The sequence below is a fragment of the Stegodyphus dumicola genome, chromosome 10 (assembly GCF_044657685.1).
Source record: "Stegodyphus dumicola isolate Sdum_Otavi_A_Nest chromosome 10, ASM4465768v1".
Lineage (NCBI taxonomy): Eukaryota > Metazoa > Arthropoda > Arachnida > Araneae > Eresidae > Stegodyphus > Stegodyphus dumicola.
The window spans coordinates 5990284-6566999 of NC_140777.1; the positions used below are offsets into that span (position 1 = coordinate 5990284).

The following is a 576716-nucleotide window of genomic DNA, read 5'->3' on the forward strand; positions in this document are numbered from 1 at the left end:
ATTTCCATGTCGAAGAGATACAATCAGTCATTAGCCATGCCACCAAGAACTTCTTGACACAATTCTGCTTGGCTTTCATCTCAAGCCGAAACAATCTACCAAAGTATGTTGCTGATTTTACGTCTCTTGAATATCTTCCCTACCGCAACCTTGCAATCACCTTTTTGTTATTTTTCGCTTTTATCATCATGCAGTTATCAACTCATAGCTGCTTGAGCAATGTCTCTTCTAATAAATACTATTAATTGAATATAAAACAGCATGGGAAACGTTTATGCTTGGCAATGATTGCAGACTTCACTCAAACGCACTTCGAAGTGAGTTTGTTAACCTGTGGAAAATTTAACAGATATTTTCTTTCCATACGCAAAAAGATACTCATACACCAAAAGATTTACGCCCATTGGTGTCTGATAAGAATGACACATTTATTATTCAGATAAGCCTCTATATATATATATGCTAGAATTTACTTTTTGCAGATTCAGGTAAGCGAGAAATAGATGTAGGTATATATAAATAAATAATGTAATTCAGCAGCGCGCACAAAATCAAGATAAGATAGAGTGGAACATTTAGTGAATAAAATTTAGTGTGCAGTCTTATGATGCATCGTCAATAGTGTATAGTAGACGCTAATTAAACGTTAAGCTAGCTACTTACGAACTATCTCAACCATCTTAGTAGAAGTAGCCAAATTTTCAGAAATTGCCGAACTCTTTCAGTTATGCGCATAACCATTCTTCCGGCAACCAATGCTTATAGCAATCTTTGATACACAAATCGTGAGATTTTTTGCTTTAAACTTAGATTTAAAATGTGAGCTTGTGGAATTCAACAGCAATGGAAGAAACTACCGTAAAATTTCGACAGTAATACATATTTTGCTGAAAATTTTCTAAAGGGAACAACGAGGAAATGTGTTTTGTAAATAGCCGCTGTTGCCAAAGATTGCACGAAGCCGGCTTTTTTTTTTTTTTTTTTTTTAAGTGAAAACAGATCGCTGTGTACTTCAGGAAAAAAAATAACAACAACAACAGGGAAAAAAAAGAAAAACGCAGAATGATTCGAAGACTATAAGTATTTTACTTTTTGATGTACGACATAATCCTTATTTATTTAAATTTGTATTTTAAATTGCTAAATTAAAATTAAGCTTTCTCTTCTATGTTCTCTTATATGTTAAATTAAGCTTTCTCTTCTATGTTGATACTGTTTACTAAACTTTCTATAACTATCGATAGTTTGGGAATCTTTCTAAAAACGAAGGCCCGAAAACCCACCAGCTTGCACATGCTAACTAACCTTAACATTTTCATCCATAAAGAGTCGTCAGATTGCGCCAGGATGGCTGCGATAGTACGTAAGTACCTTGAGTTATGTTAAAAAGAGACATTAATAATAATAATAATATTTATTCTTAGCCTGGCTTGCCTCTCATTGGGCACTACAGGTCATTCGTTATTAATTAATTACAAAGCAAATTACATTTATAAATACAATTATGTTGGTTTTTCCAACTTACATCGAATAGTTATATTAGTGAAAACAAGTTTGAATAGAAATTTGAATATATATATATTAATAATATATATATAAACTAAAGAGACATTAGTCGAAATCTGAAGTATGGTTCTAAATATCTACTATAGTGAAGAAAAAGACAAAGAAGTGGCTGAGAACGAAAACATTACGATTCGCAATTTAATGGAAATTCTCCATTTGGCAATTTCAGAAGCTTTATAACTGAACAAGAAATTACGTAACTTGTAAAAGTAACTTGTACACCTTACATTGAAAGAAACTTTTAATAAAGGAAACAAATGCATACTGAGGGTATTTTGTAATTTTTGATGTCATAAATTGTTTCATAAAAAACTATGTTTTTATTTTATAATATGTTCATGCCATCGTAATAGATTTAACCTGATGATCTAAAATTTCGAATCACTGAAGTCTCGACGAGTCCGGAAGTATGACTGTATATTGTATAAAAATCAGTTTTCTTTATTTAATTGCTATTTATATGCACAAAAATTCCACTTGCAGAAATTTATAATTAGTCAAAATATCGGTACTTGCATGTAACCTCAACCACTTTGTCGCAGTTTAGCGAATTATTATTATTTTTAATTATGTATTACTTACATATTTTGCATTTCAACTGCATATTTATTTCAAAAGGCAATAAGTAAACCTAGTTACAAATGGGTTTTTGTTGTGATAGAAATTTCGTGGCGATCGTTTTGTAAAAGAATTCGAAGCATTTTTCTTTTAGCGATTTTGTTGCAAAATAATGTATTACATGGATTACATGATACAACAAAATTAACGCGTGCGAAACTGAATGTTTGTCAAACGCATGGTTACCAGAGTTTGACTTCTGATTTACAGAGAAGGTTGCTGTTGTCCATGAATTTCAGGAAAGAGTGAATGTCAGAGGTCAAGCGGTAAAATTCGCTGAACACTGAGAGTTCGGTTCGGGATTCGAGTCTCGGCGACGCTGGCTGCATGGGTGTTTTCGGGGTTTTCCCTATGTGTAACGTGTATACGAGCCAATTTCCTTTAAAAAGACCTCCACGGGGATTATACCCATTATACTCTTTCCGTGTAGTGCCTAAGAGACGAGCACGTAATAAGTAAAAATGATTATCAGAGCCTCAAGGGGGGTGGAATTCTATTTCAATCCCAATTTTGAGGGACAGCACCCCGGGTGGGGTTGTACGAGGGTCTCCGACCCCTTTCCCCTTTTACGAACCCACACGAGAGGATTTTCGGCTCTCCATATATTTAGAATGCCCCTATGCCACAAAGACACTATACATTTGCAAATATGCATGCCTTCTCCGGGCATCGAACCCGGAACCTTCGGTACCATTCGGACGGCTACCGCGAACGTGATTGCAAAATAGGAATGTACCGAAATATCAATGAATGCGTTTATGTCATCAAATAGTAATTTTTCTTGCGGGTCTGTAAATTATTCAACATGATATTGTGGGCTGTAATTTGAAAAATTCAATGTTATTTGCGGAGAAATCGCATATGTATCATTAAGTTATATGGTCCAGTAAATTACGATCAGAGGCATGAGTGTTATAAAAAAGAACACATTTGTGCCGAAGGTAATCGAGCAATCCATCACCGTCGTGTGCATACGAGTAAAAATAATGTATGAATTTCATTCTTTTATGTTGGTATCGAAAAATATAATTAATAGAATACCTTTCTTTTCTCATGTATTTTTCCGAAACACGTTACTGGATTTACAGGCCATAGATCTGCATTTGTTGTCAGCAAAAACTTGATCACTGCAATTTTCAACAATAGCAATCCGTTCTTCAAACCTGTATGTATTACGGCCTTTAAGAGTGATTAGATTTCCACACTTATTTCCCCGGAGTATTTCGAAAGGAGCAAAGGCGGAATCAACTCATGAATTTTATTCTCGATGTCACCTATTTTTTTGCCTGAATGAATGCATTCTAGACGAGTTTGCTGAATTTACTTTTTTTTTTTTTATTATTCTTGCCGTCTTTAATTCACTGAATAAAAATGTTAACATATTCTTTCGAGTAAAAGAACAAGAACTTCTTTCGTTAAATTTTTTATGGTATGAGAATTTTTTTCCTTTGTTTTTGTGAGCTGAATTGAAAGAAGGAGTTAAAAACTTTGTTTGCTAAGAAGAAGGTATGTTGGATATATCACACTTGCTTCCTTTAGTTAAACAAGAATTACAAAAGAATGTAAGCAGTTTCTGTCGAGGTACTTAGGAATCAAAATATTATCTTCCAGCCGTGAATTCTCGCATACGATTAATTGAGTTGGTGTTGACTTATTCGAAAACATCAGTCAGTTAAAGCTTAATGAAACCGAATTTTAATTGAATGACATTAAGAAAGATAAAATAATGCTGAATTTCTTTCAAGTATGTAGTTTTTTAATAAAGTGGTATGGAGTAATAATATAAGAAAATCATTTCTCATATTCTGTTCATGTAGCTCTAGAGTAATCGAGCGACTAAAACCGTTGAACAGAGGTAATTTGATGGGAGTTCAAAGCTCGGTGAACGGCTAGCTGAAAGATGGGTTGTATTGTTTTTTCCATATCCAACACCAATACAAGCAATTTTTTCTGTGAAAGTCCTTCACAAAGAATTCCCTTTCTATAACCAGATAATTCTAATACCCTTAACAATGATTTAACTAACCGAATCAGAATCCATGTTTGTAAGCACAACCATCTGCTGTGCTACTTGCTGTACCATAATCTTTTAGTGTTATCTGTGCCGACCAGCTGGTCTAGTGGTTAGCACCGCTGACTGCCGTGCCGAAGGGCCCGGATTCGAATCCCGGAGAAGTCATGGATGTTCATAAATGTATAGGGTCGGTGTGGCATGGCGGCAGTCTAAATATGCGGGAAGCCGAAAGTCCTCTCATGTGGTTTGGTGCAAGGGAAGAGGGATGGGAGACCCTCCGACCTTTCCCCTGCATCGAAATCGCATGGAAAATACACCAAACACCGCATGGAAAAAATATTAAAAAATTAATGAAAATGCACCAAAAAACGCATGGAAAAAATTCTAAATAACCAATGGAAAAAACACCAAAAAATGCATGGAAAATATACTAAAAAACCAATGGAAAAAACACCAAAAAACGAATGGAAAAAATACTAAAAATCCAATGAAAATACTCCAAAAAAAGCATGGAAAAAATATTGAAAAACGAATGAAAAAAACACCAAAATCGCATGAAAAAAATATTAAAAAAGCAATCGAAGATAACACCAAAAATCGCATGGAAAAAATACTAAAAATTCAATGGAAAAAATACCAAAAAACGCATGGAAAATATACTAAAAAAATAATGGAAAAAATTCTTAAAAACCGATGCAAAAAAAGCACCAAAAACGCATGGAAAAAATAGTAAAAATTCAATGGAAAAAATACCAAAAAACGCATGGAAAATTTACTGAAATATTAATAGAAAAACAGAAAAAACGCATGGAAAAAAAACTTAAAAACCAATGGAAAAATCACCAAAAAACGCATGCAAAAAATACTAAAAAACCAATCGAAAAGAACACGAAAAAAAGCATGGAAAAAATACTAAAAATTAATGAAAAAGCACCAAAAAACGCATGGAAGAAATACTAAATAACCAATGGAAAAGAACACCAAAAGTCGCATGGAAAATATACTAAAAATTCAATGGAAAAAATACCAAAAAACGCATGGAAAAATACTAAAAATCCAATGAAAATACTCCAAAAAACGCATGGAAAAATACTGAAAACCCAATGGAAAAAACACCAAAAACGCATGGAAAACATACTAAAAAACCAATTGAAAAAACACCAAAAATCGCATGGAAGAAACACCAAAAAAAGCATGGAAAAAATACTAAAAAAATTAATGGTAAAATACTAAAAAATCAATGGAAAAAACACCAGAAAACGCATGGAAAAAATACTGAAAATCCAATGAAATTACTCCAAAAAACGAATGGAAAAAATACTGAAAACAATGGAAAAACACCAAAAACGCATGGAAAAAATACAAAAAAACCAATCGAAAAGAACACCAAAAAACGCATGGAAAAAATACTAAAAAATTAATGAAAAAGCACCAACAAACGCATGGAAGAAATACTAAATAACCAAAGGAAAAAACACCAAAAAAACGCATAGAAAAAATACTAAAAATCCAATGAAATTACTCCAAAAAACGCATGGAAAAAATACTGAAAAACCAATGGAAAAAACACCAAAAAACGCATGGAAAAAATACTAAAAAAACAATCGAAAAGAACAATAAAAATCGCATGGAAAAAATACTAAAAATTCAATGGAAAAAATACCAAAAACGCATGGAAAATATACTAAAATATTAATGGAAAAAACAGCAAAGAAACGCATGGAAAAAATACTAAAAACCAATCGAAAAAACACCAAAAATCGCATGGAAAAAACACCAAAAAACGCAAAAAAAAAATAATAAAAAACCAATCGAAAAGAACACCAAAAAACGCATGGAAAAAATACTAAAAAATTAATGAAAAAGCACCAAAAAAACGCATGCAAGAAATACTAAATAACCAATGGAAAAGAACACCAAAAATCGCATGGAAAAAATACTAAAAATTCAATGGAAAAAATACGAAAAAACGCATGGAAAATATACTAAAATATAAATGGAAAAAACAGCAAAAACGCATGGAAAAAATACTAAAAACCAATCGAAAAGAACACCAAAAATCGCATGGAAAAATAGTAAAAATTCCATGCAAAAAATACCAAAAAACGCATGGAAAATATACTAAAATATTAATGGAAAACACAGCAAAAAACGCATGGAAAAAATACTTAAAAACCGATGGAAAACAGCACCAAAAACGCATGAAAAAATACTAAAAATCCAATCGAAAAAACACCAAAAAACGCATGGAAAATTTACTAAAATATTAATAGAAAAAGAGCAAAAAACGCATGGAAAAAAACTAAAAAATTAATGAAAAAGCAACAAAAAACGCATGGAAGAAATACTAAATAGCCAAAGGAAAAAACACCAAAAAAACGCAAAGAAAAAATACTAAAAAAATTAATGGTAAAATACTAAAAAACCAATGGAAAAAACACCAAAAAACGCATGGAAAAAATACTAAAAATCCAATGAAAATACTCCAAAAAACGCATGGAAAAAATACTGAAAACCAATGGAAAAAACACCAAAAACGCATGGAAAAAATACTAAAAAACCAATCGAAAAGAACACCAAAAAACGCATGGAAAAAATACTACAAAATTAATGAAAAAGCACCAACAAACGCATGGAAGAAATACTAAATAACCAAATGAAAAAACACCAAAAAAACGCATAGAAAAAATACGAAAAATCCAATGAAAGTACTCCAAAAAACGCATGGAAAAAATACTCAAAACAATGGAAAAACACCAAAAAAGCATGGAAAAAATACTAAAAAACCAATCTAAAAGAACACCAAAAAACGCATGGAAAAAATACTAAAAAATTAACGAAAAAGCACCAACAAACGCATGGAAGAAATACTAAATAACCAAAGGAAAAACACCAAAAAAACGCATAGAAAAAATACGAAAAATCCAATGAAAATACTCCAAAAAACGCATGGAAAAAATGCTGAAAAACCAATGGAAAAAACACCAAAAAACGCATGGAAAAAATACTAAAAAAACAATCGAAAAGAACAATAAAATTCGCATGGAAAAAATACTAAAAATTCAATGGAAAAAATACCAAAAACGCACGGAAAATATACTAAAATATTAATGGAAAAAACAGCAAAAAAACGCATGGAAAAAATACTAAAAACCAATCGAAAAAACACCAAAAATCGCATGGAAAAAACACCAAAAAACGCAAAAAAAATTACTAAAAAATTAATGGAAAAAACACCAAAAAAACGCATGGAAAAAATACTAAAAAATTAATGGAAAAAATACTAAAACACCAATGGAAAAAACACCAAAAAACGCATGGAAAAAATACTAAAAAACCAATCGAAAAGAACACCAAAAAACGCATGGAAAAAATACTAAAAAATTAATGAAAAAGCACCAAAAAAACGCATGCAAGAAATACTAAATAACCAATGGAAAAGAACACCAAAAATCGCATGGAAAAAATATTAAAAATTCAATGGAAAAAATTCCAAAAAACGCATGGAAAATATACTAAAATATTAATGGAAAACACAGCAAAAAACGCATGGAAAAAATACTTAAAAACCGATGGAAAACAGCACCAAAAACGCATGAAAAAATACTAAAAATCCAATCGAAAAAACACAAAAAAACGCATGGAAAATTTACTAAAAACTTAATAGAAAAACAGCAAAAAACGCATGGAAAAAAAACTTAAAAACTAATGGAAAAAACACCAAAAAACGCATGGAAAAAATACTAAAAAACCAACCGAAAAGAACACGAAAAAACGCATGGTAAAAATACTAAAAAATTAATGAAAAAGCAACAAAAAACGCATGGAAGAAATACTAAATAGCCAAAGGAAAAAACACCAAAAAAACGCATAGAAAAAATACTAAAAAAATTAATGGTAAAATACTAAAAAACCAATGGAAAAAACACCAAAAAACGCATGGAAAAAATACTAAAAATCCAATGAAAATACTCCAAAAAACGCATGGAAAAAATACTGAAAACAATGGAAAAACAAAAAAAACGCATGGAAAAAATACTAAAAAACCAATCGAAAAGAACACCAAAAAACGCATGGAAAAAATACTACAAAATTAATGAAAAAGCACCAACAAACGCATGGAAGAAATACTAAATAACCAAAGGAAAAAACACCAAAAATACGCATAGAAAAAATACGAAAAATCCAATGAAAGTACTCCAAAAAACGCATGGAAAAAATACTGAAAAACCAATGGAAAAAACACCAAAAAACGCATGGAAAATATACTAAAAAAACAATCGAAAAGAACAATAAAAATCGCATGGAAAAAATACTAAAAATTCAATGGAAAAGAGTACCAAAAACGCATGGAAAATATACTAAAATATTAATGGAAAAAACAGCAAAAAAACGCATGGAAAAAATACTAAAAATCCAATGGAAATACTCCAAAAAACGCATGGAAAAAATACTGAAAACAATGGAAAAACACCAAAAACGCATGGAAATAATACTAAAAAATTAATGGAAAAAGTACTTAAAAAACCAAAGGAAAAAACACCAAAAAACGCATGGAAAATATACTAAAATATAAATGGAAAAAACAGCAAAAACGCATGGAAAAAATACTAAAAACCAATCGAAAAGAACACCAAAAATCGCATGGAAAAATAGTAAAAATTCCATGCAAAAAATACCAAAAAACGCATGGAAAATATACTAAAATATTAATGGAAAACACAGCAAAAAACGCATGGAAAAAATACTTAAAAACCGATGGAAAACAGCACCAAAAACGCATGAAAAAATACTAAAAATCCAATCGAAAAAACACCAAAAAACGCATGGAAAATTTACTAAAATATTAATAGAAAAAGAGCAAAAAACGCATGGAAAAAAACTAAAAAATTAATGAAAAAGCAACAAAAAACGCATGGAAGAAATACTAAATAGCCAAAGGAAAAAACACCAAAAAAACGCAAAGAAAAAATACTAAAAAAATTAATGGTAAAATACTAAAAAACCAATGGAAAAAACACCAAAAAACGCATGGAAAAAATACTAAAAATCCAATGAAAATACTCCAAAAAACGCATGGAAAAAATACTGAAAACCAATGGAAAAAACACAAAAACGCATGGAAAAAATACTAAAAAACCAATCGAAAAGAACACCAAAAAACGCATGGAAAAAATACTACAAAATTAATGAAAAAGCACCAACAAACGCATGGAAGAAATACTAAATAACCAAAGGAAAAAACACCAAAAAAACGCATAGAAAAAATACGAAAAATCCAATGAAAGTACTCCAAAAAACGCATGGAAAAAATACTCAAAACAATGGAAAAACACCAAAAAAGCATGGAAAAAATACTAAAAAACCAATCTAAAAGAACACCAAAAAACGCATGGAAAAAATACTAAAAAATTAACGAAAAAGCACCAACAAACGCATGGAAGAAATACTAAATAACCAAAGGAAAAACACCAAAAAAACGCATAGAAAAAATACGAAAAATCCAATGAAAATACTCCAAAAAACGCATGGAAAAAATGCTGAAAAACCAATGGAAAAAACACCAAAAAACGCATGGAAAAAATACTAAAAAAACAATAGAAAAGAACAATAAAATTCGCATGGAAAAAATACTAAAAATTCAATGGAAAAAATACCAAAAACGCACGGAAAATATACTAAAATATTAATGGAAAAAACAGCAAAAAAACGCATGGAAAAAATACTAAAAACCAATCGAAAAAACACCAAAAATCGCATGGAAAAAACACCAAAAAACGCAAAAAAAATTACTAAAAAATTAATGGAAAAAACACCAAAAAAACGCATGGAAAAAATACTAAAAAATTAATGGAAAAAATACTAAAACACCAATGGAAAAAACACCAAAAAACGCATGGAAAAAATACTAAAAAACCAATCGAAAAGAACACCAAAAAACGCATGGAAAAAATACTAAAAAATTAATGAAAAAGCACCAAAAAAACGCATGCAAGAAATACTAAATAACCAATGGAAAAGAACACCAAAAATCGCATGGAAAAAATATTAAAAATTCAATGGAAAAAATACCAAAAAACGCATGGAAAATATACTAAAATATTAATGGAAAACACAGCAAAAAACGCATGGAAAAAATACTTAAAAACCGATGGAAAACAGCACCAAAATCGCATGAAAAAATACTAAAAATCCAATCGAAAAAACACAAAAAAACGCATGGAAAATTTACTAAAAACTTAATAGAAAAACAGCAAAAAACGCATGGAAAAAAAACTTAAAAACCAATGGAAAAAACACCAAAAAACGCATGGAAAAAATACTAAAAAACCAACCGAAAAGAACACGAAAAAACGCATGGTAAAAATACTAAAAAATTAATGAAAAAGCAACAAAAAACGCATGGAAGAAATACTAAATAGCCAAAGGAAAAAACACCAAAAAAACGCATAGAAAAAATACTAAAAAAATTAATGGTAAAATACTAAAAAACCAATGGAAAAAACACCAAAAAACGCATGGAAAAAATACTAAAAATCCAATGAAAATACTCCAAAAAACGCATGGAAAAAATACTGAAAACAATGGAAAAACACCAAAAACGCATGGAAAAAATACTAAAAAACCAATCGAAAAGAACACCAAAAAACGCATGGAAAAAATACTACAAAATTAATGAAAAAGCACCAACAAACGCATGGAAGAAATACTAAATAACCAAAGGAAAAAACACCAAAAATACGCATAGAAAAAATACGAAAAATCCAATGAAAGTACTCCAAAAAACGCATGGAAAAAATACTGAAAAACCAATGGAAAAAACACCAAAAAACGCATGGAAAATGTACTAAAAAAACAATCGAAAAGAACAATAAAAATCGCATGGAAAAAATACTAAAAATTCAATGGAAAAGAGTACCAAAAACGCATGGAAAATATACTAAAATATTAATGGAAAAAACAGCAAAAAAACGCATGGAAAAAATACAAAAAATCCAATGGAAATACTCCAAAAAACGCATGGAAAAAATACTGAAAACAATGGAAAAACACCAAAAACGCATGGAAATAATACTAAAAAATTAATGGAAAAAGTACTTAAAAAACCAAAGGAAAAAACACCAAAAAACGCATGGAAAAAATACTAAAAATCCAATGAAAATACTCCAAAAAAGCATGGAAAAAATATTGAAAAACGAATGGAAAAAACACAAAAATCGCATGGAAAAAATACTAAAAATTCAATGGAAAAAATACCAAAAAACGCATGGAAAATATACCAAAATATTAATGGATAAAACAGCAAAAAACGCATGGAAAAAATACAAAAACCCGATGGAAAAAAGCACCAAAAACGCATGGAAAAATACTAAAAAACCAATCGGAAAAACACCAAAAATCGCATGGAAAATACACCAAACACCGCATGGAAAAAATATTAAAAAATTAATGAAAATGCGCTAAAAAACGCATGGAAAAAATTCTAAATAACCAATGGAAAAAACACCAAAAAACGCATGGAAAAAATACTAAAAAACCAATGGAAAAAACACCGAAAAACGCATGGAAACAATACTAAAAATCCAATGAAAATACTCCAAAAAAAGCATGGAAAAAATATTGAAAAACGAATGGAAAAAACCCCAAAATCGCATGGAAAAAATACTAAAAAACCAATCGAAAATAACACCAAAAATCGCATGGAAAGAAATACTAAAAATTCAATGGAAAAAATACCAAAAAACGCATGGAAAATATACTAAAATATTAATGGATAAAACAGCAAAAAACGCATGGAAAAAATACTAAAAACCAATCGAAAAGAACAGCAAAATTCGCATGGAAAAAATAGTAAAATTTCAATGGAAAATATACCATAAAACGCATGGAAAATATACTAAAATATTAATGGAAAACACAGCAAAAAACGCATGGAAAAAATACTTAAAAACCGATGCAAAAAAAGCACCAAAAACGCATGGAAAAAATAGTAAAAATTCAATGGAAAAAATACCAAAAAACGCATGGAAAATTTACTAATATATTAATAGAAAAACAGAAAAAACGCATGGAAAAAAAAACTTAAAAACCAATGGAAAAAACACCAAAAAACGCATGGAAAAAATACTAAAAAACCAATCGAAAAGAACAAGAAAAAAAGCATGGAAAAAATACTAAAATATTAATGAAAAAGCACCAAAAACCGCATGGAAGAAATACTAAATAACCAATGGAAAAAACACCAAAAAAACGCATGGAAAAAATGCTAAAAAAATTAATGGTAAAATACTAAAAAACCCATGGAAAAACACCAAAAAACGCATGGAAAAAATACTAAAAATCCAATGAAAATACTCCAAAAAAGCATGGAAAAAATATTGAAAAACGAATGGAAAAAACACAAAAATCGCATGAAAAAAAAATACTAAAAATTCAATGGAAAAAATACCAAAAAACGCATGGAAAATATACTAAAATATTAATGGATAAAACAGCAAAAAACGCATGGAAAATATACTAAAATATTAATTGAAAAAACAGCAAAAAACGCATGGAAAAAATACTAAAAACCAACCGAAAAAACACAAAAAATCGGATGGAAAAAATAGTAAAAATTCAATGGAAAAAATACTAAAAAACGCATGGAAAATATACTAAAATATTAATGGAAAACACAGCAAAAAACGCATGGAAAAAATACTTAAAAACCGATGCAAAAAAAGCGCCAAAAACGCATGGAAAAAATAGTAAAAATTCAATGGAAAAAATACCAAAAAACGCATGGAAAATTTACTAATATATTAATAGAAAAACAGAAAAAACGCATGGAAAAAAAAACTTAAAAACCAATGGAAAAAACACCAAAAAACGCATCGAAAAAATACTAAAAAACCAATAGAAAAGAACAAGAAAAAAAGCATGGAAAAATACTAAAATATTAATGAAAAAGCACCAAAAACCGCATGGAAGAAATACTAAATAACCAATGGAAAAAACACAAAAAAACGCATGGAAAAAATACTAAAAAAATTAATGGTAAAATACTAAAAAACCCATGGAAAAAACACCAAAAAACGCATGGAAAAAATACTAAAAATCCAATGAAAATACTCCAAAAAAGCATGGAAAAAATATTGAAAAACGAATGGAAAAAACACAAAAATCGCATGAAAAAAAAATACTAAAAATTCAATGGAAAAAATACCAAAAAACGCATGGAAAATATACTAAAATATTAATGGATAAAACAGCAAAAAACGCATGGAAAAAATACTAAAACCCGATGGAAAAAAGCACCAAAAACGCATGGAAAAATACTAAAAAACCAATCGAAAAAACACCAAAAATCGCATGTAAAATACACCAAACACCGCATGGAAAAAATATTAAAAAATTAATGAAAATGCACCAAAAAACGCATGGAAAAAATTCTAAATAACCAATGGAAAAAACACCAAAAAACGCATGGAAAAAATACTAAAAAACCAATGGAAAAAACACCGAAAAACGCATGGAAAAGAATACTAAAAATCCAATGAAAATACTCCAAAAAAAGCATGGAAAAAATATTGAAAAACGAATGGAAAAACCCCAAAATCGCATGGAAAAAATATTAAAAAACCAATCGAAAATAACACCAAAAATCGCATGGAAAGAAATACTAAAAATTCAATGGAAAAAATACCAAAAAACGCATGGAAAATATACTAAAATATTAATGGATAAAACAGCAAAAAACGCATGGAAAAAATACTAAAAACCAATCAAAAAGAACAGCAAAATTCGCATGGAGAAAATAGTAAAAATTCAATGGAAAATATACCATAAAACGCATGGAAAATATACTAAAATATTAATGGAAAACACAGCAAAAAACTTATGGAAAAAATACTTAAAAACCGATGGCAAAAAGTACGAAAACGCAAGGAAAAATACTAAAAAACCAATCGAAAAAACACCAAAAATCGCATGGAAAAAACACCAAAAAACGCATGGAAAAAATACTAAAAAACCAATCGAAAAGAACAAGAAAAAAAGCATGGAAAAAATACTAAAATATTAATGAAAAAGCACCAAAAAACGCATGGAAGATATACTAAATAACCAATGGAAAAACACCAAAAAACGCATGGAAAAAATACTAAAAAAATTAATGGTAAAATACTAAAAAACCAATGGAGAAAACACCAAAAAACGCATGGAAAAAATACTAAAAATCCAATGAAAATACTCCAAAAAACGAATGGAAAAAATACTGAAAACAATGGAAAAACACCAAAAACGCATGGAAAAAATACTAAAAAACCAATCGAAAAGAACACCAAAAAACGCATGGAAAAAATACTAAAAAATTAATGAAAAAGCACCAACAAACGCATGGAAGAATTACTAAATAACCAAAGGAAAAAACACCAAAAAAACGCATAGAAAAAATACTAAAAATCCAATGAAATTACTCCAAAAAACGCATGGAAAAATTACTGAAAAACCAATGGAAAAAACACCAAAAAAAGCATGGAAGATACACCAAAAAACTCATGGAAAAAACAACAAGAAACGCATGGAAGAAATACTAAAAAACCAATGGAAAAAACACGAAAAAACGCATGGAAAAAATACTAAAAAATTAATGGAAAAAACACCAAAAAAACGCATAGAAAAAATACGAAAAATCCAAAGAAAATACTCCAAAAAATGCATGGAAAAAATACTGAAAAACCAATGGAAAAAACACCAAAAAACGCATGGAAAAAATACTAAAAAACCAATCGAAAAGAACAATAAAAATCGCATGGAAAAAAATACTAAAAATTCAATGGAAAAAATACCAAAAAACGCATGCAATATATACTAAAATATTAATTGAAAAAACAGCAAAAAACGCATGGAAAAAATACTAAAAACCAACCGAAAAAACACAAAAAATCGGATGGAAAAAATAGTAAAAATTCAATGGAAAAAATACTAAAAAACGCATGGAAAATATACTAAAATATTAATGGAAAACACAGCAAAAAACGCATGGAAAAAATGCTTAAAAACCGATGCAAAAAAAGCACCAAAAACGCATGGAAAAAATAGTAAAAATTCAATGGAAAAAATACCAAAAAACGCATGGAAAATTTACTAATATATTAATAGAAAAACAGAAAAAACGCATGGAAAAAAAAACTTAAAAACCAATGGAAAAAACACCAAAAAACGCATGGAAAAAATACTAAAAAACCAATCGAAAAGAACAAGATAAAAGCATAGAAAAAATACTAAAAAATTAATGAAAAAGCACCAAAAAACGCATGGAAGAAATACTAAATAACCAATGGAAAAAACACCAAAAAAACACATGGAAAAAATACTAAAAAAATTAATGGTAAAATACTAAAAAACCAATGGGAAAAACACCAAAAAACGCATGGAAAAAATAGTAAAAATCCAATGAAAATACTCCAAAAAACGCATGGAAAAAATACTGAAAACAATGGAAAAACACCAAAAACGCATGGAAAAAATACTAAAAAACCAATCGAAAAGAACACCAAAAAACGCATGGAAAAAATACTGAAAAATTAATGAAAAAGCACCAACAAACGCATGGAAGAAATACTAAATAACCAAAGGAAAAAACACCAAAAAAACGCATAGAAAAAATACGAAAAATCCAATGAAAGTACTCCAAAAAACGCATGGAAAAAATACTGAAAAACCAATGGAAAAAACACCAAAAAACAGATGAAAAAAATACTAAAAAACCAATCGAAAAGAACAATAAAAATCGCATGGAAAAAATACTAAAAATTCAATGGAAAAAATACCAAAAACGCATGGAAAATATACTAAAATATTAATGGAAAAAACAGCAAAAAAGGCATGGAAAAAATATTAAAAAATTAATGAAAATGCACCAAAAAACGCATGGAAAAAATTCTAAATAACCAATGGAAAGAACACCAAAAAATGCATGGAAAAAATACTAAAAAACCAATGGAAAAAACACCAAAAAACGAATGGAAAAAATACTAAAAATCCAATGAAAATACTCCAAAAAAAGCATGGAAAAAATATTGAAAAACGAATGGAAAAAACACCAAAATCGCATGAAAAAAATACTAAGAAAGCAATCGAAAATAACACCAAAAATCGCATGGAAAAAATACTAAAAATTCAATGGAAAAAATACCAAAAAACGCATGGAAAATATACTAAAAAAATAATGGAAAAAATACTTAAAAACCGATGCAAAAAAAGCACCAAAAACGCATGGAAAAAATAGTAAAAATTCAATGGAAAAAATACCAAAAAACGCATGGAAAATTTACTAAAATACTAATAGAAAAACAGAAAAAACGCATGGAAAAAAAACTTAAAAACCAATGGAAAAATCACCAAAAAACGCATGGAAAAAATACTAAAAAACCAATCGAAAAGAACACCAAAAAAAGCATGGAAAAAATACTAAAAAATTAATGAAAAAGCACCAAAAAACGCATGGAAGAAATACTAAATAACCAATGGAAAAAACACCAAAAAAACACATGGAAAAAATACTAAAAAAATTAATGGTAAAATACTAAAAAACCAATGGGAAAAACACCAAAAAACGCATGGAAAAAATAGTAAAAATCCAATGAAAATACTCCAAAAAACGCATGGAAAAAATACTGAAAACAATGGAAAAACACCAAAAACGCATGGAAAAAATACTAAAAGACCAATCGAAAAGAACACCAAAAAACGCATGGAAAAAGTACTGAAAAATTAATGAAAAAGCACCAACAAACGCATGGAAGAAATACTAAATAACCAAAGGAAAAAACACCAAAAAAACGCATAGAAAAAATACGAAAAATCCAATGAAAGTACTCCAAAAAACGCATGGAAAAAATACTGAAAAACCAATGGAAAAAACACCAAAAAACAGATGGAAAAAATACTAAAAAACCAATCGAAAAGAACAATAAAAATCGCATGGAAAAAATACTAAAAATTCAATGGAAAAAATACCAAAAACGCATGGAAAATATACTAAAATATTAATGGAAAAAACAGCAAAAAAGGCATGGAAAAAATATTAAAAACCAATCGAAAAAACACCAAAAATCGCATGGAAAAATAGTAAAAATTCAATGGAAAAAATACCAAAAAACGCATGGAAAATATACTAAAATATTAATGGAAAACACAGCAAAAAACGCATGGAAAAAATACTTAAAAACCGATGGAAAAAAAGCAACTAAAACGCATGGGAAAATACTAAAAATCCAATCGAAAAAACACCAAAAAACGCATGGAAAATTTACTAAAATATTAATAGAAAAACAGCAAAAAACGCATGGAAAAAAACTTAAAAACCAATGGAAAAAACACCAAAAAACGCATGGAAAAAATACTAAAAAACCAACCGAAAAGAACACGAAAAAACGCATGGTAAAAATACTAAAAAATTAATGAAAAAGCACCAAAAAACGCATGGAAGAAATACTAAATAAACAATGGAAAAGAACACCAAAAATCGCATGGAAAATATACTAAAAATTCAATGGAAAAAATACCAAAAAACGCATGGAAAATATACTAAAATATTAATGGAAAAAACAGCAAAAAACGCATGGAAAAAATACTAAAAACCAATCGAAAAGAACACCAAAAATCCCATGGAAAAAATAGTAAAAATTCAATGGAAAAAATACCAAAAACGCATGGAAAAATACTAAAAATCCAATGAAAATACTCCAAAAAACGCATGGAAAAAAAACTGAAAACCCAATGGAAAAAACACCAAAAACGCATGGAAAACATACTAAAAAACCAATCGAAAAGAACACCAAAAAACGCAAGGAAAGGATACTAAAATTTAATGAAAAAGCACCAAAAAAAGCACGGAAGAAATACTAAATAACCAATTAAAAAAACACCAAAAAACGCATGGAAAAAATACTAAAAATTAATGGAAAAAGTACTAAAAAAACTAAAGGAAAAAACACCGAAAAACGCATGGAAAAAATACTAAAAATCCAATGAAAATACTCCAAAAAAAGCATGGAAAAAATATTGAAAAACGAATGGAAAGAACACCAAAATCGCATGGAAAAAATACTAAAAAACCAATCGAAAATAACACAAAAATCGCATGGAAAAATACTAAAAATTCAATGGAAAAAATACCAAATATCGCATGGAAAATATACTAAAATATTAATGGATAAAACAGCAAAAAACGCATGGAAAAAAATACTATAAACCGATGAAAAAAAGCACCAAAAACGCATGGAAAAATACTAAAAAACCAATCGAAAAAACACCAAAAATCGCATGGAAAACACACCAAACACGGCATGGAAAAAATATTAAAAAATTAATGAAAATGCACCAAAAAACGCATGGAAAAAATTCTAAATAACCAATGGAAAGAACACCAAAAAATGCATGGAAAAAATACTAAAAAACCAATGGAAAAAACACCAAAAAACGAATGGAAAAAATACTAAAAATCCAATGAAAATACTCCAAAAAAAGCATGGAAAAAATATTGAAAAACGAATGGAAAAAACACCAAAATCGCATGAAAAAAATACTAAGAAACCAATCGAAAATAACACCAAAAATCGCATGGAAAGAAATACTAAAAATTCAATGGAAAAAATACCAAAAAACGCATGGAAAATATACTAAAATATTAATGGATAAAACAGCAAAAAACGCATGGAAAAAATACTAAAAACCAATCAAAAAGAACAGCAAAATTCGCATGGAGAAAATAGTAAAAATTCAATGGAAAATATACCATAAAACGCATGGAAAATATACTAAAATATTAATGGAAAACACAGCAAAAAACTTATGGAAAAAATACTTAAAAACCGATGGCAAAAAGTACGAAAACGCAAGGAAAAATACTAAAAAACCAATCGAAAAAACACCAAAAATCGCATGGAAAAAACACCAAAAAACGCATGGAAAAAATACTAAAAAACCAATCGAAAAGAACAAGAAAAAAAGCATGGAAAAAATACTAAAATATTAATGAAAAAGCACCAAAAAACGCATGGAAGATATACTAAATAACCAATGGAAAAACACCAAAAAACGCATGGAAAAAATACTAAAAAAATTAATGGTAAAATACTAAAAAACCAATGGAGAAAACACCAAAAAACGCATGGAAAAAATACTAAAAATCCAATGAAAATACTCCAAAAAACGAATGGAAAAAATACTGAAAACAATGGAAAAACACCAAAAAACGCATGGAAAAAATACTAAAAATCCAATGAAAATACTCCAAAAAACGAATGGAAAAAATACTGAAAACATTGGAAAAACACCAAAAACGCATGGAAAAAATACTAAAAAACCAATCGAAAAGAACACCAAAAAACGCATGGAAAAAATACTAAAGAATTAATGAAAAAGCACCAACAAACGCATGGAAGAAATACTAAATAACCAAAGGAAAAAACACCAAAAAAACGCATAGAAAAAATACTAAAAATCCAATGAAATTACTCCAAAAAACGCATGGAAAAATTACTGAAAAACCAATGGAAAAAACACCAAAAAAAGCATGGAAGATACACCAAAAAACTCATGGAAAAAACAACAAGAAACGCATGGAAGAAATACTAAAAAACCAATGGAAAAAACACGAAAAAACGCATGGAAAGAATACTAAAAAATTAATGGAAAAAACACCAAAAAAACGCATAGAAAAAATACGAAAAATCCAAAGAAAATACTCCAAAAAATGCATGGAAAAAATACTGAAAAACCAATGGAAAAAACACCAAAAAACGCATGGAAAAAATACTAAAAAACCAATCGAAAAGAACAATAAAAATCGCATGGAAAAAAATACTAAAAATTCAATGGAAAAAATACCAAAAAACGCATGCAATATATACTAAAATATTAATTGAAAAAACAGCAAAAAACGCATGGAAAAAATACTAAAAACCAACCGAAAAAACACAAAAAATCGGATGGAAAAAATAGTAAAAATTCAATGGAAAAATACTAAAAAACGCATGGAAAATATACTAAAATATTAATGGAAAACACAGCAAAAAACGCATGGAAAAAATGCTTAAAAACCGATGCAAAAAAAGCACCAAAAACGCATGGAAAAAATAGTAAAAATTCAATGGAAAAAATACCAAAAAACGCATGGAAAATTTACTAATATATTAATAGAAAAACAGAAAAAACGCATGGAAAAAAAAACTTAAAAACCAATGGAAAAAACACCAAAAAACGCATGGAAAAAATACTAAAAAACCAATCGAAAAGAACACGAAAAAAAGCATGGAAAAAATACTAAAAAATTAATGAAAAAGCACCAAAAAACGCATGGAAGAAATACTAAATAACCAATGGAAAAAACACCAAAAAAACACATGGAAAAAATACTAAAAAAATTAATGGTAAAATACTAAAAAACCAATGGGAAAAACACCAAAAAACGCATGGAAAAAATAGTAAAAATCCAATGAAAATACTCCAAAAAACGCATGGAAAAAATACTGAAAACAATGGAAAAACACCAAAAACGCATGGAAAAAATACTAAAAAACCAATCGAAAAGAACACCAAAAAACGCATGGAAAAAATACTGAAAAATTAATGAAAAAGCACCAACAAACGCATGGAAGAAATACTAAATAACCAAAGGAAAAAACACCAAAAAAACGCATAGAAAAAATACGAAAAATCCAATGAAAGTACTCCAAAAAACGCATGGAAAAAATACTGAAAAACCAATGGAAAAAACACCAAAAAACAGATGGAAAAAATACTAAAAAACCAATCGAAAAGAACAATAAAAATCGCATGGAAAAAATACTAAAAATTCAATGGAAAAAATACCAAAAACGCATGGAAAATATACTAAAATATTAATGGAAAAAACAGCAAAAAAGGCATGGAAAAAATATTAAAAACCAATCGAAAAAACACCAAAAATCGCATGGAAAAATAGTAAAAATTCAATGGAAAAAATACCAAAAAACGCATGGAAAATATACTAAAATATTAATGGAAAACACAGCAAAAAACGCATGGAAAAAATACTTAAAAACCGATGGAAAAAAAGCAACTAAAACGCATGGGAAAATACTAAAAATCCAATCGAAAAAACACCAAAAAACGCATGGAAAATTTACTAAAATATTAATAGAAAAACAGCAAAAAACGCATGGAAAAAAACTTAAAAACCAATGGAAAAAACACCAAAAAACGCATGGAAAAAATACTAAAAAACCAACCGAAAAGAACACGAAAAAACGCATGGTAAAAATACTAAAAAATTAATGAAAAAGCACCAAAAAACGCATGGAAGAAATACTAAATAAACAATGGAAAAGAACACCAAAAATCGCATGGAAAATATACTAAAAATTCAATGGAAAAAATACCAAAAAACGCATGGAAAATATACTAAAATATTAATGGAAAAAACAGCAAAAAACGCATGGAAAAAATACTAAAAACCAATCGAAAAGAACACCAAAAATCCCATGGAAAAAATAGTAAAAATTCAATGGAAAAAATACCAAAAACGCATGGAAAAATACTAAAAATCCAATGAAAATACTCCAAAAAACGCATGGAAATAAAACTGAAATCCCAATGGAAAAAACACCAAAAACGCATGGAAAACATACTAAAAAACCAATCGAAAAGAACACCAAAAAACGCAAGGAAAGGATACTAAAAATTTAATGAAAAAGCACCAAAAAAAGCATGGAAGAAATACTAAATAACCAATTAAAAAAACACCAAAAAACGCATGGAAAAAATACTAAAAATTAATGGAAAAAGTACTAAAAAAACTAAAGGAAAAAACACCGAAAAACGCATGGAAAAAATACTAAAAATCCAATGAAAATACTCCAAAAAAAGCATGGAAAAAATATTGAAAAACGAATGGAAAGAACACCAAAATCGCATGGAAAAAATACTAAAAAACCAATCGAAAATAACACAAAAATCGCATGGAAAAATACTAAAAATTCAATGGAAAAAATACCAAATATCGCATGGAAAATATACTAAAATATTAATGGATAAAACAGCAAAAAACGCATGGAAAAAAATACTATAAACCGATGGAAAAAAGCACCAAAAACGCATGGAAAAATACTAAAAAACCAATCGAAAAAACACCAAAAATCGCATGGAAAACACACCAAACACGGCATGGAAAAAATATTAAAAAATTAATGAAAATGCACCAAAAAACGCATGGAAAAAATTCTAAATAACCAATGGAAAGAACACCAAAAAATGCATGGAAAAAATACTAAAAAACCAATGGAAAAAACACCAAAAATCGAATGGAAAAAATACTAAAAATCCAATGAAAATACTCCAAAAAAAGCATGGAAAAAATATTGAAAAACGAATGGAAAAAACACCAAAATCGCATGAAAAAAATACTAAGAAACCAATCGAAAATAACACCAAAAATCGCATGGAAAGAAATACTAAAAATTCAATGGAAAAAATACCAAAAAACGCATGGAAAATATACTAAAATATTAATGGATAAAACAGCAAAAAACGCATGGAAAAAATACTAAAAACCAATCAAAAAGAACAGCAAAATTCGCATGGAGAAAATAGTAAAAATTCAATGGAAAATATACCATAAAACGCATGGAAAATATACTAAAATATTAATGGAAAACACAGCAAAAAACTTATGGAAAAAATACTTAAAAACCGATGGCAAAAAGTACGAAAACGCAAGGAAAAATACTAAAAAACCAATCGAAAAAACACCAAAAATCGCATGGAAAAAACACCAAAAAACGCATGGAAAAAATACTAAAAAACCAATCGAAAAGAACACCAAAAAACGCATGGAAAAAATACTAAAAAATTAATGAAAAAGCACCAACAAACGCATGGAAGAAATACTAAATAACCAAAGGAAAAAACACCAAAAAAACGCATAGAAAAAATACTAAAAATCCAATGAAATTACTCCAAAAAACGCATGGAAAAATTACTGAAAAACCAATGGAAAAAACACCAAAAAAAGCATGGAAGATACACCAAAAAACTCATGGAAAAAACAACAAGAAACGCATGGAAGAAATACTAAAAAACCAATGGAAAAAACACGAAAAAACGCATGGAAAAAATACTAAAAAATTAATGGAAAAAACACCAAAAAAACGCATAGAAAAAATACGAAAAATCCAAAGAAAATACTCCAAAAAATGCATGGAAAAAATACTGAAAAACCAATGGAAAAAACACCAAAAAACGCATGGAAAAAATACTAAAAAACCAATCGAAAAGAACAATAAAAATCGCATGGAAAAAAATACTAAAAATTCAATGGAAAAAATACCAAAAAACGCATGCAATATATACTAAAATATTAATTGAAAAAACAGCAAAAAACGCATGGAAAAAATACTAAAAACCAACCGAAAAAACACAAAAAATCGGATGGAAAAAATAGTAAAAATTCAATGGAAAAAATACTAAAAAACGCATGGAAAATATACTAAAATATTAATGGAAAACACAGCAAAAAACGCATGGAAAAAATGCTTAAAAACCGATGCAAAAAAAGCACCAAAAACGCATGGAAAAAATAGTAAAAATTCAATGGAAAAAATACCAAAAAACGCATGGAAAATTTACTAATATATTAATAGAAAAACAGAAAAAACGCATGGAAAAAAAAACTTAAAAACCAATGGAAAAAACACCAAAAAACGCATGGAAAAAATACTAAAAAACCAATCCAAAAGAACAAGAAAAAAAGCATGGAAAAAATACTAAAAAATTAATGAAAAAGCACCAAAAAACGCATGGAAGAAATACTAAATAACCAATGGAAAAAACACCAAAAAAACACATGGAAAAATACTAAAAAAATTAATGGTAAAATACTAAAAAACCAATGGGAAAAACACCAAAAAACGCATGGAAAAAATAGTAAAAATCCAATGAAAATACTCCAAAAAACGCATGGAAAAAATACTGAAAACAATGGAAAAACACCAAAAACGCATGGAAAAAATACTAAAAAACCAATCGAAAAGAACACCAAAAAACGCATGGAAAAAATACTGAAAAACCAATGGAAAAAACACCAAAAAACAGATGAAAAAAATACTAAAAAACCAATCGAAAAGAACAATAAAAATCGCATGGAAAAAATACTAAAAATTCAATGGAAAAAATACCAAAAACGCATGGAAAATATACTAAAATATTAATGGAAAAAACAGCAAAAAAGGCATGGAAAAAATATTAAAAAATTAATGAAAATGCACCAAAAAACGCATGGAAAATATTCTAAATAACCAATGGAAAGAACACCAAAAAATGCATGGAAAAAATACTAAAAAACCAATGGAAAAAACACCAAAAAACGAATGGAAAAAATACTAAAAATCCAATGAAAATACTCCAAAAAAAGCATGGAAAAAATATTGAAAAACGAATGGAAAAAACACCAAAATCGCATGAAAAAAATACTAAGAAAGCAATCGAAAATAACACCAAAAATCGCATGGAAAAAATACTAAAAATTCAATGGAAAAAATACCAAAAAACGCATGGAAAATATACTAAAAAAATAATGGAAAAAATACTTAAAAACCGATGCAAAAAAAGCACCAAAAACGCATGGAAAAAATAGTAAAAATTCAATGGAAAAAATACCAAAAAACGCATGGAAAATTTACTAAAATACTAATAGAAAAACAGAAAAAACGCATGGAAAAAAAACTTAAAAACCAATGGAAAAATCACCAAAAAACGCATGGAAAAAATACTAAAAAACCAATCGAAAAGAACACGAAAAAAAGCATGGAAAAAATACTAAAAAAATTAATGGTAAAATACTAAAAAACCAATGGGAAAAACACCAAAAAACGCATGGAAAAAATAGTAAAAATCCAATGAAAATACTCCAAAAAACGCATGGAAAAAATACTGAAAACAATGGAAAAACACCAAAAACGCATGGAAAAAATACTAAAAAACCAATCGAAAAGAACACCAAAAAAAGCATGGAAAAAATACTGAAAAATTAATGAAAAAGCACCAACAAACGCATGGAAGAAATACTAAATAACCAAAGGAAAAAACACCAAAAAAACGCATAGAAAAAATACGAAAAATCCAATGAAAGTACTCCAAAAAACGCATGGAAAAAATACTGAAAAACCAATGGAAAAAACACCAAAAAACAGATGGAAAAAATACTAAAAAACCAATCGAAAAGAACAATAAAAATCGCATGGAAAAAATACTAAAAATTCAATGGAAAAAATACCAAAAACGCATGGAAAATATACTAAAATATTAATGGAAAAAACAGCAAAAAAGGCATGGAAAAAATATTAAAAATCAATCGAAAAAACACCAAAAATCGCATGGAAAAATAGTAAAAATTCAATAAAAAAATACCAAAAAACGCATGGAAAATATACTAAAATATTAATGGAAAACACAGCAAAAAACGCATGGAAAAAATACTTAAAAACCGATGGAAAAAAAGCAACTAAAACGCATGGGAAAATACTAAAAATCCAATCGAAAAAACACCAAAAAACGCATGGAAAATTTACTAAAATATTAATAGAAAAACAGCAAAAAACGCATGGAAAAAAACTTAAAAACCAATGGAAAAAACACCAAAAAACGCATGGAAAAAATACTAAAAAACCAACCGAAAAGAACACGAAAAAACGCATGGTAAAAATACTAAAAAATTAATGAAAAAGCACCAAAAAACGCATGGAAGAAATACTAAATAAACAATGGAAAAGAACACCAAAAATCGCATGGAAAATATACTAAAAATTCAATGGAAAAAATACCAAAAAACGCATGGAAAATATACTAAAATATTAATGGAAAAAACAGCAAAAAACGCATGGAAAAAATACTAAAAACCAATCGAAAAGAACACCAAAAATCCCATGGAAAAAATAGTAAAAATTCAATGGAAAAAATACCAAAAACGCATGGAAAAATACTAAAAATCCAATGAAAATACTCCAAAAAACGCATGGAAAAAAAACTGAAAACCCAATGGAAAAAACACCAAAAACGCATGGAAAACATACTAAAAAACCAATCGAAAAGAACACCAAAAAACGCAAGGAAAGGATACTAAAAATTTAATGAAAAAGCACCAAAAAAAGCATGGAAGAAATACTAAAAATTAATGGAAAAAGTACTAAAAAAACTAAAGGAAAAAACACCGAAAAACGCATGGAAAAAATACTAAAAATCCAATGAAAATACTCCAAAAAAAGCATGGAAAAAATATTGAAAAACGAATGGAAAGAACACCAAAATCGCATGGAAAAAATACTAAAAAACCAATCGAAAATAACACAAAAATCGCATGGAAAAATACTAAAAATTCAATGGAAAAAATACCAAATATCGCATGGAAAATATACTAAAATATTAATGGATAAAACAGCAAAAAACGCATGGAAAAAAATACTATAAACCGATGGAAAAAAGCACCAAAAACGCATGGAAATATACTAAAAAACCAATCGAAAAACACCAAAAATCGCATGGAAAACACACCAAACACGGCATGGAAAAAATATTAAAAAATTAATGAAAATGCACCAAAAAACGCATGGAAAAAATTCTAAATAACCAATGGAAAGAACACCAAAAAATGCATGGAAAAAATACTAAAAAACCAATGGAAAAAACACCAAAAATCGCATGGACAAAATACTAAAAATTCAATGGAAAAAATACCAAAAAACGCATGGAAAATATACTAAAAAAATAATGGAAAAAATACTTAAAAACCGATGCAAAAAAAGCACCAAAAACGCATGGAAAAAATAGTAAAAATTCAATGGAAAAAATACCAAAAAACGCATGGAAAATTTACTAAAATACTAATAGAAAAACAGAAAAAACGCATGGAAAAAAAACTTAAAAACCAATGGAAAAATCACCAAAAAACGCATGGAAAAAATACTAAAAAACCAATCGAAAAGAACACGAAAAAAAGCATGGAAAAAATACTAAAAAAATTAATGGTAAAATACTAAAAAACCAATGGGAAAAACACCAAAAAACGCATGGAAAAAATAGTAAAAATCCAATGAAAATACTCCAAAAAACGCATGGAAAAAATACTGAAAACAATGGAAAAACACCAAAAACGCATGGAAAAAATACTAAAAAACCAATCGAAAAGAACACCAAAAAAAGCATGGAAAAAATACTGAAAAATTAATGAAAAAGCACCAACAAACGCATGGAAGAAATACTAAATAACCAAAGGAAAAAACACCAAAAAAACGCATAGAAAAAATACGAAAAATCCAATGAAAGTACTCCAAAAAACGCATGGAAAAAATACTGAAAAACCAATGGAAAAAACACCAAAAAACAGATGGAAAAAATACTAAAAAACCAATCGAAAAGAACAATAAAAATCGCATGGAAAAAATACTAAAAATTCAATGGAAAAAATACCAAAAACGCATGGAAAATATACTAAAATATTAATGGAAAAAACAGCAAAAAAGGCATGGAAAAAATATTAAAAATCAATCGAAAAAACACCAAAAATCGCATGGAAAAATAGTAAAAATTCAATGGAAAAAATACCAAAAAACGCATGGAAAATATACTAAAATATTAATGGAAAACACAGCAAAAAACGCATGGAAAAAATACTTAAAAACCGATGGAAAAAAAGCAACTAAAACGCATGGGAAAATACTAAAAATCCAATCGAAAAAACACCAAAAAACGCATGGAAAATTTACTAAAATATTAATAGAAAAACAGCAAAAAACGCATGGAAAAAAACTTAAAAACCAATGGAAAAAACACCAAAAAACGCATGGAAAAAATACTAAAAAACCAACCGAAAAGAACACGAAAAAACGCATGGTAAAAATACTAAAAAATTAATGAAAAAGCACCAAAAAACGCATGGAAGAAATACTAAATAAACAATGGAAAAGAACACCAAAAATCGCATGGAAAATATACTAAAAATTCAATGGAAAAAATACCAAAAAACGCATGGAAAATATACTAAAATATTAATGGAAAAAACAGCAAAAAACGCATAGAAAAAATACTAAAAACCAATCGAAAAGAACACCAAAAATCCCATGGAAAAAATAGTAAAAATTTAATGGAAAAAATACCAAAAACGCATGGAAAAATACTAAAAATCCAATGAAAATACTCCAAAAAACGCATGGAAAAAAAACTGAAAACCCAATGGAAAAAACACCAAAAACGCATGGAAAACATACTAAAAAACCAATCGAAAAGAACACCAAAAAACGCAAGGAAAGGATACTAAAAATTTAATGAAAAAGCACCAAAAAAAGCATGGAAGAAATACTAAAAATTAATGGAAAAAGTACTAAAAAAACTAAAGGAAAAAACACCGAAAAACGCATGGAAAAAATACTAAAAATCCAATGAAAATACTCCAAAAAAAGCATGGAAAAAATATTGAAAAACGAATGGAAAGAACACCAAAATCGCATGGAAAAAATACTAAAAAACCAATCGAAAATAACACAAAAATCGCATGGAAAAATACTAAAAATTCAATGGAAAAAATACCAAATATCGCATGGAAAATATACTAAAATATTAATGGATAAAACAGCAAAAAACGCATGGAAAAAAATACTATAAACCGATGGAAAAAAGCACCAAAAACGCATGGAAATATACTAAAAAACCAATCGAAAAAACACCAAAAATCGCATGGAAAACACACCAAACACGGCATGGAAAAAATATTAAAAAATTAATGAAAATGCACCAAAAAACGCATGGAAAAAATTCTAAATAACCAATGGAAAGAACACCAAAAAATGCATGGAAAAAATACTAAAAAACCAATGGAAAAAACACCAAAAATCGCATGGACAAAATACTAAAAATTCAATGGAAAAAATACCAAAAAACGCATGGAAAATATACTAAAAAAATAATGGAAAAAATACTTAAAAACCGATGCAAAAAAAGCACCAAAAACGCATGGAAAAAATAGTAAAAATTCAATGGAAAAAATACCAAAAAACGCATGGAAAATTTACTAAAATACTAATAGAAAAACAGAAAAAACGCATGGAAAAAAAACTTAAAAACCAATGGAAAAATCACCAAAAAACGCATGGAAAAAATACTAAAAAACCAATCGAAAAGAACACGAAAAAAAGCATGGAAAAAATACTAAAAAATTAATGAAAAAGCACCAACAAACGCATGAAAGAAATACTAAATAACCAAAGGAAAAACACCAAAAAAACGCATAGAAAAAATACGAAAAATCCAATGAAAATACTCCAAAAAACGCATGGAAAAAATACTGAAAAACCAATGGAAAAAACACCAAAAAACGCATGGAAAAAATACTAAAAAAACAATCGAAAAGAACAATAAAAATCGCATGGAAAAAATACTAAAAATTCAATGGAAAAAATACCAAAAACGCATGGAAAATATACTAAAATATTAATGGAAAAAACAGCAAAAAAACGCATGGAAAAAATACTAAAAACCAATCGAAAAAACACCAAAAATCGCATGGAAAAAACACCAAAAAACGCAAAAAATTTACTAAAAAATTAATGGAAAAAACACCAAAAAAACGCATGGAAAAAATACTAAAAAAATTAATGGAAAAAATACTAAAACACCAATGGAAAAAACACCAAAAAACGCATGGAAAAAATACTAAAAAACCAATCGAAAAGAACACCAAAAAACGCATGGAAAAAATACTAAAAAATTAATGAAAAAGCACCAAAAAATCGCATGCAAGAAATACTAAATAACCAATGGAAAAGAACACCAAAAATCGCATGGAAAAAATACTAAAAATTCAATGGAAAAAATACGAAAAAACGCATGGAAAATATACTAAAATATAAATGGAAAAAACAGCAAAAACGCATGGAAAAAATACTAAAAACCAATCGAAAAGAACACCAAAAATCGCATGTAAAAATAGTAAAAATTCAATGCAAAAAATACCAAAAAACGCATGGAAAATATACTAAAATATTAATGGAAAACACAGCAAAAAACGCATGGAAAAAATACTTAAAAACCGATGGAAAAAAAGCACCAAAAACGCATTAAAAAATACTAAAAATCCAATCGAAGAGACACCAAAAAACGCATGGAAAATTTACTAAAATATTAATAGAAAAACAGCAAAAAATGCATGGAAAAAAAACTTAAAAACCAATGGAAAAAACACCAAAAAACGCATGGAAAAAATACTAAAAAACCAACCGAAAAGAACACGAAAAAACGCATAGTAAAAATACTAAAAAATTAATGAAAAAGCAACAAAAAACGCATGGAAGAAATACTAAATAGCCAAAGGAAAAAACACCAAAAAAACGCATAGAAAAAATACTAAAAAAATTAATGGTAAAATACTAAAAAAACCAATGGAAAAAACGCCAAAAAACGCATGAAAAAAATACTAAAAATCCAATGAAATTAGTCCAAAAAACGCATGGAAAAAGTACTGAAAACAATGGGAAAACACCAAAAACGCATGGAAAAAATACTAAAAAACCAATCGAAAAGAACACCAAAAAACGCATGGAAAAAATACTACAAAATTAATGAAAAAGCACCAACAAACGCATGGAAGAAATACTAAATAACCAAAGGAAAAAACACCAAAAAAACGCATAGAAAAAATACGAAAAATCCAATGAAAATACTCCAAAAAACGCATGGAAAAAATACTGAAAAACCAATGGAAAAAACACCAAAAAACGCATGGAAAAAATACTAAAAAAACAATCGAAAAGAACAATAAAAATCGCATGGAAAAAATACTAAAAATTCAATGGAAAAGAGTACCAAAAACGCATGGAAAATATACAAAAAATCAATCGAAAAAACACCAAAAATCGCATGGAAAAAACAACAAAAAACGCAAAACAAATTACTAAAACATTAATGGAAAAAACACCAAAAAAACGCATGGAAAAAATACTAAAAAAATTAATGGAAAAAATACTAAAACACCAATGGAAAAAACACCAAAAAACGCATGGAAAAAATACTAAAAACCAATCGAAAAGAACACCAAAAAACGCATGGAAAAAATACTAAAAAATTAATGAAAAAGCACCAAAAAAACGCATGCAAGAAATACTAAATAACCAATGGAAAAGAACACCAAAAATCGCATGGAAAAAATACTAAAAATTCAATGGAAAAAATACGAAAAAACGCATGGAAAATATACTAAAATATAAATGGAAAAAACAGGAAAAACGCATGGAAAAAATATTAAAAACCAATCGAAAAGAACACCAAAAATCGCATGGAAAAATAGTAAAAATTCAATGCAAAAAATACCAAAAAACGCATGGAAAATATACTAAAATATTAATGGATAAAAAAGCAAAAAACGCATGGAAAAAAAACTAAAAACCTATCGAAAAGAACAGCGAAATTCGCATGGAAAAAATAGTAAAAATTCAATGGAAAAAATACCATAAAACGCATGGAAAATATACTAAAATATTAATGGAAAACACAGCAAAAAACTTATGCAAAAAATACTTAAAAACCGATAGAAAAATATACGAAAACGCAAGGAAAAATACTAAAAAACCTATCGAAAAACACAAAAAATCGCATGGAAAAAACACCAAAAAACGCATGGAAAAATTACTAAAAATTAATGAAAAAGCACCAAAAAACGCATGGAAGAAATACTAAAAGACCAATGGAAAAAACACCAAAAACGCATAGAAAAACACTAAAAATCCAATGAAAATACTCCAAAAAACGCATGGAAAAAATACTGAAAAACCAATGGAAAGAACACCAAAAACGCATGGAAAAAATACTAAAAAAAACAATCGAAAAAACACCAAAAATCGCATGGAAAAAATACTAAAAAATTAATGAAAAAGCACCAAAAAACGCATGGAAGAAATACTAAATAACCAATGGAAAAGAACACCAAAATTCGCATGGAAAAAATACTAAAAATTCAATGGAAAAAATACCAAAAAACGCATGCAAAATATACTAAAAAAAATAATGGAAAAAATACTAAGAATCCAATGGAAATACTCCAAAAAACGCATGTAAAAAATACTGAAAAACCAATCGAAAAGAACACCAAAAAACGCATAGAAAATATACTAAAAAACCAATCGAAAAGAACACCAAAAAACGCATGGAAAAGATACTAAAAATTTAATGAAAAAGCACCAAAAAAAGCATGGAAGAAACACCAAAAAACTCATGGAAAAAACACCAAAAAACGCATGGAAAAATTACTAAAAATTTAATGAAAAAGCACCAAAAAACGCATGGAAGAAATACTAAAAATCCATTGAAAATACTCCAAAAACGCATGGAAAAATACTGAAAAACCAATGGAAAAAACACCAAAAACGCATGGAAAATATACTAAAAAACCAATCGAAAAGAACACCAAAAAAGGCAAGAAAAAGATACTAAAAATTTAATGAAAAAGCACCAAAACAAGCATGGAATAAATACTAAATAACCAATGGAAAAAACACCAAAAAACGCATGGAAAAAATACTAAAAAATTAATGGAAATAGTACTAAAATAACCAAAGGAAAAAACACCAAAAAACGCATGGAAAAAATAGTAAAAATTCAATGGAAAAAATACCAAAAAACGCATGGAAAATTTACTAATATATTAATAGAAAAACAGAAAAAACGCATGGAAAAAAAAACTTAAAAACCAATGGAAAAGACACCAAAAAACGCATGGAAAAAATACTAAAAAACCAATAGAAAAGAACAAGAAAAAAAGCATGGAAAAAATACTAAAATATTAATGAAAAAGCACCAAAAAACGCATGGAAGAAATACTAAATAACCAATGGAAAAAACACCAAAAAAACGCATGGAAAAAATACTAAAAAAATTAATGGTAAAATACTAAAAAACCAATGGGAAAAACACCAAAAAACGCATGGAAAAAATAGTAAAAATCCAATGAAAATACTCCAAAAAACGCATGGAAAAAATACTGAAAACAATGGAAAAACACCAAAAACGCATGGAAAAAATACTAAAAAACCAATCGAAAAGAACACCAAAAAACGCATGGAAAAAATACTAAAAAATTAATGAAAAAGCACCAACAAACGCATGGAAGAAATCCTAAATAACCAAAGGAAAAAACATCAAAAAAACGCATAGAAAAAATACGAAAAATCCAATGAAAATACTCCAAAAAACGCATGGAAAAAATACTGAAAAACCAATGGAAAAAACACCAAAAAACAGATGGAAAAAATACTAAAAAACCAATCGAAAAGAACAATAAAAATCGCATGGAAAAAATACTAAAAATTCAATGGAAAAAATACCAAAAACGCATGGAAAATATACTAAAATATTAATGGAAAAAACAGCAAAAAAGGCATGGAAAAAATACTAAAAACCAATCGAAAAAACACCAAAAATCGCATGGAAAAATAGTAAAAATTCAATGGAAAAAATACCAAAAAACGCATGGAAAATATACTAAAATATTAATGGAAAACACAGCAAAAAACGCATGGAAAAAATACTTAAAAACCGATGGAAAAAAAGCAACTAAAACGCATGGGAAAATACTAAAAATCCAATCGAAAAAACACCAAAAACCGCATGGAAAATTTACTAAAATATTAATAGAAAAACAGCAAAAAACGCATGAAAAAAAACTTAAAAACCAATGGAAAAAACACCAAAAAACGCATGGAAAAAATACTAAAAAACCAACCGAAAAGAACACGAAAAAACGCATGGTAAAAATACTAAAAAATTAATGAAAAAGCACCAAAAAACGCATGGACGAAATACTAAATAAACAATGGAAAAGAACACCAAAAATCGCATGGAAAATATACTAAAAATTCAATGGAAAAAATACCAAAAAACGCATGGAAAATATACTAAAATATTAATGGAAAAAACAGCAAAAAACGCATGGAAAAAATACTAAAAACCAATCGAAAAGAACACCAAAAATCCCATGGAAAATATATTAAAAATTCAATGGAAAAAATACCAAAAACGCATGGAAAAATACTAAAAATCCAATGAAAATACTCCAAAAAACGCATGGAAAAAAAACTGAAAACCCAATGGAAAAAACACCAAAAACGCATGGAAAACATACTAAAAAACCAATCGAAAAGAACACCAAAAAACGCAAGGAAAGGATACTAAAAATTTAATGAAAAAGCACCAAAAAAAGCATGGAAGAAATACTAAATAAGCAATTAAAAAAACACCAAAAAACGCATGGAAAAAATACTAAAAATTAATGGAAAAAGTACTAAAAAAACTAAAGGAAAAAACACCAAAAAACGCATGGAAAAAATACTAAAAATCCAATGAAAATACTCCAAAAAAAGCATGGAAAAAATATTGAAAAACGAATGGAAAGAACACCAAAATCGCATGGAAAAAATACTAAAAAACCAATCGAAAATAACACAAAAATCGCATGGAAAAATACTAAAAATTCAATGGAAAAAATAGCAAATATCGCATGGAAAATATACTAAAATATTAATGGATAAAACAGCAAAAAACGCATGGAAAAAAATACTTTAAACCGATGGAAAAAAGCACCAAAAACGCATGGAAAAATACTAAAAAACCAATCGAAAAAACACCAAAAATCGCATGGAAAACACACCAAACACCGCATGGAAAAAATATTAAAAAATTAATGAAAATGCACCAAAAAACGCATGGAAAAAATTCTAAATAACCAATGGAAAAAACACCAAAAAATGCATGGAAAAAATACTAAAAAACCAATGGAAAAAACACCAAAAAACGAATGGAAAAAATACTAAAAATCCAATGAAAATACTCCAAAAAAAGCATGGAAAAAATATTGAAAAACGAATGGAAAAAACACCAAAATCGCATGAAAAAAATACTAAAAAAGCAATCGAAAATAACACCAAAAATCGCATGGAAAAAATACTAAAAATTCAATGGAAAAAATACCAAAAAACGCATGGAAAATATACTAAAAAAATAATGGAAAAAATACTTAAAAACCGATGCAAAAAAAGCACCAAAAACGCATGGAAAAAATAGTAAAAATTCAATGGAAAAAATACCAAAAAACGCATGGAAAATTTACTAAAATACTAATAGAAAAACAGAAAAAACGCATGGAAAAAAAACTTAAAAACCAATGGAAAAATCACCAAAAAACGCATGGAAAAAATACTAAAAAACCAATCGAAAAGAACACGAAAAAAAGCATGAAAAAAATACTAAAAAATTAATGAAAAAGCACCAACAAACGCATGGAAGAAATACTAAATAACCAAAGGAAAAACACCAAAAAAACGCATAGAAAAAATACGAAAAATCCAATGAAAATACTCCAAAAAACGCATGGAAAAAATACTGAAAAACCAATGGAAAAAACACCAAAAAACGCATGGAAAAAATACTAAAAAAACAATCGAAAAGAACAATAAAAATCGCATGGAAAAAATACTAAAAATTCAATGGAAAAAATACCAAAAACGCATGGAAAATATACTAAAATATTAACGGAAAAAACAGCAAAAAAACGCATGGAAAAAATACTAAAAACCAATCGAAAAAACACCAAAAATCGCATGGAAAAAACACCAAAAAACGCAAAAAAATTACTAAAAAATTAATGGAAAAAACACCAAAAAAAACGCATGGAAAAAATACTAAAAAAATTAATGGAAAAAATACTAAAACACCAATGGAAAAAACACCAAAATACGCATGGAAAAAATACTAAAAAACCAATCGAAAAGAACACCAAAAAACGCATGGAAAAAATACTAAAAAATTAATGAAAAAGCACCAAAAAAACGCATGCAAGAAATACTAAATAACCAATGGAAAAGAACACCAAAAATCGCATGGAAAAAATACTAAAAATTCAATGGAAAAAATACGAAAAAACGCATGGAAAATATAATAAAATATAAATGGAAAAAACAGCAAAAACGCATGGAAAAAATACTAAAAACCAATCGAAAAGAACACCAAAAATCGCATGGAAAAATAGTAAAAATTCAATGCAAAAATACCAAAAAACGCATGGAAAATATACTAAAATATTAATGGAAAACACAGCAAAAAACGCATGGAAAAAATACTTAAAAACCGATGGAAAAAAAGCACCAAAAACGCATTAAAAAATACTAAAAATCCAATCGAAAAAACACCAAAAAACGCATGGAAAATTTACTAAAATATTAATAGAAAAACAGCAAAAAATGCATGGAAAAAAAACTTAAAAACCAATGGAAAAAACACCAAAAAACGCATGGAAAAAATACTAAAAAACCAACCGAAAAGAACACGAAAAAACGCATGGTAAAAATACTAAAAAATTAATGAAAAAGGAACAAAAAACGCATGGAAGAAATACTAAATAGCCAAAGGAAAAAACACCAAAAAAACGCATAGAAAAAATACTAAAAAAATTAATGGTAAAATACTAAAAAAACCAATGGAAAAAACGCCAAAAAACGCATGGAAAAAATACTAAAAATCCAATGAAAATAGTCCAAAAAACGCATGGAAAAAGTACTGAAAACAATGGGAAAACACCAAAAACGCATGGAAAAAATACTAAAAAACCAATCGAAAAGAACACCAAAAAACGCATGGAAAAAATACTACAAAATTAATGAAAAAGCACCAACAAACGCATGGAAGAAATACTAAATAACCAAAGGAAAAGACACCAAAAAAACGCATAGAAAAAATACGAAAAATCCAATGAAAATACTCCAAAAAACGCATGGAAAAAATACTGAAAAACCAATGGAAAAAACACCAAAAAACGCATGGAAAAAATACTAAAAAAACAATCGAAAAGAACAATAAAAATCGCATGGAAAAAATACTAAAAATTCAATGGAAAAGAGTACCGAAAACGCATGGAAAATATACAAAAAATCAATCGAAAAAACACCAAAAATCGCATGGAAAAAACAACAAAAAACGCAAAACAAATTACTAAAACATTAATGGAAAAAACACCAAAAAAACGCATGGAAAAAATACTAAAAAAATTAATGGAAAAAATACTAAAACACCAATGGAAAAAACACCAAAAAACGCATGGAAAAAATACTAAAAACCAATCGAAAAGAACACCAAAAAACGCATGGAAAAAATACTAAAAAATTAATGAAAAAGCACCAAAAAAACGCATGCAAGAAATACTAAATAACCAATGGAAAAGAACACCAAAAATCGCATGGAAAAAATACTAAAAATTCAATGGAAAAGTACGAAAAAACGCATGGAAAATATACTAAAATATAAATGGAAAAAACAGGAAAAACGCATGGAAAAAATATTAAAAACCAATCGAAAAGAACACCAAAAATCGCATGGAAAAATAGTAAAAATTCAATGCAAAAAATACCAAAAAACGCATGAAAAATATACTAAAATATTAATGGATAAAAAAGCAAAAAACGCATGGAAAAAAAACTAAAAACCTATCGAAAAGAACAGCGAAATTCGCATGGAAAAAATAGTAAAAATTCAATGGAAAAAATACCATAAAACGCATGGAAAATATACTAAAATATTAATGGAAAACACAGAAAAAAACTTATGCAAAAAATACTTAAAAACCGATGGAAAAAAGTACGAAAACGCAAGGAAAAATACTAAAAAACCTATCGAAAAACACCAAAAATCGCATGGAAAAAACACCAAAAAACGCATGGAAAAATTACTAAAAATTAATGAAAAAGCACCAAAAAACGCATGGAAGAAATACTAAAAGACCAATGGAAAAAACACAAAATACGCATAGAAAAACACTAAAAATCCAATGTAAATACTCCAAAAAACGCATGGAAAAAATACTGAAAAACCAATGGAAAGAACACCAAAAACGCATGGAAAAAATACTAAAAAAAACAATCGAAAAAACACCAAAAATCGCATGGAAAAAATACTAAAAAATTAATGAAAAAGCACCAAAAAACGCATGGAAGAAATACTAAATAACCAATGGAAAAGAACACCAAAATTCGCATGGAAAAAATACTAAAAATTCAATGGAAAAAATACCAAAAAACGCATGCAAAATATACTAAAAAAAATAATGGAAAAAATACTAAGAATCCAATGGAAATACTCCAAAAAACGCATGTAAAAAATACTGAAAAACCAATCGAAAAGAACACCAAAAAACGCATAGAAAATATACTAAAAAACCAATCGAAAAGAACACCAAAAAACGCATGGAAAAGATACTAAAAATTTAATGAAAAAGCACCAAAAAAAGCATGGAAGAAACACCAAAAAACTCATGGAAAAAACACCAAAAAACGCATGGAAAAATTACTAAAAATTTAATGAAAAAGCACCAAAAAACGCATGGAAGAAATACTAAAATCCAATGGAAAAAACACCAAAAAGCGCAAGGAAAAAATACTAAAAATCCATTGAAAATACTCCAAAAACGCATGGAAAAATACTGAAAAACCAATGGAAAAAACACCAAAAACGCATGGAAAATATACTAAAAAACCAATCGAAAAGAACACCAAAAAAGGCTAGGAAAAGATACTAAAAATTTAATGAAAAAGCACCAAAACAAGCATGGAATAAATACTAAATAACCAATGGAAAAAACACCAAAAAACGCATGGAAAAAATACTAAAAAATTAATGGAAATAGTACTAAAAAAACCAAAGGAAAAAACACCAAAAAACGCATGGAAAAAATACTAAAAATCCAATGAAAATACTCCAAAAAAGCATGGAAAAAATATTGAAAAACGAATGGAAAAAACACAAAAATCGCATCTAAAAAATACTAAAAAACCAATCGAAAATAACACCAAAAATCGCATGGAAAAAATACTAAAAATTCAATGGAAGAAATACCAAAAAACGCATGGAAAATATACTAAAAACCGATGGAAAAAAGCACCAAAAACGCATGGAAAAATACTAAAAAACCGATGGAAAAAAGCACCAAAAACGCATGGAAAAATACTAAAAAACCAATCGAAAAAACACCAAAAATCGCATGGAAAATACACCAAACACCGCATGGAAAAAATATTAAAAAATTAATGAAAATGCACCAAAAAACGCATGGAAATAATTCTAAATAACTAATGGAAAAAACACCAAAAATCGCATGGAAAAACTACTAAAAAACCAATGGAAAAAACACCGAAAAACGCATGAAAAAAATTCTAAAAATCCAATGAAAATACTCCAAAAAAAGCATGGAAAAAATATTGAAAAACGAATGGAAAAAACCCCAAAATCACATGGAAAAAATACTAAAAAACCAATCGAAAATAACACCAAAAATCGCATGGAAAGAAATACTAAAATTTCAATGGAAAAAATACCAAAAAACGCATGGAAAATGTACTAAAATATTAATGGATAAAACAGCAAAAAACGCATGGAAAAAATACTAAAAACCAATCGAAAAGAACAGCAAAATTCGCATGGAAAAAATATTAAAAATTCAATGGAAAATATACCATAAAACGCATGGAAAATATACTAAAATATTAATGGAAAACACAGCAAAAAACTTATGGAAAAAATACTTAAAAACCGATGGAAAAAAGTACGAAAACGCAAGGAAAAATACTAAAAACCAATCTAAAAAACACCAAAAATCGCATGGAAAAAACACCAAAAAACGCATGGAAAAATTACTAAAAATTAATGAAAAAGCACCAAAAAACGCATGGAAGAAATACTAAAAGACCAATGGAAAAAACACCAAATAAACGCATGGAAAAAATACTAATAAAATTAATGGAAAAATACTAAAATGCACACGTTAAACTTTCATCCTTGCGACTACTTTTACAAAAAGAATTTTGGAAAAATGATATTTTGTATTTTTTAAAATTTTTTTAAATGAAGCTTCCGAGTACTTCTCACATCTTTAAAAATGTGATTTGGGCAACAAATTTCCTTTCTTATTGTTGTTGGTAGATTTTTGATGAAATCGCATCATTTTGAATTGTTTGGCAACAATTTTTCATCTTTTTTCTCATGTCACTGTTTTTAAGACATTGGCATATTTCATTGTTATTTTTTTATATATATAATACATTTTTATTAATTTTTTTTTGATAAAGTTATTTTTCAGAGTAAAATTGTGCGCGGAATTTTATGTTTTTTGAGTTGCTTTCATGTTATTTTTTCCTTATTTCACTGTTTGTAAGATATTGAAAAGTTTTGCTTGACTTTTTTTCTTCAACGGAAAGTTGGTTAATTTTTTTATTAGGATAATTAATATTTGTATTAAGGGATATAGCTTATTTCATTGTAATGTTTTTTCTCTTGAAAATGTAAGATAAAATATCATTAATTATACTTTGCTTTTCAGAATTTTTTGTATTCTTTTATGTTAGTTACTGCTCATTTCACTGTTTTTAAGATATTGAAAAGTTTTGAGTGATTTTCTTAAGAAACAAAGTTCTTAACCTCCTTTATACCATTTGAGTTCTTAAGATTTTGCAAAGGGAAGTTGGTTAATTTATTTATTAGGATAATTTATATTTGTATTAAGGGATATTGCTTATTTCATTGTAATTTTGTTATACGTAATAACTTTTTTTATGAAGTTGTTCTGCATAGTAAAATTCTACGCAGTTTCTAAATTTAACGTTTGGTGTTCCCTTCAGCCATTTTTTCAGTACATTTCAAAGCCAGACGAAGGCTGGCAGCGAAGCTGCTAGTAAAATGTAAAACACCAAGTACAGTGAAAACAGTTATCAAATTTTACAATTAAAGCCAGCGGGCAAGAAGGCAGATTTTTCTGTGCACAAAACTGAAAGTTTACTTTTGGTCCCACTCGGCAAAAAGACACTGAAAGTGTAGAAACTGACTTAATTCACAGTTCTGCTAAATTTGGCTCAGCCTTATTTAAACAACTTTTAAATTGCCCCATCGATTGGGTGCCTCCATAATAAAGAGACCACCACATCTGGCCTTGTATAGATTAATGGACTGGGTAACAATTATTCACAATCTGCCATTGTATTTCTAAAATTCCATACTGAGATGAAATTCTTAGTGATCTTCCCGCACTTTATTTCAATAAAGTGAGAATTCGAATCTTATAAAAACTATCTTTGATAATACTTATAAATTTTATTTACTCTTTTGAAAGCACGAACATGATTCATCCAGATTAATAATAGCGAGTACAAATTTTTATATTAGACCTTTAGAACCTCTTCTGATGTTGTCATTCCGGAAAAACACAACTCTTTTTCTTTTATTCATAATTCACCATCTTTTTTTTTTTCTGATTTTGCCATTCCGGAAAAACACAACTCATTTTACTTTTATTCATAATTCACGATCTTTACATATGTGTATTTTAAGATTCTCTATTAATGTGTTTCTGATTTCACAAACAGAAGTGACAGAAAAAAAAATTATTGGGTTTATTTTTCATAAATACTTGTAAGGTTTGCTTTAAGTAATGTGCTTTTCTTATGTTTAAAACATTCCTGTACTTCTAATGTTTTGTATACTCCAGCAGAATATGTAAATGGAATGTGTTTTAAATAGGAACTAAGACTTAAATTTAATAGGGAGAGGTTAGGCAATATCTGTTTTGCAAAAACGAAAGTATCTCGTATTGTCTTTCTTTCGCACTCTTGTTATCATTCCGTGAATTTACCTGAAGTAGCTGAGCCAGGTTCTAAGGTTTTAAATTTTGATTTGTAAATAAGTTGAATCTCTGTCTAACTGCAAGTAACGGACGTTTTTTTTTTTTTTTTTTTTTTTTTTTTCCTTCCCTTTTAGTTATGTAAATACCACTTTAAGTTCAAATAAATTCGTTAATCGAGTCTAAAAGAAAGACAATAAAAGTTGATGTATATATTTTTTGCAGAAATGCTTTTAGCGATACAACACTGGCACTTTGTAGAGTTTATTTTAAGTTTCTAATTGTTGTTTTAACTTTTAAACATGCTTTACTGTCTATTCTCGTTTCCCATCTACTTGTTTAAAGCTAACTGCTCTCGGCCGTATTGTACATGCCTGCTGATATTCACCGGTTAATTTAATTAAGTTTAACTTAATCAACTGCGGTACATAATTTTGTGCAGCTTCGGCTAAGTTCAGTTTAGTTTAGCATTAGATTAGTTTCTTATTTTCTTACCTTGATTTGAAGCCCAAGTGGAGGCTTTTCTGTAAGCCCAAGAAAAAGGCCATCTGCGTTCTTAGTTTGAGATAATAAAGAGGGAGATCAACTCTTCTCTGGACTTTTCATTTACACATTTGCACTCAGTAAGAAGTAGCTACATAGTTCAACAAGGTTTCCGCTAAGTTTATTGCATACATTACTGCTAGACAAAGCAGTTAGAAACATTATACTCTTTTTCATTGCAGAAAGCGTTTTTGTTAACAGACAGCTAGACCTAGGTAGAACTAGCAGTGTTCAGTGGTCTTACCAATCGACTCTGGTGAGTATAGCATTATTGATGTTTCGAATGCGAATTAGGAGGTTGCTAATGTGACCCCAGAGAAGGCCTTATTAATCTAGATAGAAATGTTAAGCCTCTCAGGGCACATGGCTTTGACAAGCTAACGAATGGAATTCCGAGAACGGTCAAGAAAGTGAGGTAAAGAGGGAGAGATCATTGTCCCCTCTACTGCATGTAGGCCAATTACATAGAAGCGAAAAGAGACAAAACTCACGCCTGGCAAGAAAATAAGTGAGCAATCCGAGCTAGGTTTGGAAGCATGTGATGGCACTAAATAAAATATTTCCATCTTGAAGAGATACAATTAGTTATTAGCCATTCCACCAATAACTTCTTGAGACGGCTTACATCTCAAAACGAAACAATCTACCAAAGTATATTGCTGAATTTACGTTGTGTTTTGCGCTTCGTGTTTCACGCATGCACATTAGAAATTTTTTCATAGTAAAGTATGCAATAAACTTAATTTCACTTCGGCACTAAATAAAATATTTCCATGTCGAAGAGATACAATCAGTCATTAGCCATGCCACCAAGAACTTCTTGACACAATTCTGCTTGGCTTTCATCTCAAGCCGAAACAATCTACCAAAGTATGTTGCTGATTTTACGTCTCTTGAATATCTTCCCTACCGCAACCTTGCAATCACCTTTTTGTTATTTTTCGCTTTTATCATCATGCAGTTATCAACTCATAGCTGCTTGAGCAATGTCTCTTCTAATAAATACTATTAATTGAATATAAAACAGCATGGGAAACGTTTATGCTTGGCAATGATTGCAGACTTCACTCAAACGCACTTCGAAGTGAGTTTGTTAACCTGTGGAAAATTTAACAGATATTTTCTTTCCATACGCAAAAAGATACTCATACACCAAAAGATTTACGCCCATTGGTGTCTGATAAGAATGACACATTTATTATTCAGATAAGCCTCTATATATATATATGCTAGAATTTACTTTTTGCAGATTCAGGTAAGCGAGAAATAGATGTAGGTATATATAAATAAATAATGTAATTCAGCAGCGCGCACAAAATCAAGATAAGATAGAGTGGAACATTTAGTGAATAAAATTTAGTGTGCAGTCTTATGATGCATCGTCAATAGTGTATAGTAGACGCTAATTAAACGTTAAGCTAGCTACTTACGAACTATCTCAACCATCTTAGTAGAAGTAGCCAAATTTTCAGAAATTGCCGAACTCTTTCAGTTATGCGCATAACCATTCTTCCGGCAACCAATGCTTATAGCAATCTTTGATACACAAATCGTGAGATTTTTTGCTTTAAACTTAGATTTAAAATGTGAGCTTGTGGAATTCAACAGCAATGGAAGAAACTACCGTAAAATTTCGACAGTAATACATATTTTGCTGAAAATTTTCTAAAGGGAACAACGAGGAAATGTGTTTTGTAAATAGCCGCTGTTGCCAAAGATTGCACGAAGCCGGCTTTTTTTTTTTTTTTTTTTTTTAAGTGAAAACAGATCGCTGTGTACTTCAGGAAAAAAAATAACAACAACAACAGGGAAAAAAAAGAAAAACGCAGAATGATTCGAAGACTATAAGTATTTTACTTTTTGATGTACGACATAATCCTTATTTATTTAAATTTGTATTTTAAATTGCTAAATTAAAATTAAGCTTTCTCTTCTATGTTGATATTAAGCTTTCTCTTATATGTTAAATTAAGCTTTCTCTTCTATGTTGATACTGTTTACTAAACTTTCTATAAATATCGATAGTTTGGGAATCTTTCTAAAAACGAAGGCCCGAAAACCCACCAGCTTGCACATGCTAACTAACCTTAACATTTTCATCCATAAAGAGTCGTCAGATTGCGCCAGGATGGCTGCGATAGTACGTAAGTACCTTGAGTTATGTTAAAAAGAGACATTAATAATAATAATAATATTTATTCTTAGCCTGCCTTGCCTCTCATTGGGCACTACAGGTCATTCGTTATTAATTAATTACAAAGCAAATTACATTTATAAATACAATTATGTTGGTTTTTCCAACTTACATCGAATAGTTATATTAGTGAAAACAAGTTTGAATAGAAATTTGAATATATATATATTAATAATATATATATAAACTAAAGAGACATTAGTCGAAATCTGAAGTATGGTTCTAAATATCTACTATAGTGAAGAAAAAGACAAAGAAGTGGCTGAGAACGAAAACATTACGATTCGCAATTTAATGGAAATTCTCCATTTGGCAATTTCAGAAGCTTTATAACTGAACAAGAAATTACGTAACTTGTAAAAGTAACTTGAACACCTTACATTGAAAGAAACTTTTAATAAAGGAAACAAATGCATACTGAGGGTATTTTGTAATTTTTGATGTCATAAATTGTTTCATAAAAAACTATGTTTTTATTTTATAATATGTTCATGCCATCGTAATAGATTTAACCTGATGATCTAAAATTTCGAATCACTGAAGTCTCGACGAGTCCGGAAGTATGACTGTATATTGTATAAAAATCAGTTTTCTTTATTTAATTGCTATTTATATGCACAAAAATTCCACTTGCAGAAATTTATAATTAGTCAAAATATCGGTACTTGCATGTAACCTCAACCACTTTGTCGCAGTTTAGCGAATTATTATTATTTTTAATTATGTATTACTTACATATTTTGCATTTCAACTGCATATTTATTTCAAAAGGCAATAAGTAAACCTAGTTACAAATGGGTTTTTGTTGTGATAGAAATTTCGTGGCGATCGTTTTGTAAAAGAATTCGAAGCATTTTTCTTTTAGCGATTTTGTTGCAAAATAATGTATTACATGGATTACATGATACAACAAAATTAACGCGTGCGAAACTGAATGTTTGTCAAACGCATGGTTACCAGAGTTTGACTTCTGATTTACAGAGAAGGTTGCTGTTGTCCATGAATTTCAGGAAAGAGTGAATGTCAGAGGTCAAGCGGTAAAATTCGCTGAACACTGAGAGTTCGGTTCGGGATTCGAGTCTCGGCGACGCTGGCTGCATGGGTGTTTTCGGGGTTTTCCCTATGTGTAACGTGTATACGAGCCAATTTCCTTTAAAAAGACCTCCACGGGGATTATACCCATTATACTCTTTCCGTGTAGTGCCTAAGAGACGAGCACGTAATAAGTAAAAATGATTATCAGAGCCTCAAGGGGAGTGGAATTCTATTTCAATCCCAATTTTGAGGGACAGCACCCCGGGTGGGGTTGTACGAGGGTCTCCGACCCCTTTCCCCTTTTACGAACCCACACGAGAGGATTTTCGGCTCTCCATATATTTAGAATGCCCCTATGCCACAAAGACACTATACATTTGCAAATATGCATGCCTTCTCCGGGCATCGAACCCGGAACCTTCGGTACCATTCGGACGGCTACCGCGAACGTGATTGCAAAATAGGAATGTACCGAAATATCAATGAATGCGTTTATGTCATCAAATAGTAATTTTTCTTGCGGGTCTGTAAATTATTCAACATGATATTGTGGGCTGTAATTTGAAAAATTCAATGTTATTTGCGGAGAAATCGCATATGTATCATTAAGTTATATGGTCCAGTAAATTACGATCAGAGGCATGAGTGTTATAAAAAAGAACACATTTGTGCCGAAGGTAATCGAGCAATCCATCACCGTCGTGTGCATACGAGTAAAAATAATGTATGAATTTCATTCTTTTATGTTGGTATCGAAAAATATAATTAATAGAATACCTTTCTTTTCTCATGTATTTTTCCGAAACACGTTACTGGATTTACAGGCCATAGATCTGCATTTGTTGTCAGCAAAAACTTGATCACTGCAATTTTCAACAATAGCAATCCGTTCTTCAAACCTGTATGTATTACGGCCTTTAAGAGTGATTAGATTTCCACACTTATTTCCCCGGAGTATTTCGAAAGGAGCAAAGGCGGAATCAACTCATGAATTTTATTCTCGATGTCACCTATTTTTTTGCCTGAATGAATGCATTCTAGACGAGTTTGCTGAATTTACTTTTTTTTTTTATTATTCTTGCCGTCTTTAATTCACTGAATAAAAATGTTAACATATTCTTTCGAGTAAAAGAACAAGAACTTCTTTCGTTAAATTTTTTATGGTATGAGAATTTTTTTCCTTTGTTTTTGTGAGCTGAATTGAAAGAAGGAGTTAAAAACTTTGTTTGCTAAGAAGAAGGTATGTTGGATATATCACACTTGCTTCCTTTAGTTAAACAAGAATTACAAAAGAATGTAAGCAGTTTCTGTCGAGGTACTTAGGAATCAAAATATTATCTTCCAGCCGTGAATTCTCGCATACGATTAATTGAGTTGGTGTTGACTTATTCGAAAACATCAGTCAGTTAAAGCTTAATGAAACCGAATTTTAATTGAATGACATTAAGAAAGATAAAATAATGCTGAATTTCTTTCAAGTATGTAGTTTTTTAATAAAGTGGTATGGAGTAATAATATAAGAAAATCATTTCTTATATTCTGTTCATGTAGCTCTAGAGTAATCGAGCGACTAAAACCGTTGAACAGAGGTAATTTGATGGGAGTTCAAAGCTCGGTGAACGGCTAGCTGAAAGATGGGTTGTATTGTTTTTTCCATATCCAACACCAATACAAGCAATTTTTTCTGTGAAAGTCCTTCACAAAGAATTCCCTTTCTATAACCAGATAATTCTAATACCCTTAACAATGATTTAACTAACCGAATCAGAATCCATGTTTGTAAGCACAACCATCTGCTGTGCTACTTGCTGTACCATAATCTTTTAGTGTTATCTGTGCCGACCAGCTGGTATAGTGGTTAGCACCGCTGACTGCCGTGCCGAAGGGCCCGGATTCGAATCCCGGAGAAGTCATGGATGTTCATAAATGTATAGGGTCGGTGTGGCATGGCGGCAGTCTAAATATGCGGGAAGCCGAAAGTCCTCTCATGTGGTTTGGTGCAAGGGAAGAGGGATGGGAGACCCTCCGACCTTTCCCCTGCATCGAAATTGGGGGTGGAACTGAGCAAAATCGCACTGTCAACTGTAAGGTGCTCGAGCATGTTCCCAACGACAGACGTATCTTGAGCGCTCCATGCCACGAGGAATTTCCTGGGCTTGAGCTGGTGTTACTGTAAGACAAGTAGGCATAACTAACAACAATTACAATGTTGTCTCTAGTAGAGTTTCTTAAACTGTGGGTCGCGGCCCCCATGGATGTCGCGGGACCTGCGGCAGGGGGTCGCCAAAAATTTTAGCAGTTCTGATATTTCTTTAACTTATTATAATAATTTTACAATTACCAAATATTTTTACACAATGTATCTGAAAATAGATAGAGATAAGACAATACAGACAAAGAAAAAAACGAAAACGTTTCGACACATTCTTTGTATAATATAAACGTTCATTTTCCTTGCTTTGCACGTGACGCTGTCATTTCGTCTGTTACTCTTTTAAAATTTTCACATTGTTCTATGTCTTAAAATTAGAAATTAAAGTTAATGACCTAAAACTGCAATAGTATATTACAGTAAGCAAGTGAAAAAATTGACTGTTTCACTCACGCGTGTGCCGGATTTGCACAATGCTTATGGGGTCCCACACAATTTTCGTAAATATTATGGATCCCGTGGGAGTTGCGAAAAAAATCTCGGTGATACAAAGGGGTCGCGACTGAAAAACGTTTAAGGAACCAACAGACTGTAAATCTGTAATGGCGTCATAGGTCATGTGAACATAGGTTAACTATGATGTCACAAAAATCCCGTGATCCTCGACGTCATTCCGCGACTTTTTGAGTCTTCTTTTGCTACTTTAATTAAATTTCTGGCAACACTGATGTACACCTATTAGTTACAAGAAAACTTATGGCATACCTTAATATTTTGAACATGCCACTGTTGCACATGCCACTTCGAGGAGATGTTTAAAAATTTAAAACCTGTTTCTTGAAAAATTAAATATAACTTCAAGTATGTTTTGAAGGTCTTGGGGTGAACATGCAGATATGGCAAACTACGAGATACTTAACAATAATGTAAAAGAAAATGCAAAGTATTTTAAAATACTACGTTAAAATTTTGCTTTTAACTCGTGTAGACCTTTGTTTTTATTATCCGCGTATGTTTGTTTATATTTAATTGTGCCTTGTACACACTTGCATTCAGCATTTGTTTTACAGTACACTGAATTAATATATATGTTTTCCAGTTTGTAATAAATGTTCAGTTCTTTTGTATCTTTTTAAGTATGCTTAAAAGTAAAATTTTTATGCATTTGTACAATTATTTGAATGCACTTTATTTTTTGAAACTGGTTGCAGAACTCTGAAACTTTGTGCTTTGATTTTTATTGATATTACGGCAAATCTCATTAGGGTTATCTGTCTAGGGAAATGGATGCCTTCGTGGAGGACGTTCTAATTGAAACTGGCATTACATGGGGCAAACCAGGAAAACGCCCATGCAATTAGAACATTTTCGAATTATTTCGCTTGGCACAACGGATTTTAGAAATCCAAACCGGAAACTTATGCAATGTTTTTCGCGATTGTTATATGGAATATGAACACATGCATAATGGAGACGCACTCGTATGCGCATAACGCACATATACTTAATCCTTTGCAATGACGGAATTAACATAAAGGCTTTCACTTTACGTCATATGATGCATACTATACACAGAAACCTTATGAAATTCTATTTCTCGTTCTTGAATACTAGGTATATAGCTTATAACCGTTTCAACCAGGTATCGTCAACGCAGTGCTCGCTGGCTCCAAGATGCTCCCTAAGCAGTTTCAAACTACCCTTTTTCAAGTATTGGCCCACGAGCTGCCGAGCGGTAAAGTCGCAGAACACTGGGAGCTCGTTACGAGGTTCGGATCGGGCTGGCTGCATGGGCGTTGTCGTGGTTTCCTCATGTGTAACGTGTATGCGAACCAGTTTCCCTTAAAAGTCCTTCACGAAGGCATCCCTCCTCGTAGGCAGATAGCTCTCGAATGCTTTGTCGTAATCAAATAAACAAGCCAAATCTTTCAAATATCTAAATGGCAATTTTTGGAGTTTCGGAAGACAAATATTCGAAATTGTAACGAATGATTTTTGTAAAAATTCTTATTTTTGCTTTCCCATGGTAAGAAATGTAAGAGCAGCAAAATTAGCCTTTTAACATAAACTGAATGCTAGCAAAATCTAAATAACACTTCATGACAAGATGAATCAACTTTCGATTGCTAGGAACACCTGATTCCGCATACAATGAACTATTTTCTATCTCCATTAACCTCATATACTCTGTCCAACCAGGTGCACTGCGCTTTACATAGATTACTTCCTGTTCATATGTTATTTAATTAATTTGCCTTCTAAATTCAAGCAAAATTCGCATTCTTCTCTTCAGATTGGAAGATAACGAGGGCATACAGACAGCATTGATTTCGCAATGGTTGGTACTAAGAAAATGTTATGTCAGCTGATTATTGTGTGACAACAACTTATTTCATTGCACAACAACAAGCCGCAGTTTTCTTGCTTAGCTGGAAACATTTATGAACAAAGAACTATGAGCAATGTACTAAAGCAACATTTGTTATGAGTTTTCATTTAGTTCACTAATGGCCCACCAGCGGGCAAACGGTAAAGTCGCTGAACACTGGTAGTTCGATTCGAGGTTCGAATCCCGCGAACGGGCTGGCTGCATAGGTGTTTTCGTGGTTTTCCCCCACGTGTAACGTATATACGAGCCAGTTTCCCTTAGAAAGTCCTCCACGAAGGGCATCCCTCTCTTTAGGCAGATAGCCCTCGAGGCTTTGCCGTAATTAAATAACCTAACCTAACCTAGTTCACTAATGTTTACTGTGGGTGGCAAACTGGGCCAATGATTGGGCCTTGTCTCAGGTGAACTACTCGAAGAGGTGCCAAATTAGCCACAAAAATTTAGAAATTAGACTTCGGAAGTACATCAAGAAGTTGAAAAAGAATTAAAATACTTTCGAATACTCCGGATGAATTAAGCGAAGAATTCATAATACTAATTTTTTTAAAGCGCTGAGGTTTCGCAGCACTGGATGTTTCTAACATCAAAATTTAATCTTCGAACAAACGTGTTGAATTTTAGCTCGTTGCAATGGCTCAACTAGCCTAGATAGCACCATGGCGCAGACGTTAATATTCTCTACTATCAATTGTTTATTAGCAAAGCAACAAACCATGTTTTTGGCATAGATTTAGTCAAGATTTAGAGATCTTGTCTAAATCTACGCCAAACATTAATTTTGTTGCTTTGCTAATTTTATGTTTCACTTTGGTGTGTTTCTCTTTTCTCGGGCTGAAGATTTTACTTCACCATAACAAACATGGTAAAGTCTATTGAGTTTATATAAACTATATAATATCTATATCAATACTATACAGTATCGGAACAGCCTATTTTTGTTGCCAACGCATGACGAAATGCTATAATTGGCTAGATCTGCGACGCATAGGCTATAATTGGCTAGATCTTCTGCACTTTCAATACACCTTTCCTTGGAGAACCATGATCGCTGCATGGAGCCCGCGAGGCAGCATATCAGTTGATCCGGAACAAATCTCACCACCTGTACACTCTCAACTTATAACTGATTTTGGAACTATTTTTGTCGCAACCCACATAAGGCATAAAGGCCGACTAGAATAGCGTTGAAGGATCTAAATGAAGGTATTTACCGATAAAGTGTTCCATTATTATCAAGTTTTTGCTTCACTTTTGAGTAAAATTTGTTGTCGAACGATAACCATGGTGCGAGGTTGTATTGATACTTATTTTGGGACGGAACTGTATAGTTAGTTTTGTGATGGTTATTTCTGGATTACACTGCTGGATGGATTAAATGAGTTTTCTGTCAGCCTGTTTCATTAATTGTTATGTCTGGAATACGATTGTATCTAAGGTAAGACATGACTTCTTTTTCTTCATTTTTGAGTTGTTCTCTTGTTTATAATGAAATAATAAATTTAATTTTTCATCATAAAATAGAAACGGAGTTTTAAATTTTTAACTTTTTTTTTTTTTTTTTTTTTTTTTTTTGTGTGTGTGTGTGTAAGATTTAAGACGAACCGTCGTGTCTGATTTTAATGCAACTGATATCGGTATTAAAGAACACCTTATAAACGTTCAGTTTCGCTTCGTTGATTTTATAAGATAACCAGTATCGAATATATAATTTTAAAAGAATCTGTTCTTGTAACATGAATAAGTAAGCAATAAAATTTTGGAAAGAGAGAAATAAATGAAAAAAATCAATGAATTTTATGAAGGAACAGAAATAAATGAAAGCGATAAAGCTGTCAATTTAAAGATTTGAAACACGAAAATGAAATTAAAACATAAAAACCGGTTCGATCAGATATAGTCAATCTGATTAAATATTAAGAAAAATACTGAATCATCCATAATCAATGATTGATCCTCCAAAATTACGCCTGAGAAGACCGGAATTTAAAATAAAACGTCCACGGTCTAGAAATTTTAAAAGTTTGGAATTCTACCAATAGTCAAAGATTTGTGGAGGCATCCCGGTCATAAATGACGCGCGCAAATTTGAGAAGCTTTCAGCTAAATAGGTTTTAAATATGAAACGTTCCCGACAGTTCCGGCCCATTAATCTTAATGAAGAAGGATGAAACACTCACGGATCAATTATGGCAATAATCATTTGTCATTAATCAAGATATCCGTTGGAAAGCATTTTAAGTGCCCTCACCATTCTCTCTGTCACAGAGTGCGACACCCTTGATTTATCCTTTTCGTTTCCCAGGTACACGATGTAAAGGAAGGAAATCGCTAAGCATGTTATTCCCTAAGGGATTTCGGCACAGCATCCTTCAGAGAAAATTCTATTACGTTAATGATTTCTAAATCTTCTAATGTCCCTAAACCTGAAATATACATCAAGTGAACTACACTGATGTATGCTGCTATCGTCTTGGAGATGATCATCCATGTTCGAATCTTGAGATTGCCAGAGTAGAAGCTCTTTTTGATTGTGAATCAGTTTAGATAAAAGCTTTCCAACCGGTGGTGGGGAAAAGCAGCTCAAAACTTATAAGATGCTCAAAACTTATAAGTGCTTTATAAAATTTGTGCTATTTTTGTTTTAAAAGGGAGTTTGATATCATAGCAAAGAGAAAAATACTTGTTCATGCTGAATGTAGATTATGTTTATTGAAAAAAATTGGAGAAAAACAGCATGTCATCAACTAAAGGAATAGCATAACTAATATGGAAGTTAGTGCAACATCTTAAGGAGTGATATAGTAGTATATGTTTGCGATTAAGGTCCACTTTTCCTACACTTTCTGAGATGAAAATATGTAGATACATTTTTTGGAGATCCGTGACGAATGCTAAACTGTGTTGTTATTTGTTTAGAGCAATTATATTTACTTGATAATTGTAATTTTAATTTAGAAGTCAAACAACAAAAATCAGCGTTATATTTTCAAATTTTCACAGGACTCGTTTCGATGGTTTTACCGAACCATCAACAAATGATGATGGTTCCGGAAAACCATCGAAAGGAGTCCTGTGAAAATTTGAAAATATAACGCTGATTTTTGTTGTTTAACTAATTAATACTTGTTCGGCATGTTATTGTATCTTAATTGTAATTTTATTTACTTCATATTAAATTTCTACTCTACATTTAACTCAATGAAAAAATATTTACTCTTCTTCTTCTTGTTAAATAATTGACATCACAGGCATTTTGAAAAGAATTTTATGTATATTGGACTAAATATTGTAGGTTATGGGCTTGATATACTATGAGCTCAGTAATGCTGAACATAACTGATTTTATACTTTTAGTTCTTTTGAAAGAACATTCCAAGCATCGCTACTTTAAAATCACAGTTTTTATTATAGGCAGAGACGTTCTGAATTTTGAAACCATGTCAAACAATTAATTTTGTTTTTTATATAGCATTGCGTCTAAATACATTCTTTCAGCTACCTGAATTTTACAAATCAAGAATTGGAGGCGGTTTATCTAATCATTTTAAACTAATAAGGCAGCCTTTAAGAGAAAACTTACTCATGTCTCATTATATGTCTCATTGCCTTAAATGTCTATTGTATTTTAAAATGAAACACTTACTTTCTTTTGAAAACTTTTGTATCTCTCTACAGTAGCAAATAATATCAAGAACCAGTCAAAAAGTAGCAATAATATCAAGAACCCCCCCCCCCATTTAAATCTTTGGCAATGTACAATGAATACTTACATTGCTGAGGGACTGGTAATAATCGTAATAATCTTAATAATCGTAAGCTCTGAAGAGTTCGCTGTTAATTATTAGAAAAAAAAACCATTTTAGAAAATCGTTCAAGCTTCTACATCTGCTGATGTTAAATAAAATATTGTTTATTAGAAATTCTTCAGATTTTGGATTAGACGCATTTTTTATATCATCACTTATTTTCAAAAGTAAATTTTTACTTTTCAATTAAAAATTACAAATAAGTAATATTTATTCTAAATTTTATGGAAGAAGTGATTTAAAGTTTTACGTCGCCTGTTTTCAAAATTCATTACTGGATTACTATTGAATCAAGAGTCAAAATTTTCATTACGAAAATTGTACAAATTTTTTTAACTTGGAAGTGTTTACAACTTTGTGATATTAAATTTAATAGCACGAGTGATTAAGTAAAAAATAGTGATTTGTAAGTCAGAAGTAAATTATTTAAGCTGTAATAGGAAGAAAAGCTTATTTTGAATGTTAGATATTCCAAATAAATCAAACGAAGTACGGCATGCAATATATTAAAATAAAACTCTTTACTTACGCTGTATTTAAGCACATGTATTGGTATATAAAGGGCTATTTGTGCTGTTTACATATGATTTTGAAATATGTAAATCTTGAAACCATCCGCCCATTAAGTTTAAAATCCTTTCCTATAAAAACAATACAATTCTTTTGTTATATTTTGAACTCACAGATAATACTGTTACGAATTTGCTATTTAAAAAGCTAATGTTAGTTCAATTATAAATTAAATGGTTTTATTTCTCGCGCAGTGCAGCGCGTGACGAATATTAAAAGAAAGCTAAGCCGGAAAAATTAAAAATACAAGAGCGCGTGCGTTAAATAAATAAATATCTCTTTTTGATTTCGAGAAAGTACTGGAAAATTCTAGCGCATGATTTTAAAATCTTATAAAAGGAGGAAAACATATCAGTTCGTAGAAGTAGTTGCTTAGTTTGTTGTTGTTTAGAAAACTACTGTTGTTGATTGTAGCGAATTCGCGGATTAGCGTTCTTTAGCTGTTTTGAATTACGTTCTATTGGACATTTGAGTAGTTAAAAGATAACTACTGTGAGATATTGTAATACTGCATGATAATTTGAGAAAATTTAAGCATTTTTGTTGTGATAATAATAAATTTTTGTTCATTTTTCATCGGGGGGTTTGAATGCCAATAACAAGAGCGATGGAAGAACAATTCAGGCAAATGATGACTGCATTTGCTGCTTTCCAAGAAAAGATGGAAGGGGCCGTCAACTCCGTTAAGGAAGAAATGAAATTGGGCCAGGAATCCGTTAAGGAAGAAATGAAATTGGGCCAGGAATCCGTTAAGGAAGAAATGAAATTGGGCCAGGAATCCGTTAAAGAAGAAATGAAATTGGGCCAAGATTCCGTTAAAGGAGAGATGAGATCCGTTAAAAAGGAAATGGAAGACGTTCACGAAAAGTTGGAAGCTGGTCAAGTAACTTTTAAAGAAGACATAAAAGCTGTACAAGAAAAGATTGAAGCAGGTCAAGACGAAATGAAAAGAGAAATAACCTGCGTAATAGAAACTAAATTTGAGGCTATGGAAGACAGAATAGGAGCTGTCGAAAATAAATTCGGGCAAATTGAAGAAAAGGTTTCTTCTGTCAAAGATGAAATAGAAGATAGAGTGTCGGCTGTGGAGCAACGAGTCGAAGGAAGAGTTTCGGCCTTCCAACAACAAATTGAAGAAAGAGTTTCTGCCGTAGAACAACAAATTGATGATAGGGTTTCTGCTGCCGTCGCGAAAGAAGTTGACAGCCTAAAGAAGTGCATAGCGACGGTAGGAAACAATTCTGAAGGTTTCAAATTTTTATCGATGCCTGCTCGTTCCGTTCTGAAACTATCTACATATGATGGTAAGACCTCCTGGCAAGTGTATAAGACACAATTTTCTATCGTGGCAGATGCGAATGGATAGGATTCCCAAGCTAAGGCCTGTCATCTCGCCGCTTCTCTGAGAGCAGACGCAGCGGATATCCTGCAGACGCTTCCCGAAAATCAAAGGCTAGATTTCGAAGCTCTATCCGGCGCATTGGAGCTGCGCTTCGGCGAGAAATGTTTAAAAGACTACAGCAGGCTCCAATTAAAATCTCGTCAACAGAAGCCTACCGAAACACTTCAGGAGCTCGCCGCGGATGTTGAAAGGCTGTCCCATCTCGCCTTTTCGGAATGCCCGACAGAAACAAGGGAAATCCTGTCCTTACAATACTTTATCGACGGCATCCGAGATACTGAAATACAGAAAGCTCTTCGAATGGCAGATGTAAAGGACATAAAAAGCGCTCTGTTGTACGCCATGAAGTTCGAGGCAGCCCAGCAAGCAACTAGTAGAGATCGCTACCCAGTTAGAGCTGTGCGAGTCCATGAGCCAGTGGATCAACTGATGGCTCGTTTAGATGATTTAGCCAGACAAGTCGAAGATTTGATACGGAGTAGGAGCGAGAAGAAAGTGGCTCTAAGGTGTTGGAGATGTGGTAGTGAAGGTCACCTAAGACGGAATTGCAGAACACCCCAGGGTACGGAATATAAAGCAGATGATTTTACCAGACAAGTCAGTGGCTTGAGACGGAACAGAAGTGAAAAGAAACTAATTCTAAAGTGCTGGAACTGCGGAGTTGAAGGCCACATACGCAGAAACTGCAGAACACCCCGAGGTACGGAAAATAAGACCATTTCCCAGCAACAACGCAGTAAACAAATTAGTGACCATATCGAGGAACGGAGGTTGCCAGATAGTGAAAAACCTTGTTTTAAAGCTCTTAAAATTTATACAGTGAGTGGCAACAATAACGGACTGTCCATCAATGGGAATATCGATGGAGTTCCTTGCAGTATGATCATTGACACAGGAGCTAATGTTACCATAATTAGGAAAGATTTAGCTGAACAGTTTAAAGATAAACTTATTTGGACGCCATCCTGTGTTACCCTTCAGACTGCGTCTGGTGACAAGATCGACATAACTGGAAAGTTAAACGTAAACATCACGTTTGGAAGTGCCGCCTACTGTAACAGCTTTAAATAGTATTAAAATCATGTAGTTTAAATAATTTAAATAGATGAACATTAAGTTATTTGTAAATGGCAATATTTGAAACCAGACTCGAGTGCCACGTGCGACTCTCGCACGAAGAATTTAATTTATTTTTAAATGATAGAATATGTTTTCTCTTCTTGTTTGTATGTCGCCATTTTTGAGTGTTAAATAAAAGTTATTGCTGTGTTCCATCATTGGAGTTGCTTATTATCGCCAAAGAAGCATCACAGTCTTAATTATTTTGAAAGAGAAGAACGGAAAGAGAGGGAGGAAAGGGAAAGAGAGGGAGGAAAGGGAAAGAGAAGAACGTAGGAGACAGGAAGAAGCGGAAGAGCGGAGAAGGAAAGAACAGTATGAATTAGAGAGATTAAGACTTGAAGCAGAGACAAAGTCTCAAAATACTGGACAGATCCGGCCGAAAACGGAGCTGCGTCACCTTATGCAGAAATTCGATGACAAGAAAGGAGATATCGGTCTATATTTGCTATTGTTTGAAAGGCAAGCAGAATGGGCTAAAATTGATAAAGAAGAATTTGTATCTCATTTACTAGGACTACTTCCTTACGAAGTAACCCAGTTAATAGCTAGAGAACCCTCCGATAAAGCTAAAGACTATGAACACGTGAAGAATTTATTGTTAAGACGGTTTAAACTAAGCCCGGAAAAGTTTAGGCAGAAATTTATGAAACATCAAAAGAGTACCGAATCCACATGGGTGGATTTCAATTATGAAATAGAAAATTATTGCAAGGAATGGGTGACTGGTCTAGGAGTTAAGACTTTTGATCAGTTGCTAGATTTGATGGTGATTGACCAACTTAAGCGTCGAGTTCCTCCTGAAATTCGAGATCATTTTCTTGATGAGTGGGTAGAGATGATTTCATCTAAAAAATTAGCTGAAAAACTTGATGCCTATGAAAACGTTTGCGGAAACTTTAAAAAAAAGCCTGTAGTGGATAGGCTGAAAGAAAGATACAATGCACTAACTCAAGGTAAATTGAGTTCAGATAATAAAAATAAAACTGAAAACAAAATGTCATCAGGATTTAATACGCAAAGCTGGTTTCATAGACCTAGAAGTCCACGTCCAGATGATAAATATGCAAAACGAAAAACGCCACAATGCTATCAGTGTGGGTCCTATCAACATTTAAGACCCCAATGTCCAAAACTTAAGAATAGTACTGAATCTCCTGCTAATCTTAACAGAATTAGTGCAAAACCAGAGGATAAATTTCCATTACCTTATACTAGTATGAGTTACGTAAATGGTCATAAAATTCCTATATTAAGGGATTCAGGTGCTAGTATTGATATAGTTTGTCGCAAATACATCACGCCGGAAATGCTGACAGGTGAAAATGTGTGGGTGCAACAGCCATTAGATTTGAATCCAACCTGTTTACCATTGGCTGAGATCGAACTAAATTGCGATCTTGGGCGAGTAATAACTAAGGCTGCCATTATTAGAAATGAACTCGACAAAGGAAGGTATTTATTAGGCAATCGAACTTTTGCACTGTTGAATAAACAAGGAAAGGAACCTGATAGTTGTCCTCACCAGGTTAATGCTGTCTCTACTAGAGCTCAGAAGAAAAGAGAAATAGACGAAGAGAAGATCGTGGAACCGATGAAGGAAGAAAATAAAGCATCCAGAGATGTTTTTGAAGAAGAAGATAATTTACCGGAGCTAAATTCGGAAGATGAAACTCTCATGAAACTGGTAAACATTGACTCAGAAGAAATTGCACAACTTCAGCTTGCTGATAAGGAACTGTCTAAAATCATCCAAGAAGTTAAAGAAGGTACATGCAAAAATGAGAACTATAGTCTGACAGGAAAAGAACTTTTAGTTAAAAAAACGACGGATAAAATGGGCTTTGAAAGACAGCTTGTCGTTATACCTGAAAAACTCAAGCCGTCAATTATAAAGATGTGCCACGAAGGAACTTCTGGTCATTTGGGTGTCAAAAAGACCAAAGACAGACTTGCTAGATATTTTTACTGGACGAGGTGTTACTAAAACTGAATACTATCCTTTGCCTAATATTGAAGAACGTATCGAAACTGTAGCAAAAGCAAAATATATTACCCTATTAGATTTATCTAGAGGCTACTGGCAAATTCCGTTAACAGAAAGAGCCCAAAGATATGCAACGTTTGTAACTAGTTTTGGAAGTTTCAGGCCTCTACGTTTACCCTTTGGATTAAAAAATGCCCCATATTTTTTTAGCAAAGTTATGACTAAAGTCCTGGCTGGATGCGAAGGTTTCGCTGTACCATACCTGGATGACATTGCCATTTACTCAGAAAACTGGGAAGAGCACCTTAAAAACTTAACTTCTGTTCTAGAAAGAATACAGAAAGCAAATTTACGACTAAAACCATCAAAATGTAAATTTGCACAAGATCAAGTGAGATACCTAGACCATGTTGTGGGACAAGGACAACGAACCCCAGATGAAGTAAAGATCCTGGCTGTAAAGGAGTATCCTACACCTAAAACCAAAACAGAAGTACGTGCTTTCTTAGGACTGGTAGGGTATTATCGCCAGTACATACCGAGATTTTCAGAAATTGCTTCACCCCTCACGGACGATTTGAAGGCGGTAACAAAAAAAGGAAATATACAATGGTCTGAAATATGTGACAGAGCTTTTAAAAATTTAAAAGAGTTGCTATGCAAGAAACCAATTCTGTATGCTCCCGATTTTGATAAAAGGTTTATTATACAAACCGATGCCTCAGACAATAGCATGGGTATAGTACTATGCCAATTAGATGATGAACAACGTGAACATCCTATCTTGTATATAAGCAAAAAATTTACTAAGTTTGAAAAGAATTATTGTACTACTGAAAAGGAGTGCGCTGCTATCATCTACGCTATCAAGAAACTGCATTTTTATCTGGATGGTCAGCAAGAATTCTTGATTCAAACTGATCATAATCCTTTGGTCTGGCTACAATCCAACGCCAAATGTAACTCTAGATTGATGCGCTGGGCACTCTCATTACAACCTTATAATTTTAAGGTTATTCATCGCAAAGGATCTTTGCACAAGAACGTAGATGTTCTGAGTAGAATTAAGTAATGTAACTCTTAGTGTATGTAACCACGTTTAGAATTAATTTTATTGTTTAATGTATGCTCAACTAATGTGTTTGAACGTTCTCCATTTCTTTCTTTTTAAATGTGGTGTAAAAGTATTGTTTAAAACTTAAAATTTTTTGGCCTGAAATTTAGAAATTTATAAGAGAAATAACCTTTGCTCTTTAAGCAAATGAGCAAGCCGAGCTTATTAAACTGTCAAATTTTACAGAACTTTTCCCTTCGGAAAAAGTCTCTCCGTTGGGGGACAGGTTGTAACAGCTTTAAATAGTATTAAAATCATGTAGTTTAAATAATTTAAATAGATGAACATTAAGTTATTTGTAAATGGCAATATTTGAAACCAGACTCGAGTGCCACGTGCGACTCTCGCACGAAGAATTTAATTTATTTTTAAATGATAGAATATGTTTTCTCTTCTTGTTTGTATGTCGCCATTTTTGAGTGTTAAATAAAAGTTATTGCTGTGTTCCATCATTGGAGTTGCTTATTATCGCCAAAGAAGCATCACACTACCATCACACGGCATATGTGGCGGATATTACAGATCCATGCATACTCGGATTGGACTTTTTAAGGAAATACAATTTTTCCTTAGACTTGAAAAACAACAAACTGCTTTCAGGATCTAAAGACATGACTATCCATCCTAAGAAGGGATCCTCACCTGGAAATGCCGACGCTTTGTCCGAAAGAACCAGCTCAAGAAACAGCCGAAATCATGCTAGGGTCGAAAAGAAACACCAGACTACCAGCTATTCTCCATCTCAGATGCTCTTCGGTCGAGACCTTCGTCTGCCTTGTGACCGCCTGTTTCATCGCCGTACGGATGCGCCTTCATCGCCATCCAAGATGTCAAGGCCCGTTTTGAAGTGATGCACCGTTCCGCACGAAAGCGAGTGAACTTGGCGACGGAGAAAGTGAAGACCAGATACAACACGAGAGCTGCTGGACATAGATCCAACGAAGGAGACAAGGTGTGGTTGTGGAACCCGATTCGACGAAAAGGAGTCAGGCCTGATTTACAGTCACCTTGGGATGGTTCGCACACAATCCTAAACAGGCTAAATGACGTCATGGTTCGGATCCGTGAGTCTTCGAACTCTTACGACAGGTTAGCTCATTACTATGGCCATAGTACGTAATGTGAATAATTGTAAATAGTATAAGACCATGGTCCATTTTGTTTTTAAATGTGTATTTCATTTGATTTGTATTTAGTATTTGATTTGCATTTAGTGTTTGATTTGTATTTGATAGCATTTGATTTGTTTTACTTATTGCGTTTATTGTTCATGTTGTTTAATATTGTAATGTTTATGCCTCAGTTGCATGTATGCCACAGTTGTAAGTTTAGCTTCCTGTCCAGGGATTGTACTGCCCGGGACGTGCAGTCCTTGGGAAGGGGGCAGTGTTACGAATTTGCTATTTAAAAAGCTAATGTTAGTTCAATTATAAATTAAATGGTTTTATTTCTCGCGCAGTGCAGCGCGTGACGAATATTAAAAGAAAGCTAAGCCGGAAAAATTAAAAATACAAGAGCGCGTGCGTTAAATAAATAAATATCTCTTTTTGATTTCGAGAAAGTACTGGAAAATTCTAGCGCGTGATTTTAAAATCTTATAAAAGGAGGAAAACATATCAGTTCGTAGTAGTTGCTTGCTTAGTTTGTTGTTGTTTAGAAAACTGCTCTTGTTGATTGTAGCGAATTCGCGGATTAGCGTTCTTTAGCTGTTTTGAATTACGTTCTATTGGACATTTGAGTAGTTAAAAGATGACTACTGTGAGATATTGTAATACTGCATGATAATTTGAGAAAATTTAAGCATTTTTGTTGTGATAATAATAAATTTTTGTTCATTTTTCATCGGACTTGTGCATTCATTTCATAACGAACCCGTACGCACGCAACAATACCATTTTTATTCATTAGGCTATCCTGTACGAAGGCCAAGACAAAAATCCTGAAATGTGCCACATTTTACTCACGTACGAAGTTATGTGCAGTTAAGAAAATCCTCTGAATTCTTTTCTGATCTTAAAATCTAAAAAAAATAAGAAAATAATAAGCTATAGCATAAAATACATTTAAAAAATTTTCCTTTATCCTTCTCAAGAAAACTTCCCTATTTCTTTATAAAGCGTTTTTAATGTTTCTCTGGTTTTCAAGATTGCCATAAAAAAGATGGAAGAGAGGGAAAGAACGGTAGCGTTACATAAGATCTCTGGCTCTATAAAAGAGCTAAAAAATTTTGACTCTTTGTTAAGTTCATTTTATCTGGCGGAATTTCTTTCACGAAATGAGAAGGGAAATTCTCCTAGCATTTCTTTTTACACTCGATTCTGTTTTAAGCATGCTGGCATTGTAATCTGATTAAATCAAAACCAGGAGAAAAAAAAAAAAAAAAAAAAGAGGAAAGAAGATGAAGGGCAGAAAGGAAAAATAACAGATACTACAGATTAGAAAATGAACATATGAAAGAGATATCTCTAATTATCTTTCATTTGCAGAATCTGTTTTTAACAAAAAGATACTTTTTTATCGGCTTGCCTTAGGTAGTATACAGTAAAGATAGTTTCGACCGAACTACATTTTAATTGACTCGAGAACTAGATGTAATTAAAGAGCACGTTACTTATAAGGAATAGGATAAAAATACGTTTCTAATAGAAGAAAAAGTATGATTTTTATGAAATCGATGGCGGTAACGCCACAAGTTGGCGACAACTTCTAGTTTACTTTTTTTGGTACTATTCGGTTTCGAGGGCCATAAAAAAATTGCAGCGAAAATGTATGCGCGAAAGCGCCAAATCTAGCAAACACGCCCATTTACCAGCGTGCCAAATCTCGCGTACGAGCTGATTTCAGATTGCGTAAGTTTATATAGTTCTGTATTTCTTAAGACGCCATTGAAATACTAGTTTAATTTTTAATTCCTTTTTTGATATCCTATGGATCTAACAATTTAGGAATTACCTATGATGAAAAGTCTGCGATAGAATTTTGGGTAAAGTGCAGAATCACCCACTGCTTGACGCGTTTTTAAGAATTGCACATACTCGGTATCCATATACACATCGACTTATTTTCACTTTAAAAAAAAATCCCAGAATTGCACAAAAATGGCACCGCGCACACCCTTGACTTTATCTATGTACACATCGACCTATTGTCACTTAAAAAGTAAAAGAAAATTGACAAAATTCCAATTGTTTTTACCCTTGTAAAAAGCGGCAAAGAAATAAGCGGGCGATTCTGCACTTTACCGAAAGTGTTTTCAAAGAAAAGGCGTCATTCATCATGGAAAATTATGTTTGAACAACCAACGAGATGACATTATGCTTTAGCGATAACTCGGTAGCGAAATATTATATGAAATTAACTTTTCATCTAAATTAAAACATCAATATTTAAATAGATATTTACTATTATAATTACTTTCTTGCGTTAGGGTTGCCGCAATTACTTTTGGCAGCACTGGCATCAACAATAGTTTGGCGATTTTTTACGGCCCTCGAAACCGAATAGTAACTTTTTTTTTTTTTCTTCTCTATATTATTAATTTAGTTTCACTTTCGGTACTCCGGTTTTAATATTTGTATGATTACATTGAATAAAATATAAGTTTAGCAAAAAAATTTTTCTCCTTCTAGTTCTCAATTATACAAAATCATAGAAATGTGCATTTTAATTTATTTTTTAGTAATAGGAATTTGGTTTCCGTCTAAGTTAAAACAGTCCCTACCAAAGTCTATTGATGAGAATAAAAGACGTGTTAATTTCCTTTTTCTTTTTTTCGGACTGTAGGCCATAATTTTTAATTCTCTTTTTATTCGTAGTAATTATCCCTTTTCCTTTATATAATTATGTTTACCTTTTCGGTATTTACGTATTATCGCAACCAGGTTGGTGCGATTTGTAAGTTTGAGTAAAAAAGTATGAATAGAAAGAAAATGTACATTTATTAATTACAGATAATTTTTAATACAGTTTTTTATATTATTTTGTTTTAAAATATAAAATAGCAGTTAAACCCTTCCGGTTTCGAATTTGAATAAGTTGCAGAATTATTTTTTCGGCGGAAATCTTTTGGCTATTACTTTTAGCACTGATTGAAAACCGTCTTCGCCATTAACAGCTTGAGCTTGGCGCCATATAAATTCGATAAGGTATCAGTCAAGATAACTTCATTCTACTCTTAAGCCAAAACTGCAGACGATACTATATGATATAAATTTTATTTTATGGAACTCTTTTTCTTCGAATTTCTCAATTAAATCTGGTGTTCAGAAGCAAAAAAAAAAAAAAAAAAAAAAATTAATATTAAAAAAAAAATATATTATTATTATTTAATAGTAATTTTAAAACTCAGTTTTAAATCAAACGTTTAGTAAATATTTACGTAAATGAGGCAGAAAGAAGAAAATGTTATTAGAGTGTATCTCGTCATATTTCCTCATATTAGAAATTTTTTAGTTATTTAATATGCTACGAAATATATAGATTAATAATTAATATAGATACGAAATGTATATCAATAAGAAATTTTTATCTAATTAACTTTAAAAAAATTAAGTTTACTTGAATCATAGTTTTTTTTTTTTTTTTTTTTTTTTTTTTTTTTTTTTTTTTTTACCCTTTTTAAGTATTCTGTGACTTTCATTCTGTACGAATTTTAAACTGCAGTCTTAACAGCTACACTCTTAATGATATAACAAGAAATTTCTTCTGCGTGTGGTGCATTTTTTGGCTTCTGAAGATTAAAAAAGAATAAATAAATAACAAATAAATTTTTTTGTACATTTTGAGACAATGAGATGGAAGTAATGTTTATAATAAAAGCTGCTCGACATCTACAAATTAAAATGAAGACTACTATTAAGTCTATTAATATAATCCAACTAATAACTTCGGGTGCCTTATAAATGTTTTCAGGAAATTATTGACACAGTGAGGCATAATTTAATTTGTCACTATGAATTATATTACAGAATACTGCATTTTTTCAATAATAGTACCTTTTATTTTTATTCGGTGTCTGGAATTAAAATATATGCTTCGATTTAAATTTAAAATGTAACTCAAGATTTCTTTTACCTGCTTTTAGTCGGTGCTGTGACAAGAAGAGCTGTGGAAACAGAAATGAAACACCCTCCGATCCCGTGATAATTGACAGGTAGGATATGTGTTTCTTGGTGTATACTTTTCCATTCGTTGCATATATATATATATATATATATGCATTAGTTTTGTTATATATGTATATTAGTTTTGTAATACAATAGGTTATGGAGCAATAATGGTAAAATAAACTATTCTATTAATAACTATTTAAGCTATTATTATTATATAAATTTTCCAATAACTTGCAGTTTTACATTTCTTATTCAAAATAATAATAATAATAATAATAATAAGCTATTTTTTAAAGTCCTTAGTTTCTTTTAAATTGCTTAATATTAAATAAACAATCAAATAAGATCACTAATCGCTGCCACATCCAGCTCGTTTTCGATATTCATTCGCCTGATCTCTAAATTTAGTACAAATGTTTGCGCAGCAGATGGCTCTACAACTAGATCCAGTTACCCTGCCCTTACAGTACACCTCTGCCCGCCTTATATTCATCTTATATTCACGACAACAACAGTAGGAGGAAAATATGTCCGAATTTGCTTGAGTTTTAGTATTCTGAGTAATGCAGCTTTTAAAAGAGCGCAAGAACGGTTGGTTATGTTGCCAAGAGCCAGTGGAGTAATTCATGACACAATTATTAAATAGTGTGTAATTTTTTATAGCTAATTAAGAAATACAGATATGAAAATTAATTTTAATAGCTCTAAATGATTTTGATTGAAGGTCGTAATCATTTATCGCAGAAATATAATCTTCTAGAATAATTTCCCACTCTGTTTGGGTAACCGACTGAGAAGATTTCTACGTCATTCACGTTTCATCTTCCAGACTTTTTTGTGTAAATGACATTAGGATTTATATCCTCCAACAAAGGGAAGAGGAGACGCTAGTCAGTTGTCTAATTTTCAGAAGATTATTAAATTTTCTATCAGTTACAGATATGTTTCTTAAAGATAGGGTGCCATCTGAAGCATGTAACCCTCTGCTTCATACTAAAAGACTACATGAACTAGAAACATTTTGGGATATCTTTTATAACAGCCAGAGGATTCTTTGTGGTGGAACAGAACATAAATAATTTTGGTTGTTAATTTTTTTTATTTAATGTTGACTCATTTCTTACTATCAAAACGATGCTAAACCAGCAATATCTTAATTTTTCAAAGCACATAAAATAGTTTAATGGCTATTCACTTGTTTTTAAATATGGAAAAGTATTATAGTAACACATAAGGACATCTTCACAGCATGTAAATGTATTTCGACTTCACAGCATATATACATTGGCGAAATACATTTAAACAATGAAAATGACAGTACGAATGTTATGAATTTGCGAAGAAATCTTTAAATATTTAAACTTTAAATATTTATTATTTTAGATTTGATTATGAAGTTGTTTTGTTATTTTTCTAATAGTCTACTTTTTTCTATTCTTTATTTTTCATTTTTCAGTTTTCCATATTTAACTATATATATACTTTCTTTGTTTATCATTTTTCAGTTTTCCATATTTAACTAGTCAAGGTATGTTTCGTAAAACATACGTAAAATGCTGCAATATAAATTACATAAATTTTAGCGTGAAAAATCAGCTATCGAAAACAATTTCCCCCCCTATGTTGGAAATTATTTTAGAAGCTTGTAATCAGACTAAAAGATATTTAAACAATTCAGAAAGGTTTTCAACCTATAATACAACCTAAAATATATTATATATATATTGGCTTTCAGATTATCAAGATATGCATTGAAGCACACCTGAACTTGTGATTTCTTACTATCAAGTGAGAGCACTTGCCACTAAATGCTTAGAATTAATTGAGAATGTATTCACAGGGATTCAAGTTTGCCGTCTCTCAAACTTGTAGTCAAAAGACTATTTGTAATCTCATAATGTAATTGATTTCTTTCTGCAAATGGAGTAATATTATATTAAAAATTACGTCATTTCAAAAAAGTGGTATTTTGCTTGAATTCAGCTATGTTCTACTATAGAATGGCTTAGGTATTTCTCAGGTTTTGAGAAAAATTTTAACTGCAGCCGGAGTTTTCTATAAGACAATCTTCAATATTTCTTTACTATGATTAGAGATTGCAATATCAGCAGGGAAGTCCATTATTCACTTGATATTTCTTTTAGAATTAATAAGACTAATACTCATATTAGTTACAAAATACACATTGTTCATTGGGACCTTAGTTTCATTCGGAAAAATAAAGGTCCATGCCCCCTGCAAAACACGCACAAGAAACATCCGAGGCTGAACCATAAGCCCAGCATCTAGTTAACGTAAGCTGAAAAAAAAATGGATTTTTATTAAAAATTTTTAGTATACGAGACATAAAGTTCGGCCAGTCGAAGACATGAAAACATATCACATTTCAGATTTCTGTTCACATTTATTTTTAGAAATGTAGAGGATAATAAGATTTCCAGTTCCAAATCTATATAAAGCTGTAAAATTGATGGGAAGATTTCAGGTTAAATTTCAGTTACGAAGTTACTGCAAAGTTTGACATTTAATCAATAATTACCTTGTAGTATTTAATAATTTTAGCGCACGATTAAGTTTCTGTAGTAAACTTCTTTAGTGATAAGTTTTTAATTTAAAAATATATTTTTCATTAAATGTTGAATGCAAAATGCACTCCGTTGCTTTAAATGAACTTATATGCTATTAAAGAATATTTATTTTTTTTGTTACACTCTTATCAAATTTTACTCTCATAATTTACTCTTTTTCCATTTCTTATATTTCGTTAATTTTTTTGCCATATATTCATTTCGATTTAACATATTTTATTTCTTATCTGTCTAAGATAAATTTTATTTTATCTAATATATTATAATATAAATAATAAGATAAAGAATATATATAAAGAATTAGAATAGTTAATATTTATTATAAAACCATATAACCTATTTATCTGTATAGAGATTTATTTATATAATTTTATTATTTATATATGTAAAATGAAACATAGTTCTGTTACACACGTAGACTATAACAGCGTTCCGTAGAGTTACGCCATTTTTAATTTTAGAAATTAACTCTATTTGATACGGAAATATTCGTACATTTAGAGCATAGCATTGAGATAAATATCTATATTGAGGTAATATATTTTCCTTTGTGAATTAGGCGTAACAACAAACGTTTAGCTAAAAAACACTCTTGTTTTCCTCATTCAAAAAACATATTGCTACGGTAAAATAAATTTTGAGAAAAATAAAACATTTTAGAAGATAATTCAGAACTGCAAAGCAAATATGCTATTTGCGAAGGAAACTAAATTTTCAACCAAAAATTCTACGAAATATCCGAATAAAACTAACTTTCTATAATAGTTCATCTCATATATTTTGTATCATCATCTAATTTGTATAAATAATATGTATATTTCTAAAAGAAGTTTAAAAAAACTGATTCTATTCTGTACAAATATTTAAAAAAAAAATCATTAAAATGTATTCGCCACTGTCAGTTAACTTTACCGGAGTTCTTTAAACACTAGATTTTCCTCTTAATTACAAATGAAATGTAACTACTTTGCTGCTGATTCAATAACACGTTTTGCACGGTTATTTTCTTAATTTTCAAAAGGGCCCACCAGCGGCTGAGCGGCAAAATCGTTGATCACTAGCGAGCCCACCATTGGCAGAGTGGTAAAGTCGCTGAACACTGGTAGTTCGAATCCCGCGAACGGGCTAGCTGCATGGAGTTTTCGCGGTTTTTCCCATGTGTAACATGTATACGAGTCAGTTTCCCTTGGAAAGTCCTCCACGAAGGCATCCCTCCCCTTAGGCAGATAGTCCTCGAGGCTTTCCCGTAATCACACACAATACAATACAATATAATACAATACGTTGATCACTAGTAGTTGGATCTGGGTTTTGAATCCCGGCGAACGGGGGCTGGTTGCATGGGCGTTTTCGTGATTTTCCGTATGTGTAACGTGTTGTGCGAGCAAGTTTTCCTTAGAAAGCCCTCCGCAAAGGCATTGTGATGCTTCTTTGGCGATATGAAGCAAGTCCAATGATGGAACACAGCAATAACTTTTATTTAACACTCAAAAATGGCGACATACAAACAAGAAGAGAAAACATATTCTATCATTTAAAAATAAATTACATTCTTCGTGCGAGAGTCGCACGAGGCACTCGAGTCTGGTTTCAAATATTGCCATTCACAAATACCTTAATGTTCGTCTATTTAAATTATTTAATCTACAAGATTTTAATATTATTTAAAGCTGTTACAACCTCTCCCCCAACGGAGAGACTTTTGCCGAAGGGAAAAGTTCTGTAAAATTCGTAAGTTTATAAGCTCGGCTTGCTAAATTGCTTAAAGAGAAAAGATAACTTCTCTCATAAGTTTCCAAATTTTCAGACCGAAAATTTTAAGTTTTAAACAAGTATTTTTACACCACATTTAAATAGGAAGAAAATGGACCAGTGTTCAAATTAGCGTTCTTTTTTTTTCTTGACGACGCCTAGATCTCTTCCATGGTGGACCAGTTCCTCGGCTATAATTCACAGCAAAGCCTTTCCTCAGTTCATCTGTGCCTTTCGGATAATCTTCATTTGTCATTTGCTTTCGACAATTGTTTTCTTCGTCTATTAGTAGCGGCTTTGATATTAAATCAAAAGCCGAAAGATGATGATAACGCTGCATTGCAAAATGATTCTCAATATTAATTTCTTTATCGTTTTTTAAATTTTCGTGAACATCTTCCTCTTTTAATTCTGGTGATTTAACTTCTTCTTCAAATACATCTCTGGATGCTTTATTTTCTTCCTTCATCGGTTCCAAGATCTGCTCTTCAGCTATTTTTCTTTTCCTTTGAGCTCTAGTAGAAATGGCATTAAAATGGTATCACTAAGTTTACGTTCAAATGATAAACTAATAAAATAAGGCAGTTCAGTGTTAACAGGAAGTAATAACCTGGTATCACTAATATTATGTTCAGTGATGAACTAATAAAATAAGACAATTCAATATCAACAGGAAGTTACGTTCAGTGATGAACTAATAAAATAAGGCAATTCAATATCAACAGGAAGTTATAATCTGGTATCGCTAATATTGCGTTCAGTGATGAACTAATAACATAAAGCAACTCAAAATTAACAGGAAGTAATAATCTGGTATCACTAATATTGCGTTCAATGATGAACTAATAAAATAAAGCAATTCAATATTAACAGGAGGTAATAATCTGGTATCACTAATATTATGTTCGGTGCTACTTTGGTAGACGGTTGCACGGATTTTGGCGATTTTCCTTTGGCGAGTAATACAATTTATGGTAAACCCATTGCTGGATAAGTTATTTATGGTAACCGATACTTTGTTGTCATTTTATTTAAAAAATAATGCGTTTTATTGTGCATAAATTCCGTGTTTAAAATATTATTTATGGCTTTTAAATATTAAAAATCAATTTAATTTTGCATTTTTATTTGAAATAAAAATTTTATTGTTTATCATATTTTATGAAATTTTATGTTGTGGATGATGTAATCAATGACGTCACCTTACTTAGAAAGTAATTCGTTTTAATATGTATAAATTTAATCTAATGTTTTAAACATTATTTATGGCTCTTAAATATTAAAATACAATTTAATTTTGCATTTTTTTAAAAATGATTGTATTATGTATGAATTTTTAAATAATTTTAATTCTAGCCGTGATGTAATAAGCTCTCTGAGTGGTTATAGAATATTTGTGCATTAACGAGCTGTAATCAGCTCCCTGATTGGTTACTGACAATTTGTGCATTTCCGCGCCGTTTTAAAATTTAATTTATATCTTCGAATTCCTTGAAAGATGTCTTCAAAGATGTTATCTAAATTATGATTCTGATTTTTTATTGTGGTACTTATCAGTAAAGAACAGGTTAAACACTCAAAAAAATGTAAGTACATATTTTTCTTTTATTTTATAATTGTATACTTCAATTTTTGTTAAAAAAATTAATACACTATTTTCAGAAATTGCTGAGATAATTATTGTCCATATGTTTTAATGTTAATTATATTCTATATAACGTATTTTAAAGTATTTGAATTTAATAATATTCTAATTCTTTTAAATGTTGGTATGATGGTTTTTAATTCGATATTCAATTTCAGTAATATTTTAATCTAATTAAACGTTTGTTTAATTGTTTGTTAGCCAATATTTTTATAGCGGTGTTTTTATTCTCTTCTTTGCTATATGAAAGTAATAATAACCTTACTTTAGTATTTTATACTCATAGTAAATGTATTTATTTACACTTGCCTGCCATCTTAAAAAACGACATTTTCAACAAAAAATTAATCCATTACTTTTAACGATATTTATTTATTTATTTTTTAAGTTTCGAATACTTTACTATGCGTAAAAACAGCGTTTTTCAAGATGGCTGACGTTTGTAAAAATCGCGCCAACAATTCGGCCAACGTAAATCGCCAAAAATCCGTGCAACCGTCTACCAAAGTAGCACCTTATGTTCAATGATGAACTAATAAAATAAAAATACGCACGATTATTCGATCTCGTCGGTTGGTGCCTCCAAAATAATTATGACTGTGATACTTCTTTGGCGAAATGAAGCAACTCCAATGATGGAACACAGCAATAACTTTTATTTAGCACTCAAAATGGCGACATACAAACAAGAAGAGAAAACATATTCTATCATTTAAAAATAAATTACATTCTTCGTGCGAGAGTCGCACGAGGCACTCGAGTCTGGTTTCAAATATTGCCATTCACAAATACCTTAATGTTCATCTATTTAAATTAATTAAACTACAAGATTTTAATACTATTTAAAACTGTTACAGTGCATACGGGTTCGTAATGGGTTGAATGCACACATCTCCGATGAAATGTTGATAAGATTTATTTTATCGAATGAAACGTTTCAGAAATCTGGAACTTTCTACAAAGATAGTCGTACAACTCTTCACGATATTACAGAGTACAATCAGTAGTTGCACTTCAAAGTACTATGAATGTTAAACACAATGCAATGCAAAGCGCAGTTAAAGAGAAAGCTACTCGGAGATATCTCAGTACTCCGAACTGACGCTGAGCTAACAGCCAACAACAACATCTTCGGAGAGCAGACGCTCTCTCCGGCAGAAAAACGTTAGATGTCTTACTGCTGGTTTCAACCAAACCACTCTCTTGGCTAAAAGAAGGAAGTTATTTAACTCAGAACTTTCGATTACAGCTAGTAATAGATTAGTGACACTTAAGAAACAAATAGCGTGATTGTCGATAACGACGATGCAATGCTGCAGAATTTCGCATTCAGCAGAAGAGTTTCGAATTCTAAACTAAACGAAAGCTCAAACGGGAAAGAACTTTTTCCTTTAGCTAAGTGCTACCTTTATCAAACTAAGTGCTACCTTTATCTAAGTTCTACTTTTATTTTTTTTAACTATGTGCTACCTTTATCAAGACGTGCAGATAGATCTGAATCCTCCACAAACTTATGTGCAGCTAACAACTTCATTCACAGCCAGACTAAACAAATCTCTAGATCAACTGTAAACCTCACATTTTTAACTCTATGCCACTGTAGCTCTAGTCGGCTTTCATTATGTTGGTTTATGAAAGCTCTGATTTCATCAATAACATTTCATTTATCAAGCTTTTAAATTTGGACCATAATAACCTTTGATAAGCTAGAAATCAAAAAGGAAACTAATAAATTCGTCCTCATGGCTTATATAATAGAAAAATGTTCCAAACTTCGGGCCGAATAAAACCAGAAACATTCTGACAAACCTCTGAATGCCAATGGTCTTGCTGAAAAGAAAGAAGACTTAACAGCGAATCAAAGAAGTATTCTCGTAGAACAAGACTTCACACACTTTTTGAAAGAATAATTAAATTTTAATTCTGAATTATTTTTTATTACATGGAATATCGTAGAGACGAACGAAACCGAGAAATCTTGAAATGAACTAAAAATAAAATAAATATTAAATTTTGCACTTTTCGCGTGCAAACAAGAAAGTAATGGTAACCATTTTATCGGGGCACACAAATATATTTAAAAATAAAAACTCTGTCAAAATTGCTATAATAATGTATTGGACTTACTTCCCTTTTTATGAATTCTCCGAGTCTATTTTGTACCATTTCGTGGCAAGTTTTTCTCCAGCTGTATTTCTGTTGGAAATTCTACTGAGCTACCAGTGTTCAGCGAACTTTACTGCTCGGATGATGTTGGGCCTACCTCGGTTAGCAAAGTAGGTCTTAAACTGTATCTTTTCTATGTTTAAAATCTTTCTTCCACGGGTTTTAAGTGAAAAATAGGTCGATGTGTAACTACTAGAACTCGCTCTTTATAATATTTGTACCTCAATGCCGAAACATTATCTTAATTTCGTATTTAAAGGCAAGTTGTTTAAAATATCTCATTTATTCATTAGTTTTATTTAATATTACATATTTCTCGTTCTAGATTTAGCATGGTATTTAGATAGAGAGCAATAAAAAAAAATTGTTTTCTAAAGGAAACTGGCTCGTATGCACGTTACACATGGGGAAAACCACGAATAGTTGAATTTTTACCACCAACTCTTCGAAAATTTTTAGCCCACGTTGAAATACATTACACTAAAGAAATAAATGAGATTCTCGCATGAAGACCTTGTTGTCCAAGTTTTTCTAATTTTAATTCTTAACACATGAACATATTAGACTGAATACAGAATTTAGACTCCTACATAAACTTATTAGACTGAATTATAAACCAAATATAATTAATCAGGTAATCCAGAGAAAAAGAATTAAGAATAGACTAAACGTAGTAAGCAAAAAGTATACCTTACATTCAGAATTCTAAAAAATCTTAACATTAACTTTTAACGCAAGTTCTGCCGGGAAAATGATATCAGACGATAGCAAACGCACGATCGCCCCCCCCCGAACCACAGGGGGTTCATCAAACTTCTATATAAGCTGTACAGATTCATACTAAAAATCGCTCAAAGTCCAGACAAAAGAAAAAAAATGTGTGTCATCTATAAATAATTGCGAATTTAAATGAAACACCAAGCAATTTAAATATAACATAACCTAAATTTAAAATTTTAAATATAACATAACCTGCTAAGGCATTTAGTGCCAAACGAAACAATAAAAACACAGTTTGATAAGACAAGTAATGAATTTAAGGTACTTTACCTGCCCGCAAATCTGGCAATCGTATCTCATTATGTTTTGGCGTCCATTTTTATCCTCGAAATTCTCTTTTCGAGTCTCGCGTTGTTTGGTCTCGCCATGTGCCTTTGAATGACCATCCACTGAAAAAGATTCGATAGAATATTTTCAGCAATGTGGAGTTCGGCTAAAGTGCAGAATAGCCCACTTATTTGTTTGGCACTTTTTACAAGGGTAAGAAGAATTGGATTTTTGACAATTTTCTTTTACTTTTTAAGCGAAAATAGGTCGATGTGTACGTAGATAAGGTGAAGGGAGTGCGCAGTGCCATTTTTGTGCAATTCGAGAATTTTTTTTAAAGTGCAAATAGGTCGATGGATACCGAATATGTGCAATTCTTAAAAAAACGAGCCAAGCAGTGGGTGATTCTGCACTTTCCCCGTGGAGTTCTTCCAAGTAATGGAAAATATTCAAATATTCATGATATGAATCTATATATCAGGAAAGAAAGGATTACGGGGTGATGTAATGTATGGCTGCCGGCAATAGGCAAACAGTTTCCATGTGAAATAAACACTAAATGACATAAGCAACGTCACTTCTAATTTTTTCATTGTCTTATTATTAATTATCGAGTACTATTATATCATATTATATGTTCTTATACGATACTGCGAGGAGATAAGCGGGAAACTACCGAATTTAATTGCTGCACGTTTGGAATAAAGAATAATTCCTAATTATCAGAAAACTTTTAAGTTAATTTTTCAGTCATCCCCTACATACCTTGGGTAAAATCCTGGCAGAGCCCACACCCTCAGCAATAAACTGGGAAAGTGCGCAAGGTTCGCGCGTTTCTCAAATCGCCAACTTGAAAATAACAAATCAAAGAACTGAACAAACTCGGTATCCATTCACCATTCATTTGCCATCCATTTGCCATTCACAAATACCTTAATGTTCATCTATTTAAATTATTTAATCTACAAGATTTTAATATTATTTAAAGCTGTTACAGCATACCTTTCCTTAGTCAGATAGTTCTCTAGTGCTTTCCCATAAATAAACCAAACTAAACTTCACTTTAAAAAACTTCTTAAAATTGTAGCTTTTTGATGCTTTTTCACTTTTCACTTTTTCTGACATTTTTATTTATTTTTATTTATTTGTCTTTTTAGAGCTCAAATGATTCTTCCGACAATCTTTTTTTTTTAATTTTAATGAATTAGCTATTTTTTCGTACACATTTTCTGTACAATTCCGCCCCGCCCCATGTTAAAGAATATTATAAAAGAATAATTGCACTGAATTCCGCTTAGTGTGATATGTATTCCTTGTATTTCATGTATTGATTTAATTTTTTAATATATTTAGAGTAGGTTTCACATTAATGATTAGGAAGAAACATAAAATGACTTGTCATTTAAGACAAAGTAAGTCAAGACAAGTCATTTAAAACAAGTTTGGTCAACACTTGAGTTAGTTCTAAGTAAAGAGCATTTTTATTTGATTTATACGATTTGTAGTTTATTACTCAAAGTACAGAAAACAATCTAGATCCCGGATGGAGCTGTACTGAACTGTTCTGTTTAAGAAATTGTACAATAGAACTTCTGTTTTTCAAATTTAAATAAGTCGAATGGAATGATGAAATGTATATTCGAAATTGTTATTGCCTTTTCTCATTAGCTTGTAGAGACATTGGGTATATTTTTGGAAGCCGGAGAGATGAAAAATTAGCAACGCCTTCGCCGGGAATCGAACCGCGGACCTCTGGAATACCGGCCCAGCGTGCGGAACCACTACATTACGAAGGCAGGAGAAATACCTTATATACTCCCCCTTTTAAAGGGCGATTGGGATTTTTAGGGGACTCATTCGCCAAATCCTGGGTGTGGAGAATCCTCATCCAACACCCTTTTAGTTAGGGTGCTACTGTAGAGACATTAGGTATATTTTTGAAGCAGGAGGGAGGAAAAATATGCAATCATGTTCGCTGGGAATCGAACCACGGACCTCTGAAATACCGGCTCAGTGTGCTGACCACTACACCACGAAGGCACCCTAGGAAGGCGGGAGAATAAGGTCGTAGCTAGAGTTTCTAGCGCCCGGGGACAACTAAAGAATCTGCGCCCCTTTCTGTGTGACAGAAACGGAAAATATTTCATTAAAAAATTTCGTAGCATGAATTTGGTGCCCCTTGGATGCTGCGCTCGGGGACAGATGTCCCCCCTTGCCCCACCCTAGCTACGCCACTGCGGGAGAAATACCTTATAAGCTGAGCTTTCGATTAATTGAATGTCCCTTTATCTCCCTTCAGCTTCTGCTCGTGGAGGTTCCACTGCATTCCATTGCGCAAAGAGAAAAACCATAAAGAAACATCCACACAACCAGACAATTCTGTTGGAAATCAACCCCGTAACAAAACTACAAGTATTCTGTAATCTTACCTCTGAGCCACTTTAGATAAATTCAATGAGTGTTACATCGCCATAGGACGATGCATACTCCAAGTATTACCATACTTGTAACATACCCCATAAAAATAGCACTGGATCTGTAGACTGCTGCTCGCCCGCTACGAAACGATAATGGGTCGCGTGCCAGGAAGCCTTTATCAGACAGCGTCCTCGCTTGTTACATCAAAGACCCTCTAAAATTCCAATCCCCCGATTTGAGAGTCCCGCTTTAGCTCGACTGAACTGTCATCTCTCGTAGCTTTCTGAACCTCGGTGGTTTCCTTTAGCTGGCTGTCACAGAGACTCAATTGATAACTGGAGTCATTACTTATATTGAAATATTGAAATTAAATTATTGATTTAAAAGCAGAAATTAATTGAACTCCAGGGAGAAATTATTACCATTTCAGGCATTCCAAATTTTGTTGTAATTTCACTTTTCTTAAATATTTCATAAATTAGAGTAAAAAAAATTGATACAACAGTGGGAGAAACATTTCGTATGATTTTTTTACCTGTCATTTCGCAAAGCTGTTCGCTGCAGTAACGCTTATGTAATTGCAATTAATATACTCACTTCTAATCAGCAAAATTTACTGTACCGAATCTTCTGATTGTAACACTTTTAGAGCGGCTGCATTTTTAAAAAACCGCTGCGTGTTGACCTATTCACATACGTATACAGAAGAAATTTAGTAAATTTAAAGCGTGTTTGCTTTTCAGAATTTATTAATGACAAGCGTATGAACATATTTATGTTATCAGTTTATATCCTTCATGTCAGTGCTATATAGTATCTTTCATACCATAGCTTGAATATACAAGTAATACGGTTTCACTAGACGACCATCCAGAAGTCAATGCATTTAATTCGGCTAAGTGTACTTTCTAAAGTAAATGAATTAAGAAAAAAAAAAAAAAAAATTGGAGCTAAAAAAAATTGAATCAGAGAAAGGCTTGAGCTTTCCTGAAATTTTCTTTGAAATTCTTACATAGTTTGCAGAGATCATTTTATGTTTAAAGTTGTTTTCAATTCGAATTTTCGGATTTTTAAGAGACAGCTTTAATCTTAATTTTACCTTTTGCCGTTAGAAATATTCTCTCAAAACAGGGAAATATTGTGGGAGGTAGCCCAGATTCAACAGAAGAATTTTTCTTCTGTTAACCTTGTTCAAAAGGAGGAATGGAAAGCTAAGAAATCAGACTTCACTGAACTGTCAATCTTTCGTGTTATATAAATCTAAACATTAAAGATACGAAGACTGGTTAGATTTTAGGCAAAGTACCATGTTTTAATACAGTCCAATACCCAGAGGTTTATATAATAACGATAAGGAATTTTTAAATACCCCTGAAAACATCATATTCGTTGAAATACATATAAAATGCAAAAATATTTTCATGGCCTAATAATTGATTTGTTAACAGTAAAAATAAGTCAGTTTACTTTTAAATGTACGAAAATAAACTCATTTTTTTTCTTTTAAATGAAACGTTTCAAATATTTAAAAATAACTTCCTTGTTGCTTCCTTGTTTGTAGCGTTAAATGAACACAATATAGATGATTTCCGTAGGCTCATTTTTTCCTTTCTTTAAATTCTCTTTATCCATGAATTCTGTTTTGTAACTTTTAATAGATAGACTATCATATGAATGAATTGAATGGTCGTGCATGGACCCTCTCCACTTCTTTATAGAGCATGCGTGATGTCCTCCCTAGAGCAGTTGGAACTTCGATGAATTGCACATGGATTGTCTCTTGTAATGGATTTTGTTTGAAGATAATAACGAGTCACATTTTCAACATCTCAACGTATAATGTTTCTTTTCAACGAGTTGTTTCTTCCTTTATATTAAGATCCCCACCTTCTTACTCTATTATTAGTTCATATAAACACGTGAAACGAGTATTTTAGCTACTTTTGGCGTCATGTTTCCAACATTTTTCTGATACTTTGTGCGCCCTATAGCTCCTAAACGCTTGTCCCTCTGCCCTAAGATTTCCCAGTTCTTCTACTTGTGACATGAGCTTTCAGAAAAGTATATGGAGTTCCTTGAAACCGGTATCAAAGGTAGGTAGGTCACGGAGGACTGGAACGCCTGGTGTCTAACAGAGGTAAACAGGCATATGTTCCACTTCCTAGTCTAACTACAGCAAAAGCTCCCTGGAGCCGCACGAGGCAGCACCAGGAGATTATTGAGGTTGTCAAAGGGAAGTACATGGCCTTACAAGGGCATTAGTAGGATTATATTACAGATTGAAGAGGCAAGCTGTGGTGTTACAGATAGTAGGAAGTTAAACTGAAAATACTTTACAATAAGACGTACACATAAAAAGACCTAAAAACACATAGGCACACAATACACAAAACACAATGCGTAAAATGCATAAACAGAGAGCACATAAAACAGGTACCTACACATAGTCACTTAAGGCACAAAAAGACAAATGGAGTACATGAAGTCACACGAGAGCTGGAGCACAAGGTTAGTGTAGGACTGTTGATTTTTCCGATAATAACCCTATGTGCTATATCTGACTTCGAATCTAAAATTTTCTGAAAAACACAAAAACCTTGTCTAAAACTTAAAGGTTTATTTAACTGGAACTTCAACACTGATGAAAACTTAACATCACAAACAAAAACTTAACATCCTGGGTGGAAAACTTCAAAGTGCTTTAAAGTAACAGCTATGCCGGCACGGTGAAGAACACTTTCCCTTAAAAGACAGAATCCATCTAGCCCTTTCGGCGTATATCTCCATTCCGCTGAATTCAGACATCCGCTCCTACGTGTTTTGGACTTAAACGGCCAGGCTGGAACTGGAATAGGACTGGATCAGGACCGGAACAGGACTGGAACAAGACGGGAACCGGAACAGGACTGGATCCGCAACAAGACGGGAACCGGAACAGGGCGGAAACCGGAATATCTCATCCCCTGGCTTCCGCCCCGGGCAGGTCTATTCTGGCTCGAACTAAAAGGAACTGCGGTGCCACTAAGGAAAGCACCTCCTTTTATTGCCGGCGGTTGCCGTTACTACAGGCGACTTATGCAAATATTTAACATCCTTCCACCTAAGGAAAAAAAAAAAAAAAGAAAAAAAAAAGAAAAAAAAAGTGAACTTTCACATCAAAGTAAAACAATGCAAAAGAGCCTTAATATGCCAATCTGTCCGGCGGAGTTACAGTTCTACCAGATCGTGTTACAGGCCTGACAGATTTATCATCTATGTTGAGTTTAAGTTCAGACAAAGAATCTTGTTTTTCATTGTGCAGCTTCACGGGTACATCATTTTGCGCTACCTCTAAAGGATACAGAGTTCGAACTGCTCTAAGCAAAATTCCATTTCGGGTCTTTACTCTTGCAAGCCGATCCATTCCATCAGGTCCTGGAAGTAGTTCTATGACACGACCAAGTTGCCAAAAAAGTCTTTTGTCACTACTACCGATCAAAACAATATCATCTAATTTAATAGTAACTTTCCTTTCAGCTCTTTTATGCGAAACCTTGAGAATTCCCAAATATTCTTTACGAAATCTATTTTTAAATGCTTCTCGTACAGTTTGAATATACTGAAATCTTCTTTGTAAATTACTTGATTTAATAACGTATTTTATATCCCGCAAACTACTAGTTCTAATTTCTTTTAAAAAGTCGGCAGGAGTTAAAGCTTTAAATTCAGGATCGGAAGGAATTACTGTCAACGGTCGGTCATTAAGAATCGCTTCACAGTCACACAGTATCGTGTACATTTCTTCATAATTTAAACAAGCATGTTTAAGAACTTTTTTAAGGACTTGCTTCATCATTCCGATCAGACGTTCCCACCAACCACCCCACCATGGAGCACTTGGGGGAATAAATTTCCATGTTATCCGCTCATTGGCTGCCTGCCGATTAATTTGTTCAAAATCTATTAATTTAAATGCATTTGAAGCTCCTACAAAATTAGTTCCATTATCACTGTACACAGTTGTGGGTTTACCTCTTCGTGACACGAACCGATGAAAAGCCTGAAGAAACACTTCTGTAGATAGAGAAGTCAGCAACTCCAAATGGACCGCTCTATAAACGGCGCATGTAAAAACACAAATCCATGCCTTTTCTTTGTTTCTCAACAATAAAGGACCACAAAGGTCTATACCCGTTACTTGAAATACTGCTGAATCATTTACTCGCTCTATTGGCGGTGGGGCTGATATGTGGTCAACAGGTGCAGCAGAATATCTCTTGCAAGTAATGCATTTACTCAAAACAGAACGCACCGTTCTTCTGCCAGATAACAACCAAAACCTTTCCCTTAAGGTATTCAGTATATATTGTACACCTGCATGTCCTTTCTTTTTATGTTCTTCCATAATTAAATTCCTAACTAATGGATGTTCTCCTGGTAATATTATAGGTGTTCTAAACTCTAACGTGTCATCTCTTCGAAACGCACCAGTTTTAATTCTTAGAATTCCCGCATCGTAAAATGGACTAAGAGTTCGTAAGCGTGCGTCTTCTATATCCTGAAACGATTCCGATTGAATCAAGCGAATAACAACCTTTTCTGCAAAATCAATTTCATCAACAGTGAGTTCACCTTTCCTTTTTTTCTTATTTCTGCAATTAAAGAAAAATCGTTGAATCCAACCAACAACTCTAACTGTTTTTCGATAGCTAGAAAATCGCTCACTCAAACTAAACCTTTCAGTAGACACTAGAGATGAAACCACTGCCTTTTTTTTCTCGCTGGCTATTTCCGCTTCATCAGTTATAAATTCGGCACTCGGCCAATTTTCTTGCGATTTTAAAAGCCAGCTCGGACCCTCCCACCATTTTGACCGGGAGAGTTGGCGAACTGAACACCCTCTACTTGGAAGATCTGCAGGGTTAAGGTGACGAGGTATATGCCTCCAATCCTCCACACGTGTCAAAAGCCTTATTTCCTGTACTCTATTTTCTACAAATGTCCCCCATTGTTCTTCCCTTTTTATCCATGCAAGGACAGTAGTTGAATCTGTCCAGAAAAATATACTTCTGGCCTCAAAGTCTTTTAGAGCGTCTGCAATAGTTGCTGCTAACAATTCTAATCTTACAATGGTAGTTTCCTTTTTACCACAAGGGGAAACTCTAGACCTAGCCTGAAGCAACTGTACTTTAACTGATTCAGGTTCTTCTACACGAATAAAAACTACTGCCGCATACGCTGCTTGACTGGCGTCACAAAAAACATGGATTGAACACTGTTTTGGCTGATATCGTATCCACCTTGGAATTTTAATGTTTTTCAAAAGAAAAATGTCCTTTACCCATTTCAAAAATTTACTTTTAATTTCGGTGTTAACTTCTTCGTCCCATTTTACTTTTGTTTCCCATGTACGCTGTAATAACATCTTAGGTAATATAAGGACTGGACATGTTATACCGAGGGGATCAAATACTTTATGGGCTATTGCCAAAATACTTCTTTTCGTAACTTTCTCGAAACAAAGATTTTGTAAATTAGCAACATTTATTTGAAGAGTATCGCCTTGTCTTTCCCATAACAAACCTAATACATTCGCAATAGATTCTGTTTCTAAACTACAGTCGGTATATTCCCAACCCCGCAATTCAAATTTTCGTTCTGCCATAACATCTGAAGATACTTTCATGAAGCGCTGTAATTCATCTTCACTTCCAACACTTGTTACACAGTTATCAACATAGAAACTATTCATTAATTTAACAATAATGTTGGAAGAATATTTTTCATCTGCATCATTTTTCTCCAAAATTGAATTTAAGTGATATTGAATAACAGCTCCAAGTAAAAGTGGACTACTAGTTACACCAAATACGACTCGACAATGACGAAAATGCTTCAAGCCATCTTCACCCTTTATCCAAAGAAATCGGAGGAAGTTTCTGTCACTAGAATTCAGGCCAATTTGTAGAAAGGCTTTACGAATATCAGAAATCACCCCTATTTTTTCTTGGCGAAATCTATTTAAGATTGTAGGAATAAATGAAATAAGGTTTAATCCCTTTTCAAGACAATCGTTGAGACTCGGAGAACCCTTTACTTTAGACGAAGCGTCAAATACTGGCCGTAACTTCGTAGTACTATGTTCCTTAACAACATGTCTATGTGGCAAATAATGATGGGGTAAATCTAATTCATTTACGGGTACTTCCTCTATTATGCCCTCTTTGAGCCATTCTTGGAATATATTTTCATACTCTTGGCGAAGATTATCTATTTCAAGTTGCCTAATCGTACCGTGCAACCTTTTAAGCGATAACTCAAAATTATCCGACAGGGGAGGGTGCCCTTCCAACCAAGGCAAAGACACTACAAAGCGGTCATCTTCTATTTTTACAGTATCAAGAAAATGTTGCCTGGTAGCCTCATACAATTCCAATTTAGTCTTTTGTTCGGATGGGTCCGTAATACCAAGCGAGTCGAGGGCCCATAAATCAGAAATACAAGCCTCTTTATTCAACATTGATGTAACTAAGAATGTTGAACCTTCACTATTCAACTCCCCGGTTTTTCCCATAACCGTCCATCCTAACTTTGTTTCAATAGCTACAAGACCGTTTGAAATTTGTTTACGATTCCCCGTTAATAATCGTCCTGCAACATCGGCTCCTATTAAAATTTCTATGGGTCCTTCTAAACGATCTGTTAAACTTATTCCACAGTCAGCAAGCTCTTTAAGCCATATTCCTTGTCCAATAGAAGGTATACTATTACAAATAACAGGCTGACTTAACGCATCAAAATTACAACTGTACGAGCCAGACATATTAGATAAATGAATTTTGTAAACTTTATGTTCACACAAACTGGTCGTTGTACCGCCAAATAATGCGTGGCTAAGGTATTCCTTTACCGTATACCTGTAACCCATATCTTGAGCTGCGCTTTGTAGAATATATGACCTTTGAGAACCAGTATCAATTATAGCTCGAGCCGAACGAGATTTTTTTTTTATCTCCTTTAATTATTACTCTTATTGTTTGCAGCAAAACCTTAGGAGACCTTGAAGAAATGTTGGCGAGTGTTTCAGCCTGATTTGGAGGCTGTTCCGTTGCCTTGTCTCACTCATTTGTGAATGGCCCTTACATAGAAAAATATGATGCCTTTTGCCGCATGTAAAACAAACTGTTTTTAATCTACACCTCCTGACAGAATGTCCAGATTTCAGACACAGATAACAAGAGCGTGTCCTTTGGACCAAAACTTCTCTTTCTGACAACGATAAGTTACGCGCCTGAAAACATTTCGCAGAACCATGATTTATACTGGAACAAAATATGCAGCCTTTTCTAGCTTCATTAGAAGAAGTAAACAGTTCAGCTGCCGTAGGTTTTAAGCGAGGTTCTCTTATCTTTAAACCCGAATTCCCTTTCTTATTACCGTGAGCCAATCGATCGAAAACATTGAAAGATTTAGCTGCTAAAGAAATTCTTTCCTCACTTTCAACTTCACCGCGCAAGAAACATAAAAGGCGCTCAAGGTCAGATTCCCTTTCTCTTAACTCGGCGTTTTCGCCGGTTAAACTTTCTGATCCTTTACGCGAAAACCTAAGTCTCTCCCAGGTTTTTAAGACTTCATTCGGCAATGCTGATTCTACCAATGGATATAATATCGCGCAATATTTGCCTCTATTTATTCCCAATATCTCCAAGGCTCTTAGATTAGATTCGAGTTCATCATATAGTTCCCGCAAAGAATGTGTACCTTGTTTTTGAATAACAAGGGTTAGCAAATCACGAATATAAATCTCCGTTAGTAATTCTTTGTTACCAAAACGCGTCTGCAATGCTTCGATTGCGCTCTTGTAACTATCGCCAGTTGGCGGAAAGCTTTTAACTATTTCCTCTGCAGGAGAATTCTCCATAGCCTGTGCTAAATAAGCGAATTTATCATTATTATCTAATGTAGGATCTTTATCAATCTTTTGGAATTGCCCCCAAAATCCTAGCCATTTCTTCACGTTGCCGTCAAAGATAGGCAATTTAATCTTCGGATAATGTAACATTTTATTCTGAACAAAGGACGGATCAATTAAAGTTACATTCGGGGTTCCAAAAGTGAGATCTTTTACTTTACTTTCCAGAAGTCTCCACCTATCAAAATATAATTCAGATTCATCTATTTCCTTAATAAGTAAAGTCTCGTCTGTAATTTCTTTAAACATTAATTCTCGTATTTTCATTTCAGTATCAAACAAAATTTTAGCTTTCTCGGAAATAACTTTTATTTTAATTAATTTTTCTTCCTGATTATATTTAGTTTCTTCATTGTCAAATTCATTACAAGCTTTACTGAATAGTCTTCTATATTGAGTTCTTGCTAATTTTAAAGCTTCCATAATTCAAAAATAAAAAAGTCGCTTACCTTGCAGATAATATCCTGTCGCTTGATGCCAAATGTTGATTTTTCCGATAATAACCCTATGTGCTATATCTGACTTCGAATCTAAAATTTTCTGAAAAACACAAAAACCTTGTCTAAAACTTACTTATAAGGTTTATTTAACTGGAACTTCAACACTGATGAAAACTTAACATCACAAACAAAAACTTAACATCCTGGGTGGAAAACTTCAAAGTGCTTTAAAGTAACAGCTATGCCGGCACGGTGAAGAACACTTTCCCTTAAAAGACAGAATCCATCTAGCCCTTTCGGCGTATATCTCCATTCCGCTGAATTCAGACATCCGCTTCTACGTGTTTTGGACTTAAACGGCCAGGCTGGAACTGGAATAGGACTGGATCAGGACCGGATCAGGACCGGAACAGGACTGGAACAAGACGGGAACCGGAACAGGGCGGAAACCGGAATCTCTCATCCCCTGGCTTCCGCCCCGGGCAGGTCTATTCTGGCTCGAACTAAAAGGAACTGCGGTGCCACTAAGGAAAGCACCTCCTTTTATTGCCGGCGGTTGCCGTTACTACAGGCGACTTATGCAAATATTTAACAGGACAGTTCTGTTGTACATAAATACAGGTACATCTTGAATGATGAATGATGAGTTCGTGAATACTCATGTGTGCAGAAGAGTGCAATTAGATTGCTAAGGCGTTGATTATTGTAGCGTCGCTAAGAACATAGATAAGAAACACTAATAAAAAAGCACGACGATGTTGTAGCACTAATTATTGGGCAGTGCCCCAGCAATTAGTGCACCGTGAGGCACACAAGCGTTCACTAACACTGCATAAGAAGATGCTTGTTCACATGCTGTTGGAAGGATTACATATATATCATTAAGGAGGCATAATACATCTCATTAAGGAGAAGTCATGTATTTGCGAATTGTTAGTATTGCCATTTTAGATTGGTGGGCACGGGAGCTTAAACACACAGTTGTGGTGAAGCACAGATATTGCAAAATCCATTGGACTAGTGCTTCGAATCTCCTCCCCGTTTTAAAGGCCCACCAGCGGCCGAGCGGTAATGTCGCTGCACACTTGGAGTTCGGTCCGAGGTTCGAATCCCGCGAACGAGCTGGCTGCATGGGCTTATTCGTGGTTTTTCAAATATGTAACGAGCCAGTATCTCTTAGAAAGTGCTCCATTATGGCATCTCTCCCCTTAGCAATATAGCCAATGAGGCTTTGCCGTTATCACATAAAACAAACCAAATCTCCCCGTTTTAGGAAGAATCGTGCAGCCGAAGAAAAGTAAAATCAGCGAAAATTACTGGTTAGATCTGGGAACAAACCCCGTGGAACAGGTGGCTTTTTTTTCCGGTTTTCTCCACGTTTTACATTAGCACGAGCCATGTTCCTTAGAAAGCCTTCCTCAAAAGCATACTTCCTTTATGTTAAGGGGTGTTGGAACCCAAAAATCTTCAAAAAACGGTGACTGCGGATTTTTGTATTTTCAAATTCTCTACACTTTTATTTTTCTAAAAATACCATTCTTTAATCTCTATGAAAATTATAACTGTAGAAAATCGAGTTTTAATTTGTCATCGAATGCTTTGATAAACGAGGATTTTTACATAAAAACGCGTTTTTCTCCAAACGTGATTTTTTTTATACTCGATTTACCTTTTCTCAGGAACTACTGCTCACAGGTATCTAAAATTTTTATGGCTTATTTCTTAGGTTTCCTAATGTTTAATAAAATGAGCTTTTTGTGATAAACTAAGAAAAAAAAATTTTAAAATGTTTTGTGTGAGAAATGTGCTAAATTTTACTATTCCTAACAAAATATTTTGTAAATTACTCTAAAATTCAAAATGTTTCAAAAGCTCATTTCAGTATAATAAGATTAGTATACTTTAATTACTCCAAAAATTTCAAGCCTGTATCTACAGCAGGTTTTCAGAAAAGGTACATCGAAAATGGCCAATTATTTAATATTGTCGGTATAAGGGTTGCTGATACCCTTTAATGAAATTGGCGTGCTCTAACATAAACGAAATAATTCGTGAACTGTGAAAATACTGCTTCAGTTTATAGGGGCGAAACCGCTTATGCCGGGTTTCGAGTCCCGGACTGAAATGCGAATCTTCAGCGACTTTACCTCTCTGCCGCTAACATCATGAGTACTGTGATTTCTGGGACAATATAACTTTTATTACTACTCTAGAAAGTATATTTTATCTTCTTCAGACTCCATTCTGCTCTAATTCCATTTGAATTACTTTTTGCCCTCTTTCCTTGGTCTTCACATCATTCATATTTAAAAGTATACGCTTTGCAAAACTCGTTTTTTTTTTTATATACTAGCAGCTTCGCAGCGAGCCTTCGTCTGGCTTTTAAATGTACCGGAAAAATGTCTGAAGGAAACACCAAACATTAAATTTAAAATTTTTACTCTGCAGGACAACTTCATTAAAAAAAGTTATTACGTATAACAAAATTACAATGAAATAAGCAATATCCCTTAATACAAATATTAATTATCCCAATAAATAAATTAACCAACTTCCCTCAAATGGTATAAAGGAGGTTAAGAACTTTGTTTCTTAAGAAAATCACTCAAAACTTTTTAATATCTTAAAAACAGTGAAATGAGCAGTAAATAACATAAAAGAATGCAAAAAATTCTGAAAAGCAAAGTATAATTAATGATATTTTATCTTACATTTTCAAGAGAAAAAAATTACTATCAAATAAGCTATATCCCTTAATACAAATTTTAATTATCCTAATAAAAAAATTAAGCAACTTTCCGTTGAAGAAAAAAAATCACGCAAAACTTCTCAATATCTTACAAACAATGAAATAAGCAAAAAATAACATGAAAGCAACTCAAAAAACATAAAATTCCGCGCAGTACAGAACAACTTTATCAAAAAAAAAAAAAAAATCAATAAAAATGTATTATATAACAGGATGAAAGTTTAACGTGTCCAAAAATCAAAGAAAACTGTACATTTTTCAAAATAAACATTTTTTTAAAAAATCCCGTTGAAAAGATGTTAAGCTCCCTTTGTTAAATAAATTCAAATTTAATCGATTTATTGAAACACGAAATTTATTTTAAAATCGTAAAATAACTAAATGCCTATGTTTTATGACGATGTCAAAATGGAGTGTGTAGAGTAAAATCTTGGGTTCCTATAGCCCATTATGTCTCAAAATGACGTGATTTCGTCACGAAACATAAAATAAAAAAATTCTAATTCGGATTTCTAAAAAATCGCTTCGAGGTGTACTGGCTCTTGTCTAGATGCACCTATGTACCAAATTTCGTAGCGTGGGTCTGTTAGCTTACGCGCAGCGCAAACGAAAGACACACACACCACTTTCTTTTATAATATGTAGAGATTTACGCATCATATTTTATATAAAGAAAGTTTTTTTTATGGGCAGCATGTGTACAGATACACACTGCATTTAATTTTTTCTTCCAAGGAGAAAAAAAAAAAAAAAAAAAAAAAGCGTCGTTGTTCTTTTCTGCTGACTGGGAATCTTTCGATGTTTTACTCGCATTTCATTCACATTTCGTCGCGCTTCTACTAGACATTTCTTCTGTTTCTAGCAGCTTGTTTCTTGCTGCTTATTTTTATGCAGTGTTTATGTCTGCAGCCCGAAAAAAAAAAAAAAAAAATTATTACATAACATTGTCTATTATTTCAAGCTCCAATTCCAAAATATTTTAATTATTAAATAAGTCCACTTTGCTTTGTATAATTTATGCAAATTGCAAATATAAATATCTAGCTATTGTATAGTATATAGTTTCAAACTGGCGGCCTGCGGGTCGCATGCTGCCCCTGAAGGAAATTTATGTGGCCCGTACATTTCAGTCACGTATTTGTTTCAATACTCTCCTTCAAGATTTCGATAAAACATTAATTCATTGGGCAGTGGATATGTTTTGAGAAAAGAGAAAAGCACGAGAAAGCATTTCAGCAAAACCCGAGCTGGGCACTCGGCCAGAAGTGTGATGGTAGCTCTCTTGTCTAAACGTTCTTCCTTTTTAGTACTTTTATTTTTAAATTATACATATCTTATTTCTCCTACACACTTAATGCCCCCTTGCGGCGGTAAAGTCGCTGAAAGCTGGCAGTTCGATCGAGTACCACCATGCCACACAGACACTATACATTTATAAACATCCACGCCTTATCCGGGAATCGAACCTGTATTCTTCGGCGTGACAGTCAGTCACTAACCGCTATCCCGGTTGGGCGGATCCTGTAATATAATGACTTAATGCCCATCCATGAACTGTTTCTGTCTATGGCGTATTTCGATGTAGTGATTTTGCGGTTCAGCAAATCGAAGATTTTGTCATCGAACTTTTGGGAAAAATTGAAGATTTGGAGCATCGAAAACATTTGGATCACTAGTTCTTGCTCTCTGACCTGTAGATTATATAAAACTTCTATAAAACGTTTAAGATTTATATGATTTTAGTCTCAATTATTATTATGGTTAATCTTAGGATTCTGACGTTACCAAAAGTTATTTATTTACGTTATTAAAATATTCATCTAAAAAGAAGTCCAGATTTAAACATTCAAAGGAGAGAAACCTAAGATATTTTGAACCAGCCAATAAGAGTAAAATACGTCGAGTAAATCATTCCTCTCTCCTCTCAGTAACATTCACAATATCACAACAGTGGCAACATCACTTGGCAATTGATAGAACTATTTTAAAATATTCTAAGTAAAAAAAGGTAATAGATAATTTTGCATTTTTTTATTTTAAAGCATAAAGCTCAAAAACTATATTTTTACTTTTTCTTTAAAAAATGTAAGTTGAACAACAGGGAATACTAAAATAATAAATATGGAAGATATAAGTATGGAATATGTTTGAAGTATTAGTTACAAGATTTAAATGTAGATGACACCACTACACATTCCGTGGTCAAAAAGGAAAAATCCCTGAAACTGCGTTATCATGAAGCTAAAAATGTAATTTCGATTTTAAATTTTTGTTTTATACCATTCAGAAATGTCCTAAACAAGAGTCAATGATTTGTTAATTTAATTAATTTTAAGGTTAAACAGCATTAAATTATCAATACCTGCAGTAAAAACTTTTAGTTCTTTTTTTGCACTTGTTTCGGAATTACAAAAGAAAAAGCTTTATGATTCGAAATAATGGCTACTATTTTTTACTTCTTCCATATTTTTTATTAACTGAAGGAAATACTTCAGCGACAAAACTAATTTATCAGCTCCGCAAGAAAGTTTACCTGCCCCCAATAAAAAGATAAACGCTCTCGTAAGACTTCATTTTTCGGAAATGTTATGCCAGTTATGATCATACGATGACGAGAAAGTTTACAACGGATCATGCTGGTCACTAGAATATGGAATTGGATGCTGCCTAAACTTGTGCTGCAGGCTTTCAGCAGGCTTGGTTTCGAAGTATAAATAGGATTTTCACAGTGGCGTAGCAAGCATAACTGGCGCCCGGGGCAAAATACCTTTTTGACGCCCCCCCCCACAAAAAAAAAAACACCGATAGAAATATAATGTGTAGAATATATTCGTAATAAAAATAATGCAAATAATATTAAAATGCTGAATCTGCCATAAAATACTCTAAAATATATTAAGAATAGTCACTACCTAACCACACTAGCATTGGATTCTGAAATGTATCTGTATCGGCGGAAAAATCAGACTTACGATGATCTAGAATTAGTTAAAAAAGTATTATTTATTTTACATATTTTTATAATTGTTTTTAAAAAAGTACAGTTTTTAAACAATTAAAATTTTATATTATAGATAAGTAGATATATTTTTAATAATAATACAATGTTATAATACATTAATATAATTAATTACTATGTATACATTTTTCTTGCCTTGGATGAAGCAAATTTATCAATTACTTCATCAAAGTCGATCCTTTCAAATTCTTCTCTTTCCACATTCAAAAATGCCAGATGACTTAGGGGATCTTGTCCCATCGTTGATTGTAAATATGTCAAAATTAATTTTAATTTGCTGAACGAACGTTCATAGCTAGCATTTGATAATGCAATAGTTAGGAATATTTGAAGTGCGACTCTTAGGTTTAGAAAAACATTTTCTCTATAGATCTGTAATGGTGTTTTAGAACATCTTGCAGTCACATTCACTGCTCAAAACAATTAGGGAATATTGTGGTTCGGTATGAAATAACCATAAAATCAACAATCTATTTCAGAAAAGGAAATAGAAGAGATTATAAAGGAAAATTATAATGTTTATAAAATGGGGAATATGTAAATTTAGTTTGTGACGTCGAAAACTATGCGTTTTAGATAAGGAGTAAGGAGCGGCCTGCAGCATTCCTTTTGTTGTAGCAGATTAAAAACAATTGACACGCGTTGAATGCTTTGTAGCAATGAATATTTGATGTCTCAGCAAGATGACTTAGTTGAATCGGTAACCAGGAAGGCCATCAGTCGTTTACAGGAGAATCAAACGCAATCCTTTGTAGCGGAAGCGTTAGAAGTTTCCAAAAATGTAATTTCCAGACCATGGAATCGGTTTCTGGAAAATGGATATGTTTGAGAAATTCGGGACAAGGTCGTGTTATCGTTTTAAAATAAAAACCGGGAGCTATACGTGCATTTCCTTTAAAAATTTAAAAATATATCTCTATTTTAGAGAAATAAAGTGGTCAGAAAGAATGTTTTGTATACGGAGATATTTGGTTGATATACTGCAAACATTTTATTACACATTTTATCAGCCAATACAAGGAAATAAATAATTAATTGTATTACAGTGATTATTAATTTTAAATACATTTTCCAGAAATCTATCAAAATAAAAATTGAAATTTTCCGGAAAATCTTGTTTGGAGACCATTTGGCGCCCCCTTGCGAGCGGCGCCCGGGGCATCATACACCCTCTTGCCCCCCCCCTCGCTACGCCACTGGATTTTCACCGTCGATTTATTGTTGATTTTTCATACAAGTTGATCACAGCTATGTTGTTGTTATTGCTGTTATTCTGACTTATCTCACTTCTCTGGCAGTAATATCAGAACAAGCTGACAAAATTCATCGTGGCAAGGAGCGCAAGATAAGCGCTTGCCATTGGCAATAGCCTTTAACACAATACAAGTGACACTATGACTTTGCTCAGTTCTGCCCCCGATTGGGCAGGGACGGGTCTGAGAGCCTTCTACCATCAACCTCTCTAGAAGACATATTTAAATTGTCCCATACCACACAGACACTATACATTTACAAACATCCATGCCTTCGAAACAGCAGTCAGCGTCGCAAATCACAATTCCGGTTGGGCAACGCACGTGTATAAAAAGTCATCTATGCCACTGTATGATGAAACAATTTTAGATTATTTGATGTCTTCTTTAACAAATTGTATCGGTTGCGTTAGATAGTAAAAGTTTTATTACGAATCTACAAAATTGCTTCATAATTTTGGAATACTATGTTCGTAATTTTGCGAGAGTTTTATTTTCCTGTTTTATCTGTCGTAAAACGAGAGAAAGAACCTTTTTAACCTCCTTGAAAAGCAGATTAAGCTCACTTAAAGCCTTTTCAAATTCTTTTCTGGCGATTAAAAGCAAATTATTTCCACTTTAATCATAGCACTTTTGGTAAGAGATGCTTTCAGCTATAAGTACATTGACGAGCCAAAACATTATGACCATCCCCACGTTTTTCAATGAACTTCTCTGGATGACGCAGGTGATTGAATTTGAATGGTATTCAGCTGCTGCTGGAAAAGATAAGGAATTGTTCTCTCGCTTACTTGCGAGTAATGGGCTCTAAGCGAATTTGACAGAGGGCATATTGTGATTGTTGAAGATTCGGAACGAGTATCTCCGAATCTGCAAGACTTGGCAGGTTGTTTACGATCAGCCATTGTTAGTGCTTATGCATAGTTGATAAATGAAGGCGAAACCAGCAGTAGACGTCAAGGTGTTGGATAAAAAAAAGGTCTTCTAAGACTTTCTCGCTTTCGACGCCAGGCAGTGGCTCAGCTTACACTTTAATACCACATAATTTCAAGTACATGTGTGTCGGAAGACACAGTTCAGCGGACACTACTGGACGGCGCAACAGACGTTCCATTCGTCTGTCTCTGTTGATTAAGCATCATTGCCAACTACGCTTACAATAGGACCGGGAATAACAAGATTAGACAATGGATAAGTGGAAGACAGCTGCCTGGTCACGATTTCTCATTTATCATGTCGATGCTCTAGTCAGGATGTGCCGTCTTCCAGGCGTGCATTCGCTGCCACCTTCCCTGTACAGCAGGTCATACACAGGCTGGTGGTAGTAGCGGGTATTATGCTTTGGGGAACGTTCTTAGGGCCGGCTCTGAGACCCTTAATTGATAGAACAGACCATGAAAAACGAGGGCTCTCTGAACATAATTGCTGATCAGTTGCAGCCTTACCTGTTTGGAGCTTATGTGCGATTAAATTGAATATATTTGCCTTAATTAGGGTTGTAAGTACTGTTTTACTTCTCTTTTAGTATTTTGCTAAGTGATTTTATGATATTGATTGTCCTCATCAACTTTTTAAGGTAGATTGCATGACTGAATTCGCCGAACTTAAAAAACTTTCGTAACCTTTATATTTTGTGTGCGTAGTTATATTTTGTACTGGAGAGGATTTATAACGTAATTTCACGCATAACATTTTACAAGTAATTCAAGCAGTACTACACACTATTAATACCAGAACTCAGTTATCTCAGAAAGTCCTCTCAAGTGGTTGATGGTAAAAAAAAAAAAAAAAAGAGGGGCGGGAGAACCTCGGACCACGCCCAGGGGTGTTCTCCCTCAAAATTGGGGTGAAAAGTTTTAACAGTTAGCTAGGTTCAGCAGTACCTCAATTACCAATGGTACTACGGAGGTGCTGGCTAGCTTCTACCTGTACCTGTAGTATAACTTCTAATTAGATGCAGTCATGATACTTAGGTTACAATGGCCATAGTTATGCAATATCTTTCGCACTGCGGTCACCCGTCTTTCAATAAAAATCTACACGGTACCTCGCTAAACTCTCTTCGTCCGCGTTTTCTTTTTTCTATTCGTACTTACTTTGAACAACACATTTTCCAAATGTCTTTCCAGCTGACTTAACACCAGATCACCACACGAATACCGAAAGATGCAAGCGTTTGTTTACGAGCGTCCCCTTACGCTTTGTTTCGCCATTTCACACAGTCCCGCAATTTTTCCGCATTTGGATCCGAACGCCCGTTATTGCATCAGCAAAATGGCCTAGCAGAGGCTAGGTGGCTGTACAATGGCTACAGATTTAAGAAACTAGGATTCTAGAGCATATTGCAATGCCAGTATATGAAACAGAGCATAAATCATAAAAGTAATACAATGAATAAGTAGGGCAATTTATAAGTACATTGCCAAATTAAATCTATCTGCATAGTAAATATGCAATAAAATAAATCAATAGTGCAATGAAAAAAAATCTGATGTGTACACCACATGACTTCCTTGTACGGAATATTAAATTATACGCATTTTTTCTTGCATTTCATTTAAACTTATTGGATTGAATTAAACCTACTTCGCCGACACCGCATAAACCACAATAGAATAAATGCATTCTTTAAAATTCACTTTGTTTACCATTGCGACACTCTGGCGCTAGGTTCACTTAACAGTATTATATTTCGTTCATATTATAACTCAGAATGCACAAAATTTATATCATTTAAAGAATTATCTAATCGTTGACACATGTTCTATTCAAATACTATAATAAAGCTAGAACGATGTATAAAAGAAATTAAGCAAATATAACAAAAAAGAAACTTTTTCACAGACGATTGACTATTTCTCATTCAATTAATTCAGTTTTCACTTTGCAACAAGGCAAAAATACATAAAAACTCAAAATATCTGTATTAAAATTTACGAAGTAAATCTTAAACGCTTATTTCCTCGAATAAAACTTAGTCAAACGTTATAAACCATTTTGAAGAAAGGCTATTTCTAATAATGACTGCAGCTTATATAAAGCATAGTGAATATTTTAATATTGCCTTTTATTCAAGTTGAATGATGACAATGATTTTGTTAGACGATAATTCGCTAAGATTTTAAATAGCAAAGTAAATTTCTTTTGGTTTTGAGGTGCGAAATTTTGATCACTCGAAACCGTTTGAAATCTATCTGACAATCTTGATGTCCAATTTGAAAGTGTTTGAAATCTAGCGGACAAAATAGTGTTTGACCATTTTTGACGAGTAATTACTTGACACATCTCAGACCTGTAGGCATTATTGTATGCAAGGTGTAAGAATGCGTATTTGAATGCAAGTAAGAAATGTGTTTGAGCTGAAAATTAACTTTAGATTTCACTAACGACTAGGGTATCGCGAATGAAATATTCCGCTAAATAAATTCCCTATGTCTGTAGGCCGACTAGCCCATGCTGGCTGCTTGGGAGTTTTCGTGGTTTTCCCCATGTGTAACGTGTATACGAGCAAGTCTTCCACAAAGGCATCCCTTCCCTTAGGTAGATAATTCTCGAAGCTTTAACATAATCATGTACACCAACATCCTTATATTTACCTAGTGTTATTTAGCTAGTGAAATATATTAAAGCGTGATATGAGAAAATGTATACATCACATTATTTTCTTATCGCTGAACATTTGCTTCCATAACAAACTTTCGAAACTAAATTTCAGTTTTTAACGGCATTACACGTTACCTCAGTTATAGTTGAAGCCTTTAACGAAAGCTACTTTTGACAAACATGGATTTTATATGCAATATTCAAACTCTTTTTCTAAATATCTGTATTGCTAATAAATTCAAAATCATCTTGCTGGAAGAAACGTGATTTTATCAGCGGCATGTTTATCATGTCCTTGATTACTATTTATTGTGTTTCCTAATATTTATTGAAATGAGCTTTTTGTGATGAACTAAGAAAAAAAAATTCACAAATTGTTTTTTGTGAGAAAAGTGCTAAATTTTACTATGCCTATTGCAATATTCTATATATTACTCTAAAGTTCAAAATGTTTTAAAAGCTCATTTCAGTATAATGTGTACTTTAACTACACAGCAGATTTTGAGAAAAGGTACATCGAAAATGGCCAATTTAACATTGTCGGTATAGGGAATTCCAACTCCTTAAACTACTCCAAAATATTAAGACATCTTCTAGCCATTTGGATCTGAATATTTTTCTACAATAATTGAGACCTTGGAATATATTTAAAACATTTATATCTTCAAATTCCATTTATATCTCCCAGCATTAAAGAAATTGTTTGTGTATGGTGATTTCATTTTGTATTCACAGTTAGCCAGTAAATCTCCGATTACCACGCCAGTTTGAAGCCAGGCCCCACAAGAGATTTTCAGATTCAAATGCGAATAAAAAATACCAATACATTCACAGAATATAGTCATTCTTTCCTGTGACATCTTTTGTTAATAACATGCTGGACAAAATTAATTTATCAATTGTCCTTTTTGATAACAGTAAACTAGTAAACTGGGTACGTTGATCTTTTTACATAGCTTATCAGAAATGTAATAACTATATTAAGTATCTAGGACCTGAATTTTTTTATGTATCTTCTGATTATTCGATACTTTCTGCGTTTATCATATTCTCGAGGCAATTAATTATCTTGTTATATCACTTCGCTTCGTTTCTAACACGTTTCAGATATTTCCCAAATCTTAAATTATTAAATTATATTAAATTTTTAGTTTTACTGTAATATATTAAATTGTTAACACAATAATTGAGATTTTAATTTAAGTTATGAAATATATGAGGTTCACGTGGACATGGCAGTGTCTTGACATATCTCTATATATCTTTTGTCGTAATTGAAGAATATTTAGTAGACATTTAATGTACTCAAATGCAATTTGTGTCCTCACTTTGCAATATAGCTTTGTGGGCTGGCACTTGAAAATCAAATACTGTGGGTCCCAGTTGACTGTATGATATTTTTGCTAACTTTCCCGTATGCAATATAAACAAGTTCATTTTAGAAAAGTTTCCTCAAAGACGTTCCTGTTCTTAGGCAGCTTGTATTCGGGAGCTTCCTCAACACTGTAATAACCAATGCGATTCTTCGACCAGTGGGCGAGTAGCTAGAGTTCCTGAACACTGGGAGTGCGATCTGAGTTCGAAACCTCCCAGAGCGGACCTGTTGTTGATGGGTGTTTTCATGGTTTTCTCCATGGATAGCGTAGATTTTAGCCCGTTTTCTTTGACGTTTTCTGTGAATGCATCCTTTTCCTTAAACAAGTGTGGGCTTTGCAGTGTTCAAATAACCCAGAATAAGTAATGCAGTTTTGGATATTAAAGGAAATGTTGGTTTGGGTTATGTGACAACAGCAAAGCCTCGCGGAGTATCTGCTTAAAGGAAAGAATGCCTTTGTCGAAGACGTTCTAAAGGAAACTGTTCGTGTACACGTTACACTCCAGAAAACCACGTAAACGCTCATGCAGCCAGCTCGTTGGCGGGATTCGAATCGCGGACCCAACTACCAGTATTAGACATTTTACCGCTCGGCCGCATGTGGGCTATTAAAGGAAAGAGTCGAGTTTGGTTTTTTGATAATTCCGCTTGGGAAAGTTCCGTTGTTTAAATGTAATGCTCTTGGGCGTACACATATGTTTTAGAATTTTCAAGACAGCGCAATGTACCTTTAAGAGATAAAAATATCTATAATCAGAAAATTTGAAGCGTCGTTATTTATTATCTTCTAACTCGGTGGTTCCTATACCTTTTGACTCGCAGAGCCATTTGTAGAATCAGCTTCTCTACCGGGGAGCCCTTCAGGCGCATTCTTTATGTTACAAATTAATGATGTTTAAGAATCATAATCTATGGGTAAGGAGAAGGACCCATGGATTATAATTCATCCATTAAGGAGAAGGACCCATGGATTATAATTCATCCATTAAGGAGAAGGACCCATGGATTATAATTCATCCATTAAGGAGAAGGACCCATGGATTATAATTCATCCATTAAGGAGAAGGACCCATGGATTATAATTCTGTTTTGAATATGACAAAGCGTACTAGGGTGTTTTGAATATGACATATTGTCTGGGTGGATAAAAGGTATAGATGGTAAGGAAATACAAGGCATAGAGACATCTTACCTCCAAGTGTCCTCGAAACGAAATTATGTTTTAAAGTTTTTAACTTTACTCTATTATCTCAATTTTTTCTCAACGTCATACTCTCAAAACTGTAACCGTACAAAAAGTTTCTTCCAAAGTTCAATGAAACGTACCGTTTCAAGAGCTATTTTATATTATTCCTCAGAGTATCATTAAAGGAGTTACAATAAATTCGGTTTCTGCAATAATAGGCAGTTCATTTCAAACACGTGTTCTCTCGTTACCTGCTACTTTAAACTATTTTTACTCTTTATGAAAGGCTATTTACATTTTAATTTTATTATGATGTAACTGTAGGGCATTGTAAGCCTAAATTAAGAGTTAACATAACGTCTAATGGGGCAACAGCGGTCGCTATTTTATGCCCATGTCAAAGTCTCCACACAACCATCCTACTTCAGCGTGCAGTAGGAAGAACACATTGCATTCCGTACAGCTTTCTATTTTCATAGTATCTTCACGTACTAGTACATAGAATCTGCTTTGAAGAGATCGCGATTTTGAATCGTTTACCGTTTTAACTATCTTATTTATTAATGAACACTTTCTAGTTACTCAACTAATCAAATGCGCCTAAACCTAGAAAAAGCGCTAAAGAAATAGCAATATGATTGCTAAGATCTTTCACTGTGGTTTGATCCAAAATCCACAGGTCACCTGCATTTAAATGGACTACATTTCGAGAAGCTTTGGGCGTATTCCAAGAACTCTAGAAGGATCGAGAATGAGTGACAACTTCTCAAATGTGCAGTTATTAGTGAGGTCCAAGCATACTTGGCTCAGGCAAACTCGAAGAGGTTCATAAAAACGGGTACCCGCGTAAAGTCGCTATCTCGACGTAATGCCACCGACTTTCGAATCTTTGTGTTTTCGAGCTAGAAGACACGCAAAATTTAACTTGGTGATTTTCCACCTTAAGAATACAATTTCAAAATTTCTGTTTTCCATTCTTGTTTTTGATTCTTATTCTTAGATTTATTCAGCTTTTATTTATTTTAAAGCCCGGCGGCGTAGTGGCTAGCGCATCGCGCAGCAGCACCACAGGTCAGGGATTCGATTCCCGGGCTGTGCAAGGTCGACTCAGACTTTCATCCCTTGATTTCCGTCACTTGGGTTGATAACATGAGTACCAAGTTCGCTTGGGGACTAAACACTGGGGATCCTGCGAGAAGCTGATCACTTGTTTAGGGCATATGCTTACGCACCCCGGGGCCCACTGTCAAGAATGCAGATTTCGGGCACTGCAGGCCTTTGCCCACTAGGGCTGTTATGCCACTGAGTTTAGTTTTAGTTTTTAGTTTTTTTTTTTTTTTTATTATTTTTTTAAATCGACAAAGCATCGTACAGCAACAATTTTGTATTTAGTGCATATTTTAGCGTATATTTTAGCCAAGAATAACATAAGGTTGTTGTTTTGCCTAATTTTATGTTTCTACTTTGTCGTGTTTCTTTTCCGTCTTCAAGAGTTTTTTTTTTTTTTTTTACTTTGTTTTACTGTAATATATTTGTTGTAATATATCTACTTTTCAGAGTGTCTCACAGTTTTCTGTAGGAAAGATTTACTGTGTAATTTATTGCAAGATTCATAGGCCTCATTACGTAGTCATCCTTCATCGTCTAGATAAGTTTATCCGACATTCATTCTGAATCTTTCCCATAGCTTGTAAACGGTTTCTGAATCCCAGTTCTTTAGTAAATTCCTTTTCCGTTAGAAATAAACCGCCTTCTAGAACGCCCACGAGCGGTAAAGTCGCTGAACACTGGTAGTTCGGTCTGAGGTTCGAAACGGGCTAGCTTCATGTGCGTTTTCGTGGTTTTACCCATGTTACGTCTATACGAGTCAATTTCCCTTAGAAAGTGCTCCACTAAGGCATCCCTCCCATTAGGCAGATAGCCCTCGAGGCTTTGCCGAAATTTAAATAAACCAAACCAGCCATCTAGAAATACTAACAGATTCGTATGTGTAACCTTCACATGTCTGTGTATCCTTGATCAACTTCAAAATCACTAAATTCAAACCTTCGATAATTTTAGCTCTTTCATATATTTTCGTCCTCAAGAACACAGGAAATTGAACGACTAAACTGCCTTTATGACCTTTATGTCTTGAGGAAAGTAACGAGTGAAGTAATGAATAAATTCTTTGTAACTTGCTCTCCTTCATCTATTGACGTTAATAAAAGTTTCAGAATTCGATCTAGGATTTCGTCTTTACGACGGATCGATGATTGCCATATAACACGAAGACATGAAAATGTTAGATTTGTACGCTAGTGACATACTTCACACGAAAATATTAGTTTAAAACTTAATTTAGGTACAGGTTCAAGTGGCCGGAACACTAGAATTTTGTTGTTCATTGGGACTTCTAGTTGTACAGATATAACCCCACTGAACTAACTGTGTAGTTCCGCCCAAATTTTATACAGAACATCTCGCGGCACGGTTCGACGGTGTGTCGCCTCTCTAACTCTACTCCAGAAGTAATACTGCAAACTCAGCAATATGTACAGAAGAAATTTAGCAAATGCGGTATGTAATATCGAGCATGTATATAAGCAATATGTAATTTATCATGTATTAAATGTAACGTAAAGCAACCAGCCGTATGAAAATGTATTATGTAATTGAAACATTGATGTCCTATTGTTAATGTAAACTCAAGTAATATTACAGCAGGTTTGGCGACATCGTATCATGTAATGTGTGGTATGTAATTATGTAACATGTAAATAAGTAATACATAATATTAAATGCGTAATCGTGGTACACGTAATTAGAAGCATAGTAAATGTAATGTTTAGTGTAACAGCATAATGTCACTGTAAACCGCTCTATAAGACATGTAACTGTGTAAAGCATAGCGAATTATATGTAATGAGTAACGTATTTGAATGCATACGTAGTAATGGCAGTAAGCCCGAAGTAATACTGCAAACCCAGCAATATGTAAAGAAGGAATTTAACAAACGAGGTATGTAATATCGAGCATGTATATAAGCAATATATAATTAATCATGTATTAAATGTAACGTAAAGTAACCAGCCCTATGTTAATGTATTATGTAACTGAACCATTAATGTCACATTGTTAATGTAAACTCAAGTAATATAATAGCAGGTTTGGCGATATTGTATAATGTAATGTGCAGTATGTAATTATGTAACATGAAATAAGTAATATATAACACTATATGTGAAGTTGTGGTACATGTAATTAGAAGCATAATAAATGTAATGTAATGTAATATTTAGTGTAACGGCATAATGTCACTGTATAACCGCGAAATAAGAGCAAATGTAAGGTCTGTTTCAGGAATGTACATAGTGATTAACATCAGTTATCCCATTTAAGTATGTATGCCTTCAAATTTATATGTATTCCAATTTACAGTATTTATATATAAAGGTAATCTGGTATGTTTAAGGTATGCACGTAGGAATTTGGCTCAGATAATCCATTTAAGCAAGTATGGTTTTATATAACTAGGTATCTACAATCCTGGTATATATGTCTGCAATTGAATTGTATGTTAATAACTATTGCTTGTATGTTAGTAACAAAGTAAGTAACAGAGGTATGTAAACAACTGCAAATGTATCACTATCCATGTACAGTATTATTTGATCAAATAAATAAATACTGGACCCGGGCACTTTGGACGGGAGTCTTCCCCGGTGGCATTTGGTCAGCAGGACTGCCAACCGGATGATCTAGGCGTTGGATTTGGGAGCCCTGTGTGAGCCTCCCATGTGGCCTCATTGGTCAAACTCTAGATAATGGGGAACGTGGCCCTACACCAATTAATCTTAATGGTAGAGGGATGGGGCCCGCGTCTTCCCGTCACTTGTCTAACTCTACTATCAGAGCCCTCGAAAGGATTTCCGGATTTTGAATATATCTATGCCGCAAAGGTACTATACACATTTAAATATTCATACATTCTACAGAATTCGAGCATTGCCATATCCGTACGGTAGTCAGCGTCGTTAATCATTATACCGAACAGAGCGGCACTAGCCGTGACAGAATCTTAGAATATTACACTAAGTTTAAAAAAAGAAGTAATGTAACCTTCACATTGAATATTATTATTATGGAAGTTATTTCCGCGCATAAAGTTTCAATGTATTTGTATTACTCTGGACGGCTCCTTCATAAACTGATTTTAATTAAGGTATACATCTGCATTGAAATGGCCACTTTTGGTGAAAAGTAACTAAATGACTGTATTTGAGACAGAATTTTTTAAAAAAAATTCAGGAAGTTTTATATCTGTATGTTAACTTTAAGAAAAGGTATTACAGATTTGTTAAGCAGGGAGACCAAAAGTGAACATTTAAATCGCAGAAAGCAGTTTTTCAAATTGTAGGCAATCTGTTAGATACTAATTTAAAAGCAATTTTTTAATTCTACTTTCAGCACGATTTTGAGAGGATGACAATAATTTACAAAATAGATGTAGTCAAATATGAATGAGCAACTCACGAGCGTGGTTTCGAAAGAAATCGCTGAGTTGCTCTCACGAGCTGCTCTCTCGGGAATCCTGTAGTAGTTGAAAGATCTGAAGTTAAACTTCAATTGGAAGAGCCGTGGATATGAGATTCTTTACTGCTGGGTTCCTGGGCGTTAAATTAGGTAAAAAAAAGTATTAGAAATTGTCTATAATTTATCACATTTAGGTAACAAAGGAAATGCTTCATAATTTTAGCCAGTCATAACGAACACAAGAGATAATAAACACGCCAATCTAAGAAAACCTTCGTTTTAATATGCCTTTTACACAAAATATACAACAAAAACGTAAATTTGGATGTCGAAAAAGTATTGGCAAGATCATACAGGAAAATGAGGAAACAAAATTTAATACTTTGTGCTCATACCTTTTGCGCTCATAACGGCTTGTAATCTATTTCTCATACAGAAAACCCAAGTCCTGGTTATTTAAAAGGTCCTATTTTGAAAAACCAAAGTTTTGATGGGGATTCTGTGCCACTCTTGCAGGAGTATACGCTTAAGTTCCTCTTTATACGAAATTTTATATTTCCTGAATTCTAGGTCCAGTTTGTGCCATAAATTTTCAATCGAATTTATGTCGGACGATTGAAGCGGTGTCTTTAACTCGCGAGGAGTATTATAGAGTAACGACTGCCAGTTGAGGTTCACTGTATCCTTAGGTTCATTGTCCTGTTGAAATACAAAATGATGTTCCTAAGCCAAGTTTTGAGGCACTGAATTTCATGTTATGGCGCAATATGTCGGTGTATGTATGTGCTGTCATATTGCCATCAATGAAGAGTAGGCTACTCACTCTTTTTGCTGCCATGCAACCCCGAACTACGATACTCCCTACAACATGTTTTCCTGTCGGTGTTAAATGTTGTTTTCCTAGTTCGGTGTTTGGCTTTCTCCACACATATTGTTGTCCGTCACTCCCCAAAAATGTTAAACTTTGATTCGTAGGACCAAACAACTGTGTTCCAAAGTTCATCTGATAAATTAACATCAGATTTTGCAAAATCCAATTTTTTCACTTGTTTATTTCTGAAAAGAAAGGGTTCTTTCTAGCTGCCATTCCATACTAACTTCCTCTATGGCAAACATTCCGTATAGTCTGTATACTAAAAGTTTTATGCGAAGTATTAGCAACATCTCTGGCTAACTGAGGTGCACTTATCTTAACTTCTTTGATAATGCCACGTTTTATTTTCCAGAAAGTATTCGAGGCCGTCCACTTCTAATCTTATTTTTAGTCAGTCCTGTCTCTTTGAACTTTTTTACAACACTTCTAACAGTAAATAAACTTATGTTCAGTTGTAATCCTATAACAGGATGTGTTAAACCCTCACTTCTCAGCTGAATAATCATGTTTTTAACATTAGCATCCAATTCCTTCGATCTCGAACACAATATTAGCAATTTATCACAATATTAGCAAAATAACGTTTTAAAAGTTTTGAAGTCGCATTGCAAACTTTAAATTAACAGGGTTTCTTGTCACTCTAAACACGTGACCTCAACATAACAAAATTTGCATAGAAGTTAGAAATTTGCCAATATATTTTTTACATGCAAATTTATGTTTTTGTTGTATATTTTGTGTAAAAGGCATATTAAAATGAAAGCTTCTTTAGATTTGTGTGTATATTACTTGTGTGTTCGTTATATCCAGATAAAAATGTCCTTTGTTAGGAAATAGGATCAATTATAAACAATTGCCAATACTTTTTTTAACCCACTATATAAAAGCTAATGAGTTGGCAGAAATCACAGCAAAGTCTGCGGTTGAAATGTCTTTGGAACTTTGGAACTTTGCGGTTATACTGGCTTTCAGCAGGAAATATGGTTGAAATGTCCATTTGGCTCATTCCTTATAAAGATCACAGCATTGTTATTGTTATCAAGCAGAAGGCCTTGTACAAGTGGCAACTATTCTGGGATACTCAGCTTAAAAGCAAGCTGAGGAACATTAAAACGAAAGAATTGGGAGACAGACAGAAATCGGAGAGAGGGAGGGCTTTTAACTCGCCTTAGAGCTGGCCATTCATGGCCTACCTCAACATAACACAGAAAGAATCCATTTTTCGCAGATGTACTTCTGCACATTCCGATTTTCACATTTTAGTAAAACGTCCGTACTTTAATGCACTTTGTGGGAAATATTCTAATGGTTCTGAGGTAACTCTTCATCATCTAACCGGACAAGACTTTAATACAAATACATTCTGGTATTGAGATACTGCTTTTTATCACTCATTCTGAAATGGTTTTAATATTTCTTTAATTTATTTTAGAAGTTGATAATATAGGATCTTTTCCTGATTTTAATAGTTGAAGTATCCGAATTTTATCGTTTATCTGAGCTTTCTTTATTTTGTTATTTCTGTTGATTTTATCAGTGTGCTCGTAAGTTATCTGGATGTGTATTAGTGTGCTTGTACGTTATCTGTATTATTTGTGTTTCTATAACTTGCTAAAGGCTATATGCGGCGAATCACTTTTCAAAGTGTTGCCATCCAATATCCCTGTGTTACATTTAAAGAAATTAAATAATGAAGAATCTGGATAAATGTATTTATGTTTCTCGCCTTGTGATAAAACAACGCTACCATCGAATTTTTAATAACGTAATCCGCCACCCGAATCTGGCAAATTTGGGCATCTGGAAGCCTAATTTGGAATTTGTTTTATTATCTGTTTCATACTTTATAAAACTTAACGAATTTCGGTTAACAAACTCAACAATTTCAAAGCGAGCAATGGCAACACTGTACGGGAAGAGACATTTTCATCGCCAGCGCAGGAGACTTATTCACAAAGCCTACAGACCGTTTCTACTGCTGTTTGCTCCGATTGCTTAAAACAGGAAACGTAGGGTTACAGAACCTAGTGCTTGGCGACTTTTGATTCATAGCCTTTACAATTTGTGTTTGAGCCTTGTGTACTAAAAATTGTGCGTAACTCACCAGAGAAATCACAGCTCAGCGGTAACGAGCGCGGAAAAGAATTCTCAGACCTCCAGATCGCAGGTTCTATCTTCGCTCGTAGCTTTCATCAGTTCTGCTCTACACGTATTAATATTTATTTTAACTTTATTGAATGACTTTATCATTATTTGTCTTTTCGCCTTCGGGTGCGGTGTTAAAAATTAAACACCTTTATTGTCTCTATTTTTGTTAATTTTTCTCATTTTTATTTACTGGTTTGTACTCTTTGTAGTAGATACCAGTAGCAAGATTACGATCCAAGATCCAGAAAAGCGTTTCAATAGAAATAGCGCATAATGGAATAAAATATAATTTTAGTTATACTTAATTTAGGTAAAAAAGAATAGGTATCCGACGCCCTTAAATGCTTACTCAATGTTTTCATTTGGTTTATTTTTAATATTCCTTTATTTGTATAAATGAATGCTCTACGGAAATTTACACATCATACTCTTTCTAACAGAAATGACGAAAAAGTGCATATGCTATCTCCATGCAAACACCTTTTTCTTGTAAAACAATTACGTACTTCTAAAAGTTTAAATTCAAATACAAATAAACTATTAATAAGATCAGTAAGTTATTTAAAATATATTTCACACAATTCCTCCAAGATTTCATTCATAAACTTAAAAAATATCGAATGAAATAAACGCTGTTTCCGTTTGTTTGGCGTTAATTACTACGCCTACAGGGCGATAACTTGCCATTCCAAATATGACCGCCGAACAAATGTTTCATCCAATGAGAGCAGACCGTAGTGAAATGGTCTGTAGGCTTTGTGAATATGCGCGCGGGAGACTGTGTATCGGAAATTCTAAAGATATGCTCATTTTAAAATTATTTTGCAATACTGCCGTTGAACTGAATATTACGGTTTAAGTACGAAGAACATGATATTTAGTAAATAAAGGTAACACACAAAACGTTAAAAACGTCCTTTTGGGCGTAATGTAAAATCTGAAGGCTTTCAGAATTTGGTTTTTCTTTTTAATGCCATTCACGATTATTTCAAATGATCGTTTTAACAATGTTATTATAGCTAGTTTCCAACACTGAATAATGAGAGTGAGTTCTTCATTCTTTGAAGGACGTTCAACTACTTTTCTTTATTTAATCGTTTTCCTATAATTTATTGCTGAGGTTTTAATAATGACTAAAAATGTTATCATTGCAAACATGTAACCGATGCTGAAAAACGGACAATAAAATGATATTATAAATAAGGATTTTATACGATTAGCGCTTATTCCAAAACTTTTCAAATTTTCGTATTTAAAAGTTTTGCATCAATGAGAACAACGTTCTGGATTTTGGCTAAAATTCAAAAACTAGAAGTCGTACTTTTTAAGCAAAGCTCTGAACAGATTTTCATAAAGAAATACATATCATTATCTATAATTTTTCAGAGTTGATATTTAAAACAGGTATGTGATCGAGAACCACACATTATATTTAAGAGCCTTAAATATGTTCTTAGAGTTTTACCAAATGCAATGAGAATGAGCTCAATATGATTTTGGTTTGGTTTGGTTTATTAGATTACGGCAAAGCACTCGAGGGCTATCTGCCTTAAGGGAGGGATGCCTTCGTGGAGGACTTTGAAAGGGAAACTGGCTCGTATACACGTTACACATGGGGAAAACCACAAAAACACCCATGCAGCCAGCCCGTTCGCGGGATTCTAACCTCCGACCGAACTACCAGTGTTCAGCGACTTTACCGCTCGGCCGCTGGTGGGCCGAGCTCAATATGAAGATGAGCTCTTGTTTGAAAGCATTTAAATGTATTAGTCTCAACCCTTAGTGGGCCCAGCGTAAACACTGGTACTTCTCTCCGAGATTAGAATCCCGGTGAACGGGCTGGCTGCATGGGCGTTTTGTTTTGCCCATTTATAAGTTCTAACGATCCAGTTTCCCTTAGAAAGCTCTCTACGAATCCTCTACCGAGGTTCGAATCCTAGACGTTACACATGGGGAAAACCACGAAAACGCCCATGCAGTAGTTGCTCATTCGCGGGAGTCGAACCTCGGAACGAATTACCAGTGTTCAGCGAATTTACCGCTCGGCCGTTCGTGGGCCCATACCCGATATTACAGAAAATTTTCCTGTGCCAAATTGGGGAAGTTCTGCACATGAGCGGCGACATGTTTGTGTGATTTATGAGCTTTTAGTTTTTATGCGATATTTCGGTGAAAGAAAAAAAACCGTGTGGTTGGATTTTTGGTGTTGCGTTGTGTTAATCTACGTGCTTCGATACTGGTTTATAAAGAAATTTGACGTCATAAGAAAGCATATTCGGAATTTTGAGTTCTTTTATGTGCTGGAGCCATTAAACTTAATATAACAGGTATGTTTTCATTTGACATTGAGAATTTATAGACCTTGAAATTAAACTGAGGTGTTGAAAATGCATGACTTAGTGCTTTTGTGCTTTTAGTTTGAATATTAGGAGCATTTACTGGCTCTGTTTAAGAAATTTTGTGTTTGATTTTTGTCTTCATTAATTTTGTTATGCGTGAAAGAAGGGATTATTTGACAAGTTTTGGGGAATTTTATAGTTTTTATGCTTTCTTATTTTCCCGCTTTTTCATGTAAAGCAAATGTATTTACATACAATATAATTAGGGAATGATTGAGTCTGTCACGTTTAATAACTTTAAAATACGTGCATGTGGGGATGACAAAATTGTTTTTGCTGTTTAAGCATGTTTTCTTATTTCACGCTTATGTATACAGTGCTTTTTCTGTTTTATGCATTTTGAAACACATGGGTAAGTTTGTGTGATTGTGAGAAAAAGCTTACTTAGTTCACTGTTCCAAGTTTCAAATGTAAACACATATGGCATTTATTTAAAAAAAAATTATACTCAGTCGGACTAAAACAACTTTTAAATTGTTGATAATTCTACAAGTATTGCCTGCAAATACATAATGTACAAATTATACTGGAAAATGTGCAGATGCTTAGGTCAAGTATTATAACTTTCTGAGTAACTGAGGAGTCGACCAGCACTCACGGTCGCTGAACACTGAAGCAGTTGAGCACTGGTTTAACCTGAGCCCGTTTCCATGCGAAGGGTATTTTCGCTGATCTCTCCGTGTGTACCGACGATATGAGCCAGTTTTCCTTAGAAAGTCTTCCATAAAGGCATCTCTTCATTTAGGTAGAGAGCCTTTGGATGCTTTATCATAATCAGAGGTTTGAAAATGAGTCAGAGTTAGAGGTTTGGAATTAGAGGAATCGAAATATGGAAACAAATTGGCATGTCATTTCAGAAAAAGTCCTATTTTATGTCAAATTACCTATATTAGAACAACGCTGTACTTAAGTCTACTATATATCCTAAGACGCACTTTCGAGACACGAACAACGCAATTTGAATTTCGTCAAATGGAACAGAGAATGGTCAATTGACGGCTATAGACTTGCCTCATTTTGTTTTTTGCGCACTGTACCTTTTACTCGCCGTTCATGGCCTACCTTTGAATTACCTTTTAAAAGTGGAGAAACAGCCCATTTCTCGCAGATATAGGTTTGTACATTCTGTGTGTTTACATTTTAGTATAACGCCCGTACTTGAATGCACTTTGTGGGAAATATTTTAATGGTTCGGAGGTAACTCTTCATCAACTAATTGGACAACACATATTCTTATATTTAAGGGATACTGGTTTTCATGACACATTCTGAAATGGTTTTAATATTTCTTTAATGTATTTTAAATGTTGATCCTATATGAATTTTACCCGTTTTAATAAATGAATTTTATCTGTTTTAATAGTTGAATTTTATCGTTCATCTCAGCTTCCTTCATTTTATTATTTCTGTTGATTTCATCAGGGCTTCTAAGTTTTTTGTGTGTATATTAGTTTGCTTCTGAGTTTTCTGCGTTATTTGTGTCTCTATAACTTGTGTTTTTACTCACTTTACTTCTTCAAGTACCTGATACCTGTTTCGGCGCAGATAGCCTTTGAGATTTTGCGCCAGAAATCCACAACGAACCAACCCAAAGGTTGCAGCATTTGCAACAAAAAATGCATGATTTAATAAAAATAAGTATGATCGTAATTAAGCATGCGTATATATTAAATTGTGTTATGGAAATTTATTCCTGAAATATTTACAGAAGGGATCACAACGCAATGAAGGGTGGGTTACAATGGTGTCTTATACAAGTTCAACCGAAAGATACTTCTGTAAATAACAAAATTTAATGTTAAATATAACCGATGTCGTACAGTTCAAGACGTTTCAAAGAGTACTAGATAGTCTTCGAATTATTGATATTCATCTTTGTATTTTAAACATTAAAGATATTTTTTCAGAGCTTAAAAGTCGAATGAATTAGTCTATCCGGACGGTCCTTACTGCCCGAGGCTAAATTTGTCAGAAGGGGGGGGAGAGGGTTAGACTGATTGAAAGAGGAATATGAGAGACCTATAAATGTTGAGATATATGAGGTATGTTGGCGTATTTTCCAGTTTAATTCAATAATATGAAATTAAAATTCGTTTTATTTAAAACTGAAATTTACACTTAAATTTCCTCGTATCAGAAATGGTAGCTCACATTTTATGATATAACGCGGTAAGGACAGCGTGTCATGGGTAAAGCTTTGTTTTGCCACTGTGAAAAGGGAAGGATGTCTCAAATTTAACCACAAAAACTCGGTGATTAGAAGTGCATTGCTTCTCGCAACATATTTGTCTTTCGAATTGAATTAAAAACTTTGTAATTTAAAAGAAATATATTGCCACTGCACGAAATGATATATTTTTATCTTGCATGCGGCACTGTTTTAACGTTCAGTGAAGACGAGATATTTTTTATTCACATTTATTCTCTTATTAATTAACAAAGCCAGCGATTTTAAAGCGATAAAGATCGTTCCATTTCGATTATTTCTGGACCCATAAAATCACACCGCCTGAATTCATTAAAATCTTCTATATCTGTAAAAGATATGAGTGTCTCTTTGTTTGTGTATAATATATACAAGTTTACAATTGTGTTTCTATCTTCATGAAATATTGCCCTTGTGAACTTAAAAGTAAAATGAAGGTTAAATATGCAAAACCGTTTGTGTCACCCACAAGGTCTCATGGCATGTATATTAGAATGTCGTGCCAACATCACTCATCTTGGGTTAGGTGCCGTTGTTGCGTTAAAACTATCAATTCCTATCAAAAACTTTAAATGATGCCCTATTCGTGTACTCTTTAGAACAGCTCGAACTATACAGAAGAGTGCAGAAAATATAAGCGGAATTATGCGTGCTCTGTATTAGTATTTTGCGAATATTTCGAAAACTGTGAAAGAAATCGGTTAATCTTTGGATTATGGTAACTTGGCGATTTTTTGGCGAAAATTTGGCGACCAACCCTGCTACAGCAACTTGCTAGTTTTTGTTTTGACGCCATTTTGGTTTCACGAAGTAAAGGCATTTTTTTTTTTTTTAACTCAAAATTTTTTTTCAACAATCTGCTAGCCGAATTACGCTTCTGCTAGAACGCTATGGAACAAAAGTGCAAAAAAAATCATGGCGTAGATTAGGTGCGAAATTGGGAGAAAGTGCAGAATCGCAAACTGCTTGCCGCGTTTTTAAGAATTGCACGTACACGGTATCATCCATGTACACGTCGACCTATTTTCACTTAAAAAAACATTCCAGAATTGCACAAAAATGGCATTGCGCACACTCTTGACTTTATCCATGTACACTGCTAAAGTCCTAGCTAGTAACCTTTATCGCTTTACCAAAACGTCGCCAAACTACCTGTTACCATATTCCAAAGATTGGCCAAAACGGTAAATGACGCCCTATTCGTTTACTGTTTAGAACAGCTCGAACTATACAGAAGAGGGCAGAAAATATAAGCGGAATTATGCGTGATCTGTATTAGTTTTTTGCGAATATTTCGAAAACGGTGAAAAAAATCTGCCAAAATGGGTGGGGATTATCGAAAACTCATTTCCTAAAAAAAAAAAAAAAAAAAAAAAAAAAAAAAATAACGAAGTATATATCAGTTTTTACTAAAATCATTACAGGGCGCCGTGTTAGTTTTACGTTGTTGTACGTTATGCGAGCTTGGTTAAATTCTGCTTAGTTCATCTTGTACCAAAATAAGGGGAAAATCTCAGTTTATCTGAGATTTCAAAGAAACTGTTCCTCTAAATCAGTGTTTCTTAACCTTTCTAGAGAGTCGCACCCCATTGAAAAATGTGTTTTAATTTTTTTAGTCTAGAAAAGTACATTTTATGCGAAACTTATTGTTTATTGAAAAACATTGTACATTTTATATAAAAATAAAACAATATTATTTTTATTAATGACTAGTCTGTTGTTTGCTCATTATTATACTGGCGAATGGCGAAGCGAGGTTCCTTTTTTGAAAGACATACGAATTTAAGCGATCACTTGCATTTAAGCGATTTCTCGCTTTGGTTTTTATATGCAAAAGCGATGAAAATCTCGGGGCCCACCAGCGGCCGACCGGTAAAGTCGCTGAACACTGGTAGTTCGGTCCGATGTTCGAATCCCGCGAACGGGCTGGCTGCATGGGTGTTTTCGTGGTTTTCCCCATGTGTAACGTGTATACGAGCCAGTTTCCCTTAGAAAGTCCTCCAAGAAGGCATCTCTCCCCTTAGGTAGATAGCCCTAGTGGGCTTTGCCATAATTAAATACACACCATCGATGAAAATCCCATTTCGCACAAGTAAATGGTAGCAAAGGGTAAGAGTAACTGCAGTGCTTCGTTCATCAACTCTCGATAACGCTGTAACTGTGGACACCAGAATTGCTGCAATTCTAATTGTTCGAGTTCCATTTGAACATATCTACTTGCTCGCATTTGAATAAGTTGATCTTTTTTCAGATCATCAAATTTAAGTCAAATAAAAATGGATCCAGTATCCATCTCTGAGTTTTGGTAATATTTCCGGTAGAAAAATATCCATTGAATGATTCGCTCAATCGTCTCAAATGTATTACAATGTCGGGTATAATTGTATTCTTTTCATTTTTCGCAATAACAGAATCAAGCGAGGGAAAGTTTGCAAAATTCCCCTTTTCTACTCGACGTATCCAAATTTCTAATTTTGCGATAAATGAAGATAATTTTTCACTAAGTATTATTATATTTATGCCAAATCCTTGCATCGATAGATTCAATTCATTTAAATGGCTAAATATGTCTGCTAAGTAGGCCAGCCTCAGCATTGCATAATTACTATCAAAATCTTTCACTAAATCCACAAAAAATGCGATGATTAAGCGCTCGCCTCGGATGTATTTTACTGCATTTACTGCTGTAGTTAGATGTCGTTTTAAACTTTCTGGCAATGCTTTCGACGCAAGTGCATGACGATGCAACATAGAATGCGTTATTATAACTTCCGGTAATTCTCTTTTCATATGTGGAAAAAATCCTGAATTTTTGCCTAACATTGCTGGGGCTCCATCAGTGCATATAGAGCCAATCACATTCTTTGGTAATTGATATTTAGTAAAAAAACTTTGATGCGATTGAAAACATCAATTCCTCTCGTATTCACCTCCAGTGGCTCACAAAATAGTAATTCTTCTATCACCTCTTTTTCCTTCACGTACCTGACAAATACCAAAAGTTGGCTACAATTATCAACATCAGTTGACTCATCCAGTTGCATGCTTATTTTTAGTGGACTGATTTTTATGTCTTCAATTACTTGCATTAAACTATCTTCACTGAGATCTTGTATTCGCGATCGTATAATATCATTCGATAATGGAATCTGTTGGATTTTTTTATGTGCTTCCGAATCTAAAACTGTTTTAACAATAATTAAAGCAGAAGGTTTAATCAACTCTTCAGCGATCGCGTGAGGTTTCTTTCTTTCTTTTTTTTTTTTTTTTTTTTTTTTTTTTTTCACATAAATATGCCACTGGATATGACGCTTCTAATAAAGGTTTTTGAATTGCTGGTCCGCACAATTTTAGGATAGTTCCACTGGTATCAAACCGAGCCTTCTTTGACTTCAAGCTGTTCATGCTATGCGCTTTTTCGCCACCATGCAGATTGTTGAAATGCTCTAATAAATTTGATGGTTTTAGATTGCTGTTTGAAAATATCTGGGAACACAAGATGCATTGCGGTCGCTGCGTGCCATCTTTTTCGGTTGTGCAGGTAAATCCATAACCAGCATACTTATCATTCCTTTGTCATTTTTTTTGACATAGTGGGGTTCACTATAATCGATTTAATTATTTAGAAACAATGTAATATAATATATATAATGTTCGTACGTTTGTAATATCACTGAATCCTATTCGGCTTGAACGGGCAATTACGAATGTATTAGTCTCAAGAGGTTTCTGGACAAATCAGAATACACAATACCACATTAAAATAAATTAAATAAATGATATTTAAAAATTTTTATGGTTAGGTAGGGGCTTCTCCCGCACACCCAAAAATACATTCCCGCACCCCTAGGGCTGCGGGCACCCCCGGTTAAGAACCACTGCTCTAAATGGAGCCTCTTTGTTCTGCATAAAGCTAGGCAATGCTGGTCTCTTCAGCTTGTAATATGCATTTTGTAGACTTTAATTTCTTTGTCTTTGTATTGTTTGTTAGTACATGTACTAAAGAAAATTCTATTGTGGAATCCTTTCCTAATAAAAGCTTTCTTTTTTAATTGTAATATGGTATTTAGGCCAAAAAATACAGAATTACTTTTTGATGAATTCTCAAATTTTGATTCTTTAGAGTACCTTTTGAATAATATTATGTGGAATACAAAGAAGCATATAGTTTATTGTGCTATTATTTTTCAAATAAGTCTATGGTTTTTCTTTAGCATTTTTGAGCGTTTTAAGAAATTCCGTTATATTTTAAACTGTTTTTGTACCATAATAATATTTATTTCAAATACTCTTAATCAGCCTTTAATATTACGAAAAATGAAGCTAATGATTAAAATGTTTGTATATTTTATTCATTACTGTGTTGGGATAATGTATTGATTAAAGTGTTTGTATATCGTTGGTATTTGTAAAAGTGTTTGGAAACATGTGATTCAAGTGTTTGTATATTGTGTTTTATAAGCTTTTATTTAGTTCACTAGTGGTGCTTCACTACGAGTGGAATTTTGCCATCTATTTTCAATCTACTTCCTTATAAACTATGGAGTTCAACGCAGTTTATACAGTTTATAAGGAACAGTTGTCCATGACAACACAATGCGAATGTAATTGTTTCCAAATTTGATTTAGGTATTTGTAATTAACCTTATCCCGCGAGCTCGGAAAAACAGTTGTGTACCTTCACTGGGGGCTCTTGGCTCAGCGGTTATGAAAAGGGGGAAGAATTATAAAATCGAGTCTTAATGTTTAAACGATTTTTCGCACATGTCTTCATAACGAACAATTCACATTAACGAACGATATCAAAATTTTATTGTTTCGCACCATCGAATGGAGACAAAAAAAATTATTTTCAATGAAACTTGCATAAAAATTGTAACTTTATTTCTGAATTTTTTCAAATCTCCGGAATTTTTGGATTATTTGATGTTTGTGATTTTAAAATTTCAAAATATAAAAGCATATCCGATGTAAAATTTAGAAATTTTCACAGATTATAAAAGTAACTTTTAGCCGTTTTCCAAAACAATACAATAATGATTTAAAAATATTAATTGGGCAGTTTTCTATACCTTAAAAAAAACTGTAGCACTCTGAAGCAGAGGGGAAACATCCCCACATGCATTCACACTATGTAGACTCTTCATTATTTAATTTCTTTAAATATAATACAGGGCGATAATATTAAGTGGCAACAATTTGAAAAGTGAAACGACGCTTATCGGGAATTGACGCAAAATGCCAAAACGAAATTAATAGGCCTTCTGAGCAAATTACCCCTTTGGACTAAACATGAAATTTTATGGAATTTGTTTGGATAAAGAAGCTAGGCAAAAATATAAAAATCGTTTGCTTTTCGAACAGTCCCCAATGTGTCTAATCGTTTGAAAGTTTCATTTGAATTTTTGCTACTTGAATTTTTACTGAATTTGACTTGAAATTTTACTACTTGAATTTTTACTTAACATTTTTATTTCCAGCGTGGTACTGTGTATCGGAAATTCTAAAGATATGCTCATTTTAAAATTATTTTGCGATATTGCTTTTGAACTTAATTTTTGGGTTCAAGTGCTAAGAACATGATATTTAATAAATAAGGGTAGCACGCAAAATGTTAAAAAAACGACCCTTTGGACGTAATTTAAAATCCGAATCTTTCAAGATTCTTTTTTTTATGCTAGTGCACTGTAAGCCTAAATTAAGACATTACGTAACGTTTAATGAGACACTAGCAGTCGCTATTTCGTGCCCATGTCAACGTCTCCACACAACCATCCTACTTCACGTGCGACAGAAAGAACACATTGCGTATGGCTTTCCATTCTTATAAGTGGCTTCAGATATCAGTACATAGAATCTGCTTTTAAGTGGTCACGATTTTATATCGTTTAATGTTTTACTATCAGCTTTATTAACGAACACTTTCTAGTTACGCAACTTTACTAAAGAAATGAAATGCGCCAATCAAACTTGAAATGATGTTAAGAAATCGTAATATTATTGCTAGGAACATCCAATGAGAATTGATTCCAAATCCACAAGTCACCTGCATTTAAATGAACTTCGCTTCGAGAAACTTTAAGCGTATTCCAGGAACTCACGTAGGATCGAGAATGAGTGAGAACTTCTTAAATGTATGGCTATTTGTGAGGGTCAAGCATATAGTCTGATAGAGGAGACGCGAAATTCAACTTGGTGGTTTTCCATCTACAAGATATCATTTCTAAACTTCTGTTTCTCATTCTTCGCTTTGATTCTGGGAACATCGGTTCTAACGAATAGGTTTTCGGCTTAAGGTTGTTGTTTTGCTTAATTTTATGTTTTTACTTTGGCATGTTTCTTTTCCGTCTTCGAGAATTTCTTTTGCTATGTTTTATTGTAATATATCCATTTTTCAGCCCCTGACCCAATTTCCTGTGGGAAAGATTTACTGTGTAATTTATTGTAAGATTCAGACTCCTCATTCATAATTCTTCGCCTAGATAAATTCATGTGACATAATTTCTGAATCTTTTCCATAGCTTGTAAATGATTGAAAACGGTTTGTTAATTCATTATTTAGCAAATTCCTTTTTTGCTAGAAATAAGCCGCCATCTACAGGGTGGGCCAAATATAAGACCGACCAACGTTAAACACAAATAACTTTTTTTTTTTATTTTTCGACATAATTATTTTTTTCTTTTTGTAGGTTATATTTGAATTTTTGGAAATTTATTATGGAGCCATACATCGCGTTAAAATTATCGAGTTTTTCTACTCTTGTCAACGATCAATTGTTATGACGCAGCATAAATATCAGCAATATTTTAATTCCAGTGTACTGTTGGGTGCGGTGTTGTGGTCAATAGGGTTATCGGCCCATATTTCTTCGAGAATGAGGATGGAGCGCTGGAAACGATTTCCGGAGCTTCTTACAAAACAATGATTGAATACTTTTTGCGGCCAGTAGTGGAAAAGGATCCTTTTTTCATGGGAATATTTAAAAGACACCTTGTATGTTAATAAATCAGAGACTATTAGACAGCTGAAGCAGAATATTCGAGATGAAATACTGAGCCTTCAACCAGAAACAGTACGTGGTTTAATGGAAAACGCGTTAAAAGGAGCCAATCTCCGTATCGAGAAAAAGGGTGGACCTTGGTCTGATGTCATATTTCATGCATAATTTCCATAAATATATTTAATGTATAAAAAATTAATTAAAATAAATAATTATTACAAGCGTTATCAATGTTTAACATTAGTAGGTCTTATTTGGCCCACCCTGTAGAATGCCTCTCAGCCGCCTATCGACAAAATCGCTGAACACTGGTAGTTGGGTCCCATGTTCGAATCCCGCGAACGTGCTGGCTGCATGGACGTTTCTGTGCAGTATGTATACGAGCCATGTGTAACGTGTATACGAGTCAGTTTCCCTTAGAAAGTCCTCCACGAAAGCATCCCCCCTTAGGCCTATAACTTTCGGGGCTTTGCCGTAATTAAATAAACCAAACTAGTTAATTTGAAATGCTAACAGATTCGTATGTGTAACTATCACATGCGTACCTGTGTACCACCAACTTCAAAATAACTAAATTCATACCTTCGATATCAAAACTGATCCTTTCTTTCTTATATACCTTCATCCTCAAGAACAGAGCAAATAGAACGACTAAACTACTTTTATAACCTTTTGTGTTGAAGAAAGTAACGAATGAAGTAATGAATAAATTCTCTGTCTTTCTTCTATTGACGTTAAAAGTTTCAGATTTCGATCAACTTTTCTAAGATTTTGTTTTTTCGATGGCTCGATGACTGCCATATAACACTTTTTACGCTAGTGGCGTATTTCGCATAAAAATATTTTCAAACTTAGTTTAGATACAAGTTCCAGTGGACATGACACCAGAATTTCTCCTCTCGTTGTACAGGTATCGGTGTCTCGCCTCTCTTACTGTACTACCAGAACCCTCGAAAGGATTTCCGATTTGCCAGTATTTAGAATGTCTCTATGCCGCAAAGATACTATACACATTTAAAGGCATATCGGTGCAGTAGTCAGCGCCGCTAATCATCATAAAGATCAGAGCGGCACTATCCGTTCACCACAAAACACACACAAAAATAAGATTTCATACGCAAAATGCCAATCCTCTTTCTAGATAATATTTCGGTCAACTTTCTTTTGAATGTGCTGTGACAGAATCTTGGAATTTTACACAATTTATGAGTTTAGAAAAGAAAATAATGCAGCCTTCACATCCAGTCTTATTATGGAAGTTATTTCTGGACATAAATTTTCAATGTATTTGTATTGCTCGGGAGGAATGCAAATACATTGAAAATTGAATGCAAGTACATTGGATTTCTTGTACAATAGGCGATCGACTGTGTCCAATTATAGCTTGAATACTAGATGCACTATCAGAGAGAATTAAGGATGGTAAAGAAAGTTCTTTTGCGAAGCATATGGCTTCTTTGATTGCAAAAAGTTCTGCTTGAAAAACTGAGTTGTTATTGCTTAAACGAATATTCCAGTTTTTAATACTTGAATTTTTTCGGAATGCGCAATATGCACTACCAACGCCTGCTTCAGATTTCGAACAATTAGTATATATGGTGAGTTCATATTTATTGAGTTCAAAGGTTCCCAATAGGGATTTTGTGTAAAAATATGTAGGATGTAGCTCTAAGTTGTGTTTAAGATATTCAAAATCTGTGGGTTGAAATACATTATTATTCATTATGCTTTGAATTCTTAGTTTTGATATTCTTACTTTATTTGCTTCTTTTATTAGAGATAAAGTAATTGGAGGGATGCCTGTTATTATTTGTAGCGCACTAGTTGGAGTAGTTCTATATGCTTTTGCTAGAGAGAGGAGGAAAGGTCTTTGGATTGAAAGTAAATGTTTTTGAGCCTGAGAATTCAAGGTTAAACCCCAGACGGAAGCACCATATAGTAGTATTTTTTCAATAACTGTTATGTACCAAATTTTTTCTAATTTTGAGGATATACCCCAAGTGCTGGCTGTTACAGATCGAAGAGAATTGTGAAGGGTTAAAGTTTTGTTTTTGAGATATTGAATATGGAAATGCCAGGATTGCCGAGTATCTAATACTATTCCCAGATATGTGATGCTCTTGTCAATTTTGATTTTTTCTTGAGAAATTTTGATTATTGGCTTTCTTAGGTTTTTTATGGAAGTACCTCTTTTTGGAATATATAGTGCTTTACATTTCGTAGTAGAAATTTTAAGATGAAATTTATCTGTCCAGTTGCGGAAGATATTTAAAGAAAAGGTGGAGTTAATTTCTATTGATTTCCGGCTACTTGCGTTCACAATGAGAAGAAAATCATCTGCGTATGCTTGGATATGGGTATGATTAATATTGTCGTATAGTTTTAAAACTTCGTTTGCTATAAGATTCCAAAACGTAGGGCTTAAGCAAGATCCTTGAGGACAACCTTTTGATAATTTATAATTTATTACACCGGAATCTGAAGAATATTGTAGAGTTCTATTGCATAGGTAGTCTTTGATAATATGAAGGATATCCTGAGGGCATGATATTATTTCTAGAATTGTTATGATGTCTTTCCAGCGGATAGAATCGAAGGCTGCTTGAATATCTATCGAAATTATTATTGAATGAAGATTCTTTGATTCATTCATCTTTAAGACTTCTTGCATTTTTTGAAAAGCATGATCTGTTGATTTATTTGGTGTGAATCCATACTGATTTTCATGCATGATTTTCTTCATAAGCTGATTTTAATTGAAGTATACGTATGCGTTGAAATGGCGAATTTTGGTGAAATGTAACAACTGAATCACTGTATTTGAGAGAGCATATTTTTTAAAATTTCGACAAGTTTGTTTATATCTGTATGTTATATGTTAACTTAAAGAAAAGATATTACAAATTCGTTAAGCAGGGAGACTGAAAGTGAACATTTAAATCACAGAAAGTAGTTTTTCAAACTGTGGGAAATTTGTTAGGTATTTATTTACCAATTTTAATAATTTAATTATACTTTCACCAAGATTTTGAGATGATGACAATAATTAAGACACAATAACACGCAGAAAAAATACTAATTCAGAAGTCAAACAACAAAAATCAGCGTTATATTTTCAAAATTTTGAAAGTTGCAAAATTTCAAAAAAAGAATTTTGAAAATATAACTCTGATTTTTGTTGTTTGACTTCTGAATTAGTATGGTGACAATAATTTAAAAAACAGACGTAGTTGAATATGAATGAGCATAGTTTCGAAAGTTGCAGAATATGAACTTTAATTTGGTATTTATTAATATTTCTTTTTATATCTTATTAATAACTTGATAACCTGGTATGTGCAAAAGAAAACGTGTATACGAGCCAGTTTCCCTTAGAAAGTCCTCCACGAAGGCATCCCTCCCTTCAGGCAGATAGCCCTCGTGTGCTTTGCCATAACTGAATAATCCAATCCTGTACAAAAGAAAGTTTATAATTTATACGGACTCCTTCATTGCACGGAAAGTATTTATTTATTTACCATCAGATGAGCAGCTGCACCGCCTTTAAGACATTCAGCTTTTACGCTCAACTGATGGAATCATCTACCAACTGTGTTGTTATGTAAAATACAATAAAATTTTAGAATTTTGATAATTACATAATAAAAATAAAATATCAATAAATAAATATATAAATAATACAATAAATAATAAACATAAATAGATACAATAAATAAAAGTTAAAAATTTAGAATAAGATGTGATGTAGCCGTTCCTCAATAGACACTAATGCCGGCTAGCTTTAAAAGGATTTATTAACAGAGCACACAGGAACGGTTACAAACAAAAGAAATATACATAAAAAATGAAACATTGAGAATAACATAACATAGTAAGCTATCATCATGGCGGCTGGAGGTCGATTGACGTTTTTTCATATCGCCACGAGATGGCGTTTAAATAAAATAGTTCGGTTACAGTCCATGACATGAATAAAATAGTTCAATTACACTTAAATAGGTCTGTTACAAAGATAAATACAATGGTGTTATATATGAAGTCAAATAAAGTATCAGAATTTTGAGAATTATATAATAAAAATTGAAGAAATTAAATATATAAAAACATAATACCTAAAGAAATATGAAAGTAAATGAAACGTAAATAGATAAGTAAATACTTAAGAAGATCATTACAAATTTTGAAAATGAACAACATAATGTATAAGAATAGTAGAGGCTGAGAATGTAAGATATGTAAAGAGTAAAGTATTTCATTATGGAGAATGAAGAGCAGTAATTGAATAAAAGTTGATGAGAAATAGTATTTGAATGAATTAGGATGACCTGAATGAAAAGTTCGTGGAAATTCTTGATAGAGAGTCATTCTTGAGTAAAAGACTTGACTAAAAATCTTGAGTTGAGAATTTATTAATATATTAAGGAGATGGAGTTAGAAAATATCCTTAAATTCTTGATCGAGCTTGAGAGATCTTGAAGGTTTAAATAAAGATAGTCTTGAGTGAAAGCATTAAAATGAGGTAGTAGAAAGAATGGCTTATTAAGTAAGGTAAATGAACAAAGAATAATGATTTAATGTTCCTTTAAGATTATCGATGTTTGCGGAGATATAATTTATTATATTATGAAGATTATTTCTGAGAATATTACTTTTTAATAACTGTTGAAACCATAACTGAGCAGAAGTTAAATTGTATGCTTTAAGGTGATAATCTTTAGTAATGTTGCAGTGAAAGAGATAATGATCTATTGTGCCTTCATTACCACAGGTACAGAGATTTGTATGCTGAAGTCCGAATCTATGAAGGTATTTTGGAAATGGACCATGAGCTGTTAGGAAAAATGTAATTGAACGGTTGGTAGATATTAATGATCTTGAAGGTTTTGATATGAAAGTAAAAGTTCTTCTGCCGGTAGTTGCTTCCGTCCAGGTTTGCTTCCATAAGTGCATTAATTCTGTTTCTAATTTTGTTTTTAGTAATGATATTGGATATGGAATTGAGTAATTTGGAAGGGAAGAATTGTTTGCAGCCCCTTTTGCTAGTTCGTCTGCGAGCTCGTTACTACTATTACCGATGTGTGCTTTAATCCATTTGAAATGTGGTCTATTATTGTTTTGAAATTGAGAAAGTAGAAAATGGATTTCTTGTACAATAGGCGATCGACTGTGTCCAATTATAGCTTGAATACTAGATGCACTATCAGAGAGAATTAAGGATGGTAAAGAAAGTTCTTTTGCGAAGCATATGGCTTCTTTGATTGCAAAAAGTTCTGCTTGAAAAACTGAGTTGTTATTGTTTAAACGAATATTCCAGTTTTTAATATTTGATTTCCGGCTACTTGCGTTCACAATGAGAAGAAAATCATTTGCGTATGCTTGGATATGGGTATGATTAATATTGTCGTATAGTTTTAAAACTTCGTTTGCTATAAGATTCCAAAACGTAGGGCTTAAGCAAGATCCTTGAGGACAACCTTTTGATAATTTATAATTTATTACACCGGAATCTGAAGAATATTGTAGAGTTCTATTGCATAGGTAGTCTTTGATAATATGAAGGATATCCTGAGGGCATGATATTATTTCTAGAATTGTTATGATGTCTTTCCAGCGGATAGAATCGAAGGCTGCTTGAATATCTATCGAAATTATTATTGAATGAAGATTCTTTGATTCATTCATCTTTAAGACTTCTTGCATTTTTTGAAAAGCATGATCTGTTGATTTATTTGGTGTGAATCCATACTGATTTTCATGCATGATTTTATTCTTATTTAGATGATATAAAAGTCTTGAAAGGATTAGTTTTTCAAGGAGTTTGCCCAACGTGGGAAGAAGGCATATTGGTCTATAAGTAGAGGGTTTGTGGCTGGTTTATTTTTCTTGAGGAGCAAAACAACTTCTGCATTTTTTAATATATTAGGAAATGTTAAGTTATATCAGCAGGCGTTAATGAATGATATAATAATTTGTTGATAATTATAAAAAATAAGTTTTAAGATGATGTTGTCGATACCATCGGGACCTGGTGCTTTCCTGTTATTTAGTCTTTTGATGATATGTTCCAATTCATCGATCTTTGGAGGGATGATAACTGTTGGTGGATTAGGACGACGTGTAGAAGAACTGTTAGATGCTTCTGTATCTGTGTATGATTCGATCTATATTCATCTTGTGGGAATAGTTTTGATAAAATTTCTAACGCAGCTTGGGAAGAGGAAATTGATTCAGAGAAGCTGTACATTGATAATGAAGGAGGAGTGAAAATTTTATTGTGCGCTATTTTGAAGGCGGAGCCATAAATTTTGGAGGTAGAAGTGCAAAATGTTTTCCAACTATTAATTTTTGATATTCTGATATTTCTTTTATAATGCGCTCTTGCTTTTTGGAAAGCTATTTTATAGTGAGTTCACGGAAAGTATTAGAGACATGTTACTACTCCCCAGAATTCTGTAGTAGCTGAAGTTAAACTTAAATTTGAAGAACCGTGGATATGAGATTCTTTACCGCCGAGTTTCCGGGCATGTAGTTTTAAAACGTAATGAGCTGACTAAATCGCAATAGCTTATCGCTATGCAAAAGTCTCTGAGTACTAATAATAAAATAATTAATTTCTCCGTGATCGCACTGGTATAAATTATATATCCAGATATGCGTAGAGATATTAGCTATCCAATTAAACCTCTCCCTTTCCACCAAACCAACCACACGAGAGGACTTTCGGTTTGCTGCATATTTAGATTGCTGCCAAGCCGCACTGACACTATACATTTGCTGCCTTCTCCAAGATTCGAGCCCGGGCCCTTTGGCACGGCAATCAGAGACAGTAACCACTATACAGGTTGGGCGGCAATAAATATAGAGTTACAAAAGATTATTAGAAATCTGTTGAATGTGAAGTTATTTGTAATCTTTAAAAACTGTAACAATAGGGTTCATATTTGTAGCATCATGAACCAAAAATAATGTTTTACTTTCTTACAAATATGTATGATTGATTTTAATAGCTTTTTGTGCATACATTGACAATCGTCCATGCCTTCTCCGGGATTCGAACCCAGGCTCTTCGGTACAGTCAGCAACACTAGCCACAATGCAGGTTGGGTAGCTTACTCAGGTGTAAAAACTAATCATCAGTGCCGTTCATACCTGTGGAAACGGGTTTAAGCAGTAGCCAGTCAGTGAAGATATTGTTGCGCAGGTACGACTGCGCGGGCGACTCTGCGAAATCGTAGACCGAAACTCAGTTCACGTGTTCGTTGTGAGTGGTCGGTTCTTAACCACGTTGGCACCCATTCCATGCCTGAAATGTCTCTTGATGAACCTCTCTAGAGCAAGAAATCTGCTTAGTAACCAGTGGACTGCTTCGTCTGACCAGGCCAGCCTTATCCTCTCAGAGCAAGGAGCTCTGCGGCTGAAGGTCCAGCAGACTTCCTAATTCGATTCCTAGAATGAGTTCATCCAGAACATATTCTCTGACTTCAACAAACGAAAGATAAGTGAAAATGACTCTACTTGAATATGTAGTTTTACTTAATCTTAATTTAAAAGTAAATTGTGCTCAAAGTAGCTCTCAAGTAAATTGTTCTCAAAAATTTTCTTTCAATCGTTGCCTCGATCAAGGATAATCTTATTTTAGCACTTTACAGAGCAAGACGTCCTTTAACTTAATTATTTTGTATTGTAAGAATATATTAAGTTTAAAAATGAGAACAAGATGTTCATTTTTAGTCTGAGAGACTGACTTCAGGAAACGTTAGCGTGTTTTCTCTTAAATGAATCAGCAAATTTGTTAATCTTTTAAAGAATTTTATTTAACATATATGATTTGAAATGGTTCTCAGAAAATTCACTTAAACTGATTGTAAATGCAAGTTTTTATGAAATGTGTGTTAAAACAAAGTATTTTTGTGATACTAATACATGTGTAAGAGTCCAGCTAATAGTAGAAATTAAGTTAAAAATAAAAACTAGTTTGAGAACGCATGAAGTTAAAATTAGGCTTCGTAATTGCCAGAATATATTCAGTTTAAAAATGAGAACGAGATATTCCGTTTTAGTCCAAGAAACAGAGCTAAAACTTTGGAGTGCTTCTAATTAAATGAAGCAAATTCGTTATTCTTTAAATGAATGAAATTTATTGAATGTAAACCATTTAAAATTGTTTACCGGAAATTCGATTAAAGTGATTGTAAATGTAAAAGGTTTTGTGGAACATGTGTTTAAGTATTTTTGCGATGCTAGTAAAAACAGAAATATGGTTGTATGTGTGAAAGAGTTAAAAGTCAAGTTAACAGAATTTAAGTTAAAAATAAAAGCTAGCTTCAGATTGAATGAAATTTAAAGTTAGTTTTTTGTAATTATCAAAATTAATTAAGTTTAAAAATGAGAACGATTTGTTCATCTGAGAGGCTGAGTTTAGGAAACTTTGGAGTGCTTCCAATTAAGTGAAGCAAATTCGTTACTCTTTATTTTATTATAAAAGAATTTTATTGAATGTAAACAATTTAAAATTGTTTTCAGGAAATTCAGTTAAAGTTATTGTAAACCTAAAAGTATTTTTGTAACTGCTTGTAAAACAGGAATGAGTGTGTATGTATGAAAGTCAAGCTAGTAGTAGATTTTACGTAAAAAACGAAAATTACTTTGAGAAAGCCATGACATTTTAAGGTAGGCTTACCAGCGAATGCTAAGTTAATTTTTCACTTAGCGCCTGAGGGCTGAGAATTGAATGTAGGGTGTATTTTTGAGGTGTGGTATGTGAAAATTCTAACATGCAGGTTGTTTGAAGCAGTAACTCTTTATATGAACACATGCTGTTCAGTAGAAAACAGTTTGCTTCAGCAAGACCTCGCAGGGGGGGGGGAGATTTCAAAGTTGGAAAGAAAGTGGTGATTAAACCCATATGATGTCAAATGAAAGTACACTGAAACCTGTTTTTGTGCGGTCTTTGTTTGTGCGATTTTTTTATTTGTGCAATTTTTTGCCCGGTATATAAAAATTTCAGTCAAATTGGAACGTAATTGACGAAGTTACCAATTAAAAAAATAGTAAGTTTGATCGGCCATTTAGTTTGTTTCGACTTGCCATGGCATAGTGGTAAAGGGGGTCGCGGACTGCGATACCGAAGGTCCCGGTTTGGAATCCCGGAGAAGGCATGAGTGTAAAAATTCTGTTCCTTTATAGGAGGTAACGGTACCCACCTATTAGGTGCGTTATTATAATCTTTATTTAATAATTAAAATTTTTATTTTAAATTGTTAAAGTGAGTTTTTTTCCTATGTTGATATTCTTTACCGAACTTGCTACAAATGCCGATAGTTTAGGAATCTTTCTAAGAAAGGAGGCGCTCACGCATGCTAAGTAACTTTCTAGATTTTCATCCTTAAAAACCCTACTTATCGCCACAAGTCATGTTTACATCCACCTGTTGCTTTGCCAACTGGCCAACTTTGCCAACAACACTGGGAGAAATTGAATCTATTCATTTTCTCATCCCCTCTACGCGCTTTTGAACAAGATGCGTGTGAAGGTATGAGACAGACCCCGGGTGTAACTTCACCCGTAGTTTGTAAAAAACAATGTATTAATTCATGAGGAATTTGGCAAAGCACAATTTCATGTCTACTTGCACAATTGGCACACAATTGTTATAAATGTTAGGAAATCAAATAACATTCTTATCTGTAATTAAAAATAATAAGAAATGTTACAAAATTTGTATAGGCGTTTGCCCGGAAGTACTATTAATTTCGTTTTGGCATTTTGCGTCGAAAACTTTAAATGTCCGTTTCACTTTTCAAATTGTTGCCACCCAATTTTATCGCCCTGTGTTATATTTAAAGAAATTAAATGATAAAGTATCTGCAGAAATGTATGTAAGTTTCTCGCATTGTGATAAAACGACTGTACCTAGAGCCATCCAATTCTAAATAACGTAATCTTCTCGAATATGGGCATCTGGAAGCCCTAATTTGGAATTTGTTTTATTATCGATTTCATATTTTGTATCACTTTAACGAATTTTTGATTAACAAACTCAACGATTTAAAAACGAGCAGTGGCAACACTATGCGAAAACAATATCTTCAACGCGCGAGACTTTGTATCGGAAATTCTAAAGATATGCTCTTTTTTTAATTATTTAGCGATATTACTGTTAAATTGAATTTTATGGTTTAAGTGCGAAAAACATGTTTAATAAATAAAGGTAACACATGAATCATTAAGAAAACGCCCCTTTGGGCGTAATATAAAATCTTAAAGGTTTCAGTTTTTATTATTTTATTGTTTTAATATATTGTAAATGTTGACTAAAACTGTTCCAATTGCTTGTGTAACTATGTGCTTTTATTTGTATTTAAAGAACTTTTAGCAGTAACTTTTGTCATCAGGTTATCAACACCTGTTAGATTTTATGTGCGGGACAGTTACGCTATATTTCATTTAATCCTCATCAGTAATTATTCGAACCATACACTATTTCGTAATAATCGATCAGTTTCGAAGGGGTTGGACTCCGAGTCCTCCAGTGCTAACACCACTTCTGAGATCTGAATTAATATTCTTCTGAATCTGATCTTCTGAGATCTAAAAATCAATATTTTATTGCATTTAAACTCCAGTGCTAACACAATACAAATTGGATGCAATTTCCTGTGTGTTTATTTTAGTCAAGAAAGTCAGCAGGGTGGCATCTTAAAATATATTGATTCCCAGTGGTGTTTTTTTATTACGGCAAAGCACTCTAGCGCTTTGCCGTAACTCTGGCTAAGGGAAGGGATGCTTTCGAGGAGGACTTTCTAAGGGAAACTGGCTCCGTATACACATTACAGATGGGGAAAACACGCATGCAGCAAGTCCGTTCGCCTAGAATCGAGTCTAGGTCGGAACTCCCAGTATTCAGCGACTTAACCGCTCGGCCACTGATAGACCTTGTTGACCCTCAACAAAAGCATAGTAGGGTGAGATAAATATCAAACAACTCGCAAATTTCTCTTTTGGGAAAATTAAAGAAGAGCAAAGCATTTGAGACTCTTGCATTGACAGTTCGTTTTTAACTTATCTAAAAGAATTATGTAAAAATTATATTATAGAAGGTTATTAAATACCTTCGACAGGCCACGAAGGCCAAAGTAATTGAATCGTACTTTTGAATTGCTTCGTTTGCAGTTTGATGGTGCTACGAATTTTTAAGAGCACATCCAAAAGCAAATTTAACAAACATCATAACTAAATTCAGTCCCATAATGACTAATGGGGTGTGCATCAAATCTTTAAATACACTATTAAGCTTATGAGTAAGTAATTGTGCTAGCACAATCACAAAGAATTACAAGCTATTGTGACAATGGATTCTTTATTAAGAAGAAAGGAATATACCTCAGCTCGAGAAGAACCAAATAAGTTGAAAACTCCAGAAATATTTAAAAGGAATTGAGAATTAAAATGTAATTCAGAATTGCAATTTTACTGTTATCTACAATATGTCTTCAAAAATGTTAACTGCCAAATCTTCGAAACTACAGGAAAAGAAATCGGATGCGGAAACCACATGGCTTTCTTATACAGAATATTAAATTATAAGCAGTTTTTTCTGCATTTCATTTAAACTTACTTCTTCGAGTTATACATTTTTTATAAAAAATATATGTTATTGGAATTTAGCAAATATTCTAGAAAATGCTAATCCATTGGAAAAAATCTTTTCCATGATAAAGTAAATTTTTAAAAACGTCAGAAAAAATAGCAGTTAAAATTAATAACAAAACAAGAAGAATAAATCTTCAATCATATCAATATTTTTAATGTACAGCATTTAGAAACAACTTAGTAAAATACATATGAAAATTAAATAATGTGCAAGAAACTAAAACTGGTAAATTTGAGAACGAACATCCTCAGAATGTTTGACAACTGAAGTCCTCCGGACAATGCAGTATGAATGTCCTCAGGATGTGAAATTGGTGAAGTCGTCAGGACATCCGAGAATCAACATCTTCAGGACATCCTCTCATATCCCAGGACATAGCGACTTAAATAAGACATCCTCAGGATGTTAAATTACGATGTCCTCAGGACATCTGAGAATCAACATACTCAGGACATCCTAATTATGTCCCGGGATATTTCGACTTAAATAGGACATCCTGAGGATGTTTTGTGTTACGGGGGTATATTTCTGATTCAATTAAATCGGTTTTAACTTCGCGGCGAGGCAGAAATACAAAAAAAAAAAAAAAAAAAAAAAAAAAATTCTTTAGAAACTCAAAGATAGACAAAAACATAAAACGCCAATTCATTTAAAACAAAAAAAAATTTACAATTAAAATTAGAGTTCAGTTTCTACACAAAAACAAGCAATTCGGCCAGCAGGCAGATTTTCGGTGCAGAAAACTAAGTTTCCTTTTGGTCCCACTCGACAAAAAGACAGTGAAGGTGCAGAAAGATTTAATTCTGGTTGCAATTTGATTTAATTCTGGTTTAATTAATCTAATAGGTGCAGAAAGATTCTGCTAAGTTTCAAATGTAAACAAATATGGCTGCTATGTTAATCAAAAATCAGGCGTAGCTGCACTTAAACAATTTTTAAGTTGTTGATGATTCTACAACGATGGCATGCAGAGTACATAAAAGGCATAAAAACCTTAACCGAATGATAAGAACAGCATAACCATTTTCCATGATTAAGTAAATATTCGCGATTTACTATCATATAAGAATAAACGGAGCTCAGGGAGCCGAGTAACAGTGTACAACTACTCGTTTTTGAGTTATGCGAGATACATACATACAAACGAACGTACAGACGCCACGAAAAAAATTCTGATCTGAATCTATTTTGGATCAACTTTATAATTGGTTTGAGGAAAAAAAAAGCCCTTTGTGTCTTTACGTAGAGATGTCACGCAAAAACATAGTTAAATTGCATTCGATAGCGGTTAAAATTGATATTTTCGTTGAAATATGATACCCGGAATTTTTTGTACTTCCTTTACTTCGTACAAGGAAGTAACATTCAGTGGCGGTTAGAATATTAAACAAAACATTGCTATATTGATAAATAATAGTAAATGGGAATCAGAGTTCTTTGAAAATTAAACTGAAGCAAATTTTCTATTTCTGTAATATTATTATTGTGAATTATTTAAACCAGCGGTTCTCAACCTTTCGACTAACAAGTACCATGTAAATAAATACTGAAAAACGTTAAGTACCACCGCTACATTTTACAATGATTTTTTTCAGTTTCTCAACAGAAATATTAAAAATGAATATATTTTGCCATTTGCACAACCTATTGGCTGTTTGTATTAAATATGCATATATAAAAAATATATTAGGTTAAAAATGGGTTACAATTTTTACTATCAAAATTTAAGTTGTAATACTTTAATTCTAAAATTGAGTGCGAAATTTGGGTCCGTTTAAGGAAGACAAATTTCCTTGTGTCTGGTCTTACTTCACTTAGTTTTAACAGGAAATTAGGATCCACTTTTAATTTTGTTTCGCATTTAATTTTTAAATATAACATGGATGAAAATCATTGTTCACACAAATAGGTTTGTGCAAAAAGGGAATAAAAAATTAATAGCTTTATTTGAATTGCCTTTAAAGTTATTTTTCGGTTCAGATAAAAATTAACCAGTGCATTATTTTTGAAATCTTCAGTTAGAGTTCGATCACAGGAAACTTCTATCAATTTTTCTTTTTCTTCACGAGATTTTTGAATTTAATAGTTTAAAATACTTTTTTTTTGCGTACCATCTATGTTTCTCTTGCGTACCACCGGTTAGAGCACCTGATTTAAACTATTAAAAATTTTGATTAATTAATGAATGCTGCCTTCTTTACTGGCAAATAAGGAAATAAATTAGAACTTATTTTGGTTTTAATAATCTTGATAGCTCAATAAATCTTGAAGTGTAAAATAAAAAAAATGGGAGAAGAAAAAATTTTAGAAGAAAAAAATTAGGTTTGGGAAGAAAAATGAAAAGGAAATTTAAAGTTATTTTCAATGGAAAAGATAAAAGTAAAGTTCTATTTGTGAAAAAAACAAAAGAAAAAAATTGAACTTGCGAAAAAAAATCTTAACTTTTGCAAAATAAATAAATTGTAAATTTAAAAACTCTTCTTACTTCCTTGTACGAAGTAAAAAGGAAGTGAAGGAAAAAAGGAAATTCCGGGTAATCGCGAAAATTTTCAGGCAGCATATTTCAACGAAAATATCCCATTTTGACCTCTTTCAAATGCAATTTAACGATGTATTTCCGTGATATCTGTATGTAAGGACAGAATAAAACACTCCAAAAAAATTATAAAACTGCTTTAAAACCTCCAAAAAAATTATAAAACTGCTTTAAAATGAATTCTGAAGAGAATTTTTCGTGTCGTCTCTACAAACGTATGTACGTATCTCGCATAACTCAAAATCGAGTAGCCTCAGAACGTTGAAATTTTGTATATAGGACTGCTATAACATGTAGATGTTCATCTCGTATTTTGGTTGCAATCGGCCTCTCCAAACGTATATAAATATATTTATATATATGTCCACTCTGTTACCCGGCTCATTGATCTCAGTTTCTTTACTCTTATATGTTTGTAAATTGTACATTTTTTGCTTTAAAAATGATTGAATTATGTTGTTCTTATCTTCCGGTTAAGGTTTTTATGCCTTTAGTAAATCTGTATACAATATTTTTAGAATTATCAACAATTTTAAAATTGTTTAAGTGCCGCTAAGCCTAATAATGTTTTTGATGGCGGCTATTGCTCTTGTTTACATTTGAAACAGCAAGATAGCGGATTTGTTGCCAATGTAGAGAAACTTAGCTTCGCAACAACAAAGATAACGCCTTCATTTATTATTGCCAATTAAATCATACTTAATCCATTTTGGAATTTTTTCGAGGAAATAAGTGTTTAAGATTTACTTCGTAATTTTTAATACAGATATTTTGAGTTTTTATGTATGTTTGCCTTGTCGCGAAGTGAAAACTGAATTAATTGAATGAGAAATAGTCAATCGTCTGTGAAAAACTGTTTCTTTTTTGTTTTCTTTGCTTAATTTCTTTTATACATAGTTCTAGCTTTATTGTAGTATTTGAATAGAACATGTGGGAACGATTAGATAATTCTTTAAATGATATAAATTTTGTGCATTCTTAGTTATAATATGAACGAAATATAATACTGTTAAATAAACCTAGCGCCAGAGTGTCGCTATGGTAAACAAAGTGAATTTTAAAGAATGCATTTATTCTATTGTGGTTTATGCGCTGTCGGCGAAGTAGGTTTAATTCAATCTAATAAGTTTAAATGAAATGCAAGAAAAAATGCGCATAATTTAATATTCCGTACAAGGAAGTCATCACGTACAAGGAAGTACACATCAGATTTTTTTTTAAAACAAAAAGCGAAGATAAAAAGTTAAACTTCAAAAATAACTTTAATTTTTGTCATTAAAGTAAAAATGTGAAAAGGAAAAAATATGTAAAATTTTAAAAATGAAAAGAATGTAAGAAATAAGTTTACTTATGAGTTTTAGATAACAAAAACACATTTACTTCGAATAAAACTGTATGTACGAACCGAAACTGCCACGGATATATCACAGATATATTTAGTTAGCACAGGTACAAACATATTACACTACGCTTTCTTCTATATCGCTCTCTTTCACTGTCTGAAGTGGCCCGACAGTTGATTCTTGTCTTTTGAGCTCAGAAACTTGAGCATGCAAACTTGTGGTAAAAAAGGTTTGTTAACCATTCCTTCAAAGACTCCTTTGAGAGGTCAAACTTGTCTGCAGACCACGACCTCTTCCATTAAGGATTTTTTTCTTTTTTTTTTTTTTTTTCTTTTTTTTAAATTTTCTCAAGTTTTCAACCTGCTTCCTCTTTGCATAAATAAGACGTTTGTACGCATCGTCTGCAGCTGTCAGTGATGCTACTTTGATATTAGGTTTGTAATTACTAGAAAGTCTTCTTGGTGCTTCAGAAGAGTCAAAACCATTCATCTGAACTCTCCAGGATGTCTGGGTTTGAATCATCAAAGGCCATATTAAAACCCCATTCATTCCCATCCCATGGTTCTGACTGCGAAGCGTCGCGTGTTGCAACGACAGCCGATGGATTTAGACGTTTTGGTATGCGGGGACTGTCTTGTGATATCCAAAGAAATACGATTTTCCAGGAACAGAGTCGTTAGGTAAAGGTACGCCGTCGTCTACAGAGCGGTAGATTTGAGCTGGAGTCGTCCGATGGGAGAATTCTGTTTTGGGACTTTGTCTTCTATTTTCTGATTCACGTATATTGAAAAGCGGAGGTGGAACTATCATTCCGCGAGCTACGTTCCGTCTCTTACCAGATGATGGATCGTGGCTAATTAGCCAATAGGTCTTCATTTCCGCTTTGCCCTGAAAATGAAATTTATTTTAAAGAAAATTTAATTTAAAGATAAAACACAAAGAATGCTACGAGAACTCGGAATGTAACGAACTAATAAATAAAATAGAATAAATTTTACATAAGAATTGAAAAAAAAAAAAATCTGAAAGGTTTCGGATTTTAAATTACGTTGAAAGGGGCGTTTTTCTAATATTTTGTGTTACCTTTATTTATCATGTTCTTCGCACTTAAATCATAAAATTCAGTTCAACAGCAATATCGCAAAATAATTTTAAAATGAGCATATCTTTAGAATTTTCGATACACAGTCTCGCGCGTTGAAGATAAAAATGTTCTTTTTGTACAACGATGCCATTGCTCGCTTTGAAACCCTCGAGTTTGTTAATCAAAAATATTTTGTAAAAAAACGTTTTACAAAATATGAAGTCGATAATAAAACAAATTCCAAATTTGGACTTCCACATGCCCATATTCGTTGGAGGATTACGTTATTCAAAATTGGACGGCTCTAGGTAACGTTGTTTATCACAATGCGAGAAATGCATTATTTAATTTCTTTAAGTATAATACAGGGCTCTAATATTTCGTGGCAAGAATTTAAAAAGTGAAACAGCGCTTTTAGTGAATCGACACAAAATGCCGAAAAGAAATTAATAATCCTTCTGTGCAAATTCTTCCTTTGGACTAATAATAAATCAGTTTCTATAATTGACTTGATTATCTTAGAACAGTAGACTGCGGTTCATATTATCGAGGTTAATGATATAATTCGGATGTTGTTATAGAATCGCCCAAGTCCTGCTCGTTAACACAGAAAATACTTCGTTTGTTGTGATCAACAGGTCGGTGACCGTGATCAAAGTGTGGAATATATTTTTTAAATTGAAATAAAATCGCTAAAAATATGAGCAAACAGATTATAAAATTTGTCAAGTGCCAGAAAAATGTCGCTTAGGAAGCGGTCAATCATTTAAGATTGGGCCAAAACAAAAAATCTGAGTTTGATATAGATTTTCAATTTGTTCTGCGATGTTTCTATCTGACTTTTTAAAGTATTTTAATCGGGCACGAGAAAGTTATGATAATGTCTGTTTTCTCGATTTCTGGAAAGCAAAAGAGTAAAATTACGTTTACAGCTAATACAGTAGTCAATTACAATTTCCGACGTAGCTTTCTTTAAAAATATGTTTCGTTCTGCATTGCACTGGAATGTAAACCAATTTAATTAGAATTCTACTAAAAACATCTAACTAAATACAAAATCTGTAACAATACACTTACGCCAAACTAAGATTGCATTTTCTGCCTAATTTTACATTGGCATGTTCTATTCAAGTGAGGAATGCTCTCTGAATATTAAGAGAACGTTTACTGTCACGGGATACGGAATCGGTCAAGTGATTTCAAGAAATATTATGCGCCGTTCATAAATAAACTTTTGCATTAAACTTTGAAAATACGATTAAATACATTATGAACGGTTCCGAAGCAAACTTCTGCATTTCCTAATTAAAATTCTTTGAAACTTCCTGTTTACATGTTTCTTGTTTAATCTAATTAAATTAGCTTATTTTAGTGCTATTTTGAAGCTCATTTTAATGTTAGTAAAATAGGGTGGACAAACATTACTGCATTGCAATTGTAATAATTTATTTTATTAAGAACTTTATTGGAATAGCAGACGATGCTTTATACAGTAAAAACTTAACAGCAAAGTACATTTTCTCAAGGTATACGAATTATGTAGTTAGTTATAAAAATTTCTTCAGAGGTTCATAAAATTTAACGAAAAAACTATCACAGACTTTGGGATGATTCGGCCGATTTCACTACACGAAGTCACGTTTGCACTACGCACAATGACCCACGATATGACTCAGAAAACTCCTGCTGAATTAATTTTAGGAAGAAAGTCTATAGACCTTTTTTTACTTCCTTGTACGAAGTAAAAAGGAAGTATTGTAATCGCGAAAAGTTTCAGGCAGCATATTTCAACGAAAATATCCATTTTGACCACTATCGAATGCAATTTAACGATGTTTTTGCGTGACATCTGTTCGTAAGGACAGAATAAAAGACTCTTTTCCTTCAAAAAAATTATAAAACTGCTTTAAAATGAATTCTGAAGAGAATTTTTCGTGGCGTCTCTACAAACGTATGTACGTATCTCGCATAACTCAAAAATGAGTAGCCTCAGAAAGTTGAAATTTTGTATATAGGACTGCTATAACATGTAGATGTGCACCTCGTATTTTGGTTGCAATCGGCCGCACCAAACGTATATAAATATATTTATATATATATATATCCACTCTATTACCTGGCTCAGTGATCTCAGTTTCTTTACTCTTATATGTTTGTAAATTGTACATTTTTTGATTTAAAAATGATTGAATTATGTTGTTTTTATCTTCCGGTTAAGGATTTTATGCCTTTAGTAAATTTGTGTGCAATATTTTTAGAATTATGAGCAATTTTAAAGTTGTTTAATTGTCGGTAAGCCTGTTTTTAATGGCTGCCATTGATGTTTATATTTGAAACGGGAGACTAGTGGATTTGTTGCCAATCTAGAGAAACTTAGTTTCGCAACAACAAAGATAGCGCATTCATTTATTATTGCCAATTAAATCATGCTTAATTCTTTCTGGAATTTTTTCGAGGAAATAAGCGTTTGAGATTTACTTCGTAATTTTTAATATAGATATTTTGAGTTTTTATGTATTTTTGCCTTCTCGCGAAGTGAGAACTGAATTAATTAAATGAGAAATATTCAATCGTCTGTGGAAAACTGTTTTTTTTTGTTTTGTTTGCTTAATTTCTTTTATACATAGTTCTAGCTTTATTATAGTATTTGAATAGAACATGTGGCAACGATTAGATAATTCTTTAAATGATATACATTATGTGCATTCTGAGTTATAATATGAATGAAATATAATTCTGTTAAGTAAACCTAGCGCCAGAGTGTCGCTATGGTAAACAAAGTGAATTTTAAAGAATGCATTTGTTCTATTGTGGTTTATGCGCTGTCGGCGAAGTAGGTTTAATTCAATCTAATAAGTTTAAATAAAATACGTATAATTTAATATTCCGTACAAGGAAGTCATGTGGTGTACACATCAGATTTCTTATATCATAAAAACTTAAAACAATTTTCATTAAAAATTGTAAAATAGAAAAAAAAAAAAAAAAAAAAAAGTAAAATACCAAAATGCAATTAAAAAAACGGTTTGAAAAAACAATTTTTACAATTAAAATTATAGTAGCTAAGCAAAAATAAGCCACCACACATGAAGATAAATTTTTCGTTGCACAAAACTGAAAGTTTACTTTGGTCCCAGCTGGAAGAAAGGCACCCAATTTGGTGTGCAAACTGACTTAACTAACTATTCTACTAAGAGTTTCAAATGTAAACAAATGGTCGCTTTATTAGTTCTCCAAGTTTTAGTTTGTTGATAATTCTACAACAATTGCGTTCAGATTAACTAAAGGCATAAAAACCTTAACTTGAAGTTATTCATTTTTAAAACAAAAAATGCGATACACTATTTTTCGTGCAAAAGTGTGCCTGCTCCCGAGTTTCACATGTCAGATATCAAAAATGAATCCATTAAATCTTCTGATTTCGTAGGAAGTAAGTAAAAGTACAATTATGATAAAAGGGGAAGGGAAGGAAATTTTAAAATTGAGACAGAACGTAGTAAAAAGTAAGTATCGTATTAGCAAAAAATTTCAGGCATCATATTTCAACGCAAATATCCATTTTCACCGCTATCGAATCCAATTTAACGATGTTTCTGCGTGACATCTGTACGTAAGGAGTCTCCCCCCAAAATTTAAAAACTTATTTAAAATGAGTTCTGAAGAGAATTTTTCGTTGCGTCTGTGCGAACGTATGTACGTACGTATCTCGCATAACTCAGAAACGAGTAGCCTCAGAACGTTAAAATTTTGTATATAGGACTGCTATAAAATGTAGATGTGCACCTCGTATTTTGGTTGCAATCGGCTGCACCAAAAGTATATAAATATATGTATATATATATATCCACTCTGTTACTCGGCTCAGTGATCTCGGTTTCTTTATTCTTACATGTTTGTAAATTGTGCATTTTTTGCTTTAAAATATCGCTGTTGTTTTAAAAACAGATGTTCGATTTAAAAAATCGTTGTCGCAAAAACTGTTTTAAAATTTTTTGCTTTAGTAAATCTGTATACAATATTTTTAGAATTATCAACAATTTAAAAGGTGTTTAAGTGTCGCTAAGCCTAAAAATTTTTTTCATGGCGGCCATTGCTTGTTTACATTTGAAAGAGCAGAATAGTAGATTTGTTGCCAATCTAGAGAAAGTAAGCTTTGCAATAACGCCTTCTTTTACTATTGCGAATTAAATCATGTTCATTCTGGAAATCATGAAATCATTCATGAAATCATTCTGGAATTTATTCGAGGAAATAAGTGTTTAAGATTTACTTCAGAATTTTCAATACAGGCATCTTGAGTTTTAATGTATTTTTGCCTTGTCGCGAAGTGAGAACTGAATTAATTGAATAAGAAATACTCGATCGTCTGTGAAAAGTTGTTTCTTTTTTGTTGTTGTTCTTTGCTTAATTTCTTTTATACATCGTTTTAGATTTATTATAGTATTTGAATGGGGCAACGATTAGATAATTCTTAAGATGATATAAATTTTGTGTATTCTGAGTTAAAAAATGAAAGAAATGTAACGCTGTTAAGTGAACCTACGGCCAGAGTGTCGCTATGGTAAACAAATATAGTGAATTTTAAAGAGTGCATTTATTCTGTTGTGGTTCACGCGATATCGACAAAGTAGATTTAATTCAATCCAATAATTTTAAATGAAATGCAAGAAAAAATGGGTATAATTTAATATTCTGTACAGGGAAGTCATGTGATGTCACAACAGATATTTTTATTTAATACATTAAGTGTCAAAATTTATCGTTTAATCTTAGAAAATCGTTTCAATATTAGGTATCAAAAATATTGAATCAATTAAAATAATTACTGTGTAATCGACATATTATACATACAACAATTAGAACAAAACAATTAGAAGTTAAAAAAGCTTTTTGTGTAGTTTTTAACCGTTTATGAGACATACTAGATCTTCCGCGTGATGTTTATTATATCATCTGGCCCACCAGCGGCCGAGCGGTAAAGTCGCTGAACACTGGTAGTTCGGTTCGAGGTTCGAGCCCCGCGAACGGGCTGGCTGCATGGGTGTTTTCGTGGTTTTCCTCATGTGTAACGTGTATACGAGCCAGTTTCCCTTAGAAAGTCCTCCACGAAGGCACCCCCCTTTAGGCAGATAACACACTGCTTTGCCGTAATTAAATACACCACTTATTATATCATCTGTAATATACATTGTATATATACATTGTAACATCCACATATTATACACATTGTAATATCTGTAATAATTTCTCACACACTCTCACACGCTCTCACACGCTCTCACACGCTCTCACACGCTCTCACACACTCTCACACACTCTCACTCTCACACTCTCACACACTCTCTCACACTCTCTCACACTCACACACACTCACACACACTCTCACATACTCTCACACACTCTCACACACTCTCACACACTCTCACACACACCCTCACACACTCTCACACACTCAAACATCACCATCACACACTCACACCCTCACACACACTCACACTCACACACACACACCCTCACACACTCACACCCTCACCCTCACACACACATACTCACACACTCATCCTCACACACACATCCTCACACACACATCCTCACACATCCTCACACACACTCACACACACTCACACACTCTCACACGCACTCAATCACACTCACACACTCACAAACACACACTCCCACACACACACCCTCACACACTCTCACACACACACTCACACATACTCACACATACTCACACACTCTCACACTCTCTCACATTCTCACACTCTCATTCTCACACACCCACACACACACACAATCTCACACGCACTCTCACACTCTCTCGCACACTCACACACTCTCACAAACTCACACACTCTCACAAACTCACACACTCTCACAAACTCACACACACACACTCACACACACACTCTCTCACCCACCCAACCTCACACACACCATCACACACTCTCACACACCCTCACACCCTCACACAAACTCTCACACACCCTCACTCACTCTCACACACTCAGACACTCTCAAACACTCTCACACACACACCCTCACACACACACCCTCACTCAAAATCACACTCTCACACACACTCACTCACACTCACAAACTCTCAGACACCCTCACACACACACCCGCACACACACACCCGCACCCACACTCCCTCACCCACACACCCTCACACACACACCCTCACTCACACACACACACACTCACACACTCACACACTCTCACACACACTCACACACATTAACACACCCTCACACTCACAACCTCTCACACACCCTCACACCCTCTCACACACACTCTCACACACACTCACACACCCTCACACACACCCCCTCACTCAAACTCTCACACACTCATACACCCCCACTCACACCCCCCCACACACACACACTCACACACACACTCTCACACTTTCTCACACACTCTCACACACCCTCACACACACACCCTCACACACAAACACTCTCACCCACCCACCCTCACACACACCATCACACACTCTCACACACAGTCACACACACACTCTCACACAGCCTCACTCAAACTCTCAGATACACTCACACACTCTCACACACACTCACACACACTCACACACACTCACAGACACTCACACACTCTCAAACACTCTCACACACACCCTCACACACACTCCCTCACCCACACACCCTCACCCACACACCCTCACTCACACACCCTCACTCAAAATCACACACTCACAACTCACACACACACCCTCACACACACACACCCCCTCACACACACTCCCTCACCCACACTCCCTCACCCACACACCCTCACTCACACACTCACACAAACTCACACACTCTCACACACACTCACACACCCTCACACTCACAACCTCTCACACACACCCTCACACCCTCTCACACACACTCTCACACACACTCACACGCACCCTCACACAACACCCTCACACACACCCCCTCACTCAAACTCTCACACACACACACACACACACACACACTCACACCCCCCCACACACACCCACACACAAACACACACTAACACACACAGTCTCACACTTTATCACACACACTCACACACTCTCACACACCCTCACACGCACACCCTCACACATACACCCTCACACATACCCTCACACACCCTCACCCACACACCCTTACACACTCACACACACCCTCACTCACACACTCTCACACACTCACACACACTTCAACTCTCGCACACACTCTCACACACACACCCTCACACACACTCCCTCACCCACACACTCTCACACAACCTCACACACACACACCCTCAATCAAAATCACACACTCTCTCACACACACACCCTCACACACACACACCCTCACACAACACCCTCACACACACTCCCTCACCCACACACCCTCACTCAAACTCTCCGACACACTCACACACTCTCACACACCCTCACACACACAGTCACACACACACTCTCACACACCCTCACTCAAACTCTCAGATACACTCACACACTCTCACACACACTCACAGACACTCACACACTCTCAAACACTCTCACACACACCCTCACACACACTCCCTCACCCACACTCCCTCACCCACACACCCTCACCCACACACCCTCACTCACACACCCTCACTCAAAATCACTCACTCTCACACACACACACACACTCACAACTCACACACACCCCCTCACACACACACCCCCTCACACACACTCCCTCACCCACACTCCCTCACCCACACACCCTCACTCACACACTCACACAAACTCACACACTCACACACCCTCACACTCACAACCTCTCACACACACTCACACGCACCCTCACACAACACCCTCACACACACCCCCTCACTCAAACTCTCACACACTCTCACACACCCTCACTCAAACTCTCACACACTCTCACACACCCTCACTCAAACTCTCACACACACACACCCACCCACTCACACCCCCCACACACACCCACACACAAACACACACTCACACACACAGTCTCACACTTTATCACACACACTCACACACTCTCACACACCCTCACACGCACACCCTCACACATACACCCTTACACACTCACACACACCCTCACTCACACACTCACACACACTCACACACACTTCAACTCTCGCACACACTCTCACACACACACACTCCCTCACCCACACACCCTCACCCACACACTCTCACACAACCTCACACACACACACACCCTCACTCAAACTCACACACTCTCACACACAATCACACTCTCACACACACACCCTCACACAACACCCTCACACACACTCCCTCACCCACACACCCACACACCCTCACCCACACTCCCTCACCCACACACCCACACACCCTCACACACACTCACACACCCTCACATTCACACCCTCTCACACACCCTCACACACACTCTCACACACATTCACACATACACCCTCACCCAAACTCTCCGACACACTCACACACTCTCACACACCCTCACACACACAACCTCACACACACACCCTCACTCAAACTCTCACACTCTCACACACCCTCACACACTCAGAAACTCACACACTCTCTCACACCCTCACACATCCTCACACACACATCCTCACACAACACCTTCACACACCCTCTCACACACACTCATACACTCTCACTCTCACACACTTACACACTCTCACACACACTCACACACACTCACACACATTCACACACTCTCACACACCCTCACACACCCTCACACACCTCACACACACACCCTCACACACACTCACACACACTCACACTCTCAAACACTCTCACACACACCCTCACTCAAAATCACACAATCTCACACACACTCTCAAACACTTTCACACACACACACCCTCACCCACACTCCCTCACCCACACTCCCTCACCCACACACCCTCACCCACACACTCTCACACAACCTCACACACACACCCTCACTCAAACTCACACACTCTCTCACACAATCACACACTCTCACCCTCAACACCCTCACACACACACTCTCACACACACCCTCACACACACCCTCACACACTCTCACACACACCCGCACACACTCTCACACACTCTCACACACACCCTCACACACACACACTCACACACTCACTCACACATACTCACACACTCTCACACTCTCTCACGCTCTCACACTCTCATTCTCACACACCCACACACACCCTCACTCAAACTCTCACACTCTCACACACACTCTCACACTCTCTCGCACACTTACACACACTCACACACTCTCACAAACTCACACACACACCATCACACACACACACACCTTCATATATACACCCTCACACACACCCTCAACACACACTCTCTCACCCACCCACCCTCACACACACCATCACAAACTCTCACACACCCTCACACCCTCACACAAACTCTCACACACCCTCACTCACTCTCACACACACACTCACACTCTCACACACCCTCACTCAAACTCTCACACACACTCACACACTCTCACACACACTCACACACTCTCACACACACCCTCACACACACTCCCTCACCCACACACCCTCACACTCACACACACTCACACACTCTCACACACACTCACACTCACACACACTCACACACCCTCACACTCACAACCTCTCACACACACCCTCACACCCTCTCACACACACACCCTCACACAACACCCTCACACACACCCCCTCACTCAAACTCTCACACACTCTCACACACCCTCAAACACACACACCCTCACACACCCTCAAACACACACACCCTCACACACACCCTCAAACACACACAGCCTCACACACACTCACACACACCCTCACACACTCAGAAACTCACACACTCTCTCACACCCTCACACATCCTCACACAACACCTTCACACACCCCCTCACACACACTCATACACTCTCACTCTCACACACTTTCACACTCTCACACACACTCACACACACCCTCAAACACACACACCCTCACACACACCCTCAAACACACACACCCTCACACACACTCACACACACACCCTCACACACACACCCTCACAAACACAAACCCTCACACACACTCACACACACCCTCACATGCTCACACACACTCACACACTCTCTCAGACACCCTCACACACTCTCACACACACACACCCTCACTCAAACTCTCACACACACACCCTCACACAATCCCTCACCCACACACTCTCACACACACACCCTCACACACTCCCTCACCCACACACTCTCACACCCTCACTCACACACCCTCACACACACACTCTCACAAACACTCACACACTCTCACACACCCTCACACACTCTCGCACACACCCACACACTCTCAAACACTATCACACACACACCCTCACACACACACCCTCACAGACACTCCCTCACCCACACACACACCCTCACAGACACACCTTCACCCACACACCCTCACACACTCTCACAGTCACACACACACTCACTCACACATACTCACACTCTCTCACACTCCCACATACACTCTCACACACACTCACACATTCTCACACACTCTCAAACATTCTCACACATCCTCACAGACACACCCTCACACACACACACTCTCACACACACTCTCACATACACTCACACACCCTCACACACACCCTCACACATCCTCACACACACACGCACACTCTCACAAACGCACATCCACACACTTTCACTTTCACACACACACGCACACTCTCACAAACGCACATCCACACACTTTCACTTTCACACACACTTTCACACACCCTCTCACACTCTCTCACACCCTCACACACACACACACTCTCACACTCTCTCACTCTCTCAAACACACTCACACACCCTCACACACACCCTTACACACACCCGCTCACACACACAATCTCACACACATTCTCACACACTCACACTCTCACATACTCACACACACCCTCACACACACACCCTCACTCACACACCCTCACTCACACTCACAATCTCACACACACTCACACACACCATCACACTCACTCACACTCTCAAACACTGTCTCACACACACCCTCACAGTCACACACACTTACTCACTCACACATACTCACACACTCTCACACTCTCACCCTCAACACCCTCATACACACACCCTCACACACTCTCACACACACACCCTCACAGACACACTCACACATTCTCACACACTCTCACACACACACACACAAACTCACCCACAGACCCACCCTCACACACTCCAACACTCACCCTAACTCAAACTCACACACTCACCCTCACACACAATCTCACACACTCTCACAGTCACCCTCACACACACCCTCACATGCTCACACACTCTCACATACACTCACACACTCTAACACACTCACGTACTCACACACACACACACTTGCACACTCTCACAGACACACACCCTCTCACACACTCTCACACATACACTCTCACTCAAACTCTCCGACACACTCACACACTCTCTCACACCCTCACACATCCTCACACACATCCTCACACACCCTCAAACACACACACCCTCACACACACTCACACACACCCTCACGCTCACACACACTCACACACTCTCACACACACCCTGACACACTCCCACACTCACAGACACACACACACCCTCACTCAAACTCTCACACTCTCACACACTCTCACACACCCTCACAGACACCCTCACACAACACCCTCACACACACACCCTCACACACATCCTCACCCACACACCCTCACACACACCCTCACGCTCACACACACTCACACACTCTCACACACTCTCAAACACTATCACACACACACCCTCACCCACACACCCTCACACACTCTCACATACACTCACACACACCCTCTAACAGTCACACAGACACTCACTCACACTCCCACACACCCTCACACAGTCACACAGACACTCACACTCACACTCACATATTCTCACACACACACCCTCACCCACACACCCTCACACACTCTCACATACACTCACACACACACCCTCACACACTCTCACTCTTACACACTCTCACACACCCTCACACACACACCCTCACAGACACTCCCTCACCCACACACACACACATACACTCAAACACCCTCACACACACTCTCACACACACACTCACACACTCACACACACTCTCACACGCACCCTCACTCAAACTCTCACACACACTCACATACTCTCACACACTCCCTCACCCACACACTTTCACACACACACTCACACACACTCACACACACTCACCCTCACTCACCCTCACACACACTCTCTCACACACACTAACACACTCTCACACACACACCCTCACACACACACCCTCACAGACACACCCTCACACACACACCCTCACAGACACACCCACACACACACTCCCTCACCCACACACTCTCACACTCACACACTCTCACACAATCACACACACACCCTCACAGACACACCCTCACCCACACACCCTCACACCCTCACACACACTCATACACCCTCACTCTCACACCCTCACACACACTCACACACACCCTCACACAACCTCACACACCCACTCTCACACACACTCACACACACCCTCACACACACATCCTCACTCAAACTCTCACACACCCTCACACACACTCCCTCACCCACACACACTCACACACACCCCCTCACACACTCTCAGACACACATCCACACACTCACACACACACCCTTATTCAAACTCTCACACACACACCCTCACACACACATCCTCACTCAAACTCTCACACACCCTCACACACACTCCCTCACCCACACACCCTCACAGACACTCCCTCACACACACACTCTCACACACACACCCTCACTCAATCTCACACACTCTCAAACACTCTCTCTCACACACACATACACTCAAACACACTCACGTACTCTCACACACAGACACACACCCTCACACACACACCCTCACTCAAACTCGACCACACACACCCTCACTCAAACTCTCACACACCCTCACACACACATTCTCACTCTCACACACTTACACTCTCACACACTTACACACTCTCACACTCAAACACACTCACGTACTCTCACACACAGACACACACCCTCACACACACACCCTCACTCAAACTCGACCACACACACCCTCACTCAAACTCTCACACACACTCTCTCACACACTCACACTCACTCTCACACACCCTCACACACACACTCTCACACACACTCTCAAACACACTCACACACTCTCACACACACCCTCACACACTCACACACTCACACACACACACACCCTCACACACACTCTCACACACACCCTCACTCACACACTAACACACTCTCATACACACTCACACACACTCAAACATTATCACAGACACACCCTCACACACACACCCTCACAGACACACCCACACACACACTCCCTCACACACACCCTCTCACACTCTCTCACACACTCACACACTCTAGCACACACTCACACACACCCTCACACACACTCACACACACTCTCACACACACACTAACACACTTACACACTCTCAAACTCTATCACACACACACCCTCACACACACTCCCTCACCCACACACACCCTCACTCACACACACACCCTCACTCTCACACACACCCTCACACACACACCCTCAAACACACACACACTCCCACACACACTCTCACACACATTCACGCACACTCACACACACTCAAACAAACTCACACACATTCACACACTCTCACCCGCCTCACACACACATCCTCACACACAAACTCACACACACTCACACTCTCTCACACACACCCTCACAGTCACACACACACACACACCCTCACAGTCACACACACACACACCCTCACAGACACTCCCTCAGCCACACACCCTCACCCACACACCCTCAACCACACACCCTCACACACTCTCACACTCACACCCTCACACACACACTCACACATTCTCACACACTCTCACACACACAAACTCACCCACAGACCCACCCTCACACACTCCAACACTCACCCTCACTCAAACTCACACACTCACACACACTCACCCTCACACACTCTGACACACACTATCACACTCACCCTCAACACAATCTTACACACTCTCACATACACTCGCACACTCTCACAGACACACACCCTCTCACACATACACTCTCTCACACACACCCTCACTCAAACTCTCCGACACACTCACACACTCTCACACACCATCACACACACACCCTCACACACTCAGAAACTCACACACTCTCTCACACCCTCACACACACATCCTCACACACCTTTCACACACACTCATACAATCCCACTCTCACATCCTCAAACACGCACACCCTCACACACAGTCACACACACCCTCACACACATACTCACCCTCACACACACTCACACACACCCTCACACGCTCACACTCCCTCACACACTCTCACACTCACAGACACACACACACTCACACACACACCCTCACTCAAACTCTCACACTCTCACACACTCTCACACACCCTCACACACACCCTCACACAATACCCTCACACACACACCCTCACACACATCCTCACCCACACACCCTCACACACCCTCACAGACACTCCCTCACCCACAGACACACCCTCACAGACACACCCTCACCCACACACCCTCACACACTCCCACACACACTCTCACACACACGCATTCTCACACACCCTCACCCACACTCACACACTCTCACACACACTCTCACATACACACACCCTCACACATCCTCACACACACTCGCACACTCTCACACACTCACACACACAACCTTACTCACTCACACACACATCCTCACTCTCACTCTTACACACCCTCACACACACACTCTCAAACACTCTCACACAACACCCTCACACACACACCCTCATGCAACATTCTCACAGACACACTCCCTCACCCACACACACACACTCACACACTCAAACTCACACACTTTCTCACACCCTCACACACCCTCCTCACACAACACCCTCACGTACACACACTCTCTCACACACACACAAACACCCTCACACCCTCACACACACACCCTCACTCACACACCCTCACTCATACTCACACACACCATCACAGTCACACACTCTCACAGTCCCTCACACACCCTCACACTCCCTCACACACCCTCACACCCTCCCTCACACACACTCACACACACACACTTACTCACTCACACATACTCACACACTCTCACACTCTCACCCTTACACACCCTCACACACACACTCTCACACAGTCTCACACACTCACACACACTCACACCCTCACACACACACCCTCACACCCTCACACCCTCACACACACACCCTCACTCACACACTTACACACTCTCACCCTCAACACCCTCACACACACACACCCTCACAAACACCCCACACACACACACATACACTCTCAAACACTATCACACACACACACCCTGACAGACACTCACACACACTCTCACTCTCAAACACTCTCTCACACACACCCTCACAGTCACACACTCTCACACAATCTCACACTCCCTCACACACTTTCACACTCCCTCACACACCCTCACACACACATTCACACATACACATACTCACTCACACATACTCACACATACTCACACACTCTCACACTCTCTCACATTCTCACACTCTCATTCTCACACACCCACACACACACCCTCACTCAAACTCTCACACACTCTCACACATTCTCACACACACACAATCTCACACTCTCACACTCTCTCGCACACTCACACACTCTCACAAACTCACACACTCTCACAAACTCACACACTCTCACAAACTCACACACACACACTCACACACACACACCCTCACACATACACCCTCACACACACACTCTCTCACCTACCCACCCTCACACACACCCTCACACACACACCCTCACTCAAAATCACACACTCTCACACACACTCACTCACACTCACAAACTCTCAGACACCCTCTCACACACACCCGCACACACACACCCGCACCCACACTCCCTCACCCACACACCCTCACACACACTCACACACACTCACACACCCTCACACTCACAACCTCTCACACACCCTCACACCCTTACACACACCCCCTCACTCAAACTCTCACACACTCATACACCCCCACTCACACCCCCCCACACACACTCTCACACACTCTCACACACCCTCACACACACACCCTCACACACACACACTCTCACACATACACCCTCACACACACACACTCTCTCACACACACCCTCACAGTCACACACACACACACACCCTCACAGACACTCCCTCAGCCACACACCCTCACCCACACACCCTCACACACTCTCACACTCACACCCTCACACACACACTCACACATTCTCACACACTCTCACACACACAAACTCACCCACAGACCCACCCTCACACACTCCAACACTCACCCTCACTCAAACTCACACACTCTCACACACCCTCACTCAAACTCTCACACACACACACACACCCACTCACACCCCCCACACCCACACCCACACACAAACACACACTCACACACACAGTCTCACACTTTATCACACACAATCACACACTCTCACACACCCTCACACGCACACCCTCACACATACACCCTCACACATACCCTCACACACCCTCACCCACACACCCTTACACACTCACACACACCCTCACTCACACACTCTCACACACTCACACACACTTCAACTCTCGCACACACTCTCACACACACACACTCCCTCACACACACACCCTCACCCACACACTCTCACACAACCTCACTCACACACAATCACACTCTCACACACACACCCTCACACAACACCCTCACACACACTCCCTCACCCACACACCCTCACTCAAACTCTCCGACACACTCACACACTCTCACACACCCTCACACACACACCCTCACACACACACCCTCACTCAAACTCTCACACTCTCACACACCCTCACACACTCAGAAACTCACACACTCTCTCACACCCTCACACATCCTCACACACACATCCTTACACAACACCTTCACACACCCTCACACACACTCACACACACTCACACTCTCAAACACACTCCCTCACCCACACTCCCTCACCCACACACTCTCACACACACACCCTCACTCAAAATCACACAATCTCACACACACTCTCAAACACTCTCACACACACACCCCCTCACACACACTCCCTCACCCACACACCCACACACCCTCACCCACACTCCCTCACCCACACACCCACACACCCTCACACACACACCCTCACTCACACACTCTCACACACACTCACACACCCTCACATTCACACCCTTACACACACTCTCACACACATTCACACATACACCCTCACCCACACACCCTCACTCAAACTCTCCGACACACTCACACACTCTCACACACCCTCACACACACACCCTCACTCAAACTCTCACACTCTCACACACCCTCACACACTCAGAAACTCACACTCTCTCACACCCTCACACATCCTCACACACACATCCTCACACAACAACTTCACACACCCTCTCACACACACTCATACACTCTCACTCACACACTTACACACTCTCACACACACTCACACACACTCACACACATTCACACACACTCACACACACTCTCACACACACCCTCACACACACTCCCTCCCCGACACTCCCTCACCCACACACCCTGACACACACACCCTCACTCAAAATCACACAATCTCACACACACTCTCAAACACTTTCACACACACACCCCCTCACCCACACTCCCTCACCCACACACCCTCACCCACACACTCTCACACAACCTCACACACACACCCTCACTCAAACTCACACACTCTCACACACAATCATACACTCTCACCCTCAACACCCTCACACACACACTCTCACACACACCCGCACACACTCTCACACACACACTCACACACTCTCACACTCTCTCACGCTCTCACACTCTCATTCTCACACACCCACACACACCCTCACTCAAACTCTCACAATCTCACACACACTCTCAGTCACACACACACTCACTCACACATACTCACACTCTCTCACACTCCCACATACACTCTCACACATTCTCACACATCCTCACAGACACACCCTCACACACACTCACACACTCTCACACACACTCTCACATACACTCACACACACCCTCACACACACCCTCACACATCCTCACACACACTCGCACACTCTCACAAACGCACATCCACACACTTTCACTTTCACACACACTTTCACACACCCTCTCACACACACACTCTCACACACCCTCACTCAAACTCTCACACACTCTCACACACCCTCACACACACCCTCAAACACACACACCCTCACACACACTCACACACACCCTCACACACTCAGAAACTCACACACTCTCTCACACCCTCACACATCCTCATACAACACCTTCACACACCCCCTCACACACACTCATACACTCTCACTCTCACACACTTTCACACTCTCACACACACTCACACACACCCTCAAACACACACACCCTCAAACACACACACCCTCACACACACTCACACACACACCCTCACACACACCCTCACATGCTCACACACACTCACACACTCTCACACACTCTCAAACACACTCACACACACCCTCACACACTCTCACACACACACCCTCACACAGACACACACACACTCACACCAACACCCTCACACACATCCTCACCCACACACCCTCACACACTCTCACTCTTACACACTTACACACTCTCACACACCCTCACACACACACACACACCCTCTCAGACACCCTCACTCAAACTCTCACACACACACCCTCACACAATCCCTCACCCACACACTCACACACACACACCCTCACACACACACTCTCACACACCCTCACACACTCTCGCACACACCCACACACTCTCAAACACTATCACACACACACCCTCACAGACACTCCCTCACCCACCCACACACCCTCACACACTCTAACAGTCACACACACACTCACTCACACACCCTCACACACACTCTCACATACACTCACACACACCCTCACACACACTCGCACACTCTCACAAACGCACATCCACACACTTTCACTTTCACACACACTTTCACACAAACTCTCACACTCTCTCAAACACACTCACACACCCTCACACACACACACCCTTACACACACCTGCTCACACACACACAATCTCACACACATTCTCACACACTCACACTCTCACATACTCACACACCCTCACACACACACCCTCACACACACCCTCACACACTCTCACACACACACACCCTCACACACTCTCACACACACACACCCTCACAGACACACTCACACATTCTCACACACTCTCACACACACACTCTCACACACACACCCTCACACACACCCTCACACACACACTCTCACACCCTCACTCACACACCCACACTCACACACTCTCACACACCCTCACACTCTCAAACACTATCACACACACACCCTCACAGACACTCCCTCACCCACACACACACCCTCACAGACACACCTTCACCCACACACCCTCACACTCACTCACACATACTCACACTCTCTCACACTCCCACATACACTCTCACACACACTCACACTCCCACACACACTCACACATTCTCACACATCCTCACAGACACACCCTCACACACACTCGCACACTCTCACAAACGCACATCCACACACTTTCACTTTCACACACACTTTCACACAAACTCTCACACTCTCTCAAACACACTCACACACCCTCACACACACACACCCTTACACACACCTGCTCACACACACACAATCTCACACACACCCTCACATGCTCACACACTCTCACATACACTCACACACTCTAACACACTCACGTACTCACACACACACTTGCACACTCTCACAGACACACACCCTCTCACACACTCTCACACATACACTCTCACACACACACCCTCACTCAAACTCTCCGACACACTCACACACTCTCACACACCCTCACACACACTCTCACTCAAACTCTCACACACCCTCACACACTCAGAAACTCACACACTCTCTCACACCCTCACACACACACACCCTCAAACACACACACCATCACACACACACACACCCTCACACACACTCACACACACCCTCACACACACTCACACACACTCACACACACCCTCACACACACTCACACACCCTCACTCAAACTCTCACACTCTCACACACTCTCAAACACTATCACACACACACCCTCACACACACACCCTCACACACACACCCTCACACACTCTCACATACACTCACACACACCCTCTCACAGTCACACAGACACTCACTCACACTCCCACACACCCTCTCACAGTCACACAGACACTCACTCACACTACCACACACACTCTCACACACACTCACATATTCTCACACACACACCCTCACCCACACACCCTCACACACACTCACACATGCACTCACACACACTCTCACACCCTCACACACTCTCACCCTCACACTCACCCTCACACACACTCTCACACACACACTAACACACTCTCACACACACACCCTCACACACACACCCTCACACACACTCACACACACTCACACTCTCAAACACTCTCACACACACCCTCACACACACTCCCTCACAGACACACCCTCACCCACACACCCTCACACCCTCACACACACTCATACACCCTCACACACACTCACACACACCCTCACACACACACACCCTCACACAACCTCACACACCCACTCTCACACACACTCACACACACCCTCACACACACTCCCTCACCCACACACACTCACACACACTCACAAACTTACACACTCTCAGACACCCACACACACACACCCTCACTCAAACTCACACACACACCCTCACAGACACACCCTCACCCACACACCCTCACACACTCCCACACACACTCTCACACACACTCACGCATTCTCACACACCCTCACCCACACTCACACACTCTCACACACACTCACACACACAACCTTTCTCAAACACTCTCACACAACACCCTCACACACACACCCTCATGCAACACCCTCACAGACACCCTCACACACACACATCCTCACAGACACCCTCACACACACATCCTCACAGACACACTCCCTCACCCACACACACACACTCACACACTTTCTCACACCCTCACACCCTCACACACACACCATCACAGTCACACACTCTCACACTCCCTCACACACCCTCACACACTTTCACACTCCCTCATACACACACCCTCACACACACACCCTCACTCAAAATCACACACTCTCACACACACTCACTCACACTCACAAACTCTCAGACACCCTCTCACACACACACCCGCACACACACACCCGTACCCACACTCCCTCACCCACACACCCTCACACACACACTCACACACACTCTCACACTTTCTCACACACTCTCACACATACACCCTCACACACACACACTCTCTCACACACACCCTCACAGTCACACACACACACACACACCCTCACAGTCACACACACACACACACCCTCACAGACACTCCCTCAGCCACACACCCTCAACCACACACCCTCACACACTCTCACACTCACACCCTCACACACACACTCACACATTCTCACACACTCTCACACACACAAACTCACCCACAGACCCACCCTCACACACTCCAACACTCACCCTCACTCAAACTCACACACTCTCACACACCCTCACTCAAACTCTCACACACACACACACACACCCACTCACACCCCCCCACACACACACCCACACACAAACACACACTCACACACACAGTCTCACACTTTATCACACACACTCACACACACAGTCTCACACTTTATCACACACACTCACACACTCTCACACACCCTCACACGCACACCCTCACACACACAGTCTCACACTTTATCACACACACTCACACACTCTCACACACCCTCACACGCACACCCTCACACATACCCTCACACACCCTCACCCACACACCCTTACACACTCACACACACCCTCACTCACACACTCTCACACACTCACACACACTTCAACTCTCGCACACACTCTCACACAACCTCACACACACACACCCTCACTCAAACTCACACACTCTCACACACAATCACACTCTCACACACACACCCTCACACAACACCCTCACACACACTCCCTCACCCACACACCCTCACTCAAACTCTCCGACACACTCACACACTCTCACACACCCTCACACACACACCCTCACTCAAACTCTCACACTCTCACACACCCTCACACACTCAGAAACTCACACACTCTCTCACACCCTCACACATCCTCACACACACATCCTTACACAACACCTTCACACACCCTCACACACACTCACACACATTCACACTCTCAAACACCCTCACACACACACCCTCACACACCCTCAAATTCACACCCTCACACACACTCTCACACACATTCACACATACACCCTCACCCACACACCCTCACTCAAACTCTCCGACACACTCACACACTCTCACACACCCTCACACACACACCCTCACTCAAACTCTCACACTCTCACACACCCTCACACACTCAGAAACTCACACTCTCTCACACCCTCACACATCCTCACACACACATCCTCACACAACACCTTCACACACCCTCTCACACAGTCACACACACCCTCACACACATACTCACCCTCACACACACTCACACACACCCTCACACGCTCACACTCCCTCACACCCTCACACACACACCCTCACTCACACACCCTCACTCATACTCACACACACCATCACAGTCACACACTCTCACAGTCCCTCACACACCCTCACACTCCCTCACACACCCTCACACCCTCCCTCACACACACTCACACACACACACTTACTCACTCACACATACTCACACACTCTCACACTCTCACCCTTACACACCCTCACACACACACTCTCACACAGTCTCACACACTCACACACACTCACACCCTCACACACACACCCTCACACCCTCACACCCTCACACACACACCCTCACTCACACACTTACACACTCTCACCCTCAACACCCTCACACACACACACCCTCACAAACACCCCACACACACACACATACACTCTCAAACACTATCACACACACACACCCTGACAGACACTCACACACACTCTCACTCTCAAACACTCTCTCACACACACCCTCACAGTCACACACTCTCACACAATCTCACACTCCCTCACACACTTTCACACTCCCTCACACACCCTCACACACACATTCACACATACACATACTCACTCACACATACTCACACATACTCACACACTCTCACACTCTCTCACATTCTCACACTCTCATTCTCACACACCCACACACACACCCTCACTCAAACTCTCACACACTCTCACACATTCTCACACACACACAATCTCACACTCTCACACTCTCTCGCACACTCACACACTCTCACAAACTCACACACTCTCACAAACTCACACACTCTCACAAACTCACACACACACACTCACACACACACACCCTCACACATACACCCTCACACACACACTCTCTCACCTACCCACCCTCACACACACCCTCACACACACACCCTCACTCAAAATCACACACTCTCACACACACTCACTCACACTCACAAACTCTCAGACACCCTCTCACACACACCCGCACACACACACCCGCACCCACACTCCCTCACCCACACACCCTCACACACACTCACACACACTCACACACCCTCACACTCACAACCTCTCACACACCCTCACACCCTTACACACACCCCCTCACTCAAACTCTCACACACTCATACACCCCCACTCACACCCCCCCCACACACACTCTCACACACTCTCACACACCCTCACACACACACCCTCACACACACACACTCTCACACATACACCCTCACACACACACACTCTCTCACACACACCCTCACAGTCACACACACACACACACCCTCACAGACACTCCCTCAGCCACACACCCTCACCCACACACCCTCACACACTCTCACACTCACACCCTCACACACACACTCACACATTCTCACACACTCTCACACACACAAACTCACCCACAGACCCACCCTCACACACTCCAACACTCACCCTCACTCAAACTCACACACTCTCACACACCCTCACTCAAACTCTCACACACACACACACACCCACTCACACCCCCCACACCCACACCCACACACAAACACACACTCACACACACAGTCTCACACTTTATCACACACAATCACACACTCTCACACACCCTCACACGCACACCCTCACACATACACCCTCACACATACCCTCACACACCCTCACCCACACACCCTTACACACTCACACACACCCTCACTCACACACTCTCACACACTCACACACACTTCAACTCTCGCACACACTCTCACACACACACACTCCCTCACACACACACCCTCACCCACACACTCTCACACAACCTCACTCACACACAATCACACTCTCACACACACACCCTCACACAACACCCTCACACACACTCCCTCACCCACACACCCTCACTCAAACTCTCCGACACACTCACACACTCTCACACACCCTCACACACACACCCTCACACACACACCCTCACTCAAACTCTCACACTCTCACACACCCTCACACACTCAGAAACTCACACACTCTCTCACACCCTCACACATCCTCACACACACATCCTTACACAACACCTTCACACACCCTCACACACACTCACACACACTCACACTCTCAAACACACTCCCTCACCCACACTCCCTCACCCACACACTCTCACACACACACCCTCACTCAAAATCACACAATCTCACACACACTCTCAAACACTCTCACACACACACCCCCTCACACACACTCCCTCACCCACACACCCACACACCCTCACCCACACTCCCTCACCCACACACCCACACACCCTCACACACACACCCTCACTCACACACTCTCACACACACTCACACACCCTCACATTCACACCCTTACACACACTCTCACACACATTCACACATACACCCTCACCCACACACCCTCACTCAAACTCTCCGACACACTCACACACTCTCACACACCCTCACACACACACCCTCACTCAAACTCTCACACTCTCACACACCCTCACACACTCAGAAACTCACACTCTCTCACACCCTCACACATCCTCACACACACATCCTCACACAACAACTTCACACACCCTCTCACACACACTCATACACTCTCACTCACACACTTACACACTCTCACACACACTCACACACACTCACACACATTCACACACACTCACACACACTCTCACACACACCCTCACACACACTCCCTCCCCGACACTCCCTCACCCACACACCCTGACACACACACCCTCACTCAAAATCACACAATCTCACACACACTCTCAAACACTTTCACACACACACCCCCTCACCCACACTCCCTCACCCACACACCCTCACCCACACACTCTCACACAACCTCACACACACACCCTCACTCAAACTCACACACTCTCACACACAATCATACACTCTCACCCTCAACACCCTCGCACACACACTCTCACACACACCCGCACACACTCTCACACACACACTCACACACTCTCACACTCTCTCACGCTCTCACACTCTCATTCTCACACACCCACACACACCCTCACTCAAACTCTCACAATCTCACACACACTCTCAGTCACACACACACTCACTCACACATACTCACACTCTCTCACACTCCCACATACACTCTCACACATTCTCACACATCCTCACAGACACACCCTCACACACACTCACACACTCTCACACACACTCTCACATACACTCACACACACCCTCACACACACCCTCACACATCCTCACACACACTCGCACACTCTCACAAACGCACATCCACACACTTTCACTTTCACACACACTTTCACACACCCTCTCACACACACACTCTCACACACCCTCACTCAAACTCTCACACACCCTCACACACACCCTCAAACACACACACCCTCACACACACTCACACACACCCTCACACACTCAGAAACTCACACACTCTCTCACACCCTCACACATCCTCATACAACACCTTCACACACCCCCTCACACACACTCATACACTCTCACTCTCACACACTTTCACACTCTCACACACACTCACACACACCCTCAAACACACACACCCTCAAACACACACACCCTCACACACACTCACACACACACCCTCACACACACCCTCACATGCTCACACACACTCACACACTCTCACACACTCTCAAACACACTCACACACACCCTCACACACTCTCACACACACACCCTCACACAGACACACACACACTCACACCAACACCCTCACACACATCCTCACCCACACACCCTCACACACTCTCACTCTTACACACTTACACACTCTCACACACCCTCACACACACACACACACCCTCTCAGACACCCTCACTCAAACTCTCACACACACACCCTCACACAATCCCTCACCCACACACTCACACACACACACCCTCACACACACACTCTCACACACCCTCACACACTCTCGCACACACCCACACACTCTCAAACACTATCACACACACACCCTCACAGACACTCCCTCACCCACACACACACCCTCACAGACACACCTTCACCCACACACCCTCACACACTCTAACAGTCACACACACACTCACTCACACACCCTCACACACACTCTCACATACACTCACACACACCCTCACACACACTCGCACACTCTCACAAACGCACATCCACACACTTTCACTTTCACACACACTTTCACACAAACTCTCACACTCTCTCAAACACACTCACACACCCTCACACACACACACCCTTACACACACCTGCTCACACACACACAATCTCACACACATTCTCACACACTCACACTCTCACATACTCACACACCCTCACACACACACCCTCACACACACCCTCACACACTCTCACACACACACACCCTCACACACTCTCACACACACACACCCTCACAGACACACTCACACATTCTCACACACTCTCACACACACACCCTCACACACACCCTCACACACACACTCTCACACCCTCACTCACACACCCACACTCACACACTCTCACACACCCTCACACTCTCAAACACTATCACACACACACCCTCACAGACACTCCCTCACCCACACACACACCCTCACAGACACACCTTCACCCACACACCCTCACACTCACTCACACATACTCACACTCTCTCACACTCCCACATACACTCTCACACACACTCACACTCCCACACACACTCACACATTCTCACACATCCTCACAGACACACCCTCACACACACTCGCACACTCTCACAAACGCACATCCACACACTTTCACTTTCACACACACTTTCACACAAACTCTCACACTCTCTCAAACACACTCACACACCCTCACACACACACACCCTTACACACACCTGCTCACACACACACAATCTCACACACACCCTCACATGCTCACACACTCTCACATACACTCACACACTCTAACACACTCACGTACTCACACACACACTTGCACACTCTCACAGACACACACCCTCTCACACACTCTCACACATACACTCTCACACACACACCCTCACTCAAACTCTCCGACACACTCACACACTCTCACACACCCTCACACACACTCTCACTCAAACTCTCACACACCCTCACACACTCAGAAACTCACACACTCTCTCACACCCTCACACACACACACCCTCAAACACACACACCATCACACACACACACACCCTCACACACACTCACACACACCCTCACACACACTCACACACACTCACACACACCCTCACACACACTCACACACCCTCACTCAAACTCTCACACTCTCACACACTCTCAAACACTATCACACACACACCCTCACACACACACCCTCACACACACACCCTCACACACTCTCACATACACTCACACACACCCTCTCACAGTCACACAGACACTCACTCACACTCCCACACACCCTCTCACAGTCACACAGACACTCACTCACACTACCACACACACTCTCACACACACTCACATATTCTCACACACACACCCTCACCCACACACCCTCACACACACTCACACATGCACTCACACACACTCTCACACCCTCACACACTCTCACCCTCACACTCACCCTCACACACACTCTCACACACACACTAACACACTCTCACACACACACCCTCACACACACACCCTCACACACACTCACACACACTCACACTCTCAAACACTCTCACACACACCCTCACACACACTCCCTCACAGACACACCCTCACCCACACACCCTCACACCCTCACACACACTCATACACCCTCACACACACTCACACACACCCTCACACACACACACCCTCACACAACCTCACACACCCACTCTCACACACACTCACACACACCCTCACACACACTCCCTCACCCACACACACTCACACACACTCACAAACTTACACACTCTCAGACACCCACACACACACACCCTCACTCAAACTCACACACACACCCTCACAGACACACCCTCACCCACACACCCTCACACACTCCCACACACACTCTCACACACACTCACGCATTCTCACACACCCTCACCCACACTCACACACTCTCACACACACTCACACACACAACCTTTCTCAAACACTCTCACACAACACCCTCACACACACACCCTCATGCAACACCCTCACAGACACCCTCACACACACACATCCTCACAGACACCCTCACACACACATCCTCACAGACACACTCCCTCACCCACACACACACACTCACACACTTTCTCACACCCTCACACCCTCACACACACACCATCACAGTCACACACTCTCACACTCCCTCACACACCCTCACACACTTTCACACTCCCTCATACACACACCCTCACACACACACCCTCACTCAAAATCACACACTCTCACACACACTCACTCACACTCACAAACTCTCAGACACCCTCTCACACACACACCCGCACACACACACCCGTACCCACACTCCCTCACCCACACACCCTCACACACACACTCACACACACTCTCACACTTTCTCACACACTCTCACACATACACCCTCACACACACACACTCTCTCACACACACCCTCACAGTCACACACACACACACACCCTCACAGTCACACACACACACACACCCTCACAGACACTCCCTCAGCCACACACCCTCAACCACACACCCTCACACACTCTCACACTCACACCCTCACACACACACTCACACATTCTCACACACTCTCACACACACAAACTCACCCACAGACCCACCCTCACACACTCCAACACTCACCCTCACTCAAACTCACACACTCTCACACACCCTCACTCAAACTCTCACACACACACACACACACCCACTCACACCCCCCCACACACACACCCACACACAAACACACACTCACACACACAGTCTCACACTTTATCACACACACTCACACACTCTCACACACCCTCACACGCACACCCTCACACACACAGTCTCACACTTTATCACACACACTCACACACTCTCACACACCCTCACACGCACACCCTCACACATACCCTCACACACCCTCACCCACACACCCTTACACACTCACACACACCCTCACTCACACACTCTCACACACTCACACACACTTCAACTCTCGCACACACTCTCACACAACCTCACACACACACACCCTCACTCAAACTCACACACTCTCACACACAATCACACTCTCACACACACACCCTCACACAACACCCTCACACACACTCCCTCACCCACACACCCTCACTCAAACTCTCCGACACACTCACACACTCTCACACACCCTCACACACACACCCTCACTCAAACTCTCACACTCTCACACACCCTCACACACTCAGAAACTCACACACTCTCTCACACCCTCACACATCCTCACACACACATCCTTACACACACCCTCACACACCCTCAAATTCACACCCTCACACACACTCTCACACACATTCACACATACACCCTCACCCACACACCCTCACTCAAACTCTCCGACACACTCACACACTCTCACACACCCTCACACACACACCCTCACTCAAACTCTCACACTCTCACACACCCTCACACACTCAGAAACTCACACTCTCTCACACCCTCACACATCCTCACACACACATCCTCACACAACACCTTCACACACCCTCTCACACACACTCATACACTCTCACTCACACACTTACACACTCTCACACACACTCACACACATTCACACACTCTCACACACACTCACACACACTCACACACTCTCACACACACTCACACTCACAACCTCTCACACACACCCTCACACCCTCTCACACACACACCCTCACACACCCTCACACACACTCACACACACTCACACTCTCACACACACCCTCACCCACACTCCCTCACCCACATACCCTGACACACACACCCTCACTCAAAATCACACAATCTCACACACACTCTCAAACACTTTCACACACACACCCCCTCACCCACACTCCCTCACCCACACACCCTCACCCACACACTCTCACACAACCTCACACACACACCCTCACTCAAACTCACACACTCTCACACACAATCATACACTCTCACCCTCAACACCCTCACACACACACTCTCACACACACCCGCACACACTCTCACACACACACTCACACACTCTCACACTCTCTCACGCTCTCACACTCTCATTCTCACACACCCACACACACCCTCACTCAAACTCTCACACTCTCACACACACTCTCACAGTCACACACACACTCACTCACACATACTCACACTCTCTCACACTCCCACATACACTCTCACACACACTCACACTCCCACACACACTCACACATTCTCACACACTCTCAAACATTCTCACACATCCTCACAGACACACCCTCACACACACTCACACACTCTCACACACACTCTCACATACACTCACACACACCCTCACACACACCCTCACACATCCTCACACACACTCGCACACTCTCACAAACGCACATCCACACACTTTCACTTTCACACACACTTTCACACACCCTCTCACACACACACTCTCACACACCCTCACTCAAACTCTCACACACACTCACACACTCTCACACACACTCACACACACTCACACTCACAACCTCTCACACACCCTCACACAACACCCTCACACACACCCCCTCACTCAAACTCTCACACACCCTCACACACACCCTCAAACACACACACCCTCACACACACCCTCACACATCCTCACACAACACCTTCACACACCCCCTCACACACACTCATACACTCTCACTCTCACACACTTTCACACTCTCACACACCCTCAAACACACACACCCTCAAACACACACACCCTCAAACACACACACCCTCACACACCCTCACACACACCCTCACATGCTCACACACACTCACACACTCTCACACACTCTCAAACACACTCACACACACCCTCACACACTCTCACACACACACCCTCACACAGACACACACACACTCACACCAACACCCTCACACACATCCTCACCCACACACCCTCACACACTCTCACTCTTACACACTCACACACTTACACACTCTCACACACCCTCACACACAAACACACACCCTCTCAGACACCCTCACTCAAACTCTCACACACACACCCTCACACAATCCCTCACCCTCACACACACACTCTCACACCCTCACTCACACACCCACACTCACACACTCTCACACACCCTCACACACTCTCGCACACACCCACACACTCTCAAAAACTATCACACACACACTTTCACAGACACTCCCTCACCCACACACACACCCTCACAGACACACCTTCACCCACACACCCTCACACACTCTAACAGTCACACACACACTCACTCACACATACACACACTCACACATTCTCACACACTCTCAAACATTCTCACACATCCTCACAGACACACCCTCACACACACTCTCACATACACTCACACACACCCTCACACACACCCTCACACACACTCGCACACTCTCACAAACGCACATCCACACACTTTCACTTTCACACACACTTTCACACAAACTCTCACACTCTCTCAAACACACTCACACACCCTCACACACACACACCCTTACACACACCTGCTCACACACACCTGCTCACACACACATAATCTCACACACATTCTCACACACTCACACTCTCACATACTCACACACACCCTCACACACACCCTCACACACACCCTCACACACTCTCACACACACCCTCACACACACACTCTCACACCCTCACTCACACACCCACACTCACACACTCTCACACACCCACACACTCTCAAACACTATCACACACACACCCTCACAGACACTCCCTCACCCACACACACACCCTCACAGACACACCTTCACCCACACACCCTCACACTCACTCACACATACTCACACTCTCTCACACTCCCACATACACTCTCACACACACTCACACTCCCACACACACTCACACATTCTCACACATCCTCACAGACACACCCTCACACACACTCGCACACTCTCACAAACGCACATCCACACACTTTCACTTTCACACACACTTTCACACAAACTCTCACACTCTCTCAAACACACTCACACACCCTCACACACACACACCCTTACACACACCTGCTCACACACACACACTCTAACACACTCACGTACTCACACACACACTTGCACACTCTCACAGACACACACCCTCTCACACACTCTCACACATACACTCTCACACACACACCCTCACTCAAACTCTCCGACACACTCACACACTCTCACACACCCTCACACACACTCACACATGCACTCACACACACTCTCACACCCTCACACACTCTCACTCTTACACACTCACACACACCCTCACACACACACCCTCACACACACACCCTCACTCAATCTCACACACTCTCAAACACTCTCACACACAGACACACACTCACACACACACCCTCACACTCTCACACACACCCTCACACACTCACACACACTCTCACACGCACCCTCACACGCACCCTCACTCAAACTCTCACACACACTCACATACTCTCACACACTCCCTCACCCTCACACACACTCTCACACACACACTAACACACTCTCACACACACACCCTCACACACACTCACACACACTCACACTCTCAAACACTCTCACACACACCCTCACACACACTCACACACACTCACACTCTCAAACACTCTCACACACACTCCCTCACAGACACACCCTCACCCACACACCCTCACACCCTCACACACACTCATACACCCTCACTCTCACACCCTCACACACACTCATACACACCCTCACACACACACACCCTCACAACCTCACACACCCACTCTCACACACACTCACACACACCCTCACACACACATCCTCACTCAAACTCTCACACACCCTCACACACACTCCCTCACCCACACACACTCACACACACCCCCTCACACACATCCTCACCCACACACCCTCACACACATCCTCACCCACACACTCCCACACACACTCACGCATTCTCACACACTCTCACACACACTCACACACACATCCTCACTCTCACTCTTACACACCCTCACACACACACTCTCAAACACTCTCACACAACACCCTCACACACACCCTCATGCAACACCCTCACACACACACATCCTCACAGACACACTCCCTCACCCACACACACACACTCACACACTCAAACTCACACACTTTCTCACACCCTCACACCCTCACACACACACCATCACAGTCACACACTCTCACACTCCCTCACACACCCTCACACACTTTCACACTCCCTCATACACACACCCTCACACACACACCCTCACTCAAAATCACACACTCTCACACACACTCGCTCACACTCACAAACTCTCAGACACCCTCTCACACACACCCGCACACACACACCCGCACCCACACTCCCTCACCCACACACCCTCACACACACACTCACACACACTCACACACCCTCACACTCACAACCTCTCACACACCCTCACACCCTTACACACACCCCCTCACTCAAACTCTCACACACTCATACACCCCCACTCACACCCCCCCCCACACACACACCCACACTCACACACACAGTCTCACACTTTATCACACACACTCACACACTCTCACACACCCTCACACGCACACCCTCACACATACCCTCACACACCCTCACCCACACACCCTTACACACTCACACACACCCTCACTCACACACTCTCACACACTTCAACTCTCGCACACACTCTCACTCTCACACACACACACACCCTCACCCACACACTCTCACACAACCTCACACACACACACACTCTCACACACACACCCTCACACAACACCCTCACACACACTCCCTCACCCACACACCCTCACTCAAACTCTCCGACACACACCCTCACACACACTCACACACATTCACACTCTCAAACACTCTCACACACACCCTCACACACACTCCCTCCCCCACACACCCTCACCCACACACCCTGACACACACACCCTCACTCAAAATCACACAATCTCACACACACTCTCAAACACTTTCACACACACACTCCCTCACCCACACACCCTCACCCACACACTCTCACACAACCTCACACACACACCCTCACTCAAACTCACACACTCTCACCCTCAACACCCTCACACACACACTCTCACACACACCCGCACACACTCTCACACACACACTCACACACTCACTCACACACTCTCACGCTCTCACACTCTCATTCTCACACACCCACACACACCCTCACTCAAACTCTCACACTCCCACATACACTCTCACACACACTCACAAACATTCTCACACATCCTCACAGACACACCCTCACACACACTCTCACATACACTCACACACATCCTCACACACACTCGCACACTCTCACAAACGCACATCCACACACTTTCACTTTCACACACCCTCTCACACACACACTCTCACACACACCCTCACACACTCAGAAACTCACACACTCTCTCACACCCTCACACATCCTCACACAACACCTTCACACACTCTCTCACACCCTCACACATCCTCACACAACACCTTCACACACTCATACACTCTCACTCTCACACACTTTCACACTCTCACACACACTCACACACACCCTCACACACATCCTCACCCACACACCCTCACACACTCTCACTCTTACACACTCACACACTTACACACTCTCACACACCCTCACACACACACACACCCTCTCAGACACCCTCACTCAAACTCTCACACAATCCCTCTCACACACACCCTCACACACCCACCCTCACACACTCTCGCACACACCCACACACTCTCAAACACTATCACACACACACCCTCACAGACACACCCTCACACTCACTCACACATACTCACACTCTCTCACACTCCCACATACACTCTCACACACACTCCCACTCCCACACACACTCACACATTCTCACACATCCTCACAGACACACCCTCACACACACTCGCACACTCTCACAAACGCACATCCACACACTTTCACTTTCACACACACTTTCACACAAACTCTCACACTCTCTCAAACACACTCACACACCCTCACACACACACACCCTTACACACACTCACACACTCTAACACACTCACGTACTCACACACACACTTGCACACTCTCACAGACACACACCCTCTCACACACTCTCACACATACACTCTCACACACACACCCTCACTCAAACTCTCCGACACACTCACACACTCTCACACACCCTCACACACACTCTCACTCAAACTCTCACACACCCTCACACACTCAGAAACTCACACACTCTCTCACACCCTCAAACACACACACCATCACACACACACACTCTCACACACCCTCACACACTCCCACACTCACAGACACACACACTCTCACACACACACTAACACACTCTCACACACACACACCCTCCCAGCACACACTCATACACCCTCACTCTCACACCCTCACACACACCCTCACACACACACATCCTCACTCAAACTCTCACACACACCCTCACACACCCTCCCTCACCCACACACACCCCCTCACTCACTCTCACACACACAGACACACACACACTCACACACACACCCTCACTCAAACTCTCACACACCCTCACACACATCCTCACCCACACACCCTCACACACACTCACACACTTACACACACACCCTCACACACACACACACACCCTCACTCAAACTCACACACACACCCTCACAGACACACCCTCACACACTCCCACACGCATTCTCACACACCCTCACCCACACTCACACACTCTCACACACTCTCACACACACTCTCACATACACACACTCACACACACAACCTTACTCAAACACTCACACACACATCCTCACTCTCACTCTTACACACCCTCACACACACACTCTCAAACACTCTCACACAACACCCTCACACACACACCCTCATGCAACACCCTCACAGACACCCTCACACACACACATCCTCACAGACACACTCCCTCACCCACACACACACACTCACACATTCAAACTCACACACTTTCTCACACCCTCACACACTCTCCTCACACAACACCCTCACGTACACACACTCTCTCACACACACCCCCTCACACACACACAAACACCCTCACACCCTCACACACACACCATCACAGTCACACACTCTCACACTCCCTCACACACCCTCACACACACACACAATCTCACAGACACACCCTCACAGACACTCCCACAGCCACACACCCTCACCCACACACCCTCACACTCTCACAGTCTCACACACTTTCACACTCTCACACCCTCACACACAAACTCTCACACATACACCCTCACACACACACCCTCACTCAAACTCTCCGACACACTCACACACCCTCGCACACTCAGAAACTCACACACTCTCTCACACACACTCATACACTCTCACTCTCACACTCTTTCACACCCTCACACACACTCTCTCACACACTCACACACCCTCACACACACACACACCATCACACACACACCCTCACACACCTCACACACACACCCTCACACACAAACTCTCACACCCTCACACTCACACACACACACACCCTTACTCAAACTCTCACACACACACCCTCACACACACATCCTCACTCAAACTCTCACAAACCCTCACACACACACTCTCAAACACTCTGACACAACACCCTCACACACACATCCTCACCCACACTCCCTCACCACACTCCCTCACCCACACACTCTCACACCCTCACACACACCCTCACACACCCTCACACACACATCCTCACACACACCCTCACACACACATCCTCACCCACACACTCTCTCACACCCTCACACACACCCTCACACACCCTCCTCACATCCTCACACAACACCCTCACACACACACCCTCACACACACACACCCTCACTCACACTCACACACACCATCACAGTCACACACACACACTTACTCACTCACACATACTCACACACTCTCACACACACACACCCTCACACACTTTCACACTCCCTCACACACCCTCACACACACACTCTCACACACACGTACTCACTCACACACTCTCACACTCTCACCCTCAACACCCTCACACACACTCCCTCAGCCACACACCCTCACACACACTCTCACACACACTCACACTCCCTCACACACCCTCACACACACACTCTCACACACACGTACTCACTCACACATACTCACACACTCTCACACTCTCACCCTCAACACCCTCACACACACACACAATCTCACAGACACACCCTATCAGACACTCCCACAGCCACACACCCTCACACACACACCCTCACACACATATCCTCACACACATATCCTCACACACACTCATACACTCTCACTCTCACACACTTACACACTCTCACACACACACCCACACTCACACACACCCTCAAACACACACACCCTCACACACACTCACGCACAATCTCACAGACACACCCTCACACACACACTCTCACAGTCTCACACACTTTCACACTTTCACACTCTCTCACACTCTCACACACACACTCAGGCATACACACACACTCTCACACACCCTCACACATCCTCACACACATATCCTCACACACACTCATACACTCTCACTCTCACACACTTACACACTCTCACACACACACCCACACTCACACACACCCTCAAACACACACACCTTCACACACACTCACGCACACCCACACACACCCTCACACACACATCCTCACACACACACACACTCACCCTCACACACACATCCTCACACACACAAACTCACCCTCACACACACTCACACACTCTCACACGCACCCTCACACTCACAGACACACACACTCTCACACTCCCTCATACACACACCCTCACACACTCTCACATACACTCACACACACCCTCTCACAGTCACACACACACTCTCTCACACTCCCACACACACTCTCACACACACTCACACATTCTCACACACACACACACCCTCACAGACACACATCCGCACCCTCACACACACACCCTCACACACACTCCCTCACCCACCCTCACACACACTCCCTCACCCACACACCCTCACACACACCCCCTCACACACTCTCACACACTCTCACTCACACACACACACACATACACTCAAACACACTCACTTACTCTCACACACAGACACACACCCTCACACACACACCCTCACTCAAACTCTCTCACACACTCACACACACATTCTCACTCTCACACACTTGCACTCTCACACACACTCACACACTCTCACACACACCCTCACACACACACACACTCACACTCTCACACACCCTCACATACTCTCAAACACACTCCCTCACACGCTCACACACACTCACATACTCTCAAACACACTCCCTCACACGCTCACACACACCCTCACACACTCACACCCTCACTCAAACTCTCACACACCCTCACACACCCTCTCACACCCTCACACACACTCTCACACACATATCCTCACACACACACCCTCACTCACACACCCTCACACACACTCTCACACCCTCACACACACATCCTCACTCAAACTCTCACACACACTCCCTCACCCACACACCCTCACACTCTCAATCTTACACACCCTCACACACACACACTCTCACACAACACCCTCACACACACCCCCTCACCCACACTCCCTCACCACATTCCATCACCCACACACACACTCTCACACACACATTCTCACACACACATACTCACTCACACATACTCACACACTCTCACACTCTCACACACACTCAGGCATACTCACACACTCTCACAGTCACCCTCACACACATGCTCACACACTCTCACACACACTCACACACTCTCATACACTCACACACACACCATCACACACTCACACACCCTCACCCACACACCCTCACACCCTCACACACAATCTCTCACACACACACACCCTCACTCAAACTCTCTGACACACTCTCACACACCCTCACTCAAACTCTCCGAAACACTCACACACCCTCACACACCCTCACACACATATTCTCACACACCCTCACACACATATTCTCACACACACTCTCACACACACACCCTCAAACACACGCACCCTCACACACTCACACACACCCTTAAACACACACACCCTCACACACACACCCTCAAACACACGCACCCTCACACACTCACACACACCCTTAAACACACACACCCTCACCTTCACACACACTCACACACTCTCAAACACACTCACACATTCTCACACACACCCTCACACTCACAGACACACACACCCTCACACAACACCCTCACACACACACACACTCTCACACACACACACCCTCACACACACACTCTCAAACACACAACCTCACATACACTCACACACACCCTCTCACAGTCTCACACACACTCACTCACACATACCCTCACACACACTCGCACACTCTCACAGACACACATCCTCACCCACTCTCACACACTCTCAAACACTCACACACACACACACACACATACACTCAAGCACACTCACGTACTCTCACACACAGACACACACCCTCACACACACACACATACACTCAAGCACACTCACGTACTCTCACACACAGACACACACCCTCACACACACACCCTCACTCAAACTCTCTCACACCCTCACACACACACACTCACACTCACTCTCACACACACTCACACACACTCACAAACTCTCACACACTCCCTCACCCACACACTCTCACACACACACTCACACATTCTCACACACTCACACACACACACACAACCTCACCCACAGACCCACCCTCACACAATCCAACACTCACACTCACACACACTCACACACTCACCCTCACACTCACCCTCACACACAATCTCACACACTCTCACAGTCACCCTCACACACAACCTCACATGCTCACTCTCACACACACTCACACAAATACATACACTCACACACACTCTCTCACACACACACCCTCACACACACACCCTCACTCACACACCCTCACACACACTCACACACAATCACACGCACCCTCACAGACACACCCTCACCCACACACTCTCACAGACACACCCACACACACACTCCCTCTCCCACACACCCTCTCACACTCTCTCTCACACACCCTCACACACACACTCTCACACACACCCTCACACCCTCACACACACATCCTCACACACTCTCTCACACACACAACCTCACACACACACTCTCACACGCTCTCACAGACACACATCCTCTCACACACACTCACACACACCCACCCTCACACATGCACACCCTTACTCAAACTCTCACACACACTCCCTCACCCACACACCCTCACACTCTCAATCTTACACACCCTCACACACACACACTCTCACACACTCTCAAACACTCTCACACAACACCCTCACACACACACACCCTCATGCAACACCCTCACACACACACCCTCATGCAACACCCTCACACACACATCCTCACGGACACACCCTGTGGTGGAATGTGGTGATGGAATGTGGTGAGGGGGTGTGTGTGTGAACACACACCCCCTCACCACATTCCATCACCCACACACACGCTCACACACCCTCCCACAGACACCCTCCCACACACACCCTCACACACTCAACTCACACACTCTCTCACACTCTCACACCCTCACACACACCCTCACACACACACCCTCACAAAACACCCTCACATACACACCCTCTCACACACTCATACACTCTCACTCTCACACACACTCACACTCTCACACACACTCACACTCACCCTCACACACACCCTCACACACTCACACTCACACCCTCACACACACACACACTCTCACACACTCACACACTCACACACACACCCTCACTCACACACTCTCACACACACACACCCTCACACACATACCCTTACACACACACCCTCACACACACTTCCTCACCCTCACACACACACCCTCACACCCTCAAACACTCTCACACACTCTCACACACACACCCTCTCACACACACTCACACACACTCTCACACTTCTTACCTTAGATGTCTGATGTTGGACCTTAGACGTCTGACGTTGGACCTTAGACTTCTGACCTTAGACTTCTTTAGACGTCTGACGTTGGACCTTAGACTTCTGACCTTAGACTTCTTTAGACGTCTGACGTTGGACCTTAGAGACTTTGAACTTAGACATTTAAAGGTAAGAGATCTAAGGTCAAATGTCCAAGGTAAGAATAAGTTTTGTGGTGTAAGTTTACTTATTATTGAAATCGAAGAAAAAGAAATGCTTCTCACTGCAATCTGGAAAGTGTGAAAAGGTGTCTCAAATAAAAGGTTTAAGTAAAAACGCATAAAAACCCGGAGAAAATGGACAGTAAACTGACCTCATATTGCACGGCATTTTACTGTTTTTGTCCTCCAGGTATTGATTTTATTTTTAAAGACCATTGCTTATCAAATTTGTTTCCTTAGTGATCTCTTACCTTTAAATGTATCACGCACAAATATTTTGTCTATGGTGTTGAATAACATTTACAATGAAAAGTTATTTTATTAAATTATTTTATATCTACAAAATATTTAAGCTTTATTTTATAGTGCTTTATATAATCATTGTTACTATTTACAGTTGCTGGCTTTAAATTATATAACTTATTTTTTATAAGAAATCTAAATTTTATAGCTTAAATAGTATATAATTTTAAATTTTCTGTAAGAATATACTTATGAAATGCAATGTGTTAATTGCAAGTGTCGTAAGAACAGCGCATTTACCGTTTGCACGATAATGTAATAAAGATTGTTCAAACAACTTAAAATTGTATTGAATTTTGAAAGAATAGAAGTTACCAATAATTCTTCCAAACAAAACATCGCATTTACAAAAATGCAAAAAAAAAAAAAAATTACTTTCTGAAACACGTTTCTCTACTCTCAACTGGTGGTACGCAAGAGCAAAATAGGTGGTACACAAAGAAACAAAGGACTTTTAAGTATAAATTAAAAAATCTCGTGACAAAAAAGAACACTTGATATATATATTTCCTAACTGAAGATTTCATAAATAACACTTGTTAATATTTGGCTCAAACGAAAAAATAACTTAAAGGCATTTCAAATAAAGCTAGTAAATTTTATTACTTTTTTTACACAATCTATTTGCGTGAACAAAATTTTGAAAAATAAATATAAAATAAAATTAAAAGTAGATCCTCATTTGCGATTAAAACTAAGTGAAATAATAAGGAAACTGATCTCTACTAAACAGGCCCAAATTTCGCACTAAATTTTAGAATTAAAGTATGATAATTTAAATTTTGATAATAAAAATGGTAACCAATTTTTAATCTAATATTTTTAGGTGTGTATATTTAATACAAATAACCAATATGCTGCACAAATGGCAATATATATATTTTATAAACTGAAAAATAACCATTGTTATTTTTTAAAGTTGTTTAATTGCCGCTAAGCCTTTTTTAATGGCGGCCATTGATGTTTACATTTGAAACGGGAGACTAGTGGATTTGTTGCCAATCTAGAGAGACTAAGCTTCGCAACAACAAAGATAACGCCTTCATTTATTATTGCGAATTAAATCATGCTTAATCCTTTCTGGAGTTTCTTCGAGGAAATAAGTGTTCAAGATTTACTTCGTAATTTTTAATATAGATATTCTGAATTTTTATGTATTTTTGCCTTCTCGCAAAGTGAGAACCGAATTAATTAAATGAGAAATACTCAATCGTCTGTGAAAAGCTGTTTCTTTTTTGTTTTGTTTGCTTAATTTCTTTTATACATAAGTCTAGCTTTATTGTAGTATTTGAATAGAACATGTGGCAACGATTAGATAATTCTTTAAATGATATACATTATGTGCATTCTGAGTTATAATATGAATGAAATATAATTCTGTTAAGTAAACCTAGCGCCAGAGTGTCGCTATGGTAAACAAAGTGAATTTTAAAGAATGCATTTATTCTATTGTGGTTTATGCGCTGTCCGCGAAGTAGGTTTAATTCAATCTAATAAGCTTAAATAAAAGTCAAGAAAAATGCGTATAATTTAATATTCCGTACAAGGAAGTCATGTGGTGTACACATCAGATTTTTTTTTTAAAGTAGACGTAGACCTTTTTCAGGACCCAGAAAAGAATTGTAAAAACTTTGGTGACGATAGCTATAGTAGTGACTCAGATATCAGCAGATTTTCTTATATATATATATGCTATAACCACATATAATAAAAATTGGCCATCGTATTGACACCTACTAGGAAAGGTATAAATATCATTACGTGGATTGCTGTAGGGAAGGCATAAATGTCATATATGGGACATGGGGGCACTTTTAAAATACTGTTCGTCTTAAAAAAATTGCCGTAGAGTAAGAAAAGGTAAGAGACATTTGAATCTATCCCGGTGAGTATTCTCTATCGAAACCTGGACAAAGCCGGAGAAGTTTATACTGTCGTATGTAAGTTCCCCAAGACTTAAACCAACAAGAGACTCTTTACAGGCATTTAGCCACATTATTTTAGCCAGGCTGGCTTAATTTACATTGTGTTCAGATCAAGAGCAGCACAATTCTAACGTATTTTTATAAATTGCTAATAAAATACTACACTTAGTAAAGAGTGGTTTCTTATTTGTAGAAAATAATTTTGAGACATTTTTTAAAGAATTTGAATAGCACTTTATTCGTGCATTAAAGGATAAATTTTAATTCCTTCAAGGCTAATAATATTTAAATTTTCTTTCTTAGCTTTGGAAGACTTTGTAGTTGGGCACATATTTTCAACATTTCTAAATTCTTACACTATAAATCTCGCAGGGTGGGATTTGGAGGGTGACAGCCATGGAGGTAGGAAAGGGAGGAGGGGCCATTCCGCGCTAGAAGTGAAGCACTGCTTTGAAGCTTGGGTCACCAGACGGGGTGTTCTTTGTTTACATTCAGAAGCTCGTTTGACAAGATTCTGATAGTATTTCGACACACGACAGTTCCATAGAAATCGAAAAAGGGACACTCTCGCATGAAAAACATTCATAGTGTGATGGATAATAGCAATTTGTATAGTTTACTGACATTTACGCAAAAATCACATCTTGGTTATTTTTCGATAACTAACAACAGCGATTTTGATTATGAATTTGTTTTATAAAATTCTAAGCAGTTGCACTACAAAAATATAGATTTTAAGAAAATTGCTAAAAGAGATCTGCCAAAATTTATTTTCTAGAAGATTTGAAAAGTTTGAAACTTGATGACTAAATGTAAATATAAAATTATGTATGTTAAAATATTTGTAATAAGGCACATAGGTCAGATTAAGTTTTTATTAAATAGAGTAACACATGCAAGGGCTATCTGCCTAAAGAGAGAGATGCCATCGTGGAGGAATTTTGAAGAAAAACTGACCTCTGAGTGGGTATTAAAAATAATACTTATAATTTTCATTCAAATTATATTCATATGTATTTTTTATGTAAAACTTTCGGGTGTATGCTAAATTAGTGTAAATTACTTTACACGAAAAATATAGTGAATGCACAGAAATTAAAGATTTGCACATGCCGGAAATGATAAATAGGAAATATGTATGGGTATTTATGCATGTGCTTGCAAAAAGCATGTATCTGCCTTTGACAAAATACTTAAATATTCATTTAATTATTTATAAATGTATTTGAAATGAAGAATTTATTCACTTATAAACAACTGTGAAAGTACTGTGAAGAAATTTAATGATTAAATGTATCTAATTTATAATGATTATAAATGTTATCTAAATATATAATAACCTTAATATTGAATTGTAAACATAAATTGAAATCCTGTTGACAAATACGTTATAAAACTATTTAAGCAAGAATTGTTCGTATTGGAAAGCAATCTGTTAAAAGGTATTGTAAAGCAAATGCTATGAGATGCGCACTTAAGAACGTAATAAAGAGTTTTGGAATATGTATTGTTGAAATAAAGGGTAAAAAAAAAAAAAAAAAAAAAAAAAAAAAAAAAAAAAATCTGATAAGTATAATTAAAAGAATTATTCCCTTTACATTTTATAATAACTCAGTTACAAGTTTTAAATAATACTTAAAAAAAACACTTATTTTATTCCCTTTCAGAAATGTTCAGAGAAAGTCAAATACTATTTAATACCTATTTAATTTTCGCTAATTCCTAATAATTCTCTAATTTAAAATGAACCGAATAGAGCATTAATTATAAAATGACTTACATTTTTCGATTTAAAAGAAGCCAAAAAATAATGTCATATTTAAGAAAGTATTTTAAGAAGAAGCTCTATAAATAATGCATAATTTTAATATTAATAATACAATAAACTTTGATCTTAATTTTTGTACCTTAACCGTTTAAAATCGAATTACCTTAATTTTTTTAATGTAATTAACGAAAACTTGTGAAAATATTTCATTCAAATTAAACCATTCTGAGAAAACTGTCCTGTGAAAAGTATAGCATTTAATTCCGTTCAGAATGAAATGTTGTTTAAAAATATGTTGTTTTCACATACTTAGGACTCTGAAGTGTTGTAGAAAAAGAAAATATATACATTTATATGTATATTTGCGACGTAATTACAAAATATTTACACCCGAACGCGTCAAATCCCATAGAACTCAATGGTAAATGACCCAATGTTTTGGTCACCACGTAGGGATCGCCGGTGCTTCAGAGCAGGGTACGGAGAAACTTGTTTAGGGCGACTCCATCTTACTTCCTACCTCCATGGTGACAGCAGTTTTCGCTCCGTTTCGTGTCAAACAACGCAAATTTACTGTCTTGGTAGCAGAACATGTTTCCCACTTGCAATAATAACCTTGGGGAAGGGAGTGAATTGAAGGAGCAGGACGACCTCCTGTCTTGTCATTGTCCACCCAGACTGACCAAACAAGTTTGCTAAGCCAAAGAACGTTCTTTGGCTAAGCGCCATTTCAAGCGAGGACAGTCGTAACAATGGATACAGCTCCTTTGCCAAAAGTAAGTTCGCTTTTAAAATATATATACAATTATTTCTTAATATAAATATCTTAATTATTATAAATTATAGTTAGTTTATGTGTCAAAATTTAAGTATGTAATAAAAAGTAGTTTTAGTTTGCTCTTTTTTTTTAGGTGTCTGTAAATTTGCTTTAAGAGTGTAATGCTGTAACGTAGTTTTATTTATTACGTAATGCTAACACAATGAAAGCTGTACGTATGGATGGTACTTTTTGTAAATAATTCTTAACATTATTTTTATTTTTGAACAATTTACACAAAGCTATCGAATTTAATTATTTAAATTTAGTTTTGCATGCATTCCTATTTTAAATAGGAAGAACAGCGGTGGAAAAAAAAAATGCATACTAAAGTTTTGATTTTTTTTAATAACACAAGTGTGTAAATTATTTGGTAGTATTGGAAGAAATAAAAACCGTATACTTTACTGAATTTCCTATTAAAGTCATATCGTTTTCAGCTTCTAGTAGTTTTTAATAGATTTTTAACTTTCATTTTTTATAAATTCTGCTTATAGTTTGTGACAATAAAATTCACTTACTGTTGCAAAGCTGAATTTTTCCAAAATATAAATACTAGCACTACCTGGGTCATATCAACATTCTAAAACTTATATTTTTGCAAATATGTTGTTATTCTCGAGAGTGTAGGTGTAGCTAAGGCCTCTTGAACATTCAGAAGTCCGGGAGGCCAATAAAGCTGCTAAGACGGCTTTCCGTTTACGATTTTAAAAAAATCTTGCATTCTTTAAAAAAGACTGAAAGCTTCAGATTTTAAATTACGTCCAAAGGGGCGTTTTTTTAACATTTTGTGTGTTACCTTTATTTATAAAATATCATGTTCTTCGCAGTTAAACCATAAAAACATTCAACAGCAATATCGCAAAATAATTTTAAAATGAACATATCTTTAGAATTTCCAATACTCTCGCGAGCTGGAGATTTTTTTTTTTTTTTTTTTTTTTACTCGTACAGTCTTGCCATTGCTCGCTTTGAAATCGTTTACTTTGTTAATCAAAAATTCGTTGAAGTATTAGAAAATATTAAATAATAAAGCAAATAATAAAACCAATTTCAAATTCCAATTAGGGCTTCCACATGCCCATATTCTATGGAAGATTACCTTATTCAAATTTTGTTGGCTCTAGGTACCGTTGTTTTATTGCAATACGAGAAACATACATACATTCATGCAGATTCTTCATTATTTAATTTCTTTAAATATAATGTTTGGTGGCAGCAATTTGAAATGAAACATATCGGGAATATGCAAAATGCAAAATATATGCAAAATGCCAAAACGAAATTAACAGTCCTTCTGGGAGAATTGTCCCTTTGGACTAAAAAAAAAAAACCTTGTCCATTCTGCATAGGTTCCATATTCCTAATACTTGTGCCACAGCAAATTGTCAAATTTATCTGCCCCTTGTCTTTCTTTTAAATTGTAGCACAATAAAATACTTTTTTTTTCAGGAGGCATTACATGATAGTTCAAAATTATCAGATTTTTATAACTGCAAGAAGTTCCCGAAGATGCTGTTAATGTCCTAAAAGGTAATTTTATTTTCTACTCTGTTTTAAATTAAAAACTATACCTAGTCCGGATTTTTGAAAATTCCAGATATTCAGTTGACTTTATATGCTATATACATGTATTTATTTTATGCTAAATATGTATTTACTGACAAATATACGTATATGCCAATATATAATATGTACATCAAATGTTTATTTCTTTTAATGCAAATAAGAAAATTAAAAAAACAGTATTTATTTTTAAAAAATGTAAGGCATGTTTTTTTCAGACTTAATTAAATAGTAAAATTCGTACATGTCTAAACATTTTTATTTCAACTGAAACAAAACGACTTTTTTATATGTAAGCCATAAAACCTAAATGTTTGATGCATTTTTATTTTATAATATGAAAATTAAGCAATATTGCCTTATATTTGTGGCAGCGCCTATCATATTTAAAAAATTAACTTATTTTATTAACAGATAATAGAATGCACAATTAAAAAACAGCTTCCCCTCCCTTCTATTGCGGGAGAAAACCTAATTCGACGGGTTATTTTTATTTATTTATTTCCCCTTCTAAGAAAACTTGTCAGGCATACTTTCAAAATTGTCGAAATATATACTAATTTAAACATGATAATTCTGAAATGATTCATAGATAAATTCATATACATCAAACTCAATAGTTAGAAAGTTAAACTAATGACATTTACTTATTACTTTTCAAGATTATTGCCTTTTCATTTCAATTAGTTATTATATCTTCTCCTAGTGATATTAAAATGAGTGAGAGGATCTGATGAAGTAATGTTCAAAATAATATAATTGTTTACATTAGCAAAAGCTATTGTTGTATCAAACAAGTCTTATAAACCTTTTCGGTACTTTTCCGTTATGCCGGCGCAAGCGATAAAGTCGCCAATAATGGTACAACCGATTCCAAACGGAATATTCTCGCTGGTAACCTTTTACGCCTCATTTTAGAAACAAGTCGCAGCTTTTTCTTATCAGATTGATTGTTTCTTTCAATACTGGCATATTACATAGGATTTTTATCAGATAGTACAGTTTTATGTCCAAGGCCATTTTCGGTAATTAAGTCAATTAGGATGCAATCACAGCGCTTACCCGAAGCCGAAAATATAGAAAAGGTAAAGTCAAGGCTTAAATTCATCCATTCTAATGAGAATGCATTAGCGAAGTAAAGCACTGCCGGCGAATTCAGTCATGCAATCTGCCTTAAAAAGTTGATGAGGACAATAAATATCATAAAATCACTTAGCAAAATACTAAAAGAGAAGTAAAACAGTACTTACAACCCTAATTAAAGCAAATATATTCAATTTAATCGCACATAAGCTCCAAACAGGTAAGGCTGCAACTGATCAGCAATTATGTTCAGAGAGCCCTCATTTTTCATGGTCTGTTCTATCAATTAAGGGTCTCAGAGCCGTCCCTAAGAACGTCCCCCAAAGCATAATACTCGCTACTACCACCCGCCTGTGTATGACCTGCTGTACAGGGAAGGGGGCAGCGAATGCACGCCTGGAAGACGGCATATCCTGACTAGAGCATCGACATGATAAATGAGAAATCGTGACAGGCAGCTGTCTTCCACTTATCCATTGTCTAATCTTGTTATTCCCGGTCCTATTGTAAGCGTAGTTGGCAATGACGCTTAATCAACAGACGAGTGGGACGTCTGTTGCGCCGTCCAGTAATATCCGCTGAACTGTGTCTTCCGACACACATGTACTTGAAATTATGTGGTATTAAAGTGTAAGCTGAGCCACTGCCTGGCGTCGAAAGCGAGAAAGTCTTAGAAGACCTTTTTTTTTATCCAACACATTGACGTCTACTGCTGGTTTCGCCTTCATTTATCAACTATGCATACGCACTAACAATGGCTCATCGTAAACAACCTACCAAGTCGTGCAGATTCGGAGATACTCGTTCCGAATCTTCGACAATCACAATATGCCCTCTGTCAAATTCGCTTAGAGCCCATTACTCGCAAGTAAGCGAGATATACCATTCAAATTCAAGCACCTGCGTCATCCAGAGAAGTTCATTGAAAAACGTGGGGATGGTCATAATGTTTTGGCTCGTCAATGTACTTATAGCTGAAAGCATCTCTTACCAAAAGTGCTACGATTAAAGTGGAAATAATTTGCGTTTAATCGCCAGAAAAGAATTTGAAAAGGCTTTAAGTGAGCTTAATCTGCTTTTCAAGGAGGTTAAAAAGCTCTTTCTCTCGTTTTACGACAGATAAAACAGGAAAATAAAACTCTCGCAAAATTACGAACATAGTATTGCAAAATTATGAAGCAATTTTGTAGATTCGTAATAAAACTTTTTCCATCTAACGCAACCGATACAATTTGTTAAAGAAGACATCAAATAATCTAAAATTGTTTCATCATACAGTGGCATAGATTACTTTTTATACACGTGCATTGCCCAACCGGAATTGTGATTTGCGACGCTGACTGCTGTTTCGAAGGCATGGATGTTTGTAAATGTATAGTGTCTGTGTGACATGGGACACTTTAAATATGTCTTTTAGAGAGGTTGCTGGTAGAAGGCTCTCAGACCCGTTCCTGCCCAATCGGAGGCAGAACTGAGCAAAGTCATAGTGTCACTTGTATTGTGTTAAAGGCTATTGCCAAAGGAATAGCCTTTAACACAATACAAGTGACACTATGACTTGCGCTCTTTGCCACGATGAATTTTGTCAGCTTGTTCTGATATTACTGCCAGAGAAGTGAGATAAGTCAGAATAACAGCAATAATAACAACAACATAGATGTGCTCAACCTGTATGAAAAATCAACAATAAATCGACGGTGAAAATCCAGTGGCGTAGCGAGGGGGCGGTGCAAGGGAATGGGCGCCGCTCGCAAGGGGGCGCCAAATGGTCTCCAAACAAGATTTTTCGGAAAATTTCAATTTTTATTTTGATAGATTTCTGGAAAATGTATTTAAAATTAATAATCACTGTAATACAATTAATTATTTATTTCCTTGTATTGCCTGATAAAATGTTTGCAGTACATCAACCAAATATCTCCGTATACAAAACATTCCTTCTGACCACTTTATTTCTCTAAAATAGAGATATATTTTTATATTTTTAAAGGAAATGCAGGTAAAGCTCCCGGTTTTTATTTTAAAACGATAACACGACCTTGTCCCGAATTTCTCAAACATATCCATTTTCCAGAAACCGATTCCATGGTCTGAAAATTACATTTTTGGAAACTCCTAACGCTTCCGCTACAAAGGATTGCGTTTGATTCTCCTGTAAACGACTGATGGCCTTCCTGGTTACCGATTCAACTAAGTCATCTTACTGAGACATCAAATATTCATTGCTACAAAGCATTCAACGCGTGTCAATTGTTTTTAATCTGCTACAACAAAAGGAATGCTGCAGGCCGCTCCTTACTCCTTATCTAAAACGCATAGTTTTCGACGTCACACACTAAATTTACATATTCCCAATTTTGTAAACATTATAATTTTCCTTTATAATCTCTTCTACTTCCTTTTCTGAAATAGATTGTTGATTTTATGGTTATTTCATACCGAACCACAATATTCCCTAATTGTTTTGAGCAGTGAATGTGACTGCAAAATGTTCTAAAACTCCATTACAGATCTATAGAGAAAATGTTTTTCTAAACCTAAGAGTTGCACTTCAAATATTCCTAACTATTTCATTATCAAATGCTAGCTATGAACGTTCGTTCAGCAAATTAAAATTAATTTTGACATATTTACAATCAACGATGGGACAAGATCCCCTAAGTCATCTGGCATTTTTGAATGTGGAAAGAGAAGAATTTGAAAGGATCGACTTTGATGAAGTAATTGATAAATTTGCTTCATCCAAGGCAAGAAAAATGTATACATAGTAATTAATTATATTAATGTATTATAACATTGTATTATTATTAAAAATATATCTACTTATCTATAATATAAAATTTTAATTGTTTAAAAACTGTACTTTTTTAAAAACAATTATAAAAATATGTAAAATAAATAATACTTTTTTAACTAATTCTACATCATCGTAAGTCTGATTTTTCCGCCGATACAGATACATTTCAGAATCCAATGCTAGTGTGGTTAGGTAGTGACTATTCTTAATATATTTTAGAGTATTTTATGGCAGATTCAGCATTTTATTATTATTTGCATTATTTTTATTACGAATATATTCTACAAATTATATTTCTATCAGTGTTTTTTTGTGGGGGGGGGCGCCAAAAAGGTATTTTGCCCCGGGTGCCAGTTATGCTTGCTACGCCACTGTGAAAATCTTATTTATACTTCGAAACCAAGCCTGCTGAAAGCCTGCAGCACAAGTTTAGGCAGCATCCAATTCCATATTCTAGTGACCAGCATGATCCGTTATAAACTTTCTCGTCATCGTATGATCATAACTGGCATAACATTTCCGAAAAATGAAGTCCTACGAGAGCGTTTATCTTTTTACTGGGAGCAGGTAAACTTTCTTGCGGAGCTGATAAATTAGTTTTATCGCTGAAGTATTTCCTTCAGTTAATAAAAAATATGGAAGAAGTAAAAAATAGTAGCCATTATTTCGAATCATAAAGCTTTTTCTTTTCTAATTCCGAAACAAGTTCAAAAAAAGAACTAAAAGTTTTTACTGCAGGTATTGATAATTTAATGCAGTTTAACCTTAAAATTAATTAAATTAACAAATCATTGACGCTTGTTTAGGACATTTCTGAATGGTATAAAACAAAAATTTAAAATCGAAATTACATTTTTAGCTTCATGATAACGCAGTTTCAGGGATTTTCCTTTTTGACCACGGAATGTGTAGTGGTGTCATCTACATTTAAATCTTGTAACTAATACTTCAAACATATTCCATACTTATATCTTCCATATTTATTATTTTAGTATTCCCTGTTGTTCAACTTACATTTTTTAAAGAAAAAGTAAAAATATAGTTTTTGAGCTTTATGCTTTAAAATAAAAAAATGCAAAATTATCTATTACCTTTTTTTACTTAGAATATTTTAAAATAGTTCTATCAATTGCCAAGTGATGTCGCCACTGTGGTGATATTGTGAATGTTACTGAGAGGAGAGAGGAATGATTTACTCGACGTATTTTACTCTTATTGGCTGGTTCAAAATATCTTAGGTTTCTCTCCTTTGAATGTTTAAATCTGGACTTCTTTTTAGATGAATATTTTAATAACGTAAATAAATAACTTTTGGTAACGTCAGAATCCTAAGATTAACCATAATAATAATTGAGACTAAAATCATATAAATCTTAAACGTTTTATAGAAGTTTTATATAATCTACAGGTCAGAGAGCAAGAACTAGTGATCCAAATGTTTTCGATGCTCCAAATCTTCAATTTTTCCCAAAAGTTCGATGACCAAATCTTTGATTTGCTGAACCGCAAAATCACTACATCGAAATACGCCATAGACAGAAACAGTTCATGGATGGGCATTAAGTCATTATATTACAGGATCCGCCCAACCGGGATAGCGGTTAGTGACTGACTGTCACGCCGAAGAATACAGTTTCGATTCCCGGATAAGGCGTGGATGTTTATAAATGTATAGTGTCTGTGTGGCATGGTGGTACTCGATCGAACTGCCAGCTTTCAGCGACTTTACCGCCGCAAGGGGGCATTAAGTGTGTAGGAGAAATAAGATATGTATAATTTAAAAATAAAAGTACTAAAAAGGAAGAACGTTTAGACAAGAGAGCTACCATCACACTTCTGGCCGAGTGCCCACCTCGGGTTTTGCTGAAATGCTTTCTCGTGCTTTTCTCTTTTCTCAAAACATATCCACTTCCCAATAAATTAATGTTTTATCGAAATCTTTAAGGAGAGTATTGAAACAAATACGTGACTGAAATGTACGGGCCACATAAATTTCCTTCAGGGGCAGCATGCGACCCGCAGGCCACCAGTTTGAAACTATATACTATACAATAGCTAGATATTTATATTTGCAATTTGCATAAATTATACAAAGCAAAGTGGACTTATTTAATAATTAAAATATTTTGGAATTGGAGCTTGAAATAATAGACAATGTTTCGTATTTTTTTTTTTTTTTTTTTTTTTTTTTTTTTTTTTTTTTTGGCTTATCTTCAGGCTGCGGACATAAACACTGCATAAAAATAAGCAGCAAGAAACAAGCTGCTAGAAGCAGAAGAAATGTCTAGCAGAAGCGCGACGAAATGTGAATGAAATGCGAGTAAAACATCGAAAGATTCCCAGTCAGCAGAAAAGAACAACGACGCTTTTTTTTTTTTTTTTTTCCTCCTTGGAAGAAAAAATTAAATGCAGTGTGTATCTGTACACATGCTGCCCATAAAAAAAACTTTCTTTATATAAAATATGATGCGTAAATCTCTACATATTATAAAAGAAAGTGGTGTGTGTGTCTTTCGTTTGCGCTGCGCGTAAGCTAACAGACCCACGCTACGAAATTTGGTACACTGGTGCATCTAGACAAGAGCCAGTACACCTCGAAGCGATTTTTTAGAAATTCGAATTAGAATTTTTTTATTTTATGTTTTGTGACGAAATCACGTCATTTTGAGACATAATGGGCTATAGGAACCCAAGATTTTACTCTACACACTCCATTTTGACATCGTCATAAAACATAGGCATTTAGTTATTTTACGATTTTAAAATAAATTTCGTGTTTCAATAAATCGATTAAATTTGAATTTATTTAACAAAGGGAGCTTAACACCTTTTCAACGGGATTTTTTAAAAAAATGTTTATTTTGAAAAATGTACAGTTTTCTTTGATTTTTGGACACGTTAAACTTTCATCCTGTTATATAATACATTTTTATTGATTTTTTTTTTTTTTTTTTTTTTTTTTTTTTTGATAAAGTTGTTCTGTACTGCGCGGAATTTTATGTTTTTTGAGTTGCTTTCATGTTATTTTTTGCTTATTTCATTGTTTGTAAGATATTGAGAAGTTTTGCGTGATTTTTTTTCTTCAACGGAAAGTTGCTTAATTTTTTTATTAGGATAATTAATATTTGTATTAAGGGATATAGCTTATTTGATTGTAATTTTTTTCTCTTGAAAATGTAAGATAAAATATCATTAATTATACTTTGCTTTTCAGAATTTTTTGCATTCTTTTATGTTATTTACTGCTAATTTCACTGTTTTTAAGATATTAAAAAGTTTTGAGTGATTTTCTTAAGAAACAAAGTTCTTAACCTCCTTTATACCATTTGAGGGAAGTTGGTTAATTTATTTATTGGGATAATTAATATTTGTATTAAGGGATATTGCTTATTTCATTGTAATTTTGTTATACGTAATAACTTTTTTTAATGAAGTTGTCCTGCAGAGTAAAATTTTACGCAATTTTTAAATTTAATGTTTGGTGTTTCCTTCAGACATTTTTCCGGTACATTTAAAAGCCAGACGAAGGCTGGCTGCGAAGCTGCTAGTATATAAAAAAAAACGAGTTTTGCAAAGCGTATATTTTTAAATATGAATGATGTGAAGACCAAGGAAAGAGGGCAAAAAGTAATTCAAATGGAATTAGAGCAGAATGGAGTCTGAAGAAGATAAAATATACTTTCTAGAGTAGTAATAAAAGTTATATTGTCCCAGAAATCACAGTACTCATGATGTTAGCGGCAGAGAGGTAAAGTCGCTGAAGATTCGCATTTCAGTCCGGGACTCGAAACCCGGCATAAGCGGTTTCGCCCCTATAAACTGAAGCAGTATTTTCACAGTTCACGAATTATTTCGTTTATGTTAGAGCACGCCAATTTCATTAAAGGGTATCAGCAACCCTTATACCGACAATATTAAATAATTGGCCATTTTCGATGTACCTTTTCTCAAAACCTGCTGTAGATACAGGCTTGAAATTTTTGGAGTAATTAAAGTATACTAATCTTATTATACTGAAATGAGCTTTTGAAACATTTTGAATTTTAGAGTAATTTACAAAATATTTTGTTAGGCATAGTAAAATTTAGCACTTTTCTCACACAAAACATTTTTAAATTTTTTTTTTCTTAGTTTATCACAAAAAGCTCATTTTATTAAACATTAGGAATAAGCCATAAAAATTTTAGATACCTGTGAGCAGTAGTTCCTGAGAAAAGGTAAATCGAGTATAAAAAAAATCACGTTTGGAGAAAAACGCGTTTTTATGTAAAAATCCTCGTTTATCAAAGCATTCGATGACAAATTAAAACTCGATTTTCTACAGTTATAATTTTCATAGAGATTAAAGAATGGTATTTTTAGAAAAATAAAAGTGTAGAGAATTTGAAAATACAAAAATCCGCAGTCACCGTTTTTTGAAGATTTTTGGGTTCCAACACCCCTTAACATAAAGGAAGTATGCTTTTGAGGAAGGCTTTCTAAGGAACATGGCTCGTGCTAATGTAAAACGTGGAGAAAACCGGAAAAAAAAGCCACCTGTTCCACGGGGTTTGTTCCCAGATCTAACCAGTAATTTTCGCTGATTTTACTTTTCTTCGGCTGCACGATTCTTCCTAAAACGGGGAGATTTGGTTTGTTTTATGTGATAACGGCAAAGCCTCATTGGCTATATTGCTAAGGGGAGAGATGCCATAATGGAGCACTTTCTAAGAGATACTGGCTCGTTACATATTTGAAAAACCACGAATACGCCCATGCAGCCAGCTCGTTCGCGGGATTCGGACCTCGGACCGAACTCCAAGTGTGCAGCGACATTACCGCTCGGCCGCTGGTGGGCCTTTAAAACGGGGAGGAGATTCGAAGCACTAGTCCAATGGATTTTGCAATATCTGTGCTTCACCACAACTGTGTGTTTAAGCTCCCGTTCCCACCAATCTAAAATGGCAATACTAACAATTCGCAAATACATGACTTCTCCTTAATGAGATGTATTATGCCTCCTTAATGATATATATGTAATCCTTTCAACAGCATGTGAACAAGCATCTTCTTATGCAGTGTTAGTGAACGCTTGTGTGCCTCACGGTGCACTAATTGCTGGGGCACTGCCCAATAATTAGTGCTACAACATCGTCGTGCTTTTTTATTAGTGTTTTTTATCTATGTTCTTAGCGACGCTACAATAATCAACGCCTTAGCAATCTAACTGCACTCTTCTGCACACATGAGTATTCACGAACTCATCATTCATCATTCAAGATGTACCTGTATTTATGTACAACAGAACTGTCCTGTTAAATATTTGCATAAGTCGCCTGTAGTAACGGCAACCGCCGGCAATAAAAGGAGGTGCTTTCCTTAGTGGCACCGCAGTTCCTTTTAGTTCGAGCCAGAATAGACCTGCCCGGGGCGGAAGCCAGGGGATGAGAGATTCCGGTTTCCGCCCTGTTCCGGTTCCCGTCTTGTTCCAGTCCTGATCCAGTCCTATTCCAGTTCCAGCCTGGCCGTTTAAGTCCAAAACACGTAGAAGCGGATGTCTGAATTCAGCGGAATGGAGATATACGCCGAAAGGGCTAGATGGATTCTGTCTTTTAAGGGAAAGTGTTCTTCACCGTGCCGGCATAGCTGTTACTTTAAAGCACTTTGAAGTTTTCCACCCAGGATGTTAAGTTTTTGTTTGTGATGTTAAGTTTTCATCAGTGTTGAAGTTCCAGTTAAATAAACCTTATAAGTAAGTTTTAGACAAGGTTTTTGTGTTTTTCAGAAAATTTTAGATTCGAAGTCAGATATAGCACATAGGGTTATTATCGGAAAAATCAACATTTGGCATCAAGCGACAGGATATTATCTGCAAGGTAAGCGACTTTTTTATTTTTGAATTATGGAAGCTTTAAAATTAGCAAGAACTCAATATAGAAGACTATTCAGTAAAGCTTGTAATGAATTTGACAATGAAGAAACTAAATATAATCAGGAAGAAAAATTAATTAAAATAAAAGTTATTTCCGAGAAAGCTAAAATTTTGTTTGATACTGAAATGAAAATACGAGAATTAATGTTTAAAGAAATTACAGACGAGACTTTACTTATTAAGGAAATAGATGAATCTGAATTATATTTTGATAGGTGGAGACTTCTGGAAAGTAAAGTAAAAGATCTCACTTTTGGAACCCCGAATGTAACTTTAATTGATCCGTCCTTTGTTCAGAATAAAATGTTACATTATCCGAAGATTAAATTGCCTATCTTTGACGGCAACGTGAAGAAATGGCTAGGATTTTGGGGGCAATTCCAAAAGATTGATAAAGATCCTACATTAGATAATAATGATAAATTCGCTTATTTAGCACAGGCTATGGAGAATTCTCCTGCAGAGGAAATAGTTAAAAGCTTTCCGCCAACTGGCGATAGTTACAAGAGCGCAATCGAAGCATTGCAGACGCGTTTTGGTAACAAAGAATTACTAACGGAGATTTATATTCGTGATTTGCTAACCCTTGTTATTCAAAAACAAGGTACACATTCTTTGCGGGAACTATATGATGAACTCGAATCTAATCTAAGAGCCTTGGAGATATTGGGAATAAATAGAGGCAAATATTGCGCGATATTATATCCATTGGTAGAATCAGCATTGCCGAATGAAGTCTTAAAAACCTGGGAGAGACTTAGGTTTTCGCGTAAAGGATCAGAAAGTTTAACCGGCGAAAACGCCGAGTTAAGAGAAAGGGAATCTGACCTTGAGCGCCTTTTATGTTTCTTGCGCGGTGAAGTTGAAAGTGAGGAAAGAATTTCTTTAGCAGCTAAATCTTTCAATGTTTTCGATCGATTGGCTCACGGTAATAAGAAAGGGAATTCGGGTTTAAAGATAAGAGAACCTCGCTTAAAACCTACGGCAGCTGAACTGTTTACTTCTTCTAATGAAGCTAGAAAAGGCTGCATATTTTGTTCCAGTATAAATCATGGTTCTGCGGAATGTTTTCAGGCGCGTAACTTATCGTTGTCAGAAAGAGAAGTTTTGGTCCAAAGGACACGCTCTTGTTATCTGTGTCTGAAATCTGGACATTCTGTCAGGAGGTGTAGATTAAAAACAGTTTGTTTTACATGCGGCAAAAGGCATCATATTTTTCTATGTAAGGGCCATTCACAAATGAGTGAGACAAGGCAACGGAACAGCCTCCAAATCAGGCTGAAACACTCGCCAACATTTCTTCAAGGTCTCCTAAGGTTTTGCTGCAAACAATAAGAGTAATAATTAAAGGAGATAAAAAAAAAATCTCGTTCGGCTCGAGCTATAATTGATACTGGTTCTCAAAGGTCATATATTCTACAAAGCGCAGTTCAAGATATGGGTTACAGGTATACGGTAAAGGAATACCTTAGCCACGCATTATTTGGCGGTACAACGACCAGTTTGTGTGAACATAAAGTTTACAAAATTCATTTATCTAATATGTCTGGCTCGTACAGTTGTAATTTTGATGCGTTAAGTCAGCCTGTTATTTGTAATAGTATACCTTCTATTGGACAAGGAATATGGCTTAAAGAGCTTGCTGACTGTGGAATAAGTTTAACAGATCGTTTAGAAGGACCCATAGAAATTTTAATAGGAGCCGATGTTGCAGGACGATTATTAACGGGGAATCGTAAACAAATTTCAAACGGTCTTGTAGCTATTGAAACAAAGTTAGGATGGACGGTTATGGGAAAAACCGGGGAGTTGAATAGTGAAGGTTCAACATTCTTAGTTACATCAATGTTGAATAAAGAGGCTTGTATTTCTGATTTATGGGCCCTCGACTCGCTTGGTATTACGGACCCATCCGAACAAAAGACTAAATTGGAATTGTATGAGGCTACCAGGCAACATTTTCTTGATACTGTAAAAATAGAAGATGACCGCTCTGTAGTGTCTTTGCCTTGGTTGGAAGGGCACCCTCCCCTGTCGGATAATTTTGAGTTATTGCTTAAAAGGTTGCACGGTACGATTAGGCAACTTGAAATAGATAATCTTCGCCAAGAGTATGAAAATATATTCCAAGAATGGCTCAAAGAGGGCATAATAGAGGAAGTACCCGTAAATGAATTAGATTTACCCCATCATTATTTGCCACATAGACATGTTGTTAAGGAACATAGTACTACGAAGTTACGGCCAGTATTTGACGCTTCGTCTAAAGTAAAGGGTTCTCCGAGTCTCAACGATTGTCTTGAAAAGGGATTAAACCTTATTTCATTTATTCCTACAATCTTAAATAGATTTCGCCAAGAAAAAATAGGGGTGATTTCTGATATTCGTAAAGCCTTTCTACAAATTGGCCTGAATTCTAGTGACAGAAACTTCCTCCGATTTCTTTGGATAAAGGGTGAAGATGGCTTGAAGCATTTTCGTCATTGTCGAGTCGTATTTGGTGTAACTAGTAGTCCACTTTTACTTGGAGCTGTTATTCAATATCACTTAAATTCAATTTTGGAGAAAAATGATGCAGATGAAAAATATTCTTCCAACATTATTGTTAAATTAATGAATAGTTTCTATGTTGATAACTGTGTAACAAGTGTTGGAAGTGAAGATGAATTACAGCGCTTCATGAAAGTATCTTCAGATGTTATGGCAGAACGAAAATTTGAATTGCGGGGTTGGGAATATACCGACTGTAGTTTAGAAACAGAATCTATTGCGAATGTATTAGGTTTGTTATGGGAAAGACAAGGCGATACTCTTCAAATAAATGTTGCTAATTTACAAAATCTTTGTTTCGAGAAAGTTACGAAAAGAAGTATTTTGGCAATAGCCCATAAAGTATTTGATCCCATCGGTATAACATGTCCAGTCCTTATATTACCTAAGATGTTATTACAGCGTACATGGGAAACAAAAGTAAAATGGGACGAAGAAGTTAACACCGAAATTAAAAGTAAATTTTTGAAATGGGTAAAGGACATTTTTCTTTTGAAAAACATTAAAATTCCAAGGTGGATACGATATCAGCCAAAACAGTGTTCAATCCATGTTTTTTGTGACGCCAGTCAAGCAGCGTATGCGGCAGTAGTTTTTATTCGTGTAGAAGAACCTGAATCAGTTAAAGTACAGTTGCTTCAGCCTAGGTCTAGAGTTTCCCCTTGTGGTAAAAAGGAAACTACCATTGTAAGATTAGAATTGTTAGCAGCAACTATTGCATCTCGTCTTGCTGCAGACGCTCTAAAAGACTTCGAGGCCAGAAGTATATTTTTCTGGACAGATTCAACTACTGTCCTTGCATGGATAAAAAGGGAAGAACAATGGGGGACATTTGTAGAAAATAGAGTACAGGAAATAAGGCTTTTGACACGTGGGGAGGATTGGAGGCATATACCTCGTCACCTTAACCCTGCAGATCTTCCAAGTAGAGGGTGTTCAGTTCGCCAACTCTCCCGGTCAAAATGGTGGGAGGGTCCGAGCTGGCTTTTAAAATCGCAAGAAAATTGGCCGAGTGCCGAATTTATAACTGATGAAGCGGAAATAGCCAGCGAGAAAAAAAAGGCAGTGGTTTCATCTCTAGTGTCTACTGAAAGGTTTAGTTTGAGTGAGCGATTTTCTAGCTATCGAAAAACAGTTAGAGTTGTTGGTTGGATTCAACGATTTTTCTTTAATTGCAGAAATAAGAAAAAAAGGAAAGGTGAACTCACTGTTGATGAAATTGATTTTGCAGAAAAGGTTGTTATTCGCTTGATTCAATCGGAATCGTTTCAGGATATAGAAGACGCACGCTTACGAACTCTTAGTCCATTTTACGATGCGGGAATTCTAAGAGTTAAAACTGGTGCGTTTCGAAGAGATGACACGTTAGAGTTTAGAACACCTATAATATTACCAGGAGAACATCCATTAGTTAGGAATTTAATTATGGAAGAACATAAAAAGAAAGGACATGCAGGTGTACAATATATACTGAATACCTTAAGGGAAAGGTTTTGGTTGTTATCTGGCAGAAGAACGGTGCGTTCTGTTTTGAGTAAATGCATTACTTGCAAGAGATATTCTGCTGCACCTGTTGACCACATATCAGCCCCACCGCCAATAGAGCGAGTAAATGATTCAGCAGTATTTCAAGTAACGGGTATAGACCTTTGTGGTCCTTTATTGTTGAGAAACAAAGAAAAGGCATGGATTTGTGTTTTTACATGCGCCGTTTATAGAGCGGTCCATTTGGAGTTGCTGACTTCTCTATCTACAGAAGTGTTTCTTCAGGCTTTTCATCGGTTCGTGTCACGAAGAGGTAAACCCACAACTGTGTACAGTGATAATGGAACTAATTTTGTAGGAGCTTCAAATGCATTTAAATTAATAGATTTTGAACAAATTAATCGGCAGGCAGCCAATGAGCGGATAACATGGAAATTTATTCCCCCAAGTGCTCCATGGTGGGGTGGTTGGTGGGAACGTCTGATCGGAATGATGAAGCAAGTCCTTAAAAAAGTTCTTAAACATGCTTGTTTAAATTATGAAGAAATGTACACGATACTGTGTGACTGTGAAGCGATTCTTAATGACCGACCGTTGACAGTAATTCCTTCCGATCCTGAATTTAAAGCTTTAACTCCTGCCGACTTTTTAAAAGAAATTAGAACTAGTAGTTTGCGGGATATAAAATACGGTATTAAATCAAGTAATTTACAAAGAAGATTTCAGTATATTCAAACTGTACGAGAAGCATTTAAAAATAGATTTCGTAAAGAATATTTGGGAATTCTCAAGGTTTCGCATAAAAGAGCTGAAAGGAAAGTTACTATTAAATTAGATGATATTGTTTTGATCGGTAGTAGTGACAAAAGACTTTTTTGGCAACTTGGTCGTGTCATAGAACTACTTCCAGGACCTGATGGAATGGATCGGCTTGCAAGAGTAAAGACCCGAAATGGAATTTTGCTTAGAGCAGTTCGAACTCTGTATCCTTTAGAGGTAGCGCAAAATGATGTACCCGTGAAGCTGCACAATGAAAAACAAGATTCTTTGTCTGAACTTAAACTCAACATAGATGATAAATCTGTCAGGCCTGTAACACGATCTGGTAGAACTGTAACTCCGCCGGACAGATTGGCATGTTAAGGCTCTTTTGCATTGTTTTACTTTGATGTGAAAGTTCACTTTTTTTTTCTTTTTTTTTTTCTTTTTTTTTTTTTTTTTTCCTTAGGTGGAAGGATGTTAAATATTTGCATAAGTCGCCTGTAGTAACGGCAACCGCCGGCAATAAAAGGAGGTGCTTTCCTTAGTGGCACCGCAGTTCCTTTTAGTTCGAGCCAGAATAGACCTGCCCGGGGCGGAAGCCAGGGGATGAGATATTCCGGTTTCCGCCCTGTTCCGGTTCCCGTCTTGTTGCGGATCCAGTCCTGTTCCGGTTCCCGTCTTGTTCCAGTCCTGTTCCGGTCCTGATCCAGTCCTATTCCAGTTCCAGCCTGGCCGTTTAAGTCCAAAACACGTAGGAGCGGATGTCTGAATTCAGCGGAATGGAGATATACGCCGAAAGGGCTAGATGGATTCTGTCTTTTAAGGGAAAGTGTTCTTCACCGTGCCGGCATAGCTGTTACTTTAAAGCACTTTGAAGTTTTCCACCCAGGATGTTAAGTTTTTGTTTGTGATGTTAAGTTTTCATCAGTGTTGAAGTTCCAGTTAAATAAACCTTTAAGTTTTAGACAAGGTTTTTGTGTTTTTCAGAAAATTTTAGATTCGAAGTCAGATATAGCACATAGGGTTATTATCGGAAAAATCAACAGTCCTACACTAACCTTGTGCTCCAGCTCTCGTGTGACTTCATGTACTCCATTTGTCTTTTTGTGCCTTAAGTGACTATGTGTATGTACCTGTTTTATGTGCTCTCTGTTTATGCATTTTACGCATTGTGTTTTGTGTATTGTTTGCCTATGTGTTTTTAGGTCTTTTTATGTGTACGTCTTATTGTAAAGTATTTTCAGTTTAACTTCCTACTATCTGTAACACCACAGCTTGCCTCTTCAATCTGTAATATAATCCTACTAATGCCCTTGTAAGGCCATGTACTTCCCTTTGACAACCTCAATAATCTCCTGGTGCTGCCTCGTGCGGCTCCAGGGAGCTTTTGCTGTAGTTAGACTAGGAAGTGGAACATATGCCTGTTTACCTCTGTTAGACACCAGGCGTTCCAGTCCTCCGTGACCTACCTACCTTTGATACCGGTTTCAAGGAACTCCATATACTTTTCTGAAAGCTCATGTCACAAGTAGAAGAACTGGGAAATCTTAGGGCAGAGGGACAAGCGTTTAGGAGCTATAGGGCGCACAAAGTATCAGAAAAATGTTGGAAACATGACGCCAAAAGTAGCTAAAATACTCGTTTCACGTGTTTATATGAACTAATAATAGAGTAAGAAGGTGGGGATCTTAATATAAAGGAAGAAACAACTCGTTGAAAAGAAACATTATACGTTGAGATGTTGAAAATGTGACTCGTTATTATCTTCAAACAAAATCCATTACAAGAGACAATCCATGTGCAATTCATCGAAGTTCCAACTGCTCTAGGGAGGACATCACGCATGCTCTATAAAGAAGTGGAGAGGGTCCATGCACGACCATTCAATTCATTCATATGATAGTCTATCTATTAAAAGTTACAAAACAGAATTCATGGATAAAGAGAATTTAAAGAAAGGAAAAAATGAGCCTACGGAAATCATCTATATTGTGTTCATTTAACGCTACAAACAAGGAAGGAACAAGGAAGTTATTTTTAAATATTTGAAACGTTTCATTTAACAGAAAAAAATTGAGTTTATTTTCGTACATTCAAAGGTGGTGTGGTGTATTTAATTATGGCAAAGCACACGAGGGCTATCTGCCTAAAGGGAGGGATGCCTTTCGTGGAGGACTTTCTAAGGGAAACTGGCTCGTATACACGTTACACATGGCGAAAACCACGAAAACGCCCATGCAGCCAGCCCGTTCGCGGGATTCGAACCTCAGACCGAACTACCAGTGTTCAGCGTCTTTACCGCTCGGCCGCTGGTGGGCCCGTACATTTAAAGGTAAACTGATTTATTTTTACTGCTAACAAATCAATTATTAGGCCACAAAATAGTTTTGTATTTTATATGTATTTCAACGAATATGATGTTTTCAAGGGTATTTAAAAATTCCTTATCGTTTTTATATAAACCTCTGGGTATTGGGCTGTATTAAAGCATGGTACGCCTAATTTCTCCCCAGTCTTCGTTTCTTTAATGTTTAGATTTATATAACACGAAAGATTGACAGTTCAGTGAAGTCTGATTTCTTAAGCTTTCCATTCCTCCTTTTGAACAAGGTTAACAGAAGAAAAATTCTTCTGTTGAATCTGGGCTACCTCCCACAATATTTCCCTGTTTTGAGAGAATATTTCAAACGGCAAGAGGTAAAATTAAGACTAACGCTGTCTCTTAAAAATCCGAAAATTCGAATTGAAAACAACTTTAAACATAAAATGATCTCTGCAAACTATGTAAGAATTTCAAAGAAAATTTCAGGAAAGCTCAAGCCTTTCTCTGATTCAATTTTTTTTTTAGCTCAAATTTTTTTTTTTTTTTCTTAATTCATTTACTTTAGAAAGTACACTTAGCCGAATTAAATGCATTGACTTCTGGATGGTCGTCTAGTGAAACCGTATTACTTGTATATTCAAGCTATGGTATGAAAGATACTATATAGCACTGACATGAAGGATATAAACTGATAACATAAATATGTTCATACGCTTGTCATTAATAAATTCTGAAAAGCAAACACGCTTTAAATTTACTAAATTTCTTCTGTATACGTATGTGAATAGGTCAACACGCAGCGGTTTTTTAAAAATGCAGCCGCTCTAAAAGTGTTACAATCAGAAGATGCGGTACAGTAAATTTTGCTGATTAGATGTGAGTATATTAATTGCAATTACATAAGCGTTACTGCAGCGAACAGCTTTGCGAAATGACAGGTAAAAAAATCATACGAAATGTTTCTCCCACTGTTGTATCAATTTTTTTACTCTAATTTATGAAATATTTAAGAAAAGTGAAATTACAACAAAATTTGGAATGCCTGAAATGGTAATAATTTCTCCCTGGAGTTCAATTAATTTCTGCTTTTAAATCAATAATTTAATTTCAATATAAGTAATGACTCCAGTTATCAATTGAGTCTCTGTGACAGCCAGCTAAAGGAAACCACCGAGGTTCAGAAAGCTACGAGAGATGACAGTTCAGTCGAGCTAAAGCGGGACTCTCAAATCGGGGTATTCGAATTTTAGAGGGTCTTTGATGTAACAAGCGAGGACGCTGTCTGATAAAGGCTTCCTGGCACGCGACCCATTATCGTTTCCTAGCGGACGAGCAGCAGTCTACAGATCCAGTGCTATTTTTATCGGGTATGTTACAAGTATGGTAATACTTGGAGTATGCATCGTCCTATGGCGATGTAACACTCATTGAATTTATCTAAAGTGGCTCAGAGGATAAGATTACAGAATACTTGTAGTTTTGTTACGGGGTTGATTTCCAACAGAATTGTCTGGTTGTGTGGATGTTTCTTTATGGTTTTTCTCTTTGCGCAATGGAATGCAGTGGAACCTCCACGAGCAGAAGCTGAAGGGAGATAAAGGGACATTCAATTAATCGAAAGCTCAGCTTATAAGGTATTTCTCCCGCAGTGGCGTAACTAGGGTGGGGCAAGGGGGGACATCTGTCCCCGAGCGCAGCATCCAAGGGGCACCAAAGTCATGCTACGAAATTTTTTAATGAAATATTTTCCGTTTCTGTCACACAGAAAGGGGCGCAGATTCTTTATTTGTTCCCGGGCGCTAGAAATTCTAGCTACGACCTTGTTCTCCCGCCTTCCTAGCGTGCCTTCGTGGTGTAGTGGTCAGCACACTGAGCCGGTATTTCAGAGGTTCGTGGTTCGATTCCCAGCGAACACGATTGCATATTTTTCATCCCTCCTGCTTCAAAAATATACCTAATGTCTCTACAGTAGCACCCTAACTAAAAGGATTTTGGATGAGGATTCTCCACACCCAGGATTTGGCGAATGAGTCCCCTAAAAATCCCAGTCGCCCTTTAAAAGGGGGAGTATATAAGGTATTTCTCCTGCCTTCGTAATATAGTGGTTCTGCACGCTGGGCCGGTATTCCAGAGGTCCGCGGTTCGATTTCCGGGGAAAGCGTTGCTAATTTTTCATCTCTCCGGCTTCCAAAAATATACCCAATGTCTCTACAAGCTAATGAGAAAAGGCAATAACAATTTCGAATATACACTTCATCATTCCATTCGACTTATTTAAATTTGAAAAACAGAAGTTCTATTGTACAATTTCTTAAACAGAACAGTTCAGTACAGCTCCATCCGGGATCTAGATTGTTTTCTGTACTTTGAGTAATAAACTACAAATCGTATAAATCAAATAAAAATGCTCTTTTCTTAGAACTAACTCAAGTGTTGACCAAACTTGTTTTAAATGACTTGTCTTGACTTACTTTGTCTTAAATGACAAGTCATTTTATGTTTCTTCCTAATCATTAATGTGAAACCTACTGTAAATATATTAAAAAATTAAATCAATACATGAAATACAAGGAATACATATCACACTAAGCGGAATTCGGTGCAATTATTCTTTTATAATATTCTTTAAAATGGGGCGGGGCGGAATTGTACAGAAAATGTGTACGAAAAAATAGCTAATTCATTAAAATTGAAAAAAAAGATTGTCGGAAGAATCATTTGAGCTCTAAAAAGACAAATAAATAAAAATAAATAAAAATGTCAGAAAAAGTGAAAAGTGAAAAAGCATCAAAAAGCTACAATTTTAAGAAGTTTTTTAAAGTGAAGTTTAGTTTGGTTTATTTATGGGAAAGCACTAGAGAACAATCTGACTAAGGAAAGGTATGCCTTCGCGGAGGGCTTTCTAAGGAAAACTTGCTCGCACAACACGTTACACATACGGAAAATCACGAAAACGCCCATGCAACCAGCCCGTTCGCCGGGATTCAAACCCCAGATCCAACTACTAGTGATCAACGTATTGTATTGTATTGTATTGTATTGTATTGTGTGTGATTATGGCAAAGCCTCGAGGGCTATCTGCCTAAGGGGAGGGATGCCTTCGTGGAGAACTTTCCAAGGGAAACACATGTTACACATGGGAAAAACCACGAAAACTCCATGCAGCTAGCCCGTTCGCGGGATTCGAACTACCAGTGTTCAGCGACTTTACCACACTGCCAATGGTGGGCTCGCTAGTGATCAACGATTTTGCCGCTCCGCCGCTGGTTGGCCCTTTTGAAAATTAAGAAAATAACCGTGCAAAACGTGTTATTGAATCAGCAGCAAAGTAGTTACATTTCATTTGTAATTAAGAGGAAAATCTAGTGTTTAAAGAACTCCGGTAAAATCCACCAAAGAACGACAATATACTTCAAAGACAAGACTAAATATATGCAGTTACTCTGATTTTCGCGCCTGTTGAAGACTCTGGGTTAACTGACAGTGGCGAATACATTTTAATGATTTTTTTTTAAATATTTGTACAGTATAGAATCAGTTTTTTTAAACTTCTTTTAGAAATATGCATATTATTTATACAAATTAGATGATGATACAAAATATATGAGATGAACTATTATAGAAAGTTAGGGTACTTTTCCGTTTCGCCGGCGCAAATCTCGACAAGCAGACTTTATTGGCGACAACATACAGTATACACGTAAAAAATATTTAAAAAATGTTAGTTCTAAGAATTCTTTTTAAAAAAGAAGGCATAAACATTTTAATATCGCTTAAAATTTTATAAAAAGCCAATAAATAAAGACAATAAATTTGTAAAAACACATTAATTTAAGAATTTACTATGCTTTCACGGTTCAACATTCTGATTCGCCGGTTTATATCACGTGACCCCAAGCGATCTCATCTCACGTAAACTACTCTACAAAAATCTAATGCTCTCAGTAATTATCTACATTAATTTCAAGTTAAATCTTAATTTGGAACACAAGTTTAAATGCAAGAAATATTTCAATTCGTGCGAATAGCTTACTCAGAAATTATGTAAAACTGCAGTGCTTTACTTCGCTAATGCATTCTCGTTAGAATTGATGAATTTAACCCTTGACTTTACCTTTTCTATATTTTCGGCTTCGGGTAAGCACTGTGATTGCATCCTAATTAACTTTATTACCGAAAATGGCCTTAGACATAAAACTGAACTATCTGATAAAAATTCTATGTAATTATATGCCAGTATTGAAAGAAACAATCAATCTGATAAGAAAAAGCTGCGACTTGTTTTGAAATTGAGGCGTAAAAGGTTACCAGCGAGAATATTTCGTTTGGCATGGGTTGTACCATTATTGGCGACTTTATCGCTTGCGCCGGCAAAACGGAAAAGTACCAAAGTTAGTTTTATTCGTATATTTCGTAGAATTTTTGGTTGAAAATTTAGTTTCCTTCGCAAATAGCATATTTGCTTTGCAGTTCTGAATTATCTTCTAAAATGTTTTATTTTTCTCAAAATTTATTTTACCGTAGCAATATGTTTTTTGAATGAGGAAAACAAGAGTGTTTTTTAGCTAAACGTTTGTTGTTACGCCTAATTCACAAAGGAAAATATATTACCTCAATATAGATATTTATCTCAATGCTATGCTCTAAATGTACGAATATTTCCGTATCAAATAGAGTTAATTTCTAAAATTAAAAATGGCGTAACTCTACGGAACGCTGTTATAGTCTGCGTGTGTAACAGAACTATGTTTCATTTTACATATATAAATAATAAAATTATATAAATAAATCTCTATACAGATAAATAGGTTATATGGTTTTATAATAAATATTAACTATTCTAATTCTTTATATATATTCTTTATCTTATTATTTATATTATAATATATTAGATAAAATAAAATTTATCTTAGACAGATAAGAAATAAAATATGTTAAATCGAAATGAATATATGGCAAAAAAATTAACGAAATATAAGAAATGGAAAAAGAGTAAATTATGAGAGTAAAATTTGATAAGAGTGTAACAAAAAAAATAAATATTCTTTAATAGCATATAAGTTCATTTAAAGCAACGGAGTGCATTTTGCATTCAACATTTAATGAAAAATATATTTTTAAATTAAAAACTTATCACTAAAGAAGTTTACTACAGAAACTTAATCGTGCGCTAAAATTATTAAATACTACAAGGTAATTATTGATTAAATGTCAAACTTTGCAGTAACTTCGTAACTGAAATTTAACCTGAAATCTTCCCATCAATTTTACAGTTTTATATAGATTTGGAACTGGAAATCTTATTATCCTCTACTTCTAAAAACAAATGTGAACAGAAATCAGAAATGTGATATGTTTTCATGTCTCCGACTGGCCGAACTTTATGTCTCGTATACTAAAAATTTTTAATATAAATCCATTTTTTTTTTCAGCTTACGTTAACTAGATGCTGGGCTTATGGTTCAGCCTCGGATGTTTCTTGTGCGTGTTTTGCAGGGGCATGGACCTTTATTTTTCCGAATGAAACTAAGGTCCCAATGAACAATGTGTATTTTGTAACTAATATCAGTATTAGTCTTATTAATGCTAAAAGAAATATCAAGTGAATAATGGACTTCCCTGCTGATATTGCAATCTCTAATCATAGTAAAGAAATATTGAAGACTGTCTTATAGAAAACTCCGGCTGCAGTTAAAATTTTTCTCAAAACCTGAGAAATACCTAAGCCATTCTATAGTAGAACATAGCTGAATTCAAGCAAAATACCACTTTTTTGAAATGACGTAATTTTTAATATAATATTACTCCATTTGCAGAAAGAAATCAATTACATTATGAGATTACAAATAGTCTTTTGACTACAAGTTTGAGAGACGGCAAACTTGAATCCCTGTTAATACATTCTCAATTAATTCTAAGCATTTAGTGGCAAGTGAGAGCAAGTTCAGGTGTGCTTCAATGCATATCTTGATAATCTGAAAGCCAATATATATACAATATATTTTAGGTTGTATTATAGGTTGAAAACCTTTCTGAATTGTTTAAATATCTTTTAGTCTGATTATAAGCTTCTAAAATAATTTCCAACATAGGGGGGAAAATTGTTTCCGATAGCTGATTTTTCACGCTAAAATTTATGTAATTTATATTGCAGCATTTTACGTATGTTTTACGAAACATACCTTGACTAGTTAAATATGGAAAACTGAAAAATGATAAATAAAGAAAGTATATATATAGTTAAATATGGAAAACTGAAAAATGATAAATAAAGAATAGAAAAAAGTAGACTATTAGAAAAATAACAAAACAACTTCATAATCAAATCTAAAATAATGTGCTGTATGACCTTTTGCTTGCAGAAATATTTAAAGTTTTCTTCGCAAATTTATAACATTCGTACTGTCATTTTCATTGTTTAAATGTATTTCGCCAATGTAATATATAGATGCTGTGAAGATGTCCTTATGTGTTACTATAATACTTTTCCATATTTAAAAACAAGTGAATAGCCATTAAACTATTTTATGTGCTTTGAAAAATTAAGATATTGCTGGTTTAGTATCGTTTTGATAGTAAGAAATGAGTCAACATTAAATAAAAAAATTTAACAACCAAAATTATTTATGTTCTGTTCCACCACAAAGAATCCTCTGGCTGTTATAAAAGATATCCCAAAATGTTTCTAGTTCATGTAGTCTTTTAGTATGACGCAGAGGGTTACATGGTTCAGATGGCACCCTATCTTTAAGAAACATATCTGTAACTGATAGAAAATTTAATAATCTTCTGAAAATTAGACAACTGACTAGCGTCTCCTCTTCCCTTTGTTGGAGGATATAAATCCTAATGTCATTTATACAAAAAAGTCTCGAAGATGAAACGTGAATGACGTAGAAATCTTCTCAGTCGGTTACCCAAACAGAGTGGGAAATTATTCTAGAAGATTATATTTCTGCGATAAATGATTACGACCTTCAATCAAAATCATTTAGAGCTATTAAAATTAATTTTCATATCTGTATTTCTTAATTAGCTATAAAAAGTTACACACTATTTAATAATTGTGTCATGAATTACTCCACTGGCTCTTGGCAACATAATCAACCGTTCCTGCGCTCTTTTAAAAGCTGCATTACTCAGAATACTAAAACTCAAGCAAATTCGGACATATTTTCCTCCTACTGTTGTTGTCGTGAATATAAGATGAATATAAGGCGGGCAGAGGTGTACTGTAAGGGCAGGGTAACTGGATCTAGTTGTAGAGCCATCTGCTGCGCAAACATTTGTACTAAATTTAGAGATCAGGCGAATGAATATCGAAAACGAGCTGGATGTGGCAGCGATTAGTGATCTTATTTGATTGTTTATTTAATATTAAGCAATTTAAAAGAAACTAAGGACTTTAAAAAATAGCTTATTATTATTATTATTATTATTTTGAATAAGAAATATAAAACTGCAAGTTATTGGAAAATTTATATAATAATAATAGCTTAAATGGTTATTAATAGAATAGTTTATTTTACCATTATTGCTCCATAACCTATTGTATTACAAAACTAATATACATATATAACAAAACTAATGCATATATATATATATATATATATATATATATATATATACTTTTCCATTCGTTGCATATATATATATATATATATATATATATATATATATATATATGCAACGAATGGAAAAGTATACACCAAGAAACACATATCCTACCTGTCAATTATCACGGGATCGGAGGGTGTTTCATTTCTGTTTCCACAGCTCTTCTTGTCACAGCACCGACTAAAAGCAGGTAAAAGAAATCTTTAGTTACATTTTAAAATTAAATCGAAGCATATATTTTAATTCCAGACACCGAATAAAAATAAAAGGTACTATTATTGAAAAAATGCAGTATTCTGTAATATAATTCATAGTGACAAATTAAATTATGCCTGACTGTGTCAATAATTTCCAGAAAACATTTATAAGGCACCCGAAATTATTAGTTGGATTATATTAATAGACTTAATAGTAGTCTTCATTTTAATTCGTAGATGTCGAGCAGCTTTTATTATAAACATTACTTCCATCTCATTGTCTCAAAATCTACAAAAAAAAATTATTTGTTATTTACTTATTTTTTTATAATCTTCAGAAGCCAAAAAATGCACCACACGCAGAAGAAATTTTTTGTTATATCATTAAGAGTGTAGCTGTTAAGCCTGCAGTTTAAAATTGGTACAGAATAAAAGTCACAGAATACTTAAAAAGGGTAAAAAAAAAAAAAAAAAAAAAAAACTATGATTCAAGTAAACTTAATTTTTTTAAAGTTAATTAGATAAAAATTTCTTATTGATATGCATTTCGTATCTATATTAATTATTAATCTATATATTTCGTAGCATATTAAATATCTAAAAAATTTCTAATATGAGGAAATATGACGAGATACACTCTAATAACATTTTCTTCTTTCTGCCTCATTTACGTAAATATTTACTAAACGTTTGATTTAAAACTGAGTTTTAAAATTACTATTAAATAATAACAATATTTTTTTTTAATATTAATTTTTTTTTTTTTTTTTTTTTTTTTTTTTTTTTTTTTTTTTTCTTCTGAACACCAGGCTTAATTGAGAAATTCGAAGAAAAAGAGTTCCATAAAATAAAATTTATATCATATAGTATCGTCTGCAGTTTTGGCTTAAGAGTAGAATGAAGTTTTGTATATGCATAAAGTAGAATTATTCCTGTCTTCCTTGCTAAATCCTGCTTGGGTTCATTTTTTTCTTTTTACAGTTTCTTTCTAATTAGCCTTATGAACTCAATCTTTCTCTCACTGTTAACAGGACGCTGATGAAAAACATAATGTATCTACTCATTAAATTTTTTCCAGAGAAAATTCCACCTTATTTTCTGTCTGTAAACAGCACAATTTGAAAACAAATTACTAAAATTCCGATACATTGATTTGAATTAGGTACATAACCAGTCTAAAACAAAGGAGTGGTTATCTAGTCATTATTTATAAGAAGTTTTCATATTGCTTATAAAACAGCAAGAAAACTCAAATGGAATCAGTTGGACTAGAAGTAGCATATTAAGAAAACGCAATTATCCGGAAAAATCAATATCCATCAGGTCATTAAGAAGCGCAATAGTGTAAATGATAAGTATAGTTTACCTAGATTGCGATCGCACCGTAATTAATCATACGCGAGTAACTAGACTATACTATTGAAATTAAATAAGTTATAGAATTATTAATTCTAGGCTGGAGTCAATTCAATGTATATTAATAATAAGTTTTTTATTTATTTGAAATTTTATTTTTAAAGAAGGCAGTTTGAGAAAGACATCAGAGTCTGGACTATATTGTTATCAATGATATTAATATAAATCATTAGCAGTATACTGATTTAGGATTAAGATCATTATCAAGAAGTTTTCTGCATGAAATAATCTTTACCACTGCTTCTGCAGTGTTTCTAAACACAGACAGTTTTAGATAAGTTATTAAAATTTATTTAAATCATCAATTCGATAATTTTTGAAATATTTGTGCTTACGGAGTGGAAAAAAAAAAAAAAAAAAAAAAAAAAAAAAACATATCGAGTGCGGAAAAATACTGTGAACATTAATAATTATAATATGATGATATACACATGAATATCTGAAATTTTACTGCTAGCTATACTTGCAAGAAAACAAACACCTTAAAAAGCTCCTTGAAAACTTTTATTTTTGATAAAAGAATTCATATTTAAAAAAAATTACAAGCGAAAATGCTTATTTATCATAATGTCTTAATTCTACCGAGTATATTTTCCAAAAGCATTTTTTATTCACTAAGACACTTAAGATAAATTTCTTTTAAAATGTCTATTAATTTGCTCGCAATTACTTCTTGCTAAGAAAAGTAGATACATTTGAACACTGGCGTATTCATTACTTTGAAAATTACATTTGAACACTGGCGTATTCATTACTTTGACAAGTAAATAAACTAAGATTCCATGACGGAAACAATAATTAACTTTTCATAATCTTAATTAACTATTTTACGTTTCCAAGGTAAATTGAGCTCTCACCTGAGTTATTTTGGTTCGTAATTATATGCGGGGAAACTCCGATCCTGTCGACTGCGCCAGTAAAAATCCTTTCCTTATTTCAATATACTGAATATTGAATCTTGTAGGAAGAATAAAGCTAATTTTTCAGAATAAACAAAATACTTTTATTTAAATTTTAAAACAGAACCAAAAAAAATAAATAAATAAATACTGCAGCTCTAAACTATCAAAATTTTAAACTCTTAACTACTCAGTTAAAACTCTTACAACTATTCAAAAAATTAAAAAAACATTCAACTCTCTAAACAAATATATATATATAAAAATCTTTCGAATCCTCTTCTTGTTGCCACACCGTAAAATGCAAGTTCTTGTCCTATTATTTATATTTCACGTTCTCTTTAAGTCACGATCTTCACAAGTCATGATCTTTACAAGTCACGATCTTTACACCGAGTATGTGCAATTCTTAAAAACGCGTCAAGCAGTGGGTGATTCTGCACTTTACCCAAAGTTCTATCGCAGACTTTTCATCATAGGTAATTCCTAAATTGTTAGATCCATAGGATATCAAAAAAGGAATTAAAAATTAAACTAGTATTTCAATGGCGTCTTAAGAAATACAGAACTATATAAACTTACGCAATCTGAAATCAGCTCGTACGCGAGATTTGGCACGCTGGTAAATGGGCGTGTATGCTAGATTTGGCGCTTTCGCGCATACATTTTCGCTGCAATTTTTTTATGGCCCTCGAAACCGAATAGTACCAAAAAAAGTAAACTAGAAGTTGTCGCCAACTTGTGGCGTTACCGCCATCGATTTCATAAAAATCATACTTTTTCTTCTATTAGAAATGTATTTTTATCCTATTCCTTATAAGTAACGTGCTCTTTAATTACATCTAGTTCTCGAGTCAATTAAAATGTAGTTCGGTCGAAACTATCTTTACTGTATACTACCTAAGGCAAGCCGATAAAAAAGTATCTTTTTGTTAAAAACAGATTCTGCAAATGAAAGATAATTAGAGATATCTCTTTCATATGTTCATTTTCTAATCTGTAGTATCTGTTATTTTTCCTTTCTGCCCTTCATCTTCTTTCCTCTTTTTTTTTTTTTTTTTTTTTTTTTTTTCCTGGTTTTGATTTAATCAGATTACAATGCCAGCATGCTTAAAACAGAATCGAGTGTAAAAAGAAATGCTAGGAGAATTTCCCTTCTCATTTCGTGAAAGAAATTCCGCCAGATAAAATGAACTTAACAAAGAGTCATAATTTTTTAGCTCTTTATAGAGCCAGAGATCTTATGTAACGCTACCGTTCTTTCCCTCTCTTCCATCTTTTTTATGGCAATCTTGAAAACCAGAGAAACATTAAAAACGCTTTATAAAGAAATAGGGAAGTTTTCTTGAGAAGGATAAAGGAAAATTTTTTAAATGTATTTTATGCTATAGCTTATTATTTTCTTATTTTTTTAGATTTTAAGATCAGAAAAAAATTCAGAGCATTTTCTTAACTGCACATAACTTCGTACGTGAGTAAAACGTGGCACATTTCAAGATTTTTGTCTTGGCCTTCGTACAGGATAGCCTAATGAATAAAAATGGTATTATCTGTGAGTTCAAAATATAACAAAAGAATTGTATTGTTTTTATAGGAAAGGATTTTAAACTTAATGGGCGGATGGTTTCAAGATTTACATATTTCAAAATCATATGTAAACAGCACAAGTAGCCCTTTATATACCAATACATGTGCTTAAATACAGCGTAAGTAAAGAGTTTTATTTTAATATATTGCATGCCGTACTTCGTTTGATTTATTTGGAATATCTAACATTCAAAATAAGCTTTTCTTCCTATTACAGCTTAAATAATTTACTTCTGACTTACAAATCACTATTTTTTACTTAATCACTCGTGCTATTAAATTTAATATCACAAAGTTGTAAACACTTCCAAGTTAAAAAAATTTGTACAATTTTCGTAATGAAAATTTTGACTCTTGATTCAATAGTAATCCCAGTAATGAATTTTGAAAACAGGCGACGTAAAACTTTAAATCACTTTTTCCATGAAATTTAGAATAAATATTACTTATTTGTAATTTTTAATTGAAACGTAAAAATTTACTTTTGAAAGTAAGTGATGATATAAAAAATGCGTCTAATCCATAATCTGAAGAATTTCTAATAAACAATATTTTATTTAACATTAGCAGATGTAGAAGCTCGAACGATTTTCTAAAATGGTTATTTTCTAAGAATTAACAGCTAACTGTTTAGAGCCTACGATTATTAAGATTACATGTGTAAAAGTCCTTCAGCATTGTAAGTATTCATTGTACATTGCCAAAGATTTAAATGGGGGGGGGAGAGGTTCTTGATATTATTTGCTACTGTAGAGAGATACAAAAGTTTTCAAAAGAAAGTAAGTGTTTCATTTTAAAATACAATAGGCATTTAAGGCAATGAGACATATAATGACACATGAGTAAGTTTTCTCTTAAAGGCTGCCTTATGTTTAGTTTAAAATGATTAGAGAAACCGCCTCCAATTCTTGATTTGTAAAATTCAGGTACCTCAAAGAATGTATTTAGACGCAATGCTATATAAAAAACAAAATTAATTATTTGACATGGTTTCAAAATTCAGAACGTCTCTACCTAATAAAAACTGTGATTTTAAAGTAGCGATGCTTGGAATTTTCTTTCAAAACAACTAAATTCGCAGTATAAAATCAGTTATATTCAGCATTACTGAGCTCATAGTATATGAAGCCCATTAAAATCTACAATATTTAGTCCAATATACATAAAATTCTTTTCAAAATGCCTGTGATGTCAACTGTCAATTTATTTAACAAGAAGAATAGTAAATATTTTTTCATGGAGGTAAAATGTGAGAGCAGAAATTTAATATGAAGTAAATAAAATTACAATTAAGATACAATAACATGCCGAACAAGTATTAATTAGTTAAACAACAAAAATCAGCGTTATATTTTCAAATTTTCACAGGTCTCCTTTCGATGGTTTTCCCGAACCATCATGATTTGCTGATGGTTCGGTAAAATCATCGAAACGAGTCCTGTGAAAATTTGAAAATATAACGTTGATTTTTGTTGTTTGACTTCTAAATTAAAATTACAATTATCAAGTAAATATAATTGCTCTAAACAAATAACAACACAGTTTAGCATTCGCCGCGGATCTCCAAAAAATGTATCTAAATATTTTCATCTCAGAAAGTGTAGTAAAAATGGACCTTAATCGCTATCAAACATACACTACTATATCACTTCATAAAAGATGTTGTACTAACTCCATATTAGTTATGCTATTCCTTTAGTTGATGATATGCTGTTTTTTTTCCAATTTTTTTCAATAAACATAATCTACATTCAGCCCGAACAAGTATTTTTCTCTTTGCTGTGATATCAAACTCCCTTTTAAAACAAAAATAGCACAAATCTTATAAGTTTTGAGCTGCTTTTCCACACCCCCGGTTAGAAAGCTTTTACCTAAACTGATTCACAATCACAAATAGCTTGTACTCTGGCAATCTCAAGATTCGAACATGGATGAACATCTCCAAGACGATAGCAGCATACATCAGTGTAGTTCACGTGATGTATATTTCAGGTTTAGGGACATTAGAAGATTTAGAAATCATTAACGTAATAGAATTTTTTCTGAAGGATGCTGTGCCAAAATCCCATATGGAATAGCTTGCTTAGCGATTTCCTTCCTTTACCTCGTGTACCTGGGAAACGGAAAGGATAAATCAAGGGTGTCGCAGACAGAGAGAATGGTTAGGGCACTTAAAATGCTTTCCAACGGATATCTTGATTAATGACAAATGATTATTGCCATAATTGATCCGTGAGTGTTTCATCCTTCTTCATTAAGATAAATGGGCCGGAACTGTCGGGAACTTTTCATATTTAAAACCTATTTAGCTGAAAGCTTCTCCAATTTGCGCGCGTCATTTATGACCGGGATGCCTCCACAAATCTTTGACTATTGGTAGAATTCCAAACTTTTAAAATTTCTAGACCGTGGACGTTTTATTTTAAATTCCGGTCTTCTCAGGCGTAATTTTGGAGGATCAATCATTGATTATGGATGATTCAGTATTTTTCTTAATATTTAATCAGATTGACTATATCTGATCGAACCGGTTTTTATGTTTTAATTTCATTTTCGTGTTTCAAATCTTTAAATTGACAGCTTTATCGCTTTCATTTATTTCTGTTCCTTCATAAAATTCATTCATTTTTTTCATTTATTTCTCTCTTTCCAAAATTTTATTGCTTACTTATTCATGTTACAAGAACAGATTCTTTTAAAATTATATATTCGATACTGGTTATCTTATAAAATCAACGAAGCGAAACTGAACGTTTAAAAGGTGTTCTTTAATGTCGATATCAGTTGCATTAAAATCAGACACGACGGCTCGTCTTAAATCTTACACACACACAAAAAAAGTTAAAAATTTAAAACTCCGTTTCTATTTTATGATGAAAAATTAAATTTATTATTTCATTATAAACAAGAGAACAACTCAAAAATGAAGAAAAAGAAGTCATGTCTTACCTTAGATACAATCGTATTCCAGACATAACAATTAATGAAACAGGCTGACAGAAAACTCATTTAATCCATCCAGCAGTGTAATCCAGAAATAACCATCACAAAACTAACTATACAGTTCCGTCCCAAAATAAGTATCAATACAACCTCGCACCATGGTTATCGTTCGACAACAAATTTTACTCAAAAGTGAAGCAAAAACTTGATAATAATGGAACACTTTATCGGTAAATACCTTCATTTAGATCCTTCAACGCTATTCTAGTCGGCCTTTATGCCTTATGTGGGTTGCGACAAAAATAGTTCCAAAATCAGTTATAAGTTGAGAGTGTACAGGTGGTGAGATTTGTTCCGGATCAACTGATATGCTGCCTCGCGGGCTCCACGCAGCGATCATGGTTCTCCAAGGAAAGGTGTATTGAAAGTGCAGAAGATCTAGCCAATTATAGCCTATGCGTCGCAGATCTAGCCAATTATAGCATTTCGTCATGCGTTGGCAACAAAAATAGGCTGTTGCGATACTGTATAGTATTGATATAGATATTATATAGTTTATATAAACTCAATAGACTTTACCATGTTTGTTATGGTGAAGTAAAATCTTCAGCCCGAGAAAAGAGAAACACACCAAAGTGAAACATAAAATTAGCAAAGCAACAAAATTAATGTTTGGCGTAGATTTAGACAAGATCTCTAAATCTTGACTAAATCTATGCCAAAAACATGGTTTGTTGCTTTGCTAATAAACAATTGATAGTAGAGAATATTAACGTCTGCGCCATGGTGCTATCTAGGCTAGTTGAGCCATTGCAACGAGCTAAAATTCAACACGTTTGTTCGAAGATTAAATTTTGATGTTAGAAACATCCAGTGCTGCGAAACCTCAGCGCTTTAAAAAAAAAATTAGTATTATGAATTCTTCGCTTAATTCATCCGGAGTACTCGAAAGTATTTTAATTCTTTTTCAACTTCTTGATGTACTTCCGAAGTCTAATTTCTAAATTTTTGTGGCTAATTTGGCACCTCTTCGAGTAGTTCACCTGAGACAAGGCCCAATCATTGGCCCAGTTTGCCACCCACAGTAAACATTAGTGAACTAGGTTAGGTTAGGTTATTTAATTACGGCAAAGCCTCGAGGGCTATCTGCCTAAAGAGAGGGATGCCCTTCGTGGAGGACTTTCTAAGGGAAACTGGCTCGTATATACGTTACACGTGGGGGAAAACCACGAAAACACCTATGCAGCCAGCCCGTTCGCGGGATTCGAACCTCGAATCGAACTACCAGTGTTCAGCGACTTTACCGCTTGCCCGCTGGTGGGCCATTAGTGAACTAAATGAAAACTCATAATAAAAGTTGCTTTAGTACATTGCTATAGTTCTTTGTTCATAAATGTTGCCAGCTAAGCAAGAAAACTGAGGCTTGTTGTTGTGCAATGAAATAAGTTGTTGTCACACAACAATCAGCTGACATAACATTTTCTTAGTACCAACCATTGCGAAATCAATGCTGTCTGTATGCCCTCGTTATCTTCCAATCTGAAGAGAAGAATGCGAATTTTGCTTGAATTTAGAAGGCAAATTAATTAAATAACATATGAACAGGAAGTAATCTATGTAAAGCGCAGTGCACCTGGTTGGACAGAGTATATGAGGTTAATGGGGATAGAAAATAGTTCATTGTATGCGGAATCAGATGTTCCTAGCAATCGAAAGTTGATTCATCTTGTCATGAAGTGTTATTTTGATTTTGCTAGCATTCAGTTTATGTTAAAAGGCTAATTTTGCTGCTCTTACATTTCTTACCATGGGAAAGCAAAAATAAGAAATTTACAAAAATCATTCGTTACAATTTCGAATATTTGTCTTCCGAATATCCAAAAATTGCCATTTAGATATTTGAAAGATTTGGCTTGTTTATTTGATTACGACAAAGCATTCGAGAGCTATCTGCCTACGAGGAGGGATGCCTTCGTGAAGGACTTTTAAGGGAAACTTTTTCGCATACACGTTACACATGAGGAAACCACGACAACGCCCATGCAGCCAGCCCGATCCGAACCTCGTAACGAGCTCTCAGTGTTCTGCGACTTTACCGCTCGGCAGCTCGTGGGCCAATATTTGAAAAAGGGTAGTTTGAAACTGCTTAGGGAGCATCTTGGAACCAGCGAGCACTGCGTTGACGATACCTGGTTGAAACGGTTATAAGCTATATACCTAGTATTCAAGAACGAGAAATAGAATTTCATAAGGTTTCTGTGTATAGTATGCATCATATGACGTAAAGTCAAAGCCTTTATGTTAATTCCGTCATTGCAAAGGATTAAGTATATGTACGTTATGCGCATACGAGTGCGTCTCCATTATGCATGTGTTCATATTCCATAGAACAATCGCGAAAAACACTGCGTAAGTTTCCGGTTTGGATTTCTAAAATCCGTTGTGCCAAGCGAAATAATTCGAAAATGTTCTAATTGCATGGGCGTTTTCCTGGTTTGCCCCATGTGTAACGTGTCTGCGAGCCAGTTTCAATTAGAACGTCCTCCACGAAGGCATCCATTTCTCTAGACAGATAACCCTAATGAGATTTGCCGTAATATCAATAAAAATCAAAGCACAAAGTTTCAGAGTTCTGCAACCAGAGTTTCAAAAAATAAAGTGCATTCAAATAATTGTACAAATGCATAAAAATTTTACTTTTAAGCATACTTAAAATGATACAAAAGAACTGAACATTTATTACAAACTGGAAAATATATATATTAATTCAGTGTACTGTAAAACAAATGCTGAATGCAAGTGTGTACAAGGCACAATTAAATATAAACAAACATACGCGGATAATAAAAACAAAGGTCTACACGAGTTAAGAGCAAAATTTTAACGTAGTATTTTAAAATACTTTGCATTTTCTTTTACATTATTGTTAAGTATTTGAATGCAGGAAACTGAAAAGAAATATAGTTTGCCATATCTGCATGTTCACCCCAAGACCTTCAAAACAAACTTGCATGTGCATTGAAGTTATATTTAATTTTTCAAGAAACAGGTTTTAAATTTTTAAACATCTCCTCTCCATAATTGAAGACTTCTGTTTGTGAAATCAGAAACACATTAATAGAGAATCTTAAAATACACATATGTAAAGATCGTGAATTATGAATAAAAGTAAAATGAGTTGTGTTTTTCCGAAATGGCAACATCAGAAGATGTCTCGCTATTATTAATCTGGAGGAATCATGTTTGTGCTCTCAAAAGAGTAAATAAAATTTATAAGTATTATCAAAGATAGTTTTTATAAGATTCGAATTCTCACTTTATTGAAATAAAGTGCGGGAAGATCAGTAAGAATTTCATCTCAGTATGGAATTTTAGAAATACAATGGCAGATTGTGAATAATTACAAATGTAAACCAGTCCATTAATCCATACAAGGCCAGATGTGGTGGTCTCTTTATTATGGAGGCACCCAATAGGTGGGGCAATTTAAAAGTTGTTTAAATAAGGCTGAGCCAAATTTAGCAGAACTGTGAATTAAGTCAGTTTCTACACTTTCAGTGTCTTTTTGCCGAGTGGGACCAAAAGTAAACTTTCAGTTTTGTGCACAGAAAAATCTGACTTCTTGACCGCTGGCTTTAATTGTAAAATTTGATAACTGTTTTCACTGTACTTGGTGTTTTACATTTACTAGCAGCCTTCGTCTGGCTTTTAAATGTACAGAAAAAATGGCTGAAGGGAACACCAAACGTTAAATTTAAAAACTGCATAGAATTTTACTCTGCAGAAGAACTTCATAAAAAAAGTTATTACGTATAACAAAATTACAATGAAATAAGCAATATCCCTTAATACAAATATTAATTATCCTAATAAATAAATTAACCAACTTCCCTTTGCAAAATCTTAAGAAAATGGTATAAAGGAGGTTAAGAACTTTGTTTCCTAAAAAAAATCACTCAAAATTTTTCAATATCTTAAAAACAGTGAAATGAGCAATAAATAACATTAAAAGAATACAAAAAACAAAAAATTCTGAAAAGCAAAATATAATTAATGATATTTTATCTTATATTTTCAAGAGAAAAAACATTACAATAAAATAAGCTATATCCCTTAATACAAATATTAATTATCCTAATAAAAAAATTTACCAACTTCCCGTTGAAGAAAAAAAGTCATGCAAAACTTTTCAATATTGTTACGAATTTGCTATTTAAAAAGCTAATGTTAGTTCAATTATAAATTAAATGGTTTTATTTCTCGCGCAGTGCAGCGCGTGACGAATATTAAAAGAAAGCTAAGCCGGAAAAATTAAAAATACAAGAGCGCGGGCGTTAAATAAATAAATATCTCTTTTTGATTTCGAGAAAGTACTGGAAAATTCTAGCGCGTGATTTTAAAATCTTATAAAAGAAGGAAAACATCTCAGTTCGTAGTAGTTGCTTGCTTAGTTTGTTGTTGTTTAGAAAACTGCTCTTGTTGATTGTAGCGAATTCGCGGATTAGCGTTCTTTAGCTGTTTTGAATTACGTTCTATTGGATATTTGAGTAGTTAAAAGATAACTACTGTGAGATATTGTAATACTGCATGATAATTTGAGAAAATTTAAGCATTTTTGTTGTGATAATAATAAATTTTTGTTCATTTTTCATCGGACTTGTGCATTCATTTCATAACGAGCCCGTACGCACGCAACAATTTTTGGTGTCAGAAGTGGGATTTGAATGCCAATAACAAGAGGGATGGAAGAACAATTGAGAAATAAAGTGAAAAATAAAGTGCATTCAAATAATTGTACAAATGCATAAAAATTTTACTTTTAAGCATACTTAAAATGATACAAAAGAACTGAACATTTATTACAAACTGGAAAACATATATATTAATTCAGTGTACTGTAAAACAAATGCTGAATGCAAGTGTGTACAAGGCACAATTAAATATAAACAAACATACGCGGATAATAAAAACAAAGGTCTACACGAGTTAAGAGCAAAATTTTAACGTAGTATTTTAAAATACTTTGCATTTTCTTTTACATTATTGTTAAGTATTTGAATGCAGGAAACTGTAAAGAAATATAGTTTGCCATATGTGCATGTTCACCCCAAGACCTTCAAAACAAACTTGCATGTGCATTGAAGTTATATTTAATTTTTCAAGAAACAGGTTTTAAATTTTTAAACATCTCCTCTCCATAATTGAAGACTTCTGTTTGTGAAATCAGAAACACATTAATAGAGAATCTTAAAATACACATATGTAAAGATCGTGAATTATGAATAAAAGTAAAATGAGTTGTGTTTTTCCGAAATGGCAACATCAGAAGATGTTCTAAAGGTCCAATATAAAAATTTGTACTCGCTATTATTAATCTGGAGGAATCATGTTTGTGCTCTCAAAAGAGTAAATAAAATTTATAAATATTATCAAAGATAGTTTTTATAAAATTCGAATTCTCACTTTATTGAAATAAAGTGCGGGAAGATCAGTAAGAATTTCATCTCAGTATGGAATTTTAGAAATACAATGGCAGATTGTGAATAATTACAAATGTAACCCAGTCCATTAATCTATACAAGGCCAGATGTGGTGGTCTCTTTATTATGGAGGCACCCAATAGGTGGGGCAATTTAAAAGTTGTTTAAATAAGGCTGAGCCAAATTTAGCAGAACTGTGAATTAAGTCAGTTTCTACACTTTCAGTGTCTTTTTGCCGAGTGGGACCAAAAGTAAACTTTCAGTTTTGTGCACAGAAAAATCTGACTTCTTGACCGCTGGCTTTAATTGTAAAATTTGATAACTGTTTTCACTGTACTTGGTGTTTTACATTTACTAGCAGCCTTCGTCTGGCTTTTAAATGTACAGAAAAAATGGCTGAAGGGAACACCAAACGTTAAATTTAAAAACTGCATAGAATTTTACTCTGCAGAAGAACTTCATAAAAAAAGTTATTACGTATAACAAAATTACAATGAAATAAGCAATATCCCTTAATACAAATATTAATTATCCTAATAAATAAATTAACCAACTTCCCTTTGCAAAATCTTAAGAAAATGGTATAAAGGAGGTTAAGAACTTTGTTTCCTAAAAAAAATCACTCAAAATTTTTCAATATCTTAAAAACAGTGAAATGAGCAATAAATAACATTAAAAGAATACAAAAAACAAAAAATTCTGAAAAGCAAAATATAATTAATGATATTTTATCTTATATTTTCAAGAGAAAAAACATTACAATAAAATAAGCTATATCCCTTAATACAAATATTAATTATCCTAATAAAAAAATTTACCAACTTCCCGTTGAAGAAAAAAAGTCATGCAAAACTTTTCAATATTGTTACGAATTTGCTATTTAAAAAGCTAATGTTAGTTCAATTATAAATTAAATGGTTTTATTTCTCGCGCAGTGCAGCGCGTGACGAATATTAAAAGAAAGCTAAGCCGGAAAAATTAAAAATACAAGAGCGCGGGCGTTAAATAAATAAATATCTCTTTTTGATTTCGAGAAAGTACTGGAAAATTCTAGCGCGTGATTTTAAAATCTTATAAAAGAAGGAAAACATCTCAGTTCGTAGTAGTTGCTTGCTTAGTTTGTTGTTGTTTAGAAAACTGCTCTTGTTGATTGTAGCGAATTCGCGGATTAGCGTTCTTTAGCTGTTTTGAATTACGTTCTATTGGATATTTGAGTAGTTAAAAGATAACTACTGTGAGATATTGTAATACTGCATGATAATTTGAGAAAATTTAAGCATTTTTGTTGTGATAATAATAAATTTTTGTTCATTTTTCATCGGACTTGTGCATTCATTTCATAACGAGCCCGTACGCACGCAACAATTTTTGGTGTCAGAAGTGGGATTTGAATGCCAATAACAAGAGGGATGGAAGAACAATTGAGACAGCTCATTACTGATTTTGCTGCTTTCCAAGAAAAGATGGAAGCTGGCCAAACATCTTTTAAAGAAGAAATGAAATTGGGCCAGGAATCCCTCAAAGGAGAAATGAAATTGGGCCAGGAATCCGTTAAGGAAGAGATGAAATCCCTTAAAAATGAGATGAAAGCAGGTCAGGACGAAATGAAAAGAGAAATTACCTGCGTAATAGAAAATAAATTTGAGGCTATGGAAGGCAGAATAGACGCGGTTGAAACTAAAGTTGGACATATAGAAGAGAGAGTTTCTGCCGTCGAACAACAAATTGATGATAGGGTTTCTGCTGCCGTCGCCAAAGAAGTTGACAGCCTAAAGAAGTGCATAGCGACGGTAGGAAACAATTCTGAAGGTTTTAAATTTTTATCGATGCCTGCTCGTTCCGTTCTGAAACTATCTACATATGATGGGAAGACCTCCTGGCAGGTGTATAGGACACAATTTTCTATCGTTGCGGATGCGAATGGGTGGGATTCCCAAGCTAAGGCCTGTCATCTCGCCGCTTCTCTGAGAGCAGACGCAGCGGATATCCTGCAGACGCTTCCCGAAAATCAAAGGCTAGATTTCGAAGCTCTATCCGGCGCTTTGGAGCTGCGCTTCGGCGAGAAATGTTTAAAAGACTACAGCAGGCTCCAATTAAAATCTCGTCAACAGAAGCTCACCGAAACGCTTCAGGAGCTCGCCACGGATGTTGAAAGGCTGTCACATCACGCCTTTTCAGAGTGCCCGACAGAAACAAGGGAAATCCTGTCCCTGCAGTATTTCATCGATGGCATCCGGGACCCTGAAATACAGAAAGCACTGCGAATGGCGGATGTTAAAGATCTGAAAAGCGCTTTAGTGTATGCCATGAAATTTGAGGCAGCCCAGCAAGCCACCCGTCGAGACCGCCATCCAGTCAGAGCTGCTCAAGTCCAGGAGCCAGGGGATCAAGTCACTGCTCGTCTAGACGATTTAACTAGACAACTGAACGCCTTGAGTCAGAATATTGGTGACAAGAAACCGACCGTAAAGTGCTGGAACTGCGGTGCTGAAGGACACATCCGACGAAACTGCAGAACACCCCAGGGCACGGATGCTAAGACCGCTCCTAACAAACAGCAGGGAAGCTAATTAGTGGCCATCTCGCGGGGCGGAGGTTGCCAGATCATGAAAAGCCCCAGTTTAAAGCGCTTCAGATTTCTGCAGTGAGAGGCGGCAGTAATGGACTTTTCATAATAGGACATATTAATGGAGTTCCCTGCAATATGACGATAGATACAGGAGCCAACGTTACCATCATCCGAAAAGATTTGGCTCAACAACTGGGAAGCAAACTTATCTGGACGCCGCCCTGCGTTACCCTACAGACTGTGTCCGGTGAGAAGATCAACATCGATGGAAAAGTAAATGCTAACATCACGTTTGGAAGTGCCGCTTACCATCACACGGCATATGTAGCAGAGATCACTGATTCTTGCATACTCGGATTGGACTTTCTAAGGAAATACAATTTTTCCTTGGACTTTAAAAATAACGAATTGCATTCTACATCTGAGGACATAGCGTTATTTGGAGTCAATGATGAAGTTAAATCTGTCCATAAAATCATAGCACAAGACAATATCACAATACCGGCAAGAACAGAAATTTTACTTCCTGGATCCATAGCCGAAAACAAAAATTTCCGCTACGGCGTCATAGAATATCCCAATAACTGTAATAGCCCAAAAGGAGTACTAGTAGCCTCAACACTCGTCGACCTATCCAGAACGGTTATCCCGGTGAGAGTCGCCAATGTAACTGAGAAGGGGAGAATTATTAAGAAAGGTGAAGTGGTTGCAGCATGTACTCCAGTAACCACCGTTGAAAGAAAGAGTAACATCCAAGAATCCGTGTCCTCAGAGAGAATTACATCGGAGTTATTGCAGAATGCGCAATTAAACGATGAAGAGAAGAATGCTGCCGATCGCGTTATTAAAGATCTTCAAGTTGTTTTTTCCCGCTCGTCTTCTGACGTGGGTCGAACTAGTTTGACACAACATAGAATAGATACCGGCGATCATCGCCCGATCAAGCAACATCCAAGGCGTCTGCCGTTTGCTAAACAGGAAGAGGTGCGAACACTGTTAAAAGATATGGAAGAAGGCGATGTCATCGAGCCTTCAACAAGTCCATGGGCATCTCCCATCGTTCTCGTCAGAAAGAAAGACGGCTCAACAAGATTTTGCGTTGACTATCGCCGGTTGAATGAGGTTACGAAGAAAGACAGTTACCCTCTTCCTAGAATTGACGACATTCTAGACACTCTTTCTGGAAGCAAGTGGTTCTCAACGCTTGATTTAAAGAGTGGGTATTGGCAGGTAGAAATACACCTTCATGACCGAGAAAAGACGGCATTTACTACGGGACAAGGGCTTTGGCAATTCAAGGTGATGCCGTTTGGACTGTGTAATGCGCCGGCAACATTCGAACGCCTCATGGAGACTGTTTTGAAAGGACTTTCCTATGAAGCCTGTCTGATATACCTGGACGATATCATCATCGTCGGAAAGAGTTTTGAAGAGCATCTAGAAAATCTTAGAAAGGTGCTTCAGAAACTGAAAGAAGCCAATCTAAAGCTGAGTCCCGCTAAATGCAAATTGTTCCGAAAGGAAGTGACTTACCTGGGACATGTCATCTCTGCAGAAGGTGTGCGCACGGATCCTGAAAAGGTATCAGCGGTTAAATCCTGGAAACGTCCCGAAAATGTCCATCAGCTGAGAAGCTTTCTAGGGCTTTGCACCTACTATAGGAGATTCGTGAAGGACTTTTCTTCCATCGCAAGACCCCTTCACAAGCTGACAGAGAGCAACCAAAAGTTCTTGTGGACAAAAGAATGCGACGATGCATTTAACAACTTAAAGGAGGCTTTAACATCTGCTCCAATCCTGACGTATCCTCAGCACGACCGACCATTTATTCTCGACACCGACGCGAGCAATGAAAGTGTCGGTGCTGTTTTGTCCCAAGAAACAGACGGCCAAGAACGTGTAGTGGCGTACTGGAGCAAGTGCCTGTCTAAACCGGAGAGGAATTATTGTGTCACCAGGAAAGAGTTGCTCGCCATAGTCAAAGCTGTAGAACAGTTCCATCACTATCTATACGGCAGAAAATTTCTGCTCCGCACCGATCATGCATCATTGACCTGGCTTTTAAATTTCAAGAATCCTGAGGGTCAAATAGCCAGGTGGATACAGAGACTCCAAGAATATGACATCACTATCCGTCATCGTAAGGGATCATCACACGGAAACGCCGACGCCCTGTCTAGAAGACCTTGCCAAGAAAACTGTCGATATTGTTCCAGGGTGGAAGCGAAATACGAGCTGCTGACTCCGGTCGCAAGACAAATTACAACATCAACATCGGCTGATCGAGAACCGTGGAGTGATGATGAAGTCAGGAAAGACCAGCTGGAAGACCGCGACATTAAACCCATAATTGATCTAATGGAGTCGTCAAACAGAAAACCTACCTGGCAGGACATTTCTATCTGTAGTCCTACAACCAAACAATATTGGGCACTCTGGGATTCACTTCACATTCGAAACGGCGTCTTATACCGGAAATTCGAATCGGATGATGGGAAGACGTTCCGATGGCAGCTGATACTTCCAAGATCCCGCAATCCTGATGTCCTTAAAGAACTACATAACAGCCCTACGGGAGGTCACTTTGGAATAATGAAGACCTTACAGAGAGTTCGTGAGCGCTTTTACTGGAATAATGCAAAGGATGACGTGCAAAAGTGGTGCCGATCTTGCGATGCCTGTGCAGGTCGGAAAGGACCTAAGAGACGCAGCCGAGGCAAGCTGCAACGTTACAACGTAGGGGCGCCTTTTGAACGAATCGCCTTTGACATCCTGGGACCTCTGCCACGAACTGCTGATGGCAACAAATACATACTCGTTGTCGTTGATTACTTCACCAAGTGGCCTGAAGCTTATCCTATTCCTGATCAATTTATTTTAAGTTCGTAAAATAGTTAAGTGCCTACATTTCATGACGATGTGAAAATGGAGTGTGCAGAGTAAAATCTCGTTTCCTATAGGCCATTATGTCTCAAAATGACGCGATTTCGTCACAAAACATAAAATAAAAAAATTTTTAATTCGAATTTCGAAAAAAATCGCTTCGAGGTGCACTGGCTCTTGTCTAAATGCACCTATCTACCAAATTTCGTAGCCGTGAGTCTATTAACTTACGTGCAGCGCGAACGAAAGACACGCACACACAGACAGACTCTTTCTTTTATTATACTATGTAGAGACTATATTTTTCAATTTTAATAAAGTTATTTTGATGTTTTATGTATTTTTGCCTTGCCACGAAGTGTGAACTGAATTAACTGAATGAGAAATATATATCTAATGAAATTCGAGGAAATAAGTTTAAATTAAATGCAGCAAAAACAAATCGTACAAGGAAGTCATGTGGTAATACACATTCGATTTTTTTATAAAGCAATGGAAATATCAATGCAATGACATTAAAAATTTAATATGTTTTTAAATTAGTAATGGAATTATATTCATTTATGTACTCTTAATTGCATTTATTTTTATACTAAAAATTAGAATTTTAATCGCACTATTTGAGAAAAAAGTAACAAAAAGTGGTAGTTTGCATACTACATCATTACCAAATAAAATATTTATAAATACTTTCGGATTGTTTTCCCTTCCATAATACAAATTCTTTAGTTAAATCCTTAAATCAAATTTCAGGTATAGTAAGCATTAATTACATTAATCTACATTCCATTACCAGCAATATTCTTATATTTTAAGAAGGATATGTTTCTGAGACATGTTACTGTATTTTGAACAAGCGATGAACTAAAGTTCAAAAGCTTGACAGGTCTAGATGATATGAAAATTTCTTTAATAATATCCCAATTTATTGAACGATGATCGCTAAGCAAATCTTCGACTTGATCGACACTCAGTTATTTAAAGTAAATGATCTAACAAAGCGAGTTTCGTCTTCGATGTATTCTATCCCTTCATTAAACATCTTACACTACTCAAAATCTCTTACGCTGAATAAAATATTGCCTTCAAAAGCATTTTACAAAGTTTCAAAAACTTACCTAGCGGATTTCCATTGCGAGGACAAAATTTCACGCAGATTCTTTGCGATAAGAATCGCTATTTTGGGAAATTTCCAAAGGAAAAATTCTTTATTCATTAAAAATTAATATATCTGCAAACGATAAAAGAAAATGAAATGCGAATTGTTGCCACATGTCGATGGAACTCGTCAACTTCTGAAAAAACTTCGCAAACGAATTTTGGACGCTCGCATTTTAAATTATTCATTCTCAATATTTTGATTCCAATGTACGGAAATGAATTTTAAATAACAAAAGTAAAATGTAAATCCACTGCACTACAGAAATCTATAGAAAGCATAAAACGTAATCTGCTGTGATTGCTATGAGCAATTAAGCTGAGAATGGCTGCATATGAATTGAAGAATTTTTCATTCAAAGCAATTGAGGAAGTTTCCAAAATTACGTAATTTCCTACTTTTTCCAAGAAAAAGAAATGAAATCTTACAAGAAATCCACTTTTTACTCTATCTTGTGTTCCTAATTGGAAAACTAAATTTGAAAAAGTTGTAGTACTTATTGCTGAGTACTTCTTTCGTTGAAAATTTGTTCACATTTGTTCACTAGAAAGCCATTCTGATTTCATCTCAAGTAAAAATTTTTAATTGAATTTTATTATTTATTTATTTCTCAAAAAATAGAGACATGATTTTCAGAAATATTCAGAAAGGGAAAAAAAAAAAAAAAAAGATTTCTGGATTAGGTTTTTGTCATTTTGCTCCATCTACCGACTGTATAATATCGTTCATTTATTAACACAACATCTATAACACCTTATATCTATAAAACAACATCTTACATCTCCTCTCATAAAACAAACTGTTCAAAGTTCTATCAATTTCACTCGTGCAGTCAACAGCTAAAAATTAGACAGCTCGCGAAGAAAATTGTTAAACTATGGATTTAGTATCCCACATTCGGGTTCCTGCTATGCGTCGACCTCGAAGACATTATTCTACTCTTGACATCATAAAAAGAACCATCATCGTAAATAAGCCGAAACCTGAAAAGAAGTACGAAGGGAGAGGGGAAGATTGTGTGCTAAGGACAATATTGAAAGGAAACATCTTAATTGTCCATCTTTGCACAATAACATCGTCAACAGTCCCTTCTATATTTCATCTAAAACGAAAAATATCTTCAATCTTTAACAGTTTTGGAAATGTTCATTTCATCTTAAAAATAGCATTTACTGAAATAAAAGTCATTATTAGGTGGAAACTCACAGTTCGGTTATCAGTTGTATCACTTCAGGTTAAGAACGTCATAATCAGTATTATTTTATTCATCTTCTTCTGCTTGAGTCCATTGTTTTATGTATTCAGCGCATGTACTTGTTTTAGTGGGTCCTTCATGATCTCCTTCTTTTACAACATCATAGGAGTCATTATTCTTTATTTTGACAATCTTATACAAGCCTAAATACTTTGATTTTAACTTATTGGTCCAAATTGCGTCCTTTTGATTGCTACTAAATCATTAATTTCATAACATTTTGAAGAACGTCTTCGAAAGTTATATGTTTTCTTATTTTCTTCTTGTACCTTAAACATTTGTATTTTTGCATCTTTTCGAAGCTCTTCTCCGTAAGTTTCAAAACTATTTTGAATTTCTGCGTCAATTATTTCTTTTCCAGAAGTATAATCAGTATTTGCTTGAAAATTAAAAGCATTTTGTTTGCTTACTTCAGATATAAAATTAACAGCTGATATTGCTTTAGAAAGTCTTCTTTTGGGGACAGAAGATTCTTCAAGAAACGCCTCTTCTGTGACGTTGTCTTATGTTTAGTTGCTTTGTAAATTGATGTTGAAGTCGCACTAGATGGCGTTGGAACAGCATCAGCACCACACAGGTCTCCCTAATGTTCCCAATCATCAGCATTAAGAATTTCTCGCAACTGACGACAACCTTTCTGATATAATTCTGATATCTTCATGAGTGATACACATTTTCCTTTCTAATTCTGCTTGTTTAGCAAATAATCTCTTCTCCATAATTTCCCTCATGCAATCTTTTTCTAAAGCTAGCATTTCTTGCATGTTCAGTTTAACATTTTGAACTTTATTTTCTTTCTCAGACAGGATTTTATCTTTGGTGATTGCTACTAAATCATTAATTTCATAACATTTTGAAGAACGTCTTCGAAAGTTATATGTTTTCTTATTTTCTTCTTGTACCTTAAACATTTGTATTTTCGCAGCTTCTATTTCATTCTTGGCATCTAATAGTTGTTTCTGTAAAATTTCTACAGCCTGATACGGAAAGTTTTCTTTCCAAAGACATAACTTGTTCTTCATGAACATCCAAATCCAATTGTAAAATAGATTTTACTTGTTTTAGTTGAACACTTTCTTTATCTCTTATATCTTCTGGGTATCAGAGATATAGGTTTGTTATCTTTTAAAATAATATGCATTTCAGAATTAGTATCTTAGGCTTGTCTTCCTTTAAGTTTTTCAGACATACCAGGATCCAGGATGGAAGTTTGATATTTCTGTTTCACCTGCGCACACTGAGCCGGTTCTTGGTGGTTGTATTGGTTACGCGGTCAGAGCGGACAGTGGCTACAGCGGACACGTGAGAGTAGCTAGGTGGACAGAGCGGACATTCTCGCACTTATTGTGTTGTTTTCCTAATCAGTCATATGTCATCTATTGTGTAGTTTCGAGCTTTGCACCTGCTGTAGAGAAAAGCCGATACTTATAATAGAAAATGTCTTTCTCATTTTCTCAGTCGATGTTTGATCCTTATGAAGCGTGTATGTCTTTTTTAGCGTCGAAAAAAAATCTGCGATGGAACCCATAGCCATTTTAAAAAAATTACTCTCTACAAAAAAAGAATGTTTAGTTGTAGATGATTACCCACACCGAAAAAATAAATTAGGAATGAGTTGGGTATGTGTAAAAGAAAAGACACATCGTTGTAAAGGAAATGTAAAGAGAAATTTTCAATACAAAGTACTGAAGAAAGTACATATACGAAGTACATTTCTGCGTGCCCAACATTACTGAGAACGAAGTTAAAAGGAAGTTAGAGACTTGCAGAAGAAAAGTCCCCCCCCAAAAAAATCAGTTCCCGTTCCCCATATATTTCCAAAACTACTTTCAGAATTATATCAAAAAGGTTATGATTTTATTACTAAAATACCGGCATACTCCAGTGCCAAGACTGTTTTATGTAAGGAGAGGAGAAAGGCTTTGGGAGCTATCCTAATTAAAAGGCTAAATATTGACAAATTAAATACATAAACTGATTCAAAAATTTAAGTTTCTCGTTTGAATATTTTGATCAATTTTGTGTTAGTTAATATTTTTTGTATTTTCCATATATTTGTATTTTCCATAGCTGTCACTGATATTACTTACTGAACCAACTCACAGAACATTTAGAATTCGTCTGCAATTTTCATCAAAACAGATAAATTCAAAGTGTGCAATTTTGCTGTTTAAGTTTTAGTTTAAAATACTAAAATTCAAACAAAAAATGCCTACAATGTTTAAATTGTAACATGCATTATTTTGTGCTTTTGTATTTTAATATGTTTGTTTATATTTTTAATATGTGTTTTTGTTTAATTTAAAAGGGTCAAAATTCAAGCAAGTAAATTTACACAATTTAAAAATTACAGTAAGCATACTTGTCTTATTTTATCTTAAAATTCTAAAAGTTAAATGCTTACAGTTACATTTAAATATTTCTAGTAGCTTTATTTGCCATTTTTTCCCCTTAAATCTTTATTTCATGTTTTATATTTATTTTATTTTTGTTTGAAAAGTTTTAGTTTAAAATACTAAAATTCAAACAAAACAATGCCTGCAATGTTTAAATTGTAACATGTTTTATTTTGTGCTTTTGTATTTTAATATTTTTGTTTATATTTTTAATATGTGTTTTTGTTTAATTTAAAAGGGTCAAAATTCAAGCAAGTAAATTTACACAATTTAAAAATTACAGTAAGCGTATTTGTCTTAAATATTTTATCTTAAAATTCTAAAAGTTAAATGTTTAAAGTTACTTTTAAATATTTCTAGTAGCTTTATTTGCCATTTTTTCCCCTTAAATCTTTATTTCATGTTTTATATTTATTTTATTTTTGTTTAAAAAAAATCTGAATTTCAGCTTTAAAAAAACTATTTAAAAATTACTAGTTTATTTAATTTAGTTTTTTTGTTTTAAAATGCTAATATGAGCCGGAAAGTTTTATATGCATCAGAAAAAGAAATATGTATTTATATAAATTTTGCAGATTAGAAACCTTGGAAGTTCTATCATTAGATGAAAAAGAATAATTCATTTATTACATAACAGTAAATGGTTTAGAAACATGTAATTTAAATCAGAATTTTCCGAATTCATTTAGTAGGAAAAAAGTCCATATCAATCATGAAATTGGTAAATTATCAATTGTAAAACAAGTTAAAAAAATTAAGGAAATGTCGTTTTCCAAATAATTCTTATTAAAATTCTGGATTGACAGTCTCGTTAATTCACAATAAGGGGGAGGACAAAGACCACAACAAAGTTTTGTTCACATCTAATACAGCAAATGCTTTATTGTGTGCTGCTGCAAAAATAATCATTAACGGTTTTTGTAATAAAATAGTAACCATAATAATACAACATACTACGGAATCATAGCACCCATATAGTGCCACCTATTCCAACTGGGCACAAAAATAAGAAAAACTAAAGCAAGTCACAATTTTTTTTTCTGCTGTAGCATTTTGTGAACCAAAGTGGTCCTTTCATTTATATCCAACAATTTAAATATTTCCATACATTGGTAAGATTTACATTTTCATACATTGGTCAAACATTAACATTCAAGCATATATTACTACAAACTGACAAAACAGCAGTGTGTGTTATGAAGCATTTCAACAAAGGTGTGTTTCTTCGTCACACACGTATATACATACATAAAAATATCTTTCTACATTAGTAATAATAATATTATTGCAAATAATATGATTCAGCATCATAAGCATAACAGTATTTTTTTAGGGGAACAGCTTTAGTACAATACATAAGTAAGAAATTACATTAAACAAAATGGTCTCGCAAAACAGATTTAATTCATTAATTTGAATCAGTTTTGCCAGCAAAGATTTTTAAAAGTAGAACTGAATAAGATATATTCTCATGTACTTTTAACTCAATGAATGTCTGAATTAATATAATTTATAAGTATAATATGGGCATACTATATATGTAATATATACAATCCCTTTGTTTTCAAATAATTTTCAATCTACAACTAAGTAGTTTTTGAAGCAGCTGTGTGATGCCATTTGTAATAAGCAAACTATGACTCTAATGATTGTATTCCACAAAACATAGAATTTGTTATTAATAAAATAAATATACTTTAAATAGTTTTTGACACACTTCAATCTGTGTATCGCTTCATTATGAATAAATAAATTTCTTAAACAATTTTTGTGTTAGATTAATATACAATAACAAAGTTTTGTAAAGTAGGGAAGAAACATAGTAGAGGTTTTGTGGATTATTTCTCTAAAATCCCAAGTATTCAGGAATGGTACTTTCACCTTTTATAGATAGAACTAAGAACAGCTGTACATTGACAGCAAATTTCGTGTTCAGTACTGTAATTAAAAAATGAGTTTAGATGTTGCAATAAATTTTACTCTTCACCATTTAACATGTTTTGATAAATTCTATCTAAAAGCTCTCAAAAAATTGTCCATGGTGTCACTTCACTGGCTTTCTTTGAATTATAAGCAAATTTCAGAATTATTCATACCCTACCCCAAAACATACATTTTTTTACACTTCAGTTCGTGAATTTGTAATACATTTTCTGGTATTGGTCTGAAGGTTCACGTTCCTGCACAATGAAAGAACACAACACTGCACAGAAATCACCTCTTCTTCTAAAATGCACTTTTCAGAGAGTTTTTTTTTTGGGGGGGGAAACTTTCTTTTTTTCTCTTAACCACAGTAAGTGTTTGACAGCAGTTTTCGTTGCCTTTTTATGTTTTCCTTTATTCTTTCTATGATGTGTTGGTCTTCAGAAAAAGATCGCGACTGCAAAAATGCTGGAATGATGGATAAGAAGCCATTGCTAGGTGGACCAATGGGAGCACCTGATTTGGTAAGATCACGCCTCATCATCATTACACGATCAAATCATGTGTAGGGCGCCATTGACAGTTTACACATCTGGGCGGACGATACGAGCTTGACGACCTTCCCATTCCAACAACAGTTCACCTAAATTCAAAGGAGATTCAAATAAATATTTAATCAAAATTTAAATAAATACTCATTCATTCATTTAAATAGAAAGAACAAAACGTTATTAACAGAAAATTGCTAACGGAACATTGTTAACGGAACAGTGTTACATAATGAAACACTGTTACATAATGGAACATTGTTAATATTGTTATTTAAATTATTAACTTTGCTTATGACAGAAAATTAAGATATTAGCTGAGAAGCTAAATATAGAGATACTGCGAGAAAACTTGGAATATCATTAGGCTTACCAGAAGTCCTCTTTTGACTAGAAATGATCTCGTCTGGCGATGCGGTGCCTGCCTCTCAGCCAGTTATTCATATTTTTCCACTTATGTGTTTAAATTTTAAAAGTCCAGAATACACTCAAATGATATTAATACAAACCTAAAAGAGCTTACAACATTCTACAATGCATTCATTATTACACTAAGGCACAGAAAGAAGTTTTGATGGAGCAGAACCTCTTATATGGATATACAGCAGTGAATTAACATGGTCTGAAATTGAAGCTTCAGGTGTAATTAAAAAATGTTGTCTAAATAAACAATTAAAACACAACTTTGAAGCTTTAGAACAGCCATTTTATTTTATTTTTAACAATAACAATGGTAAAGCAAAAACTGGTAACCATGGTAACGCTTTACGACTGTGCAGATAGTCTCGCAGACGAATACAAAAATTTTAAACAAGGTGAAAGCATTAATGAAGTTCCCGCAAATAACGCAATAAGCATGGATCATCCTTTTGATAATTGATTAAGTTGATGATTGCAAAGGCTTTTTGGCTAACTAGTTTGAAAATTTGGAACGGGATTATTTGGGAAAATAAATACTGAGAAGATGGATGGATATTTTTCGGGCATTTCAAAGGAGTCTGATGTGTACACCACATTGCTTCCTTGTAAATATTAAATTATGCACATTTTTCTTGCATTCCATTTATACTTAACCTAAAATTAAATTAAACCTACTTCGTCGATAGCGCATAAAGCAAAATAGAATAAATGCATTCTTTAAAATTCACTGTATTTATTTACCATAGAGACACCCTGGAGCTAGTTTCACTTAACAGCGTTACATTTCATTCATTTTATAACTCGGAATGCACAAAAATGATATCATCTCAAGAATTAAATTATATTACCTGAAGAAATAAATTATATCATCTGAAGAATTACATATTTTGCCTAGGCTTTGTGTATAATGCATAAACATTCTATAGAATGACAAATGCTCTTTATTAAAAGATGTTCATTCCTCAAAAGTACAAATGTTATTTTGAAAAAGTAATGAAAGAGTCCCATTAAAAATCTGTCATTCAAAATACGTAAAAAAGTAGCGAGATGAATTTGATACAACATTATAAATTTGTATTTTTTATCTGGTCGAGACTGGGAATCAGTAAGACAACAATCTACCTGACAACGGAAATTAATTTCAGAAATAGTCATAAGTTTCACAACAATGCCCTTTATTAATAACTTTTTGTTTTTTCCGGCAGAGCTCACAAAGGTGGTTGTACAGTTCAGTATCATTTATGTGCAATGTTTTTGTATTTGGTTGAAAGTTCTTTCAACATTCTGTCGCTTCGCCCATGTCCAGTACTCAAATGAGTTTTCATGAAGTACGGGAAATAACTCGGCATCCGCAACGTAGTACTGTACAGTATTGACGCTTCCTTTAAAATGATAAATCAATGTACTTTTCTTTTCCACAAATACACATCTTAGCGATTCAGGAACCATTAGTCCCATGGTTCCTTCTTAGTAGTCATTTGGGTTTTCATACATGATTTATTAACTTCTAGTAAGTAGTTTAGGTTCTTCAAAATGAATCAAAAATGTATTTCATGCTTTGCCTGTTTCTCATTTGGTATTCCTAGGAAATGTATGAAATATGAATAATTTCATACATTCCCAGCTAGTTATAGGTATTATGTACAATGCCTTTTAATTTTTTTATTACTACGGAATTCATATTTCATGAATCATCTTCAAGAATTAGATATAAAAATATACAATTTTAAAAAATGTGTTTTAGTAATATAATGCACATGCGAAATTTCATGTGAACAGATGCCTATGAGGGCTGAAAGTTTACATAAGAGAATACTAAATCATTTGTTCGAACCATTTTAAATAAAACTAATAGAAAACAAAACAAAAGGTGCTATGCCATTCAATTGACTTCTCTACATAAAAACAAGCACTAATCTGCTGCAAATAACAGGAATGATTAAGCATTCAGCAATATAATTGAGATAAACATAGTGAGCAGGGTGCATGCACAATGCTTACTCACCTAACGGAGGCTAGTCTCCAGATATATTGCTCAACCCTGAATGCAACACAAGAAAGATATTAAGAATGCAGGCATAATAGAATGAATGCAAATAACACTGCTTAAGGAATGATCGAAGAATACGCAAAGAAGCACACTGCACAAAATAAATAAAAAAGTAAAATGGGACAATGCTATATCTGCCGTTCTACTAGGGAAACCCGTAGAAAAGATGAGTGTTCTTAAACGTATACTCTAATATTTCAAGTCTCGTAAACTAGCGTTAGTCCTGCATATACTCTTAATATTTTCTAGTCTCATCTTCAAGTGTTCGCTACCAGTAACCAGTTCAATATGCCAAGCAGATATAAAATGGTGCTCCGTGTAAAAGTGAACCGCACATGTTTTTCAATGAACACAGTTTTCAACTCAACACGAGTGAGTACAATGAACGTGACAAGCAAATATTAAATAGGAACTCTGGAAATATGTGAATAGCACATAGGATTGCACATTAATATACCCAGTTGATATTGTTCGTTTTAATGCATCAGAATAACTTCTTATATCCAAACTCTACAGTCAACATTCTCTATAAACTCACAATCACAATGCATAAAACACTGCTAAAATACTCATTCATCACAGGGTTTTTTTAATAACCCATCTTCCAGAGTAACTTATAAATTTCGCTACAATTTTTAATACTCCACGGAAAATTTTGGCTGGGCCTAGTGATAATAGAATGCTCCATCAATTGAGTCATACAACAGGAGGTACAGCAACTCAGCTGGTGGTAAGTAAGCGTACACTCTCTCTAGGGTAGAAACTTCTTCTTTTTATGGGATCAGATGAGTACCGTTCACTCGCTGAAATAAACCGGTTCTTATTTATAACTTACAACTCACTAATAATAACCTTGATGAAAAAATTTGAGAAAAAATGTAACCTTATTCGGGTACAGTATTATATTTTAATTACGCTAAAGCCCTCCAGGAATATCTGCCTAAAGAGAGTGATGCCTTCGTGGAGGATTTTCGAAGTAAAACTGGTTCGTATACATGTTACACATCAGGAAAAGCACGAAAACGTCATGCAGCCAGCCCGTTTGCCGGGATTCCAACCTACTAATGTTCAGCGACTTTACTGCTCGGCCAAGTTAGGCATAGATATTTTCAGAGAATTTCTTTGCTCCTGATTTTATTTATTGAGATGATGGTAAAGCCTTGAGGGCTATCTATCTAAGGGAAGGATGCCTTCATATAGAGGACTTTCTAAGAGAAACTGGCTCGTATACACATTTCAAATGGTGAAAGCCACGAAATGACTCATGCAGCCAATCCATTTGCGGAATTTGAACATCGTATCGAACTACCAGTGTTCAGCGACTTTATCGCTCGGCCGCTGGTGGGCTGTTTGCTCCTGAAGAGAAGAGACTTGTGTCCGATGCTTTCAAAATCAACAGAGTTATTGAAAATCTACATCAAACTAAGGCTGAGTTTGCACCTAATATGTATAACTGAAATTTCAAATTAAAATTACAAACCACGATGTTTGGCGACATTTTGTTGTTTGGCAATTTTTATAATGCCTTTTAAATTGTTTTGGCAGCTTTATTTTTTGTTTGAGGAATTTATTTCAGTTTAAAAAATTATCCTACAATTATCTAATTATTATAATTCATATTAATATAATTATTGATCATAATAGTGATGTATTTACAGCAATGAAAATATTACTCATCTTAATTTTTGCTCAAACTCAGTCTTGAGAATTTTAGATTAACTACTGGAAAATTGCCGCGAATTCGCAAACAGATGTTTTGAACAGATACAATCGAAATTTATTAATATTTTAAATCTGTGCGTTAGCCATTTTTTTGTATGGTTGGAAAGTGCTTTCAAGCATCAAAATTCTAAGTAATAACTTCCATTATTGAGATTTTCAAGGAAGCGAGCAGAATACAGTCACTTGAAAAAAAAAAAAAAGACTTATGCGAGATTATCGCTTAAAATGCACAAAATGGTTTTTACAATCAATGTCATTTGAGGCTGCAGTTTTATTAATTAAAATAAAAATACTAAATTTCAATTTCCTTTTTCTGAATTTTTCATATTTTTAGCAAAAAAAGATGCAAAATCTTACTGCGGTATGCTTCGGCTGAAATTTTTAAGAGTCTGCATGAGATTATTCTCTCTTTATAGATGCACATAATCATTTTTACAATCAATGTTATTGCGATGTTGAGATTTTCTGTATTTAAACAAAAATGTTAGTTTTCAGCTTTCAATTACTGATTCAGATTTTTACAGCAACAAATGAAAACTTTTATTGCAGTGGCTTTCCATAATCCAAGCAGAATAAAGCTGCTTAAAAATGAGAGACCCACGTGAAATTATCGCTCGAAATGCTAAAAATCATTTTTCTAATCAATGCCACCCTCACGTTGAAGTTGTACTAAATTTAAATAAAAAAGTTATATTTCAAATTTAAAACACTTCGATTTCTAAATTTTAAACATTTCTATTGCTTAGAAATGCAAAAATTAAATGTGTAAAATAAAAGATACATATAAAAATATTTCAGTAGTTTTAATCGCATCACAAATACCTTTTCTCCCCCCCCCACTTTTACGGTCGGGAAGAAATCAAAGTGAAATTATGTTTACAAATTATGTTTCAGTGACTTGTTTTATTTTCCCATGTCTTATTTCCTATAGCAGGTAACAATCAAATCCTAAAAAGACTTACAGATATGATAGGACATAACACTGTTCTCTCTACCAAGAATCCATTCCTTGTTCCTATCTATAGGCTTGCTGGTGGGAGCGAAGACGATGATCAGATAACGTTGCAATAAACTCCTGCACAATTCATCCCGGTTGACCATTTCATGGAACTGAAATGAAATGAAGAGCAATTTCTTAGATCATTTGAAAAAGTAAAAGCCGGAGAACGTGTCACATCTCCTTTAAACGAAATGATTTGAATAGTCACAAATGCAGATTCTCTTTTGAAACGAATCAAATTATAGAATTTTTTTTTTTTTACTTCCAACCGCAGCGTACAAACAGAACAAAACAAAACAGAATGCACACAAAACAAACAGGATATTGTACAAACAATGCAATAGAATGCAGTATTGTGCAAACAGAACTCAGTGAACATATAATGTTAAAAGCCAATATCTCATCATTTGCCCTCCTAGTGCTCCAGTAACTTTGTTGTTGTTACTTATGCTCACTTGTCTGACTGTAAAATCAGCCCAAACCCACAAAATTCCTCTTGGCAAGGAGTGCAAGATACGCCTGTCGTTGGCAACAGCATTGAGCACCTTACAGGTGACGGTGCTATTTAGCTCAGTTCCACCCCCCATTTTGATGGAGAGCACCCCGGGGGGTCTCCATTCCTCTTCCCTTCCACCAAACCGCTTGTCGCATATTTAAAAAGCAGCCATGCGTTTACAAACATCTATACATCTTTTCATTTCGTCCTGACCTGCTTTCATCTCATTTTTAAGAGATTTCATCTCTTCCTTAATGGATTCCTGGCCCAATTTCATTTCTCCTTTGAGGGATTCCTGGCCCAATTTCATTTCTTCTTTAAAAGATGTTTGGCCAGCTTCCATCTTTTCTTGGAAAGCAGCAAAATTAGTAATGAGCTGTCTCAATTGTTCTTCCATCCCTCTTGTTATTGGCATTCAAATCCCACTTCTGACACCAAAAATTGTTGCGTGCGTACGGGCTCGTTATGAAATGAATGCACAAGTCCGATGAAAAATGAACAAAAATTTATTATTATCACAACAAAAATGCTTAAATTTTCTCAAATTATCATGCAGTATTACAATATCTCACAGTAGTTATCTTTTAACTACTCAAATATCCAATAGAACGTAATTCAAAACAGCTAAAGAACGCTAATCCGCGAATTCGCTACAATCAACAAGAGCAGTTTTCTAAACAACAACAAACTAAGCAAGCAACTACTATGAACTGAGATGTTTTCCTCCTTTTATAAGATTTTAAAATCACGCGCTAGAATTTTCCAGTACTTTCTCGAAATCAAAAAGAGATATTTATTTATTAAATGCACATGCTCTTGTATTTTTAATTTTCAGGCATAGCCTTTTCTTAATATTCGTCATGCGCTGCACTGCACGGGGAATAAAACAATTTAATTTATAATTCTACTAACATTAGCTATTTCTATACCAAATCCGTAACAATATGTAATATGTTGTACTTTAAATGCGACATGGTGTATGAACCAAAGTATTATTGTATGGCAATGTACTATCTGCCAAGCCTCTTGTATGGCACTGTATTTCAATCAGCGACTGGTGTTAAGGCCTCTCACCCTTTCCCATACCATCTTGGGATGCTCTGGACAAGGGGAATGCTAATTAATTGTAGATGTGCGGTGCTTGTCACCTCAGAGGCTCCATGCAGCACCGGGCACATTACGATAGGGGTCCTGTCCATTTTTCATTTGAGCCACAGCTGGGCAGTTTGGGTTAGTAAAAATACCAGAACAATAGAAGTGGCATGCCCAGTGCTTAAATTGTGGCGGAGCCCAGCTCCGGTGCTTCTAAATTTTTAAGATAAATTACAATTGTAGCCAGAACACACCGGAGCCCTAAATAAGATGAGCTCCAGTACTACTTTTATAAAACTAAACCACAATTTCAAGGACAAAAATTAGAATTCCTAACGTTTTAGTTTAACAATAAGCAGATCTTGCAATACTCTATTTCCCTAGAAATACGAGCTCATGAGAACATGAGACGTTCAAGTAAAGTCCTCTCACTCACAACTCACATGTGGAAACCTTTCCGTTTAAGAAGGGCAATAAATTTGGGGGAGTTTGTTTAGGAACGCGTACATTTCTCGCCATGCCATCTTATCTAGTGCATTCTTATCGATGCTTACAGCTAGTTACCCTTCCAGGAAAGAAAATTTGTGTTCTTAAATGTGCATTAAGTGACAGCGAGTACAGTAAGGGGAAATACTGAGATAAACTGCTCAAGCACATCCTACACATCGTCTTCTCAGAGTATCCACTAATGTAACCAAATACGGAGGTGCAAAAAGCGTAACCAGCAACTTCGCATTCATTCTTAACAGATTCAGACTCATTTTACCCCTGACATACATCGCTTGATGGCTATAATTGTTGGCTTTAGTTTTTCCTTATGCAAATTTTGATCGGAGTTCAATCGGTGGTAAGCTAACGTGGTTGCCGCTGATTGGCCGAGTATTATATGTACGCCGGTATTGGCGAATGAGTTATAATGAGTTAGCATAATGCTAGTTTTCTTTCACTCAAATGATTTTAAATGTAAAGGCTACAGTACTAACTTATTTTATTTTAATTTATGGAATAAAGCATGAATTTTATTTAGATTAGTCTTAGCTTTATTTAAGGGAAGCAAAATATGATTTGCATTTATCTCCACTGCCATAAGGGTTATGGGCCCAGAGCCAACAGCTAACCTGTTACCCAGTTCAACTCAGCATTGAATGAATGTAGATGAAGAGGGCCGTTATCCATGAAAAGAAGCTGACCTGTCTTAGAAGTTTGTTCAAGTCATTGTGCTCACACTTAATTGAAGATGTCATTACTACCTGAAAGTTTTGAGCTGCTAAACCATGACAACTGGGATCGATGGAAAGTCGATATTAAAATGCTGGTACTGGATAGAAATTGTTGGATCTTCATAGAGGATGAAGAAGAAGAATTAGATAAAAGTACAACAAGACGTGAAAAGCAGGAATTCACACTGAGAGAGAACAGAGCCTCCACTACATTATATTATGGAATTAAAACTGAGTTCAGGCCGCTGATACAAGAATGCTCAAGTGGTAAAGAAGCATGGGAAGTTCTACAGAAGCAATTCGAACTCAAAACAAAAAGAAAGGATAATTCAGTTACTGGATGAATTTTTTAGCATTAGATATACCCCAAATGAAGAAATAGGATTATTCATCGCGAGGATAAAAATGACTGCAAAGTTGGCTGAAGCTGCACACAACTTGCCAGATCTTTTTAAAGGATTTCAGGCAATAAGGAGATTACCCAAGGAATACGCCGGCATTGTACAGTTGATCTAAGGTGGAAGGACGAAGATTTTACGCTGGAAAGAATTGCTGAAGAACTGGTAAGGGAAGAAAGCCGACTTATGGTAAATGCTGATTTAGAAGACAGCAAGGTAAGCGTGTTCAATACTATTAGTTCAAATGCAGGGAAAGATACGCAGGGAAATGGGGAACAAATTCAGAGAAATGGGGAATATGAGAATAGGACCTTGTTTCATTGTCATAAATTTGGACACTTAATCGCTCAATGTGAAGAAAATGTAAGTAAAAATCAGAAATTTAAAATAGACGATAATAATGGACAGTTTAAAGATAAAGAATTAATGTTAGTAGAAAATTATGTAACAACTACAGATAAAGGAGGTAACGCAGGTAAATTTAATTGGGTCGTAGATACTGCAGCTACAACTCATTTCTGTAATAATAGAAATTTAATGACAAATTTTGAAGAAATAGATGATATACGTATGTCTTTAGCTGTAGGAAATTCTGAAAGTAAAGTACAAGGAAAGGGTACCGTCAAATTTGCAGTAAAAGTAGGCAATCGAATAAATTGGATTGAGTTAGATAATGTGTTATATAATCCAAATCTAAAAAGAAATTTACTATCGGGAGCAAGGTTAGAAAAGGCAGGTGTTCATTTTGTGATTTCAAAAGGGAAGATGTGGATATATTTTAATAATTGGGATAGATTATGCTACGCTAAACGATATGACGGACTTTATCACGTAAAACCATTTAGATATGCAACAGATAAAAAGGAAGCTGGTTACGGTACAGAAATTGGAAAGTTAAATAAAGTAGACAATACGATGCTATGGCTTCGGAGATTTAGCCACGTAAATTTTGATTATGTTAAGAATACTAGTAAGAATCAAAGCGTGAAATGGTTACCAGAAATTGAAAAACCAATGGAGAGGTGTGAACCGTGTATTATTGCTAAATCTAGTAGAATAACTTTTAAAACTGTTCCGAAGAGATCAAATAAACCATTGCAGTCGGTTTATTTAGACGTTTGTGGCCCACTCCCAGTTTCATCTAACGGTGGGAGTAAATATTTCCTCACTATTGTGGATGACTATAGTAGATTAGTAACAGTGTATTGTATGAAAAAAAATTAATCATTCTACAACTTTAAGAATTATCATAGGCAAATGGAAAGACTGACGAATAGGAAATTAATAAGTATACGCACCGATAACGGTGAGGAATTCTGCAACAGGCAATTCGAAGGGTACTTAGCCGAAAATGGAATTAGTGTTGAACGCACAAACACGTACAGCCCAGAAGAGAACAGTGTGTGTGAACATTTTAACCGAACGGCATTAGATGCAGTTAAAGATATGCTTAATGATGGTAAAATGGGAAAAGAATGGTGGGCAGAAGCTCTTGGCTGTTTCATACATACATGGAACAGAGTATGTCATAAAAGCAACCGAACCCCTTATGAAATGTTTCTAAATAGAAAACCCAATGTTGTTTATTTTAAAATATTTGGTAGTTGGCATGCGAAAACAGATTAGAAATTACAAATGAGAAAATAAATTACAAATGAGGTGCAAAGAAGAAATCATGGTAGGATATGTGAAGGAAACTATGGGTTATAGGATATGGCTACCAGAAGAACGCAGATTAATAGAAACCTGTAATGTGAAGTTCGTTGAAAAATTGAATTTGATGATACTTTGATTTCTGTTCCAGGATGCCATTTGCTTCCTGGAACAGAAATCAGACAAAAACTGGGATCGATGGAAAGTCGATATTAAAATGCTGGTACTGGATAGAAATTGTTGGATCTTCATAGAGGACGAAGAAGAAGAATTAGATAAAAGTACAACAAGACATGAAAAGCAGGAATTCACATTGAGAGAGAACAGAGCCTTCACTACATTATATTATGGAATTAAAACTGAGTTCAGGCTGCTGATACAAGAATGCTCAAGTGGTAAAGAAGCATGGGAAGTTCTACAGAAGCAATTCAAACTCAAAACAAAAAGCAAGGATAATTCAGTTACTGGATGAATTTTTTAGCATTAGATATACCCCAGACAAAAACTAAGTTTAAAAGACTAGAGGAACCTGAGCTATTAGCAGAATCAGATGAAGAACAGGAAACTTCTAGAGAAGAAATAAAGTTCTCAGATGATAAATTTACCCCGAAAGAAGAATCAGACTTAAACTGGCAAAGAAAAGCAGTTAAAAGGCCAGACGGAAGATGTACAGACATATATTATTATGTAGAGGGAACAGACACCCGTTTTAGATCCTATAATGATATTGAAATGTATTGTGAGGCAAGAAATATTAAATTTGAAAAAGATAAGTTTGGTTTTATTGGAAAAAAACGAATACTCGGGTTAATTTATTATTTATTAATTTTGTAGAAAAGGAGACTAGCTCCGTGTCTGAAGAGGCAAATTCCGTAGAAATTGTTATATCACAAAATTTTAAAGAAGCACGAAAATCAGTAAATGCCGAAGAATGGGATAAGGCAATGAAAGAAGAAATTGACACAATGAAGAAAAGAAAGGTTTGGGAATTAGTCGAAAAGCCAGAAAATAAAACTATGCTAGGAAACAAATTGTTCTATATGCTAAAAAGAAATGAAAAGAATCAAGTGGTTAGATACAAAGCACAGGGATTCAGGCAGAAAAGAGGTGAAGATTTTCATGACGTTTACAGTCCTGTAGTAAATTTTTCAATCATAAGAATATTTTTCACTATACTGGTATGTTTATATATGGATGGACTAATTGTCAGTTAAATGTAAAGAATGCATATTTATATGCAAACCTAAATGAAAATTATATATGACCTAACCAAAGGGATTTATTGAAGAGGAAAATAAAGTGTGTTTATTACACAAGGCCATTTACGGTCTACATCAAAGCGGCCATGAATGGTTTTGTGAATTTGAAAGTACTTTAGAAAATCTACATTTTAAGAAAATACAATGGTGTAATTGTGTTTATAAAAGTTCAGATGTAACTCTCTTGTTATATGTAGATGATATTGTGATTTTTAGTACAGATCAATATGGTATAAAGTAATTTCACAGCTGAGTAAGTTTTTTGATCTTAAAGTATTAGGCAAAGCTGAAATGTTACTTAGAATTGAATTCTTAGAGAACGAGAATGAGGTTTTTATATATCAGCAAAAATATATAGAAGAAACTTTTGAAAAATTTAAACATTTTCTGATACCAATAACTTCACTTCCCATAGATAAAGGCATTATTCTTACCAAATTAGATTGTCCATCTACAAGTGCAGAAATTGCGGAAATGCATACATTACCCTTTAGAAATCTGTTGGGATGTTTAGTTCTTGTAGCTAACAGGACAAGGCCTGATATTACATATGCAGTGAATATCTTATCACAGTTTCAGGAGAATCCTGGAATTAGGCATTGGGAAGCATTGTTGAAATTGCTTGGTTATCTCAATAGTACTAAATTATATAAATTAAACTTATCGAAGATTAAACATCTAAATTTATATTGTTATTCAGATGCTGATTATACAAGTAATAGGAATGACAACTTGTCATTCCTATTATATTTATATTATATTTAGATGGAGTACTGGTAATCTGGAAAACTGTTAAACAAAAAAGTGTAAGTTTATCAACCATGGAAGCGGGGTATATCGCCTTATCTAAAGCAGCGAAGGAATTAATGTGGACAAAAAATGTCTTACAAGATGAAATTTTAAAGTTTAATTTAAGAGAATATAAACTATTTTGTGATAACAAGTCTGCCATTGATTTTTCTAGATCGCCAATAGAAAATCGCCAAACTAAGCAGAGAGACATAAAATATCACTTTATTAGAAGACTAGTAAATGATGGAGTGTTTGACCTTGAATTTATCACCAGTAAATTAAATACTGCGGACTTATTTACAAAAGCGGCGACTGCTGTTAATTTAAGGAAGTTTTGTTTAGATGTTTTCAGTGTTTAAAGACAATAGGTGCTTTCGTATAATAGAATTGAACTATGAACTTCTGTAATTCTGTGTAAGTTTTGTTTTTCTATTTGCATGAGGAAAACAGGGCCGTTTGTTGGCTTTAATTTTTCCTTATGCAAATTTTGATCGGAGGTCAATCGGTGGTAAGCTAACATGGTTGCTGCTGATTGGCCAATGACGTCAAGATCTGCGGGTTGGTCGAGTATTATATGTACGTCGGTATCAGCGAATGTGTGTTTTTATGAGTTAGCATAATGCTAGTTTTCTTTCACTCAAATGATTTTAAATGTAAAGGCTACAGTGTTAGCTTATTTTAATTTACGGAATAAAGCATGAATTTTATTTAGATTAGTCTTAGCTTTAAGGGAAGCAAAATATGCTTTGCATTTATCGCCACTGCCAACACTACATATATATAAAGAAGAATGTTTGTGTATTTGTTCGCAATTAACTCAGCTACTACTATAGCTATCGTCACTAAGCTTTCTACAGTTCTTTTTTGGGTCCTGAGAAAGGTCGACATCCACTGCCTCCCCAAAAATAGCTAAAATCTGAGATATTAATTAATTCTGAAAACTCTAATTTTCGACCTCATTTTTTCGAGTAGGAACAATCTCGCACGTTGGAGATAAAAATCTGCTTTCTTTCGAGAAGTGTTGTCACTGCTTGCTTTCAAATGGTAGAGTTTGTTAAAAAAAAATTTGTAAGTTTTACGATGAAATAAAAATAGCTTTGCTCAACATTAAATACATTTGCTAGCTTTCAAATCGCAGTTTGTTAGTCAAAAATGTGTAAGCGTTACAATATATATATATAAAGAAGAATGTCTGTGTGTGTGTGTGTTTGTTTGTTCGCATTATTGACTTCTAATAAATTATGATAAACTTTTTGTCACATTTAATGGACTGAAATTGAATATAGGTGACATATTGGACGGAACTTGAGCTTTTACGACCTTTTGATTAGAAAGACGAAAATCATTAAAAACTGTGTGCGATTGTTGCCAATATAATGGGAGAGAATTAGTTTATTTTTCTACAGAAATTTATATTATTCTAAATTTACAAGATACATTATTCTAAATTTAACTTAACTGGCATCGGATACTTCCTCTAGTAAGTAAATAAATAAAAATGACTCATTTATAGTTTTGATCTCTGAAAGAACATGCATAATATGTAAAAAATGCTTTTTTCTCGAAAACGTCTTAGAATAGACTGCTGTTAGTAATTAAAAAGATGTAGAAAGGAAGACAAAATCTTCTCAAACCTCTTTGAGTCAAGCAGAATAAAATATTATGGTAGAATTAAAATATTCTCTCGAGAGGCAATATAAGTGGATAGCTATCTTGGTTAATTCTGACTGCTCTGGTTCATTAAGCCTAATTAGCAAATTCTGTGTTAGGTTTTTGACAAGTGAATGTCAAGCTACTAATTTCTTTTAAATAATGGCCTTCCTTTTTCTTTCCGACATTGAGTTGGAGTTAGATATTTTTCTTAATTATTGGTCAAACAGTTGATTCGAAAAAGAAAACTGAACCAGGAGTTTTATTGCCATCTTGGGGCACATGAGTGAAAAAGCATTACTACTATTTTTTTTTTTTTTTTTTTTTTTAAACTGAGGAGGAAGGGAAGTAAATATAAAAATTTAAAAATCTGGAAGCTTTCAGATTTTGCATTACTCCCAAAAGGGCGTTTTTTAAAGTTTTTGTGTGTTACCATTGTTTATTAAATATGTTCTTTATAATATAAACAAATTCCAAATTTGGGTATAAAACAAATTCCAAATTTATTCTTCCAGATCCCCATATAGGAATGGAAGACTACGTTATTCAAAATTGGATGTCTCTAGGTACCGTTGTTTTATCACAATGCCAGAAACATACATACATTTGTGCAGATTCGTCATTATTTAATTTTTTTTAAATATAATACAGGGCTCTAATATTTGGTGGCAACAATTTGAAAAGTGATATGCTGTTTATAGTGAATCAACACAAAAATGCCAAAAACGAAATGAATGGCCCTCCTCGGTAAATTCCCCTTTGGGACAATAAAATGAAATAAAACTGAAAGTGTTCAGATTTTAAAGTCACACAAGAGAGTTTATTAAGATTTTCTACACACTCGCTGAGTTCGCAGCTTATTAGTCTGCTCTTGAACTCACTTACATAATTTGTTTTGTTATACACATTGCTTTCTTCGCTTTTACTCCGTGTAAAATTCAATGGTAAAATGACAAAAGTATTATTTTACATTTAATGCAGCATATCTTTAGAATTTCCAATACAGTAACAAGTATTGTTATGCAGTTTCATATTTTTTTCAGTCTTTAATCAGTTCATCATATTAGTATTCAGTTTTGATAGCAAGATGGCTTACAAAACATTTTTTTAACATTTTGTTATTAACATTGTGTTATATTGCTATGTGCTAACAATATTGTTAATTTTTTCTTATTGTTGTGTATTAACCTTATCTATTAAATATAAGGTTCTTCACACTTCACCACATAAAATTCAATACCAACGGCAAAATCACTAAATATTTAAAAACAGCATACTTTTAAATTGGTGATACAATGGAAGAAGACACCATGCATATTTTTATATTTGCTATACTACTTCTATAAAAACTAGTTATCATGAAAAGTTAGAGTCGAATTTGTTTATTAAAATTGAAAGATAAATAACTTCCACTTTTCTGAATGGCAACAGCTTCGCACGCTGGAGACAAAAATATTTAGTTTCGAAGTTTCGCCGTAGGTTCCGTGGTTTCAAATCAATGAGTTCGTTAATGAAAAATTTTAAATTTTAAATGAAAAGTTTTTTAAAATATGAAATAAATAATAAAACAAATTTGAAATTCAAAAATCGGGCGTTCAGGTGCGAATGTTTGCATGCAGGACTACGCTATTCAAAATTTGCAAAAACATATGCTAGTATGCAGCTTTTAAAAATGTGACATTTTTCTGAAGTGTAAGCGGCGTAATTGGGAAGAAAGCAATGCTTAATAACAAAGCTTTAAAAATGGATAACTAGTAGCGAGTGCAAGACTAGATTAATAGACTACAAGCTGAGAGAAAGCACAGAAAACCTTAGCAAATTCATTTAAGCGACCGTAAAAATATTAAACCTTACCGAATTTTAATTTCTTCTAAATATATAAAAAAATTTTACACAAGAAGTGCAATATAAAAATGTAAAAGGCAGGAACACAAGAAAACACAACCACGAAAATTACAAAGCACTTAAAACTTCCTCAGAAGATATGTGTTACGTACGAGCCGCTTGCAAAATTTGAAAGCTTTTAATATTCGCTTTAATAAAGTGAAAACTTGATTGTGTTTGCATAGAACCGCTGAAATGCCATACGTTTCATTTTGAAATAACTATCAAAGAAAAACTGATCGCATTGAAGAAGGATTGGTTTCGAACAACAAACATCATTAACATTTCCCTTTTTCTTACTTAGTAGAAGCAGACTTCAGATAAGTCAATAATTTACCGTAGAAACCAAGAAACTATCATGTTAAGCAATTTTATGCTAAATATTTAAAATATTACATCAATACCTCAAGCGCAGCCATCGCGGTAATAAAAATTGAGCCATTGTGCAAATAAAATCTGTGATTCTGTTTCTGAAAACTTGTGTATATTTGTAAAATCAAAAACAATAACAATACAAAAAATAATAAGGCAAGAACCTAGTAAACCATTTTTCATATTCTAATTATTAAGTTATTTATGTGCCATAATTTTTATTACATTTATGTGGTATGCTGTATATTATAGAGAAGAATATAAGGGGTTTGCAGAAGAAAACCATACTTTTAAAAGCAGTTGTACAAGTAACAAGTAAAAGGTCATTCTTTCATGGTCAAGACAACAACAATAAGTAAAAGCTGGAAAGCCTTTTAATATTAAAACATATTTTTATTTTTACTTATTACGTGCTCCGCCTTTAGGCATTACACGGAAATGAAGGAATGCCCTGTGGAGGTCATTTTAAGGGAAACTGGCTCGTATCTGCCTTATGCATGGGGAAAACCACGAAAACGACTGGGCAGCTAGCCCGTTTGCTGAGAATCAAACTCCGAAATGAATTACCAGAGTTCAGTGGCTTTTACTGCTCGGCTGCTGGTGGGCCTCTGAACATACTAAGAAGGGTTTTTATGAATTTCAAGAAGAGTTATTCTAGTCTTTTTTTATTCAAGAGAAAATTACTCAACTTCTTTCTATGAATATTTCATGAATCACTCGAATATTTAACTTTTTTAATCAATAACTGGATCTAAATTTTAAAAGTTTAAATAAAACACATCTCCCTATTCGAATGAAACTAAGAAATATTTATCGTAATTTAAATTCTCTCGAAAATTAATAAAGTCTTAAATTTCACTGAGTGGTTAATCTAATATAAATGTACTATGACAAAACAATTAATCTACTAAACAAATTAATGTATCATTTAGGAAACGCCTTTTTCATGAAATAAGCTTTTATTTGACTTAAATTTATTTTTAAATCTAATGAGAATATCTTATTTAATTTAAAAAAGGCTCAATAAATATTATTTCCATTTTCAAAGCTGTACCAATACTCCTTTTGACTATTTAATTCCTGATCTTATTTTTAAAAATTATTTGCTATTACAAATGAATTTCTTATGACGTATTTTTCTTTTTAAATATTTCAAATGAAATTTTATACATTATGTGAAAAAGCATTTTTTTTTTTTTTTTTAATCAATGGATTTCTTCAAAAGCCCATAAATTGCATTTAAATGTGCTCGTGAAACTCTTGTATACTGTAAAATTTATTTTGGTTAGCTTTAATTATCTCATTCATTAATTAAAGGGAAATATATATTATTAATCTACTTGGTTCTATACATTTACAAATGTACACAGTTGTATATTAAGAATTTAATTTCTTAATAATAGGAAAAGTGTTAAAAATTAATATTTAATAATAATGGCACCTGGTGTCAAAACCTGAAGTATTCCTACAGAAAAAATTTCAGTCAAATGTAAATTGCTTTTCATTTGCTATATGAGATTTTTACATAGTAAATAATAAATTGCAATTTATTAAACAGAATGATTTAATGATTTGTAATTATGATTACAAATAATAATCATGCAATTATGATTAAAAATCATTAAATAATCCATAATTAAATGGAAATCATTAAATCATACATAATTAAATGGATTAATAAAATATGTAATTTAATGATTATTTAATAATAAAATGTAATTTATATTAAAGAGCATTATTTCATAAACAGGATTTTGACTTAAATGTTCACAAACTTCCCTTAGAAAAGGCTTTACTTATAAAATTACCCAGAAAAGCTACCTTATCTGAGAAGATTTTCAATAAATCTCTATCGATTTTGAGGGCGATCAGGCACAGTCCCTCATCTTCAGGAGTAAAACATTTTTGCGAACATCTCGCTATCTTAAAAATAGCTCTATAAGTCTAAACTGCGTCCTTCAAATTAATCATGCGATCTTACATAACACTTAATGTAGATGCCTCTTGCGAAATCAAAAAGATTGTAAATCAATAGCAATAATAATAAATAATTGTAAATCGAAACTTTTTCTAATTCAAACTGAAACTTTTGACTCCCTTCCTTCTTCCTCTGAATCTTTCTAGCTTTCATCCTAGCAAGACGCTGCTGCAATCATCTAGACTCGCTTTTATTGCCATTGTATCATGTATTGATTAGTGCTCCCTGCTGATGAAAAGTCAATATGGCTGCTCTCTGTGTTATTTTCCCAACATCAGTAGGATCAACAAGATTAATATTATCTCCTGCTTTCCAAAGTATGAAAAATGAGCTCTTGAATAATTTGACCAAGGACTCTTTTTATTGCTAGATTTTACTCAGATAAATACTACAAATGGAAGGATGAATTGATTAAAATTCAGGAAATTTAGTGGTACGGAGGATGCAGAAATCAGTACTCCCAATAATCATAACTCATTATAGCAGCTGAAAGGAAACTGAATGTTACCTGCTATTGTTTTTGTGAGTCAGACAAACTTCGGATGGCAGTCATGGGTACAAAAGTCCACCTGTGGTTTCAAGGTCTATGCTAGAGTGTTGCACTGGCATGTAAATATTGTCATTTCAGTCTCTCTCCAACTGTTAATTGGTGAGAAATCTTGAACATGCATTGTGCAAAGCAGGAGTTGAACATCCTGTGTATAAAGAATATGTAGGGCAATGTGAGGAACATTGGTTTGCCCATTGTTCTATTGAAAGGAGAGGGGACAGAAGCCCTGGATATATTCATAGCCATGGGCATTAAAACCTCAGTAATATGATAGTGACTGGTAAGAGTACCAGATATGCACACTACAGGTAAACAGGATGTGCATCCAGTGCACCTCATACTGTTGCTGGGCCAGCATAATGATGAAAAATGCAAGCTTCGAATATGCATTCTCCACACATGGATATGACTATCACAACATTCTAAAAGAAAAGTGGGACTTATTCGAAAAGGTGACATCACACTTTTCATGAACCTGTGTTTGGCGCTGAACACACCATCAAAGGCATTGATTCCTGTGTCAGAGTGTGAAAGAAAGCTGAAGTAATGCTCACTTTACAAATAATCTACAATGCTTCAGATGCCATTGAGCCATACTTGATGTTAAGCGATATATCCAGTTTCCTATAAAAAAATTCCTAACAGTCATGTGGGCAAGATATCTGTCATTTGGGGCAATAGTGAGAGAAGACCAATGAGATTCTCAGGCCAATCTCTGTGGTTCTCCTGGAGTTATTAACTGCAAAGGCTAGCAAAAATCATTAGACCAAAATGATTAGCAGTTGGGATACACAGTAATTCACAATACTGAGTCCCCTTGCAACTGAATTCTGAGACATGTTAGTATGAATTGCTTCTTGTCTTATGAGACATTACATGACCCCCAACCTTCAAAATAACAAGTAAACATAATGTATGGATGAAAAACTGGCATTTTAGTCTGCCTTTTTAAATTACTTTGTAGTGTTATTTACTCTTTCATATAATGTACACATGCTGTGGAATACTGAACATTTGCATATCCCAGCATGTTCTACTTTTTATGCAAATTTCAGATTTGATGTATGATTCTGTCATGGTGTAATGATTCAAATGGCCAACAGCTACAAATAACAGTTCATTACATATAAATTTTACAACCTTGGTAAGCATTTCCAGATAAAAAATCTTCATCTGAAGAAAATACAAATTGCTGTTCCTCGAGCAGTGTTTTTTTCAGTGCCTTTTGATATTAGACAATGATCAAACTATTGAATACACTGAAAACAATACATTCAATACAAAAGCTCTGAAAAGGACTCAGTAGTGAATGGCATTAATTGATTGCAAAAGATGCTTCCTGACCCAGTTAAAGCAACACCTCTAACAGTTTAGAAACTCAACAAATTAAAAACAGCTTAGGAAATTATTTAGGACATTACTACTTAAATAATTATTTAACTCATAATTATTAATTTAATGCAATTCTAATTCTAGAAAAGACTGGTCCAAATTCTAGAACCAAGTGCTTTTGTTAGATCAAATTGAGTCGATTTTATGTCAATTTTCGGCAATGACTCCCCAAGTCTCTGGGCTCATTCCAATGAAGGCCAGGAAAACACTAAAATTATCATAAAAGGCACAAGGATTTTTATGTGCTGTAAGTTTTAGAAATTATATTAAGAAGTGGAATATTCCACAGATATACTTTACACTTATTGTTTTGGGCAGTATGCTAATATCCCATGTTACGATTGCCCTGTTTGTTAGTGATAAAGAATGAAAAAAAAAAAAATTGTGCTAAGTTTAAAGCTTATTTTAAAATAAGTTTCATTTCTCAGCTTGATGTGTAATTAATTTAGTCACCGTTATGGATTTAAGCACCCAGCAAGTATCTGACCTTTGGAGGGTAAGAAAAAGTTTATTTTGAATGTAGTAGTTGATTAAAATTGGCAAAATTGATTCATAGCTGTAATCAGAAAGAAAATAAATATTGGAAATCAAAGGAAAAAACTTGTTTTCCTATTTGGGTAAGAAAATGTTCAACACATTGCAGAAAAATGTGTGTAGCTACTAAACATATTTTCCTGATAAATGAGCAAGAGCAAAAAATTACTTCTTTGTGTTTATTATGAATGTGCGAAATGTGAAAAAATGAACACGTGAAAAAAAATGTGTGTAGCTACTAAACATATTTTCCTGATAAATGAGCAAGAGCAAAAAATTACTTCTTTGTGTTTATTACTATGTGATTTTATGAATTAAGAAATGTGAAATATTATTAAATTACTTCAAACACTACTTTCTACCCTAAATCTGGTTTACTAATTTTAAAGATAATATTTATTACTTTTCAATCCTCTTCAGCTCCAATATGTGTCTCCTACTAACAAGAAATTAGCCACCCCTTTTTACTGCATTGTCTTCTTCATATAAATGCAATTTTATATACTAATTCCAGCTATTACATTATAAAGAATTTAGTCTACGGAAAAGTCACTTCATGTTCTCATTATGCTGCCAGAGTATAACTTTGAAATTTTAAATGAAAAAACTGAGAATGCAAATGTCCTTTTAAAACAAATGCTAACAAAATGCAAAAAAGAAAACTCTATTATAATACAGAAATAAAAAAACTGCAAGTAACTTCTTTTCTTGATATTTTCTGTCACATTGCAAATATTAAGTAAATCTTTCATTTTCTAAAGTATTAATCCTAGAAATGATTTCCAGTTACAGAAGTTTTTAAAATAAGATAGAGAAAGTTATTGAAATAAATTCAATTATGTATATCAAAGAAGTCTATAAATATAAAATCAAATATTGTATATGGTATCGGTAGCACAAAAATTCCAAGTAAAATATTCATTATGCCTAATCATGTATATATGCATGTATGTAGGTGGGTACCTATATATTTATTTAAACACATAAATATGGCTGACAAATTCACAAAAATATTCAAGAATGAATTTTCTGACTTAGATACCATTTCAATGCTTAAATTTTCAAACAAATTTAGGGAGCATTTAAAAGACAAAAATGCTTGTTCGGCAATTAATGGTTCTATATTATAAAATGGTATCATATGTTATGAAATTTGTAGCTTGCCCACTGAATTCTTACATCACATAGAATTCAATAGTAGATTCACATTTAGAATTCTCAATAGTGTGTTAAATGTTGCCATAAATTTTCCTACTTTCTATTGTCATTTCTGAATTCATCATATCAATGCATAGCTTTCTTAACAAAATGACCTGCACAACTATCTTTGTCTTTTTAACTTTATTATTAAGCATCCCTTTCTTTGCACTTACCCCACACAAAATTCAATAACAAAATCACAAAATTTTTAAAAACAGCATATCATTAGGATTCCTGATATAGTATTAAGTGTTGCCAAAATATTTTTTTTAATTCCCTATATCATTTCTTTCAAAATAATACATAACAATAACATTTAGAGGCAGTATCATTTTATTTGAAAAGTAATGTGAACATAAAAGTGGTGCGGAGAAGAATGAGAAGCGAGCACATCTGGCGATAGTAAAAAATTAAAAATAGAAACATCTACATAAACCTACCATCCCAGAGTTCAGTTTTTACTATAAAAATAACCATTTCTCTCATAAAATGAGTCAATGGTTAATAATTTAACTTAAATGGGCAACACAATACCTAACAGAACTTAAAAATACACTCAATTTTCTCACCTCAGAGTATGGCCCAAACCACCAGTTTGTAGGATCAAGTTCCTTGCTCTCAAATCATCCAATAACTCAAATGCATTGATTTCAGAACCATCAATAGAAATGTCATCATCTAATGCAGGCATCTTCAAAGAAACCTGATGGTTGCCACCAACGACTTCCAGTTGATGCCATTCTCAGGAAGAACTATAGGATAAACATGAGCATGAGAATAATTCAGTTCATGTAGTAGATGCCATTGTATGCCTGAGAAATGAGCAAAATAATTGAAAATTTTAAAAAATTAATAAAAAGTGATATAACTAAATATTACTGAAATAGTGAAACCATTTTAATGCATTAAAATATTTTTTGTGCGTATGTGTGTACTTATAAATATTTATGGGGCAAGAAAATAAAAATTCAGCACTAGAAATTGATGGATGATTGTCAATCAAATGGTAACTTTAATGTACATTTTAAATTGCAACAATGTAGTGTTCAGTTAATGAAGCAAAGAGAACTTGAATGATTCTTCTTTTTAGTGGCAACCAAATTGCTGATAAAAAATCTGAAATTTTAACAACTGTTTCTATGCAGTGGTTTTATTGTTATATATAAATACCAGCATTTAGTTACTTTCTTCAAGTGTCTTCTCATAACAATGAAGCAGGAAATGAAATAAGAACTGGATAATAACAAAAGCCTTCATATGCAGAAAAGGTTTCATTCACCTTTTTTGTATATTATATGCACAATGAAGTGCATATGCATATCTACACAATGCTATTCATCCCTAAGGATAAATATCATTATGCAGATATTCTGGTACTGCTGCCTCATTTTTGAACATGTGAAGATATTCCCATAGGATATGCACAAGTGTAAGTTTAGCATCTTGAAGCAATTGCTAAAAATCCTGATCATTTAAGAAGCAATCTTGAATGATCATGATCTTTGTAGTCTCAGCCATAATCATGTGTAGCCAATAACACTAAACCTTAGTTCAGGTGATCACCTAACTACATGAGCAATCCAGACAGGGCGCCTCATTTAGTTGACTCTTTACACAATGAAGTGCATATGCATATCTACACAATGCTATTCATCCCTAAGGATAAATATCTGATTAGATAAATTGTGACTACTTATTTCTTTGTACAGACTTCAGAAGCCAAAGAACTGTGATAGTACCACATCCAACAGCATGCCACTGTATCAGCATCTGCCTTCTACGAGTTGTAGAACACAATGACTGGTTCATTGATGAATGGAAGCAAGTGGCATGCAGGTATGAGTCTTGATTCCAAATGCATTAAGCTGACTTTAAGGTTAGAAATACGGTACTATCCTTATAAAGCCAAACTTCCAATGTGCCAGTCTGAAAATGGACAAGGTCATGATGATTGTGATGATTCAGTGATGGTTCGAGACAGCTTCCTTGACAATGTTTGGGATCTTTGCTATTTGAACCAACAAGTATGTGAAACTGCTCAAAAGTCACATTTCTTATCACTTTTCTGCTATCTGGATGAAAATAGAGTGCTCCAAAAAGACAATTTCTCTTCTGATGAGCATTTTACAGAATTCTCTTTTCTGAAATGGCCACCAAGAACCCAAACTTATTAAATGATTTGGTATATCTTGAAGGAAGAGGTGTGATCCAATCATCCAACATCACAGTGTTCTTAATTTATTCATGGGAAATCCTAGATGTTTGGCACGGCTTACCCCTGAAACATTTCTGCTGACTTTTTGAAAGTAAGCCTCAGCATGTGATAGACATTGTCAGGGTTAACAGAGAAATAACTTATTACTAATCAAGTATCCGTAATACAGTGACACTTCAGCAGACATGTTATGATTACGTGAATACTATGTATAATATTTTAATAATTATAAATGCATTACTTAATAATTTCTTTAAAGTAAAGGAAGAATGGCATTATGTAAAAATAATGGAATAACTCAAAAACATTTTCAAGCATTTAAATAATATCTCATGTAATATTCAATTTGATAAAACATATTTACCTCCATTTGTAAAAAATTGTAAGTATGCACTGTGGTTCCTAGAAGTTGCACCAATGCATGCCAGATTGTCTCCATATCTTCCAATTCGTACAATAAATCTAATGAATCAAAAAAAAAAAAAAAAAAAAAGTTTTCCTCTTCTCCAAGTTATCCATATGAACAACTTTACCTGAATGTCTGCTTTTCTCAGTTTTTTGCTCATTTGGTCAAAAACTGTTAAATTTGGCATATTAATGGACAGTAATTCTTTCTTTGATAGAACAGTCAAAAATCTCTAAAATACAATTCATATGAATTTGATCATGTTTAGAATAAATTTTAGTTTATAATTAAAACTAAAGAAATACGTCTTAAGTTTGGCTATAGTATTTCAAGCAAGAAATTATCCAACAATGATGAGATACATTTATATGAATTTGAGATAGATTAACTGTATCACTTGTCAAATTGTTGCCACCAAATATTAGCATCCTGTATAATAAAGAAGGATCTACATGAATTTATGCATGTTTCTTGCATTGTGAAAAAACAACCGTAGAGCAATCAAATACTAAATAATGCAGTCCTCCACCCAAACATGTGCATCTGGAAGTCCAAAATTTGAATTTGTTTTATTATCTATTTCATGTTTTACAAAAATTTAATATATTTTTGGTTAACAGACTCAATGATTTCAAACCAAGCAGTGGCAACACCGTACGAGTTTGGTGTTTGGCTGCTTTTAAATATCTTGCGATTTTGCTGTCAAATTGAATTTAATGTGGTAAAACTGAATACTGATATACAGCTGATATAATAAACTGAGAAAAGACTGAAAAAAATTGAAAAATTGCAGAATGTATTCCTAATATATGTCTTTTATACTGTCTCAACAATTAAAGCCCATTCTAAAAACAATTTGCTCAAAGTCCAGAAAAGAATTTTCTGGTCTTTTATTAATACTTCAAAAATTTAATGTATTTTATGCATTTTGAAATTATAATATGCATTAATATACTATGAAAAACGAAGTTGATGATACGTATAAACAAGCATCATAGCATGATATTTGAATTATACATTTAACTTAGTTATATATTTAATTATACAAATTAAACTACTGCTTATTGTAAAGAAAACTATACAGTCAAAAGTCTTTAATCCGGACTCGTCGGGACTTCGGCGATTCCGGATTATAGATCATCAGTTTAAATCTGGTAAGATGGCATGCAGAAATTATAAAATTAAAAATATGAAACCGTAATTTATAAAATAATGAGCAATTATGATCTAAAGGGTATCAAAATTTACCAAAAAAGAAGCCTAATATTTATTTGTTTACTTTATTAAACATTTCTTTCAACGCGCGGATGCGTAAAGCATACCTTACGCATAGCCGAAATTAGAAAATTGCAACCAGAAAACTATTTGATTTGTATTCATGGTATTTATAATGACGAGGAATTTGATTTAAATCATATCAAAGACGGAGTACATCGAAATTAAATACTACATTTAGTAAGGAATTATAAGCCGAATAAAATAAAAACATCTGCTCTGAAGATAACGATAGTGTTGACAAATAAACTTCCAGTTCATTGCGCGCCGGCCGCGATGTCTCCCCCCCCCCCCCCCCCGCGCACAGCAGCGTGAAATTGATAAACAGATTTCGGAACGGTTAGATAAACAAAGAATGTGCCTTTATCCATTTTTTGTAGCAATTCGTTTTTTGTTTGATGGACATCGAAACATACTTTCGTTTTCTAGATCCTTTGGGAGCTCCAGCATCAGAAATTCTATTTGACATAATCAAAAGTTCAAGCTTACTTTTAGAAAATTGCTCTTACAGTCTTCAAAAAATAATAAGCCGGATCCAATTCGAAGGTTAAGGAACAACGCAATCATCAACATTAACTGAAATAGATAATTAGATAATTTTAGCTTATAGCGTCCGTTATACCTTAAACGCGAACGCGAAAACGTATTCTGCACTTGCGCAGACGCATATGCGCAGTCGTAAATGTCTTGGGCGCACGAGTAAAACGCCTATGCGCATGCGTCAATGCGGCGCATGCGCAGAAAGATTTTAGCTTTGAGGTCCGGATTATAGATCATTCCGGATTATGGGTGTCCGAATTAACGACTTTTGACTGTATTTAAGGAGGCAAAGAGTTGCATGTGGCTGTTCAGTTTACTGGAGGAAATTTTGATGAATTATAAAATTTCTGACCACACCCCAAATTATGACAAAAACTTAACAATGCTTTGTATTTTCAGTTTGTTTGTTTAATGGTTTTTATGGGGAAGCACAATATTCTTAAAGTGAAGATGCCTTAATGGAAGACCTTTTAAGGGAAACTGTCTCCCACTCACATTACACAAGGAGAAAAGTAAGAAAATGCCCATGTAGCTAGTTAATTTGGGAGCATCGCATTTTCTGAACTGACGAAAATTTTAACAAACTGAAATGAAATTTCAGAAACATTTCCCTTGCAAAATGCGTAAAAGAAAAATTAATCTTATCCCTTAGACACATTTTTTAGTAACTTTGCTACTCAGTCATTTGAGCAGCTTTCTCATTTTATTGGAATGTTTGTATAATTAATCAAACATTTTATTTTGTGTTATATTCATATTTTACATATTTTTCATTTAAAATTTCATATATTTTTCGGTTTTCCCATGAAAAATGAGTTCAAATCAAAATTCCAAATTGTCTCACATGTTTGAACTCACAATATGATCTCACAAGCTTTTGAGATTATGTTTTAATACTATTTATAATGTCTTTAAAGCTTTAACTATTCTAATTAATGCTGATTGCAATTTATGTATCTAACACAGAAATATCAAATATGAGATTAAACTACAAAGTCAGAATGTAGCCATTTGCCATGTATGTTATGCTTGCTGTTTCATTTCATTTTAAAATAATAATTTAGAGGTATATGCATCAGTGAAATTTTTTTTTATAATTTATCCTATGAAATTTAATTTAATTAAATAACTGCAAATTAAAATGAAAGTACTGTCTTCCAGGAATAGAATTTGAATTTACTGTTGTCTAATCATTTTTTAAAATAGTATGTTGAAGACAGAAATCTCAAGCTAGCTGAATAAACTAATTACTTTTAAAACTTATTAAGGAAGAGAGTTATTTATAAATCCATGCATTTTAGCTTTCTTTAAGTTAATTTGTCTAGATTCTTTTTAAATCAAAATTATATAGAATAATAACATGTTTAATTTTTCCTCTTCAAGTAAGAACGCGAGTAAAATGCAAATAGAAGAAAACACAAATAGCCTGCTCTGTAGAGGCTAAAAGTTACCGCTGTTAATTAATATGCAAAATTTGGCAAATAGTTGCCAAATATAAGCCAGTTGAAGACATGCAACTTAAGCAAAAGTTAACACTCAAGTAAGACAGGTAGAGATGCAAGATATTTCCTCAATGGAAAGGTATTATTTACTTGCAACCTGCCTCATTTCCCTTTCTGTGTGTGGGGGGAGGGGGAGAAATTTCTGCTCTGAGTATACTAATTTCCCTTTCGGCTAATCTTCCACTGACTGAAAAGACACCAAATCATTCAAAATATCTCACCAATGTTCAGAAAAAATATGTTTTCTGTAATATGCAGAAACCGGTTTATTTGATTATGACAAAGCATGTCTATGTGCATATATCCCAAAACTAAAGAAACAATTAGAAATAAAATTAATCAGTCCATTTTATAAAAAGAGCCATAAAGAAAAAGGTGTTACTTAGTCTTCGGTGTCTGAAAGAGTATTGCTTGGCAGCATTGTTTTACGCCAAGCAGAGTTTGGCTTTAGTGTAACCCTAAAGTTATTTCGTTTTTGCCTTATTAGTATGTATGATTTTTGACTTGATGTGGGAGCATATGGTTGTTCGCTTTTAACTAAGTTACATAGGTAACTATAAGCACATGCGTGTGCTAGTATTCAATAATGTTGTTTTTGTTAAAATAAATTTGTTATTGTTAATATTACAGTCCACTTACTGAAGTTAAGTTTCATTAAATAAGTTGGAGCTATCTTCAGCAGGAACAGCATCTCATAAATCTAAATCAACTGCCACCAGAATTCTTGGGTCTGGACCACAGAAAACAACAGCAGTATCTTCCACAAGAACAGAACACAGGTATGCTATTCTTCCACCTACTACATAATTGCAATATGTTGGATCAAGACTTGCTTCATGGAAACTTTCTTTTAGAAATGTCTAAAATAAAAGAAATAATAATAATAAATATTTCCACCTTAAATATACAATGAAAGACACAGTATTAATAAACATTAATTCCCTTTTGTATACTAAATTTTTTGATGAAGCAAGTTCTAATCAGATTCAGCAAAGCCACACAAATATTTCCACAAAAATAATTATTATGTTATTATTATTTGCGGGTAAACAGCCTCAAATATTTAAATAAAGCATACAACTAAGAGGTCCATGATGAGTAAACCAGGTGTAATTATGAGTGTATGAGGGTAAATTTACGTATAATAATTTTTATCAGTTTTTATTTATTTACGGTGTCATCAATTACGATTTTAAAATAACTGTGTTTGTCTTATTGAATAAAATTCAGGTACACAAATAAATGATTACGACAATGCATGCAAGGATTATCCAGTCCTCGAGGCTTCCTTTTATTTAGCACTTTTATTTAGCACTATTTATTTAGCTTAAATTAAACTCATTCATGTTTGCAACATACAGAGAGAAGTACATGAGGAAAGCAATGAAAATATTCACACAGATAATATTTGAACTGAAATAGAATGAACTGCCAATGTACAATTACTTTATCCACTTGATTTATGACACATAAATAAATTTGTGTTAACAGTTGAATATTCATCCAGAAAGTTGTATTTGTCAGCAATTTTCAAATGTATTTTATTTTTATTGCACGCAAACATTTGGTCATGAACCTCAGTAGTAATTTCTGCTTAATTAATTTATTGCGTTCATACATGTACTGAATTACAAAAGCCCTAATATAATATATTTAAAAGAAACAGTAGACTACATATATAGTTGCTAATTTGTGATGCAATGAAACTTGTTAATAAATGATACCTAAATAAATTTAAAATAAAAAAAAATTCTCATTGATGATGACTAGAAGATTCAGTCAATTTAACAGTACAATTTTGTTCCTACAATCATAATTCTAGACATGGCAAAAGAAAAACTCTGGCACTTAGGAATTTTTATGATGAATGGCTTTCAAAATAGCTTTGTTTATTTATTTAGATTTATTTGCCAATGTATGCAGTAAAAGACTATACATAGGTGAATGAATCTAATAAGGATGCATTTTCTTATATTTAGTAACAAACAAAATACACAAGTTTGTTTTCAATACCTGACAAAATGTAGGCAAAAGCTATTCCATAGTGATTTAAAAAATTGACTGGACAGCTATAGCTACGAAGCATGGACAGTATAGCAACATTTAAAAAAGTTTTCTGAAGTCAATTAACTTCTGTCCCTTTAAAAGTAATCCTCTTCTACATTCATATGTCATTCTAGCATTAGAATCATGCCTGGAATGCCTATGCCAAAAATTATTTAGCCAAAAATTTCATGCTACACAAGAACGTAAATTTAACCAGTTATGATTTAGAAATTTACACTTCTCCTTTTCATTTCCCTATCAGAATGCAAATTAGTTCGAGAAAACTTGAGGATTACAGATTTTAAGACAAAGCCTGTTTCTGCTTCTCGAGGCCACATTTACTAGATTTCACTATCTCAGTAATTTATTATTATATCTATCTCACTATCTCAGATAAGATCACAATCCAAAGTCTCTGGCTTTGGATTGTGACTGCTGACATTTAAATTGTTATGCTGGTGAGAAGTTTGAGCCAACTTCCCATTAAATGAATTGTGCAATATTTGATTACTGGATTAGTTTTAATTTGAATTTGAATGTGACTTTTAAGATAGCTTGCGACAAGTCATTGTTTGACTTTGTTAAACATGAGATGTGCAGTTCAAGGATCTGATTTAATAAAAAGGTTATATTTTAACCATCAGAAGTCTTTGTCAGTATCTTCAGCCAAGCAATAATTCACTTCAAGTCCATTAGGAGTTTGAATATCAGTTTATGCTGTGAAAGAGCATCAAACTCTATACACTGAAGAGAGATTTTTTTCATTCCTACCTTCAAAAAGTGAATACAGCAAGCTACTGTGTATTGTGTAGGTTGTATTTTATGCAACAAAAAGCAAGGAAAAGGTGGGAGCATGAAACCAATGAAAATGTACCTTTAAGCACACTTCATGAAGATTTTATAGGACCGTTACTATAAACAAACAAGAATTGACCCCTGTAGATGCTTTTATAAAGTTTGTCTAGCTGTATCAGTAAAGCTGACATCAGCCCAAGATTCATCTTTGGAGATCCTTTTAGAATAATTACAAACAGAGATACGGCTTTCACCTCAAAGAACTGCCCAGATGATTACTGTGCAAAAGAAAAAAAACCAGTACATATTCTAAACTACAGGCATTCTGTGAGGAAATGGTCAAGCAGAAAGTATCCATTCAACTTTCATTCTAATTCTAGTCTTAGCCAAATTGTCTACTGAAGATCCAATAAAATGACACAAGTATGTTGCAGATGCCCAATGCATGTTAAACAGCCCTAACTGCAGAAGCACTAAGAGATCAGCATTTGTCAGCAATCTGTCAGCAGATCTGTCAGCAAAATATATTTTATTAAAGCAAGCAATTCATACAACAGCAGAATATTACAAAGACTACTTTTTAAGGATACATGTGCCCTCCCCCTCTTATATTCTATGGCTTCTGGAGCCAAACCTCATGCAGACATAAGGAAGAAACAGAAATAAGTGATTATCATTTACAAGAAAATTGTTTTTAACAGCTTATTATTTTTTTCAATTCAGTGTGACCATAACATTAGAAATGTAAAATTATAAAGAGACATAGAAAGGTGAATGCATTTCAGATTTATGATGCCATCTAAACCAATAGTAGAAAAAAAATTAATGAAAATATGTCTTATAAAAAATTACTTTTATTCACCCATTAAATATTAAAACTGCTAATGACGTGATTTTTGGTTCAGCAAAGTTTAAAACTGATTATATTTTATTCATTGTTACCTCAATAACTCCTCCAGCAAAAAAAAAAAAAAAAAAAAAAAAAAAGATCAGTTGAATTAAAATTTTCTTCTAACAGATTAGCACGATCTGCAGCACTGCTTATGATGGTGTTGTCAATTGCCCAACATACCTTAAAAGTTCTTCTACCACTTACAGATTCTTGATACCACTGAATACAAATATCAGTTGATTTTGCAGAGGCAGGTAAACCCAGTATATGTATTGTTATTTAAACTGCAGGTTAAAATATGAAATAAAATTATGTAGAATAATTACTTCAAATTATTATTAAAACTCTATCTTTTTCATCTTTATACAGTTTCAAGGAATAAACATAACTTCAGGAATAGACCATCCTTAGATATACGAAATACTAATAAAAAAACAAATATTTTAGAAAATCAACGTTTCTTACATTCAAATATTATTTTAGCTACAGTAGCTGAGAACAATGGGGTGCCCATTTGTTCCAAACTAACTGCAGCAGATTTATCTTGAATAATGCTGTTGTGAATATTTGTAAACATCTGAATCCTTTCTGATTACACTTTTTGTTTTTCTGCATTCTTGTGGTGTTCTATTCATTTATTGTTTTTAGGCTGATAATTTTGGGGTTTACTTGATTTAATAATTCATTTCCTTTATTCCTTGGCAGCAATTTTTGCTACCCATTTGGGAATAAGAACTTGTCAACTTGGTGCTTTTATGGGAGATCTGCAAAAACACATTTTCAAAGCCAGGGTTCGTACACATTTCTGCACATGGAAATTAAGTACTTTTAAAGACTTTTAAGGACCATTAATGAAAAAAAATTAAGGACCTATGAACAAATGGGAACTGAATAAATTCAATTAAAAATATTATCTATGCCTGAACTTCACTTTTGTAACACCATCCTATAAATAATATATAGATCCGTAAGTAGGATGCATTATTATTAAGCATAGCTTAATTAACATTATAATTAATAAGTGTGAGAATAAAATTAACTTTATGGAATTTATCAAGTAGCATTAAATATTTTACACTTATAATAATTGGACATATTTGAAAGAAGATAAGTGGCATTTTATTTATGTTTTACAAATAGTTAGCTTTATGTTTTTATTATTATTAATGTTTCATTTTGTAACATACTCACTCAGTCTAGAGATTTAATAAATAGTAAACAGATTTTATGTCAAGGGGCATAGGTTAAAATGAAATCATAATCAGCATGATTCATAACAAAAGACTGGTTGTTGTCATTGCCTAGAAAGAGACCTGCTGATCAAAACAAACCTGAGAGGCCTGATGTAGGCACGGTTGGCAGGTTCTGAAAGTTAGCTGGGCTCCGTCTGACGCAGTTACTGTCATAATTTCATGTAGAGTTTCAGGGGTTGCGACTCAGATAATATACTTTAAGGTTCTAATAAGCCAATAAAGCATCAGAGGTGATAAGTTATTTTTCAGTATTTTAAGTGTCACTAGATGCGAAGAATAAGTTTTACATAAGTTTTTACATTTTTGTGTTTTATGTTGTGATCACGGTAAGGGTTAATGAAAGGCAATAACTCGCTTTAATATGCAGAGATAATTTTTAAAGGTAAGCAGTTAGTTATAAGTAATTAAATTAGGTATTAGATAACCTCAGTCATTATGGATTTACATGGTCACTATTAAATTTTATTTATTTTTTAACAATATTTGTTACAATATTTGTTAAAAAAGGCCCTAGTAAAATCACAATCTCATGAAATTTCACAGTTTAAAATACCTATAATTTATGACATTGATTCTAAAACGATATTAGGATAATTACACATTAAAAGCTACAAAACCATTTATATTTTGTAGCAACAACACTCAACAAAATAGTTATGCATCTTTTTAATTTGAAGCCTTCCCAGACATTTTGAGTAATTTATATCGATTTCCTTCTCTTGAACCATCTTTACTAACAATTATAAATTTGTCTCAATATGCGAAAGAATGTCCTCACTAGTTTCTGCATGTTTTATCTCCTAACCTGTCAACCTCTCCACAATGTACTTATGAGGGTTTATTTGATCTGGTAAAAGTTAAATAGCCCCCAAACCCCTGACAGTTGTGAAGCAAATTATTGCTGTGTCTGAAAGTAACTACAAAGTCAGACAAAGGTTTAAATAAGCTTCTTATTTAAAAAGAACTTAGACATAGAGGCATGTTCTTATGCTAACAAAATCAACTGCAGCTCGTGGTAATGTAATTAAACAAGAAGAGTCAAATTCAAACTAAAAATATCAACTAGCGGTCAAAGACTATGCAACTTAATTTCATTTAACTCACTCTATCGTTGTAACAAACTCAAATGTCGGCAACGATAATGCAAAGACAAATAATTACAAATTATGAGAGCTGGCAGGAACTAATGCAGGGAGCAAGTGGAGGTCAGAAACACTCTTGTCTTACATTCCAAAAACCTCAGTTTAAAAACTGTCTAAGTGATTTGCATTCTGGTAAGGAAATAGAAATGGGAAATTAGAGTAAAGGCTGAAATTGTAAACAACTGGGTAAGTTACATAATAATAACTGTACATATCTTTGAAGAATAATTTTCTTTCTCTTTATGTATTCAGTTTATTTCTTCTCCATTTCCTTTTCATTTTAGAATTTTTAGATTTAATTAAAGATTTCTGTTATTCTAAATAAAATAAATACATTTAGAATGTATAAAAAAAGCAGCTAATTTTATTTCTTTAGTAATATGAACATTCAGAAGAAATATGAAATATAGATGATAAGGTTCGGTTACAGAGCTGATGTGGCATAATTTTCAGAATTTATTGACACACCGAGCAACAAAATCTAGAAATGGCAAAACTTTTAGCATTTAGAACAGGCACTGGAAGCAGTATTTAAGATCCACAGAAACTACATCAGGTGAGAAAATGCTTAGTGCCAGCCATGTATATGATGCATTAAGACATATTAGATGAATCTTTTAAATTGTCAGTTTTCAATTTCTTTATTAGTAAAAAACATTTTCTATAATGCCTGTCCATATGATAAGATTAGAAGCATTTCTGATATTCTCCATGCTCATGTCTAATGAGAAGTAGAGAAAATAAAGGAAGATAAAAATGTTAAGAAGATTCTAGTATCAGAAGTAAAACTTTCAACTATAAAACCAATGTTTTCACTTTTCTTCCAGACGTTCTCCATAAAGTAAGAAACTGCGTGTTAATACCATCGAGACATTTTTCATTTTGTCACATTTTTCTGGAATCTTCTGTAATCGTGGGTCTATCAATCTTGCCTTCATATCTTTCTAAACTTTCCAAGCTGCAATGTCTAAAATCCTAAAGCAAAATTACCCCTACCAATTCTGTAACAGCATGACTAATAAAATCATTAATAATTAAAAAATTAAATAATTCACTAATCAATGCTTAAAATAATTACCGTATTTGACGGCATATAAGACACACTTTTTTTCCTAAATTTGGTCTCAAAAAAGTTACCTGCATCTTATCCATGAAGGACACTTTCAATACTGAATGCTATTTTTAGCCCGGATAAAGATCCAGACACACATAACTTTTTCTACATCTACATGTGTGTGGCCTTCTAAATAAGGGTGCGTCTTATATGCCAGTGTGTCTTACATGCCGTCAAATACGGTAAATAGTGCAAGTTAAAATTTAACAAAATACGAAGAGATAAATTAAAATTTAATATGATTTTTAATATAATTTTATTAGTAAAAATAAAATTTTCAAGATGTAATTTCTACTGAAATTTTGCTCAGGTACATAAAAGAAGTGTAGGGCTCCGGGTAGAATTATGATTTAACTGCAAAACTAAGAAGTACCGGAGCTGGGCTCCTGTGGGCTTGGTCGCAAATTAAGCTCTGGAGAAAACTGATGCATATTCTGAGAATTCTGAATATTCTGAGACAATTACATGGGAAAAACTCGATAAATACCATAAAAAATTTTAAAATAGATTTTTAATTAATTACATAGCTATTTTGCTTTTGCTAAGAAATGTTTCAGAAAAGGTGCTTTACAGCATTATACCTTGCTTATTTTTCACATTCAAAAATATTGCATAATAAGTGGCCAAAATGGAACTTTATAATATGACAGCGAAAAATACAAATGCTTTATTTTAATGTTATTTCTTAAATACAATTCCAAAATATTACCATTATTTAAATGAAATTTATCAATGTTACAATGTTCTGAAAAATATCATTGAAAAATTCCCAGATCTCGGAAATAAAAATTTTCTATAGAAACTGATCTTAAAATCGCCAAAATGTTGATAAATCGGCAAATTTAGAACCATTTAATAAAAAAATTCACATCCCCAAAAAGTGAAAAGTTAAGAACTCTTCATTATAAAAAATGAAATAATTTCGAAATGCTTATGTTTCACTTCGTGCTCAGAAACTTGAGTATCCCACTATTTATATTAGAAATAGGAACAAATTATAACCCATGAACCCATTCAAAAGATAACCAAAAGATTATCAGCTCCAAAAATATTCCTCCAAAATATTAATTCACACTCAAAATGGCAGTCATAAAAACAGACAGAAATTTCAGATTAAATTTCAGGACCTTCTCTCGATTTTGGTCGAAATTAAGGACTTTTAAGGACCAAAAATCGATTCAAAAAAACTTAAGGACTTTTAAGGACCATACGAACCCTGAAAGCCAATTCTTTAAGATATTTCAGAGCCCATGTCCACTGTACATAAACACAGATCAGAAAGCCTGAAAGTTCAGTCATGAATCAGCTATGATATTTAGCAGTTAGCTGAATTTTAAGTTAGGGTCCACCCTGACAGGTATTTGAGAAACTTCACAATATATTTTGCATACTAAGAAGGAATACTTAATATCTGCATTTCTTTGAGTAATTTCTAGCTATTGTTGTGTTGTGTGTGCTACTTATTGTGCTTCATAATAAATAATAAATTATTCATTTCTTTCAGCTTATCTGCACTTAGTATTTAAAGAAACATCAATAATCTATAATTCACAAATCAATTATTTCAAATAACCCATGGGCATATTCAGGGGCCATACACAAAGCGAAGAACGAAATGTCTGCATTCGGATCAGACTAACAATAAAATATCAGTTTTTCTGATGTTAAGAGATTTAGTGACCAGCATTTCTATGCAGATTATTACAAAAAATAATGATCAATATTATTATTTCCTAAATGTAGATCTTAGTCGTATAATTGTATAGAATTCATGCTCATTTATATTGGCAGGCTTCAGTATTGGCATATAGCCAATTTGTAATATTATTTGCAAGTGTTAAAAATGAAAAATACTTTAAATTAGTTTTTAACGATTATCAGGTTGTAATTGTAAAGAAATAAAACTTCTTAAAAAAATGGCTTATTAAGAATTAATCAAGTTCAAGTCAAAAAGAGGATCTGATGACATCATGATTATTCATTATCGGAGTTAACCCTTTGTGGTACGGTGTGCCTGGTCTGGGCACATCTAAAAATTTCCTTCTGTAGGCACAGAAAAATTGAATGAAAAATGATTTATAGATTACTCTGAACCTTCTTTATTTAAACTAGATGGCAGAAAACTAAATGAAAAAGGATTTATAGATTAATCTGAACCTTCTTTATTTAAACTAGATGGCAGCCCAACACAAATCAGTCCATATATTTTAGCAATGTTTAGTTTTTAAAACCCCTCATTTTTCAAAAACATCTGGTTGATCTTTGGATTATGGTAACTTAACGACTTTTTGGCGAAAATTTGGCGACCAACCCTGCTACAGCAACCTGCTAGTCATTTTTTTTTTTGGACGCCATTTTGTTTTCTCAAAGTAAAAGCACTTTCCCCCCCCCCCTCTCAACATTTGTTCCAACAATCTGCTAGCCGAATTACGCATATGCTCGAACTTTTATGGAACAAAAGTGCTTAATCATGACGAAAATTAGGTGCGAAATTGGGAAAAAGTGCAGAATCGCCCACTGCTTGCAGCGTTTTTAATATTTGCACATACACGATATCCATGTACACGTCGACCTATTTTCACTTAAAAAAACATCCCAGAATTGCACAAAAATGGCATTGCACACACTCTTGACTTTATCCATGTACATTGCTAAAGCCCTAGCTAGTAACCTTTATCGCCTTACCAAAATGTCGCCAAAATACCTGTTACCATATTCCAAAGATTAGCCTTTCCTTCGAAAATGAAAAACCCTCCCATTTTTCAACCAAAGTTTTATCAAGCATTATCATTTATATTTCCTGTAGTAATAATGCTGACTTACTGTGTCCGATTGCATTAAGGCATAGGATTTTAAAATTAATGCCTCAATGAGTTGTAAATACGAATTAAATTCTTTAAAAAATTTTAAAGAATTTAATTCGTAAAATTTTATTGTTTATATGAGAAAATATAAAGAGATGGAAAAAATTGTATGCAAGGAATAAAAACTAAAAGTCTCTGCTAAGTATTCATTCGATAGTAAGCTATTATGAAAATACCTGCATCAGTTTATAGTTTTATCATTAAAAAAAAATTTGGCAAGCCACGTATTAAAGTCTCCAAATTAGATTAATTTAATTAAATATCTGCATTTGATTTTCACTTTTAACTACCGATCGTTGCAATACTTTCACGTGAATCCGCAAGTTATTGCTCAAACATGTCGCCAAGCTGAGGCAGCGATATTTAACACAAATGATTATTAAATTTCATAAACTCTTACGTAAAAAATAAAATGATTTACACAAAATAAAGGAAGCACTTCCACAGAGAACCCGGTAAATGTAAACATCGCCAACTTTGGCGATAATAGTTTAAATCTGGTAACCCAGCAGATTTATCCTATTCACTTGTTTGAAGTTTGCAACCATTCCTCTTGCGTTCATTTTGTTGAATTATCACTGTCGTTATTCGCATTTGCAGATTTTCGTAGATAGATGCCGGTTCTCGGTTCGGGATGAAAGGAAGAAAATACGGTGGTGAATGCTAATTTGTAACATGGCCGTTTACATTGTGTTCTTAATTATTAACAGCTCTAAGAACTATGAGGTTTCCAACCTCTAAAATAATTTGTTTCCGTAGGCCGCAAAAATGTGCATGTGCATTTTAAATAACTAAGTAATGCTTTTATTTTTATTATTGTTTATTGTCATCTAAAATTATGAGAATAAATCAATTTTTATAGTGTAAAATTTTAAAAGGTAATATATTGTTAATGTTTTTCTAACAATAACCTTTCAGAGGATGGCAGGTGTGACATAAATAGATGATTAAATTGAAATAAAAAATATTATTGATTATCTAAGATGACAGAATAGTTTGATGTATCACCATAGTCATCAAAATTAGCAAACCACTGCTGGTGTAAGGAATATATTGTTTTCTGTGTTAAATGGAATTTAAGACAATTTTTTTTTCGCTTATCACATTTAACCGGTTAATTTCAGTATATTAATACTAATTTATATTTATTAAATGAATTTTTATTTCCGTTATAAATGCTTATATATTGTCTTATGCTTAATATATTCTTTTCTCTGCTAACTTGAATTTAATACAAATTTATTATCGTATATCACGTTTAACCGGTTAGTTTTACATCTACATGCTTATTATCTGTGAATTTTTACTACCATATGCTTAATATATTGTTTTGTCTGCTAACTTGAATTTACATGCAGTAAAAATCACGTTTACAGAATATAACGTTTACGGCTCGGCTCATCGTCGCTAAACCGCTAGCTTGGCGAGTAAAAATGCAACGGCGCCAACGGGTTCTCTGCGGATGAAAACCAAAAATAAATATTTCTAAAAAAGTATTTCATAACAAAAAAAAAAAAAAAAAAAAAAATACAATTTTGCAGGTTAAAGGAATTTTAGAAATGCGAGAAATATTCATATTTGAAACTTAATTGCAAGTCACTATGAAGTTTTTAATGTACAAAATAACTTTCAAGTATAGTTTTAACTTATGCTGTTTTTCAAGATAAACATAGCGGAATCGAAATAAATATTAAAAGAATAAAACAAGTATTTAGTGATGATAAGAAAAATGATAGTAAATAAAGGTTCAACTGTTCAACTGAAATCTGGTTTAATTATATTCTTTTAATCATGCAGAAATTCTAGACAGTAGGGTAAAAAATAATTAAACTTACTTGTCTTATGAACAACTTACTCGGAGTGGCTCTAATCAATTTTCGTATTTAAACCGCTCAAAGCATATGTAAACAAAACATCACTGTTGCCATAATAATTTTACATTATCATGAACATATTAAATTATTAGTCCAAAGAGGCTTTGTCCCTAAAGGACGATTGTTTTCGTTTTGCAATTCTGCGTTGAATGAATATAAATGTCCGTTTCACTTTTCAAAATGTTGCCACCAAATATTAGAGTATATATTATATTTGAAGAAATTAAAACATGAAAAATTCGAGTGGCTCCTAAACACTATACCATCTGGGGGAAAAATCTTTTTATTATAAATTAATTTTAATATAAAAGTTATTTTAACATATGTGCATTTAAGAAAAAAGAGCAGTGAAAATTTCCCAAAATCGCAAGCAGATAAATTTTGGCAGCATAGTTTTGTCAAAAATTGCGCGATTTGGCAACACTGCGTTGCAACTTGATTCGCTGTTTGTAGCTGCGCCAAAGAACTAACTTTTAAAATCGTGTATTTAACAGCTTTTGACACTAACATATTTTCTGAAGCAGGGCAGAATTCGAAAGGTAAATCCTCTTGAAAAACCAACAAAGATGTCTTGTAGAATATAATACAGTATTATCAATTAATTACATAACTGCTTTTCTCTTACTTGAAGCAGAACTTTATTAATCTTATGAGATATTTAGTCCAAGGCAGTTTAATTATAATATTGTTTTTGAAACTTTTAATATTAGGTATATTTATATTGTAATAGATGAGTAAGAATTAAGGATACAGTGGATATTTAGCTGAGGTATGCTAATCAGCCTAAATGCTACTATTTATCCTGTGATCCGTTCCATTTTATTTCTCGCTTCCTGTTAAATAGTCTTAAAATTTGTTTTAATTAAAAATAAATAAAAGTTGATTGATAGAAGCTTTCCATAATGTGAAACAACCTTTCCATGAATACGTTTCTTCCCATAATGTTATGCAACTGCAACTTTAAAATATTAGATTATGTTAATTAAAATTTGGGTAAAATCCTAGGAGAGCCCTTGGCGACAAACTGGGAAAGTGCAGAATCTCTGCGTGTTTCTCAAAATTGCCAACTTGAAAATGGCAAGTAAAAAAATTGCACAAACTTGGTATCCATGTACACATCGACCTATTTTCATTTAAAAAAACATCCCAATATTGCACAAACTTGGCACTGCACACTCTCTTGACTTTGTCCATGTACACATCGATATGCGCCATATAAATATGTTATATATGGCGCATATTGTATAATATATGTTATCAAATGTGGACTTTAAATAAAATTTTTAGAGTCCACATTAATAACATTGCAACAGCAAAAATTGCAAATATGGTGCAAGTTAGATCATTTTTAAATGCATATATTTATATTAATTGCACTAATTGTATATGTTTATTATATGAATATTTTAAATGTCTGTTTTATCATTCAATATTAATATATTTATGAACATTTCTGTTTTGATTGTTCTGTTCAATGTATCTTTGATTTTAATTTCACTTTTAAATTTTAGCACCATAATTTTATCAAAGTCTTCTGAAATTTAGTCACAATTTCACTCAATCAAATCTAACAGTGTAGTTCACAGATGCAGCATAAAAACTATGTCAAATAACAGTCACTAAGGTGTATGGATTAGGTTTTTCATGCCATCTGTTTTGTTTATTTCATGCTTATGACTGCATAAGAAGACTTACATGAAACAAATGTGTCACAAGCAGTGACACTGAGATGATGTTTCACATAAAACTGAGAAGTACAGCACTAATTAGCACTGTAATTGTTAAAGAAAGTATCCTAGCTTTTAAAAAGCTTTGTTGCATGTAATGTGAACTTAATTACTTTATCATTTTAAGAATAAGAAGGGTTTGTGTGTTTATTTAATTCATAATGCAAAGCATGCAAGGGGTGGCTGAAAAAGTCATGCTTTCGTGAATAATTTCTAGGGCAATTAGGCTCATATTTACATCACTTAAGGAAAATCATGAAAATGTCACAAAATTCACAAAACACATGCGAAAAAAAATAACCTGCACAGCCAGCTCATTTTTCAGGATTTGAGCCGAGATTTAACTACCACTATTCAGCCCTCTGAATTACTCGTAAGACTAAATATGTAATATGTAATATCATGTAATAAAAAGTTAACTGTGTGTTGTGTGGCAGGATTGCTTTCTCAAGTATCAAGGTAGGAAATACTATTCTTTTCTAAATCTATTCTTTTTTTTTTTAAGTGTTTGGTCACAGTATTATTCATTAGATGTACTTTCCATAATTCATATAGAATACTAATATTTCTACAAGTGTTTTTTTTTTTTTTTTTTAAGTGTTTTGCTTGTTGATATTCTCAAAATTGTATCTGATAATTAGTATAGTAATAGGTATAAATACAATAGACGTATATAATCAATCAGGAGTGGCCACTACTGCATATTTACATTATTCTAAAATAGGTGAAGTAGGTTTCAGGCAACAAGAAATGTGGATTCCAAACAATCATTCAGTGACAATGTTAGTTCAATAAGAGCTATGTGCCTGTAATAAATTACTGAATGCATGACTTTTAATACATCCATTTTACATAAACAGTTTTTCAGTATTATTTTTTTTTTAATTTACTAGCGGTACAACACTAATATATGCCCTAATTTCACCAAATGTGGCGATATGTGTTCTACGCTGGTTTTTGGCGCGATTGCATGTTCTATGGCAACCCTGTTGACGTTGAAAAATCTTTCGCTGGAGCTCGTTGATTCGCCTCTGTGTCTGAGAAGATGGGAGGGAAACATAAAATGGTAGTTGTTGAATTGGAAGTTCGGCAAAAGGAAATATCATTGTGGCTATCCTGTTGAGGGGTAGTGGGTATTTCGAAGTGTGGAAAGAGGGTCTGGGAGGTTATTTTTAATGGCAGTGCATGATAGAAGTAGGGATTTGTGATTTTATTTATTTGTGAACCATAGTATAAATTTTCTGGATAGTGTGTCTGGCTGTCATGTAAATACGATAGTGATCACGTGGCGGCATGTTAAAGGCGGTATGAAATTTATATTTCTGCTATTCGAAAACGCATTAATTCATGGTAAGTGCATTTTATTTTATCCTTGTTCTTATTTTGTAGAATGCTATGTTCATTGGTTCTTTAGTATGAATTTCTGTCGTTATTGTTGTTTTTTTAAATTGTTTGAAATTTATTTTAGTTTATTTTATTGTTTAGTGTCTAGACTGTGCAATTCGTAGATGTTTTTTAAAGTTGAAACAGAACGCTGTGTGCATGGTATTATTTGAAATTTATTGTTGTTACGTTATTTTATTAAAGCGAGGAGTGCGTAGATCGTAGATTCCTTCCTTGCCTAAATTGTGCAATTCGTAGAATTTTTTTTAAGTTTAAACAGGATGCTGTGTACATGGTATTCTTTGAAATTTATTGTTGTTATGTTAATTTATTAAAGCGAGGTCTGCGTAGTTTGTAGATTCGTTCGTTGCCTACATTGTGCAATTCGTAGATTTTTTTTAAGTTAAAACATGTCGCTGTGTACATGGATTCTTGTCAAATATTTTTGGTTAGAAACTTTACGTTTTTGCTATCTAAATTTTTTGTTTCAGATTTTTAGCTAAATTGTGTGTTCAAAACGTAGTTTTTGCATGTGCGAAAACCGCGTTTTTGGAGACATTTTAGGCTAAAAGTTCAAAATGTAGACAAAAAATTTAGATAGTAATATAGCAGCGTGAAGTTTCTCACCAAAAATATTTGGCGACTTGAGGGCGCATATCAGAGTAGTTCCTTACTTGCAAAACAATTTAAAGCATTTTATGTTGAAACAACTGCCTGTCTTTCATAGTATATTTGACAGTACCAATAATCTTCAGGAGTACTGAAATTCTATTCGGTAGCATTGTTAATAAAACTAGAAAATTGTACATTTTATTACTTTTGAAGAGTCATTTGCACTTGGATTCATTACACAAGTAGTGGTTTGCTAATTTTGATGACTTTGGGGATCCATAAAACTATTCTGTCATTTTAGAGAATCAGTAATACTTTTTATTTCAATTTAATCATCTAATTGTGTGTCACACCTGAAATCTTCTCAAATGTTATTGTTGGAAAAGCTTTAACAATATATTATCTGGTTAAAGTTTTAGGACATAAATACTGTTTTTCTTGTTATTTTAGATGACCATAACCAATAATAAAAGCATTAATTAATTATTTTAAATGCATATTTTGGCGGCCTATGAAGTCAAAATATTTTATTGGTTGGAAACCTCATTCTGCTTGCTTAATGCTACGTTAACAGCCGTGTTACCAATTATCATTAACCCCCCTCCCGCCATATTTTCTTCTACGAACTAGCATCTGTCACCGAAAACTTCCTTAATTATATGAAAGTATTTCCATCTATTTTGGAAAAGTTCATAAAATATAACGTGAAAATACGAAAAAATAATTATAAATAAGTGAAGAATAATTTAAATCCGCAAATGCGAACAACGAGGGTGATAATTCAACAAAATGAATGTTAGAGGAATGGCTGCAACCTTCATACAAGCGAATAGGTTGAATCCGCCGGATTACCAGGTTTGAACTATTATCGCCAAAGTTCCCGATGTTTACATTTGCTTGGTTCTTTGCAGAAGTGTTTCGAAATTCTAATTAGATGTAAACAAATTTCATTTAATAATAATTGAATGCCCCGGAAAGCTTCAAACTTCTTTTTTATTTATTTATTTTTTTTTTAAATTAATCTTTGGATTATGGCAACTTGGCAATTTTTTGGCAAAAATTTGGCAACCAACCCTGCTACAGCAACCTGCTAGTTTTGTTTTCACAAAGTAAAGGCATTTTTTTTTTTTTTTTTTTTTTTTTTACTCAACATTTTTTCCAACAATCTGCTAGCCGAATTACGCTTATACTAGAACTTTTATGGAACAAAAATGCTTGGAACTACTCTGATATGCGCCCTCAAGTCGCCAAATTTCTCGCCCTTCACGCTGCCATATTACTATCTAAATTTGTTGTCTACATTTTGAACTTTTAGCCTAAAATGTCTCCAAAAACGCGGTTTTCGCACATGCAAAAACTACGTTTTGAACACACAATTTAGCTAAAAATCTGAAACAAAAAATTTAGATAGCAAAAACGTAAAGTTTCTAACCAAAAATATTTGACAAGAATCCATGTACACAGCGACATGTTTTAACTTTAAAAAAATCTACGAATTGCACAATGTAGGCAACGAACGAATCTACAAACTATGCAGACCTCGCTTTAATAAATTAACATAACAACAATAAATTTCAAAGAATACCATGTACACAGCATCCTGTTTAAACTTAAAAAAAATTCTACGAATTGCACAATTTAGGCAAGGAAGGAATCTACGATCTACGCACTCCTCGCTTTAATAAAATAACATAACAACAATAAATTTCAAATAATACCATGTACACAGAGTTCTGTTTCAACTTTAAAAAACATCTACGAATTGTACAGTCTAGACACTAAACAACAAAATAAACTAAAATAAATTTCAAACAATTTAAAAAAACAACGATAACGACAGTAATTCATACTAAAGTACCAATGAACATAACATTCTACAAAATAAGAACAAGGATAAAATAAAATGCACTTACCATGAATTAATGCGTTTTCGAATAGCAGAAATATAAATTTCATACCGCCTTTAACATGCCGCCACGTAATCACTATCGTATTTACATGACAGCCAGACACACTATCCAGAAAATTTATACTATGGTTCACAAATAAATAAAATCACAAATCCCTACTTCTATTATGCAGTGCCATTAAAAATAATCTCCCAGACCGTCTTTCCACACTTCCAAATACCCACTACCCCTCAACAGGATAGCCACAATCATATTTCCTTTTGCCGAACTTCAATTCAACAACTACCATTTTATCTTTCCCTCCCATCTTCTCAGACACAGAGGCGAACCAACGAGCTCCAGCGAAAGATTTTTCAACGTCAACAGGGTTGCCATAGAACACGAAATCGCGCCAAAAACCATCGCAGAACACATATCGCCACATTTGGTGAAATTAGGGCGTATATTAGAGTTGTACCAAATGCTTAATCATGACGAAGATTAGGTGCGAAATTGGGAGAAAGTGCAGAATCGCAAACTGCTTGCCGCGTTTTTAAGAATTGCACATACACGGTATCATCCATGTGCGCGTCAACCAACTTTCACTTAAAAAAGCATCCCAGAATTGCACAAAAATGGCATTGCGCACACTCTTGACTTTATCCATGTAGACTACTAAAGTCCTAGCTAGTAACTTTTATCGCTGTTATGTCGTGGAGCAAAAACAATTTTATTTTGCACCTGACTGCCACTGGCTCCGACATAGCAATTTGAATACTCTACATCTAAAATTTGAAACATCATTCCAGAATTTTAAATGTTTATTTAATAGAATTCTATTCATATATTTGCAAGTTATACACTATAAATACAATAAACAAAATTTGAACTTATCTGCGCCAGCGTGAATAAGCCTGGCATAATATTCTGAACTCGACGCAACTTTAGCAGGAACAATACCGCTAATTCAAACACAAGGTTTCATCCTTTCCAATGCAGCTAATTTTCTAAATATATTTTACTAATATCCGTAGCGGGACAGCGGATTCCATTTCATTCACCCAAAACTCAAATGTTATAACGTAATAGTATCGCAAAAGATGCAAAAAACATCGACTCAAAATCAAAATATTAAAATCTATAGAATATCATCCGCTGTTGCCATTCCAGCACTGCCAAGTTTTTCTTCCTGCAGCTGTTGCCAGACTTATTCTCGTTGTATGTGAGAGGTACAACAATCGCCTTACCAAAATGTCGCCAAACTACCTGTTACCATATTTCAAAGATTAGCCTTTTTTTTTTACTAGTACATAAAAGATCTAACATTGTGGTTCTCAACCTATTTTGCCCTATTCCACCCCTTTCGTCATTGCTAGAAGATCATTCTCATCATGCCCTTCCTTTTCAGTACTTGAAAAATGCATATGTATATTTATTTAGATTGCTTAACTTGCTTTATAAATTAAACAACAAAAAGTACAGAAAATGTTGATGTACAACCAGGATTTGAATAAAAATAGTTTTTTATATTCATAAACCACAGCTCCCAACTGTGGTTTTTCTTCTGGTCTCCTGGTATATTACCAAATCTCCCAGTTTTCAGTTTTTAGCCTTTATTAAGGAACATTTTTCCCAGAAATGAATAAATTTCATTGAATGAATTAAACTTAAATTGTGCTAATTCGATCTTTTCACCTTTAGTGATTTTCAGAATAATTTTTCTTATTAAATTTTATTATACTTGAATTGTATTTTTTATTAATTTTATTAAACATCATCTGATCTGAATTATCTTAATCTAATGGAGATATTTGTAGATGTTTACATCAGGGTTCAAGCTCTGTTTAATCAATTAATATTTACTTCTAATTTAATTTTATTTCGATCTACAGTACATTACCAAGTTTATCCGGATTTAAAGTACTTTGATCAGTAAAAGCTTTCATTCACTACTTGAAAATTTCTCAATTCATACTCTATTTCGATTTTATTTTTGCCATCAGTTCGTACTCTATTTTGATTTGGTGTTTAATGTGTGAGCTACAGTTGAACACTTTTTTATAAAATCTTCATTATTTTTCTGTAGATGACAAAAAAATATTTCAATTCAGAAAAACTGTAAATTTCAACATTACACTGATCGATACATTATGTAAGTATAATCAGACATCAAGCTGGTCTTTACCGTACGGTATCCCTTGGTTTCTGGAAACATCAGAAAGTAGTATTGGTTGTTCGTGAAATCTAAAAACCCCAATGTTGGTAACCGTAATGTTGATAATGTTGGCAAAACTTGCCTTGGAGAATTTTTTTTTTTTTTTTTTTTTTTTTTTTAATCGTTAAGAAGTCGTTTTTCTGCGAATATCACCAAATGTGTTGTGATAAATTGAGATTTTGGCTATTTTTTGTAATAGTATTACTTCAGTATGGACCGGGATTTTTTTATACTTACCATTCTTTTCAATTGATGTGTGCAGTTGCACGTGCATTAGTGTTGTATTTTGATGTGGGTACCATCATTTGAATATGTCTGAGGTAAGTAAGAGGATGAATGTTGATGGTTTGGGTTCTATTATGTGTATTTATCCACCATTAACAGCAGATAGCCGAAACAACCAAAAATTTAATTGAATTGCTTACATGGAAGATGGAGAAGATGGTGGTGGGAAGCTTGAAAGTATGCTCATGATAAAAAGGTATGTTAAAAAATTGACGTTTCATTTATTTATTCGTCTCCGTATGTTAATTTTTGTTAAAAGATTTGTTGTTTAATGTTAGGAAATATGCATTTTCGGTTATTTGTTCATCTCTGTGAGTTAACGCAGCGGCAAATTTTTTCTGGTCAACATGATAGTTTTAACTTTAAGTGAAAATAGGTCGATGTGTTCATGGACAAAGTTAAGGCAGTGTGAAATGCCTGGTTTGTGCAATTCTCTGATTTTTTTTTTTTTTTTTTTTTCCAAAGTTAAAATAGGTTGATGTGTACATGGACACCGAGTTTGTGTAAGTCTTTGACTTCTTGTTTTGGTTTTGTGTAGTGGGGGGAAAGATCAGCACCATCTTGAAATTGGTGTAGATCTGTGGTGATGGCGATAAGGAGCGCGCCTTGCGCCCTCCGATAAGTGTGGCAACCCTAGAGGAGAAGTTTCTTACGAGTAGCGAGCAGAGCGAAAGAGGCAGGCTGTCGGGCAGTGTGCGCGAAGTTCCTAAATAAAGCTTAATTTTTATTGTGCACTATGTCTTGTTAATATTTATATTAATGCAGTAAGAACATAATCTGTGATATGGAATTCGAGGATTGGTGGTAAAACATAACAGGAAATCACCATAGATCCTTCCTGACGAAGATATTGGCGTCAAAAAAGAAATGATTCGCCAAGGGGTACTGTAGAGTAAATTTTAACCCAGAGCCATTTAAAAATTTAGCCATTTGAGCATGTTGCATATTTTTTTGTTAGTAGCATTTCAAGGGTGTTCCCCAAGACATGACTTTCCTAGTAACTTTCTGTATCTCCACTTGTAAGTTCAAGTGTTTTTCTAAAAATTGTTAATGGCTTTGTCGAGACTCTGCTGCTGTTGGTACAGGACTGGAATTTCATCTTCCAACTCACTTTCATTTTCACTGATTCCTTTGTTTTCCCTGATAACTTGGATGATCTCTGCATCACTCTTTTCACAGCCTGATATTTTTTTGGCAGGTCTCATCATGCATTTCTTCATCGCCACCCTTGTCTTCTGGCACATCTCGAGAGTTTCCAGGAATTTGCTTTGGATGAAAGCTGGCTTTTTTAAAGCAATTTGAAATCAATTGGGAGTTACTTCATCCCATGCATTTAAAATAACATGCATAGCATCTAAAAGAGAAATCGACTTAACAGCTTCTCTAGAAGAACAAACTGTGTCAGCCATATCAATTTCATGGTACTTTTCTGTTATCAGGACCAGATTGAGAGATGTATGTATGAATGTGTTCATGTATGTATATATGTATGTATTTGTCTATACACACATACACATGTATGTATATATATGTATGTGTGTATACACATATTGTGCATACATACATAAATCTGGATTGGATAACAGAAGAGTACCAATTTCATTAATAACATTTTAAACCACTTCCTTCCTGTAATGGGTCTTCAATGCTTATATAACATCCTGATCAGAATGAAAATTGTAATAGGAGGAAGGAAAACTAATTTTATATTCTTCAGTGAGAGATCATATGGATGGGCAGTGCAGTTATCTGACAAGTGTGCCACTTTTTCTTACTGAAGTTCTTTTTCCCACTTCATAAGTAAATCTCTAAAAATCCTTCTTGTCATCCAAGCATTTTTATTGCTATAATAGGCACCCTTCGGACAACGAGATTTTCTACTTGCACCGATGACTAATGGAGTCTTAATTTTTCTGTCTGTATTACACGTTAATAACATAGTAACACATTGTTTCATATCTCGCTGATGACTCACTTTTTAATATTAAAATGTGCTAAGGTAGGGCTTAAAAAATATATTTCTATTTCAGGCAAAAAAAAATTTGCTGATTTGTTGGCACTGTTCCTATTTCCAAGTAAAATAACATCCAAAACATAAAAAATTTATAAACTCAATAAACTGCATTTTAAATCAAAATAAAACAAGGAAATAACATGAAAATAGAAATACATGATGTCTAATATGTACAGTAACAAAAAGGAAATATCGACTTACTTATTTAGAAATTTCTGTGTCTAGTAGCGCATAGAATTCCTTAACATCCCAAAGAATCTGTATACTGCTGTCGCCATATAAATTCACAAAAGTGAAAATAAAAAATATCCTCTGTACTGCCGGAGGCTTTCAGATATTAATTAAGGCTAATTGAGTGTATGAGATAGGATTCAGTTTCCCTCATTCCTTCCTTAGCAGGTAGACTTAGCTTTGCTATAATTAAAATGAAAAACCAGATATTGTTTAGCTTTTTAATTCATTTAATTCTTTAAAAAAGTACTTTTCTTTCTGTATATTTTCAGCATTAAACAGTGATTTTTGTTGCTCTGATTTTTTTTTTCTCTCTGAGGAATCTTTTTTTTTTTTTTTTAATTTGATAGAATGGCTGATTTAACAGAAATTTTGGATTTTTGGCCTGGAATTGAGTTTAATGAAGATTGGACAAGTGAAGATGATCCTCATGACAACAACGATGAAGAAGTTCCTCCAAATAGGTATGTTTTAGCTGAGCCAGGAAGATTTCTAGTACATCTTATACATATATGTATTAGCGGGCTGCAGCCAAAGCAAAATTTCTAAGTTCTATGTTCAGCTGAAGAAAAGTGTATAAAAACATTTCAATGTGATAAAAATTACAGTCAAAAGTCGTTAATTCGCACACCCATAATCCAGAATGATCTATAATCCGGACCTCAAAGCTTCAAACTTTCTGCGCATGCGTCGGGTTGACGTAAGGCCTTTACGGCTGAGAATATGCTTGTGCGCGTGCGCAAAATACGTTTACGAGTGCACGTTTAATGTATAACGGACGGTATAAGCTAAGCTAAAATTATTTAATTATCTATTTCAGTTAATGTTGCAGATTGCGTTGTTCCTCAATCTTCGAATTGGATCCGGCTTATTATTTTTTGCAGACTGTTAGAGCAAATTTATAAAAGTAAGCTTGAACTTTCGATTATGTCAAATAGAATTTCTGATATATATTTATTAATATGTAAATGATCTACAAAGCGAAAGTATGTTTCGAAGTTCATTAAACAAAAAGTGGAATTGCTACAAAAACTGGATAAAGGCATATCCTTTGTTTATCTAAACTTTAATGTTTGTTTATCTAAACTTTGTTTATCTTTAACGCTGCGGCGCCACGCAATGAATTGGAAGTTGATCTGTCAGCACTATCCTTATCTTCAGGGCAGATGTTTTTATTTTATTTGGCTTATAATTCCTTATTAAATGTAGTATTTCATCTCGATGTACTCCATCTTTGATATGATTTAAATCAAATTCCTCGTCATTATAATTCGCTTCCGACAGCGAAGAAAGTGACAGAGGTTATTGAAAACAAAAAAATTTCAATTGATAAATTTGTCGGTATTCTCGACACAGCAATTATAGGACTTGAACAGCGGAACTTTGTAACTGAACAAGAAATTATGTCTGTTTAAAGAATTAAAGAGAATGTATTATCACATAAAAAATGAAGCAACTTAAACAACTTACATTGAAAGAAATGTTTAATGAAGTAAACAAATAAATATTAAGCTTTTTTTTTTTTTTTTTTTTTTGTAAATTTTGATACCCTTTAGATCATAATTGTTCTTTATTTCATAAATTACGGTTTCATATTTTTAATTTTATAATTTCTGCATGCCATCTTACCAGATTTAAACTGATGATCTATATTCCGGAAAAATCGATAATCTGGAATCGCCAAAGTCCCGACGAGTCCGGATTAACGACTTTTGACTGTATTTCAGTCTCTCCAAGCAACAACCAAATGGTAAATATTTTTTGGGGGGCCAAAACTTTTGACACTTTAAGTTAATACATAGTATATACGTATGACATCATGATTTAAATTTAATGTAATGTAACAACTTTTTCTCAATATCAAAATAATTAATGTGGCAATAACATATCATGTCAATTATCCTAACCCAGAACAAAAAAGTTGCTTAGCAGCTGCTATTTATTTTAAATGTTGATATTAACGAAACATTTTTGACATGCTGTTATGTCACATGCAATATTCTGCTTTCTTCAATGTCAGAATTAATTCTTCAATGCCTTATATAATAATAATGTGTTTAATGTTTGGCATAAAACTTTAAAATCTGTTTTATTTCGAAAAGTATGGCCACTGCTCGCTTTCAAATCATTAAAATCATAGAGTTTGTTAATAAAAAATTTGCATCTCCAGCATGCGAGATTGTTAGCATTTGGAAAAATGAAAGTGAAAATTAGCATTTTCAGAGTTTTTAATTAATATCTTGGCTATTAAAGTCGTACGAAGATGAGAATGGTCAAAATGGCTTCTCACGAATTTTTGGAATCCAACAGTACTTTTTACAAAATTCAACTCCCTGTCATTCTGGAGGAGATAATGTTATAAGCAAATAAAAATAGACATATTTTAATAATATGGATAAGATAAAAAAGTATGTAATTCAAAATTATAATTTAAATTATCAGTAACCCCTTAATTCCTCATTTTTAATTTGGGCATTTCGTCTCTATATTCCAAAAATAGTAATAATTATTTCTGGACTGCATTATTTATAGATCAGTCCATAACGTATGACTCGCATAAAGCTGATGATGTTGCTTATTCAGAACTTATTGCGTATTTTCCCTCTGTATTCCAAAAACAGTGACAATTATTTCTGGACTGCATAATGGTTCATGGATTAATTTCTGGACATGAGACTTTTAGATCCGATTTGATAAACTTGAGAGCTGAGAAGAGTCTTTCCACACTAACTTGAGTAGGAAGAAGACTGTTACTGTTAGGACTACTTCTTTTAACTTTTCAGGATAGATTTTTATAAGTTCCAAAAGAGGTGTCTTGCAAGCGCAGTCATATTTCTCTATTTCTTGAAAGGCCTTGTAGAAATCTTGTTTTTTCATTTTTATATTTAAAGGCTCTTGGTTCTTTATTTTCATTCGCTTTGCCTTAGCCTTTTCAATATTATCCAAAAGTATTTCTCAAAATCTAATTAATCAATGCAATAAATAAGTATCTATATAAACAAATCATATGTGAACAAAATAACTAGAAAAATCTAAGTTACAAAGTTATGGTCTCTCATTCTGTGCATTGTGGAAAAGAACTGTAACACCCCGAAATAGGTACTAGTAGCCCCAGCACTCGTCAACCTGTCGAGAACTGTTGTCCCAGTGAGATTTGCCAATGTAACTGATAAGGCAAGAGTTGTTAGGAAAGATGAAGTGGTTGTAGAATGTACTCCAGTGATCAGCATTAAATGGAACAGTAACTCTCCAGAATCCGCATCTTCAGAGAACATGACATTGGAGTTACTGTAGAATGTAAAATTAAGCGATGAACAGAGGAGTACTGCCGACCATGTCATTCAAGAATTTCAAGATATCTTCTGATGTGGGTCGAACCAATTTGACACAGCATAGAATTGATATCAGGGATCATCCACAAATCAAGCAACATCCAAGACGTCTACCAATTGCTGAATAGGAAGAGGTAAGAGCACTTTTAAAGGACATGCAAGAAAGCGAATTCATTGAGCCTTCAGTAAGTGCATGAGCATCTCCCATCGTCCTCATCAGAAAGAAAGATGGTTCAACCAGATTTTGTGTTGACTATCTCCAGTTAAACGAAGTTGCGAAGAAATACAGCTGCCTTCTTCCTAGAATTGATGATATTCTTGGACACCGCTTGGATTATGTAATGCGTTAGCGACATTCAAATGCCTCATGGAGACTGTGCTGAGAGGTCTTTCATGTGATGCTTGTCTGATATACCTGGATGATCATCATCGTCGGGAAGAGTTTTGAAGAACATTTAGAAAATCTTAGAAAGGTATTTCAGAAAGTGAAGGAAGCCCGTCTAAAGTTGAGTCCCGCCAAATGCAAATTATTCAAACTAGAAATGACTTACTTTGGACGTGTCATCTCTGCCGAAAGTGTGAGTACGGATCCAGAAAATGTTTCAGCAGTTGAAGGTTAGAGACACCCCGAAAATGTGCATCAGCTGAGAAGTTTCCTGGGTCTTTGCATCTACTATAGGAGATTTGTGAAGGACTATTCGTATATCGCAAGACCGCTTCACAAGCTGACAGACAGCAAGCAAAAGTTTCCGGGGACAAAAAAATGTGAGGATACATTTAACAACCTGAAGGAGGTTCTAACATCTGTTCCAATCCTAACACATATTCTCAGCTCAACAAACCATTTATTCGCAACACAAATGCAAGCAATGAAAGTATCGGTACTGTTTTGTCCCAAGAAATTAACAGCCGAAAACATTTTGGGACCTAATAGAGCAAGTAGTTATCTAAACAGGAGAATAATTACTGTGTGACCAGGAAAGAGTTGCTTGCCATAGTTAAGGCCATAAGACATTTCCATTATTGTCTCTGCAGCAGAAAATTCCTGCTCCACATGGGATCATGCATCATTGGCCTGGCTTTTAAATTTCATTAATTTTTTTTTTTTTTTAAATACTAGTAACTGAATACCAAACAGCATGGTAAGTCCAAGTCTTCCAGATCATCACATTCATCCTCTTGGTTTACAGTCTGTTTATCTAAGGATATAATTTCAGCTTCTTTGAACCTTGCTATTATTGACAATGTTTTTACCGATTTCCACGCACTTCCTACCCACTTTGCAACTTCTTCATAAGATGCTCTACACATTTTATCGCTTTTGGTATACGTATGCAATCCTTCACTCATCCAACACTCCCACCGCTTTCGGACTTCAGCTTTGAAGGATTTATTACCTGATAAATCTAACTGTTGTAAGATTTTTGTCAAACCATCAGGAATTATTGCTTCAGTCGTAGACAATTTTTGACATCTGGTTTTCACTGACTCAAGTAAATGAGCACCCATGGAATCCATTATCAATAACCCTTTTGGTTGGAAAAAAGATCCCATACGACACTGCCAAACTTTTTGTAGCCGCTCATGCATGATTGTTTCGAACATTCAGCCGTTCTCGTTTGCACAAATAATTACGTCATTAGGAAAATCTCTCTTCGGAATAGTCTTTTGTTTAAAAATGATCATCGGCTTTAGCTTGTCACCGTTTGTGGCACATTCTAACACACATGTAAATGACGTTATTTCATGCCCCGTCGTAAGCACAGATACGGTTTTTGCACCAGTTTCATCAACACTTCTGTTTGCAGGAGAGTTGAAAGCTAACGGCGTTTCATCCATCTGTGACCGAAGAAGTTTTTTTTGTCAATAATATCTGTCACATATTTTTAGAAAAGATGCCTTTTTATCCTGCCAGTCCATTGGTAATTGTTGCCCGACTGTTGTTCTAGTAGGCACAGAAATATTTTTTCTTTTCATAAATCTGCTACACCTCCTTTGAAATCATTATATTCATTCGTTTTGCTATAAATTTTGCTTGTAAGCGAATTTTTACAGCTTTTACATTCCCTTTCCTCGTTGCTCCTTTTTCCAGTTTTCAAGGTCGTCCTCTAGATTCGGCCACTTTACAGTATCACTTCTTACGCTCGTTTCTGTTGTGGCATATTTTAAAGTTCTTTTTCAGTCTTCCAACGTCGAATACAACTCTCGTCAACTTCAAACTCTCGAGCTGTTGCTCGATTTCCAATTTGCTCAGCACGTGAAATTACATTAAGCTTAAAACCAGCAGTATAGCTTCTGTGCCGTTTAGGTGACATTTTCACAAATTTTCCACTCTCTTCTTACTTAAAAACTATCCAACAAGTACTTGTACCCAAACTGATGGGATCTGTATCTGGCAGAATGCCAAGAAAAATTGATTCATGCTGAAGGGGAAATATGTCAGAGTTCATTATTGCAAGGCCAGGTGGAGTTGTATCCACCTTTGAAAAAAATTGCAGAAAAGGCAGGGGTGGGGAGAGGATGGGTACTGGAAGATTCATCGAATGGCAGAGGAGAGAGACTATTCAAACTGATGAGATGGTTGATTTGAAAGGGGGAAGAATGTTATTTTTCTGAGATCTTATTTAGGGTGAATAAGGCATGTAGATCCGTTCAAGGGAAAGAAGGTAAACAAAATAACGTTCGCAAAAATCAACTGAGTGGTCTTTTGTGTGGGAACAGCACCAGTCTATGCACAATGACAAGGCCATCCAAACTATGTACAATGACCATCATAGGAAATATTTTATATTTAGTACACCTAAACGCCGCATGGGTAGAAATGCCGCACACGCTGAAAATTTAAGTTTTAAACACGTAAACGCTGCAGCGTTTCTTCCGGAAATTACGGTACTTAAAAATAAAATATCGAAAAAATACTGAATGATGTAGGAAGGAAATCTAAGATTTTCTTATTTATGCTCAGACTTTTTGATGATGTGAGATTTGAATGAGCTTCAGAGAATGATATAACATTAAGCATAACCATAAATTGCTTTAAAAAGCAAGATTTGTATTGCGGCTGAATGCAATCATATCTATCCAGGATTTTGGAGAAGGTGCTGATGAAGTGTAAAATAAAATTTCACACACCTACCAGTTGCCTAGTTACATCTCTTGAGGTTGCTTTTTGTATAAATATTTGTTAGTGTTATAATATTTATGCTGCTGCAGAGTTTTATTAAGACTGCAAGGGTTTGTTTTTGATGTAGATGTCAGTGTATGGGTAGGGAAGTTAGAGAAGCTTTCTATACCAGAAACATATTGTAGATGACTGTGAGATTTGAAAATGCTGAGAAATACACCATAGTGGATAAAATTAATGTCAACACAAAATGTGAAAATTTTTTCCATTTCTGGAATTTTTGTATCTAAACACAGGACCTGTTTAGCAGATAAAGCAATAGACGCTTTATGTAAAAATTGTCAGCAACTGAAAAACATAACTTGTTATATATTTGTAATATAACTACTGATTGAATAAATGTAAAATATAATAATATTTTCTGTTTCTGTATTCTACGATTTTTTGTGCACTTCACCCTTTCCTATTATTTTTAAGCATATTTCTCTGTAAATGTTAGGAATGTCTTAAGCAGAGTTTGTCCAAAAATTTGGACGCTTGCCTTATGCTATGGCGTATTTTTATCCATACAGCTTGACAAGTGTTATTATCGCATGAAGAATAAGATTAATTTATCTTTCACCTGATCTCACTGTTACTCAGTTTTTAAAGGGCTGCAAGAAAGTAAAGCATAAAATCTTTGTTTTAAATTTATTTAACCTGCTATCATTTAAAAAGTTATCAACATTTGAAGCATTGCTGTTATATTATTACTGTTACTATGTTTCTAGTGCTATGTATTATTACATACATCAGTGCAGACTTGTTTAGTTTTTAACTGAAGCAATTTGTTAAAAGCATGAGATTCTTGAGAAATAAATTACTAATTCAGGGTTTTCCAAATCTTGAGAAGGCAAAAGTTTTGAGAAAACACAATTGTATATAAAGCAATTTGCCTTTTAATTTGAATTATTTAACATTCTAGAAATAGAGTTGATGAGAATTTGATCTTATTTAAAAATGTAACTGGTATTTAAACTTAAATGCCTAATAATTTATTCTTCACAGCCTTGTCAAAATCATGATTAATTATATAGAAGAATATCTGCTTAAATGGATATAAAATATGGCAATTTATTATGCATAAATGGGAGTTGTAAAGTTAGTTTATTGTAGTACTTGCTTGAATTTTCTGATTTCATACATTACGTGAAAAATTGTTAAGTGGACGAAATCTTTACATTTTGCTGTTTGAACACTGCTATTAGATTTTAATATATGACTTTATAATAAATCCAGATTTTTCTAATAGCCATTATAAATGTGTTTAACATGTTTCTATAGAATCAAAAGAACAGAATTTGGGATATTTATTTTCTTGTGGAAAACATATGATGTCTTGAAATATGTTTGATTGCGGGAATAATTCAGAATTTTGTGTAATGTAATTTGACTTAAGCTAGAACTGAAACACATTAACCACTTGCGCTAAAAAGACATGCCACGCATGTCGAGATGCTTTTGTCTCAAACCGCATGCGACATGAACACCACATCGATAGGCATTTATCGCAAAAGTGAAAATAACGTGGTGCACATGTCGCCTAACAACGAGATTGTTTATTTCTCGAGTTACAGCTCTGGATTGCACTCGCAGATGCAAAGCGGCGTAAATGAGACACTTTACCGCTTGTTATATTGTAGTGCATGTCACCGCAACTGTGGAGTTTCGTCGTAGCGCAAATGGTTAAATTGAAGTAAAGTGATAGGATCTTGAATATATTTAGATAGGATCTTGAATATATATTTAGATGTTGCCATGATTACTGGAGAAGCTAGAGGAGACAATAAGTTGCTTTGAGAGATCTGTTTTAAAGTAACAGAGTCTAATTTATCTTTGATATATGACTTAATTTAGGGTATAAAGACTGATAATACAGAAGAAAAGGAAATACACCTGTAAATTAATCATTTTAATAAGTGTTATAATAACGCACAACTAACAAGGTGAAGCTGCAGCATAGTTAATACCGGACTGCTGTATTTTAAGTGTTTCCTTTTAAATCTCATATTTTTAAATTAAACATTTCCATTCAAAAACCATTTATAAGTGGATTACTTATTCCGCATTACATGATGCATTGCTTAATACTATGCATTTCTGTGATGCATTACTTGATAATCAAATTTTAGTACTTTGTTACAGCGGCTTCGATCATGTTTAGTGATTTTAGATTTGTGCCGAGATTTCAACTATAATTTCTCCATGCTCATGAAATGTGAATGTAAAAATAAACAACAGATTATATATTACAAAAATACTCATAAGCATGTTTTTTAAAAATCTTTGTTATTATTATTTTCTCTCATGTAATTATTCCAGTAAACTGCAGCTCCTGTTCAGCTGTTCAACTGCAGCACTTATTGAGCTGTCACCCATATTAAGTTGTTTGTTATACAGTTTCATGGACATCAGCTCCTCTGCCCAAGAATTCCTAAATCTAATAGCAGTGACAAATAATATTCTGGAACTACTGAACAAATTTTCAATGTGGAGGCCCTTCTTCTTTTTGCAATTTTTAACATTGCATCTCCAAATGGTTTCATCGTTAACATAAAATTTCATGTTGTGGCCATTTTTGCATACTCGTTTATCAGGTAAAAAACCTCTTTCTTGAAAAATGATATGGCATCTTCCTCATTACTTGGTAAATTAAAGAATGTTAATGTGATATTCACAAAAAAAAAAAAAAAAAAAAAAAAAAAATGCAATGGATGTATTTTAAAATAAACAGTGTGAATTCAAAAACCTCATCAGAAAGGAATAATGTAAGAACAGGCTGCAAGAGCAAAAATGCAGCATGGTGCATTTTTGCTCTTGCAGCTAATAATATACGATTACGTGGCGAGGTATAAAAACATGCACCCAAAGCTGATATATGATCGTTTTGTGAAGTGTCAGAACTCGTAGCCAGATTCTGGCAAGAAATCTTAGTTGATTGGCGATTCAATCTCGGGGGTCGCTATATCGAAGAAGTACCCAAATTTCTTTAGTTTAGTATATGACTTTGAACTTCAAAGTGAGACACTAAGCAAAAATATTATAAAGGGCGGATGAATTTTGCCTAGAATCTTACATTTATTTTTTTGCAGTGTCATTTTTCCAATTTAATGCACTTGCCTTGTTTATTAAAATGCTTGTCATTGTAGATACTACTTCCTACTGTACCATCAATATTTGTGTCTTAAATCAATGATTAAAGTGAAGTAGTGACTTACTTTTGATATACTAAATTGACTTCTATGCTAATTTTAAATGCAAGACTATTTTTAGCATTTTATAATTTATAGGATGTTTATTCTTTCCTGAGAACCATATAGTATTTCATGATGATACTAATGAATGAGAGAATTTTTTTGGGAGGGGAGTTGATATTTCATTTAATTTCAAGCATTATAGATTTCCCTAGCATGTTTTTAAGTAATATAATTGCTAAACTCTGATTGGTAGTTAATGCAAGTTTGAATGCTTTAGGTAATTGTTGATGAATAAATATATTTCAAGGTTGAGTTTTAGATTCGTAAGTGGGATATTTTATAGTATGTTCAGTTTCTTTTTTTTTTTTTTTTTTTTTTTTTTTTTTTTCCCTCATTACATGTTATAGGCTTTGAAAATTTAATATGATGTTATATTATTATTTTTTTTTAAATCAAAACTTGTTTGATATAAAGCTTGTTTGCATGCTGTGTATTTTTCATTATGATTTATATGTTACATGTTTACTCTTTCTAGAAACTGTCTGCTCCAATATCATCTACAGAAGTGTGAAACTTTTTACAATTGTTTATTAAGAATTTCTATCATTTGCCACTTATGTTGCATGTGTAGTAAATTTGTAAAAGTTTCTTTTCCCTGCTGCTTGCATGTGTCATCTGCATTATGCTATTATGATTTTTTCTTAATTTATTTTTTAAAGGAAGAAATGATATATTCCAACTTTCATCATTTGTTGTTATTGTTGCTGGATTTTTCTTTAGTTCTATATAATACACATGAAAAATATTTGCATAATTTTTGCTTTGTATTACTTTCTATTCTGCATCAAGATTAGTCGGAGATTTGCAACTATTTATGCTTAATCTAATATATAGTATTCCCTCGCTAACCTGATAATTAGTGCATTATCAAATTTTTTGTAGTTTATCAAAGATATTTTTGGGGGGTTGGGGGGGTTACATTCACAAAGTTGCAGTGCAAAAAAACACAGTGAGAATTATTTGTTGTTTTATACACAAATTGAAGTTTTGATTTTTATTAACTATAGGTATTAATAGGAAACTACATATTGTAACACAAGCCTTTTAATAAAAATGATATTGCAAGATAATTACATTAATTGACAGAGAAATGTCTGTTGTACATACCCTTTCACATTAAAAAAAAAGTTTTAAGCTAATGGCATTTCAGTATTATTATAGTTATTTTCTTTCTAAGTATAATATGATTTGAAAAACCTAATAACATCTATTTCAACAGTCATTGCAGGAATCTAACTCAAATTTAGGTCTTGAGTGGTGAAAGTGCTACTTGTTGAAGAGTATGATTATTATGGTATCTATCGTGACTTGTCGATGAACTTTGTAAATCAAAATGGAGGTATGTGATGCAAGAATTGTAGTTAAAATTTTTTAGAATTTTCAAATACCTTATATTGCATTTAATTTTTTCATACCTTATTTTTTAAAAGGAATAAGTATCTTAAGTTGACACAATTTGGCTGTTGTGTGCCTGTTACTTTTTTCCCTTCTATCTGATCTAAAGTAGCCCTGAAGTCTGGGACTCAAATGAGATTGGCATTATAAATGATGGAAGGATTTTGTTATGTTGCTGCTGTTCCCATTTCTGTTTGTACTGTTTCTTTTTACTGATACTCTGCTAAAAATTTCAAACAAGATTCAAGGTGATGGCCATGCTACTGATACTCTGCAATGAGTAATGCTTTCTTCCAGTCACCAATACCCAGCATTTGGTTTTGTTTCTTGTGTAAACACACACACATATATAAATGTACATGCATGTGCACTCACATACACAACACACAAATTAATATAAAACTGACAAAAGCAAATTGCAAGAATGACTTTGAGAATTATTATCTTGTGCATTTGCTGCTAAAATTGACGTACATTACTTTAAAATGTTAAATTATTACCACGTATGCAAATTTTTTTGAACTAATAAATTACATGATTAAAATAAATGAAAATTAAAAATTAATATGTTGATTTTTTTCACTGCCAGACCTGAACATTGTCAGGAGGTAGGTAGATATAACACCTATACAATCATCATACCTGGCCTATTAGATATGTTTCTGTTAATCCCAAATTGGCTGAGGCTTTAAAATGTAATATTTACCATTTTTAAAAACCATTTTTATGTCTGAAAATTTAAAGACTCTATCCCTACATATATGGCCAGCCAGAGAAGCATATATACAATAGTATAAACTACATTCAAAATGAAAATTCAAAGCATCAGAAAATTTCGGTTGGGTCGTATGCATAAAAATGGCAAAGTGGGCAAAAGCAACACTTTTTACAGGAAAACTATAAACACAGTAAATATATAAGTGGTAAATGCAGTCATAAAATTAAGTATAAAAAATCTGGAATTCAATAAACATTAACACTTTCACTGCTGGTCATGTGAGGTTATGTTGATAGTTAATGCTGTGTGATAGAAATAGATTGTACCCATATGCCAACTTTATGAGAAATATGATTTAAAAGAGGTAACAAAAGATTATTATGTCTACCATATTGATTGCTAAGCCTTTAAGCATAGAATTTTATGACTGCACACCAGTGTGTGATTGGCACTAAAGGTAAATTTATTTTTGCAATGCTGCATGAACCCTGGCACAAGGTATTTAAAAATGAATCAAAATTAGTAACAATAATATGCATTATTTTTGAATGAAACTATGCCACAAACAAATATATATATATATATATATTATAAATAAATATGTTATAAGACAGTTACAATGATATTCCTACAAACTAATTTCTGAATGTTATTCGTGTATGGTCTTTGCATGAAATGGAACTTTGTCTTCATTCCAAACTACATACATTGACAACTAGTTTCTAACCTTCACTCCATGCCAGTACTAGCACATATTTTCAAAACTTAATGCTGATCGGCAGCAAATTTGTTAATCAATATTTCAGTCTAATTACAAAAATCATATGAATCAATTAAAACTTACTCAAGCAGTAGGTACTTCTAAATGAATGTTGGAAAGAATGTGGATGGGAAAATTATCTGAACTCAGAGCAGCCTTTAATCTCGCCAAATAATATTAATGAAATAGTTGCTATAAAAACTTAAATTAAAAATTAAGAAAAAGAAAAATAGAACAGACTAACAGCTCTTTGTGTTATTTTGGCTGCAGTGGCAACTTTCAGAAAATTTGAAATGTCCCCATTAGTCAAAGTTACAGCCATAATGGTAGAAATAAAAATACAAATTTACAGTAAATTACATATTTTACAAATTTTACGTACTAAAAGTAGTTCCTCACCCATTCACCTCATTCTTCCTTTAAAAAAGGGCTTCATTATGTTAAAAAAAAAGGGCTTCATTATGTTAAAAAAAAAATCGCAGTTCATAGATGATGCCAGCTTTTTTTCAGTTTTAATTATTTTTAAACATATTTATTAACTTGATTATTGGCGAATGTTTGTGAAAACAATAGAATTTCTGGTATGTTGACTTCCCTTAAAATATCTTTTATACAAGCTAGTTGATTATAAATAGTATTTCCTATAACCTTTTTGGAGATGTACTGTTCCGATTAAGTAGCTTCATAGAATTAAAGTCGAAATCTCTTTTGTCAAGTAATGTGACTTCTTTTGGTAATTAAAAATGTTAAGATCCAGAAAATCGACAGCTGGTCAAACTGATGAATCTCAGTTTGTCTTAAATTTAAGACAGGAAGGCTAAATATTGCTAGATTTGATGAAGTTAAAATTGTTGAAAGAATGATATCCTCAATATATCTATAGAAATCTCTACTTTTTAGTAAATAAGTAAAGGTTACATATTTGAGTAGAATAATTCATTCCCATAAAGATGCCATTAATTTGCAGAAAAGTAGTATCTCGGAACTAAATGTAATTGTGAAAAAGAGCAGTGGAGATATACCTTCCAGGTAATAGTATCTAAACTTTTACGTATCTGTAACATTGGTAATTCTAATAGACTGGTATAAATTTTTTTTCATTGGCTGTGGTGTATAAAGGTTCCCAAAGTCATAGCAATTGATATTAAGTATATTGCTCTTTTACAATTTTAATCACATGATGGTTGTTATAAATGATGCAATTGAAGTGTTTTTCTTTGTTTACATTTTTTAAATTAAGTTTACAAATCTGCTTGAATTTAAGAGAAAAAAATGTAGTCATATCCCTCCTTATAGTTCCTCGTGCCATTAGGAATAAATCTGAAGTTGACTGAGCTCTTTTGGAACTTAAGCAGTGCATATAAGTTAGAAAATCTACTGAAATCAGAATTAAGAAATAATTTTAGTGTTCTGTGAAAAGCATGATGTTTATTATTAATAATTGCTCTTTTGTTACTTTTAGCAACACCATAAGTAACTGCTTGTTTAAGTTCGCTTTCATCAAGAGAGCTGTTACAAATGATGCTGAAATTATTACCGACTTTGTTTTTAGTTATAAAAAATTTAGCCCTAAGAGTAGAAATTTTTTTTGAGTTCTTGCAAGAGGTAAAAACTTTCAGAACTTTGCTGCTTAGACAGTGCTGTTTTGCCATTGTTTAATATATGTTTCCATTCCATAAAGGTTTGAGTAGGTAGGCAAAGCTTGAAGCTGGTTCTTAAAATGAAGTCATCTGTATTATCTTCAACATTTTTAATGCATAATGACTTATTAACTGAGCCAACTAACTGGCGTAAATTTAGTACTCTGTTTCATAAGCTGCCTTAAAAAATAATCTTCCAACTATATCAAAATTACCAGTAATAATGTGTTTATTGGGAGAATCCATACAAGAAGGGGGGGAACTACATCATTGCAGTATCAAGTTGCTTTTCAGTTCAGTTCCTGATGGTTGGAAAGCCGGTTTTTTTTTTTTTTTTTTTTTTTTGGGGGGGGGTAGTTGAAACAGACATGAGTCCTGGAATCTGTTGTGGGAAAAGATATTGTGATGTTTTAAACCTTTTTTTTAAATTTATTCTATTGAAGGCAAGATGTAGAAAGTTAATAAGAGAGAAATTCATGGTCATCATCTTTCTGTTACTTTGAAATTTAAGTATAATAAAATCTAATACAAAGTCTTTAATATCAGAAAAATTATTGAAAGTACCTATGAAGTACTATTGAAGTTGTGATAATGTAAATGTGTGCAGTAATGTGACACTTTTTAAAGTGAAATCTCAGTATTAAATAAATTAATGAACTTAAGTTGAAGTTTATTAACATTAACCACTAGTATTTTGTTTGTAGTCTTTTTGCCTCATCTAGTTCTTCTAAGAGCGTTTTTACTGAAAATATTAAATCTTCCATAAGTAGTATGATTAAAATATAAAGTACATTTATTAAGATAAGTGTTAAGTCCCTGTTTTTTAAAATGTGCAGATTTTCTGAAAAGCCTAATTTTTAGATTAGGAATAAAATCTAAAATTTTAATTGAAATATCAGTGAAACTGTGTGTTTTAAAATGTTCTATTTCTACTGTGGCCTGAGAAGTATGAGCTGATGCAAGCAATTCATTTTAATGCGAGATCTGTAGTTGTTTATTCTTGATTGTTTTTAGTCTGTCCTATACAAACCTTACTACATTTGTTACAAGTAATAGAGTAAATACAATTAGATGTTTTTCAGACTGCTTTTTCTCACCAAGTTGGATTAGCTGGTGGGGCATTATGTCTGTCTGTATGTTAAACAATTGGAATTTTTACATTCCTATATTTCAAATCAGCAAGATGATAAAAGTAAAAAGGGGGCTAACCTTAATTACAGTCAAGATTTATGAAGGAAAAACTTGAAACCTCAGTTTTGCCTGAAAGTAATAGATTAATTCAAAATCGGAAAGTCCTTGAATTATTAAAATAAGAGTAATAGATAATAATAAAAGAATATATTAAGTTGCTTACTCAGATACAAACTAATATAAAATTGAAAAAAGCAAATTGCAAGAATGACTGTCAAACCTAGAACCCTGTGCATTTGCTGCTAAGATTGACATAAATTACTTAAACATGTTAAGTTATAATCAAATAAGTATTTTTTTTAAATAATAAATTGCAAACAAAAGTAATTATTGTATGAAACGAAAAATATAAAAATAGATGCAAATTTAGAAGTTGAATGAATAATAGTCAGTAGTCTTTGGCTGAGAGTGACATCTGAACGAACATTATGTTTTAAATTTTTAACTCTAAAAAATTCAAAAATACATCAAAATTGAAATTGGTATGGTCATTTTATCACTGTCAGATCCGAGCATTGTCAGTAGGTAAGCCTATTGATACAGTTACCTTATCTGACCCAGATTTCTTTCACTCGCATTACTTTCTTTTTTGTTACTTTCAACAATTTTAATCATATCCAGTCTAGCAGTATTTGCTTTTCGTATCTTAGTAACACTAACTCGGAGCAAACCTGACTGTTAATTTTCTGAATCTTGGCATTTTTAATTATCAAGAAGTGAGATTAACTTTTATTCAATTAAGTTAATTAAATGGAGCAGTAACATCTCAAAAAGGCTGTAGAAAATACTATTTATTATCAATTAGTTCGTATCAATAATATTTGCACATAAGTTGAGCAATAGCAACAGGAAATTTTATTACTTTCACAAGTAAGTGGGCAATAATCAAATTCCTAATTATTTTTAAGAAACTACTGAAAAAAAGCTGGCTTCCTCTACAGACTATAAATATTCTTTTACATAATAAAGCCAATTTTTTAAACCGCGAGGAGGAATGAGGTGAGAAAGTATTTTTATTGTCGTCTATAATAACCTTACTCTGACTTTCCGCCTACATTCTTTTCAGCAGTCATTTAGAAGTAGCTACTGCTTGATAAATTTTAATTAATTCTTCGCCTTTTTTTGTAATTGTATTTTTGTATTTTGATGCCAATTTTTAACATTGTTATAATTCCAGATTATTTATATTTCAGTAGGCACTTACACAATTGTTTATTGTTTTCTTGTGAGAAGTTTTGTTTTTGCGAGAAGTTTTGTTCACTTTTATACATGTGATCCAACAGGTATTTTTTGATGCCTTGAATTTTTATTTTGAATGTTGTTTATATTATTGTATTTACATTTTTTTAGCAGGCATGGTATGTAGGGGTAGCGTTTTTTAAATTTTAGAGGTACAAATAATTTTAAAATAATTAATTTTGAAACCTATGCTAATTTGGGATGAACAGAAACATATCTAGTAGACTGGGTATGGTAATTGTATCAGTGTTAAGCTCACATACATCCTGACGATGTTCAGGTCTAACATTGATAAAACAATTGTATTCATTTTTAATTTTCATGTATTTTCTGCTGTTTGAATTTTTAGGTCTAAAAATTAATATTCATTCAGATCTCAGTCTCAAATATTGACTGTTCATTCACCTGCTAAATTTTCATCGATTTATATATTTTTTATTTATTATAATGTATTTTTATTTATTATTTAAAAAATAATTTTTGTTTAAAATTTTGTTTAAAATTTATTTGAAAAAAATTTGGCTATTTGTTTATAATTTAACTTTTTAAAAATTTATATATATAGTGTGTATATATATATAGTCTTCTTCGCTTTTTATTTTAATTTCTTAACTACGTTCACAAAGTTTAAACTCTACAAGCTAGTAGGTCCTTCCTAAAAATCTTGTATTTTTTTACTAATAGCAAATTGCTATTTATTTTATTTTGTACATTTACCTAACCAGGCCATTATGTATAGTTTTTCTTACACCTTAATGTGTTTTTTCAAGCAGACGCGTCAGGAAATGGAACAGAGAATTGACACTAAAGTTTTTAACTAAGTTTTTCAGTTAATATTCAAGAAGAGTTTCGTGTATAGTTTCAGTTGTCTGTTTCGACGAAATGCGTTATGGAATTAGCTGGATTCGAATATCATTATATAATTTCCCCTGAAGGGTCGGTAATGAGATTCGAATTGGGCTAATTTACCATTTACCGCTTTTTTGTTTTTGTATTTTTGCTTAAGTCTTATATCACACTTTTATTCTATTGTTTAAAATTTGCCTTACCTTGATCAACATTTCACTTACAATTAGATTTGAATTTTATTTGTAAATATTCTAGTGATAATAATGTTTACACTTAATTGCACTTTATTTTCCGTATGTTAAAATTTGTTTCACTGTAACCGCAGTATCTAAGCTACTTTTTAGCGGAAGCACTAAGACTATTCTTTTAACTTGTTTTCTAAATTTTGCAGCTCAATGCACAAAAGTTCTTGACCACAAAGGTCTTTTTTAATTTGTTCTCCTTTCTTTAGTTTGTTCTCCTTTCTTTAATTATTTATATTGTTGCGTGCGTATGGGTTCGTTATGAAATGAATGCACAAGTCCGATGAAAAATGAACAAAAAAAAATTTATTATTATCACAACAAAAAAGCTTAAATTTTCTCAAATTATCATGCAGTATTACAATATCTCACAGTAGTTATCTTTTAACTACTCAAATGTCCAATAGAACGCAATTAAAAACAGCTAAAGAACGCTAATCCGCGAATTCGCTACAATCAACAAGAGCAGTTTTCTAAACAACAACAAACTAAGCAACTACTACAAACTGAGATGTTTTCCTCCTTTTATAAGATTTTAAAATCACGCGCTAGAATTTTCCAGTACTTTCTCGAAATCGAAAAGAGATATTTATTTATTTAATGCACGCGCTCTTGTAATTTCAATTTTACGGCTTAGCTTTCTTTTAATATTCGTCACGCGCTGCACTGCGCGAGAAATAAAATCATTTAATTTGTAATTGAACTAACATTAGCTTTTTAAATACCAAATTCGTAACACTGCCCCCTTCCCAAGGACTGCACGTCCCGGGCAGTACAATCCCTGGACAGGAAGCTAAACTTACAACTGTGGCATAAATGCATTAATAAGCATTACATTACAATAATAAACAACATGAACAATAAATGCAATACATAAAACAAATCAAATACACATTTAAACAAAACGGACCATGGTCTTATACTATTTACAATTATTTACGTTATGTACTATGGCCATAGTAATGAGCTAACCTGTCGTAAGAGTTCGAAGACTCACGGATCCGAACCATGACGTCATTTAGCCTGTTTAGGATTGTGTGCGAACCATCCCAAGGTGACTGTAAATCAGGCCTGACTCCTTTTCATCAAATCGGGTTCCACAACCACACCTTGTCTCCTTCGTTGGATCTATGTCCAGCAGCTCTCGTGTTGTATCTGGTCTTCACTTTCTCCGTCGCCAAGTTCACTCGCTTTCGTGCGGAACGGTGCATCACTTCAAAACGGGCCTTGACATCTTGGATGTGTTCCTCAGACGATGAAGGTGCATCCGTACGGCGATGAAACAGGCGGTCACAAGGCAGACGAAGGTCTCGACCGAAGAGCATCTGAGATGGAGAATAGCTGGTAGTCTGGTGTTTCTTTTCGAACCTAGCATGATTTCGGCTGTTTCTCGAGCTGGTTCTTTCGGACAAAGCGTCGGCATTTCCAGGTGAGGATCCCTTCTTAGGATGGATAGTCATGTCTTTAGATCCTGAAAGCAGTTTGTTGTTTTTCAAGTCTAAGGAAAAATTGTATTTCCTTAAAAAGTCCAATCCGAGTATGCATGGATCTGTAATATCCGCCACATATGCCGTGTGATGGTAGGCGGCACTTCCAAACGTGATGTTTACGTTTAACTTCCCAGTTATGTCGATCTTGTCACCAGACGCAGTCTGAAGGGTAACACAGGATGGCGTCCAAATAAGTTTATCTTTAAATTGTTCAGCTAAATCTTTCCTAATGATGGTAACATTAGCTCCTGTGTCAATGATCATACTGCAAGGAACTCCATCGATATTCCCATTGATGGACAGTCCGTTATTGTTGCCACTCACTGTATAAATTTTAAGAGCTTTAAAACAAGGTTTTTCACTATCTGGCAACCTCCGTTCCTCGATATGGTCACTAATTTGTTTACTGCGTTGTTGCTGGGAAATGGTCTTATTTTCCGTACCTCGGGGTGTTCTGCAGTTTCTTCGTATGTGGCCTTCAACTCCACAGTTCCAGCACTTTAGAATTAGTTTCTTTTCACTTCTGTTCCGTCTCAAGCCATTGACTTGTCTGGTAAAATCATCTGCTTTATATTCCGTACCCTGGGGTGTTCTGCAATTCCGTCTTAGGTGACCTTCACTACCACATCTCCAACACCTTAGAGCCACTTTCTTCTCGCTCCTACTCCGTATCAAATCTTCGACTTGTCTGGCTAAATCATCTAAACGAGCCATCAGTTGATCCACTGGCTCATGGACTCGCACAGCTCTAACTGGGTAGCGATCTCTACTAGTTGCTTGCTGGGCTGCCTCGAACTTCATGGCGTACAACAGAGCGCTTTTTATGTCCTTTACATCTGCCATTCGAAGAGCTTTCTGTATTTCAGTATCTCGGATGCCGTCGATAAAGTATTGTAAGGACAGGATTTCCCTTGTTTCTGTCGGGCATTCCGAAAAGGCGAGATGGGACAGCCTTTCAACATCCGCGGCGAGCTCCTGAAGTGTTTCGGTAGGCTGCTGTTGATGAGATTTTAATTGGAGCCTGCTGTAGTCTTTTAAACATTTCCCGCCGAAGCGCAGCTCCAAAGCGCCGGATAGAGCTTCGAAATCTAACCTTTTGTTTTCGGGAAGAGTCTGAAGGATATCCGCTGCGTCAGCTCTTAGAGAAGCGGCGAGATGACAGGCCTTAGCTTGGGAATCCCATCCATTCGCATCCCTAACGATAGAAAATTGTCTCTTATACACCTGCCAGTAGGTCTTCACATCATATGTGGATAGCTTCAGAGGTGGACGAGCAGGCATTGGTAAGAATTTAAAATCATCACTCCTGCTCCCTGCCGACGCTACGAATTTCTTTAAAGTATCCATTTCTTTGGCAACTGCAGAAACTCTCTCATCAATTTGTTGTTCGATTTGGTGTTGGACGGCACAAACTCTTCCTTCAATTCGTTCCTCCACAGCAGAAACTCTCCCTTCTATATGTTCTTTTACAGAAGAAACTCTTTCTTCTATTTCTTCTTTCACCGAAGAAACTCTTTCTTCAATATGATCTTTTACGGAAGAAACCTTTTCTTCAATATGTCCAACTTTATTTTCAACTGCGTCAATTCTGCCTTCCATAGCTTCAAATTTATTTTCTATTATGCAAGTAATTTCTCTTTTCATTTCTTCTTGACCAGCTTGAACGGCTTTCATTTCGTCCTTAACGGATTCCTGGCCCAATTTCATTTCTTCCTTAACGGATTCCTGGCCCAATTTCATTTCTTCCTTAACGGATTCCTGGCCCAATTTCATTTCCTCTTTAATTTCTTCTTTAAATGAGGCAAAGGCTGATATTAACTGCCTTAATTGCTCTTCCATCGCTCTTGTTATTGGCATTCAAATCCCACCGCTGCCACCAAAAATTGTTGCGTGCGTACGGGTTCGTTATGAAATGAATGCACAAGTCCGATGAAAAATGAACAAAAAAAATTTATTATTATCACAACAAAAATGCTTAAATTTTCTCAAATTATCATGCAGTATTACAATATCTCACAGTAGTTATCTTTTAACTACTCAAATGTCCAATAGAACGCAATTAAAAACAGCTAAAGAACGCTAATCCGCGAATTCGCTACAATCAACAAGAGCAGTTTTCTAAACAACAACAAACTAAGCAACTACTACAAACTGAGATGTTTTCCTCCTTTTATAAGATTTTAAAATCACGCGCTAGAATTTTCCAGTACTTTCTCGAAATCGAAAAGAGATATTTATTTATTTAATGCACGCGCTCTTGTAATTTCAATTTTACGACTTAGCTTTCTTTTAATATTCGTCACGCGCTGCACTGCGCGAGAAATAAAATCATTTAATTTGTAATTGAACTAACATTAGCTTTTTAAATACCAAATTCGTAACAATATATATAAAAGTAAATGAAAGACATATTAATATCTTAAAAAAAATATTGTGTGCAGAGCTGCTGTAGGATTAAAAGTAGGAAATAAGTAAAAGTGAACCTGCTAACTAACTCTAGCTTAATTTGATGGCATTTAATTTATAGGATGACAAAACTTGAAATGCGGACAGTTTGTCATTCCTTGTCTTCCTGTTTATCTTCATAATTTTTGTTTGCAATTTGTCCTTTTGTCTTGAATTAGGAATTTGTTTGTGTTTATAATTTGATCCTTTTGCTTTGAATTAGAATTGTAGAATTAAATATTGTAACATTCAGCTAGGCTTACTGGTGCTCACTTTTTCTTGGCATATACAAATACACACATGAAATAGTGCAGTATTATGTAACAAAAAAAGCCATGAACTCCTTATGTTTAATACAGATATTATTTTATATGAAAAAGAAATAATTGCTGCTTAGTTTGACATTTAATGTAAAGAAGTCAGTCTAGTGCATTGCCACTGTAAGTGGTGGTAACTGCCGTTCTGTATCCCAGTACAGAAGGGAAATTATGTTCATTATGTATTTGAGGTATGCAACTCAGTAGTTTCGGTATGTTATCAGGTTTCATCTGCTGTAGCTAAGATTGGTCTGTGCTGTGCTATCATGACCAGATGCATTTATTAGGTGATACATCTAGTGAATGCATGGCCTGAGAAAGAACAACAGGCTGCTACACTTCAGATATGTAATGGTGGTTATCCGGTGCAGTGAGAATTGGAAACCAGTGGCATCTTATACCATAATGCTAGATGATGGATTGGTACTCTGATATGTAATGTAGGACTTACTCTGTCTGTCCCTGTTCTACCGTTGGTTGGCATCATGGTGCTACAGAGGGGATTCATATGAAAATTTTATATGTCATTGATCCCATCATATGCAATAGTCTAGGGTCTCATAGCAGTCTCAGAGACCTATGATATGCATTCTGAAGTAATGGGTACCTGGCAAAAATTTCCCAGTGGTATGTCAGTGTTCAACTATCTGTGCAGTAACTGGTTGCTTTGCAGTACATCAAGTTTTTCTAATACTTGAGTTGTGGCAGTACTGTCCAGTAATTAACTATGCATATAGTATGTCCATTATCATGGTCTTTCATATGATTCAGCTGTTGTGATTTTTCACTTCATTGAGTCCATTTTTCCTCATGTTTGCATCACTATGCAAATAGTCTATCTTAACACAAATGTTAGTTTCTCAAAAGGTAGTTTTCAGTTTCAATATGCCATAGATTTCTAGCCGTTAATGTTGGAAATCTTTTTTATGGCAGCCATATTTCTTAACAGGATCTAGTTTAAGCTGCCTATGCACAGGAGCAATGAAAAACACAAATCCGAAACTTAACAGTAGCTCTTTGTTCTACCCATGTACAGTGCTTCCAATCAGTATTTCTGAGGTACATAAATGGCATATATGTGTACTGCTATTAATTTATTGCCTTTCATGATTATTTGCATATCATGCAATTTTAAGTTGATCTGTTGTATCTTTTCTATTACTCTGTACATAAAATGCTTATTTTGGAATTAAAATTATGATACGAGTTAAAATTATGTAAGTTACAAACATTAGTTCATAATGTTCATAAATTTCAGATTGGAATGCAGAACTTAGTGTGTGTCATGTAAATGGCTTTATGGAAAGAAAAAAAATTTTGAGCTGGTGCTAATTGTGTGAGATTTGATGTAGTGAAGCTTTGCAGTTTCATAGGCCATAATAATTTTAGAATTTGGATTTAACAGCATTGTAATTTTAAAATGATCATACTTGGAAATAATAATTTATAAATTTTGCATAGATTGAAAAGAGCAAAAAATATTTGTAGTTAAATATGTGAAATTTCTTATATTGTTCTGCAATTCTAAATTATTTTTTCTATCTGAGATAGAACAAATAATTATTGTATTAATGATAATCATGGAAAATATTTATTACCGAATGTATGGGATAACAAGTAATTTGAATCAGTAATTAGTTCATCATATTAGAATGCTAGAAATTAACCATTTTGGGGCACTTAAAAGATGACACATAGGAGACTAAACTGCCAGACAGACAATGAATGAATTGCGTACATTCTGTAATAAGGTTACTGTAGTATTTAAGTTGAAAGGGATCATTGATTTTATGCATATAATTTTAGAATTTCAGTCTTTTAATTTTTCTTGATTTCTGTGATCAGATCTTTTGCTGTTTTAAAGATGATTCCTTAAATTTCTTTAAAGTGTTGTTTAATGTTTAATAAACATTCTACTGCTCTTTTACTGATAAATACTTCTAACACAATATTTTTCCTCTTTTTGTTCTGATAAGCATCAAGAATTAGTTATTGAGTTTCGTAGTATTTGTTTATATATTTTTAGAGACTGTTTTTTTGTGTGAATGTGTGACTACAGCCAAAGTTACCTCCTTCGAATGGCAGGCACTTGCCTTATCAGCATTGGCGACTTCTAAGGCCAGAAGTGGTGACCATTTTACTATGGAGGCTCCTATTAGGTGGCCACCATTGCCTCCTATGAGGGGACAGACAATTTACATCCATGCCTTCTCCGGCATTCGAACCCGGGCTCTTCAGTATCGCAGTTGACTCCCATACCCAGTATACTGCTTGGGCGGCTACTACAGCCAAAGTATGAAAGCTTTTAAAATTAAGTTTTAAAATCGACATCATCTGTAAAAGTCAGCCTATAGTGTGAATTTTTTTATGCAGTGCAGTCCATGAGTTTTGACTTTTCTGTCCTTATTTTGTTTCATGGATTAAACGTCCATATATAATGACTTAATGAGTTTTACATATTTCCATCTATTTAGTGCTATTAATACAGATCAACGACAGTGTGGAAAAAAAACCATAGGACATTAATAATAGTTTGGTTTTTGATTGGGTTTTATGTGCTATATGAAATTTACTTTGTACTGGAAAAAACTAAATTGTTTTCATGGCTATCCATAGGTGAAGCATAAATACAAGCCAGTGTTCCTTAAAAAAAAATCCTCCATAATGACTTTCTTCCTTTTTTTTTTTTTATTTTTTTTTATAGGTAGATAGTCTTTTACATGCTTTGTCATAGCTGCTAGGTTGTAACATATATTTGTCCCAATTTTTTAGTGTTTTTAAAATTTCTAAATTTTGTATTACACATAATGGATTTTGTAAGCATTTTTATCAGTGATTTTCGTCCAGTTTTCTTATTGCTGAAATGTACCTTGTTTGTAGAATTCATGGCACTGACCCAATTGATTAATGTAATTAATTTTTTGGTGATTACTTCCTTCCCTCCTTTTTTTTTTTTTTTTTTTTTTTTTTTTTTTTTTTTTTTTCTATTTTCTTGCCTTTTCCCTAAAATTTACTTCAAGTGTTTTTACAGAAATTTAAATCTGATAATTTTAAACCATTAAAAGCATTTTGCAGAGCTATATACAGATAGTACTCTGAAAGCTGAAGATCTGGGTTAATATGATGGGTGAACTAAAACATCAGTATAAAAATTTTTGCCAAGTCTTCATACAAATATGTAGTTTGTCTATGTCATGGTGGAACTCCAGTACCTATTCTGTTGGCAATAACTGACCTCTTCCTCTCAGTGACTTTGTTCATTTTTTCTGATTGTAGGCAGTGTTTAATGGAATAAAAATTTAGCTGGAGAGCAACTTGTATTATATGACTTCTTTCTATTGTCACTAGAGAGGGAGAGAAAAGAATTTTCTTTGGCTGCAAAACAGCCCTTGAGATCACCTGTGTTGGTCGTCTTGGGTTTGACCATCTTTTTTTTTTTTTTTTTTTACTAACATTGTAAAGTCTACTTTTCATTTCCAGTGATGAGTTGTTTGAGGAAAAACTAATTTTCATTGCATTTAAGTAATGAAACCTTGCACAGACAAATAACACTAAATTTTTGATTATTCAATTAATGTGCAATGCTGGCCATTAAAATTGCAACACCATGAAGGAAAGCAAATGCAAAAAAGATTGCATGTAAACAGTGTGGTATGAAGACAAAATGATTAAATATGTACGCACATTGGAGGTTTACAGGGTTGCAAACTTAGTAGAAACAGCTGCCATACCGGGCAGCTAAAACGGCCTTTAAACCATTAGGCATGGAGCTGAGAATACAGAAATGGACAACTCATTCCATGCTGCTTCATGTCTATGCCACATTTCATCAATTGTATTAGCTGGAGAGAGGTGGTGGGCCAGTCTCTCATTTAGCCATGACCAAACATTTTCAGTGGGTGACAGATCTGGAGACTGTGCAGGCCAGGGTAGCAATCAAATACCCTGTGTATCGAGGAAGGTCCGAACATGACATGCAACATGTGGTCTTGCATTATCTTTACTATATATTGCTTAGGAATATATGGAATATACTGTTTAGGGGTCTTGAAGATAGGGCACAACCACTGGACGTAAAAAGTCAGAAATGTACCCATCTGCATTGAAATTATCATCCATCCGAACTAGAGATGTGCGTGTCGTGTACCAAATGGCTGCCCAAGCCGTCACACCAGGTGCAGAACCTCTATGTCGATATCAAATGCAAGCAGATGACATGCAGGCTCCTGGGACCCTCCAGACACGTATACGGTCATCAAAATACTGCACATAGAACCGGCACTCATTTGGAAAGGTGACATTGTGCCACTCCTGTAGCCAGCTTTGTCATTTGGTGCACCTGTCGCTGTCTGTCTCTATGCTACTTTGTCAAAGGAAGCGAAGTAATGGTCACCCTCCTGATAGTCCACGCTGCTGATAACGTCAACGCACCTTATGAGCTGATACTGGGCGTGCTACAAACTTGCCCATTTCCTGACTAATGGTCCGTGATGTGGTCATACAGTTTTGCAGGGCTTACCTCACAATATGTCTGTTCTTTCTGGCATTAGTCATGGGAGGGCATTGAGATCCTGCATGCTGTTCAGTATGATCCTCAGCACTTTATTGATTCCATATTCGCATGACAGTGGTTGGATGTCGACCAGTGCAACCGGTGATATCACAGAACGATAATCTACACTCTTGACAGGCAACGATCCTGCCTCTATCGAATTTCGAAACTTGCAGGTAAGCATTTCCTCTTCTTATCCGAGGATAACATGATATTCTGAGCAAACTCCAACCTTACAAAGCACTTTCCGAATGAGAAATCCACTACATAACTTTTCTTTTATGCTGTGCTTCAGATGTCTTTTCTCCCTCCTGCATCGTCTGAATGTGCTGAAATACTAATGATTTGCACATTCCAACTTCTTCCTTTGACGTTCGTCAGATCATTCCTTCCTCATGTTGCAATTTTAATGGCCAGCAGTGTAGTACCAAAATAATGAGCTTCCAGTCTTTCATATATGACTCAAAACCATAATGGTATTAATATTAAGTGTCTCATCATTCTCACTAGTTATCAAATGAGAGGTGCTATTAATCATCGTTTGATTTTATCCACAGCTGTGGTGACAGGTCATACAGCGCAAAATGTATCTTTGACATGAAAATTTCTTTTATTTATCTCCATAACCATTTTCTGTTTGTTAAATCATCTGCAGCACCAGCCCTATACATGATGCAAGGTAACAAGGATCTCTTTTTCATAATAAAGAAAGGATAGTAAGAAAAATGTCTGTTATTTGTATTACTATAGGGCATATTGATCACAATAAAGCAGCTCGGATCTAAGTTTCAAAATGAGGAATTTTATCCGCTTTAATTGTATAATGGTTAAGGGAAGTGGAAAAATGAGATAAATATGTTACTACCCCATTAATTATCCATATACAATGAATGTACTTTGGCATTTGCTTAAAAATTATTTTCATGTTATAGCATTTCAAAATGTATAAAACAATCCTGACCATGCTTTAATGAAAATATATATGTATATGCATTCTATGTTTATCTCTTGAACAAAACATTAATTAGTTGATGACAATCAGTAAAAATTCAGCTTCAAGAGTAGATATGGCAAAAATCAATATGATTTTTGTTACCTTGCAGGTATTATTTATTTTGAAGACAGTATTAAACTTATTAAATGCTTACTATACCATATAAAGTGAATGTTTTTCTTATTTTAAAAAAACTCATACCTTTTTTTAAAAATTGTTTTTACATATTTGCTGTATCTTTGTAACGAAAAAACATTAGCAATTTGTGCTTTTGTAGAATATATATCAATTAAAACTTGTCAATTTCAAATCAGTAGGAGCCTTTGTGTGTGCTGTAAAAGTGTATCTTTGTAGTAAAAAAAAGTGTTGGCAGTTACGCTTTTACGCTTTTGTAAAATAGTTATCAATTAAAATTGTCAATTTCATATCGGTAGGAGCCTTCGTATATGCTCTTAAAAGTGTCATTTTAAAATGTGTATTCATGGCAAAAAGTAAAATGAGCTTTATAATCTAATTGTGAGCATTTATCTGATGTATGCTAAGTTTGTCAACATATTGTTGAATACCTTATAGTTAGCAGTTGTGGTCTTTTTAAAAAGGTATGAGTATAATAGATCCATGGCATCATTTAAGTTTTCAAAATTTTTTAAAAATTTGTGTGAAGAGTAGATAAATTTGGGTTTTATTGGAGATGCTTGCTTGCTTTATCAGCATTAGCACAGAATCTGTCTTAGGGTAATGGTAATCTCTAAGTAAGAAAGAAACAAATATAATCTTTCATTCTACAAATTCTAAACTTTTTTGATTTGATCATCTTTACACAATATGCATATGTGGAGCCTGTTTCTTGGTTTTGAATTAGTGTAGCTTTTAAAAATATTCTCTAGGTAGATTATCATTACTGTTATAAGAGACAGTGAATTTTCTTTAACAATGAATTGAACATTCAAGCACAAACAATATTGTTTATCAAAATGTTTTTTTGTAACTTTCTGTTACAGTAATTCCTGTGATCCTTCATGCCATCTTATCACTTTTATGATGGCATAATAAATAAGTAAAAAAAGTAATTTGAAAAAGATTGCATGATTTTATAATCTCCACCCATTGTTAATACAGTGAGTGACAAATAATAAAATTGTCCTTTTCACATTTGACTAATGTCTATGACAAGGTAATTTTTAGTTTAAATGCTGTATAAGTTGACAATTTTAAGGAAAAAAATCAAACTTTGAAGTAGGGGGTCGACTTATACGCAAAACCTTTAAAAAGAAAAAAAAAGAAAAGAAAAGAAGATCTGCCGTCACTGATCGATGACACATCAGCAAACTTGATTATTACATGTATCGTTAGGCCCACCAGTGGCCGAGCGGTAAAGTCGCTGAACACTGGTAGTTTGGTCCGAGGTTCGAATCCCGTGAATGGGCTGGCTGCATGGGCGTTTTCGTGGTTTTCCCCATGTGTAACGTGTATATGAGCCAGTTCCCCTTAGAAAGTCCTCCACGAAAGGCATCCCTCCCTTTAGGCAGATAGCCCTTGAGGCTTTGCCATAATCACACACACACATACATATATCGTTATCGTTCGTACAGAAAAAAAAAATTATTTATTCTTTCCATTTTATTTATTAGTTTTTTATTAAATTTGTTTGTGCAGCATTTGACAGCATTTCCAGCATGTGTTCATGTTTGCTTCCAGAAAAATGGTTGAATGGACAACACCCTAATGACTGATTGGTTTCAAAATCTATGGTTTTAAAAACCATATGTAATTTTAAGGAAACCTTCCCTTTTGATTTGGGATATGTTTCGACTGCATCGTGCTTATCATGTGCTAAAATGGAAATAAGCAAAAATTTGCTAAAGTGCGAGTGTAATTTTATCAAGTACATTGGCATGCTGTTTATCAGCGGTGGCAAATTTATTTTTCTCAAAAGTCGGGGGGGATCGACTTATGCGCAGGTATATATGGTACCTGTTCTTAATCATAAGTATTAAGCTATTATTGCTAGTACCAAATATTATACAAATCGGCTATCTGATGTGATCTGAAAAGGATCTCTTGTTTTTAGGTATGCTCTGTAGTGTGACTTAAATATCTGTATTATAAGTATCCTATGATTTTGTTTTGTTTTTGTTTCCCAGATTAATTTTATGCTATTTGGTCACAGTCAATTTTATACTATCTAAAGTGCGCTATCTGGCCACAAGTATTGGGATATCTACCAGTGGAAAATTTTGGCTGTAATATCAGTGGCATTATCAGGATCAAAGCTAACCATTTTTTCTCCAAGTGTGGTATCTGCGAGTCTTTAAATTCTGCTGTCCAGCACTTCTCTAAATTCTATAAATTTTACTATGCATGAATTCTGGCAGTGTTTCTTCTAAATTCTAAAAATATTTTCCATCTGTAGATTTGCTACAAGTTGCTTTTCTAAATTAAAAAAAAAAAAAAAAAAAATCTGCTTATGGTGTGACTGCACTGGTTGCATTGCCCATGGAAGCATGACTTTTAATGTAACAGCGGTTGAATTTAGTAACATAAATCAAAATCATGTACTATAAAAGTAGTATGCATGAAAAATCTGTACATCACATTATCAATAAATTTCCAATCATCAGTCAGTTCAGAATTTTCTTCGGTTGTTAACCATACCAATGTTGGTAAAGTAAAGAGGAAGTTGGGTTTGGTAATGTGAGTCACATATAAGTATTGAAAATGCTGCACCTTCCTGTAACAGTATGCAAAATTTCATTATGTTGCAGTCCTCTTACGGCAAGAATGAGCTGGTTTTTGGTGTCTGTGAGGCAGATTATGAATATTCAGGTTTATCCAGACATTTTCAATTAACCTGTGCTGTTTGTGCTCTGGAAACTGTCTGAAATAGTTCTGTACTTTATCAACGTGAGAGTGTTATTCAAAAATAATAATCTGTTACTGCATATTTCTGGGAGATATCTATGGAGGAGCCTATCTTAACTTCAGCCAAATTAAATATTTGTGTAATAAGTTAGAACCAGAGCCGCCACCAGAGTAGGTGCAACCTGTGTGGTTGCACTGGGGGAGAGCAACATTTTTAGAATTCTGAGAAGCATCGAGTAGCAAAATTTTTAGAATTTAGGGGAGGCAATGGGAAGCAGAGTGGCAAAATTTATAGAATTTATGGAGGCATTGAGTTACAGAATTTTGGAACCATAGAGACTACACTTGGGTAGCAAACTGCCTAGCACAAACTGTGGTTAGAACAGCTATTATAAATGTGTTTCATTCACACAAAATTAGTGCCTAAGTTATCAGCTAATGTGAAATTTTAAGTTGTAACCTTCTAGAAATTTATTCTTTTTCATTACACAGAGGCTGTGACTGTAAAATATAGACTGACAGTTTATTAAATGGATAAAATTTTTCATTAAATGCTTGCCATATTAAGTATCTCAGTAATTTTTCCAAGATGGTTTGCATGAAATCTCTGAAAATCTTTCTTATGAGTAAGCATTACAATATGTAGGTTGCTAGATTGTGCTTTGACTTAGAATTAAACTTATGCCTTCTTAAATTTGAGATTAGAAGTATGAACATCATGAACTTGCAGTAGTTGATCATTCTTTAATTAGATTCTTTGTTTTTTTTTAGCCCAGAGGGTTGCCATTTTGCATTGGTTCACTCTAAACGGCATTTCACTTTTCAAATTGTTGCCAGCAAATATTAGAGCTCTGCATTATAAGGAAATTAAATAATAAAGAATCTGCATGAATGCATGTATGTTTCTCGCACTGAAAAAACAATGGTACCTAGAGGCATCAAATTTTAAATAATTTAGTCCTCCACTCGAATATGGGCATCTGGAAGCCCGAATTTGGAATTAGTATTAGTATGCATTTCCTATTTTGTAAAACTTAAATGAATTTCTGATTAACAAAATCAATGATTTCAAAGCAAGCAATGGCAACACTGTACGGGGAGGGGAAAAAAAAGTTTTTATCTTCAGCGCGCGACACTGTGCATCGGAAACTCTGATTTTCGATATCCTCTTTTTTAATTTTTTTGTAATATTGCTGTTGAATATAATTTTACAGGTTAAGGGTGAAAAAAATGATATTTAATAAAGGTAACTTACAAAACATAAAAAAAGTGTCCCTTTGGGCATAATATAAAATGATTATTTCATATTAATGCTTTCAGATTTTACACATATGTAAATACATATCTATATTTTTTAAATAGGTGGCTTTGCAATCCCTTTCTAATATTGTGTTGGATATATTTCCATCTGTATGCAGTACTGATGGAGGCCAGCTCTTCAAGTATTTTATTTCACCTGAGCACTTTGACAAAAATTTGCTGTAACTAGGGATATACTCTTAAAAGTCTGTAAATGTATAGGGAAATAATATGATTGTAAAGCTATGGAATTAATGGCCAGATTCCTTTTTTGATAATGGATTGTACTTTGGAGTTATATCCCATTGTAAGACAGAGATGCTTCAAATTATAAAGAAAAATAATGAAGATTTATATTTTATCTATATTTTTGCCATTTAATACACATATGCATATAATGGGGGGGGGGGAAGTAGTAATTCAAAAATTCAGCTTTTATTTATACCTGTAAAGGCAGAATTTTTACTTACATGCTTCAGTGCTGCAATCTCATTGCTTGTTTGCTTTAAATACTGATGTTTAACTAATTAGTGTTTGTTAAAAAATAAAGAACAGCTTTAGACATTTCAGATGCATCTGTACATAAATTGATCATCTTGATTTCTGAATACATATTACATGTGGCAAATTCTTAGCAAATATATACTGTGTTGTTTGATACTTATATCTCCCACGGAGTGACTACCCAATGGCTGAAAGATTAAGGCTACTAAAATATCCTCACTTGGCCCAGGTCTGATTTTTAATTAGGGCTCACTGAACAAGTTTTTCATGGTTTTCTTTATGAGGGTAACTGAAATACAGTATAAAGTCCATTATCCGGAATGATCTATAATCCATACCTCAAAGCCACAAACTTTTTTTTTTGTATGCTTTACGCATGTGCGTTTAGCACAAAAAATGAAGCAACTTAAACAACTTACATTGAAAGAAATGTATAACAAAGTAAGCAAGTAAATATTAAGCTCTCTCTCTTTTTTTTTTTTGTGTGTGTGTATGTGTGAATTTAGATAACCTTTAGATCATAATTTCTCTTTATGCCTGTAATGCGTTTACGTATGCGCATCTAGCACAAAAAACAAAGCAAACAACTTACATTGAAAGAAATGTTTAATAAAGTAAACAAATAAATATTAAGCTATTTTGTAAATTTTGATACCCTTTAGATCATAATTGCTCTTTATTTCATAAATTACGGTTTAATATTTTTAATTGTATAATTTCTGCTTGCCATCTTACCAGATTTAAATTGATGATCTATAATCCGGAAAAACCCCTAATCCAGAATCGCCGAAGTCGCGACGAGTCTGGATTACGGACTTTGTACTGTATAAGCCAGTGATTTCAGAATGTCCTTTACAAAGGAATGCCTCTTTTAGGCATATAGCAGTCATACGTTTCTCACACCTGAGTAAACATTTACAAACCACTGCAGTATTTTAAACTTTTTTGTCAGTCTGACTGTGTTTTAATGTTTATGTGAATGACACCCTGAAAATTGAAATAATCATCAGTTAATGTGACTAGATGAGACAACTGTAAGACTCATAAGCTGGATACTGTAAGTACGTCAAAGGAGTCTTCAATCTAAATCTGGGAAAGACCCAGTACTTCTATAGTTACTGTTCAGAAGGTTTGTTGTTTAAAAGATAAACCTTTTTCTTGCAGTCACTTGAAAATAATTTTATCGAGTAGTAACAAGTTCTTTGCGTCTAAAAGGTCATGTTTCTTCTCATATTCATTTATGTCTGTTTTGTGTGGACTTATGTCTTTGAAACCAAATATTAAAAATGTGGCCAATTCTACTCCTGTTATTAACAAACGGGCCTTTTCGTTTTTCATTGAGGCCTTGATCGCTCTCTACCTTGAAGAATTATGACTTTTATTAACTAATGACTGTTTTTTCCATTTTACTCTTACTTTTGTGGCCATGTTAAGTAATTTTAGCTGAATTAGCCATTTTCACTTTTTGAGGCAGTTCTTATTTTTAAAACAACTTGACTGACGCCATTTTGAACTTTTTCCAAGTCTTTCGACCCTCCCCCTTTAGTTTGTTGGGGCGAGTTCCCACCAACGGACAGTCTTATCACATAGGCTGTTGCCCAGTGACTTTGTTTACCCCTTCTTACGTCACACGACAAGTAGGAGAGCGTTGAAAGACACAGAGGGGAGTTACAACCTCTTTCAGTTTATGCTTCACGATAGAAAAGACTGCATAACCACAGGTCTGTTTTTTATGTTTCTTTTTCAAAAAATTTTTTCTTGGTCTTAGCAAGACCCACACTGTTAGATTTCATTTAAATTTAATTTCAGATTTCTAAATTTATAAAGGTTTAATTCTTTAAGATGGCAGGTCTAGCCCATACGTTATTGTATATTTTGACTAATAGCAGACCGCTATTTATTATTATTTTTATTATTGTTGTACATCGGAGTTGCATTTTCATTTTTTTACACCTTAATGTGTCATTTTGAGCAGACGCGTTGGGAAATTGGAACAGAGAATTGAGACTAAAAAAAATTTTTAGGGCAATTTATCTAATTAATTAAAAATTTCGTAACGCTAAAGTTTCAATTGTCTGTTTCGGCGAAACGCGTAATGGGGTTAGCTTGGTTCGACGTTTAACCAGAAATTTCCCTTGAAAAGCCAGGTTAGACCTCGAATTGAGCTAATTTACCATTTTCCACTTTATAATTTTTATATGTTTTTATTTGTTTTTACTTGTTGCATCGATTGGTTTTTTATATGTTTTAACTTGTCACATCGATAGGTATTTAATGTATTTTTTGACTTTAACTTGTATCCAACGATTGTATTTTATAATTTACATTTTATTTCGCTTGTAGCCTAATTTTTCACCCCTCAATGTAATTGTTTTTTTTTTAAAACTGTGTTGAACTTTTTCTTGGAGCCACAGCTCCTGATAACTTTTTGGCGAGCTAACTACAATTTCTCTTCTCATTTCCTTAAGTATATATATATATATATGTATATATATATATATATATATAATAACAAAAAAATTATTTTAAATATATATAAAATAGCAAATAATTAAAAGCCTTTACTTCATTCAAGTATATGAGACTAGGACCTGACAAACGGCTTACTTTTAAACAGGAGTGTTTTTCTACTATTAGCTAAACAGTATCTCATCAGTATTAATTCTTCCAATTCCTTTTGGTCATATGCTCATATTTATTTTATATAAGGGAAAAAAGTGCTGGTCAGATAGCTCATAAAAATTATGCAGTACATTGTAAAATTTGTAGAAGAAGCTACTGTAATATATTGGTATTACATATTGTATCATCTGGAAAATTCAGCAGTTTTTTAAATCAAGTGCATTTTCTTTTAATTATTTTATTACTGCTGATAAAGAATGAACTTTATCAAAGGAGATGTTTAAATATGGTCTTTTCTGCTCACTTTCTGTAATTCTAGTATCTTGCTATGGCATAGGTTTCGTTCAAATGGCTGTTTCTGATTACACAGTTTGAAAATGGTTTGAGAAGTTTAAATACAGAAATTTTGCCCATGCAAGTAATGCTCTATACAGTAATGTTACATGATAGTAACATCAAGAAGGAGGTTGCATCCTAAAAAAGGAATGCTTTGTGTGTGGGGGGGGGGGAACTTCGGAGAATTGTATACCATTTTTTGTAGATATCCTACTCTGCGAAACCTCATAGCATTTAAAAGAGCCAAAGCAAATGCATGAAAAGCAAGAAGGCAGAGCCAAAGGAATTCTTGGATTTCATATGTGTCATCAATAACATCCTCTATGCCTAGTAAGCGGGTTTGGGAAAAAGTTCAAAAACCATGCAGAATATGTTAAGACCGCTCACTTTCCTTTTTGGGAAAAGATGGCTGAGTGATTAGCTACATAGAAGAAATTGCGAATACTATTGGTGAGACATTTGCTGCCATTTCTTCCAAGAGAAACTATTCACCTGCATTTCTTTCTATCCAGCGCTCAGAAAGAAATTCCATCGCATTCAACTCTTTCAAATCTGAGTCTTATAAAAGAGACTTTACTTTGCTTGAATTAAGGAGAGCTTTGTTGCAGACACATAGGTCTTCTCCGGGTCTTGATGGCGTGAATTATGAAATGCTAAAGCATCTGTGCTATAACTCACTGATTGCCCTTCTCATTCTTTACAATAAAGTGTGGAAGGAGCATAATTTTCCCAGTGCATGGAGGAGAGCTGTTGTAATTCCTATTGCTAAGCCAGGGAAAGATCCAAGAAATCCCTCCAGCTATCGGCCAATTAACCCTTACGAGTTGCATATGTAAGCTGTTTGAAAACATGGTAAACAGCCGCCTAGTCTACTTCTTGGAAAAGAATAATATTATATCGCCTTATCAAAGCGGTTTCCGAAAGAGGAGAACAGCCGTAGATAACATGCTTCTCTTCAAGACAAGCTTTTGTAAGAAATGCGGTTTGCAAAACCGCATTTGCGGTTTTGCAGCTGAGGATGGTGGTTCGGTAAAACCATCGAAACTAGTCCTGTGGAAATTTTGTAAATATAACGCTGATTTTTGTTGTTTGTCTTCTGAATTTGTGTTTAATCTCTGTTTAAGGGGAAAACAGATCACTGTGTACATGAGGAGAGCATTCTTCTGTGGGAAAAAAAGAATGTAAAATAATAAGCAAACTGGACATCATTGGAATAAATGTTAAAATGCACAAATACTTCTGCTGTAAGTGGGCATTGAATTCACAAATGCTCTTCAAAGTCTATAGCAAATTTGCGATTTCATTATGGGTGTATATTATCATAAAGTATCTTTTCATATAATGCAGCAAGACTGTATTAATTGTAATGGAAACCACCTTTTTATTGTAATTTTTAAGAGATGGATATATTTGAATAAATTGTAGCAAACTGTCTCTGTGTCTAACAATACTTGTGTTTCTGCTTCACTTGTTAGGAAAACTGTTTAAAATGCTTGGTATCTTGCAGGAAATAATTTTTTTTTCCAAGTATGTTAAATAATAATTTTTTTCAATAATTTCATTCAAAGATGATTTATAAGTTCTTAATAATATGTATATTTGAAGGGTTTTTTTTTTTTTTTTTTTTTTTTTTAAGAGGTTGAGGTTTTGGTTGATCTTAATATAACTATCAAATCAAAAATAAAAGGGAGGAGGAGGAGGATTATATTGTTCTTAAATACTGAAAATCTGTTTTGGTGTTGTGTTCTTGGTAGATGCAGCTAAATCCTTACTTACAGTTATAAATTTTTTTCACTTTAAATATGAATATAATAAAAGTGCAAGCTGAAAATTTTGTGGGAAACATGGTTTTGCTCTAGAATAGGGACTCCCCCCCCCCCCGTGTCAGTCTGTAGCAAGCAATATCTGCCATGTGAATTCTGACAGCCCAATAAAATTTAGTCTTGGTAAAGTTGTCAGAATTAAAAGTCATAAAACTGCCTGGGTGAAATGCTTGGGTCTTGTGATAGTGAAATTCCAGAATATGTAAAGGTAATTCAAAACGGTCGTCAAGTAGTGCCTGGTGAACGGATGGACTTAATGAACTGCTATTGACTTTTTCTTAGACGTTGATAATTATAATGTTATTTGTGTGTTTATTGTTCTGTATTGTTATATTTATATTCACACATTTATAGTTCTTAGTTCAATTTCATGTCATTCGTTAAAGTTTATGTGTATTATATATGTATACATTTTCACTGCTTCAATTTGCATTGCTTTTAAGGCTCGTTTTTAAGGAGGACGTTGTGACTCCTGTTAAGTTTAGCATTTCCATTTTATTATTATTTAATAGTTTGTTTTGTAATTTTTTTTATGTTTGAACCTGGCAACCAGTTTTGTTTTTGAATTTGAATATTGTGATCGGAAAATTCCTGTTCTAAGCAGTTAAGTAAGCAGCAGTTAAGTTACGTTACTGAGATACTGAATGCTTTTTATCATTAAAATGTATGGATCATTTGATCATTATACTATACATGTAAATAGTCGCATTAATATGTATGTGTTTATAAAGTGAAATAAATTTGATATTAAACAAAGTTGTTGGATCTTGAGTCAAAATACATACCGATGGCAAGATTATAAGTAGGAGCTCTAATAGTAGGAAGAGAGAGGCCAAACTGGAAAGGGTGGAGTAAAGTAGGCATGATGTTATATAGGGTACAGAGTTCCTCAACACAAGTGATAAATGATTTGTATGTTTTCAGTTGGGGGGCGGGGGAATACTTATTCCAATGTTTCAAATTCGATCTTTCATACTTATCACAGAGTTTTAAAACCTGCTTTTTTCTTCTAAATTTTAAAGACTCGGTGTCAGTCTGAATCTCTATGGCAGCAATTTGAATGGAACCAGCTGCACCAGTAATAATCCTGAGTGCCTTATTTTGCATCAAGTTAATATCTTCTTGACAGGTTCTGGAGGCAGTGGCTTGCAAGTTCACTCCCCGTACTCCAAAGCAGGCCTGACATAAGTTTTATATGAGGTCAAAAGAGTATCAGTCAAGGAACCCCAAGTGATGCCAGGCAATCTTTTTAAAAGTTTGAGTCTATTATTTCCCCTGTTAATCATATGGACATGGAAATGACATATACTACATGGATGATACTTCATCATGGCATATAAAAAAAGTGATGTATTATCCAATTCATTAAAAAGCTTGAATTGTAGTAGTATTATTTTATGGTTGGCAAATTCTGGACATTGCCAAAAGTTCTCTTGAGGATATATGAAATATTATCTAGAATATTAAATCTGTCCTTGCAATCTGTCAAATTTTGCTGCATCTCCTTTTCCCTTTCGTGGTAATGAGTTTTAAGTACAGAAAACTTTTAAAAATTGGTTGAAAGCACATATAAAAACAATTTTGTTTTGCGTTCTTAATTTTATATTGTGTCTAGAAATGATGGAATGATATTTTTAATAAAATTAATTCAAGCATTTATAAATTAGATGTGTAAAAATGAGTGAACTGCTTTAAGGCTGAATATTAAGTGCCTGATGTAGAAATGTGTAATTTGGAATAAGAAAAGTAATGAAAATATTTATGTTTACCCAGCTAAGGATTTAATTTTATATGTCAAATGCATAATGCCTCAAATAATAGCTTATATTTTAGAAGACAAAAAATTGCGCTTTTAAATCGAATAACAATTATAAAAAAAAAAAATCCACTAGAGAAACGAGAAACATTAGGAGTAAGATGTATTAAATATTTATATTCTGTCTGTGAATGAAATTATTATATTATTGATGTAATGCACACGGAATTATGATACGAGGGCTATCCAGAAAGTAGATTACGTTTTGGAATAAAAAAATAAACAAAGTATAGGAAACAAATTTTATTATATACAGATGAAAGCCACACTCAAATACTACTTTTCTACATAGTCACCATACAAATTAAGGCATTTATCGTAGCGATGTACGAGCTTGGAAATTCCTTCGTCGAAAAATTCGGCCGCCTGCGCCTTCAACCACTTCGTTACCTCTTCTTGCCTTCCATCTTGCACAAAACTTGTGGTAACCAAGCTTTTTGCTGATGATTTCGTGCAACAAACTTCGCGAAATTTGTGGAAAACTCAAAGAAAGTTCCGTTATTGTGAAATTTAGATTTTCACGGACTTTAGCATCGACTTTTTCGAGAAGTTCGGCGGTCACTGTGCTGGGTCTCCCACTTCGATCTTCGTCGTGAACATTGGTTCGGCCATTTTGAAATCTTATGACCCACTGATGCACTCCACCTTCAGTGATAATGTTGTCCCCATACACTTCACGAAGCTGTCGATAGATTTCTATCGGTTTACAGTTTTTTGCAGTCAGAAACCTTATTACTGAGCGCAGCTCGCGGGATTTTCAATTAACGCAGACATTTCAAACCGTCACAGTATCTGAACGGAGCACAGCACGAACCTCTCACTAGCATGGCTAGATGCAGACTGAGCTGCGCAACGCTCTGACCCCAAGATGGCCGCGCTAGCCCCGCCCCTAGCGGACACAGACGGAAACGTAATCTACTTCCTGGATGGCCCTCGTACATTTGAGATTATACATGTTTGAGTGAGGTTAAAATAGCTCTAACCAAAATGAAATCATCAGCTGTTTTAAAACAAAGGAGGGGGGAATATAATACCAAAAAAGTACTTCATTTGTAAGATTAAATTTTGAATTCTATGAGAAAATTTTGAAGGTGAATTAAAATATTTCTGTAGCATTCAACTTTCAAAGTCATCTTTCATTTAATTGTATATGAGACTTAGTTGATCCCAGGGGCAAATTTAGTAGTATTTATTAATATTTATTAATTTTTTGTTCAGACAGTGTTATATTTTCCCCTTTTGAATAAAAAAGGATTCGAGGCTAATACTATTTCCTTCTGTTGCATGCATAGAAAGTTAATGTTATACGTGCTCATTCAAAGTGAAATTTTTCAAGTGGTTAAGTGTTATCAACCAAAATTTATAACCTTGCATTGCCAAGAAGTTGGAGGTAAAAACACTAAAGAATCTATGGGGCATGTTGAAGAATTCTTAAGGTAAATGTGTTCTTAATTTATTGTATATATTTAATTTTGCAGTTATAGAATTAGATTGTTTCATTACTAATATAATAGGTTTTTAAAATTAAAAAATTGACAAATTATTCTTGATAAATGAACATTTAATACTCACATGTACACAAACACATACGCACGTATAAACCATGTCCAGAAAAGTGATTACACAGCCTTTATTTTCACAACTGTTAATCAAGGATATCTACTTCCAGTTACAAAAAAAGTTTTAAATAACATGAATATTCATGCTTTAGCCCACCCTTTTTTTTTTTTCTTTTTTGTTCAAAAAATTGAATTTTGCAAATGATACAAAATGTATTTTTTATGCAGTTCCCTGGGGCCTGTAATTCTTACATTCAGGAAATTTATATCCCTGTTATGAAAAATAAAACACAAGCTTAACTTCCAATATGACAAAAATTGTGTAAGATATTTAATTTCAAAATTTGGGATTTTTGGCATCATTGTCAATTTGCCTTGAGATGCCTTATTAATAAATATATTAGAATAATTTGAGGTGATTTTTTTCCTTCGGAAATGTCATTCAGTGGTATTCTTTTGTGGTTTACTAGAGGGTAACCTACTTTAATTTTCAATTATCATCCATATTGTATGCTGAATGAATTATCTAATTAATTGATAAGCTTTCAAATGCTGAGAGGATCTCATTAATTATAAAGTTTTATTATTTTAGAATCATGATATAATATTCATACAATGAAAGTCAAACTAGAAATATTTTTCATTTTAAAATTATTCAAACAGTGCTACGAGTTGGCTGTTTGTCAATACTAAAGTCTTCCAGTGTTTTCTAGTACAGGGGTTCTCTAAGATTTTGTAAATAAAATTTCATTTTTGAAAAGCATTATGTTGAATAATACTTATAACAATTTGCATAGAATGCTTATCAGTTAATCTGTTGGGTCATCTAAAATTTTCTGATGATAAATACAAATGAAACTGAGCAGAAACATAGGAAACCTACATTGAACTTTTTAGCATCATTTTATTCCGAGTTTTTGCCCCTATAATTTTTGTTTTGGTTCTGTGACATCTCTCAAGCACCTGAAAAATTTACATTTTAAAAAATCATTAGGATCATTCTTAAAAGAAGTTATTGACATGTTGTTAAATAATGTAAAAAAAAAAAAAAATGAACTGCAGGCTATTCAGAGATTCTTTAAGTAACCTGAAGTGATGCAAATCCAAGAGGGCAAGGTCTTGAATATGGGGGTGGGTGACACAAAACATCTCATCCATGCTCAGTATGTTTTCGTCTGACATTCATCGAAATGTTGGGCCAATCATAGTTGTGATAGAAAGGTTGGTCACTTTTAGGCTCTTTGCATTGATTTTTTTTTTAATATTAAAACTGCCATTTGGAAGCAGTATTTTTCTGAATTCGTCTGATTTGGTGGCAGCAATTTGTAGTATATAATTTCTTTGTAGTCTTTCCATGCACAAAGCATTAATTTTTTTTGGATGCAGTCCCCTTTTGGTATTACTAACCAAAAGAGTTATTTTGGCTAACCTTATGATCTTTCTCATGTAATGTTGCATAGTTCAGAGCTGAAATTTACAGGCTTGTAGTTCTCAAACTACCTTGGAACTGTGTCATAAGAAACAGCACACATTTTGCTGGCAATCTAATTAGCATTTTTTTTTTCCATTTTAAAATAAATGAGCATAATATGACAAAAATAACTTATAGGTTCTCTGTTCTTAGCACTGTTCTGAAAAAAAAAAAAAAAAATTGTGCCCAGCACATTCTAGGTTAGGTTATTTAATTATGGCAAAGCCTCGAGGGCTATCTGCCTAAGAGGAGGGATGCCTTCGTGCAGGACTTTCTAAGGGAAACTGGCTCGTATACACGTTACACATGGGGAAAACCACGAAAACACCCATGCAACCAGCCCGTTCGCAGGATTCGAACCTCGGATCGAAGTACCAGTGTTCAGCGACTTTACCGCTCGGCCGCTGGTGGGCCTCCAGCACATTCTAGAATTATGCAGTGCGAGTAGAAAAGATTGTATTTGAACATGTCCACTTTGATCAAGGTTACTCAGTATCAGAAGTAATAAAATAATAAGAAAACATACTTCAATTTGAACAATGCAGAATTTTTCAGATGATGCAATATTAACATCAGAAACCTTTTTATAAACTTATATATTATCTTCGTCATGTATAAATGTAAACATTGTGTTCAGTTTGTGCATGGTCTCTGAATATGATTTCAAACATGGAAATTAAATAATCTGGTTCAATTTTTTGTATCTGAATTTAAAATTTTATTTTTTATAATTATGAAAAGTGTGAAATATTCTGAAATATAACTGTAGCGATCCAGGATTTGAATAAAAAATTACATTATATAGGTTTTTACATAATTATTTTTCCTTAAATTTAAAAGAGTTTTATGTAATAATATGGTTGCAGTAGCACAGGAAAGTTATTTGCTACCAAAATAAGTGTTTATGTGTCAAATGTCATATTTTTACCTTTATTGGCAAAAGCAATTTGATGGACAAATATTGGGTATATTCTGCTGTAACTTTGATTTTCAAAAACTCAGCAAATTTTGCACATTGTTGATGGCAATGTTCTAAGCATGGCCAATAACATATTATAAATACGACAGTAATATATCTGAATTTCATGTATGGGAATTTCAAATTTTATGAAAATTCTAATTCAGAGTTAAATAATAATTAAAAAGTAAATAGTTTACTATCTGCAAGATTGCATTTTAACTAAAAATAAAAAAGAAATTTTAACTAAAAAAAATTAAGAATTAAACAATATTATTTTAAAAAGAATTTTTTAAAAATAATATTGTTTAATGCTTCTATGCACTTAACCAGTAAAATCCGAAGATAGTAAAATATATAACAAAAATCAGAAGTTCAAGGAAGGGATATATGTAATAAGCAACACTATAGAAATAAATTTTAATCTAGATTAAAAGTTGTGTAAAGAATGCAGATAAAGTAATTTGAACTCTGAGAACTCTGAGAGGGTTTGGGTATGATTTTGACCTTGTCGCATTTAATTGTTGAATATGGATGCTTGGTGAAGAATTTAACCAAAAATTTGCTATTTTCTTTAATGAAGTGGCTGGCAGAGAACCCGGAGATACCTTTTTTATGTTGAGTAATCATTGTTGATAATTTTCTGGATGTTGAGTCATATATTGAGTTTCTGTGCTAGTATCTTTGCTACAGTTTGGTATAATATATATATGCCTGAAGTATCTACTATGGCAATGTCTGATTTATATGATTATAACGATTTTCAGACTGATGGGACTGGGGTAATGGAAAGTTTATAATCAAATCTTCTAAAGATGGAGTACATATGTGGAGTGATTTGGTACTAGGGAGAAATTCCAATAAATTTGCTATTATTTGATCAGTAATGACTTTATTTTTGTAGAAGTGATTGTAGAAGCTATTTCCCCCCCCCCATTTTTATGGTTGAGTTTTTCCTTATAATCAAGAATATATCTGTTGTTTTTAAACACTTTTAGTTGTAATTATATTCAGTTTCATAAAACTGGTGTGCAACAAAAATTTTTGGCTTATTTTAAGTAAAAGGTTATTTTAAGTAAAAGTTTTAAGCTTTTATTTTTTACTTAAAATGTAACTCTGAAACAAATTTTATAAAAATTGTGAAATATAAGTCTTTACATGCCCCTGTTCCCTATGATTATGTTAGTAAAGATTTACGCTCATTATAAAGAATATGGCATTAATAGTGTGACTCAGGTAGGAAAAGAAATTTACTGAGATGATTATGACATACCATGTCAGCGCAGTTTTGGAAGTTCGGCTAATTTGAAAATTTTAGTAATTTTCTGTAATGAAAATGTCTGTCTGTAAAGTGATTACAGGTTCCTTGAGCAGATGCTGACAAAGTATATATATTCTAAGCCTTGTATGATATGTGTTTTATGTTGCAGTAGTAAGCTGCCCCTGATTTGCAATGTTCATCCTGTAGTTTGATTTCTATGATGAATGAAACAAAGTTCTGCTCAGATTTTTAAACTGTTAAATATAAAAGTCATCAGTGTCACATCATGATATGGTTTATGCTGCCCTGATCGGTATAATATTTAGTAGTCCTGGCTTCTGTATATTTCATTGGGTTTGGGTTTGAATCCTCTGGGAGGCATGATGTTTGTGTGGCTTAATGACATTATAAATATATGGTGAGCTGAAGTCCTGTTGAGTGGCTTAGCGATAGCGATTAGGAAAGAGGGGTATCTTTAGGCCTTACCCTTGGGGGTTGATCTCCATGAAAATCGGGACAGAACTGAGCAAAGTGATCCTGTGGCCTATTATGCTGGTAAAGGCCCATGCAATTTAAAAAGATTCGAAGACAACTATTGATTTAATATGAAAAAACATCTTAATTGCAGATATTTACAAAATTTAGAAGCAGTAGATATGCAAAAATGATAAAGCTTATTTTCAAAACATAAAATTTTACATCAAAAGATTAAAGGTGCTATACAAAATGCTGTTTAGTGGAACTGACTTGCAATGATGTGTAGCAGGTGTTGGCAACCTTTTTTTGGCTGTGGGTTAAAATCAACCACAATGTGTGTATTAAGATGTTTTGGGCCAGTGGTGTTTTCATTTTAAAACCATCAGTTTGGGTGAATTATAAGTTTGTTTGAGAAAATAATTCTAATATGCTTTAAACTTTAAACGTAAAAATTTAAATTACAATTTTACATATAAAAACAAACGTAAGTGAATTTTATTTATAACATTTTAATAACAAAAGCATCTGAATTTTTGGTGTTTAAGCTCTGCCTGTTCTTACTTAAAATAAATTTTGTGCGTGAAAATATTTGCTTGCATTTATAAGTTGAACAAAATGCCGATTTTTTTCGCTACTGAAGTCATTCTTGGACTACTGAACATCTCAGAGTGCATGAGGAGAATTGAGCTAACAGTATTAATGTTCTCAGATGTCAAAGAATTATAGAACAGCACTGCCAAACTTATCAATTTCTTCTTGAAATTATACTACAATTTAAATTTAAAAATAAAAATGTGTGTTCTTGACTGGAACTTTGTAATCAAACAAAAATGTTATTGTTATTTAGTTTCAATTAATGTTTTTATATATTCTTCAAGTGTTTGTTTCATATTTGCCTTTTACCTTAGTTCTGAAACTGAAGTGGGTTGCTCTGTGACCTGTGGGTCATAGAATGCTCAGACCTGGTGTATAAAATTGTCATCCTTTTTTCATGAAAGTGCCTGCTGTCACAAGGGCCAATTTGAAAGTTTTGCCATATGGTCATTATAATCCTGGTTTTTGGTATCTGTGTTTAGTATCTTTGTCTCCTTTTGTCATTCAACTGATTGTCTGCTTCATTTTAGTGTGCTTGCCCCCCCCCAAAAAAACACCATATACGAGGGATAATATGCAAGTTAGATAAAAAAGTGCAGCCTTAACTTTTAGTCTCAGCAGTGATGCAGTTCTTTCTGAAGAAGTACAGAATTGCCTCAATGAAGGCAATGATGCCTAGATGCATGAGGAGTTATAGTTTTGGTGCTTTTTGGACTTTTCATTGCTATAATTTAAAAAAAAAAACAGTCTTGGTTAGCTTTGAACCATTTTTCTGAATAAATATTAGATGAGAAATTTTACATATTCTGGATGTTTCAGAAGTAATATATTTAGAAGAAATGTGGGAATACAAATTTTTTTTTTTTTTTTTTTTTTTTTTTTTTGCTAAAAGTTGGAGAATAGAAAAACTAAAATAATTTAAATGGATTGAATTTCTTTGTTCCCTTTTGTTTTGGGGAGGGTTAGCACTCATTACCTTTTTTTCCTACAGCTTAGAAACCAGCAGAATATAGCTAACACCATGAAATATGTTCTAGAAGAATCGGCATGATTGGTGGAAAAATAAATTACAATAAATAAATAAAAATATAAAATATATCATAAGGGCAAAAATTTTAATGCTTCAGTTTAAAGCATTTTTATAATGAGTTAAGCCATCATGTAATTCCTTTTTTATAGCAATGTTTTTAATTACATAAAGCAATGAAACGGTGCTTGAAAATTTTTCATCATTAATATATTTTCAAAAAACTTAATTTTATGGAATGCCTTTGTGTGTTCCTTATGGTTCCTTGAATATCATGATCTTCCTTTACGGCCATAAAGACTGTTCATCATTTAATACAGCTTTCATGAGTCACACATGTAGCTTGAAAGGTGAAGGTAGAAAATTATAGAGGATTTATTTTCAGCATATAAAATTTCTGAGTTGAATGAATTGTGTGCTTTTAAAAGATATAGAGTGTTCCAAGCTTGTGGCATCATTCTGGATGCTGCTATGTAAAGAATATTCTTAACATCAGCATTCAGTATGTTTAGTGACTATAAGGATGTGATCAAAGTTCATTTCTTAACTATATTTATGTAATATAAAATGAGCTGAAAACTTACCTCATCTGAGAAATCTTGTGAAGAGACCTTGCTTTGATTACAAAAATTAATCTTTATTTATGTATGTTATATTACTCATTTGAGGAATGAACATTGGACATTTTTATTGGTTGTCACTCTAACATCATGTATTTCATAGAACTTGTTATGTAATAATAATGTAACAGGCAGATGCAGACATTCTTTTAATATATTTTGTTAATCGAAAGTGGGAAAACTAACTGACTGGATTCTTGTGCCTCTAGGATTAGAATTATTTGATAGTTAAGCAGAGCAGGTAAATATGATTTTCAGCAAAACAATGTACCTTGTCAAAGATGTCCACATGACCACACACTTTGTTTAAATGTTTATAATATATTTAAATAAAAATTAAATTACTTCAGTGCTATTCTGCTTTGATGTCAGTTTTGGTGAGATTATCCACATTTAATATTTTGTTCTCTCTAAGTTTCTTGCTAAAGCATCTGTAATTGCATACTGATAAGTAATGAAATGTTATAGTGTTTTTACGTTGGTTGTAGAAGTTTTTTTATTTATTCCTTTCAGGAAAGTGTTAAAGTGTATATAATTTGTATTTTTAGAGCTCTCATGACCAGTGAACAGCTGTCTCCTTTTGGTCAGTTAAGGATATTTCTTGATGAAGATATCAGATGTCCAGAAAAATATACAGTAAGAAACATAATCAGTTATTTTTGTAAGCCTTAAAAATGTTTCCTATTAAATTCTTTGTTTTCCTTGCATATTGCTTTTATTAAAAGCATTTTCATAACAAATCTTTGGTTCTTACTCTGCATTAATTTAATCCCTCTAGTTTCTTTTGATCAAATAGCTGGCAAACATATTTCAAGGGGACTATGAATTACTAAACTCTTGGTGTATTGGGGTAATACTGTGGAACATGCTTATGGTTAACTAAAAATCATTTAATCTGAGGCAAAAACACAGGAAAATAGAATTACCCATATTATAATACAAGTAACAGAAAAATACTAAGCAGTTTATCTGTATTTTCACCTAATCAATCTTCAGTTTTTTTTTTTTTTTTTTTTTTTTTTTTTTTTTTTTTTTTTTTTTTTGACTGTGTAAAATTAAATCATCATTAAATTAAATTAGTAATGGATCACACTTAAAAACAAAAAGAATAATGTATGAACAACACTTGTTTTTCAGTTGAAGTCGTTATGTACCAAATTTTGGCTGTGCACTTGATTTATTTCTATAAATGAGCAATTTTAACTAATAGTGTTCATATGTTCCACAGTACCTACAATTACTTTATATATTTTGCATTAAAAACCATTCCCAAAAACTATGATGTCATAAGCCATCACTCTTGTTATCACTCTTGAGATTTAGTACTTCATAATTTTTAATGTAGATATTTTGAGTTTTTATGTATTTTTGCCTTCTCGCAAAGTGAGAACTGAATTAATTAAATGAGAAATACTCAATCGTCTGTGAAAAACTGTTTCTGTTTTGTTTTGTTTGCTTAATTTCTTTTATACATAGTTCTAGCTTTATTATAGTATTTGAATAGAACATGTAGCAACAATTAGATAATTCTTTAAATGATATACATTTTGTGCATTCTGAGTTATAATGTGAATGAAATATAATACTGTTAAGTAAACCTAGCGCCAGAGTGTCGCTATGGTAAACAAAGTGAATTTTAAAGAATGCATTTATTCTATTGTGGTTTATGCGCTGTCGGCGAAGTAGGTTTAATTCAATCTAATAAGTTTAAATAAAATGCAAGAAAAAATGCGTGTAATTTAACATTCCGTACCAGGAAGTCATGTGGTGTACACATCAGATTTTTTTATTGGTATGTCAAGGGGTTCAGACGTTTATTTTATTTGTATGTCAAGAGGTAAATGTAATAATTTAATATACGAATAAGAATTATTTATTTAAAAATGGTTTGTTTTATTGTGATTTAACCTTTTTAAGTGAGTGAAATTTAATGAGAGTATTAGAGGACTTGCATTTATGTCCAAATCCTGTGATTTCAAATGAGTTAGGAAATTGTACTTGTATTTTTAAATTTCTCTGATTTTAAAAAAGTTTAGATTTTACAATATTAATTTCACACTATTATGAGATCTGAATATACTGTAGCCATTTTATTTGGAAATAAGACGTCTGTCAGAAAAGAATTACTTTTAATTCTTAATGAACATTTACATTTCTAATAATTTCATTATAGCTTATTTCTTTTTCATTTAAATATTAGAGAAAAATATCTGTGCTCTGAGCTTGTCATTTCACCCTTACAATATACCGTATTTCTTCATGTATTCCCCCCTCTCCTATTTTATCTCCTAGCCTTTTAGGACCTGATTTTGAAGATTTAAAAAATATTTGCATGATTTCCTTTCCTTGCTGCATTCAAAGAACAAGCTTCCCTAAAATTTAAAATGGATTCTTCCACATGGTGATTGTTTTCATTTATGCAAACCCTTGGAAACTACTTGTGAAGGTCACACGGAACCTTTCCCTTAAATTTTTAATCCATTGTTCCCACCAAGCCAGTTTTCACCAGACAAGCCGATTTTTAGATTTGTGATCTGAATTAATTGTCAGTTTGTCCGGTTTTTATAAAAATTATGATTAAATAAAGTAAATTTGCAAAAATATTTTTGAGTATTTTGTTGGAACAGATAATGAATATAACTTGACCTTTATCTAAACTGATCTAAAGGTTTCGAGTGACAAAATGTGAAATTTTTAATTTCTAACCTGAAAATATTTATTGTAAAGTGAATGTTAGTTTCACTTTATAAGTTTTTAATTTCTGTTTTAATTATTCAGTCATTCAACCAGTTCTGAATATACATATATATTATAGTATATATGGTAAATGCATAAATTAAAGAAAATAAACAGTTAAAGAGATAAAATTCACAATTTTTGCCTTGTTGCTGTCTAAACCTTTTGTTTAACTTAGACAATTATAGTTTCTTTACTATTGAATTTTATAGTAAAGCAAAAGCAGACAGAGCAGTTTATTAATTTTAACATAATTAATTAGTTCAATATTTTTAATAAATAATTATAAATAATAAATGTAATAATAGAAATATTTACTTTCTATTCACCATAAATTTGGAACAAAATAGGTTAATTTTTTAAATTAAATATTTCATTTAAAAATATGCTGGTCAGAAGTTTTAAAAAGGTAGCAACACTGTATTGAACTTCGTGCCAGACCAATACAAGAACCAACTAGCCACAGTTTAGCAAACATGAGCGGTCAGTCAATCTAGTTTGAGTCAGCTGCACATTCAGCTTCTCTAATTATTTATGGATGATTTGAGGCCTAAGGAGTAGTAGAGAAAACAATAAGAATAAGTAGAGAAAACAATAAGAATAAGAACAATAAGAATGTATGAGATTAAAGTTATAGATAAGTTAAAATGAAGATATATTATTAGGTACTGTAATGCTGCTATGTATTCTTCTTGGAATGTAGGTTTCCTTTTAAAGAAATAATAATATTTACATGTTGCTTATTTATGACTACTCTTTTTCATTTCTTAATTTCTTAGCTGTAGCTGCATCGTTTGGAAATTAAATTATTCACATTATTTCCCCCCCCCTTTTTTTTTTTTTTTTTTTTTTTTCTGTTAGTAAAAGAAAAAGGGGAAAATATGTGAGGAAACATAGTGTGTTAGTTTTATTATGTGATGTTTCATAATTTAGTTTTGTCAAATAGAGCATTTGAGTGCAAAATTTAAAAAATGATTGTTTTGAAGGTCTTCTGAATTTTACAACAATTTCAGTTGTAAATGTTATGATGTTTGGAACTGAAATTTAATTTTAATTTTCTTTCAGTATTTATGCCTGTGCAAAATTTAAAAACTGATTGTTTTGAAGGTCTTCGGAATTTTACAATAATTTCAGTTGTAAATTTTATAAAATTTAGAACTGAAATATAATTTTAGTTTTCTTACAGTATTTATGCCTGTGTCATTCTTTTTTTGTTAGGAGATTTCAAACATAAGTATTCATTTAAATTTTTTCTAAAGCCTGCTCTTACATTTTATGAGAAATATTTTGAACATTAAACTCTAGTAGAATTGCTTTTCTTAAGTGAATCTTTGACCTGCTGTGTAAAGGATAAGCCAAGCATGAGGAACATCCAAGTCCAAATTTAATTTAATGTAGGTATTTAAGCCTCAAGTTGTAATGTAGCATGTACAGAAAATTATATATTTATATATACTCACACTGTACAGTTTCGATAATCTGCATACTTTGGGACTAATGGTTGTTCAGGTTGTGCTGATAATAGGTTATAACTTTCTGACTTTTGTTTACATTTTGCTCTTTCTAATTTCTATATTATATGTATAGATTATTTGCTCATGAATAAGTAAAATGCACTCATACCTTAATTATTTTTTAATACAGATAGATCTGTTCTTAAAAACCGGTACAAGTGTCGAAAAACATAATGGAGAGATAAAATAGGAAAATATTTTAAGAAAGTGAAGAATGCTTTTCAAAATATGCATCCGATAATTTTGTTGAAAGGAAAACTGCATCTTTTAAAGTTATTTTTACACTCTTAAATGAGAGAAAAAGATTATTAATAAAAAATTACAAATAACTACACAGCTCACAAACACCCTGTTAATAAGGCTTTCCCTAAATTGAATCTGTTTGTTGATTTCAATATTATATTCTGCGTAGGCACATTTTGATTAATGACACTACCAGAATTACTGGAATTAAAATTTTAAACTTATAGGAAATCTCTCCCCTCTTTAGGCTCTTTTTCGCTATCATATTTTCTATTTTTAGAGCCAGAAGAAGCTTTACAAGGGCTGTTTTCAAAAGCATGTGTGTATTCTTCCACTGATGTAAACATGCTCATTTTGTGAAATGTAAATAAATGAGCTGTGAACAGCAAAATGGCACTGAAAACATGCATAAAGGAATTTTTGACATATGTCACGTTTTAGAGTGTCATAAATTTGTATGCTAAATAAATTCAAAATTAATAACAACAGTGGAGTATGTAACCAAAATATGGATTTATATGAAGCAAAAAAGTATTCAGCATGGTGTTCAGTCCTGTGGTTGCTCTTCATTTCCTGCACACTTGTCCTCAAGGGGTTAAAGAAGCATTGTACTGCAGTTTCTGTCTTTCTTTATTTATTTAATTAGTGAAAAGGTAAATTGCTACTTTTTATTTTTATGCACATATTGCTTTAAATATTTTTACAATATTCTTTTATTCTAAAGTGCTTAACATGGTGATCTCTTGAAAGTGGAATCTGATTTAATGTTATAATGGTAGAAAACCTTTTCTTTATGATAAAGCTCATGGTTATGATGTGACTGATTCAAGTCTCACTCTAGACATTGGCTCTTTCTCTATTAAGGTACAGAAAGTCACTATTAAAAAAAAGGCATTAATGCACTATAAGTTGCAGGGCAAATGAAGAAACTTTTAATAAAATCGTAACAGCAGACACCTAATGTTTAATGATTGGTTACTTCAAAAAGGCCATATGATTATCCAAATTTGCTGTTGTAGAACATTTAACATGTGTTATCATAATTGGTGGTAGTAGTCTTTAAGTTCAGTTCTAAGTGGTTCAGAATATTACACAGGAGAGTAGACTATTTCTGAAGGAGTGTTCAATTACATGTTATGAGCAACAATCATGCTTGTATTTATTAAACTCTGTGGTTATCTATGTTGCTGTGATATGCTATTACAGGATTCGTACAGTCCTTAAAAGTCCTTAATTTTTTTGGAATCAATTTTTGGTCCTTAAAAGTCCTTAATTTTGGCCCAAATCAGTAGAAGGTCCTTAATTTTAATCATCTGAAATTTCTGTGTTGTTTTTACGACTGCCATTTTGAGTGTGAATTAGCATTTTGGAGAAATATTTTTTTGCGATTCACTGATGTTTTTTTTTTTTTTTTTTTTTTTTTTTTTTTTTTTTTTTTTTTTTTTTTTTGAATGGGTTTATGGGTTGTAATTTGTTTGTATTTCTAATATTTACTCGAGTTTCATGGGATACTCGAGTTTCTAAGCAAGAAGTGAAACATCAGCATTTCGAATTTCATTTTTGGTAATAAAGAGCTCTTAAACAATTTTCGCTTTTGGGGATGTGAATTCTTTTATTAAGCAGTTCTAAATTTGTCGACTTGTCAACATTTTGGCAATTTTAACGTCAGTTTATATAGAAAATTTTTAATTCTGAAATCTGGGAATTTTTCGACGAATTTTTTTTTAAACATTGTAACATTGATAAATTTCATTAAAATAATGGTAATATATTGAAATTATATTTTAAAAATAACATTAAAATAAACAATTTTTATTTTTCGCTGTTATATTATAAAGTTTCATTTTGGCAACTTATTATACAATATTTTAAATCTGAAAAATAAACAAGGTATAATGCTATAAAGCACATTTTACAAAACAGCTCTTAGCAAATGCAAAGTTAGCTGTGTAATTAATTAAAAAGTCTCCTTTTTAATTTTTCATAGTAAGCGTTTTTCCGATGTAATTCTCTCAGAATATTCAAAATTCTCAGAATATGCGTCAGTTTTCTTTATAAAATTAATTTTATACTTTTATCCCCCCCTTTTTTCCCCCCAAAATATTTCTGGCTCTTTGCTGTTACAAAATTGGTTGGGATAATTTTTCTTTAGTATTTTTGACATTGCAGTTTGGAAAATTTAGAAGGATTTGAAGGCAAGATTTATAGACCCTCGATTCTAGATGATTTGAGAAATATGTGACAAAGTGAAAAATGTCTCCATGGTATAAACGCGTAATGGATGTATTTTACAGAAAGTATGCGATTAATTTCTTACTTTTTGGAGAACGTCTGGAAGAACAATGAAGGCATAATATTTGAATGTTTTACTCCTGCTACTAGAATCTTTTTCTTAACATGTTTATCTTCCCTTTATTTTCTCTACTTTTCACTAGACACAAGCATGGAAAATATCAAAAATGCTTCTAATCTTATCACTTGGAAAGAAAGGAAAGATTATAGAAAGGGATTTTTTAATTAATAAAGAAATAAAAAACTTACAATTTAAAAGGTCCATCTAATATGTCTTAGTGCATCATACACAGAGCTGGCACTAGAAATTTTCCCATCTGATTCAATCTCTGTGGATCCTAAATTCAACTGCATAGTACCTTTCTAAATTCTGCTTCCAATGCCTGCTCTAAATTATAAAAGTTTTGCTATTTCTAGATTTTGTTGTTTGGTGTGTCACTAAATTCTAAAAATTCTGCCACACCATCTCTGTAACCGGTCTTTACCATATATATTTCATATTTCTTCTGAATTTCGTATTACTAAAGAAATTAAATTCGTCACTTTTTTCTATACATTCTAAATGCATTTAGTGTTTTTTGGAAAAACAGACATCTTTAATTAAATCCAAAAATTCTAAAATGAAAAGGAAACATGCTGAAGAAAGAAACTGACTACATAAAGAAAATTATTCTTCAAAGATATGTGCAGTTATTATGTAAATTACCCAATTATTTATAATTTCAACCTTTACTATAATTTTCCATTTCTGTTTCCTCATATGATAGGGTTACTGAACCAGATTAAATTAAATTGTACAATCTTTGACCACTAGTCCACATTTTTAGTTTGAATTTGTGTTTAATTACGTCACCGTGAGCTGTAATAGATTTTGTTAGCACATCATTTATGCATGCATTTATGTTTTAAGTTCTTTTTAAATAAGAGGCTTATTTAAACCTTTGTCTGATATTGTAGTTACTTTCAGACTTAGTGATAATTTGCTTGACATCTGTCTGGAGGGTTTTGGACTGTTTAGCTTTTACCAGATCAAGTAAACCCTCATAGGTACATTGTGGAGTGGTTGACAAGTTAGGAGATAAAGCATGCAGAAACTAGTGAGAGCATTGGTTTGCATATTAGCAAACTAGCCAAAATGTTTGAGAAGGCTTCAAATTAAAATGACGGATAAATATTTTGTTGAGTGTTGTTGTTACAAACATACATGTTTTGTAGCTTTTAATGTGTAATTTTTCTAATATTATTTAAGAATCAGTGTCATAAATTACATGTATTTTAAACTGTGAAATTTTATTAGATTTTGATTTTAATAGGGCTTTTTTAACAAATATTGTTGGAAAAAAAATTTAATAGTGGCCATGTAAATGCATAGTGACTAAGGTTACCTATTTACCTAATTTAATTATTTATAACTAACTGCTTGCCCTTAAAAATTATCTCCATGTATTAAAGCGAGTTATTGCCTTTCATTAATCACTTGCGCTAAAAAGACGTGCCACGCACGTCAAGATGCTTTTGTCTCAAACCATGCCTAAAAATGAAAATAACGTGGTGCACACGTCGCCTAACAACGAGATTGTTTATTTCTCGAGTTACAGTTCTGGATTGTACTCACAGATGCGGAGCTGCGTAAATGAGACACTTTACCGCTTGTTATATTGTAGCGCATGGCACCGCAACCGTGAAGTTTAGTCGTAGCGCCAGTGGTTAATATTCACTGTGGTCACAAGATAAAACACAAAAATGTAGAAATTCAAGTAAAACTTATTCTTTGCATCTAGTGAGACTTAAAATAATACAACTTATCAACTTTGGTGCTTGAATGGCTTATTGGAACCTGAAAGTATATTAACTGGGTTACAACCCGTGGAATTCTGCACAAAGCTATGACACTAACTGCATCAAACAGAGCTTGACTAACTTTCAACACTTGCTAACCGTGCCTACATCAGGCCTTTCAAGTTTGTTCTAATCAGCAGGTCTCTCTCTAGACAAGCAGCAGCAGTGATAATATTCAGTCTTTTGTTATGAATCATGCTGATTATGATCTTACTTCTCATTTTAACCTCTGCCGTTTGACATAAAATCTACCTGTTATTAAACCTCTACACCAGCAGTTCTCAACCTTTTGACTAACGTGTACCATCTAAACAAAAATTGAAACCCTTTAGTACCATTACTACAAAGTACTACCACCATCAATCTTGAACAAAGCGCAGATCACATAAATTTACGAGTGTTAAGAGAAAAAACTCAATCAGGATGTTGGGATTTTAACTTTTGAAAAAAATAGTTTAAAATACTTTGCTTCTTTGTGTACCACCTATTTTTTTCTTGCATACCACCAGTGGTACACGTACCACTGGTTGGGAACCTCTGCTCTAGACTGATCAAGTATGTGACAAAATGAGACATAAAAAAAAATCAACATAAAGCTAACTATTAGTAAAACGTAAATGTCACTTATCTTCTTTCAAATATGTCCAACCTCTTACTTAATATTTATAAAAAACTTAATATTTATTTGTTTACCTTGTTAAAAATTTCTTTCAATGTAAGTTGTTTAAGTTGCTTTGTTCTTTGTGCTTATACTTTCTCTTTAATTCTGTAGACAGACATAATCTCTTGTTTAGTTACATTGTGGATGTCCTGTAACTGCTGTTTCGAGAATTCTGACTAACTTGTCAATCAAAATTTTCTCATTTTCAGTAACTTCTCTGTAACTTTCTTCACAAACAGTAGTGGTATTTTCTGGATCTAGAACCATGCTACAGATTTCGCCATTCATTAATTGATTGATGATTGAGAAGCATTGTCATCACAATGAAAACCTTCTTTTATATTATCTTCATTTATTATTGCATATCCACATTTCTCTACAAAATCCGTTAATTGGAAAATTTCACCTTTGTTTTGTGATATCTGAAAACCTTTAAAATTAGCAGCTATCATCATCAAATTTAGCTATCCTACACCATACATATTTGGCTATGCATCATGGGCTTGGCGATTAACGACAAATTGTTCCGTTAAATTTTATGTTGTTTCTAATGCGCACTGAGACAATTAAGCCTGAATTGTATTAGTTTAGTTATTTATTATACTTTTGCCCATTTCTTGCACATGTGTAAGGCTTATCAGAGTTCTGAATAAATAAATTCCCACATATACTTAAGCCTTATTGAGGGCCGGCACTAGATATCTTACTGCCTGATGCAGTCTCTGTGGGTCCTAAATTCTGCGACTCGATGCAACCATATGGGCGCTGGTTCTGGGTTTATATGAATAACAAATCGTTTGTTCTTAATTCAAATAGCCCTAAATGTAATCTTTGGATCTATGAGTATCATCAACAAAATCTATGTTTAGCGTATGGAAAGAAATTGTTGGTAAATTTTTCCTCGTCAACATTTTTAGCACATTTAACTTAAATCTGTAATCATTGACAAGCGTAATGTCAACATAAAAGGTTACCATACTCCTTTATTATTCAATTACTAACATAAAAAAATTGTTTAGGCATCGCTACGTGAGTCATTACTCAAGTTGTCATGTTTTGATAAACATGCAGTGATGAAAGGAAAGTACAATAAATAATGATTTGCAAAGTTGACATCAGATCAATGATGGATCTATGTGGAATTTTTCCATTTGAGATGTGTGCCTAGCAGATAGGCAGCAACAGAGCCAAATTACTGGTCATACAAATTTACACTAAAATGATTCTTTCTTCAATAACAAGGTATTTTATGTAGTGTTGAAGTGAAATTAAGAATTGGGACTCTCCAGATGTTTTATTATGCGCAGAGGGGGAAATCAAATATGCATGTGTAAAGCCTACGAGTAAAAATGTTTTGGAGGTTTTTGATGTCCGAATTTTAGATCATTCCAGATAATGGACATCCAGATTTTGGATTTTGTACTGTATTTATTTGTTTACTTTATTAAACATTTCTTTCATTGTAAATTGTTTGAGTTGCTTCGTTATTTGTGCTTATACTTTCTCTTCAGTTCTATAGACGGACATAATTGTTCAGTTACAAAGTTTTGCTGTTCAAGTACTGTAGTTGGTATGTCAAGAATTCCGACTAACTTGTCGCCCACCAGCAGCCGAGCGGTAACGTTCCTGAACACTGGTAGTTCAGTCCGAGGTTCAAATCCCGCGATAGGCCTGGCTGCATTGGTGTTTTCGGGGTTTTCCCCATGTTTAACTATCATACGAGCCAGTTTCTCTTAGAAAGTCCTCCACGAAGGCATCCCTCCCCTTAGGCAGATAGCCCTAGTGTGCTTTGCCATAATTAAATACACCACATCACCACCGACTAACTTGTCAATCGAAATTTTTTCAGTTTCAATAACTTCTGTGTTCTTTCTTCACTATTGGTAGTGGTATTTTCTGGATTTAGAATCATACTACAAATTTCGCTGTCCGTTAATTGATTGATGATTGGAGCATTGTTATTGCAATGAAAAACTTCTGTTATATCATCTTTGTTTATTACCACTTCTCCACATTTCATTTAAAAATCCATTACTTGGAAAATTTAACCTTTGGTTTAAGATATCTGAAAGCCTTCACATTTGCGGCTGTCATCTTCATCATCCTTAACATGAAATGTTGGCCATAAATTATGCCAAGCAGTTTTTAAAGTATCTGAAGAGACCCAAGATCGTGTGATGCTCCAGAAAGTAGATTTTACGCTAAAATATTTCAGAAATTCTTGAATAGTCTTGCCATTGTTCAAGAAGTGTAACAAGGATTGAAAAAATTCTAATTTATATTTGCATTTTCAGCATGCACACTATTCTGATAATATCCATAGGCTGAATGATGGACGTACAATTTGGAGGAAAAAATAATACGGTTACTTTGTCTTTTGCTAAAATTTTGAGTGGCATATGAGCCAAAGAGTTGTCTACAATCAGAACAATTTTTACGTCAGGCCTCCGTAAACCAACCGAATTCTTCCAAGCCTTGGGTATGAAATAATTTTCAAACCAACCATTCATTAACACTTTTGTCACCCATGTTCTTTTATTTGCATGATATATGATGGGAAACATTTTACTCCTTTAAATTCTTGATGTCCTGTATTTTTTCCAATTACGAAAAGTTTACACTTGTGCGTTCCTGCAGCATCTGCACATGCAAAAATTGTTAATCTCGCTTTGAAATCTTCGACACGAGTTGGAGTCTTTTCTGTAAAGGTGTCCAAGGTAATTTACGGTACATATTGCTCTAAAAGACCAGTTTCATCTGTGTTGCAAATTTGTTCTGGAGATAACTTTTAACTAATGAGTTCAATGAATTCATCTGCAAATAGTTCATCATAATTGTTTCACCTGAAATTCTTAATTGCCTTATACTATGGCGATTTTTAAATTTAGTTAACCAACCTGTCGAATATGTTTAGTTTGTAAGTTCATTTCTTAGTCAAATAATTTAGTTTGAGCCATTAGCATTTTATCCGTCAATGGCATGCCTCGCTGTGACACCGTCTGACCCATTCAGTCATCACTTTGCCATAATCTTCACTTTTTGCATAACGAATAATTTTTCTGTTATGCGAGTTTGTTATATTATGTTTGTGGGTGTTGGAATCCACAAAAAATTCAAAAAGTTTCTTTTTCTGTTATCTTATGTCATATACAGTTGGCTTTCAAATGCCATACTCCTCGCATAATTTTGAGACAGGTATACCTTTATCCATTTTTTGCAGCAATTCCATTTTTTGTTTATTGGACTTCGAAGTAGGTTTTCGCTTTTTAGATCCTGTTGCAACTCCAGAATAAGTAACTCTTTTCGACATAATTGAAAGTTGAAACTTTAATTTTTTATAAAATTGCTGTAATAAAAATAGCCTGCAAAAAAAATAATAAGCTGGATCAAACTAGAAGGTTAAGGAACTGCACAAGCTGCTACATGAATTGAAATTCCTTGGAATCGAAATCATTTTAGCCTAATTTAATAGCGTCCGCCATACACTATTGGCTATGTATTATGAGATTGATGATGAAAGACAAGTTGTTCCGCTTAATTTTGTCTTGCCTCTATAGCACACTGAGGCAATTAAGCCATAATTATTAGTTATTTATTATGCTCATGTCTATTTATTACACATGTTTAAGACTTATCGGAGTCCTGAACAAATAATTCCCGCAGATACTTGAGGCTTATCAAGGGCCAGCACTAGATATCTTATCGTCTGGTGCAGTCTCCATGGGTCCTAAAGTCTCCTACCATGCACTTCCCCCCAAGTTCTAAATTTTTGCCACCCCTAAATTTTGGATCCCAGAGCTTTCTTTAAATTCCAGATATCCTTTTATCCCTTAATTTTGTTGCTCGGTGCTTCTCTAAATTCCAACAATCTTTTCTTCCATATATTCTGCCTCCAGGTGCGACCATACAATCTCGGGACCATACAATCTCGGTAACATTTATGTGTTAAACAATTAGCACTACATGTAATCTTTTGACCTATGAGCATCATTAACAAAATCTATTTTTAGCATATGGAAAGACATTTTTGTTAAATTTTTCCTTGTCAACATTTAGCGCATCTGTAATCATCGCCAAGCGTAAATGTCAACATGAAAGGTTTCCATACTCCTTGTTATTCAGTTACTAATATAAAAATATTGTTTAGGCATCGTTGAATGAGTCATTACTCATGTTGTCATGTCTTGATAAACATACGGTTATGAAAGTAAAATATAATAAATAATAATTTGCCAGGTTGGCATCAGAGATATAAAAGTTTTAAAATCAACAATGTTTTTACGTAGAATGTTTCTGTTTGAGATGTATGCCAAGTAGATACACATATACGGAACCAAATTATTGATTACACAAATTTATGCTAAAATGATTGTTTCTTCAATAGCAAGGTATTTTATTTAGTGCCGAAGTGAAATTGAGAATCGGGACTCTACATGTTTTATTATGGGGAAAACAATCAAATGTGCATGTATGAAGCATAAAAAAAATTCGTAAAGAATAAATTTTGTTGGTGGCTTTGAGGTCCAGAGTTTAGATTATTCCGTATATTGGAGACTTTGTACTGTGTTTAATCTGAAGACTACAATTTATATTTTGCCTCTTATGAGGTGCAGAACATGAGTTAACAATTTTACTCAAATGGCTGGGGCCCAAACAATTTAAGAATTACTAATCTGGAATACTGGTATTACTGAAAATGATATGTTGTATATAATTTTATGCATAAAATAAAAAGATCTTTAAAAACTGCTCTGCTTTTATGATTTGTTACATGTGTATTTTTATTGTAATAAATCACACTTATGTTCACCATTTGTATGCACAGTATATTTTAAATAAAATAATTTAAATCATGATATTTTTACTTGTCTAGGCCACAAGTACTTACCTTTGACAGGGAAAGAAGTTTATATTGGAAGTATTGAGCATTTTGGAATGAAAGAAAAATCAAAATTTCCCACAGAGATATTTCCTGAGGTAACATTAATTCGTTAGTTTCTGCTTTTCTGCTTTTTTCATGGGGGAAACACTGAGTCACATGCCAAGAATTTTTTTTTTTCCAAAATTTTGAAATAATTACTGTGATATATATATAATAGGCAGTGTAATGTAGAAAGTGCTGTGATACATCTAAAGGACACCTGCTTAAAAATTTATCTTTCTCATTTTTCTGCAGCGGGGCCCACCAGCGGCCAAGCGGTAAAGTCGCTGAACACTGGAAGTTCGGTCGAAGGTTCGAATCCCGCTAACGGGCTGCCTGCGTGGACGTTTTCGTGGTTTTCCCCATGTGTAATGTGTATACGAGTCACTTTTCCTTAGAAAGTCCTCCACGGACGCATCCCTCCTCTTAGCCAGATAGGCCTAGTGTGCTTTGCCATAATTAAATACACCACACACCACCATTTTTCTGCATTGCTTCAATTTTTTAATTATCATATTTAATGATTGAAAGCAATGCTGATATTTTCAAGATTTATGTTGCATTTACTCCTTCCCATGCCATTTACCTCGACAAAACTTGGGCTCAAGTGTTATGGGTCAATGTTTGGTAAACAAGCCAGACTGATGCTTGAGAACAATCACAATACAAGCCGAAGCATAAATGCCTGTATTATACTCACTTTTGTGCGATACTGGTGGCGTGGAAGTAAACTTTAATCCTTCATAGATATTATAAATATATTTTGTAATAAATAACAGTTTCAAAATTATATTTCATAAATAAATAATACTTCAAGTAAGTAAACTTTAGTAGAAGTAAACTTTAATTCTTCTGCCTTTTGCAGATATTATAAATATATTATTTTTTTAATATATAATTTTAATAAAAATTATATCATTTATAGAGTCAAAAGTCGTTAATTCGGACACCCATAATCGGGAATGATCTATAATCCGGACCACAAAGCTACAAACTTTCTGCTCATGCGTCGTATTGACGCATGCGCGTAAGACCTTTACGGCTGCGAATATGCCTGTGCGCATGCGCAAAATATGTTTACGAATGCACTTTTAATGTATAACGGACGGTATAAGCTAAGCTAAAATGATCTAATTCAGTTATTGTTGCAGATTGCATTGTTCCTTAATCTTCGAATTGGATTCGGCTTATTATTTTTTGCAGACTGTTAGAGCAATTTTATAAAAGTAAGCTTGAACTTTCGATTATGTCAAATAGAATTTCTGATATATATTTACTAATATGTAAAGGATCTACAAAGCGAAAGTATGTTTCAAAGTCTATTAAACAAAAAGTGGAATTGCTGCAAAAAATGGATAAAGGCATATCCTTTGTTTATCTAAACTTTAACGTTTGTTTATCTAAACTTTGTTTATCTTTAACGCTGCGGCGCGCAATGAATTGGAAGTTGATCTGTCAGCACTATCCTTATCTTCAGGGCAGATGTTTTTATTTTATTTGGCTTATAATTCCTTATTAAATGTAGTATTTCATCTCGATGTACTCCATCTTTGATATGATTTAAATCAAATTCCTCGTCAGTATAATTCGCTTCCGATAGCGAAGAAAGTGACAGAGGTTATTGAAAACGAAAAAATTGCTATTGAGAAGTTAGTCGGTATTCTCGACACAGCAATTATAGGACTTGAACAGCGGAACTTTGTAACTGAAGAAGAAATTATGTCTGTTTATAGAATTAAAGAGAATGTATTATCACATAAAAAACGAAGCAACTTAAACAACTTACATTGAAAGAAATGTTTAATAAAGTAAACAAATAAATATTAAGCTTTTTTTTTTTTTGTAAATTTTGATACCCTTTAGATCATAATTGTTCTTTATTTCATAATTGTTCTTTATTACGGTTTCATATTTTTAATTTTATAATTTCTGCATGCCATCTGACCAGATTTAAACTGATGATCTATAATCCGGAATCGCCGAAGTCCCGACGAGTCCAGATTAACGACTTTTGACTGTATAATAAAAAATTGTGACTAACTCATGTAGTGTACTGATAGGAACTAACATTGGGTTACAACCATGAAATTACGATGTTAATGCTCACTAGCCCAGCTTTCTTTTCACAAGCCTGAATCGTGATGTTTATGTGTGGCTCTGCTTTCTGTTCTCGAGCCTGTCTCATGATGTTTATGTTTGGGACAAAATCTGAATCATGAGTAGTCAGATTTGTTAAAGCACGTGAAGCGGTTAAATAAATATTCATTTTTTTTTTTTTTTTTTTTTTTTTTTTTTTTTTTTTTTTTTTTTTTTGTAGTTAACTTAACGTAGTAAATCAAGATATAAAACCTCCCATTTAACCATATATTATATATTTTATGGTCAGGTATTTTTAAAACTCAGTTATTAATAATAACAAACCACTTCAAATTAATAATTTATGAGAGTTTATCACATGAATCGTTTGTTATTAATAATTACCATCAATGAAGGGAAGTGTAACAATTTTCAGTGGGTTCCTTTTGAGATTTGCCATTATGCATGAGTGTGATTTTCCTGCATCAACACCTAACGAAATTGCAAATGTATAATAGTGGTGGTGAACACTCATGTTTGTTTTTGCCTGTTGGCCACAACTGAATAAAATCTACTGTAGGCACTTACATTTTTCAAAACACTCACATGTACTTTACATTCAGCATTCACAAATGTTCTGTGTTCTGCTGTGTCTCAATTTGGTACTACTTTCGTCAGTTGCTAGCATACACATAAATGTTTCCAAATTTTGACAAATTTTACTCTCTTTGTAAGCACAGTGGATGATGATTTAGATTTCAGAGGGCACATTTTGATGATGGTTTTGATATGCTAAAATCGAAAAAAGAAAAAATTCTCAGTTAGAAAGTTTTTTTTTTTTTTTTTTTTTCCCCCTAGAGAGAGAAGGAAAATGAAGAGAAGACTTCTGGCAAATAACCAGAAGATTATCATTGACTATCAAGGTATGATATTGTGAAGAATTGGTTGTGTTAAAAAAACATATTGCTGCAGCTAAAAATAAAAAAGACCTAATTATACTTTATGCTTTTCTGGAGGCCATGGAGGGTGCAATAGAATGATAAAAATGCTTAAGACAAAATATAAGCAGATTGTGATTAAAATTGATATATTTAAATCTTTGTGAATTTTGTCAAAAGAAACAATTCGTTACAAGATAAAACTTTTTTGTTTGTTTATTTTGTTAAAAGCATTAAATTGAATCCAAGGTGTCAAATTGATCTTACTGATTTACAGTCGGAAGCGAATAGAGACATTAAGTTTATAACGGTTTAACGAGACCATGTAATGAAAATTGTTCAGTAAAGGGCATTAAAAGCAAATTAAGTTACCTATCATCTGCTGGATGTGTTCACGTTATGGAGAGCTAAGACTGGCAATGGTAAATAATTTGCTAATAAAAATATTGAAACAAGATATTGAAGAGGTGTTACTTGCTGATTTGGAAACAAACATACAAAGTGGTCAGAAGGCATAAAGTTTATTCAATTTGTGAGAAATGGTGCACATTGCTTAGAAAGAGATCACAGCACGTATGAAGCTATATTTAGCTGTAAAGCTAAAGCATGTTTAAGAACCTACTTGCCAGTTAATAGGAATTGAAGATGAAGAATACCTGGCATTATTAAGAGTCTAAGGCTGATATCCATCCTCAGAAAGTAATCTCAGTCGAGGATAAAGATACTGGTGCAATGAATATGGAAGTTGAACTGGGTGATTTGAATGAAGACTTGGAGGTAGTGACTGTTGCAGATGTAATGAAAAACACAAATAAGAGTGTTGGGTAATAGAAAAGGAGCAACATAATTCTGAAGTTGAAAAGAGAAAGAATTGATGAATTCTCAGAAATTATTCAAGAAACTTAGCGCTGTGCTAAACTGTCACCAAATAAGCAAGAAGAAAACATGTTAGCACTTTTTAAGTTAAAACCTGCAGTTGTTAATTTAGGAGAAACCGTTTGGATAAAAATACCAGAGGGATGGCATGGGAAAGGCTGATAAGGTGAATTATAGCTGTTACAATTTTTAAACAAAATGAAAATAATTTAAGCTCAAAACATGGCATTTTAAACCAACTTCTAACCAAAGAATTATTCTAGTGTATGCTAGGAAGCTTTTATTTTAGTCAATAAAGTTACAAATATTAAAATAAGTAAGAAAATGTGCTCATAAGAAATTTACGTAGTCAGGGATTTCAATATTGTAATTGCACAAGTAATGGTAGCCCAAATCGCTACAGTGGAAAAATTCAGAAACCCTCCGTAAATTCATATTTCACAGTCGTTAATAATTTCTTTAAAATGTAATAGCAGTGTGTTTATAATGCAATTTATTTGCATTTTTTGTTGCTGTAAGGTGTTCATAATATAATTTATTTGATGTAGTAAATAATGAATGTATCTTACAAATAACAGTAATCATTGCTATAAAACATTTTTTTTTTTTTCATTGATTGAATTTCACTGCTAAGAAAAATGCTAAAGTATGTAATAAATAACAGTAATCATTGTTGTAAGACATTTTTTAATTTCATGCATGTTTTCATGACATTAAAATTTCATTAGAGTTCGAAATTTCTGTTTTGTATGCTTAATTATTTGCATTGACCAAACCCCATTGATGATTATAAATATTTATTAGTAAATGTGATTATTTTGTGTTATTTATCACATTAAACCAACAACTGGATTATTATTAATAATCACTGGATTTTTTACTTTGACCATAATATATGCAATGAATACAAGTAGGAATATATACTGTAGGGTAATTGAAATGCCAAAGAGATTAAGCTGTTCATCTGCTGAAATTTAGTTTTTTTATATTTTCTAATTTTGATGAGTCACTGTCAGTTGTATTGCTCAATAATGAATTTCTGGTTAAATTGTTGTATCTGAAAGGGAAATCAGCTGTTTCAGCTTTGTAACAATTTCATATGCTAAAACAGGTGAAAATATGCCTAGGCTATATGACTGTAACAAAACTAAAAATTCTTGTACATTACTTCAGGGAATCTAGTGGTTTGGCTCATCGAGGTTGCAGTGGCTGTCTGTCATTGGCCATATCTTAAGTCGTGGCACCACAGATTCAGGCTGTAGCAACGCAATCAGCAAATTACGTAGCGTAATATCCAGAAGAAAGATCATATCAGCGTAAATGTTGCACTTCAGGAAAATGGCAAGAAAAAAAAAAAAAAAACTACGAGGAAATGACACTCAACCTAAACAATATACTAAATTAAAATGTGTGTGACATGTCCTCGAATATTATAGTTGCAAAATCTTCGCCTGTTTCATGATATCTGGGATATCAGTTAAGAAAAATTCTTGGAATAAAACCTTAAGGATAAATTATAGATCCTCTTCTGTCTGACCAAAGTATTTTTCTTAAATTCTAACCTGATAAATCACACTGTGTTTCATATGCTGGGAAATACAGTATCTTGAGATGTTGCAATCCATGTGACTGAAATTTGTTGCCAGAGTTCTATCATTTGCAGCTACTGGTAGTCTCTGTTATTCCAGTGTGTGCAGTATTTGTATACCAGACATGTTCAATTGGGAAAACATCTAGTGAATCCAACAGTCAAGGCAGAATTGTAACCTTTTGTGTGTTGCTGAAGTATTGACATTGATTGCTTCCATGATTGTGCATTACCTTGCTGTAAGGTAATTCTGAAGTCCTTGTGAAGATATGGGAAAAACCACAGTTTTTTTTCATGTCTGTAATGTAACTCTGGCTAGTTAGTTTATTGTATGCTTTCTTGACACAAGCTTAACTCATATCAAATGGCACTCAACGAAGCAGGTCGTTTCGACGCCAAGGCAGTTTGACGCCATATTTTTTTAGTATTTTTATTTATTTATAGAATAAATATGAAATTATATAAGTAAGTAATATGACTGATTTTTATTTATTGAATTAGCAATTGTTTGCATGCATATTTGAAATAAATATATGTGTGTATATGTGTGAAAGTGTTCTAGATTTTTGTTTGTGTCCCAGATTAATGAGAAACTCCCTCGCCAACGTCAAGGCCCCGGGACATGAAGAAGGTTTTTTTTTTTTTATTTATTTATTTCAGAAAACAGCATCAAAAATGCAAAATACGCAAATGGTAAAAAAACATATGGTTACAAAGTAGTTATATTGCAGACAAATATAATTACAGGTAAATAAAATTACACATAAATAAGATTACATCGCAGAACTGTTATTATACTAATCCATTGCAAAGTTATGCGTCACACCTTTCAGGTATTCTATTATTTTTCGATTTTCAAAATCTTCAACTATTACTTTAATTCTCATATGAGCTCACAGATACCTATTCCACTTGTGCGGCGGTTCATCTCTACATACAAATTGTTCGTAACGTTGATCAATTGATTTTTGAACACGCCTGAGACCATCTATGAATTCCCATAATGTGGGGTGTGAAACACCAAATGATGATGACACCAAATTTATTTGAATGGTGGTGCAAACGTAATCTAAAAATAAATAAAAATATGAAAAGTATGGCGTCAAACAAAAACAAAAAAAAAGTATGGTGTTGAACTGACCACACGTCGAATGGCTGGCGTTGATCTGACCTTAATTTTCCACATTCCTTCACAAATTCCATTAATTGGAAAATTTTGCCTTCAGCTTGTGTATAATTTTTGTGATTGTTGTAATCATCATCACCATGAAATATGGCAGCTAGCAATAAATTATTCCAAGCATTTCTAAATGTATCTTCAGACACATCTTTCTATGACCTTCCAATGATCCACGAAGCAGATTTTATGTCAGTGTACTTGAAAATTTCTTGAATGGCCTTGTTACTGTTCTGAAAATTCAACATAGGTTTTAAAAAGACTATCTTACATCTGCATCAGTGTACAACGCACTCTGATACTCATTGGGCAAATGATTTATGTTTAATTTGGAGGAAAGAAAAAGATGGAGACATTAGCTAAAACATTAAGTAAAGTATGAGCCGAACAGTTGTCTATAATTGCTAAAATTTTGCATCATCCGATGAATCAACTAATTTCAAACTTTGCTGAGTATCTGGTATGAAATGATTTTCAAAATCAGTCATTTGTTAATGTTTCTGTCATTCATGCTTTTATATTTAAACGATGATAGAGAAAATTTTACTCTTTTAAAAGTCAAAGTTGTGTTATTCCCAATTGTGTAAAGTTTAAATTTGTGCATTCCTGTAACATTTGCACATACCAGAACGATTAGTCTCGCTTTGGAATCTTTGACACAAGGTTAGGTCTTTTCTGTAGAGGTAGCTCGGGTATTTCAAAATTCATATATTACCAAGCAACACCAGTGTCATGACAGCAGCCAATTCTGGTGATAACTTTCATCCTTAACCCCTTCGAGCCGGGTAGCGAAAACGCGCGCTTATCGCTGAGGCCGGCAGTGTCTTACGCGAGCGTCTCTCCAGGGCCGGGGGCTTTTTTGCTATAGGGCCTAAATCCATGAAATTTCCGAAGTATAAATGCATTGTTTAATAATGCTCTATAGAGTATTTAAATGACTTATGCTTTATAAATATTTTTATATATATACTTTAATTACCTTATTTCTTGTTTAAAAGCATATTTTACATATTTTATTTTAATTACTCACCATTTTATGAATTTTAACATTATACATCTGAAAACTAGATATATTACTTAAAATTCTCTTTTCGTATAAAAAATTTGAAAACAGGGATCTACACACAGTCCTATGTTACATTCCTTGTAATAACTCATTTGCCGTTTTGGAGGATTTTTCCGGGAATGTGAACAAACGAAGCATCGTCGTCTCATTTTCTTATCAGTCTCTTCTGAACAAAGTTTTAGAAAATGTCTTTCAGTTAATCTTTCAGAATCAATATCTGAAATATTTTGCATCATTTCTGCTATTTCATGCTCTGTTAAACATTTTCGACGCTTCGAAATTGCAACGGTAAAAACAAAGAATTCACGTCTAACAAGATCTAATTATTTTCTAAAAACTGAACTGCAAACCAAAATACCCAATGCTTTAGAGCAAATAAAACTTCTCTACTTACAGTAAACAACTACCACGTGCGAATAAAAAGTGCGATTTAAAGAGACGTCATAAATCACGCCATTCGGAAACATTTATTTCCCCGTTTGTTTATATAATTAAAAACACGTGTATGTGAGTATTCTCTCATTTCGAGTAGAAGGTCTAATTTACATGTATCTGAAACCATATGGACATACAGTGACATCTTGTGGCAGAAATTATAGTTTGAAAAACGTTCCAAAGTACTGGCACAAATACGTGACAGTCGGTAGAGAACGGAACAATCCTCTGGCACGCCTGCGTGTCGGCCGGTAGGTAAGTGTGTTCGTTGCTGGCACGTATACGTGACAGTCGGCGCGAAGGGGTTAATGAGTTTGGTGAATACACATGGATCAGCTGAAGTTTTATTGCCTGAAATTTTGAACTGCCTCATGCTATGGTGATTTTTAAATTTGGTTAACTGACCTGTTGAATATACGAATTAAGCCTTTAACTTCATCCTCATTAAATATTTTGCCTAGAGCCATTAGCATTGGACTTTCAATGGTGCAGCATCGCTATCTCATCTATTCAATCACTACTTTGTCATAATTATCATTTTTAGAATTATGAATAGTTTTTTTGTTATTCATTGTTGTTCTAGTGACTCTTCAGTGCCATATTCCTAACATAATTTTGATTTCAAAAAGTTCAAACTTTTAATTTGTAATACTAAAGTTCTAACTTTAATTTTAATAGTGCAGTGCCATTTATACCAGCTCCAAAAAATAATAAGCTGTATCAAATTTAAAAGTTAAGAAAGAGCATAATTTGCAATGTTAACTGAACTTAAATTCCTCAGAATCAAATTCCTTCTCCTGTTGCTATGCCAGTGAACAGAAACTAGGATGAGCGACATCCTGCTCCCAAAAAATATGTCTTGGAAATTCAGTTATTGTTTATGTTAAAAAATAAATTATATTGTTCAAAAAAATGCTAATCCCCCTACAACCATTCAAGGGCAAAAAGTGTAGTCATAGCAACTTAGACTAGAATGAGCGACATCCTGCTCCCAAAAAATATGTCTTGGACATTCATTTATTGTTTATGTTAAAAAATAAATTACATTGTTAAAAAAATGCTAATCCCCCCACAACCATTCAAGGGCAAGTGTAGTCATAGCCACTTAGCCAGCAGGTGTTTGAATGTTATGAGTAGGAATCTCAGTTAGTCAATGAGAAAAATCACTGTTATGGAACAGCTTCTTTTTTTTTAGTATTATACTCTCCATTCCAATACTTTGTAAGAAAAAAAAATCTTAAAAAATTGCTGAAGGCTGTTCTGAAGTCCAGATATTAGATCATTTCGAATATGAAAAATCCAGATTTTGGACTTTTTATTATAAATGCTGTATTAAAGTAAATCAGTTGAGCACTTTTTGTAAAAAGCATGAACAATATCATTTCTAGTATTGGAATTAAAATTTTGGACCTTAAATCAAATTTAAAAAATACTCATGTATAGAAATTTATTCCCATTTCATTAAAAATTTATCTCATATACAAGTTTGAAATGTTTAAATTGCATTTATTTAATATAATTCTTAGACTTCTGGTTTGGTTACATTATTAAAAAATTTGACAGAGTTCTGCTATAAATTAAGTTAGAAAAAGTGTGTTGAAATATTACATGGCCTACATAATGATAAGAAAACACTGTTACGAGGTTTTGGATATGATAGTTTTATAAAAATTAATAGACAGCAATTCATTGGTACTACTTTCCACATCTTAACTCTAAAACCTATTAAACACTTAATTCTAAAATATGCTGTATGCACATTATCTTTTTTTTTTTTTTTTTTTTTTTTTTTTTGTTTCATTTTCTGTTTTTAGAGTAAAGGATTCACGAGAACACGCTGGAGTATTGGTCATACAATCTTTGATCTAGTCAAGATACATCTTTTTCATGACGCATCAAATTTCATAGCCATGGATGATGTAAGTTTTGTTTAAATGATTTTGCTGAAACTTTTGCAAAAATTATACTTTTATGTTTAATCAGATTTGCATGAAAAAAGGGAGAGTCTGAAAGATACTGCCATATAATGTAACTGGAAATTTAAAGGGAAGTTGAGTAATATGTTTCATGTGCCTTGCGAGTTGTTATTGGATTCGAAAATCTGTTTAATACATTTAGTTTTGACATTATTAATGTGCTTTTCTCTCTTTTTTTCATTCATGATTTTGATATCATGTTTGAATGCTTATGGGGGATGGTGAAGACCAGTTTTTATTCTATTCAGTTTTTATTCAGCAAGATGTAGCTGCAGATGTAAAAAATGTAGAAGTCCAAAAAAGCAATGTCAGGGCTGTACAGTGGGTGTTGCAAAAGATACCATTCAAGTCTGTACAGAGTCCAGCTGGTGAATGCAGACACGTGTGGTCTTTCATTATTTTGATGGAGTATATTACCTTCTTGCGCCAGAACTCAGTTTGGCATTTTTCCTTGATAGTAGCATCAGCATGGACTAGTATCTTGCTGTACACCTTACTGTAAGGGGTTTTACCTTTTTCCAGATACTATTTGTGTATAATACCACGGTTATCCCACCAGATACAAAGCATGATCTTTTTATTAGTCAAAATTATACTTTGCAATGCTGCCGACAGGTTCACTGCATGCAGATCAAGCCCCTTTTTGGTTTTTGTTGTTGAAGTGAATTTGCTTTTCATCAGAAGTGTTGATGCGGTCCAGAATTTTATCCTTGCATTGATATTCAAATGGATTAGTGCAGGCCTGAACATGTCTGTCTGTATCTGCTTCGTCTCATGCGGCACCCAGTAATTGAACTTGTATGTCAAGTTTATGCGATGCATTGCATGAATTGTGGACATGGCGCTAACATCTAATTCCTTAGCAAGCTCTCGAGTGGTTGCATACTGATCTTTTTCTGCAAGTTCTGGCAGGCAGAACGTTCTGGGCGTCCTACTGATGTTCGCCCAGAACGTTCTTCTTCTTCACTGTCATAGTCCTTGTTTTTGAACTTTCGATACTAAATCATCACAGAGTTATATAGTACAATGTTAGTACCAAAAGCTGTTCACATGATTTGGCGAAATTTTGTAGCTGACTTTTTGCAATAGAACTGGGAATAAATGATGTTTCTAATGTGGTAGCCTGATAGTTCTATTTGTGACCCCATTCTACTTAACAATATTTTTTTACAAATTTTACAACACGGTGTACTAAAGCAAGTTCCTTTCTTTCAAATATCAAAAATCATTTGACAAAATGCGTTTAAACAGGTGAACGTGATCTGTTTAGTGGACGCTATTTGCAGTGGTGGGAAACTTTGATTAAAACCCGATATTTGCAAAAATCTGTTGAACTGCATCATTTTTCTGAATACTGGAGTTTCTTAACTGCCCTCATTAGAGGAATTCATTTGAATTGTTGGCTTCAGTTCAACCATTATTATACACAATGGAAACTATATTTTCATGTCGTCCCAGTCTACAGGAAACCAAGTCTTGTCTATTTTTTGTCTGTTGCTTGTCTATTTATTTAAATTGCATGCTGTATGGTTTACGTGCTTATGTTTTCATGCAGAAAGTAAAATATCACTACTGTCAATATTATTATTTAAAATACCTGTTAAAGCATAGTTTAAAATGTTAGCAAACTTTTATTACTCTCATCAAAGCTTAGTATTCTTTTTGAAGACATTTTCAAGGGTATCTAATATTCAAGAAATATATCTTCACATTCCAATGTAGACAGGAAAATTGATAAGTGTTTTGTTGCATGTAGCCCAAAGAATATAACTAGCTCATGTCTGTCACATGTTGTGTTTACTTTTGGCCCTATTGACGTACCACATCTCTCATATGCCATAGTTAAGGCAAGGTGTTAAATTTTACAGCTAACAAATGCAGAAAGCCTGGAGTTAAATTTTCAAAGTTTATAGTTGACAAAAGAACTGAATGTAATCATACAGAGATGTGTACTGTCCTGGATATGTGCATAACATATTGTTTGTTCTGCATTGCTACTTTTACCTGAGTGGATTCTCTTTGCTGAAGTGATAATATAAATAGAATACAAAGTCTATAATCCGGACTTGTCGGGACTTCGGTAATTCCGGATTAGGGCTTTTTTTTTGGATTAAAGATCATCAATTTAAATCTGGTAAAATAGCATGAAGAAATTATACAATTAAAAATATGAAATCGTAATTTATGAAATAAAGAGCAATTATGATCTAAAGGGTATCAAAATTTACAAAAAAAAAATAATAATAATAATAATAATATTTATTTGTTTACTTTATTAAACATTTCTTTCATATTAATTTGCTTTTTTTTTTTTTTTTTTTTGCTAATACTTTCTATAAACAGACATAATTTCTTGTTCAGTTACAAAGTTCCACTCTTCAAGTCCTGTAAATGCTGTGTCGAGAATACCGACTGACTTGTCAATTGAAATTTTTTCGTTTTCAATAACCTCTCTGTCACTTTCTTCGCTATACGGTATTTTCTGGATCTAGAACCATACTACAGATTTCGCTGTCCATTTATTGATGATGGGGGCATTGTCATTGCAATGAAAAACTTCTGCTATATCATCTTCATTTATTACCACATCTCCACATTTCTTTACAAAATTTAATAACTGGAAAATTTCGCCTTTAGTTTGCGATGTCCAAAAACCTTCAAATTTGCGGCTATCATCTTCATCGTCCTCACCATGAAATATGGTAGCTGGCCATAAATTATGCCATGCATTTTTTAACGTATCTGGAGACACATCCTCCCAACACGCATGTGCAAACGTGCGTTAATGCGTATGTGTAAACACATTACACGCATGCGTAAAGCATACAAAAAGAAAAGTTTGTGGCTTTGAGTTTGAGATCATTCCAGATAGTGGATGTCTGTATTACAGACTTTGTACTGTATTATGCTTAAAGCAGAATGAAATATGTACTGAAGGTCTGAATTTTCCTGTACCCCCCCCCCAAATTCTGCTATGCTGCATCAAAGTGGCGGGGTGTGTCATTGGGCAGAATGAGCGAAGTATGTTGGGAGCATAACTCCTGATAGGGCCACCTTAGACATGAAGGCCATTTCAATATGCCCAGCTAAAGCATAGCAGGTGAAGATCCTTCAGGGGATTACTGTCTTAGTGATCGGGTATCACAATCCTAGGCCTTTTTCATCCTTTCTATCCTTTTTCCATCTCCTCTCAAATGCTAACTTTTCTCTTTTTCTTCTGCTTTGTGGTATTCCTCTTCCGAGGTTGAGGTTTGTTATGAGAAACTAGAACTGTTCTTGTCTCTAGTTTTCGAATGGTGAGAAAACTGCGTGCGTGGAGATCCATGTCACTGGAAAGGAGGGTCCTGGTAGTTGAAGGACGAGGTACTGTCCCCAACACACTGCTTTGGCTTCTGCTTCTTCTAAATGGGAGGCACTTTATCGTACTCATGGGTATCAATCGGCTGGCCACTGGTCCTTTTGTCAGTGGCTTGGGGACAAGCTCTCGGGAGTACCTGCTTTTAGGAAAGCTGACTGTGGGGCTTCAGTTTGCATATAAACCTGGTTATCCTTGGTGCAGGAATCTGAGTCCCCTTGTTGGACTCTGTGGTGGGTGGGGATGCCAGGTTCGAATTTTTATTTCCTTCAAATATGGCTTTGCAAAATTTTATTACACTTCATGAAACTGCCAAGTAATCATCTAGTAAAAGACCTCAAACTACAGAAAGTACAGAAAACACCTAAATTGTTCCCCTATTTTTGGTTATGACAAGATCTGCTGAATTGCATAAAATGTCACATTTCCTTGTTCAAAAATATATAAAAGCCTGTGCAATGTTTGTATGTAGAATGTTTCGAGCCACTCCTTCAGCTGAGACATGAGTAGTTGTCTCTTCACTATTACTTCAAAAACTGTTTCACATCCTGATAATTCAGCCAACTACTTAGTGCTCGATAGCCAGTTTTATTTGCTCTACCAAGTGCATCTTTCTTGTATTCCTGCTTTGGGATTATGCATTCAACAGTGGATGCAAGAACATGGCTTCTAAGAGGTGAAAGTTCAAGCAGTAAAATATTTGGAAATCCTCCTTGGAAAGATGCTTACATTGAGCTTCTCAACACATTTTCCAACTTAGCTAAAGATAACACCAATGATGATGTGTACAAGCAGATTTTCTATGAACATAAACAGGCTTTCAATGACTATGTTGCAGTGTATACAGATGGATCTAAGTCCCAGGATCACGTCGGCTCTGCCTTCGTGTGCGGGAATACTGTTGAGGGAAGAAAACTTTATCTCGCTTATACCATCTTTACTGCAGAGATTGTTGCTTTGCTATTAACTCTATCTTCCATAGGTAAACAACATATGAAAAATTTCATTAGTTACACACACTCGCTTAGTGTGCTAAAAGCTCTTGAATCCTATGTGGATAACACAAATCTGTTACTCGTAGAAGTTCTGAAGTTCAGTGTTAGCTTAAAAGCCAAAGGTTACCAGATCCTTTATTGCTGGGTACTAAGCCTTGGCTTGGTACCCAACAATAAAGGATCCTACAATAAAGGGTACAATAAAGGATCAATAAAGGATTGACAATGACCTTGTCATGCTTCCATTTTATCCTTCTGTTAGCTATAAAATTGCACGGATTCTCCAGAAATTCAATTTTCAAGTCGGTTTCTCGCCTATTAATAAAATTCACCCTTCGATTCTAAAAGATTGCGTTTCTGTCTTGAATTCTTGGGGAATTTATATTATATCGTGTCAGTGTGGTTTAAGATATATTGGCCAAACAAAAAGAGCGTTAAAGTTTCGTATCAGGGAACATGAATCTTATGTCAGAAAAGGCGAAATTAACAAGTCTTCAATAGCGTATCATAGTTGGACTTTTAACCATAATTTTGATTTTGGATCTGCAAAAATCATCCAAAAGGCTTCTTCCATAGGTGAATTGGATTTTCTTGAGGCTTTTCACATTCACAAAGATTTAGCAGGTTTAGTTAATGTTTTGAAGTCCAATCCAGTCCTTCCTAATGCCTTTAAAATTCTACTATCTTAATTCAGTTATTTTTGCCGAAAGATGGCATTACCTCCTCACGTTTGGTACTACCAGAGGGTATAAAAATCTGTTCAGTGGTTGCTTTCCATTATTCAAAGTTCAGATTTTGAGCGTGAAGGTGCATTTGCCCCTCGCTCCCTATTTTTAACTTCGCCATTTTTCTTGTCCTTTGTGTTACATGTTTAAATCAGATAGCCAGGCTCAGTAAAAGTAGCCGGCCAGTGCAACTCTGATTAAAAATTCGGTTACAACCACGTGCAGTGCTGATAAGGACCACGTGTTTCTAAGACTCCTTTCCCTGTATTTTTCTTCTTTCTTGTTATTTCTTTTTCCTGATGAGGAGGGACCTTTAGCTGCCCTTGAAATCGATTGAGTGTTTCAAAATACTTACGCTAAATACAAGGTTGTTTTTACGATTTTGATTGTCATATTAGCGTGTTTCTCTTCTATTCTAGTCTAATAAAGGATCCATTAGTGTTGTGGGAAACGAACTGGTGGATGTCACTGCAAAATATGCCTGTTCAGCTAACCCGTTCCCTATTCAGATAACAACACTTTGATTGGGAGGAAAATTTTGATGAAATGGCAAAATCTTTTGGATGCACAGTTAACCAATAAATTATGAAATACAAAACATAAAATAGAACATTGGAAATGAACCCTATACCGAAAGGAGGAGGTCCTTCTGACCCGATTAAGAATTGGTTTCACAAGGCTAATACACAGATACCTATTGATGGGTGAAATTGAACCAGTTTGTGCTAAATACAACACTGTTTTAACCATTAAACACATTTTAATTGATTGTCTAAATTTTAATTGCTTTTGAAATTTTTATTTTAATACTTGGGAGATTTCAGCAAAAGATTAAGTTGGTAAAGAACCACATTCTAACATTTTTAACTTTTTAAAAGCTACAAAGCTTTACCATGTTAATTGGATGCCCTGAATCCAATTTGAGTTTCAGAATCTTTGAGTTCAGATCTAACTGGGATCTAGTTATATTCATCAGAATTTATCCTTTGACTATAGAGTTTACTATCTGTATTTCATGGTTTTCAAAAATTAGTAAAAAAGAAAATTGTGTGTTTGATCTTATAGCTTGCTATTTTATACCTATATGTAACATTGTCTTAAATTTCCAATCATGACTCGTGAGTATGCACTGAATGGTGCATGTGTTCTTGTCTTTATTAGTTTAAGTTTTGAAAATACATAATCTTTTGTTTGGCGCAATATTAATCATGGTAATCATGGTGATATCAATATACCACCATGAGTTTTGTGCCGAAAAGTTCCAACCAACCAACCTAAATTTTCTGTGCTTTTCAAATTTCTACCATTTTCCTAGAGAAAAATACAAATATCCTTCGGATATTCTTACCTAACATTTTGTTAATTATTTAACTTAACATTTTGTTAAGTACTTACTACTTTACCTTATTGATCCAACTTTTTTTCACATTGCTTGTCTATTTTCATTCATTACATTTTTCTTCGCAGACTGATGGCGGCTAAGTGAAATATCCCATTCTACCATCTAGATTCTTCTTATCACACATTTGTTGTTCCAGACATTCTTTTATCTGATGCAGAGTAAAAGCGCGCTGTCACTCTCTTTCTATTCGATACAAGCAAATTTCTACCAGCATACTATGTTGACAAAAAAAAAAAAAAAAAAAAATTGGATTTTACCAACTGTATCATCTTATCATGAAACATTTCTTGTTTTTCCTTATTTGATTAACCCTAAAGGTAGGAAATGCATATATGGAAGATAAAGTATATGCGAATTAAAATTACAATTTAAATTAGCAATAGCCAGTTAATTCCTTATATTTAATTTGGTCATTTCCCTCTCTGTTCTAAAAATATTGTTAACTGTTCCTGGACTGTGTTCTGTCTAGATCAGTCCATATAATATGACTTACATAACATTGAAGATGTAACTAATTCAGAACTTGAACTCAAAATTTTGAGAATAAATCTTTCTCTTAGTGAACTTTCATATTGAATAGCTATGCTCTTTTGCTCTTTGCTCTTGCTAAGACGCTGCCTTGCTGCTCTATTCCTACTACAGTATCAGAAAGGTAAATATTTTTTAATAGGCATGACTAGAGTGCCAGGTGAATTGTGGCTGTAAATGTCAATTGAAATAAAGATGAATATTTATTTGCCTCAACTGCCAAGTTTGTTTTTCAATATTGATCAGCATTCTTTGCTATCAATATTGCTAAGTTTGCTGTATTGCATATAGTTACTGAAAACTTAGTGTATTAAAATTATTTTTTTGCTAGTGAACAGGATTTTCATTACTGCATATAATGTCTGAAAGAGATTATAACATGCATTAAAAAATTTCTACTCTTTAAGTACCTTGAAAGGTGTTGCAGCAAAATAGTTTTTGAAGCAGTGGTTGGCAAATTAACTTTTAAATTTTATGAAACTAATAATGTATGTTTATATTAGATTTCTGGTGCAATGCTTAAAGTTTCAGTAAATTTAGATATGTTTTTATAACTGAAAACTGGCATCTATTAATGTATTTATTTTGTGGCTGTTTTTACTTTTATATCGTCCAAGGATTATATTAGAGGCAGTTTTATCTTTGCTGATTTCTGAAATTTATTTTTAGTATTTATTATTAATATGAAAATATATATTTGTTTAAATGAAGCTTTAAAAAAATTGTTGTGGATGTTTAGGTCTGCTTTTTGCAGTTTATGAATTAACAATTTTACAGAAAAAAACAAAAACTGTGTTTGAATTTGCTTTTGCTAAAGTGACTGGTCATTTGACGTGGTTTTTTTTTTTTTTTATTATTATTATTGTTAAACATTTTGCTTAATATGTTGAAAGCGTAATGCTTCATTGTCATTTAAGCTTTTTAAAATATGAATCATTAGATTCATATTTTAAAAACTGTTTGTTTGTTGATATTACTGTTGTTTACTTCTATTTGATATTGCTATTATTTTGTTTTCAGTTGGTATTACTATTATTTTATATTCACCAATGTACTTCATTTTAAACTTATCCGATATATGATTGGACCAATATTTTTATATTTCATTTTCTGTCAAAATACAGTAAAACTAGGCAAAATGCATTAGGTTATTTATTACAAAAGTAAGCATATTTTTTCATTTTACTAATTTTTCTAGATATCTTATAGTATGTATATTTTAGTTTCCCCCCCCCCAAAATGCTTTGTAATATACTGAACTCTCCTGTGATGACCACCTTTTGTAGACAGCTAACTTCATGAGAACATTAACAAACACTGGTATTAAACATTACCTCTGAGGTGACCAAAATCATCTGAAACCTTGAGTGGTTTTTGAAAAGCATTCACTGTTTGTATAAAGGCATTTGAGGATCAATCATTATTATTGAAAATGCGTGATAAAGAGTTAAAATCAACAAAAATGCAAAAATTATTTTTCATCATAAAAAGTTAAATGAACTCATCTGTATTTTCACATATCATCAGATGATAATTCATGTTAAGAAATCACTATGGGCTGTTTGTCTTGCTTCATTGTCTTGCAGTCCTTGTGTGAAGAATTGTTGTTAAAAAGGTTAATCAGTTGCAAAGAAGATGAGGTTAACCACTTGTTGAAGGTTAAAATAATCATAAGACAAAGCAGAGTATTCATGGACTGATGTCTCCACAAAGTGCTGAACAAGCCATACAGTATTATTTCCAGGATTCAGAGAAGCCTTCTAGGTTTAGGAACAGTTCGATGCTAGCCACTAAGAGGTGCTTGCTAAAAGTTCGTAACCTGCATGATGTGGCTTGCATTAACTTTATAATTTCATGCAATGATATCTGGCAGGTAATAATTTTCAGAGCTTAAGCCACCTCAGTAGAAAGAAATTCATTATTGTCTGTTTGCTAGTCTCCGGCTCAATCTGAACTTTTCTTTCTTTAGTGAATATATTCATTGTAACATCAAGTGAAGGGATCAGTTTGGTTGTGTGAGGGATGCAACAGGCAAGCATTATTTTGAATGGGTGTGTTATTTTGACACTCAGTTGTGTCTCCGCCTTTGTATCTTTCATGCATATTTTTTAATTTTATTAATTGTAGGTGACTTTTAACCAATTTGCTCAAGGAATGAATAGAATTTTTGTGTTTGAAGTTGAAGGAAGTCTATGATTTGTTTCATGTAGGATATCTAATGGTATAATTTTAACATCTTGTAGAATTCCAAAAGTGTGTACTTTTTCTTCATTGGTTAGATGAAAATAAATCCCAATGTGACATGCAGTTCACCTTCTTTCATGTTTCTGATATTAATATAAGTTACTTTTCTTCATTCTCAGTGAAAAATGGGTTAATCTTGTAGCTACTATTGTAAAAATCATTGCATTATGCAATTATTTCTAAGTAAAGTACAGTGCTCATTTAAACCCTTTCAAATGTCAAATATGAATTTGGTGAAATGTTTTGATTAGTTGCTGTTTTAGAAATAAAATATGCATTTTGATTGCCTTCTTTTATTAGAGAAGAAAATTCTAAATCTGAAGGCTATGGCAGGTGAAGCATGCAGAACTAAGACTTGTTAATAGAACATATTGTGTCAGTTGATAATTTTATAACATCATACATTGAGTAAAATAACTGATAAGTATAAAACAGCTTGTTAAGAAATATGAATACTATTTGAAGAAAAATTTTAGATAATTTAAAAAGCTGAAAGCATATTTATTTATTTATTTTATTTATTTTTTTAATTTTTATTTATTTATCAGACACATAGCAGTGTAGAAGTACAGGAGTCCTTCTTCAACACAGCATCCTGTAACACGGTTTCGCTGTAACACGATTCATAAATTGCAAGAACCCTATAACAATATACAACAGGGATAAGATTAGATTATCTTTAAAGAAATTATGTTTTAGCTCTCATTTCATCAATAGATGTTGCCGGTAACTTAACTCATGTTCAGTCTTTCTTATCTTATCTTGTTCATTTGCACTTTTGCAAATGAGGATGATGGTTCGGTAAAACCATCGAAACTAGTCCTGTGAAAATTTGAAAACATAATGCTGATTTTTGTTGTTTGACTTCTAAATTAATGTCTACCCCTATATCGAGAAATTTAAAATGACCGGGTAAGAACTAGTAAGCAAAGTAAAATTACAGATTTTGTAAAGAGAGAAGAGAATGGCAGAACTTTAAATGAAGGAAGAAATAATGAAAGTGAAAGCGATCTCATTCCACTGAAAAAACATTCTCTGTTGATTATACTGAGTAATGACAAAGAAGAAATTTATTACACTAAAGTTGTATTAAATTAAAATATGTAATATTCTTTGTTGTGTGTTAGCCCCTTTTTATATTGGCTCTGGGTCTCGTACAACATGATTTCACACAACACGGCATTTTCTAGGAACCTATCTACTGAGTTATACGAGGGTTACTTGTATTGGCATTATATTAGCAACATTATGGTAATGATAATCTTAAATTGAAGCATTTTAGTTACTCATAATAAAGAAACAATTCTAAAACAATTGAATTTCGGCCATAAAGACCAAACATTGTTCAGATCATTGTTTTTACAAGTATTTCATAAAAGCATTATCAGTATGATTGTCAATCCATACATTTTACAAGCATTTTAAATCTTGCAGTTATAAACATTTCAATCATTTACCAAACCACAAGGTTTAAAATTTCAAAGACAAAATTGCACTTAAATTATGTGTTAAAGCATCTAATATGTGTAATCTATCCAAGGAAATTAACATGCGAATTGCAATGAAAATGGTATAAAAATTGCGTCTTTTTTGAGAAAGTGGCATGTGTAAAGTATATACTATGTTTATAAATATGTAAATTTTAAATACAGTATCTATATGTTTATATTTGTTAAATTAATATTACATCTATCTAAATATTATAGTATCAAAATAAATGAAAATTATTTGTTTTATGAAATTTCAATTGTCTGTTTTTCTGCTCTAAAAAGTTAAATTTAATGTTTAACCATATTTTTCTGTAAACGCAAATAATCAGTTTTAAGTAAATTTTGCTGAATAAATTTCACTAAAATTAAAACATTTTCAGCTGAAGTAGAGATTACATGCAAAGCTTCTGAGAGATTTGATTGCTGACATTGAAGTAATATTGGGAGTTGTTCTAGGTGTTGGGAGGGTGTGTTCTATTGTAGTATTATAGTCATTCGTACAGAAATGTCCTGTCATATATTTTAGAGATGCCTTGGTCCAGAATTTATATTCATGCTATATTGCATGTTTTCATGAAACTTGGGTGAGGGAAATGCTTTTCTCCATGTAAAGGATTCTGATGCATTTAAAGAGTGTCTAACTATAAGCTTAGCAGGGCATTTTCAGGTATAACTGAATCAAGGAAATAAAAGAAAGCGGGGAAGCAATTCTGTATCTTCCATTCTACTCGGCCAGTTGCTGAAATTCAGCTTGCATTTTTTACGTCTTGAAAGCATAACATAAGATATATATTTGATAACATAAGATATATTTATATGCAGTGTTATTCTAATATACTTATTCTGACATAAAATTGGAATTTTTCTGAAAAAGCATGGCAATTTTTTTCCATATTTCAATTCTAAGACTGAACTAATGTATTCAAATATCGAATTTTATAAATTGTGATCAGAAATTTAAGGAAAAATTTGAGAATTAAGTTTTGCTCGCTTTTTTTACATTGTGCCCAAGAGTAATTCACTTGGAGAACTTCCTAGTTTTTGGCAACATATTTCACTTTTCTTTTCATTCTTAATCTGCCGAAGTCTCAGTTCTTCTTTCGTAGAAATATTTTTGCCATATATTACATTTTTTAATCACTGTTGGAATTTTTTCCCTTTTCAAATTTTACTGAATTGCTTTAGATATATTACTGAATTATATTCCTTTAAATAATTATGTAAAAAATTTAATTTTATACATTTGAATTGTGTACTTTTAAGTATTTATTAATATAAATTTTTTCAGTGTTTTTTATTTATTTTAACTGCATTTCCTTTTAAAGAGTGCTTTGTGAACCAGTGTACACCATGATGCATTTAAAAAATAGATGTCTTAAAAAAAGGAAATATAGTAAGCACAATTCGTACGTCTTTCAGTGAGCCATTCTGGAAGAATATATAAATGAAAAAGATGATAATAGAATTTTAATTTAGGAGGAGATACATATATTGTTTATGCAGTTTTTCATTGCCTTGGCTTTAAACAATTTTGTTATTGTGACTTTTTTTATATATTATTACATTTTTATCATCTTACTTTTAAGTTTGTTAAAATGTTATGCGTATTTCAGAATAAGTTTAAATATTTCATTTTTTTTAAATCATAAGAATTAAATAGTGTAATATAAAAAAAATGAGTTCGCAAAAAATTATTTTTGAGTTTTTAATACTTTGCCAATTTTTTGACACATTCTACAAATATGTCTGCTGTCATTCACTTTTTTGGGCTGCATATTGTCAATAGTTGTGAAACATCTTGGTTTTTGTAACATTCTTAAGAGTAGTCTTCTATATTTTCCTTATTTGCTCAATATAAAATAGTGAAGGGATTTTCACCGTGATACTGAAGGTCTTCAGAGGTGAGGTATTTTAAAAACTGGAGAAGAAAGAAATGACTAGTTTCATCAACATTTAAATGTTTTTAGATGGTATAAATGTTTTTTACTTGATTGTTGAACTTTGGATAAATTCTTAATCATTTGGCTGAGACATCTTTGGGTTTTCAATTTACGATATAACATTCTGTGACATATGTAAATTTATACAGCCCTTCAGTAAAAAAATAATCATCTTTTGCATTCATCCACAAAGTTGTATCTTGGCCCTTTTCAGTTTACATAGGCCCATTTGCTTAACTACTTGATGTGCTACACTGCCTGAAAAATTTTAATAAAATACGGTTTGAACATTCAGATATTTTGCTTTGAACATGCAACTTCTCTGAAATGGATTTTCTGCAGTTGTTCATTCTTCTAATTTCCTTCTTTCAGAAATATTTGTTTTCAGTGTTGACACAAAAACATTAGTTTTTAAACAGTTATATTTCCATTAATTATGTATTCTGGCCAAATTCTCAAATTTGAATTGTATCTTTCAGGAAGACCACCTTTCATTTTAAAGATATTTCACTTGCAGATTAAATTTCAAGCAAAGCTCATTGGACATACTATTGAGTTAAAACCTGTTTAACAAATGATAGAGGCTTGTTTTGGGCAATGCTGTGAGAGAGGATCCACTATCCAATTGTAACTCAATGATATGTTATATATTCAATTGCAACTTAACTTTGTATATATTGTTTATTTATCTATATCCATATCATGTACAGTATTGATGTTTTGCTGACACTCTAGTGAGCAATCAGCTATGTTGTTTACTAGGATTAAGTGAACTGTGAGTGCGGCATAGAAAATATTCCTAAATTGATTTGCTTCAGAGAGGCAAGAAAATTCTACCTCCAGTTTGAAAAGCACTTATTGCTACCTTGCCATGTCACTTTTAAGTATTTTTTTTTTTTTTTTTTACTTTGAGAGGCAATTTTAGGTTTGGGAAATTGAAAATAATTTCAAGAAAACAAATCTGGAGAAGGACGTTAAATAATGTTTTTTACAGGATTAATCTACAGTTTACGTCACAAATAGTGTGCCAACCTAAATAATAAAATATCTTCATTGAATTGCATTGTTAAAATTATATTACTTTATAAATTTATCAAGGAATCCCCACACTTTTATTATTCATGATATAAAATCATACATGAGTTTTGTAAAGAGAGTTAATTTCTTGTTCCTATTAAACTGCAGGATCATTATTATTATTATTATTATTATTCATAAATATTTTGAGTTTTCAATAGAAACTTTATGGAAACTTTTTTCTAGTTGTACTTCTTTCTCTAGAACTATACTTGCATGTACAATTATGTATGCACTATTTAGAGGACTGGTTGCTACTTCATCAAAGACACACTTCTTTGAGAGAAATTTTCATGTTCCTTTATACATGCAACATTATTGTCAGTAAAAGTGACGTACCCAGAGCAACATTATCCTTAATTATTCTGCGGGTGATATTTTTATCTGAGTAATTTGATTTTAAGAGTATTTCTTATATGTCCAATTGCATCTTGTGTATATATCCTCTTTATTTATATACATTTGTATCATGTACAATATCAATGTTTTGCTGATACTCTAGTGAGCAGTCAGCTATGTTGTTAATAAGGATTAAATGAACTGTGTAGTGTGGCATAGAAAATATTCCTGAATTGATTTGCTTCAGAGAGGCAAGAAAATTCTACCTCCAGTTTGAAAAGCAGTTGTTCACTGAGCTCTTGCGCCTGCTGAATTTAGTTACTTTGTTATGTACAGTAATGGGTATAAAAAGCCTCCCCCCCCTTTTTTTTTTTAAATATTCGGGTTATCTTGCAGGTTTTGGTATTTTTGAAAAGAATGATCAATAAATTTCATCTCTGATAATGCCAGTTTGCAATATATTTGAGAAATATTCTAATTAGATTCTTAGGTGTTTGTGGCAATAATTATTGTTTGTTATTTGTCTTGGAAGGGATGCTTTCTAAGAAAAACTGCTATGTATTCACATTATTTATAGAAAACATCAGCCTGTATGCCAGAAGCCAAATCCAGTGTAAACTATTAGAATTCAGTGGATTTAATTGCTTGGCCTCTGATTGATGAAATATTCTCATATAAGAGCTGTTAGTGATTCATTTAAATATTATTATTTGCTGGTACTGTGCTTTAGTGTCTAAACTGTAAACCCAACAGATGTGCATGTATATATGAAAAGTATAAAATAGATATTTATAGGTGTACATAAAAATAGAAATCTGTTTGAAACTTCATTGAATGAACTTTGTAACTGCATATGTTTCTAATTAGCCAGTATGAAAATTTTTAACATCAGAAAGAGAATATTAATGTAGTTCATTTATTTTGTTATGGGCTATCTCATCAAGGCTGTCTGCCCACTCTGAAGGTCTCTGTGAAGAAAACTCGCTTATCGATGTGTTGGAATTTTTAAAAATTCACTCACTCAGTCAGTTCAGAAATAAAGAAGTCAGACCCAGAGCAAACTCTCATTATTTTGTGCTTTTTAGCTCTGAGGCAAATAATATATTTCTATGAAGCTTTTTAATTGTGCTCAATTTATGCGGACTACTATTTCGTCTAATCACTCTGGCGAACATGTGGGTGTCCTGAGAAGAACAGTGAGTTTACTTTAAAGTATGTCCGATGAAATTGTAGAAGATATGACAAAGATGGGAAGGATTTAATTACCCTTTATTCTTCATGGTTTGCAGCTGCTTCCACACTTCAGGATACAAAGAACAGTACTTGTGGTCTGAACTAAAAAAATAAGAACTACAAACTAACTAAATTTAAATAAGAGCTAAACTCAAATACTATACAAAGACTAGTATCACTAAGATTGGCCTTTTAGGTCTTTACGTATGTAATACACAGAATGCAGGAAAACTACAGTATGTCTTCAATATCAAGAGGACTAAATTTCTGGCCTGAAAGGCGGACAGCAACTGACTGAAAAGCATGCATGGAATAAGGTGGCGAGAAGTCTCTCTCTCTCTCTTAACTCCTTCTTGGCTAAAAGCCACAACTTAAATACTTAATAGTTTGCAAGCTCAATTTGCATACTAAAACTAACCACATTTATTCTGGCCGGAAGTGGAAAATAAGAGAAGACACTAAAGTTTTAAAATAAAATAAACTTTAGTAAAACATAAAATCCTTACAAGTTAATTGGCCTCACATATAATAATCCCATATTTTTTAAAAGATTCTAGGACTAAGAATAACGTATTATGCAAAAGATAACTTATACATCCCACAAGGAAGATAGTTAATTTATCTAAATATCATACTGTAAGGAAAGCAAATATATAAAGTTTTATTTCAGAGGTTTGAAGTTATTAACTATTGAAATATATTCTTAAATGTTTAAATAGATTTTTCAGATGATCATTTTCAGGAGGAAAATTATCATATATTCTTAATATTATAGAATGCCAAATAGCTCATTCATTTGGGTAGTTAGGTGGTGAGTATTTCATAAGACAAAACACCTATAAAATCTGCAGATTAAAAAACCTTGCATTCAATCAAATTTCAATGAGCTGAATTGAAGGGACTTCTTAATCCCTTCAGTTCAAGGATGCTCATCAAAGTTTGTCTGAATTGAAAGAACTATGAAAAATTTCGTGCTGAAAAATTGTTTGACTAATTACATTTGAAGAAAATCTAGGATTCTTCATAGATATGCATATAAGTATTTAATTAAATAATAATGCTTTTTAATTAAATAATAATGTCTTGGGCATAGTAGTAATGCTGAACCTGTTAAAACATAATTAAAAGTAAAAAATTAATCATAATTAATTTAACCTAATATTATAGTTGAAATGATATAGGCATTCATGGATTAAGTGATGCTGACATAAAACCATACAGTTCCGTTAGTGATCAGATTGTGCATCTGCACTTGAAAAAGAAACGATGATTTTTTCCATGATTATGACTATATTTCTCTTTCTTCCAATGATAGAAATATCTGGAAATGTTATTAGTGATGCAGTCCAAATGATATTAAAATATTACCTTTTAATTTCTGAATGGCAATGTTTCAGATTTCTTGAATCAGCAAAAATAGAAAAGGAGAAGCAGTTCAGGTTTATTTAATTACAAATAAAAATGTAGGATCTACTGCTAAAATAAATTTTCTTGAAAGTGTGTTTTTAAATGCTAAGAAGTGAAGTGAAGGTGACTAATTCATTCAAAAGACCGTGGAAATGCAAATTACTCCACATTTATGGATTGTGTGAAGTTGGTTTGTGGCATGACCTCAGGGATTGATTCATGACTTTTAGGGATAATATCAGACTTCAATTGCTAGGGAAGGGAAAAATTCAAGAAATGGTTTCATTATCATTCAAAAACAAAAACAAGTTTTTCTTATTAAATTCTGTGCATTGAAGAAATTTGCTTTATGGAGAAAGTTTATATTAAGTTTCTGTACAATTTGTGGAAAACATAAGTTTTACTATGTAAGTACTGGAATTTATTTTAGCATATAATAACTGTTCGTTATAGAGAAATGCTGCAAATGTTTGTGCATCCACATTAAGATGTTTGAAATGTATTTGACAAGGGGTCAAATACATTTCAAATGGTAAATTCATGAAGAAGTCTGTTTCTTAATTTAGCTGCAAAAACTTAATGGTCATTCATATCAGGCAGGCTTTATAAAGCATGCTTATTGTTGACTAATTAATCTCTCATTTATAATTATTAAATATTATTTGTAACTTTACCACCCTTGATGGGGCCAGTAATTTATTTTGTTTTTAGATATTGCAAAAGAATAGAAAAAATATAAACAAAAATACGAAAATGATGAAAGGAGCAAGCTATTCAAAATATAGGAAATAGAATGTTCTTATTCGATATTGACTGCATAAACAATCATTGCTGTTCCCCCCCCCTTGTATACAGAATATAATTATAAAAAAAAGTTTTTGAAAATAAAAGAGAACAGTATTCTTTCTTGAGTATTTAAAAATAATTTCTGATATTAGCATTAGTTATTGAGCATAGTGTTATGATCCTTTATGTTTGTTTATTTTTATTTGTTCATATTTGAAGGTTACATCAAGTTGGATTATGCATTTTGTTCTTTTAAATATGCTTCTGTGTATATAGTTATTTTAAATTTGTGACAAATTGATCAGTTTCATATTTATATCTGAGGCATTTAATTTTATTATTTTTTATTATACAATTTTATGTTATTATTTCAAATCTCTAAGACTGTGTTACATTAAAAAAGTTGTTGTAATATTATCTCATAGCCATTTTGCAATTTGTCTTGAATGCTTTTTTGTTTTTGTTTTGTTTTGCTTAGTATCTATTTTAGATAATGATATATTACAAGTTATAAAACTGATATATTACAGGTTTTCTACTGACCAATATGAGAAAGTACCATTCTTTATTTTTGGAGACTGTAATTTTTGCCTAGATACCAAAGATGTAATACAGGTACTATCTTCAGAAAAATAAGTTTGCATAGTAATTATAACATTTATATGTTAGATAAATGGAAATAATTATAACAAGATAGCTAAACATTGTTTATTCCGTACTTCTACTAGCTGTTGTTATGTATTAGAGTTATAATATGTATTATCTTACAGTTACATATTTTGCAGTAATATTCCTCTAAAATATCTGAGACACAAATTTTTGTAGTTTATAGTTAGTCATGCAAATAGAATATTCAAATTTGTTAACAGATATCTTAGTATATATTATTTTCTAAAACTGAAGGAATCTACAAGTAACATTGAACTTGCCAATTTAGTTTGAGTTTTACATTACAATTTAATTTCAGTTTTACTTTTTTTATAACTATGTAGTTATAAAAAAAGTTTTAATTTCCATGTTTGCAAAAGAATAATGCACAACTTTAAAAAATGAGCAAGAGCTTCAAGTTCTAATAATATGTATGTTGCTTGTAATATTAGAAGGTGGAGTGAACATAGTTGTGTATGTTATTTGAATTAATTTGTTGAGGTTTTTAAAATCTTAGTGATAAAATCACTGGTTTACAGGGGGAAAAAAAGCTGGTGATAAAATCTGAATATGCATATTTTCTTCCATATTTTATTTTTTGTTTACTTTGCCTCCCCCCAACTCCAAAGTTTTTTTTTTTTTTTTTAAATGACCAACATAAAAGTTTCGAGAAAAATAAATTTTTATTTATTTTTAGATGTATACAAAACAACATATTTCACCTTTATATTGAATGTATAATGGCCTACCATACTTTTCGTTTCCTTTGGAAATTTTTCTTTAAAATTTCAAAAGGTTGAAACAAAAAAGGTTCAAAAGGTACCATTGCTTGCTTTTTAGCAACAGACATGACGAAGCTTCCATCCTTGTCCTTTCAATTACTGCTCTCAGATTGATTTTGAGTGAAAGCAACAGCTGTCTTTTTCTTCTCTCTAATGAATTCATCTAATGTGGGCTGTTCATTACTGTATGTTATGGACAAAGAGATCAATCTCATTATTTAATAACCACACCATGTAAGTGTCTATGCAAACTGGAATTTCATTTGCAGTAACACAGTTAATATGTAAGACTTCAGAATTTTTTCGTATATTAAATGTGCCCACCAATGGGCGAGCGGTAAAATCGCTGAACAGTGGTAGGTATGACCTGGGTTTGATTACAGGCAAATGTGCTAGCTGCTTGGGCATTTTCGTGATTTTCCTCATGTGTAACTTGTATATGAGCCAGTTTCCCTTAAAATGTTCTCTACAATGGCATCCCTTTAGGCAGATAGCCCTAGTGTGCTTTGCCATAATCAACTAAATCAAATCATATATTAAATATTGACCTCTTATGTTTATCATTTGTATGTTGCAACACAAGCTAAAATATTAAGAATTTTATAGTCAGTAAGGAGATTTTTGTATCTGCAGATGTGAAAAAAACTGAATTCCAAAGAATAGTAAATGACAGGTTAATATGTAATTAAGTGAAAATATTAATTCTGTTGGTGGAGATTTCTGAAACATAGGGAAGGGAAAACTACTGTAACACAGCTAGAATTATCTATGATATGTGTTTTTCATAATAAACTGAATTGCCTGTTTACTTTTATTCCTCTAGCTTAAGTATTACAAAAGCCATGTTCCGAATTTCCTTGATATATCCAGAATACTAAAAAAATCATACTTTTCTTGGACCATGTGTCAAGAAATGCCAGCTAAAGGTGCTAAAAGGTTAAATAAAAAAGCTAAAGGTTAAATAATAAATTAAATATTACTACCTTCTGAGTCATTGACTTTGCATGACCTAAGATGCATCATTATACTAGGCTGAGATGGCCAATATGTATTTTGCTTATAGGTCAATGGATAGAAATGGATGTATGTGAAATTGAACGTAAGATATATGTACTACACTAGCTATTTAACACATCTTTAAGGTCTTTCAGTCCAGATGTAATAAGTATGCACAACTAGTGTTTATCTCCTTATAGAGACAATCACTAGGAATAGGAGATTACAGCCAGCATCTAGAATTTCCACACTGGTTTTTGTAGTTATGTTCTGAAGGATGAGTTTTTCCATTGCGGTATGCATATGTAGGTATATGACAAGCCATATGGCTTTATACTATAAAACTATAGTTCACTATAAATGTTTGCATTGGTACTCTTTGATTGGTCTTTCTTTCTTTCTTCATGACTTGACTAGCGAAAGATATTCCGAGAGAAGATCTTGTCAGAACTGCAGTTTAATGTTCCTGGTGTTTTAATATATTTATTTTTTATACAAATGTTTTAATGATTGAAGCTAATATGTATCTATATTCTAACATATTATTTTATTTATTAACAAGTTTTATATACTTGTTAATAAATAAAATAATTCTATCATCAAGTTCTACTTATGATCCTTCTTCCCTAAAATGTATATATATGACATGTATGGAATAGACTGAAATATATATACCCAATAACACAGGGGTTCTCAGCCAGGTTGAAATTTCCCCTTGGGGGAAAATTTTCATGGTTTCATGTGTGGGATGTGGTCAGCCTTTTACTCTTAAACTTGTTTTAGTTTATGTATATAAAAAATTACTCTTATTCAAGTTTTATCAACATTTTCTATACTTCTGGTTTAATTAAAAGCACATTAAAAATAATCTAAATTTAAGTAGATGTATATGCATTTTTGAGTTTTGGAGTTGCATGGGGCAAAAAAACTTGAGAGCCACTGCAGTAACATAAGCTCAAAGTATACCCTCGTAGTTATACCACCATAATATGAAATGTATAACTCTTTCAAAAAAAGTTTGTGGAAGAATCATATCACATGTGTAAAACTTGCAACAACTGAATTTTGTTGTTAGAGGATGTTAGTATATTCTTCATAAAAGACATATGTGAAGTAATATCTTGTGGGGCAGCATACACAGGTGATCTCATGCAAATAGAAATTAAAGCATCTTTTGACTATTTAGTGTGAAGCTGCATTTTGTAAAAAATGTGCTCGAATGCAAATACTTGTGTTCTTTGATCAAAGAAAAATTTTCATCAAACCACAACAACCTTTTTGGCAAATGTTTTATCCTCCAACTCCGTTTTTCTGTATTATTTAAGTGTTTCTGTAAGGTCAGCATTTCTGGATAATACAAGCTATTCAGCATGATATAATGGATTGTCTGTGATGTACATGAAAGACAGGCATTCTACTAATGCTTCCACTGAAGTGAATGTTTGTACATTTAAGTTTCGAAAAAATTTCTTGACTGCAGTTATCCCTCCCATGTATAATGTGTATATGAACCAGTGTTCCATAAAAAGCCCTCCACAAAGGGAAGAAGGCATCTCTTCTATCTTAGGCAGATAGCTCTTGAGTGCTTTGCCCAACCAGCCCCCTATGTAGCAATCATCCTTCAGTACCTTCTTCCTTCTTAGTCCTTGAATTGTGCTTCAATTTTTCTTACAGCTTCTTTACATAAAATATTCTACATAATAATGCAGCATAAATAACAGTATTCTATACTGTATTATGTATTGATATGATTATTACTGAGCTCCATAAACATGTGCAATATTCTAAAATTTTAAGTTATTAAATTATTTTAAGATTAATTATTAATAATTTTATTTAAGATTATTTAAATTAGATTTTCTAGAGGCATTTCACTTTGATATAAATCTTTCAGTTCTAGTTAGCAATCCCAGTTCCAATCCGTCTTTACCCTCAGTTTCTAATGAAATTATTTGATAGCTGTTTTCATTTTTCATCAATAGAGGGTGCCAGCAGCTTGACATCCTTCTTATCGTTCTTATTGCCTAATCTTATTACTGCTTTTTCCTTCATCATTTGCACTTCTGCAGTTGAAGAAGGAGTTTCTATATTTAACCTTCAAAACTAGTCCTGTAAATTTATAAATATTGTGCTAATTCTTGTTGCTTGTTTAACTCCTGCAATAATAGTTATTTGCATGTCATTTTAACTCAAATACACTTGAGTTCACATATGTAATATTCATTTAAAAACTCTTCCTTGCCAAATATAGATTTAAAAAGCTCTGTAGCTTTTCCATAATTCTCTTTAGAGAGCAAAATCTTCTAATAAGCTGGCGAGTTCGGTTTCATGCATTGAAATAAATGATCAAATTTATCCTCAGAATTAAGAGATTCATATTCCAATATTTTCATTGCCATTCTGTAAAAGATAAATTTAAAGCAATTCAGCAGTATTCGTATTCAAGAGATACACAGTTTGCTTCACGTTAGTGCCTTTTCTGCTTAAAAACTGCTTTCTCTATAGAAAACAAATCATTTAAAAATAATGAGCAATCCAGACTTTTTTAATGTTGGTTTGAAATTAAAATAGGTGAAAATTATGCAGGATACCTCTGTTTTATAAGGAGGACTTTGCTGCTGAACAGTGTAAATTATTATGAAATAAATGCTGTACATCTTATATGTATTACTTTGTATATTTTGACTTAAAATGTTGTCTTTAGAATTTAAAGAAAATTCTGATCAGGAACAGTTTTCCCTTTCGTTAACTTGTACTTGCGTAGATCTTAAAATGTTTTCCCCTTTTTTTTTTTTTTTTTTTTTTTTTTTTTTTTTTTTTTTTCAAGGTAAGCTTTTCATTAGTTTTAACATTATTGATAAATATAAATACATAACATGAACAATAGTTAATTATTACTCAAAAGAATATCAGCTATAGAGCTATGATTAAAAACAATAAAGGCAATAGGATCATTAGGCTCACTGGCTTTCTTTAGTTCATCTAAAAGTCATCTAAAGAAATTAGAATGTCATTGTCTACAGAAACATCAGTCTTTTCTTTCAAAAACTGGGTCCATGCCACCAAATGTTACCTATTCAATAAAATGTCAGCACCAACTCTCCTGCTGAGATCTGCGAGATTTTCTTTCTCAGGGCACCAGTATCACTTAAACCCTGTATTTCATTCACTCTGTTGGTGGCAAATGATTTCTATCATTTTGTTGTCCTCTTAATCCAACAGAGTGATTTTTGAATTCGCCCAAAAAACATTGAGTGCCTTTTTTTAAATGCACCATTTTCTTGACTTTGCTTGCTAACTGAGCAGCAAGCAAAGCGCCGAATAATTCTAGTCTCGGAAGCGTGATTTTTCTTAGTGGCGTCGCTTCACACTTGCTAACCAATAAATTCACTTTGTTTGGGTTGTTTACTGTATTTGGTATTTTAGATTTTTCTGTATTTAACAATTTCGAATGAAGATGTTTGAAGTGTTTATGTACTTTTGCATTGCTGCGAAGTGATTGATTGTAACAGAAATGCATTTCTAATGAAATTCGAGGAAATAAGTCTAAAGAAATTGCAGGGATACAAGTAATATAAAAAAATTGTCTAAAGTCAATTCCTACTTAGATCAACACAGAAACATTTTAAAAATACAACAAAATTTTAAATATGTGAAAAAATTATATTAACATCAAGTGTCATCAACTACAACTTTAAAAAAATGTATTTGAACTTCAGTGGATGAATAGAAAGTATTTTATTAACAATTGAAAATTTGCACAAGATATTGGTTGAGTGTGAGCTGATAGTAGGAATTTTAAAAAGTAAAATTTCAATAGTCAGTACAAGGCAGTCGCATGGTGTGCACATTATATATTTACTATGAATTTAATTGAAATCTTCTCTAACAAGTTTATTATTATCTATTTCAATGCAGATTGAATTTGAAGGTGAAACCACTGATGGAAACTTTGCTCTTGATGACGTCACCTTTTACGATGGGAACTGTCAAAGTAAGTATGATAACACATTTTTATGCTCTTTTTAAATGCAGCTAAGATGCTCTTCCCTATGTCAGTCTGTAGCGATATCTGCCATGAAACCTCTGGCAGCCCCCATTAAAATTTAGCCTTTGGAAAGTTGTCAGAATTAAAATCATAAAATGAAGTGCAGTACAAGTTGTCAAATGAAGAAAGTCCATGGTTTCACCGGACGGACATCATCAGCAACTACACCAATGCGGTGCAGGTATTTATATAAAATGTCTTGTCGAGAGTTGAAAATTTGCCGTAAAGAATGCACGGGGTATGTCCACTGGGATAGGCGAAAATACAAGAGTATTCCACACTTTATCGGTTGAAAGGAGTTTATACATTTAAAAGTTGGTCCACTTTCCTCTTTGCCTCAGAACTAAACTGTTAATTGGAGAGTGAGAAATGTGGCTAAAGTAATCATTTTTCATTTTTATCATTCAGATTTCAAATCATTATAGCATAATGTGGCTAGGGTACAAATAGGGCGCAGCCCCATCCACCTAATCGACAAGATTTTATGACAAACAAGGGCTGCGCCAGGATAGCTTACAGCCATTTTTAGGCAGAAGATGGGCTTTTTCATTTCCAGTGGCTGGGGATCCATTGAAAAACAAGCTCCGAGCCAAAAGCCATTGCATTGGATACATTTATCTTGGTCTCTTCAACAAGAAAGTAATCAGTAGGTGTATGAGACAGCTGCCCACTCGGGAGTGAGCAAATATAACTGCCTTGCTAAAGTTAGTATCAGGTACAAGAAGATTTAAAATTGCCTTTCCTGTGGCAAAAATCTCTGCGTCGAAGTTAGAGGCATTCAGATCAACAGAATAGGATTCCGCAAAATATCCTTCACAGTACAACCGGCACCAGTATTTTCCTTACGTGCAGTGTCATCAGTAGAAATGTGGATCCACTCACAGCTAGGGTTATTTGTAGCTATAACTTCTAAGGAAAAAGCTTTAAGAGCGTCAGGAACTGCCTCGTATATCTTTTCAGCCATACCAATTTCAAGATTACAAGTAGGAGCCCTAATAGTAGGAGGAGAGAGGCTAAACTGGTTAGGGTGGAGTAAGGTAGGCATGATTAGGTATTGCAATTTCGGACCAAAATTTCAATACCTGTATTCGGTAGTAGGAATTTTATAAAAAAAGAAAGAAAACACAGGTGTTTCTTTGTTTTATTTGCCAATTTTATTAGAGTATATACCACCAAAAAATCATTCATAATTTATACATTATAACAGTATATAAAGAATTGTAAAGAAACGAGGACCATCTTATATATTTAAATCACAAAAAAGTGTAAATATCAGTATTCTGTGGTACTATTAAAATTTTTGAAATGTGATCTTAAAAAAACATAATTGAGCCTGGAGCGTAATTTTGTGTAAAAATTACCAGCTGTCTAAAACCCTCTTTCAGCATCTTACACTAGTAGGTGGTACTGTTAGCAAGGGCGATATACTTTTTCCAAGTATTTATCTCGAAATCCCTCATCTTCAAATAAATCGATTTCTCATTGGATGGTTTTGGATATAACTGATTTCTGTATTTTATTTTGGCTTGTTGAATTTTTTTTTAGTTAGTGCTAATTCTAATTTTTGTTCAAGAGACAATTCTTTTCACTATCGACATTAGTGCCATCATCATCTTCGATAACTGTACCGAATTCTTCTGTGTGTGGATAGGTTTGTGGGTAATTTAAGAAAGTTTAATATTTCTTTCTATTTTCATTTTAAGAAAATTTAACATAAACTTGATTTGATTAGTCTCTTCCTCTTTTTCATTTTTAAATCATTATAATTATGTAAATACCGTAAGCCATTTTCTATTTCAGTATGCCTTTCTCCTGTGCGATTTTTCAATGTAATATATAATTCTTTAAATAGTGATGTGAGCTGTTCCTTGTTGCACTAACTGTTAAGAAATTAGAATCTCTCCGTATCGGAAAAATTAATTGGGAGATTAAAGTCGATTGTTGCTTTTGGGGATTGCATATTTCAGTTTCATAAATCGTTCCATCACTAGGAGTAAATTGTTCCAACGTGGTTTAGAATCTAATATTAAAACATGTTCTGTTTTACTTCCAGTTATTATATATTTTTCAAATAAGGCATTTTTTGTAGGAGAATGTTTAAATGTCTTAACAATTTTTCAAACTTGATTAATTATAATGAACTTGATGAGTTAATATTTCATCCTCATTAGCAATATCTTCAACAATTACAGGGTGATTATAATTAAAGTTGCGATATCAAAACGCTGCTCTAACTTTAAAACTACCAGTCAGAATGACTGGATATTTTACGAATGGAATCTGAACCATCGTGAAACAATTGAATTTTGTTTAGTGAAGGAAAAATACCATATTTGCCGCCGTATAAGACGCACTTTTTGTCTTTGAAAATAGGTCTGAACAACGGAATCCGTCTTACTCAGTTTTCGATTACATTTATTTCTCAAAATTTCCTCTATTCGGAGTTGCACAATCTTTTGTCTTGTTTTTTGCAGAGTATGGGAACATTAGTTACATAAAGTTCATTGAACCCGCATGCGCACATATCGACAATCACAGCTGAAAACTTTCCAATTTTTGTGAACGACTTTTAAGCGTGTGAAATTTCTACTGTTCAGTTATCTTTAATTTCTTGCCAAGTTATAGCTCAAAAACCATTGTCGGCATTGCTATAACATAACATACAAGGTACGTGTGATTGCGTATGGTAACAAGACTATAGATAGGCATTTCGGGCCACCCCGACTGATAAAATGATAAGAACTGTCAACTGGGATGCTGTGAAACTAAAGATAGTGTTTAAATCATTTAAGAAATGTGGTATTAGTAATGCACTGGAGGGTACAGGGGACAATTTGTTGTATGAGGACTCTGATGCTAATTTAGAAAGTTTCTATTGACTTTCCAGTTAGCTCTTGAGATGAGTATCTGAATTTTGACGAAAAAAATTAAAAGATGGTCTTTCCCCGTATAGATTGCATATTTGCAGAAATTATTAATTTGTATTACTTTATATTTAAAATACTATAAATTCATTATGATGATCAGTGATAACATTTTATCCTTCAAAAATGTGTATAAAAAAGGGGTGCGTCATATATGCCGGCAAATACGGTAGTTAAAAAAATGTGCCGATAGATGCCGTTGTCAGGATTTACATGGCTGTTGTAGAGATATGGATATTTCAAGACTTGACATGCACACCACAGATGTAGCTGTGATAAAAATGCAGAACATTAGCGGAACACGTAATGCTTTGCTTAAATGCTTCGTTGTTTGACAATTAAGGATCGCGCTCTGCTCGTGAAACTTTTCTGTCAGAACGATGACTCTGCGTTAACAGCTATCAGGAAGTTCTTGACATTAAAGGGCATAAACTTCGCCCCCAAAACCGCTTACGGCCTGTGAAAACTGATGGATAAATTCAAAGAGACAGATTTATTTAACGTGAAATGAGGTAGAGGACGAAACCCAGTTGCGACAGTGGAAGATGTGGCTACAAAGTTCCAAGAATAGACGAACAGTGATACAGGAATCAGCAGTGCATGGGGAACTGGACGAATGTTGGATATGCCTATCAGCACTGTGCGTAATGTCCTGTGGAACATCTTGCGCTGTTATCCGTGCAAGCTAACTCATGTGCAGAACTTTCTACTTGCTTACCTGGAAACATGTGAATCGTTTGCACAGTGATTTCTTGCCCGGATGGAAGTGAAGAATGGATGGCCAGGGAATATTCTGTGGTCTGGGGGAGCCCATTCCGTTTTGCAAAGTTCTATAAATACTCAAAATTGCAGGATATCGGTGATCAAGAATCCGTTCCTGCTACAGCGAGTACCTCTTCAGTCTAAAAAGGTCACTGTGGGGCGGAATAATGGCAGCGTTTGTCATAGGTCCGTTCTTCTTCGAGATCACATCTGCAGGGATCATTAACTGCTTAACCATGTCCTTCTGGCAATTCAGCAGCATCGGTGGTTCGCACAAGATGCAAGATGGTGCTCCTCTGGACATTGCTACTTCTATGAAGGAACTGCTGACCACTCATAAAATCATAACCTGCCATTTTCCAACAGTTTTACTGCCACGTTCGCCCAACTAAACCCATGTGATTTTTGGCTTTGGGGGATACCTGAAAAGTATTGTTTGCAGTCGGTAGGTTGGGAATCTGGCCGACTTGAAGGCAACCATCACTTACCACATTCATAGCATCAGCACAGATACCCTCCGGAACTGTACTGGAACATGTCGTTTTGTACTTCCAACTAGTAGCGAAACAAGGTGGATGCCATATCGAACAACTTATGCACGTTTGTTTTCATGAAGCTTTTCCTTTTTCTCTTGTCATTATCATTGTACACACATATTCTTTAAACTATTCACTGTAAACACGTCTTTTTGCCTGTCTTAAAGCCTTGGAGTCTATTATTTTCTTTTGGCTAACAACATTCGTGTGGTTATTGATTAGGTCTTACCCCTGCTAGCGTAGTCTATCGCCACATTTTGGAACTATTTTTTCCCTTCGCCAAACAAAATTTCATTGCCTCTCGATTGTTCTGGCAAAATATCAAGTCATTCTGACCTGTAGTTTTAAAGTTAATGTTCTGAAATCGCAACTTTAATTATAATCACCCTGTACCTTGTCATTATCTTCATTGTCACTCTCTTCAACGTCGGAATCGGAAGTTTCTACATCTACTACTCCTAATTGGAGAGAGTGTGCGTGTACGTGCGAGAGACAGAGTGAGTGGGTGTGAGGAGCGTTTGAGAGAGTATACTCTCTCTAGCGACCCACAGTCTGTCTCTCGCACTCACACACTATCTCTCTCGCAGTCATACAGGGCACAGGGTGATTTGTATCTCTCTCGCACTCATACACTCTCTCTCAAGTGCGAGAGGGAGTGTGTGAGTGCGCGAGAGAGAGTTCGTGAGTGGCAGAGAGAAAGTGGGAGACTGCGAAAAAGAATGTGCGTGTGAGAGAGTGTGAGTACGACAGTGTGTGCGAGTGCTAGAGAGGTGAGAGTATGAGTGCAAGAGACAGAGTGAGTAGGTGTGAGGAGGGTTTGAGAGAGAGAGTACACTCTCTATAGCACAATCACACACTCTCTGTCTCTCGCTCTCACACTTTCTCTCACACTCGCACTCTCTCACCTCTTTCACACTCTCTCGAGTGCGAGAGAGAGCGAGTGAGAGTATGAGTGCAAGAGAGAGTGTGAGTGGGTGTGAAGAGCGAGTGCTACAGCAAGAGTGAGTGAGAGTATGACTGCAAGAGAGAGAAAGTGAGTGGGTGTGAGAGAGTATACTTTCTCTCGCACTCGCACCTTTCTTTCACACACTCTCTCTCGAGTGCGAGAGAGAGAGAGTGTGCGTGTATGTGCGAGAGGGAGAGTGAAAGAGTAAGTGGGTGTGAGGAGCGTTTGATAGAAAGAGTATACTCTCTCTCACACACTCACACACTCTCTCGAGTGCGAGAGAGTGTGAGACTGCAAAAGAGAGAGTGCGTGTACGTGCGAGAGACTGAGTGGGTGTGAGGAACGTTTGACAGAGTGCGTGCACAAGTGCCTGTGAGTCAGAGTGCATTTGAAAGAGTAAGTACACTCTCTCACACTTGCAGGCATTCTCTTGCACTTGTGCACGCACAAACTCCTCACACCCACTCACTGTGTCGCACTCACGTACTTTCGCATGTACATGCACACTCTCTTTCGCAGTCTCACTCCCTCTTCTCCTCGAGAGAGAGGGAGAGTGTATGAGTGGAAGAGAAAGTGTGCGAGAACGGCAGAGTGCAAGTGTCTGTGAATGCGAGAGAGTGAGTGGGTGTCAGGAGTGTACTTACTCTGATTCGCAGGCATTCTGTCACACTCATACACTCTGCCTCTCAAGTGCAAGAGAGAATGCCTGTGAGTGTGAGAGAGAGCGTACTTACTCTTTCAAATGCACTCTGACACACAGGTATTCTCTCGCACGTACACGCACACTTTCTCTTTTGCAGTCTCGCACATACATGCACACTCTCTCTCGCACTCAAGAGAGTGTGGAGAAAGTGTGTGAGTGCAAAAGAGTATTCTCTCGCACTCGTGCACACACGCACCTCTCTCACGCATTCTCGCTGTTGCACTCTAGAAAGAGAGGTGTGTGAGCAAGAGAGAATACCCTCTCAAATGCTCTTCACACCCACTCACTCTCACTCTCGCACTTGAGAGAGAGAGAGAGTGAGTGTGAGAGACAGAGTGTGTGATTGTGCTAGAGAGAGTGTACTCTCTCTCTCAAACCCTCCTCACACCCACTCATACTCTCACTTACTCTGCCTCGCACTCGAGAGTGTATGATTGATAGAAAGTGTGTGAGTGCTAGAGAGAGTGCACTCTTTCTCTCAAATGCTCCTCACATGCACTCTCTCTCGCACACTCACACACACACTTTCTCTAGCTCTCACACACACTACCTCAAAGAGTGTGTGACTGTGAGAGAGTGTGTGATTGCACTTTCTCAAACACTCCTCACACCCACTCACATACTTTCTGGCACGCACACACTCTCACTCTCGCACATTCACTCACTCCCTCCCTCCCTCTCTCTTATTTCGTAAGATAACCGCTGTGTATCTAGTACTATAGTACTCAAATTTTTACACACCTTTGATCACCGACGCTTTCCACACACGTTGCCCTTCAGTTCCCTAAAGTGTCACAGAGATAGGGCTGACATTGTCAAATACTTTTCCCCGAATACAGGGTTAGCAAGAAAATACATAGCAAGCGAGCAAATTCCAAAGACGTCTCACCCCAGTTCTGCATAGCCAGCCAAGCCAAATATTACCTTAAATTATCACCCAGCTCAATCAGGGCTCAGTCAGTAAACCGACTATGCGACCCACACTTCTTGAAAAGTGCTTCGGGTGCCCAAGAGAGAACCATTGCTCTGTGTATGTTGATCTAGCTGCGAGTATTCCCTGAGCTACAAAACACGGAAAATGGACTCTGGAATACTCTGGAATCTGGTATCAGGGAGTAATCAGTCTTAAAAATGACGACACACTCAGAATAAGACGTCATGCTCATGAAGCAATGGATCCTGCATGCCAGGCCATGGCGACTTAATCATGGTTTGGGCTGTTTTCTCTTTGGCACTATTTCGATGTTTTGCTACTTGTATCAATCTCCCTCCGTATGCTTCGGTACGTGGAGTTGCTGGCCAATCTTCTCTATCCATTTATATAACCTATTAAGTGTTTCTTTAACCATGCCTGTATCAACAAGTTAATGCAAATGTACCTCAACTACTAGATGTTCAACAGTTGCCCCTGTAGGGCTATGTATCTACACTTAGTTCTTAAATAAACTCCCAGGGAGGAAGCGGAACATATGCCTGTTAACGTCTGTTAAACTTCAGGCGTCCCCATCCTCCATCACCTGTCTTTCATACGGAAATTCAGTATTCCAGCAAGATAATTGCACCTCTCACAGGTCCCGGTTGCCTACTGCATGCCTACATCACCATGCCTCTGACTTCTGCGTCATGAATTAGTTACCTAGAAACCCTAAATGATTTAATCCTATTGAGAATCTTTAGGGGGAAAATGTAAAATTCCAGAAAATTATTGAATCAATGCCTGGTAGTGTTGCGGCCAGATGAAGCCAAACATCTTATGGACTAGCTATCCAAAATACAGTTAACACTTTTTGTACATAAAATTCTTTTCTTTTCCAGCTCATCCTGTAGAAGCAGCAGTGGAGCCCCCTCCATCTGAGAAATTCCAAGTGGTTTAAGAAACTGCTAAAAAATGAAGAAAAAGGCCGCTTTTAAAATACAGAATATTTCTAATTAAAGCAAACAAAAAAAATATAAAAATTAGGCTTACCATGTTTCATAAAGTGCCTTATATTTACTCCTGCATCCCATTACAGTGGCAAACTGAAAATCAGATACTTTCCTCAACCATCTCTGCTTTGCGGCAAATTTTGATGCTTTGGAAAAGATATCGATATTACTTTCTGTCGTATTGAAGGACAAGCTGAGACTTCAAAGAGGAATCTGCCATTATTTTCATGCAACTGTGGTATCAGCCAGCTTTTTGTTCGCATCTACGGCATTTTCGTGGCATTCGAATAAATCTTAGCATGCCACATAAATGTCTGCTCAATTCGCAAAGCTATATGTGAAACAAATCTGACACATTAAAAAACTGAAATGTTTCACGTCATGTAATTATAAATAACCTTGTATTTAAATACATTAATATTAAAACTATTTAAAATTATGACAATTTTTATACTACATCATTAAAAAAGATATCAGTTTTGCAAGAAACTCTATTGAATCTTTCCTTTTAAATAGCATGTGCGTAATTACTATAAATTCAATATAAATTAATGTTTATTAAAGAAAAAGAACAAAATGGAAAGCCTTAACCTAATTTAAAAATTGATATTTGCTAAAAAAAATCTTAGCAGTATTTTAACACACGTAAGGCAATTTAAAATTTCACGATCACCGTTTTGATTACACATTATCATACACCTGGTCACGTGTGCATCGAAGATCGAATTTCGAGTTTTTAGATTTACTTTTTGCAAAGTTAATACTTTGCACTAACTTTCATTAACAAACTCGACGATTTCAAAGCAATAGATGGCCACTCTGCAAGACTTATGATATTTGTCTTTCAAATTTCATCAAAACCAGCAATTTCAAAGAAATATGTTCACGCTCCAATTTGTTTCCATTTGGCGAAGCATAAAATACTTTTTTTTTCCAGTCTTCACAGTATATAACCTGCCACTTACTGATAACCAAATTAAGCGATTTAAAATCAACTAGTTCTTTCAACAAGTTCTTTGTGTCTTTTATTATTAATTGTTAGTTCGACATGTCAAATCAATCTAGGACTCATTATAATTGTATATTTTTTTCCTAATAACTATTTTAAACACTTGGTTTAAAAAAATACGTAAGCGAGAAATATATATATTCTTTAACTTATTTTTTTGTGTTTTTTCCTAATTTCTTTTGGTGAATATTTTTCCATTCTCTGTCCTTGTATTCAGTTATAACAACCAAGCGATAAAATGTTTCCACTTCTAACAAAAACTGAATATGTATACTCTGTTCAATATTTATGGTGTCGAATAATAATAAAGTATATAGCAAACATAAAATTACAGTCTTTTAATAAAATTGTGAAAAATTACAAAAATGTATAAATGAGTAAAATAAAGCATTTGTACTTGCATTTTTTTTATTATTATTATTATTTCAATTTTTTTTATTTTATTTTTTTATTTAGACCGAAATTCACAGGTGCACTTTTACAACGCATTTCAAAACGACGTCGCATGACCCAACATCTTACGCATTTTGCGACGAGAATGTAGTATTACAAAGCGAAACCGATATTTCTGCTTAAAAGAAAAATGTAAGCAAAGACCTGAAATCCAAGTCTTTGCGACGGTCAGAAAATCGTGGAATTTCACATATATCTAGGTAGTTTAAAAAGGATGGATTTCATTGTGCTGAATAAAACAAAAATTTATCTTTTAAACGCCAGATAAAATAATATCGGTTTAAATGAGGTCTTTTTCGTTGATGTGTTTGTACTCATAATCTACTTAAATTGATATTTTTATATTTTTTTAACTTTCTACTAATATTTTCTACATTGCCGTAATAGGAATTCTGAAACTACAGAAGATTTTCTTATTCCTATAAATACTAAGTTATGATTTTCAGATCTGAAGAATAAATTGTGCAAATTTCGCTTCAAAATTTAGTACATTACATTATTTTATATAATGCATTATACTCTGGTACCTCAAAACTTTAAACGGTTTTTATTTTATGGGTTCGCCAACGAAGGGCGCCACAGATAAAACTTTGTTATATTCATTGCTGCAAATGCACAGCACATCAGCACGAGCAGAACTACCATAATAATTGCATTTTTCTACAAGTAGGACTAAAAACTTCTCCACTTTAAAATCATAAAGTGGTCTCCTTCCCCACTACGACGTACCCCGTAGGGTAACTACTTTAGGAGTCAAAGTCTTTTAGACTAAATACTCCTTCCTACCGCAATTCATGCCGTGCAAATACGCATTTAACTCAAATGTAAAGATTCAACACATTTGTAACCATAAGGGTCACTTATAATTTAGTTATGAATAAATCAAAGGTAAATTTTAATTTAGTACCATGTATTTTCACACGCGAAAAGCACCCGTAAATAATATTCTAAAATATTCAATGTAGCTGCAAATAATGGTGAAAAATATTTAAAATAAAAGCAATAACAATCAAAATTCTGAAAGAATTACGATTTTAACGGTCGCCCAAGAGGATCAAAGTTTTTATGCTGTCGCTAAGCTCGCAGTCTAAGAGTCTGTTACCTTCCCTCTTACCAACCCCCCTTTTATTCCTTTGTCTATTTAGCTCTATTATAAACCACCATTAACACTTATACCATATAAAGTATGTGTCATCTTTTCAAGGTATATGTGAATCTTTTGAAACAGAGTCAACCATTTAAAATAACTGTCTACTTTTTGTAAAAAAGCCTTTTAACAAATGAAATTAATTTTAAAGGTAACCTTCCCGTAGCCAAATACATATTCTCACTCACGTTATTCGACAGAAACAAATATTCTTTAATATTACATGTTTGGAATATGCACAACATAAATTATTCTTGTAAAATTAATCAAATGTATTTTAATCTTCCTGCGATATTAATTATAAAGACAAAAACTTTGTTATGACCCCGAATATTAAAATTATCCAATATAATACATTTTCATAAAATATCAATCTTTAACATACTGAAAATTTAAAAATAACAAATATTTTCTTACGATAAAATATATTATTTTATTTCTTCAGTACACGTTTTCAGACGATTCTTTTTTCATACCTCGTGTTAATTATTTTTTCTCAAACGTTACAAGTATAAAAAATTATCTTTTTTTAATTCATGAAATAAATTTAAATAACAATTATAAGCACAAATTTGTGATCTGGTTCCTTTGAATTCTGATCTTTAAAAAGTAGACATGCTGATATTTTCCACCAAGGTAACAAACATTCTTAAAGAAGAATTTACAACAAAAAAAAAGTAAGTAAAAGCATTTATTTATTGTCCGATATTTTACTTTCGTAGAAGAACAACTTGTGTAAAAGCTCATGCTGCTAATTCAAATGAAACTTACTGAAAACTCATCATGGATAATTAATAAATTACATTTTCTTAATTTTTAAGCAGCGAGTAAAATTAATTCCTACAATTAATTTCTTAAAAACGTAAATTTGAAACTGAGATGCATTTTAATAAATTTTATTGGTTTATTCTTACCTCACCTCTGAAATGGTCAATATACTCATGAGCTAAGTAATTCTGTGATTTGCAAATTAGTGAATTATTTTTTGACGTCAAAAGAAACATCAGTGTCAAATATAAAATTAGGTAAAAATTCCAAATTTAAGTTAGCTTTGGTTTTATAATAAACTCTATCCATTTCTAGGAAGAGAGGCAAAAGGGTCTTTCATTTTCCGTACGAAAAAAAAAAAAGATCCCCAGCACAATGAAAACTACCTTCCTTTGAAAGAAAAATATAAACAAATAAAAATAAATAAATAAATGAAAAATAAAAAGTTTGAAATTATATTCGACAGAATATTAAGGCTCGCCCAAAACGGTTTGCTAAGGTTTTCAGGTTCGCAGTCTGCTGTTGCACTCCCTCCTACTAACCCCCTTTTTTTATCTTTTTAGCTCTATGATTAAGCATTATTTTCTTCGCACTTACACCTTATACAATTCAATCAGAAAATTACAAAACTTTCAAAAGCAGCACACCAGTATACGTTTAAGAATTCCCGATCCAGGGTTGTCTGCTCTCGTACATTCCTGTGAAAATGGGGCTGAGCAGTTGCAAAATGTGCTATGAAGTATACTATAGGATAGTATGCTATGAAGGGTAACGCAAACGGCTGCAGATGTCATCAACAAACCGTTTAAAATTGCCTATGCAGGATGCATGTTAAGTTGTCTATTCCCATATGTGCTATATAAGCAATAACCACAAATGCATAGTATATGTAACAATAAGCCCAGTATACAAGAGACAACAACTAATAGTGACTCAGGTGTATTGCGTGCACCTCGCAAACTACGATCAATGCACCATGCATACTACAGAATCCAACCATGAGTGATACACCCTGTACACTCATCAAACCATACAACAGTGTACTCAAGAGATCATAAGAACTGTGCACTTTATAAACTACATAAGCCTCACATGAACTGTGAAAACGATTTTTCCTATAACTATATGTACTCTCTGTATAACTAAGAACTGTTTGCCTTGCAAATTCTATGAACTTAATACTATTCGAATATCTTTACAAACCAAATGAACTGTGTACCTTAAAAACTCTGTGAATCGCCTAAAAACTCATAAGGTTACAATGCCTAATATATAAAATGCATGGTAAATGTTAAATTTAAGATGTTACATGTCAAATTTATGTATAATCAATGCATGTATGTGCCACATTTTAATGTTTCAATAAATGCCGAAGCGGGGTTCCTCTGGATAGTTAGTGTACAGGGGCAATACCATTTATGTGATGTAATGGTGCCCCTTACACTTTTTTCCTGTCCTGTCCTGTCCAGTACATGACGTGCTGTCGTAAGACACATCACACCAAGAGTAATGGCCACTGTCAAACTAAGGCTGATTGGGCCTTGGTTCCTCCACACGCGGAGGTGATCGTCATCTGCTCCAAGACTGAATGGAGATTCATCGCTGAGCTCTACGCTTAATACTACACAACGATGCCAGTCGGTTGGCAGTACGATGATCAGTTACGAAAACCACTCCAGACGACTCTGTCCGTATTCTGAAGATAAAGGCAGACGTCTTCAATGCCGCTGTGAGCGTAAATCCACCTCAAGCAAGCGCCATGAGATGACGGAAGGTACCACGGGTGGATAGCTGTAGCACGTTAAATAGCGGACAATTACACCGTTTGGGCATGTGACACAATCTTCTGATCTTTCCTCGTTTCCGTGAGCATTTGTTTTCTAGCGCCTTCCGCCGATGAGCGTCTTGCTGCTTCACGAAAATCTAAAATGCGGCCACGTTCGAAGTTGTGCAACTGTCTATCAAATTTTCAACAACGTCTTAACGGCATTATTGATTGTGTTTCCAGAAAACTGCAACACCAAGAAGGAGAAAAGATTAAACCGTCACTGTACTATGCAAGTTGCGCAACAGAAACAGGCGCTGCGTTCGAAGTTAACAATCATTGCACTGATCATGGATTAGTCATTATTAATCAAGTTATCAATCATCTGATTTGCATACTCGGTATAAAATTTTGAGATAATCAGATCATTTTTTAAATTGCTTTCCTCTCAAGAGAGTATATAATAAAAACAAAGACGATCCAATTTTGCAACAAGTAATATTCTATTTAGGAATTCAAAGGAACTTTACTATCTTATTTTAAATGCGACTAACCATTAATCAACTCGCTGCTGGTCGATTCGCGTAATTTATATTATAGTTTATAGTGAGATAATAAACAATCCAGAGAAAAATAAATACGAATAACATTATAGTATTGCTGCTTGTAACTAATAATCGAAAATAATATGGCATTACTAAGTATACTGCCACAAGACTGAATTAAATTAATAGCAGTATCTGTTTAAAATCGTAATTATAAATGTTAATGTGGCATTCATGGTAGTTAATGATTAATTATATTGGAAGTGAATGTATTATATGTTCGTAGCAATAACATTTACAATTTTGAGAAGGGCTTCTTCTAAAGATTTTAACTTAAATCGTTATCACACAGAAATATTTTGACTTCTTTAAATGCAAAGTTAAATGGGTTGAGAAATACCATTATAATTCTAACATATGCTAATTACGTATTAAAATATAAAATAATGAAAGCTCATCTTGCATTTCTCCTGCTTCAAAATAACCTAACGTATCTACAAATTATATATTTTAATTGAACAAATACTATAGTACATCGGTATACGTCCCTGCTTGGATGCGAAACGTTTTTGATTTTTTAGAGTACGACTCGAGGTTGATGTTATGACCGACTGCACGCAGTACGCCTCGTTACCTCTTTCAAAACTGTGCTACGACTGGCCATGATCATCAGTATGCCTGTTGCTATTAATCAATAAACAATCCCAGCTATAACTCTGAATCTTCAAAAATTTTAGTGTATTTTCGAAGTGCGAATACGGTATGAGTATCCTGGATTTGACTCTCTCATACCGTATGCCGAGCACGATGTTGTGCACGACTGCGGAAAAGAAAGACAGCAGTGAATCGACTAACGCTGCGGAGGGCATAAAATCGATTACCAAAGAATAACCAGAGACATTACAACTTGGAACATGTTAAAAAATTGCTTTTGAGTTGGACAGCAAAATAACATTTGCGTACGGTCTCTTGTACAGTGCGTCTTTTGTATCATATATAGGTTTCATCCACTGCATTTGTAGTTGCATTAAAAATAATTTTAGTTGGTTATGGCAAATCATACTAGGAATATCGCCTAACGGGAGCGATGCCTTCGCAGAGGACTGTTGAAGGAAAACTGGCTCGTATACGAGTTACAAATGAGGAAAATGCTCATGCAGCCAGCCCGTTCATCTGGAATCGAGCCCAGGCTCGATGATTTTTTACAAGAAAGGATTATTTTCCCTTTATTTCTTACTGGTTAGTTTAGTTGATTATGGCAAAGCAAACTACAGCTATCTGCCTAAGGGACGCGTGGAGGACTTTCTACGGCAGACTGCACGTATACACCTCTTCGTGGAGGACTTTCTACGGCAGACTGCACGTATACACCTTACACATGAGAAAAATTATGAAAACGCCCATACAGCCAGCCTTTTCGACCGGAATTGAAGCCAAGTTACTGTTTAGGAATTTTACCAATACAGTAATTTGGTGGGCCTTTTCATTTCTTACTGAGAAATTTTGTTTGCTATACCCCAAGGAGGAGTGGAGTAATGATGTATAACGGTTTAGAGGTACCACGGTAAACCAGCTGCCGAACCCAGATAGTAGTAAGATGACATTGGCTGCCGTACCAAAAGGCCCGGCATCGAATCTTGAAAAAGGCATAGATATTTGTAAATGTACACTGTTCGTGCGGCATGGGTGGTTCCCCCCCCCCATGTGCAACGTGTATACGAACCAGTTTTCCTTAGAAAGTCCTCCACGAAGGCATCCCTCCCTTTAATATGATTTGCTGTATTAAACTAAACCATACCCCACATCTTTAAGCATGCTAGCAAATATCGTTTCACAATGCAGAAAGTAGATTCATAATTTTACAAATTTGAATTACAAAACTCGACATTAGCCAAGGGAAATTAAATATGGCATTGTTTTGTTAATTGATATTCCATTGTATAATAATTTGGAGATCGTATATTCCCACAGACTCAAACATCAATATTGCTAAATCCATACTTACAGAAAACGTTGCAAAGAGAACACAAACACGGGGGCACAATAAAATTTCATCTAGAAGCAGAATTTAAACCCACTAAAGATTCCCGCAGTCGCAGAATTTAATTACAGAAAACGTGATGTACATGATAAGCATTACACGTGTATATATATGGCATTTAAATGCATATATAGTGACGTATAAACTCGATATGTAACATATCGCATTTTACGTATAACATGTATAATATCGCGGTATATGTATAATACGTTGTACGTGTAATGTGCATCATAACGTAAAACGCTTATGACGCGATATGTATAATGCACGTTTGAAAGCGTATATGCTCATACATATCGTGTTTAGATGAGTTCTCTATGTATATAATACGCATTCAAACATGCTGGGGATCAGTGAGACAAACTATTGATAAATTCGGCGCTGATCAATGACACAAACTATTGACAGTGTTTAAAGTGAAGAAGGTTGCATTCTCTAGGATTAAGATTTGTACGATGTACGTGAACATACGTAAATGATTAACGCATGGAAGTGTAAAGGGAAACTATTTGTTCTATTAAGTTCCCTCTCAAAGCGTTTAGGGAGAAAATTTAGAGCTCGTTTTGCGTTTCCACGTAGGGTAAAGCACTTTAAGGAGCTACAGTGGATTAAGAAAGCATTGGCAATATCCTATAATTGATCATATTAGGTAGCAAAGGAAATGCTTCACAATTTTAACTGGTCATAATAAACACAGGAGGTAATGAAACTTTCATTTTAATATGGCTTTTACACAAATTTTGCTATGTTGAGCTCACGTGTTTAGACTAGCAAGACACCCTGTTAGTATAAAGCCTGGAGTGCTACTTCAAAACTTTTAAAACGTTATTTGACTAATACTGTGATAAAATGGCTTCGAAGGAGTTGGATGTTAATGCTAAAAACATGATTATTCAGCTCCGAAATGAGGGTTTAACTTATCGTGCTATAGGAATGCAACTGAAAGTCTATTTACTTCTAAAAGTGTTGTAAAAATATTCAACGAGACAGGATCGACGGAAAATAAGATTAGAAGTGGACGGCCTCGAATATTTTCTGCAAGGGAAAACGGGCATTTTCAAAGAGGTTAGGAAAAACCTTCAAATAAGTGCATCCCAGTTAGCCAAAGCTTTTGCTAATACTTCGCGTAAAATGTTCAATGTGAAGACTCTACGGAATATTATACCTGAGGGGAGTTATTATGGAAGGGCAGCTAGAAAGAAACCTTTCATTTCAAAAATAAACAGGACAGAGAGATTATATTTTGCAAAATCCTAAGTTAATTTATCAGACGAGCTTTGGAACATGGTTATTTTCTCCTACGAATCGAAGTTTAACATTTTCGGGACTGATGGACAACAATATGTGAGGAGAAAGCCAAAATCCGAGCTGGAATTCAGCATGTAACTCCGACTGTGAAACATGGTGGAGAAAACGTCGTCGTTTGGGGCTGCATGGCAGCAAACGGACTTGGTAACCTATGCTTCATTGGTAATATTATGACACCATGTACACTTACATACTGAGCTATAACTTGAATTTCAGTGCTCAAAATCTTGGCTTAAGAACATCATTCGTACTTCAACAGGACAATGACGCTAAGGATACAGCGAACCTCACCCAGAAGTAGTTACTGTATAACCACCTCAATCCCTTAGCAAATATTTATTATTTATATGCACACGAGAGAAAACATGACAGTGCTCATACACCAGCCCGCCAAAACCCGATTCCAAATTGAACTACCAATATTCAGCTGTGCCTTCAAAGGTAAATTTTGAAGGTTAAAGTTAAGTATAAAATAAAGTTCAAGCTTCACATTTCCTCAACTAAAATGCTGATTTGAAATAAAATACCAAAAACATTTGCACTTAAATAGAATTTTGAATATTTGATAGTTACCGTTTCACATACTTGTCACGTTAAAGTACAGAACTTTGGCTTTAGTTTAAAACATTTGGGAGAAATAATTTTTTCCGTGATTTTCGCTCGCTTTATTACATGCTTCTCTGGAAGAATTATTCATGACACCTGCAAAGAAATATCAGCATCCTATTCTGAACCTTATCGTATGACCTAAAATTCCAACAATAAAGCATCATTCCCCTTAATTAGTTACAGTGGAGGGGGAAAATATTTAAACAATACTGATTTATGTCATAATTTCATTGCAAATGATGCAAATTAAATTTTTAAATAACTAGTTCATATTAGCTTATGTAATAAATAAAAATTAACTATTAAGTAATCTTGTCACAACGCAGAAAAACGAAGTTACGTGAGTTTCCAAAGGAAACAATGCATTTGAACCACCACTGAAAAACCTGTCTTCAAATACTGAAAGTGAAAGAAAAGGAATGCAGTTTGTTTTAGAACGTTCTATTAGTCGAGAACGTTCTGATTTTACCATATAACTATTAAAAACATTTGAAGTTTTTTTATGCAAAATACATTTATCTGATTATTTTCTCAGTAAACTGATTACTTAATTTTATTTTGTGCATATTAGGGGGATTTTCGAGTTACTTATATATTGTGATTTTAAGAAGAATGCCGACTAAATATTTTTTGAACAGATTAGACTTAATGCATTACTGAATTATGAGAAAGCTTATTTGAATTCCATCTAGAGTTTGGTGTGATTTGGTTCATTTGATTATGGCAAAGCATGTTAGGGGTATCTGCCTAAGAAGATGGATGCCTTCATGGAGGACTTTCTAACGGAAACTTGCTCCTATCCATGTAACACTTGGGGAAAGCAACGAAAATGCCCATGCGTCTTACCAAATTCTAAAAATTTTGCTGCACCGGAATTCTGATACTCAGTGTTTTTTCTACATTCTAGAAAGTTCCCCATCCCTAAATTTGGATGTTTCTCTAAATTCAAAATTTTTGCCTTTCCTAAGTACACCACAATGGATTGCATCGCCTCTGGCGCCGGGCTTTAAATAAAAATCGTTGCAACTTGAAACAGAAGGAAGGCGTACGGAATTGCTCATTAAAACTGAAGAATTATTAGGCTCATCAACTCCAGAGTTTGGCACATTCTGAAAACTTGGTGACTTCTGATAAGGCGGTTGCGTTAATACCTAATTAATTCTTCATCCTGTGTCATCACTAATAATTGTTAGTTCCGAGAAGGATTGGATTATTTAAATCATAGCAAAGCACTCAAAGGTTATCTATTTAGTAGAAAAGATGCCTTCGTGGAGGATGTTCTAACAAAAAATGGCTCATATCCATATTACACATGGGGAAACCAAGGAAACTCTCAACCAAACTGAAGTTTTTTAGTATATGAACCCAGGTCACTCTACCACTTGGAGGATTGGTGTATTGAGAATACGGCAAGCACACTACGGCTATCTGCCTAACGGAAGGGATGCCTTCGTGGAGGATGTTCTAAGGGAAACTGGCTCGTATACACTTTACGCATGGGGAAACTCACGAAAACGCCCAAGCAGCCAGCCCGTTCATGGGATTCAAACCTCGGACCAAACTACCAGTGTTCAACGATTTTACCGCTCGGCCGCTGGTGGGCACTACTTGGAGGAACTCCAGTAAGAGGATATCAGAGGGGTATGCTAGAATTAAGATGTCCATTCAAAGAGTGCAACGATTTAATGAAATTTTATATCAAATAATATTTAATATTAAATCCATCGGTTTCGTTGACGCACATCTTCTGCGAATTTTTACGAAAGAGCTCTTATTAAATTGGTACTTTTATGTTATAGCAGTCCCCATCCATACTTGGCGATTTTAGATATGCGCCTATATCTCAGCTATATTTTCGCAAAACTCGTGAAAGCAAATGTAAAAATACAATATACAGGGTTAGCATAAATTATTCATTCATTTAGAAAAGGCTATATTTTCAAAAGTATTACGGATATGCACAGGAAAAATATATAAAATGAACCACAAACTCACCAAGTATTTTTCACTCTATCACCAAGTTTACCAGATAAGTGGAACGTTACTTCATCGCTGAATATCATCTTGGTGGCAAAATCTTTGTCCTCCAGTACTGGTGCAAAAATCTGGTTGACGGGTTTAATCCTCCGGCTTTAATTATTGCAGGAACTGCGCATGGTACGGTTTGAAATGCAACTGTCATTTCCTAAATCTTTTAACTATTCTTATTACTAGACGCTAAGCGGTCAGCCTTCGTCTGGCTTTTCAATGTACCGGAAAACAAATGTCCAGTATCCAAGAGAAACATTAAATTTAAAAACTGCACAGAATTATCGCTCTCATTTTTCCGAGTGACAACAGTGGTATATCGGCAACAATGGCTGTATGCCATTGTTAAAATTTTTAAAAAATTTGAGGCTTCGAGGTGCACTGGCTCTTGTCTAGATGGACCTATGGACCAAATTTCGGAGCCCTGGGTTTATTAGTTTACGAACGAAACACAGAGAGAGAGAGACAGACTCATCCTTTTATTATATATTGAGATTATTATCGCATGCAACTATTCCAGTCTCAACTGCAGCACTTTCACTCAAATTAAGCTATTGATTACACCATTTCATGGACGTCAACTCGTCTGCCCTAGAATACATATATATAATAGCAATGACGAACGATATTCTGGAACTGCTGAGCCAAAGTCCGACACAAAGACCCTTCTTCCTGCAGTTTTTAATATTGCACCTACAAATGGTTTCGTTGTTAACATGAAGTTTCATGTTGTGGCTATTTTCGCAAACTTGTTTGTCAGGCAAAAGACCTCTTTCTTGAAAAAACGATAGGGCATCTACCTCATTACTTGGTAAATTAAAGCTTGTTAACGTCATATTCACAAAAAAAAAAAAATGAAAGGTTTCAGATTTTGAATTACGTCCAAAGGGGCGTTTTTTAAAGTTTTGTGTATCACCTTTATTTATTAAATATCATGTTCTACGTACTCAAACTATAAAATTCAGTTCAACCGCAATATCGCAAATTAATTTTAAAATGAGTATGTCTTTACAATTTCCAATATACAGTCTCGTGCGCTGGTGATAATTTTTTTTTTCGTACAGTGTTGCCATTACTTGCTTAGTTTAATCGCTTAGTTTTTTAATCCAAAATTCGTTGAAGTGTTACAACATACGAAATCGATAATGAAACAAATTTCAAATTCAAATTAGGAAAATGAGTATATCTTTACAATTTCCGATATACAGTCTCGCGCACTAGAGATAATTTTTTTTTTTCATACGGTGTTGCCATTACTTGCTTAGTTTAATCCAAAATTCGTTGAAGTGTTACAACATACGAAATCGATAATGAAACAAATTTCAAATTCAAATTAGGGTTTCCACATTCTGCGGAAGATTACGTTATTCAAATTTCGATGGCTTTTACCGTTGTTTTATCACAATGCGAGAAACATGCATACATTTAGGCGGATTCTTCAATATTTAATTTCTTTAAATATAAGACAGTGCGATAACATATGGTGCGAACGATTTGAAAAGTGATACAGCCTTTTAAAAGTTTCGACACAAATTGCCAAAACGAAATTAATAGTCCTTTAGAGCGAACTGCCCCTTTGGACTTATAAAAAAAAGGGGAATATATTTTTAAATAAATAATGCGAACTCGAGAACCTGAACAAAAATGAATAATATAAGAAAACGCAGTGACATCAGAAATGCAGCAATACTTCTGTACAATACTATACTAATATACGATCACGGTGACAAGGTACAAAAATACGCAACCAGATTATGGCGAGATATCTCGGTTGATTGCCGACTCAATACCAGCGGTTGCTACAGCAAAAAAGGGTACTTACCTACTATGACGACTACTTGGCAACATCTGCCGATAAAAATTAGTTCAGTTCAGTTATCTGATTTAGACAGCATTTAGCTTTAACTGCCTGTCATGGTATTGCCCTAAGGCTTGGAAAAATGAGAATAAGGCGGTAACCGCCGCGCCTCTATAGGCGGAGCTAGAATAGTACATGAGTACACAATGAAATTTAGAAGTACATCTGGGAAAACTGTTAGAGCTGGCAACAAAATATGAAAATATATTAAGTTATGTAGTAAGCTAGTCATGAACAATCATAATTAAATCACTAATACTTTGAATTTCATAAATTAAATCAAAAGGCACTTACAGGCTGAATTGCAATGAGTTCTACCCAGTGGGTGTGGCTTGAAACGTCGTAGGTCGGCGGCAGTTACGACAGGAGTCACCCTCCCGTAAACTGACCTCGGCCAATGCTTCTTGAAAGTTCACATTCCGGTGGAAAAAGAAAACAGTACTTGCAGGTAAGCACAGTCAAATTATAAAGTGAAAATGAAGAATTCACACTTGAAGACACACAATACTTGTAAAGCATAGTAAATTAAATGTATACACAATGAAACAGCAAAAGAACACTTGATGAACCAAGAACACAGTGGTTTTAGTCTTGTACTCTGTAGCTGTTCTCAAAACGCGAAGTGGTGAATTTCTGTATATACACAATATGTACATAAAAGCAGATACCTATGAGCTAAGCTATTACCTATGTGGGTGTCGCAAAGTCAATCATAAGTAGTAGAAAACAAATTGAACTTGAAAAATATAAAAAGCTACCAAAGAGCAATGCCATTATCCATTAGGATGTCGCAATGTTCATTTGAGGTAGTTGAAAATACGAAGAATAAGTGAGCTTTAATCCAAAGTCCGATGCTGCGGGATATTATACAATCTCATGTAATATAATTTTTTATATACACTATTCACAATTCACCACTTCACATAATGGAAGGTGCTTTGCAGCACATTCCAGGATAGAATCATAATTAATTAGCTCCCTTATATGGTCATATCTTGAGTTAGCTATTTTTTGAAAGAAACTGTGGCTTGTAGTGAGTATCTCATCAGGAATGGGCCGGATCTTCAATTCTTTATGAATCTGTAAGTTTCTGACAAACCACGGCGCATTGATGATATCGCGTAGAATTTTATTTTGAAAAATTTGTAGTCTTCTTCTGTAGGTTTTATAAACGGTGGCCCAAACAGGGATAGCGTACAGAAGTATCGGGCGAATAAGTATTACCCAGTAGAGCGGTGTTTGCAACACCAGGGTGCCTAGGCCAGAGGCCTTACCCCTTGTAGAATATGTCTGGTTCCATTTAATATTATATTTACAGTTAACCATTCAATATAAGTAATTACCAATATATATATATATATTTTATATAAATTTTTAGGTCTTTAGAGGGTAAATTGCTGTTATGGTGGAAGCCCAGGAAAGCTGTCGAGCCGTGACTACAAAGTTACATGGTAAGTGAGTAAGTCAATAATCTGGATCCATTAAGTACATGATACATGATTCAAAAAATATATGAGCAATAATTAATGAAACATTAGAAGATAATAAAAATAAGAACATACATGACATCAGAGGCAGGTAAAAGGGTGAGAAAGAGTATACACAAAGCAGGAATAAATTACATAATGTACACATTGAGCTGAGCAAGGGGACGATCAATATTCGCAAGATCGTTATAATCATATTCACAGATTTTGATGCAGGGATTGTCAATAATTTGCTGCCTACTGTGAAATCTTTTGGCCAGCCTGTAGTAGAATGATCTGAGCTGCATCATGCCCAGCTCTTCATGTATTCTATTATTCCTGATATACCATTCTGCGTTGGTAATTTGCCTTAGAACAATATTCTGACAAGCCTGCAGCCTGCCTCTGTTAGTTTTGCGTGTGTGGGCCCAGATAAGGCTGGCATAACAGAGTAATGGTCTGAGAATGGACTTGTAAATAAGTAACTTGTTGTCTATAGATTACACTCTGTTCCGAGCAATTAAGGGGTTGAGTTGCGCTTTACGAACCCGGAACCTTTGGATAATAGAAGTAATGTGTGGGGACCATGTGAGAGTATTGTTGAGGATCACCCCAAGATATAGGACTTGCTTGGCCCAGGGAATGGTGGTACCAAAGAACTGGAGATTTTTCTTGATCTTGGTTTTCCTAGTGAACAGGATGGCCTTGGTTTTGGCGACATTAACTGCAATCTTCCACTGGGTGAGCCAGGTCTCTAGTGCATGGATGTGATTCTGTAGTCGTTGTATTGCTGGACCAATAAATGCACTTTGTGCCAGGATCGCAGTGTCGTCCGCATACATAGCTAATGTTGTGTCATGTGTGGTGGGAATGTCGTTCACGTAAATGTTAAAATATGTAGGTCCAAGCAAGGACCCCTGAGGGACCCCTGCATGGATGGGGTGGAAAGTTGAGTTTGTGCCTGCTACATGAACGACAAAGTATCTACCTGTTAGGTAGGAATTGGTGATGTTAATGATGTATTCTGGGAAACCCAGAACATGTAACTTGTATGTGAGTGCTTCCAACCAGACTCTATCAAAAGCCTTTGCTATATCAAGAAAAATTCCACCAGTGATCCTCTTGTTAGCCATTCCTTCAGCGATGGTCTCAACAACCCTGTAGAGCTGATTTGCCGTGGAGAGTTGCTTCCTGAAGCCGAACTGATGGGGAATCAGAATGTTGTTGTCCTCCAGGTGTGCGTTGATTCTTTTGAGCAGGACTGCTTCGAACACTTTGCTGATGGACGAAAGCAAGCTTATAGGCCTGTATGATTCTGGTTTGTTTGGTGGTTTTTTAGGCTTTAGTATAGGGACTATTTTAGCCTTTTTCCAACACTCAGGAAAGTATTGCCATTCCAGGATGATGTTACAGATCTTGGTGAGAATGAAGATGACTTTGACTGGCAGCTTCTTAAGCATGATGTTTGTGATGTTATCAATGCCAGGGCTCTTCCTGTTTTTGAGTTTCTTGATAATAGCTAGGACTTCTGAAGGTAAGGTTGGAATAATGTTGTCAGTGCGTGGGCTTATAGAGAAAGTGGAATGAAAGTATTGAACAGTGCTTTCAGTGGTGGAGTCATGAATGTTGTTAGTGCGAAACTGAGATTCCAGCTGCGCTAAAAGTTCTGCTTTCTCAATTTCGGTGTAATGGATCCCTTGAGGACCTTTAAGGGGCGGAATGTTGTTGTGGCATTTCGTATACCTTTTGATGGCTCTCCATAGCGAGTTATCGTCTGTGGAGAGGTTTTGAAGGTACCTGGTCCAGCTGAGTTGTGCCTGTGTATTGAGTAGAGATCTGACCTCTCCGCAGAGTCTGTTGAATCTTTGTTTGTCCTCTCGGTTGCGGGACCTCTGGAACTGACGTCTGGCAGCGTTGCGTTGTCTGATGAGTAGTCTGAGCTCTTGGCTTCTGTAAGTGCGCCCCTTCGGCACAGGCTTTCTGGCTGCAGAGTAAGCATGAGTGATATCATCGGTAAAAATCTTGATTAAACTATCAATGTCATCCCTCGATTGTACTGTGGGGGTTGTGTAGTGCATGTTGTTTAGAGTTTTGGCGAAGGCTCGCCAGTCCGTGCGAAAGACTCTTGTGTCTGGTGGAGTATAGCTGCTGACGTTCAGAATCAGTCTGACCGGATTGTGATCAGAAGAGAGTTCGTCGAGCACAGAAATATCCAGCGGAACGCTGGTATTTTTGAGCAGGAAGAAATCCAAGATTCCAGTAGAACGGGCAGTATACCGTGTTGGTGTTTTGGGAGCTGCTATGTGTAGATTCGCCGATTTGGCCAAATTGAAAACTACATGTCCTATGTCATTTGAATTATAGCAGTTCCATGCGCGATGTCTAGCGTTAAGGTCTCCACCAATAATAACATGTGTGCCAAGTGAGAGTAAAACCTGCAAGTCCATGCGGACAAGTTGAGGGTTACGTGTGGGTGGAATGTATGTGGAGACAAAAATGTATGTTATATTATTGCTTGTTATGAGTGAGGTGGCTGAGGCCTCAAAAGCTGAAAGCCGTGGAATTGGAACAGGGTTGTGAGGAATGCAGCGTTTAATAAGAAGTGCTGTGCCCCCGCCATGAGGGTTCTGATCTGTAGCTGGTCTGTTATATCTGTGTACAGCATAATTCTGCACAAAGATAGGTGATGAAGGGCCAAGGCGGTGTTCCTGTAGGAAGAAGATATCGGGGTCGTACTTATTTACAAAATCCCGAAGTACATGAATTTTACGGGATAGTCCATTCGCATTCCATGTAAAAATATATACACAATCATTCATCAAGTTATTCATTATTTACATTATTAGAGCCAAATATGTCCTCACAAATGTTAAAGACAACAAATAGCTTGTCAATGGCATTATTAGCTGCTTGTAACTCTGGCAGCCTGGCACTAATTTTACTAATAACATTGCCTACTGAGAGGCCTTTAAAAACACAGCTTAATTCTTTCAATAACTTAAAAATTCCATAATGGCACTAAAGCCTCCCTCAGCAGAGGGGTTACAATTTTTAGCAATATCAACATGAGATTGTACATTTTCATTTTTACGAGGCTTAGTAGATGGCTTATTTACAACATTTTCAGAATTATCAAAAATAACATTTTTAACTGCCGCAGCAAAGGTACGACCATTAGACACATGAGAATTTTGAACATTGGTTTCGCTCTGCTTGGGAGCGCTTAGGGTATCAGAACCAACTTTGGCACCTGCATTTTTGTTTTTAATAGTGTTGTTGACGGGGAACTTAGAGCACCCCCTATAATTAGCAGTATGCCCTGTTTGTAAGCAGTTACAGCATTTAACAATATCAAGCCTTTTGGCAGAGCATTCGGCAGATTTGTGTGGCCCAGCACACTTTACACTTCTTGGTTTAAATTTGCAGTTATCTGAAGAATGATGGAAGTGTTGGCAGTTGTGACACTGCACAACACTTCTGTTTGATTGGTAAGCAGTCACTTTAACATAAAATCCCAGGAGCTTGACAATGTCATACACCTGCTCAACACCAGGTACATTGTTAATTTGGGCCTGATAGAGTGGCATAGGAATTCTGGTTTTTATTCTGTGCATTTGAGCGACTCGTCGAACCTTGAATCCTTGGTCTTGCAGCGCTTCGCTTATCTCTTCCACTGGGCAGTAGATTGGCAACCCTCTGATTACCACCTTGATCGGTCTGTCATGCTTTGTGAGTATAACATAGTGATCCACTTTTTTAGAGTCCAGGTAGCTCGTAACAATTCTGTGGTCATTTTCTGTAGCCGGGAAGATTTTCAGGAATTCTCCACTGACTTTGCCTACAAAGTCAGCTTTGCTGTCAGTTTTTAATATCTTAATGAAGTCGCTGAATTTTATATCAGGCTTAACCATGATAGGCCGAATTTTTGGCGATAGAGCTGGTGGTATGACACTGTCAGAACCCTGTTGCGTGTCCATTTCAATAATTTCAACTTCATTTTCATTACAATTATTTGGTACATTTTCATTAGCATCATTATTTGCACAAGACAGTTTTCAAATTTATTGGCCAAAGGGAGATCAATATTGTTTTTAACTAATTTAACAGGGCGGGAGGTATTCTTCGAGAGAATCCCTAGTATCATTTATTGATCTTTTAACTCGTTTGACCGAGTTTTTTCTAGCCTTGGGCTTAAGTTTGTTATCATTGTTAGTAGTATTATAAGCATCAATAACATTACACATATTCAAAACATCAGATAAATTACGATTCCTATTAATTACATTTTCCTTAAATCGATTAACAAAACCAGGATCCAGACTACTAAAGAACTGGCACTTACCTATGCATGCAGAAATAAGTCCTTCGGCAATCGCTCTGGTCTTTCTGTAGTTTTCTTCCACAATCTGTTTCTGGGTATCATCCGTCATAATCCTTAGGCTGTTTGCACAATATCGACCTTGTGAGTTAATATCCGCTTTGATTTTGTCACGAAATTGCACACAGGCGATGTAATCTCTAGGTCCGAAATCCTCTTTATGAAGAATGTCACACCAGTTTCCACCTAATACCGAGTTACCGTAATCGATGTAATCCTCAGAGAAATTAACAATTTGCCGAGCAGCCTTTTCCATAATTTTCACACAATTATCACCTTCACTCATGATGAGTGAACAGAATTTCACAAATCACACGTTGTAGATTCGCAAAACACACTGAAAAACTTGTAATCACATGGCGATCACAGTAATCCAGGCACGAAAAAAGCACGAGTAGCCAAGCCGCCAGACGCCGCCGCAGCCCGGGCGAATAAGTGTAATATATATTTTCTTTTTAATTCTCACATTTAACTTGGATTTTCTGCCAATCAAGGGTTGAAGAGCAATTTTTGCGACAGTCGCTTTTCTGAGTGCATATTCGGAATGTTCTTTAAAGAGCAATTGTGAATCAAAATAGATACCTAAATATTTAGTGCTGTTAACCACAGGAACTTCTTGATTATTAATTTTAATGTTCACTTCAACTGGGGTGAATTTTCGATGTCGGCGAAAAAGTAGAATGTTGCTTTTAGAGGGATTAATGCTGACTCTCCATGATTTAAGGTAATACACAACGTGATTCACTGCAATTTCAAGCTTATCAACAGCAAGTTGTGGTTTCATTGATCTGGTCAATATCGCTGTATCATCAGCAAACTTAACTATTTTTGAATTAAGTGGGACGGGCATGTCATTTGTATAAATGCAAAAAAGACTGGGTCCAAGAACACTTCCTTGTGGAATTCCGCTTTTGATATATTTATTCGTAGAATAAGTGTTGTTAATTTTTACTTGAAAGGTACGGTTTCTCAGATAACTTTTTAGAAGTTTAATGAAGTTAATTGGCAGATGAGCAAGGTGTAGCTTGTAAATTAAACCATCATGCCACACCTTGTCAAATGCTTTTTCTAAATCCAAAAAACAACTTGCAATTGTATTCTTTTTAACGAATGAATCAGCGATATACTCTGTTACATTAAGCAGTTGATGAACAGTACTGTGTCCAGTTCTGAAGCCGAATTGTTCACTATTTATGGTATTTTTATCTTGAAGGTGCTTTGTAAGTCTTGTTTGTATGACCCTTTCGAAAACTTTGCCCAGCCCAGGAAGCAGACTAATTGGACGATATGAGTTAAGCTCTCTTGGATTTTTCCCCGGTTTAAGGAAAGTAACAATATTTGCATGTCTCCACTGCTGTGGAAAATAGTTTAACCTGAGACACGCATTTATGATATTAGTAGTTAGAACAATGTAGCTTTTGGGCAGAATATTTAGGATTTTATTTGAAATCCCGTCGGAACCCGGAGCTTTTCTGACTTTTAGATTTTTGATGATGTTTCATTAGGTGAGGTGGGATTAATATGCTCATTAGCAATGCGGTCCGGGAGGTGAATATTAAAATTATAAACATCCTCTTCTATTTCCTCAATGTAATAATTGTTGTTAGTAAAAGTATTTTCCAGATGGGGAGCAAGAGCTTCTGCAATATCTTTTTCAGAGTAGGCGATGCCATAATTAGTGTTAATAGAACCAATATTATAGTCTTGATTTTTACGGAGTGTTTTTGCAATTTTCCAGACAGTTCCTGGGTTAAAGTCCATGGAATCGAGGAGATCATCCCAAGAATTTGACCTATATTCAGAAATAGCTTCTTTAATTTCACGGATTTTTCTATTTAATTGGTTTTTAATAGTAGGATCAGCCGTCCTTCTCCATTGCTAGGCAGTCCTATTTTTGTCTTTGATTTTATCAATTAAGTAGTCAGGTAATTTGGGCTTCTGATATTCTTTAAAAGTAGTAGAATTGATAATAGCAGTGTTAATTCTTCTGTTGATTTTAGTGATTTGTTCTTCGATGTGTGAAATATCAGCTAAAACCGGATGTGCAGGTAGTGTTTCAAGAATTTCCTTAAATTTAGTCCAGTTAGTGATGCTTTTGAGAGGAAGTGACCTTTCATATCCATAAAATGTGAAATTGACTGGAAGGTGATCTGAACTCAGTTCATTATTGACTTTAAGATATGGAATTTGAAGAATATTTTTCGTAATGACAATGTCAAGAACATCAGCTGTACCTGTATGGTGGTGTGGTGTGGTGTATTTAATTATGGCAAAGCACACTAGGGCTATCTGCCTAAGGGGAGGGATGCCTTTCGTGGAGGACTTTCTAAGGGAAACTGGCTCGTATACACGTTACACATGGGGAAAACCACGAAAACGCCCATGCAGCCAGCCCGTTCGCGGGATTCGAACCTCGGACCGAACTACCAGTGTTCAGCGACTTTACCGCTCGGCCGCTGGTGGGCCCTGTATGGTGGTAACAGGTAGGGTGAGTAGGGCCATAAATTCTGAGATCGGTATTTAGTGCGAAACTATAGAGTATGTTACCATTAGTGTTCCTGATTCTTGAGTTCCATGAATTATGTTTGGCATTAAGGTCGCCGGCTATGACAACCGGAAAAGCGATGTTGCTAAAGCTGATGAGATCGTGACCACTGATGGTGTTCCTTGGTGGATTGTAGGCAGAGATAAAAACCACTGGTTCGTTGGTACGAGAGTGCACAATGATAGCTGTGTGTTCGATGCTGGTATTGCCGCTGAGGCTAAATGGAGTGGAGCGAAGATAATTTTTAACAAGAATCAAAGTCCCGCCTCCTCTATTATGAGAGCGGTCAGAACGATAAGTTCTAAATCCTTGTATTTTAAATTTGTCACATGCTCTGAGATGAGTTTCGTTAGCGAGAAAAATATCAATATCATGACGATAAATTTGTCACATGCTCCGAGATGAGTTTCGTTAGCGAGAAAAATATCAATATCTTGACGATTAATGTAATTAAGTATCTCGGTATTTTTATTTTTTATACCATTTGCGTTAAAATATGCGACATTTAAACTACTCGAGGCAGTGATATGATAACTAGTAACATTAATATAAGGATTAGAATTCATAGTTCATATTGCTTAAGAGTTCAAATGCTTCAAATCCGATTTGGATTTTGTCAATTAGTGATTTTGCTGTCATAAATTTCTAGAAAAGTAATTTGGCTTGGTTGAATAAGTTTTTTAGCCATAATATGAATCCGGGGGCGGAGTTTTGTGCTTCTCCTGAACTTTCTGGGTTCCGATTGGTTTGACTTGTATTATTTTCGTTGTTATTATTTTCAACATTTTGGGTTTGATTTTGAGTAGGAAGCGGCGGAAAATTTTCTAAGTCCCTTGGAGGTGGAGGTGGGTTATTTCTTCTGGTATTACGATTTTCTTCTCTTGATTTCTCTTTTATATTATCAGGGTGCATTTCACACCCACGATAAGAACTTATATGCGGACCTCCGCAAAGGGCACAGGTACCAGGTAGCTTTTTGTCTTTAGTACAAGTATACGTAGCATGATTTTGGCCGCATTTTAGGCAGCGCGTTTTATGCTTGCAGTGCGTTTTACTATGACCGTACCTTTGACAGTTGTGACACTGTGTCGGACCTGGCGTAGTTTGGAAGCTAACAACTTTAATTCCTAAATCTAGGATATGTGTAATTTTATAAATATTTTCCCCTTCAATGCTTCTTTTTACTTCCACTAAAAAGGTGGGCATTTTGACAGTTTCGCCATTAATTTTCTTGGTGAACTGCTTAACAGCTTTAACTGTGATTCCTTTTTCAGTTAACGCTTCAAAGATGTCTTCTGTTTTAGTGTGTGCTGGGAGTTTTTTAATCACAGCGCGTATGGGTTTTTCAGTTGGCAGAGGAAATGTGTGATACGGAATAGTTTTATCATCTAAGAATTTAGTGATTAATCTGTAATCATCTGAACTTTTAACTTTGATGTGTATATCAGTGCCTTTAAAGTTGCATTCCATTTGAGAAGTTAGTTTTTTAATTTCATCGCGGAGTTTTTTCCAATCGTTTACGTCCGGAATGATTATAGGAGGTATTCTATTAGCGGTTTTTCTGGGTTTAACGAATCCTTCGCTATCTTGAGAGTTCTGAGAACTGATGACTTGAACATCCATATCGTCTTCGTTAGGGAAAGCGGAATATTTATTTTTAACAGATGTGGTTGAATGATTGCTATCTTCGCTAAGATTGCGTTTGTGGTTTTTTTTTTTTGGGGGGGGATAGATCCATTCCTCTTTCTGTTTATCAGCAGTAGCCTTCTGAATATTATCGGGAGGTATTATGCTTTGCATATTTTGAGAATCAGTTGGTTTACTAACAGAAGATTCATTATCAATGGGAAAATTTTCATTAAGTTCATCAACATTTTTGAACATTTTCATGCCTAAGTTAAGGACTTCAGTGAGTTTACAAATTTCATCAAGAATATCAAGAGCAACAGTAACCTTTCCATTTAGAATTTGATTGCGATGCGTATTTAAGTTAATCCATAACTTATACTTATCCTCCGGAGTGCCATTATCAATAATATTGTTACGAATTTGGTATTTAAAAAGCTAATGTTAGTTCAATTATAAATTAAATGGTTTTATTTCTCGCGCAGTGCAGCGCGTGACGAATATTAAAAGAAAGCTAAGCCGGAAAAATTAAAAATACAAGAGCGCGTGCGTTAAATAAATAAATATCTCTTTTTGATTTCGAGAAAGTACTGGAAAATTCTAGCGCGTGATTTTAAAATCTTATAAAAGGAGGAAAACATCTCAGTTTGTAGTAGTTGCTTAGTTTGTTGTTGTTTAGAAAACTGCCGTTGTTGATTATAGCGAATTCGCGGATTAGCGTTCTTTAGCTGTTTTGAATTACGTTCTATTGTACATTTGAGTAGTTAAAAGATAACTACTGTGAGATATTGTAATACTGCATGATAATTTGAGAAAATTTAAGCATTTTTTTGTTGTGATAATAATAAATTTTTGTTCATTTTGCATCGGACTTGTGCATTCATTTCATAACGAACCCGTACGCACGCAACAATTTTTGGTGTCAGAAGTGGGATTTGAATGCCAATAACAAGAGCGATGGAAGAACAATTCTGGCAAATGATGACTGCATTTGCTGCTTTCCAAGAAAAGATGGAAGGAGCCGTCAACTCCGTTAAGGAAGATATAAAAGCTGTACAAGAGAAAATGGATGCTGGTCAAATATCCGTTAAGGAAGAAATGAAATTGGGCCAGGAATGCGTTAAGGAAGAGATGAAATCCCTTAAAGACGAGATGAAAGCAGGTCAGGACGAAATGAAAAGAGAAATTACCTGCGTAATAGAAAATAAATTTGAGGCTATGGAAGGCAGAATAGACGCGGTTGAAACTAAAGTTGGACAAATAGAAGAAAGAGTTTCTTCGGTAAAAGAACAAGTAGAAGAAAGAATTTCTTCTGTAAAAGAACATATAGAAGAGAGAGTTTCTGCCGTCGAACAACAAATTGATGATAGGGTTTCTGCTGCCGTCGCCAAAGAAGTTGACAGCCTAAAGAAGTGCATAGCGACGGTAGGAAACAATTCTGAAGGTTTTAGATTTTTATCGATGCCTGCTCGTTCCGTTCTGAAACTATCTACATATGATGGGAAGACCTCCTGGCAGGTGTATAGGACACAATTTTCTATCGTTGCGGATGCGAATGGATGGGATTCCCAAGCTAAGGCCTGTCATCTCGCCGCTTCTCTGAGAGCAGACGCAGCGGATATCCTGCAGACGCTTCCCGAAAATCAAAGGCTAGATTTCGAAGCTCTATCCGGCGCTTCGGCGAGAAATGTTTAAAAGACTACAGCAGGCTCCAATTAAAATCTCGTCAACAGAAGCTCACCGAAACGCTTCAGGAGCTCGCCACGGATGTTGAAAGGCTGTCACATCACGCCTTTTCGGAGTGCCCGACAGAAACAAGGGAAATCCTGTCCCTACAATATTTCATCGATGGCATCCGGGACCCTGAAATACAGAAAGCACTGCGAATGGCGGATGTAAAAGATTTGAAAAGCGCTCTGTTGTACGCCATGAAGTTCGAGGCAGCCCAGGAAGCAACTAATAGAGATCGCTACCCAGTTAGAGCTGTGCGAGTCCATGAGCCAGTGGATCAACTGATGGCTCGTTTAGATGATTTAGCCAGACAAGTCGAAGATTTGATACGGAGTAGGAGCGAGAAGAAAGTGGCTCTAAAGTGTTGGAGATGTGGTAGTGAAGGTCACCTAAGACGGAATTGCAGAACACCCCAGGGTACGGAATATAAAGCAGATGATTTTACCAGACAAGTCAGTGGCTTGAGACGGAACAGAAGTGAAAAGAAACTAATTCTAAAGTGCTGGAACTGCGGAGTTGAAGGCCACATACGAAGAAACTGCAGAACACCCCGAGGTACGGAAAATAAGACCATTTCCCAGCAACAACGCAGTAAACAAATTAGTGACCATTTCGAGGAACGGAGGTTGCCAGATAGTGAAAAACCTTGTTTTAAAGCTCTTAAAATTTATACAGTGAGTGGCAACAATAACGGACTGTCCATCAATGGGAATATCGATGGAGTTCCTTGCAGTATGATCATTGACACAGGAGCTAACGTTACCATCATTAGGAAAGATTTAGCTGAACAGTTTAAAGATAAACTTATTTGGACGCCATCCTGTGTTACCCTTCAGACTGCGTCTGGTGATAAGATCGACATAGCTGGGAAGTTAAACGTGAAAATCACATTTGGAAGTGCCGCCTACCATCACACGGCATATGTGGCAGATATTACAGATCCATGCATACTCGGATTGGACTTTTTAAGGAAATACAATTTTTCCTTAGACTTGAAAAACAACAAACTGCTTTCAGGATCTGAAGACATGACTATCCATCCTAAGAAGGGATCCTCACCTGGAAATGCCGACGCTTTGTCCGAAAGAACCAGCTCGAGAGACAGCCGAAATCATGCTAGGGTCGAAAAGAAACACCAGACTGCCAGCTATTCTCCATCTCAGATGCTCTTCGGTCGAGACCTTCGTCTGCCTTGTGACCGCCTGTTTCATCGCCGTACGGATGCGCCTTCATCGCCTGAGGAACACATCCAAGATGTCAAGGCCCGTTTTGAAGTAATGCACCGTTCCGCACGAAAGCGAGTGAACTTGGCGACGGAGAAAGTGAAGACCAGATACAACGCGAGAGCTACTGGACATAGATTCAACAAAAGAGACAAGGTGTGGTTGTGGAACCCGATTCGGCGAAAAGGAGTCAGGCCTGAACTACAGTCACCTTCGGATGATCCATGTACAGTGCTGAACACGAATGACGTCGTGGTTCGGATCCGTGAGTCTTCGAACTCTTACGACAGGTTAGCTTATTACTATGGCCATAGTACATAATGTAAATAATTGTAAATAGTATCAGACCATGGTCCTTTTTGTTTATAAATGTGTATTTGATTTGATTTGTATTTAGTATTTGATTTGTATTTAGTATTTGTTTTGTATTTAGTATTTGATAGCATTTGATTTGTTTAAGCTAGTTATTGCATTTATTGTTTATATTGTTTGATATTGTAATGTAATGTTTATGCTTCAGTTGCATTTATGCCACAGTTGTAAGTTTAGCTTCCTGTCCAGGGATTGTACTGCCCGGGACGTGCAGTCCTTGGGAAGGGGGCAGTGTTACGAATTTGGTATTTAAAAAGCTAATGTTAGTTCAATTATAAATTAAATGGTTTTATTTCTCGCGCAGTGCAGCGCGTGACGAATATTAAAAGAAAGCTAAGCCGGAAAAATTAAAAATACAAGAGCGCGTGCGTTAAATAAATAAATATCTCTTTTTGATTTCGAGAAAGTACTGGAAAATTCTAGCGCGTGATTTTAAAATCTTATAAAAGGAGGAAAACATCTCAGTTTGTAGTAGTTGCTTAGTTTGTTGTTGTTTAGAAAACTGCCGTTGTTGATTATAGCGAATTCGCGGATTAGCGTTCTTTAGCTGTTTTGAATTACGTTCTATTGTACATTTGAGTAGTTAAAAGATAACTACTGTGAGATATTGTAATACTGCATGATAATTTGAGAAAATTTAAGCATTTTTTTGTTGTGATAATAATAAATTTTTGTTCATTTTGCATCGGACTTGTGCATTCATTTCATAACGAACCCGTACGCACGCAACAATTTTTGGTGTCAGAAGTGGGATTTGAATGCCAATAACAAGAGCGATGGAAGAACAATTCTGGCAAATGATGACTGCATTTGCTGCTTTCCAAGAAAAGATGGAAGGAGCCGTCAACTCCGTTAAGGAAGATATAAAAGCTGTACAAGAGAAAATGGATGCTGGTCAAATATCCGTTAAGGAAGAAATGAAATTGGGCCAGGAATGCGTTAAGGAAGAGATGAAATCCCTTAAAGACGAGATGAAAGCAGGTCAGGACGAAATGAAAAGAGAAATTACCTGCGTAATAGAAAATAAATTTGAGGCTATGGAAGGCAGAATAGACGCGGTTGAAACTAAAGTTGGACAAATAGAAGAAAGAGTTTCTTCGGTAAAAGAACAAGTAGAAGAAAGAATTTCTTCTGTAAAAGAACATATAGAAGAGAGAGTTTCTGCCGTCGAACAACAAATTGATGATAGGGTTTCTGCTGCCGTCGCCAAAGAAGTTGACAGCCTAAAGAAGTGCATAGCGACGGTAGGAAACAATTCTGAAGGTTTTAGATTTTTATCGATGCCTGCTCGTTCCGTTCTGAAACTATCTACATATGATGGGAAGACCTCCTGGCAGGTGTATAGGACACAATTTTCTATCGTTGCGGATGCGAATGGATGGGATTCCCAAGCTAAGGCCTGTCATCTCGCCGCTTCTCTGAGAGCAGACGCAGCGGATATCCTGCAGACGCTTCCCGAAAATCAAAGGCTAGATTTCGAAGCTCTATCCGGCGCTTCGGCGAGAAATGTTTAAAAGACTACAGCAGGCTCCAATTAAAATCTCGTCAACAGAAGCTCACCGAAACGCTTCAGGAGCTCGCCACGGATGTTGAAAGGCTGTCACATCACGCCTTTTCGGAGTGCCCGACAGAAACAAGGGAAATCCTGTCCCTACAATATTTCATCGATGGCATCCGGGACCCTGAAATACAGAAAGCACTGCGAATGGCGGATGTAAAAGATTTGAAAAGCGCTCTGTTGTACGCCATGAAGTTCGAGGCAGCCCAGGAAGCAACTAATAGAGATCGCTACCCAGTTAGAGCTGTGCGAGTCCATGAGCCAGTGGATCAACTGATGGCTCGTTTAGATGATTTAGCCAGACAAGTCGAAGATTTGATACGGAGTAGGAGCGAGAAGAAAGTGGCTCTAAAGTGTTGGAGATGTGGTAGTGAAGGTCACCTAAGACGGAATTGCAGAACACCCCAGGGTACGGAATATAAAGCAGATGATTTTACCAGACAAGTCAGTGGCTTGAGACGGAACAGAAGTGAAAAGAAACTAATTCTAAAGTGCTGGAACTGCGGAGTTGAAGGCCACATACGAAGAAACTGCAGAACACCCCGAGGTACGGAAAATAAGACCATTTCCCAGCAACAACGCAGTAAACAAATTAGTGACCATTTCGAGGAACGGAGGTTGCCAGATAGTGAAAAACCTTGTTTTAAAGCTCTTAAAATTTATACAGTGAGTGGCAACAATAACGGACTGTCCATCAATGGGAATATCGATGGAGTTCCTTGCAGTATGATCATTGACACAGGAGCTAACGTTACCATCATTAGGAAAGATTTAGCTGAACAGTTTAAAGATAAACTTATTTGGACGCCATCCTGTGTTACCCTTCAGACTGCGTCTGGTGATAAGATCGACATAGCTGGGAAGTTAAACGTGAAAATCACATTTGGAAGTGCCGCCTACCATCACACGGCATATGTGGCAGATATTACAGATCCATGCATACTCGGATTGGACTTTTTAAGGAAATACAATTTTTCCTTAGACTTGAAAAACAACAAACTGCTTTCAGGATCTGAAGACATGACTATCCATCCTAAGAAGGGATCCTCACCTGGAAATGCCGACGCTTTGTCCGAAAGAACCAGCTCGAGAGACAGCCGAAATCATGCTAGGGTCGAAAAGAAACACCAGACTGCCAGCTATTCTCCATCTCAGATGCTCTTCGGTCGAGACCTTCGTCTGCCTTGTGACCGCCTGTTTCATCGCCGTACGGATGCGCCTTCATCGCCTGAGGAACACATCCAAGATGTCAAGGCCCGTTTTGAAGTAATGCACCGTTCCGCACGAAAGCGAGTGAACTTGGCGACGGAGAAAGTGAAGACCAGATACAACGCGAGAGCTACTGGACATAGATTCAACAAAAGAGACAAGGTGTGGTTGTGGAACCCGATTCGGCGAAAAGGAGTCAGGCCTGAACTACAGTCACCTTCGGATGATCCATGTACAGTGCTGAACACGAATGACGTCGTGGTTCGGATCCGTGAGTCTTCGAACTCTTACGACAGGTTAGCTTATTACTATGGCCATAGTACATAATGTAAATAATTGTAAATAGTATCAGACCATGGTCCTTTTTGTTTATAAATGTGTATTTGATTTGATTTGTATTTAGTATTTGATTTGTATTTAGTATTTGTTTTGTATTTAGTATTTGATAGCATTTGATTTGTTTAAGCTAGTTATTGCATTTATTGTTTATATTGTTTGATATTGTAATGTAATGTTTATGCTTCAGTTGCATTTATGCCACAGTTGTAAGTTTAGCTTCCTGTCCAGGGATTGTACTGCCCGGGACGTGCAGTCCTTGGGAAGGGGGCAGTGTTACGAATTTGGTATTTAAAAAGCTAATGTTAGTTCAATTATAAATTAAATGGTTTTATTTCTCGCGCAGTGCAGCGCGTGACGAATATTAAAAGAAAGCTAAGCCGGAAAAATTAAAAATACAAGAGCGCGTGCGTTAAATAAATAAATATCTCTTTTTGATTTCGAGAAAGTACTGGAAAATTCTAGCGCGTGATTTTAAAATCTTATAAAAGGAGGAAAACATCTCAGTTTGTAGTAGTTGCTTAGTTTGTTGTTGTTTAGAAAACTGCCGTTGTTGATTATAGCGAATTCGCGGATTAGCGTTCTTTAGCTGTTTTGAATTACGTTCTATTGTACATTTGAGTAGTTAAAAGTTAACTACATTTGAGTAGTTCTATTGTACTACTGTGAGATATTGTAATACTGCATGATAATTTGAGAAAATTTAAGCATTTTTTTGTTGTGATAATAATAAATTTTTGTTCATTTTGCATCGGACTTGTGCATTCATTTCATAACGAACCCGTACGCACGCAACAATATCATGAATTAAATCTCTATTCCTAAGAAAATCTAAATCCATAACAAAAACCTAAACTTTACGAGATCCTTAACGTAACTCGAAGCAAGGCATTGTTCATCAAAAGAAAACAATCGTAAGAACAAAGCTTGAAAATGCTTACCAAGAATCCGGATGCGTGAAAGACAACCAGCTCGAAGCAAATCCAAACCAAAAGTGCGATAAAAATTATTTATCGGCGGTTTACGTTTATAAATTTTTTTTAAATAAAAGCCCTAATTATAAAGGAACAAAAACTGGAAAACCAAAGAAACCGAATATATATATTGACAATCACAGATATGCTCTGGTGAAAGATCGAAATTGGAGAATGTCGACTTTCACCGGAGAATGTCAACATTCACCAAATACGTCCGTGAAAGATCGAATATTGCACTACATTCTTGTATATTCGGACCCTCACCGGTGTATGTCGACAATCACAGATATGCTCTGGTGAAAGTTGAAAAGAGAGGTTATAAAGTGCCATAATAGTTTAAGTTGTTGCAATAAATAAGATTTGAATCACATAATTTAGTAACTTTTTTATTACTGTTATTTTATTTTCTCATTTAGAACGTACTGTATAATTAAGTAAGTTTATAACTTCTATTATTTTCCTTTCTCATTTTGAATGTATTGTGTGTTTTAGGTTCTCATGTTCTTAAGTTCTTATTTCAAGTCTCAAGTGCGTTTATTCGCGACTGAATGACGGAGAAGAAAATCTAATATTGTTATATGTTCAACATTCACCATTAGTACATGGTGAATGTAGATATTGACCGGTGTAAGTCAGAAATAAGAGTATTTGGAAAATATTTCGGACATACACCAAGAGACTGTGTGAATGTTGACATTCACCGGTGAAAGTCGACATTCTCTAGATTTCACCGTAACATATATATAAATTATTATAAATAAACGCATGTATATATAGTGTTACGGATTTGGCATTTAAATAGCTAATGTTGGTAGAATTATAAATTAAATTGTTTTATTCCCCGTGCAGTGCTGCGCGTGACAAATATTATGAGAAAGCTAAGCGGAAATAATTTTAAAAAAATACAAGAGCACGTGAATTTAACATTTAATAAACAAATATCTCTTTTTGATTTCGAGAAAATACAAGAAAATTCTCGCGCATTTAAAAAGCTTATATAAGCGGCATGGAAACCTCTCAATTGGTTAGTTATTTAGTTAGTAGTTGTTTTAAGAGTTTGTTTAGAAAACTGCTCTTGTGGACTGTAGCGAACTCGTGAGTTTTGTTTAGAAAACTGCTCTTGTGGACTGTAGCGAACTCGTGAGTTTTCTCTCTAGCTGTTTTGAATTAAGTTCTGTTGAACGTTTGAGTAGTTAAAAGATAACAATTTCTGGGGAAATTTAAGCTTTTTTTTATAATAATAATAAATTTTGTTCATTTTTCATCGGACTTGTGCATTCAATTCATAAAGAACCCGTACGCACGCAACAATATATATAAACTATATACTAAATATGAATTAAAAATATTAACTTACCTAAAACTGGTTAAAAGGAAACATTGAAGTTAATGGTGAGGAAAGTGGTGGGAAATAGCTTTTGAAATAGTCAATCAATTCGAAAGGAGTTTCGTGTTTTTCCCGCCAAATAAATTCAGCTAAATAGGTATCCAAATGATGGCGGCTTGTCCCACGTTGTCCCTTGTTCTTTCGTTTACCTCCTCTATGACCTATGTTAGGATTAACTTGTAAAACCTACAAGGGTCGCCAGTTTTGGCGAGATATCTAGGTAGTCGTCATAGTACGTAAGTACCATCAAATCTATTGATTCTTAAGGTGAAAAAATTATGGCAGTTAGCATTGTTCCGTCGATCATGCAAATTGGCTAGAATCGAACCATGAAAGCTGGCAGAAATCCCGTCAAACGTCAAAAATTTGTCTTAGCGCACTTTTTTCAGTTTGCGTCAAAGAATGGCGAAACAAACATTATCAACATATGAAAAGAAAACATACTTTAGCAATTTAAAATGCAAATTTAGCTATAAAATAAGGAATAAGGATTACGTGATGCATTAAAAAATAAAACACTTACATTCTTCTTCAAATGCGCTATTTTCTTTTCCCGAAGTATACAGCAATCTGTTTTCGTTTAAAAAACATTAGAGAATTGTAGAGACTCGGCTTAGCGCAAACCTTGGCAGCAGCGACCATCTGGAAAACGCATATCTTTCTTATTCCCTTCAGAAAATTTTCAGCAAAATTTTGCATTCCTGCAATAATTTTACTACAATTTCTTCTATTGCTGGTAAATTAATTCCCCAAGCTCATATTTTAAAACTAATGTAAAACATGTCACGATTTATTTATAAAGACCGTTGGAACTTGGAATAGGACAAAAAAACAAGACATACGAAAATGGCGGCTCTGCTTGACTGAAGGACTGTTATCGGCATATTTGCCAGTCGTTAGGCGCATGGTTGCCAGGGTGTGGCTGAAAATTTGGCGATTTCTATTAAAGTAGTTGCATTAATACATAAGTACCTATTATACATAATATTCGTAATGCTTAGAATACATACAATTTTAAAAGAATCATGCTGTGTATTTTAAGAAAAATTAATCTTTATTAAATACAATATTACTTTTGTAGTTCCTTCGTACAATGTAACTTATAAAATTTAAAGCAGGCGCGTCTAAAAATAACAACAAAGGTATTTTGAGTACTGTTTATGCTCGTGGCGAATAAGCATTCCTCTGAAACAACATTTTGCATTATATCGAGTATAACACAATTTCAGATCGACCAAGTAATTAGTATGTTTTGCTTGCGGACGAATGAAGACATTTTTTTGGTGGAGGTAAAGCGGGATTTTTTTTAACTTACTTGTATAATGAAAATTTTAGAGTAACTCTATTTAGTAAGTACTACAGCTTAATAAATGTAATGTTCCAACTTAAAAAACATGCTGTATAATTTCCTCAAGATTAAAATAAGGTTTTGCACAGTGTAATATCTTGTTATTTAATAAATAACTATATTTATTGTTGAAGTGGCAACGCCATATTTGTATTATGTAACCGTTGCTCAGCAAGGTGAGAAATTGTTTTAAAATTAGAATTCTGAAGTTTTTCCAGCTAGTAGTTGTATGAAATTTTTGCCACAAAATAATTTTCTTGAAATTATCTATCTACGTAAAAGAAAAAGAAAATTTATGTTCTACTAAGAAGATTATCTGTTTTGTCAATTACTGCAAAATACATTACAACGGGTAATCAAATTTGAATTGCTATGCCTTGCATTTAAACAGCTTAACTTTCGATCACAAATAACTGATACTAGACACGGCTGAATCTAAAAAGAAAGGCAGTATACAGTTCTTTGCTTAAAGTTTGGCTTCACTCCTTCATTGTAGGGCAACCACCTGCCCATGTGCCGTCTTAACAAAGTGTGCAAAGTCTTAAGCAATGGCTCTATGAAACCATCCAAGCTGGAGGATCATCTGAGAATGTAGTACCCTGACACTGTTGCCAGATCGTGCGATATTGCACAAATTTGCGACTTTTGACGAACCTGTGCTACTAATATTTTAGTATTTGCGAAATCTATCATTTTCTTATGCTACTTTTTGCGACTTCAAAGATTATTTTAATATATCGTAAAATGCTTTTATTTTAAAATAATTTATCAATTAAATATATATTAAAAATAGTTTATTTAGGCTTAAAATAGAAGTTGACATCTAGCAATCTTATTTAGATGTGGGCTTCCATTTTCAAGACTACACAGCCTGATGCTGGTATAACAAGAAAGGGGCTAAGGGAAGTGAAAAAAGTAAAAAGAAAGAAAAAAAATTCTTCGGGACATCTCACCACCCTCCCTAGTCCCCCGTGAATTTTGTTTTTCAGTCAGCCCCCCCCCCGAGCTCTGTGGTGATGATGAATCGAATCAAAGAACTTGCAGCTTGCGCGCCATATATTGGGTACCCAAAAGAGAAATAAATTCATACTCCTGATTATAATATTGCTAAGAACTAAGCAATGGAAATGACTTGAAAATGAAAGCAACGGCATTTTTCTAAATAACAAGAAAAATAAATTTAACAGTGAAAGAAAAATTCTTTAAGTAATCAGGATCTGAAACAGATCCACCACACAGAACGGAAAACTCACTAAAAAGCATGCCTCAAATAAACTGTTTACAATTAAGCAAAAAAAAATAAATTAAAAAATTAACTGCCAACTAAAAAAATTTAATACAAAAGAGCTAACAGTCTAAACGTGAGGAATCTCTTAAGAATGGATATCTGCAAATTAATTTAAAAATTGAAACTAAATTAAATGAGAATTAATTAAAAAAGAAATGGATATATAAACAACTGAAAATGAGCAATATAGTTTTAAAATTTTCGTTAAAGCTAAGTTATGTAATTAAAAAGACTAAGAATTGAATAGTCTGTAACTTACAGAACCAATAGACGGTAAATTTGTGATGACATCAGAGGTCATATGAGCCTGCGTAACTATGACGTCAAACTTCCGTGATCTCTGACGTCATTTGCCATTTTTGGAGACTTTTTGAGTCTTCTTTTGCTACTTTAGTTGAAAATTTTCTGACAACACTGTACCCCGATAAAATACTTTAAAAAAACTGAAAGAAAAACTTCAAAAGAGACCCACGGGAACAACATGCTGCCTTCGAGGTCAAAACGAAACGGTGATGTTTTGCAGGCTCATACAATATCTCACAATTTACAGCTACTGAATTTCCAACATCCGAAGAACTGTCGGCGAAAGATCGAATATTGCATTACATTCTTGTACATTCGGACCCTCACCGGTGTATGTCGACAATCACAGATATGCTCTGGTGTAGGTCGAAAACAGAGGAGTATATGTACACGCTGTCATTGCAAAAGGAAGTGTTCCGCAAATAAATGCAATTGCAAAAGCAAGGGACTCTTGTGCAATTCAAAGTGTCATAATAGTTTAAGTTGTTGCAATAAATAACATTTGAATCACATAATTTAATAAGTTTTAAACTTCTATCATTCTCCTTTCTCATTTTGAATGTACTGTGTGTTTTAAGTTCTAAAATTCTGAAGTTCTTATTTTAAGTCAAAAAAGTGCGTTTTTTCGCGATTGAATTACGGAGAAGAAAATATAACTTTCTTATATGTTCAATATTCACCATTAGTACATGGTGAATGTCGACATTGACCGGTGTAAGTCAGAAATAAGAGTATTTGGAAAATATTTCGGACATACACCAAGTGACTATGTGAATGTTGACATTCACCGGTGAAAGTCGACATTCTCCAAATTTCGGTGTTTCACCGTAACATCTACATTTCGAACTTTAAGCCTAAAATGTCTCCCAAAACGCGGTTTTCGCACATGCAAAAACCATGTTTTAAACACACAATTTAAGCTAAAAATTTGAAATAAAAACAAAAAATTTATATAGCAAAAACGTAAAGTTTCTAACCAAAAATATCTGACAAGAATCCATGTACACAGCGATATGATTTAACTTTAAAAAAATCTACGAATTGCACAATCTGGACAACGAAACAAAATAGCGAACTACGCACACCACTTTTTAATAAATTAGCATAACAATATTAAATTTCAAAGAATATCATGTACACAGCATCCTGTTATCTAGGTAACGAACGAATAATCTACGAACACCTCGCTTTAATAAATTAACATAATAATAAGCTTCAAGAATACCGTGTACACAGCGTTCTGTTTAAACTTTAAAAAACATCTACGAATTGCACAATCTAGGCATTGCGCACTAATGAACAAAATAAACTAAAATAAATTTCGAACAATTAAAAAACCACAATAACGACAGAAATTCATACTAAAAAAACAATGAACATAACATTCTACTAGATTAAAAACAAGAATAAAACAAAACGCACTTACCATAAATAAATGCTTCTTCGAACAGCAGAAATACCAATTTCAAACATCACCAAAACAATTTCACCACAAGTTTGTTAAAAGCCTCTTCTCTCGTGTCAGAACAACGATGGAAAATATACCACCAAATAAAACTCCAAATTGCATTTCCTATTTTCTGTTGACAACGTCGCTTTAACCCGCCGCCACGTAATCTATTATGACATCGTAATTTTAATTTATTATTTATATGACAGCCAGACTCACTATCCACAAAGTTCATACTATGTTTCACAAATTAATGTTCAAAACCTTCTTCTAAATACTTGTCGAATTTCCAGCCAACCGAAAAAATAGTTGTACTAAAACTTTGCTAACACATCATAAATCACTTAATTACCATACGAACCAACTACACTTCGCGACAAGCTAACTTGAGAACACATACAAAGCTAGAACGACCTTTTCACAGCTTTTCACCCTGTTCTTCAAGTTATCAATGCGCAGTAAACTGCCCGCGGATATTCAATTCCTCCAATTTGCTACACATTTGGCGACTTCTTGCCAAATCCAGCGTATTTAGATAATAATCTTTTTATGCAGTGAAGCTGCAGTTGAAATTGATAGTTCATCATAGTATGAAATGTAGGGCGTGTTATTCGTTATCTTAATTTATGTGAAATATTTCACTATTATCTCAACGTGACGAATACTAATTTAATGATAATTAAAACTTGAAACCGGAAGAGCTAACAACGTATTCCTTGCAGTTTGGGTCAAATTCCGTCCCCCCCCAAGACCGTTCGCTTAGTTAAAAGTAAAATATATAAATTAAGAAAATCTGGTAGTAAGTTATTTTCTTTTAATTTTTAAGAGTTTATGCGGCTTTCTGCTACCAAAACAGTGAACGAGGGGAAATTTTTTATTTTTATTTTTTAAAGACGTTAATTTGATTTTAATTTGCGATTGTTTAAAAAACTCTGACAATATTTTATAGCAGACATTATGAAAATTATATCCTGTATTAATTGTCTCCTAAAATACACACGCATTTCCAGTCAGTCTCAGAAAATCACCTTTCTACAGTACGTTTTATCCTATCTTACCGATTACTGTTTAAAATCAAAAATAAAATGAATAAAAAGACTCGAAATTGAGATTTTCAGATTGCTGTCTACTAAAGAGCTTACCGTTAAAAATTTCAAGGCATTAAAAAATTTAATAATTAAATTTTATATGCTTGAAAAATGTTCTGCATTAGGTTTACGGAGAAAGCGCATATATCAATACTGAAGTTATTTCGAGTTTAGTTTCTTCAATGCTAAATCCTGTAAACATTCTTCTCCACGTCTTATAGTTAAAAAAGTTTAGAAGTAGAAAGAACATATTTTACTTCTAAAAATACGGTAGATGAGAATCCGCTGACATCTTTAGACATCCGAGGGCACAACTATTAAAGAAAAATCATATCCGGCCGTCACATATTCGTGGCAGTGTCTTGAAACATTTTAAGAACTACAAATTTTTGCCACAAAATGGCATTGCATGTGCATAGGATTTGAGATACAGTGGTGGCCAAAATTGTGGACACTTTTGGAAATTTTTATGTTTTTGAACTTTGTATGCTTATAGAAAACGTTACGTTTCACAAAATGCAAACTTGTATATATCATTTTAAAGAGAATTTATTACTGAATTCAATACAAAACACAAAATTCAATTATTTGCAATACAAAAGAAGTTAAACGATAATAGTTATCGATAGTGATGATTGCAGTGAGTTATCAGTACTTAGTAGGGTACCCTTTATTTTTGATTACAGCTTCACTTCGACGTTTCATTGAGCTGACAAGAGTTTTAAGCTCTTCTTTCGTTATTACATGATGCCAGGAAACAATTATAGCCTCAATTAGTTCCCTTTTATTTGATGGGCGCCTCATTCGGACAAGAGTTTTCAAACGGTGCCACAAATTTTCGATAGGATTGAGGTCAGAACTGTTTCCTGGCCATGACAACAATTTAATGCTCTTTGTACGAAACCACTCCTTCGATATTTTGGCCGTGTGGCAAGGAGCAGAATCCTGTTGAAAAATAAACAAAGCATTGTTGGGAAAGAGATCTCTGATGGAAGGTAGAAGTTTTGGTTCTAGAATAGTGTCAATGTATTTTCTGGCATTTAGGGTCCCATCGATGACATGAAGGCGGCCAATACCATCTGCTGACATGCATGACCAAATCATAACACTAACTGGGTTGAATGTTTCACAGTTGCTTGAATGCAGTCAGGATGTAGCTCTTCTCCTATTCTACGTCTTATATATTTTCGCCCATCACTACCGAATAACGATATCTTAGTTTCATCACTCCATATAACTTGTGACCACTGATCATCTGTCCAATTAATTTGTTCCTTTGCCTACTGTAGTCTTTTCTTTCGTTGCTGAAAATTAAGATAAGGCTTTTTTCGTGGAATTCTACCTCTCAGTCCAACATCTGTTAATCTTCTCCTTATTGTTCTTGAACTGACAGAAACACCAGCATCATTCAGATCACTTCTGATTGCCGCTGATGACATTTTTCTATCTTGGAGACATAGTCTTTTTATTCTTCTGTCATCAATAGATGTGGTGCACCTTTTTCGGCCTTTTCCTTCTTTGTTTTTTATTGAATTTGTCTCCTGATATCGTAAACAAAACTTTCGGACTCCAGATGTAGTCACTGAACCCCCCACCTGTCTTGCAATTTCAGCATAGGAAAGACCACTCTCTCATAACACAATAATATTACATCTTTTAGATGTCAGATCTACTCTTTTATTTGATGTCATTGCTTCTTGACTAAATATTAAACATTTTTACAAAAATTCCTACTTGTAATTGCAGTGTATAAGAAACAGGTCCTCCTTCTACAGAACAAAGTAAAATAATGAATTGTTTCAAGTGTAAACATGATGTCAGCTTCTACTAGCAGTTACTAACATTTGATTGGTTATCAGAACAAGAACAGTGATTGACCAGGAAAGCTAGACATTACAAACCACTTCATAACTGTGTTTTTTATTTATATTAAAGTACATATAACTTTTTTTGTATTGCAAATAATTGAATTTTGTGTTTTGTATTGAATTCAGTAATAAATTCTCTTTAAAATGATATACACAAGTTTGCATTTTGCGAAACGTAACATTTTCTATAAGCATACAAAGTTCAAAAACATAAAAATTTCCAAAAGTGTCCACAATTTGAACACCACTGTACACGTAGATTTGACCTTCTACTAAAAATGAGAGAAACATGACTCAGGATTAGAAAAGAAAGCACAATCTAAACAAACACGGGGCAGCCTGTCACGTGTCGTCAGAGGTTGAGCTCTCTGTGTTATCGCCCTGTATTATATTTAAAGAAATTAAATAATGATGAATCTGCATGAATGTATGTATGTTTATCGCATTGTGATAAAACAACGATACCTAGAGCCATCCAATTTCGAATAACGTAATCCTCCTCTCAATATGGGCATCTGAAAACCAAAATTCGGAATTTGTTTTACTATCGCTTTCATATTTTGTAACAATTTAACGAATTTTTAATTAACAAACTCAACGATTTCAAAGAGAACAATGGCAACACTGTACAAAAATTTTTTTTTTTTTTTTTTTTAATCCCCAGCATGCGACACTATGTTTTAGAGATTCTAAAAGATATGCCCATTTTAAAATTATTTTGCGATATTGCTTTTGAATTTAATTTTATGGCTTAAGTGCAAACAATGTGATATTTAATTAATAAAAGTAAGGTACAACCCCTCCTTTGGGCGTAATATAAAATCTGGAAACTTTCAGGTCTTTTTTTTTTTTTTTTTTTTTTTTTTTTTTTTTTTTTTTTTAGTCCAAAGGCATTTGTTTCTGAAGGACTATTGTTTTCGTTTTGCGATTTTGCGTCGGACTCATAAACGTCGGTTCACTTTTCAAACTGTTGCCACAAAATGTTAGAGTCCTGCATTATATTTGAAGAAATTAAATAATGAAAAATCTGCATAAATGTATGTATATTTCTCGTATTGTGATAAAACAACGGTACATAGAGTCATCGAATTTTGAATAACGTAATCCTCCAACGAATATGAGCATGTGGAAGACCAAATTTGAAATTTGAAATTTGTTTTATGATCGATTTCCTATTTTTTAAAACTTTGACGAATTTTTGATTAACAAACTCAAGGATTTCAAAGCGAGCAATGGCAACGTTGTGCAGAAAAAACATTTTTATCTCCAGCGCGTGAGTCTCTGTATCGGAAATTCTAAAGATATGCTCGTTTGAAAACTATTTTGCGATATTGCTGTTGCACTGGATCTTATGGTTTAAGTGCGAGGAACATGATATTTAATAAAGAAAGGTAACACACAAAATGTTAAAAAACGCCCCCTTTGGACGTAATTTAAAATCTGAAAGATTTCAGATTTTTTATTATTATTATTATTATTATTATTATTATTATTTTCTCTCTTGAGCATCTGAAAAGTATAATTTCATTTACATCATCCATCTCAGAACGTGTTTAATTTGTTGATCCAATGGATTTTCTTTATCCAACAAAGCGCATATGCATCTGTTGCATTTTCAAATTCGTGTAGATTTCATTTTTATGTTACATTGCCATGATTTAGATTTCTTGGTCTGACGGTTTGCTTCATTCAGAACGGAACGTGCTTTGCTTCTAAATTAACGGAAACATAAATGTATGCTTCCTAATACTACTTGGTAAGCTGTTCTCGACAAAATACTCGTTATCAAATGGATTTCGATTCTAATCGTCTGCTTGTTGCCCCACCGTCACATATTCGTGTCATATTCGTCACATATTCGTGTCATATTCGTCACATATTCGTGTCATATTCGTCACATGTTCGTCACATATTCGTGCCAGTGTCTTAGAACATTTCAAAAACTACAACTTTTGACACAAAATGGCTTTGCACGTCCGTAGGATTTGAGATACATATAGATTTGACCTTCTAAAAATGAGATAAACATGACTCAGGATGGGAAAGGAAAGCAAACAGGGCGTGTCACGTGTTGTCAGAGGTTGAGCTCTCTGAGTGCCTGCCTTCCACTTTCCGTGAAAGATTTTGTCATTTCTGGTAAATAATATTTCTTATACTATCTTTTAATTACATTTTAAGTTTATCAATGTGTTTTGCCAATTAAAACTTTATTTAAATTTAAAATTTCTAAAGTAAGAATCGTTTAAGATTTTTCATGTAAATTAAAGAAAAAACTATTAAATTTTAAAGTACATGATAGCTTAAGTAACAATCTAAAATGGTAAAAATTATGATTTGAACTTTTTTTAATTATTTCTTTTTCCTAAAGTTAGGCTTAGCGCTGTAAAATCTCCTGTCCTGTGGAAGCGTTCCTTTAGACTCTCGTCCGTCCGGAGAGAACGTCTTAAACACAGGCGCGCCGTCTCGAAAGGGTTAAGAAGTTTGGAGCCGAAATATTTGTGTGTGTGTTATCTCAAAATTATGATGGAGCTTAGACATTGCTCGCACACTTTTAATAAATTATATAAGAAAATTCACTACCTAATAAGCTGTAAGGGAGCTACCTAATAAGCTGTATTCACTACCTAATAAGCACAATGGTTGATCTGCATATTGATTGACAAATACGCAGGAGCGGTATTGCAAAAGACTAGTAGTGTTCTTCTAAAAGATTATTTCTCGCTCTGTTCGATAGAACACCGAACGGTGTTGTGGTGTGGTGTATTTAATTATGGCAAAGCACACTAGGGCTATCTGTCTAAGAGGAGGGATGCCTTCGTGGAGGACTTTCTAAGGAAAACTGGCTCGTATACACGTTACACATGGGGAAAACCACGAAAACACCGATGCAGCCAGCCCGTTCGCGGGATTCGAACCTCGAACCGAACTACCAGTGTTCAGCGACTTTACCGCTCGGCCGCTGGTGGGCAGAACACCGAACGAAATTCTGCTAAACTGATGATTTTCAAAACGGATTATAAAATGGATTCAAAAGAGATTCAGAAGACTTTTTCGTGACATCGGTACGTACAGAGGCTTTTCGTACATTTTTTACCCTAATTACAGAAATAGTTTACCTAAAATTGTTATGTTTTAAATGACCTATTTGATATTTCTTTACTGTTTTTCTACACCGTCATTTCCACAACAATAAAGCGCTTACCATTATCGGAAGAACTCGAACATCTTTTCCAAAGTTTAATTAGGTTGTATGTCGACGTTAAGAAAGACCGCTTTTTAACCCCTTGGACTACACGATATCTGCCAATTGCGCGAGCTATAGTAAACAAGAAAATCGGTCGCGTGCCGTGCCATTCAATTGTTCAGCCGTGTACCCGAACTGGCGCAAAATGTATATTTTTCATGACATATACATTTCAGTGTAACGAAAGGAATGGTGAAATAATAAACAATGTTTAGGTACAAATAGTAATTTTAAAACATAATCAATTGTGTGTAATCGTAATCAATTGTACAGTTGAAAAACATAATTGCACGATGGATGTGATGGGTATAAGAGTTTTTTAATTCTTTATACGAAATTGTATATGAAATGTGTGAACGTAACGAAGCTTTACGGGGAACTAAAGTAACAGATCATCCAATTTCGTCAGAAATAACTGAAAAAAAAAATACTGACGTTACAATCAAAGGAAAAATATTCGATGTAGAATAACTCCAATCGCTTGTTGGGCCCACCAGCGGCCGAGCGGTAAAATCGCTGAACACTGGTAGTTCGGTTCGAGGTTCGAATCTCGCGAACGGGCTGGCTGCATGGGCGTTTTCGTGGTTTTCCCCATGTGTAACGTGTATACGAGCCAGTTTCACTTAGAAAGTCCTCCACGAAGGCATCCCCCTTAGGCAGATAGCCTTCGTGTGTTTTGCCATAATTAAATACATCAGCACCAACCGCTTGTTCTAATAATACGCGGCATTTTATGCACAAATTAATCACCACGAGTCAGACACGTGGCTTTTGTTTATGACACAAATTCCTGACGACGAGTCAGACTCATGGCTTTTGTTTATGACACAAATTCCTGACGACGAGTCAGACTCATGGCTTTTGTTTATGACACAAATTCTTTACCACAAGTCAGGCTCGTGGTTATAGGCCAAAGGGTTAAAAGTCCAAAAGCTCAAAAACACATTGGTGATAGAACAGGAAATTTAGTAGGGATATGTCCTAGATACTCGTTTTTTGTTCCATTTTTTCCAGGGAAGTAACACTTGATTGCATGGAAAAACGCATACGAAGCTGTTATTCACTTACACGATTTTGTTCCAAAATTCTTGTTAAATTAGAACACATTCGCATGCTTTCTGCAGAAGAACACAGTATATTTCCGTATATACGGTAAGAATTTTAGAAACTTTTTTTTATAAAGCTAAATTAAGCTGGTCGGCTTATATACCGATACGCTTGTATCAGGAAGATATAGATACTATTCTGTTAGCCGGTCACAATTGGTAAATTCTTAAATATAGCCTTTTTTTATTTATCTAGTATATATTTATTAAGTTTGTTAAAAACTATTAACTCTAAATGAAATATATCATTAGATTTGTGAAAATGAATTATTTAATTTTCGAAACGGTTTACATTTCTGGTTTGTGTAACTCCATTGTCAAAACCACAAAATCTGACGTTGGCAAAATTTGTAACTGCTTGACTGAAAACTATCCACGTGCTTCCACCTTTCTGGATTTCGGCATCCCCGCCATTTCGAAACATTTTTTCTACACTCTTGAACTTGTTTTTTAGTTAAAGAAACCACAGATCACATATAAGACAACATAAGAACGGTAAGAATGCGTTAGCTTCATATAAGGTCACCACAATTAAAATTATCGTTTGGCGTTTTAATTTACAGCAAATGAAATCGATAATATTTCAGCCCTCTTTTCCTGGGTAGCAACATTTCTGCCGTCATTCCAGCATGATTGAATATTAAATAAATTTTTTTCTTTTGAAAAAATTTCGTCAAGTTACCACCGGTTCTGTAGATTGAATAATCTATTATAAACCCATATGCACGTAATAATACTTTTTTCAAAACGATTTTCCGAGGCGTCTCTCAAGGTTCAGTTTTAGGACCGAAATATTTTAATATTTTCATAAATGACATGCCTGTCCCACTACACTCAAGTATTTATAAATATGCTGACGATACAGTTATCTTAACCAGTTCTAGAAATCCACAAAATGCTCTTGACAAACTCCAAATGCAAGCTAATCTAATCAACAAATACTGTGAAGATTGGAAAATTAAACTTAACGCAGCTAAATGTTGTGTTGTTTTATACCGCAGATATAAGAAAAATTATCCTATTAACTACTATAAAAATAGATAATTCACCAGTTCCTGTATCAAGCTCATATAAATACTTAGGAGTGTACGTCGACAAAGCTTTAAATTTCAAGGATCATATCCAGTATACCATCAATAATGCTAATGCAGCATTCATGTCTCTTTACTTCCTGCTTGGAAGGAAATCTAAATTAAATCTAAACATCAAGAGAAAACTTTATATCACATTCATCAGACCAATTCTGCTTTATGCAGTTCCTGCATGGGCGACTGCTGGAAAAACTGAACGCCAGAAAATAAACGTCTTACAGAATAAGATTCTTCGAAGCATTACCAAAGCACCTTGGTTTGTGCGTAACGCGCAAATTCATAAGGATTTAAAGATTCTGCCGATTCATGATCAAATACTAACTACTGCACACAACTTCTTTGAAAAAAATGAAAAACTCGCAATACCCGGCTATTAAAGAACTCACAAACTATGATCCCACTGAAGAACATGTAGTAAAAAGACCGCGAACTATCCATCCTAATGCATTATGGTGGTAGTGTACAGTATATATATATATATTATTCTACTTATTTCACATATTTTAATACTCTTCATTGAATCAAGTTTTGCTTATGTTTTGGACAATGCTCTGACAAAGCTTATGGACTTTGATTGCAACTTAGATTACTTACTTATTTTACTTATTATTTCTATTTAACCAAGAATTTATTTAGTACTGTAAAGTGCTTTATAGCAAAGACTTTGCTTACAGGGAAAAATTTTAGTTCGCGGTCTTACGACTCCTTCACTCGCTACGGCCATCTCGCATCACGTGGTGTTACTTCTACAGTCTTATTTTACGTTTTATTCAGCAATTTTATGAAACTTAGGACTTATTTTGCACCGACCACTGCTAATGACATGCCATTTAATTGCATTTAAAAAATTATATTTACTGAGTTCATCTCATGACTTCGATCTTGCCTTCGGGTGTGGTGTATTTTTCAATACACCTCTTATTTTATTATGATTACTAAGGGCCTTTGGTAAAATGTTTAACTACTGGTTAGAACTCATAGAAGTTGATGCCAGAAGAAAAGATACGATCCTAGATCCTTAGTCCACATAACGTCGAGTTTGCGGGACTGTGCTGTATGTATAAACAGCAACGCGGTAAAATGTAACGATCAACTTCCATTAAATTCCATCCAACAAGAGTGAGCTTGTGACCATTAAAACGGTCTCCAAGAATCATTATTTATGATATCCCAAAGGATATCACAAAAGAAGAGTTATTAACATCATTAAAGGCTCAAAATGAAGAACTTGACGGGGAAGGTTTAGTAGTTAAATTCCCCATTAAACAAAAGCATAAAAACCACTGGGTATGCGAGGCCACTCCAGAATTATTCAAACAACTCCTAAAAATTAAAAAAGTATGTATTAACTGGGAACGATTTAGCATCAAAGAATATTTAAGACCTACACAATGCTTTAAATGCTGCCAATTTAGGCACATCTCAAAGCAATGTCAGACGGAAGAAGCATGTGGTCATTGTGGTGAGGTGGGCCACTCTCACAAAGACTGCGATAGCTCAACTCTCAAATGTATTAATTGTGCGGAACGAAACGCCAACAACGAGCAACAATATGACGAAGGACATTCAAGCTTCGATAAAAATTGTCCATGCCGCATCTTAGAGATAGACGAACTTAAGAAACGCATAAATCATGGATAATTTACCTCAAAAGAACTATTTAAGAGCACTACAAATTAATTTAGCACGCTCTCATGTTGCAACCGCACAACTTAAAGTGCACATTTTTGACTATGATCTGGTCTTCGTGCAAGAACCATACTGTATTGACAACAAACCAGTTGGTTTCCCATTACAAACTAAAGTCATTTCAACAACCGACGGACTACCAAAGACGGCCACTGTGGTCGTAAATCCTAACCTCACGGTTCTTAACACGCTGACCACTCCAACTTTGAATATTATAAAACTGAAATTTGAACAAAGATCATTAACGATCTTTAACTGTTATAGCCCACCAATCACGGACCTTACAGACTTAACTTCTCTCCTAGACTTAGTCGATAGAAATCTATCGGATAATACAGACAATATTATCCTGGGTGATCTTAACGCTAAAAGTGAAATATGGGGTTCTCCATTTGAAGACCCTAGAGGCAGAATGGTCAGAGAATTTCTGATTTCTAGACAATTTATTATTGAAAATGACCCAAATTGTCCCCCAACATATAACTGTTCCAGAGGAAAGAGCTGGATAGACTTAACAGCAAGCCAAGGAAATATTATTCATGATTGGCGAGTTTTGGATGATTCATCGCTCAGCGATCATTGCTATGTATCTTTTGAAATTTCTCGTGACAAAAGCACAGATCAGATTATACGAAGGAAGTATAAACTGAACAAGATGGACTGGCTTACACTTAAGGAAAAGCTCAGTAGTTATTTTTCTACCTTTAATCCTCAATATGTGAAAGATACTGTTGACTTAAAAGCCTTAATAAAAACTTGGACCCAAAAGATCCAAGATATCTTCGACCAAGCAATAAAAGCAAAGGGCAAATTCCTCAACGTACAGCACAAAGAGGTCCCTTGGTGGACTCAATCGCTTAATATCATGAAGAAAAGAATTCTAGCAGAAAGAAAACGCTATCAGCGTTGTACTCAAGACGACAACTTAAGAGCTTATTATAAGACTATCTATAAGAAAGACTTAGCCAAATATAAACGAGAAATCCTCCGTTCCAAAAGAACGTGTTGGAAAAATCACTTAGAAAGCATAGATCCAAAATCTCCATTTGGCATTCATTATGATCTGGCAAAAGGAAATATTTCCTTGCCTTTTCAAATCAAAGCGCTTCTTAAACCTGATAATTCTATGACTGAAACCATTGATGAGACTCTAAAATTGCTGTTGGAGCACCACTTCCCAGCTGATGACCGGAGCACAGATTCAATAGAACATAGTCAAATTAGAACTCAAATTAAGACCCGATTTGGTGCTAAACAATATCTTCCGTTCACCAGACAGGAAGTTGAATTCACGATTAAATCACTTAATTCTGGTAAAGCTCCTGGCTTGGATAACCTTCCTAAAGAAATAATTCTAGAAGCATTTTACGCCAACCCAACAGTACACACGGCATTATTCAATGAACTTCTTAGACGCGGTATCTTTCCTGAATGCTGGAAAACCGCTAAACTAGTTCTCTTTTCTAAAGAAGGCAAAAGCTTGGAACTTCCACAGGCATACAGACCAATATGTCTATTAAATACATGGAGTAAAGTTTATGACAAATTAATAACTAACAGGCTCAACTATTACCTATTTTCAAACAGCAAACTCAGTAACAGACAATATGGCTTTACGGCTGGAGTTTGTTCCACGGACGCCATTAAAGATATAATCGATACAGTTGAAAATAACCGGAAAAACAACTGCTATACGAACATTATATCTCTCGATATTAAAAGTGCCTTTAATAACGTTTGGTGGCCTTTTCTTTTACAAGAACTGAGAAATATCTCCTATGTCCAATCAACCTATATAAAGTAATAGAATCAATGCTGGAAAATAGAAAAATCATCTATGAAGCAAACAACACTTCTCTTACCCACTCTCAAGAAAAAGGCTGTGTCCAGGGATCAAACTCCGGACCACTTTTTTGGAATATTGTCATGAACACTGCACTTCAAATGGAGAGGGAGTTCAAATACAAGCTTATGCAGATGATGTACTATTTATAGTATCAGGAGCTACCCACCAACAAATCCATAATAGAGCCAACAATGCCCTGATTCAAATAACTGAATGGGCGAAGAAGAGCAAACTTAGCTTCTCCCCGGAGAAATCTAGCTCAATGTTTATTGCCGTCAAAAAGAGGGGCGCAGCATATTCAGCCCCCACAATAAAGTTGAATGGCACTACTATTAAAAGGCGCAAACAAATCAAATACCTAGGTATAATAATAGATGAATGCCTTACCTGGCTTCCACATTTGGATTACATAAAAACAAAAGTCTGCAAGATTATAAATCGGCTTATGAAATTTCCTGGCCTCTCCAAAGCAGTTATGAAGGAACTTTACAAACGAGCCATAGAAAGGACAGCTGTATACGCCTGTGCAGCTTGGTGGTTTCCACCAACTGTTAAAATGCGAAATAAAGAAAATACTATTCAAAGAGTAGCCCTACTAGCTATGACAAAATGCTACAAAACAGTTCCGACCTCAGCTCTACAGATCTTAGCCGGCCTGATTCCATTAGATATTAAATTGGATCAAGAAAGTGCAATCCAAAGAACTAAAAGAGGCTGGTCAGACTTTTCATTTGAAAATTTTCACTTCTTAAAAGAAGCCCTCGACTTTCCCAAACATAAATGGTTTACCCATCCTGCCACAATAAAGACTTGTGAATGGAACGATCATCTCCCATTAAATAGAAATTATGAATTATTTACGGATGGCTCCAAAATTGAAGATGGCACAGGAGCGGGATTTTGTGTCTATTGGAACGGCACATTAAAAGCTGAATTTTCTTTTCAACTGAACCCCAATTGTTCAGTATTCCAAGCTGAAACTCAAGCGTTGAAATCAGCTCTAAACTGGCTATTAATACACACGCATACAGCCCACATTTATACGGATAGTCAAGCCGTACTGAAATCATTGGAAAGATTTGACATTCTGAATCAAGAAATCATAGAAGTTAAAAAGCTCGTCTATCAAACTAAAGCTAAATTACATTGGATATGAGGCCATCAAGGTTACAGAGGTAACGAAAAAGCGGACGAACTCGCCAAAAAAGGCACATCTTCTGAAGTGCATCTAGACTGCAAACTTCCTCTGAGCTTCATAGTAAGAACAGCTAAAGAAAAAGCTCTCACTCTGTGGCAACATCGATGGCAAGAAGAAGATACGGGCAGATTCTTCCTAGAATACAAGATCCTTCCTAGAATCTCTGAAAAAAGACACTTCAATGATTTCTTTCTTAATCAACTGCTCTCAAATCACGGAGCCTTTCCTAGTTACTTTAATAGATTCAAACTCAAGACTCCGCCCAGTCGCTGTACATGTGGACAAGAAACAGCGGACGCACTGCATTCTTCACTGTCCGAGTTTGGACAGAAAAAGAAATGAACTTTTTCCGCAAACCTTGACTTTCGACCTTCTATGCAAATTAATTCTATGAGACAAAGGTCGCCAACTGCTTTCCAAATTTATGGAATTCCTGTATTCCAATGAGAACACAATCTATGTATAACATAAAATATTTGTGGCTTGAAAATGTATTTCTAATATTTTGATTTTCTATTATATGCTTAACTTTGTATTTTATTTTCTGTTCGAACCGTAACAAAACTTATGATATCTTTCAATTTTGGGTACTTTTCCGTTTTGCCGGCGCAAACGATAAAGTCGCCAACAATGGTACAACTGATGCCAAACGGAATACCTTCGCTAGTAACCTTTTACGCCTCATTTCCAAAACAAGTCGCAGCCATTTCTTATCAGATTGATTGTTTCTTTCAATACTGGCATACAATTACATAGAATTTTTACAAGATAGTTAAATTTATGCCCTAAGACCATTCGCGGTAATTAAATCAATTAGAATGCAATCACACCGCTCACCCGAAAATAAAGAAAAGGCAAAATCAAGGGTTAAATTCATCAATTCTTAATGAGAATGGACTAGCGAAGTAAAGCACTGCGATTTTACATGATTTCTGAGTAAGCTATTCGTACGAATTGAAATAATTCTTGCATTTAAACGTGTATTCCAAATTAAGATTTAACTTAAAATTAATGTGGATAATTACTGAATTAGATTTTTATAGCGCAGTTTACGTGATATGAGATTACTTGGGGTCATGTGATATGAATCGGCGAATCAGGATGTTGAACCATGAAAGCGTATTAATGCCTTTTTACAAATTATTGGCTTTTTACAAAATTTTAAACCATATTAAAATGTTTATGCCTTCAAAATAAAAAATTCTTAGAACTAATGTTTGTTAACAGCTTTTATGTGTATACTGTATGTTGTCGCCAACAAAATCTACTTGGCGAGATTTGCGCCGGCGAAACGGAAAAGTACCCAATTTTGGTCTTTGACACTGTTTTTGTATTATCTATAATTCTGATGTCAAAAAATTGATTGATCACTTTATTTATAATTTTTTGCAAATAAAGACTTTGGCGTGGTCAATACATCTTTCAGTTAGCGGACCTCAAAATTTGCTAGGACTCAAATTAAAAAATAACTGATTATTAAATTTATTTTCTTTAGCTTAGCTTTGGCTGACTAGTTAATATTCTTAGCCTATGGCTCCGGTGATACCTCAACACTGAGGTGCGGACTGGATATTCCATTTTTATGTTGTTACTTACGCTCACTTGTCTGACAGTAACATCAGTCCACGCCCACAAAATTCCTCTTGGCAAGAAGCGCAAGATACACCTAGCGTTGGCAACCAGTCTTGTACACCTTACAGGTAACAGTGCGACTGAGCTCAGTTCCGCCCCCCATTTTGATGGAGAGCACCCCGGGGGGTCTCCATTCCTCTTCCCTTCCACCAAACCGCTTGTCGCATATTTAAAAAGCAGCCATGCGTTTACAAACATCTATACATTTACAAACACTATACATTTGCAAATATCCATGTCTTCTCCGGCATTCAAACCCGGGCCCTTCGGCACGGCAGTCAGCAACGCTAACCACTATACCGGTTAGGCGGCTCATAATAAATGTTGCTTTAGTATATTGCTATAGTTCTTTGTTCATAAATGTTGCCAGCTAAGCCAAAAAACTGCGGCTCGTTGTTGTGCAATGAATTAAGTTGTTGCCACACAACAATCAGCTGACATAACATTTTCTTAGTAACCATTGCGAAATCAATGCTGTCTGTATGCCCTCGTTATCTTCCAATCTGAAGAGAAGAATGCGAATTTTGCTTGCATTTAGAAGTCCAAATTAATTAAATAACATATGAACAGGATGTAATCTATGTAAAGCGCAGTGCATCTGGTTGTTGGGGGGGATTATAATTTTAAAATTTTGCCCTTTTACCAAAATTCAATAATACCGTTTCTTTTTAAAATAAAGTGCACTATAAAAGTTAATTTGAGGAAGACTAAGGAAAATTACATAGATCCCACTTTTGGCGAAACTCGTGTAATTTCTTTTATGCTTGTAATGAAGGCAAAGTTTTATTCGATTGACGAAATTCTGGCTTCGTCACGAAACCGCTTCCATTTGTTTAGTTTAGCCTTTTCAATCGCTCGAAATACTCGAGAAACGTAATCCTAAAATCAAATCGTATTCCGTATATCTCGTAGCCCTACAAAATCTTGTGACTTCAGCGGTATCTGAATGAAATACATTTAAATTAACAGCACACATCTACTATTAGTAACAATTTTAGTAACGTGAAACTTTAGTTAGAAATCAAGGTATATGATGAATTTCATTTTGTTCTTTTAAAAAAGTTAGAATTTCCTTTGCTGAAACGTACGACATATAGAATAGGGGAATTTATTTAATTTTTAATCTAAATTAACACTTTTCTCAAACTCGAGGGCTAAGGGGACGGATACCTTCGTTGAGGACTTTCTAAGGTAACAAGGAGGGTCTCATGTACAAGGGGATCGTGTACAAGTTACACATCGGGAAAACCACGAAAACGCCCATGCATCCAGTCCGTTCGCGGGATTCGAACGTCGGTTTGGTTTATTTAATTACGGCAAAGCACATTAGGGCTATCTGAATAAGAAGGGGAAGCCTTTCGTGGAGGACTTTCTAAGGGAAACTGGCTCGTATACATGTTACACACGGGGAAAACCACGAAAACGCCCAAGCCGCCAGCCCGTTCGCGGGATTCGAACCTCGGACCGAACTACCAGTGTTCAGCGACTTTACTGCTCGGCCACTGGTGGGCTCGAACGTCGAACCAAACTACCAGGGTTCGGCGATTTTACCGCTCGGTCGCTGGTGAGCCTCGTCTATATAAATACAACGGACAGCGGTTTGATACAAGCCGACAGAAATTACAGCGCTTCTAATTATCATCGATAGAGGGAGTACCTATTTATCTTCTCATGAATACCTATATAGCAAGGCAGGTGACAGGTCAGAGCAGGTCCGGACATCCGGACGGCTTACATAGACAAATCGGGTGTAGGGTTTATATTTATTTTAACTAACATTTATTTTAAGTTTAAACTATCTTTCCTGTCAAGCCTTACTTTCCCCTGGAACTGCCAATGCCAGAATATGTAAATTTGAGTAGAACGCGCAAGGATTCAAATTATCAGCGGAAGTATTCTGATTTAAATAGAAGGAAATGAGTTCGGTGTGATATTCTTACTTAGCGAGTGCGGAGGTAGTTAGCGAGAATTGAAGAACCCCGCGTTGCGGCCTATGTGCTTGGCGGGAAGTAGTGGTAATTGTTCCAGTGAGCTTCAAGCCTGCTGAATTAGCAGCGGTATTGTAACACGCGGTGAGTTAGTTATTTTAGAGAGCCTCGTAGTTAGAATCTTGTCTTTACTTTCTTTTCAGGTTATTATTTTTATTTGACTGCCAAGTTGGCACAGTCTGTAAGCGTCAAGAGGACGCAATTGTAATTTATTACGTTGAATAAAAAGGGACTTAAACCCTTCACAAGGCTCTATCTTTTATACAAGTTTTCACAGTCACCTCTTGTTTGCGTGCAAGTTGGAGGCGCGCAACGTTATATTGGCGCCCGAACACTTATCGAACTGAAATGGCCGAAAACTGGATGGAAGCCGCTGGACAACACCAAGAAATGACAACTCAGTTAGAAGGATTTGGATACCTGGTCCAGACTTTGAGAGCATCAATCAATCCAAACGTCCATTTCGACGGAAAAAATTCGGTGGCGGTATTTTTAGAAGGTCTAGAAAACCACTTTCAGCTCTACCCTGTGCCTGAGAGACAAAAAGTTGCCATCGCCACATCAGCACTAAGAGGACAGGCCGCGCTATGGTGGAAAAATATAGGCAAATTTCTTCTAGGTGAATTTGGAAGCCCGACGTATACATTTGAAAATTTCAAAAAATCGTTAGTAAAGGCCTTCCCCATAGTGAAAGACCGCGCACGGCTGGAAGCCGAACTATATAGTTTCTAGGATACAGCAGAATTGACGGACTTTATTTTACGAAAAATCAAGCTAACGGATATGCTGTATGGAAAAAAACCCGATGCGGAGATAATTGAAATAATATTACCAAGATTGTTACCCGCTGTCCAAGACTACTTTGAAATTAGAAACCCAAGCACGTTGCAGGAACTTTTCGAATTGGCGGTGAAGTTTCAAAATCGCAGAATAGCGGAAAGAGCGAGAGGGGAAACATATTCTCAAAGTACCCGAAGGAAGGAGGAAACCAGAAATGGAAATCGCTCGTATGGGGGAAAGAACTATCAAGCTAACGCATCGAAACTCGAAGGTCAAGGCCCAAAAAGAAAATTTGAAAATAAACATCCGCGTACCCAGAAGACACAGATTGAAAGGAAAGCTTTAAACGACTAGAGGGGCCTGTGAAAGGGAGGGTCCAGACCCCGGAAGTTTTAAAAAAACCCTCAAATAGACATTTAAACACGGTCATCGTAAAAAACTCACAGCTACCAATTATACAAGTCCTGGTTGGCGATGTACCAGTAGAAGCCCTCATCGATACAGGAGCAGAAGGAAATTTTATGAGTGAAAAGTTCTTCAAAAAGAATTTTTATAGGATACGACTATTTAAAACCAGAAATACGGAAGTTATAGCAGCGCAAGGAAAAACATGTCACTGCATCGGGAAATTATCATTAAACTTACAGGTAAAAGAGGAAAATCTCAAAGTATTAATTTTTGTGGTGAAACACCTGCAACACTCTCTTATTTTAGGTATGGACTTTCTAAGGGCCGCGAGGGCCAAATTAAATTTTCAAGATAGTTCCGTGGTGTTGGAGATGGACCAGAGTGTGGTGGAACCTGTGGAGACACCTGAATTGGACCTTAGCCATCTGAATGACCAGGAAAGTAAAGCAGTACAGCAAGTGGTGAGTAATTTTTCTCATTTATTTTCAGAAAATCCAGGAAACTGTCAAATCGTGACTCACAAGATTCAATTAAATGCCGAAAAACCTTGTAGGACTAAACCGTATCGTTATGATAAACAAAAAGACCTAATCATCGAAGAACATATTCAGGAGATGTTAACGAATAAAATAATAACGCCCATAAATAGTGAGTACGCGAGTCCAGTCGTACTATGTAGGAAAAAGAACGAGTTTCCTCCTTCGGATAAAAGGGCTTGAAGGTTTGCTATCGATTACAGAAAACTAAATAGTATTACTAAATTTCCAGTTTACCCTTTGCCGGTTATAGACGAGATCATTAGACAGATCAAATCGACAAGATATATGTTTACTTTGGACTTAACGTCTGGCTACTATCAAATAGCTATGAGACCCGAAGATATACATAAAACCGCGTTTATAACAAAATCGGGCACTTATGCATTTTTACGCATGGCCTTTGGGTTGTGTGGGGCCCCATCAACATTCCAGAGAGCTATGGATATTGTTCTAAAGCTTGTCCTAGGAAAATCGACTTTAATCTATCTAGATGATATAATTATAAAGAGTAGTATCTTGGAACAACATATTAAAGATCTAGAAGAAGTTTTTAAATTATTAAAAGAGGCCGGTATTACAATTAACGCCTCAAAATGCAAGTTCGCAACTAAAGAACTTAAATATCTCGGTTATAAAATTTCGCAAAAGGGTATAGAAACGCAAGATTCAAAAATAAAAGCTATTAAGAATTTTCCACCGCCCAACACCGCCAAGAAACTTTCATCTTTCCTTGGATTATGTTCTTACTATCGATCTTTCATAAAAGATTTCGCTAATATTGTTGAACCACTCTTAGTAATCAAAAGAAAAAAGAGTAAGTTTACGTGGACAGCGGAAGCTAACACAGCTTTTGAAAGATTAAAAGAAGCGCTTATTAATGCCCCTGTTTTAAAATTCCCTGAGGGGGACGAAAACCTGGAAATTGCAGCAGATGCGTCAGACTATGCGGTGGGTGCGGTTCTTATGCAAAATAACCATCCGCTGGCATTTTTTAGTAAAACATTGAATCAGATACAAAGGAATTATACAGCTACAGAAAGAGAAACATTAGCCGTATTAATGGCTGTACACAAATTTCGAGTTTATTTCGGCAAATCGCCAGTAACAGTCTTTTCGGATCATGCGGCTGTTGGTAGACTTTACTCGGGGAAAAATCTAACGCCCAGGTTAATAAGATGGACTTTAAAACTCCAAGAATATAATATCACAATAAAATATAAACCGGGTAAGGAAAACAATGTAGCTGACGCACTTTCTCGTATAAAACTGGACGATGAAGGAAATGAACTTAAATGCGCTGTGTTAACTTCAAAAATTTTAGATTCTAGAGATACGGTTATTACTGAACTGAAAGCTGATCCTGAATTTGGAAATATCTATGCTTATTTGAAAGACCCCGAAAGCTTTGAGCATACAGATATCGATGCGATAAGAAATAGAGCGAAAAACTATGAAATAATAGATAATTTATTATTCTATACGAAAACAACAAACGAAAATCTTGAGTATAAGCCAGTCATCCCAGCCTCGCTTCGATTAAGCATTTTGAAGGAGTTGCACGAAAAAAAAACAGCGGGCCACCTAGGGGTCAGAAAGACTTTAAAAAGGGTACGCGAGGCGGTATATTTCCCGCAATTATACAAAATAGTAACGGCGTATGTCAGGTCCTGCAATCAATGTCAGTTAATAAATGATATTAATTACAGCCCGGCCGGGTACTTAAATAGCATTCGCGCTACATTTCCGAATGAAATTTTAGGGATAGATCTCCTTGGTCCCTTCCCCCAGAGCGAGTTAAATAAAAATCGTTTTCTTTTAGTAATAGTAGATCATTTTTCAAAATGGATAGAAATTGTTCCACTTAAACGCGCGTCAGCCAAAACAGTCGCAGATGCATTCTTACACAGATACATTTTAAAATACGGTGCACCGATAAAAGTCATTAGCGATAACGGAAAACAATTCATTAGTCAAATATTTGAAAACATATGCAATGGACTTGGCATACGCCATATCAAAATAGTTCCGTATAGACCACAGGCTAACATAGCAGAAAGAGTTAATAAAAACATTGTAAAAATAATTCGCAGTTACGTTAGCACACATCACAAGCGCTGGGATGGCTACATAAATGAATTAGCTTATGCTTTAAGAACGGCACATCATGATACTACGGGAAAAACTCCAGCAGAATTATTTTTAGGCAGAAAGTTAATTACGCCTTTAGATAAATTATTCTTTGTACAACAAAGAGAGCAGGAGTTTAAACAACAAGATGTGCAAAAGTTGATTGATCAGGCGCTTAAAACCTCGGATACGGCAAGAAATAGGCAGAAACATTATTATGATAGAAAACGCCGTGAAGCAGATTTTAAAGTTGGGGATAAAGTATTGAAGCGGAAATTTTCTTTATCAAGTGCCCCAGACAATTTTATGGCAAAGCTAGCTCCAAAGTTTGAAGGCCCCTATGTAATTCAGGAAATCAAAGGGGTAGTATTATATCTTAAGAACGACAGAGGGGAAATCTGTAAAGCAAGTCCCGACCAGGTGAAAAAATACTATAATCCAAATGATTTTGAAATCCTTAAAAGTTTCTTGCAGGACTCAAGTCTAAACGAAATAGAAGGGCCAGAGACTACAACAACTATTCCACCACCCAAGAAACAGAGAACTGAAGAGAGACCTAGCACTTCTACAACCCGGACGTCGGTATCAAAAAGAAAAAATGATTTTCAAACTCCGGCGTTTAAGAAAAACAAAAATACAGATGAACCGGGTAAAGAAACCGTGGTAAAGAGAAAAACACCACCTACAAAGGATAGCAGGAGAAATTATACATCAAGGAGAACGCGCACACGGCCACAGAGTCAGGTGCCAGCAAGGCCGCCGTTCCGGAAACTGAAACGCCAACAGGAGGCACAAAAATACGAGGAACAGAAGAAATTCAAGAAGGACTCCAGACCGGAGGACGTCAGGACCGGCCGTCCCAGGGAGAAGCGGAAGGGCCAACAACCAGACGATTACTCCGTCAAGAGGCCAGCATGTAGAGGACGCAAAAGAAAAAGCAACGTGGACGACACTCGGAGATCAATAAGGAGAAGATTGACATCCATGAAACCTCTAACTTGGGATCAATTTTGCCAAAAACGGATGACGGAGTTTCAAGCATCGAAAACTCAAAGATAAGTTAAAACCTATAATTTTTTTTCTCTTTCGTTCCGAAATGTTATGCGTAAGTACGAAGTTCTATGTTTTGACGAAAGTCAATATGTCTCGGTTGAGACTTAGTTTTGTTTTACTTTATTTAGCTAAGGCAAATGTATTATTTTCTTTAAGTGTAAAAGCTAAAAACAAGCATTTTCTGTTGGTCGAAAGACTAATTCTGTTATGTTAAAGCCAAAATTTGGCCGAAGATAAAAATAACTTCGTATTCTTGTATTAATAAGAATTTTACTTTCAGTGCCGCCAGCTTGGCGAAGAATGAGTAAAGTAAAAATTTATTTTCTCTTATTCATTTTATGGTAAATTGTAAAAAGCATATGTATTAAAAATTTGTAAATGTATGTAAATACTTGAAGGTTATGTAAAAGTAGAATTTAATCTAGAAGCATAAAATTGTAGATGCTAAAAGTGAATGCTTAAAAGCAATGAAGTCAAAATTTAAGTATTAAACTGTAAAGTCATGCTTTAGAGCGAAAGCCTGCATGTTTAAAGATGAATGAGGGGGAATTTAGAATGAATGTGTTTTGTAGGGTTCTCCACCTACATTTGAATTTTTAAGAATATTAAAGTAGCTCATTGAGTTGTAGAATGTCGAGTAAGGTGTGTCTATTTGGTTGTTGAATTCTAACAAATCATGGTGGTTAGGGGAAGTGTTGTAAGACTAAAACACGAATATTCCCGTTTGACACCACACACGGTGGAGAGCCAGGGTAAAGTTAAATTAATGCTTGAAAAATTGAATGAATGTGAAGTAAGCAATAACTAAGAAAAACGAATCGTTTAAAAACAAAAATTTATTGTGTCAAGAAAGTGTAAATTATAATGTATGTAGAAAGATACTGATACTTATTCCTTCCAGATGCTGGAAGGAAAGACCAAGATTGATTGATGAAGTCCAGGAAAAGTTGCTGTAAGAAGAGAGCTTTGTAACGATCAACAGAATTTTAGTATAATTGTTACATAAGATTTTTTTTTTTTTTTTTTTTTTTTTTTTGTGTGTGTAAACGAGGTTCTCGCCAATTAGTTCAGAATTAGATAAACTTACAACAGGTCGTTTGTAGGACCTGCTTCCAAGTTTTCCAAATTCTGGCAGCGGCAAATGTAGGGTTTATATTTATTTTAACTAACATTTATTTTAAGTTTAAACTATCTTTCCTGTCAAGCCTTACTTTCCCCTGGAACTGCCAATGCCAGAATATGTAAATTTGAGTAGAACGCGCAAGGATTCAAATTATCAGCTGAAGTATTCTGATTTAAATAGAAGGAAATGAGTTCGGTGTGATATTCTTACTTAGCGAGCGCGGAGGTAGTTAGCGAGAATTGAAGAACCCCGCGTTGCGGCCTATGTGCTTGGCGGGAAGTAGTGGTAATTGTTCCAGTGAGCTTCAAGCCTGCTGAATTAGCAGCGGTATTGTAACACGCGGTGAGTTAGTTATTTTAGAGAGCCTCGTAGTTAGAATCTTGTCTTTACTTTCTTTTCAGGTTATTATTTTTATTTGACTGCCAAGTTGGCACAGTCTGTAAGCGTCAAGAGGACGCAATTGTAATTTATTACGTTGAATAAAAAGGGACTTAAACCCTTCACAAGGCTCTATCTTTTATACAAGTTTTCACAGTCACCTCTTGGTTGCGTGCAAGTTGGAGGCGCGCAACGTTATACGGGTATCGTTCGGATCCCGCAACTATCTGAAGCTACACTCAGAAAACAATACAAGGGCAAAGTACATGGGCAAAATATAGATTTTTCTGTCATGCTGAAGTAAACATTTTCCTGGCTACATCGCATGTAACACATTGCTACACAATACATTTCATAATATGCATTGCGTTGATCATTGCACTGTACTTAAGGAACATTTACAACTCAATGCTACAATTAATACGCTGTATATTCTTTTCAACATATTACGCTGAACATTATTCTTGAATATTCAACATAGATTTTGAACAACGTATAATTGATTAAGTAAGACATAACTTGATTATATAGTACATAACTTAATTATATAAGACAGAAATAAATAACTTGATACAACAGATAAATAAATTAAGAGCTCTTACATTTGCACACAGAAACATACGTTGTTTACTTTGTGCTGTACTTATAATATACAAAATGCAGATTTAAGGACACGGTACAGCCCATATTGCTTTTGATTAAATAACATGTTAAAAGTTAACTGTGGCATAGCTCTCGAGTATTTGGTTACATCCAGTAATTTTGAAGCTACTCTACCTCTAGTCAGTAGAAAGTTGCCCACCAGCGGCCGAGGGGTTAAATCGCTGAACACTGGTAGTTCGGTCCGAATCCCGCGAACGGATGCATGGTTGTTTTCGCGGTTATACCTATGTGTAACGTGTATACAAGCGAGTTGCCTTAGAAAGTCCTCTCCGAAGGCGTACCTCTTGAGACTTTGTCCTAATCATACAAACCAAATCGTAGAAAGTTATTAAAAAAAATTAATTTCAAATGCTTACTCTACTTGAAGATGAAACAAAACCATTCGAACCATATCGCTATATATCCTGCAATACAATTTTCTATAGGAGACCAGCTATTTCTTGTTCATACTTCCACTTTCTGAAAGCAAACGCACATACATCTTATTTATTTATTCACAAATAACTGAAAACTTTCACAAAACAAATATTAATTACCTCATATTCGGAATGTGAAATGAATTGCTGCGAATGACGACCCAATTCATGCAATTGATATAGAAGAAACTGGTTTTTGTCAATTAATATTTGCTTAAACGCATATTGAGCCTATAAATAAAAGGCACTTAAACCTTAAAATTCGTTCAAGAGCAATATCGCAAAATAATTTTAAATTCACCCTATCCTTTACAAGGAGGTTAGAATAGAAGGAGGGAAGGTTCAACTTAAACGGTGAAGCTTGACGGCCATGTTACTGTTATCGCTGTGACTTGCGCAAGGAAGTCTGTAATTGTAACATTTTTTTTTTTTTTCCTTTTCTTTTTGAAGCTTGTCAGCTTATATTGCATATGGATGCCCAAATAGATTTTCGAAAAATATTCCTGGGATTACTGTTCTCTCGTAAGTATTGATTTTCTTTTTTTTATGTAATTTTATAAGTATGTTAAAAATATCACAATGTCATGTTGTTTTCTTTCCAGATGTGACAAAAATGACTTAATAATAATCGAAACATGTTAAATACATTTTAATGTTTTGCTTACAGCTGGTATCTTCGTTCCTTAACATACAATGATATATGCTAGGATTTAAACTGTATAATGTGAACGCTTAGATAATTCGTTTTATAATTTTCATGAAAAGTAAGAAATCAATTGTTACTATTTTTATGAATTGTGAAGGTGTTAAATAAAGCAACGCTTTTCTTTATTTATTAATTACTGTTCATTCTTAAGTTTTGTGAACTGTTACGGATATAATTTGTGCATTTGATCAAGATAAACTGTTCTGTTGTTAAAATGTTTTTGCATAAATTTACACATTTCTGGGCAGTATAGCGATAAATGTAAGTAAAATATTTACACAATTGAACATGTGAAAAGATATATCCAAAAATTTATATAGGTATATTTCTGTAATTCAGCTTAATTCAAGGTAATTTCTTTGAGATTCATAAATATGAAACGCGCATAAACTGAAATCATTGAATTCACATAAATCTGTTTTATTTTATTAATATTTATTTTCTTGTTGATATAAGTTCATTATTGGTTGTGAAAAGAATCGATTTAAAACTTTCATTTAAAAAAAAAAGCAACATGTTACCATTTTTTTAGATAATTATCTGTTATTAATTTCAGGTAAAAATGATTCTTTAATAAATTATAATAATATTGCGAATAAATCAGAAATATCACTTCTTAAAGAAACAATTGGAAAGTATAATACCCGAGAAGTTGCTAATAAAACCTAAGCAAATTCTTGAAATTATGCAGAATCATAATTTTTAAAGGCTTTAATGTTATGCACATGCATTTAGATTTCGAACTATTTCTTAATGATTTTCTGTACTTAGTAAATTACAGATATCATCTTTATAACTTTAAAACAAAAAACTAACAATAGCGAAGCATTTCATTATAAATTTAACATATTTTTACTGGAAAATGCATGCATAGAACAGCTTACAAATACGTACGTTTCACTGCCGTATTGCAATGTTTTGAAGTAACAAACATGGACGTTGCTTGTTCCGTGGAGTTTCATTCCCCGATAGTGGAGGAAACTGCGAACCCTCCCTCCTTCTATTCTAACCTCCTTGATCCTTTAAATAAAATGTTTTTACTGTACAACGTTGCCATGCTCGCTTTGAAATTCTTGAGTTTGTTAATCAAAAATTCGCTAAAGTTTACAAAATATGAAATCGATAATAAAATAAATTCTAAATTTAAAATTTTGTCCATATTCTCAGTAGGATTACATCTTTCAAAACTGGATGACTCTAGGTACCGTTGTTTTATCACAATGTGAGAAACATACATACATTTAAGCAGATTCTTCATTATTTAATTTTTTTTCAAATATAATACAGGGCGATAATATTTGGTGGCAACAGTTTGAAAAGTGAAACGAACGTTGAGAGTGATTCAAATTCGAAAGGTTTCAGGCTTTTTAATCTGAAAGGCTTTTTTTAATTATTTTTAGGATTAATTAATAAATCAGTTGTTTATTATTTTAATTGAAAAGTTTAAAACTGCTATCGCAGTTCTGCAGTTCTTTCCCTTTGGACTAAAAATTAATGCTAAAATTAAATTAGTTATGCAACTCTCATTAATTTCAAATTTTATTATAAAAAATTTTTTGTAATTACGTTCTCGATGAAATTTTACAATCAACCGTTTGGAAGCAGTTAAGCGGTTTAGCGTTTGGAGGCGGTTAAGAAGAAACCAAAACGTTTCGTTTGCGTTATTTGAATTTAGAGGAGGTTAAGAAGAAACCAAACGGTTTCGTTTGCGTTATTTGAATTTGCTTGATTATTGTTCAACAACCCATTTTCAAACGCATAAACTACTGTTTTGAACAGCGCAAATTAATTCAAAAATTTTGCTTAGAATTTGCAGTGCTTTTCTAGATTCGATGGATGGTTGGATTGCATCACTTTTGCTGTCAATTTCTGCAGTTCTTTAAACACATTCATAATTAGTTTTTATACAGGTTGTCTGAATAACTTTGCGAATTGACACAGATTCTAAAAATGAAAGCACACAACTTCTTTGACTGATATTTGAAACATTAGATTATAGCCTGCAGTTTCGCCGAAGCTTCTTCTACATAAATGCCATATTTTCGGGAACAGTTTTTAAAGGATTTAGAGAGCTTTGCCTTCGCATTTATGTTATATGTACGGCCTTCTAACAGAGATATCGTCTTACTTATCTCTTTCCCAGTGTTTGCATTTTCCCAAAATTCAATTATTTATTGAATATTTCCTGTGATGTCATTTGAAAGCTTTTCTAATACGCTAAAATTAAAATCTGAATGTTGGAATTTGTGGCTTAAATCTTTTCGCTTGGCATTTCGACAGGGCACATGTTAAGCATACAGGCAAATAAAAAAAAAAAAAAAAAAAAAAAAAAAAAAAAAAAAATGCTCCTACCAATGGTTCATTCAAATTTCAAAATTTACGTTTCTAACCTGCAGAAAGTTTGGCTTCTGTCTGTTTATTAACATAAAAATTGCTTATTAGCATGAAAATTATGCTTGTAGCATGCATGAAGGTTATTAACATGACAATTACTTTTCTTGCTTTCTCTTCAGTCTGGAAAAATTTTTCAATTCTTTTCCATTCGAAGACTTTTAAGATATGATAATAGTAAAATGCACTTCATGAACTCTTTTTATAACTCGCTGGTAACATTATCTATCCCAAAATGGAAGGTTTTGAATGTGGAGACCTTAAAAGATGGCACATCAGTTGTACTTCCACTTCTGATCATTTAGAATTCGGGAAGGAATTCTCGTTCATTTACACTGTCTCTACAGGATTTTTTTTTCCAAACTGCGTTAGCCCAGAAGGACTGTTAACCCTTTGTTGCATACAAATAATCTAGAGAAGTTAAACGAAAATGTTTGTATTTTTTCTATTTAAAATAACCTTAGTAATAATAATAATAATAATAATAATAATAAATTATTCAAATTTCGTTTTAAATAATTGCTACAGTTTGTTCACTACAGTGGACAGCATGCATATACGTACATGCATACAAATCTCTTCCCAACGATTTACGGTCATTGAAATTGAAATCATTTCCTGCCTTGTTTGCAGTGATCATTACCATCTTCTAAAGGTAAATCTACAACTGACATGTACATACAGATCTCCCAAAATACCTTCATTTCGTCGATTGTGATTGAATTCATTTTGCTACGATTTTGTAACCTGTACCTGTTGAATTCAAATGTCAAATGTTCTAGAAATTCCTTGCCAAACATAAACATTTCCTTGTTTCCTTGTGATAAGTAGTACTTGGGTTTCAATTCACTCTTTTCGGTAGATCTTTATCTACCCACTCCACAATTTTCTCAAACTGACATTTAAAATAAAATGTCTAAAATGACTAATTATGAATAAAAAATGGCAGTATAAGAAAATGTAAGCAATATTATAGAATGTTTACTATGAGAAATAGTACTAACTTGGAAACAGAAGTAGCAGCCATTTTCCAAATATCAATGCTTTACTTAGTGATGTTATACAGCCATCTATGATCCACAGTTGAAAGTTCTAATAATATAGAATGAATAAACACAGGAATGGAATCTGTTAAGGCATTTACAAAAGAATAAACAAATTTAAACTTGCGTCTACTAAAGTGGATATGATGCAACAAAGGGTTAATTTCGTTTTGGTATTTTGAGCCGATTCACGATAAGCATTGTTTCACTTTTCAAATTGTTGCCACCACATATTATCGCCCTGTGTTAAAAAAAAAAAAAAAAAAAAAATTTGTCTCCAGCGCGTGAGACTCTGTATCTGAAATTGTAAATATGCTCATTTTAAAATTATTTTGAGATATTGCTGTTGAACTGAATTTTATAGTTTGAGTACGTAGAACATGATATTTAATAAATAAAAGTAACATTCAAAACGTTAAAAAAACGCCCCTTTGGGCTTAATGTAAAATCATCTCTATGTCTATGTCATAACACTATTAAGAGGCAATCGGCCTAGTGCGGCCTTTACCAATATATTATAAGTAGAGTGTCTTTAAAGATGAGTTGAATCCAGTAAGATAGAACGTACTTTTTGCACCTAGTGCAGAGTCTCTAGAAAAGAAGTAAACGTGGCTCCACGATGTGAGGATCTGTTACTTGAGAATTTCTGCCGCTCGGCTATGCTTGTCTTGAGAGAAGCTGCGAATTAATCTTTATCTGCACAGTTCAGAATCATCTCAACGGCTTGAAAAGCTAGGCAAAGTTTCTGCATATTTGATTTAGCTGATTTAATTCTCTGAATTATTGTGGTTATTGATTTAATGAGAAAAAGGGTTTTCTGATCTTTGAAAATGTTAATGATTTCTGCTAAATTTTCCTGCGGGTTTTTCTGCTTAACTTTGTCACTGTAAAGGTTTTTAGGCATTTCTTGATTAGTTTGGCCTGAAACTTGAATAAATTCGGGGAAGTCATTAGTAGGAATTTCTTGTGGTTTTTCTATCTTCTCTAAATGATTGAATCTTTTTCTGTATACCTTACAACCACGATAAGAAACGTGATTTTCTTAACAGTAAATGCAAGTTGTTTTTTCATCTGGTTTTAATTTACAGGTATTGGATCTGTGGTTTTGTCCGCACTTACAGCACCTGACCTTTAAATGTAAAATCAAAAAGCATTAAGAATTTTTATTTATTTATTTATTGGTTAACATTATATGGATGAACTAGGGAAAGCTTTGATGTGGAGAAGTAGCATATTCTGTCACTGAAGAATTAGTATTTTAGGCAGTCGGATTTAATACTCAGCGCAGATGAATTTACTAAACGGTTTTTCAATTGGTTGGCATGTATTCATTTTGGTTCCAGGAAAATAGACCGTAATAAGCGGCTGAGTATACTAGCCTATGAATTTAAACAGCGGCGGATAGATACTGTTGCTGCTAAAAATGACGGATACACGTAGTCGGAGCGGGGAATGAGAAAACTAAGTTGAATTAATAACGAAGCTATAATACTACCAAATGTAGTCATTCAAATAAGTAACAATTATGCGCAAACTTATTGCTGAGTTATTAATAGTAAATTATTTATTAGTCTTTCGTCCGTTAAAAATTTTAAGTTTCTAAAGTTAAAAAAAAAAGCACAAGTTACAAAGTAAAAGCAATGGCAAATGATCTGCAAAAAAGTAAAAAATAGAAAATATATATAAAAATTAAATCAAATGGGAAACAGTCGGTAACCGAAAACAACAAAAGTTAATAAACCAAAATATTCGAACAGTAGTTTTTAGCCTAATTTTGTTTTTTATGAAAAAGTTGGAGAAAATTAGATTAATTTACATCGTTTCAGTGTCGGTGAAATTCAAGACAACGGTATTGAAAGCCATGATATCTCCAAATTTAAAACTGGAATTTTTTAACTTAAAATAATAAACATTTCATAGCTCAAATCCCAGGCGTTCCTTTCATTTCAAAGAAAATAAACTGTTAAATCTAAATTAAATCATTTTTCTATAATTTTAGAGTAAGTTAATTGAACACTTTCCAGATTCCATTCGTCTTGGTAGATTTGGGCTTAGAGAAAACTCACTTTGGGAGACCATTTTTTTTTCGCTGTACTTCTCAGTTTTAATTTCCCCAGGGTTCGTAGCCACATTTTAGTTAAAAAAATAAGCACCTATAAGCACTTTTCAAGCACATTTTAAGAAAAAAATAAGCACATTATACACAACTGCATAACCTTAAAAGAAAAATTAGACTTGTATTTTAAAATATGAGCACTGCAATATTTATTAAGAAAATGAGCATTACCTCAACCATGGAAAACAACTTTTTTTCTTCTTTTTTTTAAAATTTTAAATGACAGTTCAATTTACAGAATTAGTTTATAATGAGAGGGAAAAAAAAACTATGCAGAACTAAACTATATTACAAGATTTAATGATGAAATTTCAGTTCAAAATATAGAAAATAAATAATAATAAGCCATTTTAATTGTATTCGTTTGGCATCTAATAATAATTATTTTTCCACTCACATTAATATTTAAATAATTTAACTTAAATCAAAATTCTGAACATTTTCTAAATTTTCATTGCATAACAGTTTTCCCTTAACATTTATTCCAAGCAAAGTAATTTAAGTAAAAAAGAGGCACATTTCTGAAATCAGAAGACGTGAAATTGCTTCATGCAGTCTCCTTCAACAGTAAAAGCTTAACTAACCTGCATACTCTGAAATTGCCGAATATTCCGGATAGTAACTGGAAAAAGAGGAGTAGGGGAGATTGTAGCCGTTCTTTAGATTTCTCGGCTAAATAAATGATTTTGACATTTCGATATGTGCATCATATAAAAATAGACCACTATCAAACAAACTGAGAAATAATCTGCTTAGAAAGCACAGTAAAATTCTTTTAAGTGTTCATAAACAAATCTTGAAACGCTTGGGTTGGGTAGACCACAGAACTTTTAGTCCTATTCAATGCAGATTGGACAGTGACACACACACACACAAAAAAAAAAAAAAAAAAAAAAAAAAAAAAATACATATTCTCGTAATATAAGCATAACGATCATAATAAACACGAATATGAACTGACCACGCGGAACGAGAATCCAAATTATTAAAATCTTGATAGAAAGAAATTCAAACGTGTGTAGTATTTGGGTGGGAGGAAAAGAATACCGAATGTACCGGAATTTTCTACGGTTTTCGCAATTCTTAGACCAATAGAACGATGTGCACCTGTTTGTACTCTCGCGCGCACCGTAGATTACGTTAATGCAGAGAAAGGGGGAAAAGCTATTTCCGGGAGTAGGATTCACCATCTGACGTTCCATATAAGGAAGAAAAGTTGTTTATTTAGTTTCGGCTTTGGTATCATCCGTGAACCTTTAGGTTCCTTTCGAAGGGCTCCCGGACTGAAGAGTCCTATCCCTGTCGATGCTGAATCACTTTTCGAACGTTGGGAGCATAAGTGAATTCTGGCAGAGTGTCAATAAGCAGAAAATATGTCAGTAAGCAAAAAAATATGGCATAGAGTCCAGTCGATGGTGAGGTGGCGATACTTGCACTTGGGGAGAAGTAACCGGAGGCTATTTCCCAGGAATCAGGTCGATGCGATGAGAAACAAAGTTGAAGGCGGCGTCGGTGGGCGGAGAGAAGGCTGGAGGTGGTGGAGAATCATCAGGTCAGGTGGTATAGAGTAGCCAATGGCTGAGAAAGTGATTTTTTTTTGTAAGAGAGCTGAGGGGTCTCATGCACGGGGCGCATTCATTAAAAAAAGCACTAAAAGCAAAAAATAAGCACTAAAAACAAAAAAATAAGGGCTAACAAAAAGTAAGCACCTATAATGGCCTTTATATTTTATTTTCAAATATAAGGCCTTATAAGCACTTGCAAGGACCGCTACGAACCCTGTTAGAGTCTGCTGCCATTCGGAAAAGCGTAATATATTATTCTCTCATATTTGATCTGCCTGTTAATTAATTATCTAGATTAAGATTATTAAAAACAATAGATGCAGTTATTAAAATTAAATAAAAATGCATAAAATTAATGATATATTTAATTTAAAATATTAAATATACGCTGCTGGCCATTAAAATTGCAACACCAGGAAGGAATAATCTGACGAACATCAAAATCCCAAGAGAGGAAGAAGACATTGGGATATGTAAATGTTTAGTATTATGATTTCATCGCATTTAGACAACGCAGGACGGAGAAACAACATCTGAAACACTTCATAAAAGAAAAGTTGTGCAGTGGATTTCTCATTTGGAAAGCGCTTTGTAAGATCGGGGTTTCCTCAGAATCTCCTGTTATGCCTCGAATAATAAGAATAAATGCTTACCAGCAAGTGTCGGAATTTGAGATTTTGACAATGCAGAATAAAGAGGCACGATCGTTGCCTATCAAGAGTGTGGATTATCGTTCCATGATATCGCCCGTCGCATTGGTCGACATCCAACCACAGTCACGCGAATATGGATTCAATGAGTTGCTGAGGGTCATACTAAACGGCACGCAGAATCTCAACGCGCTTCCATGACTAACGACCAAGAAGACAGACATGTTGTGAAGTCAGCCCCGCAAAACCGTACGACCACAGACGGTCAGGGAAACGGGCATGTTTGCAGCACGCCCAGTATTCGTTCGTACGGTGCGTCGACGTTTGCAGCAGCGCGGACTATCAACACGGCGACCGTTACTTCGTCTTCCCTTGACAATGTAGACAAGACACGGCCACTCTGGTGCGCGGAACGACAAAGCTGGATACAGGAATAGTACAATGTCATCTTTTCAGACGAGTTCCAGTTCAGCGTGCAGTATTCTGTTGGCCGTATGCGTATCTCGAGGCTGCGAGAAGACCGCACGTCGCCTGCTTGCATTCGATATCGGCATAGGGGCCCTGCACCTGGTGTGATGATTTGAGCAGCCATTGGTTACACGACACGCACATCTCTGGTTCGGATCGACTTTAATTTGAACGCAAATCGATACATTTCTCGTGTCTTATACGTCCAGTGGATGTGCCCTATCTTCGAGGCCTGCCAAACGCCATCTTCCAAGAAGATAATGCAAGATCATATGTTGCAGATCGTATTCTGATCTTCCTCGATACACAGGGTCATCACATTTGATTGCTGCTCTGGTCTCCAGATTTGTCACCCATTGAAAACATTGGTCATGGGTTCCTGAGAGAATGGCACACCACCCCTCTCCAGGTAAAACGGTTGATGAAATGTGGCATAGACTTGAAGCATTATGGAATGTATGTAGATACTACAGATATTAAATCAGAAACAGGTAGTTTTAAAAAATGCGTTATTTTAATAAATATGACGCTGCTAAATTATTATCACATCTTTTAAAGATAATATAGGAATACACTTTAATTGAACTCCGAGTTAAAAAAATTGCGTTATGATTATTTTAAACATAGTCAGAATATAATTATAGAAATATTGCTTTTTATATTTGGAAAATCTTGCGTCACAAGTTGATCAATTTTCAACAGTTTGAAATTAACTCGAATCACATTCTTCTTGAATGTGTTCATTACGTCCAGAAACTTAACACACTTCCGGCCACTCTAAAGTACCTGTGTTACCACACAGGCCAAAATGTTTTCTGAATTTTTACGAACTAAAGAGAAAATTGCTGCTTTTAGGAATTCAGTTATCAATTTATATAATAAAGATGCATTTACAGTATTATTAGTATTTTATTTCAGTTTTCTCTTTTATTAAATTACTATAAGTGCTACTGTACTTTTGTTTATTTAGTTTGTTTGTGATACAACTTACTTCTTACATGGTATATTTTGTGGAACATGAAGAAATTAAAGTTAACCAAAAAAAAAAAAAAAAAAAAAAAAAAAAAAAAAAAAAAAAAAAAAAAAAACTTTCAGATTTTATATTAAGGCGAAAAGGGCTTCTTTTAACGTTTTGTGTGCTGCCTTTACGTATTAATTATCACGTTCCTTGCACTTAAAACACATAAAATTCAATTCGACAGCAACATCGCAAAATATTTAAACACATCGAAACAGCATACCTTTAGCATTTCCATCACACAGTCTCGAGCGCTGGGGATAAAAATGGTGTTTTCTTTTGTACAGTGTTGCCATTGCTCGCTTTGAAATCGTAGAGTTCTGTTAATCATAAATTTGTTAAAGTTTTACAATATTTTAAATAGATAATAAAACAAATTCAAAATTCGGGCCTCTAAATGCCCATGTTCGATTGGAGGACTACGTTATTCAGAACTGGATGGTTCTAGGTACCGTTGTTTCATCACAGCGCGAGAAACATTCATGCAGATTCTTCATTACTTAGTTTCTCTAAATATAATTGATAGCGATAATTTTTGGCGGCAACAATTTGAAAAGTGAATCGACGCAAAGTGGCGTTTCGGAATTACTAGCCCTTTGGGCTAAGCAAAATATAGTCCGAAGTCAATACTTTATAAAGTTGATACTGTCCATTCATTTCGAGCATACATGATTTTTTATAAAAATGACAATTCCAATGCAAACCAGATTACATGAGACAAAGATTTTCATATATTTTCTTTATTGACATAAAAACAGAGAAACATATCGAAAGGTCTTGTTAATCATATAATAATGAAACATTTTTTTTTTTTTTTGGATATTAACCAGTCAATTGAACTGGGCTTGTAAATGATGAAGCTATGTAAAATCTCTTTCTTTGTGTGAATTTTGAGTGGTATGCATCGCAACCTGAATACGGAGCTCGACGATATGCATTTTATTCACAGGCGAAAGGAACGCAGCAGTTATTCATAGGAAGTACAGGGGAAGAATTCTTTGCGCTTCCTTCGAATAACTGCTCCATTTATCCGCAGCCCCAGGGATAAAATGTAGGTCGGTGGTTTTTTGCGTTCATGGAACGATAGATAAGACTTACATTTCGCACGGGGAATGCAGATTTTTGCCTGCGGGTCGCCATGTACGTCCTCAACGTGCCATTCTACGCACACATTCTATTACAAACTTGGCTTATTTCGATCCCCTTTACATTTGTGCTATATATTTTTGATTCACTCTGTATAAATGAAATTTCTGGATTCGTATAATGTTATGTTTTGCTTAATTTTTGGAAGAGCGGGAAAACGAAATGAAATGGAAATATTTTAGCTAAAGCTTTTCAGTTGTCGAAAGACGAACAATTTTTCCAGCCCTTATTTTAAATCAATTCCTCACAATATTATAAAATCCGTTCGAAACAAATAAAAGATAAAAGTTTACTTGTTTGTTCTTAACCCCTTGAGTACATTTGATGTCTGAGACGCGTCATTCACTTTTTCCCCCTAGGAGCGGTTGACGTGTCTAAGACGTCAAACCAAAAATTAAACTCTTGGGTACATTTGACGTCTGAGAGACGGCATTCACTGGTTTTCCCTAGGAGCGGATGACATGTCTAAAATGATATTTGAGGTTATGCACAATTCTGTTCATTTCATTGGAGCTTGTATCAGTCATAATAGAAGAGGCAATTACAGTATTTCGGTGAACATTATTTGCGATACACTGCCCCATTATGTCAAAAACAAGGAATATATTTTATGATAGTGAAAGTGACTGAGAAATCTAAAGAAGAATTGTTTAGTGATCCTGAAATTGACAATTGCAATGAAATACAAAGCGAAGGTGATGAAGACGATATCAAACTAGAAAATGATGACAATTGTAATATAATATCAAGGTTTCGAAGACGCACAAGACGTCTATCGAGCAGTGATAGTGAATCTTCTCGTGACCAGTATCAGAGGAATGAATCTGGGAAGAAGAAGGAGCCTGCATAGACTAGGTAGTAATCCTACACCTTTGGATGTTTTGAAAGAAGTCTTGAATGAAGATTTTTGGGACACTATAGTAGAAGAGACGAATAGATATGCCAGACAAGGGATAGAAAAAGAAGGTTGTGTAAAAAAAAAGGTGGTTTAGACAAATAGATATGCCAGACAAGGGATAGAAAAAGAAGGTTGTGGGAAAAAAAAAAGTGGTTTCCTGTAAGTTCTGATGAAATGAAAGCTTATATTGCATCTTGATGTTGCACATAAAGAAGCCAAAAATGCATATGTATTGGTCAAAACGATATGCAATAAGTACTCCAATTTTTGCCAGCACTATATGGCATGCGATAGGCTTTTGATATTTCAAGCTTTCTACATTTTACGGATAATGAAGATGACAGAATAAGGAAGATTAGAAATATAGTGGATTATCTAAATATTAAATTTTGTTACATTTATACTCCTAAAGTGAAGTAGCTATTGATGAATCGCAACCAAAAATTATATCCATTCCACAAGCAAAAATTTTCTCAAATAAATCCGTACACAAGGGGTTAAGTTAGTGTAAATCCTAAGGAATTATGTTTACAAATTTTATTGTTCCAGTTAATTATTATAACCTAATACTACCAGGAATAATTTTCTACCCGGATTTTAAATTTATTTCTTTTATCAAAAAACATTACAATAATTTGTTTTAGTGCTATTACAGTGTAACACTTCCCTTTACGTATATAAAAAGGATCTGATTTGTTCATTTATTATTCTAGAACTTTCAATGAAACTTTTCAGCCTGTATTCGTTTTATTTGGAAAAGAAATTGAACTTAATATTTAGAGCTAGAAATGAATTTCGTAATGGGAAGATGCTACAAACCGGATGTCCTCATTCAGTTTTTACTCGACTTGTCGCTACACCAAATTTATGCACATTTTGTATTTTCAACATTTCATTAATTACGTAGAATTCGAATGCTAACTGGGGGAGGCTTAAAAAAAAAGCTAAAATCTAAGGTGAAAAAAAAAAATAAAAAGGAAAAATTAATAGTACATCACTGCAACGGAAATTTGACACCTGCCCCCTAGTGAGGAGCTCTCTCCGTCAGTCATTTTTCAGTCGAACCCCAATTATTATGCCAATATATGAGGCTTATGTTTTATAATTTTCAAAGGACCTATACCTGAAAAGCGCCTTCTGTTGGTTATATCACAATTATTTTCTTTCAGTTTATCTCCAGCGTTATGCAAAGAGTGGACTATTCCGGCTAATACATATAAGCGTTAGGTATCAATAATATATTTAAGGCCAGCTCATTTATTTCGTAAGGTTCTTTCTACAACCTTCATTCCTTAAAATCATGTTATAATTGAGGGCATAATACATTTCTATGGCACTGATTTTTCCAAAGTTAGCGTGACTTTTTATTAAGCTAATTTTTGGATTGATTGGATCGCATTTTGGGCACAAGAAAGAAAACTTTTCGCTTAAGCATTAATATACTTAGTGATTACTTGAAGAATTACTACAATATACTGAAATAACGAAATAAAAAATTACTACAGTATACTGAAATAACAAGATAAGCAGTTACTATAATATACTGAAATAACATGATAAAAAATTACTACAGTATACTGAAATAATTTCTATGTTGTTTTGCAATCAATCAGCACTCAATGTAAAAGAACGGTGAGTTGTACGCAATAAACTTACTTAATATTTCGTGCTAAATTTGCAGGCATGAAGATAACTAAAAAAAATTCATTTCTTGTCAGGTATTAAAAGGGATTATGATATTAAAAATATTAATATTAAGGCATTAAAAATAAAAATAAAAGGCTTAATATAATATAGCAATAGTAAAAAAAGGCTTAATAAAAATGAATTATTATAAAGCTAAATATAAATTAAGAAAAAATGCCTAATATAAATTATTAATAAAAAAATGCTTAATATTGACAAATTAAATCAAACGGGGAACATATTTTTGAGTCAATTTAGACTAAAAAATATACGCTTACCGTTTGAACATTTTGATCAATGTTGTGTTAGTTAAATATAAATGTATTTTCCAAAGCTGTCACTAATATTGATCCCTGAACCAACTGATAGAACATTAAGAACTCTTTCATAATTTGAATCAAAACAGATAAATTCAAAGTGTGCAATTTTGCCATAAAAGTTCAAGTTTAAAATACTAAAATTCAAACAAAAAATACTCATAATTATTAAACTGTAAAGAGTTTTTTAATTTCATGTGCTTTTTACTTCCTTGTACGAAGTAAAAAGGAAGTATTGTAATCGCGAAAAGTTTCAGGAAACATATTTCAACAAAAATATCTATTTTGGCCACTATCGAATGCAATTTAACGGTTTTTGCATGATATCTGTATGTAAGGAGAGAATAAGACTCATTTCCTCCAAAAAAATTATAAAACTGCTTTAAAATTAATTCTGAAGAGAATTTTTCGTGGCGTCTGCACGAATGTATGTACGTACGTGCGTACCTATCTCGCATAACTCAAAAACGAGTAGCCTCAGAACGTTCAAATTTTGTATATAGGACTGCTATAACATGTACATGTGCACCTCGTATTTGGGTTGCAATCGGCCGCACCAAACGTATATAAATATATTTATATATATATTCACTCTGTTACCCGGCTCAGTGATCTCAGTTTCTTTACTCTTATATGTTTGTAAATTGCACATTTTTTGCTTTAAAAATGATTGAATTATGTTGTTTTTATATTCCGGTTAAGGTTTTTATGCCTTTAGTAAATCTGTATGCAATATGTTTAGAATTATCAACAATTCTAAAGTTGTTTAATTGCCGCTAAGCCTGTTTTTAATGGCGGCCATTGATGTTTACATTTGAAACAGGAGACTAGTGGATTTGTTGCCAATCTAGAGAAACTTAGCTTCGCAACAACAAAGACAACGCATTCATTTATTATTGCCAATTAAATCATGCTTAATTCTTTCTGGAATTTTTTCGAGGAAATAAGCGTTTGAGATTTACTTTGTAATTTTTAATATAGATATTTTGAGTTTTTATGTATTTTTGCCTTCTTGCAAAGTGAGAACTGAATTAATTAAATGAGAAATACTCAATCGTCTGTGAAAAACTGTTTCTTTTTTGTTTTGTTTGCTTAATTTCTTTTATACATAGTTCTAGCTTTAATATAGTATTTGAATAGAACATGTGGCAACGATTAGATAATTCTTTAAATGATATATACATTTTGTGCATTCTGAGTTATAATATGAATGAAATATAATACTGTTAAGTAAACCTAGCACCAGAGTGTCGCTGTGGTAAACAAAGTGAATTTTAAAGAATGCATTTATTCTATTGTGGTTTATGCGCTGTCGGCGAAGTAGGTTTAATTCAATCTAATAAGTTTAAATAAAATGCAAGAAAAAATGCATATAATTTAATATTCCCTACAAGGAATTTATGTGGTGTACACATCAGATTTTTTTGTAGGTGTTTGTTTATTCATTAATGTGTTTGTTTATATTTTTATGTGTTTTTATTTTTGTTTAACTTAAAAAGGGAAAATTCAAGCGAGTAAATTTACACAATTTAAAAATTAGAGTATGCATATATAATATTTTATCTTAAAATTCTAAAAGTTAAATGCTTAAAGTTACATAATTTGGACTTTAACTCTTTCTAGTAACGTCTTTTGCCATTTTTGTTTTTAAATATTCATTTCACTTTTTATTTATTTATTTTTGTTTGAAAAAAATCTCAATTTCAGCTTTAAAAAACTACTTAAAAATTACTAATTTATATAAGTTTTGCAATTTAAAAACCTTAGAAGTTTTGCAATTAGATAGAAAAGAATCATATACGAGGGCTATCCAGAAAGTAGATTACGTTTTGGAATAAAAAAATAAACAAAGTATAGGAAACAAATTTTATTATATACAGATGAAAGCCACACTCAAATACTACTTTTCTACATAGTCACCATACAAATTAAGGCATTTATCGTAGCGATGTACGAGCTTGGAAATTCCTTCGTCGAAAAATTCGGCCGCCTGCGCCTTCAACCACTTCGTTACCTCTTCTTGCCTTCCATCTTGCACAAAACTTGTGGTAACCAAGCTTTTCGCTGATGATTTCGTGCAACAAACTTCGCGAAATTTGTGGAAAACTCAAAGAAAGTTCCGTTATTGTGAAATTTCGATTTTCACGGACTTTAGCATCGACTTTTTCGAGAAGTTCGGCGGTCACTATGCTGGGTCTCCCACTTCGATCTTCGTCGTGAACATTGGTTCGGCCATTTTGAAATCTTATGACCCACTGACGCACTCCACCTTCAGTGATAATGTTGTCCCCATACACTTCACGAAGCTGCCGATAGATTTCTATCGGTTTACAGTTTTTTGCAGTCAGAAACCTTATTACTGAGCGCACCTCGCAGCTCGCGGGATTTTCAATTAACGCAGACATTTCAAACCGTCACAGTATCTGAACGGAGCACAGCACGAACCTCTCACTAGCATGGCTAGATGCAGACTGAGCTGCGCAACGCTCTGACCCCAAGATGGCCGCGCTAGCCCCGCCCCTAGCGGCCCCAGACGGAAACGTAATCTACTTCCTGGATGGCCCTCGTATTTATTACATAACAGTGAATAGTTTAAAAACAAGTAATTTAAATCAGAATCTCTCTAAATCATTTAATAGAAAAAAAGTCATATCAATCATAAAATTTGCAACTATAATACAAGTTCAAAAAATTAAGGAAAAGTCTTTTTCCAAATAATTCCTTCTCTAAAATACCGGATTTACAATCTTATTAATTCACAGTAAGGGAGGGGGGACGAGGACCATAACGAACAAAGTTTCGTTCACATCTAATACCTACAGCAAATGGTTCATTGTGTGCTGCTGCGATAATATTCACGAACAATTTTTGTAATTAAATAGTAATCATAACAATACGATATACTACGAAATCATAGTGCCACCTATTCCAACTGCGCACAGAAATATGAAAAACTAAAGCAAGTCACTATTTTTCCTTGCTGTAGTATTTCGTGAACCGAAGTGGTCCTTTCATTTATATCCATTTACAGTAAAATTTACATTTCCATAAATTGGTCAAACATAAACATTCAAGCATATATTACTGCAAACTGACAAAACAGCAGAGTGTGCTATGAAGGATTTCAGCAAGGGTGTGTTTCTTCGTTACATGTATACAAAAAAAATATCTCGCTACACAAGTAATAATAACATTATTGCAAATAATATGATTTAGTATCACAAGAATAGCAGTCATTTTGGGGGGAACAATTTACTACAATATGCAAGTAAGAAACTACATTAAACAACATGGTCTCACATAACAGATCTAATTCATTAATTTTAATTAGTTTCACTAGCAAAGCTTTTGAAAATAGAACTCAAGAAGTAATAATCTCGTGTACTTTTAACTCAATTAACATCCAAGTTATAATTTATAAGTATAACATGGGCATACTATAATATATACAATCCCTTTGTTTTTAAATCATTTTCGATCTACAGCTAATGATAATTTTTGAAGCAGCTGCATGATGCCATTTTTAATAAGCAAACTATGACTCTAATGATTGCATTCTACAAAACATAGAATTTGTCATTAATAAAATAAATGTACTTTAAATAGTTTTCGACACACTTCAATCTGCTTTGCCATGAATAATTGCTTAACATTTCTTAAACAAACAATTTTTGTGTTAATATACAATAATAACAAATTTAAAATTTTGTAAAGTACTGAAGAATCGTAGTAGAGGATTCATAGAATATTCCTACAAAATTCCAAGTATTCTGGAATGGTAACTTTCTCCTCTTATAGATAATACTAACAAAAGCTGTACATTGACAGCAAATTTTTCAATCAGAACTGTAATTAAAAAATGAGTTTGGACATTGTAATAAATTTTACTCTTCTCCATTTAACGCGTTTTGATTAATTCTACCCAAAAGGGCTCAAAAATTTTTCCATGGTGTCACTTCACTGGCTTTCTATGAAATATAAGCAAATTTCTGAATTATTCATACTCTATTACAAAACATACATTTTTTTACACTTCAGTTCGTGAATTTGTAATACATTTTCTGGCATTGGTCTGAAGATGTTTAACGTTTGTACACAATAAAAGAACACAAGATTGCACAGAAATAGCCTCTTCTTCTAAAATGCACATTTCACAGTTTTTTACAAAAATCTTTCTTTTTTTACTTAAACACAGTAAGTGTTTGACAGCAGTTTTTATTGCCTTATTATGTGTTCCTTTATTCTTTCTACTATGTGTTGGTCTTCAGAAAAATATGGCGACCGAAAAAAAGCTGGAATGATGGATAAGAAGCCATTGCTAAATGAACCAATGGGAGCACCCGATTTGGTAAGATCACGCCTTATCATCATTACACGATGGATCACATGTATGGCGCCATTGACAGTTTGCTCATCTGGGTGGATGATACGAGCTTGACGACCTTCCTATTCTAACAAAAGTTCACCTAAATTCAAAAGATATTTAAATACATATTTAGTCAATATTTAAATAAATATTTATTCATTCATTTAAACACATAAAACATAATATTATTGAAAGAACACTGTTAACGGAATATTGTTATTTAAATATTAGCTATCCCGAAAGCTAAACAAACATTAACAAAATTTAAATATTAGCTGTAAATTAAGATATTAGCTGAGAAGCTAAATACAGAGATATTGACTAAGTCAATATTTAAATAAGCATTTATTCATTTAAACACAAAGATCAAAATGCTATTAACAGAACACAGTTAGCGTAACATTGTTACATAACAGAACATTGTTATTTAAATATTAGTTTTCCTTATGAAAATTAAGATATTAGCTAAATTGACAGAAAACTTGGAATATCATTAGGCTTACCAGACATCCTCTTTTGACCGGAATTGACCCCATCTGATGATGTGGTACCTACGTCCCAGCCAGTCATTCAGATTTTCCCGCTTATGTGTTCAAATTTTAAAAGTCCAGAATACACATAAATGATATTAATACGAGCCCACAAGAGCTGACAACATTTTACGACACATTCTTTCTGACACTGAGGCATGGGAAAGAAGTTTTGATGAAACAGAAACTTTTATTTGGATATACAGCAGTGAATGAACAGGGTCTGAAATTGAAGCTTCGGGTGAAATTATTAATGAAGTTCTTGCAAATAATGCAGTAAGCATAGATCATCCTTTTGATGAAGTTGATGATTGTAAAGGCTTTTTGGGCTAGCTAGTTTGAAAATTTGGAACGGGATTATTTGGAAAAATAAACACTGAGAAGATGGATGGATATTTTATGGGCATTTCAAAGGAAACATTTGATGTGCACACCACATGGCTTCCTTGTAAATATTAAATTATGCACATTTTTCCTGCATTCCATTTATACTTAACCTAAAATTAAATTAAATCTACTTCATTGATAGTGCATAAAGCAAAATATAATAAATGCATTCTTTAAAATTCACTGTATTTATTTACCATAGCAAAACTCTGGCTCTAGGTTTGCTTAACAGCGTTACGTCTCATTCATTTTATAACTCAGAATGCACAAAAATTATAGCATCTGAAGAACTGCATAATTTCCCTAGTGTTCATTACGCGTAACATTTTTGTATTTGGTGGAAAGTTCTTTCAACATTCTGTCGCCTCGTCCGTGTCCAGTACTCAAATGTGTTTTTATGAAGAATGGGAAATAACTCGGCGTCTGTGACATAGTACTGATGCTTTCTTTAACAGGATAAATGAATGTACTTTTGCTTTCCACAAACAACCCATTCTAGCGATTCAGGGGCCAGTAGTCCGGTGGTTCCTTCCGAGTGGTCGTATTGGCTAGTTCACATCATTTATTAACTTCTGGTAAGTAGTTTCGATTCTTTGAAACGAAAACGAAAATGTATTTCCTACTTTGCCGTTTTGTCATTTAGCATTCCATAGAATGCCTAGGAAGTGTATGAAATATGAATAGTTTCATAGTATAATATGAATAGTTCATTGCCGGCTAGCCTGGAAATATGAATAGTTCATTGCCGGCTAGCCTGGAAATATGAATAGTTCATTGCCGGCTAGACAGGAAATACAAATAGTTCATTGCCGGCTAGTCAGGAAATACAAATAGCTCATTGCCAGCTAGCCAGGAAATATGAATAGTTCATTGCTGGCTAGCCAGGAAATACGAATAGGTCATTGCCGGCTAGCCAGGAAATATGAATAGGTCACTGCTGGCTAGCCAGGAAATATGAATAGTTCATTGCCGGCTAGTCAGGAAATATGAATAGTTCATTGCTGGCTAGCCAGGAAATACGAATATAGTTCATTGCCGGCATTGCCAGCTAGCCAGAAAATATGAACAGTTCATTGCTGGCTAGTCAGGAAATATGAATAGTTCATTGCCGGCTAGTCAGGAAATATGAATAGTTCATTGCCGGCTAGCCAGGAAATATGAATAGTTCATTGCCGGCTAGTTATAGGTATTGTATACAACTGCCTAGGCATTTTACAGAATGCTGGATTTTATACTTTGCCGGTAACATGAAAATGTAAGATACGAGTTTCATTTTTGTAGAACTACGGATTGATATTTCACGAATCAGCTTCAAGAATTAGATATAAAATATGCAAACTAAAAAATATATATATTTGTAACTCAATGCACATGCATCATATTATGTGAAAAGACGTTTATTTATAAGGCAAAAATTTTATGTAAGAGGATACTAAATAATTTTTCGAACCATTTTGAAAGACGACTAATAGAAAACAAAAAAAGGGAGCTACAGAATTCATCTGACTGCTCTACATTCAAACAAGCACTATTCTGCTGCAAATAGCAAGAAATATTAAACATTCAAAAATACAATTGAAATAACCATAGTGAGCAGAGTTCATGCACATTGCTTATTCAACTAATGGAATACATTGCTCACTCCTGAATGCAGCACAAAAAGATGTGAAGTGAAGGCAGGCAAATAGGCAGCCATATTACAATTAACAAAGTGAATGCAAATTACATTGCTTAGCACAATCGAAAAATATGCACGAAGTAAACTGCTCAAAAAAGAGGGGGCACAGTTCTACATCTCCCGTTCTATGGGCCGATTGAGGAAATTCAACTTGCGTTTTTCATGTATCACAAGCTCCACTAAGGATACGCATTAGATTTATATTTAGCATTGTTCTTATATAGCTATCCTGAAACAAAATCGGACTTTCTCTCAAATGACATGCCAATTTGTTTCCATATTTCGATTCAACGACTCAAATTATGCCAAACTGGCAAGTTTTCAACAATTCGAAATTTTGTTTCATTCCAAATAAAATTCGCTCATTTTTTATGATTTATTTTTAAATATTTTTTATAAATTTTTCAAAAACATTTTTAATTATAACCTATAAAATTTTTAATACCTTCATAAAGAAGATGTATTTTTAAGCATACATGCAAAAAATTAGAGTTTTTTATTCAAAATTTCCTAAAACATACGCGAATTTATATATTGGCGCGTTTTGAAATTTGGCATATTTGTTATAAGCGATAATAACGCCAAATTTGGGTTAAGACTTTGTTACAATTATTATAAAGTATGAATGATGACTTTTTTCCCCGCTCGTGTACAATGAAAAAAGGGAAAAAATAGATTACTATAAATTAAGAAGTTTGCCAAGTGAGTTACTGTTGGAGCAAACTGAAAAAAATGTGCCAAGATAAATTTTTAAATTTCTCACCAAAAATTGCAAAATTTAATATTTAGGCATAATTTGAGTCCCAGAACCGAAATATGGAAAACAATTGGCTTGTCATTTCAGAAAAAATCTGATTTTGTGTCAAAATACCTGCATTAGAACAATGCTATATATAAATATAAGAGAACCTGCATACAATCCAAGACTTTGTTGCAAAAATTCAGTCAAAATCGAAGACACATATGTGCAAATTGCATCAAATCCAGCAAAGTTCCTCTCCCGGCCTTCACTTATATAACTGTTTGTCTGTTTACTTATGTCACAGATATACAGTCTTCCACTTAAAAAAGTATTTTAAATGAAACCAAATATTCATGTGTTGTCATTTTTAAACGTGAAATATTCTAAATTTCAAAATAAATCATTTTATATATTTCTTTGCATTTTTATTTAGGAAAATTTAGCATTCCTTATTAAAAAAAAATCTGATGTGAACAAAATATGACTTTCTTGTATGGGGTACATAATACACATTTTTTGCTGCATTTCCATTTATACTTATTTCCTCGAATTTGGGATATATTTCTCATTCATTCAGTTCTCACTTCATGGCAAGGCAAAAATACATAAAAACTCATAATATCTTCATTAAAAATTTAAATATATGAAAAAACATAAAGTTAAACTAAATTTGTTTTACTGAAACGTCCCCGTCCCAGGACCCTGCGATTTAGATAATGACCTTGTTATTGGCCGGCGCTGGAATAAAAATTTATAAATTAGAAATAAGCCTACTATCCTATATTATGAAGAACTTAAGACCCCAAAATTATATATTAAATAGAATCGACTATCTTTTTATTACTTTTGAAATTTATCTGCTAAAATTTCAGATTCCACATATGTCTAAAATTTCATGTATATAAAAATTATGCTAGTATATAAAATTTATGCTAAAATTTCAGATTCCACATACCAAAGGGACTTGGCCCCTGTCACTCTTCCAGCCCTACTGTCTTCAATGGATTTAAATAAATTTGCTGGTTTTCCCATCTAGCTGAGGATTTGCAGTATAATGTTAATACGAAAAAAAAAATTAAAATCTTTCTTTGGGGAATTCCTAACAGATTCTGACTCAGACACTCATAATAAGAAATATGACTAGTATGTAGTTTAGAACTAAATAAAAAATGAAAACATTTTTCAAATGGTTAATCTGAAATATACCTTTCGTACTCAAATTATTTGCAAATCATATTGAATTTGTGTACAGAATAGAATCAACATCAGTAACAGACAGTATATTAAAAATTCTTGGCTTGCACAGAAATGTTCTGTATTTGAAAAACGTTTTTAAATTTGTTCTTATCTGAAGTTCTTAAACAGACAACTGAAATTTCAAAATTAATTTATTTTTGGTAAGTATACGACACATGAAGAAACATTAAATTTCCTGATATTTAATTATTACAAATAAAAATTGCAAGTAAATGATTACAAATTATTTATAATTACATTATTTAAACATGTACACAACAAAACCATGCTCTAAGAAACAAGAGTTAACTTCAACTTGGAAATTAAGACAAAGAACTGATGTCTAATAAAAGCTCCAAAAATAAAGTCTAATAAAAATTCTAATAACCAAGTTAATTGAAATATTAAAAGAATAGTTAAATTATGAATTAAAAAACATTCAAAATCTTAACTGAAAATGATTAACAGTTCTCTTTATAATATACACGATGATGTACAAAACTTACAGGCTTCGGACGTCGTGGACGGAGCCGGCGGCGCTGCCTTCGGCTTCTCGTCGTTGATGAGGAGTCCTTTAAAAATAGTATATAGTATATAAATATACAAATAGTATATAAATAGAAACTTTCAATAGTTACAACACATATTGCAAATATTTTATATTTGCAATTACATATAAAAAATCTTAAATAGCTGTATGCATTTTGCAGCTGAGGATGGTGGTTCGGTAAAACCATCGAAACTAGTCCTGTGAAAATTTTGTAAATATAACGCTGATTTTTGTTGTTTGACTTCTGAATTAGCTATATGCCGGTTTATATAAAATATTAACATCAAGTTAAACTAAAAACAAAATGAATTACAAAAACATTATCAGCTGCTACAAATGTATCCGAGTTTTTTAATAAACTTTGTGCGCATTTTTCATGAGCTATGTCTCTTCGATTTTGAAAGGAAAATGAAAACTGGAGCTTTAATGAATGGAACATGACTCTTGATATTATTTTGTTATTCTGTATTAATTAAGCATTCAAATAGTTTTACAGATCTGTAATTCTATATGCTTAAAATTGAAAGACATTGTGTTAAAGAAGTACCAGATATATATATATCTACGAGATCAGTGCAGCAATAATGTGCCGCTAAGATATTACATAAAAAAAACCTACAAAGATCTTCTTAGTAACAATAAATAATCAAGAAAATACCTTTCATGTCTTTTGTGTTTAATCTTTCTACTCTTTAGATGTTATAGCTGTAGAGGATGAGAAAGGCAGTTGCACAAACGATGCATTATGTCAGTGTTCGTGTTTAATCTTTCTACTCTTTAGATGTTATAGCTGTAGAGGATGAGAAAGGCAGTTGCACAAACGATGCATTATGTCGGTCATTACTTAAAGTCTCAGATGAGGCTTAAACTCCGTTAGGATACAGAATAAAGTAAATCATTTTCCAAGCTGCTCACAGCTTTACAACAGCGTAAGATATTTTAAGATCTTTGAACTGACTTTCTCACACAGCTTTATAGGAAAATCTTCGGCTATTATTTTATGTTTCTTTACTGCTTCATTTCGATATACTATGAAGAACTTATCCATACACACCTCAAAATTATCTTCTATTAAAAAAAAGAAAAAGAAGATTTCTTGCAATAACCATAAAGGACATTATTTTACATTATTTAAACATTAACATAAATAATGCTCTCAAAAAGCAAGACTTAACTTCAACTGGCAAGTTAAAACTGAGGACCGATGTCTAATAAAAGCTCCTACACTAAGTTGACTACTGATAAAAAAGCTAATAACCAAGTTACATAAAATTTTACATTCATACTCTTAATTGAGAGATACTTATTCTCATTATAATATATATGAAGTATAATATACAAAACTTACTTTGGGTGGTGGGGGTGGAGGTGATTTCACACTCTGTAAAAGTAACAAATATATTTAAACTTTCAATAGTTAACGCACATATTCAAATAGTTCTTAAATTTACAATCAGATGTCAAACATTTACAGCAGTGGTTCTCAACCTTTTACCTAATTGTGCCATCTAAACAAAAATTGAAAACCTTTAGTATCACCACTACAAAGTATTACTAAATTTGTTTGGAATGCCTTCATTTATTATCGTGTCTGCACCCATGTTATGACTGGATACCAGAAAGCCAGGAAAGTCTCTGCTTTCCATCCTGGCATCAACCAAAGACAAAACAAATGCATATTCTTTCTCTAAAGATGTTTATCAACAAATGATATTGACTGAAGGGAAAAAGGGAATGTTAAAAAATATATATTTTAAAGTAAGAAATGCTTTAGTTTTTGGGGAGCAGACATTGTGTGGGTCACTTTTTTTAACATAAATTATATCTGTAAAGTTGGGGTGCGAGTATTACACGAGCGTATACGGTAAATTTTCTTTAAAATTTGAAAAGAGAAACTGCTTAGATAGTATTATGATGTTCAAAGAACCACTGATGATATTCCTGTTTTATAAAAATAGAAACTTTTCCGAGTTTTAAATCTCCATACTAAAAAGAATAATAAATCTGCTAGGAATTTCCTAAACACAATACTCAAGAAAAATACTAAATTCCACTGTTAAAAATACTGCTGTAACAATGAAAATATATTTTGAATGTTTAAAATAAAAATAAATCAAAATTCATGAATTTTTTTTAAAGACATGCTTTAGAGAAATGTTGAGGGGGGAAATTGTTCTTACCTCTTCTGGCCCCCAGAGACTTGCCCTAACTTTAAAAAAAAAAAAAAAAAAAAAAAAAAAAAAAAAAAGAGAGAGAGAGAGAGAGAGAATTGAATTGTATGTATACAGTGCATGAATAACAAAAATGCATATTCAATAAAAAATTAACATTAACATAGAATCTAACAATGAAATGGATTTGGGGGAAAAACACTTCATTTAAAAAGTAAATAAATAAATAAAAACCAAAATTGTAAACAAATCAAAGGGTAAATTTATTTTAAATTAACAGTACTTCCTCTGTATCATCAGTTCACTCTTACTTTGACACAGATTTTTCTCCTAATTCCATTCATTTCCATTTCAAACAGAAATGGTATTGAGAGACCTTCCCTTTAATAATATCTGTTGTTACTGCATTTTTAGAATATTTATAACAAAACAATACGAAAAGCATAATATAAAGGAGAAAATCAGCATTTAGTCCTTATTTCTTAAAATGCATCTAATTAATAGTTGACTATTTGGCAATGAAATCTATCGACCTTTTAATTTCTTCCAATATTGTCATCAAAATATTGTGGGGTACTTACGAGTTCGTAGATTTGGATTTCGAATAACAACATTTGATGAAGAATGGAAACACAATTTATTAGACAGTATTACTTAGGACAGCTCCAAAAACACGTTTACAGTCACTGAAAAACTACGACAAATAACGCTAAAACAATCAGCAACACAGACTTCAGGCTATAAAGGTGAAGAAAGCCTCACGGTGAAACACCGGAGAATGGCTCCCGACTCGGTTCGTTCTCGGAACTCTACGTACTATCGAGACTATCCGAGCTATGAATCGTGATGCACTCGATGCATCAACTCACAATACTCGGACTAGACACCTCGACGTTAGAATACATCAACTCGATAGACTACGAGACACTCCTACTTCGCATACCAGCAGGGTTATATAGCTTTTGGGTTGCCTTCAAGAACATTCATGTCAAACCGGTAAGAATTTGTTCTAGAATGTTCTCCGTCAGTCCACGGCATATTGCCAACATTGTCGGCATGTGGAAGATTTTGTGCCAAGGCAACTAACCTGCTTTCCCTTGCCACTTTCTGGCAACCCTAAATCCGCCTTGCCCTATCTTACTGCAGCTGAACATTTTGTAAGAATATTAAATATATTTTCAAACATTCATTTCAACAGTTATACCAAAGTTTTAACTGAAAGCAAGTTTTCTGCTTCAAATTAACCAAAAATTTAAAGAGCACAACAAAGTATTTTTATAACATTAATCCCAAAATGAAGTTTTACAACTTTCTTAATAGTATTCACAACTCACAGCACTGCTTCTTTATTACCATTCAAAAATCAGTTAAACGTGTTCATGCGTTATACCCAAAACCTATTATAAATAGGAATGTTTGAACTTATGTTATTTATTATTAAGTTTTCATGGCTTTATTTTTTCATATTTGGGATACCAACGTTAAATGAAAAAACAAAGCTTCATTATGCTACTGAATGAATAGCAGTTTTTGAAAGATTTTCTCCATGTTTAGATAATGCATATTTAAGTAACGGAAAATGCAAATGTTCGTGTGCCTGGTTTTTCGGGCGAAGGACTATGATATTCAAAATTGGATGACTCTAGGTTACTGAGAAACATGCATACATTCATGCATATTATTCATTATTTAATGTCTTTAACGCTTTGCGGCACAGTGTGTCCGGTGTGGACACACCTAAAAACTTCCTTCTGTATGCACAGAAAAATTGAATGAAAAAGGATTTATAGGTTACTCTGAACCTTCTTTATTTATAGTAGATGGCAGCTCAACACAAACCAGCCCATATATCTTAGCCATGTTTAGTTTTAAGACCCTCATTTTTCAAAGAGATCTCCCAATTTTTTTTTTTTTTAGGGTATAAAAGGAATTGTTTGAAAATAAATTTCTGTTATTCTTTTGGCTGTATGGTAATCTCCTTATTCTACATTAGTTTTAATGTTTAACCTTGAAATCTGAAATAAAATCAAACGGTAAACCCTAGGTGTGCCTAGACCGAGCTCACCGATAATCTAGGACAACTGAGAGTCTGTATTCTTTGTTTCTCTGCATCTCATCGGTCAGTTCATAGACAACAATGTTCGTTTCAGAATTCTTTTTGAAACTCTATTCAATCAGTGTGCCTACTTTGGGCACACCCACAGAATTAAACGATAAGTGCTATCTTCACAACTCTCTAGGCCTAGACTGCCGATCTTTTATTTTTTTTAATCAAAACTCCAACTTTAAAAGGTAGCGTGCTGGAAAGGGTTAATGAATATGCCAAACTTCAAAACGCGCCAAAATTTCAAAAAAGTCACGTATATATTAGGAAATTTTGAATAAAAACTTTCATTTTTTGCAGGTATTCCAATTTTGTCTCAAAATATATTTATGCTAGAAGAATGCTATATATAAATCTAATACATGTCAAGTCGCACTTTTGAGACATGGAAAACATAAGTTAAATTTCGACCATCGGTCCAATAGAGCAGAAGATATAGAACTGTCCCCCCTCCCTTTTCGGGGGGGGGGCAAGGTGTACATTAGTTAATATATAATAAAAAGCGATATTAAGAAAACCGAATAAAAATTCATGATTTCATTATATTTGAGTGCAATGAAATTCATAATGCAGTACAAAGTCCGAAATCCGGAATGGTCGGGACTTCAGCGATTCCGGATTTTTCTGGACAACAGATCATCAATTTAAATCTGGTAAGATGGCATGCAAAAATTATACAATTAAAAATATGAAATCATAATTTATGAAATAAAGAATAATTATGATCTAAAGGGTATCAAAATTTACAAAAAAAGCTCAATATTTATTTGTTTGCTTTATTAAACATTTCTTTCAATGTAAGTTGTTTAAATTTATGTTTAATGGACATCAAAACATGCTTTGCTTTGTAGATCCTTTGGCAAATCCAGAATTGGAAACTCTTTTCGACATAATCGAAAGTTCAAGCTTAGTTTTTATAAAATTCCCGTAATAATAACAGTCTGCAAAAAATAATAAGCTGGATCAAATTAGAAGATCAGGGAGCAGTGCAGTCTGCTACATTAATTGAATGATTATCTTTATTAATTAGAATCAATAAAGATAATTTTAGCCTAGCTTAATAGCGTCCATTATAGATTATTGGCTATGTATCACAAGATTGGCAACGAAAGCCAAGTTGTTTCGCTAAATTTTGTCTAGCTCCTATTGCATATTGAATTAAGCCTGAATTGTATTAGTTTAGCTATTTACTACACCTATGTTTATTTCTTGCACATGTTTCAAACTAATCCGAATCCTGAATAAATGTTAAGGCTTTATCTAGGGCTGGGGCTCGATACCACCTGGTACAGTCTCTATGGGTTCTAAATTCTGCTACAAAGCACTTTCCTAAGTTCTAAATTTTCACCATGCGTAAACTTTGGATCCCAGTGCCTTCCCTAAATCATAAAAACTTCTCATCCCTTAATTTTGCCCCTTGGTGCTTCCCCAAATTCCAAAAATTTAGTCTTCCCTAAATTCTGTCGATGCTTCTGGGCTTATGGTGAATAACACATCAGTTATTCTTAATTAAAATAGCACTAAATGTAATCTTTTGGCCTATGAGTTTCATTAATAAAATCTATTTTTAGCATATGAAAAGAAATTTTCATTGAATTTTTTCTCGTCAACATTTCTTAGAGCATTTAAAAATCTATAATCACTGCCAAGCATAATGTTAGCATAAACGTTTGCCGTACTCTTGTTATTATTCAATTATTAATACAAAAAAAAGTTTACACATCACAGCATGAGTTATTACTGAAACTGTCATTTATTGATAAACATGCAGTGATGAAAGCAAAATATAATAAATAATGACTCGCCAGGTCGGCATCAGGGATATAAAATAGGTGAATGTTTCAGTTTGAGATGTATGCCAAGCAGATACTCAGCTACGGAGCCAATTAATCAATCTCACAAATTTATGCTTACATGATTGTTTTTCCATAACGAGGTATTTTATTTATTGCCTAAGTGAAATTAAGAATCGGAATTTTTAAGTGAAAATCTCCACACCTTTTATTATGGAAGGAAAAATCAAATGCACATGTGTAAAGCATTAATAAATAATAATAATAATAATAATAAAATGTTTGTGGCTTTGAAATCTGGCTTTTAGATCATTCCGGATAACGGACGTCCAGATTTCGGACTTTGTACTGTAAATGATAAAAAAAGTTTCATTGTGCAACAATGAACATTAACAAGTGCAGGTTTTAATGTACAAAACTTAGTACCACGTATTGGTTTCAAAAACCATATGAAATAATCACAGTAATCTACCATTAAACTAAAATGTAGACTACATATTGTGGGGTTCTGTTTATTTTTACTAATACTTATTTTACATTGTGAACCTTTCCTGAATTCCCTTAGCTTTCCCCCACATTGCAAACAAAGTAGGGTGAACGAGAGTATTTAGGATAAAAGGTTAGACGGTGTTTTTGCTATTGTGAATGCATGTTTAACCTTCCAGCATGCGCACTATGCACAAAGTTTACGACAAATTCGGTTTTTAATGCATACTTCTCGCATATGGCGGCTGAGACGTCTGAATGTCATTCTTATTTCTCCTTTCAACCCTTCCCCACATCATGGAATACGCCAACAGGAAGTCATATGACATTTTTGTTTTATTACTGGGCTTTTGCGCTATGTGGCAGCTTCTTCGTAAAAGTTACGACATGCGCATGGTTGTGGCTGAAAATTAGGAAAGTATTTTTTTCTCAAATATTTTGTAATTTTGTTATTAATTGACGTGTATTATTTTAATTTGTATAAATTTGACTCTATAATTTTTATATCGGTTTTCACAGGAAAAAAAAAAAAAAAAAAAAAGTGCAACCAGCTGATTTTGCTTGCATTCTTCAAGAATTATCTGATGAAGAAAAAGAAGACAAAGAAACCTTTGGATGCGAGAATAATAGCGATAGGTGTAAGGAAAATATAGAGATAAATAATATCAGCTGTAAATCTGAACATTATATTTCAGATGATGATAGTAATAATGATATAGAAAAATGGAAGGATGATGATATATTCCACGGGTGGCCAAAGTGCGGCTCGCGAGCCTGATATGGCACTTGCAGACAATTTGTGTGGCTCATGCATATAAAACATATGTATGAAATATGGTAAACAAACTTTTAGAAAATCTAGATGTGTCCAAAAAGAAGTAATTAATTAGTTTAGACTCTTTTTACAAAGTTATCAGGGATCTCTTTCTATTTAGAACCTCCTCCACTAATTCTATAATGATGTAAATATGAATTTGTGGCTTTTAGAAAATCTAGATGCGGCTCTCGAACATTCCTGAAATCAAACGTGCGGCTCTTACTGACATAAAGCTTGGCCAACCCTGATATATTCTATGTTAGGGAGGATAAATCTTCTAAGTGGCAAAATCAGAAGTAGACAAACTGCTCAAAGACAAACAAGATGAATATTGTGAGCGTTATCTGGTCTAAAACACTATGCCAAGGAGGTTGTAATATCTTGTTATTTAATAAATAAGTATAATTATTGTTGAAGTGGCAACGACATATTTGTATCAAACCATTACTCAGCAACGAGAGATATTGTTAAAAAAAGATTAGTATTCTGAAGATTTTACAGCTAGGAGTAGGATGAAAATTTTGCCACTTAAGAATTGTATAAAATTTGTCTAGCACCGTGAACTAGAAATAAAATTTATGTTCTACTAAGAAGATTGTCTGTTTTGTAAATTACTGCAAAATACATTACAGTCTTAATAAATTGGAGGTTCCACTGAGATACTGGAAATTAGGAGTGCAATTATCAATTTCGATGGTGCTGGTCTCCTAATCCCAGAAATTTACTGAATTTTTTAGAACAAGTTTGCTAATACCAATTGCCAAGTTTTTTTTTTATTTCAAGGAGAAATGGATGTAAGAAGTCTGCCGTTATAAAGCCAGATTTTAAGCGGATCATTCAAAGGTTATCTTCTGTGCTTCTGTAACTTACGTCTGAGCAAAAACTGTCAAAAATAGGATACTGCTGATCTCTGAAGATAAGATTAACTTTTGGTTTTCTTAAAAAAAGCTTTTATTGAATTTTAATACTTTATTTCAGAATTATAGTTTATCGTGTAAGATTTTGTTTAAAATAACTGACCCACAAATTATTCAGCTTAAATTTATAATTGATATTCGTGGTAAAGAAGTATTTTGAAATTATTATTTATGCTTTACTTTTATTTGTATTGAAATTTTATGTTGATAATTGATATGTGTAAGCCATCCCGGCATTTATATATATATATATATATATAAACTGCTGAGTTTTTGAATTTGTTGCCAAGCAGGCGCGTGAAAATAGGTAGTAACGTCAAACTGACGTAGAGTGAATTGATTATACTGCAGAATTGGCAAAGTCTAAGTTCTCGCCATCCAGGCGTGTGGTAGATAGTAACGTCATCCCGACGTATTACAGATTGTATATTCTAAAAGTTGTATTGCCAAACTGGCAAAAATTGTTTTTGTTATTGCCAACCAGGCGTGGAGATAGATAGTAAAATCGTCAAACTGACGTTGGTAAAATTCCATTGTATTGCCGAACTGGCAAAGGTGTTTATATAGTTATAGCTAATGAGGCTTGTGAATAGTGAGTTAAAACGTCAACCCGACATAGTATTAAATTATTTTGTGCCAACCTGGCAAAGTTGTTTAAATAATTCTCTCCAATTGGTTAGTGTGAATTTCATATTCGAGAAATTAAATCTCGCCAGAAATTATATATTTTTAATACAAGTACGAGCTTTTAGATTGAATTTCAAAAGGAAGCCTATTAAAAGTAACTTGTGTCAACATGTCATTCTTAGCTAGGAGTAAAAAACAGGATTTAAAAGCACTAGCAGAAGAGTTAGGTTTAACCGTGAAACCTGAATTTAAGATTGCTCAGTTGCATAAACTGATTACTGAAAGTCCCGATTATGATGAGGAGTTTACTTGAGAACTACTGGCTGCAATTAGAGGAGAAAGGGAACGAAAAGAAGAATGCGAAAGAGAAGAAAGAGAAAAGGAACGCAAAAGAGAAGAAAGAGAAAGAAGAGAAGAACACGAAAGAGAAGAAAGAGAAAAGGAACGCAAAAGGGAAGAAAGAGAAAAAGAACGCGAAAGAGAAGAAAGAGAAAGAAGAGAAGAACGCGAAAGAGAAGAAAGAGAAAAGGAATGCAAAAGAGAAGAAAGAGAAAGGGAACGCGAAAGAGAAAAAAGAAAAGAAGAGCGAATTAGAGCCTTTGAGCTACAGAAACTTCAGCTGGAAGCAATGGCTGCCACAGCACAGCCGGCAGAAACTACGCAGTTACCTGAGCAGCCTTTAAAAATCAGAATTCACGATGTCATGCCACGTTTCAACCCTAAAGAAGATGAAATAAGTTTATTCCTGGTGTTATTTGAGCATCAAGCTAAAATAATGAATATACCTGCTGAAAATCAAGTGACTCAACTTATTTCATTACTGCCTCCTGACATTGTTCAGCTTATTGCTAGAGAACCAGAAGAGGAAGAGAAAAAGTATGAATATGTAAAAACTTTACTGTTACAACGATTTAAATTGACTGCAAAAAAATTTCGACAACTATTTAATAAACACCAAAAATCTACTGAAAGTACTTGGTATGATTTCTACTATGAATTAAAAAATTATTTAGAAGGATGGCTTAACAGATTAAACATTAAAACTTTTGAACAGCTAAAAGATCTCATGCTGGTTGATCAAATAAAAAAGCGTACTTCTCCTGATTTCAAAGAACATTTTATGGATCAATGGACAACCATCATTTCACCTACTGAAATGGTTAAGAAAATTTTGAAGATGTGAGAAAAACAATAAAACCGAAATTTTCTACCAATCAGACTGAGAAATTTAACAAAGGATCATTTAAACCGCGTTATGATAATTTTGTGAAAAAAATAAGAGCATCCACCTCATTTTAAGCATTCTGATAGATGGGATGATTCAAAATACAAGAAAGATCATCAGCAAAGGAATCAGTTCAAAAAAAAAAAAAAAAAAAAAAAAAAAAAAAAAAAAAAAAAAAAAAAAACAAGAAAATTTATATGACAAAAGATATTGACCACGATGTTTCGAGTGTGGATCATATGAACATTTTAAGCCTCAGTGTCCTCGCTTAAAACCAAATGAAAAGGTAAATTGCGTATCTTCAAATGATGATTTGTTAGAGACATATACAATTAACGGTTTAGTGAATGAGTATGAAATGCCTATTCTTCGAGACACAGGAGCCACTGTTGATGTTATTTCTCGGAACTACATAGATAACGCAAAAATGACTGGAGAACATGTCTGGGTACAATATCTTTTAAATGACCATTTAGTGTGTCTACCGTTAGCGGAAGTTGAAATTAATTGCGAACTTGGTCATATAAAGACAAAGGCAGCTGTTGTTACAAATGATCCAGGCAGATATGTATTGGGTAACAAAATTGCCCAATTGTTCAAAAGTAAATCATTCTTAAATTTAGGAAAAATAAATGCGGTTTTGACACGATCTCAAGTAAAAGGATCTCCTGAAGATGATCGAAGCAGAGAAATTGAAATGGAGAAACTAGAAGAATTGACGTTTATTGACACTGACGAAGATATTTTACCGCAAGCTGATGAGGAAGACAAGGAAATTAAGAAAGTGATTAATGTTAATTCAAAGGAATTAATTGAATCTCAGCATCAAAGCAGAGATCTAGCGTCATTGCTTAACGAAGCTAAAAATGAAAATTCCAGCAAGACAAATGATTTCAAAGTAAAAGAAAACGGATTGTTGGTGAAAAGGAAAATAGATAAAAATGGAAATGAAAGGGAATTAATTGTTATTCCTGAAAAATATAGGGATCAAATAAAGTCATTATGTCATGATAGCACATCTGGACATTTAGGCGTTGTGAAAACTAAAGATAGATTAACAAGATACTTTTACTGGGCTAATTGCTATAAAGAAATAGAAGAGTATGTTAAAACTTGCGATACACGTCAAAGAGTGGGAAAATCTAATGATAAAGCCAAAGCACCTTTGACTTTAGTACCAATTATTGCAGAAGTATTTTCAAAAATTAACTTTGACGCATGCGGTCCTTTACCAATAACACCGAATGGCAATAGATATTTAATTACAGCTATTTGTTTAGCTTCAAAATATCCGGATGCTGTACCTGTTCCTAATATTGGCACAACGTCAGTAATTGAAGCCGTGTTACAAATATTTAGTAGAATGGGTTTCCTGAAAGAAATACAAACTGATCAAGGTACCTCCTTTATGAGCAATCTAGCCATAAAATTTGTAGAAAAATTTGGAATAAAAGAAACTAGAAGCTCAGTACACCATCCGCAGAGCAACCCTGTTGAAAGATTTCACCGAACAATCAAACAAATTTAAAAAGTTTTATGTATCAAAGCAGCCCCTGAGTGGGAGAAGCAAGTTCCCGCAGCTCTATTTGCTTTAAGAACAATAACGCACGAGAGTACGGGATTTACACCTGCAGAATTAGTATATGGTCGAAATCTTAGAACACCTGTAACATTATTATATGAACAATGGATGAATCCTAAAGACAAAGGAAATAATGTTGTTGAAAACGTTTTTCAATTGATAAATTGGTTAAAAAGATGCAAAGAGCTGGCTACAGATAAAATGCTGGAAATGCAAACCAAAAGAAAGGTGTGGTACGATCGTAAAGCTATAAAAAGAGAATTCTCTGAAGGGGATTTAGTATTAGTTGTATCAACGAATAAACCAAACAGACTAGCAGTTGAATGGAAAGGTCCTGGGAAGGTTGAGAAGAAATTATCCGAAACTAATTATGTTGTGAGTTTCGAAGAAAAAAATGACTTTAACCAAGTCTACCATGTTAACATGCTAAAACCCTATCATAGATGAGCAGAATCCGTTAACCTTATGATTACAGAAGATCAGTCTGAAATTGATGATATGGAGGAAAATTTCCCAACAATTGACTCTGAACCAACATTGTTCGATTTTGAGGACATCAAAGAAAACAGCTCCTTAAGTGATAAGCTAAATGAACAACAGATTCAAGAATTGCATGATATGCTGCTGAAGTTTTAAAAAATCTTTTCTAATAAACCTGGAAAAACTCATTTAATAACGCATGATATTCAATTGACAGAAAACACCCCAATCCACTGTAAACCATACAGAATGTCTCCTAGACAAACGGATATATTAAAAACAGAAATTGATAAAATGCTTCAGCATAAAATAATTGAAATAGGAGATTCAGATTACACTTTTCCTATGATTTTAGTAGAAGTAGCAAGGAGGGATCCAAGACCTTGTATCGACTATAGAAAATTGAATAAATTGACTAAAACACAATTCTTCCCCTTGCCTTACATCGAACAACGAGTAGAAACGGTAGCAGGCGCAAAATATATAACTCTTTTGGATTTAACAAAGGGATACTGGCAAATACCTTTAACACCCAATGTTCAAAGATTAGCCACTTTTGTTACAAGTTTTGGCACATTTAGACCTCTACAGATGCCTTTCGGACTTAAAAATGCACCATTTTCATTTAGTAAAATGATGCCGAAATCCTTCACGGTTGTGAAAACTTTGCTGTTCCACATTTAGATGACGTGGCAATCTTTTCAAACACCTGGGAAGAACATCTAAGTCACCTGAAAGCCGTTTTGTCCAAAATAAAGGACGCTGGTTTAACTATTAAACCAATAAAATGTAAATTTGCTCAAGATAGAGTAAAATATCTAGGACATATTGTAGGTCGTGGTATAAGAATGCCAAGTGAAGTGAAAGTAAAAGCTATTCTTGATTTTCCAGTGCCATCCACAAAAAGTCAAGTCAGAGCATTTTTAGGATTAGCGGGATATTCTAATCATTACATTCCCATGTTCTCATCTATCGCAGCACCTTTAACAGAAACTTTGAAAGGAAACTTAAAGAAAGGGAAAATAAATTGGACAGAAGAGTGCACAAAAGCATTTGAAGAGCTAAAGCTCAAAGGCCTGTACTACATGCACCTGATTTCAATAAGGAGTTTATTTTGCAAACTGATGCGTCAAACTCTGGTATGGGTGTCATTTTAGCTCAAAAAGATGAACGAGACAATCAACATCCAGTATTATACCTCAGTAAGAAGTTTACAGAAACTGAAAAAAAGTACTGCACCACAGAAAAGGAATGCGCCGCCATAATATTTGCTGTAAAGAAACTTCAATGTTATTTAGACGGGCATACTAAATTCCTCATCATGACCGATCATAATCCCTTAGTTTGGCTCAAAAATAATGCGAGTCTAAATCCACGACTTATGAGATGGGCACTGGTACTACAACCCTACAATTACACGATCGTTCATCGAAGTGGTAAAAACCATAAAAATGTAGACGCATTAAGTCGTACTCCCTGGCCTGATTAAATAATTTGTTTCTCTATGTAGATAAAAAAAATATTTTGTTCCTTCCTCTCTTCCTTAGTGTATCTTATTATGTTACATCTTGTATTTCAATTCTGTATTGTGCTGATATTGTTGTTTTGAAAAAAAAAAAAAAAAGTAAGGAGGGGGGAGAGGTTGTAATATCTTGTTATTTAATAAATAAGTATAATTATTGTTGAAGTGGCAACGACATATTTGTATCAAACCGTTACTCAACAACGAGAGATATTGTTAAAAAAAGATTAGTATTCTGAAGAAGGAGTAGGATGAAAATTTTGCCACTTAAGAATTGTATAAAATTTGTCTATCACTGTGAACTAGAAATAAAATTTATGTTCTATTAAGAAGATTGTCTGTTTTGTAAATTACTGCAAAATACATTACAATGTAAAGGATGAAATAGAAACATTTTTTAAAATAGTTGATATAAATATGCTTGATGAAATTTTAGAATGTACAAATAAATATATAAGTTTGCTAAAAGATAAAATACTCGAAAGACAGAGATTGTTACATATGATGGAAATAAAAAAAGGATACCATGTAAATGCGAAAGAATTGTTCTCAAGTGATGGCACTGGAATTGAAATAGCTAACTGAGATGTACTACAAGAGATTTATTCTTTCTGAGAAGTTATCTTCGATCCGACGATAAATCAACAGGACAGACGAATATTAAAACTAGCTTGGATTTTAAAATACAGTTATTAAATAATACCTTTTAAAATTTCTATAGTAAAATACATCATTGCTTTTCCACCTGACTAATATAAGTGTTTAAAAAGAATTTACTATCATTTAAATGTGACATCATTTGTATTCTGCAATAATAAGGTTAATATTTTATGTTTTAACAAACTTATTACCAATATTCACTCATTTCTGTCCTTTTTCGTGTCAAAAATGGTATAATAACAGATGTCATAAAAAATATGGCACACACGTGCTCATGTAAAATTGCCAAGTGCATGTGCTGGAAGGTTAATGGTTTCTACCTGTAGTTAAACTTAAAAGTGGCTACGCATTCTTGCGGTTGAGTTAGTATTCTGCCTGTGTAGATTTCTGAGTCTACCTGTTAGCTTAAATTGAATCGTGTAATCTGGCACTTCTCTTTACTTTAAATTTATTGTTACTTCCTGTTTTAAGTTCTCACTGCAAGTGGCCAATATTTCTTGTAATCACGCAATTCCGAGCCAAATGTTAAATATTTTGTGAACAATAAATGGGTCTTTTATACCCTTCCCTGGTTGTGTTCATCTTCAATCACGTGAGAGAATTCGCAGGTAACAACATTTGGGTAGATCTAGTCACATTTTAAGACTTCAGCACTACTACTAAATATCCGTAATCCACAATAATTGCATTTTGATTGTTTAATATTTAAAAAAAAAAAAAAAAAAAAAGATAGATTTTTATTAATTGCCAACTACAGTTCTATTGCTTTTCTTTTGGTATTTATACTTCCAAACACTACATAATTCAAGTTTTATAAATATTACAGTCATATATGTTATTTGTTAGATCATTATCTCATTTTAAATAAGAATGTTGGAACTTAGGTTTTTCCACTATGAAATGCAAATAAATTAAGCACTTAGTTAAATACTGATTATAATCATTGCTATCTTTAGAACCAGTTATAGCAGTTTCGTGCTATGTCTTCTAAGTGTCGAGGTACACGAAGGTCACGAGAGAGCCCAAGGACCACTCTCATCTCGTGTCTGTCTCCGATGCAAGCACTGTGATAAGCCAACATTACGAAAATGGGCCTTTTAACCTTATATGAAATTTTCCCGTGGAGGTATTGAGAGGATTTTATTTTTATTGCTGACAATGAAGACACATCAAATGAACCATGATTTCCTAGAGGAAGAAAATGCTTGGTGTATTGAGAATACGAAAAAGCACACTAGGGCTATCTGCCTAAGGCGAGGGATAACTTCATTGAGGACTTTCTAAGGGAAACTGGCTCTTATACACGCTAAACATCGGGGAAAACCCCGAAAACGCCCATGCAGCCAGACCGTTTGCGGGATTTGAACCTCGGACCGAACTACCAAAGTTCAGCGATTTTTAACGCTCGGCTGCCGGTGGGCCTAGAAAATATTTGCTATGGCTAGTGATGGCACTGTAATACAGAACATGTTAGAGATATTCAGAATATACGTTTAGTAAGACTCGCTTCATGACATCAACATTCTCTCAAGACCCTTAAGGTATCAAAATCGTCACTTTCAGAACAATGGAATTTGATTGGAAATATGAAGTGTCATTGTTTCAGTCATTTTTAGTTTTATTTTCACGGAATAAAGCATTTACTGCCATTGTTTATTTTCTTATATTATGATTAACTTTTTCATACTATCTGTGGGATTTGACATTACATGTAATTTGTATTTTATAAGTAATTTCACTTACTTTTATTAACTCCATGTTTCTTGGCCATTAATAATTATTAATTTGGAAGTGGAAACAAGAGAGCTTATTTTACACAAACTTTTATAACCATTACAATATTAACAAAAGTCGAACAGAAAATACTGCACTAACCATTGAGTTAAAAACAGATGGAAATGACACTAAATATATATGTGGGTTCTTTAGTTTCGAAATCACAATTCATATTCAAACAAAACACATTTAATAAAACATTAATACATCTATAATATAGTTCATCTATTAATACAAAATATATAACATCGTTTATCTATTACCACGATATCTATAACATCTTATATCTATTAACATGGCAGCTATAACGTCTTACATCTCTTAATACCCCATCTATATCATCTTGCATATCCTCTCATAAAACAAAGGGGCGAGAGTTCTATCAATTTCACTCGTGCAGTCAACAGCTAAAATTTAGACAGCGCACGAGGAAAAATAATAAGCTATGGATTTAAAATCCCACATATATAAAACATTAAACTACTGTATATGCTAAAAAAAAAAAAAAATGCTATCAATTACCTGAGTTAAGAACAACTTCCGCAGAAGCCTTCACTGCTGTCACACTTTTTAGTGCCTGTCACAATTAGAATGCTGTATAAATTATTTTTGCATTGAAATAAAAACAGTTTAAGAGCAGTTTATTGCACTTCGTATAATCTCTAACATAAATATTCTTCTCTTTATCACAGTTCACACCAGTGTGCTTTTATGAGAAATCTGCACTTGTATTGATGTTTGCTTACCGGAAAAAATTCTCTCTTACACCAGAGCTTCTGTACAGCTTTACACAATGCAAGTAACAGCCTATGGGCCACAAAAGTGGAAACATGTATAGTATAGATGCTGGTCAAGAGAAGAGAGTCTTTAAGTGCTTGATGTTCTGAGCAGAGCAAGCTACTCTATGCTGTTTTCAAGCTCTTTTTATGGCTGTGCTATCTCAGTGTTCTCAGTCTCCCGTGGATTAAACCGAATGAGTGTGCAGTTAATTTTGTGCTGTGTGTGCTAATTTTCAGCTGTGACTTTGGTTATTAACATATGTGATGGAGGAGAATGAATTCCCTCCGCTCAACAAAATGGATGCTGCTGCTGCTGTTCGTAATCACGTGGTAGGGCTACCTGATGAAATACATAAATATGCAAATGCATTGCTTGATGATAACTGGATTGAATTACTAAATGAAATACTCAATCTTTAAATGATTATGTCACTGTTGCTCAACAAATTAGCATACTACAAAATGCCATTAGTCAGAGGAATTGGGATATTGATGAGATACTGGCTAGTGCTAAGACTGAAGATGAAAAACAAACGAAACTTAGTTGTTTTCATAAGAAAAAGGAATCCCCAAGGACTCGTACAACTGTTCAAAGGTAAGCATGAATCTTTTGGTGTGCTCAATTCTGAGGAATTTTTTTTTTTACTAATATTGCTAATAATGTTATTTCTCTATGTGCTAAAAGTGCTAAATCAGATAAATGCAATGTTAAAACTGATGTAAATTGTGTATCTAATACTCATTGTGTTGGGAATGTTGAGAACCCTGAGCCAAAAAGGCCTTCCAAAAAATCTAAGCGCAGTGGTAATGACATACAAGAAGCTGATTTGTCAAAGATGCTGATTTGTCAATCTGCCCAGGTCTCTTGAAATGATCTTGCACTATCAATGTTGAATTTTTCCTTTTATGCTAGATTCATTTGCGAGGGTTTCAAGACATGGAGTAGAGAAAAGCACAAAATTTTAAAATGATGCATTAAATATAAATTGATCATATACTAAAATGAGGCAACATTATTAACCAATAGCAAGGAATTGGATTTTCACGAATCAACAATCTATGGCTACCAAATGGGAACAGAGGATAGCAGTAACCATTAACCCAGACATCTCTTTGCTAAACTTCTAACTTTAGACCTCATGTGCTCCTTTTCGGCTTTATCGGGCTTATTCTGGCTCATCGCATGTGAATAAGCTTGGCTTCTCTACTAAGCTTTCGTGTTTTGTTATATTATCAGATCGCATGTTTTTCCGTTATATTTGTGTATTCTGTTTATATATTACACTAGAATTATTCATAACAGGATGCTGAGATGTGAAAAGTGGAATCTATTTAACAATGAAAGTATTAAAACTCACTGGCAGTCTGCAATAAATTTGAATTCATTTAGCAAACATTAGCTGCTTCAACTTTGGCATATTCTTTGCTGTGTAACGAGTAATATGACTGGCCCAAACAATTGAAATGTCATAAATTGGGTCAATAGATATGTATATCATTTCTGTGGCGATAAATGAAAAGCTTATATATAGGCTTCGGCCCTGTGTCAGTGGCATTATGCGATCAGTTAGTAAGTGAAACGTTCAAGACTAAATACTTATTTAAACTAACTAAACAAACTAAAATACTCATTTAAATTACATAGTATCATTTTATTGTGGTTATTGATTAAGGAAGTAATATTTTAGTCGCATGCCGGCTGATGAGGTTCTGCATGCTGACTGTGGCACGCATGCTACAGGTTCGCCATCACTGGTCTATAGACATAGCCCAGGTAGAAAAGCAAAACTTTTTATAGGAAATTAGATGAATATTCATTTAGACTGACATGAGAAATATTATGTATTTTCTGTACATTTAAAAAGTGAAAAAATATGTTATATAATTGTACAAAAATATTTAATGTTCCAATCTGATTAATTTTAATAAAATTCAAAATGAAGTATATTGACAAAAAAGAAAACTTTTCTACAGCAGTTGTCTCAAACTGGTGACCTGCAGGCTGCATGTAGAAGCAGTTTCACACGGCTTGCAGAAGTATTTCCAGCAATTTAATTACCATTACTTTGAAGACAAAGTTCAATATTTAAATTTTTCAGCGTGCAGTTTTACATTATTTTACTTATCATTAAAAATAAGTACAAGAATCGGAAAAAAATTCACAATGGAACTAATTTATTTTTAGCTTATGTAAGTTAATCACTGATTCAACATACTACAATTATTTGGAATAAGAAAGATGTTTGTGTTTGTTTGATGCTATGTTTGAGGCCACTGCTCTCAGATGACAACATCAACAAAAAATCAAATGGATAATATTTAGAAAAGTTTCATGAAAATTATACATACTCCTTTTATCTGTTTTTGGAGGGCTTGGTCCCAGTAAGCTTAAAAAAAAAAAAAAAAAAAAAAAAATATTATTTGACGTTTTAAAGGAAGATGTACTGATTTTGAGCGAAAAAAAAGCTCTTTTTGCTACTGAAATTATTTGTTTATTTGTATACATATATTTTCAGGCAAGAGCAATTGGTGACATAATAAAATTCAAAGCTGCAGAAACAACAATAAACACTCTTTTCTTTAAAGGAATGACAACTGCTGCGTTAAAGAATTAGTTATCAATATGATTTTAAGTTTTATTTTTGGGAGACTAACTGAAAAATATATCATTATATTAATATTACTGCGACTTAAAACCAATTACAAACATCTTAAATTTTTTTTTTGGGGGGGGGGGGTAGAGAAACAAGCCTAATATTGTGGAAAGCCAGATAACAGCTGTTTTCTATGTTAGAAGTATATACCTTACATTATGTAAAATTCTGATAAATAGAAACACAATTTTGATAGCAAATTCTAATCTCTAAAGCAGTGGTTCCCAATCTATGTTATGTACTTCCCAGAGGCTCCTTAATCAATCCAGGAAAATAATGCTCGGCTGTTCCTCGGAATCACACCATACCAGAAATTTCTCGCTCCGATACTCAGGCCTTCCGGAATTCCCAAAATCTGCTTGAAGCTTCTCAAAACTTAGTCTCAAATAAATAGATTTTTGCTGTGAGTTTTGCTGCCTGTGCTTAAATAAATACTGTATATTCTTGTGAATGTTATAAATATGGTGTATCCACCACTATCTGTTAAAAAATTTACTTTTTATTATTGCAGCCTATGGAGTATAAAATCAGGAGGGGTACAAAATAAGAATGCATGTGAAGAACACCTCTGACATAGAACATCTTTATTAATAGGAGGATGGATCCCTCTTTTTGACACACTGTATGCAACATAGAGCAGAAGCATTTGATGGAATATCAAGCCCTCTTGTGAAGCAGTACCTAATTTCGAAAGCATAACTGTAGGCAAATTTCAAGCACAAAGCTTGAACACCCAATAGCCTCTCAAATCTTTATTAAATGCTCATGCCAGAGGATGAAGGAGGGCAGATACAATATTCTATTTCATAATTATATACTTCAAAGGCCTGCTTGAAAAACCAAACCTAAAAAAGGGGACAGTGATCTTGCTACGTAGTTGATCTTCAGAGAATAACGTATAAAGGAAAGCATGGATGTGATCGGTCTGGATATTTTGAATTTCCCGTGTAAAATGACAGGTGGGCAAAACTGCAGTGGAAATCATACATAGAAGCCATCACTTTCATAACTCATAGTCAGCAAGACATAAATGATTTTCTGGGCATTCTCAAAACATAAATGCTAAATGGAATAGAAAATAGAAGATTTGGAAGGTAAAGAAGCTGCATGATTTTAACTGCACCACCCCCCCCAAAAAAAAAAAATCTGCTTATTCTTTACAAATTGGTGTTTAATAATAATCTAGAAATGATTAATTTGAAGAAAATGAATTAATGAAGCTGTTAATTTTAAATCTCAAAAACAACTGACAGCTGATGCTGCATCAGATGGTGAGATATCTCCAGATATTGCAACCAAAATTACAGTTTTATAAAATTTACATGTATTTATATACTTACTTAAAATAGGATTCTCTCTTTGAGGATGTTTTAAAACAGGTTTTGGATACGGATATCCATGAAATACACACGTAATCAAAACTAAAGATTCTCCAGTAGCTGCTAAGTTTAGAAGCCTTAGTGCCTTATAAATTCGCTGCTCCAAAACCAGATTTCACTTTAGTACAAAAAGGCATTTTAGTCCTTCTAAAAGCTGCTGGAGTAGCTCTCAGCATATGGTAAAACAAATCGGATGGGTCTTTGGTGACCTTGCGACAACTACCATTAAATTAAATTCTGTCACTATTCCAGACAACTATCCAATTAGGCATCAATATGATTTTACGCTCAAATTTAAACAATAAAGAAAATTTTCTGGCTTTATGCCTCAAGCGTATGACCAGATGCCAATGAATAAAGACGGCATACCCAAACTGGCAATAGTTATTTTAACTCCATGGCATTTGCTTTAGGTAATGCTGCGCAAACTATGCAAATTTTGTCAGATTTCAGTTACTATTTTCTATATATATGTATAGGATATTTTGACTGCTTCCTCATCTCTCAACGAATATGTCATTCATAAAGAGTTTTTCAAGAGATTAAAAAAGCCTAATTTGACTAGCAACCTTCCTAAATGCGCATTTGCTTCAGAACGTGCTGGCTGTATGGTCGATTTCGTGGTTTTCCCCATGTGTAATGGTATACGAGCCAGTTTCCCTTAGAAAGTCTTCCATGAAGGCATTCCTCCCTTTTGGCAGATAGCCCTTGTGTGATTTGCCATAATTAAATAATTCAATCCAATCCAAAAAATTTTTAAATATGTACAAAGTTTTTAAAGAATTTCATTCTAATCCTTAATACTGATTCAATTCAGAATCTGCCAATAAATCCAGAAATTCTTTTTCAGTCATTAGTGAATCATCATAAATTTCATCTCACGATTTATCACAGCATTATCTTTACTTTGATAGACTACATCATATCTTCTCATATGGGTAACGTTTTTTGGTTGAAAATAATCAGGGGGGGGGGAAGGCAACTTATTGCTGAAATGCCTTTATAATATACTTCAAACTTCTCTTTTTAAATAGTAGATGGCAGCATATCACAAGGAGACCCAGAATTTTCATTTATGATGTGTTATTAAAATCCACTTATTTTCTATATTTTTTGGCAACGCAAAAAAAAAAAAAAAAAAAAAAAAAAAAATTGTTTGAAAAAAAATTCTGTATAATTTTGATGGCTGTACTCTATATCACTTGTTATATATTTTTTTACATTTTTCATACAAAAAGCATGTGCAGAATCATTAAATATAATGGGGTGTTCCATTAGTGGCAACACTGCGCCTTTAGCGATCTCATGCTATTACGCATCAGAACATCCATCTTAGGAGAAAACATCTGTTGTATATGTTTTCTATTTACATTGTTTTGGGGGAAAATTTTGTGAGTAGTTTTCAGGTGGGAATTTTATCAGCAGCTTGAGTCATCTTTACTTAGGGAAGCTGCACGAATTATTTTGCTATCGCTTTTTAGTCTCATTCCCGTTTATTTATAATAATTGTGTAGATATTTTTTGTGTGTGTATAATTTTTAGCTTATTTTTTTATTGTTAATATTAATTGCAGTTAATTTTTTTTTATTATTAATTTTCCATAAATGGCAGGAAAACTCTTTCCGAAGAGGAAAGAATTTCTTTTTCTCTTTCTTTTTACTTGGAATTCTAAACATATTGTTGCACGGAACAGAAGCCACACAAAACAAGTTTATTGTTCAAAACCTGCAAAGTTGGTTTTGTACTTTTATCAAAAAGATGCGACATGTTTTGAAAATTTCATGAAGCTACGAAATCGAAAAATGTGTAAATATTTTTGCATATACATATATTTATGTATATGCAAAAATATTTACACATTTTTCGTGAATATACATATATTTATCTCATTTATCCATATATATTCAAGAAAGTTGTGTATATCCAGAAAACCATGTATACAGCTATAATACAGTGTTTTTTTTTTTTTATTACTATACATAAGCTTCTACTAATTTCCGTGCTTCACTGCAATTCTCGCTTAGTCGCTCTTTTAAGAGCTCTGGTGGCGCAGTGTTCCACCTCATGGAACACCCACAGAATTGAAACGGTAAGTACAATTTTTACAAAATTTTATCTGTATACTCCTTTAGGCGTAGATAGACTGCATACAAATTTTCTTGTTGAAATACCGATTTTAAAGTGTAGTGCACCACAAAGAACTATGAATTTATTTTGCTAGCCTAATTTATTTCACATTGCTAGTCTTCAGTATTACATGAACTTAAATCAAAAGATAAAATTTCTGCTGATAGCCAAGAAGCCACAGAATTTTAAAACACGAACACCAGACATGCCTTTTGTTCACAGAAATTAGAATTTTTTAGAAAAATAAGTTTGCTTAAATTTTCTTGAACCTCAGTTCTTATTTCATAAATGAGGCAATAACTTGCTTGTCTCTAGGACAAATACATCCTCAGAAGAGGGAAATAATCAAAAATTGTATAAATTCATTAACAGATGGTTTCAGTGCATTTCAAACATCATTATATTCAAACATTTATAATCATTACAAGATTAACAAAAGCCAAACAGAAAATAATGCACCTTGATTGTGATAAAAAAGAAGAAAATCAAACTAAATATATATAAAACATTAAATTACTACATATGCCAAAAAAATTACTATTAATTACCTAGGGAGGCTGCACATTGGAGCATGCCCTCCGCCTCTTTACAGAGAGTTTTAATCTTTTCAAGATTCTGAAAAGGATTAAAATCAGAATTAGAGCGCTGCATATACATACTATATATTTACATTTAAATAAACATATACATTTAAATAAATTTTTTTTTACATTTAAATAAAAACTTCAGTGAATTTGAAAGCATTTTATTATACTTCATATGATTTCTAACACATATATTCTTTGCTTTGTAATAGTTTACACCACTGCACTTTTATGGAAAACCTGTACATGTATTTGTGTTTGCTTACCAAAAAGCAATCCTAAAAAGAGTTTTGCTCATACCAGGGCTTCTGTACAGCATTAGACAATGCTAGTAATAGCTTGCAGGCCAAAGAAACTGGAAACTTATATAGTACAGATTCTGATCAACAGAAGATAATTTTTCAAAACAAACTGCATTTCAAACCAATTCATTAAAGCGTTGTTTCCTGAGCAGTTCTGAAATAAAATTCATTACTCCAGATAATGGAAAGACAGGCATAGGAAGCTGATTAAAATACAAATTATCTCATAAAATGAATGATTCTTACAAAAACCTGCACACTTCTATTATTTATTGTAGTAACAGCAGATTTTTTAGTCTTTCATCGCAGAATCCAGGGTCAAAAGTATTTTGCATTAAAACCTCATATGATGAGCCATACCAAGATGGAAGGCTCACCAGCAGCCGAGCGGTAAAATCGCTGAACACTGGTAGTTCGATCCGAGGTCCGAATCCCGCGAACGAGCTGGCTGCATGGGCATTTTCGTGGTTTTCCCCATGTGTAACGTGTATATGAGCCAGTTCCCCTTAGAAAGTCCTCCACGAAGGCATCCCTCCCCTTAGGCAGATAACCCTAGTGTGCTTTGCCGTATTCTCAACACACCACACCACCAAGATGGAAAGCCAGTATCAACTGATAATACCATCCAACATTCAAGTAAACTAAAGAGGTAGCCTCCGAATTTGGCTGAATTGGTTCCAAGAGATAGAACGCATTTATAGACATATTGATCAACATCATTAACAAGTTCAAACTTCAAAAGAATGACCCTTATTTGCTAATAATGGTACCTCTGAACAGGTAATAAACTGCCACATTGCAAAGAAAGCTTCCAATGGCTATAACAAGAAGCTTATGCAAAGAATTTACATAGGTCTTTTCCATGTGTGGAGTAGGATTGAAGATACTGGACTTAAAAACTCTGAAACTGGACAAATGCACAGTCAAGCTTTCTTCCCCAAGAAATCCAGATTTAGCCCAGAGACAGCTAATCCATGACTGCTGACATGGAGAGAAGGCAACACTCAAACACAATCTAAAAAACAACTTGTTTAGCTGAAAGTAGCATGTTTGTTTCAGGATATACGGATGTACTGATTTCTACTTCATTCAGAATGAATCTCCTCCCTGATGGTCCAAATGTGCAAAACAGAAATTCTTAAAACTTTGATAATGCCCTGCACTGCTGCCAACAGTGATTCCATCTTTTTTATACATGAAACTGGCCAAGTTCATGAACTTCAATACATACGGAGCAAATAACAGGACATATGTAATGGTGCTCAGATCAGAATCCATCAGAAAATTAAAGAATAATATTCTTACGAACTGCATCTACTGCTTTTATATAGCTTATTTTGTTAACCCTTTGCACTCACCAGCAACTCGAGCATGATTTCAGCTTTGCCAAATTGAATTTGCAGATAGCGTCTTCCCTTCCAATTTTCTTTTTGCATATGTATTGGTTTCACAATTTCACAAGTTTCACAATTCATTAGTGAAAAACAGTTTAAAAAAATCTATTGGTTGTTTTATGTTAGAAACTATTCATGTTTCTGTGGCCATGAATTTGGTATAAATAAGCATAAATTGTACGCTTTGGCCAGGTATAAATTGTACGCTTGGAGGCACTTCGTCGTAGTCTCCACAAAGTACTCATGTTGAACTACTTGCACCTTCCACAGGTTCACTTTCAACTTCTCTTTTACATCACTCTCAACTTCCCTGTCACTCTCTATAATTCTAATTTTCCGTCCTCTCACACCTCTTACTGCATCACTGTCTTCTCCACTGGATTCGTTCGTTTCGCGGCGGACTCTGTCGGAAATCGCTGCAAGTTGGTCATCCAAAGCAGCAAAATCGAATTTGTCCGAACTCGAGCTGATCTGATCTTCCTCCATATTTTTAGGGTAAAACACTATTTAATTACTATATTTACTACCAAGACTGTTTCAAGCGAATGCTATGCTGAGACTAACTAAACTGAGCTAAGATTTGGCAACAATGTCAGTGGAGCCTAGTCCATGAAAAGACTTCCAAGAAAAATATCTTATCTCACATCGTAAGTAAGGAGATTGCGTTACAAAAGACCATAGTGTCGTAGCAGCGTCGTTCGATTTATGACTTCAAATCACTTGGGTGCCGCAGCAGCGCCGCTCGAGCTACTAACCAAGTTAAATTAAATTTTAAGAAAATCTTTAGTTGAATTATGAATTTAAAAATCAGGAAAACTCAGATAAGCGGCACTTGGCGCAATTTTTTCCGCCATCTTGAATCGTTATATCCTTGGGAGGAATTTTTTGACGCCTAGAGGGAAATGGCATCAAAAGGCACCTTTCTGAAAATTTCCTCTCAACCCAGAATAAATATTGTGGAAAAATACTTTCTTCTTAAGGATCTGCATATACTTGCAGAACCTTACTACATATTAACATACTGTAGAAATGCACTTATTTTGGATAAAATAAGATGCTGTATGGATTCTATAGAAAAAAATTTTCATTTAGCATTTTAGACTCAAAACACACAGATTTGTAGAAATCCCCATTAGTGATGCTGAAGGTTTATAAACAATTTACAGTTACAATTCTACTTTTGCGGTCACCCAGAGAGATATTTATACAAAAAATGGAATAGTGTTGAAGATTAATGCAGTTTTAGTGTTAAAAATTCCAATTCACACTGGTGTGTTTAATATATTTTGTCAAACAATTTTTGGCATTAAGAGTGTGTTGTGAAATATGTAAAAAAATATTGTTATCATTAAATACAAGGTGTCTAAAATGCTATCAGATTAGAACCATCATTTACTTCCAATTCTGTTGCAAAAAATAACTTACTTGGAGCACTGAGGCAGGAGACTCTGCCCTTTTTCTCTTTTTCCTGTTGCCCTATAAAAGTAACAAATATATTTAGAAACAACTATTACAATAGTTAGTGCATAAATTACAAATAATTCTTATATTTACAATCACATATCAAAACCTTGAGATTACAACATGACATTTATGTTTATGCTGCTATATTGAGATCACACATTCATAAAATCACACAATTGTATTGCCATTTCAAAAACTGAGTTTCTCTTACTAATAGAATGGCATGCAAAACACATCTCTAAATCACAAAACTAAATAAAACAAAGGAATTCATAATTTTAAATAAATATCAGTAAACTATTTAAATATATAAAAGCAACATTTTAAAAACTCTCACCACATAGAATCCTGCAGTTTTTCATTGCAGTTACAGAAAACCTAACTGCAGTTAAAAACATCATTGCATAATCTTCGAGATATGTATAAACAAGATATGATGGAAATTCTGAAGATTTAGTTTCATATAATCAACATTAGTCTTCAAAATATGTTGTGTCCCATATATAGAACCTTTTACAATGTAAGAAATACGAGGGCCATCCAGGAAGTAGATTACGTTTCCGTCTGTGTCCGCTAGGGGCGGGGCTAGCGCGGCCATCTTGGGGTCAGAGCGTTGCACAGCTCAGTCTGCATCTAGCCATGCTAGTGAGAGGTTCGTGCTGTGCTCCGTTCAGATACTGTGACGGTTTGAAATGTCTGCGTTAATTGAAAATCCCGCGAGCTGCGAGGTGCACTCAGTAATAAGGTTTCTGACTGCAAAAAACTGTAAACCGATAGAAATCTATCGGCAGCTTCGTGAAGTGTATGGGGACAACATTATCACTGAAGATGGAGTGCGTCAGTGGGTCATAAGATTTCAAAATGGCCGAACCAATGTTCACGACGAAGATCGAAGTGGGAGACCCAGCATAGTGACCGCCGAACTTCTCGAAAAAGTCGATGCTAAAGTCCGTGAAAATCGAAATTTCACAATAACGGAACTTTCTTTGAGTTTTCCACAAATTTCGCGAAGTTTGTTGCACGAAATCATCAGCGAAAAGCTTGGTTACCACAAGTTTTGTGCAAGATGGATTCCAAAAATCTTGACAGAGGACCACAAAAATCAGCGGATGGCTGCAGCGTTGAACTTTTTGGACGCTTACCATAAGGATGGTGACTCTTTACTCGATCGCATCGTTACTGGTGACGAAACATGGGTGAAACATGTGAACTGTGAAACGAAATTGCAATCAATGCAGTGGGGGCACACAAGTTCTCCCCAAAAACCCAAGAAATGCATGCAAACAATGTCGGCAAGGAAGATGATGGCGACTGTTTTTTGGGACAGAAAAGGTGTAATTTTGGTGGACTTCCTGGAAAGAGGCACTACAATAAACTCTCAAAGGTATTGCCAAACTCTCCAAAAACTCAGAAGAGCAATTCAAAACAAGCGCAGAGGAATGTTGAGCTCTAAGATCTTGTTGATTCACGACAACGCCCGGCCCCACACGGCAAATGTCACTCGTAAAGTTCTTGAATCTTTTAAGTGGGAGTTGTTTCCTCATCCGCCGTACAGTCCCGACCTGGCACCGAGCGACTTCCACCTATTCCCAGCAATGAAGAAGTGGCTGGCTATGCAGCGTTTTGATGACGACGCACAGCTGCAAGAAGAGGTAACGAAGTGGTTGAAGGCGCAGGCGTCCGAATTTTTCGACGAAGGAATTTCCAAGCTCGTACATCGCTACGATAAATGCCTTAATTTGTATGGTGACTATGTAGAAAAGTAGTATTTGAGTGTGGCTTTCATCTGTATATAATAAAATTTGTTTCCTATACTTTGTTTATTTTTTTATTCCAAAACGTAATCTACTTTCTGGATAGCCCTCGTATGAGCAGAATAAATACTGTGGAAACATATTTTGGATAAAATGAGATGCTGTATGGATTCTATAGAAAAAATTTATCATTTAGCATTTTAGAGTCAAAGCACACAGATTTGTAGAAATTCCCATTAATGATGCTTCAAGTTTATAAATAACATTTACAGTTACAACTCTACTTTTGTGGTCACCCAGAGAGATATTTATACAAAAAATGGAATAGTATTGAAGATTAATGTAGTTTTAGTGTTATAAATTCCAATTCACATTGGTGTGTTTAATGTATTTTGTCAAACAATTTTTGGCATTAATAGTGTGTTGTGAAATATGTAAAAAAAATATCGTTATCATTAAATACAAGATGTCTAAAATGCTACCAGATTAGAACCATTATTTACTTCTAGTTCTGTTGCAAAAAAATAACTTACTTGAGGCAATGGAGCAGCAGCTTCTGTTCTCTTCCTTTTCATGCTGCCATATAAAAGTAACAAACGTATTTAGAAACAACTAACAGAATAGTTAGTGTGCATATTACAAACATTTCCTATATTTACAATCACATATCAAAACCTAGAGAATGCTGCATGCAAGTTTTAAGAGTGCACTGACATCAAGTAAAACTAATATAAACTATGAAAAAATTATGAGTTGCTGGAAATGAATTTTTCGAGTTCAACAGTTTCGTGCACATTTATGGTGAGCCATGTATGTCAGATTTTGTTATACTATCCTACATTACGAAGAACTTAAGACCCCAGAATTATGAATTAAAGAGAATTTACTATAAATACATTTAATATTTCCAAAATTTATCCCCTAAAATTTCAAATTTCATACGAAATTGATACCCTATGTATCATTCATTTGCATATTCCAATATTGAGATTCTATTCAAAAGAACATGAAATTCTTATACATTATTATACTAGATATGTGCAATATATTGCACTTCATATAACTTCTTATACACATATTGTTTGCTTTGAAATAGTTTACACCAGTTTGCTTTTACCAAAAGCTTCACTTTTATTTGACTTTGCTTACTAGAAGAAATCCGAAAAAGAGCTTCACTTACACCAGGGCTTCTGCACAGCATCACACGATGCAAGTAGAGCCTATGGGCCACAAAAACTGGACACTTACATACTGGAGATGTTGGTCAACAGAAGAGAATTTTTCAAATTATATTTTATTTCAAACCAGTTCACTAAAGCGTTGTTTACTAAACTGCCTTGAAATAAAATTAATTATTCTGGATAACAAAAAGGCAGGCACAGAAGGCTGTTTCAAATGCAGATTAACAATGAAGACACTTTTTTTAATGTGAGATGAAAGTCTCCTAAAATGAGTGTTTCTTTTAAACCTGTATACATGTACCATTTATTGTAGTGACAGCAGACTTTACTAAAAGACTCTCTTACTAAAAGAATGGCATGCAAAATACATCTCTAAATCCCAAAACTAAATAAAATAAAGAAATTCACAATTTTAAATAAATATCAGTAATTAATCCGTACTCGTCGGGACTTGAGCGATTCTGGATTATCGATTTTTCCGGATTATAGATCATCAGTTTAAATCTGGTAAGATGGCATGCAGAAATTATAAAATTAAAAATACGAAACCGTAATTTATGAAATAAAGAACAATTATGATCTAAAAGGTATCAAAATTTACAAAAAAAAAAAAAAAAAAAAAAAAAAAAAAAAAAAAATAATAATAATAATAATAATAATAATAAAAAAAGCTTATTATTTATTTGTTTACTTTATTAAACATTTCTTTCAATGTAAGTCGTTTAAGTTGCTTCTTTTTTTATGTGATAATACATTCTCTTTAATTCTATAAACAGACATAATTTCTTGTTCAAAGTTCTGCTGTATAAGTCCTATAATTGCTGTGTCGAGAATACCGACTAATTTGTCAATCGAAATTTTTTTGTTTTCAATTTTTTCGGCGTTAAAGATAAACAAAGGATATGCATTTATCCATTTTTTGCAGCAATTCCACTTTTTGTTTAATGGACTTCGAAACATACTTTCGCTTTGTAGATCCTTTACATATTAGTAAATATATATCAGAAATTCTATTTGACATAATCGAAAATTCAAGCTTACTTTTATAAAATTGCTCTAATAGTCTGCAAAAAATAATAAGCCGAATCCAATTCAAAGATTAAGGAACAACGTAATCTGCAACATTAACTGAATTAGATAATTTTAGCTTAGCTTATACCGTCCGTTATACATTAAACGCGCATTCGTAAACGTATTTTGTGCACGCGCGTATTCGCCGCCGTAAAGGTCTTACACGCATGCGTCACTAAGACGCATGCGCAAAAAGTTTGTAGCTTTGAGGTCCGGATTATAGATCATTCCGGATTATGGGTGTCCGAATTAACGACTTTTGACTGTACTTTCTATTTAATTCTGTAGACAGACATAATCTCTTGTTCAGTTACATTGTTGAAGTCCTGTAACTGCTGTTTTGAGACTTCCAACTAACTTGTCAATCGAAATTTTCTCGTTTTCAGTAACTTATCTGTCCCTTTCTTCACTATCGGTAGCGGTAATTTCTGGATCTAGAACCATACTACAGATTTCGCTATTCATTAATTGATTGATGATTGAGAAGCATTGTCATCACAATAAGAAACTTCTTTTATATCATCTTCATTTATTACCGCTTCTCCACATTTCTTTACAAAATCTGTTAATTCGAAAATTTCACCTTTGCTTTGCTATATCTGAAAACCTTTAAAATTCGCGGCTATTATCATTAAATTTAGCTATCCTTCACTATACATATTTGGCTATGCATCATGAGCTTGGCGACTAATGACACGTCGTTCCATTAAATTTTATCTTGCTTCTATCATGCACTGAGACAATTAAGCCTGCATTGTATTAGTTTAGTTATCTATTATACTTATGTCTATTTCTTGCACATGCACATTATCAGAGTTCTGAATAAATATGTCCTAAATTCTGCAACCCAGTGTGACCATACGAGTCCTGCGCTGGTTCCGGGTTTATGTGAATACCAAATCAGTTATTCTTAATTCAAAGAGCCCTAAATGTAATCTTTGGGTTAACAAAATCTATTTTTAGCATATGGAAAGAAATTTTTGGTAAATTTTTCCTCATCAACAATTTTTAGCACAACTGAAATCAAGCGTAATGTCAACATATAAGGTCACCACACTCTTTTATTATTCAAATACTAAAAAAAATATTTTTTTTAGGTATTGCTATGAGTCATTACTCAAGTAGATAACGAGTACTGCGAGTCATTAGTCAAGTAGATGTTTAGATAAACATGTGGTAATGAAAGGAAAGTATAATAAATAATGATTTGCCAGGTGTGCATCAGATCTATGATGTACCTATGCAGAATGTTTCGGTTTGAGATGCGTGCCAAGCAAATACGCAGCAACGGAGCCAAATTACTGATCATACAAATTTATGCTAAATTGATTGTTTCTTCAGTAACAAGGTATTTTATTTGGTGTGGAAGTGAAATTAAGAATTGGGACTCTCCAGATGTTTTATTATACACGGAGGGGGAAATCAAATGCGCATGCGTAAAGCCTACGAGAAAAATTTTATTGATGGTTGATGGTTTTGATTTTCTTGATGGTTTGTGGCTTTGAGGTCCGGATTTTAGCTCATTCCAGATAATGGACGTCCAGATTTTGAACTTTGTACGATACCACTCAGGTGTGGCAGAAACTCCATTAAGATTTACTTATTTGCACATCTTCAGGGAAAAGGGGGCCCATTGTTATACTAAGCTAAGAGGGATGCGGTTTCCCTTGCATGTACTACTGGACCCAAAACACCCAGTTCAGTTTGGGGGAAAAAATACAGTTTATGCTTTTGCATGATAATTTAATACTTGCATACAAATATTTTAATAAAAATGTGTAAAGTTAGCCATAATTAAATACATTAGTGTGATGGTTGAGACTGAATTTTATATGAAAATTTTTGATATATTTGGTTAAAGTTAGTTGTTGATATTCATAACACAGATTGCAAGTGTTGATCTGTCACTTTATTTCTTAATTTTGACTTCATTAGATTCATAAGAGAAAATGTTTGTTCACACATATATATATGCTACCAAACATGACAGCACATCTGCTTGCATTATTTTTTAAGTGCAAAAATTCGGCAGGTGGAGTTCTACAAAAGTCCAGAATATCTAAATCATGGAATCTGGATTTGCATAAGTCAGAAGTTTGTACATCGATAAGTTCTGATTGAACATCTTCTGGAGCTTCTTCGACTACAATGGAGCCCTGAACAGTTTAAATTTAATCTTATGCAATTCAAAGTCTGTAAATCACTTTACAAAAAAAATAAGCAGCCTTTCCAGTTGTTTATCAGGAAAATTTTCTTTTAGCTTCTTCAGGTACAGAAAATTGACAAAATTTTGACAGCCAAGCTGCTTTGAGAACAGCTGGAGTTTTAGTTTGAAAGCAGATACTGCTTGTTAGGTGATTGATGAACTAGTTTTTTTCCCATCAATTTTGTGTTTAGGTCATTCAGATGGGCTCTCGCATCAACTAAAAATGCTAAGTCGCACTTGAAAGATGGTTCCTTTACAGTGGCGTAGCTAGGGTGGTGCAAGGGGAGACATCTGTCCCCGGGCGCAACATCCAAAGGGCGCCAAATTGATGCTATGAAATTTTCTAATGAAATGTTTTCCATTCTTGGCACACAGAAAGGGGCGCAAATTCTTCAATTTTCCCCAGGCGCTGGAAACCCTAGCTACGCCCCTGTTCCTTTAAAAACCTAGTTTGTTTCCCATTTTCATCAAGGGATAGTATTATTTCATCAATCAAATCAGCAACCCTTTTCAAAGCCTCTCTACGGCTCAACCATCATACTTTAGAGTTCCCCGGGCGCTGGAAACCCTAGCTACGCCCTTTTCCTTTAAAAACCTAGTTTGTTTCCCATTTTCATCAAGGGATAGTATTATTTCATCAATCAAATCAGCAATCCTTTTCAAAGCTCTCTACGGCTCAACCATCATACTTCAGAGTAATATATGAGATCACTATGTGGTGCATCTGTATGTTCTAGGATTTCCTTAAATTGCTTGTGGTTTAAAGCATGCCAGTGAATAAAATTTATTGTATCGCTCACTACTTTCATTAGGCGGTCAAATCCTAGTTCTTTCGCGCATAGCTCTTCTTGGTGTATGATAGAATAATATGAAAGCAAATCTTTTCCTCTATCATCCTCTCAGTAGACTCCCCTAACTTTATTCCCTAGTTTATCCCCTAAGATTTCAGATTCAAAACAAAAATGATACCTTATGTGCCTTTTACGTGCATATTGCTATATTGAGCTTCTATTCAAAAGTAAATAAAATTTATTTCAAAGTCTTTATTATTTTCTCTCAAATTAAAAAAAAGCATTTTGATGTCATAATGGTAACTATCCACCGATCATCAAATCACACATCTGTATTGTTATTTCCCAAAACTGAGTTTCTTTTTCTAAAAGAATGGCATGGAAAACATGTCTCTAAATCGCAAAACTAATTAAACAAATGAACTCATAATTTTAAATACATATAGGTAAAATATTAGAGTCTACAATAATGCAAGAAATGAACTTGCGAAATACTGTATGAAATAAAGATTAACCGATGTATGAAATATTTACTAGATTAAAAACCATTCTACATCTATTTTCTTGCTTGGACAATGTTCTTTCTTTATTACTTGTTCCGCATACCTGTCAGTTTCTATTGATAGTATTTCCCAAAAGTTCACATTCAATACTTCTTCAAAAACCTCTAATGGTTTGGATTAGCACCTAGTTTTGCATAATCAGAGGGTTTACACCAGGTATTCCTGTAAATTTTTTTATTTCAGGCACATTATCTATTTCCTTCCAACACCATTCTTCCGATGATTTGTCTGCGATTCCAGAAGGTTCACAATCATCATCACTTATTAGTCGCCTAACACGTTTTCGCTTTCTTGGTAATATTTCACTATTATTATCTTCATTATCAGTATCAGGTAAGTGTACACTTATTTCTTCTGATTCTTCATAATCGGTCCAATCACCTTTACCTTCATAGTCTGCAAAACTCTTATCTATTATGGTATTTACTATACAACACATTTTTGCGTTATTTTTCCGTTTCACCGGCGCAAACCTCGCCAAGCAGACTTTATTGCTTTATTGGCAACAACACACAGTATACACATAAAAAATGTCAGCAAATGTTAGTTCTAAGATGTTTTTTTTATCTTGAATGCATAAATAAAAAATATTTAAATATTGAATTTTGGAACAATATTGAAAGAACTTTTCATACCATTTAACTGAAGTTAATTCTTCACACCAACCATAAATAAATCTTACACACTTCATGAAACTCAACACTCCGCGACTTTATCGCTTGTGCCAGCGAAATGGAAATTTGCGCCAGCCAAACGGAAAAGTACCATTTTTCCTTTACAGAAATATATATTGACCGATGCTCACACTAAATTTTTACAAGAATGAAATCTTACAGACTAACAACAATTTGGGCGTGACTTGTACCAAGAAATTCTATGTAACAACATGTGATAGGATCTGTGATATTTCCACAAGTAAAAAAGGTGTTGCCAAATTCAGTACACTAGAAATTTTAAACTAAATTAATTATCATATTCAACAGTATGCATGACGAGTGTAGCTCGTCATTGTGCGATATGGCATGAAAAACCAATGACGAGCTTGACTCGTCATTTTACCGGAAGGGGTTAAGCTTTTCATGTAGGCACAAAGGCTCAACAGCGGCCAAGTGGTAAAAAGGCTAAACACCGTTAGCTCGGTCCGGGGTTCACATTCCGATGGAAAGACTGACAGCATGGGCACTTTCGTGGTTTTCCCCTTGCTTTCTAAATGCTGTTTAAATTTGCTTCATTCAAAGTTTTTGTATATAAATAATTACGGTAAATTAAAATGAACTGTTTTTTAAGTGTTTACAGTTGCTTTTGTAACAGACAGCACCACTACTTTTTCCAGTCACACAGTTGGACGTGCCGTCCGCCAACGTAACAGCTAATTAAAAATATTCAGAACTACCTTTCAAATCTGCATGATCTGATTTATTCTTATTTAATGTTAATATTTTATTTATTTATTTATTTATTTATTTTTAATTTTTTATTTTTTTTTTTTTACGTTTTGCAAAATATTTATTTCTTGTGCTGTGTTTTATATTACGGATAAGAAAATTTTCAGTGTGTGGATATACAAGTGTGAATTTCTTTTATTAAATTAGCTGGTTTAAGTATTTCACTGAATTACTTGGTATTAATATAACTGAAAGTGAGCTCCTAAATGTCATGGATATAGATTATATCAAGAACTTCGTGCATATAGTGAATGAAACACACCCGATTTTGTCCTGCTATATTTAGTTGTCAAAATCTATTTTAAACAATTGTTGTAGGCACAGCATTAAAAAGTCTGATGTGTAGACCACATGACTTCCCTTGCACGGAATATTAAATTATGAGCACTTTTTTGGCTGCATTTCATTGAAACTTATTTCCTCGAATCTTTTTAAATTAAATAGATTTCTCTTTAAATTAATTCAGTTCTCACTTCGCAACAAGACAAAAATACAGAAAACCTCAAAATAGCTTTATTAAAAATTGCAAAATATAGAGAAACTTAAAACACCAAATACAATTAAAACAAAAAAAAACAATTTTTACAATTAAAATTATTGTTTCTATGCAAAAACAAGTAGTTACACCAGCAAGCAAGAAGGCAGATTTTTCGGTGCACAAAACTGAGTTTACTTTGGGTCCCACTCGGCAAAAAGACACTAAAGGTGCAGAAACGGACTTAACTCACTATTTTGCTAAGTTTCAAATGCAAACAAATATGGCAGCTATAGTAAAAAAAAATTAGGTTTAACCGCACTTAAAAAACTTTTATATAGCTAATAATTCTACAACTATTGCATGCAGATTAACTAAAGGCATAAGAACTTTAACTGGAAGATAAGAACAACATAATTCAACCATTTTTAAAGCAAAATATGCACAATTTACCAACATATAAAAATAATTTTTTAAAAAATGAGCTCACGCAGCTGAGTAACAAAGTGGGTATATTTGCATATTTATATATGTTTGGTGCAGCCGAATTCAACCAAAAAGGTAGGTGCACAACTACATGTTATATCATATACAAAATTTCAACGTTTTGAGTCTACTCATTTTTGATTTATGCGAGTTACATACATACATACGTACGTACGTCCAGACATCGCAAAAAAATCTGTCCTGAATCCATTTTAAATCCTTTTTGCAACCCGTTTTGGAAAAAAGAGTCCTTTATTCTGTTCTTACCTACAGATGTCACGCAAAAACATCCTTCATTGTATCCGATAGCAGTTAATATTTGGGTATTTTCATTGAAATATCATACTCGAAAATTTTTATGATTGCGACACTTCTTACAAAAGTGCAACTTACTTCGTACAACAACTTCGTTCATTGACCGTCTCATTATTTACAACTTACTTCGTACAAGGAAGTAAAAAAGTGAGTTCCCAAATATCCTAATTTTCTCAAATAATCAGCAAATAATTAATTTTAGTCCTTTTGTTCTTTCATATTATAATAGTTTATCATTTATCAGTACAAAAACTGAGGTAATTAAAAATTTAACTTTTTAGATATTTTTAGTATTTTTTCATTAATGTTATAAGGTATTTTCTCCCTCCTTTCTGCATGCCTTCATAATGTAACCATAGCTCACTCGGCGCGTATTCGAGAGGTGTAGGTTCGAGTCCCGGCGACGCCTTTGCACATTCTTCACACCTCCTGCCTTAAAATAACCTAATGACTCTACAGTGGTGCCCGAACTAAAACGTGGTGAGCGTTGATTCTTCACAACCAGGATTTAACGATCGGGTTCCCTAATCTCCATTCGCCCTTTATAAGGGATAATGTATTTTCTCTTTCCTTCCAGCATGTCTTTGTGGTGTGATGGTCAGCATACTCGGCGCGTATTCGAAAGGTTCAGGTTCGAGTCCTGGCAAAAGACATCGCTCATTTTCAAAAATATCTCTCGGCGTATTATAAAAAAGTAACCTAATAGGTTCTAAAATGTAATTAATGAAAATCATTTCAACCCAAAATAGAATTTGCATTAGTGAATTTTAGTTAATAATAGTGCCCCCCTCTATTCTGAATATTATTGGAAAAATTTAAAGATCAAATTTGATAGTATCTTAAGATGGTTTTGCAGTCGGAAAACAAACTCATATTGATTCATCCTTTTTTTTCTTTACAAATGCCGAATATCTGTTTGCAAGTTCAATCTGTTTTCAAATCAAATGCCGAATATCTGTTTTCTATTTGAACTTGATCAAATAGTGTGTTAGTGTTTAATTCAAAAGATAATATTATGCACTGATTAACATTTCCTCTAACTTTTAATTAAGGTTGCCTATGAGCAACCCCTTTAATTCTGACTCGCAGCTTTTATTTTTAGGCCAGAATATGAATGTCGGAGGGTTAAGGATATTAAATTTAAACAACGGGATTTCTTTTGAAGCACTGCGACATGACAATGTTTAATAATCTTAGCATCGTTAAGAATAATTTTCTGGGTTCTCATATTGAAATTTTCCCAGAGTATTAAAAGTTGTAAATGAAAACGTAAGCGTATTATTATAAAGGAAAATGTAGCCGAAAACTGCTGCGACTGCTATTTAACTCTAAGGAGGGGTTATCAGAGAGAAAATGAGAATTAATATAGATTAAAATTGCATTTTAGGTAGTTATTACTGATTATAATAGATTGCAATATTTGAATATGAATTCTTTGAATATTTAAGAAAAAAATTATGACTGCGAAAATAGAAAAATATTTTCTTGGATTGTTTCCTTTCTCATAGAATGCGGATGAATTCTGTTTTACTTAATGAAAACTAAAATTTATTTGCTAATTAATCTGTCCTCTGTGAAGACTTTACTTCAGTGATCTCTATTAATTTGCCATTTGTTTTTCTTAATTTAAATGCTTCAAGAATAATTAGAAAAGGACCTAATTCTCTTCTTGCCCTTAAATTCTTCATTTGTAAAACTGCATTTTCAGCTATAATCATGTGAAATAATTCTCTAAATATAATTCAGTGCAGACAAAATAAGACATATAAACAGCTTGGAAATGGGATCACCACTGAGATTCTGTTTTAGAAATATGATGAAGCTTACGAAAAATCTAGGAAGCGAAGTAATTCCATACCATATTTTATAATTTTTTATCAATGATCAACCTGTAAATATAATTTAATAATTTAACGTGTATGTATATGTTACCGTGAAAGACCGAAATTGGAGAATATCGACTTTCACCGGAGAATGACAACATTTACCAAATACATCGGTGAAAGATCGAATATTGCATTACATTCTTGTACATTCGGACCCTCATCGGTGTATGTCGACAATCACAGATATGCTCTGGTGTAGGTCGAAAAGAGAGTTAAAAAAAAAGTCATAAAAGTTTAAGTTGTTGCAATAAATAAGATTTGAGTCACATAATTTAGTAAGTTTTTTATTACTATTATTTTATTTTCTCATTCAGAACGCACTGTATAATCAAGTAAGTTTTTGACTTCTATTATTTTCCTTTCTCATTTTGAATGTATTGTGTGTTTTAAATTCTTATGTTCTTATTTTAAGTCTCAAGTGCGTTTTTTCGCGACTGAATTACGGTAAAGAAAATATCATATTCTTATATGTTCAACATTCACCGGTGAAAGTCGACATTCTCCAGATTTCAGTGTTTCACCGTAACGTATGTTCTACATGTAAATATTATAATATATATATGCATGTATATGTGAGGAGAAGGTTCATTAGCGGCTGAGCGGTAAAGCTGCTGAACATTGATAGTTTGGTCCGGAGTTCACATTCCGGTGAACAGATTGGCTGTATGGGCATTTACATGGTTTTCCCCATGTGTGACGCATATACGATCCAGTTTTGCTTAGAAAGTGCTCCACAGAGGCATCCTTACCCTTAGGCAGATAGCCGTCGAGTGCTTTGCTATATTTAAATAAACCACAACAAACCATATAAGTAATTTAAAAATCGCTATATTTTATATATGCTTACAAAATGGTATATATATGTAATTAAAAATTTTCTAATTGCTTCAGAACCTAACATTTATATAGATATTATATACATATATATACATTAATGAACATTGTATATTTAAAATTTTTTTCTTTGATATTTTATACCTTGTAGAGACATTAGGTATTTTTTTCTGGAAGCAGGCAAGATGAAAAATTAACAACGCCTTTGCCGGGAATCGAACCACGGACCTCTGACAATACCGGCTCAGCGTGCAGAACCACTACACTACGAAGGCAGGAGAAATACCTTATAACCTTGTTCCATATTTTGTTGCATTTATTTATGCCTATATACATACATATAAAAAAAATAACAATAGGCTAAAAATTAAAAACAAAATTTTTAAACCCGTCCTGTGCTATAGCTGCAGGATTGAAGTAAAATAAACTTAAAGCATCTAAAGTTAGAATTAAATTGGAATCAAAGCAAGGCAATTCCTCGCCAATATTAATAATTGCAACTGCATATAAGAGGTTTAACTTAATATCTAAACATTTGAAAATTAAAATAAGAATTTATTAGTAGAACAAACTCAAAAAATAAAAATGCGAAAAGGAAAAATATAAAAATTAATTAGATGCTATAAGTTCATATATATATAATTAAGAATTCCACATTAACTAACACGAATATAACCAAAAACTGCATCAATAATGCACAGTTCAGTAAGATTAACTGCACTCTTAAGAATTTTCTGCAGTCTAGTTTGCGTTACTTTATTCATAAGTCCCTAATCAAAATCAATTAAGTGTTTACGCAGCGTTAGAAAATTAACTAAAAGTGCAGTGACCGCAATGTATTTGCAATTTGGTAAACGATCCTTAGACGTGAAAAGGTCGAAAGCCACTTGTGTTTAGACTTTTCAGATACTTCGTACACATGTAACATAGCATTCGAAATGCAAATCTGGGTATTTACACTATAGATTTATTGATGTAACAAATATGCACCTTTCTACTCCCATGCCTTTAAAAAAAAAAGAAAAAAAAAAAAAAAAGATGCTATTTGCCTTACAGTTTATCATTGAATAATCCATTCCTATTGTACAAAATTGCATTCATACATAGAATTAAACTTGTTTTCCTCTCCATAAAATTGAATGCGGAGAAGTTAGATGTTTTAAACGACACCTACATTTTCCCATGCCTCCAAAGCGAGCTGTGTCACGTCCTTTTTCGGCACTTTCCATCTTTAAGTTTGTTTGTAATTTATGACTATGTTTGTAATTAAGACCCCTGCGATATAAATGGCCAGTTCAACCCCCTATCAGATATTCTCAAACTGCCTCTTCGGAACAGAAAAAGCAAATAAACGAGAGTCCACTTTCAAAACTACTTGAGGAAAGAAATATTATATCTTATGATGGGCCCCAGACCCAGGATGCTACATTGCCCCCCCTTTTCACTTCTCTGGAGATCCACTCACTGCGCCCACTGCAAGAAGATATGCTAGCTGCTGGCCTTATCCATTAGTAAAAATAGAGGGCTGAATCATGACAGGTAATGATTTTTGAAATCGAGGCCTGACCCCAAGGAAAAAGATTTCGATTCACCATTGTAGATGCAATTTAAAGTCAGGGTTTGCGATTATTATTCAATTAGAATATTACTCAATTTTTAGCTAATTACATGTCGCATAATTTTTTTTCCTCATTTGATTTCAATTAAAGGTATCGGTATTTGCACAGGAAACAATTGTTTAATTTTGTATTTAACTCTGAATAGGAAAACACAAAAATTATAACTAGTAAAAATTAAGAGGTTTACTTAAAAATTATATTAAATTAAAAAAATCTAATGGATCCTATAGCCACGTGATTTGGATTTAAACATTTAATATACAATGAACCTTCTTGCGGCAGCTTCTTTCAAAAATCAGCAGCATTTCCCAGAAATAAACACTTGTCATGTAGTCACAACTCAAACTTGGAATTTTCTGTAGCAATTTTAGTCACATCTTAAGAAGCATAAAATTAACTTTAGACCCAAACTCAGTCACATCATCATAATAGTGGATTTGAGTTCTGAATTATTCATGGGGAACAGGACAACCATTTAAATCTCAAGAACCCTCAAAAAAATATTAAAAAGTTCAAGTCAAGAATTTGTATGCTAAATTAAATACTGTTAAATAAAACAAGTTCAAAAACATCATTAACCAACATATAGACGGAAAAGAATTATATCAGACTTATTGTGTTAACATGTGGTAGTTCTAATTTACGGTTAAGACAAGATAAGCATCATCATTTACATACTTAACACACTCTTAGGATTACTGATTCTGACTCTGCCAGTCAATTATGAAAAATGAAGATACAAATATTTCAAACTAAATGATCCTGCTTACATTTACAATTACAGAAGTGATCTTAATGGATAAAGCTTGTACAGCCATTATGTCCTACATTATATAAAGTGCAGAACCAAAACATTTTAAAGAGTACCCTATCACCTAAAGGGGAATAAAATGTTATGGTTTTGAACGTGACGTGTCTACACAAGCCTGATTTCATCATCTACTACAACGTTTTAAAAAGGTGAGTAATGTTCTGTATGCTAAGCTTGTACTGTGTGCATTAAATGATGCCTAAACAATATATTTTATAACCTTTAAAACATAAACCAACTGCAGTAACACATTATTAAATAATATGACAAAGGTAGGTTAGGTTATTTTAAGTTATTAAAATCTTAAAAAAAACCCACAATTTTCCCAAAGGCTAGTTTCGCCAACATTAGGGCTTTTAGATTTCAGAAACAACCAATACTACTTGCCGATTTTTTTCAAGCAGAAACCAAGAGTTACCCTACAGTTAAGATCAGCCTGATGTCTGATTATACTTACATAATGTAATGATCAGTGTAATGTTAAAATTTACAGTTTTTCTGAATTAAGATATCTTTTGTCATCCACAGAAAAAATAATGAAAGTTTTATAAAATGTGTTCAACTGTAGCTTACTCATTAAACAACATATCGATATAGAGTACGAACTGATGGTAAAAATAGAATCGAAATAGAGTATGAATTGAGAAATTTTTAAGTAGTGAATAAAAGCTTTTACTGATCAAAGTACTTTAAATCCGGATAAACTCGGTAATGTACCGTAGATCGAAATAAAATTAAATTAGATGTAAATATTAATTGATTAAACACAGCTTGAACCCTGATGTAAACATCTACAAATATCTCCATTAGATTAAGATAATTCAGATCAGATGGTGTTTAATAAAATTAATAAAAAATACAATTCAGGTGTAATAAAACTTAATAAGAAAAATTATTCTGAAAATCACTAAAGGTGAAAAGATGGAATTAGCACAATTTAAGTTTAATTCACTCAATGAAATTTATTTATTTCTGGGAAACATTTTCCTTAATAAAGGCTAAAAATTGAAAACTGGAAGATTTGATCTACCAAGAGACAAGAAGAAAAACCAGAGTTGGCAGCTGTGGTTTATGAATATAAAAAACTATTTTTATTCGAATCCTGGTATATACCAACATTTCTGTACTCTTTTTTTTTTTTTAATTTATAAAGTAAGTTAAAAAGCAATCTAAATAAAAATATATATGCATTTTTCCAAGTACCAAGGAAGGGCATGATTGGAATGATCTTCTAGCAATGGTGAAAGGCGTGGAATAGGGCAAAATAGGTTGAGAACCACAATGTTAGATCTTTTAAGTACTAGTAAAAAAAAAAAAAAAAAAGAAGTTTGAAGCTTTCCAGGGCATTCAATTATTATTAAATTAAATTTGTTTACATCTAATTAGAATTTCGATACACTTCCGCAAAGAACCCGGCAAATGCAAACATCCCCAACTTTGCCGATAATAGTTCAAACCTGGTAATCCGGCAGATTCAACCTATTCGCTTGTACGAAGGTTGCAATCATTACTCTAACGTTCATTTTGTTGAATTATCCCCATCGTTGTTCGCATTTGCCGATTTAAATTATTCTTCACTTATTTATTATTTTTTTTTTGTATTTTCCCGTTATTATTTATGAACTTTTAATAAATACATAGAAATATTTTCATATAATTAAGGAAGTTTTCGGTGACAGATGCTAGTTCGTGGAAGAAAATATGGTGGAAGGGGGTTAATGGTAATTGGTAACATGGCTGTTAACGTAGCGTTAAGCACGCAGAATCATGAGGTTTCCAAACGATAAAATATTTTGACTTCATGGGCCACCAAAATATGCATTTAAAATAATTAATTAAGTAATGTTTTTATTATTGGTTATGGTCATAATGAGAAAAACAATATTTATGGCTTAAAACTTCAACCAGATAATATATTGTTAATGCACAATTAGATGATTCAACTGAAATAAAAAAGTATTATTTATTCTCTAAAATGACGGAATAGTTTTATGGATACCCAAAGTCATCAAAATTAGCAAACCACTACTTGTGTAATGAATCCTAGTGCAAATGACTCTTCAAAAGTAATAAAATGTACAATTTTCTAGTTTTATTAACAATGCTACTGAACAGAATTTCAGTACTGAAAATTATTGGTACTGTCAAATATACTATGAAAGACAGGCAGTTGTTTCAACATAAAATGCTTTAAACTGTTTACAAGTACATTAAAAAAATAACACTGAAAAACTGTTTATGTAAAATGGATGTATTAAAAGTCAAGCATTCATTAATTTATTACAGGCACATGGCTCTTACTGAACTAAGACTGTCACTGAATGATTGTTTGGAATCGACATTTCTTGCTGTCTGAAACCTACTTCACCTATTTTAGAATGATGTAAACATGCAGTTGTGGCTCTCACTGACCTAAAGTTTGGCCACTCCCGATCGATTATATACGTCTACTGTATTTATACCTATTATACTAAAAAATGAAAAAAAAAAAAAAAAAGACATTTGTAGTAGAAATATTAGTATTCTATATGAATTATGGAAAGTACATGTAATGAATAATACCGTGACCAAACACTTAAAAAAAAGAATAGATTAAGTGTTTCCTACCTCGATACTTGAGAAAGCAATCCTGCCACACAATACATAGTTAACTTTTGATTACATGATAGTCAAAAGTCGTTAATCCGGACACCCATAATCCGGACCAATGCGTAATGGGTTCACACATGCGCATAGGTGTTTACGCATGCGCGTAATACCTTTACGCGTACGCACATGCATGTGCGCATGCGCGTTTAATGTATAATGGAGGGTATAAGCTAAAATTATCTATTTCAGTTAATGTTGCAGATTGCGTTGTTCCTTAATCATCTAATTGGATCCGGCTTACTATTTTTTGCAGACTGTTAAAACAATTTTATAAAAGTAAGCTTGAACTTTCGATTATGTCAAAAGGAATTTCCGATTCTGGAGCTGGTGAAGGATCTACAAAGCGAAAGCATGTTTTGTTTTGGCAATGTATCATAAGACTGCGAAAGTATTTTCAAACAAAAAGTGGAATCGCCGCAAAAAAAAAAAAAAAATGGATAAAAACATATCCTTTGTTTCCCTAACCATTCTGAAATCTGTTTATCAATTTCACGCTGCCCTGCGCACGTGGGGGGGGGGACGACGCGGCGTGCAATGAACTGGAAGTTGATCTGTCAGCACTATACTTATCTTCAGAGCAGATGTTTTTATTTTATTCGGCTTATAATTCCTTACTAAATGTAGTATTTCATCTCGATGTACTCCGTCTTTGATATGATATAAATCAAATTCCTCGTCATTATAAATATCACGAATACACATCAAATAGTTTTCTGGTTGCAATTTTCTAATTTCGACTATGTGTAATGTATGCTTTACGCATGCGCGAGTTTAAAGAAATGTTTAATAAAGTAAACAAATAAGTATAAAGCTATTTTTGTTTATATTTTGATACCCATTAGATCATAATTGCTCTTTATTTCATAAATTACGGTTTCATATTTTTAATTTTATAATTTCTGCATGCCCTCTTACCAGATTTAAGTTGATGATCTATAATCCGGAAAAACCGATAATCCGGAATCGCCGAAGTCCCGACGAGTCCGGATTAGACTTTTGACTGTATTACATATTTAGTCCTACCAGTGGTTAAGAGGGCTGAATAGTGGTAGTTCAATCTCGTCTCAAATCCTGAAAAACGAGCTGGCTGGGCAGGTTATTTTTTTTTTTGCACGTATTTTGTGACATTTTCGTGGTTTTCCTCAAGTGGTGTAAATATGAGCCTATTTACCCTAGAAAAAATTCACAAAAGCATGCCTTTTTCAGCTAGCCCTCGCATGCTTTGCACATTGAATTAAATAAACACACAAACCCTTCTTATTTTTAAAATGATAAAGTTATTAAGTTCACATTACATGCAACGAAGCTTTTTAAAAGCTAGGATACTTTCTTTAACAATTACAGTGCTAATTAGTGCTGTACTTCTCAGTTATATGTGAAATAACATCTCAGTGTCACTGCTTGTGACACATTTATTTCACGTAAGTCTTCTTATGCAATCATATGCATGAAATAAACAAAACAGATGGCATGAAAAACCTAATCCATACATCCTTGGTGACTGATATTTAACATAGTTTTTATGCTGCATCTGTGAATTACACAGTTAAATTTGACTGAGTGAAATTGTGACTAAATTTCAGAAGACTTTGATAAAATTATGGTGTGAAAATTTAAAAGTGAAATTAAAATCAGATACATTGAACAGAACAATCAGAAAAGAAATGTTGTCCATAAATATATTAATAATAATTAATGATAAAATAGACATTCAAAATATTCATATAATAAATATATACAATTAGTGTAATTAATATGCATTTACAAATGATCTTAACTTGGACCATATTTGCAAGTTTTATAATGTTGTTAAATGTGGACTTTAAATAAAATTTTTAGCAGCATACATCATTTGGGTTTGTTTAAATTATGGAAAAACATGGGAGAGATATCTGCCTAAGAGGAAAGATGCCTTCAAGGAGGTCTTTCTGAAGGGAACTGGTTTGAATCCACGTTACATATTGAGAATACCATGAAAACAATCATACAACTTGCCCATTAGTTGGTTAACCAAACTACCAGACACTTTACTGTTTGGCTGCTGATGAGGTGTATATCAGTTGCAAAGCAGCGAACAAAAAATAATATATTCTTTGGTTCCTGTTACGAGTTACATGCAAAAAAGCAAGTCTTAATAAAAATGAATATGCCAAATTTAAAGTGAATATGTTGGGTGTTTTTTTTTTTTTTTTTTTTTTTTTTTTGTGCAATACATGAGCATATGCATAAAATTTAAAAAATGAGTCAGAGCAGAATATAATTTATTACTAAAAAACCTTTTATGTAATCAGTTGCAATTAAGTTTCTATTTAAATGAGAATACGTATTGATTTCATTTATGTGATAATAATGGAATTTCAATCATAGTTTTGGAAGTACTTTAAAATTATGCAATGAAGATATTAATCGTAAATTCACAATTTCTTTAGAAACTGCACTGTTAAAAACATAAATATTTTGGAATTTTATAATACTGAAAGATATTCAAAGACAGGTATCAAGTTTCCCAAGAAATTGCCAAGAAAAAGGGTCATTATTACAAAGCTCAATATTACATGATTATTCTACTTCCGTTAGGCTTTATATATTGTTTTCTGTGCTAACTTGAATTCAATACAAATTTATTTTCGTATATTGTGTTTAACCGGTTAATTTTGAATTTTCACTTCCATATGCTTAATATATTGTTTTCTCGGCTAACGTGAATTTATGTTACTTATTCTTTAATTAGTTTGATTATATTCATTAAATATCACATTTACGCGGCTTACTTCCATGTGTTTTAATATCTCATAACTGACGCCGATCAACCATAGGTGAACTTGGCGAGTAAAACAGCAAACGGCGCCAACGGGTTCTCTGCGGATGAAAACCCAAAATTTCTAAATAAATCAAACACATTCATGAAAACAAGCAATTTCAAAAGTCATTATAATAACAGTAGTCAAGAAAGCATAAAGTTACGAGTAAGAAATCTCTAACAAAGTTAAAGATCATCCATATAATCCAATTGCTATATTAATCAAAATAAATAAGAAATTCAGTACAAAGTCAGAAATCTGGACGTCCATTATCCGAAATTATCTAAAATCCGGACCTCAAAACCACCAATAGCCTTTTTCTCCTAGGTTTTACGCATGCACATTTGATTCCACCCCCCTTCCGCACATAATAAAATATCTGGAGAGTGTCAATTCTTAACTTCACTTTGACACTAAATGAAATACCTTGTTATTGAAGAAACAAACCTTTTAGCATAAATATGTACGATCAGGATCAGTAATTTGGTTTCATTGCTGCGTATCTGCTTTTTGGTACACATCTCAAACCAAAACATTCCACATAGATACATCGTTGATCTGACGCCAACCTGAGGAATCATTATTTATTATACTTTCCTCTCATCACCGCATGTTTATCAAAACATGACAACTTCAGTAATGACTCATGTAGGGATGCCTAAACAATTTTTTTTGTTAGTAATTGAATAATAAAGGAGTATGGTAACCTTATATGTTGACATTACGCTTGACGATGATTACAGATTTAAGTTAAATGTGCTAAAAAACGTTTACGAGGAAACATTTACCAAACATTTCTTTCCATTAGATTTCGTTGATGATACTCATAGACCCAAAGATTAAATTTATGGCTATTTGAATTAAGAATAACTGATTTGGGTACTTTTCCGTTTTGCCGGCGCAAGCGATAAAGTCGCCAATAATGGTACAACCGATGCCAAACGGAACATTCTCGCTGGTAACCTTTTAAGCCTCATTTTCAAAACAAGTCGCAGCTTTTTCTTATCAGATTGATTGTTTCTTTCAATACTGGCATATAATTACATAGAATTTTTATCAGATAGTTCAGTTTTATGTCTAAGGCCATTTTCGGTAATAAAGTTAATTAGGATGCAATCACAGTGCTTACCCGAAGCCGAAAATATAGAAAAGGTAAAGTCAATGGTTAAATTCATCAATTCTAACGAGAATGCATTAGCAAAGTAAAGCACTGCAGTTTTACATAATTTCTGAGTAAGCTATTCGCACGAATTGAAATATTTCTTGCATTTAAACTTGTGTTCCAAATTAAGATTTAACTTGAAATTAATGTAGATAATTACTGAGAGCATTAGATTTTTGTAGAGTAGTTTACGTGAGATGAGATCGCTTGGGGTCACGTGATATAAACCGGCGAATCAGAATGTTGAACCGTGAAAGCATAGTAAATTCTTAAATTAATGTGTTTTTACAAATTTATTGTCTTTATTTATTGGCTTTTTATAAAATTTTAAGCGATATTAAAATGTTTATGTCTTCAAAAAAAGAATTCTTAGAACTAACATTTTTTTAACATTTTTTATGTGTATACTGTATGTTGTCGCCAATAAAGACTACTTGGCGAGATTTGCGCCGGCGAAACGGAAAAGTACCCTGATTTGTTATTCACATAAACCCAAAACCAGCGCCAGGGGTCGGATGGCCACACAGACTTGGAGAATTTAGGACCCACAGAGACTGCATCAAGGCAGTAAGATATCCGGCGCCGGCCCTCAGTAAGGCTTAAATGCATGTGGGAATTTATTTATTCAGAACTATAATAAGCCTTAAGGACGTGCAAGAAATAGACATAAGTATAATATATAACAAAACTAATATAATTCAGGCATAATTGTCTCAGCGCGCAATAGAAGAAAGATAAAATTTAACGGAACAATTTGTCGTTAGTCGCCAAGCTCATGATGCATAGCCAAATATGTACAGTGAAGGATAGCTAAATTTGATGATGATAGCCACTAATTTTCAAGGTTTTCAGATATAGCAAAACGGTAAAAGTTTACAATTGGGTGCCCCTTGTTTATTGGCGATTCTTTCTTGACGCCAAGATCAACGCCAGGAAGACACAATTTCAAGATGGCCGCTACAAAAACCATGATAAGGTTAGGTTTGGTTAAGTAATTTAATTATGGCAAAGTCTCGAGGGCTATCTGCCTAAGGGGAGGGATGCCTTCATGGAGGACTTTCTAAGGAAAACTGGCTCGTATACACGTTACACATGGGGAAAACGACGAAAACACACATGCAGCCAGCCCGTTCGTGGGATTTGAACCTCGGATCGAACTACCAGTGTTCAGCGACTCTACCGCTCGGCCGCTGGTTGGCCAAAACCAAAATAAGAAGTCAAAGAGCTGCACAAGATCTGTGTCCATGTACACATCGATCTGTTTTTACTTGAAAAAACATCCTAAAATTGCACAAACTAAACATTGCGCACTGCCTTAAATATGTCCATGTACACATCAATCTATTTTCATTTAAATAAAATCGGGAAGTTAAAACAAAGTTTAAACTATCGTGGTAACCAGAAGTGAGGTTTCACGGCCAAAATTTTAAAAAAATTGTCGCCAATCGAAGGGGCACCCAATTCTACACTAGAGCCAGGAAAACAAAGGTAAAATTTTCCAATTAACGGATTTTATAAAGAAATGTGGATAAGGTGTAAAAAATGAGGATGATATAAAAGAAGTTTTTCAGGTTGATCTTTGGATTATGGTAACTTGGCGAAAATTTGGTGACCAACTCTGCTACAGCAACCCTCTATTTTTTTTTTTCCCGCCGCCATTTTGTCTTCACGAAGTAAAGACATGTTTCTTTTCTTATTATTTACTCAACACTTTTTCCAACAATCTACTAGCCGAATTACACTTATGCTAGAAATTTTATGTAACAAAACTGCTTAATCATGACAAATATTAACTGCAAAATTGGGAAAACGTGCACAATCGCAAACTCCTTGCGCGTTTTTCAGAATAGCACATACATATAAACCATTTACACGTCGACTTATTTTTACTTAAAAAAACATCCCAGAATTGCACAAAAATGGCATTGCGCACACTCTTCACTATATCCATGTACACTGCTTTTTTGTCATAAATTAGAAAATTTCACGAAAATGCATTAAAATTTTGTGAATCTTTAAATCCGGTAAAAAGCACATATATGAAATTACCTGATCGTGAAAAAGTATATACCCTTTCCAAGAATGAACATTTCCACGTATAAAATAAATAAAATATCCAAAAGCTTTTACCTCTAAATTATCTATTATATTATGAACGTCACCAACGAATTTATACGCAAACATTAAAAATAGTTACAAATACTTAGTGTCAAATATTTAAATTATTTTCATACACGTTTACTTCAACTGAAACGTATACCAAATTCCTACAAACATAAAAGTCACAAAATAACTATCATTTAATTAAAATATAACTAAACCATGTACACGTCGACTTATTTTTACTTAAAAAAAATCCCAGAATTGCACAAAAATGGCATTGCGCACACCCTTCACTATATACACGTACACTGCTTTTTTCTCATAAATTAGAAAAATTTCACGAAAATGCATGAAAATTTTGTGAATCTTTAAATTTGGTAAAAAGGACATATATGAAATTACCTGATCGCGAAAAAGTATATACCAAGGATAGACATTTGCACGTATAAAATAAATAAAATATCCAAAAACTTTTACCTCTAAATTATCTATTATAAACATCACCAATGAATTTATAACAAAACATTAAAAATGATTACAAATAGTTAGTGTCAAATACTTAAATTCTTTCCATGCACATTTACTTCTACTCAAACATATTCCAAAATACTACAAACATATAACTCTCAAAATCACGATCATTAAATTAAAATATAATTAAATTAAAAAACACTACTTGAAATATAAATAAGCACATACATTAAATTAATAAAAATTAGCTTACAATCCTAATTACTTTAAACTAAATCAGTGCTAATAACAATTTTCCAATAATACCATATTAATTTATTTACTCCTTACAGTTAGAACAATGCATAAAAATAATAACTTCAAATAATTAAAAATACTAACTTACCTAATCTTCTACAGAATCTTGAGTGCATGGCGGATCACAAAATGTCCATTTTCACCAGGTTTCTTGCACCGCCATTCAAACTATCTGTAATATCCTTCCTTTCACACAATCTCATTTCATTCCCACATATTGGACATTCATACTTATCCGCAATTAAGCAATTCTTTTCAATTACACATAAACGTAATAAAAATTTCGGATTTACTTTATATACGGCCATGGAATCCAAATATTAAACAACACTGTTTCACAGAACATAGAATGAAACTACTCCTATAAAGTACAGCAGATATTTTTACAATATACCCCCTTCTCCGATTAAAGACACAGTCATTCGTCCATTAATGTCACATGACATATCTCATGATCTCTCATTTCTCTCACACAAAATAATGCGTAATCAGAACTGAAAACTTTTCACATTATTCCCAAAGTCCTAGGTAGTAACCTTTATCGCCTCCAAAATGTCGCCAAACTACCTGTTACCATATTTCAAAGATCAGCTGTTTTTCATTGTGATGACAATGCAGTAAAAGTATAGTTTAGGGTACCCCTTGGCGAAACTTGGTGGTACATGGATACCCATGTTTCTTTTCTTTTTATCTACTGAACAGTTCTTCCAACAATCTAATAGCCAAATTACACTTATGCTAGAAATTTTATCTAACAAAACTGCTTAATCATGACAAATATTCACTGCAAAATTGGGAAAAAGTGCACAATACCATACTCCTTACGCGTTTTTCAAAATAACACATACACATAAACCATGTACACGTCGACTTATTTTTACTTAAAAAAACATCCCAGAATTACACAAAAATGGCATTGTGCACACTCTTAACTATATCCACGTACACTACTTTTTTCTCATAAATTAGAAAAATTTCACAAAAATACATGACAATTTTCTGAATCTTTAAACCCGGTAAAAAGAACATATATGAAATTACCTGATAGCGAAAAAGTATATACCCTTTCCAAACATGAACATTTCCACGTATAAAATAAATAAAATATCCAAAAACTTTTACCTCTAAATTAAGGAACACTGTTTAACACAACACAGAATAAAGCCAAATACAAAATTTCCAGATTTTTTCCCCCCTTTTCCGATTAAAGAACCGTAATTCGTCCATTAATATCACATGACATATCCCACGATCTCTCATTTCCCTCAGACAAAATAATGCGTAATCGGAACTGAGTACTGCTCACATTATTACCAAAGTCCCAGGTAGTAACCTTTATCACCTGCAAAATGTCGCTAAACTACCAGTTACCATATTCTAAAGATCAGCCGAATAATGGTCAACTTAACTGTGATATGAAGGAAATACGATCAGCCTATTTTTGAACTTATACTTTACATCTGGATTTATTATAAAATGAAGACTAAGAAAACGCATAATTCAAGGAAACTAACATTTTATACTTTTAGTTTCGCACATTTAAATATTCTGGCACTTTTTTAGGAAACTACACATATTAGATTACATTTGGATATCAAACATTTTACTTTACTTGTATACTGAATTTCTATGTACAAATGGATCACGAATATAAATATTTTCGCTCTAGTGTAGAATTGAGTGCCCCTTCGCTTCGCGACAATTTTTTAAAAATTTTGGCGATGAAACCTCACTTCTGGTTACCATGATAGTTTTAACTTTGTTTTAGCTTCCTGATTTTATTTAAATGTATGAAAAAAATATATATAAGTGAATACATACAAAGCAAGCCTTTTGAAGCGTTCTTCTTCATCAACCGCTTCCATATCCATTCAAGTCTCGGAACTTTTAAAAACCAAAGCACACAGTAAACTACGCATTTGTTCTTTGGCGCTACCAGAACCAGCGAATCAGCTTTACGTTGCAACGCAGTGTTGCCAAATCGCGCAATTTTTGACAAAACTATGCTGCCAAAATTCATGTTCTTGGGTTTTTGGGAAATTTTCGCTGCTCTTTCTTAAACCCACATATGTTAAAATAACTTTTCTATTAAAATTAATTTATAATAAAAAGATTTTGCCCCCCCAGATGGTATAGTGTTTAGGAGCCACTCGAATTTTTCATTATTTAATTTCTTCAAATATAATGCAAGACTCTAACATTTGGTGGCAACAGTTTGAAAAGTGAAACGGACATTTATAGTGATTCAACGCAAAATCGCAAAACGAAAACAATTGTCCTTAAGCCCCTTTGGATTAATAATTTAATAAGTTCATTATAAGGTAGAATTTTTATGGCAACAGTGATGTTTTGTTTACATATGCTTTTCTGTCTCAGCGTGATAACGCACGGGCTATTCCTTTATATATATATATATATATATATATATATATGTTTAGAATTCTAAATAAAGAGGTTTGTTGTTAATTAAAAAGGTTTTCTTTGCGAAATATATTTCCATTCGTCCGAAGTTATTAAAATAAGTTCAGAAATTGATTAATTTGAAACAGGAACAAAGGCGGGAGCCCACTTATTTGTTGCCTCCATAATAAATTAACCACCGCTTCTGGTTTTAGCAGTGGTCAACGTCTAATGACGGATTGGACCCGACATTGGAGTAACATAACAACTATTTTAGCAACTTAACAACTTAAACCCTACATACAGCAGGTCCTAAGGTCATACAGTAGCTACGACGGAAATGAGCACCTCTATTTGGTGTTGTTCTGTTATCAGGACCGAATTCAGATATAGCTGAAAGCTGACGATATAATGAAAAACTGAGAGCGTAGACAGACAGACGTGTTGTTTGGCACCCACTATAAGTCTTTCTGGCCACAGGAGGAAAAATCAAGTTTAGGTGCGAACACGGAGGTTAGATAGATGGAGTAAGGCAAAAAGAGCATATATTCAGAATTTCCAATATACAATCTTGTACGCTGGAGATCAAAATGTCCCCCCCCCGTATAGAGTATTGCCATTGCTTTCTTTGAAATCATTGAGTTTGTGAATCAAAAATCCGTTAAAGTTTTACAAAATATGAAGTAGATAATAAAAAAATTCCAAATTTGGGCCTCCAGATGTCCATATTCGAGTGGAGGACTACGCTATTCAAAATTTGATGTCTGTAGGTACCATTCTTTTTTCACAGTACGAGAAACATGCAGATTCCTCATTATTTAATTTCTTTGAATGTAATACAAGGCCTTGGGCAAATTTTGGGGCAAAAATTCGAAAAGTGAAACACCGTTTATAGTGAACCAACGCAAAATGCCAAAATGAAATTAATAGCCCTTCTGGGCAAATTGCCCCTTTGGTCTAAAAAATATATATATGTGTAAGAATATTTGGCAGTTTTCGGATATTTGGAATATTTGGCAGTTTTCGCTCTTGGCGACCTGGCTACGGCGGCCGGTGGGGGAGATCACCGCCAAACCCGGCTACCGACCCCGACAACTTTCTGCTGACGTTTAGGTTACTGTAAGGCTCTATAGGAGCCTTAGGTTACTGTAGAATCCGGAGTAACGGGAGGGATTTAGGGAAAACTTCTGAGGGCTCATATTGAAGGTCACGTGACCATTTTACTTCGCTTCTGCTGCGTGGATAACGTGACCATTTTACCATATGCGCAATAGGCATATTTTCAGCATGGTAACCTTCGTCGCTTGGCCGAACGAAGAACATCTATGTATGTTTGGCTTGGCGATGATTTGAGATTTCTATGATTCGTAAGTCAAGTCAAAGAATTGAGTGAAGTGTTGTGGAATGCGTGAAATTCCGTCACTTTGTGCCCAATTATGCGAGCATTTCTTTGCTAGGTGCTTAAAAAAACATACGGGGTGCGCATTGTGCACAAATATATGAGAATTTATTTACTGGGGACTTAAAAACCGTATAGGGAAATAGACGTTATCTTTTTTTCGCTTGTGTTGATGATGTTTTCGAGTTGCCTAAATTAATGTTGTAGCAATTACATGTGTTTTTGTATCATGCAATAATCAGTTAACCGTATTTTACATTTATTTCCAAATGTATTTTTGTTTTATATTTCATCTTATATTATTTGTTTTATATTTCATCTTATATTATACCGTTATCAACATTTTTTTTTTAAATTCATGCTTTCCTTAAAGGCATGTCTCATCCTAAGCAAATAACTCTCCAGTCCTTTGACATAATCAATTAATTTAACCTCATTTTACAATTTTTTTATTTCATATTTACAGGTATCATAAAAGATCTTGGCAAATAATTCTTGAGAGCTTAACATAATTAATTTAATCTCATTTATCATAAAAGTTCATCTTTTAACAGGCATTCAGCAAAATAACATACTGTGGTCCTTTCTTTTCATATTGATTACATTATCTTACCTTAGTAGTAATTCAAAAAGTATAGGTATTACTTTCAGGTAAAGCAATTTCAGGTTTTAGCAATGAGTTAAAATAAATTTCTGGTGATTCAACATACCTCATTCAGTCGTGTTTTTCACTAGTGTGAAATTTCTTTAAAAATTCTTTGTTATTTTTAATGGCATCGAAAAATTCACTGCAGTTTTTGTTCACTATTAATGTTGCAGCTTACTACAACCTTTGGTTCAGCCATTTTACTTCTTTCTGCAAACCATATCACGTTCATTAATGAGAATACTCTTTGGACTGGTGTGGATGTGTTTGGCATCCTTGGAAATGTATTCTATTATTTGAATGGAACTGAGCAATGAAGTGTATTTTTCAATGAAACGACTGAAAACATGTATCCATAAATATGCATTTTATAATTGGCTCACCAAAAAGCTTTTGAAATCATTAATTCTTCGAAAAATAGATCCGTGTTAATTGTATAATGTGCGACATTTTCATTAATTTTTTTTAATCTGAAGCTTCAGTTTGATATCGTGTTAATTCACTGTTGTTTATATAAATAAAAGAGTCAGCTCCGCCAAAACTGTTGTCTCATAGCTCAGTGTAAGCAAAACATCTATCATAAAATGTAAACTTTTGTACGATTAATAATTCATCATTTTGTAGTATTCTAAAATTCTACATTTCAATTTCATTGGCAATATCAGTTGCAGTTGCTTTTGTACTTTCCTTAATAGATAATTTTGTTAAATAATTTAAGTTGCCTTTGCACAAACCACAAATAGTACATTTCACTACAATCATTGTCATCTCTGCAAGGTGTTCTTGTGAAATAAAATAAGATTTCAGTCCTTTGTAGATTTCAAGAATTTTGCAATAGTTGGAAGTAGTAAAAGAAAACGGTTGTTGTTATGTTGAAGATCCTTTTTCACATTCTACATCTACAAATTCGCAGAACTCTTTAGTTATAGTGACTCAAACCATACAAATGTGGAAATACATTTGTTTACTTTATTAAACATTTCTTTCAATGTAAGTTGTTTAAGTTGCTTCGTTTCATGTGACTATACTTTCTCTTTAATTCTATTAAACAGACATAATTTCTTGTTTAGTTACAAAGTTCCGCTGTTCAAGTCCTATAATTGCTGTCAATAATTGCTGTCTATAATTTTCGTTTTCAATAAACTCTGCGTCACTTTCTTCACTATCGGAAACGAATTATAATGACGTCGAACTTTATTTAAATCATATCAAAGACGGAGTACATCGAGATGAAATACTACATTTAGTAGGGAATTATAAGCCAAATAAAATGAAAACATCTGCCCTGAAGATAAGGATAGTGCTGACAGATCAACTTCCAATTCATTGCGCGCCGCGTCGTTTCCCTCCCACAGCAGAGTAGAGTGAAATTGATAAACATATTTCGGAATGATTAGATAATCAAAGGATATGCCTTTATCCATTTTTTGCAGCAATTCCACTTTCTGTTCCACTTCTGTTAATGGATTTCGAAACGTACTTTCGCTTTGTAGATTCTTTACATATTAGTAAATATATATCGGAAATTCTATTTGACATAATCGAAAGTTCAAGCTTACTTTTATAAAATTGCTCTAACAGTCTGCAAAAAATAATAAGCCGGATCCAATTCGAAGATTAAGGAACAACGCAATCTGCAACATTAACTGAATTAGATAATTTATACCGTCCGTTATACATTAAACGCGCATGCGCACACTCATATTCGTAGCCGTAAAGGTCTTACGCGCACGCGTAAACGCAATTCTGCCTTTGTAGATGTTACCTTCCATACTAATGACGCTAAATATAAAAAAATCAGTAACACCATAACTAACTTCAAACTTCTTATTCAGGCTTAACTTCTGCAACGTGGAATTTAGTGGAATAACATGTCTTCAGCTGATCTGATGATGCATCGCCAATCCTGTATAACGGACAGCAGCCAATAACGCCACCGAAGCTTGTCACTGCGCATGCGTGAAGCAAGTTCACTGCTAGGGCGAGACGCTACTAATAAATAATAATGTTAAATGCGAATTAAAACGGATAATTAAATAAATGCTAAATTATTAATGCAAATAGACGAATTCTAATACATACATTGTTCGGAATTGGAGTTTCAATAAAAGAAGATAAAAACGGATAATTAAATATAATAACAAGATTAATTATTCTTACATATATTGTTCGGAATTGGAGTTTCAATAAAAGAAGATTAAAACGGATAGTTAAATATAATAATAAGATTATTTTTATATGTTTTTCTCTTTTGCTTTTCAATTTTATTTTTAGAATTAAAACGGATAATTAAATAAATGATAAATAAATTATTAATGTAAATGTAAAAAAATTACCCCAACTGAGTGCAAAAAAATTGCTCCAACTAGAGTGCAAAAAAAATTGCTGGGGTGGGAAAAAATTGCCCAAACTAGGGTGCAAAAAAGGGTGCAAAAAATTGCCCCAAGTAAGGTGGAAAAAATTGCCCGAACTGGGGTGGAAAAAAATTGCCCCAACTGGGGTGGAAAAAAAATTGTCCAACTGGGGGTAGGAAAAAAATTGCCCCAACTAGGGTGGGAAAAAATTTCCCCAACTGGGGGTGGGAAAAATTGCCCCAACTAGGGTGGGAAAAAATTTCCCCAACTGGGGGTGGGAAAAATTGCCCCAACTGGGGTGGGAAAAAATTGCCCCAACTGGGGTGGGAAAAAATTGCCCCAACTAGGGTGGGAAAAAATTGCCCCAACTGGGGTGGGAAAAAATTGCCCCAACTAGTTATCTAGACCCGAAGACATACATAAAACCGCGTTTATAACAAAATCGGGCACTTATGCATTTTTACGCATGTCCTTTGGGTTGTGTAGGGCCCCATCAACATTCCAGAGAGCTATGGACATTGTTCTAAAGCTTGTCCTAGGAAAATCGACTTTAATCTATCTAGATGATATAATTATAAAGAGTAGTATCTTGGAACAACATATTAAAGATCTAGAAGAAGTTTTTAAATTATTAAAAGAGGCCGGTCTTACAATTAACGCCTTAAAATGCAAGTTCGCAACTAAAGACTTAAATATCTGTGTTAAAAATTTCGCAAAAGAGTATAGAAACTCAAGATTCAAAAATAAAAGCAATCAAGAATTTCCCACCTCCCAACACCGCCAAGAAAATTTCTTCTTTCCTTGGGTTATGTTCTTATTATCGGCCATTCATAAAAGATTTTGCTAATATTGTTGAACCCTTGTTAGTAATTAAAAGAAAGAAAAGTAAATTCATGTGGACAGCAGAAGCAAATACCGCATTCGAAAGGTTAAAAGAAGCGCTTATCAATGCCCCTGTTTTGAAATTCCCGGAGGGGGACGAAAACCTGGAAATTGCAGCAGATGCGTCGGACTATGGTGTGGGTGTGGTTCTTATGCAAAATGGCCATCCTTTGGCAATTTTTAGTAAAACGTTGAATCATACACAAAGGAATTATACAGCTACAGAGAGAGAAATATTAGCCGTATTAATGGCTGTACACAAATTTCGAGTTTATTTCGGCAAAGCGCCTGTAACAGTCTTTTCGAATCATGCGGCTGTTGGTAGACTTTACTCGGGGAAAAACCTAACGCCCAGGTTAATAAGATGGGCTTTAAAACTCCAAGAATATAATCTCATAATCAAATATAAACCGGGTAAGGAAAACAATGTAGCTGACGCACTTTCTCGTATAAAACTGGACGATGAAGGCAATGAACTTAAATGCGCTGTGTTGACTTCAAAAAATTTTAGATTCTAGAGATACAATTATTGCTGAATTGAAAGCTGATCCTGAATTTGGAATTATCTATGCGTATTTGAAAGACCCTGAAAGCTTTGAACACACAGATATCGATGAGATAAGAAATAGAGCAGAAAACTATGAAATAATAGATAATTTATTATTTTATACGAAAACAACAAACGAAAATCTGGAATACAAACCAGTCATCCCAGCCTCGCTTCGTATAAGCATTTTGATGGAATTACACGACGCGAAAACAGCGGGTCATTTAGGGGTCAGAAAGGCTTTAAAAAGGGTACGCGAAGCGGTATATTTCCCGCAAATATACAAAATAGTAACTGCGTATGTCAGGTCCTGCAATAAATGTCAGTTAATAAATGATATTAATTACAGCCCGGCCGGTACATTCGCGCTACATTTCCGAATGAAATTTTAGGCAAAGATCTTCTTGGTCCTTTCCTCCAGTGAGTTGAATAAAAATCGTTTTCTTTTAGTAATTGTAGATCATTTTTCAAAATGGCCAGAAATTCTTCCACTTAAACGCGCGTCAGCCAAAACAGTCGCAGATGCATTCTTACACAGATACATTACACAGATACATAAATACGGTGCACCGAAAAAAGTACATAGCGATAACGGTAAACAATTCGTTAGCCAAATATTTGAAAACATATGCACTGGACTTGGCATACGCCATATCAAAATGGTTCCGTATAGACCACAGGCAAACATAGCAGAAGGAGTTAATAAAAACATTGTAAAAATAAATCCAAGTTATGTTAGCACACATCACAAGCGCTGGGATGGCTACATAAATATGTTAGCTTATGCTTTAAGAACGGCAAATCACGATACTACGGGAAAACCCCAGCAGAATTATTTTTAGGACGAAAGTTAATTACGCCATTAGATAAATTATTCTTTGTGCAACAAAGAGACCAAGAATTTAAACAGAAAGATGTGCAAACACTTATTGACCAGGCGGTTAAAAGATCGGATACGGCAAGAAATAGGCAAAAGTTATACTATGATAGAAAACGCCGTGAAGCAGATTTTAAAATTGGAGATAAAGTGTTGAAGCGGAAATTTTCTTTATCAAGTGCCCCAGACAATTTTACTGCAAAGTTAGCTCCAAAATTTGAAGGCCCTATGTAATTCAGGAAATCAAGGGAGTCGTATTGTACCTTAACAACGAGAGAGGGGAAATCTGTAAAGCAAGTCCCGACCAGGTGAAAAATATTATAATCAAAATGATTTTGAAATCCTTGAAAGTTTCTTGCAGGACTCAAGCGTAAAAGAAGTAGAAGGTCCAGAAATAACGTCACCCGTTCCACAACCCAAGAAGCAGAGAACAAGAAGAGAAACCTAGCCGTTCTATAAGTCATGCGACGGTACCGAAAAGAAGAAATGAAAACGTCAGACTCCAGCATTTAAGAAATACAAGAAAGCAAAGCCGCCGCGTAAAGACACTTTGGTAAAGAGGAAAACACCACTTACAACTTATCGCAGTAGAAATTCTGCATCGAGGAGAATGCTTCCAGGGCCAGAGAGTCAGGTGCAAACAAGGCCGCCGTTCCCGAGGACGAAAAGACGGCAGGAGGAACGAAAAGACCACCACCAACAGAAGAAATCCAAGCACGATTCCAGACCGGAGGACGCCAAGACCAGCCGTCCAGGGGCAAAACGGAAAAGACAGCAACCCGACGACTACCACTCCAAGAGGCCAGCATGCAGAGGGCGAAAAAGAAGAAGCAACGTGGACGACACTCGAAGGACCCTAAGAAGACGACTGACGTCGATGAAATCTATAACATGGGAGCAGTTCTGCCAGAAGAGGATGTCGGAGTTACAATCATCGAAAACTCAAAGATAAGTTAAAATCTTCTATAACATTTTTTTTCTTTTGTTCCGAAATGTTATGCGTAAATACAAAGTTCTATGTTTTGACGGAAGTCAATGTGTCTCGGTTGAGATTTAGTTTTATTTTACTTTATTTAGCTAAGGCAAAAGTATTATTTTCTTTAAGTATAAAATCTAGGAAGAAGCAGTTTCTGTTGGTCGAAAGACTAATTTTTTTATGTTAAAGCCAAAATTTGGCCGAAGATAAAAATAACTTCGTATTCTTGTATTAATAACAACTTTAGTTTCAATGCCTCCAGCTTGGCGAAGAATGAGTAAAGTAAAAATTTATTTTTCTCTTATTCATTTTATGGTAAATTGTAAAAATCATATGTATTAGAATTTTGTAAATATACGTAACTGCTTGAAAGTTATGTAAAAGTAGAATTTAGTCTAGAAGCATAAAATTTTAGATGCTAAAAGTAAATGCACAAAAGCAATGAATTCAAATTTAAGTATTAAACTGTAGATAAAATCATGCTTTAGAGCGAAAGCCTGCATGTCTAAAGATAAATGAGGGGGAATTTAGAATGAATGTGTTTTGTAGGGTTCTCCACCTACACTTGAATTTTAAGAATGTTAAAGTAGCTCATCGAGTTGTATAATGTCGAGTAAGGTGTGTCTATTTGGTCGTTGAATTCTAACAAATCATTGTGGTTAGGAGAAGTGTTGCAATACTAAAACACGAATATTCCCGTTTGACACCACACATGGTGGAGAGCCAGGGTAAAGTTAAATTCATGTTTGAATACTTGAATGAATGTGAATTAAGCAGTAACTAAGGAAAATAAATCGTTCAAAAACAAAAACTTATTCAGTGTCAAGAAAGTGTAAATTATAATGTATTTAGAAAGATACTGATACTTATTCCTTCCAGATACTGGAAGGAAGAGAACAGATTGATTGCTGAAGTCCGGGAAAGGTTGCTGTAAGAAGAGAGAATTAAATAAGTATCTACAGAAATTTGTTCTACCTTTTGTGAGATAACAGATTTTTTTTATGTCAACGAGGCTCTTAAAATTTAGATCAGAATTGTGGAAACTTTCCAATAGGTCGTTTCTAGGACCTGCTTCCAAGTTTTCCAAATTCTGGCAGCGGCAAATGTAGGGTTTATATTTATTTTAACTAATATTTATTTTAAGTTTAAACTATCTTTCCTGTTAAGCCTTACTTTCCCCTGGAATTGCCAATGCCAGAGTATGTAAATTTTAGTAGAACGCGCAAAGGATTCAAATTGTCAGCGGAAGTAATCTGAGTTAAATAGAAGGGAAACGAGTTCGAAAGTGTGTTTCTTGCTGCACGAGCGTGGAGGTGGCTAGTTAGAAATTGAAGAACCACGCGTTTAGGTTCTTGTTGTTAATTTTTCAACGTAATATTCAGAAGTTTGCTGAATTATCAGCGGTATCTTAGAACGCGGTGAGGTTAGTTACGTATAGAGAGCCTCGTAGTTAGTCACTTGTTATTATTTTTTTTTAGTTTTTTATTTTTATTTTACCGCCGGGTCGGCGTAGTTTGCGAGCGTCAAGAGCACGCATTTGTAATTTCTAAAGTTGAATAAAAAGGGATTTAAACCCTTCTCAAGAATTTGTCTACTTTCCAGTTGTTAGCAGTCACCACTATTGTTGCGTGCAGGTTGGAAGCGCGCAACATTACAAGGGATATCATTAATTATACTTTGCATTATCATTAATTATACTTTGCTTTCCAGAATTTTTTTGTTTTTTGTTTTCTTTTGTGTTCTTTGTTGCTCATTTCACTGATTTTAAGATACTGAAAAGTTTTGAGTGATTTTTTTAGGAAACAAAGTTCTTAACCTCCTTTATACCATTTGAGTTCTTAAGATTTTGCAAAGGGAAGTTGGTTAATTTATTTATTAAGATCATTAATATTTGTATTAAGGGATATTGCTTATTTCATGGTAATTTTGTTATACGTAATAACTTTTTTTTTATGAAGTTGTTCTGCAGAGTAAAATTCTACGCTGTTTTAAAGTTTCAAGTTTGGTGTTTCTTTCAGCCATTTTCCCGGTACATTTAAAAGCCAGACGAAGGCTGGCAGCTAAGCTGCTAGTATTCTGTACAAGCTTGATATAAAACTTGTTTTATTAGATTTCCCTCCTTTTCCAACAGCACAAAGTTTCGAGATCTGGACTCATCCATTGGGCTAATAACTGATTTAGCCACTACAATATTATTACTACTTTCTAATGAACCTTTTTCTAGATTTCTTCATTTCTTCTATAACCCGTTCTCCCTTTTTGTCCTCCTCACTTAAAAACTAACTTCTAAATCTCTCTTTAAAGAACTACCAGTAGGATTCTTATTCTTCTGGCCTTCCCTCCGTGCTGTATTCGGTTAGTTATTGGGATGTATACCTGTGCAATCTTTAATGAAGCTCCAACACTTTTACCTGTACATGTCTGTACCTAAATGAAACTGGTTCGTTTTGATGTTATACTAGCGAAACACCAAAAAAAAAAATCTTGATTTAAATGATGATGATTTAAATAATTTAGCTGGTATTTTAAGGATGAGGATTTATACTAACTGCTGATGATTTTTTATTTACGTTATCGTGATTATATGTTATAGTGATGAAGAATGTGATTAAATGAGTATGATGGTAATAAAACTTTAGGTGATAGTACTTTGTATTCAGGTGATTTTATTATTTGACGACTTCAATGATGATGGTGTATATGATATATAGTTTCGATTGATTAGTATGGAATGATGATGTGATTTGTGTGATGGTGGTTTATTTTATTCTGACGATGGTGATAGAGATACGATGGTTTAAAATCATGATGTGTTTTGTGTGGTGAGGAATATTTAGATGATTTTGATGATGATATAGATTTGGCTAATGACGATTTTATAGCGGATATGATAGTGATTTATACTAACAGAACTGCAAGTGCCTCTCTCTCGGTCGCGGAATAGTTTCTTTGTGTTTGATTTAAAATTCGGCTAAAAATGCCACGGGCTGCTGATTTCGCAAAAGTAGCGCTCCTACCGCATAATCCGAAGCATCCGCTGAAATTTCTAAATTCTCATTCTTTTCAGGAAATTTCAACACAGGGGCTTGCGTTAATGCTTGTTTTAATTTTTCGAAAGCACTATTGACTTCGGCCGTCCATTAGAATCTCGCCTTTTTCCTTTTTAATTTTAACAATGGTTCAGCAATAGCTGCAAAATCTTTTATAAAGGACCTATAATATGAACAATGTCCTAGAAAAGAAGAGAGCTTCTTCGCCGTGTTTGGAGTCGGATACTTTTGTACAGCGATTATTTTTGATTCGTCTGTCTCTATTCCTTTCTGAGATATTTTGTAACCTAAATATTTTAATTCAGGGGCTGCAAATTTGCACTTTTTGACATTAACTTTTAGACCGGCTTCATTTAATAAAGAAAACACCTGTCTTAAATCCTGTACATGTTGGTCGAGATTATCACTAGTAATAATGATATCCTCTAAATAGATAAATGTGGACTTTCCATGAACAGGCCTTAACACAATACATCGCTGAAATGTTGCCGGTGCCCCTGAAAGGCCAAACGGCATACGCAGAAATGCATAAGTGCCAGACTTGGTTATAAAAGCAGTCTTAGGCACGTCCTCAGGCCTAACCCCTATTTGAAAATAACCAGTCGTTAAGTCTAAAGTCGTCATATATTTGGTGGATGTTATGTTCCTTAGAATTTCTTCAATAATAGGTAACGGATATACCGGATATTTAGTTATGGAGTTTAATTTACGGTAGTCAATTGCGAATCTCCACCTTTTTGGATGTGTCAATGGATAGTCATTATTTTTCTTACATAAAACCACCGGGCTAGCAAAACTACTTGAGATGGGCGTTATGATCTTTTTACGTAGCATATCCGTGATATGCCATTCTATAATTTTTTCCTTATTCTTATCATACCGGTATGCTTTGTGGCGAACTGGCATTGAATCTCCGGTGTCAACACTATGGTTAGTAACCTGAGTAAATCCTGGAATATCACTAAATAACGAAGCAAATTCACTTACCACTTGTCGGATTCTTCGTTGCTCTTCATTAGGCAGGTGGTCAAGGTTTAACATCGGCGGTTCAGCCTTTTCTTCACGAACTAGTTTCATTGTCAGCTTAAGGGACGCTTCATTAAAATCTAGCGTTGCTTGTGCCTCTGAAAGAAAATCTATTCCTAAGATAATATGTGCTTGCAGATTCTTTACTATGAAAAACATAACCTTTACTTGTTCGTCCTTGATACGGACATACAGCGGTAATTTACCTATACACTTACATCTTTCTCCTTGTGCAGCTAACACTGTCGTATTATCCGAATTATATATACGATATTTACGAAAATACTTCCTAAAAAAATCTTCTGCCACACAGGAACACTGCGCGCCTGTATCCAGGAGTGCGGTGGCTGGGATATTATTCACCAACACTTCAATCTTCGGAAGAGTCAAATTTTTCACCATTACTGTATTTAACTTGAAGGAAGAGGAGTTTTCGTGGCCTTCGGATTTCCGCACCCTCCCGTCAGCAGAAATCCGTTTTAGTTTAAATTATTTTTCATTTCCGTGCTTTCCTTCTTTTTCCACTGGCCTTGAGACTTTTTTCCTGGATTGCTATTGAACTGTCGACGTTCGCCGGCTGTTTTTGAATGCTCGGGTTTCCTTGTCCACTGATTCGCTTTGCTTCCGTAGCCGTGTGCTTGAGTTTGCTGTAGTCTTGGCGCACCAAATTGGTTTCGCTGTTGATAATGGCGTCTTCTTTCAATGTCCGCCGTTCTTCTACTTTCAAACTGGATTGCTAGCTCAAATAACTTTTCCAGTGTAGTCGGATTTCTTAATTCAATAAAGTCTTGCACTTGGGGCAGTAACCTCGGCAAAATCACTTGAATTATCTCAGGATACGGACGGTTTCCATACAAGATTTTGAAGACGTGAATTTTTCTTAAAATACAGCTTGAGAGATTTTCGATTCTTTGCTGATATATGCTGAAAAGTTCCGTTTCTAATTTCGCACGATCCCTTACGACAGGGAAGGCTTTTACTAGGGCAGTCTTGAAATTCTCGTAAGTACAGGTGGGACTTCCTGCTTGACCCAAGAGACTTCTGCCTATACATATCAACCAATTAAGCGCTTGGCCCCTCAAAGCGCTGGTAGCTAAGGTATCTTTTTGAAATTCGTGCACGGGGTAGAGCATGAAGTGGTCATCCAATTTTTCCAAAAAACTGGTTACCGGTGAGTTTCCATTAAATGTTGCTTCTGGTTTCATCGAAGCGCGCATGGTCTGGACGATGTAACCAAATCTTTCCAGGGCGGCAGCTGGCATTTCTGGATTTTGAGCCGCTTCTGCAGGCAGCACAGGTTCTTCTTGAAACTCGGCCATGGTTATTCTTCTTCGTTGGGCGCCACTCTCAGGTTCAATGTTCCGTCTTACTTTCTTCGGGAATATGCAAGGACCTGACTCGGAACAGAGAGCTTACTAAAGCTATGTTCAATAACTGTGGGAAGTAGACAGGATACACAAGAAAGGTATACAAAACCCTTTATTTTTCTCTCTTTACAATAATTTCCGTACTTCGGAATACAAAGACCCACTACTTGTGGTCTAAACGTAAGAATATAAAAATATTTAACTAAACTCTAACTTAACTTTGGAATAATAAACGTGGAAGATTGGCCTTATATTAACAGGAAGCCGTATATAGTACAGATAACTGTTAACACTACAATACGTTTAAAAATTATCACGAGGATTAAACCTCTGGCCTGGAAGGCAACCAGCAACTGAGTAAAACTTCTAAGGTAAGCGGTCTGCTTCGACTAACTCCATCCTCTCTCTCGCTTGGCAAAAAGCCACATCTTAAGTACTTGGCGTTCGCCACACAAATTTTGCATAAATAAGTTAACGCTTTTAATTCTGGCCGGAAGTAGAAAATAAGAAGTGATAGTAAAGATTTAAAATAAAATAAACGTTAGTAAAACTTAAGATCCTTACATAGGTGATGCAAAACCATTTGCAGGTATAACTGACGCCAAACCATATGGTTCATTAAATATAGAAAAAATTGAGTGTGTTGGACATATTCAAAAACGAATGGGAATATGGCTACGCAAATTAAAACTTGAAAGAAAAAAAGTAAAATTAAATGACGGTAAAATCTGTCTGGGAAAGGGAGACTAACAGATAAGTTAATAAATGAAATAACTTCGTATTATGGTAATGCGATTAGAGAATATAATGAGTCTGTTAGTGATATCAGAAATGCCATTTGGGCAATTTACTACCACAAAATATCGAGTGATGAAAAGCCGATTCATGACGTTTGTCCTGCAAATGAAACCACATGGTGCAAATACAATATAGCTAAGCAAAATAAAGCTGATTATAAGCATATAAATTCTGAACCAGTCGCTGTAATGGAGGCAATAAAGCCAGTTTTTATAGATTTGTCACAACCTTCGTTATTGAGACGTTGCCTTGGCGGCAAAACACAAAATACTAATGAATCATTTAATTCCTTAATTTGGAAATTTTGTACAAAGACATGTCGTGCTGGTAGTAGGATAGTTCAAATTGCTGGAAATGAAGCAGTAATTGCTTTTAACGAAAGGTCTGTTGGTAGACATTCTGTAATGAATGAGCTACAGCTTTTTAGAAGTAAGTTTTCTATTGAAGGATTTTTACAAATTGATAACAAGAGAATAGATAACGCAGAAAAGAAAGTGGTTATGTAAAAATAAATTTTTGTGCAAATATGCTACATGTATTTTAATATACGGCTATCATTCTGTCATGGTAATGTATATAGCAAGGTAAATTTAACGTGTTTCATACTAACAAAAGCTTCTGCAATTTATTAGGATTTATACTTTTTAAATGTATTTTCAAAATAAATATACTATGCACTTTATTATTAGAAAGTTATATACTGAAGTATTGGCATTAAAACTCAAATTTCTTAAAATACGGTTTTTCGCAGTTGTATACATAGCATTTAAAGTATGCTAAAGTTACATTGTGGAAGAACTATTAAATGTTTTATAAGTTTGATATACAGTAATATATTACAGAGAACTTGAGCTAAGACATTTGGCTATAAGTAAATTCTTATTTGTAAGGAAGTTTTAGTTTTATCATTCTTAGTCGATATGTTATACTTCGATGAATGTAGCAGTTTAGCATACAATTTCAAATAAGTCGTAAAGGATTTTTTCCCACCTATGTTTAAATAATATTGCATAATATGATACATATCATATGCTTAAATGCTTGAAAGTACTTAACTGATGTGGTTATGTAAAAATAAATTATTTGTTCAAATATGCTACACGTATTTTAATACACGGCTATCATTCTGTCATGGTATTTTATATAGTATGGTAATTTTAATGTGTTTCATATTGACAAAAGCTTATGCAATTTATTAGGATTTATACATTTTAAATATATCATTTCGAAAATAAATATACTATGCACTTTATTATTAGAAAGTTGTATACTGAAATATTTGCATCAAAACTCGATTTTCTTAAAATGCATTTTTTCCCAGTTGTATACATATCATTTAGAGTATGCTAAAGTTACTCTGTGGAAGAACTATTAAATGATTTATATGTTTGATATACAATAATACATTACAGAGAACTTTACCTGAAACATTTGCCTATAAGTAAGTTCCAATTTGTAAGAAAAATTTTAGTTGTATCATTGATAGCGTAGAAGTTTCAAATCATTTTTAGTTGATATGTTATACTTTGATGATGGCAGCTTATTTTACATTAATTATGCTTATACCAACTATTCGAAATTGTATAATATTAAAATATCTCTCAGAAAATAAGCATTTTATATATTTTATAACAAGAGAAGTATTTAAAAAAATATTTACATTAAAACTTGATTATCTCAAAACATAAATTTTCACTGCTGCGCGCATGATATTTTAAAAACGGTTCTTGGTACACACTTTAAATTTAATGGACTTCTTTATATGAGTATTATCATCTAACTGAACCAAAAAATATATTGAATATTTTAATAGTCAGAAGTTTTACGCATGGAAATATTAAAAATTCTTTATTAAAATGCATTGTATAAATTTAGTTCTAAATAAAATGAGAATTTAACATGAAATTCTTAAGATTTTTGGTTCACAGTAGTCTTTAGATGCTATACAAGCTGTATATTAGCTATGAAGTTAAAATATATAACAGAATGTTTTAAATTGTGCACGCAAAGTGGGAGTATTGCGTGAACATATAAAAAATTACCTCACAAAGAAGATTAAATTATAAAAACATTTGTGGCAACACAAAATATTTGCTTACTAATTCAGCTGTGCTATGTAGTCAGCTGTAAAAAACTGGAAGTAATAGCTTTAAAAATAAATATGCTATCCCAATTCTTACAACAGGATCATATTCAGAGATTTTGAGGGTTTTAAGGTGTACGAGACCCCTTAACGTAGTTCAATGGAGAACGTGATGCAACCACTTCTCATTCCCCAATGACTTTAGCTTTGGCACTTACGTTTCAACCGTCACCGGAATGACGGCCTTGATAATTCAACGAAAGAACATATTATTAGTACTCATTTCGTGCTCTTAACGTTCTTAGCATATTTCATAATGCCTTACCGGAAATTTCTGTTTTCAGCTATAATCCTGGAAGGAAAAGTTCTGTTCATGCTGGTTCTATCATCTCGACTTGAGGTTTTGGATGATGGTAAATTACTCATGTATCGATTGTTATACAAAGGGAACTCTATTTGTATGCCTCATGATTGAAAAGTCCATTATTGCCACCAACCATAACCGAAATCTGAAAGGATTTTATGTGGGACTTCTCAATATCTGGCAATCTCTGGCAAATTCCGCTCAACATCCACGATTTGTTTTCGTGACTTCTTGCTGATTAGCAGCATTATCTTCTGTGTCCTAATGTGTTCTGCAGTTCTTTCGTAAGTGTTCATCACCACTGCAGTTCTAGCATACTAAGGTCGCTTTCGTCTGACGTCTGTTCCGCTTTAAGGCACTTACTTAAGTGGGTAGACTGCCTGGACGAGCTGTCACTTGTCCACTAGCTTCTGGGTTGGAGTAGTTCCGATTGGGCAATGGTGTGTGCAAGTTTCTGAAAGGACTGCTACGTGTTTCATGGCGTACACTCTAGGCATTTTTTAAATCCTTGAGATCCACTATTCGCAGTTGTTTCTATACCTCAGGTTCCCGTATGCCACCGAGGAAGTATTTCATGGATTGTACTTCACGTATTTCTGTTGAGCAGTCAAAAAAGGAGAGATGGGAGAGCATTTCGATATCAGTGGCGAGCTTCTGGATTATTTTGGTGAGCTTCTGCTATCGAGATATTAACTGCAGCCTTCTGTAGCCTTTTAAACACTTCTTAGTAGAGCTTTCGCGTACCGGGTACAGCATCAAAATCTAGCCTCTGGGTTTCTAGAAGAGTGGGACCGATATCGTCTTCTTCTATTCTCAGAGAAGCTGCGAAATTACAGGTTTGTCTTCGGAATCCTACCCATTTCCATTTGGAGCTATACAGAACTGAGCCTTGTACATATGCCAAATGTTTTTTCCATCACACGTGGAAAGCATGAGAAATGGGTCGGAAAACATAGGTACCAATTTAAAGGTATCAGAATCGTTTCCAGTTGTCATTGTGAATGTGTTAAAGCTGTCAGATTCTTTGGCGACAACAGCAGAAACTCTGTCATCGATTTGTTGTTCGACATCAGAAACTCTTCCTTTGATTTGTAGTTTGACAGCATTAACTCTTTCTTTGATTTGCTGTTTGACAGCAGAAACACGTTCTCCAGTTTCTCTAACTCTCCTTTCGACCATGTTATTTCTGCTTTCAAAATCCTCGAAAATCTTCTACTGTTGTCTTTTATTTCTTCTTGACAGGCTTAAGTATCAATTTTGGATAGATTCCATCTTTCCTTGAACTGGTATTATTTCCCCTTTCCCTCTTTTGTTGGACGCATTTATCTCTTCTGTAAAGGAATCAACCTCTCCTTTTATATCTTCTTGGAACGCAGCAAAGACTGTCACAAGCTGCCTCAGATGCTCCTCAATTGTTCTTGTCTCTAGCATCTGTCCTACTTCTAACACCCAAAATTGTTCCTGGCATAAAGGTTCGTAAAGCATGCGGAAGAGCTGGTAGCTTGTTAGAAATTATTTGTCTCGAAAAAACACTGAACAATTCTGGAGTTTTTCGAAAAGTACGAGTAAAAAAATATAATTCCAAAAATATACGAAATATAAAAGAACACTGCTAGTAGTTATCACTTTAAAGTGCTGAGAATGATGAAGAAAATACGATGAAAAGCGCACGTAAAGAGCGAACATAAATCTGTCAATACTCCTTACTCTATGCTGAACTGCAAAGTTCAGAACTGAAGTTCATTCTGGTCTTATCTCATTTTCTAACTCTCCATACCAAAAGCCCAAAACTGACAAAACTGTTGGACGTTCGAAATTTTGGAAGAGAAAACAAATGAAGCCACAAGGGAAAATCTACATGGCTTATAATGATTGTCACATTAAAAAAACTATAAACTGTATTTACAGTGGTACCTCGATATACAAATGCCCCAACATACGAGTGTTTTGAGACAGGAGCTACCGAGAGAGCGATGTTTTTGCTTTGAGACGAGAGCAAGATTTGAGATACGAGGAATCGCACACTACACCGCTGTACACGACCGCAACATGCGCGCGCATGTAGGTGTCGTGTGCAGCGTCTAACAGTTTCTCCCACCTCAGACTAGTCCTCAGTCTGGTGCTTGTTTCTCTCGTTTTGGAAGCATTTTTGATAAGTTGGGTTCGCGTTTTTTGCTTTTTGTACATTTAGAAAACATTATCATATTTATTTTTATAACCCTGGGTCCAAAGAAGATGATGATGTCTATTGAATTAAAGCGTTAAATAATAGAAAACCATGAGCAAGGTGTGCGAGTAATTGACTTGGGGAGGATGTACGGGCGTAACACATCAATGATATTTACTGTGCTTAAACAAAAGGAGTTGATAAAGAATAACGCCAACTAAGGGCGTTACAATAATTTTTAAGCTCCGACCTCTCTCCGTCAAGACATGGAGAAACTACTGATGGTGTGAGTGAGAGAGAAGCAGCTTCAAGGAGGAACCTTAACACAAAGCATCATATGTGAGAAGGCACTATTACGAGTTATTTACGAGCGATTTACGGTTATTTTCTACAGAAGATCCCACACACTTCTACAAACGTGGAATCGGAAGACCCGTTTAAAGCCAGTCGGGGCTGGTTTGACAACTTTAGGGAAAGGACCGACCTTCACTCCGTCGTCAGGCATGGTGAGGCAGCAAATCCGGATGTAAAGGCAGCTGATGTTTACATCAAAATGATTTCCGAACAGATAGTAGCCAAAGGATACATCCCCCCCCAGCAAGTCCTCAACTGTGACGAGACAGGGCTTTCTGGAAAAGGATGCCGAATAGAACTTACATAACGGCAGAGGAGAAGATGCCAGGTCACAAACCCATTAAAAATAGATTAAATCTAGCAATTTGCGTCAATGCGAGTGGCGACTGTAAAATCAAGCCTCCGCTAGTATACCATTCGGAAAACCCCAGAGGCTTTAAGTCATATAATATTTTAAAAGAAAACCTGCCAGTTATAATTTTAAGAAGATATGTGGAGGGCAAATCCGAAGTCGTGGGACAGAATGAACTTCTTTGTGGAGTGGATAATTCTGGTGTTCTGTTCTGGTGTTGGCCTCGACAATGCCCCTACTCACCCATCAAATCTCGAAGATGATTTACTCGAAGAGTTCAAGTATATAAAATTTCCCTACCTACCACCCAACACCACTCCTATCCTGCAGCCCATGGATCAGCAGGAGATTTCTAATTTTAAGAATTTGTACACCAAGCACATTTTTCGCCGCTGCTTTGAGGTGACAGAGAACACAAACCTTACCATTCGAGAGTTCTGGAAAAACCACTTTAACATCGTGATGTGCCTAAGAATTATTGTTCAGGCCTGGCTGGGTGTTACAACGTCTGCATGGAAGAAGCTGTGGCCTGAGGCTGTAGCTGAAAGAGAATTCGAAGGATTGGAAACCAAAGTGTCAGTGGTAGAGGAGCTTGTTTCTCTCGGAAAATCCATGAGTCTGGAGGTGAAGGAGAGAGACGTGAACGAACTCGTAGAGGAAAAGTCTCAGGAGCTGACAACCGAGGAGTTACACGATCTGCATTTGCAGGAGCATACGGTGGTTCAACGAAAAATAATTTTCCAAGAGGAGCCAGAGATGGAGGAGGTTATCCCTACAAGAGATATAAAAGAGATCTTGAGAATGTGGGATAAAGTTGTAGAGTTCGTGGATAAAAGTCACCGCGAAAAAGTTGCAACTAGTCCTAAATCGGAGTTGTTCAACGAAACTTGTCTAACTCGATTCCGCAATACCTTGACAGGTAGGAAGAAACAAACCTCCTTGGACAGTTTTTTTAAACGATCTGCGGGTGAAAATGAGCAGATCATGACAAAAAGAGCGAAGACCAGTGACAAAAATTAAGCGCTTCCGTAGGCACTTTTTCTTTTAATTATTTTTTTATAGAATATGTATTTGTTATTTATAAATAAATGTTTCTTCTTGTTTTTGAATAAGAAACTACATTTTTCTTATTCAAAACTACATTTTTCTTATTCAAAAACACTTAAAAAAACAGCTGAGGTCGTGTTTTGGAAGCTGGAACGGATTAATGGCATTTCGATTACTTTCAATGCGGAAAATTGCTTTGAGATACGAGCAAGGTTACGAAGCATATTAAACTCGTTTGTCGAGGTACCACTGTACTTAATTATATAATCGTTAGCAAGCAGATAGTAATAAATAATTTTAAAACTGTGCTGCTATCAATATACAAATTATGTTGACTAGTATAATTAATTTAGAATTATGCGAATACATATAATATAAGATGATGTATGTTACTACAGATACGTGTTAATATAATACATATATAAGTCTGTGCATATATATGAAATCCTAATTCTTTTTATACCAGTTAACAGTTAGAATTACTGAACAACCATGAAAGGTTCCCCAAGAATGAAATATGGTGTAACAATGAACACTTAGTTTAGAAATTCGATTCTATTATATATTGTTGTAAAAGTCATTGTAAGAGTGAAAATTCTTCATTCTGCCTTAATGCGATTTTTTGCGTTTAATGCGTTGTTTGGTGATTTTATGATCCCGAATTATATTGATGTGATATATTAATACTGCATTTGTAGATATACGTTTTTTGAGAAACGAGTCAAGGCGATTGATTTTTTGTAAAAATTTGGATTTATCCTTATTTTATTGACGTGCACCAGCACTGAATTGAGAATGGCTTGTGCTATGCTTCGATGGATGAAGAAGCGTTTGTAAGTAATGAATATTATGAACGTTTGAACATATTTAAATGAACAGTATTAAAAGTATATATTTACTTATACCATATACTAATAGTTTATGGTAAATTTTTCATTATAAATCTCATGACAGTTTCATTTCTCATTCTATTGCATTTCTATAGCAGTACATAAATTTTGTGGTTTACATATTGTAGATTGCATCAGTTTTACAGCGCAATTTATTCCTCGGTATGTTACTTGTAGTGTTATTAGAAATTCCATTATTTTTGTATTTTTTCTGCAATTGGTAGTATCTGATTAGGAAATTTATGTTTTATTTCAAGATATATATGAAGTTGGTAATATCAAGTGTTACATAAACGTTGTTATTCGGGCAATAGCGTTAGCTTTATCGATATAGATAAATGCAATTCCTATTTCTTAAATACTCAAGATATAAAGACACACTCGAATAGTAGATTCACTCACTTTACGTTTTTTAAGGGTTATATATATACATTAAGGGCGTGTTCAAAACAACCATTGACGAGTAGTCTTGGCGTAATTCGTATTCATACCAAGATTATCCATTTCTCAAGGCAATAATTTTTGTTATTTTTGCTAAACCGTTTACGAAAATCTAATTTTCCGAATCCTGAACTCTTATGCCTGGAAAGGCAGATTTTAAGATATTTGTTTTGCAAAATTCAAAATTCGTATTTTTAAAAATTTATTTTACGCAAAATTCGTATTTTTAAAACACTGATGTATATGTTCTTTTTTTAAAATTCTGCCAGTATATAACATTATATAAAATTCTTGTGTTATCACCATTTATAGTTGTCGCTTGCTGTACAGCTTGCTGAATACATTTTACTTTCTAGGTATCTACAATTACATCGTGTTGTTTCGGTACGAACAGGGGCGAAGTATTCATCACTTAGATACATTTAAAGATAATTAATTAATTTTTTCTGATTTTGATATCTATAATATATAGACAGGATTACTGATAAGAAATTTAAGAAAATAGTAAATGAAGAAGTAAATAGAAAAATTTCTTTCAGGTATTGTGAGATGTCAATATAAACTTCATACATTTTACTAGGGGACTGTTGACAAAGCAAAATCTTTACTATATAAGTCTACGAGCTCTACATATACAGTGTGTTGCTCAAAGTAAACTTCCTGCATTGTGAAGAGTACTACGTGTATGTCGTGATACGTTCATGCGAAGCTTGTTTCCTCGTATGAGCTCTGCCTCTTCGAACCGAAATTGTCCGTAATCTGCAGCGTCTTGAGTTGTTTATGCAGCTTCTTGAGCTGTTCTGGTATTTCCTGTCGAATCTGACGATGACGCGGACAGTCTTACATCCTTCGTTTACTTGCGACTTCTTCCCGTCATCGCGCATATTCTTTTGACGTTCCGCTTGCCTAATGGGCCTCCGTTTCGCTTCTGCTTACCTTTCCGGAGCACGCAGTGATTCTTGGTTTTCTGAATGTCTTTTGCGTCTGCTACTAGTTTCTGATACAGTTTGAGCAAGCGAAGTTTCTTGAGTTGTTGCTTGTCTGCTGGAACTCCTATTCGTTTCTTCTTCAGTTTCTTGAATGCGTAACCTTTCTTGTCACTATGCTTGCCTTCTGAGTTTCTAGTTGTATCTTCATTCATTTTTGAAGCATGCAAGTTTTCTTCTACTTGCCTGCTGAGTCTCCTAGTGCTTTTTACTTCATTTTTTCTGTAGCTCGCTGTAACATTTGTGCTGTCTTCTTGCGTTCAGACATTTTAGTAAATTGAAAAAAAAAAATTATGTAACTGTAGTAAAGTAACATTGCATCTAAAATATGTTAAATACCTACAGAAGTTTAAACTTCTACTCAGAAAGGAAGTATACAATAAAAGAAATTAAATTTTTATAAATAAAATTAGAATAGCATAAAATGCATAGAAACATTTCATTATGAAGAAAATGTATTCATTCTTTCCAAGCAACCAGCGATTCGTAAATAAATTTTTCTTGCCCAGTCAGGAAACAAAGAACTTTGACACTTGGGGTAATACATTTGAAATTATGATTTAAATTTATTTTAATATAACAAATTTGCAAAATCTCAATAGAAGAATTAACGTAGCGATAGCATATCGTGTCACGTATCTAAAGGTGAACCATAAAAGTTGCCAAAAGCAGCTATTCATTTAAAATACTGAAATTAACGAAATATTTTTCGACATACAGTGACGTTATATGGAATCACGTGCTTTCCTCAACTTAGAATATAACCGTAAATAATAACAATAAGTTTCGAGTTTGGCAATACTATTTATTACATATTTTTTTAACTTAAAAATTTCTCTTAAACAATACGATTTGAGAGTGAGAAGAGCCATCATTTTTCTAAATAAAGCAATTTGATCTCCAGCGCTTTCCGAAATTTTATATGACATCTCGAGTGATAGTCGTAGGAAGATAACAATAGTCGAAAAGTTTTACCAAGAATTTTTGAAATCCGAGGGTACCTCCTTCTAAACTCAAATCTCCCCCCCCCGTTCCGGAGGATATGATGTTATGAAGAAAAAAAAACAAAGACGCAAAATCCCACATATATTTAAACTGCTGATTCCTGTTTACAATATTCAATTTCCTTTAAAAACATTAAGCTTCATTTAAATAAAAGGAAAATAAATTCACACATTTTCCCTAGCTTTCAAGCTTTTATTGTATTTTTAAATATTCTTTTTGTCACTGTTGCGCAAGTTTTCCGCGACGTCATTAGGAGCCGTAGGTCGAAAACATATAAGAATCATTGCTGTAAATAATGATCATATGATAAATTGCATACATATGCGATTCTTTTGATTAGAATTTGAGTACAATTCTTTATACATCAGCTAGTATGCCCCTTTATGTAACGACAAGAATTATTTTCAATGATTATCCGATGAGAATGATTCTTTACAATGATTATTTGATGACAATGATCATTTGCAAAGAATATTAAAAGCCGATGACTACGATTACTTAAATAGAATATGCATGTCTTCGATCACGTCACTATTGTATATCGCTATACTTCTGGGGTTGGGGGGTGTTGTGTATTGTACTACGGCCCTGTAATTAAGCGTTTTAAATGACATCAAAAACGTTAGTAAAACTTAGGATCCTTACATACTACCCGCCAGAGTTAATTAGTTTGAAACTGAGGTCTAAAACGACCTTGTTGAAAACTTTTAGCTCTAGAATCTAACGCGAGGCCAATCTTTTACAAACATTTCTCTCTAGCAACTAGATATTAAAAAGTGGTTTTTACATTATCATCTCTATGGACAAGTATTTTCATCTGTACTGCATCTATAAACAGGAGTTTCTTAGTTGAAATATGGTTCCTTATGGAAGGAAAACTAGTTTAATGAAATGTTACACAATCAAAAGGCAAGTAACATGAATATTTATATTTCTCCTTTAAAATTCTTATTTCATTCATGACGTTATTTAATTATCTCCCCGTGCTCTCTGACTTGTGTTGTAAAGAAAAACACCAAACACGAGCGTGTCTATGTACAAGTGTTCAACACTACCGCCTGCAATCAAAACACTAACGTCTTAAAATTCAACATAACAAAACCTCAGAACACACCTTATATTCATCTCTAAACCCTGAGGTACTATTCTGAAAAGTGGCTAACTCTGAAGTGTAGCGTCAGAGAGCCTAACTACATTCATTCAACCTTTATCACATATTCACAATAATTTGCTCATTTTACAGTCACACGAATAAGTTAAAATTTTTGGCATTACTCTAATATTTTTACTTTTAACATATCACAATATTTCTTAACTTTTAAGATAACAGTTCACATTGTATATAAGGACATATTAACATGCCGTTAATTTTACGCATTTTAAAACATACATTAGTAGTACATTGTTAACTTCTATTCTTTTCCAAGCAAGTGCCAATTCTTCTGCATTGAAATTCTACATTTCAAAAGTCTTTCAGATTAAAACTTCTTTCTTGCCAGAATATTTTAAATAAAATTTTATATAATAATTTTTACAATTTTCTTAAGGTACCTTTCTCAAAGATTATCAATGCTTTTTCAATATTCAAGTATTTACACATTCCTATTATACATTAATTTTAGTTTTACTCGCGAGTAATTGAAAAACAATACTAAAATAGGTAACAACTCCTTTCTCGCCTTTTTGGCGATAAAGGTAGGACTCACATGAGGTAAAAATTCTTGAATTCTGCCACTTGCAGTAAGATTGAAAAATTAACTTATGGTTTCAAAGTAACATAAAGTTTTACTTATCTTTGTGATATTCAGACATCCTTTTCTCTGCCCAGTCCTGGAAGGTGGCGAAGACTACGGTCTGGTTGATCTTCTTTCTTGTGCGGTTCGCCCTTCGGTTCCTTCCTCCATGAGCTTTCTTTTTCTTCCAGTTCGGTCACCCTTGAAGACCTTTTTTTAGCATCTGCCTGTGGTCTCGGCCGTTTGATGGCAGCTGGTCTTGGCGGAACCGGGACAACTGTCTCTCGTTGTTGCCTGGATCTCGTTGCTGGCTGTTCAAATTTTTCCTGCGTCTTTGCATCTGCAGCTGGTCTTCCTTCATCAATTCTTCGACATTTGCTGCGTAGACTCCTATCCGATGGGTAGATCTTCTGTTTTGGAGCCGTGTTATAGTTGCTGTCATTTCTCCTGGCTTTCTTTGCATTAGTCGTACTTCTCCATTCTTCATTCTGGGGGTGGTTGTGCCCTCTCTTCTCTGGTCGGTGGAACGACTTCTTTTTCTTGTTACCTTCAGTTTTCCAACGGGGGAACTTTCTTTTCAATTGCTCCTGTCTACTAATGGCTTGCCCTTGGGATTGTCGTTGTTCCACCTCCGGAGCTTGTGCCTGCCGTGTCGGATCCTGCAAAAGATCTTGAAATATTGGCATTTTATTACGGTTATAAAATGGTTTTATCTGGTCTACGTTTGCGGTGCAGGTTTCATCATTCCTGGCTTTTAACACCACTAAGCCTGAGTTACTTTTTCTATGACATATGGTCCTTCAAATCGTGGATAAAATTTGGCAGTTTTATCTTCTGGTGCTGAAGAAAGTTAATGCTTAATTTTTAACACTTCATCTCCTACTTTATAAGTTACTCCCCGTCGTTTCATATCATAATAAAGCTTCTGTTTTCTCTGTGCTCCTTCAGTGTTCTTTTTTGCTTCTTTAATTTATTTTTCTATATTGCCCATTTTAAATTCTGGGGGTCTTTGTTGAACATAAAATAATTTATCTAACGGCGTTATAATCTTTCTGCCTAAAAATAACTCAGCAGGAGTTTTGCCCGTCGTATCATGTTTTGCGGTCCTAAGGGCGAAACCTAATTCATTGACATAGTTAACTCAGCTTTTATGAAAATTTTTAACATAACTACGGACAATTTTCATTATATTTCTATTGACTCGTTCCGCTATATTTGATTGCGGCCGATACGGGACCATTTTTAAATGACGTATGCCCAGTTTTTGGCACATGTCTTCAAATATATTACTTACAAATTGAGGACCATTATCCGATATTACTTTTAGGGGCGCCCCGTATTTTAAAATATATTTATTTAAAATAGAATCAGTAACTAATTTCGAGGAGGCTCGTTTTAAGGGAACAATTTCGATCCACTTACTAAAATGATCAACCATAACAAGGAGATAGCCACTTTTATTTAACTGACTTTTTGGGAAAGGGCCCAATAAATCGATGTCAATTATTTCATTTGGAAATTCCGATTTAATACTATTTAGAAACCCGGCCGGGCGTAAATTAATATAATTAACTGCTTGACATGTTGGGCAGGACTGGACATACGCCCTTGTTAACTTTTGCAGCTCAGGAAAATAAACTGCTTCGCGTACGCGTTGGATGGTTTTTTGAATACCAGCATGAGAAGCTAAAGGGGAGTCGTGTAACTCCTGAAGTATATTTAATCTAAGACTAGCTGGGATAACAGGTCGAAATTCGTTGTTGGAATTCGTAGTTTTTGTATAAAATAATAGACCATCTATTAGTTCGTAATGGGCCGCCCTATTTCTTATCGCCACAATATATTGGTGGCTAAAATTTTCAGGATCCTTTAAATAATCATAAATATTTTTAAATTCAGGATCCTTACTCAGTTCGGTTATCACAGTTTCTCGGGAATGTAACTTACATGCTGTGAGCATTGCCACCTTTACAGTATTACCTTCTTCATCTATTTTTATTCTGGATAGGGCATCTGCTACGATATTTTCCTTTCCGGGGCGTGTGTTTAATTACCAGATTATACTCTTGTAACTTTAGTGCCCATTTTATTAACCTTGGGGATAAGTTTTTCCCTGAGTACAATCTAGTTCCCGCCGCATGATCAGAATACACTGTTATTGGACCTTTCCAAAATAGACTCGGAACTTTTGCACTGTTAACAGAACTGCAAGTGCCTCTCTCTCAGTCGCGGAATAATTTCTTTGTGTTTGATTTAAAGTTCTACTAAAAAATGCCACGGGCGGCTGATTTTGCGAAAGTACCGCTCCTAGCGCATAATCCGAAGCATCCACTGAAATTTCTAAATTCTCATCGTTTTCAGGAAATTTCAAAACAGGGGCTTGCGTTAATGCTTGCTTTAATTTTTCGAAAGCACTATTGGCTTCGGCCGTCCACGAGAATCTTACCTTTTTCCTTTTTAATTTTAACAATGGTTCAACAATAGCTGCAAAATCTTTTATAAAACTCTAACTTCAATCTTTGGAAGAGTCAAATTTTTCACAATAACTGTATTTAACTTGAAGAAAGAGGGCTTTTCTTGGCCTTCGGATTTCCGCACCCTCCCGTCAGCAGAAATCCGTTTTAGTTTAAATTTTCTTTCTTCCTTTCCATGCCTTCCTTGTTTTTCCGCTGGCCTTCAGACTTTTTTTCTGGCTTACTTTTGAACTGTCGACGTTCGCCGGTTGTTTTTGGATACTCAGGTTTCCTTGCCCTCTGATTCGATTTGCTTCCGTAGCCGTGTTCTTGCCTTTGCTGTGGTCTTGGCGCGCCAAATTGGCTTCGTTGCTCATACAGGCGTCTTCATTCGATGTCCGCCGTTCTTCTACTTTCAAACTGGATTGTTAGCTCAAATAACTTTTCCAGTGTAGTCGGATTCCCTAATTAAATAAAGTCTTGTACTTGGGGAACTAAACTCGGCAAAATCACTTGGATTATCTCAGGATCCGGACGGTTTCCATACAAGAGTTTAAAGACGTGAATTTTTCTTAAAATAAAGGTGGAAAGATTTTCGATTCGTTGCTGGTATATGCTGAAGAGTTCCGTTTCTAAACTTGTACGATCTCTTACGACAGGGAAGGCTTTTACTAAGGCAGTCTTAAAATTTTCGTAAGTATAGGTGGGACTTCCCGCTTGACCCAAGAGGCTTCTGCCTATACATTTGAACCAATTAAGCGCTTGGCCCCTCAAAGCGCTGGTAGCTAAGGTGACTTTACGGAACTCATGAACTGGATACAGCATGAAGTGGTCATCCAATTTTCCCAAAAAACTGGTTACCGGTGAGTTTCCATTAAATGTTGCTTCTGGTTTCATCGATGCGCGCATTGTCTGTACGATGTACCCAAATCCTTCCAGGGCGGCAGCTGGCATTTCTGGATTCTGAGCCGCTTCTGCAGGCACCACAGGTTCTTCTTGAAACTCGGCCATGGTTATTCTTCTTCGTCGGGCGCCAATATCAGGACTTGTATTCCTCTTTACTTGCTTTGGAAACATGAACTATCCTGACTCGGAACAGGGAGCTTACTCAAGCTATGTTTACTAAATTACGTGATTCAAATCTTATTTATTGCAACAACTTAAACTGTTATGACACTTTCAATTGCACAAGAGGCCCTTGCTTTTACAACTGCATTTATTTGTGGAACACTTCCTTTTGCAATAACAGTGTGTACATATACTCCGCTCTTTTCAATCTACACCAGAGCATATCTGTGATTATCGACATACACCGGTGAGGGTCCGAATGTAGAAGAATGTAATGCAATATTTGATCTTTCACCGACGTATTTGGTGAATGTTGACATTCTCCGGTGAATGTCGATATTCTCCAATTTCGGTCTTTCACGGTAATATATGTTTATAAGATTATATATATATATATATTGTTTATATATATATATATATATATATAATCGTTTATTGCAATGCATTGTCGGAAACGCTTTCCTGGCCCATAGTGACGAGAGACAACACAAGAAAAATAGGGTACGAACATTGTAAAGATATTTGTTTATTTTCCTTAGCGCAGCAGAAACCAAGGAATAAGAACAAAAGCAGGGGATCGCCATCAAAGAAAGTATTCGAAAGTTCCTTCGGAACGTATCCTAAACATGGGTTTGGTAGGGATAGTCCAGTGCATTGTTCAGCAAGATCACGAGACCTAACTTGCATTATCAGTTCGTCTCGGGGTACTTCAACACATAAGTGCACGAAACCCCAGTTAGAAGTCCAACAGGAACTTGTGGCACATATTGTGGCAGGTGCTGGGAAAGTCCTGGGGATGCACGGTATTTTCCAGAACATCTCATGTTCGATGTGCGAGAGATGGAATACCTGTAACAGGGTGCAGGTCGTAATTTCGAACACCTTTTTTGAGGTCCATAAGTATCTAATTTTGTTCCTACTTTTTAATTTATCTTGTGCTAAGCATAACTGGTGTCCGATCTTTCGTGTGTTTTGTGTTGTTTGCACCGGCCAGGAAAGTGTTTTCGGCCATGTTTTGCCATTTAATTTTTCGTCATCGTAGTCTCTCTCATATATGTGTATAATTACTTATGACTCAAGTGTTGCTACTATATGATGACATTTACAAACACGGTGTTTAAAATGCTACATATTCCCATCCGAAAATATCTTTTTCTTTATCTCTTGCCCTTCAAATAAGATATATGTGTCCTTCATTGCAAAATTACCTGGAACTTTAATTTTTCTTTTTTCGAGGACAATGGAGAACATATTTCATTATAGGCAGCTGTCAATATTCAAACATCAAATTGTAAAAGCCATTAAAGTGTGGCCGAGATGATCAGAAGGGCTAAATTCGCATAAGGATTTAGGAAATAAATTTTGAAAGATTTTGTAAATTTTCCTTCAATAAATTTAATGCAACAGGCAAAAGAAATTACAGGGAACAATAAATATAGGAGAAAACAGGTATATCTTTTCCTAATTTACTTTGATTTGATTGATTTCTTTCTTTCTTCCTGTATAAATAAATAAACTTTAAGAATGCAACTGAAGAATGAGAATAAAAGTTTCAATTGAAAACAAATGGTGGCAAAAATCCTAGTGCGGCTCTGCTGGACTACGAAAAAGACCAGTAATATGATCCGAATTTGGAATAACGAGAGAAAATTTGAAATCTGTGCAGAGACGATGCAAAGAGACTCGTTAAAATACAGGTTTTGCTGATTCAGAAAGAACGTTACGTGTATATCTTCTAAAATGCTTTTTCCATCCTTTGTTTGTAGTTGTTTCCCTTTTCATTTCAGTTTCCTTTTTTCCTCCTATTTTGCAATTTTCGTCATTGTTTCCCTCTGTTTTTAAGCCACCTGTTTATTATTTCTGTTATTATTATTGCAAATTATGTAAAAATTAAGTAAGGAAAAGTAAGGCACTGAAACTTTGCAAATTATTACGCTCTACGTGAGATTCATGGAGGCCGCTTATTGCATACAAATAACGCAAAGTACTTTAACTTATCTGCTTGGCTTTAGGTCAGAACAACGAAAACAACAAATTCACCCTTTGTAGAAAACAATTCTTCCAGGCAATAATCTACGGGGAGTTTTTTCCCTATGAAACTGAGCCAAAAGTGTTATATAGTATCTAAATATGGAAGTGTTGTACATGTTAAACGTGATCGTCATTGCATTACCTTCACTATTTTACTACTGAAATAAAGATATACCGATTTTTTTGTAGATTGGAAAATCCTCCTTGTGATCATGAAAAGGAGCAAAAACTGGAAAACGAGAAAGAACTGGAAAACGAGAAGGAACTGGAAAAGAAGCGAGAACCGGAAAAGATGCAAAAACTGGTAAAGAATCAAAAACTGAATAAAAAGGAAGAACAGGAAAAGGAGGAGAAACTGGAAAAGAAGCAAGAACTCAAAAACAAGAGAAAACTGGAATTGACACAAAAACTAGAAAAGAAGCAAGAACTGAAAAAGACACAAAAGCTGGAAAAGATACAAAAACTAGAAAAGAAGCAAGAACAGGAAAAGATACAAGAATTAGAACAGAAGCAAGAACTGAAAAAGAAGCAAAAATTGGAAAAGAAGCAAGAACTGAAAATGAAACAAGAGCAGAAAAAGAAGCAAAAACTGGAAAAGAAGGAAGAACTGAAAAACAAACAAAAACTGGAAAAGCAACAGAAACTAGAAAAGAAGAAAGAACTGGAAAAGAAGCAATTACTGGAATGGATTCAAAAACTAGAAAAGAAAGAAGAACTGAAAAAGAAGAAAATACGGGAAAGAATACAAAAACTAGAAAAGAAAGAAGAACTGAAAATGGAGAAACATATTGAAGAGATGCTAAAACAAGCACACAAAAATGAACTGGAAAGGCAAAAGTTGAGGGAAAAATTGCAAAAACCAAAAAAGAGAGACCTGAAAATGAAGAAGGAACTGGAAAAAATGCAAAAACTGGAAAAGAAGCAAGAGCCGGAAAAGATGCCAGAAATGGAAAATATAGAGGAGTCTGAAAAGACGCAATACCTGGAAAAGAAGCAAAAAACGGAAAAGATTCCAAATCTGAAAGACAAGCTGGAACCGGAAAAGAACTGTCAAACCCGAAAAGGAAACCGGTTGAACTGCGAAAAGAGCCAGAACTGGATTCCGACTGCAGAACGATTGATTTAATGACCAAACGAAGCAAGACCTGGAAAAGAAAAATAGAACAAATAAATCATATACCTGCTTCATTTTACCAAAATTTATTATCAACAACATTTTTATTATCAAGAACTTTATGGTATTCTTAGTATATGGACGGCATTTGATAATATTTTGCTCGGTAAGTGTAACTACTGATATATTATTAGCTAGTAATTAGTCATGCTAACTTAAAGATACCAGTATTATTTTAGTAGCAACTAAGTACACTCTTTCGTAGTTCAGATCTATGTTTTCAGTGCCTTTCATAGCTGCGAGGTCTTCCGGTTTTACCTGGAAAGTCACAGTTTATTGACTTTTTTAACACATAGCTTTACACATGACAATATTTTTCAACAATAAATTTAAGTTGTGCTACTGGCTTTAAATTGTGCAAATAAATATTGCACGGCATATCTTTCATAATTGAACTCATGAAATTAATTTATACAAATTTCATTTTAAAATTTCTTTGACCCTGAGCTGTCTTATCCAACTGCAGATATTCATAGAACTTTATATCAAGGTTCAAAGAAATGTTCAAAAAGGAATGTTTATCCACTTTTAATTATGTGTTAATCAGCATGATTTGCATTACTAAGATTGTAATTCTAAACAAATTAAAAGCTGTTGTAGTATGTACATTAGCTTTTCATTTGCTTTCACCTTGTTTAAATTCAGTTTGACATACCACAGTTTCCGTCTCTACTCAGGATTTTTTCAGTGTAAAAATTCAAGATTACAAATTGAAATGAGCGAAAGAAATAACTTTTAAAATGTGTGTATACATTACATCAGAATCATAATATAATTAGATAAATAAACTGAATAATATGTTATAAAGCGAATTTATATCAATTTCGATTTCTTTCAAAATAGAGATTCCTTCGCACCTCACAAATCTCACAGAAACTCTCGGTTTGTGATTCGTGAGCTTTAGTTTTTTATATTTGAAATTTGGCAGCAATATGATTCACTGTTACGATGCAAATTCTTGCTCACAAATTGGTTATCTAACTAGAAAATGGTATAATTAAAATAAAATGAATATTATTAGATGGAAATGTTGGTTTCCTTTGCGTTTATCTGAATGGTATCGTATATATAAACCTGTTGGAGACGTTTTTTTCCCACACATCGAATAGAGACACATAGTCACATAATACAAATAATATGAATACAAGAATATAGTGTAAGATGAAGCTCTACCACATTTCTCTATTACTTAAGACTGCGAAAGATTTGTTAAAGCATTACAGGATCATACTCTGATGGATCTCGCCGTTCTGTTTCATTTTCCGCCCTCGAAAACACATATCTTAGTACAATAGATTACTTTTGAAGGAATGGATTATTTGAAAACATTGTAACTGTAAGAATTATTCTCTGACGTTATTACTGAAAAAGCGGTTGAGAGCATAATCTTTGGCTATGCGCTTTAAGCTGTATTAAAACCATTTTGAAATGTAAGGCCTACAAACTTAAATTCAACTTTATCTTATTTCTGTACTATTCATTAGAGTTATATACATTCCCATCAATAGATACTGAATGGCTAAATATTCTGCTTACCCAAATCAGTTATTTTTTTCCTCTCTTCTTTTTCTTAATTTTAATTAGTCCGGAAAGTAAAGGTATAGAGAATTTCCCTTCTTCATTAGAAATCTGATTTAGAATTTTGTTTTCGGAGATAAAAGTTTGAATTCTCTATCCCTTTTCTAAACACAAAGATTGAAAAACGTAACATCGAAATTTTGAAAACATTTATACACTAATAGAAGGAAAAAAAAAAACAGAATATAATGCTTCAGCAAGCATGTAAATATCTCTATCACTTAAGTTTCAGCTATGTTTGTTGTAGTATATTCAGGCGTATAAGGCGCACTTTTAAAAGAAAATGCAAGATGGAAATTTATGGGTACGCGCTGTACGCCAGCTATAAAAATGTTATGTTTAGAAATATGGAAAAAGTTATTAGAATTAGATAAAATTAGATTTCTGCGTGTAATTAAATGCTTTTTATTTAAGAGAAATAACATAGTTTATGTATTTAAAAATTTTCGTTATCGGATTCTGTTTCATTTTCACCTTCACCTCTGATCCATACTTGCATAGACAGATCCAAGGTCCTCATATACGTCTCAAGCAATAACTTCAAGCACATCATCGAATTCTGTTTCAGTTTTGCCGTTACTTTTACTCTGATCCACACATAAATAATCATCTTTCGTTGCATCTAGACCGTCAGATATACCACATAAATTAAACGGGTTTAATTTTATTCCGTGATTTTATTATCTACTGACACACTATTTATGGACTGGCATGACGTATTTGGTCTCCATTTGTATATGTTTTTTTCACCTTCACTTTTGTTCGAGTATTCCACTAACGTTTAAAATATTCTATCGATGATTTATTGACATATATGTCTAATATCTGAACTAATGGCAATAATCCGCCTGGATAAACTGTCATATCTGTATAACACTCTTTCAACAACATATTTGTGTTATCCGTTAGATGGAGGCTGAGCATGTTCCCAAAGTATTAGACCTTCTTGATTATCTGAGGCAAAAGGAAGCTTTTGCCAAATATTTCTTATCCACAGTTTCACAACATTTTTCTCCGCCGATCATTTCTCGTGAATACGGATGAAAACACTTTCGGGAAACTGCACTTCAGCAAAGTCTTTCTTTTCAAGATATCGATGAGCTTTTAATTTCGCACGGTCGGCTAAGCAGGAGATCAGTACGGTGAGGTGAGATTTCTCGTTGGCCTATTGATTTTATGTTAACCGTTATTTTTCTTTCATATCATTGTTTCTTTATCTCCTACTATATCAAAACTACAGGAATGACATCCATATTTGCAACACGTGATAGTAAATAAATTTTTACATATTTTTAAAAGCTCATCAAAGTTTTATCTCTATATTTTCGAAGCCTTTGAAAAAATTTTATCTCTTTTTCTCGGAGAACTGAATTATTCCGTGAAGTAAATCGAATACACAACCTCAGTTTGCTTTAAAGTTTTCACTTCCATTTGCACACCATTTTTTCTATTTTTAAGGCAAAGAAACGTACGCTGTTTCTTGTTACAATTAATCCATTCTAGTGATGATGGGGATTTTCTACAAAGCAGTTTCCAACACTTTCGCCGACGGTAAGCTATTTCATTACTTCTTTATGCAATACACATTTATTCTTTGGCGCAATAATCATTGTAAAATTTCATGCCTCTTCCACTCGTGTACGAAGCATTCACGAAAACCAACCTGCATGATTTCCATTTTCTTTCGCAAACTGAATGACTTAACATTTGAAACTTGCATTGTGTTTGTTTCGTTCGGCGAAAGCCATAACTACTGCTGAAGAAAGCACTGGATGAACTACACTTCACTAAAATCAAATGTGATATCGTTAAGTCTTTGATGTTGACATCTGAACCACAACTTCAAATGACTACAGAAAGAAGAAACATGACTCCTAATTCCGCAAATTCACTTTGGTCGAAAGTGCACTCTTATCCAAATTATGTTCCTTATTTCTCGAAGTCCTAGAATAACAATCTCTTCCACATCCAGAATGAATACAAATCACCTCCTACCTTGCAGAAATATTTTCCCCGATAATCAATTCTCCTGCGCAGCACCTTATCGCTTGGCAAACTGCAATGTTTCCGCAATTGACATATTTGCTCGTGTTTCCTAAGGTATGAAATAATCAAGAAGAGCTGTTGCGGGATATGATGTTTTTGGTATTGCCAAACCGCCATGTGTATTTTATTGCTTTCTTTATTTACTAAAGATCTGATGCATTGTAATTAAGCGATATAAGAACTTGATTTATATGCGATTACGTTTTCTTATACAAAATGTTCCAACAATGTGCTTATGCGTTGTAATTTCATTTATTCAAAACTCAGTCTAGTTATATTTATAAAATTTTCAATAGCAAACGAATGTTTTAAGAAAACAGTTTAAACGTTTTGGGTCAAGATACTTTTCAAAAAAAGTCTAAACCAAGAATTATTTATATGAGAAATTTTATGTAAAAACAAATGGCGCACATTTTTACGTTTGAAATTTACTGGCATATTCCATGACAAATTTACTAAGAGATTTCAGGTTTTTACCAGCTATAGGAAGTCAAGGATTTCTAGAATAATTTAGAAAGTCAAGGACGAGTTCTGTCTATTGTTAATTGGTATTTTCATTTCCAAAATAGAAGGTTGAAAATTAAATTTTGAGAGAAGTCTTTTTAATTTTTTTGGCAAGCTGCATAATGAGTTCATTTCAAAAAAACTGAAAATAAATGTATCAGTTTTCTACATTTTACTAATTATTCTTTCCTCCAATACCTAGACTTCATTTCGGAAACTTTCCTTTTGGTTATAAGAAATAAATCACAAAACAATTGACTGATGTCAATCGAAATCAGACGGAGATACTTATGTTCAAAATTATTTCATAACGAGTGCAAACTTTTTCCTCATAAAATTATGAGTGTCGGAGAAACATATGAAGAGCTAGGCTTCGTAATTTTTACAAAACAAATGACTTTAAATTTAAAAGTACCAAAGCGCAAACATTTACGTTTTTCAAAACACATTTGTACTTGCAAGTCAATGCCTACCACAAACGACCAAGATCCGGTCTGAACTTTTGCAGACAGTGCACAGACATGCGTTTCGAGTACCTTTCATTTTGGTTATTTGCGTATGCCATATAACCTTCTCAAATATTCTCATGCTTGTGACTAAGAATTGAATTATCATTTTAACTGATATTTTTATGTGACGTGTAACAATAATTTTGTTTATTTTTCAGGATGAAGATTCAGGCCCCCTTTGCGCATACCGACTGTAATTTGAATAGCCAGTTTACAATAACAAACTTAATAGTAACCGACCGTCATAGAAAGACGCCCGAGGCTTAAAGGAACGCGAATCTCTATCAAAGTTGCAACTTGTGTAAATGCAATTTTGACTTTTAAATTCTTTTATTTTCCCTTTCTCGTGTCAAAAATGTTTTTCTCTTCAATATTTAGTTTAATAACGTGAAACTTTAATTTAAATTTTTCTTTTCGCAATTTTTACTTTAAAAAGATTTTAAGTTCTTTCATTTTACAAAAGTAATACAGATTTTAAAAACTATAAATATTTCCTTTTGGTTTTTTATTTTAAAAAATTGCTTTTAAATGCTCACTTTATTTATTTTACAGAAATATTATATACTCTTAAAGCTAAACATATTTCTATTTCGTATTTCCATAAATGCCATTTTTTAAAAATATTTTACTCCTTTTTATTAAGGGGTGTTGGAAACCCTATAGCAACAATGTTGAATTGGCCATTTTTGGATTACCTTTTCTGAAAATCTGCTGTTCTTACAGGTTTGAAGGTTTTTACGTAATTAAAGTACATCTATCACCTCGCGCTCTTTCAAGCACGAGGCAGCTTCGTCTATGCACTCGCCATAGTAGGAAAATAATCTCTATCTTTGAAATTTTATCCTCTAATTTATTACACATAACGGTACACAATATACAATAAAACAAATATCACTAGTATAGTATACATTTAATTATATACATAATATAATATTGTTATTTCAATCCATTTCATCGAGAGTCGCGATCAAACTTTTAACTTTTGTTTTTAAACTCTGCAAAATAATTTTCCCTTCTTCAGATATTTTATAGAGATTAAGAATCACTTCAGCATGATGTAAAAAGAACAGCCATTTCTCAGCTTTCGATGGTGGGTCAAACATAACTCTTTTATTATTTTCAAATGTTTCAATAATCGTTTTCCTTGCTCTAAAAAACTCTAAGAATCTCCTATATCTTGATAAAAATAAGAACCTTAATTTCTCATTTCCATATAAAATATACTTCCTCGGTGTCTACTGGCTTTAACGCCTGACATTCGAATCATGTTATTAACAGACATAAAAACAATTATAATTTTCTAAGTTCATATGGTTAATATATAAATTAAGAAGGACTTACTTTTGATCCCGATAGTGAAAATATCGAACGAAGAGCACAACTTGACGCTGTTAACTTTAATCATGAGCACATTGCAGTGGCACGTAACTTGACATGATTACAACACGGTAATTCACATTACCCCTGATTTAACTTTTCACGATTTCACTAGGATGATGAACACTGATGATCCCATTTTACCACTCACTGGCTGTTAACTTTTTAGCACATCACGCTTTCACAAATCGGATGAATTTATTCGAACACATGGCCCTAAACGCGCCATTTTCTTTCGTCATAAAAATCTTCTCTCATCGTAGATCCATTCGTGAACTATCACCGAATTTCATTTTATAACTTTCAGTAACTTTTTACAACCGTATTTATTTATTATTTTCACTATTTAGTGATTTTGTTTTTCACAATTTTATCCTATCGACTGCGCCGATTTGCACCTCGCGCCGTTTCAACTCCGAGGCGGGTTCGGTCATTTCTCATGCACTCGCTATAATAGGAAAATAATCTCCATCAGCTTTGAAATTTTATCCACTAATTTATTAAACAATACACTATAAAACAAATACCACTACTATACATTTAGCTTAAGTTATCTCTTTGCACACGGCATGACTGCCGGTCCAACCGCAAAAGTCACAAGTCTCGTATTCTTCCCACCAGCTTGCCCCCACTCTGTTTTCCGGTGTAACTACGTCCCTTCCTTTAACCGTCTTTCGCCCCTCGCGGATAAAATGTTCTGGAAACGTCTTTCGCTAAGGGAAGGAACATCACAATACCTAGCTGAATATCCTGAAACGAGCTTTTTTATCATTTTAAATTTTAGAGTATTTTACAGTATATTTTGTTACGCATAGTAAAATTTAGCACTGATTATAATCAAAAGCTCATTTCGGCAAATATTTGGAAGCGTAGTAAATAAGGTATAAAAATTTCAGATACCTGTGAGCAGTAGTTCTTGAGAACAGGTACTACATCGAGTATAAAAAATAACGTTCGGGGGAAAAACGCGATTTTATGTAAAAATTCTCAATTATCAAAGTTTTCAATGACAAATTAAAGATTAACATTTTGCATTTGGCTTATTATTATTATATTAAAATTATGCGAAATGAACAAACAGTAAATAATGAGATGCTCAATTAAAAACAAATACAGATTTAATGATAAAAGGGAAATTTTTAATGTCATTACAAACAAGATTTCAAGGGGTTCAAGAGGCCGTTGCCTAAAAAAAAAAGAAAACAATTCGTCGTTTCCGGAAGAAATGAAACTTTAAAAAATATTTTCGTTGTCACAAAAATCAAACTTTTTGAAACATTACGTTATTCAAACTCTTACGTCACTTCCGAGTGTCACGTTATCTAAGATGGCATAGGTTTCGGCTACGTCACCAAGCCTCTGGCATCTCCTGAGGGCGGTTGGTTACTACACCTGTACCAACGATAGTGAACTTCCAGTGATATCCTTCTGTCTGTACCTGAATGAAACTGGCTCTATTTGACGGCACACTAGCGAAACACTAAAAAGTCATGATTTAAACGACGATGATTTGAATAATTTAACTGGAATTTTGAGGACGACAATTTAGATTAACTGCTGATGATTTTTTATTTAGGTGATCGTGAGTATATGGTTTAGTGATGAAGAGTATGAATAATTGAGTAGGATGATAATAAAACTTTAGGTGATCGGGCTTTGTATCTAGGTGAAGTTCTTTTATTCTGACGACGACTTCAATGATGATGATGAAGATGATACATAGGATGGTTTAGAATGACTGATGTGATTTGAGTGATGATGGTTTATCTTATTCTGACGATGATCATGGTGACGCGATATACATGATGGTTAAAATGACGATGTGTATTAAGTGATAATAAATATTTAGATGAATTTGATGGTGACATAGTTTTGACTGATGACGATTTTATACATGATGTGAGAGTGATTTATATAATAATTTAGAGGAGTTAGACAATGAAGACGATGATTAAATGAGGATGAAGAAGATGATGATTTGGTTGATATTGCTTTCTATTTAGATGATCTGGAAGATTATGATTTATCTATCTCGACGATGATAATGGTGATGATGACATATACGACGGTTTAAACTGAAGGTATGATTTCGATGATGATGATTATTTAAATGATGGTTTTGAATTATCTGGTGATAATTTTATAATTTCTTTCTTGGTTATTCAGAGAACAATTTTGATGGTGAATTAGAAGGTTGAGGTGATGAAGACGATGATCAAATGAGAATCATATTGTTGATGGTGGTGATTTAGATGATACTGCTTTTTATTTAGTTGATTTGAGCTATGATGATTTATCTTAATTTGGCGATATTTTCAATGACGATGATGATGATAATATATATATGATGGTTTAACATGAAGATGTGTTTTGGGTAGTTATGCTTAGTTAGATGTCTTAGATTAGCAGATGAAGTTGATTTTATTTAGAAGGAAATTTATATAGATGATGATTTTAATGAGTTAGATATTGATTTAGATGAAGGTATATTCATTTGATAATGATTATTTAAACAATAAGAGGGTCGTCCGAAAAATTACTTTGCCGTAAACCATAAAAAACAAAGTCTTATTACCTGGAAAAACTTATTGCAAAAGATACAGCTATATTTCTGCTACTTCTCAGCATAAGAAACATCGGAACTATACCAATTGTCATAGCGTCGGTTACCTATTTCCATTAGAGTGTCATAGAAGTCTGTCGCCTGGGAAGAAAGGCATCAAATCACATTTGTCTGCAACATTTCACCTGTAGGAAAGTGTGCCCAGACAAGAACGTCTTCAGGTGCAATAACACGTGGAAGTATTTAACAGCAAGATCGGAGCCACAGAATGGATGGTCAGACATCTCCCAGCGAAACGTCTGCAACATATATTTTGTAGAATTCCCCGTATGCGTCCGATGTTGTTGTAGAACACCACAACACCAGCACTGAGCATCCCAAACCATTTGTTCTGAATGGCTCTTCAGATGTTCTCTAGTAAAGCGCAATAAAGATCAGCTTTCACCAGAGCACCACTCGCCAATACGTCAATGAGCAGAATGCCTTTACTATCCCAGAATACCGTGGACTTCAATTTCCGTGCATAGACTGAGGATCGTCCGGCGCGTGGATCCCTGTGACGCCAATCAATCGTGAGTTGCTGTTTTCTGTGGTGAAGTGAGCTACCCACATCTCATCACCTGTAACGATTCTGTTAAATTGCGTTCAATAAACTGATTTATGTATCTGCTGCCTCTAGTTCTTTGTGTTTAAGTTTTGAGTATTCGAAATGGAACTCAAATACAATCAATCATATATATAGATTACATATCAATTCATATACTTGAATTAAATACATATTTACTTACCGGCCCGAAACTTTCTTAACACGTTGAGCGCGGCGCCGGTCTCTGGGGACCGATAGTGAACTTTCCGTGTGGCCGGCGTCGGTCCCTGGGAACCGACACTGGAATTTTCGTTTGCCTGGCGTCGTTCCACGGAACCGACAGTATAAGTTAAAAAATAAATATAGTCTCAATGAAATGTGATCAAATTTAGCATTAATGAAATGTATTGAAACATTCTAAACAAAAATACGGCTTAGCTCGCTGCCGGCTGAACGGAAAGGACAGCAAATTCGGCGCCGAACTCAGCGTGTTAATTAGAAAGCTACCGCTCGGCCTTAAAAACGCACAGCAGTTTGGTTTAAATAACCATTGATAACACTATTCTATAACGTTCCATAACGTATTATTCTATAACGTTCTTTGTACGTTAAAGTACATATAGGACAAGAGTGTGCAAGGAAACTGATATATAACAAATTTATTTAATATTTTTCATATAATAAGGATAATTTCAAACTGTAAACATAATTCTAAAAATCCATGACATTATCGAATTGAGACCTGTTTCGATGTCAGATATATCTCGTAATGAAATCTGAAATTTTTTGAAATTTAACAACTAATTTTTCGAGGTATTTGACAGTCCAATCTGTATAAGTTTCATTTATTTGTTTATATGTTTGTAAAGTGTTATCACAGATTTTCATAAAAAAAGGGTGTGAGAGATAAATGATAAAATTGATAGATAGAAATGGCGGGAATATTATGCATTTGTTCAGAAACATAAACGTAGTATTTGTGAGATTTCTCGCACAGCCAAGTTATAATTGTTTTGTTAAATTCTTTTTTTTTCATATTTAATTCTTTTAAATTAATTTCTCAAAGTTTGTCATAATTTATGTGACTCAACTAGGTACGAAAAATTGATTCGGAATGTAAAAGAAATATATGTATTCTGTAACATTATTTTTTGTAAAGTTTAATTTTTTTAAATTAACAAGGTCTGTAACCAATGTTTGCACTTATTTAATGCACGGAGTTCCAAGGAATTTCACTCATCATCCTACAAGCTGCAATAAACACAAAAACACTACTCTGAAAATGAAATATTCTAACAAGGATTGTAAAGCCAAAGGCATATAATTAGTCTCCTCTGTATGCTCAGATCATTCAATATGATTTCTCTCACAGCTTATAGATTTTCAGATGAGTTACTCAAGTTCGTTTTTAATGGTAATCAAAATAATGTAAAACTGCAATTAAAAAGATTAAAATTTCGACAAATTGACTAAATGAAAAATATATTCGCTGGTCGCTTAAAATTGCTTCAACGGTACCTAGTTCCAAATTGCAAGACGGCTATTCCACACACGGATAATCGAGAATTAGTATAACATTCTACAGCAAAATAATGCAAATTCCTGGTTTTTTTCATATAATGCATTCATGCTGTCAGATTTCTTATGTCTAATCTTATAATATTATTGTAAAATTACTGCCGGTAGAAATCATTCCTTGAAAATGAAGGCCCCTTGCCACCTTCTTGATGCCTAATTTCAAATGGATAATTCAAACGTGGCCAAAGGAGAAATATTAAAATTTTCAAAATATCGTGTTTACGGTTTTTTAATACCTAGATTTACCACTATTAACTAATATTATGATATAATAATATATTAATAATTAGTCAAATGAAATTTATGTGGCTTCGTGTCAACCACTTGGTATTTTTAACGCTGTGTTTGAGCAAAAACAGAATATTGTTTATTAAGCTATAATAAACATCCTACAGTAACATTTAGTTATTGTACATTGTTTTTTATCAGCACTTACGAGCTGAAGTTTCGTCTTATTAAACTATCCATATTGGTGTTTTTCATGCGCCTATATTGTTTTTGTATATAAATAATGGAAATTACAATTGGGATGATCAGTTCCATAAAACTCTCAGTATTCTGCAATCCTAACCACATGACCAATGGTGCCCCAAACATACAAGAAACAAACAGGTATTTACAAGTAGGAATGATTTTCGAAACGTTTGCTTGAACAAAACTCAAAACAAAATAAAACAAAAGGGTCGAATCAAAATGTTAATGTTTCATAAAAATGTGCAGGATAATGTTAGATGTAAAGCCTGTTTTCGTTTCCCTGGCAGACGTACTAGGAAGTTTCATAAATGAAAGTTTTCTCTTTTGGTGGGATAGTGGCTGTGACCTATACATCGAGCATTCATTGCTGGACAGTACGTGTATAATTACAGATAGATAGATATAAGTAATTAATAGAGTATTTGACATATATAAACTCATCATTCAGATCTTCGAAAGTGTTCAAATAGTAAAAACACGATACCGTATGCTTTCACCACTTCACTTATGATGTATACTATGCCCATATGAGGTACTTCTCCCTGTTAGAGTTAACTAAATCTTAGCTATTGAAATATAGCATTTTCAAATTCTTTCCATTTGAATTTAACATGAATAATTTTACTCTGATCTCTCTCTTTCTTTTCTGTTTGTTTCTTACTTCTAGCCATTTATATCCAGTTCTATATCTTCTACTTGTGCCTCTGATATTTAATGTAACGGCATTTTGCTTTAGAGTAAATAGATTTAAAATAATTAAAAATTACATTCCTATTTTCAAAATACTTTTATTAATATTTCAAGGTAAACATTTTGATATTCGTCAAATGGAACTCGAATCTAAAATTTAATTTTTATTAAATCTTTAATCTGTTTCCAGCACTATGCATAAAAACGCCCTTTCTTGTTAAAATAACGAAACTGATTTCAGGTTTACTAGTAATGAATCAAACTGCAAATTGCTTAGATGACATTTTTCAGCTCTCAGAATACATTCCATTTAACTAAAGTAGTAAACCGAATGATTGTTTGCAGTTAACAATATGTAAAAAGCTGTTTGGGCCCGGTTGAGAAACAGGTGGTTTACATCTGGAGGAAACGAATGTTTGACAATGTCTATATACTATATATAAACTAATAATTAGAAACTTCCGCGTAATGCCCTTATGAAATAATTCACTGTATATTAGAAAAGTACGAGAAACAGACGCATATTTTTTCGAATGAAAAAAATCGAAAAATTATGTGCTCACTAAAATCAAAAATCTCAGGCGAACAACAAATAAGGTCTTGTAAGGCCTTATGTGTTGTTCCTTATAAGTTATGTGAATTTCCTTATAAGGCCTACTAAAATATACACACTTTTTGCTGCTGATCATTTAAATTTATTTCTTCGAATTGCTTTTTCAAACTTGAATACCCGATTCCTAAAAGAAAGTTGCTGATTTTGAAATTACGTATACTGCACAATTTTGGTCGTGCGTTTATGAATTTTTTCTAATTTTATTTCTTTATTAGCGGAAGTACCCGATGTCAATTAAGTTAGATTGAAAGCAATGTATCTAACAATCAAGAGAACGATACCGTTGTAATCCTTCTCTAACGATATAAAAAATACGATTCATAGTTATACATTTTTCAGTCTGGTGCGATATGCAACCCCACATAAAAAATTTCGATAGAAAAATATAATTCTCTCTCATTGTATCAGAAGCAATGTCACTCAGCTTTTAGTGATTTTCGTCTTTCTAATCAAATGGCCATAACAGCTCAAGTTCCATCCAATATTTCACCTATATTCAACTTTAGTCGATTCAATGTCGCAAAATAATTATCATAATTGATCAGAAATCAATAACGCAAACAAACAAACAAACACACAAACAGACATTCTTCTTTATATATATAGGTTATGTAAAATTTACAAATTTTTTTATTAACAAAATGTACGAGTTGCAAGCGAGCAGTAGCAACACATTTCGAAATAAAACAATTCTATCTCCAACGCCCGAGACTGTTACCACTAGGAAAAATGAGTGCGAAAATTAGAACTTTCAGAATTTTTAATTAGTATTTTGGCTCATGAAAGTGGTTAAGATGAGAATAGTCGAAATGGCTTCCCTCGAATTTTCGGAATCGGGAATAACGTATTTAATATTTGGGAAAGCTATTTTTATTTCATCTTTTATCTATTTTCGTATTTTAACAAACTCTAGGATTTGAAACAGATCAATGGTAACAACTTTCGAAATAAAGCAGATTTTCATCTCCAGCTTGCGAGACTGTTGCCACTCGGAAAATGAGAAAGAAAATTATCGTTTTTCCGAGTTTTTAATTTATAGCTCTGATTTTAGCTACTTTTTTTTTTTTTTTTTTGAGAAAAGTGACGTCGACCTATTCTGGGACCGATAAAAGAATTGTAGAAAGTTTGGTGGTGATAGCTATAGTAGTGACCGAGTTATGAGAGGACAAACACACAAACTTTCTTCTTTATATACTATATAGATAACAAGTATGAAACTTTCCCAAATGTAAGTATACGAACCGCGAGACTGTATTAAAATTTGGATTTACTTATTTGTCAAAAAAGAATTTTTTTAAATATTTGACATCGACAAAACATGAATATTTTCGTGATTTAAAAACATTTCGATAACTGGAAGTATATTACTACAAGCAACGATTGCAAAAATAAAGGTCGTGTAGGGACTTTTAAGCCGGATAAAGGATGTTGGTGTACATATACGTGAGCATATACATATACGGTTGGTACAGCTAACCTGCAATATAAAGAGAGAAGCAAGCCTACTCTTTAGAAAAATTTCAATATTCTTCGGCTAATCGTTTTTGAGTTATGCGAGATACATACACACATATATTATATCTACATACATACAGAGAACACGAAAAAATCCCTTTTGAATGCATTGTAAAATATACTATGAAAAGGAAGAAGTCTTTATTCTGTCCGTATGAGATGTCGCACAATAATAATCCAAATGGATTCAGATATGGACAAAATGGATATTTCCACTGAAATGTGATACTTGAAAATTTTCGTGATTATAATACTTCCTTTATATTGTTGCGTGCGTACGGGTTCGTTATGAAATGGATGCACAAGTCCGATGAAAAATGAACAAAAATTTATTATTATCACAACAAAAATGCTTAAATTTTCTCAAATTATCATGCAGTATTACAATATCTCGCAGTAGTTATCTTTTAACTACTCAAATGTCCAATAGAACGTAATTCAAAACAGCTAAAGAACGCTAATCCGCGAATTCGCTACAATCAACAACAGTAGTTTTCTAAACAACAACAAACTAAACAACTACTACAAACTGAGATGTTTTCCTCCTTTTATAAGATTTTAAAATCACGCGCTAGAATTTTCCAGCACTTTCTCGAAATCAAAAAGAGATATTTATTTATTTAACGCACGCGCTCTTATATTTTTAATTTTTTTTTTTGGCTTAGCTTTCTTTTAATATTCGTCACGCGCTGCACTGCGCCAGAAGTAAAACCATTTAATTTATAACTGAATTAACATTAGCTTTTTAAATACCAAATTCGTAACACTGCCCCCTTCCCAAGGACTGCACGTCCCGGGCAGTACAATCCCTGGACAGGAAGCTAAACTTACAACTGTGGCATAAATGCAACTGAAGCATAAACATTACATTACAATATCAAACAATATAAACAATAAATGCAATAACTAGCTTAAACAAATCAAATGCTATCAAATACTAAATACAAAACAAATACTAAATACAAATCAAATACTAAATACAAATCAAATACTAAATACAAATCAAATCAAATACACATTTATAAACAAAAAAGACCATGGTCTGATACTATTTACAATTATTTACATTACGTACTATGGCCAAAGTAATGAGCTAACCTTTCGTAAGAGTTCGAAGACTCACGGATCCGAACCACGACGTCATTCGTGTTCAGCACTGTATATGGACCATCCGAAGGTGACTGTAATTTAGGGCTCAGTCTTTTTCGTTGAATTGGGTTCCAAAACCACACCTTGTCTCCTTTGTTGGATCTCTGTCTAGTAGCTCTTGTGTCGCATCTGGTCTTCACTTTCTCCGTCGCCAAGTTCACTCGCTTTCGAGCGGAACGGTGCATCACTTCAAAACGGGCCTTGACATCTTGGATGTGTTCCTCAGGCGATGAAGGCGCATCCGTACGGCGATGAAACAGGCGGTCACAAGGCAGACGAAGGTCTCGACCGAAGAGCATCTAAGATGGAGAATAGCTGGTAGTCTGGTGTTTCTTTTCGACCCTAGCATGATTTCGGCTGTTTCTCGAGCTGGTTCTTTCGGACAAAGCGTCGGCATTTCCAGGTGAGGATCCCTTCTTAGGATGGATAGTCATGTCTTCAGATCCTGAAAGCAGTTTGTTGTTTTTCAAGTCTAAGGAAAAATTGTATTTACTTAAAAAGTCCAATCCGAGTATGCATGGATCTGTAATATCCGCCACATATGCTGTGTGATGGTAGGCGGCACTTCCAAACGTGATGTTTACGTTTAACTTCCCAGTTATGTCGATCTTGTCACCAGACGCAGTCTGAAGGGTAACACAGGATGGCGTCCAAATAAGTTTATCTTTAAACTGTTCAGCTAAATCTTTCCTAATGATGGTAACATTAGCTCCTGTGTCAATGATCATACTGCAAGGAACTCCATCGATATTCCCATTGATGGACAGTCCGTTATTGTTGCCACTCACTGTATAAATTTTAAGAGCTTTAAAACAAGGTTTTCCACTATCTGGCAACCTCCGTTCCTCGATATGGTCAATAATTTGTTTACTGCGTTGTTGCTGGGAAATGGTCTTATTTTCCGTACCTCGGGGTGTTCTGCAGTTTCTTCGTATGTGGCCTTCAACTCCGCAGTTCCAGCACTTAAGAATTAGTTTCTTTTCACTTCTGTTCCGTCTCAAGCCACTGACTTGTCTGGTAAAATCATCTGCTTTATATTCCGTACCCTGGGGTGTTCTGCAATTCCGTCTTAGGTGACCTTCACTACCACATCTCCAACACCTTAGAGCCACTTTCTTCTCGCTCCTACTCCGTATCGAATCTTCGACTTGTCTGGCTAAATCATCTAAACGAGCCATCAGTTGATCCACTGGCTCATGGACTCGCACAGCTCTAACTGGGTAGCGATCTCTACTAGTTGCTTGCTGGGCTGCCTCGAACTTCATGGCGTACAACAGAGCGCTTTTTATGTCCTTTACATCTGCCATTCGAAGAGCTTTCTGTATTTCAGCATCTCGGATGCCGTCGATAAAGTATTGTAAGGACAGGATCTCCCTTGTTTCTGTCGGGCATTCCGAAAAGGCGAGATGGGACAGCCTTTCAACATCCGCGGCGAGCTCCTGAAGTGTTTCGGTAGGCTTCTGTTGACGAGATTTTAATTGGAGCCTGCTGTAGTCTTTTAAACATTTATCGCCGAAGCGCAGCTCCAAAGCGCCGGATAGAGCTTCGAAATCTAGCCTTTGATTTTCGGGAAGCGTCTGCAGGATATCCGCTGCGTCTGCTCTCAGAGAAGCGGCGAGATGACAGGCCTTAGCTTGGGAATCCCATCCATTCGCATCCGCAACGATAGAAAATTGTGTCCTATACACCTGCCAGGAGGTCTTCCCATCATATGTAGATAGTTTCAGAACGGAACGAGCAGGCATCGATAAAAATTTAAAACCTTCAGAATTGTTTCCTACCGTCGCTATGCACTTCTTTAGGCTGTCAACTTCTTTGGCGACGGCAGCAGAAACCCTATCATCAATTTGTTGTTCGACGGCAGAAACTCTCTCTTCTATATGTTCTTTTACAGAAGAAATTCTTTCTTCTACTTGTTCTTTTACCGAAGAAACTCTTTCTTCTATTTGTCCAACTTTAGTTTCAACCGCGTCTATTCTGCCTTCCATAGCCTCAAATTTATTTTCTATTACGCAGGTAATTTCTCTTTTCATTTCGTCCTGACCTGCTTTCATCTCGACTTTAAGGGATTTCATCTCTTCCTTAACACATTCCTGGCCCAATTTCATTTCTTCCTTAACGGATATTTGACCAGCATCCATTTTCTCTTGTACAGCTTTTATATCTTCCTTAACGGAGTTGACGACTCCTTCCATCTTTTCTTGGAAAGCAGCAAATGCAGTCATCATTTGCCAGAATTGTTCTTCCATCGCTCTTGTTATTGGCATTCAAATCCCACTTCTGACACCAAAAATTGTTGCGTGCGTACGGGTTCGTTATGAAATGAATGCACAAGTCCGATCAAAAATGAACAAAAATTTATTATTATCACAACAAAAATGCTTAAATTTTCTCAAATTATCATGCAGTATTACAATATCTCGCAGTAGTTATCTTTTAACTACTCAAATGTCCAATAGAACGTAATTCAAAACAGCTAAAGAACGCTAATCCGCGAATTCGCTACAATCAACAACAGTAGTTTTCTAAACAACAACAAACTAAGCAACTACTTCTACGAACTGATATGTTTTCCTCCTTTTATAAGATTTTAAAATCATGCGCTAGAATTTTCCAGTACTTTCTCGAAATCAAAAAGAGATATTTATTTATTTAACGCACGCGCTCTTGTATTTTTAATTTTTCCGGCTTAGCTTTCTTTTAATATTCGTCACGCGCTGCACTGCGCGAGAAATAAAACCATTTAATTTATAATTGAACTAACATTAGCTTTTTAAATACCAAATTCGTAACACTATTGTAAAATGCAGTAATAAAATATTACCTAAATGGAAATCTTAAAAAGATGAGAATTAGTACCAGAATTCCACAGCTATACGTTTAAGAAGTGGTCGTAAAAAAAAGTGGTTCGCTGACAACTTCGTTCTAAAAGTTCAAGCAATAACTAAAACATTTTCGAATAAATTGTGTGTGAAAACTGTATGTCCCGTCGTTCAAAAGTAGTGGAATGTAAATTCACTTGATGTTCCCTCAACCTCAGAGTCCCAAGAAACCTCAGAGTCATAATGTTGACCGAAACTACTTTATTGGCTTTCAAACATTAAGTTGGCTGAGGAACGGCGAAGAACTCTTTGAAACCTCCGACTTCAGTAGCGGCTCACCATGTAAACTCAAGAGAACCTGTGCTTAGTTGAAACTCACCGCAACTTAAAAGCTCTAAACCCGAGCTTTACGATCCTAACAAATTTGTGTCTGCGCCTCTCCTCGGTACAAAGAGAGAAATACAATTTGCGTAACATAGAACTAAAATATTTAATCCTTTGCGGCGCACTGTAAAGTCGGAATTTCAGCAAGAAACGTTGTATTCAGTATATTTAGTCCTAAATAAGTATACAGGTAAAATGTTGTAAAAATTGCACGTTTTAATTCTGTGGGTGTTCCATGAGGTGGAACACTGCGCCGCCAGAGCTTTTAAAAGTGCGACTAAGCGAGCATTGCACTGAAGCACGAAAATGAGTAGAAGCGTTTGCATAAGAAGGAAAAAACTCTGTATTATGGCTGAATACATGGTTTCCTGGATATACACAATATTCTTGAATATATACGGATAAATGAGGTACATATCTATATACACAAGTCTAATATACAAAAATGTTTGTAAATTTTCCTATATCTTAGCTTCGTGAAATTGTTCAAAGCAAGTCACACCTTTTTGATGGAAGCACAAACCAACTAAGATTAAAATAATTAACTACGATTAATATTAACAAAAAAGAAAAATAAGCTTATAATATATAGATACACGAAAAATATCTACACAATTATTGAAAATAAACGGGAATGAGACTAAAATGACAGCTAAAAATTCGCGTAGGTCTAAGTAAAGATGAGTCAAGCTACTAATGAAATTCCCGCCTAAAAACTACCCCCAAAAATTTCGAGATGCCAATATTAATGCTTTCATAACACAAAAACCACCTCGCCCCTCAATGCTGCTTTGTTTGAATTCATTCCCTCCCCAAAAAAAAAATCAACGGAAACAGAAAACGAAAACAACGGATGTTCTCTCCTAAGAGCACAGATGTTCTGATTAGTAAGAGCATGAGATTGCTAAAGGCGCAGTGTTCCCGCTAATGGAACACCTGGTTTTATTCAATGATTCTGCGTATGATTTTTGTATGAAAGATTAAAAAAATAATTTGGAGTACAGCCAGCAAAATTATGCCTATTTTTTCTCCAAATAAAATTTTTATATCATTAAAAAAATAGAGAAAATTACTTGAAAAAAATGGATTTTAATAACACATAATAAATTAAAGTTATGTGTCTCCTTGTGATATGCTGCTATCTACGGTTTAAAAAGAAGAGTTCAAAGTATATTATAAAAGCATTTTTATCTATTTACGGTTGAATTTAGAGGCTTTCGAAGCGATTCAATTTGGGTGTTCCATGTAGTGGCACACTGAGACACAAAAGCTTAACCGTATTTTAGAATCATTTATAAAAATATATAAATGTAAAGTTAAATATAAAATATTCGTTTCAAAGCGATCGTTGGCGATTCCATATCTCTTTAGTCTTCCGTTGCATCTTAGAGAGACATTGTGAAAAACCTATATTTACTTATTTTCTCAGAAACATCGGTCATCTTAGGATGGTAATCGACAAGAGGATTTATTGTACCTATATTTTCTTTTTGTAAAATTCTGCGTTTACATTTTCTAGATCTAAATTTAAATTTGATCTTTCTCAAAAACATAGTGTGAAAATGAATGCATTTCCGTTAATAATCTATTCCGTTAATAACTCTATCTGGCTGCAGTGGTCCAGAGGTAAAGTCGTTGAACGCTGGTAGCTAGACCCAGCACAAAAACACGCTGCTTGAGAATTTTATGGTTTTTCTAATGTGTAATGTGCGTACGAAACTTTTCCTGAGATAGTCCTCCCCAAACGCTTCCCTTCCCTTAGGAAAAGAGCCCTAACGTGCTCTTCCAATAATCCAATAAATATAAATACGGTACTGAAATATTACGTAGTTTATCCTGACTGTTGTCATCACAACTAACGAATCGCAACATGCAAAGGATACTTATATAAAAGGATTAATTTGAAGTCTTAATTTTATTCAAAGAACATAATATTAGAAATTTGAGACATGCATAAAACTTTTAAATACATTTAATCTAAAGTAAATGCTCCTTTTCCCTTTTTTTAATTTTTTAAAAATATATTGGTCATGAAGAACTGCCAATACAACTTTATGAAATGACTTAATTAAATAATAACGTTTAATAGTTAAGTAAATAAATTTAAAATTCTCTTAAAATAAAAAATAAAAAACTGCGTAGTACTCCCATACGTATCATTAATTTTCTACTTCCTTTCAACTTTTCAATGCAAGAGTTCCTTCTTGGATTTTTAGCAAAAAATTATTAATGAAAGGAAATATATGAAATATAGAGGTAAAAATATTCCTCATTCTTACTCGCACCTAGAATTCATTACTCGAATACGCACCAGCACCTTTTAAAAGTAGAAAAGATATATCTGCAGAATAATCGTCATGCGATTATTTTATTTACTCTCTTTTATAGGAATATATTTTCCACGACGATATTTTTAAACTGCGAAGTTTTGGAACCGCTTTCTGTTCTTCGTCGATGTTTTGTACCACGATTGTTTTCTTCGATGATGTTTTAGACTTACGATATGTTTTCCTGCCTTCTTTTCTGCCACATGTTTTCTACAACGAAGTTTCCGTCTTACGTTGTTTTCTCCGCTACGTTTTCGTCCGCGATGTCTTCGTCGGACCTCCTAGAATTCACTCGCAAGCAAGCGAAGTAATCGTTCCATTTAGACTCTTGTCCTTCGACA

At 34.4% G+C, this 576716-nt stretch overlaps 3 protein-coding genes and 1 long non-coding RNA gene across 35 annotated transcripts; 1 reads left to right on the top strand and 3 right to left on the bottom strand.

Moving 5' to 3' along the window:
* Positions 1–120868: 120868 nt before the first annotated feature.
* On the bottom strand, positions 120869–226040 carry LOC146994864 (transcription factor unc-3-like). Of its 9 annotated transcripts, none has more exons than XM_085824609.1 (3): positions 212806–213835; positions 206947–207015; positions 120869–121121 (listed from the first exon to the last, which is right to left on the bottom strand). In XM_085824609.1, exons 1-3 carry the CDS (start codon positions 212895–212897, stop codon positions 120974–120976), a joined length of 309 nt encoding a protein of 102 aa, XP_085680735.1. In that variant the 5' UTR covers positions 212898–213835; the 3' UTR covers positions 120869–120973. The 9 variants fall into 9 exon arrangements, 4 of the variants coding, with proteins under 4 accessions (XP_085680735.1, XP_085680736.1, XP_085680737.1 ...); XM_085824610.1 differs by lacking the exon at positions 212806–213835 and adding an exon at positions 213884–214313 and having other exon boundaries at positions 120959–121121; XR_015043285.1 differs by lacking the exons at positions 120869–121121; positions 212806–213835 and adding exons at positions 133202–134090; positions 218033–219892.
* On the top strand, positions 180644–386380 carry LOC146994865 (inositol polyphosphate-5-phosphatase A-like). 16 transcript variants are annotated; one of them, XM_085824598.1, is made up of 9 exons: positions 180644–180700; positions 182194–182274; positions 282377–282490; positions 292254–292283; positions 329388–329500; positions 342998–343101; positions 353016–353120; positions 377043–377118; positions 384859–386380. In XM_085824598.1, the coding sequence occupies exons 3-9, from the start codon at positions 282378–282380 to the stop codon at positions 384915–384917; spliced, it is 600 nt and encodes a 199-aa protein (XP_085680724.1). In that variant the 5' UTR covers positions 180644–180700; positions 182194–182274; position 282377; the 3' UTR covers positions 384918–386380. The 16 variants fall into 16 exon arrangements, 14 of the variants coding, with proteins under 14 accessions (XP_085680724.1, XP_085680722.1, XP_085680729.1 ...); XR_015043280.1 differs by lacking the exons at positions 180644–180700; positions 182194–182274 and adding exons at positions 279823–279977; positions 361203–361345 and having other exon boundaries at positions 384859–385008; XM_085824596.1 differs by lacking the exons at positions 180644–180700; positions 182194–182274 and adding an exon at positions 272098–272209.
* Positions 230471–271839, bottom strand: LOC146994866 (uncharacterized). Of its 6 annotated transcripts, XR_015043289.1 has the most exons (7): positions 271632–271838; positions 260330–260550; positions 256332–256429; positions 254322–254504; positions 243888–243986; positions 237245–237392; positions 230471–232185 (listed from the first exon to the last, which is right to left on the bottom strand). It is a non-coding gene; the product is annotated as an uncharacterized LOC146994866 (long non-coding RNA). The 6 variants fall into 6 exon arrangements; XR_015043293.1 differs by lacking the exon at positions 243888–243986 and having other exon boundaries at positions 254322–254564; positions 271632–271839; XR_015043287.1 differs by lacking the exon at positions 243888–243986 and having other exon boundaries at positions 271632–271837.
* Positions 386381–462556: 76176 nt separating the features above from the next.
* Positions 462557–523168, bottom strand: LOC146994867 (uncharacterized). Of its 4 annotated transcripts, XM_085824613.1 has the most exons (10): positions 523012–523167; positions 498558–498600; positions 496232–496282; positions 493075–493141; positions 488716–488753; positions 486110–486164; positions 471608–471636; positions 470776–470808; positions 469384–469449; positions 462557–464404 (listed from the first exon to the last, which is right to left on the bottom strand). In XM_085824613.1, exons 1-10 carry the CDS (start codon positions 523059–523061, stop codon positions 464390–464392), a joined length of 447 nt encoding a protein of 148 aa, XP_085680739.1. In that variant the 5' UTR covers positions 523062–523167; the 3' UTR covers positions 462557–464389. The 4 variants fall into 4 exon arrangements, with proteins under 4 accessions (XP_085680739.1, XP_085680740.1, XP_085680742.1 ...); XM_085824614.1 differs by lacking the exon at positions 471608–471636 and having other exon boundaries at positions 523012–523168; XM_085824616.1 differs by lacking the exons at positions 486110–486164; positions 488716–488753 and having other exon boundaries at positions 523012–523168.
* Positions 523169–576716: the final 53548 nt, after the last annotated feature.

Coding starts and splice junctions, on each gene's coding strand:
- LOC146994864 (XM_085824609.1), bottom strand. CDS start 212,897: ATGTATGCTGCTATCGTCTTGGAGATGTTCATCCATGTTCGAATCTTG. Junction 207,016..212,805: donor GTGATTGTGAATCAGTTTAG/GTAAAAGCTTTC, acceptor ACCTGCTTTTAG/TCGGTGCTGTGACAAGAAGA. Junction 121,122..206,946: donor GATCCCGTGATAATTGACAG/GTAGGATATGTG, acceptor TCTTTTGTACAG/GATTGGATTATTCAGTTATG.
- LOC146994865 (XM_085824594.1), top strand. CDS start 279,922: ATGGAAGATGGAGAAGATGGTGGTGGGAAGCTTGAAAGTATGCTCATG. Junction 279,978..282,376: donor AGTATGCTCATGATAAAAAG/GTATGTTAAAAA, acceptor TTAATTTGATAG/AATGGCTGATTTAACAGAAA. Junction 292,284..329,387: donor CTCCAATATCATCTACAGAA/GTGTGAAACTTT, acceptor TTGTATTTTTAG/AGCTCTCATGACCAGTGAAC.
- LOC146994867 (XM_085824613.1), bottom strand. CDS start 523,061: ATGGATATGGAAGCGGTTGATGAAGAAGAACGCTTCAAAAGGCTTGCT. Junction 486,165..488,715: donor TCCAAAAACAGATAAAAGGA/GTATGTATAATT, acceptor TAATTGTGACAG/GCACTAAAAAGTGTGACAGC. Junction 471,637..486,109: donor GGAAGTTGTTCTTAACTCAG/GTAATTGATAGC, acceptor TTTTTTTTAAAG/TTAGGGCAAGTCTCTGGGGG.